General features: G+C 42.4%; 5 protein-coding genes, 2 long non-coding RNA genes and 1 pseudogene across 42 annotated transcripts; 3 read left to right on the top strand and 5 right to left on the bottom strand.

The window, feature by feature from the left end:
• Window positions 1-1,729: 1,729 nt before the first annotated feature.
• Window positions 1,730-40,010, bottom strand: LOC129049812 (uncharacterized). The gene is made up of 3 exons (XR_008513163.1): window positions 39,923-40,010; window positions 12,464-12,588; window positions 1,730-1,968 (listed from the first exon to the last, which is right to left on the bottom strand). It is a non-coding gene; the product is annotated as an uncharacterized LOC129049812 (long non-coding RNA).
• On the top strand, window positions 35,048-90,014 carry NRDE2 (NRDE-2, necessary for RNA interference, domain containing). 4 transcript variants are annotated; one of them, XM_024231958.3, is made up of 14 exons: window positions 35,048-35,323; window positions 48,679-48,787; window positions 49,986-50,219; window positions 54,235-54,384; window positions 62,629-63,076; window positions 63,890-64,295; window positions 65,635-65,768; window positions 69,218-69,338; window positions 74,708-74,883; window positions 76,973-77,359; window positions 78,442-79,370; window positions 81,064-81,202; window positions 88,940-89,011; window positions 89,611-90,014. In XM_024231958.3, exons 1-14 carry the CDS (start codon window positions 35,260-35,262, stop codon window positions 89,734-89,736), a joined length of 3,495 nt encoding a protein of 1,164 aa, XP_024087726.3. In that variant the 5' UTR covers window positions 35,048-35,259; the 3' UTR covers window positions 89,737-90,014. The 4 variants fall into 4 exon arrangements, 3 of the variants coding, with proteins under 3 accessions (XP_024087726.3, XP_054386375.2, XP_054386377.2); XR_008513162.2 differs by lacking the exon at window positions 89,611-90,014 and adding an exon at window positions 88,596-88,830 and having other exon boundaries at window positions 35,088-35,323; window positions 88,940-89,009; XM_054530402.2 differs by lacking the exon at window positions 35,048-35,323 and adding an exon at window positions 36,376-36,480.
• Window positions 90,015-95,403: 5,389 nt separating this feature from the next.
• Window positions 95,404-112,003, bottom strand: PSMC1 (proteasome 26S subunit, ATPase 1). Its single transcript, XM_024231497.3, has 11 exons — window positions 111,547-112,003; window positions 108,917-108,970; window positions 107,909-108,005; window positions 104,586-104,710; window positions 104,180-104,365; window positions 103,856-103,984; window positions 102,874-102,970; window positions 99,634-99,823; window positions 98,500-98,651; window positions 97,695-97,849; window positions 95,404-95,760 (listed from the first exon to the last, which is right to left on the bottom strand). The coding sequence occupies exons 1-11, from the start codon at window positions 111,547-111,549 to the stop codon at window positions 95,626-95,628; spliced, it is 1,323 nt and encodes a 440-aa protein (XP_024087265.1). The 5' UTR covers window positions 111,550-112,003; the 3' UTR covers window positions 95,404-95,625.
• A 61,954-nt stretch (window positions 112,004-173,957) lies between these two features.
• On the bottom strand, window positions 173,958-175,969 carry KCNK13 (potassium two pore domain channel subfamily K member 13). The gene has a single exon (XM_009249393.4). The coding sequence runs from the start codon at window positions 175,959-175,961 to the stop codon at window positions 175,077-175,079; it is 885 nt and encodes a 294-aa protein (XP_009247668.3). The 5' UTR covers window positions 175,962-175,969; the 3' UTR covers window positions 173,958-175,076.
• A 77,568-nt stretch (window positions 175,970-253,537) lies between these two features.
• On the bottom strand, window positions 253,538-253,858 carry LOC112128777 (glutaredoxin-1-like; annotated as a pseudogene).
• A 62,880-nt stretch (window positions 253,859-316,738) lies between these two features.
• On the bottom strand, window positions 316,739-407,917 carry TDP1 (tyrosyl-DNA phosphodiesterase 1). Of its 16 annotated transcripts, none has more exons than XM_054530379.2 (17): window positions 407,397-407,917; window positions 407,126-407,272; window positions 399,171-399,736; window positions 396,645-396,688; window positions 395,410-395,465; window positions 391,880-391,976; window positions 387,338-387,372; window positions 382,527-382,619; window positions 378,493-378,660; window positions 377,956-378,034; window positions 374,066-374,251; window positions 373,403-373,451; window positions 371,186-371,252; window positions 369,697-369,804; window positions 343,922-344,024; window positions 330,425-330,533; window positions 316,739-318,033 (listed from the first exon to the last, which is right to left on the bottom strand). In XM_054530379.2, the coding sequence occupies exons 3-17, from the start codon at window positions 399,727-399,729 to the stop codon at window positions 317,960-317,962; spliced, it is 1,827 nt and encodes a 608-aa protein (XP_054386354.2). In that variant the 5' UTR covers window positions 399,730-399,736; window positions 407,126-407,272; window positions 407,397-407,917; the 3' UTR covers window positions 316,739-317,959. The 16 variants fall into 16 exon arrangements, with proteins under 16 accessions (XP_054386354.2, XP_054386351.2, XP_054386358.2 ...); XM_054530376.2 differs by having other exon boundaries at window positions 407,830-407,917; XM_054530383.2 differs by having other exon boundaries at window positions 399,171-399,619; window positions 407,830-407,917.
• An 85-nt stretch (window positions 407,918-408,002) lies between these two features.
• Window positions 408,003-573,755, top strand: EFCAB11 (EF-hand calcium binding domain 11). 18 transcript variants are annotated; one of them, XR_008513159.2, is made up of 7 exons: window positions 408,003-408,220; window positions 408,807-408,902; window positions 412,668-412,713; window positions 429,901-430,002; window positions 430,895-430,985; window positions 490,859-490,981; window positions 565,788-565,984. XR_008513159.2 is itself a non-coding variant. In XM_024232079.3 (7 exons), exons 1-6 carry the CDS (start codon window positions 408,146-408,148, stop codon window positions 508,600-508,602), a joined length of 462 nt encoding a protein of 153 aa, XP_024087847.2. In that variant the 5' UTR covers window positions 408,003-408,145; the 3' UTR covers window positions 508,603-508,641; window positions 565,788-565,984. The 18 variants fall into 18 exon arrangements, 17 of the variants coding, with proteins under 17 accessions (XP_024087847.2, XP_054386370.2, XP_009247660.2 ...); XM_024232079.3 differs by lacking the exon at window positions 490,859-490,981 and adding an exon at window positions 508,551-508,641; XM_054530395.2 differs by lacking the exons at window positions 490,859-490,981; window positions 565,788-565,984 and adding an exon at window positions 573,262-573,755.
• Window positions 412,720-419,380, top strand: LOC134760095 (uncharacterized). The gene is made up of 2 exons (XR_010137009.1): window positions 412,720-413,029; window positions 417,958-419,380. It is a non-coding gene; the product is annotated as an uncharacterized LOC134760095 (long non-coding RNA).
• Window positions 573,756-576,716: the final 2,961 nt, after the last annotated feature.

Genomic DNA, 576,716 nt, shown 5'->3' with positions numbered 1-576,716 from the left:
GTCTTTCTTTGTTTTTCATGACATTAACTAATTTACTGATTTCTAGCCAATCAATATACCGAGAATTTTTAAGGAGGTGAGTATATTCCGAGAAACTGAATTAATCACTGTCAAAATGCACAGGAAAATGCTTAGGTGCTAATTATCTTATGTTACATTCATTTAAAAAATTATGCCCAAGGAAATGCTAGAGCAAAGGGTGAGCAAAAAACAATTTAGAATTCTAAATTTTTCCCCTGTTCTAACCCAATCCAATCTCCTTTTTATAGATGAGAAAATGGGAGAAAATAGAGCAAGACACATTAGATGAGTGATCAAAAATCCTCCAGCTCTCCTGCTTCTTGGATCTCTGTACATTTCTCTATAGCGTAATGCTTATGAAAAGTAGTAGGTTGGTTTATTTTTATTAATTCCATCCACTGTGTTTGGTTTGTCTAAGAATTCTGCCCAGCAGTGACCTCTGTTACATATTTATCATATATAATAGTTAATATTTGGTGAATATTTTAATGTTTATAATGTAATACTTGTCGTATAGAAGTTAAATGTGCCTTAGGACTACCCACATAGTATTTGGATAGCCGTGTGCCGATTTTTCCAGGACACAAGTGTGAGGTGAGCTTATTCTATACATCGTGGAAGACAAGGTGCACTCCAGGTTATGTACTGAAGGAGGGAGCCTCTTAATGAGATACTTCCCTAAGCTTTCCACCACAGTGTCCCTGATAGCACAGAGGACTGAAGAGCTGTACTGCTGCAGGCCTGCACAGTGGCCTGATCTAGGCTACACAAAGCTACACGTTGCTTTGAACCTTTATGCATTTCATGTCTGACATTCATACACGTTTTATGTTCCTTCTAATTAAAAAGATGTTGCTCCCCGCCGCCACCAAAATCATCAAAGGAGATAGTACTTATTTATCCTGTGACTTCAAGTACCCCATACATCACCACACCCCAGTTTGAGATGCACACAACTGGTTTGTGAAGAGAGCTGTGGAATTCCATGCTTCCATGCGGAGTCCAGATAGGACAAGTGGTGACTCATGAATGACACTTTGACAAGGAAAAAGCAATCTGTGGCAAACTGCAAGGATAGGGCTCGACAGCAGAGCAGTCATTTGGACTTCGATGCCACCATGAGGAGTTGAAGAAATATTGAGAACAATAGGACTGATACAGATTGGGAGGAAGGAGACCAGGATTCTGGTCCTCTCTCTGCTACTCACTTTGTCATGTGATCTTGGGCAAAGCTCTGATATCTGCACTCTGGTTTCTTTACATGGAAATAGGCAGGACTAAAGTAGATGATCTTAATTTTCTTCTGGCAATAATATTTTGTGATTCAATATGAAGTAATAGCATGCATTAACCTGGTAATAGTGGCTATGTTTTTTAATTTACAAATTTAATTGATAGATGCCCCTAAGATTGTTACCAGCCACATGCTGCTGATAATATGATGTATTTTTTTTTTCAAAGCAGTCAGTGTATATACACTTATAATTACTACTGTGAAATCTAGGCCTGCCATCTTATGGATCCTGAATGGTACTACCAGAAGGGGTGGTATGTCTGATGGTGTCAGGAGATAATTTTGACACAAATTAGGAGAATACCTGCTTATGTACACGTAGCTTGTATCCATAGGAGTTTATACAGTAGTTTGAAATTTATTTTCTTTGATAATTTTTAAATTTAAATCTGTAGGAAAAAATCAAGTAAATCTAAGAACTTCCCCACCCCCAATTTTAATTGTTTATTGATTCCAATAATTATTTTCTAGGCAACATTTCACTTTCTAAATGGCTGGCTACAGGTAGGTCTTTTGCTGTTGAAATGTTTGGAACAAAAGACTGGTTCTTCGAGGTAATTGTGCGGAAGTGCTGGCATGCATATTTTATGAAAGCTGTGATCAGCTACTCATCCACGATTGTGAAACAGTCTTCCTTTTTTCTTTTTATATAGCTGAAATAAGATGAGAATAGATGATTTTCTGTTGCAGAAAACATTAGGGTGAGCATTTATGGAATTCACTTCTTACACCCCCTGCTGATGCACTTAGTATTTATCTTCTGCCACGTAGAGGATCCAAACACAGAACTTCTGTTCACAATGAGCACGGGCAGAGTTAGATAGTGAAAACACTTTTCAACTCTTTCAAAGCTGTAACTTTAAAAATACTGTAAATAGGCTGGGCATGATGGCTCACACCTGTAATCTCAGCACTTTGGGAGGCTAAGGTGGGAGGATTGCTTAAGCCCAGGAGTTTTGAGGCCAGGCTGGGCAACCTGGTGAAACCCTGTCTATACGAAAGATGAAAACTTAGACACGGGTGGTGGCATGTGCCTATACTCCCAGCTACTCAGGAGGCTGAGGTGGGAGTATCACTTGAGCCTGGGAGGTCGAGGCTGCAGTGAGCCGTGATTGCTTCACTGCACTCCAGCCTGAGTGACAGAGTGAGACCCTGCCTCAAAAACAAACAAAAAAAAAAAGTAAATAAAAGACAAGGGAAAAAGACACTGATTCCCAGTTAAATTATGGAATTTGTCTCTAATTTAACTTTGGTTCAGTGCAAATCCAAATAGAATTGTTTTGCCTCCTTCCCACTAATACAATTTGAGACCCTAAAATAGTTAAAGTATTGCTTCTGATGGGCATCCTGAGATTTTATCTGGGGCAAAATGGTAATTCTTCTGTTTAAGGTTGCTGGTTTTGTGACGCTTTTTAAACTGCATTTTGTTTCCCACTGGTTTTCAATTTACTTTCAGTACACTTCAGTATTTGTGGAGGTCCTAATCCCTTTCGAGTGGAAATGTAATTATAGTGTAGTAGAAGGCAATAGTGGGTCATGGCTGACAGTGCAACCTCCTGCCATAACCAATTTTCACTGATACGGATTCCTGCAACTGAATCAAACATAGCCCATATCAATCAGAGAGAACTACTGTGGAGTTCTACCCAAACCATTTTAGCTTCTCTGGGCTCCAATTTTTTTTTTTTTTTTTTTTTTTTTTTGCTGAATAGAGACATTGGCTGAGATTATCTCCTTCCTGCTGCCTCCCAGAAGGTTAATGCCAGGAGGTCCAAGACACATCTCATGATTTAATTATCAGATCCCCTTTCTTTAGAATTTCCTCTTGAGCTGATCAAGTCTTATTATTGATTTTTGGGAGTACCTGGGACTACAGGCTCATGCCATCACACCTGGCTAATTTTTAAGTTTTTTGTAGAGATGGGGTCTCACTATGTTGCCCAGGCTGGTCTCAAACTCCTGGGCTCAAGCAGTCCTCCCATCTCAGCTTCCCGAAGTGCTGGGGTTACAGGCATGAGCCACCACGCCTGGCCTATTTTTCTGTATAAACTGATTATATATTTAAGATTTTTATAAATACTTTAAAAGTTTTAAATTGCTGGTCAAAGTTAAAAAGTATTCTTTTGTAGGCTGACTCTGATAGTTTACTTAAAGCACATTTGAGAAAGCTTTTCATTTCTACTTCAGTTGTTCAAATCATGTTTCAGAATTTCTAAATCATGTACATTTGCTTTTGTTCTTTTTGTCCCCCCCTTTATCAGGTAGCAGTGTTTAATAATCTATAGGCTGTAGACCTCTGCAGGGATCTCTGGAATCTTAGCCACTTTGAATTTCCTTACAGCAGTGACATCATTTTCATTGCTAATTATATGTCAATGCCCCTTTGGGGAATGCATTTATTCCTAAAATACACTGTCATAAAATTCAATGACTATACCAATTGCCAACAATATATTTTATAGAAATGAAATTTTGTTCACAAGAATAAATCACTATGGGAAAGATACCTCACAAATAGTGTTTTGTGAGGCTCTAAGTTTCACATAAAAAAAGATAAGGTTTAAAATAATTCTGAAACATAGGGCCGGGTGCAGTGGCTCATGCCTGTAATCCCAGCACTTTGGGAGGCCGGGGCAGACGGATTACCAGAGGTCAGGAGTTCCAGACCAGCCTGGCCAACATGGCAAAACCCCGCCTCTACTAAAAATACAAAAATTAGCCGGGCGTGGTGGCGGGCGCCTGTAATCCCAGCTATGCAGGAGAATCACTTGAACCCAGGAGGCGGAGACTGCAGTGAACCAAGATTGCGCCACTACACTCCGACCTGTGTAACAGAGTGAGACTCCCGTCTAAAAAATAAATAAATAAAATAAATCTGAAACTGGGCTTCAGTGAAGGACTGCAAATGTGTAATTTACATGCCAAAACATAAATCTATAGCTATCTATTTAATTTCAAAATTCAGTTTACTTTCTCTCCTACCACAGGAATGTTCCAGTGGCCATAAATCCAGAAATAAAATCATTGCCATTTTTTTGCCTTTTACTTAATTATGCAACTAAAATATTTTTCTTTAGGCAATTTCTTTTGGGAGAACAAGGTACCAGTGTACATTTAAATTGAGCCAGTTGGCTATATAGGACCTTGTGTAATAAGATGTATTTTAAAAGCTTGTTAAGCAGAATTGCTTAATAATGGAATAAGGGAATAAGTTGGGTGGAAAAGAAGCAAACTAGATCCTTCTTCTTTTTTTTTTTTTGGCCCATATCTTCTTGCATAGATCCTATTTCTGTGAAGACTCAAGCATAAGTTGAGGATCACTCTTGGTATTCCATAGAATTTTTTTATTATTAATAAAAAATAATCCAGATGTACTCAGAGATCCCTTCTAAGAATCTAAGATTTTAGTAAACTTCAAATGATCTTTTATGCAGTTAACCTTAACACTTTCAGAGGGTATGAATGGGGGGCATTTTTAGGGTATCCAGTCATTGTTAATGGAAATATATCCTGAGTTGGAGCTATGCAGAAAAATCTGTTTCCCACCTTGGTGTCTTAAAGGCATCCTGATAGTAGAGAGAGAAAAAAATCCAACTCCTGTAGCTTAATAAAAGCAATTATCCATTTCAAGTTTCTTTTCTTTTTGTACAATCTTCAGCAAGTTCTTTTTAAAAATATTTTCTTTTGAGTCAGGGTCTTACTCTGTCACCCAGGCTGGAGGGCAGTGGCACAATCATGGCTCACTGCAGCCTTGACCTCCCGGAGCTCAGGTGATCCTTCCACCTCAGCCTCTGGAGTAGATGGGATCACAGGCACATGCCATAATGCCCAGTTAATTTTCATATTTTTTTGTAGAGACAGAGTTTCACCATGTTGCCCAGGCTGGTCTCAAACTCCTGGGCTCAAGCGAGCCCTCTGCCTCCGCCTCCCAAAGTGCTGGGATTACAGGCATGAGCCACTGTGCCTGGCCAGGAAGTCCTTTTTAATAGGATGTGAGGTTCATTTCTTTTATTAGGTTCTAGAGTTTGATCTTCCCCAAGAGATGACTATCCTTCGATAACTAGCCATGTTTGGTGGCAGTACCTTGTAGGATCTGGAGGTTGATTGATGGTGCACATTATTCCATTTTAATTACAGCAGAAGAGCCTTGTGATCAGAACTCAAGGGCATGATTCTTCCTTTTGGGTGGATACCAGCTGCATATCTTCCACCACCCCTTAGCATGCATTTAGTTGAAAGGGGAAGTGGCTCCCTGGCTGCCAGTGCCTGCCCAGTGTCCATGCAGCACTGCATTAGAATTCCATGCAGCACTGCAAAGGGGTCTTGTTGACCAGGGTGAACTGTGGTTAGTTTCTGACCAACAGTAAGCTGACCCTTAGCAAAACTATGACATAAGAATGGTGAATGGTTTTTGACACCATTCACCATGGTCTTTACTTTTCCTCCTCCATGGTCATCAAGCCACAGCTTCCACCTTCAGGTGTTCAGGTTATTTATTTATTTATTATTGAGGCTGAGTTTTGCTCTTGTTGCCCAGGCTGGAGTGCAGTGGCGTGATCTCGGCTCACTGCAACCTCTGCCTCCCGAGTTCAAGAAATTCTCCTGCCTCAGCCTCCTGAGTAGCTGGGATTACAGGCACCTGCAGCCACACCCGGCTAATTTTTTGTATTTTAGTAGAGACAGGGTTTCACCATGTTGGTCAAGCTGGTCTTGAACTCCTGACCTCAGGTGATCCATCTGCCTTGGCCTCCTGAAGTGCTGGGATTACATGCATGAGCTGCCGCGCCTGGCCCAGGGTATTGATTTAGTATTCTCCACAGCATAACCTCTCTGCAAGCTTTCTGGAAAGGAAGTGTTATTAATATGCAAATGCAAATTTAGGTTATACCTCTCTCAGGAGTATGTACTGTTCAAACTTTTCTAGTTATGGAATGATAGATTCACCTGGCAGCAAATGTATTCTGGGGTCCTTCTGGAAATTATATCAGGTTAAACTCTCTTTTATCCTGCCTTCTTTTAAGGTCTTAGCCTCCAGTCTCATCTCCAAGATGTCTCTGAGCTCCTACTGCTCTCTCTCCTTCATTTATTCAGCACCTGTTTATAGAGCTCCAGTATGTGCCATGCACTAGGCTAGGCACAGGAATGCCAAGATGAGCTAAAGAAAGGCACAGTTCCTGCTGTTTGTAGTCTCATGAGAGATTCTGGTATTGTCAAATAATTATATGCAGCAAAGTCAAGTCATAACTGTGGTAAATGTTATGAAGGAGAAACAGCACAGTGTGTATCTAACCACCTGGACCCAGCCAGGGGGTCCAGGACACATTCCCTGAGAAAGTTTGAGCTCATTTAAAGAGACAAAGGAAGTGGGAAATAAATTTGCAAGGAGAGGATTTGTTAAAGATGATGCTGGCAGTGTTTTCCTCAGGATCCACTGCTTCTCTGCTTCCCTCCCACCTCCTGTGTGCTTCTGCCCTCAACAAGTCAACATCTGAGGAGCAGGGTCACTTGAGTGCTCTCCCTCTGGCACTTGACAGGTAGGGGATCACTGTACCCACCGTCTTGCCCTCCTGGCTGTCCAGTGTGACAAAGCAAAGTAGGCTTCCAGTGTGTTAGACAGGAGATCCCCACTCCTCCTGCCTCAAATGGGCCTTAGAAATGGGTTGATGCTGCAGGCTGGGACAGGGGGCTTCTTACTTCCCTATTTGTTAGAGTCTAATCTGGCAGCTGCTGTGAATATAGGAGGATCCAAAGGTCAAGTCTTTAGTAAGTCATTTCTGGTAATTGCTATGTTCATGTCCCCTCCAAATGCATGTGTTGAAATCCCAACCCCCCAGTGTGATGGTATTAGGAGGTGGGACCTTGGACAGGGATTAGGTCATGAGGGCTGGATGGCATTAGAGACCCTGGAAAGCTCCTTCACCCCTTCTGCTATGTGAGGACACAGCCAGAAGACAGCTGTCTACGAACCAGGAAATGAGCCCTCACTAGACACAGAACATGCTAACACCTTGATCTTGGACTTCCCCGCCTCCAGAACTGTGGGAAATGAACTTCAGTTGTTTATAAGCCACCCAGTCTATGGTATTGTGTTATAATAGCCCAAACAGATGAAGACTAATCTGATGAGTAAATCATGAGACATGCCAAAGTGGCAAAACAGGTGATCATTCCCACTTAAAAAAATAAAACAAAACAAAAAAAAACTTTGTAATTTTCAGTCACTTCAAGGCATTCCGCCTCTTCCTCCTCCTCCTCCCCCTCCTCGTCTTCTTCTTCTTCTTCCTCCTCCTCCTCTTCTTCTTCCTCTTCTTCTTTTTGTTTGTTTGTTTGTTTTTTAGACAGGGTCTTGTTCTGTCCCTCAGGCTAGAGTGCAGTGATGCGATCATGGCTCACTGCAGTCTCGACCTCCTGGGCTTAAGGATCCTCCTGCTCCCCAATACCCCAGTACCTGGGACCACAAGTGTGCACCACCACACCCGGGTAATTTTTTTTGTTTTTTGTAGAGACGAGGTCTCGCTAGATTGCCCAGGCTGCCCTTCTATTTTTCCTTCTGAGGCAGTGGGAAAAAAGTTATATGATTATTTCATGCATGGCTTAGTCCAGGTTCAACCCAAAACAAAGGCCATCGAGTCTTCTCCATCTGGGAGATGATTCATTTTGTTGTATTCACTATTTACGGCTCCTTTTGTTTTTTGAATTCTGGATTAAATTGGTCCTTGATATGGGCATTCTGCACATTCTCTCGTGTTTTCCTGTTCTAATGTATTTTGTTCTGCATTTTCTACATCCAGTTTTGTGCCCCAGGTATGCCTGTGTAGGCTGGCTTTCAGCTGAGCCTTCTTGGGCTCACTAATGCTACTGATAACGAAAGACTAGCCCCAGTTGGTGACCAACTGAGGAGCACTCCAGTTCATCCTGGTGTATATAGCCTTAGGGTTTCCATGAAAACCTTTCTTTTTAATTTCTGTCTTTTAAGAAATTATGGCTAGGTGTGGTGGCTCCTGCCTGTAATCCCGACAATTTGGGAGGCCGAGCTGGGTGGATCACTTGAGGTCAGGAGTTCTAGACCAGCCTAGCCAACATGGTGAAACCCAGTGTCTACCAAAAAATACAAAAAAATTAACAGGGCATGGTGGTGCACACCTGCAATCCCAGCTTCTTGGGAGGCTGAGGTGGGAGAATTGCATGAACCCCAGAGGTGGAGGTGGCAGTGATTGTATTACTGTACTCCAACCTGGGCATCAGACTCTGTCTAAAAAAAAAAAAAAAAAAGAAATTACATATGCATTTCCTGAAATGTTTTATTGTAAAAGATTTTTAGGGTACAGTGGCTCACATTTGTAATCCCAGCACTTTGGGAGACTGAGGTGAGTGGATCACCTGAGGTCAGGAGTTCAACACCAGCCTGGCCATCATGGTGAAACCCTATCTCTACTAAAAAAAATTGGGCTGGGCGCGGAGGCTCATGCCTGTAATCCCAGCACTTTGGGAGGCTGAGGCGGGTGGTTCACCTGAGATCAGGAGTTTGAGAAAAGCCTGGCCAACATGGTGAAACCCCGTCCCTACCAAAAATACAAAAATTAGCCGGGTGTGGTGGCAGGCGCCTGTAATCCCAGCTACTCAGGAGGCTGAGGCAGGAGAATCGCTTGAACCCAGGAGGCAGAGTTTGCATTGAGCCGAGATCGCGCCATTGCACTCCAGCCTGGGCGACAAGAGAGAAACTCTATCTCGGAAAAAAAAACAAAAACCAAAAAAATTAGTCAGGCATGGTGGCAGGCACCTGCAATCCCAGCTATTCAAGGAGCCTGAGGCAGGAGAATCGCCTGAACCCAGGAGGCGGAGGTTGCAGTGAGCCGAGCCGAGATCCCACCACTGCACTCCAACCTGGATGACAGAATGAGCAGAGTGAGACTCTGTCTCAAAAAAGAAAAACAAAAAAAAAAGAGATTTTTAAAATACAGAAGTATTTAGGGTAAGTTGCTAAAAGAAAAACAAAAAAAAAAAACACCTCTGCCATCTCTCTTTCTAGCACTCCCCTATCAACTCCATCCACTCTTTTTCTCAGTGGGGTTTCCATCTTTTCAATATCTTTTCTGAAATACTTCTATATTTTTGAACATATATGAATATGTATGTTTGGATGTGTATGTGTATACACACATGTATATTCATGAATATATATGTATATATATTTACATATTTATAGGGTTTTTTACATTAACAAGTTTATGTTGTACATAATATTCTATGACTTGGTTTTCTTTTCCTATGTTTTTGCAGTCTTTATCTTCCTCCTCCCTTCTTCACTCCCTTTTATTCTTTTCAGTCATTGCAAAGTATTCCATAATACAGATGTATCATTATGTAACCAATTTCCCATTGATGTGTTTTGCTGTTAACAATAATGTTGCAGTGAACAGTTTTACTCTTCCATCTTTGTCCATATGGGAAAGTATTTCTTTTTGGTGGTTTTTTTTTTTTTTTTTTTTTTTGAAACGGAGTCTCATTCTGTCACCCAGGCTGGAGTGCAGTGGTGAGATCTCCACTCACTGCAAGCTCCACCTCCCGGGTTCACACCATTCTCCTGCCTCAGCCTCCCGAGTAGCTGGGACTACAGGCGCCCGCCACCACGCCCGGCTAATTTTTTGTATTTTTTAGTAGAGATGGGGTTTCACCGTGTTAGCCAGGATGGTCTTGATCTCCTGACCTCGTGATTCGCCCGCCTCGGCCTCCCAAAGTGCTGGGATTACAGGTGTGAGCCACCGCGCCCCGTGTGGGAAAGTATTTCTTTAGGTTACGTTCACAGAAGTGGTATCCTAGGCATACGTATTCGATTTTTGGAGAAAAGATCTGTGGCATCCCTTCTACCTCCACTACTTCCCCAACCTGTGCTTCCCTGGAACTCTCTGTTTTGCTTTGACAAATCTTCCAGGCTTCTGACAAGGGAGCTGACCAGGGGCTGGGGACTGAGTGGGCACCATGACAATGACTGCTGCCAGAATCCATTCGGTCAGAGATCCAAGAAAGTCTGGAAATGTGGCAAAAGCAGAGGTGTCTTAGGAGGAGCTGCTGACACCTCTTCCTGGATGCCCAGGAGCACAGATAGTGCTCTAGAAAGCAGGAAGCTAAGATTCTGGGCTTTGAAGGAGGATACAGCACATGTTGGAATCTTAGTTTGCTTTAGTGGAAATTAACCTCTTCCAGGTCTCTACCTGATAATATAAGTTGAGACAATTGGCCAGCTTGTGTTTAGAAAAAAAAAGTTTGATTTCTATTTTACATCATACATCAGCATAAAATTTCAGATTAATTAAAGATTTAAATGTATGAATTGAAACTAGAATGAACTAGAAGAAAATTTTGATGAATATTTATATATTCTAGGGATGGTCTTGACTTTTCTAAACATGACACCAAAAGCAGAAACAATAAAATAAGCTGGTTTGACTAAAAGGAAATTGCAAAAACTTTCACATGACAATAAATTCCAACATAAGCAAAAACTTATGATGCACAACAATCTGAGAATATATTTGCAGAATATATGTCATAGACCTGCGTAACATCCTATATACATATATATGAAGAATTCTAATACATACATAAGAAGGCTGGGAACTATGGCTCACTCCTGTAATCCCAACACATTGGGAGGCTGAGGCAAGCAGTTCTCCTGCCTCAGCCTCCCGAGTAGCTGGGATTACAGGTGCCTGCCACCATGCCCAGCTAATTTTTTGTATTCTTAGTAGAAACAGGATTTTGCCATCTTGACCAGGCTGGTCTTGAACTCCTGGGTTCAAGTGATCCTCCTGCCTCAGCTTCCCAAAGTGTTGGGATTACAGGCGTGAGCCACCGCACCTGGCCAAGACCAGCTTTTTAAACAAGCACTGCTGGTAATGCAGGTGCAGTGGCCCCCTGACCACCCTTTGGGACCAATGATGGGACTGACCTTTTATGATGGTGTGGGTGTCATGGGTACCTTTGAAACTTTCTCAATCCCAGAAGGTTAGATCTGCTATAAAGGAGGCTTGGCTAGCAAATGGTGTACGCTTCATTTAGAAATGTTAATGGTAATGTCATGGAGGAAGCATGACTCTTCAGTATAAGTAATGTGTTGATCACAGTTTGAGCATTTACTATGCACAAGGCATAGTAGTAAGTACTTCACATGTGTGATCTCATTGTCTCCACCCTTATGAGGGAGATAATGATTCTACACAGGTTCGAAGTGTTAGGGAGTAATTTGAACCCAATTCTGTCTGATTCCAAACTTGTACTTTTACTTACTTGCTCTCAATTTGCAAACTTTACGCCCCTGATATTGTAGAGCTGGGGGCTCACAATTGAGGATGACTTTAGTTGCCCCTATCAGAATGACTTGCAAAGGTTGTGGTAATACTACAGGTTTTTATAATTTTAAATAGTAAAAGAAAATTTTAAACCTGTTTTCACTGCAGCCTCTGCCTCCCAGGTTCAAGCAATTCTCCTGCCTCAGCCTCCCGAGTAGCTGGGATTACAGGTGCCTGCCTGTACAGGCTGGGCACGGTGGCTCATGCCTGTAATCCCAGCACTTTGGGAGGCCAAGGTGGGAGGACTGCTTGAGCCCAGGAGTTTGAGACCATCCTGGACAACATGGTGAGACTCCATCTCTACAAAAAATTAAAAAATATTAGCCAGGCATAGTGGTGTGTGCCTGTGGTCCTAGCTACTGGAGAGGCTGAGGAGGATCGCTTGAGCCTAGGAGTTTGAGGCTGTAGTGAGCTGTGATTGCACCACTACATTCCAGCCTGGGTGACAGAGTGAGTCCCCATCTCAAAAAAATAAATAAATAGGATCAGATTTTCAGCTAAGCATTTTTCAGGCTTTGGAGATTGCTGTGTAGCATACTCTGAATTTTCCTAACAATACATGAGGTTTTTTTTATTTCTAAGGGCTGCAAATGACATTTGTTGTGGGATTGCAATTCCTTCTCTGCAGATCCCAGACTTGAATGAGTTTGCATATCAGCAAACCAAATCGAGAGTACATATTACTGATAATAGAATTTCTTTATAAGTTCTAGGCATTGACTATGTCTAGAAGTCTAAAAACTGCTCTCCAATTCGGCAGTCTACGTGGTTCACGCTCCCTGGATTCTCAGCTACTCACTCTCCTCTTCTACTTAAAAGCAGAACGTTTCTTCTTGAGGTGCAAGGATTAACTTCTCCCAATCTTCTCCTGGCCATATAATTTTGCGTTTTGCAGCCTCTTCAGGGCGGGTGGCAGGATGGTTCCTGCAAAGAGAATGGTTATGACCCCCTCAGAGTTCGTCTAACTAGTGGATGGACAGTGGAGAAGCTGGGAATGTTTGAGTAAACAAGAATAACAACAACAACCACCAAATACCTCAAAAGCCTTCTCAGTAAGAGAAACTGTCGTTCCAACAGACTTTGAATGTGCTTTTTTTTTTTTTTTTTTTGAGACAGAGTCTCATTCTGTTGCCCAGGCTGGAGTGCAGTGGCGCCATTTCGGCTCACTGCAAGCTTCGCCTCCCGGGTTCACGCCTCCTGGGTTCATGCCATTCTCCTGCCTCAGCCTCCCAAGTAGCTGAGACTACAGGTGCCTGCCACCATGCCTGGCTAATTTTTTTTGTATTTTTAGTAGAGATGGTGTTTCACCATGTTAGCCAGGATGGTCTCGATCTCCTGACCTTGTGATCCGCCCGCCTTGGCCTCCCAAAGTGCTGGGATTACAGGTGTGAGCCACCGCACCCAGTCAGATGTGCTTTTTAAACTGCTAAACGTCAAACCAACTGATCGGGTCAAATATTGACAAGCATTCAAATGGACTTTTTCTTATCAAATAGAGAACCTTGTTGCAAAATCATTATTTACGGTCTACAACAGTTGATAATCTTGTTAGAAACGTTGACTAAGACTGGGTGCAGTGGCTTATGCCTATAATCCCAGTACTTTGGGAGGCCAAGGTGGGCAGATGACTTGAGGTCAGGAGTTCGATGCCAGCCTGGCCAACATGGTCAAACTCCATCTCTACCAAAAATACAAAAATTAACTGGGCTTGGTGGTGCATGCCTGTAATCCTAGCTACTCAGGAGGCTGAGGCAGGAGAATTGCTTGAACCTGGGAGGCGGAGGTTGCAGTGAGCCAAGATTGCACCACTGCACTCCAGCGTGGGTGACAGAGCAAGACTTCATCTAAAAAAAAAAAAAAAATTAGCCGACCACGGTGGCACACACCTGTAGTCCCAGCTACTCAGGAGGCTGGGGCAGGAGAATCGCTTGAACCTGGGAGGTGGAGGTTGCAGTGAGCTGAGATTGCACCACCTCACTCCAGCCTAGGTGACAGAGGGAGACTCAGTCTCAAAAAAACAAACAAACAGACAAACAAACAAACAACCTTGACTAAAAGGCCTCCTGATTTTTTTTTTTTTTTTTAACAGGGTCTGACTCTGTCACCCAGGCTGGAGTGCAGTGGTGCAATCACAGGTCACTGCAGCCTCAGCCTCCAGGGCTCAGGCCAATCCTCTCACCTCAGCCTCCTGAGTAGCTGGGACTATAGGTGCACACCACCATGTCTGGCTAATTTTTGTACTTTTGTTGAGATAGGGTTTCACCATGTTGCCAAGGCTGGTCTCAAACTCCTGGGCTCAAGTGATCCTCCTGCTTCAGCCTCCCAAAGTGCTGCGTTTACAGATGTGAGCCACCACATTCAGCCTGGATTTTTTTTTTTAACTTCCCCTCAGAAATGCATGGTATAGAGGGAGGAGTAACCATGAGATACCATAACTGGGAAAGTGATTTTCCCTGCTATTGCTAAGAAGATTGGTTGGTTGATATAATTTAATGCCAACTTCCAGAACAGGTGAAAATTTTAGAATAATTACATGCAAGCCCATGAAATATCACCAGGCATAATTTGCTCAGGTCCCATTTACAAACAAAGGAGCATGGAAGAAAAATGCCCCTGCAGTTCCAAAGTGCCCCCCATCCAGGAATCCACATCTTGCCCGTCATGAGGAGCCACAGAGGAAGGGATTTGCCCTGGGTGGAAAGTTCATTGAACATGCTGTGCTGATTATTTGAAAATTGCTTGTTCCAAAAGTCCTTCAGAAACCAGTAATCCTATTAGCTTGGAACAGTTACCTACCTGCAGTAAAAAGTAATTACAAGTGTCAGCCCGCAAATAATTGCTTCAGTGTCTAAATGAATGGGGAATCTTCTTTGGGAAGAATTACTGTTCCTAAATGAGTCAGCTCAGCCCATTGTCTCTGCCTTGATTGCTGACGAATTGGGCCATCTGCCTACACCAGTGAGGAAGGGTGAAAGGGTGAGGGAGCAGGGAAGGACAGGACCTGCCTGGAGCTCATCAGCAGAAGGGCTGTCCTGAGCCATACTGGCATGGAGGTGAGTGCTCTGCCAAGCCACCTTCAAGCCTTTCCTGCTGTCATGGGCACCCCAGGCAAGTTTCACGTCCCAGACCTTGGCCACTGGTTACATCATAAAACCTCTGAAGCTCTGTCCCTTTCCTTCCATTCTTTGCCAGTGCTCACTGAGCTTGACAAAGGGGTTTAGTAGACTGGGATCCCTGAGTACACAACTGGGTAACAGTGTAGGGGCAATAAGGTAGACTGTTTCCAAAGGAAATGAATGGGAAGGGTCTGGCAAGGGTGGAGGATAAATTTGTATAAGGAAAAAAATCTAGTGTATTGGCGTCATATCTTTCCAGTAATACTCAAAAACTCAGGTGTTCAGAACTCCTAAAGCAGGGGTCCCCAACCCCCAGGCTGTGGACCAGCACCTGTCCATGGCCTGTTAGGAACGGGGCCATACAGCAGGCCAGTGAGCAGCAGGTGGGCGAGCATTACCACCTGAGCTCCACCTCCTGTCCAATCAGTAGTGGCATTGATTCTCAAAGGAGCACAAACCCTTTTGGGAACTGCGCATGCCAGGGATCTAGGTTGCAGGCTCCTTATGAGAATCCAGTGCCTGATATGAAGTGGAGCAGTTTCATCCCTAAACCATCCCTTCCCTTCAATCTCCCCTCCTCCTTTCCCCTCCCCATCCGTGGAAAAATTGTCTTCCACAAAACCAGTCCCTGGTGCCAAAAAGGTTAGAGACCATTAGGGACCGCTATCCTAAAGGACCCTACTTGCACCTCCTAAAAAACCAGCTCTCTTTTGTGTGGTGTTTTCACCGTCACAAGTAGCTGGAAGGATGGGGATCCTATGAAGCCTACCCCGGACTGGGAGGAGCCAGGCTACCAGCCAGCTGCCTGGTCTGTGGCTCAGATCTCAGATTTTCCAGACCTCCTTGTCATCTCCCGTAACATTTTATACAGGAGCAGTGGCTGTTGTGAGCTCTCCTGTTTTGAAATTCTCCTCTGGGCTTGGGGCGCAGCTGTGCTGTGCGGTCTGAGCCCTGGTGGAATGCAGTGGCCAGCCAGCCTTGGGGATGAGGGTTTGATGGAGGGCTCCAGTGATTTTTTTTTTTAAGACAGAGTCTCACTCATCACCCAGGCTGGAGTGCAGTGACACGATCTCAGCTCACTGCAACCTCCGCCTCCTGGGTTCAAGCGATTCTCCTGCCTCAGTCTCCCAAGTAGCTGGGATTACAGGGATGTGCCACCATGCCCAGCTAATTTTTGTATTTTTAGTAGAGACAGGGTTTTGCCATGTTGACCAGGCTGGTCTTGAACCCCTGACCTCAGGTGATCTGCCCGCCTCGGCTTCCCAAAGTGCTGGGATTATAGGCGTGAGCTACCGTGCCCGGCCTCCAGTGATTTCTTTCTGGAGCTCTTAGGAGCTTAGTGGAAAGGTTTTTAGCAGGCCCTCTGTGTGTGGAGGCCCAAAGGGGCCTGCTTAAGTCCAGAAGGAAACTTAGAGATACAGAACCACTGCAGATTGGGGAAGGCATAGATTGTCAGTTGGAGGCCTGGTCTAACATTGCTATGTGCCTGGAGGCTGGGACCTATGCAAGTGACTGAACTTTCCTGGTCTTGATATTAGCCATTATCCTCTTCCAATGAAGATAAGCACTTGCCCGAACCTTCTACTAGTGAGCACTGTGGACATGAAGAACAAGCCCCATCTTCTGAGCAACGAGCTTCCTGCTTGGTCTTCCATTTCAGTAACGCCTAATTAGGCAACTTGGGGCTGGGTGCAGTGGCTCACATCTGTAATCTCAGCACTTTGGTAGGCCAAAGTGGGTGGATCACTTGAAGTTAGGAGTTCAAGACCAGCCTGGCCAACATGGTGAAACCCTGTCTCTAATAAAAATACAAAAATTAGCCAGGCGTGGTGATGCGTGCCTGTAATCCCAGCTACTCAGGAGACTGAGGCAGGTGAATCTCTTGAACCCAGGAGGCAGAGGTTTCAGCGAGCCAAGATCACGCCACTATACGCCAGCCTGGGCAACAGAGTGAGACTCTGCCTGAAAAAAAAAAAAAAAAAAAAAAAGGCCAGGCGCGGTGGCTCATTTCTGTAATCCCAGCACTTTGGGAGGCTGAGGCAGGCTGATCACAAGGTCAGGAGATCAAGACTATCCTGGCTAACACGGTGAAACCCCGTCTCTACTAAAAATACAAAAAAAAATTAGCTGGGCATGGTGGCGGGCTCCTATAGTCCCAGCTACTCAGGAGGCTGAGGCAGGAGAATGGCATGAACCTGGGAGGTGGAGCTTGCAGTGAGCCGAGATCGCGCCACTGCGCTCCAGCCTGGGCGACAGAGCGAAACTCCGTCTCAAAAAAAAAAAAAAAAAAAAAAAAGGAAAAAGAAAAAATTAGGGGAAACTTGGAGTTGTCTGCATAAGTAACAGGCAAGAGAATGGTTATGTAGTTGTGCACTAGCCCATTTTTTGTTCTCTCTTCAGCCCAAGTTTAAAATTAATATTGTTTCATAATATTGAACACCTAACTTAGCTGTGAACACATTTACTCGTTAGAGACCAACAATATCAGTTTAGAATGTGTTCTGAGAAGACCCGAATTCTCTCCTAAATAATTATGCCTGGGGTTAGTTACATTTGTAATAGTAATTAATCAAATGCCTGAGATGAGTATTTATTAATTATTAATTCAAAGTGCATTTTCTTTCTCTCCACTTTAAATTGACTTTGTAATCATATCTATGACAAATGTTACTAGAAAGGTGTGTATTTACTATACACCTATTAAAGATGTCATTCGACATGTAGTGCACTGCTTTCAGTTGCTTAGCAACTACCATGCTTTTGTAAATAACCATTTTGAATGCAAGGACTAGGGCAATAATTCATCTACTTTTTACAAAGTACTTTGATCAACATATTTTGCTGGCAAATTTTGACCATGTGAAACTCCCAATCCCCTTTAGATAGGAAGGAGTTTTATTTTATTTTTTTAGAGTTGAGGTCTTGCTATTTTTTTGAAGGGGGTTTGTACGTCCTTATGAGTGAAATTGCTGGATCATAGATAGACATATGTTCAGCTTTAGTAGGTGCTGCCATACAGTTTTCCATAGTAGTTGTACCAGTTTACATCCCCACCTGCAGTGCATGAGTGTAGGTTACTCCCTATCCTTATCGATCTGGGCATTTTCTTTCTTTTTCTTTTCTTTTTTTTTTTTTTGAGACAGAGTTTTGCTCTGTCACCCAGGCTGGAGTGCAGCGGTGTGATCTTGGCTCGCGGCAACCTCCGCCTCCCAGGTTCAAGCAATTCTCCCACCTCAGCCTCCCCGGTAGCTGGGACTATAGGAAGGTACCACCTTGCCCAGCTCATTTTGTATTTTTTGGCAGAGACCATGTTGGTCAGGCTGGTTTCGAACTCCTGACCTCAGGTGATCCGCTCATCTTGGCCTCCCAAAGTGCTGGGATTACAGGTGTGAGCCACCTCGCCCAGCCTGGCATTTTCTTTTCTTTTCATTTTAGCTATTCTGATGGTTAGGTCATGGTATTGTATTATTTAAATTTGAATTTTCAGGATGGCTAGTGGAGTTGAACACCTCTCAAAAGTTAATTAGGCATTTATTTTTATTTTTTAACTTTTATTTTAGGTTCAAGGTCTTGCTACATTGCCCAGTCTGGACTTGAACTCCTGGGCTCAAGCCATCCTCTCACCTTGACCTCCTGAGTAGCTGAGACTACAGGTGTGCCCAGCTCCATATGTTTGTATTTATTTATTTATTTATTTATTTATTTATTTATTTATTGAGATGGAGTTTCACTCTTGTCACCCAGACTGGAGTGCAAGGGCACGATCTCAGCTCACCGCAACCTCCGCCTCCTGGGTTCAAGTGATTCTCCTGCCTCAGCCTCCCGAGTAGCTGGGATTACAGGCATATGCCACCACGCCCGGCTAATTTTGTATTTTTAGTAGAGATGGAGTTTCTCCATGTTGGTCAGGCTGGTCTCGACCTCCTGACCTCGGGTGATCCACCCGCCTCGGCCTCCCAAAGTGCTGGGATTACAGTGTGAGCCACCATGTCTGGCTGCCAGCTCCATATATATATACATATATATATATATATTTTTTTTTTTTGAGACTGAGTTTCACTCTTGTCCCCCTGGCTGGAGTACAATGGCATGATCTCAGCTCACTGCAACCACTGCCTCCCAGGTTCAAGCGATTCTCTTGCCTCAGCCTCCTAAGTAGCTGGGATTACAGGCCTGTGCCACCACGTCCAGCTAATTTTTGTATTATTAGTAGAGACGGGTTTCACCATATTGTCCAGGCTGGTCTCGAACTCCTGACCTCAGGTGATCCACCCGCCTCTGACTCCCAAAGTGCTGGGATTACAGGTGTGAGCCATGGCGCCTGGCCTCCATATGTTTTATTTTCAATGTAACATTCCACATTTATTCTGTAAATGTCAAGTGCTACTCTCTCCTAAGCACTGGGCTAGGCGCCTAAGCGCGGTAGAAATTGAGAATAAGCACTTGACTGCTTTCTGCTTTTATTTACCATGGAGAGCTCATCTTTTTACAAGGGTTTAAGCTCTGTGCAGATATTTCCGAATGTTTATTATATATTAACATTTATTATAATAATATTATTATGTATTATGATATATATCATATTAACATTTCCAAATATTTATACTCTGGAGCCACATGCCTACTCAGTTATTCTGTCGTCTGAAACCAAACTCTCTGGGCTGGTCTTGGTCTGTGAAGCATCTTTTGCTGGGCCTTGAAGCGTGGATAGGTGGGGGGAAGTGGGTATGGGAGGGGTTCTCGGGAAGAAAGCAGCAAACAAATTAGGAATAGAGGTGAAATGGTGGTGCCAAGGTGAGTAGACTGTCCTGAATCCTGCAAACCTTTCAGATGAGATCGCGCATGTTCAGGGTGGTATGGCTGTAGACTCCTGCAGACCTTTCAGACAGACAGGAGTGGGAGCGGCTAGCCCCTGTATTCCACTGATTGCAGCAGTGGTGTTGCGTCCTCATCCCGTCCCGAACGGGCTGGAAGGAGGAGATGGGAGTGACCTAGTCAGGATGCTGTTTTTTTGGTTTGTTTGTTTTTTTATTTTTTTGAGACGGGGTTTTGCTCCGTCGCTCAGGCTGGAGTGCAGTGGCAGGATCTAGACTCACTGCAACCTCCACCTCCCGGGTTCAAGCTATTCTCGTGCCTCAGCCTCCTGAGTAGTTGGGATTACAGGTGCGCACCACCATCCCCAGCTAATTTTTTTTTTTTTTTTTTTTTTTTTCCTGAGACCGAGTCTCACTCTGTTACCCAGGCTGGAGTGCAGTGGCGGGATCTCGGCTCACTGCAAGCTCCGCCTCCCGGGTCCGCACCATTCTCCTGCCTCAGCCTCCCGAGTAGCTAGGACTACATGCTCGGCTAATTTTTTTTGTATTTTTAGTAGAAATGGAGTTTCATCGTGTTAGCCAGGATGGTCTCGATCTCCTGACCTTGTATCCGCCCGCCTGGGCCTCTCAAAGTGCTAGGATTACAGGCATGAGTCACTGCACCCGGCCTTTTTTTGTATTTTTAGTGGAGAGGGGGTTTTACCATGTTGACTAGGCTGGTCTCGAACCCCTGACCTCAAGTGATTCGCCCACCTCGGCCTCCCAAAGTGCTGGGATTACAGGTGTGAGCCACTGCGCCCAGCCGGTTTTAATAGTACTAGTATTATGTGATGTTGGCATGGATTAAAATGGCAGATCGTTTTGATCCTTTTGGAGGAGGAGAGAGCCATGAGCTCCTTGAGAATAGCACGAAAGCGATGGGTCTTCTCCCCAGAAAAATATGTATACATGTACTAAGTAATTTGGGGAGGTTCATGAGTCCCAGTCGGTGAGAAAATAAATGAATTTGAGATCCCCAAAGGAAAGAGGTATATTTGCACAGGGCAACTGATGGAAATCAATTGGGAAACTTGGAAGAGGAAGTAGTTTGGGAAAGAATTTAACAAGTTTATTTTTATGCAACAGGACGTGTGACAGGAGCTGTGCTTTTGGCAGCCTGTGGGGGTGCGGGGGGCAGAGATCTGAGTGGTTAAATCGCGGAGTTTCCGTTTTGAGAATGAATGAGCTCCCTGAATTAACACAAAAGCAGAAAGCAATCAAGTATTTCCCAAAATAAATAATAGGGGCAATATTTGTGCAGGTAATATTCATAGAAGAGTTTGGGATCACTGTGATTAAAACCATACAAAAAAAAAATAGACACCAGGTGAATTCCTAAGTAAATTATTCCACTAATATTCATTATAAAGCTTACAAATTCAGTTGTAAGAGTCAAGATCAGAATAGAAGCAGATAATTTAAAATTATAGTTATAATAAGCTTGGCTGGACACAGTGGCTCACACCTGTAATCCTAGCACTTTGGGAGGCTGAGGCGGGCGGATCACTTGAGCCTAGGAGTTCGAGACCAGCCTGGACAATGTGGTGAAAACTTGTCTCCACAAAAAATACAAAAATTAGCCAGGCATGGTGGCACATGCCTGTAATCCCAGGTACTCAGGAGGCTGAGGCACAAGAATTGCTTGAACTCGGGAGGCGGAGGCTGCAGTGAGCTGAGATCGCACCACTGCACTCCAGCCTGGGCGACAGAGTGAAACCCTGTCTCAAAAATAAAAATAAAAATAAAATAAATAAAATTATAGTTATAATGAGCTTAAGATGAACAGACATGTCAAGATCTGTGAACTTTTCAAAATCACTTTCCAGAACCTCTTTGCTGCATGGAAGCAGTGTGAGTCGAAGTCGAAATAGCACGCCTCTTTGCTGTTCTAGGTTGTCTGCCTAAATCACCCCCTTGACAGCTGGGGCATCAGTGTCTTTTGACCCTGTAACCTGTACTCAGATGGGAACTCTTTGGTGACCGCTCTCCTAAGAGAGGTAAGGGAAAACAATATGGTTAGTTTCCAAACTATCTAGGGCTGTCATCCACCTTGTTCAAGAAATCATAACTCTGAGATTTGGATTTGGGGAATTCATCAGTTCTGACTGGGAGCAAAGTGACACACCTATTCCAGACACTGAGATGGGAGGTCTCTCTGAATCTTCCCTCAGTCTCCCTCCCAGGCTGTTGCCACCTTCCCGAAGGGTCTGGTGGTCCTTGGACAGGCCACGCAGAACACTGCATGGGTCCAGGCTGGGACTGATCATGCCATAGGCTGGACCTAAATAGATTGGTTTCATTTCTAACCATCCAATTCTGCATGTAATCATAATTCTACCCTAAGTCATCTTTGATTTCTGGACCTAGTAATTTTTTCCCCCTTAAAAAAAAAAAAAAGCCGGGCATGGTGGCTCACACCTGTAATCCCAGCACTTTGGGAGGCTGAGGCAGGAGGATCACATGAGGCCAGGAGTTCAAGATCAGTCTGGCCAACATGGTGAAACCCCGTCTCTACTAAAAATACAAAAATGAGCTGGGTGTGGTGGTGGGCGCCTGTAATCCCAGCTACTCAGGAGGCTGAGGCAGGAGAGTTGCTTGAACCTGGGAGGCAAAGGTTGCAGTGAGCTAAGATTGCACCACTCCACTCAAGCCTGGGCAACAAGAGCGAAACTCCGTCTCAAAAAAAAAAGAAAGAAAGAAAGAAGGAAAGACAAGTGGGTTTCACTATGTTGCCCAGGCTGGTCTTGAACCCTTGGGCTCAAGCTAAAATGCTGGGTTTGCCTCTCTAATCACTGGGATTAAAGGTATGAGCCACCACACCTGTCCTGAAACACTTCCCTTTCAATTGGCACATTTTTTTCCTTTTGTTTTTTATTGGCACATTTTAAACACCTGTAGGTCTAGGACCACCAGGCAGAGTGGGCTGAACAGACTGGAAGAAACCTTCACTCCAGGGACTACTTGGAATCCCTGTGGCTGTGTGTTTACCACAGTCAGACCAGCTGGGCTTGCAGGTGCTGAATTTAGACTCCCACTGAGCCCATTTGTGGCTTCTGTCGCCTTGCCAACGGCTCTTCCTCGCTTCCCCACTGCTCTAGAAGTGATTCTGGAAGCAGCCCAATGAGGCCTCCTCTAACCTTTCTTTGCCTCAGCCTCACCTCCCTGTGAGTTTTACAGCAGGGACCATGTTCCAGTGGCATGCCCCTCCTGGCAATGACACAGGGTTTCCAGGAGATTAAAACCTCCCCCGGGGGCATGTCATCTCGGTGTTATATGCTGTCAACCCCTAGAGCCCAGGACAGTGCTAGGAATCTTGTAAGGGCTATACAAAATAAATAGGAGGGCCGGGTGTGGTGGCTCACACCTGTAATCCCAGCACTTTGGGAGGCCGAGGCGGGCAGATCATGAGGTCAGGAGTTCGAGACCATCTTGCTGAACACGGTGATACCCTGTCTCTACTAAAAATACAAAAAAATTAGCTAGGCATGGTGGCGGGTGCCTGTAGTCCCAGCTACACCAGAGGCTAAGGCAGGAGAATGGCGTGAACCCAGGAGACGGAGCTTGCAATGAGCTGAGATGGCTCCAATGCACTCCAGCCTGGGCGACAGAGCGAGACTCTGTCTCCAATAAAAAAATAAATAAAAAAATAAAATTAAAATAAAATAAAATAAATAGGAAAAGAAATCAAATGCATGGACACATTGAGGTCTTGGTGCATAGCATAGCAATCACTGCTGGCACTTCGAAAGGTTTGTAGGATGATGTGACACAATGTCAGTCCTGTCAAAATCTCAGCTTCCTCTTGCTAATACACTGGATCCTACAGATTCTTGCTTTTGAGCTCTGTGGATAAGGATGGCTTGCTATGACTTGTACGGTGACTCAAAGGCAGAAGACCAGGATTTCCCATGCATTCTGGTTGTGAAAGGTTCACTTCTGGAAGGTTATTCACAAGCTCACGAACATGGAAACCAATGTCGCTGGCTGGCACATTAGAGATACTAATTTAGTCTTTTGTCTTTATTACGTGATCCCATTTAAAAGAAAATCTCCCCAGTACTGTTTATCTGGTTTCTCAGAGTCTCATGCTGTGATGCATAAAGTTTTACAGTAATTGAAAAAGTAATGACTAACTCCCAAGGTGGTAAATAAAGCACCAAGTTCACTAATTCAAAGCACTGAACATCCATTTGTAGAACACTACAGCACCATGTAAAATGACATTACCCTACAGCATAAAAACGGGAAAGTGGGAATTAATTTTCTTTTAATTTTTAATGCACTTTGGCTGATAAAGATATTAAACGCTAACAAAATTTAACATATATGCTGGCATTTATTAAACCACTGATTTGCGAGCAAAATAAGCGACATTGTATTTTTAAAGCATTAAAGATTCCCTGGTGATAATTAGCTTCAAGGTCAAGGAGGAAACCATTATCAGCATATTCTGCAGAATCCCCTGTAGATTATACAGCCCATATGCTGAGGGAATGTGAAAAGTTGCAATCAGCTGCTTGATACTCTTGAGAGATGTTGAAAGACATTATGCTCTCACTAGTTCTGATGAATCTGTTAGCTAAACATTTGAGGATAGTGAAAAATAAGGGGGTGAATTTCCATCCTCGATGCCACCTTTCAGTCTAACTTGGAAAGATCTGTGTCTTCTGCTTAAGCCAATCAAGCTGCATTGTGGAGGTTCTGTCCATGACATAAGCATCTCTAATGAGGCAGGATAGAGAACTGCACTAGGAATGTTGCTTCGTCTAAATGACTGTCACCACCATGCAACATTTCATTGCTGAGGTCTTTGAATTTAAGGGCCCTGACTTGAATTTTGATTCTTTAAATACAAAAACGTCTTCAAAATAAGAAGCAAATAGGGATGATTTTTCACTAAGGGAAAGCGATGTCATGCCTGGGACTGAATTAGTTGGTAAACCAATCAGGTACAATACCAATATGTGCTGATGTGGTGATTTTTTGTCCCTAGTTATAAAAGTGGATTTATCTGCAGAATTCCATTTGGCTGGAATACACAAAATCCCTCTGTCCTTAGACCTAACCCATGATAGTGGTTGCTTTGGGGGAGACAGTGGATGGAAGTGCGTTTGGGTTTGGCGAGGGGTACAAAGGGACTTCGATTTTATCTATAATATTTTATGTATTTTATTTAAATTGGAGTTTTTCAGTCTCAGCACTATTGACATTTGAGGCCAGATAATTCTTTGTGTTTGGGGCAGTCCTGGGCATTGTAGGATGTTCAGCAGCATCCCGGGCCTCTCCCCTCTAGATGCCAATAGCACCCCAAATTGTGACAACCAGAAGTATCTCCAGCCTTTGCCAAATGTCCCCTGGGAAATAAAATTGCTCCCCCAACACCGCCCCCACTCCCACCCACACTGCCCCCACTCCCCCCCACACTATCATGTTGAGAGCCATTGATTTAAATAAAAAGCAAATAAGCACAAATAGAACAAGTAAAGAAAATGTTAGCATGTGCTAAACTGGGGGTGGGAGAGAGCACTCAATCATTTGTTTTATTATTATTATTTATTAATTTATTTTTTGAGAGAGGGTCTTACTCTGTCGCCCAGGTTGGAGTGCAGTGGTGTGATCTTGGCTCACTGCAACCTCAAACCTCCCAGGCTTAATCCTCCCAAGTAGCTGGGACCACAGGGGTGCACCACCACGTCTGGGTAATTTTTGTAGAGACAGAGTTTTGCCACATTGCCCAAACTGGTCTTGAGCTCCTGGGCTCAAGTGATCTGCCCACCTTGGCCTCCCAAAGTGCTGGGATTATAGGCATGAGCCACTGCATCTGGCCTGTTATATTATTTTGTATTTTTAAATTCTTCCCAAAAACTCAAAAGGAAAACGTATCTTTAAAACACCCAAATCCAGGCCGGGCACGGTGGCTCATGCCTGTAATTCCAGCACTTTGGGAGGCTGAGGCGGGCAGATCAAGAGGTCAGGAGATCAAGACCACCCTGGCCAACATGGTGAAACCCTGTCTCTACTAAAATACAAAAAAAAAAAAAAAAAAAAAAAATTAGCCAGGCGTGGTGGCGCATGCCTGTAGTCCCGGCTACTTGGGAGGCTGAGGCAGGGGAATTGCTTGAACCTAGGAGGCAGAGGTTGCAGTAAGCTGAGATGCACCACCACACTCCAGCCTGGCGACAGAGCGAGACTCTGTCTCAAAAACAAAACAAAACACAAAAACAAAAACAAACAAAAAAACCCCAAATCCTTTAGCTCACCAATAATCTAAAGTGATATGTTGCCAATAAACTGCTGTCTTCCTCCTGTCCCACACCAGGCTGGTCACATGCAGAACTAACCCCTGGGGGTGCTGCTCTTTCATCTGCCTCTGCACACACGTATTTCACAGAGATGTTTGTAATTCATTCTCTTAAACACACCGTTTTCCTAAAAGTTAACTCAAAAAGAATAGTCTCACTCCTGATCACTGTATGTTGGCCTGGTTTATTGATCATCGTGATTCCTAGCCATCTGCAACACACCCTCCTTCATGTTCTACCCTGTCTAATCCATTCTTTATACTGCCGCAGACTGGTTTTTCTGACACAAGTATTTGATATTTCCTTACTTAAAACTTTTCAAAATAAGGTGTATGCATTATGAAATACTGCAATGCAAGTCTTTTTTTTTTTTTTTTTGAGATGGCCTCTCCATCTGTTGCCCAGGCTGGAGTGCAGTGGCCTGATCTTGGCTCATTGCCACCTCCGCCTCCACCTCCTGGGTTCAAGTAATTCTCCTGCCTCAGCCTCACTAGTAGCTGGGATTACAGGCGTGCGCCACCAAGCCTGGGTAATTTTTGTATTTTTAGTAGAGACACAGTTTCGCCATGTTGGCCAGGCTGGTCCAAACTCCTGATCTCAAGGGATCCACTGCACTCCAGCCTGGCTGACAGAGCGAGACTCTGTCTCAAAACAATAATAATAATAATAATGGTTCTTCCTGGGTGTTAAACTCTAAATCTTTGGAATTTCCCCAGTGATAGGATAGGAGTGTCTTTGTTATTCATGGTGCACCCCAGACTACACCTGAGTTTATGCTAACACAATGACTCAGATGGGGGATGCCTGGAAAGACCAACTCTGTGATTAGAGAGGTGGGGCTTCTAGCCAGCCCCACCTCCAGGGAGTGAAGGTAGCTAGAGACTGAATTTGATCATATTGAATAATGAGCCAATAATTCAGTCCATCGTTCCTATGTCATGGAACCCCAGTAAAACTCTAGACATAGGCTGAGCAAGCTTCCTGGTTGGTAAACACATCAGCATGCATCCTGATTCTCAGAGGGCACAGAAATGGTGTGTGGGGGAGTGGGGGCGGTGTAGGGGGAGCAATTTTATTTCCTAGGGGACATTTGGCAAAGGCTGGTTTGTCCCTTTGTCTGTCCCAGGAACTACTTCTCATTTGTAAGACCCAGGTAAGTAGCTCCACCTCCTTGGAGCCTTCCAAAGGGGCAGAGTTAATCTCCACCTCCGCAGTGCTGGTAGTAATCCTTTGTTCATTTATAGATCATCTTTGCACTTAACTCTTCAGGCAGACTTGTTTGTTGAGATGCCCGTGTGTACCATTGGAATGTAGCATATGGCCTTTGCTGAATACGCATTGAATAGAAACTTGCCTTTATTATCTGGAGTTGTATTTGTCTGTTTTTTTTGTTTTTTTTTCAGAGATGGAGTTTCGCTCTTGTTGCCCAGGCTAGAGTGCAGTAGCACAATCTCGGCTCACTGCAACTTCTGCCTCCCGGGTTCAAGCAATTCCCCTGCCTCAGCCTCCCAAGTAGCTGGAATTACAGGTGCCTGCCACCACGCTCAGCTAATTTTTGTATTTTTAGTAGAGACAGGGTTTCACCATGTTGGTCAGGCTGGTCTCGAACTCCCAACCTCAGGTGATCCTCCGGCCTCTGCCTCCCAAAGTGCTGGGATTACAGGCGTGAGCCACTGCACCAGGCCGTATTTGTCTTTTTAGAAAGTGTCATTGTGCCCCTCTTGGTTCTTCTTTTCACACCTCATTCCTCATGCTCCAGTGAAGTGGCTGTTTCTTCATCACCAATGTTTCTCTTGGCTGCTGGTGGACAAGCTACAACTTAAAATCCTATGGTTGGCAGGGCATGGTGGCTCACACCTGTAATCTCAGCACTTTGGGAGGCAGAGGTGGGTGGATCGCTTGAGGTCAGGAGTTCAAGACCAGCCTGGCCAACATGGTGAAACCTCGTCTCTACTAAAAATACAAAAAACAGCCGGGCATGGTGATGGGCATCTGTAATCCCAGCTACTTGGGAGGCCGAGGGAGGAGAATCACTTAAACCTGGGAAGCGGAGGTTGCAGTGAGCCAAGATCACGCCACTTCACTCCAGCCTGGGCGACAGAGCAAGACTCCATCCCAAAAAATAAAATAAAATAAAATCCTGTGGTTGACAATCCTGACCAGCCAGTTCACAGTTTGGAGAACTCATCGATAACATTGATGAGATGACAGAAGAGGTGAGTTTTGCTAAATATCCAGCTACAAGGAGTCGTTAAGTATATTGTAATTCCACCTATTGAATGAAATATTACACATCCTTTCAATGCCATTCCTCATTGAAAGGAATGGCAAAAACCGCATGAAGGAATGGCAAAAACTGCACTTACTTTTGCACCAACCTAATACTACATGTTTATGAGGTTTGTAATAAAACAGAAAGGCTTTTGTATAACATGAAGAGAAAGAGCAATCACAACTATGATGAAACAAATTATCCATAATCTAAGACACAGGAAAAACCTAAAAGAAAGAAAGACCTGTAATCCCAACTACTCAGGAGGCTGAAGCAGGAGGATCACTTGAACCCAGGGGTTTGAGGCTGCAATGCACTATGATCGTACCATGACACTCCAGCTTGGGCAACACAGCAAGACTCCATCTCTAAAAAAAACAAAACAAAGCCTGGGCAACAAAATGAGACCCCATCTCTACAAAAAAATTAAAAAATTAGCTGGCGTGATGATGTGCGCCTGTGGTCCCAGCTACACAGGAGGCTGAGGCAGGAAGATCTCTTGAGCCTAGGAGGTTGAGGCTACAGTGAGCCATGATCTCACCATTGCTTTCCAGCCTGGGAGACAGAGGGAGACCTGTCTGAATAATAAAAAAATAATAATAAAATATAAAACAAAACAAACTCCAAAATAATATTTGTCTTTGGGTAATGGAAACATGGGTGATCATTCCTCATCTTTTTAATACTTTCCTGTATTGAAAACTTTTCTTGTATCATGCTTAAAATGGTAGGAGAGAATAGTTCCTCTCTGTATTCCTAAATAAATAGGCAAAAGGTGAAAACAAATTTAATTTGGATACTTTCCCCTATAACTGGAAATTTACAGGTGAAAAAATTCACACTTTTGCTCTTTTTGGCAATGAGAGGAGGCAATGAAGAGAGGTGCAGATGGGAATACAAGGTGGAAGACAGGAACCAGCCAATACCTCTGGCCACACTTTAAAAATGGGCACCCACAAGGCCAGGAGAATTGCCAGAGAGACAAAAGTCAACAAAAAAAGGAGATTTTAAATGGAGACTGGGACCAAACCAGTTCCTAAAATGTCATTTTTCTAGTCAAAGAAAAGCAGCCTGAACAGTGGGGATTTAACTATTTGCCTATTTTAAAATTATTTTTTAAAAAAGAGGTTTGTGTTGTTTCATTGATCTCTTTCAATATCAACATAACATAAAACCTATCACTTTCTGGAAGAGCTAATAATCACAACGAAAGCTGAAAATTGTTTCAGAGCATTTTGGGAAGAGGGGCTAGTTTAAGAGTGAGCTACCCAAGAAGACTGATTTAACCTTTTAAAACTCTGGTTAAAGTCACTCTTATCCAAGGCTCTTAAAAATGTCCTCACCCAGAATACAACAGCCTCCATATAGGACAGTAAACCCAAGCAGGGTTCTCTCAATGATTATTCTAGATGACGGTATAGTTATTAAGTGTTATTGGTGTCATTCCTCTCTAATTTCTGCATAACCTTACATATTTTAGCAGGTTCTGGAGTGGGTGAATTGTGAGTTAGGCATAAATACGCTGGTTTAGCTATGACTGAAGATCTGTTACTTGGGATTGTGTCCACATATTGAGACATTTCCAACCTGAGACCCCCATCACCCCAAAACAAAACAAAATAAAATAAAACAGAAAAAAGATCACACCAGTGAAGTGGCTCAGGCTCTTCTATTTCCTTGCTGATATTTCTGTCCAAAGGGCACATTTTCTTTTGTTTGACTTCATAGGAACTACCAGAAAATTCCTAAAGATTGATGGAGTTGATAGACCCGTTTCTCCAGTTTTCTTGATCAGTGAGTGTGAATTCTTTCCCTCTTAAGATGAATGGAGTTTGTTTATACATGTTCTGAGTACACCATTTTAAAAGTGTCATTTGTCATTCGAACTATTAATAATTGGAGTACCCGCAGGTTCTGAGATTGTGACTTTGAGTGTGGAAATGGTATCATTTATTTATTCATTCACTCATTTATTTTGTGTCATTTAGGACTCTTGGTAGCAAGTGGCACAATTTGTTTACTGAAATGTGAGATGTATTATAATGATATTGGGCTGTTTCCTAGAACCCAAGCATAGGAATGCAGCGGAGCTCCAGGGAGAATTAGAATTAGAGTTCCAAAATCCCGGGGCCTGTCCTGTCCAGCTCACTCCTGATTTTATCTTCTCTCTACAGGCAGTTTACTCTGTATCTCCACCAGCTCCTGGACTATTACATCCCGCAGTCTAGACATACAAAGAAAGACAACTTTTTCCTTTTCAGTTCTAGTTTCAAAATGCATGGAAAAGAACTTTGCTTGGCCTGGCTTGGGTCAGAGCTGGGTTGAGCACCTATCAACTAAGGACATGACCAAGCTGGGTCATGCATTTACCCTAACCTGTCAGATGGGGCTGGGACAGCCAGACCACATTGTACTGATAGGACTTTTTGTGGATTCAGAAAGGAGCCTGCCAGTTAAACAAAATAAAACATGTTCACTACCTATTCCTTTTTCCTTTTTTAGTTTTACTTAAAAAATGATAGAGACGAGGTTTCACTATGTTGCCCAGGTTGGTCTCGAAGTTCTTGGCTCAAGCAATCCACCTGCCTCAGCCTCCCAAAGTGCTAGGATTATAGGCATGAGCCACCATGGCCGGCCCCCTATTCCTTTCTCTATAATATCCTTTTCCAAAAGTCAGTGGGAATTATGTATGCAGTATTTTGCCAACAAACAAGTACTGAGTACCTACCTATTTTGTATCTAGCTGCCTCTTGCCGATCCTTTTGTTCATATCACGTCTTCTGGAATGACCTAAAGGCTGTTTTCTATAGTTTTTAGCTCTCACTCATACCCACCTCTTTTCCGTTCTTTTTTTTTTTTCCTTTTCTTTTCTTTTTTTGAGACAGGGTCTCGCTTTGTTGTCCAGGCTGGAGTGCAATGGTACAATCATGGCTCACTGCAGCCTTGATCTCCTGGGCTCAAGCAATCCTCCTGCCTCAGCCTCCCGAGTAGCTGGGATCACAGGTATGCACCACTATGCCTGGCTAATTTTTAACTTTTTCTGTAGAAACAGTATCTCCCTTTGTTGCCCAGGCTAGTCTCAAACACCGCATCCTTCCACCTTGGCCTCCCAAAGTGTTGGCATTACAGGCATGAGCCACTGCACCCAGCCTCTTGTTTGTTTTTTATGGACAGACTAGCTGCCTGCTTTATTAAGATCAAAACTCTTATCCAACTCCTCTGCAGCTAAAACAAAGCCTCTTTTCACATTTCTCTCCTGCAGCTTTTTTTTTTTTTTTTCCTTTTCCTTCCTGCCAGCTTCAGGGAAAAGATTCACTCATGTCAGGGTCCAGAGGCGATCAAGATCCGTGACAAATACAGGCTAATGAGAATACCCCAGAGAATGAGATAGATGCAAAACAGCAACTTAACAGTCTAGAGTGAGTTATTTCTGCCACAAAGAAGAGAGATACTTAAAAGTGGTCGAGAAATTCAGTCCCTTCCTTTAGTCAAGCTATATACAAAGCCAAATCATTATCTGAAAACGTCTTTGTTTATTCTGAGAAATCCCTGCCATATGCACTGGAAATACCCAAAGCCTGTAGATCGAAATAGTAATAATAATAATAATAATAATAATAATAATAAAGTGAGTTGTTTTTATTCTTTCTGGGATTGTTTTTCAATGCAGAGAAGACTACTCAAAAGTTTACTTTTAGTTGACTCTAATAATAAAAAGTTTGCATAGGTCTAGAAAATTATGGCAATGGGTCAGGTTAGCCCACTGCCAATTGGTATGACCTATGTGTTAAGAATGATTTTTACATATATAAATGTTGAAAAAATAGGCAAATAACATTTTATGATGTGAAAATTGTATAAAATTCAAATTTCAGTGTGGTTGCGACCATATGTCTTTTTTTTTAGGTGGAGTCATGCTCTGTTGCCCAGGCTGGAGTGCAGTGGCACGATTTTGGCTCACTGTAACCTCTGCCTCCCAAGTTCAAGCAATTCTCCTGCCTCAGCCTCCTGAGTAGCTGGGAGTACAGGCGCCTGCCACCACTCCCGGCTAATTTTTGTATTTTTAGTAGAGACGGGGGTTTCACTATGTTGGCCAGGCTGGTCTCAAACTCCTGACCTCAAGTGATCCACCCGCCTCAGCCTCCCAAAGTGCTGGGATTACAGGTGTGAGCCACTGCATCCAGCCAATACCATATGTTTCATGTGACTCTTTCCAGAAAAAAATTTGCAGACACAGTGTTTAAAAGATTGGCATCCAATGTATTAAAAAACAAATTCAAAACCCTTGTTTGTTCTTAAGCTTTTAAGAACTCGGTCAGTTACACACCTGTGATACCCCCACCATAAACAAGATTCAGAATATTTCCATCAAGCCCAAAACATTCTCCACACCCCTCTGTGGAATATCCCTGTCTTCGTTCCCAGAGCAAGGCAAACACTGATCCACTCTCTGTCACTATATATTAATTTGTATTTTCTAGGATTTTGTATAAAGAGAATAATACAGTAAACACTCTTTGTGCCTGGCTTTTTATATCCAGCATACCAATTTTGAGATTCATTCATGTAGTATGTATCAGTAGTTTGTTCCTATTGTTATTATTATTGTTGAACAGCCATTATTTATACTCATTCTAAGGCTTCTAATTTTTCGTCCATAAGCTTTTTTCAACTAGGGAGGGTGAGCTTTGCTCATGGTGTCTATTTCATGAGCTCAGAGCTGCCTCGAAATGGAATCTGCAGCCTCCCCCTCATGCTCCTGCAATAGGACCCCATTATTCTTATAAAGCTAATCAATTACACTCACAAATATGGCAAGCTTTAGATTCTCTTGGATATCCTGAAACTGCTTAAACCTCATTAAGATTTCAATTTACCGCCGGCCATGGTGGCTCACACCTGTAATCCCAGCACTTCGGGGTGCTGAGGCAGATGGTCGAGACTGGAGTGAGCCATGATCGCACCACTGCACTCCAGCCTGGGCAAGAGAGGAGACCTTGTCTCAAAAACAAAACAAACACAAAAAGATTTTAACTTAAAACCAGGAGTCTATATCAGTTACTTGACTATACACTTTCAGTTGTTCTTATGAAGAGGGTCTCTTGAGCAACATTCTCTTATACATTTGTAAGTACACAATATACCTAGGATACCCAGATTCCTTTGTATTACAGAAACATTATTATGGTTTTAATTTCTTAAAACTTCCATATTAATTCTTACTTTTCTGGGGTGGAAAGATAGGAGGCATTGGGATAGACTATTTCCATCCCAGTTACCTGAAGTGATCTGCTAAGAAAGACAAGTGCTGCCCCAATTAATTGAGGTAACTTAGAGTCAAAGATTTTGGCAGAACCTGAGATTTAAAATTGAAGACATACAGGAATTACTGCCCCTATTGTCATACTAAGCTCCTTTTTGTAAGTACTCTGCCAGGGACTTCAAAGCATTAAGGGTGTCTATTTTGGACTCATAGAACCTAATTCTTATGCAGGTCTGCAGCCTTCATCACAGTCCATCCATTCCTTGATTAGATGATTACATTTGCATCTCTGGTTTATAATGTATTTCCTAACTAAAGATCTTTAACTCCCTAGGATCCCAATAAATATATCTTCATTTACCTATCTATTTTCACTTGCAAATACTTCAGTATATATCTCTAATACATAAGAACTTTAAAAAGTAATCTCAGCCTGGGTGGGTGGGGAGGGCTCAGGGACGGGCACCCAGCACTTTGGGAGGCAGAGGGGGGGCAGATCGCTTGAGCCCAGGAGTTCGAGACCAGCCTGGGCAACATGGTGAAACCCTGTCTCTATTAAAAAAAAAAAAAAATTAGCCAGACATGGTGTATGCCTGTGTCCCCAGCCACTTGGGAGGCTGAGGTGAGGGGATTGCTTGAATTGAGGAGTTCGAAGCTGCAGTGAGCAGAGATTGCACCACTACACTCCAGCCTGGGCGGCAGAAGGAGACCTTGTCTCAAAATAAATAAATAAAGGTCACCTCAGTGACGTAAGTACCTTAGTACATCTAACAGTATTCACAAGAATTACTTGTGAATTGCTTGTACTCTGCCTACCTTCTTATTTCTCCATCTATCTTGAAAAGGTCTTTTTACAGTTTGTCCAATCAGAATCATAATGAGGCCATAAATATATTGTATTTGCTTGATGTGTCTGTAAGATCTTCGTATCTGTTACAATCTCCTGCCCTCTTAAAGCCATTGATATGTTAGGGAAGCACAGTTGTTTTCTGTAATTTCCCACATTCTAGATTTGGCTAATTGTTTCTTGGTGGTACAAAGTCTTCTAAGTTGTTCCTTTACTCTCTATATTTCTGGTAGCAGGTGTGATTAGATTTTGGGTGGGAGGAACTGGGGTCAAGAACGCTTCATAGACAGGTATTTTCTAACTATCAAAGACCCTTGAACTTGATGGGACTTTCCATTTTTCCTTGTTCTGGAGTATTTAATATGGTAACCTGATTGAAGTTTGGATATCTCACATGACTTTGAGCCGAACTTGCAGTCATAATTCACATAATAGCTAACACATATTAAGTGCTTTTCATGGGCTGGACTCAACGCTAGGCCCTTTATAAATATGTTCATTTAATCTTCTCAACATTTTGCAGATAAGGAAACTAATGCTTAGAGCGTTTAAGTTGACCCAGTTAGCAAGGATGGTGTGAATTTAGGGGTCGAATTGGAATCCCAATTTCTTTAGTCCCTTTCCGCGGTGAACAATTCCTTTCTCCGGTTTCCGCAGTTCCGGTTCTCACAGGGTCCCAACCACTAGGAACCCGTCACTCCTCGCCCCGCCCCCCTTGGCCCCGCCCTGCCCTGCTTTGCCCTGCCTCTCCCTGCCCCGCCGCGCCCCCGTCCCTTGACGACCCTCCTCTCTGGGCCGCCCCTCCCGCTTCGGGGTCAAGCCCCAGAGAGCGCCGCGAAAACCACATTTCCCAGAGTGCACCGCGACGGCAGGGGTCCTCAGACCGGCGCTCGCTCGCCGGCGCCATCTCTATAGAGAAGAACGGCGGGGCGGCCTGTGGTCATGGCGCTGTTCCCAGCGTTTGCGGGGCTTAGTGAGGCTCCCGATGGCGGGAGCTCCAGAAAAGGTAAGCACACAAACGAGCCGAAGAAGGCACCTGGGGGGCTTAAGAGGCTGTTTCTCGGGCCCAGGTCTAGACTTTTGCTTTGGATTTGTGTATCCATTTGTATCCCAGAGTTCTCCGCGGCGCTGCAAAGCCTTCTGGGAAAGGCTCAAGACTTCCTCCGAGGTCTGGGGCCCAAAGGCCTGTTCTGGGCCAAGGTTGTAGAGTTACGGAGGGATGGAGAAAGTCCAGCAGATGCCCTGGAGCTGGGACTTCTGTACGATGTTGTTAGGTCCTGTTCTTTTTTTCGAGCCTCAGTTACTTCGTCTTTAAATTGGGAATAATGATACTCGACATCTCGAGGAAACCCTTGATGCAAATGCAGAATGTTTTTATTACATATTACTTCCTTTCCTGTTGTACTTATTTCTGAAATGCTTATTAGGTTGGTATTACATAGCGGCCTAGAGCTAGGGGATTAGTATCCAAAACCTAATCAGTTTCTCTCTGGAGAGGCACAGCACCCAGTGAAAAGAACTAACATTTATTCTTGAGGGCCTACTGTGTATCAGGTTATGGCTTTACACATTTTACTTAAGTCCCAGACATTTCCAGCAGAGCTGCATTGTTCAAAATTGGGGTACATAGTTCATTTAAGAAGTAGTTAATCCTGGCCAGGAGCTGTGGCCCACACCTGTAGGTTGAAGGATAGTGAGCCCGGGAGTTCCTGACCCTCATGGTCAACATAGGGAGACTCCTCTTAAAAAAAAAAAGCCAGGCATGGTGGTGCACACCTGTAGTATCAGCTCCTTAGGAGGCTGAGGTGGGAGGATTGCTTGAGCCCAGAAGTTTGAGGCCGCAGTGAGCCATGATCGTGCCGCTGCATCCCGCCCTGGGGGGGGCGACCTTGTCGCTAAAAAAAAAAAAAGAAAAAAAAGTAATTCTAAATTATGTGCCATATGTGACAGGGCGCAGTTGAGTCTTACACATCTGTTATATCCTCTCATATAGTTTCTACACTTTTTGTAACATTTCTCCTAATTTTTTTTTTTTTTTTTTTTGAGACAGGGTCTCACTCTGTTGCCCAGGCTGGAGTGCAGTGGCGCTGTCATGACTCACTGCCGCCTCAGACTCCTGGGCTCAACTTCCTGCCTCAGCCTCATGAATAGCTGGAACTACAGGTGTGCACCACAGGCCTGGCTAATTTTTTTTAATATTTAGTAGAGATGAGGTCTCACCATGTTACCAGGCTGGTCTCGAACTCCTGAGCTCAAGCGATCCTCTGCCTCAGCCTCCCAAAGTTCTAGGATTACAGGCATGAGCCACTGCGCTCATCCTATTTCTCGTAATTGTGAGTAATTTCTTGTGTAAAATTGTAGTCTTCCCTTACTAGACTGTAATCTCTATCAGGTTGGGCAGTGTTTGTCTCTTCATTGTAGCATAGTTAGCCCCTAGCACAGGTCCAAAGTATAATAGGTGTTCAATAAATATTTTCTGGATGTACAGATCAATAGTACTTAATAATTGTGTGTTGCAGGAATGCATGAGTGCACCTAAAAAAAGTGTATAGTACAAGGTAGGATGTTATAGATACTGTAGGTGAACTACAGGATTAATTACTTCTTTTTCTTTCTTTCTTTTTTTTTTTTTTTGAGACCAAGTCTTGCTCTGTCGCTCAAGCTGGATGTAGTTGTACTATCTTGGCTAACTGCAGCCTTCGCCTCCCAGGTTCAAGTGATTCTCCTGCCTCAGCCTCCTGAGTAGCTGGGACTACAGGCACTCGCCACCATGCCCAGCTAATTTTTGTATTTTTAGTAGAGATGGGGTTTCACTGTTTTGGCCAGGCTGGTCTTGAACTCCTAACTTTAAGTGATTCGCCCGCTGTAGCCTCCCAAAGTGCTGGGATTACAGTTGTGAACCACCGCACCCAGCCCAGGAATAATTACTTCTTAATAGAAGGTTCAAAAAAGGCTTTATGTAGGAACTAATATTTTTTTCTTTTACTTTTTTTTTTTTTTTTGAGGCAGTCTCACTCTGTCACCCAGACTGGAGTGCAGTGGCACAATCTCAGCTCACTGCAACCTTTTCCTCCCGGCTTCAAGTGATTCTTGTGCCTCAGACTCCTGAGTAGCTTGGATTACAGGCGTACGCCACCACACCCGGCTAATTTTTTGTATTTTTAGTAGAAATGGGGTTTCACCATGTTGGCCAGGCTGGTGTCGAACTCCTGAGCTTAGATGATCCGCCCACCTCGGCCTCCCAAAGTGCTGGGATTACAGGTGTAAGTCAACGTACCCAGCCTACTTTTTTTTTTGTCTTAAGTAGAGACAGGGTCTTGCTATGTTGCCCAGGCTGATCTCAGACTGCTGGGCTCAAGTGATTCTCCTGCCTCAGCCTCCCAAAGTTCTGGGAATACAGGTGTGAGCCACTGTGCCCAGCCAGGAGCTAAGTTGTGGATGGATCTTCAAGAGAGTAGGATTTGGACAAATAAAGATGGTGGAAGTGTATACCAGGACCTTCAAGTCCTGCAGAAGAAAAGTGTGAGAACTGCAAATCATCTAGTTCGTCTGGAGATGTGGTGGCATAAAGAGGAGCCTTGGGAAATATGGTTGGGCTGGTGGTGATGGAGGATAGTGATCTTTAATAACATGTCAAAGCTCTATCCTTTTATTTTGAGAGGGGGAAATCGAACTTTTGCAGAGGAGTCTTACTCTTAAATAGTATTTATTTGACATCCTCTGGATATCTACAATCAGGAAAATGTGTGTAAAAGCATGTTTTATAAAGTATTGTCTTTTGAAAAAATGTAAACACAACATTATCTCTTGTAATGAAAAAAGCCATAGTTCTTTTCTGGTCATTTTCACTTACCCGTCAGTGTTCAAATTTCATGAGATGTTTCAAAAATGGGATTTTATAGTTGGATTGTCCAAGTCGATTTCCAAAATACAGCCAACATTGCATTTTGTGGATATATGCCTTAGGTCTCTTTCAGTATAAATCAGTTTCTCCCTCTCCTTCATTCCATGTGATCGATTTGTTGAGGAAACCGTGTCATTTGTCCTGTAAATGTTTCCCACCAAATCCTCATAGTGTCACTTAACATGCTTCTGTATTCCAGTATTTCCTGTAAACTGGTATTTACCTCTAGTCAATTAATTAGATTCAGATTTAATCTTTTTGTTGAAAGTACCTCATTGGGGGAGCAATGCACTTGCTATGGAATCATTTCAGGAGGATGCCCTGTCTAATGTTCTCTGTTTTAGTGATGTTAAGATTGACCAGTGGATTCATGTGGTTGCAACCTGTTTCACCCCGTATGAAGCAGTCTGTGAACCTTACACCTAATGATTTTTGCAGCCATTCATGATTATTGTTTAGGTTCATTATTATTTCATTGAGGTTGCAAAATGGTTATTTTCTAATTATATCATTCCTCCTGTATTTATTAACATCAATTATTCTATGAAGAACTATTGGGATACCCTGAATACAGTTTAGTTAGGCAGGAAAGACAGGATAAATACTTTTTTTTTTTTTTTTTTTTGAGACAGAGTCTAGCTGTCACCCAGGCTGGAGTGCAGTGGCGAAATCTGGCCCACTGCAACCTCCGCCTCTCGGGTTCAAGTGAATCTCCTGCCTCAGCCTCCCTAATAACTGGGACTGCAGGCATGCGCCACCACTCCTGGCTAATTTTTTTTTTTTGAGACGGAATCTCGCTCTGTTGCCTAGGCTGGAGTGCAGTGGCGCCGATCTCAGCTCACTTCCGGGTTCACACCATTCTCCTGCCTCAGCCTCCCAAGTAGCTGGGACTACAGGCGCTTGCCACCATGCCTGGCTAATTTTTTTGTATTTTTAGTACAGAGGAGGTTTCACTGTGTTAGCCAGAGTGGTCTCGATCTCCTGACCTCATGATCTGCCTGCCTCTGCCTCCCAAAGTGCTGGGATTACAGGCGTGTGCCACCGCGCCCGGCTTACTCCTGGCTAATTTTTGTATTTTTAAGTAGAGACAGAGTTTCACCATGTTGGCCAGGCTAGTCTCGAACTCCAGACCTCAAGCGATCCACCTGCGTTGGCCTCCCAAAGTGCGTGAGCCACCTCGCCTAGCCTGGGATAAATACTTGATTCATTCCTTAGATTCAGAATAATGAGTTGGGGGTCCCAGTAACTTCTAGAGGCGACCAGTGAGGTGTGAAGTTTCTGGTTTTCATTATGAAGTCGTGAATTTTTAATGTTTATATTTCAATCCATTGCAGGTAGGCTTTTTTTTTTCTTTTTTTAGAAATGAGGTTTCACTCTGTCACCCAGGTTGGCGCGATCATAGCTCACTACAATCTCCAGTTCCTGGGCTCAAGCAGTCCGCCTGTCTCAGCCTCCTGAGTAGCTAGGACTGCTAGTGTGCACCCCCACACTTGGCTGATTTATTTATTTTTTTAGAGGTAGAGTCTTGCTACGTTGGTCAAGCTGATCTTGAACTCCTGGCCTTAAGCAGTGCTCCTGCCACGGCCTCCCAGAGTGCTGGGATTACAGGCATGAGCCATCATGCTGGGCCTGACCCAATCATCTTTATTTAATAGCTTTCTTGCTTTCTATCCTAAGAGATGTCCAGGAATCATCACTTACATTTTCTGTTGTGGCCTGGAGTTGGCCATTTCTCCAGGGAATCCTGGTTTCTTTTAGTGGAAAATGGTATGGATATATGAAAACCACACACTGGGTTGTTAGGGGTATCATCACCACTGTGTTGTCATTACTTCTAGAATTTTTCAGTGGATGGAACCAGGAAGAGAAAAATACGTCATGAATTCATATTAGTATTTCCAGTCCAAATGTAAGATTATGAAGCTTTTACTTCTTTGATGTAATTTTGAAATTTCTTTATATGTTCAAAATAACAGTATTAATGTGACTAATGCTAACAGTTTCAGATTTTTTTATGGTTCTATTTATTTTAAGGACATAACCCACCGGGGATATGTGGTCAACTTACTGAGTTTGAAAATTACTTGAAACAATTCCCTGTGTGGTTTTACCACCAGTTTGATATATGGTGATACAAATATAAATGTTTTCCATTTTTAGGGATTGTTTTTCTTTTTAATTTGATTTTGTTTTATAATGATGTAAAACGCTTAGCCTAATGTTGAGATTGTAAACCAGGTATATTCAGAGGAGAAAAACCTTCCATCTCTGTTTCTCCAACCTGTCACTTTCCTTCCCCTACAGACTAACATTTTCATTAGCCCATGGTATCCTCCCATTTTTTTTCCCTCCTTTCTATAAGCAACTACATTTCCCCTCTCTTTCTTAAATGCATACTGTTCTGCATTTTACCTTAGATCCTGGAGATCGCTCTACACTCTATAGAGATCTTCCTCATTTCTTTTTACTAGTGCACAGAACTCCATCGTGTGGCTGTCACATGGTTTATTCAACCAGTCCCCTATTAAGGACATTTGGACTCTTTCCAGTCTTTGGCTGTTATAAATAGAAGCAGTGTACTTTTTGCCTTACGCTATAAAAAATGTTATAAAAATGTAAAATAGTGTTAGCAAGAAGTGGGTGCAGAGTTTCAATTAAAAAAAATGTTAAACTCCTGGACAGAAAAGACAGCCAATACCAAAATGAGTGAGAGAGGTGCTGTTCTCCTCTTTCTGGCTACCATTAAAAGTTAGGCCAAGGGCTGGGCACAGTGGCTTACACCTGAAATCTCAGCACTTTGGGAGGCCAAGGCAGGCAGATCACTTGAGCTTAGGAGTTTGAGACCAGCCTGGGCAACATGACAAAACCCTGACTCTAATAACAACAACAAAAACTAGCCAGGTGTGGTAGTGTGTTCCTGTGGTCCCAGCTACTCGGGAGGTTGAGGTAGGAGGATCGCTTGAGCCTGGGAGGTGGAGGTTGCTGTGAGCTGAGATCTCACCACTGCACTCCAGCCTGGGTGACATAGTGAGACTCTATCTCAGAAAAAAAACAAAGAGGCCAGGATTTAAGTAGGCATCACATTCAATAAGGAGTCTGGTGGGACTATGTTTAGTAAAATTCATTCTTTCAGGAAACAAGAATAGGAGCATCCATTGTGTCAGGATCAGCAGAGAGCGCCCAGCATCTGACCCCTTCAGTTCTGGAGCTTTTCTTCCTACCCTCATATTGTTGACTAGGATTGTGTACCCTAAAACATTGTTGCTTGGGAATCAAATATTTGACAGATTTGGAATGGAAGATGGTATATTAGTTTATTTAATCTTCATATTATATGAAGCAGACATATTATCCATATTGGGGAAGAAACTAAACGCATTATCTTTTTCCCCCAAACCTTTTTCTTCCTGTGTCCACAAATCAGAAAATGGCACTACCATTCACCCAAACCAAAACTTAGACACATACCTTGACTCCCCACTTCCACCCATTCAATTCTTTAGTCCTTCCAAACAACTCTGAAAGTCCTTAGTTTCTCCGTAGTCTCACTACCATTACCTAACTTTTGCCGTCATCGTCCCCTAGGTTACTACAACAGCCTCCTAAAATAGCGTCCCCACCGTTAGTCCTGCCATTGCTCCCTGAGCCACTCTCCACACTGTAACAAGAATTTTTAAATGTCCTTATTTAAAAACACTATGTGCCATTCACTGGTTTAAATGCCTTACAAATACTAACTTATTGAATTCTCATAACAACTCTATGAAGTTATTGCTGTTCAAATGTACGCACAGATGGAGCCAGTAAGTAACTTCTGAAGGTCACATGGTTAGTAAGTCACAGAGTCAGGATTTGAACTCACACAATTTAGCTTCAAAGTGTGTGCTTTTTTTTTTTTTTTTTTTTTTTTTTGAGAGGGAGTCTTGCTCTGTCACCCAGGCTGGAGTGTAGTGGCATCTCAGCTCACTGCAACCTCTGCCTCCAGGGCTCAAATGATTCTCCTCCCTCAGCCTCCCGAGTAGCTGGGATTACAGGTGTGCGCCACCATGCCTGGCTAATTTTTGTATTCCTAGTAGAGACAGGGTTTCACCGTGTTGGCCAGGCTAGTCTCAAACTCCTGACCTCAAGTGATCCGCCCGCCTCGGCCTCCCAAAGTGCTGGGATTGCAGGCATGAGCCACTGCGCCCGGCCTAAAATGTGTGCTCTTAAACATTGTTCTTTGCTGCTGATCTTTCAAACAGTATATCTGATTTGGTTACTCCCATTCAGAACATGACCATCTGCCCATTGCTCTTAGGGTAATGCCAAGCTCTCAAACATGTTTTTTAAGGCCCTACCTCTCCTGCTTCATTTTGCCCCCATTTCCCCTCAGTCCCAATGGCCAAGCCACAATCACTTCTCCTATTTCTCAGTGTCTATTTCCCAAACACTTTCTAGGAGCATATTACCTTCACTCCTCCTCCTTTAGATCTTAGCTGAGAGATTTTCTCAGTCAGCTTTCTCTGATCCAGACCTTGTTTGAATTAGAGAGCGTGCTGTCATTATTCCCTGTCTATTTTCTCTCTCTTTGCATTTGTCACATTGCGTAGAAGTGACTGCTAGTAGGGCAGCTCCGTGAGGGTAGTGTTGGGTTTGTCTTATTCATTGTGCATTCCTAGCACCTAGACCAGTACCTGGCTGTCAGTAAAAAATTACCGAATAAAAAAAAGAGACTCAGATAAATTATTTTGTTCAGAGTTGCACAACCAAGAAACAGCCAGTTTGAACACAGGTTCTTCTAACTACAGAGCTTGTGTTATAAACCATGCTATGATATTAGAACACTGGGTTTTGGTCCTTTATATAATACCTTTGGAATTCCTGGGCCTCTTCAAATTGCAGGTTAACTGCTGTGGAAGGGCTGACTTTGCTTAGGTTCTCTGTAATAATCATCTTAAATGCAGTTCTCAGCCATGTTTGCTGGTGCTTTTTGTATAAATAAGTTTGTACTCCCAGATCCTTTGTTAAACTTATTCATTTTAAAGGAACAAATCTCTTCCGTAATATATACACTACTTTATTTATACGTTGGCCCTAGAAATGTTTTTTGAATTACCATCTCAGGAGGACCACTTACCTCTGAGTTCACTTAAACAAACTAGTAATCAGTGCTATTTCGTTATAATAGAAGGGGAATGGACGTAGAACTTGGATATTTTGTCCAATTATAGTTAAAAGTATATTTTAAAGTTCAAATCTTTTCATGGCAATTCCTTCCTCCCTCTGTGTGTAATAGAATTAAATTAAAGCATTTTTACTAGTGGTAGAGAAATAGGGTTACATAATAAATGTTCATAAAAAGTATTTGAGCTTAAATTATTCAGCGATGATTCATTATATTATTTTCTGTTAAATTACCCTGAAAATTTATACGTGCTACATTTCTACCAGACACCTGCCTATTTTTGTTAGGCGGTAGTTCTAAAGTGGTTTTTCTGCCTGCTGTTTCCACATTTCTTGGTGTGTATGCATAATAAAATGTATGGCAGAGTGTTAATTTCCAGGCACATTCCAACTCGTAATTTACTAACCTGCAAGGACCAAAGCCTTGTCAGCCAGTGGGATTCTCTTTCTTAAACCGTAGGCATTTGGTGTGCTGCTGATCTTCTCTATAAATGTTACATCTTGCTTAGTATTGGCACAATTATCTATGTACACGTTTTATATCTATCAAGTATGTAAATTATGTGAGGATGTAACTGTTGAAAATGACTTTGCAGTCTGATTAATAAAGCATCTTTTCATCTCAGATAACTTTCTGCAGAATTCTGTTGAATTAAAATTGAATTTAACAATGCAAGTTTTTATTTGACAGTGAAGGTTATAATTATAAGCTCCATGTGAGCAGAACCTTTCTTGTTCCCCACTGTACCCCCAATACCTAGACCTGTGCCTGGGTGTGTAGTTGGTATTCATTAACTTATGTAATGATTAAATATACATTTACAATGAGGAAAGGAAGAATTATACTAGTTGTACTTTATACCTAGATAATGGATTTTTTTTTGAAGATTTCAAATTTCTTCAGTTCATTTGATTAGGTGTTGAGGGTATAAACATGCAAAGATATGGTGCATATCCTCATTCATTTTATTTATTCAACAGATATTTATTGAGTCCATTTGCTTTGTACCAAGGCACTGTGCTAGGAGTTGAGAATACAGTAGTGAATAGTCATGGCCCTGCCCTCATGGAGTTTGGGAAGTGACAGGTGGGAGGAGGGGAGGGAGCTAGAAACTGGGATATAAGAGTTGTAAGCTAGTTGGTGTTTATTTTTTCTTTTGCCACTTCTGTAATATCACAGTAGTCATTACTAATCTGGTCCCTATAAGGATTTGAGTTTTTGACCCTTGGCTTAGAGTATAGTGGGAAGATAATGAGATTACAATGTGAAGATTGCCGTAAGAGCCCCGTGTACTAATTGCAGGGAGACTTTAGGAGAACCAGCCTCCTTAGTTGAGGAAGTGAAGAGAAGCTCCATGGTGTGGGGTGGAGAGAACTGGATGAAGAGTCACAGATTCAGGTTCAGATGCTTGCCCTTGGCCACAGCTGGGCCTCCAGCTGTTGGTCTATAGGGGAGGGGGTGGTATCCAGGCTGTGCTCTGAAGAGCCATCTCAGACCCAGCCCCTCCCTCTAACTCCCAACTAGAGAGCATCCCTGCCTTTTCTGTTCTTCATGTTGGACTTCTATGGAAGATTCTGTTTGAAATGAGTTCCTTGGCTAAGAAAAGTTTGGAAGTCCATGGACTAGAGGACTTCCAAAATCCTTCCAAGCCTACCATACAGTGATTATTACTTCTAGTACTCCCTGCATGTCCACTGCTAATATGCTATCAGAAAATAAAACACAACTTCTTGTCAGGTGAAAATACCTTTTGCTCCACAGGAGGTCATTCGATTGGCATGAAGGTCACAGAGGATCCATGATGATTCATGTTCAGAACCCAAGAGCTTTCTTTCTTTTTTTCTTTTCTTTTCTTTTTTCTTTTTTAGTAGAGCTGGGGTCTTGCTTATGTTGCCCAGGCTGGTTTGAACTCCTGGGCTCAAGTGGTCCTCCCTTCTCAGCTTCCCAAAGTGCTAGTATAATAGATACACTTGCCAAGTTTTATTTCTTTCTGAATTTTTTTCCCCCACAGTAGTGCCATACAGCAAAGCCTCAATTGTGTCCTCAAAAGCCTGGCACAGTGGTGGCACGCCTATAGTCCCAGCTGCTTGGGAGGCTGAAGCAGGAGGATCGCTTGAGCGTAGGAGTTTGAGGCCATCCTGGGCAACACAGCAAGACCCCCCTCTCAAATTTAAAAAGCCTTTCTTGTGTCTTCTGAAGGACTTTGAAGAGTCACACACTGTATGTTGTGATGTCTGTATTTCTTTACATTTTATTCCAGCTGTCATCACTATCTAGAATATTTATATAGAAATATACTGGAATTGTTTGAGAGCATCTTTTCCTGAATACTGTTTGTTCCATCTCTTTCCACTTTTTCTTTTTCATGATAGAATCTGATTATTGTGGAAATAATTTTGATCTCAGTGAGCAACAGGAACTAGTTTCACATATCTTTTGCCGGGAATTAGGCCCAAATGAAGGGAACCAACCTCAGAAGGGAAAAGAGGTTGCATGAGCAGTTGTTTAACATTTACTAGGTATGACCTTACTAATTACTTAACCCCTTTGAGTCTTAGTTTCCTCTTCTATAAAATGGTGATCATAATACCTCCCATAGAGCCTTGTTGTGAGGATTAAAAGATGAAAAGGATATAAGTTCTTAGCCTGGTGTTTGGCCTGCTGTAGGCACTTAAGTTGGAACCTGTCACTTCTTTCCCTTTTTTTGTGTGCTGTTTAATATGCCTTTCTTTCTTTGGGATTTTCCTTCCTTCCTCTTTTCCTTCTTTCTCACAAGTATTTGTTGAACACCTACTATAAGCCAGTGATTAAAACAGTACCTGTTGTCAGGAAGCATACATTCTGGTGTCTCCTCCCTACTAAGATGCAAACACTGATATGGTTTGGCTCTGGGTGCCCTCCAAATCTCATCTTGAATGGTAATCCCTACAATCCCCATGTGTCAAGGGAAGAACTGGTGGGAGGTGATTGGATCCTGGGGGCAGTTCACCCCAAGCTGTTCTCGCAATAGTGAGTGAGTTCTCATGAGATCTGACGGTTTTATAAGGGGCTCTTCCCCCTTGGCTCTTTACTCTTTCCTCTGCTGCCACCACATCAAGAAGGTCCTTGCTTCCTCTTCACCTTCCACCATGATTGTAAGTTTCCTGAGGCCTCCTCAGCTATGTGGAACTGCGAGTCAATTAAACCTCTTCCTTTATAAATTACCCAGTCTTGGGTATTTCTTTATAGCAGTGTGAGAACGGACTAATACAGTTACTTAAGGAGCTAGTATCCAGAATAAAGAACTTCTGCAAAGAAGATCTGTGAATGGCTAGTAAACACGTGAAAAGATGTTCAGCAGCATAAGTCATTAGGGAAATCTACAGTAAGATAACACATCACACCCACTAGGATGACTGTAATAAAAAAGATAATATAACAAAAAAGGATATGGAGAAACTGGAATTCTTATACATTGTTAATGAGAATCTAAAATGGTACAGCTGCTTTGGAAAACAATCTGGCATTTCCTCAAAATGTTAAATATGAGTTACCATATCACCCAGCAATTCTGCTCCTAGGTATCCACTCAAGAGAAATGAAAATGTGTCCATATGAAAACTTGTACATGAATATTCAGAGTAGTAGTATTCATCATAGCTAAAAAGAAGAAATAACCCAAGTGTTCATCAACTAATGGACAGGTAAAATGTGGTAAATCCATAAAATGAGATATTATTTGACAATGAAAAGGAATGAGGTAGTGATACACACTACAGCATGGATGAACCTTGAAAACATTGTGGTAAGTTACAAAAGACCACATATATTATATGAGCTCATTTATATTAAATGTCCAAAATAGGCAAATCTAGAGAGATAGAAAGCAGGTTAGTGTTTGGCTAGGGGTGAGGTGGGCGGGGCAGGGAAACAGGAGGTGGGTGATAGGAATGGACTGCTAATAGGTCTGAGGTTTTGTTTTGGGATGATGAAAATGTTCTAAAGTTATGAAGATGGCCGCACAACTCTGTAAATACACTAAAAATGTGTTAAATTGTACATGACTAATGGCTGAGTTATGGTATGTAAATTATATCTCAATAAAACTGTTCAAAAATGCAGTCACCCTTCTCTTTTGTACCTTCAACCATTTAACAGGTTCTTCCTCTTTAGGATATGAATACCTCTGGCCTCCCATCCAAACAAAACAGGACAAAATACAAAGCCCCCGTGGGCTCCCTTGCCGCTGCCATCCCATGTTTTTTTTCTTCCCTTCACAGCTAAGACTCCTAAAAGTTAGAAAATAAGTAATTTAGAAATAGTTCACTGTAGAAAAGTAAGAAATTATGGTAAGCAGAAAGAAGAAAATCTTTAGACATTTAATGTAATCACCTAGAGATAATCATCACAGTATTCACATTTATATAATTTTAGCATTAAAAGTAAACATCTTGGGTTTTTATTTCCAAAGAAGAGTACTATTGTAAGGAAAAGTTTGTTAAGTTAGTGTACTAAGGTAGAAGATGGAATATTTTTTAAAAGATATTAATCTTCTGTAATAATGTTAAGCATGGTGGGCTTTTATGCATGATTTGATTTGCTTTTGTTTTGTTTTGTTTTGTTTTGTTTGAGATGGAGTCTAACTCTGTCATCCATGCTGGAGTGCAGTGATGCGATACCGGCTCACTGCAACCTCTGCCTCCCGGGTTCAAGCGATCTCCTGCCTCAGCCTCCCGAGTAGCTGGGATTACAGGCGTGTGCTACCACACCTGGCTAATTTTTGTATTTTTAGTAGAGATGGTTTTTCGCCGTGTTGGCCAGGCTGGTGTCAAACTCCCGACCTCAGGTGATCTGCCCTCCTCAGCCTCCCAAAGTGCTGGGATTACAGGCATGAGCCACCACGCCCAGCCGATTTGATTTTTTAACTTTTAGGAATTGTCTGAATCAAATTTGAGGTCATAAAAACCTAATGCTTTGGAAGCATTCACACTCATTAGACAGTGTGGATGGATGGAATGCAAAATGCCTTGTTGCCTTTTAGCCCGTACTTGTTACATGGCTTTTGCTTAAGCTGCAGTTTGATATCACGGAGGGATTTTGGTCTTGAATATTTTAGAGTGTATTAAAGCCATGCCCTGTGAAATAAAAATTTCATGGATTCTGTTCAGCTTCTGTGGACTTTGGACTGACTGTTCAAAATGTCTGGCTGACATTGGCTGTGAATTAGGATGTCAGCTGATAAGATGGATAGATCCCCTGCTTTAGAATCATATTGAACTAATTTCATTGATCTTTTCTCCTTTTGCCTGTGCAGAGTTAGACTGGCTGAGCAACCCGAGCTTTTGTGTTGGATCCATAACGTCCCTGAGCCAACAAACTGAAGCAGCCCCAGCCCATGTTTCTGAAGGGTCACCGCTGACCAGGTAGTTTTTGTTTGACAGATGTGTTTTTGTTTTTGTCAGTTTACTGTCTATATAGCTTAGCTGAAATGATGCTCCTTAGAAAACTCTAATAAAAGAGCTATGTAAAACTCTTACTTAAAGTAATAAGGTGATCTTTGACTATTTTCCCTTACCTCTTGTATTATTATTTTTTCTTTGCTTTGCAGTGGCAAGTACATGACACAGTTAGTGCCTGTAATTAGGCCAAGAGGGAAATGGCATCATTGTGATTCTCAAGTAACTTTACTAGCCTCATTAGTAGCCTTTAGAACATCATAATTCAGGTATTTTTTTAGTTACATTTTCAACCCTTTTGTAAAATAGAGAGGGAGCTTGTATAATATAAGATTAAAAATGGCCTGAAAACATCAGGGAAAGCAAGATGGCACACATCTCTCCTCAGCTTTGAAAGAATTTTGTTTTAGATCATTGAACTGAGAAATAAGCTCTCTTACAAATACAGACTAGATGATTTCATTAACAGGGTGAATAGGCTGTGAAACCCAGTACTCTAAATGTGTAAGAAGCCTTTGGAAATTGAGAAGAGTTGATGCATGAGAGGAAGTTGGTAGATATTAGATATTTCAGTAATGAGGAAGAAGAGCTCGTTGTCATCTCCAAAAACAAGGGCCACAATTAAATGTTGTGGTTTTTTTATTAATGACATGTTGACATAATATGTGGCACTGAAAATAAACCTTTTTATAATGATTTTTTTTGAAATTTATTTTTATTTTTTTAAATAAAGATGAGGTCTTGCTACATTACCCAGGCTTGTCTCAAACTCCCAAGCACCTTCAGCAGTCCTCTTGCCTTGGCCTCCCAAAGTGCTAGGATATAGGCATGAGTAACCACACCCAGCCAACCTTTAATAATGTCTTAAAAATACTGTATTTGATAAGTGGTAGGTTACTTTCATTTAAAGATGTATAAATAAGAAAGTATATGTTTAGAAACTATTAAAATTAGAATTTCTTCACCTGTTATTATTTTAGGTCCAATTCCTAAGTCTTGCAGGTGAGGTATAATCCAGTAAGTTACTGTGTAATATATGGGCAAATAGTAAATCTGTGTGAACATTTATACAGTTCCCTCTTAAATATTTGTTGACTTATTTACATAGTATTATTTTTCCTACATCTTTTTAGAAAGTAATTTTAAAGTTGATTTTCCCAAACAGGAGTCATCTGAAATCAGAGTCTTCAGATGAAAGTGACACTAACAAAAAGCTCAAACAAACAAGCAGGAAAAAGAAGAAAGAGAAAAAGAAAAAAAGGAAGCGTCAGTATCATAAGAAAACAAAGAGGAAGCATGGGCCGTCGAGTAGCAGCAGGTCTGAGACAGACACCGATTCTGAAAAGGACAAACCTTCCAGAGGCGTCGGAGGCAGTAAAAAGGAATCTGAGAAACCGAAGTAGGTTGCTGTTCTCAAGTACCTATGATATTTTAAGTCTTGAGTTTTTCTCCCTTAATTGTTGCTGCAAATTAGATATTTGAATAACCATTTAGTCACTCAGTCAGAAGAGAGCTCTACCATTATATCAGCTTAAAAAAGAGAAGGAAAAAAATTAGGGACACGATTTTATTTGAGAAATGTTATTTAGACACAGTAATGATTGTGTGAGTCTGTTTTAGACAAAAAGTCTTTGGGATTTTCACAAGATGGCAGATGTGCCACAGTGGGTCTGTGAGTTAGTGCACCACATAGATAACGGTTCCCTCTCTGAGGGCCGTGGGTCTCCACACTCTGGGTAAGAGAAATATCTTCTTTCTCTGCCTTGATGTATCTTTCATTCAGTCACTCCTATCAACTCCTGTGTGTATACATGATCACACACACTTTAAGATTAACATAGCACTTAAATAATTGTTACATTTGTCCTTTTCCTTTTCTTTTTCATATTTGTTTAAGACCACTATGTCGAAGGCAGTGGAAAACAGCTCATGATTACAGTGTTTCCATTCCTTGGGGGCTTTATTTCTCCCATATTTTACTCTGCTTTCTTTCTTTTTTTTTTTTTTTTTTTTTTTTGAGACAGGGTTTCACTCCTATTGCCCACACTGGAGTGCAGTGGTGCAATCTCAGCTCACCACAACCTCTACCTCCTGGGTTCAGGCGATTGTCCTGCCTCAGCCTCCCGAGTAGCTGGGATTACAGGCGTCTGCCACCACGCCTGGCTAATTTTTTGTATTTTTAGTAGAGATGGCGTTTCACCATGTTGGCCAGGCTGGTCTTGAACTCCTGACCTCAGGTGATCCACCTGCCTCAGCCTCCAAAGTGCTGGGATTACAGGCATGAGCCACTGTGGCCTACTCTGCTTTCTACCTTGAGCATATTGTTCAATTCATTCTACAGAATGGCCACAGCATAGGTGCTCAATACAGCCTTTTCTCTGTGCCTAGTTGAATGTTTTCCTAAGTAGAGGGGTATTTGGCTGTAGGTGGGACAGGTGGTATATGGTGAAACTACCTGAATTATTGCTCATTTAACTTTCTCCTTTATTTGCTCATATGGTCTAGAAGGGAGAAAACTTAGGTACCTGTCTAGAACATCTCTAAAAAAGAAATAGTGCTGTTGAGATTTTTGCAACTCTTCAGGAATTTTTTTTTCCTTTTTTTAGACAGTCTCATTCTATCACCCAGGCTGGAGTGCAGTGGTACGATCTTGCCTCACCGCAACCTCCGCCTTCCGGGTTCAGGCGATTCTCATGCCTCAGCCTCCCAAGTGGCTGGGACTACAGGCATGCATCACTACACCCAGCTAATTTTTGTAACCCAAGCTTTTTTTTTTTTTTTTTTTTTTGAGACAGAGTATTGCTCTGTCAGCCAGGCTGGAGTACAGTGGCACGATCTCAGCTCACTGCAACCTCTGCCTCCCGGGCTCAAGCAAGTCTCCTGCCTCAGCCTCTCAAGTAGCTAGGATTACAGGCGTGTGCCACCACGCCCGGCTAATTTTTGTGTTTTTAGTAGAGACAGGGTTTTTCCATGTTGGCCAGGCTGGTCTCGATCTCCAATCTCCTGACCTCAGGTAATCCACCCGCCTCTGCCTCCCAAAGTGCTGGGATTACAGCCATGAGCCACTGCGCCCAGCCCGCAAGCTTGCTCTTTAGAGGAAAAAATAAAGCAGTCAAGCAAAAAGGTTCTGAATTTGACTGAATTTTTGAGGGTAGGAATCAGGCCTGTCTTGCTTACCACCATATTCGCACAGCACTTGGTGCACAGGGCCCATTACAGAGTAAGCACTGAATTTGTTTTTGTTACATGAATGAATGAATATGTTATTGGTATCCTTACTTTTTACTGTGTCTTTAAAGCAAGCTACTTTAATTGTTATGTCTTCCCAAAACTCACCTTCTAGCTACTTGTCCTTTTTTATAGCTGGGGAAAGTGAGTTTTAAAGGATTTCCCGAAACCACACAGGAACTATATTTAGAACTTGAAGGATAGTTAATTTCAGCCTATGCTTAATCATGTCAGGGAATCTTTACAGCCTCTTGATAGTTTTATGATCCAGATAGCATTTTTAAGTTTATTGATATTTTATAGAATATCCTTATTAAGATTGTTCTTGTCCTTCTCTTTTACTGTCTTGTTATTAACTTATGTATTCTCTTCCTGAGAAGGTGACCTGGAAGAATTATTTCCACGTAGACAAGGACTACAATATTAGTGGGTTGTGAGAGTCTTTCTGTGATGTCAGGAAAGTGGGTTCATGAGGGTGGCAGACCCTATGAGACTGTTTCAGGGTGATGACAAATGACTTCCCAAGAGGCCACAGCTACTAATTGACCTTGGGTTTCTGGGATGAGCTTTCCCTCACCTTCAAGTGGAGGCAGCTCCTTCCTTGCACACAGCCCAGACTACCACATCCTGCTTCCTTAGCTCAGTACCTCCAAGGGGAGAGGAAAGGGCCTGTTGACTCCTCAGGGGTGGTCTGCAGCTGGCCTCTCCTTTTTTTCTCCCAGTTGGCTTTCCATTTATTTCTCGAATGCATCAATCAGTTTGCGGTAGGCTCTCCATCTTTTCATTGCCCCTTATGGTTTTTGTAGACAGAAAGCCCTCTGCAGTTGTTCTGAAGGGAAATGTGTTAAAATCTCCATACATTAACCTGAGGCTCATCATTCAACAACTATTTATTGAGTAGCTACTTAGTGTTCCTGAAATGCCATTCCCTTATATGCCCTGCCAAGAATAATTAAGAAGCCTCCAAAATCTTTATTTGTACCTGGGCAGAGCTGAAAAGCAGAGATAGAACAACAGTTAATAGCTGGTTTGACTACTTTGTCACCTTCTTGCGTCAGCAGCATTATGAACTGATTTTCTTTAGAGGAAGAAGATGTTAGATGCCAGAAAAACCTTCCCTCCCTCTCACTTAACGGGAGTGGTTCCTTTTGGATCTGAGCTGAAAGTCTGCCAGCCTACACATTGGTTCAGAGAGATAGATTAGGGTCTTGTCTTTAGGGGAGCCTCGTGATTCTGCCCTTTATGTACGAGGTCCAGACATATAAGCAAAACGGTGAATACAGAGTCCAGACCATAAAAATGAGGCTGAGCTGGGCGCGGTGGCTCACGCCTGTAATCCCAGCACTTTGGGAGGCCGAGGCGGGTGGATCACAAGGTTAGGCGATCGAGACCATCCTGGCTAACATGGTGAAACCCTGTCTCTACTAAAAATACAAAAAATTAGCCGGGCGTGGTGGCGGGCACCTGTAGTCCCAGCTACTCAGGAGGCTGAGGCAGGAAAATGGCGTGAATCCAGGAGGCGGAGCTTGCAGTGAGCAAAGATCGCACCACTGCACTCCAGCCTGGGTGACAGAGCGAGACTCTGTCTCAAAAAAAAAAAAAAAAAAAAAAATGAGACTGAGACCAAGCCTAAGTGATGTTGGAGGCTGAGCAGTTCAGAACCATGGCTTTTTAGAGAAGTTTTGAGTTGGAATAAAGTATCTAGGCACTTTCAAGTAAGTTAGGTGAAGTTAGGGCAGCACACTTGAATGTCGGTGTTGTCACCTTTGGAGGTGTGGGAGTTCCCTCTGCCTAGCCCTCTAAGGTGCCTCAGAGCAGGAATACTTTTTAGGAAAAGACCTTGTTTATAAATATATTTGAAATTCAGGTTACAGTAATCCGAATGATATATTTTAAAAGAACTCCTGTATACCTATATTCTTCAGGTTAATTTTTGAGATAGGAAGACTTCTTTTGTTGGTAGAGTGTCATTTAGTGGTGACAGGTTTTGCTTTATTTTTTAAAACTCTTTGCCCAGAGCTAGAGTCCGCTTCCATCTCTATGGCACGTGTACATTTAATGTGCTTAGGTGTGTTTGATGCCATGTGGAGTTTGACGTGTTTAACTCTCATATTACTGAAAATGCCACCTGTGTCACTGGAAGATTTTTTAAAGTGCCTCTCCCTTCTTCTTCCTTTGTCCCACAGTCAAGGAAATAATGCTGCAGCTGATACTGGACATCGCTTTGTTTGGCTTGAGGACATTCAGGCTGTAACGGGAGAAACCTTCAGAACAGATAAGAAACCAGATCCTGCGAACTGGGAGTACAAGTCTCTCTACCGAGGGGATATAGCAAGGTAGTCACCTTGTTTTCCCCCAGTTTTCGCTGTAGGAAAGTAACTTTTTTCTCCTCAGAACTCTCTTGGCATTGTCCGTCTGCCTGTTTCTCTCTTTCATCAGTTCTGTTGGGTTTTATTTATTGCATTGTTCAGGCACATGTCTCATCTCATATTCTAAAATGAAAGCTTAACACTTGAAGTCAAGTCAGATTAATCTTATTTATCCCTGGTGCTTGGCATAGTGCCTGGCACAGTAGGCATTCAATAAGTATTTGTTGAATAAGCGAATCCAAAACTACCTTGTAATAATTAATTGTGACAGAATATCTGGTAACCATTTGGTCTAACCTATATGTCATTTTTTAAAGTTGGAAAGCTTTCATTTATCCACCCCCCACATCTGTCATTTAAAAAATGACATTTAGTGGTAAGGACTTTTTCAAAATGTTTCTAGCATACACCATCAGATAATCATAAAAATAGGTGATATTTGCTTTAGTAATGAGTTTGAACTTTTCCCCTCTAATCTGGCAATCAAAAATATTTGACTACTTACTAAACCCTTTAGACCAAACTTGTCCAACCCAAATTTGTAAACTTTCTTAAAACATTATGATTTTTTTTTTTTTTTAAACTCATCAGCTATCATTAGTATTAGTGTATTTTATGTGTGGCCCAAGACAGTTCTTCATCCAGTGGGGCCCAGGGAAACCAAAAGGTTGGATACTGTATTAGCCCATTTTCATACTATTGTGAAGAAATACCTGAGACTGGGTAAATTATAAAGAAAAAGAGTTTTAATGGACTCGCAGTTCCACATGGCTGAGGAGACCTCACAATCATGGTGGAAGGTGAAGAAGCAGCAAAGGCATGTCTTACGTGGTGGCTGCTCTTCATAAAACCAGGGGAACTGCCCTTTATAAAACCATCAGATCTCGTGACACTATCATGAGAACGGCACAGGAAAGACCTGCCCCCATGATTCAATTACCTCCCATCAGGCCCCTCCCACAACACGTGGGGATTATGGGAACTACAGTTCAAAATGAGATTTGGGTGGGGACACAGCCAAACCATATCTGATACCCCTGCTTTAGACATTTAGTACTTTGTGAGAAACCATGGGGAACATAAAGAACAATAACACACAGTGTGTTCCCAGATAGTTTACAGATAATGAGAATTGAAGATAGAGAATCATCAATCTTAGACTATAAAGCCAAGAGGAGATCTTGAAGATTATTATTCTTTATAGACTAATGACTTTGTGAAATAAATTTCCATTTCCATTACTTTGCTGTATCTCCAAATTTTAATCCTATTGTCACTCATCCTGACATTATACCTCACCACGTAAGCAATTCCAACTAAAATTTCCTTCCCAATGAGTTAATAACAGTTGTTTTATTCAGTACATATTTAATCTACCTACTGTCAATGGCAACTTTATGGTTGAGCATAAATGACTATTATATTTTCAATGTATTCATATATTTTTGAGTTATCTTAATGCTCCTTGAGGTATTACTTGGTTTTCCATGCCACCACAGGGTACTACCCCAGATGTGGTAGATTCCCAGTAAAAGATGGGCAGCTGGGCCAGGCATGGTGGCTCACACCTGTCATCCCAGCACTTTGGGAGGCCAAGGCGGGTGGATCCCTTGAGGTCAGGAGTTCGAGACCAGCCTGGCCAACATGGTGAAACCCCATCTCTACTAAAAATACAAAAATTAGCTGGGCATGTTGTTGCATGCCTGTAATCCCAGCTACTAGGGGAGTGAGGCAGGATGATTGCTTGAACCTGGGAGATGGAGGTTGCGGTGAGCCGAGATTGTGCCACTGCACTCCAGCCTGGGCAACAGAGCAAGACTCTGTCTCAAAAAAAAAGGCAGTCAACAAACAGAGATTGGAGGACATGAGGTAGTGGCCGTGGTGCTGTGCGCATTGTTTCACTTAAGTTAGCCTGTCTGATCCTCACAGCTGCTCTGTGAGGAGGAGGAGGAGGAGAACCCTCTTCATTTTACAAATGAGGAAAAGGAATCTCAGAGAGGTTAAGTAACTGCGCAAGATCATGCAGCCAGGCAGTAGCAGGGTTGGGATTTGAACCTGCGTGTCTCTGGCTTCACATTTCAAATGTTCTTTCACCGCCCATGCAGAAAGATGAGACAGGGTGTGTGGTAGGACGTTTTCTAGATTTGGAAACAGAGGACTCTGGTTCTCTTTGTGACTTTGCCATTTACTAGCAATAAAGTCCCAGGCAAGTCACCTGACTTGTCTGAGCCTCTGTTGTTTCATTTGTAAATTGGAAATTGTAACTTCTGCCATGCCTTGTGCTCAAATATCAGAATATTTGATATGGAATTGGAAATTGGTGTGCAAATCTAAAGGGTTAGTATTTATTAATAGATGAAAGGAGGGGAATGTACTAACAAAGAGTGGCTCTTGAGCTTCTGCTAATGAATGGCACAGACTTAGGAAGAGAGTAATTGGAAACAGCCTTATTAATCTAAACCGCAAGGATACCACTGCTAAAGGGCTTAGGGCATTGTTATTTCCTAGCCATTTGGTAAAGTTTACACAAGACAAATCTTGCCTGGATTAGTAGCTATATAACTGTTAATGTCCAGGTCTGGGAAGATATTGATCCCATGGCAATCTGAGCTGGTGAGAGGACAGTGGGAATACTGTCACTGAGCAATGGGCTTAATGCCTCAAGTGCATAGAAGTCAGTACTATGGCACCAGCTTTTGAGAGAAGCAGCAGCTTTATTGCAAGGTCAACAGGAGGCAGCACTTGAATCTGTCTCCCCCAGATGGGGTCTGTGTGTTTTATAGGAAGAGAGTAACTGTGAGGGAGATAGGAAAGTGCATCGAGGCGTGATTTGATTGGGTTATGGAGACAGTCAGTGTAGGGTTCTTGGCTCTTTTTTTTTTTTTTTTGAGACGGAGTCTTGCTCTGTCACCCAGGCTGGAGTGCAGTGACGCGATCTCGACTCACTGCAACCTCCGCCTGCCGGGTTCAAACAATTCTTCTGCCTCAGTCTCCTAAGTAGCTGGGACTACAGGCGCGTGCTACCATGCCCAGCTATTTTTTTTTTTTCCCGTATGCCACTAAAATTCGCCCAAGTTTATTCAACCTGCATTCATCTTGATTGCCTGGCGCTTTGGATTTAATTCTTCTATCCCACTTTGTATCTTCCATTCGCTTCACTCTCTCCAGCTTTTATTCTTTCTTTCTTTTTTCCCTTGGGCCAATGCATGCGACCCAACTCACATGCATGGACTCTGGGAAGGTAAATGCCCGGCTAGTTTTTCTGTATTTTTGTATTTTTAGTAGAGATGGAGTTTCACTGTTTTAGCCAGGATGGTCTCAATCTCCTCCTGACCTCATGATCCACCCATCCTAGCCTCCCAAAGTGCTGGGATTACAGGTGTGAGCCACCGCGCCCGGCCTGTGGGTTATTGGCTCTTAAGTTCATACTGCAGCAACTCTCCTCACTTCTTAATTTGGTCCATGCGCCTTGGTTTAGATACCTTGGTTCCCCGTGCGGTTGACATTTTTGTTCCCTGGCTTTGGGGTCACTAATTGGGCACACTTGATTCATCTGTGTGTGCTTGTGACTTGCGAGCTGTGGGTCCACTGCAACTGAACAACAACTCATTGTTCTGTTATTGACAAAGTTGAAGTAGTTTGAACTGGTTTTGCAGTTAACAATTTTGTGTCAGATACTGACTTTTCACACTTTAGGAGGAACACTGACCCGCCGAGAGCGCTGAAATGAAGGTGAATGGTTAGGGACTTTTCACACTTTAGGAGGAACACTGACACGCCGAGGGCACTGGAATGAAGGTGAACGGTTAGGGACTTTTCACACTTTAGGAGGAACACTGACACGCCGAGGGCACTGGAATGAAGGTGAACGGTTAGGGACTTTTCACACTTTAGGAGGAACACTGACCCGCCGAGAGCACTGAAATGAAGGTGAACGGTTAGGATTTGACCAGCACTGTCATGTAAGGACTAGATGGGCATCTGGCCTAGGCAGGGATATGATCATTGTCTTTTTTTCTTTTTTTCCCCCCCTCCCACCCCCGATCGTTGTCTTTTAAGCTTGGATGGACTGTCCCTTGGAGGCTGGATTGACAATGTTTTGTGTGACTTGTGAAGTTAGAACCAGTACTAATGAGTGGAAGTTCTGGGAAGTCAGATTTGGTTCAATATAGAGTAGCACATCCTCTCCTCCCGTGAGCATCCCGCAGTGACACTGTGTGTGGAAGTATTGTGGTAAGCAGGGGTTAGGTTCTAAAGTTAGTGTATAACTTGAAAATTAGAGTCAATCTATATTTGGAGAATTCCTTAAGACTAATATACTGTCTGATAGTGAAGTTAAGCTCAGTCAGTTTTTTCTCCATTTTTGGAATAGATTGTTATTTCTTTGGCTATACACCAGATAAAATAGTTGGCTTATGTTTAGGAGCCAACTTTGATAAAAATAATAATTTAAACTTATCTAACCCTTACTATATGGCAGACACCCTTCTAAGGACTTCACATATATAAACATTTTTGGCCAAGTGCAGTGACCCACACCTGTAGTCCCAGCACTTTGGGAGGTCAAGACAAGAGGATCGCTTCAGGCCAGGGGTTCAAGACAAGGCTGAGCAACATAGTGAGACTGCGTCTCTACAAAAAATTAAAAAATTAGCTGAATGTGGTGGCATGTGCCTGAAGTCCCAGCTATTCAGGAGGCTGAAGTGGGAGGACTGCTGAAGGAGTTTGAGGCTGCAGTGAGCTGTATTGCATCACTGCAGTGAGCTATATTGCATCATTGCAGCCTGGGTAACAGAGGGAAACCCTACAAATTTTTCTGTAGATGGGTGCAGTGGCTCACACCTGTAATCCCTGTATTTTTAGTAGAGATGGGGTTTCACCATGTTAGCCAGGATGGTCTCAATCTCCTGACCTTGTGATCTGCCCACCTCGGCCTTCCAAAGTGCTGAGGCGGGTGGATCGCTTGAGGTCAGGAGTTCAAGAGCAGCCCGGCTAAATTTTGTATTTTTAGTAGAGATGGGGTTTCACCATGTTGGCCATGCTGGTCTCAGATTCCTGGCCTTAATTGATCCACCCACCTCGGCCTCCCAAAGTGCTGGGATTACAGGTGTGAGCCACCATGCCTGGCCGTTAGTTGATTATTTGATAAGGATTTTATAGCAAAAGTGCCTTCATTTAGGGAAACATTGTGTTAAATTACAGCCTAGGTCCTGTATAATTATTAAGATCTCATGCTAAGTGATAAATTGGATATAACCTAAATGTCTAACGATTGGGAAATGGTTAAATAAATTATGGCACATCCATACAATGGAACAGTTTGAAGTCAATACAAATTATATTTTGTAAGATTAATGGTATGGGGAGATGCTTTAAAGTAGGAAGGAAGGCCTGAAACTATGTGATATCAACTATTTTTAAAAAGGATGTATGTGCACACATATAAATACATACTGAAACACATATAGTGTCTGAAAGTAGATTGTAATGTAGGCCAGTAACATTTTTCCCCTTCCCTTATCATTTTCATCTAATTTGTTATAAAAATGCAGCCGTTAGTTTAAAGTCAGGAAACAGTAAACATTTTTCAAGAGATTATATGAATATCTAAAATACTGTATATTTTTTGCGAGACTAATGAGGAATCAATACTATTAAAAGAGGATAAAGGAGAGCAAAACTAGCTTTTTAACTCAAAGTTTGTTCCTTAGGGAATGGCAGCCTTGTTTAGAACTACATTAGTGCTATTTTTTTTTTTTTTGAGGCCGAGTCTCACTCTGTTGCCCAGGCTGGAGAGCAGTGGCTTGAGCCCGGCTCACTGCAACCTCTGCCTCCTGGGTTCAAGTGATTCTCCTGCCTCAGCCTCCTGAGTAGCTGGGATTACAGTCGTGTGCCACCACGCCCAGCTAATTTTGTATACTTAGTAGAGACAGGGTTTCACCATGTTAGCCAGACTGATCTCAAACTCCCGACCTCTGGTGATCCACCCGCCTCAGCCTCCCAAAGTGCTGGGATTACAGGCATGAGCCACCACACCCGGCCTACATTAGTGCTATTTTATCTCATCACACCTTTGTTAAGGTTGTTTTTGACTCATAAATGGAATGGCAAGAGACTGTCATGAGATAGTCTAGAAAGAATTAGGAGGGAGGCTAGATAAAAGGTTTGAGAGAGAATGTTTATGTCTGTGTGAGAAAATCGTCCCCTGCAGTGGAATTGGCTGTGTTTGGTCAGTGAGGAGGGCAGAGGCACTTAGAGAGGGGACCTGTTGACCGCAGAGAAGCCGCAGAGGTGAAGGAGAGAGCCCGGCCCTGAACCAAGGTGAAGTGGAGCGGAGCTTCCTGGGAGCTGACAGAAGATGAAGGCAGTTCTCCCCTGCCTTTTTCTCCCCACAGCATTTCCAATTTTATTAGGAAAAAATTTTAATATACAGCAAGAGTTGAAAGATTTTTACAGTGAATGCTGGTATAACTGCCCCCTACGTCTACCATTAACTTTGTATCCATTAAGTTTGTATTGTACTTGCTTTGTCATATGTGTCCATCCATCAGCCCATCCTATTTTTTTGATGCATTTCAAAGTAAACTGCAGATCAATAAAGAACCCCCTAAATACTTCAGCATATGTATTATTAACTAGAGGTCAATATTTATTTAGTTTTATTCCTTTAATTGAAAATTTATATGCAATGTAATGCACAAAGCTTCATTCTCTTGAGTTCTGGGAAATGTATACACGCCTGTATAACCCGAACCTCTGTTAAAATGTGAAATATTACTCTGACCGCCAAAAGTTTCCTCGTGCTCTTTTCTGGTCAGTCTATAGCCCATTTTCCCAGAGGCAATCACCGTTCTTATTTGTTTCCACCCTCAATTCATTTTTACCTGTTACAATGCATGTAAGTAGAATTACACAGTGTGTACTCTTTTGTATCTGGCTTCTTTCACTCAGCGTAATGTTTTTGAGATCATCCGTCCGTAAGGCACTTACCAGTAGCTCCTTTTTACTTCTGGTAGTATTCCATTGTATGGCTGTACCTCTCTTTACTTATCCATCTTCTATTGATGGACACGTGGACTCTTTCAGTGTTTGGCTGTTAGGAATAAAGCTGCCGAGAACATTTGTGCTCATGTCTTTGTGTAGACATGTGCTTTCCTTTTTCTTGGGTAAATATGTAGGAATAGAATTGCTGGGTCATAGGTTAGGTCTGTGTTGAGTTTTTTAAGAAACAGCCAGATCTTTTCCCAAAGTGATTATACCAGTTTACATTCCCGCTGACAGCAAATGAGAGTCCTGGTTACTCCACAGGTTACTACCAACATTTGGTGTTGTCAACCTTTTAAATATTAACACTGTTCTAGTTGGTGTGTGGGGTACCTCATTGTGGTTTTAATTTGCATGTCCTTGTTGACTAATGATGTTGAGTTTTTTTTTTTTTATGTGCTTATTGGCTACTCATGTCTTCTTTTGTGGAATTTCAGTTCAGATCTTTTGCCCGGTTTTAAAATTGAATTGTTTGTTAACATGCATACAGAAAAATGTACAATTTTCCTTAGCTTTTGCCTGTGCAAATATTCAGTAGTCATGTGTTTGTTAACTCTGGGGACGCCTACATGTTCCATAAAAGCGTTTTAGAACCCAACCTCTTTTCCTCTAGAGTAGAAAATAACCAAATGTAATTTCATTTGACATACTTTGTTTCAGGATTAAAAAAAGAATCTTAGGCCTATATGTTATCTTCTTAAGTAGGGACACAGGAAAATATTGAGAAAACGGGACTGGTCTAGGAGACAGATGATCCAGGTTCCCAGGCCTCAGTGTCCTTATTTAGAAACAGTTAAGAGAAGGGATGATAATTTTTGCCTTGCCTGTCACATATGGCTGTGATGATCAAGTGACATAATGTGTGTGACAGTTCTTTACAAGGCTCCAGGAAAATAGAAATTACTAAGATCTAGAAGACAGGCATGATCTTAAATTCATGAGATGTTAAAGAAGAGTTGAAGTGTTATAGGAAGAAGTCAAGCCAGGCAGAAAGAAAGTTAATTGCTGGTCCTTGTGTATCTCCAAATAGAAACAATCTGAAAGTGAGGTGAATTTGGATATATGCAGTGAACCTGCATAACGAGAGTTTAGGTCTAATGCGCCTTCAGTCATTCAGAGGTAGTACACATATTCCCTCAGTAACTTTTTTTCTTTTTCTAATATCAGATACAAGAGGAAAGGAGACTCCTGCCTTGGCATTAACCCTAAGAAGCAGTGCATATCTTGGGAAGGGACTTCCACAGAGAAGAAGCATTCACGCAAGCAGGTTGAACGCTATTTTACTAAGAAGAGTGTGGGATTAATGAACATCGATGGAGTTGCCATTAGCAGTAAAACTGAACCTCCCTCATCTGAGCCCATCTCCTTTATACCAGTGAAGGACTTGGAAGATGCGGCTCCTGTTACAACCTGGTTGAATCCTCTGGGGATTTATGATCAGTCAACCACACAGTGGCTACAAGGACAGGGTCCTCCAGAGCAGGAATCAAAGCAGCCAGACGCACAGCCAGGCAGCGAGAGTGCGGCTCTCAAAGCCAAGGTGGAGGAGTTTAACAGGAGGGTGCGGGAGAATCCTCGGGATACGCAGCTGTGGATGGCATTCGTTGCTTTTCAGGTATGTGTTGCCGTCCCAATTCGCTTACCTTAGAAGGACATTCCTGATTTTGGGCAAACTGATGGACTCTGCAGCAATTTTTGAGCTAATAAGGAAATTTGACACTGGGCATACAAAGATTATTAGAATAGAGCCTTTGCCCTGAGCTCGCTCAAAGTCCAATGAGGAAAATGGACATGTGAAAAATAAGTGCACCCTGGGGTAGTAAATGCTGTAATGTGTCACTTGGGAGTGGAGTGAGGGAATGACTTGCGTTGAGGGAGGAGAAAGAGCTACCAAGAAGGAGAAGGTGAAGTTCAACACAGTCTTGAAAGAAGAGATGTTCACCAGGTAGGGAGAGGCATTCCTGAAGTACAAACAGAACAGGCAGGGCTCACAGAATTGTGAAAGAGAGAGGGCTGCTCAGTGTATTACCCAGTCAGAGCCATGCATTCTCTTTCGAAAACTTGTAGGTTTGTCTGAGTCCCTAATTTTGAACCACTCATACAATTAACCATATTTTGTGCCACATTTGTCCCTTTTATTGGTAAGGTCTGCTCTTCAGAAAAGACTTTCAAGGCATTGTATGCTAGTCATTGATACAGAAATCAAAGCTTAAAATGGCAGAGAGTGGATAATTAAGTGATAAACACAAGATCAAACATATCAGGTGACACAAGCACCTTAGGATCCAGGTTTTCTTTAAAAGAAATTGTGGCAAACTAGTGGTTTAAGAAAGTCCCTAGGGGGTGGTAAGAAAATCACTAAGCATTGTTGAAACTCAGGATCTCCCAGGTCCATTTGCATTTGTAAATTGGTGTTTTTGTTGTTGAGGACGAGGTCATGAAAAGTCCTGGCCTGTATGCCATCGAGGAAGGAGAGCAGGAAAAGCGAAAGAGGTCCCTGAAGCTCATTCTGGAGAAGAAGCTGGCCATTCTGGAGCGGGCCATTGAGAGCAACCAGAGCAGTGTGGATCTGAAACTGGCCAAGCTGAAGCTCTGCACAGAGTTCTGGGAGCCCTCCACTCTGGTCAGAGAGTGGCAGAAACTGATATTTTTGCATCCCAATAATACAGCCCTTTGGCAGAAATACCTTTTATTTTGCCAGAGCCAGTTTAGTACCTTTTCGATATCAAAAATTCACAGTCTTTATGGAAAATGCTTGAGCACTTTGTCTGCTGTTAAGGATGGCAGCATCTTATCTCACCCTGCGTTGCCTGGCACGGAAGAGGCCATGTTTGGTAAGGAGATAACCAGATCCAGTTACGTGGGAGGAGTTAGACTTTCTTTTGGCTTTACTTGAAAATGAAGATCTATTTTTGATTTATTCTAGAAAAAGTATAAATTGTTTGATAGAACTGATTTTTTTAAAAAAGTATTACGACTTTTTTTGATAACAAATTTGCCCCCAGCTCCCAGGGCAGGTAGGGGCAATAGAGCCAGTAGAGTTAAGATATCACTGGACAAGTTTCTGCTGATTAGCCAAGTAAACATAGGCAAGTCTCTTAACTGCTTTGGCAGTCGGTGGCCTTATCTGTCGAGATGCATGTACCTGTCTCACGCAATTATAGGGTCCCAGGCAGTAATGTCCGTGAGATGCCCTGACTGGGAACCACTGCATAAATAGAAGTTTTGGGTATTATTATGCTGTTAACATTTTTGGTGTGTCCCGAAGGAACCTGGAATATAAATTTTGACAGTAATGAGATGTTGGAGGCTGCATGTTATGCAGAGCCAGAGAGTATCACTTTTGACCTTGAATCCTGAAGGGTTTGCCCTTCACTGGCTCTGGTGTGTCCTTGGGCAGGTCCTCTTTGAGCCCCAGTTTCTCCATTAGCAACAATACTATAAACCTGCTTTACAGGACTGTGGTGCACAGTAAATGAGATAATCCATGGCGAGTCTAGCTCAGTGTCCGGCACAGAGCAGGCATTTATTTAATCACAACCTCTGTTATTGAGTATTAATTACTATTGGCATCTAAAGATAGAAATACATTGCTCTCAAAATATAAGCATTTATCACACTGACACAGAGTCTTGAATTTGTTACTGTATGTGATCTACACAAATAGCTTAGTGTTATTTAGTAGCTGGAATTGTACCACAAGTAAGATGAACTGGAATGTTCAGACATGGAACCTTGATTTGTTTACAGCCGACTCTGAACATAGGATGAAAGTTGCTGGTGACTAATGCCATCTAGTGATCAATTGAATACAGCTCTTTGCTTTCTGATAAAAATCTGCTACGCCATCCTTTTTCTATAATTTTTCTTGTAATAATGAGCTCTGATTATTTGATAGCATTCAGACCAACCTCTTGACTTGTGTACTATATATAGTTTTTATTGTTAATATTTGTGTTCTGTGATGGTTTCATACAAAAATTAGAACAAACACTTGGATTATAATACTGTGTGAGATGCTTTAAATCAGGACATGTATCACAGCTTTGTAAATTAATAGTGATTGCAGGTGAAAGATGTTCTCAGTGTGTTAATTGCCTGTTTTGAGAAGTTACGTTCTTTCCCTTTAATGGTATCAACCAGGCTTCTTCCCCTTTGCCCTCCTGTTCGCAGCACTCTTTCTTCAGCAGTGCCACTTTCTGCGGCAGGCTGGCCACTCTGAGAAGGCCGTCTCATTGTTCCAGGCCATGGTGGACTTCACCTTCTTCAAACCTGACAGCGTGAAAGATCTGCCTACCAAAGGACAGGTACCCAGCTCTGCTTGCCTCATCTCTCTCTTCCTGGTTCTTTCTCTGGAGGGAGAGGGGGAAGGTGTGGATAATGAGAGGTGGTGTGGTAGTGTTTTTAAAATATCATATCCTCCTTTATATCAGTCTGCTGAGGAGGACTTCTCAGAAATAGTCCAGTGATCTGAGGAAAGTTTTGTAATGAAAGTGGTGAGATGTGGATAGGTAAAGAAGCTTCCCCCTCCTTCACAACATAAAGGCTCTCTGAGGACCCACCCTGCCACCCTGCCTGCCTACCTGCCTGCCTGCCTTCCTCCTTTCCTTTTCCTTTTCTTTTCCCTGCCCCCCTCCCCTCCCCTTCTTCCTCCTCTCGCCTCCCCTTTCCCCTTCTTCCTCCCGTCCCCTCTCCCTCCCCCCTCCCCCCTCCTCCCCTCCCCTTCCTTCCCCCTCCTCCCCCCCTTCCTTCCCCCTCCTCCCCTCCCCTCCCCTCCCCTTCCCCCTTCCTCCTCCCCTCCCCCTCCCCTTCCTCCTCCCCTCCCCTCTTCCTCCCCCTCCCCTCCCTTCTCCTCCCCCTCCCCCTTCCCCCTCCCCTTTCCCCCCTTCCCCATCCCCTCCCTTTCCCCTCCCCCTTCCCCTCCCCTTCCCCTTCCTCTTCCCCTCCCCTCTTCTTCCCCATCCCCTCCCTTTCCCCTCCCCCTTCCCCTCCCTTCCCCCTTCCTCCTCCCCTCCCCTCCCCCTTCCCCTTCCTCTTCCCCTCCCTTCTCCCTCCCCCATCCCCTCCCTTTCCCCTGTCCCTTCCCCCTCCCCTCTCCCTGCCCCTCCCCTGCCCCTTCCCCCTCCCCCTTCCCCATCCCCCTTCTCCCTCCCCTTCCTCCTCTCCTCTCCCTCCCCTCCCCCTCCTCTCCTCTCCCCCTCCCTCCTCCTCCCCTCCCCTCTCCCCCTCCTCCCCTCCCCTCCCCTCCTCCCCCCTATCCTCTTTCTGCCTTTATTTAAATGCTGGTTAGCTCCCCCAGTCAGGGAAACAGTTGTCATGCCATTTTAAACCTTGTTTACTCTCTTCCACCCTTACACATTCTAGTTTGGGTCTTGCGTCACTTCCCCAGTTAACCTTCTAAGTACCCACAATCTTCGCTAGAGTTGCAAATGAAATTACACAGAGGCACCTTGTCAACAGTGATCCTTATTGGGGAAGGGTTAATCCTTTAGATGACAAATGAGCATTGCCAATGTTTGAGATAAATGAAGATAAGTGAAGAAATAAAGAATTTTTATAGAGCTATGTATATAAGAAAATGTATCTTTTCCCTTTTTCCACTAAATAAAACTCAGTTTTCTACTCTGTAAAGACGTCTAGTGGAAGATAAACAGAATATATGAGTTGATGGTGAACATTCCAAAGTGTTTCTTGAGAGGCCAAGGCCTCCATCATGTGGGAGTTTCATGAATTGCCAGTAAAGACCGTTTTTATCATGATGCTACCTCTAGAAAAAATTGGATTAAAGAATTATACCAGTTAAATTGCTATTATCAATCATTAATAAGCCATATAACAGAGTAATTTTAAGACATGCTGTGAGATTTTAAGAATAGGCTGTACTACAGAAGTGATTCTCAGCTGACTCTAAGGAGCCTTGTGGGTCAGGATCAGAATTTCTCTCACCCCCTCCCCCTGCCCTGTTCCTAAGACCCACTGTGATAAGAACAGAGTGATGGGTGGAGGGTTCTGCCTACAAATGTGACCCATCAAAGACCACTGCTCTAAAGTGTTGGGAGACCCTGATCCACGTGCTTGAGGTTTCAGACACGAACAGCACATGTAATTCCAAAGCATTTACATGACAACTTTGGAATAAAGTTTCTTATTTAATAATATTCCATATTGCTTTTATAACTGAGAGACGTTGTTACCATAAACACAGTAGTGTGATTTAACACAGGCAGGTCTGATATTACTGGTCTGTGTTTCTGTGGAATAAACAAATAGATTATACTCATTTATCACACTATTATAAAAAAAATTTTTTTCTTAAGTAAACTTTCTTTCTTCACTCTTACAAGAGCCAGACCTCTAAAGAGGGAGCGTAGTCTTCCTGGTCCCCCTTTCTGAGGATGACTGACGTGTCAGGACGTTTGCCCTGCCCTGACGTGACTCTCCTGGAGGCAATACTCTTCCAGGCATGCGTGGCACTGCCCAGGGCTCAGGCTGGATAATCCTGTGGCTCATGGCCCATGCTGTGCCCACTGGAAGCCTGCGTGTCCTCTTCAAAAGGTTTCTTACAAAAGCTTTCATTGAGTAGGTTATTGGCTCACTTCTACAGTCCTGTTTCCAGTTGATAACATGATCACGTTTCTGTTCATTGCTGTGTTCACATTCTGTTCCATAGGGAAAGATTTATTGCCAGTGAGCTGCTTACCACACACTGCAGACCTAATGTCGGAATGAATGAGGGAGGCGCTAATGGGGCCAGGCTTTAAAATGCAGACCTTTAGCCTGGGTGCGGTGGCTTATGCCTGTAATCCCAGCACTTTGGGAGGCTGAGGTGGGCAGAGCACCTGAGATCGGGAGTTGGAGACCGGCCTGACCAACATGGAGAAACCCCGTCTCTACTAAAAAAAATACAAAATTAGCTGGGCGTGGTGGCTCATACTTGTAATCCCAGCTACTCGGGAGGCTGAGGTAGGAGAATTGCTTGAGCCTGGGAGGCGGAGGTTGCAGTGAGCCAAGATCACACCACTGCACTCCAGCCTGGGCAACAAGAGCGAAACTCCGTCTCAAAAAGTAAAAAATAAAAAATGCAGACCTTTTTACTCCCTGGTTGCCTACCTTGTTCAGATCTGTGCCAACAAGCGTTTATTGAGTCCCTGCTAGGCAGTGAGTATTGTGCCAGGTGTTAGGAATATATAGTTACTTAAGATATGGTTGTGCTCAACCATATCTCATGTAGCTCGTGGTCTGTCTTGTTGGAACTTTCCTTTCAAAATATCTTGAAAGCGGCATGACTTTAGGAATTAGCTCGGGGGTCCAGTGACACTAGGTGAACTGGCAGTGCCACTGTCCCTGGTTAGACTGGCCTGGCAGGATAAGAACTAGGAAACTACTCCCTTCCTCCCCATCTGGAGACCCTTCTTGCTGAACCTCAGCTGATTTTTTTGTAACCTAATCTCGGGAGTGACCTCCCATCACTTTTGCCATATTTTGTGTGTTGGAATCACTAGGTCCAGCTCACATGCGAGTGTGAAAACCACGAGGCAGGGGTAGGGTCATGGGGGTTATCTTGAAAGCTGCCTGCCATGATAGATGGTTCTTTTTTCTATCTCGGGGTGTGTAGCATGTATCTACTTCAAAGACTGATGGCAACCGTGATTTCAAGGATCATAAGCTTCTCTTATATCCACCAGCACGGATTTTGCCCACTGACTCAGCAGTTTTGTACAAGTGAGGTCTAATGTCCGTTCTAAAATCTGAACAGGTGGAATTCTTTGAGCCCTTTTGGGACAGTGGAGAGCCCCGGGCTGGGGAGAAGGGAGCCCGAGGCTGGAAGGCGTGGATGCACCAGCAGGAACGAGGTGGCTGGGTGGTCATCAACCCAGGTAAGTCACCGCTCAGTGAAGATGCGTACATCTGTTTCTTCTGGAATTTGTTTTTACATCCTCATGATTATTTGTTTATCTGCTTAAGCTATTTATCAGTAGCTTCAGAATATTGCACAAACATCAAAATGTCAAAAATGTTAAGTAGATGTCATGGGTTCCCCTTAGAAGTTTTAAAGCAGTCGACTTATTCCTTCAGTACATAATGCTTTGAGGATTTGAAAGTTTCTGTAATTTCCCTTTTTCCTTTTATAGGTTGCAACTGAAGAAGGCATCTTGTTAATAACTGCCCCAATCCCCATTCTTTTTTTTTTTGAGACAGAATCTCGCTCTGTCACCCAGGCTGGAGTACAGTGGCATGATCTCGGCTCACTGCAACCTCTGCCTCCTGGGTTCAAGCAATTCTCATGTGTCAGACTCCTGAGTAGCTGGGATTACAGGCTTCTGCCACCACGCCCAGCTAATGTTTGTATTTTTGGTAGAGATAGGGTCGCCATGTTGGCCAGGCTGGTCTCTCTGGTCTGAAACACCTGACCTCCAGTGATCTGCCTGCCTCGGCCTCCCAAAGTGCTGGGATTACAGGTGTGAGCCACCACGCCCGACCCCATTCTTTTTTAGTGTGTATTTCAGACAGTCTTTTTGTTATCCTGTCAATGTACAGACCAACAGATACTTTGAAAAATACCTTTTTAGGACTATTATAAAGTAATTATTACCTAGCATTTACCTAACTGTCACTCTAAGTGACCCCCAAATACTTTCCAGATTTATACTTTAACACAGAGCTGCCCAATAGAAATATAATGTGAGCCTTTTGTGTACTTTCAAATTTTCTAGTGGCCACATTAAAAAAGTAAAAAGGAACAGATGATGTTAATTTTGATAGTGTGTTTTATTTAACCTAGTATATCGAAACATTTCAGTATGTAATCAATATTTTAAAATTATTAACCAGAGATTCAGATGCCAATTGCGTGCTTTAAAAAGAAAAAAAATTATTAACTAGGTATTTTGCATTCTTTTTTTAGTACTCTTTGAAATCTGGTGTGTATTTTACACTTTTAGCAAATCTCAGTTCAGACTAGCTACTTTTCTTTTTTTTTTTTTTTTTTTTTTTTGAGACAGAGTCTTGGTCTGTCACCCAGGCTGGAGTGTAGTGGCTCAATCTTGGCTCACTGCAACCTCCGCCTTCCGGGTTCAAGGGATTCTTGTGCCTCAGCCTCCCAAGTAGCTGGGATTACAGGTATGCACCACCACACCCACCTAATTTTGTATTTTTAGTAGAGACAAGGTTTCACTGTGTTGGTCCAGGCTGGTCTCGAACCCCTGACCTCAAGTAATCCCCCCACCTCTGCCTCCCAAAGTGCTGGGATTTCCAATGTGAGCCACCGCACCCAGCCCAGACTAGCTACTTTTCAAGTGCTTGATAGCCACATATTAATGGTGACGTATTGGACAGAACAAGTCTTAGATATTCAGGAACTGCTTTACTCCCCGAAAGGCAGTTCCAGCATAGAGAGAGATCTGCCAGGCAGACGATTTCATTGAAAGTTCTATAGGGAAAGAGTGATGGACAAGGACTCAGGAGACTGACTCCTTGCCTAGGCTCAGTGAGCTTCTTCTCACAGGTGTAACCTTTCTTTGTTTATTCATTTGCACCATGAAAACTTTGGATTAGGTATTGTCTTGCAAGACAGTTCAGAGCTCCGGGCCAGGGAGCATCTCTAGTACCACTAAGAAGCGAGCGGGGCCCTTCAGGTGTTTTGGGGTAACTCTCCTCTGGGCAGTGCTGTCAGGCAGTGATCATGCCTCACTTGGGGCTGTCAGAGTCTCAGCTGTTTAGATTTCCCTGGAGTGTTCTTTTCCAAAAAGAATGAGAACTATTCATCAGGCTGACCACTGGTTTTACGTATGAAGAAAAACAGCCTGCATGAAACGGAAGTAGGTATTGCAGCCACTGAGTCTGCAAAACCGCATAAGCAAGGGCCAAAAAAATGGAAGTCTGATTAGTAACTCTCCTCTCTGAGTGACTGACTTAGCATGGGTCTGTGTTTTTAGGCTTAGTTTTTTTGGTTTTGTTTGGTTTTTGTTAGAGAGCGAGCCCATTACAGTGCATAGTATCTGTCACACAGTTTGCTGTGTTCTGCATTTCTGTGACAATAAAGTTTTCATAGCAGTGTCCACAGACTAATTTTACTTCTGATAAGTTTCCAGATATCTAATGGTCACTTAAAATCAGGTGTAAAGTTAGTTTTCTCCAAAAGGGAATGCAAATTAATATCAAAACCTTGACTTTTAGCATCAAGTTAGAGACTTGTGTTGGTACTTACATTCTCTGCAAGCTTCTCACACATTTCCATTATGGAGAAACTTTTGCTGAATTTATGAATTTCTTTCTAATGAATTTAATGGAAGTCCTCCAAAAAACTAGGAGGGTCAAAAGAAAGGCTGAAAATTTTCTTGATTCCAGCAAACCTAATTGATAACAGTTTTTGTTTTTATTTTATTTTTAACTTCTCTTATTTATCCTGAAAGGTTAGCGTTGAGAGGGTAGTTGATTTCATCGTGCAGTCAAGCATTTATCATAGCGTGTTTCTTCTCTCTTGACCTCACTTTCTGTTAGTATGTAGTTGTTTTACATGAATGTCTGTCCAAAGCTCTGTAATCTTTTGTGTCCTTAATGTAGTAAATTCAGGTATCTAAGTCTGGTGTATGACTCACAAAGGTAATTTCTCTTACAAGAGTTTTTCAGAGTGATTAAAGGGTTACTTTAAACATAGATCTTTAGAAGAAGGTGATAAATACATTTAGTTTTCTTCTTTGAGAAACTCAGAAGAGCATTTAGGCAGACTATTGGTGGAATAATAGAATGCTAATATATACATTATGCTAATATATACTATAATGCTAATATATACAATATATTATTATTATATGTGCACATTATGTGTTTAAGTTTTTAAAAATATTTTATTTTGAAATAGTATAGAGTCACAAGAAGTAGAAAAAATGTACCAAGAGGTTTTGTGCACCCTTCATCCAGTTCCTTCCAGTGGTAGTACCACAGTACAATGTCAGAACCAGGGAACTGACATTGGTACAGTCTGCAGAGTTTATTCACATTTCACCATTTTACATGCACTCATTGGTGTGTGTGTTTCTGTGGTACTAGGCAGTTTCTATCGCGTGTGTAGCTTTGTGTAATCACTACCACAATCAAGATACAGACTGTTTCATCACTGCAAGGCTCCCTCGTGCTATCCTTTCTTAGCCACATCTGCCCCTTCCCCCTCCTAACTCATGGAAACCACTAATCTGTTCTGTTTTCCTGTTGTCTCATGAAGGTTATATAAATGGAATCATAAGGTATATAACATTAACAAAATTTGTTTAGTTGTAAAATATATATAAAATTGATCATTTTTAAGTATACAGTTGAGTGACATTAAGTACATTCACACTGCCATGCAGCCATCACCTCTATCGACCTCCGCAACTTTTTCATTTTCCCCAATTCTGTACCCATTAAAGACAAATTCCTCATTTCTCCCTCCCCCCAGGCCCCAGCAGTCATTCTACTTTCTGTCTCTATGAATGTGACTACTTTAGGAACCTGGTGGATGTGGAATCATACAATAGTTGACCTCCTGTGAGTGGCTGATTCCACTTAGCATAGTGTCGTCAGAGTTCATCCATGTCGCGCCAGGATTTCCTTCCTTTTTAAAGCCGAACACTTCTCCACTATGTGTATATACCACATTTTGTTTAGCCATCCATTTGTCAATGCACACTTTGGTTGCTTCCACCTCTGGGCCATTGTGAATAATGCTGCTATGAACTTGGGTGTACAATATCTGTTTGAGTCTCTGCTTTCAGTTCTCCTGGGTAGATATTCAGCAGTGGAATCGCCTCATACGGTAATCCTGTGTCTAGTATGCCATGCTGTTTTCCATACATCAGACGGCAGCTGCACCATTTTACATCCCCACCAGCAGGGCACCGGGGTTCGATTTGTCCACATCCCTGGGAACAGTTGTGTTTTGTGTAACTTTTTGAGATTGGCTTTTTTAACTTAGCGTAGTTTCCCTGAGATACATACAAATTGTTGCATATATCAATGGTTTGTTCATGTTGATTGCTGAGTAGTATTCCATTGTGTAAATGGACCACAGCTTAACTGTTCAACCTACGAAGGATGTTTGGATTGTTTCCAGGTGTTGGCGATTATGCATGAAGCTGCTTCTGAGCATTAGCATATAGGTTTTTGTGTAAACGTAGGTTTTAATTTATCTGGGATCAGTGCCCAGGAGTGCAGTTATGCTAAGTGCATGTTTAGTTTGGTGAGAAACTGCCAAAATGATTTCCTGTGTGGCTGTACCATTTTATACACTTTATTTTTTAACCTTGAACTTTACAGATAACTCTGGCTTTCCTCCTCTTCCCTTCTACACGTTCAGAGTTAGGAAACAAAGTGAAATAAATTATTGGATATCCTGATTTGGCTTTTTTAAAGGCGAGTTCTAGTGAGCATAGGCCGTAATTAATTATACGGTCCCTGGCTAAAAGTTCAGATGACTTCAGAAAATGTAAACTAGTGCCATCATTAAATGTCATTTAGCATTCTAAAACTGTGTTGTCCAATACAGTAACCTCTAGCCACATGTGGCTATTTAAAATTAAATAAAATTAAGAATTCAGGCCAGGTGTGGTGACTCACGCCTGTAATCCCAGCACTTTGGGAGGCCAAGGCAGGTGGATCACCTGAGATCAGGAGTTCGAAACCAGCCTGACCAACATGGTGAAACCCCATCTCTACTAAATACAAAAAATTAGCCAGGCATAGTGGTACATACCTGTAATCCCAGCTACTCAGGAGGCTGAGGTAGGAGTATTGCTTGAACCTGGGAGGCAGAGGTTGCAGTGTGCCGAGATTGTGCCACTGTACTCCAGCCTGGGCGACAAGAGCGAGACTCCATCTCAGAAAAAAAAAAAGGAATTCATTTCCTTTACTAGCTACCTCTCAAGTGCCCAGTGAGTCACATGTGGCTACCCTGTTAATGCAGGTATGTAGGGCATTTTCATCATCACAGCGAGTTCTGTTGGACAGTACTGTTCTAGAGTATGTGTCATTTCCATTTTAATCACTATACTATTAAAAATAATTTGATTTTATCACCTTGTCTTCCTTTGCTTCCTGAGGACTTGACTGATTACAAGACCTAAATGCCACAGAGTATCCTGGGAGGCTGGCATGGCTCTTACACATCTTGGCATTGCGGGTGCCCAACAGTCCCTGACATAGGAAGCTGATTGAGTGGCGATGGTGGTTTTATTTGCTGATGAGGTGAAGAAATCTCATTCTTGTCTAGATGAGGATGACGATGAACCAGAAGAGGATGACCAGGAAATAAAAGATAAGACTCTGCCCAGGTGGCAGATCTGGCTTGCTGCTGAGCGTTCCCGTGACCAGAGGCACTGGCAGCCCTGGCGTCCTGAAAAGACCAAGAAGCAAACCGAGGAAGACTGTGAGGATCCCGAGAGACAGGCATGTATCCTCCGCCCCAGGCAGGAAGCTGTCCAGGGGGTCCCTGCCTGCTTTCCATTCCCATGCGCTTTGGTTATCTGAAAGGAGGCCGCTGGAGCTCTCTTAGCAGTTGGCTAGCTTAGGAGATGCTAACCTGCTCCTGTTCTCATCTGTGGAAACTTCCTTCCTGCTGGATATCAGTGTAGAATTTCCTTGGCTGCTGGTGATGGGGGAGCATATAGGTGGTTGACCAGAGAGCTCCTGTCCCCTAGTAGGTGGGTGGGCCCTTGTGGTCACCCCTCTGGAGATTGTCTTCCAGGTCATTCGGTTAATTTTTCATGTGGAGCCCTGTGGGATACATACAGATTATTCAAAAAACTCAGAATCACTGTTCTAGATTCTTTCCTTGTGTCCACTTTCCCCACCCCACTCTTGGGTCCGTGAAGCTGTAGCAGATAGACTGGACTCTAGAAGACAAGGAGGGACTGGCCGTAAGGTCCATGTTGGACAGTTGGCATCAGTGTGTCTTGCGGAAGAAGAAATTAATGTTTATTGAATACCTGTGGCGTGCCAGGCAGTTCACCTGTGTTATCTCATTTACTGTTACCATGTGACTTGTTACATGCTGCCCTGTGTTTAGTGGCCAGCAGCTCTGGAGGTTTTAAATGAAAATCAAGAAATGCTGTGTTGATACCTAGAATTGATCCAGTTTCACAAGATACCAACTCTGTGTCTTGGAGCTCTGTGACCTTTTCTACAAACGAGGTGCCCTGAAGGCAAGGAGTTTATCCCTTTTGTTTAGTGCTCTGACGTCAATGCCTAGAACAGCATTTGTCCTGTGGTGAGCACTCAGTGAATCCTCTTGGATGTTGAAGGAATATTTGTTTGATGATGGAACATCTGCTCTGGGCAGAGGGATCAGCACAAGTGAAGGCCCCAGAGTGCCAGGAGCGTTTGAGGAGTGGGGAATGGGGTGGCCAGACTGGAGTGAGGACACAGAGAAGTGGGGATAGAGACAGAGGTGATCTCTGGAGGAAGAAGGGGCCAGCCTCTAGGGAAGCCTCAACTCACTGGAAGTCTTGGAGAGGGGACTACCCAGGAGGCCTCTTGCTTCGCTGAAGCTGAATGTCTGCAGAAGAGTGGAATCTTTCTTTGGTATCTGAGGATTCTGTAGAGTTCATAGCCACCCTTCTGGAAGTCATTTCTCAAGGCTTAGAGTCCCAGCAGTCTCCTGGAAGCAGATTTCTGGAGCAGACTGCTGCTGCAAGCAATTTCTTGCCACTTAGCTTTTTCTGTAATCAAAGCCTGGGGGAGAAAAGCTTTCTGATTTATTTTTAACGTAAAGAAGCAGCTTTCTGATTAATTGATGGTTTTGATTGAGTCCCACATACTCTAGTTTATTGTGCTTATGTTATGATTTCCTCTTTGCTGAGAGCTGCAAAGACCAATCAGATAAGCAGCACCAGGACACAAAGGGTGGCCTCCTTGGCCTTATGTTTTTAAATTATTACATGAACTCAGCTATAGACATTTACAGTTAGTATTTGGCTCTTATAATTGCTTTTAACATGCTCCATTGCTCCTGTAGGTTCCTTCTTACCTTCAGTCTGTTTATCTAGTTTTGTCTGTTTATCTAGTTTTGAGCATAGTTTTCATATCTTGGAGCAATTTTGTACAAGGAAACCACAAATAGTAAAGTTCTTATCTTCCATCTTACAATACAAATTTTTCGCCATCATGCGTTATCAAAGTACAAAAGCAATTATGTATGCTTTCAGAAGTGAACATGTTTCTAGATTTTCTACAAATCCATCAGGATACTTTGAAAGCTTCTGGCTTAAACCTGTTCGTGCCTTCTCTCCTTCTCAGGCTTTCCCATGTGTTGAAATGTTAATGGCACCACAGGGCTGCCTAACAGTTATTCTCCAGCTGTCCAGGTTGCCTTGCGAGGTCTCTGGCTTGTGCTAACAGAGAGCTTAGCTCCTGTCTGTTTAAAATTGATTTAATTTGAATAATGTTGAACCATTAGTACCTGCATATAAAGAGAATTGTGACAACTGTGCAGGTTTTGTTTCGTTACATGGGTCGCTTTGTTTTGTCTTTGTTGCAGGTGTTGTTTGATGATATTGGGCAGTCTTTGATCAGACTTTGCAGCCACGATCTTCAGTTCCAGCTGGTGGAGGCCTTCCTGCAGTTCTTGGGTGTGCCTTCTGGCTTTACTCCTCCAGCCTCCTGTCTTTATCTGGCCATGGATGAGAACAGCATCTTTGATAATGGACTTTATGATGAAAAGCCCTTGACTTTTTTCAACCCTTCATTTTCTGGGGCTAGCTGTGTTGGCCGCATGGATAGGTTAGGCTGTCCTCGCTGGACCAGGGGTCAGAACCGAGAGGGCGAGGAGTTCATCCGCAATGTCTTCCACCTTGTCATGCCTTTGTTTTCAGGCAAAGAGAAGTCCCAGCTCTGCTTCTCCTGGTTACAGTATGAGATTGCAAAGGTAATTCCAGACTCGTCCTCCCGTGTTTGGGGACTTTTCATTTCATGTCAGTGTTTATAAACGGGATTGTAAGCCTCCGAGTGCTCTCCCTGGAACTATGCCCCAGCACCTCCTCCTCCAGTGACCCTGAAGGCACCTTGTGTATGTTTGCCCTTCTGAGGGGCTGCAGTGAAGAGGAGTAAGACAGGAACGAGTCAGGTTTATTGTATTATAAACAGACTCTCGAGCTGTTTATTGTATTATCTTGCACTACCAGGTCCCCGTTCTTATATGAACAATGAGTGCTCAGAATAGTTTTAGAGCAGCGTCAGAGCATTCAGGGGCTTATTAAAATAGATCAGCGTCAGGTGCCGTGGCTCACGCCTGTAATCCCAGCATTTGGGAGGCCGAGGCGGGCGGATCACCTGAGGTCAGGAGTTCGAGACCAGCCTGGCCAACATGGCAAAACCTTGTCTCTACTAAAAATGCAAAAATTAGCTGGGCGTTGTGGCATGTGCCTGTAATCCCAGCTGCCCAGGAGGCTGAGGCAGGAGAATCGCTTGAACATGGGAGGCGGAGGTTGCTGTGAACTGAGATCACACCATTGCACTCCAGCGTGGGTGACAGAGTGAGACTCCATCTCAAAAATAAATAATAGATAAGCTACTTATAATACTTACCCTCCGCTTTCTGCTAGAAATGAGTCTGGATTGGCTGTTCTGTCCTCTGCTGGCCACAGTTAGTACTGGCTCTCTTAGCACCCAAGTTCTGAAGCTTCAACTACAGATTACACACACCAGGTTGTATTGAAATAGTGTGTTAAAATGTTGTGGCCACATCTCTTTGGAGAAGAACATTTGTAGGTATCAGCCTTGTTTATAGAGATTTCAGCTGGAACCCTGGATTGTAAATTTGGGGGAACTTGTGGCCCTGGTAAAAATCCTCATTTCTTTTCCAGCTCACAGAGCCTCAGTGTTTACCAGACCCGTGATAAAGGGAGGAAGTTTAGACACCTTTTTTCCTGTCAGTGCTTTCTACAGTTGGCAGCAGAGGATGCCTTAATTACAGAGCACCTGAAGTCATTCTTCTCTTTTTCCCTGTAGGTCATTTGGTGCCTGCACCCTAAAAACAAGAAGAGATTAAAGTCACAAGGGAAGAACTGCAAAAAACTAGCCAAGAATCTCCTTAAGGAGCCAGAAAACTGCAACAACTTTTGCCTGTGGAAGCAGTATGCACATCTGGAGTGGTTGCTTGGCAACACAGAGGATGCTAGAAAAGTTTTTGACACAGCACTCGGCATGGCAGGAAGCAGAGAACTGAAAGACTCTGACCTCTGTGAGCTCAGTCTGCTCTATGCTGAGCTGGAGGTGGAGCTGTCGCCAGAAGTGAGAGGGGCCGCCACAGCCCGAGCTGTTCACATATTAACCAAGCTGACTGAGAGCAGCCCCTATGGGCCCTACGCTGGACAGGTGTCGGCTGTTCGCATTTTGAAAGCGCGAAAGGCTTATGAGCACGCGCTGCAGGACTGTTTGGGTGACAGCTGTGTCTCTGATCCAGCTCCCACTGATTCCTGTAGCCGCCTAATTAGCCTGGCTAAATGCTTCATGCTCTTCCAGTATTTGACCATAGGGATTGATGCTGCTGTGCGGATATACGAACAGGTGTTTGCAAAACTGAACAGTTCTGTTTTCCCAGAAGGCTCTGGCGAGGGGGACAGTGCCAGCTCCCAGAGTTGGACCAGTGTTCTCGAAGCCATCACACTGATGCACACGAGCCTGCTGAGATTCCACATGAAAGTGAGTGTTTACCCGCTGGCCCCTCTGCGAGAGGCACTCTCACAGGCTTTAAAGTTGTATCCAGGCAACCAGGTTCTTTGGAGGTCCTATGTACAGATTCAGAATAAGTCCCACAGTGCCAGCAAGACCAGGAGATTTTTTGACACAATCACCAGGTCTGCCAAACCCTTGGAGCCTTGGTTGTTTGCAATTGAAGCTGAGAAACTGAGGAAGAGACTGGTGGAAACCGTCCAGAGGTAATTCCAGACCGTCCTGTTCGTGTGCCCCGCAAATGTTTATGGAATGCTTGCTGTGTTCCCCCGACCTTGCTGGGTCTCAGGAATACAGGGATGAACACGGCACGGTGCCCAGAACACCTGCCGTGGGGCTGTAGGTGTCATAGAATAACGGATTGAAAGGCGAGCAAGACACAAAGTAGTGGCACCTCTCAGGAGAGGGGTTGGTGGCTGTCGCCTGGGTGTGCTTCTGGGGAGTGTGAATGTTGCTTCTGTGTGCATGGGTGGTGGCCGTCAGATCATGGGAATGCTGAGAAGCCGTCACGAAAGCCTGATGGCTAAGAGCACAGGGGCCAGGTGGCAGCTCTCTGGATTCCAGTGCCAGCTCTTCTCGGCTGGGTGAACTCGAGCAGGCAACTTCCCCTCTCATAGTTCCCTCTTTGTCAGATGGGAATGAAGAACCTACTTCATAGGGTCTCTCTGAGGGGTCAGTGAGGTAAGTGCTTGGCACAAAGTGTGTAGTGACTGGGAGCATCTGTCAGCATTCCTAGTGACAGAAGTGTCATGTTTAAATTCCATCTTTGATACGATATTTTCTTTTCTTTTTATTTTTTGAGACAGGTTCTCACTCTGTCGCTCAGGCTGGAGTGCAGTGGTGCAGTCTCAGCTCACTGCAGCCTTGACCTCCTGGGCTCAAGTGATTCTCCCACCTCAGTCTCCCCGGTAGCTGGGACTACAGGCACCACCACGCCTGGCTAATTTTTTTATTTTGTAGAGACGGGGTTTTGCCATATTGCCCAGACTGGTCTCCATCTCCTGAGCTTAAGCGATCCTCCCATCTCAGCCTTCCAAAGTGCTGGGATTATAGGAGGGAGCCACAGCGTCCGGCCTGATGCAGTATTTTCTCTCTAAAGGTTAAATGTTAATCTGGGGGACACATTAGCTTAGGCATCATTGTTTTCCCAGAATCTTTGCCGTTGCTTCACTCTGACCTTATAAGCCAAAATTGTCTTTGAATAATATTTCACTTGTTTTTTTATTTCTTCCATTGGGATTTTGTTCACTCCATGTGAGCCTTGCTTTCTCTATTATAAATCAAAAGGTCTTTTCTTCCTGTAAAGCAGAATTTGCATTCTGCTGATTAAAGGGTAGCTTTCTTTCTTTTTTTTTTTTCTGAGACGGAGTCTCACTCTTGCCCAGGCTGGAATGCAGTGGCATGATCTCAGCTCACTGCAACCTCTGCCTCCCGGGTTCAAGCAATTCTCCTGCCTCAGCCTCCCGAGTAGCTGGGACTACAGGCACCAGCTAATTTTTGTATTTTTAGTAGAGACAAGGTTTCACCATATTGGCCAGGCTGGTCTCGAACTCCTGACCTTGTGATCTACCCACCTCGGCCTCCCGAAGTGCTGGGATTACAGGCATGAGCCATCGCGCCCAGCAAAGGGTAGTTTTCTTTAGCAAACAGAGGCGAGTGGGTTTTTGTGTGACTTCAAGACAGATCCGGTGTGGTGTGGAAACCACAGAACTCTGGCCTGTGCCTTCTCCTGGCCTTGGAGAAGCCCCGTGCACAGTGCCCTACGCCTGAGGGACAGCTCTCCCCTGACTCTCTCTGATCTGGTTGTTGCTGACACTTGTCATCACTAAGGCATCTCTTCCTCCTGGGATGTAGGATGAGAGAGCTTGTGTCAGAGTCATGTGAGCCTTTGCCTTGCAGGTTAGACGGTAGAGAGATCCACGCCACAATTCCTGAGACCGGCTTAATGCATCGGATCCAAGCCCTGTTTGAAAATGCCATGCGCAGCGACAGTGGCAGCCAGTGCCCCTTGCTGTGGAGGATGTATTTGAATTTTCTGGTAAGAAAATATTGAGATGTTTTGTGTTCATGCAGATCTCTACCTTTTCCTTCGTAAATGAGAAAGTATGGGTGTCCAGTAGCCCCTGCCCAGGAGAGCTGGGAGGCCATATTTCACTCTCATCTTCTTGGCATTGGTGAATCTCTAAGAAATTCTGATGGAATAATGTCAGATTTCTCAGGACTTGGGAAGAGGTTGCAAGTGGTCCATCTCCTCAAAATATTTGGTAGAACGAAGTTGAAGAGTAGTTACTGGGCTATTCAGTGCAATAGGATTTAATGTGGGTTTCTCTGAGTTGACTTAAGTCGGCAACTTGCAAAAGGTCTAAGAGCTTTCCTTTGAAAGAGACCTATATTCTTTGCCATTCTGCTCATAAGAATTTCTAGGTCCTGATTTTTTTTTTTTTTTTCTGAGACGGAGTCTCACTCTGTTGCCCAGGCTGGAGTGCAATGGCACGGTCTCGGCTCACTGCAATCTCCGCCTCCTGGGTTCAAGCAATTCTCTGCCTCAGCCTCCCAGGTAGCTGGGATTACAGGCACCTGCCACCATGCCCGGCTAATTTTTTGTATTTTTAGTTGAGATGGGGTTTCACCATCTTGGCCAGGCTGGTCTTGAACTCCTGACCTCGTGAGCCACCTGCCTCGGCCTCCCAAAGTGCTGGGATTACAGGCGTGAGCCACCGTGCCCGGCCTTGTTTTGTTATTAAAAAAAAAAGGTTCAGGCTGGGTGCAGTGGTTCAGGCCTGTAGTCCCAGCACTTTCGGAGGCCAAGGCAGGAAAATTGCTTGAGCCCAGGAGTTCAAGACTAGCCTAAGCAAGATGGTGATACCCCATCTCTACAAAAAAATTAAAAAGTTAGCTGGGCATGGTGGTGTGAGCCTTTGGTCCCAGCTACACCAGAGGTTGAGGCAGGAGGATTCCTTGAGCCCAGGAGTTTGAGGTGGCAGCGAGCTATGATCACACCACTGCACTCTGGCCTGGGTGACAAAATGAGACCTTGTCTCTTAAAAAAAAAATGTAATCTAGGATGTAATTTTAAAAATCAACATTTCTGGCTGGACACGGTGGCTCATGCCTGTAATCCCAGCACTTTGGGAGGCCAAGGCAGATGGATCACCTGAGGTCAGGAGTTCGAGGCCAGCCTGGACATCATGGCAAAACCCCGTCTCTACTGAAAATACAAAAATTAGCTTGGTGTGGTGGTATGCGCCTGTAATCCCAGCCACCTGGGAGGCTGGGGCAGGAGAATTGCTGGAGCCTGGGAGGCAGAGGCTGCAGTGAGCCAAGGTCATGCCGCTGTACTCCAGCCTGAACAACAGAGTGAGACTCTGTCTCCAAAAAAAAAAAAAAAATCTATTATTTCTTTTTTTTTTTTTTAAGACAAGGTCTTATTCTGTTGCCCAGGCTGGAGTGCAGTAGTGGGATCGCAGCTCACTGCAACCTCTGCCTCCCAGGTTCAAGTGATTCTCCTGCCTCAGCCTCCTGAGTAGCTAGGATTACAGGCGTGAGTCCAGCTAATTTTTGCATTTTTAGTAGAGATGGGATTTTGCCATGTTGACCAGACTGGTCTTGAAATCCTGACCTCAAGTGATCCGCCTGTCTCATCCTCTGAAAGTGCTGGGATTACAGGTGTAAGCCACCATGCCCAGCCTAAAATCGACATTTCTAAAGCAGCTTTGTGTTCATGTAAAAGTACCATAGAGATTAAATATGGTGAGACACCATTTAATTTTGTGAATGTGAATGTACAAGCTGAAAGGTGGCTCTTTGGCTTAATAGAATCTGTGAATTGGCTCAGCCTTGGGTTAAAGGCCTGGCATTGGGCTGGGCCTTGTTTACTGTAACACATCTGTTGCCAAGTTGCACGTTTTTTTTAGAAACACAGTCTTCTAGGCCTCTTGCTTTAGTTCAGGGATACTCAGTCGTATCCAAAGGGTCTTCAATGAATATCGTACGTTTCGGAAATCAAAAGTGATCTTCCTGGCCAGGCGTGGTGGCTCATGCCTGTGATCCCAGCACTTTGGGAGGCTGCTCATGCCTGCGATCCCAGCACTTTGGGAGGCTGCTCATGCCTGCGATCCCAGCACTTTGGGAGGCTGCTCATGCCTGTGATCCCAGCACTTTGGGAGGCTGCTCATGCCTGTGATCCCAGCACTTTGGGAGGCTGCTCATGCCTGTGATCCCAGCACTTTGGGAGGCTGAGGCAGCCGGATAACCTGAGGTCAGGAGTTCGAGACCAGCCTGGCTGACATGGCAAAACCCCGTCACTACTAAAAATACAAAAAAAACTTAGCTGGATGTGGTGGCAGGCATCTGTAATCGTAGCTACTTGGGAGGCTCAGGCAAGAGAATCGCTTGAACCAGGGAGGTTGCAGTGAGCTGCAGGCGGAGGTTGCAGTGAGCTGCAGGCGGAGGTTGCAGTGAGCTGAGATCATACCACTGCACTCCTGCCTGGGTGACAGAGTGAGACCCTGTCTCAAAAAAAAAACAAAAAACAAAAAACAAAAAAAAACCAAAATGACCTTCCTTACTCATAAATCTTATGTATATATCTGAAGATTTCCATAGGATAAATTCTCAAAACTTGATCATGTTACATATGACAAAACTGGAGTGTAAAGAGATACAGAGCGAGTATCTGTATCTGTTGGGCCCCCACTCATTCCTGTCTTTGATTCCAGAATTCATCGGGTGTGTCTCTCTGACCTCTGGAAGGAGCCAGGCACTGAAGGCCTGAGGGGCTGGGCAGGACCCGTGACCTCAGGACAGCTGCTCATGGGCACACTCAGGAATAATGGGCACAGTTTTGGGGGCAGAAGTTGGCATCAAAAATGAATTACCAAGTCTGGGTGTGGTGGCTCACACCTGTAATCCCAGCACTTTTGGGAGGCCGAGGTGGGCAATCACGAGGTCAGGAGATTGAGACCATCCTGGCTAACACGGTGAAACCCCGTCTCTACTAAAAATACAAAAAATTAGCCGGGCGTGGTGGCGGGCACCTGTAGTCCCAGCTACTTGGGAGGCTGAGGCAGGAAAATCGCTTGAACCTGGGAGGCGGAGGCTGCAGTGAGCCAAGATTGCGCCACTGCACTCCAGCCTGGGCGACAGAGCGAGACTCCGTCTCAAAAAAAAAAAAAAAAGAACGCAAAAGTTTGTGCATTTCTCTTAACATTTATTCTTCAGACCCAGAAGCTCTGATCTTATGGTTTGACTTGTGTGTGAGCTGGAAACTTGCAGGCAGGATGCTGCTGTTAGTAGAGACAACAGTTTGAGGCAGCAGAGTCAGGAGCCCAGGGTTTTAATGAAACCTCCACTCCTGTCATCAGGCTGCTCAGCTGAGGGAGCAGAGCAGATGCTCCCTGATATTCCCAGCATAAAGATTCCACCCATCTTTACATTTAAAATGGTGGAGCTTGCACATTTGCCAGTTTAACTTACCCAGTCTATTAGAGGCAAGGTAAGGTGCAAATGTACAATATTTTTACTAAGAATCTGCCATGAGCCTAGTTTGGTTGGGCTGTAGACAAAAAGTGCTTATTGGCTTTGAAAAAAAGATCTGGCCCCTTAGAGAATTTCTCTCTTTTTGGAAAGGTAGTATTGGAACTAAGGACTCATTAGAGCAGAGACTGCCCCTAGCAGTTCCTGAGGCATCTGGGCAGGCTCCTAGCACTTTGTTAATACAGTGAAAAATTACATTAGGGCCAGCATGCAAGGTGAAGGTGTAGCAAGTGCCTGAAGAGGCAGAAGAAGGGAGCCTTGCAGGCCGGGGGAAGGCTAAGGCTCCCTGGAGGAGGGCTGTGAGGTTGGTTGTGCGATTGTGCCTTTTTGTGTACATGTGCACATACGTGCATGCTTATACATATGCACATACATATACTCTTGCAACATACACGCAAGCTTATTTGCTTGCTTGCACTTTTTTCCCTGTAAAAATGTTTGAAGGAGTTCGGGAGATCGAGACCAGCCTGGCCAATATGGAGGAACCCCATCTCTACTAAAAATACAAAATTAGCTGGGCGTAGTGGCACATGTCTGTAATCCCAGCTACTCAGGAGGCTGAGGCAGGAGAATCACTTGAACCCGGGAGGCGGAGGTTGTGGTGAGCCGAGATCGCGGCACCGCACCCCAGCCTAGGCAACAAGAGTGAAACTCCATCTCAAAAAAAAAAGTTTGAAGGAATTAAAGCTTATTCTTGGCCATGGAGGGAAAGGAATTGGACAAACAGCAGTTAAAATTTTCCACTAATGTTGGAATTTAGCAGGTTAAAACCTCGCTTTTAGGAGAGACTTTCAAATGTGCTGTTTTGCATATACATTAACACTCTCAGCCAAACTTTTTTTTTTTGAGATAGGATCTTACTCTGTTGCCCAGGCTACTGGAGTGCAATGGCACTATCACGACTCACTGCAGCCTCAACCTCCTGGGCTCATACAGTCCTCTCACGTCAGCCTCCTGAGTAGCTGGGACTACCGGCATGCACGACCATGCCTGGCTGTTTTTTTTATTTTTTGTAAAGTTGGGGTCTCACATGGTGCCCAGGCTAGCCTCAAACTCCTGGGCTCAAGCAGTCCATTCACCTCAGCCTCCCAAAGTGTTCAGATGATGGGCGTGAGCCACTGCGCCTGGCTTGTTTATTGTTTTGTTGTTTTAGCTAAAATTACAGTTTTTTCAAGATACTTAAAATCCTTTAATTTGGTCATCTACCTACACAATAAAGAAGGAACTATGAGTATATACGCCAGTTAGCTGATTTCAGGGGACTGATGAAAGACGTCTTAAATAAAAAGGGCACAGTGGCATTTCTGAATTGTGAATCATTAGATTTTCTTTTACCCTCTAGTATAATTTCTTCCATCCTGTTGACAGCTGGCAGGAGTCGGTGTGTATTGAAAGGCCATATTTACAAGAGCTGGTGGGAGGGAAAAGAATCCCCCTGAGTTCTATCAGAGATAAACCGATAAACCTCTCAGCAGAGTGTCAGTCTTCTCTCAGGAGCACACGGAGGGAGCATTATAGAAATGCATCTTTTTTTTTTGGACAAAGTTGGTTATGTTTTGTTAAATTACTTAAAAAATTGTATAAGCTAACTGTTCAGATTTGTTTATAAGGAGATAAAAAAAGAGAATCAAAATTTGCAAAAGCCTTAAGACCTTCAGCTTCCTCGTTTTTTAGAGATGTTGCTTCCCCCATGGGGAGGTGGACACATCTGCTAAGAAGGTAGACAAATGCCAAAACAAGTGATTACGAAGCACCAAATAGCTTCTCTACACGGAGGACTCAAACACTCGGGACGTTAGTGATGCGGCTGATGGGCAGCTGCCCGCCACTGTCACTCGCCTCCCCCGTGGTCATGCAGGGGAGGATTATTATGGCCCAGCTCAGGTCTGAGTCATAAGCATTTTTTGTTTTTTTTGAGACAGGGTCTTGCTCTGTCATGGAGGCTGGAATGCAGTGGCGCAGTCTCGGCTCACTGCAGCCTCAACCTCCTGAGCTCAAGCAATCCCCACACTTTAGCTGGGACCACAGGTGCATACCACTGTGCTGGGCTAATTTTTGTATTTTTTAGAGACAGCATTTTGCCATGTTGCCCAGGCTGGTCTTCAACTACTGAGCTCAAGCAATCTGCCTGCTTTAGCCTCCCAAAGTGCTGGGATTACAGGTGTGAGCCACTGTGCCCGGCCAGCATCTTGTTGGCTGAGTTCTTCAGATGGTTGGTATGAGATTTGGTTCCTGGGGCTTCGTGTGAGGGAAGCGGCCTCTGTGTGAAGTCTCCATTCCTGCTTCCCTCTGGGAGACTGCCCTTAGCCGAATCACACACACACTCAGGCACCCATCACGGCAGTTCTGCTCCTCCATTAGCTGTTTTCTTAGGTTCCCAGCAAAGACCCTGTTGGTTACCTGAGATGCTCCCAGTCCACCTGAGGAGACATTTACCTGGACACAATCCCGTAGGGTGCAGACACAGTACCATGGGAACTCCAGCAAAGAAGAGTTGCCCTCTCTGTTATGTTTCAGTCCTGACTTAGGAATTTCATGAGGGGTCTCAGTTGTCAGTTCAGAAGGTGAGAAAGGAGGACCAGGAGAGCCAGATAGCGCCCATGAACTCTTCCCACCCTCGAGACTCTGTGCCAGTCAGAGGTCAAAGGTACACGCAGGCCACGTCTCAGAATATGAAATCATGGACGGAAGCCACACGTGGTCACCACTAAGCTTTCACTTGGCGTCGAGCCCTCCCATACCTCCGTACAGTGAGGGCGTCTCCAGCGCTGATGGAGGCTAGCCAGCTGTGTGCCTGGATTTGTTGGGTTCCGGGATTAGCTGTGCATGGTTGAGAAAATACAGTCATAAAGTTTTTCTTTTATCTTTCAAAAAGGACAAAAAAGCTTACATTTTGTCAGTATCTTAGGAAAGGACGCTGAAGTATGTTAGGATGGGAAGGACAGCGCTCAATGGCTCTTTGGTTATAAATTCAGAGGCTCAGCCTCAGAACTGGAGGCTCCCACCAGGGAGGACACACAGGAGTCCTCCGAGCCTCACAGCTGGCCCTGTGCGTGGCACTCGCAGAGGCTGGGGAAAGACTGGGCCTTGCCTGAAGCAGGATCATCACAGTTCCGTTCCCTGTGACTGTGGGAGTTAACAGTTGAGAAGGACCGGCCATGGAGTCCTGGCTACTTGGGAGACTGAGGTGGGAGGACTGCTTGAGCCCAGAGGTTCAAGGCCAGCCTGGGCAACACAGACAGTGAAAAAAAAACAAAAATGAAAACAAAACAAATTGAAAAGGGAGTGAGGCCATCCTTCGTAGATGGAGTTCCTGAGATGTAAATTGGAGATTGGAGTCCCTGGATGCCACTGTTCAGGTTTCTGGGAAGCCAGTCAGCAGCCCTCACTGGTCCCGGGCTGGATGCTGTGCCCCGGCCGCTTGGTTGGTCAGGGCCGGCGTCCCCTAGAACCTTCTGAGGGAGGGGAGCTTGCAGGACGGGGTGGGTGGAAACAGAGACTTCAGCTCCACAAGCCCTGCCTGTGCCCACTCCTGGCTGCACAGCTACCTGTGGAGCTGCCCGTGTGGGCTGTGATTCCTTGGAGGGCTTGAGAGGGGCTGTTGTCAGTGGAGGTCCCAGGCTGGGTCTCCTTCCACACTGGGCTGGGAAGGAGGCTGTGTGGCTGAGTCGAGACGGAGGGTTTTATATCTAGAGAGAACACATGCTGAATATCCACACAGATACTGAGATTGCCGATGGAACTTGCACCTTTTGTAAGGTCAGTGATCACAGTCCTGGCCGTCTCATTTCTCTAAAAGATAGTTTTCAGAAAATGGCAAGTATTAAAGCAAGTGTCTTCTCTACGTTTTCTAAGATAAGTATTGTAGATTTTCTCTATTTGTATAATGTCTTCAGCCTCATCTCACCGACACTCCTTGGTTTCAAGCACTGTTACTAACCCCCAGACGTGACAGCCTACAGCAAAGGAGGAGATCCGGGACTTTAAAAAGTCAGTAGTGTTCAGGATTGACACTCCGGGGCCATTTCAATGGGAGGAAACAACCCCAACACAGCAGTGGCTTCTGAGAGTGCTCCCTGGCGCCTGCCCCTGTCCCACGGCCACCGTGATGGTGCCAGGCCCTCTGCACAGGTGGGCTCACTGCAGCTGAGGGCTTGTGCCCGTCATCCAGGGGTGTTTGTGTAGCCTTAGCCTCTCTGTGTCAACTAATCATGTTTGTATTTTCTCCCCCTCACCTCAGGTTTCCTTAGGAAATAAAGAAAGAAGCAAAGGTGTATTCTACAAAGCACTTCAGAATTGTCCTTGGGCAAAGGTAAGTGTTAAAGGCCATGGCGTCTTCAGCTTCCCGAAGACTTCCCGCCAGGTCTCCGTCCAGCTAGTGTCTTCCCAGCCTGCCCCGCGGCACTGGGGATGCTCGGCTCATGGATGCCATACCCTGTCCCAAGGTACATCCAGAGCCTTTTCCTGGTGAAACTGTTCCCTGTGGAGTCAGAGCCTGGCCCTGCCTGGGGCTGGTGCTTCATGGAAGTGTTGCTGTGGGTAGCTGGTTTCCCAGCATTTGGTCAGAGTCCAGCCCAGATGCTGAAAGAGTTGGGATCATGTCCCAGCCCAGCTGTGAGAGCCCAGGTCAGGTGACACTCAGAAGTGAAACTGAGGGTGATGGCCAGCAATTCCTGGACCCCTTTCAAAAGAGAAGGCCTCGCTTAGCGTTTGCTCACTTTTGCGAGTTCAGTGTCCTTCCTGAACATGCCCAGTGCTGCCCGAGTTAAGAAAGTCTGAGCCAAGGGGAGCAGGGGCTGTGGAGGGCGACAGGAGGGCAGCGTCACCAGGAACCTGGCCCTTGCTTCCTGAGCTCCTCCAGGCTGACAGGAAGTGGCGGCTGAGTGGGGTGGCCTTCCTGCCTGCCCCTAGGTGTTGTACCTGGACGCCGTGGAGTACTTCCCCGATGAGATGCAGGAGATCCTGGACCTAATGACTGAGAAGGAGCTCCGGGTGCGCCTGCCACTGGAGGAGCTGGAGCTGCTGCTGGAGGATTAGAGAGCAGCGGGGAAACGGGCTGTGGCTTCGAGGTCAAGTTGCCCGCCCTGCGGAGCTAGGAGGCACGAGTGGAGAACGTGTGTGTTAGGAGAACGCGGCTTTTGAAATGTTCTTTCTCGATAGTAATAATGTGGGCTGCCAGCCTCTCACATCTTGCACGCTTTTTGGGTGTGTAAATGACACAAAAGCTATTTACATATTATATATGTGAATATGTGTATATATGTACATAGCCAGAGAGTCATACCAAGTGGTCATTAAACCGACGATGATTGAGGCGTGCAGCATCCTTGCTCATTCTCTCCCTGTGCGCAGCCAGCACCGGCCCCCGCACGGTGAATGTGTCACCTCCGCTGGTGTCATGGTGGTCCTGCCAGGCCCTCTCTGAGATAAAGGTGTGGTTTTTCAGCACTAGGGTGTCTTCCCCAGGCTGGTGAGCTGGAGATTTTGCTCTTGTGTTCAGACCCGCAGTTAAGCTTGGTGTTCTGGCCTGCACGCAGTGTGTGGAAAGTTCCCTGAGCTTACCCCGGTGGCGATGCCTCCGCCTGGAGCTGGAGGGGCAGCGTGCCCTGGGGCTGCTGAAAAACTCAGGCCTGACCCTGTGGAGTCAGAACCCGCTCTCCAGCAGGTCCCAGGCCACTTGAGTGTGGAAGGCTGCCCGGGGCAGTGGCAGCCTCTGCGGGAAGCCTGCTCCCAAGCCGTCTAGGAGCCGAGCACGCTGTACTGCCAGCCCCAGCCCTGCCTGCATGAGGGGCCCGGCACGCTTGTGCAGCAATGCTGCTTACACTATGAAGGCCAAGGCTGGCCCGGTTCTGGTGTTGCGTTCGAGGGCTGTGAACAGAATGAAATGTCAACATCCATTTTTCAGACTTGTTCTGCCTCCGAAGAGATTTTTAGTGCTGAGTCATTTTCACTATTAACATGGCTGGGAGGAATGGTTTTCTTCTCTGAGCTCTAGACTGGCTAACTTCTCTCTGGCTTTTTTTGTTTTCCTCTCTTTAGAATTGGTGTATACTTGTATCTCCTCGGCACCACGTTTAGAAAAGCCAGTGTATAATTTTGGCTGGCAACTGACGGACGCAGCGGGCAGCAGCAGGCAGGGCAGTGCACGAGAGCGCCTCCCAGGGCACGGTGGGAAACTGGCCAGCCCAGCCCCGCTACTGCCCTCTCTTGCTCGTCCCCAGTCCCTGAGCTACAGGTGGCTGTAGGCAGAAGCTCACCAGGTGTTCCTTAGTGACAGACAGGTTGTCAGCTGCTCCCCTTGATGCCTTTTCACAGAAACAACCCTTAACTTGAGGAAGCTGAGAGCTCGACTCCGAGGTGGACTTGCTCCCCTTCCCCGAGAGCTAACTGGCTTGAACTGTCATGAGTTCCTGGCTGCCCACAAAGAGGGACCTTCTCCACCCTTGTCCTCTGTGCGGGGCGGACATCAGCCAGACACGTCACAGACCTGATTGGGGGCAGGGAGTAGGAAGTCCAGGACCAAACCATGCTCCCCATGACAGCAGCAGGCGCCTCAGTCCCCATCCGACTCATGTCTCCTCATCTGGTTCAGAACTTAGAAGGGCGTGGCCTGTGATCAACTGGTCCCCTCAAACCACAGTGGCAACCTGTCCCTTGAGAGCCAGGAACGGCTGTTAGCAGTGGGCAGTGAGCCCCCGAGAGGATAAAGCGGCTGCTCGAACAGATTGCGAGCACATTACTTGCTGCATGGGAAGAGGCTTAAAACAAAGATTCCTTGAGGGCATTTTACAGAAAACAAGATGTCGAGAGCATCACTGTTGTTACTTAAAAGCCCGTTTGCGGCCGGGCACAGTGGCTCAACGTCTGTAATCCCAGCACTTTGGGAGGCCGAGGCGGACGGAACACAAGGTCAGGAGTTCGAGACCATCCTGGCTAACACGGTGAAACCCCCGTCTCTACTAAAAATACAAAAAATCAGCCAGGTGTGGTGGTGGGCGCCTGTAGTCCTAGCTACTCAGAAGGCTAAGGCAGGAGAATGGAGTGAACCTGGGAGGCGGAGCTTGCAGTGAGCCAAGATCGCGCCACTGCACTCCAGCCTGGGCGACACAGCGAGACTCCATCTCAAAAAAAAAAAAAGCCCGTTTGAGATTGCTGACATGAAGTTCTGAAAGATGACTACGTGCCTCCCAAGACTAACCGTCAGCTCGGAGGGCTGAGAAGGGGGTTCCAAGCTGGAGTCAAACAGTGGCTCAAGCATTTCATCAGGAACGCTCGTCATTTCCCCAAAGGAGTCACTGATCACATCAGACCACAGGGGTCGGCCCACCTCAGGTTTGGGACAGTGTTCTTTCCTGGAATGAAGCGGTGGCAATGCCTCTGGCACAGGATTGCTGGGCCTGCGGGAGGCCAGGAGGCACCTCTGTGCTGTGTCCCCAGTAGGAGGAGGCAGCTACTACTTGTAAGGCACACATATTATCTTGCATTGGAAAAGTGAAGATGGGCTTGCTGCAGAGGGAGTGATGTGAGAGTTCACCTTAAATGGTTCTACTGAGGAAGGGCTCCAAAGAGCCAGTGGGTTTTCCGCAGGCAGACGGGGCTCTCCCCGTCCGGCTCACCAGTGCAGGAAGCCAGGGAAGAAATTACTGTGGGAATTCTATTATTTCACAAGCACTTCATTCGTGCATCCCTGCATTTGGCACCGCAGGCCTCAGTGACCAGCTGCTGAAACGGTAATTTCAGCATTTTGGTCAATAAGCAAACTGAAGAAGCAGCTGGGGCGGGGTGCAGTTCAGCCCGCTACCCTGACACTCTAGGCCCTGGCGTTTGCTTTAGCTGCTTTTGTAGAATTGACATGAGGGAGACTGTCCCTCTAGAGGAAAAGGCTCAGCTATCACCAATGAGGAAAAGGCAATACTGATGTGCTGGGGTTTTTTTTTTTTTTTTAATCTCAAACTTACGGAAAAGATGCAAGTGCGTTACAAAGAATTTTGTTTCCTGAACCGTGTGAGTCAGTTGCTGATAGTCTGCCACCCGCCCACGATACAGACACTGAACAGGAAGTTAGCATGGACACAGTACTCCCAGCGGGGCCTCAGACCTGGTCATGTCCTCTAGGAAAGGATCCAGTTCAGGAGCAGGAGCTGCACTTGGTTGTCATCTCTTTGGTCTCCTTCTGATTGGAAGCTTTTTGACTTCCAAGATGTGGATACTTTTGAAGTGTTCTGAATTTGTAGAATGTTCCTCAGTTTGTGTTTGCCTGGTGTTTCCTCATCATTGGATTCAGGCTAAGCATCTTTGGCAGGAGTGTGACAGCACTGACACTCTTGGGTGGCACGTACTTTCAAAGTGCCCATTACTGATGTGCATTTTGACCACTTGGTGAAGACGGTGTCTGCTGGGCTTCTCCAGTGTGACTTCCCTTTCTAACTGAACAGTGTGGGAGACTCTCAAAATCTGTAAATACCCCTTCCTCGGCAAACTTTGAATTCAGATCAATTCATATGTATTGGGGGGTGTGTGTGTGTGTAGTTCCCTATTTAAAGGGCTATACTGTATTCCATTAATAGTTAACTGTTAGGATGCTCAGATTGTCCCAAGTTTGGCCAGTGGAAGCCCCTTCACATAGGCTTCGGTGTCCTTTGGACATGTCCCTATCATTCCTTGAGCACTCCCTTGCTTTCTGGCAAAACAGACTTTGGGTTCATCCTGTCCTTTCCCTGCTTAGCCCCGGAATCAGCCCTCACTCCTTTTAGTGGAGAATAATACTTAGCAGCAAAGGTCTGGGTCTAGGGGTGCTCACTGCAGTTGGGGTGTCACTGTTCCCAGGCGCTCCCAGTGGACAGAGGTTGTTCTTGTTTTCTTCTTTCTGTGTCTAACTCCTCAGAGAAACCTGGCTCCCACCGTCCTGTTTACCTACCTGACTGCCTCCATACATAAGCAGCCTCCCTCCCCTGCCACCACCCTGTCCCTGCAGATGCCTTCCTCACCCACTTAGGCTCTCATACTGCACATCAGGCTGCCCACACTGACTCTCCCTATCGGACCACCCCAGCCCTGCACGGACCACCCCAGCCCTGCACGGACCACCCCACCCCACCCCACCCCGGCGCCAGCCTCACCCTGCCCATGCTGAGTCCCCGTGCTGTGGTGTTCCTCCACATGGACAGCTCCACACCCTGCTTGGGCTGACACTCGCCCTCCCCACAAGCACCCCATCCTTACCCTACACTGGGCCACCCCCACGTGTGGATGTCCTCTGTGGTAGGTAGAGTGGCACCCCTAAAGATGGCCACACCCTAAGCCCCAGAACATGTGAATGTTACATGGCAAAAGGAACTTTGCAGATAAAAATTAAGATTGTAAACTTTAAAACAGGGAAATTATCCTGGATTATCTGCGCAGGTCCAATGTAATCACAAGGGTCCATAAGAGTAGAAAAGGCAGGCAGAAAGAAGGGTCAGTGGGAGAGAGGGACTGGGCCTGCTGCTGCTGGTGGAAGATGAAGGGCCACGAGTCAAGAGGGAGGGTGGCCTTCACAGACTGGCAAAGGCCTCAGCTGGCAACCAGCAAGGAAATGCTGACCTCGGCTGGCCCCACAACTCCAAGAAATTAAATTCTGCCAACAACCCTCAACAAGGAAATGGATTCTCCCTTAGAGACGCCAGAGAGAACAGTCCTGCCAAAAGCAAGACTTTAGCCTGGAGACACCCGTGTTGGACTTCAGACCTACAGAAGTGACATAAAATTGTGGTTTTTATTTATTTTTTATTTTTTTTGAGACGGAGTCTTGCTCTGTCGCCCAGGCTGGAGTGCAGCGACAGGATCTTGGCTCACTGCAACCTCCACCTCCTGGATTCAAGCAATTCTCCTGCCTCAGCCTCCTGAGTAGCTGGGACTACAGGCACCCGCCACCACACACAGCTAATTTTTCTATTTTTAGTAAAGATGGGGTTTCACCATGTTGGCCAGGCTGGCCTCGAACTCCTGACCTTGTGATCCGCCTGCCTCAGCTTCCCAAAGTGCTGGGATTACAGGTGTGAGCCACCGTGCCTGGCCAAATTGTGCTGTTTTTAAACAAAGCCTGTGGTAACTTGTTATGGTATTAACAGAAAACTAATACACACTCCTCATTCAATGTGGGCCCCTACAACCCACGCCAGGCCACCTGTCAAGGGAACGCTTATCTTGATCTGCCCCACTTAATAGCTTGCCTGATTTGTTCAGAAAGAGAAATGACGGAAATAGACGGAGAAAGGGAAGGGGAGGTTCCAACATGTTTCTGAACACCTTGAAAGGGATGAGGTTTCTGAGCCCAAGAACAAGGGCTTTCAAGATATCTCTAGGAATCCTCAGTCTCTTGGGAACACCAGTAGTTATTTTCTGCCCTCAGAGTGCTGAGAACATGCATGGTCCACAAAACTTCCAAAAAGGAAAGCTGTACTTCCTTTGGAAGCAACAGCCACATTAACAAGCAGCCTTTATTATTTAAACAACGAATATCCCTGGCTCTGTGGTAGTGACCATTTCCCACTGTAATTACTGTTGAACGCCAGCTCTGGGGGTGTGATGCGGGGAACGCATAGTGAGGTCCACACTCCTTGTGACCGCAGCCTGAGTTCCTGTCCAAAGGCTTCCCTGCAGCTGGGTCCACCCACAGGCTGCTGCTGAGCGGTAGGTGTGTGTGGAGACTGCAGAAACAGGAAGTGTTTGTGAAAGAGCACGCTTTATTGGGAAGCAGACTGCTGCACAGTGACCAACAGACAGGCCACCCAATGGGCACTTACACATCGTACTCCAAAAGACACAGGATGTTTTGCTAATAAAAATCAATGGGAACAGGGATTCCTCTGGGCAACTCCCCCAACCTCATCCCTTTCAGGGATTGAGAAATCCCCCAACCATTTTCCTGATGGCAGCCATGGTTCATTAGAGATACAGCCCCTCAGGGGTGCCTTCCTGTTTCTTATAAAGAACGTTTTCTTTAGATTTTTTGAAGTCTTCATTTGTTACTTTCATTCTACGTTCTCTTAAGGCCATCAGACCAGCTTCTGTACAGATTGCCTGTAAGAAAGAACAGTGTGTTCAGAAAGTGAAATGCTCATTTTTATTCTAACAAGGAATTCCAAAAAACCTATTCTGAGGCCAGGCGCAGTGGCTCACACCTGTAATCCCAGCACTCTGGGAGGCCGAGGCAGGTGGATCGCCTGAGGTCAGGAGTTCAAGACCAGCCTGGCCAACACGGTGAAACCCTGTCTCTACTAAAAATACAAAAAATTAGCCAGGGACGGTGGCAGGCACCTGTAATCCTAACTACTCGGGAGGCTGAGGCAGGAGAATTGCTTGAACCCGGGAGGCGGAGGTTGCAGTGAGTCGAGATCGTGCCACTGCACTCTAGCCTGGGCAACAAAAGCGAAACTCTACCTCAAAAAAAAAAAAAAAAAACTAAACTATTCTGAAATAAAGCATGAGACACCTAGACTAAACACAAATTACTTATTTGGGAAAGATTTGATTTTTTAAAAAAATGTTTTAAGCATCCTATTTTCTGAAAGGATGTGAAGTGGCTTAAACTGGGAGTTACTGTAACTAAGAAGACTGGCCCAAGGGTCAGGGCTGTGGGTTCCAGTTTTGGCTCAGGTTCTAACAAGCTATGTGGCTTGTATACCACCACTTTCGTTAAAGAGAATAATATTCCTAGGAAATAAACAAAATTATGCCCTGAAACTTAGAGGCAATTGACAGTATATGTCTATTTCATTAACTATAGTCATAAAAGAACATGTATTCTGGTTAGATACTGCAAGTGGCAGTATCTATGCTATGGAATAATACTACAGAGTATAGCATTTATTCCAATATATTTAATTTCTCAGTAATTACTTGCCCAAAGTAAAAGAAAACAATAACCCATGTTACAGGGGTTACTGTTATTGTTTTAGGCCTGATCTGTTTAGAAAGGAGAGAGAAATGAAGGAAATACATAGAGAAGGGCAGCAAACAAACATATTATGTGGGTTATTGTTTTGTTTTCTTTTTCTTTTGGCCAGTAATTACTGTGGCAAAAACAAGATGTGGCAAAAAACACAATCCTGGCACAGAAGTTTGTTTGGTGATGGCCATCAGGTCATTTACTTCAAATGGTTCGGGTGAAAAGAAAGTTTTGTGTATAGAAAGAGAAAAAGCAAATGGGTAAAATGTTAACTCTTGGCAGATCACTGTGCTATTGTTGCAACTTTTCTGAAGGCTTGAAAATTGTCAAAGTAAGTTTTTATCTTAAAAATAAAATTTTAAGATCTTTCAATTTTTAAAAAAGAAGATAGATTTTACTTGCCAACAGAGACATCTAGTTCTCTAGGACTAACTGCCAATGATCCGTGGGCTCAGGGCAGGTGCTGGCCTGGAAAGGCACTGCTTGTGCTGTGCCTACCTAACCATGGCACTTATGCTCAACGAAAACCCAGCTCTTTCCAGGGAAAGCAGGTTGAACCCATATTCAACGCTGCCAGGCCTTGCTGTAAATTCTGGTCAGCTGGGAGGAAACGTCCTAACTCATGTACATTTGTCATAAAACCAAGAAGTATAATCTGGTACAACCTTCCAGAACACAGATTGGGACATGAATGCAGTGGGTGCTTGGTCCCCACTCTGTGGCTCTGGGGAGAGTTCTCCCAGGACATACCCTCCCCCTGACCTGGGACGGAGCAGCTACATTTGACACACCTTGAGAAAGTCACCTGGGCCTAAGGCAGCTTAGTACCCGCGACTCACCCTTGTGGCTACAGGTGATTTAGGGTCATTCACTGCATAAAGTGATGCATTAAAAATGACTTCAGATAACAAGCACATATACCATTTGGATGTAATCGTAAACCAACATGATGATTAAAATACAGACACCCAACTGTCCAGGCCAACCACCATCCCAAGAGCACATATACTCTTTCCTGATTGACGGCCACATTCCCAGAAATAAGCTGACACAGCTAGGCTCTCACCTTGATGTCAGCACCAGAGAGGTCATCTTTAGCCATGATCAAGTCGTCCAGGGTTACATCATCAGCCAGCGTCATCCTGCTTGTGTGAATCTGAAAGATGCGCTTCTTCGTCTTTTCATCAGGCAGGGGGAACTCAATCTTCCTGTCAATGCGGCCTGCAGGTACGAAAAGATTTTAAGTCACACCACCATCCAAACCCAGGCTTGGCCATGGCTCAGAGGCCTCAGCCCATCTCCTTACATATGAAGTTTCAGTCAGACAGTATTCTGTGGGAACGATGTCCAAATTTTAAAAAGTAAACATACATTTTTGTAGTTTGTAAATTTCTACATTTGAATTCTCTTCATTTAAAAGAAACTCTCTCTGCTTTGGTACCTTCAGAAATAAATGAAAGGAGCAATTGCTGAGTGAAACTGGACAGACCTATTGTGTTAAAAACATTACAAAAGACAGCAAACAAATCACTGTTTCTTCTGATGCTACCTGAATGTAAAAAGGACAAATCCTACCATCACATGAATTATTTCTTCCAGGAAAAGCAGCAAGTTCTTGAGGCTAAAAAGGGAATATTATGGAAAAGAAAAAATCAAGACTTAAGACTGGAATTCAAAGGGCCGAGGTGCACAGACCATATCATGCTCTGTTTTAACCCTCATCTCAAGGGGACCTATTTTTTTGTGAATTATCCTAAGTTTCACTGCAGTATTTGCTTTTTTATGTATCATTTTATAGGCCTCCCGAAGCACACTTAAACACAAATATATAAACACATTCATCTCCACGATGAAACAAAAGCAAATTTAACCTGGTCTGATAAGTGCTGGATCCAAAGTTTCGATTCGGTTTGTGGCCATAATAACTTTCACATCCCCCCTAGAATCAAATCCATCCAGCTGGTTCAGCAGTTCCAACATTGTTCGCTGAATTTCTCTCTCACCACCAGAATTGGAGTCATATCTTTGGGAAAAAAAGGGAAGGAATGAAGACCCAACTGATCGCCTGCTCAAGGGGAATTACAGCAAAGACCTCATTGTGACAAAACACCTTAACAAACATTCCTGTTTCAACTCACATGGCACTCCCTCAATTATGCTCGGAAAAAAATAAATTCAGCACCCCTTGCCATGGTCTGAATGTATTTCCTCAAATTTATGTGTGGAAACTTAATCCCTACTGTCTGGTTAAGAGATGAGGCCTTTTGGAAAGGGCTAAAGGCATGAGGCAGAGCCTTATACAGCATGAGTTCCTTATAGAAAGAGAAAAAGGCCTTATACAGCATGTATTCCTTATAAAAATGCTGCAGGGAACTAGCGTAGGCCCTTTTTGCTCTTCCGTTTGTCCCCTGAGCATTTGTCCCCTCTGCAGAATAGGTGCCATCTTGGAAGCAGAGAGCAGCCCTCCCTAGACATCAATGCCAGTACCTTGATCTTGGGCTTCTCAGCCTCCAGAACTGTGGGAAATACATTTCTATTCTTTATACAAATACCAGTCCTAAGGTATTTTGTTTAGCAGCACAAATGGACTAAGACGCTCCCCATCAGCCAAGTTACAGATCATATTTTTTCATAGCAGTTTCTGTGCCTGAAATTGTATCATTTATTCTGTTTCCATGTTTGGTATTTGATCCCTACAACCTGTGAGCTCCTCCAGGGCAGAGACTGTTGTGCTCACAACTGTGTCCCTAGAGTCCAGATGGTCCTGGATCAGGGTGGGTGCTCAAGACATGGTTATTCACAACTGACCAATCTCTCCAGACGTTCACAGTTCCTGGGCAGTTGTTAGCTGGCTCCTGGGAGAGCAGAGCCTAAAGCGTGCATGGAAGGCCACGCACAGCAAGAACTGTGGCCATAGGGAGAGCCCCCTGAGATCGTTCATTCTCAAGAGAAGAGCTATGCGGTGTTCCCTCTAAACAAGGCAAAATAAGTATGAGAAAGTGTACCTTTTTGTCCCAATGGCGTCAATTTCATCAATAAACACGATGGACGGTGCATGTTCTTCAGCAACTCGAAACAATTCCCGTACGAGTTTGGGCCCATCACCTAGGTACTTCTGAATAAGTTCAGAGCCAACCACTCTCAAGAAAGTGGCTGAGGTTTGGTTTGCTACTGCTTTGGCTAACAAGGTTTTACCTATTTTAGATGAAAAAAGATAAAAAAGACACCTGAAGTGCCGTTTTAACTTAAAAACTCGTATCATTACCACCTTAAATGGACACCAAAAACAGGTGGGCCCCCATGCTAAGGCATGCCACCAATTCAAGTGTCACGACATTCCATTCTCCTAAGTAGATAAGACGACATTTAGAAAAATCTACTAACATGTTTGGATTATCCTTAGCTATTTTCCTGAACTTAGGAGAACGTCAGAAAATACTTTTTACTTGGTTATTTTCCAACCTTGAGCCAGCTTCCCCTGAAGAGCTGCGAACTATAATTACCTGTACAAAGAATTGCTTCGTACCAGCAATGAAAGAAATCTCATTTTTTTCTCTGGTTGAGCCTTTCTTGGGCCCCTTCAAAGTTGCATACGTTAACCTGACCCATCCAACCCAGGGCTGGAGAGCCAAACTAAACTCCTAGGAAACCATCAGTGCTGGAAGAAAAGGTCTGGGAATCCTAGCTTTGGCCCTAAGGAGATACATGAAGTGTTCCTGAGCTCCGGGCATGCAGTGCCTATTGCTCCAGAAGAGTAGCTACTGGGTGGGCTTGCTGCCAGCTCAGACAGCTGAGACAGGACCAGCTCTTGACAAAGCCCACAATGAGAGCTGCTGTGGCATGCCCTTCCAAGGGAGAGGCAGTTCCTCCCACCGATCTCAGGGAAGAGTTCAAACATCATTTCCAATACTGCTGTACTTGCTGATATTTCTCTTTCAGGTTAAAAACAAGAGCCAGCTGGCCGGGCGCGGTGGCTCACGCCTGTAATCCCAGCACTTTGGGAGGCTGAGGCAGGAGGATCATCTGAGGTTGGAAGTTCAAGACCAGCCTGACCAACATGGAGAAACCCTGTCTCTACTAAAAAAATTACAATATTAGCCGGCATATGCCTGTAATCCTAGCTACTCGGGAGGCTGAGGCAGGAGAATTGCTTGAACCCAAAAAGCTAAGGCAGGAGAATCGCTTGAACCCGGGAGGCGGAGGTTGCAGTGAGCCAAGATCACGCCACTGCACTCCAGCCTGGGCAACAAGAGTGAAACTCTGCCTCAAAAAAAAGAAAGAAAAGAAAAACAAGAGTCAGCAAAGAGTGCCCAACTTAAGAATTTTTGAATTGGAAGACCTGGGACCCTTTGGTGGTGAGTGAGGACCTTGACAAGGGCTGGGTAGGTGCCTCAGGATACAGAGGCAGTTAGGGGCAGTGCTGGCAGCCTCAGGCCAGCACGGGAGGAGTGTGGAGGTGGCTAGCTGGTGTGTGACAGGGAAGACTTTCCAGAAATGGGATGGCTGACACAAAGCTCAGCTTTGCAACATGTGGCAATGATGTTGCTTTTAGACAGGCAGAGTAGCAGATGCAAAGGCTGGACTGCTCCCTGAAAGCATCAATGAGGGAAGGTGAACAGAAAACAAACAGGACCTTTCCAGTAGATACGATCTGATAGTGCAGAAGCAGCCAAGTCTAGCCACTGGGCTGCTTCTGCGGTCAGAGGGCTCCCTGAACAAGTTGCCTGCTCCTCTGACACACTTGCCTGTCCAGTCCTGCCTCCTAACCCTGTACCGCAGCCCCTTTAGTACTAGAGCCCCACAGGGGGCCTGCAGCTGTGGGTCAGGAGGCCTGTGTTCCAGCTCCAGCCCTGTTACTAGCTCAACTCTCAGAGGGGCCTTGGGCTAGTCACCGGCCATTCTGAAACATAATTTCCTAAGCTGTAAGATGAAGGGCTGTAGAAGAGGGATCTCTTCTAGCTCTCGGCCTGTGGGTACAGGTGTCTCCCAGTCTCTCCATTGTGGGTACCCCTCAGCACGGATCCTCTTAGGAACACTGTCAGTTCTCTCAAATGACTGTGCTTCCTTTGGAATCTGCACAGCAATGAACTTCTAAATCCTGAGCTCTACCAAATGAATCTGATACTGCAGAATAGGGGTTTTTTTTGTTTGTTTGTTTTTTGGAGACGGTCTCGCTCTGTCACCCAGACTGGAGTGCAGTGGCACGATCTCAGCTCACTGCAACCTCAGACTCTCCGTTTCAAGCGGTTTTCCTGCCTTAGCCTCCCGGGTAGCTGGGACTACAGATGTGTGCCACCACACCTGGCTAGTTTTTGTATTTTTAGTAGAGACGGGGTTTCACCATGTTGGCCAGGCTGGTCTTGAACTCCTGGCCTCAAGTCATCCATCCGCCTTGACCTCTCACAGTGCTAGGATTATAGGCATGAGCCCCCATGCTCAGAATAGAGCTTTTAAAGTAGCACTTCTCCACTGTGGCTCCCAGGCTTGGCCATACTACAGACGAATAGATCAAAATCTTTGAGGATGGGGCCAGGCATCTTTTTTTTTTTTTTTTTTTCAGACAGGGTCTCACTCTGTTGCCCAGGCTGGAATGCAGTGGTGTGATCATGGCTCACTGTAGCCTCGACCTCCAGGGCTCAAGTGACCCTCCTACCTCAGCCTCTTGGGTAGCTGGGACTACAGGCATGCATTACCACGCCCGGCTAATCTTTTTTTTTTTTTTTTTTTGAGATGGAGTCTCGCTCTGTCGCCCAGGCTGGAGTGCAGTGGCATGATCTCCGCTCACTGCAAGCACCGCCTCCTGGGTTCATGCCATTCTGCTGCCTCAGCCTCCCGAGTAGTCGGGACTACAGGCGCACATCACCACACCCAGCTAATTTTTGTATTTTTAGTAGAGACGGGGTTTCACTACATTGGCCAGGCTGGTCTCGAACTACTGACCTCATGATCCACCCGCCTCTGCCTCCCAAAGTGCTGGGATTACTGGCGTAAGCCACTGCGCCTGGCCACGCCCGGCTAATTTTTTATAGAGATAGGGTTGCTCAGGCTTTTTTTTTTTTTTTTTTTTTGCATCAGTATTTTTAAAGCTCCCAAGGTGATTCCAATGTGCAAACAAGGTTGAGCAGGCCGGTTTTAAACTAAGGAATTGTGGTGTCCTCGCTTATTAGTTCAGTAATTATAACTAGCCAATGCTGCTGCTCAAGAGACCAGCTGGGTGCCTGGAAAGTGTCAAAAACAGAGCATACCTGTGCCAGGTGGACCATAGAGAATGACCCCCTTAGGAGGCTTTATACCCATCTCTTCATAATATTCAGGATGGGTGAGAGGAAGCTCCACAGATTCCTATGAAAAACAGTATAAATGAAAGGCTTTACTGAAATTATTAGCATATTTACTAATTGGCAACATGAGAATATCTTGCTTTCAACAAAAATAAGTAAAAATCTCAATTACTCTTCTTAGAGACAATGTGCTTGATTTCTATTAGCAGCAAAGACATACTGAAGGTGACACCTGTCCTACTTGAGTTCCCCGCATCCGTTCCATCTCCCTAACCGCACCCAATTCCCCTTTTACTTTCTAGTAGGAGTCAGCCTGGAGGTCTTCTTGAGCAAGAGAGACATAATAAAGCTCAAGTTCACCCTTTTCAATTAAACTACAGATAGGACTAGGAAAGACTTCCTGATGGCTGTTCCCATCTAGGGACATTACGGCTATTTCTCAGCTGCCTCAGAGGTCCCTAGCAGAGATCTGTGATGGCTCGGAATGACTTTCCTATGAACGAACATGCAGAGAGCCGATGGCCATCCTCAATGACCATATGCCCTGCAGCCCCCAGGGCCACTGAAGGCACTGGGATTATGCTCCAACCCCACCACTGTCTAAATGTGTGTAAGTACACATGCTATCTCCACAAAGCACTGGAGGCTTCCAGATAAACATAACTGAAGTCAACACAATCAGAAACATTATGTATTCACATAGACAATGCATTCAACATTACACTAAAAAGAAGGAAGCTGCAGCTGCTGCAGGAACTATCATGCAACTGACTGTTACTTCTATCACCTAACTCAGTATTAACAAATACAAAAATACCACAACTGGTAAGCTCTGACTCAGCTACTGGTTTAATAAATAAGCAAACATAAAACAACTCCAAAGTATCCTAAATAGGACAGCAGAAACCAAAACTCAAAAAAACCCAGAGATGGTTACCAATCATACCTTAATTTCCTGAATTTGGTTGTCCAGCCCCCCAATATCCGCATAGGTCTCCTGGGGGGCCTTTTCCACCTTCATCACTGTGACCAGGGGATCTGTGTCATCCATCAGCACCCCTATCACGGCATGCACCTAACAGGAAACATCAAGGTTTAACACAGGAACGTGAGGTTCGCTGGATCTGTTTACAGCAAAGCAATGCCAATCATGGCATCCTTCTCCTGCCTAAGGAGTGCTTTGGTGATCTACTTCCATGGGACAGGAAGATGGATCTAAGTGAGAAGAGAAAGCACTTCCATGGGCTTTTGAAAAAGACTATCACCTCACCTTGTGGTTGAGCAGGACCGAGCAGCCAGGTTCCAGCAGATCTTTGTCTACAAATGAAAGAATGCTGACGTAGTGTTCTGAGCCCACAGATGTAGACACGATGGCATGATTGTCATCAATGATCTCTTCCAAGGTTCCTACTGACATCGGGGTCCCCCTCAGATCATCCACTTTTGATCTTTCCTCCTACATATGAAAATGCCAAGGAAAAAAAGCAGACTAGACCTAAAAGTAGATGATCCTGATAGTTCGCTAGATTTGCAAAGCAGCTGATGCTTGTGAAAGGCAGCTAATAATACTTCATGAAAGCCTGGACAGGTTCAGCTACTTGAATTTCATTTATTTGTTGACAATTTTATAGAATTCAATTTGTAAAAAAGAAAATGATAGTAACTTTTCAACTTACCTCTTGCTTTTCTTCTAATGGTTTCATTTGTTCCTGATTTCTAATGAATTCTTCCTCCATGAGAAGATAGTCTTTAATTCTCTCTAACTTCAGTAATTTTAACCGGCACTGAGTGTGAGGTGTCACTGAAATTAAAATAAAAAGTTCCATTATACGTGGACCCTGAAGTTTGCAAGTAAGGAAAAAATATTAAGATTTTAAAATAAGCTCATTTTTGTTGGAGATAGCTTCAGAAAAATTCAGTTTGGTAACTCTAAGTAAACCGGTGCCAAAATGGAAAGGAGAGTGTGGCTGTTATATAATCAAGCCTTTCAAAATGGGGATGGGGTTTATGAACAAATAGCTAGCCCCAAATGACATACCCTGGCTGAATAGTCCGTATACTTAAAGAGGAAAAAAGCTACTGACCCATCAGATACCTGGGTCTGGTTTATTTTTTCCCATAGGTACTAATAAAAAGTTACATGTTGCTCAGGCAGTATACACTGTTGTATGCTGGCTGTATACATACTCATCTATTTGCAGAATTTTGAAATATCAGGGTTATTAACCCTGTTTATCACATACATGGCAAATATTTTTTCCATATATTATTGTTTCTTTTGGCTTTGAAGTCTCAAGCCACATAGGAATTGTGTCTTTTTTTTTTTTTTTCTTTGAGATGGAGTCTTGCTCTGTCACCCAGGCTGGAGTGTAGTGGCACGATCTCGGCTCATTGCAACCTCTACCTCCTGGGTTCAAGTGATTCTCCTGCCTCAGCCTCCTGAGTAGTTGGAACTACAGGCGCATGCCACCACGCCCAGCTAACTTTTTGGATTGTTAGTAGAGACGGGGTTTCAACGTGTTAGCCAGGATGGTACTGATCTCCTGACCTCGTGAACCGCCCGCCTCGGCCTCCCAAAGTGCTGGGAATTGTATCATTTTTACAGACAAATATGTCAACCTTTTCTTTTATGGTTTCTGGGTTTTCCCAGTTACTTCAAAAACTGTCTTCTTCCCTAAGGTTAAATATATTTCTGAATTTTCATTTATTTATTTTCACACGTATACCTGTATTCCATTTGGCAAGAGTCAAGAATCTAATTTCATTTTCTTTGTACAAAAATTTTTGAAATGCCTTTTATATATATATATATTTTTTATTATACTTTAAGTTCTAGAGTACATGTGCACAACGTGCAGGTTTGTTACATATGTATACATGTGCCATGTTGGTGTGCTGCACCCATTAACTCGTCATTTACGTTAGGTGTATCTCCTAATGCTATCCCTCCCCCTCTCCCAACCCCACAACAGGCCCCGGTGTGTGATGTTCCCCACCCTGTATCCAAGTGTTCTCATTGGACACAGGGAATCTCATCATTTCCTCCTATGAGTGAGAACATGCGGTGTTTGGTTTTCTGTCCTTGCGATAGTTTGCTGAGAATGATGGTTTCCAGCTTCATCCATGTCCCTACAAACAACATGAACTCATCCTTTTTTATGGCTGCATAGTATTCCATGGTGTATATGTGCCACATTTTCTTAATCCAGCCTATCATTAATGGACATTTGGGTTGGTTCCAAGTCTTTGCTACTGTGAATAGTGCTGCAATAAACATACGTGTGCATGTGTCTTTATAGCAGCATGATTTATAATCCTTTGGGTATATACCCAGTAATGGGATGGCTGGGTCAAATGGTATTTCTAGTTCTAGATCCTTGAGGAATCGCCACACTGTCTTCCACAATGGTTGAACTAGTTTACAGTCCCACCAAAGTGTAAAAGTGTTCCCATTTCTCCACAACCTCTCCAGCACCTGTTGTTTCCTGACTTTTTAATGATCGCCAATTGCCATTCTAACTGGTGTGAGATGGTATCTCACTGTGGTTTTGATTTGCATTTCTCTGATGGAAATGCCTTTTATATTAAATAACCCATCCTATTCCCCACAGACCTGAAGTGGCACCTTCAATGTATATTAAATATCCATGTAATATGACTGGTTTTGGACTTCCTACTCTGTTCTGGCGGCCTGTCTTTTTCTGTACCAATACCATACCAATTCATTATGGTAGACTAATGGCTGGTCTTACTGATTTCCTTCAGTTAACTGAACAATATTTTTTAAAGTAGTTTAAGTATTTCTTCTTAGTTTTTTCTTCTAAGCAGGGAGGAGCATATTTAGATGAGGGTTTGGGGAGGTATTTAAGCTGAAGCCTAAAGGATGAGAAGCAAGTAGCCATGAGAAGAACCGGGGGAACAACATTTTAAGCAGAGGAATGAGTAAGGGCAAAGGCCCTGGTATCTACAAAAGTCAAGAAAACATAAGGCAGGCAGTGTGACCGAAGAGCAATGGGGAGTGGCAGGGCTGAGGTCGGAGAGGTGGGCTAGGTCACTTGGTATGAATTTTATTCTGTGTTCAGCAGGAAGCCACTGAAAAATTTTATTATAACTTCAGGCATTGCACGATCTGAATTTCAATACAGTGGCATTTCATTTCATGAAATAAACATGATTCTGAGTTACTAAAGTTCAACCTGCGTTTTGTAATTTAAAACTATACTTTTATTTTATTTATTTATTTTGAGACAGAGTCTTGCTCTGTCATCCAGGCTAGAGTGCAGTGGCACAATCTTGGCTCACTGCAATCCACCTCCTGGGTTCAAGCGATTCTCCTGCCTCAGCCTCCTGAGTTAAAACTATACTTTTAATCCACTAGAGGAGCCAGTTAAAGAAAAATGGTGACATTTCTTTTTTTTTTTTGAGACGGAGTCTCACTCTGTCGCCCAGGCTGGACTGTAGTGGTGCGATCTCGGCTTACTGCAAGCTCCACTCTGTCGCCCAGGCTGGACTGTAGTGGTGCGATCTCGGCTTACTGCAAGCTCCGCCTCCCACGTTCATGCCATTCTCCTGCCTCAGCCTCCCGAGTAGCTGGGACTATAGGCACCCGCCACCACGCCCGGCTAATTTTTTGTATTTTTAAGTAGAGACGGGGTTTCACCGTGTTTTGCCAGGATGGTCTCGATCTCCTGACCTTGTGATCCACCTGCCTCAGCCTCCCAAAAGTGTTGGGATTACAGGCGTGAGCCACCACGCCTGGCCACGGTGACATGTCTTAAAGTGAGACACAATCATATAATACTGTATTTTAAAACAAAAGATAACTTGTATGCCAACCTAGAGGAATGCCACACTCAAGAGTCAGGTGGAACTGCATCACAAAGCTAGAGCTTCGATCGCCTCTCTACTTCCTGTTACCCCTTTCAGACTCTAAGCTACATGCACAGAGATGGTTTATCCTAAGAACTGGAAAGATGGCAAGGAGAAGCCATGTCATTACCCAGTGGCAGTTTGCTAGCAGCATCTGGTCCCTTTGTTTTCTTCTTCTTTTTCCCCACTCTAGTTGGTACAGGAGGTTCATATTTCTTTTTCTTGTCCTTGAGTTGTTAGAATAGCAGGAAAAAAAAAATCACATGAAAATCATATTAAAACACACATTTATTTCTGTACCACCATCATCTATTTTCAGGTGATACAATTTTCCTTATCCTTTAGGATGTTATTAAAAACCTGACTTGTTTCACATTCCTGCAATTTTAATAAGTAAATATGATTATAGTAAGTAAATGTAGGCTGGGCGTGGTGGCTCACATCTGTAATCCCAGCATTTTGGGAGGCTGAGGCGGGAGGATCACTTGAGGTCAGGAGTTTGAGACTAGCTTGGCCAACATGGTGAAACCCCATCTCTACTAAAAATACGAAAATTAGCCGGGTGTGGTGGCAGGCACCTGTAATCCCAGCCACTCGGGAGGCTGAGACAGGAGAATTGCTTGAACCCAGGAGGCGGAGGTTGCAGTGAGCCAAGATCGTGCCACTGCACTCCAGCCTGGGTGACAGAGCAAGACTCCATCTCAAATAATAATAACAAATGAAAATAAATGTAATCTTTTTACCATACACATAAGTGACAATTAGCCATATTATTCCAATAAGGTATAGAGGGGTAAGAATCAAGTTACATGCCAAAAGTTTAGGTAACCTGAGACAATCTTCATACCTCAGGCTATTAGACACCAAAATTATAGGCAATTTACTTTAATACTTCTATAATGTCATTGCTTTTACACACTTAAATAAATAACTCATAAATACCTATTTGATGGTTAGGTCAATAACCTTTTCTAAAGCATGAAAAGCATATTTATTTTATCTGTAGGACAGGATAGTTTAAAAACTACTGGATCATTCTACTTTTGAAAATTCATGAATCCCCACAGAAGTTCTCAGCCGAGACCCATGACATTTTCCACAATTTGCTCATATCACAGGACAAATCTGGCATATTTACCTTGTCATCCTTCTTGCCACCTCCAGGACCATGACCACCACTCTGACTTTGACCCTGGGGGAGAAAAATCAGACACAGATGTAAATCCAGAATATGATCACTTCAAAAGAATGCCTTCATACTGTCCTGTGAGTCTATAACATGTCCTGTGAGTCTGTAACATTTCTCCCTCATTTTAACATTTCTGAATCCAAGATGTAATACTTGCAGTCAATGTGTGTATTTAGTGTGGCAGAATTTCTTTTTCCCTGAAAAGATGTTTGATAGATTACTGGTGCACCTGGCAATTGATTGCATCTTAGAATCAAGAACAACTCTATTGAGAAGTAGATACAACTAAAGAGGCTGAGAGTCTTAAGATCACCCCCCCTCTTGAGGGGAAAATATGGAGCTTCACATCTCTTGATAGGAAACTACCAGACTGAAGCTATCAAGAATATATTCCATAAAATCAGGCTATGAAAGCTACGTCATTTTACACACTCAAAAATTGTTTACCAATCATTTACCCCTTACTTAGATCACACCAAGATCCAGAAGACTTTCCTTCCAATAGCACCTTATCCAATTCCTACCCCTAAAGCCAGGGGGCTTTGGGGCAGGTCTTTCTTCTCAATCTGAAAAGCTCTGTCACCTTAAGGTGTTAAGAACTTAGTGTATTAATAAACTCAGTGGGATTCCTGATTTTAAGAGACTCTACAGTTATAGGACAATGCTTAACACTGAGCAATGTCTCAGAAATGGTGGCATTTCAAATATGAAGATGAGTGAACTTACTGATTAGAAGGGCCCACTCAGCTCCCTCAAATCAGCTCCACGCAGGCACTTCTAAATTAATACACCAACACTTCTTCACCTCTTGGGCATTTTACATGTTTCTCAGTCTTAAATAACAAGTACACCAATTACTGAACCCCTGCTACATGCCAAGCAGTGTCCTAAACATTCTCCAAGTATTATCCCACTTAATTCTTACAAACACTATGATACTGGTACTATCATTACCCCCTCATTTGCAGATAAGAAGACCAAGGCCCAGAGAGCTTAAATGACTTGCCTGTTGTCACAAAGCTCATCAGAGATGGAGCCAGGAATCACTCAGGTTTGCTGAATGCCAAAACCTGGGTGTTTCTCTACTGTTCTAGAAAAAAACCGATGGGGTTTGTGTTCCAGCACAGCCACTTACTGTGTTTCCATTTCTTCCTTATCAAAATGAGGACAGTAGTAATTACCTCGAAGGAACTGTTGTAATAAATGAGAAAATGCTGGAAAAGTACTTGGTACATGCCTGGAATACTACCCAGAAATCCGTATAAGACCTCTATGAGGCCGGGCACGGTGGCTCACGCCTGTAATCCCAACACTTTGGGAGGCCGAGGTGGGCGGATCACAAGGTCAGGAGCTCAGGACCAGCCTGGCCAACAGAGTGAAACGCCGTCTCTACAAAAATACAAAAATTAGCTGGGCGTAGTGGCGGGCGCCTATAGCCGCAGCTACTTGGAAGGCTAAGGCAGGAGAATCGCTTGAACCCGGGAGGCGGAGATCGCGCCACTGCACTCCAGCCTGGACGACAGACCAAGACTCCGTCTCAAAAAAAAAAAAAAAAAAAAAAAAGACCTCTATGAGATCTGGCCTTCTTGCCGTTCATGATACAGGTTAAACATTCCCATCTCAGGTCCTTTGCACTTGCTGTATCTTCTGCCTTGACCACATTTCCCTCAGACATCTGCAGGGGTTACTCCCTCAATTTCGGTCCGCTCAAATTTCACCTCCTCAGAGCTACCTTCGCTGACTCTATAAAAAGCAGCCACTCCTCCATGCTATCCCTTTCTATACAATAACCATACAACAATGACCACCCCACCCCTGACATCATATTACATATTTCTGATTATTGTCTGCCTTCTGCTCTAGAATGTACGCACTATGAAGGCAGGGACTTCAAATCAATCCTGCTCACCCCCTGTATCCTCAGTGTCTAGAACAGAAGCTAGCCAAAAGTTTAACAACAACAACAACAAAACACCAAGTGCTCAGTAAATACTTGTTTAGTGAATTGATGAATAAATGCTAGCTGTTTTTATTATTACTACTGCACCACGGGCCCTTTCCGTCTGAGCTCCGCCTGTCATAACAGCGTCTTTAAGGCCTCCTTCAAATGCCCCCAGCTCCGAAAGGCCTTCCACGACTCCGCGCTCAACTCCTCAGGTGGAATGAATCCCACCCTCTTCTCCAGCACCCTTCACCTGCCCGACTCAAAAAGCATTTGTCCCGGTGACTCCAGGAAGCGCCCCCGAAACTCCCAGCGCCGATCAGCAAAGCCCTGGTCGGCGGAGCAGCAAAGCCAGCGACCTGATCCGTTCTGCCGCCCCACAAGACCACGCAGGAGACCCTCCCTCTGCGCTGAGCCCCGGCCCCAGGACCCCCGGGCAAGGCCCGCTGGTGGGCCCCGGCCCGCGGTGGACCTGAGCGCGGTCTCTGGGAGCCTCCACCCGCCGAGAAGATCAGGCCGGCAGGAGGAGAAGAGGGCAGTCCCAGTTCCTCGGGCAGCCGCCTCTTTCTCTCGCCTCAGGCCGCTGCGACCCCATCGCACCGCGACGACCAGCGGAAAGAAACCCTTAGTCACTCACCATCTTGCCTTGGCCACTTGAGCTGCCGCTGCCGGAAGTTCCTCCACCACTGCGGCCCGCCAGAGGCGGAAGTCGTTAGGGACGATACGGAAGCTGATAGGAACCAAATTCTGCGCTGACCAAATTGTGCTCCAAGGGCTTGTGCGGGCGGACTAGGGCAACGCAGTAGTTTATAAACATAAAGTGAACTTTATAAATATTTTACTTGAAAGAAGTTTTTGAATACCCGTTATGAGGCGCTTGTCAACAACTTAAGACAATGACCCCTACTGTCAAAGAATTAGGACAATCGTGAAAATATAAAATATTTAAATTATGCAAAATTTATAACTGGGAAGAACTTTATGGTTCTAAAAACTGGAATGGTATTTGGAACTGGGAAGTTGACATATACATTTGCACAAATATTTCAGTTATTATTCAGCTTCTGGAATTTAACCTGCACATCTGGGAGTATGTCTGTGTGTAATGAGTCATCTAAACTTGTCTTTTTCTGATGACCTGTGACTTGTGATGATGCCAAATGTCTTAAATTCCTCATCTTGAAGCTGATTGGTAAAGTTCATCATTTGTTACACCCTCCAGGACATCAGAAAAATGGCAAGAATCCCTTCTGTTTCTGGAAATTTCATTAACAAGTGCTCAAAATGCTGTATCTTTCTGAACTGGAGAGATGGATTTTTTTTTTCTGCTCCAGATTGATTTAGGGATTTTAGTTGTGAAACACTAAAAATATTTCCCTTATGAACACACAACAGGTATACTTCTTCCTTTTCATCATCACTGGAACACGGTAATAGAAAGTCTTAGCACTATCAACCTCTATTAACAAATCTGGCATCTAGTGTATATGACACATGAAATCACACGATAGGACAGTATCACACATAGGATAGAGATGGTGAAACTGGTGAAACTCCCATCTCTACTAAAAATACAAAAATTAGCCGGGCATCATCGCGGGCATCTGTAATCCCAGCTGCTTGGGAGGCCAAGTCATGAGAATCTCTTGAACCTGGGAGGCGACGGTTGCAGTGAGATCCTGCCCCTGCACTCCAGTCTGGGTGACAGAGCGAGACTCTGTCTCAAAAAAAAATTAATAAAATTTTAAAAAACAAAATAAATATCCTTTCCCTAATGCATTTTACAGGAAACAAGTAAATAGTAAAATATATCGTATGCCACATAGTGGTAAATGCCATAGGAAAAATTAGTGCCTAGGAAAAATGCCTAGGATTAGGAGCATGCAGCAGTGGTGGGTGATTTTAACTTTAAATTGGATGATACTTGAGCAAAAGCTCGTAAGGCATGAGGGAGTAAGCTATTCATCTGGTGGAAGAGCTTTCTAGGCAGAGGGAACAGCCAGTGCAGAGGCCCTGCAGTAGAAGCTGCAGAGGATGGAGATTAGAGACACCATATAGTGAAGAAGTCAGAAACAGGCACATAACTCCCAGTGGAAGCTCAGCGGTTAAAGGCGAGTCAATAGAGCCCAGTAACAAAGAGAGCAGCCAACGTTGGCATCAGACTTTCTCCTATTGTGGCTGTAAGAAGTGAGATAAAGTAAGCAGAAAATTTAAGTTTATCTACATAATGGACAGCTAAGAGAAAGCAGGGAGAGGATTAGAAAGACTACTTGGAGTGCTCAGCACTTGGGGAGGTTGGAAGTTGCAAGTGGAAAAGAGGGAGAGTTGCAGAGATGGCTGTCAACCAGGTGGGGAGGATTGAGAGTCAGCCATAGGGCAAAAGAGATGCACAGGGGCTGGGCGCCATGGCTCACGCCTGTAATCCCAGCACTTTGGGAGGCGGAAGCGGGTGGATCACCTGAGCTCAGGAGTTCAAGACCAACCTGACCAATATGGTGAAACCTCATGTCTACTGACAATACAAAAATTAGCTGGGAGTGGTGGCAGATGCCTGTAATCTCAGGTACTCGGGAGGCTGAAACGGGACAATCGCTTGAACCTGGGAGGTGGAGGTTGCAGTTAGCCTAGACTGCGCCATTGCACTCCAGCCGGGGCGAAAAGAATGAAAATCCATCTCAAAAAAAAAAAAAAAAAGAAAGTGACTATAAATGTAGTGCTCAAAGCTAGAGGTCTCTGGGTTAGAAGTTCAATTTGGGTCTTACAGGGCTAAAATCAAGATACCAACAGGTTTCCTCTCCGGAGGCTCTGCTCTAGCTGTGTGACATCAGCAAGTCATCCTCATTTTCTCATCTGTATAATGGGATAATTATCTACCTTGCCAGCTGAGGATACAGAGAGGATAAAACTCTTGTTTTCTGATTCTTAAGAGATTTTTGCCAAAAGTAGATGGAATGGAGGCTGAGGTAGGAAAGTGTCCAAACGTGGACAGAGGGCTCATGCTAGGGTGGACAGAGGGGGCGGGGCCGGGGTGGACAGAGGGCAGGTGCTAGAGGTGAGCGTGCATTCTGTTCAGCAGCCCTCCTGCAACCTCGAGCACATCAGAACCAGCCCAGATGCTGACAAAATGCAGACTCTGGTGCCATCTGCCAGAGACTGTGATTCTATAGGCCCATGGCAGGGCCCAGACACCTGCATTTTAACAGATACCCCAAGGGATTCTGAGGCTGGGTGGCTCATACACCACATTTTTAGAGCCGGAACTCCAAAACAGTGGTCTGCAAAGCAGGGCAGCCACACCCTGGTGGCCCAGGGGCCCATTCGTGTGTTGGAAGAAGCCATCAGAATGACTATTTATTTAAAAAATAAGAATAATTACTAGGCAAACAGCCAAGGGGTTAACGCCAGGTCTCGTTTCCAGCCTTGTCACCAGTGAGCTGTGTTGTTGTGTCTCAGTTCTGTCGTCTGTGAAATAGGGGTGACAGAACTGAGTCGTCCTCCTTTATAGTTCCTCCTTCATGGTGCCATTGTTTGAGGACTAAAGTAAAATGCTGAGAATTGCACCTGGCATAGGACAATTACTCTAGGTATCAGCTACTCTGATTATTATTATTATTTTGAGACAAGGTCTCATGCTGTTTCCCAGGCTGGAGTGCAGTGACAGAATCTTGGCTCATTGTAATCTCCACCTCCCGGGTTCAAGCGATTCTCCTGCCTCAGCCTCCCAAGTAGCTGGGATTACAGGCACCTGTCCCCATGCCCAGCTAATTTTTGTATTTTTAGCAGAGACAGGGTTTCACCATGCTGGCCAGGCTGGTCTCCAACTCCTGACCTCAAGTGATCCACCCACCTTGGCCTCCCAAAGTGCTGGGATGACAGGTGTGAGCCACCGCACCTGGCCTTATTAGGATTTTTTTTTAAATATACAAATTGCCATTGGTACACTCATTCTGTGCATATATTAGATGGTCCCGTATCCCATTCAAAATTTACAATCTCTTGGTAGAGTGGTACAGTGATCTTCAAACACATTTCTTCATGCATTCTCGAAAGTAATTTGCGAAATGTATTTCTTGATACATTTCTAGGTTAGCATCTAAATTTCATATAAATTTAAATAGCTGCAAATGATCCACTTGCCAGAAAGTTTTAAGTATTGACATTTTAATGTATATACACAAAGGAATCTAACTATCATGATAGCTTGATATCTCATCCATTTCAAACTTAGGTACACAGGCTCTTTTCTAGCACTGAAAATATTTGCTTTCATCTCTTTTCCCTTTGAAGCGAATATTTCCATTCCATTTATCATGCATACTTTTATCCTAATATCATGTATGTTGATGCTGGAAAACATTTTATTGATTGACCTCTCGCACATTTTTGCAAAAGTTTTATGTAAGTCAAAAATTTTTAATGTATTTTATTTTCTGTGTCTTTTGGGTCCTACATGCTAAAAATGTTTTCTGGATTTTGAATTATTATCAATTACCACTAGTACGCACTTGATCAAGATGATACACAGTTTGTGCTAAGTTAGTGTTCATTTCACCTATCCATGGATGGATATGACAATGTCAGAATGAGGCAGGATTCAGCACCAATTCTAGTCTCATTAGTTATTTTTTGTAGATGTTTGGGCTGAGAATTCTCGTTCACATAAATGGGAAAGGAAATAATTTTGTAATGAAAATGTCACGCAATTCTTTCCAATCCTATGTCCCAAACAGAAAATCACACAGTGATTGATCCACAAAATCTATTACTAATGATAACTTGAAATAAGTCTTCAATGTGTTTGCAAGGAACTAGAAAACATTGGAGGTGCAAAACAATTCAGTCACCAGTCATTAGGGTCATTCTGTTTCTCAGTTTCTGGGAAATGCACCCAAAAGGCTTTCCCACGACTTACCAAATGCTATCCATGAAGACCTGTTACTCCTTCACTCAGAGTTTAAACCAATAGCCTGAAAAAGAACTGAAAATTTTTGAATATCATTAATCTTATTATACCCCTGGAAATACAATTTTTTTTTTTTTTTTTGGAGACAGGGTCTTGCTCTGTTGCCCAAGCTGGGGTGCAGTGGCACGATCTGGGCTCATTGCAACCTCCACCTCCCAAGTTCAAGCCATTCTCCTGCCTCAGCCTCATGAATAGTTGGGACTACAGGCAACTGCCACCACACCCGGCTAATTTTTGTATATTTTGTAGAGACGAGGTTTCACCACCTTGGTCAGGCTGGTGTCAAACTCTTCACCTCAAGTGATCCACCCACCTTGGCCTCCCAAAGTGCTGGGTTTACAGGCGTGAGCCACCGCACCCGGCCTGGAAATACAACATTTTTCATAAGATTTTAAAATCATAAGAATTTAAAAGTTAACCTTCTTTAAATATATTTTTGTCAAAACCATGGAGCAGCAGAGTTTTAGAGCATTCTATTTCTGAAAAATGTCCAGTTGACGATTAGTGCTCCACTTCAACCCATTCAGCCAAATCAGATTTATTTCTTGAGAGGAAAAAAAAAACACCCTCAACTTTACTTTTCAATTACACAAACCTCTTCATATGTAATTCAAAAAATATTATTTTTAAAATGAAAGAGATAAATTATGGAATGCAACTCATAAGACAAATGATCAGAAACAGTTAAGATAAAATTAAAATAATATATTCACTTTATAAAGTTATATATAAGAAAAAATTAATATTTGTTTCTCTTAATTTTTAATAAGGCAATTATGTAGCTAAAATATGAGTTATCTGTGAAGCAAGGATTATAATAAAATGTATAGTATTCTTGGGTAAATATGTGTGTGTGTGAATTTTTTAATTAACACTTGAAGAAACTCTGTCTCTACTAAAAATACAAAATTAGCCGGGCATGGTGGCGCATGCCTGTAATCCCAGCTACTTGCGAGGCTGAGGCAGGAGAATCGCTTGAACCTGGGATGTGGAGGTTGCGGTGAGCCGAGATCACACCATTGCACTCCAGCCTGGGCAACAAGAGCAAAACTCCGTCTCAAAAAAAAAAAAAAAAAAAAAGAATCGAGCATAAAAATCAGAATAATTACATTAATTTTGTAAGACATCATCAGGATTAAACATTTTCATTTCAGGGAAGAGAAAATAAATATACAGTATTGTTAAAATTTAATTTTTCTGGCAAATACATTTCAAAAATAGGAAGTAGAAAACAAAAACGTTTTTAAAGATGAAATAAGATGAGAATTTATTCTGACAATCAGAATAAATATTTCATATGACTGGATAAAAATAACTTTTAGCAACCTCATTGCATAACACATGCTAAATCTGAAAGAAATTAAGTTACGGTTTAATCAATGGGTTTTTGTTTTATCTAAAGCATCCTGAAATATTGAATAGCCCCAGCAAACCCTGTAGTTACCCTGAAAAGACTATTACAAACCAATATTGCTTCCGCTGTTCTAATTTACATTTTGTCCTAAGGGCAAGTATTGAGATTAGCTGAAGAAAGTGCTCCTATTTAAATGCATTTTAAAAAGTCATTTTCAGCCTCAGTGTCTGTTACCAATGCTTGTTTGCTTTACTCTCCAGGGAGGCTCTGTCAAGACTGATGCATTTATGTCAATGCATTTTATGCAAAAGATAGGTCATCAGGGTTGGTCCTGGTGGCTCATGCCTGTAATACCAGCACTTTGGGAGGCCAAGGCGGGCAGGTCACTTGAGGTCAGGGGTTCAAGACCAGCCTGGCTAACATGGTGAAACCCCATCTCTTCTAAAAATACAAAAAAAGAAAAAATTAGCTGGGCGTGGTGGCGGTTACCTGTAGTCCCCGCTACAGGAGTCAGGCCTAGGGTTTAGTCTAAAAAAAAATTCCGAATTATGTCTATTTTGCGAGCTATCATGATCTGGGTCTTTAATTGTGCCTTCTTCCTTTTGCTGTATCTGGCATAACATTTACAAGAGATATATAATGCTAATACAGTGACAAATACCATAAAGATAGCAAAGATTAGGCATCCAAGAAGGTTATAGGTAGAGTCAGAGGGCAGTCCACAACCTAACCAGCCAAAAAACCACTGCATGCATCATCATATTCTTTGGTCAGACTCACAGTGTGTTTACCCTCCTTATCAAGGGTCATTTGAACCTTATGATTAATCTTATTTGAGGATTGTAGGACCAACACTATATCAGAATCCAATAAATTTAATCTCTCTTCCAGCCAATGTATTGCTACAGGTATAACATCCTGAGGAGGGTATAAATCAAATGCAAGGAACGCCTGGTCCTCAATGTCTAAATTGTCATAGGACTTGTTAACAGTGGACAAATCAATTTTTCTCACCACTTTTGTATTGCCCCATATACTGGTATTTGGGGGGTGGGGAAATAAAATTAAGAATGAGAGTTATCTTAGGGTTCATGAGGACTGGCCTGGTCCAGTGTCTCTGGAAACATGTTGGCTTTCCTTGTATCCCTAGAGACCTGCTGAGCCTCCCGTGTTCTCTTGATTCACAGGTGATCTGCCCACCTCGGCCTCCCAAAGTGCAGAGATTATAGGCATGAGCCACCATGCCTGGCCCAGGTGCTCATTTTAGGTGTGAAATATTAATCCAAGAAGTGACTCCTTTTAACTTTGCAGTGAAAGAGTTGGTTAAAAGCACCTAAGGGGAAGCTGAGGCAGGCGGATCACGAGGTCAGGAGATCAAGACCAGCCTGGCCAACATGGCAAAACCCTGTCTCTACTAAAAATACAAAAAGTTAGCCAGGCATGGTGGTGGGTGCCTGTAGTCCCAGCTACTTGGGAGGCTGAGGCAGGAGAATGGCATGAACCTGGGAGGCGGAGCTTGCAGTGAGCCGAGATCGTTCCACTGCGCCTGGGCGACAGAGTGAGACCCCGTCTCAAAAAAAAAAGCACCTGAGAAGGTCCTTTCCAGTGGGGTTGTAGGGAATCCTTCAGTTAGTGTCTTTTCCAATATACAAAGTCACCTGGCTGTAATCCATGGTCTTGGGGTCATCTGCCCCTGAGAGCTCACTGTGGAAAGATTGTTACCAGCTTTGTTTTATTTGTTAAGGTTTTGTGGAGCCCTTGGCAACAGTGCAATATTTCCCCTGTGAGTAAGGCTGTATAAGCCCTCATCCAGCCTCACAGGTCTCCCTGTTATCATTTAATTGGGCGATAAACAATGTTTTCCAAAAGGAATGGATCTAAGATTAAGCAAGACCAGTGGGAGGGTTTTTGGCCAAGGGAGGTTAAAAGCCTTTGTCAACTTAGCTAATTGAGTTTTTATCGTGCCATTTGTCCGTTCCACCAGCCCGGAGGATTGGGGATGGTAGGCAGAATGGAAATGTTGTATTATGGGCCAGATTTTGCAAATGGATTGAATAACTTATCCAGTAAAATGAGTCCTGCGATCACCGTGCAGTTCAAAAGGAATTCCCCAAATGGAATGATTTTCTCTAACAAAATTTTCCCTACTGTTAAGGCAGGAGCCTTCTAACAAGGAAATGCTTCTACCCAATGAGAAAACATACAATCTAAGACCAGCACATATTTGAAATTTTGGGATGGCGGCATCTGGATAAAATCCAACTGCCGTACTTCAAAAGGTCCTATTGGCAAAGGGAAATGACCTTGGGAGCCATGTAACGGCTTGCTGGGGTTCTGTTCTGGGCATATAGTATCGAGTATACCTTTTGGGCTGCCATGGGGGATGGTTTCCAAAAGTATTGTTTTCCCCATGATACCATTTTTTCAGGGACCCAGTGAGTCATTTCATGAATAAATGGAAGGAAAAGCAATTGTGCACCTATGGCAATTACAGTTTTTTTGTTAGGCCCTAGCCATAATTCCTTACTTGGGTTGAGCATGCCTCTGTGCCTCCCTTCTGTTGCCAGGTTTGTTTCTCTCTTCTTTCTTTCTTTTCTTTTCTTTGTGTGTGTGTGTGTGTGTGTGTGTGTGTGTGTGAGAGAGAGATGAAGTTTTGCTCTTGTTGCCCAGGCTGGAGTGCAATGGCACAATCTTGGCTCACTGCAACCTCCGCCTTCCCGGGTTCAAGAGATTCTCCTGCCTCAGGGTCCCCAGTAGCTGGGATTACAGGCATGCGCCACCACACCCGGCTAATTTTGTATTTTTAGTAGAGACAGGGTTTCTCCATGTTGGTCAGGCTGGTCTCGAACTCCCGACCTCAGGTCATCCGCCTGCCTCGGCCTTCCAAAGTTCTGGGATTGCAGGCATGAGCCACCGTGCCCGGCTGCCAGGTTTGTTTCTCTTGAGGGGTAGATGCTTGTTGACATTGTAAAAGAATGTTAGTGAGGGTATTTGTAGGATGAAATTTACATTCCCGTACAGGACAGGCCTTCTTTCCTAGGTCAGCATTCTTTGCTGCAGCATTAGCTAGATTATTTCCTTTTCCTTTTGTTTTTTTAGTGTTATCCTATGAGTGACCAGGAATTTGTATGATTGCAAGTTGCTTTGGCATCTGAATTGCTTCTAGTATCTCTGAGACTTAGTGTCCATTTCATATGGGCTGTCCCGATGAGGTCAGAAGTTCTCTCTGTTTCCATAGCATGCCAAAATCATGGGCTACTCTGAAAGCGCATCAGCTATCTGTACATATATTTGCCACTTTTCCTTTAGTTAATTTACAAGCTCTAGTTAATGCTATTAATTCAGCCATCTGGGCTGAGTTGACTCCTTGGAGTTGGGCACTTCCAATTATGTGTGTTATGGAAGTGATGGCGTATCCGGCCCTGTAATGCCCCTGGCTGTCCCTTAAATAAGAACCCGCCATGAACCACATTAATTCAGCTTATTCTCAATGGGAGTTTCCTGTAAAACTTCCCTAGGAGAGAGTAAGATGTTAGCAGATTGCAGTCATGTTCCTCTTCCTCTTCTTGTTCTCCTGGAAGGAGAAGCAGGGTAGCAGGGTTAAGAATGTTACAGTGCTTCGACCACAGGTGGTGGCTCACGCCTGTAATCCCAGCACTTTGGGAGGCTGAAGTGGGTGGATCACCTGAGGTCAGGAGTTCAAGACCAGCCTGACCAATATGGTGAAACCCCATCTCTACTAAAAATACAAATGTTAGCCAGGCGTGGTGGCACGTGCCTGTAATCACAGCTACTCAGAAGGCTGAGGCAGGAGAATTGCTTGAACCCGAGAGGTGAAGGTTGCAGTGACCCAAGTCGTGCCACTGCACTCCAGCCTGGGCAACAGAGCAAGAATCTGTCTCAAAAAAAAAAAAAAAAAAAAGGGTTACAGTGCTTCAAAGTGATGTTGGGGGCAGAAAGCAGGAGTACCTCGTAAGAGACAAGGTGGCTAACAGAATAGCATTGAGTCTGGTGAGAGCTTAGAAGAGATTTCACCCAGGCACAGTGGCTCACGCCTATAATCCCAGCACTTTTGGGAGGCCAAGGCAGGCAGATGACCTGAGGTCAGGAGTTTGAGACCAGCCTGGGCAACATGGTGAAAACCCCTCTCTACTAAAAATACAAAAATTAGCCGGGTGTGGTGGTGCATGCCTGTAATCCCAGCTACTCTGGAGGCTGAGGCAGGAGAATTGCTTGAACCTGGGAGGCGGAGGTTGCAGTGAGCCAAGATCATGCCACTGCACTCCAACCCCAGGTGACAGAGTGAAACTCTGTCTCAAAAAAAAAAAAAAAAAAAGACATTTCACAGAGTGAGGTGCATAGATGGTCAGAGGGGACCTTAGGACAAATTATTGCCTGTTTTGCATAGGGTGGCTGCAGCTGATACAGCCCTCATACCAGGAGTGCACCCCCTTGCAACTGGATATAACTATTGACTGAAATAACCAGTTGGTCTGTGATTGTCACCATGTTTTCGAGTTAATACTCCCAGAGCATTCCCATTTATTTAATGTAAAAAAAAGGAAAAAGGAAGGCTGTAATTGGGGTGGCCTACAGCAAGTGCTTGGGTGAGAGCCTGTTTTAGATCTTCTGTGTGTTAGTTTTCCCCCTCTTCCCAGTGGATTGGGTCCGGCTGGGTCTGTTTAGTTTTTTATATAGGGGTTCGGTCATGAACGAGTAGTTTGGAATCCAACTCCTGCAATAGCCTGTTAACCCTAAGCATCCTCTTAACTGCTTTTCAGTTTTGGGCATGGGAAAGATCATAACAGCAGAGATTCTCTCACAGTTTATTAATAACCACCTTGGGGAAATCATATGTCCCAAATATTTAACTTCGGGAAGGCAAAATAGCAATTTATCTTTTGACACTTTGTGTCCCTTAAAAGCAAGCTGTTGTAATAGGTGGAGAGTACCTTCTCTGCATTTTGGTAGGGAGGATGAACACAATGATAAATCATTCACATACTGAATTAGAGTAGATTCATTTGGAAATTCAGTGTCATTTAAATCTGCTTTTAGTATTTCAGAAAAATAAGTAGGACTTTAGGGAGAGCATTAGAACAAATACCTAATGCATGCAGGGCTTAAAACCTAGATGACAGGTTGGTGGGTGCAGCAAAACACCATGGCACATGTATACCTGTGTAACAAACCTGCACGTTCTGCACATCTATCCCAGAACTCAAAGTAAAAAAAAAAAAGAGGCTGGATGTGGTGGCTCACGCCTGTAATCCCAGCACTTTAGGAGGCCAAGGCAGGTGGATCACCTGAGCTCAGGAGTTCGAGACCAGCTTGGCCAATGTGGCTAAACCCTGTATCTACTAAAAATACAAAAATTAGCCAGGCGTGGTGGCGGGCACCTGTAATCCAAGCTACTTGGAAGGCTGAGGCAGGAGAATTGCTTGAACCCAGGAGGCGGAGGTTGCAGTGAGCAGACATCACGCCACTGCACTCCAGCCTGGGTGATAAAGCAAGACTCCATCTCAAAAAAAATAACCAAAAAACATATATATATAAATATATATTTTTATATATATTTATATATTTATATATATAAATATATATTTTTATATATTTATATATATAAATATATATTTTTATATATATTTATATATTTATATATAAATATATATTTATATATATATTTTTATATATTTATAAATATATATTTATATATTTATATATATTTATACATATATAAATATATTTATACATATATATTTATACATATTTATATATTTATATATTTACATATATATTTATATATAAATATATATTTTTATATATTTTTATATATTTTTATATATTTTTTATATATTTATATATAAATATATAAATATATAAATATATTTATATATAAATATATAAATATATAAATATATTTATATATATATTTTTATATATATATATACTCTGACTTTCAGAGTAGCCCTGGGGTAAGACTGTCCATGTGTATTGGCGATTTTCCAAAGTGAAAGCAATATACTGGCTATTTTGCTCTACAGGTATGCTGAAAAATGCACTACCTTATTACAGAGAAGTGGCTGGCAGTGATAGGAATTTGGACAGTAAGGTGGGGGGGTTAGGAACAACAGGGTGTCTGGGAATTATTATTTTATTTATAACTCTTAGGTCTTGAACAAATCTCCAGCCTTTCCCATTTGGCTTTTTTTTTTCTTTTTTTGAGACAGAGTCTTGCTCTGTTGGCCAGGCTGGAGTGCAGTGGCATGATCTCAGCTCGTTGCAACTTCTGCCTCCCAGAGTCAAGCGATTCTCCTGCTTCAGCCTCCCAAGGAGCTGGGATTACAGGTGCCTGCCAACATGCCCAGCTAATTTTTGTGTTTTTAGTAGAGACAGGGTTTCACCATATTGGCCAGGCTGGTCTCGAACTCCTGACCTCAGGTGATCCACCCACCTCGGCCTCCCAAAGTGCTGGGATTACAGGCATGAGCCACCATGCCCGGCCACCATTTGGCTTGTTAACTGGGAGGATTGGTGTATTGCAAGAGCTGGTGCAGGGTATTATGAGTCCTTTGTATAAATAGTCCTGAAAGATTGGTTTGATTCCCAGTAAGGCTTCTGGTCTAAGGAGATATTGCCTTATATTTGGCAGAGGTTTGGATAGATTTATGGTTATCTCTATAGGGACTGCTGACTTAATTCTCCCAATATCTGTGGAAGAGTTTGCTCATAGGGAATCTGGTACCTTAGGTAAGAAATGTTCTAATTTTTCCTGTCCAGAATCTTGATTAACTTTCCCAAGCATAATATTATGTGGGCTTTTCTAAGTCTTCTATGTGTTCCAAGTTGAGAATCATTTCATTTCTCCCTCTGTGAAAATGAGATGTGGGCATTATGGGTCTCTAGGAAACCCCATCCCAGCAGGGGTAAGGGGGCACTATCTACTAGAAGAAAAATGTGATGCCGCACTAGTTTTCCTGATTGAAATGGAAGGGGATGTGATTTAAAGGCTACAGTAGGAGAGTTTGAAACCCCTACCATTTAGTCTTTTTCTTTACTTCAAGGGAAAAGGTCTTTAATCAAGGTAGGGTTAAAAACTGACAGTGTAATGCCGGTGTTGACAAGGAGTTTGGTATCTTCCCCATTTATGAATATTTCTACTTCTCCTAAAGCATTAGAGAAGTAGGGGGAAAGCCATCTCTATTCCCTGGGAGCATCCCTATTCTGATTTTTGAATTGTTCTGGTGCCTTCCTCTGGGGCCCTGTGCCCCCTTTGTGTAAGCACCCATTTAAGTTTTTTGCATTCTTTTTTAAAATGTCCTTTCTTGGTTGGTCACAGTGGCTCATGCCTGTAATCCTAGCACTTTGGGAGGCCGAGGAGGGTGGATTGCCTGAGCTCAGAAGTTCAGGACCAGCCTGGGCAACACAGTGAAACCCCGTCTCTACTAAAATACAAAAAATTAGCCAGGCATGGCGGCGTGCGCCTGTAATCCCAGCTACTCGGGAGGCTGAGGCAGGAGAATCGCTTGAACCCAGGAAGCAGAGGTTGCAGTGAGGCCAGACTGTGCCATTGCACTCCAGCCTGGGCAACAGAGTGAGACTCCGTCTCAACAACAACAACAGCAACAACAAAAGTCCTTTCTTTTTGCAATAGTGGCAAATTGCTTCCTCTTGGGGTAGCTTAGATCTCTGGGGACCATGGGACCCTTGCAAGCTCCCAACTTGGTTACTAAGTTGTTTTAGTTGTAAACTCATAATTTTAGGGAGTGTTTCCTTTTCTTTCTTAATGATTGTTTGTGACAATTGGTCAGCTAAGGTAACTAGGTGGCTAGTAGGCAAGGAAGCCCAAGCCACATTGTTCCTCTTTATTAGGGTTGCTAACTGCTTATCTAAACCTTGACTAAACCCAGAATTTAGTAAGATGTCACTTCTACCATGTTCAAAGTTTTCAGGAGGTATTCCTGAAAACTATTTGAGTGTCTTTTCAAACCTGATATAAAAGTCAGGTACGGTTTCATTTGGGCATATTTTACATTGTTGCACCTTTGCCCAATCTATGACCTTGGGAAATATCTGCGATACAGTTTCATGGAGGCGATTGCAAAGCTTCTCTGCATCTCTCTCTTCCAGTTGCATCTATTTTGTCAAAATCTTCTAAAGGCTGTTTCTAATCTGCTGCTCTAAACCATTCTTCGGTTTTGTTTTTGGGGACCAGTAACTCAATCAGCTGATACAGGTCAGAGAACCCCGGATCATAAGTCTAAAGCATTAATTGGAATTCCTTAGCAAATCCAAAGGGATCCTCACTCTGATTGGGGAATCCAGATACCAGGGCCTTTAACTCTGACTTGGTCCAGGGTTTATATATTATGTTAGGATCCCCTCTGCCTGTGGGTTTTCCTAAAAGGAACAACTACAATGTTATTTTCTCCAGCTATTTCTGGTCCCCCTGTGGCTTGAGGCAAGAGAGTACGGGAAGGAGGAGGAAAAATGAAATAGCCCAGACAAGGAAGTTCAGAGAGAAGAGGGTCAAAAGGAGCAGAAGGGGAGACAGTTTCTGGAGCCTTCCTGATTTCAGAAGTGGCTTCTACTAATTTCTTTAATTCTGAGACAGTTTCAAAGAACTTTTAATTAACTTCCTGGAGGGAGGGAAGCTTATTATTCCCTCTTTTTGATGATTCTAGGTGCCAGCTAAAGTACAACTCCCATTCATTTTCTTTGATTTTGTAGCCTAATTTTTCTAATCTGGAGTTCAAGAAAATCAATTTAGGGATATCAAAAGTTCCCCATTTTGGAAACTTAGACCTAGGTCATTTTTAGTAAGATCTTCCCACTTACATAATACTCAGAAGTAAAGAGGCCACAATTATTACACCTAAACCCAGCTGGGTGCCCATAGGGGGCCACTCTCCTTGCCTTTCTTGTTTCGGAGGGTTTATTTCCCTTTTTTTTTTTTTTTTTTGGAACTTGGCCAGGCCCAGTGGCTCATGCCTTCAATCCCAGCACTTTGGGAGGCTGAGACAGGGAGATCACTTGAGGTCAGGAGTTCCAGACCAGCCTTGTCAACATGGCAAAACCCCATCTCTACTAAAAATACAAAAATTAACGGGGAATGGTGGCACATGCCTGTAATCTCAGCTACTTGGGAGGCTGAGGAGAATCAGTTGAACCCAGAAGGCAGAGGTTGCAGTGAGCCGAGGTCATACCACTGCACTCCAGGCTGGATGACAGAGTGAGATATTGCCTCGAAAAAATAAAATAAAATAAACAAAAGAGAACTGACCTGTCGCCTAAGGTTTTGTGTGGTGGACTGATACGTGCTGCTTGTGGGCAGGACTCCACTGTGTGTCACCACTGAGTCGTTTCCACCCTCTTACGTGTGTCAGTTTCTCTCTTCAGAGGTGTATCACCTCTCAGTGGGCTTAAAAGGCTGGGCAATCAGCCCTTACACACATTTCCTGGACAAGCCTTTTTAAATTAATATTTGTTGGGAGTTTCCTATAGGGCTGCTGCAAGTCATGGGGGGGTCAACTCCCCAGACATTCCCACAAGGACCCCAGTCACCCTGAGGTGACTTTCAGCTGGGAGGAGCAATATGCCCTTTCTCTTTGGAGCTGAGGAACTCAGTCTCTCATTTACTTATGAAAAATAACCATTCAGTTCCACACGCAGAGTGCCCACAAGCCAATTGAGATTAATTTTGAGAGAAAAGGCAATGGATAAAGACCCTTTTGAATGCACCACTGAAACTAAAATTAAGGTTTTAACCAACTTTCTAGGAGAAAAGAGAGAGAGAAAAAAAAAACAGCTCAGGATAAATCAAGGACCATCAACCAAAATGGGAGGTCCAGGGCACAGGAGGACTTAAAAGTCCCACCAGAGGAGAAGCTCAAACTCAGTGAGGCTTCAGTGAGCCCCTGCTGGTACCTTAGCTCCGGTTTCAGGCAACTCCTTCAGGGTCCTGAGTCTTCTTAGAGTCCCCATGTTGGGCGCCATATTATTGTCGATGAAAATAGTTAAACTCTGTAAAATATTTGAAGAGGTTTATTCTGAGCCAAATATGAGTGACCATGACCCATGACCCAGCCCTCAGGAGAGAGAACATGCGCCCAAGGTGGTCAGAGTAAAGCTTGGTTTTACGTATTTTAGGAAGGCATAAGTCATCAATCAAATACATTTAAGAAATACATTGGTTTGGTTCAGACAGGCAGGACAACTCAAAGCGGGGGCTTCCAGGCTATAGGTAAATTTAAACATTTTCTGGTTGACAATTGGTTGAGTTTATCTGAAGACCTGGGATCAATAGAAGGGAATGTTCAAGTTAACATAAAGGATGTGGAGACCAAGTTTGTGCAGAGGAATCTCAGACAGAAGGCTTCAGAGAGAAAGTAGGTTATAAAATGTTTCTTATTAGCCCTAAAAGAGTGCCTGGATCTTAGCTGATTACCTCTTAGATCTGGAAAGAAAGGAAGGTAAACAAAGGGGAAAAGCGATTCTCTATAGAATGTGGATTTTTCCCACAAGAGACTTTGCAGAGCAATTTCAAGGTATGGCAAGGAAATATAATTTTGGGGTTAAATATTTTTTCCTTGTCTCATAATGTTATTCCAAAGTCAGACTGGAAAGTAAGTCATGATATATAGCATCAAATAAAACACATCTGATAAGAATTTATGGGGTGTAGGGCATGACTCCCTAGACCCCTTAGGTAGGAATTTGGGCAAGATAAAAAAATCAGAGCTTAGTCCTCAGATCAAATTTTAGGAAAGAGAACACAGGGACAACTGAGGAACAAGAAATAGATCCCTTAGACCCTAATGGAGTGCATGCCCACGTGGAAAGACCTCTATGGTGGTGTCTGTATATAAATACACATATGGGGATTTGTTTACACACAGAGATAATAAATACATGCATATGCAAATGAGACTTGGTGCTCAACTTTAAAAAAAACACTCATGGGTGAGCTATCCAAGCATCTTGAAGACCACAAGCAGCCTCCAGGAGCAGTGTCTAAGGCAGTCACCCTTGGCCTCCATATTTTTTTATTTCATCACCTCTCCTCTCCTCTCTTGGCCCCTTGGACTTCCCCTATACCCTCTCCTGCTCCATTCCTGCCTTTCCTGCTCCATTCCTGCCTTTGTTCTTTTTTTTTTCCTTCTGAGATGGAGTCTCACTCTGGCCCAGGCTGGAGTGCAGTGCCTTGATCTCTGCTCACTGCAACCTCCGCCTCTTGGGTTCAAGTGATTCTCCTGCCTCAGCCTCCTAAGTAGCTGGGATTACAGGCATCTGCCACCACACCTGGCTAATTTTTGTATTTTTAGTAGAGACGGGATATCACCGTGTTGCCCAGTCTGGTCTGAAACTCCTGACCTCAAGTGATTGGCCTGCCTCGGCCTCCCAAATTGCTGGGATTACAGGCGTGAGCCACCATGCCCAGACTGCCTTTGCTCTTTGTTCATGTTGTTCCCCCATTAGGTGGCGTGGTGGGATAATCACCTCTAAATACTCACCAACGCCTGTTTCTCCAGCATATTCTTTTACTCTTTGCCATCTCCCCCATTCAGCTGGGCTGTCCTGGATTCATTGCTGCAGGAAGGGATGGGGAGGTTGGCACCAAGCAGAGGACAGGGAGCCTCTGCTCTTGACCTCCTTCTCCTTCTTCTCCTTCTTCTTTTCTTCTTCTTTTTTGAGACAGAGTCTTGCTCTGTTGCCCAGGCTGGAGTGCAGTGGCACGATCTCAGCTCACTGCAACCTCTACCTCCCAAGTTCAAGCGATTCTCCTGCCTCAGCCTCCCAAGTAGCTGGGACTGCAGGCACGTGCCACCACACCCAACTATTTTTTTGTATTTTTAGTAGAGACGGGTTTCACCATGTTAGCCAGGATGGTCTTGATCTCCTGACCTCATGATCCACCTGCTTCAGCCTCCCAAAGTGCTGGGATTACAGGCATGAGCCACCATGCCCAGCCTGCTCTTGACTTTCATAAGCTTCAGGGAGACCTCAGGACATAGAAAGCAGATTCGACAGAAACCACCCACAGTAAGCAGGAAGCTTCTCCCTCTCCCGACTGCCTGGGGGGGTGGAGGTGGGTAGAGAAGGTAGGAAGAGAATCTGGGGGCCTTACTCAGTGTTCTTACCTTTAAAAAGAATAATGAGGGGAACAGTCTAGGAGTTTCTCAAAAGGTTAAACATAGTTACCATACGAGCTAGAATTTCCACTCCTACATATATACCTGAGAAAATTGAAAACATATGTCCCCCCAAAACTTGTATATGAAATTTTATAGCAGCATTATTCATAATTGCAAAAGAGTGCAAACAACCCAACTGTCCTTCAGTTGAGGAATGTGAAACACAATGTGGTATATCCATACATAGGAATATTATTCAGACATGAAAGGAGTGAGGTATGATGCATACATAACATGAATGAGCCCTGAAAATATTGTGTTACATGAAAGAAGTCAGTCACAAAACAGCACATATTATTTGCTCTCATTCATACGAAACGTTCAGATTAAGTGAAGTCATAGAGAACAGAAAGTAGGTTGGTGGGCCAGACATGGTAGCTCATGCCTTTAATCCAAGCACTCTGCAAGGGCAAGGCAGGCAAATCTCTTGAGCCCAAAAGTTTGAGACCAGCCTAGGAAACATGGTGAAATCTCATCTCTACAAAATACAAAAATTAGCTGGGTGTTCTGGCACATGCCTGTGGACACAGCTACTTGGGAGGCTGAGGTGAGAGCAGCACTTGAGCTCGGGGGTCAAAGCTGCAGTGAGCCATGATTGCACCACTGCACTCCAGCCTGGGCAACAGAGAGAGACTTTGAGAAGGAAAAAGAAAGAAAGAGAGAGAGGGAGGGAAGGAGGGAGGGAGGGGTAAAGGAGGGAGGGAAAGAAGGAAGAAAGAAAGAAAGAAGAAAGAGAAAGAAAGAAAGATTGATTAGTGGTTTTCTGGGGGCAGGAAGGAGGGGGCGGGAAGTGAGTGCAAATAGGTAAGGGGCTTTTTGGGGGGGTATTAAAATGCTCTAAAACGTACTCTGGTGATGGTTGCAGACACCTGTGACCACACTAAAAACCGCTGAGTTGTGAGTTTTAAGTGGGTGAATTGTATGGTATGTGAATTATATCTCAATTAAGCTGTTATATCAAAAAGAAAAAAAAGGGGGGCAGGTACAGGAATGGTGAAGTGCAGGCACCCTGTGGCTGGGCTTCCTGGGTGTCCCCCGGTTGCCGCATGTCAGCTTACATGCACGCTTACATGTCAGCGTGTAAGCCCTGGCACCAGTGTCCTCATCTGTAAAATGGGTATGCTAATAGACCCTACTCGCGTAACTTTGAATAAAAAGCTGGGTGGCATTTGTAATGTACTTAAAACAGTGCTCAGCAGGCAAGTTTGTTAAAAGTTTTTTTTCAAATGAAGCATTCAGATAAAATGACCTGAGGTTTGGTAATCTGCCAGCAAAACTAAACTCAGCTTTAGAGCCCAGGCTGCCTGTGACTGTCTTGAGTGCTTCCTGTGAAGAAGGAATGAATTTTCCCGGGTTCTGACAGGTGCATGCAGTTCAGATACTCACCAGCAGAGAGCGCTGCACACCAAATACCGCGCAGGGGCCGGTTCCTCCCTGGGTAAGAAGTGCTCTGTGGAGCACGTGTCTGCCCCTCGCGCCTCCAAACGCCCTGGGCGCTCTCGGACCGGATGCTCCTTGCCCACCCACTCCCGGGGCTGGCATGCTCTTTCTCACCGTGGCCCTTGGGCCCTTTGGCCGAAAGGCTGGTATTTGGCCTCTATCCTGCTCAAAGCCTGGTCTTCAGGGCTGCTTCTGCAATCTGCAGGCTCATCCTCCCTCCCTCTGTCCAGGCTCTACCTGGCTACCTGTGCTGGAAAGAGACTGGCACTTTCAGACTGGAGCCAGACTACTCCATGTCATTGGACCCCAGGCCCGTGCCTTGGGCACCTGATACCAAGAGATGAGCTAAAGCCAGACTTCAGATTCTACTTAAACTTGCTGAATGCCCGCTGTCTGCTCTCTTAGACGGGCTCATCCGACCTCACAACGGTGCTTTGAGGTTGGTGTGTCACTGCCATTTTGCAGATGAGAAATTGGGGCTCAGAGACAACACAGCTGATGAGCAGTCAGGTCTAACCCAGACATTCTGACTCCAAGCCTAAAGTTGAGCCCCAATTTTAATTTTCATCTCCTTTCTGTCTCAAGGAAACCCAGAGTTTTAGGATCGGAATGTATCTTTTTTTTTTTTTTTTTTTTTTTTTTTTTGAGACAGAGTTTTGCTCTTGTTGACCAGGCTGGAGTGCAATGGCGCGATCTTGGCTCACTGCAACCTCCACCTCCCAGGTTCAAGTGATTGTCCTGCCTCAGCCTCCTGAGTAGCTGGGATTACAGGCATGCACCACCATGCCTGGCTAATTTTGTATTTTTAGTAGAGACAGGATTTCTCCATGTTGGCCAGGCTGGTCTCCAACTCCTGACCTCAGGTGATCCGCCCACCTCAGCCCCACAAAGTGCTGGGATTACAGGTGGGAGCCACTGCGCCCAGCTGATTGGGATGTATCTTAAACTCCACTTCCCATCCAGGTACTCAATGCCTCAGCCAGCCCTGGGTGGGGAAGTACAACCTTTGCTTGGAGACATTTCTGCCTGGCTTCCTCTTGCTTAACTTTCAGGTCTCAGCTTAAACATGGTGGGGACTACTCAGAACCCCAGAATTGATATGAAGATTATTTTAATTTATTACTAAGATTGTATGAAGACATTTGAGAGTCAACAGATGCAGAAAGAAGCCCTTTTGGAACTTCCCTTATCTGACTAAAAGCAGCAACTTCTGGGAAACGAAGCTGCCAGAAATTCCTTCTTCATGGGTGGGCCTATTCCCAGGATAGAGACCAGGAGGAAACCTACCAAAAATCCCCACTCTGGGGGAGTTTCATGGGCGTGAAGAAAATGGAAAGACCACTCACTTCTGCATAAACAATCACAAACTTTTCTATTTCCCATTTGTTTTCCTATAAACCCTTTTGTCCTTTCTAAAGAAACCCATTTGTTCTTCCCACAGAAGGTTTTTCTTCCTGCTCCTTTTTCCATGCTATGTTAGATACAGATGCCCCTTGACTTACGATGGGGTTATGTCCCAATAAGCCCATCTGTATTAGTCAGGGTTCTCTAGAGGGACAGAACTGATAGAATATATGTATACACACACACATAAAGGGGAGTTTATTAAGGAGTATTCAACTCACATGCTCACAAGGTCCTGCAATAGGCTGTCTGTAAGCTAAGGAGCAAGGAAGCCAGTCAGAGTCCCAAAGCTGAAGAACTTGAAGTCCGATGTTCGAGGGCAGGAAGCATCCAGCACGGGAGGAAGATATAGGCTGGGAGGCTAAGCCAGTCTGATCTTTTCACGTTTTTCTGCCTGCTTTATATCCTGGCCGAATTGGCAGCTGATTAGATGGTGCCCTCCCAGATTAAGGGTGGTTCTGCCCTTCCCAGCTCACTGACTCAAATGTTAATCTCCTTTGGCAAAACCCTCACAGACACACCCAATGCTTTGCATCCTTGAATCCAGTCAAGTTGGCACTCAGTATTAACCATCGCAAGTCCACCCTTTGTCAACTTGAACCCATACACATCTCCTGAGATCATACACAATCTTCAAATAAAGACATTAATAAGGTCAGAATTATGCCTAACATGATACAACTATCCTTCGTAGGACCAGAAATGCACCAAGCCCCAGCCCAAATGCTATTACATAAAGTTAGCAATGCTTAAATTCTGATATGAAGTCAATAAATCTTACGTCACATGATAAAGGAAAAAGGAGGCAGGGGAAGGTGCCTCACGCCTGTAATCCTAGCACTTGGGAGACTGAGGTGGGTGGATCACCTGAGGTCGGGAGTTTGCGACAGCCGGGCCAACATAGTGAAACCCTGTCTCTACTAAAAATACAAACATTAGCCGGGAGTGGTGGTGCAAGTCTGTAATCCCAGCTACTCAGGAGGCTGAGGCGTGAGAATCGGTTGAACCTGGGAGGCGGGGGTTGCAGTGAGCTGAGATCATGCTACTGCATTCCAGCCTGGGCGACAGAGTGAGACTCAGTCTCAAAAAGAAAAAAAAAAGGAAATAAAATGAAGATATTTTCTTAGTACAAGTGTATACATGCATAAACATGTTTTTAACAAAAAAAGGAGAAAATACTCATGACAATTACAGTCCTTGTTTCTGCAGCTGGTCATGTGGTCGTAGCTGGTATTGATGACTACCTTTTTCTACCACTCATTCTGTATTCCCTTGCCTTCAGCAAGCACCTCAGCAGGTCATGTTTGTTTTTGTTTTTGTTTTTTTTCCTGGTGGAGTGACCCAAACCTTAATTCCTGAAGAGTCTGGGTCATTTGTAGTCCTGCCTGGATTGGGCTGTTGTAGTTTCCCATTGACCTTAATCACAGGCCATAGTAATACTATGAGACACCCTAATGGATCTCCTATATTCTATGCATACTCTTCCTTACCTCCATTGTGTAATAGTAGACTGATTTCATCTTGATTGTCTAGGTCAATCACCCCAGCCAACACTGTACCTTTCTTCTTAGCCTGTTGACTTAAAAGTAGGAGGAGCCCAAAGTGTCCAGGTGGCAAGCTTAACTTCCAGCTTAATGGAATCATTGTTGTGTCTCCTGGGGGCACCATTCCTCCCTCTGGAACTAAGACCTCTAGGCGAGCAGAACGTAATGTCACAGGATCAGGAAGGAAAAATTTTGCTAATGGATCACTAGGGGTGATGGTGAGTGGTGCTACTTCCACTTTCACCCCTCGATTCCTGGACGTGTGAATCCCGGCTATGGGAGAAATAATACCGTCTATTGGACGCTGACTCAGAGCATACATGGCCTTCTGGAGAACTTTGCCCCAGCCCTGCAAAGTATTGTCACCTAGTTGGCATTGTAATTGTGACTATGGCCATTCCGCCATTCTATCAATCCAGCTGCTTCAGGATGTTGGGGAACATGCTAAGACCAGTGAATTCCATAAGCATGAGCCCACTGCTGCACCTCTTTAGCCATAAAGTGAATGCCTTGGTCAGAGGCAATGCTGTTGGAATATCATGATGGTTGTTAAGGCATTCCGTGAGTCCGTGGATGGTAGTCTTGGAAGAAGCATTGTATGCAGGATAGGCAAACCTATATCTGGCCATATCTGGAGTAAGCATCTATTCCAGTGAGGACAAACCTCTGCCCTTTCCATGATAGAAGAGGTCCAGTACAATCAACCTGCCATCAAGTAGCTGACTGATCATCCCAAGGAATGGTGCCATATTGAGGGCTCAGTGTTGGTGTCTGCTGATGGCAAATGGGGCACTTAGTAGTGGCTGCAGCCAGGTCAGCCTTAGTGAGTGGGAGTCCATGTTGCTGAGCCCATGCATAACCTCCATCCCTGCCACAATAGCCACTTTGTTCACGGGCCCATTGGGCAATGACAGGGGTGGCTGAGGAAAGAGGCTGAGTGGTGTCCACCTCTGCTGAGGTCACCCGTTGGTGAGCACTCACATGGGATACAAATAGCTTCACAGTTTTTGACCACTCAGAGAGGTCCATCACATGCCTCTTCCCCAAATTTCTTTGTCACCAATTTTCCGATCACGCTTCTTCCAAGTCCCTGACCATCCAGCCAAACCATTGGCTATAGCCTATGAATCAGTATATAAGCGCACATCTGGCCATTTTTCCTTCCATGCAGAGTGCACAACCAGTGCACTGCTCGAAGTTCTGCCCACTGGAAAGATTTCCCTTCACTTCACTGCTGTCCTTCAGGGATGTCCTAAAAAGGAGCCGTAGCGCTGCAGCTGTCCACTTTCGGGTGGTGCCTGCATATCAGGCAGAACCATTTGTGAACCAGGCCCTAGTCTTCTCTTCCTCTGCCAGCTGATCATAGGGAACTCCCCATGAGGCCATCGGTGCAGGCTGGGGGAGAGAAGGCAGGGTGGCAGGAATGGAGACCATGGGCATTTGAGCTACTTCCTCATGTAACTTAATTATGCCTGCAACCAGGGCTTGTGCTCGAGCCCAGTTACGTATATACCGCTTCCATTTGATGATGTTATGCTGCTGTACACGACCCACTTTATGGCTAGATGGGTCAGAAAGCACCCACTTCACGATACGCAGTTCAGGTCGAATGGTAACTTCATGACCCATAGTCAAATGTTCAGTTTCCAGCAAAGCCCAGTAACAGGCCAAGAGCTGTCTCTGAAAAGGAGAGTAGTTATCTGCAGAAGATGGCAGAGCTTTGCTTCAAAATCCTAGAGGCCTCCACTGTGATTCACGTATGGGAGCCTGACAAAAGCGCCAAACAGCATCTCTATCTGCCATTGACACTTCAAGCACCGTTGCATCTGCTGGGTCATATGGCCCAAGTGGCAGAGCAGCTTTCACAGCATCCTGGATCTGTTGCAGAGCCTTCTCCTGTCCTGCACCCCACTCAAAACTGACAGCCTTTCTAGTCACTTGATAAATGGGCCAGAGTAACACACCCAAATGAGGAATATGTTGCCTCCAAAATCCAAATAGGCCCAGTAGGCATTGTGCCTCTTTCTTGGTTGTAGAAGGGGCGAAATGCAGCAACTTATCCTTTACCTTAGAAGGAATATCTTGACAGGCCCCATACCACTTGGTCCCTAGAAATTTTATTGAGGTAGAAAGTCCCTGAATTTTAGTCAGATTTATTTCCCATCGTTTTGCATACAAATATCTCACCAATAAGTCCAGTGTGTTCGCTACTTCTTTCTCATTGGATCCAATAAGCATAATGTCATCAATGTCATCAATGACCAGTGTGATATCCTATGGAAGTGAAAAAAAATCAAGGTCTCTCTGAATAAGATTATGACACAAAGCTGGAGAGTTGATATACCCCTGAGGTAGGACAGTAAAGGTATATTGCTAGCCTTGCCAGCTGAAGGCAAATTGTTTCTGGTGGGCCTTATCAACAAGAATGGAGAAAAAAGCATTTGCCGAGTCAATGGCTGCATACCAGGTACCAGGAGATTGTTAATTTGCTCAAGCAATAAAACCACATCTGGTACAGCAGCTGCGATTTTAAGCTTCCAGTAATTCACTGTCATTCTCCAAGATCCATCTGTCTTCTGCACAGGTCAAATGGGATGGCTGAAAGGGGATGTGGTGGAAATCACCACCCCTGCATCTTTCAAGTCCTTGATGGTGGCACTAATCTGTGAAATCCCTCCAGGGATGCAATATTGTTTTTGATTTGTTACTTTTTTTTGAAACAGAGTCTGGCACTGTCGCCCAGGCTAGAGTGCAGTGGTGCGATCTCTACTCACTGCAAACTCTGCCTCCCAGATTCAAGTGATTCAACTGCCTCAGCCTCCTGAGTAGCTGAGATTACAGGCACCCGCCACCACACCTGGCTAATGTTTTGTATTTTTAGTAAAGACAGAGCTTCACAATGTTGGCCAGGCTGGTCTTGAACTCCTGACCACGTGAGCCGCCTACCTCAGCCTCCCAAAGTGCTGGGATTACAGGCGTGAGCCACTGTGCCCAGCCAATTTACTATTTTTTTAGGTAGAGTTAGCTCTAATGGCTTCCATTTGGCCTTTCCCACCATAATAGCCCTCACCCTACTAGTCAGGGAGCCAGTGTGGGGGTTCTGCCAGCTGCTAAGTATGTCTATGCCAATTACGCATTCTGGCATTGGGGAACTGACTGCAAGATGAGTCCAGGGACCCACTGGACCCACTGTAAGTCTGACCTGAGCTAAACCTCTATTAATTACCTTACCTCCATAAGCCGCTACTTTAACTGGAGGACCACAGTGACATTTTGGTTCCCCTGGAATCAACGTCAGCTCAGAGCCAGTGTCCAGTAGTCCCCGAAGTGTCTGATCATTCCCCTTTCCCTAATGCACAGTTACCTTGGTAAAAGGCTGGAGGTCTCCTTGGGGAAGGATGGGAGAAAGATTTACAGCATAAACTGTTGATAATGTAGTGGGGCCCTTCCTCAAGGGGACCTAGCCTCCCCATTCATTCAAGGGGTTCTGGGTCTGTAAAGTAGCTCAAGTCTGGAAATTGATTGAGGGGCCATGATTCTCTGTTTTTATAATTCAAATTAGTCTTTTGTCCATTCGACCTGGAAGTTTTCTCCTTGTATAAATTAAGTAGGAATGCAGTAGGCTTTCTATCAATTTCACCTCTGGGAACACCATAATTAAGTAACCAGCGCCACATGAGTGAGAATATTCTGATTGCTGCTTTGCCTCTGCTGTCCATTACGGTAGCTACGCCCACTTTGCCTTTAACAGTTGAGTGCCACCACCTGGCCTCTGCCACCTCGGGATCCAGTTATTCCTATTGCATTTAAATTTTGTAGTTGAGTGCCTGTGATTCCCACTGTTAGATCTGACGTACAAAGAAGACCAATTACAGGGATCTTCAAAGATGCAGGCGCTGCCCTCATAAATCTATTTTGCAAAACATTGGTCAAGGATATACCTTCTGGACCCTCCCAGTTGGGATGAGTAGGTCTAAAGTGACTAATCCACTCCACCATCCTAATCTCCCTAAGCCTTTGGATCCCTTCCTCTACATCAGACCAAAGGAGATCAGGCATTTCCAGCTCACTCACAGTGGGCCATCTTTCAATCCGTAATTTAGGTAACCAAGCAAATAACCTATTAGAACCTTTTTTTAAATGCCCCAAGCTGCAGCATTAAATGCAGAAACCCTACTTAGTGGGCCCAAATCAATAAATTCAGCCTGATCCAACTCTATGTTCCTTCCACCATTTCCCACACCCTTAATATCCATTCCCATGCTTCCTCATGGGCCACACTCTCAACCTCACCTCTATGGGCCTGACAGGACTTAGACTAGTCTAGTTATAGGTCTAGAAGCAGACAGGGGTGTTGGGGATGGCTCCTGAGGAGAATCAATATTATCATAATCAACCTGGCAACTGCCTCAGGAGAGGCCATTACTGTTGCCTCAGGCAGCACAGGGTTTATCTCCTCAGACAAAGGTGGAAAGGCTGATGGCAGCGTGAGTTGTGGAGGGGATGTTGCCACTACTGGGGATGGGGAAACTGTTTCTTTTGGCAAAAAAAATTGCATCAGAGTTTATAAACTCAGTATCCCCAGCTTCATCAGGGTCCTCCCACACGTCCCCATTCCATGTTGCAGGGTCCTATTCTTTTCCAGTCAATGCCCTCACTTTAACAACAGACGCCTGGCAAGGCTGTGCATGCACCTTTCATTGCAGGTCAACCACTTGCGTGATAAGAGCGTCTGTTTTCCACAATTTCAGCTCTTTCTCAAAAAAAAAAAAAAAAAACTCACAATATTTCATTATGTAGGCTTATTTCTTCATTCAACAAATATTTTTTGAAAATCTACTACGTGCCAAGCCCTGTTTTAAGCATTGAGGAAAAAGCCAGACAAGGTCCCTATCCTCACAAAGCTGACCTAGTGGGAAAGAAATATATGATAAAGCAATACTTTGGCTGTTGGATATGCCATAATTTATACCAACCTTTTATTTTTTGATATTTATACTGGTTTCATATTTGATAGCAGAGACTCTGTCAGAAAGATCAGAGTTAAAATCCAAACTTTCCCACATGTAGTGTGTCTTTGATGAGTTACTCAATCCCCTTATGCCTCAGTTTCTTCATTTTAAACATAGGTATAAAATTAGCATTGATCTCATTGAGCTTTTCTGATGATAAAATGAGATAATACACGCAAAATGCTTAGCACAAATTAGCTGTTATTATGATTGCAGTGAGTGTACAGAAATCTTTGTGCCCACATTTAGTAATTTCTGTAGGAAAAATTCCTAGAAGTAGAATGAGTGAGTCAAAGTTAGCAATTTTTTTTTCTTTTTTTGAGATGGAGTCTGGCTCTGTTGTTCAGGCTGTAGTGCAGTGGCACAATCCTGGCTCACTGCAATCTCTACCTCCCAGGTTCAAGTGATTCTCCTGCCTCAGCCTCCTGAGTAGCTGGGATTACAGGTGCCCACCACCACACCTGGCTAATTTTTTGTATTTTTAGTAGAAACAGGGTTTCACCATGTTGGTCAGGCTGGTCTTGAGCTCCTGACCTCAAGTGATCCACCCGCCTTGGCCCCCCAAAATGCTGGGATTACAGGCATGAGCCACTGCACCTAGCCTTTTTTTAAATCACTGACATATTCCAAATTGCCCTTGAGGAAGGCAGGACCAGGCTACCTCCCACCAGGGGAATATGAAGGTGTTAGTGGAAAGCACCTCAGAAATTCTAATAGGACAATATCTGAGATATTGATATTTGCCCTTATCCTTCTAGACCACTGCATTGCATTCAACACCACCAACCTGCTTGAAATCTCTCCCTGTCTATTGCTTCTCTGACATACACTCTGTCAAGACTTTCCTCTCATCCAACTGGCTGCCCCTCCTCATGCCTGGCTCCCTTCTCTCCAATTACAGCCATCTTGGAGAGTCAGCCGTGGACCTCACTGGATAATTTCTCCAAGTCCTCTCCGTTGGAGAGGCTTGTGACTTGAGCCAGCAGCTCAGTGAAGATGGCTCCCACAGCTTCTTCCACCTTCTCTCCTAGCTTTTGCTATTTCTAAAACTTGGACTTTTAAAATTGAGGTGCTCCATAAGTACAAAAATAAATAAGTAAAAATAAATAGCACGGCATGACAAATTGTATATGTATACATCCATATGTCTATATCCACGTGCTGCCACCACCATGTAGACCAAGATACAAAACACTTCCAGTACCCCAGTACCCCAGAAGTTCTCGTCATGCTTTTTTTTGTTTGTTTGTTTTTGTTTTTGTAGAAACAGGATCCCACCATGTTGCCCAAGCTGGTCTTGAACTCCTGGGCTCAAGTGATCCTCCTGGGCTCAAGCACTCCCCCTGCCTTGGCCTCCGAAAGTGCTGGAATTCATGCATCGTTTTAGTCTATACATATGCTATCCAGAAACAAACACTGATCTGATTTTTAACACCATCACTTAGTCTTACTTGTTCTAGAACTTCATATAAATGATCCAAATAGCACATACATTTTGGTATTTGGCTTCTTTCATTCAATATACTTTTTGAGATTTATCTATGTTGTTGCATGTATGAACAATTCATTCCCTTTTTATTGTTGTCTAGTATTCCTTTGAATAGTTATGCTCCAACACGTTCATCTGTCTATCTGTTGATGGACACATGGGCTATTTCTGGCCATTGGCTATTACCAATAAGATCTCTATGCACATTCCATACATATATTTTGGTAGATACATGTACTCATGTCTCTTGGGTGGAAGTGCTGGGTCACAGCTTTAAGAGATGCTATTTTCCATAGTAGTTGTACAATTTTACATTCTCATCAGCCATGTACAAAAGTTCTGGTTGCTCCTCATCTTCTCCATCACTTAGTATTATCTGTCCTTTTACTTTTAGCCAATCTGGTGGGAATGTAGTTATAATTTGTGGTTATAATTTATATTTCCCTGATGACTAATGATGTTGATCATTTTTTCACTGGCTCACTGGCTATTTATATGGCCTCTTCTATGAAGTGCCATGTCTGCTTAAGTATTTTGTCTTAAAAAAAAAAAGCACCTTTTTTTTTTTTTTTTTTGAGATGGAGTTTTGCTCTTATTGCCCAGGCTGGAGTGCAATGGCACGATCTCAGCTCACCCCAACCTCTGCTTCCCGGGTTCAAGCAATGCTCCTGCCTCAGCCTCCCAAGTAGCTGAGATTACAGGCGCACACCACCATGCCCGGCTAATTTTTGTATTTTTAGTAGAGATGGAGTTTCACCATGTTGGTCAGGCTGGTCTCGAACTCCTGACCTCATGATCCGCCCGCCTCGGCCTCCCAAAGTGCTGAGATTACAGGCATTAGCCACCATGCCTGGCCAAAAAAGCACCTTTTTAGTGCTATAATGTATATATCATAAAATTTACCCATATTAAGTATATAGTTTAATGAGTTTTGGTAAAGTATATACTCATGAAACTACCACTACAATCAAGTTCTAGAACACTTTATAGTGTCTAAAACTCCCCCATTACCTTTGCAGTCAATCTCTGACTCCATTTCCCTTTCTTTTCTCTCTGAGAATCAGTTTATCTATTAATTAAACAACATAGCAAGAACTTCTCTCTGTAAAAAAAAAAATAGCTGGGTGTGGTGGCACATACTTGTAGTCCCTGCTACCTGAGAGGCTGAGGCATGAGGATTATTTGAGCCTAGGAGTTTGAGGCTCTGGTGAGCCATGATATGTCACTGCACTGAAGCCTGGGCAACAGAGACCCTGTCTCAAAAAAAAATTCTCCCTATTACTCCTGTCTTGCTGAAACTTTGTACCATTTGACCAACATCTCCCCATTACCCCCATCCCTAGCCTCTGATAACAACCATTCTATTCTCTGCTTCTGTGAGTTTGATTGTTTTAGTTTCCTCATATAAGAGAAATCATGTGGAATTTGTCTTTCTGTGCCTGGCTTATTTCACTTAGCATAATGTCCTCCAAGTTCATCCATGTTGCAAATAAAAGAGTTCCCTTCGTCCAGAAGGCTGAATAGTATTCCATTGTGTATATATGCCATATTTTCTTTATCTAATCAGCTGTTGGACAGTTAGGTGGGTTCCATCTCCTGGCTATTGTGAAAAATGCTGCAATGAACATGGGAGTGAAGCTATCTCTTTGATATAGTGACTTCAAATCCTTTGGATATATACCCAGAAGTGGAACTGCTAGATCATAGTGTAGTTCTATTTTTAGTTTCTTAAGGAACCACCATACAGTTTTCCATAATGGCTGTACTAACTTACATTCCCACCAACAGTGTATAAAAATTCCCTTTTCTTTTCATCTTCACCAGCATTTGTTATCTTTCTTCTTTTTGATATTAGCCATTCTGACAGGTGTGAGATGATATCTCATTGTGATTTCAATTTACATTTCCCTGATGATTAATAATGTTCAGCATTTTTTCATATATTTGTTGGCCATATGTATGTCTTCTTTTGAGAAATGTATGTTCAGGTCCTTTGATCATTTTTTAATCTGAGTATCTTTTTCCTTGCTATTGAATTGTTTGAGTTCCTTATATATTTTGGATACTAACCCTTTACCAGATACATGGCTTGCAAATATTTTCTCGCAATCTGTAGTTTGTCTCTTCACTCTGTTCATCATTTTCTTTGCTTTGAAGAAGCTTTTTAGCTTGATGCAATCCTATGCTATTTTTGCTTTTGTTGCCTATGCTTTTGGGGTCAAATCCAAGAAGTAATTTCTCAGACCAATGTCACATAGTTTTTCTCCTTTTTATTCTAGCAGTTGTACAGTTTCATGTCTTACATTTAAGTCTTTAACTCATTTTGACTTGATTTTTGTATATGGTATGAGATAAGAGTCAAATTTTACTCTTCTGCAGTGGATATTCAATTTTCTCAACACTCTTTATTAAAGAAACTGTTCATTTCTCATCATGTGTTTTTGGCACCTTTGTTGAAAATAAATTGACCATAAATGCATAGGTTTATTTCTGTATCCTCTATTCTGTTCCACTGAGCAATGTTTCTCTTCTTATGCCAGTACCATGATGTTTTGATTACTATAGCTTTGTAATATAGTTTGAAATCAGATAGTGTGATGCCTCCAGATTTGTTGTTTTTGCTTAAGATTGCTGATATGGTTTGGCTCTGTGTCACCACCCAAATCCCATGTCGAATTGTAATCCTCACATATTAGAAGAGGGAGCTGGTAGGAGGTGATTGGATCATGGGGGGCAGATTTTTCCCTTTGCTATCCTTGTGATAGGGAGTGAGTTCCCACAAGATCGGATTCTTTAAAAGTGTGTAGCACTTCCCCCTTTTCTCTCTTTCTACTCCTGCCATGTGAAGACGTGCTTGCTTCCCCTTCTCCCTTTCACCATGATTGCAAGTTCCATGAGGCCTCCCCAGCCATTGGAACTGTGAGCCAATTAAACCTCTTTTCTTTATAAATTACACAGTCTCAGGTAGTTCTTTATAGCAATGTGAGAATGGACTAATATAATTGCCTTGGCTATTCATGGTCTTTTGTGGTTTCATATGAATTTTAGGATGTTTTTTTCTATTTCTGTAAAAAAATGACATTGGAATTTTGATAGGGATTGCACTGAATCTGCATATCTCTTTAGGTAGTATGGACATTTTAACAAGATTAATTCTTCTTCTTCTTCTTTTTTTTTTTTTTGAGACAGAGTCTCGCTCTGTCCCCCAGGCTGGAGTGCAGTGGTGCAATCTTGGCTTACTGCAACCTCCACCTCTTGGGTTCAAGCAATTCTTCTGCCTCAGCCTCCCAAGTAGCTGGGATTACAGGTGCCTGCCACCATGCGTGGCTAATTTTTTTTTTTTTTTGTATTTTTAATAGAGATGGGGTTTTGCCATGTTGGTCAGGCTGGTCTCAAACTCCTGACCTCAGGTGATCTGCCCACCTTGGCCTTCCAAAGTGCTGGGATTACAGGTGTGAGCCACTGCACCTGGCCTAACAATATTAATTTTCTAATCCGTGAACACAGAACATTTTTCCATTTGTTTGTGTCTTCTTCAATTTCTTTCTCCCTTTTTTTTTTCTTTTTGTGGAGAACAGGGTCTCACTATATTTCCCAGGGAGATCTTCAACTCCTGGGCTCAAGCTATCCTCCCGCCTCTGCCTCCCTAAGAACTGGGATTACAGGCATGAGCCATTGTACCTGGCTGTTCAATTTCTTTCATCAGTGTTTTATAGTTTTTAATGCACAGATCTTTTACCTCATTTAAATTTATTCTTAAGTATTTAATATTTTTATAGCTATTGTGGCTGGGATTGTTTTCTTGATTTTCTGATAGTTTTTTTAATGTATAAGAACTACTAATTTTTGTATGTTGATAGTTGTATACTACAACTTTACTATATTTCTTTATTAGTTCTAACAGTCTTTTTTTTTTTTTTTTTTTGGTCTGTGGAGTCATTAGGGTTTTCTATGTATAAGATCATGTCACCAGCAGAGACAATTTTACGTCTCCCTTTCCTATTTGAATGCCTTTTATTTTTTTCTCTTGCCTATGTGCTCTGGCAAGGACTTCCGGTATATATTCAATAAATGCGATGACAGTAAACATCCTTGTCTTGCCCTTGATCATAGAGGAAAAGCTTTCAACTTTTTTTTTTTTTTTTTTTTTTTGAGTTGGAGTTTTGCCTTTGTTGCCCAGGCTGGAGTGCAAAGGCGGGGTCTTGGCTCACTGAAACCTCTGCCTCCTGGGTTCAAGAGATTCTCCTGCCTCAGCCTCCTGAATAGCTGGGACAACAGATGCACGTCACCACGCCCAGCTAATTTTTGTATTTTTAGTAGAGACAGGGTTTCTCCATGTTGGCCAGGCTGGTCTTGAACTCCTGACCCCAGGTGATCCGGCTGCCTCGGCCTCCCAAAGTGCTGGGATTACAGGCATGAGCCACTGCGTCCAGCCTCATATATGGTTTTTATTGTATTGAGGCTTATTCCTTCTAGACCTAATTTGTTGAGAGTTTTTATCATGAAGGGATGTTGAATTTTGCCAAAATGCTTTTCCTGCATCGAATGAGATGATTGTATGGCTTTTGTTCCTCATTCTGTTAATGTGATGTATCACATTTATTGATTTGCATATTGTATTAGGGCATTCTTGCATTGCTATAAAGAATACCTGAGACTGGATAATTTATAAGAAAAGAGGATTAATTGGCTCATGTTTCTGCAGGCTCTACAGGAAGCATAGTGGCATTTGCTTCTGAGGAGGCCTCAGGAAACTTCTCATCATGGTGGAAGGCAAAGAGTAAGCAGGCACATCACATGGTGAGAATGAGAGCAATAGAAAGTGGACAAGGGGGAGGTGTCATACACTTTTAAATGACCAGATCTCATGTGAAGTCAGAGTGAAAGCTCACTTATCACCAAGGGATAGCCCAAACCATTCATGAGGGATCTGTTCCCATAATCCGAACACCTCCCATCAGGCTCCACCTCCAACATTGAGGAATACATTTCAACATGAGATTTGGAGAGGGGAAAATATCTAAACTTGTCTTATATGTTGAACAATCTTTGCATCCAAGAGATAAATCCCACTTGATCATGGTGAATGATTCTTTTAATGTGCTGTTGAACTTGGTTTGCTAGTATTTTGTGAAGAATTTTGGCATCTGTTTTTTGTTTGTTTGTTTTTTGAGACATAGTCTCACTCTGTCACCCAGGCTGGAGTGCAGTGGTGTGATCGTGGGTCACTTCAGTCTCCACGTCCTGAGCCCAAGCAATCCTCCTGCCTCAGCTTCCGAGTAGCTGAGACTACAGGAATGTGCCACCATGCCCAGCTAATTAAAAAAAAAAATTGTAGCAACAGGGTCTCACTATGTTGCTCACACTGGTCTTGAATTCCTGGGCTCAAGCAATTCTCCCAAAGTGCTGGGGTTATAGGCGTGAGCCTGGTCTCTACATCTCGGTTTATCAGATATATCGCCCTATCATTTTCTTTTCTTGTAATGCCTTTGTCTGGCTTTGGCATCAGGGTTATGTTGGCCTTGTAAAATGAGTTTGGAAGTATTTCTTCTTTGATATTTTTGGAAATTTGCAAAGGCTTGGTATTGGTTCTTCTTTAAACATTTGAAAGAATTCACTCTTGAAGGCACTAGGTCCTGGTTCTGGGTCTTTCTTTGGTGGGAGACTTTTTATTACTGATTCAATCTTTATATTCATTATTGATCTGTTTAGATTTTCTATTTCTTCAGGACCTTTATTAATTTTCTGTCTGGATTGTTGAAAGTGAGATATTAAAGTCCCTTACTATTATTGTATTGAGCTCTATGTCTCCCTTCAGTTTCTTTCTTTCTTTCTTTTTCTTTTGAGATGGAGTCTTGCTCTGTCACCCAGGCTGGAGTGCAATGGAGCAATCTCGGCACACTGCAACTTCCACCTTCTGGGTTCAAGTAATTCTCCTGTCTCAGCCTCCCAGGTAGCTAAGATTACAGGCATGTGCCACCATGCCCAGCTAATTTTTTTGTATTTTTTTGTATTTTTTAGTAGAGACAGGGTTTCACCATGTTGGTCAGGCTGATCTCGAACTCCTGACCTCAAATGATCCACCCGCCTTGGCCTCCCAAAATCATAGGATTACAGGTGTGAGCCACAGTACCGAGCCTCCCTTCAGTTTCTTAAACATTTTCTTTATATATGTAGGTATCCCTAAGTCAGGTGCAAATATATTCAAAATTGTTATATCATCTTGATAAACTGACCACTTTATCATCATGTAGTATCCTTCTTTGCCTCTTTTTTATAGTTTTGTTGCTTATTTTTTCTGATATGAATATGAGATATCCCTGCTCTCTTTTGGTTTCCATTTGCATGGAATATTTTTCTTCATCTTTTTACTTTTAATCTGTGTATCCTTAAAAATTGAGGTGAGTCTCTTGTAGGCAGTATATAGTTGGTGTGTTAAAAAAATCAATTTAGCCACTCTATGCCTTTTGACTAGAGAATTTAATCCATTTAATTTCAAAGTAATTATTGATAAGTAAGAATTTATTACTGCCATTTTATAATTTGTTTTCTGGTTGTTTTGTAGATAATTTGTTTCTTTCTTCCTCTCTTGCTGTCTTCCTTTGTGGTTTGACCATTTTTTGTAATGGTATGCTTTGAATTCTTTCTATTTATGTTTTGTGCATAAATAGAAAGCTCTTGTCTCTTCTTCACTCAGCATATGCATTAGTTTGCGGGGACTTCTGTAAAAACATACCACAAACTAAGTGTCTTAAAACAACAGGAATGTACTGTCTCACAGTTTCAAAGACTAGAAGTCCAAGATCAAGGTTCTGGAAGGGCCATGCTCTCTCTTGAAGGCTCCAGGAGAGAATCTGTTCTACGCCTCACTCTTAGTTTCTGCTGTTGCTGGCACTCCTTGGTGATCCATGGCTTGCAGCTGCACACCTTCAGTCTCTGCCTCCATGTGTGATCTCCCTGTGTGTCTCTGTCTTCACACAACTATCTTCTTCTTCTTCTTTTTTTATTTTTTTGAGACAGAGTTTTGCACTCGCCATGCTGGGGTGCAATGGTGCCATTTTGGCTCACTGCAACCTCCGTATCCCAGGTTCAAGCGATTCTCCTGCCTCAGCCTCTCGAGTAGCTGGGATTACAGGGGCCTGCCACCACATCCGGGTAATTTTTTGTATTTTTAGTAGAGATGGGGTTTCACTATGTTGGTAAGGCTGGTCAGACAGGTGATCCACCTGTCTCGGCCTCCCAAAGTGCTGGGATTACAGGTGTGAGCCACTGTGCCCGCCCACAACTATCTTCTTTAAAGGGCAGCAGTCATATTGGCTGGGCACAGTGGCTCATGCCTCTAATCTCAGCACTTTGGGAGGCTGAGGCGGCCAGGTTGCTTAAGCCCAGGAGTTTGAGACCAGCCTGGCCAAAATGGCAAAACCCTGTCTCTACTAAAAACACAAAATTAGCTGAGCGTGGTGGTGCATGCTGATCGCACCACTGCACTCCAGCCTGGGCAACAGAGTGAGACTCTGCCTCAAAAAAAAATAAAAAATTAAAAATGAAGGACACCAGTCATATGGGAGTAGGGGTCCATCCACCTCAATATGACCTCATTTTAACTAATTACATCTATAATGACCCTGTTTCAAAATAAGGCCACATTCTGAGGTACCTGAGGTCAAGATATGTCTTAATGACCCTGTTTCCAAATAAGGCTACATTCTGAGGTACTTGAGGTCAAGATATGTCTTTTGGAGAGGGACACAATTCAACCCATAACAAGAGAATTCCTTTGTCATTGACTATTAGCTTTTTTCCTTTCTAATCACATTATAAAGTAATGATTGGCTGGGTGCAGTGGCTCACGCCTGTAATCCCAGCACTTTGGGAGGCCAAGGTGGGCAGATCACTTGAGGCCAGGAGTTTGAGACCAGCCTGGCCAACATGGTGAAACCCCATCTCTACTAAAAAGTATAAAAAATTAGCCAGGTGTGGGGGTGTGCCTACTCCCAACTACTTGGGAGGCTGAGACAGGAGAATCGCTTGAACCCGAGAGCCAGAGGTTGCAGTGAGCCAAGACTGTGCCACTGCACTCCAGCCTGGGCGACAGAGCAAGACGCCATCTCAAAAAAAAAAAAAAAAAAAGTAATGCCCTATTTATGTATCTCCTTCTCCTAATAGATTATGAGGTGTAAGGTCTTTTTCATTTCTGAGTTCCCAGTGCCACTCCTGGCATACAGTAGGCACTCAATGAATATATGTGGATAAAGGAATGGCTGAAGCCTCCCCAGACCCATTAGGGTCATGCCATGTCCACCAAATTTGGTAACGCCCCTCACGAGCTGCCATTACCACCTTCACTGCTTCTGTCATGGCACAGTTGAAGTTTGAAAGCTTTGGCTCTTTTGTGTCTCCTTTACGCAAACTGTCTCCTAACTTCTTTCCATTTCCCCATTCACTGCTCTCTAACCTCAGTCTTTTCTCTCCTAATTCTGTTAGTCTCTTAAAGCAAGGACTGAAATGAAATAGAAGGTGGAAGTAGAGAAAAAAAATATGACTAGGACTCAATTTTGAAAAACAAGACTAATAATTATGAAAATAACACATAACAAAATTTTAGGTTGTAATGGCTCTCTTCATGAATTCTAAAAGTGAAGAAAGACTAAATCAGATATTGATTATTTGGAGATGGCCTCTTAGAGTAATTACTCTGAAAATCTTATATGAGAGTTTGATACTAAATATTTCACTCCAAATTGATTGTCACGGCACACGCAGAAAGGTCACTTTAGCCAAAAACTTAATATTGGATGGCCTTTCTAAATTCTCACAGTCCAATCATTGTCTTTTGACGTCTCTACTCCCAGACGCCCTGTTGAAGTCCTCATCTTGGTGCATTAACTAACCTGCCTCCACCAGATCCTCCCTGGGCCAGACTTCTGCTTGTGATGGGAGAAGTTCCCGACATAACTGTTGTGGGCTTCCCAAAGTCCTGCATCACTGGAAAGATTCTCAGTTTTACTCTGCATTTGATTTGCATCTTGATGACAACATTTGACAATCAGACATCAGCAAGAGACTTAGGACAGAGATATTGACCCTAAGTGTGGGGAGAGGATGTGCGGGGGAGGAATGGCTTAGTGGGACTGGTTTTATAAGGGATTAATTTATTATTAAACTGGCAGTGTTGCTTCCTGCAGGCTGAGAATGATGTTTATTGGTATAATAGACACTCAGGTAACTAAGCCTCTGGTTTTTTGGCTGAGCTTCTCCATGGGTGTTTGTGGTCCCAGCTACAGTCAAGTGGGATAGATCTTCCTAGAGCCTGACTTTAATCAGAGCAGGAGTTCAGAATAAGGCTGTCCCCAGACCATCCTGGTTCATAACCCAGCTCTTTACCACCTCATTGGGATGACTTTGGGTAAGTCACTTGACCTCTTTGAGTCTTAGTTTCTTTCTCTGTAAAATTAGATTTTAAAAGAGATAATTCACAGGAAGCCCACAGTGCAGAGCTAAGCACATAATAAACACTAAGAATACACATTTTGGAATTCCAGCTGACCCATTCACTCTTTTCTCTATATGCAACTTGACTTCTAGGTACAAGAAACTTCTTACAGTTCCCCAAACACATTGTGTTTATTCACTCATTTTTAAGGGGAGATGGAAGGAGACATTCACAGCTGTTTCAGAAATTGGGTCAAAACCCGTTTTTCCATGTGCCAAGATAGGTGCCAGATATACCCTGCACCTTGCAGGGCTTAGTCCTGCCAACTCCCACCAGCTGCCATAACAACCTCTATAACAGATGACTAGACATTGTAGAGAGGAGAGTACATATGGAAGTAGGTAGTGTTTGGATTTTCCCTTCTCCATCCCAAGATAAGTGAGTGAGTCTTAACGAGAATCATCTTTGAGGCCGGGGTTCCTATAAGAAAGGGGGACTGGCGTCTGGTTCCCTGGCTACAGGTTTGCTAAGTTTCAGACATCTGTGGGCACTGGGTTGCAGCATGGGGTGGGAGAAGTTTTGGTGGAACTTGACATATATGAGTGGAGTTGGGGGACCCACAGTGATACGGTTTGGCTGTGTCCCCACCCAAGTCTCACGTTGAATTGTAATAATCCCTGTGTGTCAAGAGTAGGGGCAGGTGGAGATAATTGAATCATGGAGTCTGTTTCCCTCATACTGTTCTTGTGGTAGTGAATAAGTCTCAGGAGATCTGATGGTTTTATAAATGGGAGTTCCCCTGCCCAAGTTATCTTGCCTGCCACCATGTAAGATGTGCCTTTGCTCCTCCTTTGCCTTCCGCCATGATTGAAGCCTCTCCAGCCATGTGGAACTGTGAGTCCATCAAACCTTTTTCCTTTATAAGCTACTCAGTCTTGGGCATGTCTTTATTAGCAGCATGAGAACAGACTAATACAGTAAATTGGTACTAGGTAGTGAGATGCTGCTGTAAAGATACCCAAAAATGTGGAAGTGACTCTGAAACCAGGTAACAGGCTGAGATTGGAACAGTTTGGAGGGCTCAGATGAGGGCAGAAAGATGTGGGAAAGTTTGGAACTTCCTAGAGACTTCTTGAATGGCTTTGGCCAAAATGCTGATCGTGATATGGACAGTAAGGTCCAGGCTGAGATGGTCTCAGATGGAGATGAGGAACTTGTTGGAAACTGTAGTAAAGGTCACTCTTGCTATGCAGAGAGACTAGTGGCATTTTGCCCCTGCCCTAGAGATATGTTGAACTTTGAACTTGAGAGAGATGACTTAGGATATCTGGTGGAAAAAATTTCTAAGCAGCAAAGCATTCAAGAGGTGACATAGGATAAAAGTTTGAAAAATTTGCAGCCTGACGATGTGGTAGAAAAGAAAAACCCATTTTCTGGGGAGAAATTCAAATTGGTGTCATAAATTTGCATAAGTAACAAGGAGCCAAATGCTAATTGACAAGACAATGGGGAAAATGTCTCCAGGTCATGTCAGAGATCTTCATGGCAGCCCCTTCCATCACATGCCTGGAGGTCTAGAAGGGAAAAATGTTTTCCTGGGCTGAGTCCAGGGTCTTCCTGCTGCGTACAGCTTTGGGACTTGGTGCCCTGCATCCCTGCTGCTCCAGCTGTGGCTAAAAGGGGCCAAGGTACAGCTCAGGCTGTGGCTTCAGAGAGTGCAAGCCCCTAGCCTTGGCAGCTTCCATGTGGTGTTGGTCCTGCAGGTGCACAGAAGACAAAAATTGAGGTTTGGGAACCTCTGCCTAGATTTCAGAGGATGTATGGAAACACCTGGATGTCCAGGTAAAAGTTTGCTGCAGGGATGGGGCCCTCATGGAGAACCTCTGCTATGGCAGTGTGGAAGGGAATTATGGGGTCAGAGGCCTCAAACAGAGTCCCTACTGGAGCACTGCCTACTGGAGCTGTGAGAAGAGGGCCACCATCCTCCAGGTCCCAGAATTGTAGATCCATTGACAGCTTGCACCATGAGCCTGGAAAAGCCATAAACACTTAATGCCAGCCTGTGAAAGGGGCCAGGAGGGGCTGTACCCTGCAAAGCCACAGAGATGGAGCTGCCCAAGACCATGGGAACCCACCTCCTGCATCAGTGTGATCTGAATGTGAGACATGGAGTCAAAGAAGATCATTTTGGAGCTTTAAAGTTTGACTGCCCTGCTGGGTTTCTGATTGCATGGGGCCTGTAGTCCCTTCTTTTTGGCCAATTTTTCACATTTGGAGTGGGTATATTTACCCAATGCCTATACCCCCATTGTATCTAGGAAGTAACTAACTTGCTTTTGATTTTACAGGCTCATAAGTGGAAGGGACGTGCCTTGTCTCAGATGAAACTTTGGACTGTGGACTTTTGGGTTAATGCTGAAATGAGTTAAGACTTTGGGGGACCATTGGGAAGGCATGATTGTTTTTGAAATGTGAGGATATGAGATTTGGAAGGGGCCAGGGGCAGAATGATATGGTTTGGCTCTGTGTCCCCACCTAAATCTCACCTTGAATTGTAATGATCCCCATGTGTCAAGGGCAGGGCCAGGTGGAGATAACTGAATCATAAGCATGGTTTCCCCCATACTGTTCTCATGGTAGTGAACAAGTCTCAAGAGATCTGATGGTTTTATAAATGGGAGTTCCCCTGTACAAGCTGTCTTGCCTGCCACCATGTAAGACATGCCTTTACTCCTCCTTCACCTTCTGTCATGATTGTGAGGCCTCTCCAGCCATGTGGAACTTTGAGTCCATTAAACTTCTTTCCTTTATAAATTACCCAGTCTCTCATACGTCTTTATTAGCAGCATGAGAATGGACAATACCCACAGGGACAGAGATTGATGTCTGTCCCTCACTTGCAGAGAGATGATGATGAAGGCAGCTTGCTGTGGCTGCCGAAAAGACAGGGCAGCCATAAGGCAGCCAGCACATCTGTGACTCCTCCTGGGACAGGAGAATGCCACAGAAATTAGCTGGCTCAAAACTTTGATGGATCCCGACCAAGAGGCTGTCTGCCAGTGTGAGGAAGCCCCAGCAGGGAGAGGGTCTGTATCCCTGGGCAGGAACTGAGGATCATAAGTCATCTGGATAATGCAAGGCCACACTCAGGGGGCCGGGCCTGCGAAGGTCCCTACAGGGAGCCTCTTTAGAACCCCAATGTGCTTCAAGAAAGAGCTGGCATTTTTACCACATGGGGTCAGCCAGGAGAGCTTGGCAAACACCTCTGCTGTGACTCTGTTCTCAGAGTCAGATATCACTCCCTTGGGAGCGTTTGTCAGCATGAGGGGGTGTTTGTGTTTTCTGCTGTCCCAGTGATTGGGAGGATGCTCTTGGTATTTAGTGAGCAGGGGTGCTGGACATCTTGTGATATATGCAACAGTTCAGGACAATGAAGAATGGCCCTTCCAAAATGTAATGCAGGCTGGGTGTGGTTGCTTATACCTGTAATCCCAGAACTTTGGGAGTCCAAGATGGGCAGATTGCTTGAGCCCAGCAGTTCAAGACCAGCCTGGGCAATGTGGTGAAACTCCATCTCTACAAAATATACAAAAAATTAGCTGGGGGTAGTGGCGCATGTCTGTAATCCCAGCTACTTGGGAGGTTGAGGTGGGAGGATCACCTGAGCCCAGGAGTGCTGCAGTGAGCTGTGATCATGCCACTATCCTTTAGCCTGGGAAACAGAGCAAGACCCTGTCTCGAAAAACACACAAACAAACAAAACAAAATGCAGTGCAGCTCACTGCAGACAGCTGATTCAATGAAAGACTGCAACTTTTCCTCAAATCCCTCCTCCCCATGCCATGACACTGGGGCATTAGAAGCAGCAGAGTGGGAGGAGGAGAGGAATAAGGAAAGGCTCTGCCCCTTCCCCACTGTGCGGTCTTGAGCCATGAATTGGGTCTGAGCTGGGGATGGAGGATGCTTTGGACTAGAGTGAACTTCTTAATAGAGTGAGTCTTCCAAAAATGTGACTATTCTTAATATTATAAGGGACAGACATGCTGGGATCTGCCTAAGGGGTGGAAAGGAGGATTCCTCAAGACATGGGTGAAAGGACAAGTTGGAAAAGATTAAAACAATTTGTGGTTTGAACTCTTCCTGAAAGTTAATAAAATTCAGTTGTTGATACATTTATTCATTCACGTATTCAATATTCATTGAGCACCTATTATGGTCAGGGCCTGGACATATTGATGAAGACAAAGCTCTTGTTCTCACGGAACTTATATTCTAGTCAATTTGTGTTTCATGTCTCTGTGCCTTTGCACAGGCTGTTGCCTCTACCTGTAATTCCTGGCTCTGTCCATCTTTCTGCACAGGATGAGGTTCTTTCAGATTTCAGTTAGGCTTCACCTCCCATGGAAGACATCCTTGAGCTCCGTGGCAGCATTGGGAATCCCTCCTTCTATTCCCTAAGTTACGGCAACACTGTGTTGCTCTAATCATTGGCTCATGTTTCAGTTCCCCTCCTAGCCTGGGGTCACCCTATTATCCCCAGTGCCTCAATGAACACATGCATTGAATTATTAAAGAAAACTGAAAAGACTGTAAGATCATTGGAAAAATCTGCCTCCTTTATTCACCACTTTTTTTTTTTTTTAGCACTTCACACTATGAGACCCTGAACATGTTGTTGCCCACGTCAAAATCCTGGGCCTCACTTTCCCCATCTGTAGAGTGGGCATATAATCTTACCTCCTCAGGCGCTATGAGGACAAAATGGAATGGGATATATGGAGGGGAGTCCCAGGGGCTGGGCTGTGGGTGGAAGTGTGTTTTAGCCACAGTCTTGGGGACACCCTTGCTGACTGCTTACTAATAGCTTCTGGATCACCCATCACATTAAGAAACTGGGACTCTGATGAGCCTGTAGACATTTTCTAGAGCTTGTTTATTTACAGATTGACTTCTCAGAGGGAATTGTTATTATTATTTGTTATCGCCTCTATAGTTGCTTCTAATTCCCTGTTTTTCAGCCAAATTGGCTGAAATCAATGTTTCTCGTATATGCTCTGGGATTCCCACCTCCCTGCTTTTTCTCATACTTGTAACTCTGCCAGCAGCCATTGAATTCCCATTCAACCTTCTAGACCCACTCAGACGCCACCTGTCAATAAAGCATTTTCTGATCCTCTCAGCAGGTTGTGTTCCTGTCTTCTTTTCTGAAGGTCTTTTCATTCATTGACTTAATTAGGGAGGTTGCGTTTGCCTTAACCCCTGTCCGAGCTGAGATTTCAGGGGCCATGTCTGTTTTGTGCCTGTTTCCTGAGACCTGAGTCTGATCCAGTGGCTTGCGTATGGGGGAAATGCAAGAGAATAGAACTGAGGCCATGGGGGGAGGGTGATACAGATGGGTGTTGGGACAAGAGCCAAACAGGCCCATCTGAGCTGAACTCTGAGCTGACCTCTGTCTCTACCACAACCTGCCTGGGCCCAGCTCTGCCCAAACTTGCCCACATTATGCCAGCAACCCCCACTCCCCCTTCCAGTGCATACATATGTGTTCCCACAAGCTTCCCCAACTCCCAGGACGAATCAGCTAGGGAGGCCTACATGGAGATAAGATTAGGTGCAATTCGTTAACAGGAGTTTTGGCTTTCTCTGTTTTGGCAAAGCCTTCTTGACAGAGCAAACCCCCTGGGGAAATGCATCAAGAAACAAGTCCCTGTGGCATTTTAACAGCCAAAAAGCCAGCTGCTGAAAGAATTCCAGCCAGGCAGCTGACAGCAACAGGCTGGCTAATTAATGGAATCCCATTTGCAAAATTTGTGGTAAACATTATTACCCAGGTGTGTCAGCCCTAACCCCCAGCAGAGAGCAGTGGAATAAAAAACTGGTTTTAAGGGCAGGGAAGAGCCAGGGAGCAGGGGTACAGGTGGAAAGCTCTCATAGTCAGAGGGCTTGCGTTCCAGGCCTCTAGGTTCCAACCCTGAGTGATCACAGGGCTCCATGCTCACTGGATTTCAGATTGTTGCTATAAACCAAAAAGTATGTAAGACAGGTCTCAATCATCTTAGAAGTATATTTTGCCAAGGTTAAGGACATGCCCATGACACAGCCTCAGGAGGTCCTGATGAAACTGCCATTGCAAAATTGTCACTGAGATAGTGAAAGAAATTTGACATAACCAACTCCATCTTGCTTCCAACCTCCAAGCTGTCCTTGTTTATTCCTGGGCATAGGCTGAACTAACTTTGGGAGGAGGTTATTATAGTTTATAGTTTAAAACAAGGACGATAACAGCCCTTTCCCAAAACAAACCTCCTTCTCGCTTGGGGATTAGATTGCCTTTGTAGGACTAGCAAATTAGCCTCAAGATTAGAAATTATGGTTTAAGAGTCATGCAGCTGGAGGCTGTAAGATTCTGACATTCCCTAAACTGCTCCTAAGATCAGTGCTTGAGATATTTTGCAGACCCTGCACTTGATGGATCAGCTGGCACCACCCAGAACGATTAATTGGCTCATCTAATCTTGCGGCCCCAACTCATGAGCTGACTCATGAAGAGGACAACTTCAATTCCCTATGATTTTATCACCTACCTAACCAATCAGCACTCCTGGCTCACTGGCTTCCCCCAACCGCCAAGTTATCCTTAAAAACTCTGATCCCCGAATGCCTGTGGCGACTGATTTGAGTAACAGTAAAACTCCAGTCTCCCACACAGCCAGCTCTGCATGAATTACTCTTTCTCTGTTGCAATTCCCCTGTCTTGAGAAATTGGCTCTGTCTAGGCAGCAGGCAAGGTGAACCCATTGGGTGGTTAAACTGAGAATATGTGCCCAAGGTGGTCAGGCTACAGCTTGATTTTGTGTTTTAGGAAGACATAAGTCATCAGTCAATGCATGTAAGGTTTACATTGATTCTGTCCAGAAAATGGAGACAACTTTAAGTGGAGATAGGGGTGGCAAGGGCAGTAGGGGGTACTTCCAGGCCATAGGTGGGTGGATTCAAAGAGTTCCTGATTGGCAACTGGTTGAAAGAGTTTATCTAAAGACCTGGAATCAATGGAAGAAAGTGTCTGGGTTAAGATAAGGGATTGTGAGGACCAAGGTTTTTATTAGGCAGATGAAGCCTCCAGGTTGCAGGCTTCAGAGAGACTAAATTGTAAATGTTTCTTATTAGACTTTAAAAGGTGGCAGACTCTTAATTCTCTACTGGATTAGAAAAATTCCTGGAAAGGAAGGGTTTTCCCCATAAGAGACAGCTTTGCAAGGCCATTTCAAAATATGTCAAAGAAATATATTTTGGGGTAAAATGCTTTGATTTCTTCTAGGGCCTGCTATCTGTTATGTTGGTATCTTATTGCTGCCAAGAGTCTGCTTTGTCAGCCTTAAGGTCTCTGTTTTAATGTCTTTAAAAGTTGGTCAGCTGTACCTGAATTCCCAGTGGAGGAGGGTATAATGAGGCACATCCAACCCCACTTTCCATCAGGATAGCTTAGGGATGCCTTGGCTGAGAGGAGAGGTCCATTCCATTGGTTGAGGGGCTTCATATTTTAATTTTGGTTTTCATTGTCAATGAACATTTATTAAGCATCTACTGTATGCATGCCATACTGGCTCAGGAATTAGAAAACTTGGCTTCATCACACAGAGGAGCACAGCCAACTTTCCCTCTCTGGATCTGGTTTCCTCAACTACAAAGTAGAGATGATGGTGACAGTGATTATGACCGCTTCTATGTGATGAGCACTTTCAGTGTGACAGGCTCTGAACCAAGAGCTGTCTAGCTATTTCTTACCCAATCCTTGTATCAATCCTCTAATATAGAACCTACTAGCAGCACCATTTCATAGATGGAAAAGGAAAAAAACAAGTCTTTGAGTGTGTACTAAGTTGGCTAGTGTCCTCCCAAAACCCATGAACCTTAAAACGTGACCTTATTTGAAATTGGGTCATTGCAGAGATAATTAGTTAAGTTGGGTGGATTAATACCAACATAGAGTGGGCCCTTACTCCAGTATGACCAGTGTTCTTATAAAGAGAGGACTTCTATGTCATAGGTAGCAAATAGCTGGGCCCAGTGGCATGAGTGTTAAAGGAATTTACCAAGACAGTTGTAGGTAAAGAAAAGCAGATTTATTAGAGACAGTATGAAAATACATTACAAGAAAACAATGGGGCTGGGCGCGGTGGCTCATGCCTGTAATCCCAGCACTTTGCGGGGCTGAGGCAGGTGGATCACTTGAAGTTAGGAGTTCGAGACTACCCTGGTCAACATGGTGAAACCCCATCTCTGATAAAAATACAGAAATTAGCCAGGTGTGGTGGCGGGCGCCTGTAATCCAAGCTACTCCGGAGGCTGAGGAACGAGAATCACTTGAAACTGGGAGGCAGAGGTTGTAGTGAGCTAAGATCATGCCACTGCACTCCAGCCTGGGTTCAGTCTCAAAAAAAAAAAAAAGAAAGAAATAAAGCAAGCAAGCAACGGGCAGCACAGCAGAGAAGGGGCTGTCTGCAAAGAGGCAGGGGCTGGAGGGAAGTTTCATGGGGTTGTGCCAAAAGGGCTACCTGCAGAACGAAGTTGTGGTGCCTGCAGTTTATTTGTGATTAGCTGGTCTCTCAGAACAATTGTTCATTGTTCTTCCCCTCTGGGGCCCTCCCCTACCTGGGGCCCCTTCCTCCTTATTGCTTACTTATCATCAGGGCTCCACATTCTAACCTTCAGAACTGTGGGAGAGAATAAATTTCTGTTGTTTTAAGTCACCAAGTTGGTGGCGATTTGTTGCAGCAGCTTTAGGAAATGAATACAGAAAGGTTAAGTAAGTTGCCCAAGGCCACACAGCTGTGAAGCAGACCCCCTGAGATTCCAAGGCAGATTCTGATTCCAGAGCCCCAGTGATGAGCAATTACTTTATCTTAAATGAGTCAGTTGTGTTCATCAGTGCCTGGAACAAAGCAAGAGCTGACGAAGTGCCAGCTGCTATTGTTGCTGTTGTTATTAATTATATATTATCATGGGCTCACTCTCCCCTCTGCATGCTTTGCAGGGTAATATGAGGAGCAGCAAGACAATAAATGCCTTGTAGTCTTTCAAGACCCAGACAACTGTAAATTATATTATCATTAATATTATCATGAGAGACAATGAAGTAAAGAAAAAGCACAGTGAATATTTTTTCACAACACACTGAAGTGTGACTAGTCAAAGCAACACCAATTCATCCCAGTAAGGGGGAGGTGAGAAGTCAGCAAATCCATTGTCCTCTGGAGAGAACTCGAGATCTTCCCATGTCTCATTTGTATCCCCAAATGCTGCCAGGTACAAAGGAAGAGGGAGAGAGAATGACCACAAATCTCCCCTTTTCCCTGAATCCACACCTTTTGCCATGTTGTCAGAGGTGTTTGAATCATAGCAACTCCATCTTGAACAGGGGTTGGGTGAAATGAGGCTGAGACCTACTGGCTGCCTTCCCAGGACGTTACGCATTGAGATAGGAGGTCAGCACAAGATACAGGTCATAAAGACCACGCTGATAAAACAAGTTGCAGTAAAGAAGCCAGCTGAAACCCACCAAAGCCAAGAAGGCAACAAGAGTGACCTCCAGCCATCCTCGCTGCTCACCATAATGCATTAGCAGGCTAAAAGACACTCCCACCAACACCATGACACTTTACAAATGCCACAGCAACGTCAGGAAGTTACCCTATATGGTCTAAAAAGGGGAGGAACCCTCAGTTCCAGCAATTGCCCACCTTTTTCCCAGAAAACTCATGAATAATCCACCCCTTGTTTGGCATATAATCAAGAAATACTCATAAAAATGGGCAGCCAGCAGCCCTGCTCTTCCTATGGAATAGGCATTCTTTATTCCTTTATTTTCCTAATAAACTTGCTTTTCACGTTATGCACTGGCCCCGTCTGTCTTGCGTGAGATCCTAGAACCCTCTCTTGGGGTCTGGATTGGGACCCCTTTCTGGTAACCATGTGACCTCGCAGCCCCCTCATTTCCATGGGTGGAATATGTTTTCCTGCCCTTGACTTTGGGTTGGCCATGTGACTGATGTTGGTTAATACAGTCAGATGGAAGTGATGGTTAATCATTTATGCTTGATCTTTTGCGTCTCTACCTGCCCTCTTGTGCCTCTGCCATCACCATGAGAAGAATGCTCCAGGCAGCTTGCGGACTCATTAGGAGGATGAGAGACACCTGGCCAAGATCTGGGCCACGTGAGCCGAATCAGTGCTCATTGTTCTATGCCATTAAGGTTTTGAGACTTTTTTGTCATGCAGGATTACTGTAGCAAAAGCAAACTGATACAAACCCCCAAGGGTTTACATCCAGGTCTGCAAATGACACTGGTTACTTGAAGCTATGACACAGTGAGACTCAAGTAGCAATGAGGGTGTTCCCTTAAACCTCCACAGAAACCTGGGGGTTGAGAGGACGGTCACATGAATGACATCTAATGACTGCATGACCTTAGACATAATTAATTAAGTTGGGTGGGTTAAGACTAACGTAGGGTGGGCCCTTACTCCAGTGTAACTGGTGTTCTTATAAAGAGAGGACTCGTAGCCTTCAGAACTATGGGAGAGAATACATTTCTATTGCTTCGGACCACGTAGTTTGTCTCAGTTTTTCATCTGTCTAATGGGATTAAAAAATGTTCCCTTGGGCCGAGCGCGGTGGCTCACGCCTGTAATCCCAGCACTTTGGGAGGCTGAGGTGGGCAGATCACGAGGTCAGGAGATCGAGACCATCCTGGCTAACACGGTGAAACCCCGTCTCTACTAAAAATACAAAAAAGTTAGCCGGGCATGGTGGCGGGCGCCTGTAGTCCCAGCTACTCGGGAGGCTGAGGCAGAAGAATGGCGTGAACCCGGGAGGCGGAGCCTGCAGTGAGCCAAGATTGCGCCACGGCACTCCAGCATGGGCGACAGAGTGAGACTCCGTCTCAAAAAAAAAAAAAAAAAAAAAAGGTCCCTTTAGGATTGCTTTGAGCATTAAGCGAAATAAAATATACAAAAGGGTTTAGCATAGTACTGTTAGTGGTGGTGAATCCATATGGGTCTGCAGCAACCTCAGTTCCTGCCTCCTCGGAAGAAAGAATTTGACTGAGGGGCATAAGGCAGAAGGAGAGACGGAAGCAAATTTTAGAGCCCGGAGTGAAAAATTATTAAAAACCTGGGCACGGCACGGTGGCTCACGCCTGTAATCCCAGCAATTTGGGAGGCTGAGGCGGGCAGATCACCTGAGGTCGGGAGTTTGAGACCAGCCTGACCAACATGGAAAAACCCTGTCTCTACTAAAAATACAAAATTAGTCTGGCGTGGCGGCGCACGTCTGTAATTCCAGCTACTCAGGAGACTGAGGCAGGAGAAGCGCTTGAATCTGGGAGGTGGAGGTTGCAGTGAGCCGAGATTGTGCCATTTCACTCTAGCCTGGGCAACAAGAGTGAAACTCTGTCTCAAAAAAAAAAAAGCTTTAGAACAAGAACAAGAGGAAGTAAGGTACACTTGGAAGAGGGCCGAGTGGGCGACTTGAGAGATGAAGTGCACAGTTTGACCTTTGACTTGGGGTCTTACCCTTCTGGAGTCTTGCCGTCTTGCATCTCTTCTCCTCTGATTGTTCCCTTGCGGCGGGCTGTCCGCATGTGCAGTGGCCTGCTAGTGCCTGGGGGGAGCATGCCCAGTGTGTTTACTGGAGTTGTACGCATGCTCATTTGAGGTGTCCTTCCTTTACCAGTTAAGTGTCTCTAGGTCATGTACCAGTTAAACTCCGCCATTTTGCCTCTTTCCAATGCTTGAGCCCACTTGCCCAACTTCTGAGATCTTCCCGGGAAGCCACTGATCACCAGTTTCAGGTTTTTTCTGTCTATTGGGAAATTTTTTTTTCCTGGTCCTGGCTGTCACCAATTATTATTTTAGGGAGATAGTTAACAACTGCCTGACCATCACCTGATAGTCGCCTGACATTCCTGGTTGGAGAGGCGGTGGGAGTGGGGTCGGGAGGTGGGTTCAAGGTCCTCTCCTTCCCTGCTCATGCTTGACTAGTTACGTACTGTAATAGTGCCAGTGCATAGTAGGTCTCAATAAATGGTAGTTTCTTAGCAAATGGAGTGGTTGGAGGCCTCCTATTATGTGGGTTGAAGGTGTGTGTTTTTGTCCATCTTCCGGATATTTCCCACACTAATGCCTGGGGCCCTGAAGGAGGGCGCTCTGCCTGTGTACCGGGATGCTTTTCATTAAAGCCTCAAAGAGTCAGGGGCTCTTCTCCTTGCTGCTATTCACAATGCAAGTTTTGTTCTGTGTGACACTAAGAGGTTAAAAAATAGCTGGGGCTGGATTAGAGTCCCTGCTGCTCCCTCTTGGCACAGCATGAGCTTAGGCAAGTTAATTAGCCTCTCTGGGCTTCCGAAATGCAGGTGATTATCTCTGCCTCATACCACTGGGGTGATGGCTGGATGTCATAAAGGCGCCTCCCATCATTAACAGCTGTGGGGCAGGAGAGGCCATGGGCTCTTTCATCCTGGGCTCTTACCCACCCCCATGCACCTGAACTTACGTGCCAGTCCCATCTCCAGAAGCATGTCTCTGGTGACTTCGTCTCACGAGAAGGAAGGAGTGTGAACCACATTTTGTTTTAAACACCAGCCCTCCTCAGCAGGCTGTTCTCTTTCAAACAGAAAGAGAACTGTTTCTGGGAGCAGGGACAGCTCATGACCTTCCACTCTTTCCCCCTTTTTAATCTTCCTCATTCCTTTGTTCCTTCTCCAAACTGATCCTATGATATACATTGGGAATCGTGCAGAGATGGTTCCAGAGCTCAACTCCCGGCTCAAAGACTCATAACAAATAGTGAGCCAGGTATGGTGGCACATGCCTGTAGTCCCAGCACTTTGGGAGGTTGAGGTGGGAGGAATGCTTGAGGCCAGGTGTTCAAGGCTGCAGTGAACTGTGGTTCTACCACTGCACTCCAACCTGGGCAACAGAGCTAGACCCTGTCTCTAAAAACAACAACAACAAAACCAAATCAAAACAAACAAACAAACAAAAAAACTCAATGAAGTGAAGGAAATGAGGTGCAAATATAGAAATAAGAAAATAACCATATGACTGTCATTTTACTGAGCATTTACTATGTGCCAGGCACTGGGCTAAGCAATTTGTCTACTTCGTCTCACTGAATCCTCCCACAGCCCTGTGAGATGGTAGTGTCATATCCATTTTTACAGATGGGGAAACTGAGGCTCTGTGAAAAGACCCAGAGAGGACTCAGGAAGGAGGAAGAAAGGAGGGGGCGAAGGGTCATTTTTGGTTAATGATAGTGGTGGTGGGTTGGGGCTGGGTAGAATTAGGAGGAGAGAGAGGGTGGGGAGAAGGGAGAGAGGAACAGAGAGAGAGAGAGGGAGAGAGAGAGAGTGTGTGATGGAGACAGAGAACGCAGGCATGTGCCCCAAGAGCTCCCTGCCGGCCAGGAGAAAGAATAACACACAGATGATTCAAATGGGCCTCAACTCCAAAGGGAATTTTGCAGCTGAACCAGAAGAAGCTGTCAGTATGCTGTTCAGTGGAAAAGAGAGGTTCCTTTGGGCTGTAGTAGCGATTGTAACAATTTTTGAAGTACCTTTTTATTATTACTAATAATTGTAATAGTAATAATAATGGCAGCTACCTCTCTTGAGTGCCTCCTCTGTTCTAGGCACTGCTAAGTACTTCACATTATTTATGTCTAATCCTCACCACAATTTGGAAGCTAGGTCTCCTCATGTTCGTGGGACAGATGCAGAAACTGAAGCACAGGTGATCGTATCACTGTTCCAGGATCTCTAGGGCCAGTGGCTGAGGGCTGGCAAGGAATCTCTTGAAGGTCCTGCTGACCCTGCACTTAGGTTCAGAAGTTGCTGTCTTTCCTTCCTTTCTTGTGTTGCAGAACTTTCTCCTTAGTTCAGCTAAAACCGTGTTCTTGTTACACAACCAGGAAAGATTAGGCTCACGGACACATAGAAGGGTGAGGAGCGGAATTTATTGGGAGAAAAGGAAAAAGGAAAAATAACTCTCAGCAAAGCGAAAAAGAGTCCTGGTAGCAGCTTTCCCACCTCATAGATTGAATCCCAGGTCACCACTCCGACACTGAAGAGGCCGGGTTCCTCCCCTCTGCAAATGGTGTGAACTTCCTGAGGCTCCACCCCATCCTCCCAGTGTGCAGGTGGGTGTCGTTCAGAGAGAATCAGTCAGGAAAGCGCAGGCGTCATCCAGGACTAGCGGTCTGGTTTCTCACCCTTCAGGCTGTTTTAGGCTTGAAGGCGGGGCTTCACCAGGGACCCTTGGCTATTTCCTGTCTCTGTCACTTGCAAGCATAGCTCCATCCATCCATCCATCCATCCATCCATCCATCCTACATGTGTTTATCAAGCATGTGCAGTTGTCCCTCAGTATCTGTTGGGGATTGTTTCCAGGACATCCCTTAGATAAGAAAATCTGCAGATGCTTAAGTCCCCTATATAAATATGGCACCGTATTTTCATATAGCCTGTGCACAGTATACTTTAAATCATCTCTAGATTACTTTTAATACCTAATACAATGCTTACACATCACTTCATTTACATAGATTCAATGCACTCAGTGCATAGCAAATCCAAATTTTGCTTTTTGGAACTTCATAGAATTGTTTTTCTGAATATTTTCTTTTGAGACAGAGTATCACTCTGTCATCCATGCTGGAGTGCAGTGGTGTGATCACAGCTTGGCTCACTGCAGCCTTGACTTCCTGGGCTTGGGTGATCTTCCCACCTCAGCCTCTCCAGTAGCTGGGACTACATGCATGCATCACCATGCCTGGCTAATTTTTTTTTTTTGCATATTTTTGTAGAGACAGAGTTTTACTGTGTTGCCCAGGCTGGTCTTGAGCTCCTGGACTCAAGTTAGCCACCTGCCTTGGCCTCCCAAAGTGCTGTGAGCCATTGCACCGGACCCTGGATATTTTCAATGAGAGGATGGTTGAATCTGTGGATGCAGAACCCATGGATACGGAGGGCCGACTGTCCTATGCATCAGGTGCTCTGCTAGATACTGGGCATAGAGCAGTGAACAAGATGAGCCCATCTCATTGGAGGTTATATTCTAATAGGGAGAGACAATGAAGGGATGATAAACCAATCAATAGATCATATCAAGATCAGTGGAGGGCCAGATATGATCTGTTCATTCTCAGCCCATTCCCTCACTTCCTCTTCCCAATGATGACAAAAAAGCAATGGTGATGATGAAACAGCAGTAATAGCTGCCATTTGCTGATCGCTCACTCTGCGCTGGGCATTTTACTTGCACTAACTCATTGTCCCATCATAATAGCTCTCCAAGGCTGTGCTGTCATTACCCCATTTTACAGTTGCAGAGAAGCTAAATAACTCACCCAGGGCCACACAGCTGATACGTCAAGGACTGCAAGAGATTCAGACCCAGGTTCTCTGGACTCCCACGCTTCCAGCCCACCCTCTCCCCAATCTTTGTGTGACTCATGCTTGCAACACACCTTGGTACAAACCCTCAGCTTCGAACACATCTTCTCCTTTTAGTAGCTACTATTTACAAAAAGCCTATCAGGTGCCAGGTATTGTATGTATATTATTGCCTTTAATCCTCTAAGGAACTCCTAAGGGTAGGTATCTTATGGATAAGGAAACTGAATCTCAGAGAGGCAAAATAACTTGTCTCTGGTCACATCAATAGAAAAGAACAAGGCTAGGATTGAAGTGTTGGTCTGCTTTACTCCAAATGTCATGTTCTTTCATTTTCTCACATTGATTCTTCATCTGGCAAATCCCTACACATCCATCAAGACCCATTGTAAATGTAGCCTCTTCATGAAATCATCCCTGACTCTTTGAGGCATAACTTTTTCCTCTTCTGTATTCTCACTGTCCCTTTAGTGTAATATTAGTTTGTGATTATTTGTTTCCTTCTGCATCTCTCTCGCTAGGCAGTGAGCCCCCTGAAGGTGGGGGATGCCTGGCCGTACTCCACTGATTACAATCTTGCCTCTTTCTCCAGATACTAGGGTTCTGTGCATTTAATTTCATTTATGATTTCAAACTAACCTGTTAGCCTATTTGTCCATGTATTTATGCTATTTACTATTAATCCAATTAGCATGGACTGAGGGCAGTTCCAGTGGAGCTAATAGAACAAGTGTGCTTAGGGTCAAGTCCAACCCTTAGCAACATCGTGGACTCTACCTTCAGCCACTCCTTACCTCTTTTAACACTGCCCCCTAGAGATTACCCAGGCTGGAGTGCAGTGGAGCGATCTCGGCTCACCACAACCTCTGCTTCTTGGGTTCAAGGGATTCTCCCGCCTCAGCTTCCTGAGTAGCTGGGACAGGCATGCACCACCATGCCCCACTAATTTTTGTATTTTTAGTAGAGATGGGTTTCATGTTGGCCAGGCTGGTCTCGAACTCCTGATCTTATGTGATCTGCCAGCCTCAGCCTCCCAAAGTGCTGGGATTACAGGTGTGAGCCACCACGCCCTGCCCTCTCTGGCTGTTTCCACTGTTATTAGGAACACTGGCTGACAGACATTTACCCCGAGGGAGCATGGAAGCCCCGGATCCTCAGGGACCTGCATTCAATGCAGAAATCACTAAGAGTGAAGTTTCAATTACCTGCACTTTGAGCAGAGCCGTGGTATGATTTTTGTGGTCTCTTTTCTCTATAAAACATATTAAAATTATATTTTATGATTGTATTGGTAGAAAGAGAAATATTATCAAGGGCAGATCATATTCTTGTGGTCTTCTGATTTATTTATTTTTAAATTTTTAAATTTTTGAGGCAAGTTCTGGCTCTATCTCCCAGACTGGAATGCAGTGGCGCCATCTCGGCTCACTGAAACCGCTGCCTCCCAGGCTCAAACCATTCTCCCACCTCAGCCTTTTGAGTAGCTGGGACTACGGTATGCACCACCACGTCCAGGTAATTTGTGTATTTTTTCTAGAGATGGGGTTTCACCATGTTGCCCAGGCTGGTCTCAAACTTGTGAGCTCAAGCGATTTGCCTGCTTGGGCCTCCCAAAGTGCTAGAATTACAGGTATGAGCCACTGCATCCAGCCTGCTCTTCTGATTTGAAAAAGGTTAAAGCATTTTTGCAGGCCCCTACTGGTTTTGTGGGCCCAGGGCATAGTGCTAGCCGTGCCTGGTGGACAAGTTGCCCTGATTTGGAGAGTCATGTGCCACCCCTTGCAACCATTAGGACACGTGGGGTGGAGAGTCAGTCTATGCATAAGGGGTTCCCAGCAGGCTTCCTGAGGAATGCATCTTTTTTTGTTTTATTTTGTTTGAGACAAGGTCTCACTCTGTTGCCCAGGCTGGAGTGCAGTGGCATGATCACAGCTCACTGCAGCCTCGACCTCCCGGCCTCAGGTAAGCCTCTCACCTCAGCCTCCTGGGCAGCTGGTACTACACTTGACTAATTTTTGTATTTTTTTGTAGAGATGGGGTTGTGTTATGTTGCCCAGGCTGGTCTTGAACTCCTGGGCTCAAGCGATTTGCCCACCTTGGCCTCCCAATGTGTTGGGATTCCAGGCATGAGATACCTTGCCTGGCTGGAGTGCATCTTTCTGGTTAGAATGGGTGCATCTTCCTTGGGTCTTTCTTTTCTTATGGAACGCCTCATGCATTGGTGTGTCATCCTTGTGCAGTTCCATTTTCATAGATGGTAAAACTGAAGCTCAGAGAGCAGGGGCCACTTTTCCTAGCCCTCCCAGCGGGAACCAGGAATCTAATTTGGATCTGCCTGTCCTACCTATCCAAAGCCTGTCCTACCCCTGTCCTCTGCCTGAAGGATTTTTTTCAGGATGACCTGAGCCTTTTGTCCCATGATATAGTGTGAATATTTGTCACTTCCAAATCTCCAGATGGAAGTTGATCCCCAGTGTTGCAGGTGGAGCCTAATGGGGGTTGTCTGGGTCATGGGGGTGGTTCCATCATGAATGTCTTGGTGCCATCCTCATCCTCCCAGTAATGAGTGAGATCTCACTCTGTTAGTTCACAGGAGATCTGGTTGTTAAGGAGTCTGGGACCTCCTGCCCCCTACCCCTGCCAGCTTGCTCCCTCTCTCACCATGTGACACGCATGCTCCCCTTTCTCTTCCATCATGAATGAAAGCTTCCTGAAGCCTCACCAGAAGCAGATGCTGGCACCATGCTTCTTGTACAGTCTGCAGAACAGTGAGCCATATCAACCTTTTTTCTTATAAATCACCCAGTCTCAGGTATTCCTTTATAGTAATGCAAAACGGACCAATACACCCAGCGCCTTGGTTGAGGAGGTTTCAAGGCCAGGGTTCTCAGGCGGCCCAGCTGGGAATCCAGTCCAGCCCATGAAGACCCCAGTGAGGCCCATCACTCCTTTAATCTAAGTGATGGGCCTAGATTAAGGCCCCCAGATTATGTTTGTCCCTTGGGCTTCTGACCAGCTCAGCAGAAACCATTCCTCTTCCCTGATGCCAGATGCCTGACCTGGCTCCCACGTTGTTTTTGTTCCCACCACTGGTTAGGGGCAGAAGTTCCATATTCATTTACATGGTCCCTTGCTGCCCTCTCACGACACTCCAGGCTGCCTGAGGACAAGATTGCTCCTGGGTCTGTTTTATTCACCGCTTTTCCAGTGCCTGGCACAGAGAGGCACTAAGAATGATGAACGACTGACTGAGGCTGTCTGTTGGCTCCGGACCCCTCTCCTTGCTCCTGCAAGGAGGGACAGCTACACTGAAGGTGTTGGAATTTGTAACACAGCAGACTAGAACAGGAGGCGTGGGCCCTAGACTAGGCAGCCCTTAGAGGTGGGGCAGGTTCTTGGAGACAATGGCATGATCTCTGATGCTAGGAGGCTGGGAAAGTGTTTACCCAGAGAGCTTAGGGCAGGCCCAGGTGATCATCCAGGGACCAGGGACTTAAGAAAGTGGCAAAGGGTGTTTTATTAGGTGGACAGACAATAGAAGCAGGGTGTGCCCAGTGGCTCGATAAGTTGGCATCGTTCTACCTGGTGTGGCTCCTGTGGTTGGTCCTACTTGCCCTGTGTGTTGGGGCTGCCTGCCATAGGCCAGCACTGGAAGTCATGGGGGCCCAAACTTTCCCTGAGTCTGCCCCTTCCTCCTCTACCATGAGCCCTTGACTTCACACTGCCCCCACTCACCTCCATCCTCTCCTCTTTCTGCAGATTAGCTGTGTCAGTCCATTGATGTCATGCTTCCGTCAGAGTTCAGTCTGCTTTTTTCAGCTCAGCCCATCCATATACTCTTGGCTCTGGCCAGCTCCAGGGACCCTTTCTCACTTAGCATTGACAACATAAGCAGCTTCCAGCCTGAGCAAAATTAGATGATGCTTGGGTCCACAAGGGAGGGGACAGTGTTTGAGAATTGAGCACTGGTGGGACAGGCTCCCACACAGACCCTAAATGGTGGAGAGTTAGGCCAAAGGTGTTGGAATTTGTAACACAGAGGCTATACGAGGATGAGCAGGCCCTAAACTAGGCAGCCTGTAGGGGTGGGGCAAGTGCATGGAGATGGTGACTGGATCTCTCAACACAACTCAGGCAACTCATTCAAAAGGACCCAGACTGAAACCTTTGCCAGTGGCGAGAACAGGCCAGAGCCAAAAGCAGGGCCCAGATCCAGACTGATGATGCTGAATGAGGCAGGCCAGCAGCTCCCTCTCAGAACACCTCTGAAGTTCTCTACAAATGCAGAGTTCCAGGCCTACCTATAGAGCTTCTCATTCAGAGGGACTTAGATGGCGCCCCAGGCTCCGAAGACTTTGCATCAAGAAACCCCCTAAGCACTGACCTCAAATGCCTCCCAATCAAGGACACAAGGGGCCCCATAGCCAGAGCTGGGCATGCAGGAGATTTGGGAAAGGGAGTGTCGAATAGCCCCAGAATGGAGGAGAACCTTCCAGAAGGCCCTCATGGTGGAGAAGGAAAAGGAGAAGAAAAGGAAATGTGATTCAGATGTTCTGTGACCTTTAACTTAGACTTGGAGGCAGGTGTTACTTTTCTCCAGTAACGTGACTTAAAAAAAAATCATTTTCTTTCCCCAGAAATAAAGGGAGAGTTAAAATAACTATCTCTATTCTCCTTCTCACCACCCCCCTACCCGTGGTATATTCGTGTGCCAGCAAATGGTAAGTAATGCCCTTCTCATGTATCCCATCATCAGTTGATGGGTTGGGGGTACATTTCTGGGGGAGTGTTTGCTAGACTATCCAGTTATGGGTCCTATAGAAATGGGTTCTGAGCTCCAGGATAGAGTGTAATCAGGGAGCTGCTGAGCCTGTCATTGTTTCAGTCAGATGTTTTGGCCTTGTAAAAGCTCCCAGAGGAAAACAGAGGGCCTGTAATGCATCCTGCTTCTTGGGTTCTAGAAAATTAACCTGCTGGGATTACACACCCTTTGGGCAGGCTGTAAACCTGAGATGTGGCCACTCACAAGATTTCTGCTTCCTCACCCTCTCCAGGTAGTAGATGTCCTCTACATCCCCAAACTCCTGTGATGGCAGCAAAGGAGCTGCTCTTGAAATCCTCCAAGCAATTTCTGTGGACAGCAAGCGTATCAGATAGTCCCAGATGGGCTTGCCTCTCTCAGGGTGTGATTGCAGTCATTGGGATAGGAATGGCCTTGGATGAAGGCCACTTTCTTCTTGAATGAAGAAGAAGCCTTCATGGAAAATAAACCCAGAACTGTGTGGAAAGAGGCCTGACCTCCTCCCCAACCCCAGCTTGGTTCACCCTCTGGAGCTGGCTCTTTAGCTCAGGGACAGAATTGTGTTTGGTTAGTGGCAAAAGCCATGTTTTAAGGTAGTGAAAAAGGTGAGTCAGAAGTTTGGATAATTACAGTCATCAAGTGGATTTTCTTTGCAACATGCAAGTTGTCTGTATTGGGACTGAATCACAGACACCATGTTAAGGAAATGAGTCAATGAGCTGTTGGATTCCATTTAAAAAAATCCAGATGGAATATGCTGATGATTAAGGCCTGTGGTGCCCCCGCCTCATTTACCAGGCCTCCTCAGTATCTTGAGATTTTTGAAGAGTATTGATTGCTTTGTAGAATGCCCCTCGATTCAGGGTTCATCAGGTGTTTTCTCGTGATTAGATTGAAGTTCTTATGAAAGACTCCACAGAGATGCTGTGCCTTCTCAACGCATCAAATCAGGTGATGCATGATGGGTAGGTGCTAATGGTGAGGTTAACTCTGGTCACTTGATTAATTTGATATCTGCCAGAATTCTCCACTGTAAAGTTACTATTTTTCTCTTTGTAATTACCAAATATTTTGGTTGAGATCCTTTGAGACTGCAAATATCCCTTTTGGCTTAAACTTCTACACCCTTAATTTTAGCATCCATCAGTGGATCTTGCTTGTGGCAATTATTACATTGGTTTTACAACACACACACACACACACACACATCCCCACATCTAGACATACTATATTAAAACTGCAGGAAACAAAAGACAAAATCTTGAAGGCAGCCAGAGAAAAAAGGAATATTACATTCACAGAACAAGAAAGGAGTTACAGCAGACTTCTCATATGAAACCATACAAGTCAGAAGACAATGGTGTGACATCGTTAAAGTGCTGATTTTTACAAAATACCTGTCAGTACAAAATTCTATATCCATCAAAAACACCTTTCAAAAATAGAGAAGAAACAAAGGCTTTCTCAGACAAACAAAACCTGAGGGAACTCACTGCCAGGAAACCTACTCTATGAGAAATGTTGAAGAAAGTTCTTTAACATTTTAAAACAATAGAGAAGGAAAAATATCTTCCATACAGAAGAATTCCAATTAATAAATGTAGAAGAAATCAGGGAAATAGAAAATTACCAGTAGAACACCACAGTAAATAATTTCAAAGCTTATTCTAGAACCACTGTTAATCTGAATCCCAGTCAACTCATATATAAAATAATTATTTTTCCCTCTTACTCTGGAAAAGATCAAGGGCAGTTTGAAGATAAGTGCCCTGCCTACTTCTAGGCTAGAAATCTACAATGTGGTTATGAAGGTCAAAATATTAGAATTATGAACAGGTAAGACTTAAAAACCGTAAAAATGCTAGTAAGATATAGGATATTACTACAGCCTTTCCAAAACATTTTACTATGTCAAATGGTTCAATAGCCTCAGCTGATATCGAAATAAAAAGACCCAGTGGAAGAGAAAGAAATACTTTGCGGTTTGTGGTTTGGTATAACTGTATCACCAGGAGTGGCACCACCATTTAATAATCAAGAGCCATCCTTGAAACCATGTGGCAAGTGTTGGATACCAGGTGCAAGAATAAAACAAAGTCTTTCACTGCTGGACGCAGCATCCCCCCCTCGCCCCAGCATGTGGCCCATCGGTCTGTGCCTTTCCTGGGGGTTCACAAAGCCTCCCCTGAGGCTCATCTCATTTGACCCTCTCCACAGCTTTGCGAGGTAGCCAGTGTTGTTACCATTTCCCCATGGGGCACAATGAGGTTGACACACTTGCCCAACCTCTCCCATATTGGAACTATCAGGACTGGTGTTCAAACCAAGTATGTTGACACCAAGAACTGTTCTTCACTATGTGGTTGGCCAGACCTCAGAAACTGTGCTTTCTGGGGGGTATTCTGTGATTTGAATGTTGTTGCCCCAAATGTGGGATGTGTACCAATGATTTGGGTAGAACATGAGATGATTTTAGGGGCCCTCAAGTGTGGAATTAATTAATCACACAGTGAGAAATTTATTGCCTTTGCAAGACTCTTCCAGTCCTTTTGGTTACATCACAGAGAAAGTCTCTGCTTGATGCTAGCATGTCTTTAACACCTCCTTTTACTAAACAACTTGCTTATACTACCTGGGAGGCTGAGGTGGGAGGACTGCTGGAGCCCAGGAGGCGAAGGTTACAGTGAGCCAAGATTGCTCCACTGCACTCCAGCCTGGGAAATAGAGTGAGACCCTGTCCCCCTTAAAAAAAAAAGTTTATGCCCATTTTGGATCTTATTTAAAGAAAGTCATGTGTTTTGATATAACATCTCTCTGCAAAAATTGCTTAGTACAACTGACCCTCTAGGAAGATGAGCCTTGGGTATGCTGTTGTTCCTTGGCCTCTAGCACACCATCAGGGCCCCCAGGAACCTGTGTTGGAGATGCAACCACTTGCTTTACTCCAACCCATGTACTAGAAATATGGAGATCAAGGAATCCCATAGGTGCTCCTCTTTCCATCCCCACAGCACCTGGTACAGTACAGAGCCCATGAGAAGCTCTGTTTGGGGTCACAGGTTCCTAACAAGCATTTTGCAGTAGCTACAGGATGCTTTCCCTTTAAGAGTGATATAGAGAATACTTTAAGATCTCTGACTTTGGAGCCATGCAGCACTAAATTCAAAGCCGGGTGTTGCTGCTTGTCGAACTTCTATCAGGCACTTCTGGTAAAGAAAATATCTGGGTTTGCGAGCTGGAAGGAAAGGCAACTGAGCCTGAAGAGGGACCTGTTGAGGAAGGGGGCAAGGTTGTGTGGAGTAGGGGACAAGAGCCTGGACTTCACCATCAGGAGCCCTAGGTTCCTTCCCTAGCTGTACACTATCCACCCCAAGGCCTCGGACAAGGGACAACCCTTGTGTCTGTTTCTTGGTGTCAAAAACAAGGAGGCTGGATGAGATGGTTTCTAAGGGGTCCTCCACCAGCTCTCATGTTCTCTGCTCAACATTTCAGTTTCACGAGACATAGGTTTTCAGCTTTGTCTTCTTTACGGTGGCCCTCTTTCCTCATCATTTCTTGAGAAGAGTCTCACTCTGTTGCCCAGATTGGAGTGCAGTGGCGTGATCTTGGCTCACTGAAGCCTCCACCTTCCAGGTTCAAGTGATTCTCTTGCCTCAGCCTCCTGAGTAGCTGGGATTACAGGCACATGCCACCATACCTGGCTAATTTCTGGATTTTTAGTAGAGGCAGGGTTTCACCATGTTGGCCAGGCTGGTCTCGAACTCCTGACCTCAGGTGATCTGCCTGCCTCGGCCTCCCAAAGTGCTGGGATTAAAGGTGTGAGCCACTGCGCCCGGCCTTTCCTCATCAATTCTGAAAGGGCTGTGTGTGCACCACTCTTACCTTAGAAAAACAACAGCTATCATTTTTGAATGCTGCTGTCATCCCCCCAAATGCATTCTTCTGTGTATATGAAGGTCAACAGCCTTTGTTCCTAGTGTGGATGATTAATCTAGTTGGGAGGTTATAAAACTAGACTCGTTACAGTCTCAGAAGGCACAAAGGAAATGCATCAAACCAAAAAAAGCCGGATTTCATTATCTGGCCTAGAATGTTTCTCCAGTCAAGACACCAAAATGACGCTCATATCCGTGAAGGTCAATTTCCCATTTCCTTTTTCTCTGAGTCCAATAAATGCCTGTTTAATTAGGTGCTTGTCCTCCACTGGCCACAATGAGCACTCATGGAATCTTAGTTAATAAAATGAGGATTTATTAAATTTTCCGTTTTAATAAATAGTCATCATCTTTGTATTGGGCCCCCAAGCCCTGGTAAAAATGAAATGGTCTGTGTGACCATTCAAAGGGAAAATGTTAAGCTATGTTCTTCAGTTACAACAGTGAGTCTCTCCCCCTCCCACACCCCTACACCACCATCTTGCTGTTTAAAGGCCTGAAGCTGAATTTAATTTTCTTATTACATTGAGGTCTCACAGACGCCACAGCCAGGCATTAAGGCCTTAAAAATAAAAAGAAAGGGACAACAAAAAACAGAAACAGGTATAAAGAGTACAACAGACATTTTCCCTATGCAGACACCACTGGCAGATCTGCTTTGAAGGAAGCCTGGCAAAAAGAAAGCCCAGATACATCCCCAAACATTCTCCCTGCTTTTAAAAATTCATCCATTCAGAGTTCTAGGGAAAGATGAGTCTTCACAATTTTTGTTCCCAAATAAGGAACAGAGAGAGCTTCAGGAAATCAAGGCTTAAGTAAAACCTATCTCCCCAGGCACCTAAAGCTCTCAAACAAGATTAAAGAAACAAGGCAATGTCTAATGCTGCTTTTGTGATTTGTTTTGAAAAGACTGAATTTAGACTTAAAGAATAAGGATCAGGAGACAAGCATTGAGGCTTCAGGCCCCCCATCCCTGGAAGGTGGCTGTTGGTTGGAGCCGAGATCAGATTTCTAAAGATGCTTGTGGAGGCTCCCAGGAACAGCTCCCAGAAGGAACAGAGCCAAGGCGCGGGGCTGAGCTCGTCCCCTGAGTGGCAATCATCCTCCATTCTACTCTGGCGTCTGCCCAGCATCCACTCCTGGCTTCTACCTGTCCCCGCTGGTCTCTGCCAACCTGTTGTTCATGATTGCAAAGGCTCCCACCCCCCCTGAGAATTCATTGTCCCGGGCCAGTGTGCTGGTCTGGTGGGGGCAGCCGTTGGCCATCTCAGACAGTTGCTTCTGCAGGATGGCCAACGAGGCCTTGTTGGCTGCCAGCAAATCCTTCATGGAGATCATCTCCCCTGAGAGCCGGCGCCCATCCGTGTCACTTTCTGCCACTCCGTCTGTCTCTATGGAGATGTTGCAGCGGTTCCGGACACTGCCTGGCATCACCACATTCCTGCGTGATTGCAAGAGTCCTCTCTGGCATTGCGGGCAGCACCCGCTGTCCATTTTCCTCAGGATCCAGTTCAAGGACTGTTTGATGAGGATAGAGATGACATTGAACAGGGAGTAGATGCAGCAGACACCCATGAGGATGAAGACGAAGTTGGCAAAGCGATAGAGGCCTTGGCTCTCATAGTGGGCGTTCTGGCTGCTGACCAGGTCCCCAAAGCCAATGGTGCTGAAAGCCACGAAACAAAAGTAGAGTGAGTCAAAGTAGCTCCAGCCTTCAATGGGGGTGTACATGGCTGAGGCGCAGCAGGAGATGAGGACAGAGGCCGTGCATAGGATCAGCATGACATAGTACACAGAGGGCTTCCAGCCGGCCAGGCTGTCCACCTCGTACTGCCCTGCATCCTTCAGGCTCTCCTGGGGCAGGGCCCCTCGTCTCCGGAGCTGCCGCTGGTGGCACGACTTCATGATGTAGGCGATGATGGTGATCAGGCGTTCCAGGAAGAGGTTGAAGAACAAGATGGTGCTGGAACACCCAACAAGGCCGTAAAAGATCAGAAAGATTTTTCCTCCTACTGTCGCTGGAGTTGTCATCCCAAACCCTGCAGGAGAGAAAAATGAGAGAAGAGTAAGAGAAATCTTTGCTGTGAATGGGGTCTGGGTCTTGGCTTTGATGGCTGGCAAAGGACCTAAAGAGAGAGTTTCATAAAATCACTCAGCCCTAGTCTTTCTAGGAATGAGCAGGAGAATTCTTACCTGCTTTCGAAGACACTAAGTGTTGTTCAGAGCTAGGCTGCTGAAAGCCCGTGTGGTGCTATTGTGCAAATCAGGAGAATAGCACCTCATCCTCATAGTGGACACAGCCAGCCAAAAATGGCTTGGTGATAAGAATGTGGGCTGGATTTCAGCCTCCCTTCCCTTCTCTGCTAGATATCCTTGTATAGTCCACAACCTGAACAACCATACTCAACAGAGCATGTTTAGAGAGAGAAGCAAAGACTCATACAAAGAAAAGGCTTATACAGACTCATCAGAATTCATTTATTCTACAAACAGTTATTGACCTGGGGATAGAACTGTGGAAAAGACAGGTCTGGTCCCTGCCCTCATGGAGCCCTAGTCCAGTAAGGTGATTATGATATTGTGTGGTAAGTGTGGTGCTAGAGGGAGTACAGGATTCTATGGGAACTCCTAAGAGGGTAACCCATCTAAGAAGTGGGGTTTAGAAAAGATGAAGCAGGGAGACCTGAAAGCTAAAGAGGAGTTAGGCAGGCAAGAAGGGTGAATGTGTGTGGTGGTGGTGGGATGGGGAAGTCGGGATGTTCCAGGCAGAGAAACAGCAGCCTCCCAAAGCACTGGGATTACGGGCATTTCTAGCATACATAGAAATGAGAAATTTGCTCAAGATCTATCCATCTTTTAAACAAAATTCTTCAAACACACACTTCATGCTTTTGGAATAACAACAGAAGTACTGGATGCTATACGTTGATAAACTATAAAACGTCTGTTTTGCCTTTGCCTCTAACTGTTCACATTTCCACCCTCCTGACCTTTCTACCTGTGCACACAGGCATACTGCTAAGAATGCATATTGTAGAACAATGGATGTTACTAAGAAAAACAGAAATAGAAAAGAGAGCAGTGATACACTCAGGATTTCTCATGAAGGGGCAATGAGGGTCAGCCCACTCTCATCAGAGGGATGAGGGTTCTTTCCAAGCAAATGATTCAGTAAACATGAGAAGGCTGATAGGTGGAGGGGTTGGCATCAGAGTCACTCTGACTACAAACACCATTAAAAAATAAAAAGAATACTGAGCATGCCTGCCTGAGTCAGTTTCTTATTAAAATCAAACCATAAAAGCGCTCTCTCTCTCTTTTTTTTTTTTTTTTAAGAGATGGGATCTTGCTCTCTGTCTCACAGGCTGGAATGCCGTGGTGCGATCACACCTCACTGCAGCCTCAAACTACCAGATTCAAGTGATCCTCCTGCCTCAGCCTCCCAAGTAGCTGGGACTGCAGCTGTGCACACCGTGCCTGGCTAATTTTTAATTTTTTGTAGAGATGAGGGTCTTGTCTTGTTGCCTGGGCTGGCCTCGAACTCCTGGTCTTAAGTGATCCACCTGCCTCAGCCTCCCAAAGCACTGGGATTACGGGCATAAGCCACCATACCCAGCCCAGTTTTTCCTTATTTTCAAGTTCAAATTTCTAACTTGGGTCCCATCGTTTGGATCACAAGAGCTCTCTCATGATCCTCCCTCCTGATAATACCCCACTTGTCACCAAGCTGATATAGTTCCTTGTTGCTACAGCTCGGTCAACGGCTGCCTCCCAGTGCACCCTGGAAGTGTTCAGACCAGACCTTGAAATGTGTGGGCTTTTGGGGTTATGACCTGCTGGTCTGCTCAAGTCAAGCCAAGGGGCCACCTTTCCCAAACATCTGGGTGTGCATACTCTATTACCATTCAGAATTAAATACAATTTTCCTGTCTCAGCACACAAGGAGCTGCATTTGGGTAAGAAATTAACAGCATGTAGTCAGGAAACTAGAGGAAGATACCAAGTGTAGCTTTTGAGCTAGATGGGATGGAATGGAATTGCCAGGATGATTTGGGAAGGGAAGATCGAGGGACAGGGAATAGTTCCATTGAGAATTACTTAGGGCCCTTCATCCTAGACAGAAAATCAGACCATCATCTCTTCTCTGGGAACTCTTCAAAATCAAAGTCCCTCAGCAATTCTTGGCAGTGGAGGCTCAATGTAGACCCCAAAGCTGCAAGACCAGAGAGTATTGCTGCTGTAGTTACTAAACACAGGGAACTGGATGCAGCAAACAGGCAGAAAAAGGGGGACACATTTATCTGGGGCCATTTATTCTAGAAGCTGGATGAAGTCAATGAAAATAGGGAAGGTTCAGAAACATGAAGAGAGATGTGTGGGCTGGGGGATGGTCCTTTCAGACAACTAGAAAAGAACATTCTCAGGTCATCCTCACCTGTTTTAGAGGTGATTCAGTCATTCTACTCTCAGAAAGCTGAGCAACAGGAGTTGCTATAGATTTGCTCCCAGCCACAGTGATAGCAATAATTTACTGAGCACCTGTTAAGTTCAAGGCCCTCACTACATGTCTGGGCCACTGCTATGGTCTGAGTGTTTATGTGCCCCGCAAATTCATATGTTGAGATCCATCACCCATAAGGTGATGGTATTAGGAGGTGGCGTCTTTGGGGGAGGTGAGTGTGTTGTGAGTGTGGTGCTCTCATGAATGGGATTAGTGCTCTTATAAAAGAGGTGATTCATCCATTCCTTCCTCCGTGGGAGGACACAAGAAGGTGCCATGTATGAGGAAGCAGGGCTCTCACAGGATACTCAACCTGCTGATGCCTTGATCTTGGACCTCCCAGTCTTTAGAATCATGAAAAATAAACCTCTATTGTGGATAAACCTCCCAGTCTTCAGTATTTTGTTATAGCGGCCCATGTGGACTGACAGCCAAAGAAGATGACACAGACATAGTCCTTGACCCCAGCATCCAAGGCTGAGATAAACTATCCACAAAACAAGCCACAGTGGGCTGGGCATGGTGTCTCATGCCTGTAATCCCAGCAGTTTGGGAGGCTGAGGTGGGCGGATCATGAGGTCAGGAGATTGAGACTATCCTGGCCAACCTGGTGAAACCCTGTCTCTACTAAAAATACAAAAATTAGCTGGGCGTGGTGGCATGCGCCTGTAATCCCAGCTACTTGGGAGGCTGTGGCAGGAGAATCACTTGAACCTGGGAGGTGGAGGTTGCAGTGAGCCGAGATCGCGCCACTGCACTCCAGCCTGGTGACAGAGTGAGACCCTGTCTGGAAAAAAAAAAAAAAATCAAGCCACAATGAGTCAAGGGCCAACACAGAAGCACCATGGAGTTATCTGGGTTTAGGGGCCCAAATGCAGCCTCACTTTGGGATGAGAGACACAGGCACAGACAGTGAAGTGCTGATGCCAGCAGACACACTTGATGAGCTGATTTTTCTAGTGAATGAGGTTTCTAGTGACATGTTCCAGAGATTTAACATTTCTAGATTCTATCTTATTTTTTTGGTTTTAACATACTCAATTTTGTTAAGGGAGGGATAATCATGATTTTTGGTTATCTACTGTTTGATGGATGACTGCCATCTCTCCTATCAGCAAAAATAACAGAAAATGGTACAAATGGTGGTATTTATGGAAGCAAAGGGAGACAGCTTCCTCATGTCTGCAGTTGGAGGTGTGAGAGGTGGTTTTACTACTGTCAGCGCTGAAAAGTGTGGAAGTAAGCTAATAATGCAGGCTTTTCCATAGAAACCCTCCCCTTTTTTGAGCCCCATAATGCTGAGAGTTGAAGATGGCTCAGATGGTGAATAATAACCCTCAGGGTCCTTTTTTGGTAGAGGAAAAGGGCTCAGGGATTATTATCAAAGGCCTTTCCTCTGCCAGGCTGTGTGCTTGTCAGCAACTCCTCACACCCACACTGGGGAGCTGGGTATTATTAGTCTACTAGTTGCATTTGACAAATGAGAAAAAGACTACAGAAGCTGAGTGGTTTGCCTAAAGTAATAAAACCAGAATCAGAACCTAGATCGTCTTGTCTCCCAGGCCTGTGCTTTTTTCCACCTGACTAGGCTGAGTGTAGCTCACTGTCATCACTGTCAAGGGTACAAGCCAGGAGCAGAATGGAGGGAAGGAAATTAGCCAAGTGTCCATAGTTCAATGCTTTATACAGACACCCAGACCGCAGTGGCTGCCAAACCTGGTACCAAAACCGGGGTGGGGGCCGGGGAGGGGGGGTTGGCTGGCATCACAAGCTGAAACCTTAAAATTTTCATGTACTAAAACATATAAAACATATATTTCTGAATGTATATATGTCTCTTCCAACAAATTATATAATTACATCAGTTTAAAAACCTGTTATGCCCCATGCATTCCAGTCTGCCCATATTTTGTAGGGATACAGATGAAACTGACAGTCACAGGTGGTACTTTTCAATACGTAATATATTCCTGTGCTTCAAGCCTGAAGTCAGATATCTGATTGGTGTTCAGCCCCTGAGTCTGGGAGCTGATGAGTGGATCGAGAACCAACGGCAAATGAGGTTGGCTTGGAGGTCAATGAAACTCACAGCTGATTTTGTCTAGTTCCCTTAAATCATTTCAGACCTCTGTTCATGTGCTTGTAATTTCTAGGGCAGATTCTGGGACCAAACCCAGGCACTCTGCTGTCCTTGGGGCTAGGAATAAAGCTACCAGGGACTGCCAAGGTCCCAGTCCACCCCCACAGAACACTTCACTGAGCCCATGAAGAGCAGGCCCATAATCTCCCAGCCTTTTATGTATATGCTGTCAACTATATATTTTTTTTTTCAAAATTCAATTAAGGTTAAAAAAAAAAAGTAAAACCTTTGTATTATGTTATTTTTCAAACAGGCACAAAGGCAGAGCAGAAAGTATAATAAACTCCTGTTTTCCAAATTATCAACATTCTGTCAACCATGCTTCTCCCATCCCACCCCACCCCATCCTCTTTATTTGCTGGTGCGTTGTAAAGTTAATCCCAGATAACATACCATTTCTTTGATTAATAAAGACACATCTTTAACTGCCAAGGCCTTTATGTGCCATTACCATACCTAATAACATTAATACTAATTCCTTAATATCAAATAATACCCAGTCCATATTCAGGTTTCTCAAAATTATCTTTTTATGGATGATTTGTATGAATCAGGATCCAACAGGCTGCACCCACATTTAGCAGAGCTCTTCAGCCTCTTTCATTCATTAACAATCTCCCCTCTCATTTGGTATGCCCTTGATTTGTTGTGTCCTGTAGACTTTAATCAGGTTTTTTTTTCTAGAAATACTTGAGGGTAGAAGAAAGCATTGTGTATTTCAAGAGTGTTCTTATATGCAGAGACAACTCTCAAATGCTACACGAGGACATAAAAATTGGTATAAACTGTCTGGAAAGCAATTTGGGAATATGTGTCAGACACTTTCTTTCTGTTTTTATTTATATATTTATTTTTATTTTTCATTTTTATGGGTACAGAGTAGGTGTATCATGAGATATTTTGAGACAGGCATACAATGCATAATAATCACATCAGGCCGGGTGCAGTGGCTCACACTTGTAATCCCAGCACTTTGGGAGGCTAAGGAAGGCGGATCATCTGAGGTTGGGAGTTCAAGACCAGCCTGACCAACATGAAGAAACCCCTCCTCTACTAAAAATACAAAATTAGCCGGGGTGGTGGCGCATGCCTGTAATCCCAGCTACTCCAGAGGCTGAGGCAGGAGAATCACTTGAACCCGGGAGGCGGAGTTTGCGGTGAGATGAGATTGTGCCATTGCACTCCAGCCTGGGCAACAAGAGCGAAACTCCATCTCAAAAAAAAAAAAATAATAATAATAATCACATCAGGGTATCCTTTTTATCTTTTTTTTTTTTTTTTTTTTTGCTTTTAGGAATGTATCTCCCAAATTATGACTAATGTGACCAATTATGCACATGGATGTTCACCATGTCTTTACTTTTAATAATGAAAATCCTCAGCAACCTAAATATCAGATAATGGGGAAGTGACTAAATCAAGTAGCCATTAAAATTGTATATCTAAAGAGTTCTCAATGACTGGTGAAAATGTTAAGTGGAAAAAAGCAGAGCAACTTTGTGTGTCTGCAGTGTGTCTGCAGCATGAGTCACGCCTGACATATGGGGCATCCTCATTAAATATTTGTTGGATGAAGGAATAAACTTTGTAAAATATATTTATGTAGCTATGTACTGCAGCAATTAAAATGCTTTTGGCTGCCAGGAACAGCAAATCATAAATAGAGGTGGCTTAAACATGCAGGGGCTAGCTCCTAGAACATGAAATTGAGAGAGAGGGCAGCTCCAGGGTTGGTTAATATGGTGGCTTTAGAATATGATGCATGAATTAAGACCGACTCCTTCCCAGCTCTAGCCCCATCACCATGTCAGCTGGCTCCCTTCATACCAACAGCTACAGGAACCACTACCTCACACACCAGTGTCCAGAGTCAGAAAAATGGTTTCCTACTTTGTGTATCCTTTCCAGAAATCCTCTGGCAAAATTGCCATTATATACCACTGACCAGCCCAAGTTACATGCCCACTCTGAAAACCAATTATCTATAAGAGGAAAGATTCCTCTGGTCAGGATTCATCAGATTCCCTTGGGTGAAGAGATGGACCCCAGAACTGACAATGTCTGCCACAGACATACATAGAAAAGGGGGAAAAAAAAAAGAAAAATACACAAAATTTTCAATCAGGTTATTTCGAGGTGATGATAACACGAATGATTTAATTATTTTCTGATGTTTTATCTTTCATTACTTTTTTTTTTTTAAGACTAGCCAAGTGCCGTAGTGAGAATGGGGGAAGGAGTAGAACAAAGAGTGCTATCTGTAACTGTGAACAATCAATTGAAATAACTCACTACCTTCAGACCAGCCTCTTTCATTACTGCTTTTTTTTTTTTTTTTTTGAGATAGGATCTCACTCTGCTACTCAGGCTGGAGTGCAGTTGTGTGATTTCAGCTCATGGCAACCTCCGCCTCCCAGGTTCAGGCGATTCTCCTGCCTCAGCCTCCCAAGTAGCTGGGATTACAGGTTGCATCACCACACCTGGTTAATTCTTGTATTTATTTATTTATTTATTTATTTTTTTGAGACGGAGTCTTGCTCTGTTGCCAGGCTGGAGTGTGGTGGCGTGATCTTGGCTCACTGCAACCTCCGCCTCCTGGGTTCAAGTGATTCTTCTGCCTCATCCTCCCGAGTAGCTGGGACTACAGGCGCATGTCACCATGCCAAGCTAATTTTTGTATTTTTAGTAGAGACAGGGTTTCACCATGTTGGCCAGGATGGTCTTGATCTCTTGACCTCATGATCCACCTGCCTCGGCCTCCCAAAGTGCTGGGACTACAGGCGTGAGCCACTGAGCCAGGCCTCTTTCATTATTTTTAAACTGAGAAAAATATGTTTCTCAGCAGGTTTTCTCAAGTTGCAGACACCTGCAGCATACCTCTTGATTCATTCTTCTCAATACTCCAAGGAACCAAAGCTTGACTTGCATATACTTTCCCACAACCTTTTTGATGCTAACAGTTTAAGCCTTCTCATGTGGGATGAAACTACAAAAGAATTGGCAGACCTTTTTTTTTTGGTAAAAAGCCCCTCCAATTTCAACTGGGATGAAGAAAGGAGGCAAGAACGGACTCCTGTGGATTATTCTTGAGGGTGAGGTGGGGGATGGGAAGTGGGTTCAATGATGGAAGACTTAGAAGATCAGCAGGAGGCCCTGAGTCCTCACTGGGCCCACTGTATTTATGTGGATTATGGAACCACAACTCTCAAAGCTGGACAGACTTCATGACATTCTAGTCCAAGCTTTTCAAGTTACTGGTGGGGAAACTGAGGCATCAATAAGCCAGGCAATCTTCACAGGTTGTGGAGGCTTGGCTGAATTCAGATCCCATGTCTGCAATGTAGACTTCTCTCCTCTCCTCTTGTTGCTTGTGGTACATAGTTTCCAAAGATGATTTCAAACAAATTTCTCCCATCCTTGTAAGCATTTGCTGTTTTTCCCATTAAGAGATGAAGCCTGTTTCCTCTCTCCTCGAATCTTGGATGACCCTGAGACTTGCTCTGACCAGCAGAATATAGTGGGAGCGATGCTGTACTAGTTCCAGGCTTAGGCTGTCAGAAGCTTAGGAACTTCAGCTTCCTCTCTCTGGATCCCCTAGACACCATGTAAGAAGGGTGACCACTCAGCTGGAGAGACAGGCCCAGCCATTCCTAGATGACTAGATTCCTAGTGCCAGGTACTGAGTAAAATCCAGCCAAGGCTACAGCTGTATGCAGTCATGAGAGTCAGCAGTTGACAGTGAGTTGAGCCAAAGAACTGCCAGCTAAGTTCAGGAAATTCACAGAATTGTGAGAAATATCCATGGTTGGTCAAACCACTCACTTGGGGAGGTTTGCCACATAGCGATGGATAATGAAATATCTTCTGTCTGGGACTTTCAGTGTTTTCAACATGCACCTCTTTCCCTCTATCTTCCTCCTCTTCTTCAGTTCTCTGCTCCATTTTCCATTGAAAATTAGGTGTGAGGGACTTAAAGGGGCTTCAAGAGAAGGCCTGCAAGGGATGTGGAATTTAATGGAGGTTCAACTTGCAAATCAAGCAGGCTGCTGAACCTGTTTGATTTTTAAGGAACAGCCTCCAATTGAGGGCAGGGGTAGGAGGAATAGAGCATTCTACTGTTGATAAATATTTGGCTGCTTCCCAAATTGGGCTATAAGAATAATGTTTCCACAAACTTTTTTGTACATGTCTTTTTGAGATGAAGTAGGGACCCCTCTTAGGAGCCTGCTGGCCCACTCCCAAACCCACAAACATGGAAATAAAGGAAAATCTTGAGTTCCTTCAGGGGAAATTCCAGGTACCTAGGTACCCCTGAGAAGTAAATGAGCAACTTGATGACCAAGAAGGTAGTGGTAGCTTAAAACAATAGCTAAGGAAGCTAAAGTCACAAGGTTTTTGGTTCCCTATAGAAACTAAAAATAACATCTTAATATATGTCTCTGAGTTGTTTTTCAGAAACCTGGTCCCCCACCAAATGGATCCACTGTCATGTACATCTCAGATACGGGGGAGCTGAGGACTGAACTCTGAGTGCTATCCTTTGTTCTAAAGTTCTCCCTGAGCATCCTGGAGGAAGTTATGCCCATTAGCCAGAGCTAACATTCTTCTCTGCTGACCCCAAATTTTTATTTTATTTTATTTATTATTTATTTATTTATTTATTTAATTTTTTTGAAACAGGGTCTTGCTCTGTCACCCAGGCTGGAGTGCAATGGTGTGATCACGGCTCACTGCAGCCTCAACCTCCTAGGCTCAAGCAATCCTCTTGCCTCAGCCTCCTACGTAGCTGGGACTATCGGTTTACAATACCAAACAAAACCAATTTTTGGATTTTTTGTAGAGGTGAGGTCTCACTATATTGCCCACACTGGTCTCAAACTTCTGGGCTTAAGCACTATCTGCCAGCCTTGGCCTCCCAAACTGTTGGGATTACAGGTGTGAGCCACCATGCCCGGCCTGACCCCCAATTTTTAAATAAAGCTTCTTTTCCTTAAGCAATTGGAAATCGGAAAATCTTTGAATCTACGTGATATGGTTTGGCTCTGTGTCCCCACCCAAATGTCACCTCGTATTATAATCCCCACGTGTCAAAGGAGGGACCTGGTGGGAGGTGACTGGATCATGGAGGCAGTTTCCTCCATGCTGTTCTCACGATAGTGAGGGAGTTCTCATGAGATATGATGGTTTTATTTATTTATTATTGTCTTTCAGACAGAGTCTTGCTCTTGTTGCCCAGGCTGGAGTGCAGTGGCACGATCTCGGCTCACTGCAAGCTCCACCTCCCGGGTTCACGCCATTCTCCTGCCTCAGCCTCCTGAGTAGCTGGGACTACAGGTGCCTGCCACCATGCCTGGCTAATTTTTTTTGTATTTTTTTAGTAGAGACAGGGTTTCACCATGTTAGCCAGGATGGTCTCCATCTCCTGACCTTGTGATCCGCCCACCTCGGCCTCCCAAAGTGCTGGGATTACAGGCATGAGCAACTGCACCTGGCCGAGATCTGATGGTTTTATAAGCGGCTCTTCCCTCTTTGCACTTTCTCTTGCCTGCTGCCATGTAAGACGTGCCTGCTTCCCCTTCTGCCATGATTGTAAGTTTCCTGAGGCCTTCTCAGCCATGCAGAACTGTGAGTCAATTAAACCTCTTTTCTTTATAAATTATCCAGTCTCAGGTGTTTATTTATAGCAGTGTGAAAACGGACTAATACACTACCTATGATCTGTAAGCCCCTGCTTCAAGATATCCTGCCCTTTTAGGCCAAACCAATGTATAATCTTCATGTATTGACTTACAATTCTGCTTGTAACCTCTACTTTCCTGAAATTTTCCCTTGCTTGCAAGCCATTGGGAAGTTTGGATCTTGAGCCTGAGCTGCCTGATTCTCCTTGTTTAGTGCCCTGCCAACAAACACCCTCCTTTCTCCCCATTTCAAACCCTGGTGTGAAGATCTGGCCTTACTGCACCAGGCAAGTGGACCCCAGTTCAGTTCAATAACAATTTTGGTGACCATATGTACACATTTCTCTTGGATACATACACTTATGAATGCAACTGATGACTCACATGATATGAATATGTTCAGCAAAGTGGATGTACAAATTTACCCTCCCCTCATCAAAGTTGGAGCTTCAGTTCATATTCTTCATATTCTTTTTGAATTTTTAGAGGTGGGGTCTCACTCCATCACGCAGGCTGGAGTGCAGTGATGCAATCATAGCTCATTGCAGCCTCAAACTCCTGGGCTCAGGTGACCCTACTGCCTCAGCCTCGCAAGTAGCTGGGACTACAGGCATGAGCCACCACACCCAGTATATTCTTCATATTCTTGCTGATATTCATTGTAACTATTCTGGTGGATACATAGTGGTTTTCATCCGCATTTCCTTCATGTCTAATCAAGTTGAACATCTTTTCATAGGTTTCACAGTCATTTGGATATTCTCTTTAGCACCTGCTCACTTATTTTGGCCATTTCTCTTGTTTATTATTGATTTCTAGGTGACATAGAAACACTGAAGCTCTAGGCTTCAATGAGTGAGGCTTGGAAGGGGGCAGGTTTGCTGGGTGAATTTACTGCCTCATTCATGCAAGGGCAGTGGGTTTCACACAATCTGCTTGGCCAGCCTTTTGTCTTTCACAACACTCATTTCTCTGACTGAAAATTATTTCTAACTTTTCTTTTTTCTTTTATTTTTATTATTTATTTATTTATTTTTATTTATTTATTTGTTTTATTATTATTATACTTTAAGTTTTAGGGTACATGTGCACAATGTGCAGGTTAGTTACATTTTTTTACCCTAGCCAATTCACTCTGTGGTGCAGATTCTGATGACAATGTTGATCGTGCTTAATAGTAACCTCTTTAGAACGGATTCCAAAATAGACACTTGCATGGCCAACTGCCTCTCAGGTATAAATTGAAGTGAACTTATGCAAACCCACACACTTATAACACTTTTTGCTGAAGTGTTTTATGGTAAGTGACCACTCATATAATAACACCAGAACAATACAATAACACCAGTGTAACACTTTACACTGAAGTGTTTTATGGTTAAGTTACCACTCCAGACAATACAATAACACCAGAACATGCTCATGTTAACACTGTATCAGGATTTAAATTTGACAAGCCAGGGTTTGGATCCTATATTCGAAAGCTATAGTTGTGCACCAAACGCTTAAATGTTCTGTAGGAAATTAACAATTTCAGTCACCTCACACTCGAGGAACCCCTGTACACCTATAAATCTAAGGCAAGGGTACAAGCTGGTGACTCAAAATCTTTTTCCAAGCCCTTCTATAACTTTTTTTTTTTTTTTGAGATAGAATCTGGCTCCGTCACTCAGGATAGAGTGCAGAGGTACTATCTTGGCTTACTGCAACCTCCACCTCCCAGGTTCAAACAATTCTCCTGCCTCAACCTCCCATGTAGCTGGGATTACAGGCACCTGCCACCACACCCGGCTAATTTTTGTATTTTTAGTAGAGACAGGGTTTCACCATATTGACCAGGCTGGTCTGGAACTCCTGACCTCAGGTGATCTGCCCACCTTGGCCTCCCAAAGCGGTGGGATTACACGTGTGAGCCACCACACCTGGCCCCTTTTATAACTTTTTAAAGTCAATCTTTTCCCATCAAGAACACTGCCCGCTGAGTTCTGCAAGACAGAATGATGCCAGTAGACAGAACTTAGTTTTGTCTCTGTGAAATTTCACATTGCTCCATGTTTGTGTTCATCATGTGAAAGGAAAATAAATCTTGGGGCCCCCCCCCCAAATCACTAAGCTAAAGGGAAAAGTCAAGCTGGGAACTGCTCAGGGCAAACCTGCCTCTCATTCTATTCAAGGTCACCCCTCTGCTCACTGAGATAGATGCATATCTGATTGCTTCCCTTTGGAAAGGCTAATCAGAAACTCAAAAGAATGTTACCATTTGTCTCTCACCTACCTGTGACCTGGAAGCTCCCTCCCCACTTACATTCTTCCTGTGTTTGCTTAAGTTGTCCCACTTTTCCAGACATATATTAATTGATGTCTCATGTCTCCCTAAAATTTATAAAACCAAGCTGTGCCCCAACCACCTTAGGCACACGCCGTCAGGACTTTCTGAGGCTGCATCACAGGCGTGTGTCTTCAACCTTGGCAAAATAAACTTTCTAAATTAACTTAGACATGTCTCAAATGTTCAGGGTTCACAATCATAATCTGCTTTATACAAATCAAAAAAAGCAGTCTTCATGAATTATGAAAATCAAGGTAAGGATATCGCTCCTTTGGCATCGTTCCTTCTTCACAAACACCACTGAAAAATTACCAAGAAGGAACAATGGGATGTGAAACTGGCCTTCTCTGGCCTCTATGAGTTTTCCTTCATAGTCTACCCATGTGCCTTGGGGCTCCTGTGTGCAGAATAAATCTGTTGCTTAGCACAGCCTCAGCACTACAGAGAAGAGCCTCCTCAAGGAGGGGCTCAGCAGGTCTGTCTCCTCTCTCACCTAGCTGGAAATGAGCTGGAGGGACTGGTGACACGATTAGGCAAGTGAACTGGTATTTACCAGGAGATTATGCGAAAGGAAATTAAATTTTGGGACTCCAAAATCATTTAGCCAAAGGGAAAAGTCAAGCTGGGAACCGGGTCAGGCAAACCTGCCTCTGCCTTTTGGTTCCTAAATAAGATGGCTACAAGATGAAAAGCTACAGCCTCCCCCATATTTTGCCCACAAGGAAATTCCTAGTGAGCTGTTCAAATTTCACCACAGCAATGCAAATTGATAGCTTATCTTTACAGGTGCAGTCAACCCTGTCCACCAGACACAAATGCATATCTGATTGTTCCCCTGCCCAATTTTGTCTAAGCTATCTGACATAAAATGCAGATTCCCTGCATTTTTCCTCTGCCCCATTTGTTTATGTCATCTTATGTAAAACATGCAGATTCACTGAGCCAGACAAAGGCATGAATGTCTATTTTTTCCCTATCCCACTCTTACAGGAAAATTGTATACTTCTCAATATCCCACCCTTCCCCTTTAGATTGGGAGCCCTCAAAATCATCTTCAGAGAAAGGCATAGACCTGTCTCCCTGGCACACATCCTTAACTTTGGCAAATAAATCTCCTAAAATGATTGAGGCCAGGTGTGGTGGCTCATGCCTGTAATCCCAGCACATTGGGAGGCTGAGACGGGTGGATCACCTGAGGTCAGGAGTTGGAGACCAGCCTGGCCAACATGGAGAAACCATGTCTCTACTAAAAATACAAAAATTAGCTGGGTGTGCTGGTGGGCACCTGTAATCCCAGCTACTTGGGAGGCTGAGGCAGGAGAATCACTTGAACCTGGGAGGTGGAGGTTGCAGTGATCTGGGATTGCACCACTGCACTCCGGCCTGGGCAACGGAGTGAGACTCTGTCTCAAAATAAATAAATAATTAAGTGATAGAGGCTTGTAATTTTGTTTTGATTGACAGTCATATGAGTAAAACCTTCTCTTAGTTAAATTCTTGGATGATTTACTTCTCAGGGGTACCTAGGTACCTGGAATTTCCCCTGAAAGAACTCAATTATTTTCTTTTATTTCCATACTTAGGGGTTTGAGAGTGGGCCAGCAGGCTCCTAAGAGGGATCCCTGCTTCATCTCAAAAAGACATGCACAAAAAAGTTTATGGAAACACTATTCTTATAGCCCAATTTGAGAAGCAGCCAAATATTTATCAATAGTAGAATGCTCTCTTCCTCCTACCCCTGCCCTCAGTTGGAGGCTGTTCCTTAAAATCATCTCTGTCCCCGGCAGAAAAAGAAAGTACAAAATGTTAGAAATTTTAAAAAAACCTAACTTTTGGGAGTGCCAGAGTGGTGATGAGAGTCCCTTAAAGAAACTTAAGGTAAGGAGAGACTGGGACAAGTAACTGCCTTGGGATATGTGTGCTAGGAGCTGTGTGGAGAGGTCCAGGGGGCATCTGTACTTCACAGGCTACTAAATGCCCGTCTGCAGATAAGGTTCTATGAGTATCCTGAAGAAAATGCTTACAGATAAAGGTTTACCATATGAGGGGCAGGGGTCCCCCATCAAAGCTGACTTCCTCTGGGAAATCCCCGTTTCTCATGTTGAGAGAGGCATGGAAGGAAAGTGCTGCCGCGACAATCAAATAAGGCAGCATTGAGTATTCCGTAGGTTTCAAACACTGTGTTGAGAGCAAGGGGAGGAGGTAGTAGTGAGACGATAGTTTCTGCCCTCCAGGAGTTTCAAACCTGATCCAGGAAATAAAGTACTAGAAATAACACACAAGAAGGTGACCTGCACAAGGCAGTGTATAAAATCAAGTCAACTCCTTTTCTGAGTCACCTGCAGATGACATCAAAGATATCTGCCCAAAATAAAACTTCTTAAAACTTCATAAAAACTTCTGCCAAGCTTCAGAGAGGATGGAAGATCTGATTACCTCTTTATTTGCAGTATTTAAACATTAACTTTTTAGTTTATAAAAATTAACTTTTATACTGCAAATAAAAGGTGAATGTATTAGTCTGTTTTCACGCTGCTAATAAACACATACCTGAGACTGGGTAATTTATAAAGGAAAGAAATTTAATTGACTCACAGTTCCACATGGCTGGGGAGGCCTCACAATCATGGTGGAAAGCGAATGAGGAGCAAAGTCACGTCTTACATGGTGGCAGGCAAGAGGTTATAAAACCATCAGATCTCATGAGACTTATTCACTACTGTGAGAACAGTATGGGGGAAACCATCCCCCCCATGATTCATTTATCTCCACCTGGCCCCACCCTTAACACGTGGGGATTATTACAATTCAAGATGAGATTTGAGTGGTGACACAGACAAACCATGTCAGTGAATAAGGTAGAAGCAAACTTAGATCACCTCGGACAAAGGTCCTAAACTTTAGTATGCCAAGAAATCCCCTGAGGAGCTTGTTAAAAACTGGGATTTCTAGGCCTTATCACTGGATACTCTGATTCAGGAGGTTGAGTAGGACCAGAAAACTTGCATTTTAAACCAGTGCCTAATAGTGGTCTGACGCAATGGCCACAAACCCCACGCAGGGAAATACCTACGAGCTAGAGTCACGGCACTGGGGTAGACAGGGTTGGTTTGTGGAAGGCAACAAAAGTCAAGTGTGCCTGGGGAAGAGTCTAAAGAATGGTGTCCCTATTCCCCAACAAAACCCAGTGAAGGATACAATATCTCTGGGGTCCTGGAAGCAAAAGCAACTCTCACTTTTTTTTTTTTTTGAGACAGGTCTCACTCTGTCGCCCAGGCTGAAGTGCAGTGGTGTGATCTCGGCTCACTGCAGTCTCAACCTCCTGGGCACAAGCAATCCTTCCACCTCAGCCTCAGTAGCTGGGACTACAGGCACACACCACCATGCCTGACTAATTTTTGTATCTTTTATAGAGATGGGGTCTTGCCATGTTGTCCAGGCTGGCTTCGACTTCCTGGCTTCAAGCAATCTGCCCGCCTCAGCCTCCCAAAGTGCTGGGATTACAGGTGTGAGCCACCACACCCTGCCCCTCACTTGTTTTGTATGTTAGTATGTGATGCAGAAAACATTTCAGATGGTACAGTATGTAAAATGAGCTGTTTTCAGAAGTTCTGGGTTAACCGTGGGGCCTTGTGGCCGACAGGAAAATAGTTGCTCCCTTCTCTTCCTTTGGATGGAACTGACCTCCAAAGTATTCAAGGACCTTCTACTTCCTACATGTTGATAAAGGAAGTGAACAGAGGAAAGTGGTTCTTCCCAGCCAATACACCTCCTGCCATGTGAGCCAGGTGGGTGCTAGTCCCAGTTTATTTTTGTAAAATGAGGTTTGGGATTATTGGCAAGGGGTGGGGGTAGGAAGAGGAAGAGGGAGATGCAACAATGTGATAGAGGATTGAGGCAGTCACTTCCGAACTGGCTTTTGGCCAGCGGTGTTTGCTAGCTTGGTGGACTGCCTCGGCGAATGAGCAGGCCTGGGTCCCCAGTGTTCTAGGCAGTGTTTTCTAGTGTGGCACCTTAACCATTGGTATCAAAATCATCTGAGGAACTTGTTTAAATGCAGATTCCTGAGCCTTACCTACAAATCAGCATGTCTGGGATTGAGTCCAGTTCCCTGCATTTAGAACAATGATTACCCTACAGCAGGAGAATCACTGTTCTGGAGTTTTCCATTCAAGACAGGGTTGCTCCATGATTTAATAGACCAAAGGAGGACTGGCAATTAAGTAACTCAATAAATGTTATGCTTCCAGAATAACTGTACTCTTTATATCTTTGCTACCTGGTGGTGAGAAAAGCAATGAAAATAGATCGCCTTTGGGAAGCTCTTCCTTCGCTCCTGGCCTTTTGGTTCATGACTGTGGTATGAGGGTTAAACCTCTCTAGGTCCCTAAGCACAAAGCTGTTTGACTGTCAGAACTGTGCCATAATGAGGACAGTCATAATGACAGTCTGTGCCTGCTTTTCAGAGCCAGGCACTGAGTTTGGTGCTTCCCACAATCCTCATGCCAACCTTGAGTGGTGGGAACCCTTCATCCCTCTTTTATACTTGAGAAATCTGAAGCACACAGAGGTTAAGTAACTTGCTCAAAGTCATGTAGCTAGCTAGTTAGGGCCTGGGCGCTAGTGCAGACCCAGTTAATAACCTCACTGTGTCATGCCCACAACTTATTCTGGTTGTCCCTTTGGTAAAATGAGGATAGGGTGTTCCAGATGAGGTCTAAGGACCTTCCAATGTCAATATTCTGTGATTTGGGTGTGCGTGTGCAGGGCACCAGTCAGAGCTCATTCTGCTCATGCCATCATCCCAGGATTCTGGGGAGGACTCACCCTGCCTCTGCAGCTCTCCTTCCACAGGCCAGGCAGGTAGACCCACAGTCTACCCAAATAAATAAGAAAATTTCTTTTTTTTTTTTGAGACAGAGTCTTGCTCTGTCACCCAGACTGGAGTGCAGTGGTGCGATCTTGGCTCACTGGAACCTCCATCTCCCAGGTTCAAGTGATTCTCCTGCCTCAGCCTCCCAAGTAGCTGGGATTATAGGTGCCTGCCACCACATCTGGCTAATTTTTGTATTTTTAGTAGAGAAGCGGTTTCTTTATGTTGGCCAGGCTGGTCTTGAACTCCTGACCTCAGGTGGTCTGCCTGCCTTAGCACCCCAAAGTGCTGGGATTATAGGCGTGAGCCACTGCACCTGGCAACCCAAAGAAAATTTCTATCTGTAACACTTCTCAACTAAAAAATACGTTACAGGCTGATTTAAAGCATATTAAAAGTTGCCAGGTAAGCCAAAGGGAACGTATTTCCACTCTATGCTTGAGCTATCATTTTGCAGCAGTTACCGCTATCAATACAGAGGTTACCAGTTCTTCCCAAAGTTAAAGATATTCTTGGAATTTGATATTTTTAGGGTTATGACTCCTCTCTCATTTCCATAACAGTAAAGCATCTCTGACAAAAGATTATGAATGTAGCACAGATTAAACTGTTTTCCAGGTAACTTCTGAACTATGGGGATGTTTCTAGACTCTTCAGCAACAAGGAGTTTATAAGTGAAAAATAAATTACAGCTATTCTAACTGTACAAGCTGAAAACTAGGGTATGACAAATAGAGATTCTTTAAATCATCTGCATTACTACAAATCACAGTAGTTCTTGCACTCAGAAGTAACAAAAATCGGCTGCATGGGAATCAGAGTGCATCAGCTCGCGAAGAATTTAAAACATTTCATTTCCCTGAGAGTCACTGCATCTCGGGGGCATTTAGTACTGTGTTTTCTGCTTTCACAAGCTTTCCCTCCTCACAGTCAGCCAGGATGATGGTTGGAATGAATGCCAGAAGCAGTAAATGCTGTCATTATTTCTGATTTTACCCTCATTTAAGGTGAAAAACAACGTGATTTACTTATCTCAAGGAGGTGTCCCAATTCCAGTGCTTCTTAACTTCTAAAATTGTGAAACTACTCCTTAAAAGCAAGCAGATATAATTATGTTTTCTCTTGAACTAAATTGCCCTCCCTCAGACTAAGAAGAAATGGTTCAGTTAAGTAGAATGTTACCAACGCAGGGCATGTAACTGATGAAAGGTGTCTTTGTGCCTTTTCTTCAACGTGAGTGAGAAAATCTGGCTCTGAGACATTTTGAAGAACGATGACTATATCTTTATTTTGATAGACCTCTGAGCCAAGTATACCTGAATCTGCCTGCCTTTTTTAATTTCTTGCTGCAGAGGACAGGTACACAAGGCCCCTCTGGAGGGGTGGCAGTCAGTGTAAAAAGCAGAAGAAGATGAGCTATACTTCTTGGCCTAGGGTGGGTCCCAGCCCCACCCTGATCAGCACTCTCCCTCTCCCCATGGCAGCCTCTTGGGCCCTGATATGGTTTGGCCGTGTCCACACCTAAATCTCATCTTGAATTCCCATGTGCTGTGGGAGGGACCCCATGGGAGGTAACTGAATCATGGGAGTGGGTCTTTCCTGTGCTGTTCTTGTGATAGTGAATAAGTCTCATGAGATCTGATGGTTTTAAAAATGGGAGTTTCCCTGCACAAGCTCTCTTGCCTGCCACCATGTAAGACATGTCTTGCTTCCACTTCGCCTTCCGCCATGACCGCGAGGCCTCCCCAGCCACGCGGAACTGTAAGTCCATTAAATCCTTTTTCATGTATAAATTACCCATGGGTAAGGGGTATGTGAAATTAACAGTGTGAAATGAATGAATACAGTGAGAAATGAACGAGCAGTGTAAAAACAAACTAATACAGGCCCCTTTGTGGGACCCTCATGCTTCCAGAAAACCCATTTGAAAGTCAAAGACCTACAAAGGATTAGTGGCTCTCTCACCTTTTATGGTTTTACTTAAGTGTCAAGAATAAAGCATGGCCCAGGGATACAAAATGACAGAATCATAAAGACTTGAAATAAATGTGTTATTTACAGTATGTGTTCTTTCAGTCTGTAGCTCTTTCCTACAAAATCATGAAATTTCCTGTGGTACTACTGAACCACTAGGTATACTGCATTACCTACAATCTCCAAGAAATGTTTGGCAAACACCTCACATTTGCTATGACAGTAGCTCTAGGGAACAACCCCAGTAGAAAATTGTTTTTCTTCTCTCTTCTCCATTCTCTCCTTCTTTTCTAGTCTCTTTCTTCCCTTCCCCCTTCCTTCCATTTCTTTAAAAAAGTCTTGAAAGAGTTACAACTCAAGCCTCATTCTTTTTAGAGGTGCCTTCTGGGCATAGCTAAATGAATCACTGCTCTGCAAGAAATGGTTCTTTGAGGGGGTTCTTTTGGGGCCTTTCCTTAAAAATGTTAATTTTAGTATTATTAGTGTCAGAAAGAAGTTGTAACTTTCCTTTGGCCAAAGCCAGTATAGATCCATTCTTTAAAAGCTTTGTGACATTGGTGGCACACATGGGATGGGTATAATAATTGAACTGGCAGAGGAAAAGTTCAAAAATATTGTAACGCAATGGCATTTTAGCTAGTCATGGGGAAAGGATGGGCTCATTCATTATGATTTATTTTTCCACAAAGGGAACAGGGACTGAAGACAGACACCTCCCATGAACTCCAGGCTGCTACCCCAAATGCCAGGGTCTTTGGTAAGTGACTTTTAAAAGTAGAAATGTGGGCCGAGCACAGTGGCTCATGCCTGTAATCCCAGCACTTTGGGAGGCTGAGGCAAGAGGATCACTTGAGGTCAGCAGTTTGAGACCAGCCTGGCCAACATGGTGAAATCCCATCTCTACTAAAAGAACACAAAAATTAGCTGGGGGTGGTGGCGCATGCCTGTACTTGCAGCTACTCGGGAGGCAGAGGGAGGAGAATCGCTTGAACCCGGGAGGCGGAGGCTTCAGTGAGCCGAGACTGCACCACTGCACTTGAGCCTGGGCTACGAGCGAGACTCCATCTCTAAATAAATAAACAAATAAATAAATAAATAAATAAATAAATAAGAAACGTGAAGTTAGATGGAACTGCCAACTCAGTTAGTAAGCGTGAAGCACCCAGCGCAAACCGCAGTTCAAGTTCATCCTGCACCTGATGTGCTTTGTGTCAGTCACACTGTTATGCTCAGTGGGGTCCGACTTGGTGGCTCAAGCATGTGGCTAAGAAAGGGTGAAGTCATTGTTATCCATTGGGCAACAGAAAGAGGAATGAGCAGCTGCAGATGCAGACAGAAGGCACCAAAGAGAATGATTTAAACCCTGAACCATATCTCAGAGGCTCTCCTATCTGAGTGTCTTCACTGCAGGTTTCTGGGAGTTGAGACAAAGGGATTTTCTTCTGATGACATAATTTCTAGTTTTACTGGCAAAAATGGGCTGTAAAATGAATTCACCTAACTTGCGTTTCTCTTCCTTAATGATTGTTCTGTGACTCTACTTTTCTCTCCTACCTGCATCTGGAATGTTCCTTCTCCTTGACAAGCCATTTGTGTTCATCATTTCCACTTATTCATTCAACAAACATTAGTAAAGCATCTACTACATGCCAGATGTGGAGTTCATTGTTATCAGTAAATAAGACATCACCTCTCAGCTTCCTTAAACTATATTTCTTCCAGAATTTTCATGTTGTTTCTCCAGGAGTTTCTGCTTCATTGCCTACATTTTTCATGTGTTTACTGGCTTTTTGTATTTCTTCCTCTGTAACTTGCCTACTTACGTTTTTAGCCCACTTTCCTATTAGGGTATTTATGGTTTTTCTTATTGGTTGGTAAGAGCTCTTTATATATTTTAAAGAAAGTTAACCCTTTGTCTTCTATATATGTTGCAAATATTTTCCCCAATTTGTGTTTGTTTTTTATTTGTGCATAAATGTTTTGCTGCTACATTAAAGTTTAGTTTTCGTTTAGGTAAATCAACTTCTTTTATTGTGGCTCTTGGCTTTTGGGGTCACAGAGAGTAAAGTCTTTCCTTCCTTACCCTAGGAATATTCCAGTATTCACTTATGGCTGTGCTTTTCAAAAACAATGTAATATTTAATTCCTTGTTAATTGCAGGCACATAACATTTTAAAAAGTTTATTTTTCTTATCACTATTTAAAATTGAAATTTCTATTGAGATAATTGCAGACTGACAGCAGTTGTAGGAAATAATACAGAAAGATTCTGTTTATAGTTTACCCAGTTTTCCCCAATGGCAACATTTCGCAAAACTACAGCATAATATCACTACCAGGATATTGACGTTGATACAATCCAGTGATCTTTCTCCTTTTCCCCTGTTTGACTTGTGCTAGTGTGTCTTTAGTTCTCATGTGTAGGCTCTTCAGCACCATCTCTGAATAGTCCATTCTTTATCCACTCTCCTGAAATGTCACTTACCAGAGACAAAATTCTCATATGTGTTTCTGGATTTTATATTTTGTTTAATTGATCCATTGTCTATGCTGGGGCTGGTACCAAAAACATAGACAGTTCTCCTTTTTTTTTTTTTTTTTTTTTTTGGTTCTGAGACAGGGTCTGATTCTGCTGCCCAGGGTGGAGTGCAGTGGTCAATTACAGCTCACTGCAGCCTCGCCCTCCCAGGCTCAAGTGATTCTCCCACCGTGGCCTCCCAAGTACCTGGGACCACAGGTATGCACTGCCACGCCTGGGTAAGTTTTTTGATGTTTTGTAGAGGCGGGGTCTTGTTACATTGCCCAGGCTGGTCTCAAACTCCTGGGCTCACATGATCTCCTTTCTGGGCCCCCTGAAGTGTTGAGATTCCAGGTGTGAGCCACCATGTCCAGCCCAGTTCTCCTTTTCTTAATGCTTGTGAGGGCTCTTCCCTCGCCTCTCTTCTCTTCCTCCTCCTTTTCCCTTTTTCTTTTCAAAGATGCCCTTGCTTATTTCATGTTCAATTTTCCTGATGAGCTTTAGAATCATTTGGTTAAGTTCCAGAAAAGATATTTGGATTGTGATAGGGGTTGCCTTATATTTAGAGATTCATTTGTGGAGAAATGACATCCTCACCAAACTGAGTTTTTCCACCAGGAACACAGTGTCTCTCTCTCCATTTATAGAAACCTTTTAAAAATGAGCCTTAGTAGAATGTTGTAATTCATATGAATTCTGCACAAATCTTGTCACACTGATTCCCATTTCATAGCTTTTGTAGATATTGCAGATGGAATCTTTTCTCCCACCATACATATTTTTTGGTTGTTTTCTTATTATTGATTTTTATTGTGGTAAAATAGACATAAAATTTGCCATTTTCACTATTTTAAAATGTACAGTTCAGTAGCAGTAAGTACATGCACGATGCGTACAATCACCACTAGCCATCTCCAGAACTTTTTCATTATCCCAGAGTCTCTGTGCTTATAAACAGTAACTCCCTGTTCCCTCGTCCCACCGCGGTAGCCTCTATACTACTGTCTATCTATAAATTTGCTTATTCTGTGAGCCTCATATAAGTGATAAGTGGGCTCATGTAATATTTGTCCTTCTGTATCTGACTTCTTCCATTTAGCATGATGTTTTCAAGACTGATCCATGTTATAGCATGGATCTGAATTTCATTCCTTTTTATGGCTGAATAACATTTTATTATATGTATAGACCACATTTTGTTTATCCATTTATCCATCCATGGACACTTGGGTCATTTCCTCCTTTTGGCTGTTGTGAATAATGCTGTTAGGAACATGGGTGTGAAAATATCTGTTTGAGTCTCTGCTTTTAATTCTTTTGGGTACATATTAAAAAAGAATATTTAATATTTTTTCGCAACTGATTATTAGTGGCAGATAGCAGGGGAAAGGTATTACATTTCTTTTTTTCTTTCTCTTTTTTTTTTCTGAACCGGAGTCTTGCTCTTGTCACCCAGGCTGGAGTGCAATGGCGCGATCTTGGCTCACTGCAACCTCCACCTCCCAGGTGCAAGCGATTCCCCTGTCTCAGCCTCCAGAGTATCTGGGATTACAGGTGCCTGCCACCATGCCCGGCTAATTTTTGTATTTTTAGTAGAGACGGGGTTTCACCATGTTGACCAGACTGGTCTTGAACTCCTGACCTCAGGTGATCCGCCTGCCTTGGCCTCTCAAAGTGCTGGGATTACAGGCATGAGTATTACATTTCTAATTAGAAAAAAAATTAACATTTCCACCTACCCAAACACAAAAATAAAAAATCACCCAAAATATATGTACTTATCTTTCAAGGCCCTTGCTAAATGCTCTTTCTGTTTGTACAGGCCCTGACCTCACAGGGACAGTCATTCATGAACTCTTAGCCATGAGCTCAGCACACACCAGATACCCTAAACTATTACATGTAATTGTTCATGAAAACTCAGTTCTCTCTTTGTGCTTTTGAGTCTTCTAGATGAGTTTATTCACAAAGGCAAAAGGGAGTTAGGGCAGGTGCAACAGAAAGACTCCATTAACTTTGCAGAAGTGGTTTTGAAGCAACAAAAGCAGGTGAATTTCTCTAAAGTGCCAGGTTGTTTTGTCAATGTCTAGGCATTTACTGTAGGCCAGTAACACACTTGAATATATCTCTCTTCCACTTTCCTCACAAGAAAAGTAATTTCTCTTTCTAAATTGTGTATATTCTTATTTTGCCGCAGCCTGAAGGCCTAATCAATACATCTTTGTATTTTCTGTTAAGTTTTAAGCTCCTCAAAAGCAGAGGCTTGTCCTGCAACCCCCTCCGTATGCGTGCATGTGCATACACACACACACACACACGCACACCTACACACACACAATTATTAAGAATACCAAGTCTGGAGTCAGGCTATCTGGGTTCAGATCTCAGCCCCTTCACTCACCCAAGGACACCCATCTGGAAAGGGATACAGGGGGAATTTAAACCCCAGCAGTGTGGGGTCATTATTCTAACCTTAAGCAAATTATTTAACCTCTTATGTGTCTCAATTTCTTTATCTATAAAACAGGATACTAACAGTACCACCCTTGTAGGACTTTTGTGAGAATTAAATAACCTAATATAGATAAAATACTAGATATGTGCCTTAGAGTTCTAAGAGTCAGCCCTTCTAAGGGGAGGCTGTGATTGACATCTACAGTGCCAAGCCCCGTGTTTGCTGAGTAACGCTTTCTGTGAATTGGGTCTTCCATTGTACACCTTGGGAGATTTCTCATCTAATCACACTTTTGCCCTTCTACAGCAGGAATAGCATTTCCGTTTGTATTTGACAAGAACCAGTTATCAAGAACAGACAGATCCAGGCCATCTGCCTGATTGATTGTGTTTATGGCCCTGAGGGCAGCAGACTCCTGGAAAGAGAGGACAGGCAGGCCCTGAGTCCTGGCTCCGTTTCTGATTTCTAATCAGGGCAGAAAGGTCTTAGCTATTGTCATGGTTTGCATAGGTCTCTGGAAAAACATGTGTTGGAAACTTAGTCTCCAAAGCAACAGTGTTGGGAGGTGGGGCCGAATGGGAAGTGTTTAGGTCATCAGCGCTCCACTCTCAGTGGATTAATGTCGACTATAAAAGGGCCTGAGGTTGTGAGTTTGATCTCTTGCTCTCTCTCACCCTCTCTTTGCTCTTCCACCAAGGGATAATGCAACAAGAAGGCCTTTGCCTGATGCCGGCCACTCAACCTTGGACTTTCCAGCTCCAGAACCGCAAGCCAATCCATTTCTGTTCATTATAAACCTCCCAGTCTAGGGTATCCTCTTACAGCAACACAAACGGACTAAGACAGTACGATGGTTGAGGGGTTCTGGAGCTCCCAAGTGTGCCCTCTTCCAACTGGGGGCCCACAGACTCCCGCAAGCCTGGCTAATCAACACTACTGTCAAGTTCTAAGGAGGCCTTCCTCTTCTGGCCTGTCCCAGGCTGTGGCTACATTGCTTGTTAGGTCTTGTTACGTTTGCATGTCTCCCCCAGTAGGACATACGAAGCATAAGGACAGAGACCTTGACTCGAGGACGATGTTTGTCAAATATTTGGAAAGAAGGCAGGCAGGAAGGGAGGAAGGGAACCTTCTCTCTCCTCTATCCTACCTACTCACTTCTCAAACACTGCACCCCAGGAAGCCTTCTTTGACATATATTTTTTCTCTAGTTTTTGGGAGCCAAGAAAAAGAAACATGAAAACAAGGCTGTAAACTATTCAAAAGTAGGACTGTGCCCATCCTGGTGTTTTCCCCCTTCCCTTCTGGTCCCCAGTGCTTGGCCAAGAGGTGGCCACGATTACAGGTCAAGGCCTGGGTCGACTCATGAATGCTTCCTTTTAGGAATTTTGACTTAGCCCACATTTTTTTCTCTCTCTTACCAGAGACAGATAATAAGCGAATAATTGTTGTTCTTCCACCTCTTTCCTTGATGGACACCAGCTGGGAGGGCATGGGTGCAGGGACATTTCCCATAGTCTATCTGTGGTCCCTGGGGCCATGTCTTGTCATGGCAGATGGAACACCAGGCCAGCCCTGGTATCTTCACCAGCTTCTCACAGGAGGCCCTGGAGCTCTGGGCAACCATGGCTCTGGGCCATTGACAGGTCTGCTCCTGCTCTGGTCGCCTCTCTTCTAACCTGCAATCAGCCTGAAGGTTTGTTCAGCTCAGTCCAGGGCATGGGACCAAGCACCACCAGCAGGCGTTCCCAAGGTCGGGGGCTCATTGCCATTGCCATCTGATCCTTTGAAAAAATAAATGCTAGCTGGGTGCAGTGGCTCACACCTGTAATCCCAGCACTCTGGGAGGCCGAGGTGGATGGATCACTTGAGATCAGGAGTTCGAGACCAGCCTGGCCAACATAGCGAAACCCCATCTCTACTAAAAATACAAAAATTAGCCGGGCGTGGTGGCACATGCCTGTAGTCCCAGCTACTCGGGAGGCTGAGGCAGGAGAATCACTTGAACTGGGAGGCAGAGGTTGCAGTGAGCCGAGATCACACCATTGCACTCCAGCCTGGGTGACAGAGCGAGACTCTGTCTAAAAAAAAAAAAAAAGAAAAAAGAAAAGCCAAGCCGGGTATGGTGGCCCACGCCTGTAATCCCAGCACTTTGGGAGGCCAAGGTAGGAGGATCACTTGAGTCTAGGAGTTCCAGACCAGCCTGGACAATATAGCAAGACCCTGTCTCTACAAAAAATTTAAAAAATTAGCTGGGTGTGGTGCCACATGCCTGCAGTCTCAGCTACTCGGGAGGCTGAAGCGAGAGGATTGCTTGAGCCCAGGAGTTTAAGGCTGCAGTGAGCTATGACTGCATCACTGCACTCCAGCCTGGGTGACACAGTGAGACTCCATCTCTAAAAGATTAAACACTAAATAAATGCCAACACTTTTTTTTCGTGGTTACAATGTGCTTGACTACTAAGACAGGATGACTCTAATGGGATGAAAAGGGCCTGCACAAGTACAGCGGATTTTTATCCAGAATGAATTTTGGTTCAATTAATATTCTGGTTAACTGAGGATTACAATAGATAGTAGATACAAATGTGCAATTATCAAAGTATGTCAGAATGTGCTCATCACACAAATTTACCAGATTATATTTAAAACTATCTTTGATGGTGCAGATGGCATTTCAGATTCTTGCAGTACATCAAAATTATCAAAATAAGCACAAATTATTTTGAAATAGCATTGATGGGAGTGTCTGATTATATGAGATTCCTTGCTGCTTGAATTCCAGTAAGTGCACTTTCTATGTTTACTTGTATCTAGAATAAACTCTGGTTTATCCAGAATGCAAACCTATGCATTTATGCAACATGAGAAAGTATAACCACTGGACTGGACCCCAATACAGCCAACTGGAAAGATACCCTCGAGACATACATTGTCAGGGCTGGAAGGCTCCAGCTTGGAGAAGGAGAGCAGGTGGCCTCCTGCATGTGAGGCAGAAGAGCACCATGGGGAAAAGCAGGGACTCACATCTTACTTTTGCCACTCAAGCACACGAGGACCTTGGATATGGTATTTAACCTCCCCTGTGCCTCATCTGTGAAATGGAATGATCATAATACCCCACAGGACTGGGGGTCAGATTCAGCAAAATGGAGTATATAATGCGCCTGCTGCTCCTCCTTGTTTCGGCCCCCATTCCTTGACTATTTCAGTACCTGTCTCACAGTTGTCCTTCTCTTCAACACTATTCCTGTCACAATTCTATGTGGCTTCAGTATTCACAGAGAATCAACTGCTCCCTTGCAAAACCCTGGCCTGGCCTCTCAATTCTCGAAACTTCTCCTTTGGCACACTAAATTATTTTTTTCATTTGGTTTCCAAGACACAAGTCTCCTCTGGTTTTCTTCCTAAGTCACTGTCTTCTCGTTCTCAGTCTCCTTTGCTAGCTCTTCTTCATATTTCTGTCTTTTAAGTATTGGGGCACCCCATCCCTCAGTCCTGGGGCCGCTTCTCCACTCTCTCTGTTCATTCCCTTGATGATATCATTTGGTGTCATGATTTTAAACACCATCTCTATGCTGATGTCTTTTAGGTTTTTTTTTTTTTGGACAGACTCACTTTGTCACCTAGGCTGGAGGGCAGTGGCACGAACGTGGCTTGCTGCAGCCTCGACCTACCAGGCTCAAGTGATCCTCCCACCTCAAGTCCCCCAAGTAGCTGTGACTACAAGTGTGTGCTACCACGCCTGGGTAATTTTCATATTTCTTGCAGAGACGGGGTTTAGCCATGTTGCCCAGGCTCCTCTTGAACTCCTGACCTCAAGTGATCTATCTGCCTGCCTCGGCCTCCCAAAGTGCTGAGATTACAGGTGTGAGCCACCACCCCTGGCCTGTCTTCCAGATTTTATCTCTAGTTTGAACTCATTCTGCTGAACTCCATACTCGTGTATCCAGCTGCCTGTTTTACTTTTCCACTTGGCTATGTAATACTGATTCTCAAATTAACAGGTCCAAAATGGAATTCCTTTCTTTCCCCTCCAATCTGATCCACCTACAGTTTTTCTTTTTTCAAAAAATAGCAACTTTCCCCTTCCAGTTGTTGAGGTCTAAAATAAAATAGTCATCTTGTACTCCTCTCTTTTTCTGACACATCCGATCCATCAAGAGATCCCGTTTGTTCTACCTACCAAAATATATTCAGAACTCAACCATTTCTCATCACCTTTCCTGCTACCTCTCCGGTCCAAAATATTCTGTCTTCCCTGAATTCTTGTAGGAGCCTCCTGAATGGTCCCCCTGCAGCTATCCTTCCCTTGCCTGTAGCAGCCAGAGCCATCCTTCGGAAACAAGTCAGATCATGCACCCTGTAGCCCCAAACTCTCCATTGGCCCCCATTCACCTGGTGTGAAAACCAAAGTCTTTCCAAGAGCCCACAAAGCTGCCCCAATCTTCCCCTCCCTGATCCTACCTCTAACTTCTTCTCCAGCCCCTCCACTGTTCACTCAGTCTCTTTGGCTCCATGGCCTCCTTGCTGCTCCTCCTCCATCCCAGGCCCCCGCTGCACCTCTTGCTTCCTCTGCATTTCCCCCAGATAGCTGCAAGCCTCATCCTTTCACCTCTTCATGTGTTTGCTCAAATGCCACCTTCTCAGTGAAGCCTTCCCCCGCCACCCTAAAGAAAACTCAGAACTCCCATCCCTCTTTCCTGCTTTACTGTAATTTTTCTACAGCACATATCACCAGTATGATATACCATATATTTTATGTATTTATTTATTTATTGTCTCTCCTATTAGAATGCATGTTCCACTAGGACAGAGATTTTTGTCTGTCTTGTTCACTGCTGTATCCTCAGAGCCTAGGATGATGGCTGAAACATAGTAAGGGCTCAACAAATATTATTTTCATTTGTACATATAGTACATAGTCAGATTAACTTCACCTCTTCCTGTACAGCTTTTGCAATTATTCCCACCTAAATTTTCCAAAGCGATATCTCATATGGGAAGGGCTAGCTAATTAAATTAATAAAATTAATAGGGTAAGCAAGTGTCCAAGGGAAAATTTTGAAATTATCTAGAGAATAAGTGATTTACAAATGTCCTTAACCTACAAGTAACCATTTATGTAAACAAACTGATTAGTTTTTTTATAAGCCATTCTTATTGATACCTCTGATAGTTCTGAGTATGTCTGAATGGTCCTGTTTATCCTCTTGTGTCATTGTAACCAATCATGCAATGGCAGCTGGACAGGTTGACCAAGAAACAGACTGCAGGATGGGCTAGGCTGGTAGAGCACATGCTTAGTAGAGAGCATAGCATTGTGGGTAACAGAGCAGGCATTGTGGGTAGGAGAGCAGGCACTGTGGGTAGAGGAGCAGGCATTATGGGTGGAAGACCATGGCACTGTAGGTAGAAGAGCAGGCATTATGGGTAGGAGAGCAGGTATTGTGGGTAAGAGAGCAGGCATTATGGGTAGGAGAGCATGGCATTGTGGGTAGGAGAGCAGGTATTGTGGGTAGGAGAGCACAGCATTGTGGGTAGAAGAGCAGGCATTGTGGGTAGAAGAGCAGGCATTATGGGTAGGAGAGCACAGCATCGTGGGTAGTAGAAGTGGTGCTGTTGTAGGAAAGCCCACATTCAGTGTTGGTAGAGATCATTCAGGACTGCTGGCAAGGGCAGAACTTTCTCATGGTTTCAGAGCAAACCAAATAGAACACATGCTGCCTAATTAGGGTCAGGCAGACACAAAGGATAAAATCCTGACTGAAGTCAGAGCATAGGGCCAATCAGAGATGCAGACCAGATAAGAGGCTGAGTCCAACTGGAACTAACCACATCAGGGGGCAAGATCCATGCCAAGACCCACCCACCACCACCTGGTGATGCCAGGACAGAGGCTGGGTGGCCTGCTCTAAGCACATTCTTTGGTGGGCAGATGAAGGCTGCCAGATGTCACTGCTCTTGGGAGAAAGGCTGGGCACACAGGGCATAGAGCTGTGGCTGCCATGTCTGAAGACAGCTCCCTGCCTCTAAGTCGAGAGAGATCTAAGCTGATCTTCACAGCTCAGAGGCCTTCAGACTGCAGCCCATGTTTCTTCTCATGATCCCTTTTCAGTACTCCTGATGACATCAGATCAAGTGCTTTCCATAAATGGAGCCTTCATCCATACCACAATATTCACTGCATATCCACTGCCTGCCAGGTTATGTACTTAGATCATGACAAAAAGTAAACATAGTTCCTGCCTGCAAGCGCAATAGTGAAAACAGACTCATAAACAAGGATAAGTAAACTATGGTGATGATAATAACAGCAACAGTTAGTACTTATCCAGCACGTACTAGGTTCCAGGCTCTGTGCTATAAACTTTTACATGGATCACTTTATTCAGGAAACTGTGAGATAGGTAGTACTGGTATTAAGTTTCTATTTTACAGAAACTTATAGAGGTAAAAGAAATTGTTCATGGTCACACAGCTAGGAAGAAGCAGAGCCAGTATGAGAACTACAGTCTTTCTGACTCCAAAGAAAGTGCCTTAATCACTAAGTCCTACTTATTCTTGGAGCTTTAGGGAGTACAATGGGAGGAATACCTAATTCTGACTAAGGTCTGGGAAGGCCAGGGGAAGGAGAGTCAGGGAGGTCAGAGAAAGCTTCCCCTGGGAGGCGGGGGATATCTGAGCTGAGGCCAGAGGAATCAGTACATGTGGTCTAGGTAGGCTTGCAGGAGAAACAATGCAGGCTTAGGGAACTTCTAGTGCATAGGAAGAGCACAGTATGCTCAGGCAAGTGTCAGCAGGGTGGCAATGGGGATGGGCAGAGTTGAGTGTTGGAGGGGCAAAGCTGGGGAAATGTCAAGGCCCAGACCAGGCCCTTACTACAATGCAGTCCAGCATGATCCTGTGCTACAAATCTCCTAGGCCTCAGAAACCCATGGAATGAAACCTCCTTGAATGGGGAGACTCTATGTCAATTAAAATAGTTTACTTATAAAACAATCCTAAAATTCGTACGGAACCATTAAAGACTCCAAATAGTCAAAGCAATCTTGAGCAAAAAGAATAAACCTGGAGGCATCATACTACCTGATTTCAAAATAGGCTATGAGGCTACTGTACTAGACCATTCTCATGCGCTAATAACATGCCTGAGACTGGGTAATTTATAAAGAAAAAGAAGTTTAATGGACTCACAGTTCCACATGGCTGGAGAGGCCTCACAATCATGGCGGAAGGCAAAGGAGGAGCAAAGGCATGTCTTTTTTTTTTTGAGATGGAGTTTTGCTCTTATTGCCCAGGCTGCAGTGCAGTGGCGTGATCTCAGGTCACCACAACCTCCAACTCCCGGGTTCAAGCGATTCTCCTGCTTCAGCCTTCTGAGTAGCTGGGATTACAGGCATGCGCCACCACGCCCGACTAATTTTGTATTTTTAGTAGAGATGGGGTTTTACCATGTTGGTCATGCTGGTCTGGAACTCCCGACCTCACGTGATCCGCCTGCCTCAGCCTCCCAAAGTGCTGGGATTACAGGCGTAAGCCACCACACCAGCTGCAAAGGCATGTCTTACATGGTAGCGGGCAAGAGAATGTGTGCAGGGGAACTGCCCTTTATAAAACCATCAGATCTCGTGAGACTCATTCACTATCATGAGAACAGCATGGGAAAAACCCACTCCCATGATTCAATTACCTTCCATCTGGTCCCTCCCACAACATGTGAGGATTATGGGTGTTATAATTCAAGATGAAATTTGGGTGGGGACACAGCCAAACCATATCAGCTACTGTAACCAAAACAGCACGGTATTGACATAAAAACAGATATATAATAGGACAATGGAATAGAGCAGAGAGCCCAGAAATAAATCCACACATTTACAGTCAATTGATCTTTGACGAAAGTGCCAAGAATGCACAATGGGAAAAGGACAGTCTCTTCAATAAATGATGTTAGGAAAACTGGATATTGATATGCAGAAGAATGAAACTGGACCCTTATACCATATATAAAAATCAACTCAAAATGGGTTAAAGACTTAAACATAAGACCTGAAACTATAAAACTACTAGAAGAAAACACAGAAGAGTTTCTTGACATTGGTTTTGGCAATGATTTTTTGGATATGACCCCAAAAACACAGGCGACAAAAAGCAAAAATAGACAAATGGGATTGCATCAAACTAAAAGTTTCTGCACAGCAAAGAAAATAATCAGAGTAAAAAGATGACCTGTAGAATGAGAGAAAATATTTCTATTCCATACGTCTGATACGGGGCCAATATCCAAAATATATAAGGAACTCAAACAACTCAACAGCAAGAAAACAGATAATTTAATAATGGGCAAAGGACCTCAACAGACATTTCTCAAAAGCAGACATAGAAATCGCCAAAAGTTACATGAAAAAATGCTCAACATCACTAATCATCAGGGAAATGCAAATTAAAACAACAGTGAGATATTACCTCACACCTGTTAGGATGGCTATTCCTGCCAAAAGGTAAGTGTTGTTGATGTGGTAAAAGAGAACTCTTGCACACTGTTGGTGGGAATGTAAAAAAATAAAATAGGTTACTTTTGAGGCTCTGTGTATTAGGCTATTCTTGCATTGCTAGAAAGAAATACCTGAGACTGGGTAATTTATAAAGAAAAGAGGTTTAATTGGTTCATTGTTCCACAGCTGTACAGGAAGTATGCAGGCATTTGCTTGGCTTCTGGGGAGGCCTCAGGAAACTTACAATCAGGGAGGTGAAGGGGAAGCAGGCACATCATAAAGTGTGAACAGGAGGAAGAAGGGAGGAGGTGCCACACACTTTTTTTTTTTCATTTTGAGACAAGGTCTTGCTCTATCACCCAGGCTGGAGTATAGTGACGCAATCTTGGCTCACTGCAACCTCTGCCTCCTGGGCTCAAGTGATCCCCTCCTGCATCAGTCAGCCTCCCCCGTAGCTGGGACTACAGGAATGTGCCACCACATCTGGCTCACGCCACACACTTTTAATCAACCAGATCTCATCTCTATCACAAGAACAGCACCAAAGCCCCCATGATCCAATCACCTCCCACCAGGCCCCACCTCCAACACTGGGGATTATAATTTGACATGAGATTTGGGCAGAGACACAAATTCAAACCATATCACTCTGCTAACCATGGGCTTCCTTGAAGAAGTTCCTGTTAGCATGTACACTTGAAACTGGAAACCTGCCTTCCTGTGCATCAGACAGACCTTCTCTGATGTGGCTGGTTCCAAATATGTCTCTGGATTTTGCAGGTTGGAGTGTCTCACTCATGAAGACCTTTGAGAGACAGATTGAGAATTTTACCTTTATTTCATTTATTGTTTTTATTTTTTGTCTGGACAGGGTCTCGCTATGTTGCTCAGGCTTGTCTTGAACTCCTGGCCGCAAACAATCCTTCGCCTTAGCCTCCCAAAATGCTGGGATTACAGGTGTGAGCCAGTACACCTGGCCCAGATATTACCTTTAACAGGAGAGCATAGTAGTTAAGCACATGGGCTGTATAACCAGACTTCCCAGGTTCAAAACCAGCCATACTTAACTATCATCCCCAAACAAGCCACATCCTCTCCAGTTTCTGTACCTCAGCCTGGGACGCTCTTTCAGTTTTCCACTCCCTTCTTTGGCTGGGAAATTTCTACAGCGTACTTCAAGTCAGTTTAAACATTACAATTCCATGAAATCTCTGAAGACTAGGTTATGGGTCCCTCTTGTGAGTGCTTATGTATCTTTATGTGAGCAACATGTACACACCCCTCTGGTAGCCATAGCTCTGTATTGTAATTGTTGGTTCACTTTACTGTCTCACCTACTAGATGCTAAACAGTTGGAGGGCTGTGGATTACTTGATCGCTGTTATGTCTCCGGTGCCTAGCACAATGCCTGGACATAGTAAGTGCTCTATTTGCATTTGTGGAATTAAGTTAGAAACCTTAATCATCTTTTGCCCTCTCCCATGTCTCTGAATTCAGTGTGTACTCAAGTTGCTTCTTAAAAATGCCTTCTGAATTCTTCTTTCCATCATCATGACCCTAGCACCTTGGTTTAAACCTTCTTCACAACTCACCGTGCCTGCTGTGATGACCTCATGGCTTGTCCCCAGCCACAGCAACAGGCAAACCCTGTGATATGGTTTGGCTGTGTCCCCACCCAAATTTCATCTTGAATTGTAACTACCATAATCCCCACATGTCCTGGGAGGGACTTGGTGGGAGGTAATTGAGTCATGGGGGCATATTTCTCCTGTGCTGTTCTTGTGATAGTGAATCTCACGAGATCTGATGGTTTTATAAAGGGCAGTTCCTCTGCATGTGCCCTCTTGCCTGCCGCCATGTAAGATGTGCCTTTGCACCTCCTTTGCCTTCTACCATGATTGTGAGGCCTCCCAAGCTATGTGGAACTATGAGTCCATTAAACTTCTTTTTCTTTCTTTTTTTTTTTTTTTTGAGACAGAGTCTTGTTTTGTAGCCCAGGTTCAAGTGCAGTGGTGTGATCTCGGCTTACTGCAACCTCTGCCTCCCGGGTTCAAGGGATTCTCCTGCCTCAGCCTCCCGAGTAGCTAGGACTACAGGCATGCGCCACCACGCCTGGCTAATTTTTGAGTAGAGATGGGGTTTCACCATATTGGTCAGGCTGGTCTTGAACTCCTGACTTCATGATCCGCCCTGCCTCGGCTTCCCAAAGTGCTGGGATTATAGGCGTGAGCCACTGCGCCTGGGCAAATGTCTTTTTCTTTACAAATTACCCAGTCTTAGGTATTTCTTCATAGCAGTATGAAAATGGACTAATACACCATGCAATATATAAACCTTTCCTGACCTCATTCATCTTTCAGGGAGGCACAACTGGATTTTACCATCACAATAGCACTTTTACAGTGTATTTGTAATTCAGTGCAAAATACTGACCTCCTGTATTTGACTGGGAGCTGCTGGATAGCAAGAACAGTGTGTTGTTACTCATTTGTGTCTGTCCAGCATCTCACAAGTTAAGTGATGATTAGCAGAGCAAATATGATTTATTACATTCTTTCCTAAAGTTCTCTATTAGCACCCTGTTGCTCATAGGATAAAATATGTGTTCCTTAGCAGGGTCCCAAGGGACTGCCAGAATCTGAACTTTCCCCGCCACCTTCTGATCCCTCCCACTGCGCAGCAGAGCTTCTGCTATTCCAAAGGCACCTTGTCACTCTGCACCTCTGGAGTGCTGCTGCCCCTGTACATCGTTTGCCTACCCTGTGCCTCTTCTTCCCATTCAAGGCCTAGTTCAATGGCCACTTTCTCTGTGGAACCTTGCTCAGCTTCTCCCGGCAGAGTTACTTTCTTTACTGTGGTGCATTTGTTATCCATATGAAATGATCTGGTTGCAGGTTATTCTCACCTTCTGGGCCATGATGGGCCAGTAAGGCCCTTGAAGGCAGGGAGAGGATCTCATCGTGGCATGTATAACATGGGAAGTGCCCCAGAAAGGACTCCTGACTGAATAATTGTGTTTTATAAGATTTATGTTTTATAGGATTAATGGTGTGGTGCTAGGGCAAGAATGGGCAGGCACATTATAAAAGAGAATAAAAGTTCCAAAAGGGACCCCTGTAAACCTAAGACTTGTTATTATTATTATTTTTTGAGATGGAGTCGCACTCTGTCACCCAAGCCATAGTGCAGTGCTGTGCTCTTGGCTTACTGCAACCTCCACCTCCCGAGCTCAAGCGATGCCTCAGCCTCCCGAATAGCTGGTACTACAGGCACGCACCACCATGCTCGGCTAATATTTTTTGTATTTTTAGTAGACAGGGCTTCACCAGGCTGATCTTGACCTCCTGACCTCAGGTGATCCGCCCACCTCAGCCTCCCAAAGTGCTGGGATTACAGGCCTGAGCCACCATGCCCGGCCCCTGTAAACATAAGACTTATGAATGGTAAAAGCAGCATCACAAAACAGGAGAGAAAGAAAGACCTATGCAGTCAGTGAGGCCAGGAACGTTCGATATTTTTAAAAAGAATTAAGTATAACCTAACCTCACAGCATATAATTAATTAAATCACAGGTATAGAAAATCATTAAATGTAAGAATATTGACCTCTAAAAATACTAGGATAATTAAACATAAATATCTCATGGACAGAGATAAGAGATATAAGCCCCAACACAACAGAAGAAATCTCAAAGGAAAATATTGTAATAACTTTGACTATATATCAATTTCAAAATATCTTGTACATTAAAAAGGCAAGTGACAATCTAAGAAATCTAAGAAAAGATGTCTGCCATAATTAAAATGTTAATATTTTTAAAATATTAAGTGTACACAAACTGATAAAAACATCACAAACCAGGAGGGAAATAAAGAAGGAGATCCTATCCCAACCAAAAAAACAAGCCAGGTGTGGTAGCATGTCTGTAGTCCTAGCTACTCAGGAGGCTGAGGAGGGATTGCTTGAGCCCAGGAGTTTAGGGTTGCAATGAGCTATGATTGTGCCACTGCATTCCAGCCTGGGTGACAGAGTGAGACCCTGTCTCTAGAAAAAGAAAAAATTAGAAAAATATGCCTGAAAATCTCTTAGGACTTCCACATCTGACTATGATAGAATAACAGGAACTAGATATACACTTCTTTCTTAAACAACTAAAACAATGTACAAACATATGAAACAAGAGTTTGCAGACACAGACAGCAGGCAGCACATAGAAATGCAAATACACTATCTTAAGATACTTGTATTATATTTGAAGTGGCATAATAATACTTGAAGGTAGATTGTGATAGGTTAACATGTATATTATAAACCTTAAGCCTTTAATGGTTATAACCTTATAAACCTTTAATGGTTCCTGAATAACCATTAAAATAACACACTGAAGAATTTTAGCTAATAAGCCAACAAAGAAGACAAAATGGAATTATAAAAATACTCAATTATTTAAAAAGGCAGAAAATGAGGAAAAAGAGAACAAATAATAGATAGAAAAAGATAAAATAAAAAATGGTATATTTAAACACAATCATACCAATAAACATATTAAATGTAAACCTTTGAACACCAAATTTGAAGGCACTGATTGTCAGATTGGAAAAAAAAAAAAGAAATCAAATTCAACTATATGCTGCCTACAAGAAACCCATTTTTAAGTATAAAGACACAAAGGGTTAGGTACAAAAGGAAGAAAAAAGATATTCCAGATGGGCAAGGTGGCTCATGCCTGTAATCCTAGCACTTTGGGAGGCTGAGGTGGGTGGATCACCTGGGGTCAGGAGTTTGAGACCAGCCTGGCCAACATGGTGAAACCCCATCTCTACTAAAAATACAAAAACTAGCCAGGCATGGTGATGCACACCTGTAATCCCAGCTACTTGGGAGGCTGAGACGGGAGAATCACTTGAACCCAGGAGGCGAAAGTTGCAGTGAGCCAAGATGGTACCACTGTACTCCAGGCTGGGTGACAGAGCGAGATTGCTCCCCAACTAAAAAAGATATTCCACATTAACCCAAAATAAAACTGGAGTGGCAGTCACAAAAGAAAAGTATAGGTTAGGGCAAAGAATATTACCATGGTAAAGAGGATCAATTCTAAGAAGATCTTCTATAATGGATAAAGAGACAAAATCATCAAGAGAACATGAAAATTCTAAATGTTTATGCACCTAATAACAGAGATTCAAAACACTTGAAGCAAAAATTGCTAGAACTGAATGTAGAAATAGACAAATTTGCAATTATAACTGAAAATTAGGGCTGAAGATTTCAACAACTATCTCTCTCTCTCACTTTCGTATTTGTTTTTGTTTTGTTTTGTTTTGAGACAGGGTCTTTTTCTGTTACCCAGGCTGAAGTACAGTGGCGTGATCACGGCTCACTGCAGCCTTGGCCTCCTGAGCTCAAGTGATCCTCCCATCTCGGCACCTCCCCACCCCCCAGTATCTGGGACTACTAGTATGCACCACCACACCTGACTAATTTTCAAATTTTTTGTAGAGATGGGGTTTTGTCATGTTGCCAAGGCTGGTCTTGGATCTTTGGCTCAAGCAGTCCTCCAGCTTTGGACTCCCAAAGTGCTGGGATTACAAGTGTGAGCCACCACACCTGGCCAACCATCTCTCAATAAATGACATAACAAAGAGAAAGAAAATCAGTAAGGATCAATGAGGAATCAATAATACCAATTCTATTCAAAACTTAAAGAAAATAGAAGAAGAGGAAGTGCTTTCCAATTCATTCTATGAGTTCAGCATTACTCCAAAAAAAGAAATAAAGAAAAAAAGACATAAGTACATACTAGTATCTCTCATGAACACAGACACAATAATTCTTACATAATTTCAGCATGTTTGAATCCAACAATGTATAAAAATGATAATACATCATAATTAAGAAGAATTTATCCCAGGACTACTCTGGGTTTTGTTTTCTTTTTAAATTTTTTGAGACAGGGTCTTGTTCTGTCACCCAGGCTGGGGTACAGTGGAGTGATCTCAGCTCACTGCAGCCTCAACTTCCTGGGCTCAGGTGATCCTCCCACCTCAGCCTCCCAAGTAGCTGGGACTACAGGCACACATCACCACACCTGGCTAATTTTTTGTATTTTTTGCAGAGACAGGGTTTTGCCATATTGCCCAGGCTGGTCTCAAACTCCTGAACTCAAAAGATCTTTCAGCCTCAGCGTCCCAAAGTACTGGGATTACAGGCATGAGCCACTGCGCCCCACCTTTCTATTTGTTTAATATTTGAAAATCAATGTAATTTACCATATCAATAGACTAAAAAAAAAAACCCATGTAATCACTCAGTAGATGCAGAACAATGTTTGACAAAATCCAACATCCATTCATGATGATAACTCTCAGCAAACTAGGAATGGATAGGAACTTCATCGGTGTCATAAAAGGTAAATACAAAAACCCTACCGCTAATATTAACATTATATTTAATGATGAGAGACAATGCTTTCCCCCTATAATCAGGAACAAGTGTAGGATATCCACTCTCACCATTTCTATTCAACATTGTGCTGGAGGTTTTAGTGCAATCAGGCAAGAAAAAGAGATAAAAAGCATTGTAAAGAAAGTAAAACAGAGGCCAGGCATGGTGGTTCAAGCCTATAATCCCAGCACTTTGTGAGGCTGAGGCGGGTAGATCACTTGAGGTCAGGAGTTTGAGACCAGCCAGGCCAACATGGAGAAACCCCATCTCTAGGACATGGTGGTGGGCTCCTGTAATCCCAGCTACTTGGGAGGCTTGAACCTGGGAGGCAGAAGTTGCAATGAGCCGAGATTGTCCCACTACACTCCAGTCTGGGTGACAGAGTGAGACTCTATCTCAAAAAAAAAAAAAAAGAGAAAGTAAAACAGCCTTCATTCACAGTAGACATGATTATCTATGTAAACAATTCAAAGGAATCTAGCAGAGAAGCAAGACTAATAAATAAGTTTGGCAAAGTTGCAGGACACAAAATATAATAATTCTATTTCTATCTACTAGCAATGGACAATAAAAAATGGAACTAAGATATAATGTACAATAGCATCAAAAATATAAAATACTTAGGGAAATTTGACAAAAGATGTACAAGACCAGTACACTGAAAACTACAAAACATTACTGAGAGAAACTTAAAAAGACCTAAATAAGTAGAGAGATACGCCATGTTTAGTACATAAACAAATTGAAAAGCAAATAGGAATTTGCCTTTGTGACAAATAGCTGAGTCTCAGTCTAGTGTCAGTCAGTTGCAGGCGGCCAACTGTCAAAATTATGTTCAATAAGGCAAACGCCATGCTGGAGCCAACTGGGCTCTTTTTCTCTGCCTCGCTTCTGTTTTCTGTACATCTCTTCCCTTTTTCTGTTAGAAATGTTATCCATGCACATAGCAGCCCCAGAGTCTCACTAAATTTGTCCTAGTTCTAGGATCTGCTTGATTCATGAATCGTTCTTTGCTCAGTTAAACTCTACTAAATTTAAAATGCCTGAAGTTTTTCTTTTAACAAGACTTACACTACTTGATTTCAAGACTTATTATACAGCTGCAATAATCTAGATAATGTGATTGCGTAAAGACAGACATGTACATCAGTGGAATGCAATAGAGAGCCTAGAAATAAACCCACACATACATGGTCAACTGATTCTTTACAAAGATGCTGAAGGGTAGCAGAATATGCCACCCCCAAATGTGCTGCTTTGGCATAAGGATTATTCCGAGCTGAAGGCAACTGAGAAGAAGCAGATATTTGAAAAGCTGAGAATCCCGGCACTTTGGGAGGCTGAGGAGGGAGGCTGGCATGAGCCCAGGAGGCAGAGGTTGTAGCCAGCCGAGATCACGCCACCGCATTCCAGCTCTGGAGACAGAGCAAGACCCTGTCTCAAAAAAAAAGAAAGAAAGAAAGAGGGAGAGAAAGAAAGAAGTTTCTGCTCTTCTCCTAAAATAGGGACATAAATTTGTAAGGGTGTCCCTACCTTTTTTCTTTACCAGGAAGGACAAATTTTACTCACAGGAGACAACTCTAGATCTTCATCAGCCCAGCAATTGGCACCAGAGAAATCTACGTAACAAACCTTATTAACTAGTCCTTTAGCCCTTATCTTCCACTAGTTCCCCCATACATTTACCTTCCCACAATTTGCTCCCCTAGAAACTTATAGTCCTTTTCCTGTGTCTTGTCACTTCTTTAAAAATATATTGATCTTCTGTTAAAGTACTATGTAAGCCCAAGTCCTAACCAACCTTGTTGTTACCAGTGAATGCTCCCATACATAAGCACATGTTAATAAACCTGTTTGTTTAATCCGTCTTTTGTCAGCTTAATGTACAGGATCAACTTAAGAACCTAGGAGGATACAGGGAAAACGTATTTTTCCTCCCTTACAGTGCCAAGGCAATTTACTTGGAAATGAAACATGTTTTTAACAAATGATGCTTAAAGAATTGGACAGCCAAGGCTGGGCACGGTGGCTCACTCCTGTAATCCCAGCACTTTGGGAGGCCGAGGCGGGTGGATCACGAGGTCAGGAGATCGAGACCATCCTGGCTAACACGGTGAAACCCCGTCTCTACTAAAAATAAAAAAAATTAGCCGGGCGTGGTGGCAGGCACCTGTAGTCCCAGCTACTTGGGAGGCTGAGGCACGAGAATGGCGTGAACCTGGGAGGCGGAGCTTGCAGTGAGCCGAGATCACACCACTGCACTCCAGTCTGGGTGACAGACCGAGACTCCGTCTCAAAAAAAAAAAAAAAGAATTGGACAGCCAAAACAAGAAAACACATTATTGATGCATGTAACAATATAAATAAATCTCAAAATGATTATGCTGAGTGAAAGAAGCCAATCAAAAAAGAACATATATTGTGCAATTCCAATTCCGTACAATTCTAGAAAATGCAAAGTAATTTGTAGTGACAGAGAGCAGATCGCTGGTTACCCAGGGAGAGGGAAGGGAGGGGTGAGCTACAAGAGGGCATAAGGCTGGGCACGGTGGCTCATGCCTGTAATCCCAGCACTTTAGGAGGCTGAGGCGGACGGATCATGAGGTCAGGAGATCAAAACCGTCCTGGCTAACACAGTGAAACCCCATCTCTACTTAAAAAATACAAAAAAAATTAGCCGGGCATGGTGGCAGGTGCCTGTAGTCCCAGCTACTTGGGAGGCTGAGGCAGGAGAATGGTGTGAACCCAGGAGGCGGAGCTTGCAGTGAGCCAAGATTGTGGCACTGCACTCCACCTGGGTGACAGAGCAAGGCTCCGTCCCCCCCAAAAAAACAAAACAAAACAAAAGCCCAAGAGGGCATAAGACTGGGCGTGGTGGCTCACACCTGTAATCCCAGCACTTTGGGAGGCCGAGCCCGGCAGATCACTTGAGGTCAGGAGTTCGAGACCAGCCTGACCAACATGGTGAAACCTCGTCTCTACTAAAAATACCAAAATTAGCCAGGTGTGGTGGTGCACACCTATAATCCCAGCTACTCAGGAGGCTGAGGCAGGAGAATCGCTTGAACCCTGGAGGCAGAGGTTGCAGTGAGCCAAGATCGTGCCATTTCCCTCCAGCCTGGGCAATGAGAGCGAAACTCCATCTCAGAAACAAAACAAAGCAAAACAAAAAAACCCAAGAGGGCATAAGGATGCTTGGGCATGACGCATCTGTTCCTTACCTAAATCGCTTAGATGGTTTCAGGAATGCATGTATTTGTATGCATTTGTGTACTCATTAAATTGTCAAGTATGTGCAGACTATTGTATGTCAATTATAGTTCAAGAAAGCTGCAAGAAATAAGAGCTATGGTTTAAAACAAATAGCTCTGGTTATACTATCAAGCCTCAAAGTGTGACGCCACTTTCTTGTGTGTGTTTGCATTGAAGACAAACCCTCCTGGGAATGCAGTCAACCTTTGAGTCACTTCCTGAGGGACGGGCAAGTAATGGAGGAGGAAGGGCTGCTAGCAGGGTTTAGCTCTCTTGGTTTTGACCTGGGGAAGCTACAGTGTCCAGGAGGACCCCCATTTCCAGGGGATGGGGTGGCAGGTGGTGGAGTGACGCCCTTCCTTCTCATTTGCTATGGGTAGGAGCTTAAATTGGTCAGCTGAGAAATAACATGCCTTCCCCTAATGTGAGAGCGGGTGGCTGAGAGCTGCGGGAGGCTCAAGTGCCCTCTGCCACATGTTGCCTTTAAGTTGCCATCATTTACTTCCTTAATCTGAATTCTGTCAAAAGTAGCCAGAGGAATGATCATTAAAACATCCGCTGCCCTGGGGAGACAATGACCTTTGCTGATTTATTTCTCATCAAGGAACTTAAAACTTACAGAAGTCACAGGCACATTTATCCGCAGTTCCCATCCAAATCCTTAACCCGCAAACTCTACTGGGCATGATTAATCTTCCTCATATAATTCAGAGGGTACAGCAGGATCTTACAGGGAATCCTGTGGGATTTTCAAGGGCGCGACATTAAAATGAAATGGGTTTCAATTTATTTCCGTGCTTGTCCAGTTTTGGTACCAGATTTCTCTCTTTAGAGAGAGAGGACTCGTCTGGAAGGGATGATACCTCACAGTCCCCAGCCCTGCACCAATGTTGAACAGTTAATAGCACCATTCCTTTGTTCCCTCTTCCCCCAGTATCAAATTACTACTTTGTAGTATGGTATGTTAAAATGTTCACGTTCATTGCTTCTCAATGGGTCTTCAAGAACCAGAATGTTCTTGATGGGTGGTAGGACTTCAAGAACCAGAAGAAATGAACAAGTCTCTTAAGTCTTTTATAGGTGAGAACAGGCACTGGGAGAATCCACGTCTTGAATTTAAGGAGCCTCGCATGATGGCTCAGAGGCTCTCAGGTGTGGTTTTTCTCCCTGTTGCTGTAACCACACTCCAACCTCGAACCCCAAAGCCAAGGGGCCTGTTTTAACCCTTATGTCTCCAGTCTCTTTCATGATAATTTGCCTGGTTCCCCTGAAATGGTGGGTCCTGCATCCTAACATCTCAAATCTGACTACCTGCCATCTGCACAGTCACCCCACAGTCAAAGACCTCACTGCTGGTCTGGACCACTGTGCAGGTTTCTAGTGGATTTTTTTTTTTTTTTTTTTTTGAGACGTACTCTCGCTGTCACCTAGGCTGGAGGGCAGTGGTGTGATCTCGGGTCACTGCAACCTCCAACTCCCAGGTTCAAGCAATTCTCATGGTTCAGCCTCCCCAGTAGGTGGGACTACAGGCGTGTGCCATGACGCCCGGCTAATTTTTGTATTTTTAGTGGAGCTGGGGTTTTGCCATGTTGCCCAAGCTGGTCTTGAACTCCTGGGCTCAAGCGATCTACCTGCCTCGGCCTCCCAAAGTGCTGGGATTACAGGTATGAGACACCACACCCAGCCCCTAGCGGATGTTTCTGCTTCTTTTCTTGCCCACGTACAACACTGTTTCCTCCCAGCATCAGAGTAAATTGTTAATGTTTCATTATGAGAGTAATCATTTAAAAATATAAATTGGATCTCATCACTCCCTTGCTTAGAATCCTTCAACGGCAACACGCTGTACAAAAGGAAAGAACTCCAGCTCCTCACTGCCTTACAGGGCCCCGCATGCTCGAAGTCTTGCCTCACACCCAGCCTCATTTCATCACACTCTCCCCCTTGCTCACTGTGCCTCAGCTACGCTGGCCTGCCACAGGGCCTCTGCATCTGCTATTCTCTCTGCCTGGAATGCTCTTCCCCGGTTCCTCATTCACACTGCTGGATGCAGGTCTCAGCTTCAATATCACTTCCCCAGACCCTTGGCCACCTGAAGAGTAGCCTGCCCCGCTCCCCAGCTGCATTCAATCATCACAGTCTGTGTTTGTTTTCAACAGCACTTGCCCCATCTCAAATTACCTCTCATGTATTTATGCACTTTATGATAAAGTGAAAGCTCTGTGAGAGGATGGACCTCACCAGTTAGCATCTCCAGTGCTAACTGGACGTCTGAACCACACTGGTCCCATGTGATTCTATCCTTCTAGAGCCTTCTGAGCCCCACTGCGCCTGATTAACGGAACAAAACCCTTTGTGCCTTGCTGATCTTGCTGACTTCCCCGGAGCCCCACTGTTGCCTTCTAGACACTGCCTGCCTCGATGTGTTTTTTTCTGGCCGTACTCTTTGCCTGGCCATTTCTTCTGGGCCATATAACAGAAAATTAACCCCAGAAGCAACCTCTTACCAGTAGTCAAAGAGATGTCACTAGCAGGTATAGCACCAATCTGTGCAAATTGGAAAGAAACTCCCCTCTGAGAAGAAAAAGTCCCCATGGGTGCAGCTATGGAGCACAGGCAGGGTGGGCTTACCCCTCAGCTGGGGGCCTTTGTGCAGTGCACGCATCACACAGCCGTACATGGCATCTTTGAGATCTCAGAGATCCCATGTCAAGCCCCATAGAATGGATTTTTAGATTCCTTTCTGTAAGTCTCTCTTCTCCGACATTTTATATAAATTCTCAATTATCCATGGTAAATAGGGAATGCTGATGTGAAAGCCAAAGACAACCTCCAAATCTCCCTTGAATAAATGTCACTACTTACTGAGTCCTGTGTGACAGGTGCTGGGCTAAACACTTTAAACACACTGTCACATTTTATCAACCATATGACATCAGCACATTGGGAGAAAGAAAAGTTACAGAATTCCATAAGTAATATGATCCCATTAGGAAACCAAAATGGTAGTATATGTTTCAGTCATGGACAGAAAGACCTGTATGGATAGAGATAAAACTCCTAATAGTAGTTATTTTGGGGGAGTAGAATTTGCAATAGGACTTTATACTTGATATATTTCTGAATTGTTTACATATATATATTTTTACAATGAGCACATATTACTTCTACAAACAGAAAATAATAATAAAGCTATTTACATTTTGAAAAAAATAGCGTGGAAATAAAAAGCTGTAAGTAAAAAGTCAAATTAATTGCTTTGACTTTCAGGTTCTTGACCCTACATTTTTTTCTCTGTTATGGGTACTGATAAGCAGGGAAATGACCAAAATGACTCAAGTCAGAGGATGCCAATGGGTGAATAATCAGCCCTAGAATATCTCCCCACTCCACCATAGATAACAGCATCTCCTCATTGAGAACTGATCCTGTCTTCACGCTAAAAGCTGGACCACTTGCCAGGCTAACGGTGGAATCAATCTCTAATTATAAGAAGCTACAGGCTTTTTAAACGCACAATCGTGTGTGTAAGCAACTTATTACCATTTTGTCAAACCACTGAGTAGGAAAATAAATTCTGACATTTGCAGTTCTAATGTGATGAACACACAGCTGGGAGTCAATTACATTGTTCACAATTTTACATCTCATTTATTTCCTCCATTTTTAGAAATAACTTTACAACTAATAGCCTTCTTTCATTTGTTCTCAACGTGTCATTTTAAAACAAGAGTGGGGCCGGGTACGGTGGCTCACGCCTATAATCCTAGCACTTTGGGAGGCTGAGGTGGGTGGATCACCTGAAGTCAGGAGTTCGAGACCAGTCTGGCCAACATGGTGAAACCCCTTCTCTATGAAAAATACAAAAATTAGGCTGCCGTGGTGGCGGGCGCCTGTAATCCCAGCTGCTGGGGAGGCTAAAGTGGGAGAATCGCTTGAACCCGGGAGGCAGAAGTTGAAGTGAGCCGAGATCATGCCACTGCTCTCCAGCCTGGGTGACAGAGCAAGATTCCATCTCAAAATAAATAAATAAACAAATAAATAAATAATAAAATAAAATAAAACAAGAGTGGAAACATTGGCCAAAGGCAGAAAAGCTGAAAAAAGGAAAAGGCTGCCAAATTCATTGGGTACCTTGTTACTAGCAGGAAATGCAGTGGGGTGCAGTAGGCAGTGGCCCCTTAAGAGAAAGGAAACCAAAGGCCACGAAGGCAGGTTTACTGCTTTTCTGTGTTGACTTTGGCTGTTTTTAAATGAGCACAAACATGAAGAAACATGAATCAGAATGACTTGGAGAACTGCTCTGACCTGTGGGTAATTCCTTCTAGAAACTGCACTCTCCCTGCCTGTTTTGCGATTGAGTGACCCTTGCTTTGTTTTTCCTTTCATTTCTTTCATTATCTGTCTTGGCCAGAGAAATACACATGGCGATGCTAATGAACATCACCTTGAGACTTTAAAGACCTTTGTGGGGGTAATCTTTCGCCGTCCAAAGTGCTATTTCAAATACTGGGTCTGTATTTGATCCTCTCGGTTCAACCTGGAATGAGGGGCGGGAGGAATGGAGCACTTTCCCTCTCTCGCCAGGCTTTCTCCATTCACTGGGTCCTGGAGCTTCATTCAATGTCTATTCCAGCCAGATGACAGGACAGAGATGAAGGACTCCTTGCTTTCAAGTAGCTCAAAACTCAGTTGGCAAGAAAGCCAGTAAGTAACTATTTTACTACACAATGCTGTGTGCTGTCTTTGTGATAATAACTATCATGGGTATTGATTATTTTGCTTTCAATAAAACCTTAGGCAGTTCAGGTTTTGCTAAGATTTTTTTTTTTTAATTCCTTCCTCCTTAAATCAATTCACTTGTGTCCCTGCTCTGAGGCAGAGACTTCTGCTCTGCCTTCCTTGGGGTCCTTATTAAAGGAGTTTCTCTTCTCACTTGGACTCAGGATTTATTTGCCAAGAGTCTCCAGATTCCTCATCCCCAGGCACCGGACCTCAGTCAGCAGCCACCTGCTTCCATCTACCCGTTCCCACTTAGAAGGGACAATGATGGCACATGGGAGACCTGCAAAATAGACCAAGGACCATATACTCCATCCATTTCATCTGCAGGAAATGCAGAAACAGCAGCCAGAGGCATGAAATGTGAGCTCAATGTGCATGAGCTTCCTTGACGTTCAGCCTTCTGCTTGTCCCATCTGCTGTCATCCACATTCTGGCCACTTTTCATGACCCCCAGCCCAATCTCCTTCTTGGTGGCACATCTCTATTTCTGGATGCCATCCCCTGGTCTTGCCCAACATACTGCTGCCCAGGCCAGGTGTGTGTGTGTCTTGCAGACATTGTGTTGTGATGCAGGGTGTGCCCTGGTGCTCCCAGCACCTGTGAAGTGAGTTTCCTTTATGCCCGAGAAGTGATGACAGCTGAATGCATGTTCTCATCTGTTGAAGGGAAAAAAGCAGCTTATCGACATCCTGGCTGTCACCACGAAGGTGGACTCTTCTGATAGGTCAAGCCCTTTGGGGGCTTTAATACTCTACAAACAATGCCAGATCCCTACACTCAACCAGAAATGAAAACTTAAACACAGAACAAAAAAGAGTCCTTTTCTTGAAGAGGGCACCAGCATGGCTTAAAGCCTGAAAGCAAGCCGAAGACCCTCCAACCTCTCTCCAACAAGGCCAGACACTTCTCATGCCCAACCCTGATGTGGGAGCCACATCCTGCCAATGACATTACAGGCCATCTTCTCTCTAACATCTGTCCACAGGCCTGTGAAAGTCATCTGCCATATGGCAAGGAAGGCAGAAAAGGTCCTCTCGAGACCCGGCATCGGGTAGTGGCCATCAAATAGAAAACAATGGAACCTCAACATCTTTATGTTTTAGAAATCTGAAAAATCATTTATGCAGCATCCTTTATCAGCCTTGAAACAGTTTGAGATGTCGGTGAACCTCAGCACCTCCCTTCCCTTGGTCCTCAGTGAGACAAATGTTGACCTCATGCCATGTCGGGCTGGCTGGACCCTGAGGTGGCCCAAGGAGACGCTTGACGGCAGCACACTTCCCCTCTTTCCTTTGCCAAAAAGTCATCAAGCACATAAAGAGTTTTCTTTCATGAAACCCACTTCAACCTTATCTTTGTTTTCTTTTCGAATGAGTCCCAATTGCAGGATTCAGTAGAGATGTGTGTGTTTTTATTAGAAGACCTGGGTCAGCAGTGTGGAGGTGTGAGTTCCCCAAGTGGGCCACTAGGCCCAGTTCTCTGCGATTTAACAACGTGCAATGTAAGGTATCTATTGATGATTCTGAAAGTAAGATGAATTGAGTAAACCTTGGAGGCAGGGTAAAAACTCTCAAATCAGTCATGTCTATGATGAGCAGGCTACTGTGAGCTCCACAATTCCCAATTCAGGGGAGGCTTATCATCTAGGAAAGTGTTTTCTTCTCAGCAGTTCCTGTTTCTTATGGTTTGTTTTTAATAACGTTTGATTATAATAACATTTCATGTTTGTTATTCACTGTAATATATCTTCATTGTAGGAAATTCAGAAAATGCAAAACACCATTCATAATCCCACCGTTCAGAAAAGGGATCAAACACGTCTCTCTGCAGTTCAGTTTCTCTGTTAGTAAAGTGGCAGATGAAGAATAGTATGAGGATTAAATGAGATTATAATGTAATCTATCATATTATTATCCTATACTAATGTAAAGCACTTAGCACGTAAGAGTTAAATAACGTGAGCTGCTATTATTGTGAATACCTTGATGTGTTTCCATTCAGTCTTTGTGTGTGTGTGTGTCTACAAACATCAACATTTCATAAACGTTGGATCTTTCTTATGGAGAGTTAATTTTTCTTAAAATTCCTGCCTATGTCCAATTTCAGCTCAGTTCTGACTAATCTTCTAAGGCTATGTTCCATAAACTACAACAGGAAGAAAGACAGTCAATAAGAAAAGTTGAGAAGTGTTACCTCTATGTACAAGGAAATAGTGTTTATTTCTACCACTTGGACATGAACTTGCAGATGTTTTTCTAGAGGCAACAATGCATTTCCCCCAAATTCTATACATTCTGACCTAGTCTCCCATCTTACCAACTGCACAGGCTACACAAGATAGAGACGGGGTCTCACTCTGTTGCCCAGGCTGGAGCGCAGAGGCATGCACAGCTCACTGTAGCCTCGAACTCCTGGGCTCAAGAGATCCTCCTATTTCAGCCTCCTGAGTAATTGGAACCACAAGCAGGAGTCTTATTTGATTCTGGTGCCAAAGGATGCTTGGTAGAAGGATCTGGCCTATGTCCCAGGGTTTCAGCCACATTGTCGGGACTTGATACACATAATTGGTGCCTGACCCGATGTAGGCCCTGGGAATATAGATGGTAAGAACCCATTTTCTCTTCTCTAGAAGCACCCATGGAGTTATACTGAGAAAGCAAATGGGTAGACTGCCTCACAGTGCACTGTGAAAAGCTCTCTAGAGGAGCTGTTTTTTGGATAGCGAGGCCCCAGGAGAGGGATCGTGGAGGCTGCCCGGAAAGCAGGGAAGTCTTGCAGAAGAGTAGAGTTGAGCTGTATCTCAAAGGAGCAGGAAGAGTTTCTCAGGCAGTCAAAGGGAAGAGAGAAAGCCAGAAGTGTGGACTCTGAACTCAACGTGCCTGGTTCAAATCCCAGCTCTGTTACTTGCTAGCTCTGCAACATTGGGCAATTTCTTAACTGGTTTTTTTTTTTTTTTGCCTGTTTTGTTTTTGTTCTAAATAAGACTTGAAAACCCAGCTTTATTGAGATATAATTCACACGCCATACAGTTTATGTATTTAAAGTGCACAATTCAATGTCTTTTCAGATATTCACAGAGTTGTGCAACCATCTCTACAGTCTCCACAGTGAATGTTTGCATCATCCCTAAGAGAAACCTCATACTCACCAGCAGTCACTTCCCATTTCCCCTTAAACTCCCATCCCATAGGCAACCACCAATCTACCTTCTGTCTCTAGAGATTTATCTGTTGTGGACATTTCATATAGATGGGATCACACAGTATATGTTCTTTTGCAACTGGTTTCTTTCACTCAGCGTAGTGTTTTTGAGGTCTGCGTCTGATTTGTCACGTATAAAATGAGACTAGTAATTGAATCTACCTCGGAGGTAGATTTGTTTGGTGAAGTTTAAATGAGATCAGCCTTGTCAAACATCTGGCCCATAGTAAGTTCTCATTAATGTGAGCTCTCTTCCTGCTGACATCTCTTTGCAGAGCCAAGGAAGAGAACAGGTCAAATGTCTCCTGTCTACAATGATCCTGTCGTCCAAACGTTAGATAAGCTATGAAGCTGTGACTCATGCACACAGCTGTTCCAACGTGAAAATGGTGTACAGTGGGAAAGGCAGAGTATCAGTACAAATACCAAGGCAAGGCAGGAAAGGTGAAGTGGCAGGAAATGAGGATCATGGAAATAGTGTCTCTCAGGGTGTTATGAGAATTAGACGTGGGACAGGGCTTTGTAAACAGTGAACTGAGGTACAAATGGCGATAGTTACTATTCTTTTTGTTTTTATTGTGGTAAAATATACATAACATGAAACTTACCATCTTATCTACTTTTAGGTGCACAGTTCAGTGGCATTAAGTACATTCACACTGTACAACCACCATCTGCAGACCTCATTTCATCCATCTTGCAAAATGAAAACTATAGGCCCACTAAATAATTCCCTATTCCCTCCTCCTCCCAATCCCAGGTAAACTCCATTCTACTTTCTATTTTTTTTTTTTTTTTTGAGACAGAGTCTCACTTTGTTGCCCAGGCTGGAGTGCAGTGGCAAGATCTTGGCTCACTGCAACCTCTGCCTCCTAGGTTCAAGTGATTATTCTGCCTCAGCCTCCCGAGTAGCTGGGATTATAGGCATATGCCACCACACCGGCTAATTTTTTGTATTTTTAGTAGAGACGGGGTTTCGCCATGTTGGCCAGGCTGGTCTCAAACTCCTGACATCTGGTGATCCTCCTGCCTTGGCCTCCCAAAGTGCTGGGATTACAGGCTTGAGCCACTGCGCCCAGGCTCCATTCTACTTTCTGTCTCTATGGATTTGACTCCCCTTGTTACATCGTATCAATGGAATTACACACTCTTTGTCCTTTCGTGAGTGGCTTATTTCACTTAGCGTAATGTCCTCAAAGTTCATTCAATGTTGTTAGCATGTGCCTGAGTTTCCCTTCTTTTTAAGGCTAAATGATATTCCATTGTACGTATAGACCACATTTTGTTTTTCCAATCGCCCATCAATTGACAGTTGGGTTGCTTCCACCTCTTGGCTATTCTGAACAATGCTGCTGTGAACATGGATGTATAAATATCTCTTCAAGATCCTACTTTTGATTCTCTGGGGTATACCCGGAAGTGGGATTGCTGGATCCTATGGTAACTCTGTTTCATTTTGGGGGCACCCACCATACTGTTTTCCGTAGCTGTTGCACCATTTTACATTCCCACAAGCAATGCACAAGGGTTCCAGTTTCTCTATCTCCTCACTGACATTTGCTATTTTCCTTTTTGTGGTTGTTGTTGTTTTCAATAATAGCTATCCTCAGCCTGGGCAATACCCTGCCTCTACAAAATCTACAAAACATTCACTGGGTGTGATGGCTTACGCCTATAGTCCTGCCTGCTTGGGAGGCTGAGGTGGGAGGATCATCTGAGCCTAGGAGGTCAAAGCTGCAGTGAACTACGATCATGCCACTGTATTCCTGCCTGGATGACAGAGTGACACTCTTTCTGAAAAAATAAATAATATGGCTGGGCATGGTGGCTCACGCCTGTAATCCCAGCACTTTGGGAGGCTGAGGCAGGCAGATCACGAGGTCAAGAGATCGAGACCATCTTGGCCAACATGGTGAAACCCCGTCTTTACTAAAAATACAAAAATTAGCTGGGCGTGGTGGTGCATGCCTGTAGTCCCAGCTACTCGGGAGGCTGAGGCAGGAGAATCACTTGAACCCGGGAGGCAGAGGTTGCAGTGAGCCGAGATTACGCCACTACACTCCAGCCTGGGTGACAGAATGAGACTCCATCTCAAAAAACATAATAATAATGACTAAATAAATAAATAAATAAATAATAATAATAACAGCCATCCTAATAGGTATGAAGAGGAATAGTTACTGTTCTTATAAAATCTGTTTGAATGGAAAAAGAGGAGACATGACACTTACTGAGTGCCCTACTATGTGCCAGGTGCTTTCCATAAGTTCTCATGGAAACTCAGCAGCCCTGCGAGGCACACAGGAGTGATCCAAATTCATAGATGAGGAAGCTGAAGCTAAGGAGAGACCAAGCACCTTGTGCCCATTCTCACACTCAGGCTTCTCTAGAGGAGATGGAATCAAACTTGGGTCTCGCTGATGAAAGCTGATACGGTTCCCACCATACTCGACTTTGCTACCTCATGAGCCAAGTAATTGTACCATTTACTGCACAAAGAAATCTGCATTCCTATTTATTTATTTAATTTTTGAGATGGAGTTTTGCTCTTGTTGCCCAGGCTGGAGTGCAGTGGTGCGATCTTGGCTCACCGCAACCTCTGTTTCCTGGGTTCAAGTGATTCTCCTGCCTCAGCCTCCCAAGTAGCTGGGGTTACAGGTGTCTGCCACCACACCTGGCTAATTTTTTGTGTTTTTAGTAGAGATGGGGTTTTGCCACTTTGGCCAGGCTCGTCTCGAACTCCTGACCTCAGGTGATCTGCCCGCCTCGGCCTCCCAAAGTGCTGAGATTATAGGCATGGGCGACTGTGCCCGGCCAACACTCCTATTTATTTAAATGTCCTTCTCTGGCTGGGTGTGGTGGTTCATGTCTGTAATCCCAACACTTTGGGAGTCCGAGGCGGGTGGATTATTTGAGGTAAGGAGTTCGAGACCAGCCTGGCCAACATGGCGAAACCCCATCTCTACTAAAAATACAAAAATTAGCCGGGCGTGGTGGTGCGTGCCTGTAATCCCAGCTACTCGGGAGGCTGAGGCAAGAGAATCGCTTGAGCCTGGGAGGCAGAGGCTGTAGTGAGCTGAGATTGCACCATTGCACTCCAGTCTGGGCGAGAGAGTGAAACCCTGTCTGAAAAATAAATAAATAAATAAATAAATAAATAAATAAATAAATAAATGTCCTTCTCCATCTTCTTCCAGTTCTAGCATGTGATAAATTAATCCATGATCATCTTATCTGTCACAAGCAATTTCAGTCACATCTCCCCTGAGTCTTTTCAAAATGAAGTGCCTTTTGATTAAACAACATTATATTCCAATGAAAGAACAGACAAAACATGTCCGTTGATGGTCTCGGCTAACATGTTAGGAACCATCTCCGCTTTTGTAATGGCTACTTAAAATGGACCTAAATGACTACACCATCGGGCTCTCCCTGACTCTGCTAAGACAATCTTAAAGTTATATGAATTGTTCACTGTTTACTTTCCTTGGAAAACCTGTTAGAGCCCATTCTTCTGCTTGTTAAGCCCAACGAAAAACACACCCAAATGACATAAAGTCCCCTATGTTCTTTAAATAAAATGTCAAACACACCAGTCTCAGTGTCTAAGTTTCAGTCACATTGAATGCAGAGAAGGGGGATGAAAAATACTAAGAGCTGGTGAAAATGTGGTTCAGTGGAACTTTTCATACTGTCACAGGAAAATAAAGTCACAGCAACATAGTAAAACAATTGGGCATCATTTTATAATGTGAAGCAGGCACACACACCCTACAGCCCAGCCATCCCACTCCTAGACCTTAGACCGTGGTTCCCAAAGTGGAGTCTGGAGCAGCAGCTTCAGCCTCACCTCGAAACTTATGAAAAATGCAACATCTCTGGCTCCACCCTAGACCCACTGAATCAGAAGTTCTGGGGATGGGGCGCAGCAATATGTGTTCTTCCTGAGCAATTCTGATGCCACCTGCCACTTGTGAACAATTGCACTAGGGAACGCTCACACATGTGCCTCTAGGAGACATCTGCCAAGAGTGTTCACTATGGCATTGATCACAATGGCAAAAACCTGGAAAAAAGCCCCAGTGCCCCCAAACCAGGAGAAGGAATAAGTAAACTGTGGAATATTCATATGATACCATATTATATAGAAGCAAAAATAAATAGGTTCCAGTTTAGACACAATGTAGATGAATCTTGGAAACCTAAGATTGAGAATAAAAAGAAAGTTGCAGCTGACCACATGTGGCATGCTGCTTCTTTTGTAACCTCAAAGTCAAAAGTGAAGCAATATATTGCTTAGAGTTACCTACTTATGTGATAAAAGTATAAATTTTGAAAAAACAAAAGAATGATAATTACACAGTTCAGGGTAGTGGTCCCTCTTGGGGGGCAGGGAGGAAGATGTAGAACAGAATAGTACTGATAATGCCTCCGTCCTCAGGTTGGGTGTGGGGCGGGGAGGCTCAAGGTGTCCATTTTATTAGCAGGATGCATGCCTTACATTTATGTTACATGTATTCTTCTGTATGTATCAAATATCAGATTTTTTAAAAAGGGGAATAGGGATGAATTCTGCCAAGTATCACACTATCTCTTGCTCAATTCGGAGAATGATGCTCAGGAAAAGTATTCGGTGAGAGATAGAATGTTCGAGAAAATTCTCGAGAGTGGAGCCAGCTTGGAAGGGTTTGTGGCCTCAGAGGAACAGGCTAGCCATGAAGGTGGCTGAAACGCACAGAGGATTCCTTATCTTACCTGTGTGTGTACCTCCGTCTCCAGGATGGTAAGGTGCTGAGGGCTGGCCCTTTATTTTTGCTGCCATGCTTGTTTGGGATATGCATTCACCCATCAATTGAGAGCCCACACGTGCCGCACAGTGAGAAGTCAGTGCAGGCAATGAGCTGAAGGGAAGTGAGGACAGGAATGAAAGGGAGCAGCTGGCCAAGGGGTAAAAGAGGATAAAGAAGCCCCTGAAAAAATGCCTAAATACATACAGGTGTTTTTACTACTTAAAAATTTTGTTTTGTTTGTTTGTTTGTTTGTTTTAACCACCAACTGAATCCTCCCTGGGACTGGAAGTAAATTGCCGCTTAGAAAATTGTAAATCTTTCCTGGAATGAAAGAATACATTTCAACTGAAGATGGAGTACATAACTGCTACACAAAGTACGTAAATGTTTGCACCATCGATCCAGTGTTAAAGATGAGATACACAATTCCTGTTCTTCCTCCATAGGCTAGAGGGTCCATATTTTTTACTTCCATGGGCATACTGATTTAAAATTGCCTCCAATCCTATTGTGGAAAGCTATTCTAAATGGTCTTATTTAACACGGGGGACAAGAATTGGATTCCCGTAGGTCTGGGGTCAAGCCAGGTTTGCCTTCAACCTGGGCAACTACCAAAGCTCCATCTGTTTTCTACAATATATATGCTTCCTTATTTCCCAAAAGTACACTCAGAATGGTCACAGAATGTACTCTGTTAGATGAAACATACTCTTGAAACATTAAATAGCCTTTTTTTTTTTTTTTTTAGATAGCATCTTGCTTTGTCTACCAGGCTGGACTGCAGTGATGCAATCATGGCTCACTGCAGCCTCGAACTCCTGGACTCAAGGGATCCTCCCGCCTCAGCCTTATGAGTAGTTGGGACTACAGGAGCACATTACTGCCCCTCACTCATTTTTTTCTTTTTTTTTTTTTTAGAGATGGGGGTCTTGAGATGTTGCCCAGGCTGGTCTCGAACTCCTGCATTCAAGCAATCCTCCTGCCTCAGCCTCCCAAAGTGTGGGGATTACAGGCATGAGCCATCATGTCTGGCCATAAATAGCTTTAATATACTATGATGAGTGAGTTGTATGTGAGGCAGAGAAACCAGTGTACAAAAAAAAATAAAGTATGGTGAGCACTTTTACCTTTAAATTACCCAAAGAACAAATGTCCTGTCCCCAAAACAGGACTGCTCTGGGGGCCGGCTCAGATCCATACACACAGGTTTCATTCCCTGCAGAAAATACAGAAAGGCTGTTTTCACGCTACAAAACATATAGGGTGCCAGGCATGGAGAAAACATTTTAAGGTGCATACATTTTTTTTTTCATTTTTTAAAAATAAACTTTTATTTTTAGAATAGTTTCAGATTCATAGAAAAGTTGTGACGATAATACAGAGTTTCCATATCATACCCTGCACTCAGTTTGCCCTGTTATTAACATCTTCCATGTATATGGTACATTCATCGCAACTAATTAACATTGATATGTTATTAATTAAATTCCATACTTTATTCAGACTTCCTTTATTTTTCCCTAATGTCTTTTCTGTGTTCTAGGATCCGGGATACCGCATTACATTTACTAGTCATGGCTCCTTAGGCTCTGCTGGTCTGACATTTTCTCAGACTTTCCTTGGTTTTGATAACCTTGACAATCTTGAAGTACTGGTTAGGTATTTTGTAGAATGTCCCTCAGTTGGAATTTGCCTGATATTTTCTCATGTTTAGACTGGAGGCAGGGCACCGTGGCTTACACCTGTAATCCTAGCACTTTGGGCAGATCACTTGCGGTCAGGAGTTCGAGACCAGCCTGGCAAACATGGCGAAACCCAGTCTCTACTAAAAATATAAAAATTAGCCAGGGATGGAGGCGTGTGCCTGTAGTCCTAGCTACTTCGGAGGCTGAGGCAGGAGAATCGCTTGAACCCGGGAGGCAGAGGTTGCAGTGAACCGAGATTGCACCACTGCACTCCAGCCTGGGTGACAGAGCGAGACTCCATCTCAGAAAATAACAACAACAACAACAATAAGAATAGAGTCATAGGTTTTGGGGAAGAAGGCCAGAGAGGGGAAGTACTATTCTCGTCACATCATGTCACGTCATGTCACATCACATCAAGGGGATACACTATCAACATAACTTATCACCGATGAGGCTAAAACCTTGAGCTCCTAGGTGAGGCAGTGTTTGGCAGGTTTTTCCACTGCAAAGTTAGACATTCCTCGGCCCATGCTGTTTCCATATTGTGCTTTTTGGAAGGAAGTCACTATGCACAGCCCACACTTAGGAGTGGGGAGTTCATCGCCCACTTCCTTGAGGGTGAAATAATTTATAAAAATTATGTTAAATTCTTCTTCAGAGGAGATTTGTTTCTGTTCCACAATTTACTTATTGAATCATTTATTTAAATCAGTGTGGACTTGGGGATATTTACTTTATATTTAAGTTATTTTCCAATTCCAATTTCTCTTTTTTTTTTTTTGAAATAGGGTCTCACTATGTTGCCCAGGCTGGAGTGCAGTGGCATGATCATGGCTCACTGCAACCTCAACCTCCCCAGGCTCAGGTGATCCTCCCATCTCAGCATCCTGAGTAGCTGGGACTATAGGTGCATTCCACCAGGCCCAGCTAATTTTTGCATTTTTCTGTAGAGATGAGGTTTCACCATGTTGCCTAGGATGGTTTTGAACTCCTGGGCTCAAGCCATCCACCTGCCTCGGACTCCCAAAATGCTGGGATTACAGGTGTGAACTCCTGTGCCTGACCCAACTTTAATTTACTTATTTTGTTGTTCAAATCATTCCAGCTTTGGCCACTGAGAGTGCTTTCAATTGAGTCCTGTGTCTCTTTGACATACTCCATCATTGTGTGTGTGTGTGTGTGTGTGTGTGTGTGTGTTTAAGCACTTCCTTATTTGTACATATGATTTTACCATGAGCTTTCATATTAAAATTAAGTAGATCGGCTGGGCGAGGTGGCTCACGCCTGTAATCCCAGCAATTTGGGAGGCCGAGGCGGGCGAATCACAAGGTCAGTAGATCAAGACCATCCTGGCTAACACGGTGAAACCCCATCTCTACTAAAAATACAAAAACTTAGCGGGGTGTGGTGGCGGGCGCCTGTAGTCCCAGCTACTTGGGAGGCTGAGGCAGGAGAATGGTGTGAACCCAGGAAGTGGAGCTTGCAGTGAGCCGAGATCACGCCACTGCACTCCAGCCTCGGCGACAGAGTGAGACTCCATCTCAAAAAGAAAAAAAAAAACTAAGTAGATCTGGGGATTGGGGATGGGGAAGGATAAGAACTGCTTTAAAGTCTGAGGAGCTATTATTACTATTTTTTGACAAAAGCCTATCCTTCCTAAATGATCATTTCTTTCTAGATTTGTATTACAAAAACGTCCCTTTTCATTCCATCTACAGTAAAAAATTATTCATTCTCCTTTTAGCTGGAACTTCCATCAAAAAGCGTGGAGCTTGGGTCTCACATAGCACCTAACATCCAGGGACCCTCCATTCAATAACTTCTTCAGCCTAACACTTGAGTTACTACAAACCTCACTTGTTTCTACTTTTACAAATTTTGCAAATTTTGCAAATTTGAGTTGCTAAGCTCCATGACAACAGAGAGATTGTCTTCTTATTGTATTTTTCAGAGTTTAGCTGTATTCATTTTCTATTGCTGCTGCAACAAATGACCACAACTTTAGTGGCTTAAAACAACATACATTTATAATCTCACACTCCTGTAGGTCAGAAGTCTGACCTGGGTCTCAGCAAGCTAAAACCAAGCTGTTCGCAGGGCTGCCTTCTTCCCGGAGATCTTAGGCGAGAATAACTTCCCTGCTTATTCAGGTTGCCCGCAGAATTCAATTCCTTGTGGCTGCAGGACCGAGGTCCCCGTTTCTTTGTGGGCTATCAGCTGAAGGCTGTTGCCAGCTCCAGTTCCTGGCTTATTGAGGCTGTCCACATTCCCTGTCTGGGGATTCTCTTTCTCTATCTAAAAGGCAGCAATGGTGGGTGTGATCCATTTCATGCTTTGAATCTCTTGTGCCTTTCTTATACTTCTCTGACCTCTGCTAGGAAAGATTCTCTGCTTTTAAGACCTCATGTGATGAAGTTGAGCGTACCTGGAGAATGCAGGATAATCTCCCTATTCGCAGGTTCCAGGGAACAGAACCTGTCTTGGGGCAGGGGCCATTATTTGGCCTATTCCATCAGCACAGTGCCTACATATTACAGGCATTCAACAAACGACTAATGACTTCAATGAATGAAAGAGCTAAAGAACACTGCGAGCTGAGTGCATATTAACCGGAGACGCACAATTCTGCTGCTGTGCTGATATTTTGCTGATTAGAAAGTATCCTATCCATGAAAAACTAATTGTTTTCTGGGCAGAAAGCATGACAGTGTAGGATAATGAAAGCAGCTCAGATTTTTCTTTGGCATTTCAGTGAAACAAGGTTCTTCATCCTGGGTACACATTAGAATCAGCAAGGAGCTTTTACAAAATATCTATGCCAAGGCCCCTCAGAGACCAATTAAGTCAGAATCTCTGGAGGCATTGCTATCTGTTAAAAACTCCCCAGGTGATTTGAAAGGGCAGCTGGGGTTGAGTCACTGGCTTAGAATTAGCCCTGTCTCAGCCTGGGCAACATAGTGAGACCCCATCTCTACAGAAATTTTTCTTTTAATTAGCCAGGTGTGGTGGTGCATGGCTATAGTCCCAGCTACATGGGAGGCTGAGTCAGGAGGAACGTTTGAGCTCAGGAGTTTGAGGCTGCAGTGAGCCATGATCATGCCACTGCACTCCTGTCTGAGCAACAGAATGAGACTCTGTCTCAAAAATACTACTACTACTACTACTAGCCATGTCTCATAAATGAGGACTGGCAGCTTTTCTCATTCTGTTGCCTTTTGTTATGGACTAAATTGTGTCCACCCCAAATTTCTGTGTCAAAGTCCTAACCTGTCAGTACCTCAGAATGTGACTGTATTTGGAGACAGGGTCTTTAAGGAGGTACTTAAATGAAAACAAGATCCTTAGTGTGGGCCCTAATCCAATCTGGCTGGTGTCCTTATAAGAAAAGGAGATCAGGACCCAGACACACATGGAGGGAAGACCACATGGAGACACAGGCAGAAAGCAGTCACCTGCAAGCCAACAAGAGAGGTCTCAGATGAGACCAATCCTGCTGATACCTTGATCTCAAACTTCCACCCTTCAGAACTGTAGGAAAATAAACTTCTGCTGTTTAAGCCACCCAGTGGCTTGGTTATGGCTGCCCTAGCTGACTGATACAGTTTCAAAGTACCAGGTGCCTTTGAGCTTCCTCAGTGAGTGCAAGTTCCTGGGGGTGGGACTTGCTTTCTCACCTTCATTTCCCTGATGCTTATCAGGCTGTTTGAATATAGCTATAGTTCAATAAATACAATTAAAGCAGTTGTCACCCTGGGCTTATGTCCCAGCTCTGCCACTAATTGGCCATGTGATCTTGGCTAAGTTAACAAGCTTCAGAGTCTTCATCCGAAAAATGCCACTCCATGAGAGTGCTGAGATAGTGTGTGATGGAACCGTGCTGGGAAATCTACCCAGATCTTTCCACAGCCTGCCTGATTTTGATTTGGATATGAAGGCTTATTAGGTATGTATTGAATGAATGAACAGTGTCACAGAGCAAACCATGCAAACCTTTTCTTCTATCAGCTCAGCTACATTTTAAAAATTAGTTTTATAATACCTTTGGTCTCCTCCAAGTTAGTTTCTCCCTTTTTTTTCATGTTCATTGAGTGCCTTCGGCCAGTTTGTGAATATCATGTCTCAAACAAAACCCAACAATTTCACACTCCATCCTTAAACAGTAAGTGAGTACAACCCTTTTGCAAAGCGATGTCAAATTATGGGTGAACTGAGGTCAGGAGTTTGAGGCCGCCCTGGCCAACATGGTGAAACCCTGTCTCTACTAAAAATACAAAAAAAATTTAGCCAGGTGTGGTGGCGGGCACCTGTATTCCTAGCTACTTGGGAGGCTGAGGCTGAGGCAGGAGAATCACTTGAACCTGGGAGGTGGAGGTTGCAGTGAGCTGAGATTGTGCCACTACACTCCAGCCTGGGTGACAGAGTAAGACTCTGTCTCAAAAAAAAAAAAAAAAAAAAAAAAAAAAAATTATGGGTGAAAAGTCTTTAAAATATTCATGCCCTATTATCCAGAAACTTCACTTCTGTTACTCACTTCTGAGGAAAAGCTGCTAAATACAGAAATAGCTTTATCCATAAGTAGATTACTTAAAGCATTATATATAACTGAAAAAAAAAACAGTGAAAATCTAAACGTCCAGTAAGGGGGGACAAATAAAATATAGTACATGCCCATCATAGACTAAGATGGAGCTATTAAAATTGTGGAAAACGTTGACATCATGGCAGTTTCTTAAGAAAAAGGGACGTGAAGGACCTCTTCAAGGAGAACTACAAACCACTGCTCAAGGAAATAAAAGAGGATACAAACAAATGGAAGAACATTTCATGCTCATGGGTAGGAAGAATCAATACTGTGAAAATGGCCATACTGCCCAAGGTAATTTATAGATTCAATGCCATCTCCATCAAGCTACCAATGACTTTCTTCACAGAATTGGAAAAAAATACTTTAAAGTTCATATGGAACCAAAAAAGAGCCCACATCGCCAAGTCAATCCTAAGCCAAAAGAACAAAGCTGGAGGCATCACGCTACCTGACTTCAAACTATACTACAGGGCTACAGTAACCAAAACAGCATGGTACTGGTACCAAAACAGAGATATAGATCAATGGAACAGAACAGAGCCCTCAGAAATAATGCTGCATATCTACAACTATCTGATCTTTGACAAACCTGAGAAAAACAAGCAATGGGGAAAGGATTCCCTATTTAATAAATGGTGCTGGGAAAACTGGCTAGCCATATGTAGAAAGCTGAAACTGGATCCCTTCCTTACACCTTATACAAAAATTAATTCAAGGTGGATTAAAGACTTCAACGTTAGACCTAAAACCATAAAAACCCTAGAAGAAAACCTAGGCATTACCATTCAGGACATAGGCATGGGCAAGGACTTCATGTCTAAAACACCAAAAGCAATGGCAACAAAAGCCAAAATTGACAAATGGGATCTAATTAAACTAAAGAGCTTCTGGACAGCAAAAGAAACTACCATCAGAGTGAACAGGCAACCTACAAAATGGGAGACAATTTTCGCAACCTACTCATCTGACAAAGGGTTAATATCCAGAATCTACAATGAACTCCAACAAATTTACAAGAAAAAAACAAACAACCCCATCAAAAAGTGGGCAAAGGATATGAACAGATACTTCTCAAAAGAAGGCATTTATGCAGCCAAAAGACACATGAAAAAATGCTCATCATCACTGGCCATCAGAGAAATGCAAATCAAAACCACCATGAGATACCATCTCACACCAGTTAGAATGGCAATCATTAAAAAGTCAGGAAACAACAGGTGCTGGAGAGGATGTGGAGAAATAGGAACACTTTTACACTGTTGGTGGGACTGTAAACTAGTTCAACCATTGTGGAAGTCAGTGTGGCGATTCCTCAGGGATCTAGAACTAGAAATACCATTTGACCCAGCCATCCCATTACTGGGTATATACCCAAAGGACTATAAATCATGCTGCTATAAAGACACATGCACACGTATGTTTATTGCGGCACTATTCACAATAGCAAAGACTTGGAACCAACCCAAATGTCCAACAATGATAGACTGGATTAAGAAAATGTGGCACATATACACCATGGAATACTATGCAGCCATAAAAAATGATGAGTTCATGTCCTTTGTAGGGACATGGATGAAATTGGAAATCATCATTCTCAGTGAACTATCGCAAGGACAAAAAACCAAACACCGCATGTTTTCACTCATAGGTGGGAACTGAACAATGAGAACACATGGACACAGGAAGGGGAACATCACACTCTGGGGACTGTTGTGGGGTGGGGGGAGGGGGGAGAGATAGCATTAGGAGATATACCTAATGCTAAATGACAAGTTAATGGCTGCAGCACACCAACATGGCACATGTATACATATGTAACTAACCTGCACATTGTGCACATGTACCCTAAAACTTAAAGTATAATAATAATTAAAAAAAAGAAAAATATATAAAATATATAGGTTAAAAATGCAACTGCTGGGCGTGGTGGCTCACACCTGTAATCTCAGCACTTTGGGAGGCAGAGGTGGGCAGATCACTTGAGGTCAGGGGTTCGAGACCAGCCTAGCCAACATGGTGAAACTCCATCTCTACTAAAAATACAAAAATTAGCCAGGTGTGGTGTTGCACGTCTGTAATTCCCGCTACTCGGAAGGCTGAGGCAGGAGAATCACTTGAACCTGGGAGGCAGAGGTTGCAGTGCGCTGAGATTGTGCCACTGTACTCCAGCCTGGGCGACAGAGTGAGACTGTCTCAAAAAAAATAAAAGAAAATAAAAAGCATAAAGGTAAGGCTGAAAGGCAATCCAACAAGGTACTAATAAAGTGGGTGCCTTAACAGTGGGCTATGAGTGATTTCCCTCCTGACCTTTGCTGCTCTGGGCTCCTGACTTTTTTCTATAATGAGCATATACTACATTTATCATGGGAGAAAATAGAGTTAATATAAAACAGCCAACAATAAAGAACAGAAACAGGACCCAGGAGACCTATTTGCTTAAGGATTCAGCTATCTCATTACAATGCTTGGGAATGATCAAACACCATTTAGCTAATGACATTGCCATGGCGTAACAACATCCCTCCCCAGAAGGTTTTCCTGATGTGGGTGTAAAACACATCCTAAGGAAGCCACAGTGCTTACAGGGAGGCAAAGGACAGAGGCTGCCAAGTGCTGCTTCAGCAACTTCTCTTCTGTCCCTTTTACAAAACATTCTTTTTAATTAATTTAACAGAAACCTGTTGATGAAAGTCAATATTTACATAAATGGGCAATTCTGATAAGGCACAAATATTATTCTTATTCTTTGCAGCATGCTCTCCATAGCAGTTCCTACCTCGGTAGTGAGCCAGAAACCTAGATGTTGGCTGGTTGCCTCCCTCACCCTCATTGTCATGTTCAGTCCTTCAAGTCCTAGTGACGATGGACTCCAAATCATACTCCAGTCAGTCCATTTCTCCTATGGCCAATGCCACCACCATCTCTCCCTCAACAACTGCAATAACCTCCCAAGCCACAGACTGCAATGGGTGTATTTATCCAATTCTGTACCCCCATTGTATCTAGGAAGTAACTAACTTGCTTTTGCTTTTATGGGCTCATAGGCAGAAGGGACTTGCCTTGTCTCAGATGAAACTTTGGACTTGGACTTTTGGGCTAATGCTGGAATGAGTTAAGACTTTGAGGGCATGTTGAAAGGGCATGATTGTGTTTTGAAATGTGAGGACATGAGATTTGGGAGGGGCCAGGGGCAGAATGATGTGATTTGGCTTTGTGTCCCCACCCAAATCTCATAACTTTTAATCCCATAATCCCATAGATCATGGGAGGGACCCAGTGGGAGGTAAATGAATCATGGGGGGCAGTTCCCCCCATGCCGTTCTCATGATAGTGAGTGAGTTCTCACAAGATCTGATGGTTTTATAAGCGTCTGACATTTTCCCTGCTGGCACTCACTTCTCTGTCCTGCCGCCATGTGAAGAAGGATGTGTTTGCTTCCCCTTCCCCCATGATTGTAAGTTTCCTGAGTCCTCCCCAGCCACTTAGAACTGTGAGCCAATTAAACCTCTTTTCTTTATAAGTTACCCAATCTCAGGCAGTTCTTTATAGCAGCGTGAGAACGGACTAACACAGTAGATAAAACTCAAAGTAAACTCTTGTGGGGAGACTTGGTCATCCTCACTGGAATAGTGCACAGACACACACACATCACACATGGAATACTATGCAGTCATAAAAAGAACAAGATCACGTCTTTTGTAGGAACATAGATGGAGCTGGAGGCCATTATCCTTAGCAAACTAACACAGCAACAGAAAACCAAATACTGCATGTTGTCACTTATAAGTGGGAGCTAAATGATGAGAACACATAGACACAGACAGGGGAACAACAGACACTGGGGCCTACTTGAGGGTGGAGAGTGGGAGGAGGGAGAGGAGCAGAAAAAATAACTATTGAGTACCAGTCTTAGTACCCGGGTGATGAAATAATTTGTACAAAAAACTCCTATGACACAAGTTTACTTATATAACAAACCTGCACATGCACCCCTGAACCTAAATTTTTTTTTAAGTTAAAAAATAAACAGAAGGCCAGGTGCAGTGCTCCACGCCTATAATTCCAGCACTTTGTGATGCCAAGGTGGGCGGATCACTTGAGGTCAGGAGTTCAAGACCAGCCTGGCCAACATGGTGAAACCTTCTCTCTACTAAAAATACAAATATTAGCCAGGCGTGGTGGTGGGCGCCTGTAATCCTAACTACTTGGGAGGCTGAGGCAGGAGAATTGCTTGAACTGGGAGGCGGAGCTTGCAGTGAGCCAAGATCATGCCACTGCACTCCAGCCTGGGCAACAGTGTGAGACTTGGTCTCTAAATAAATAAATAAATAAACAGAAAATGACTGCCATCCTAGTGGGTATGAACTGGTATATCTCTGTGGTTTTAATTTGCATTTTTCTAGTAACTAGTTCTGTTTATGTGATGATTATTTATTGATTTGCATATGTTGAACCAACCTTGCATTCCGGAAATGAAGCCTACTTGATCGTGGTGGATTAGTTTTTGATGTACTGCTGGATTCAGTTTACAGGTATTTTATTGAGGATTTTTGCATCAATGTTAATCAAGGATATTAACCTGAAGTTTTCTTTTTTTGTTGCATCTCTGCCAGGTTTTGGTATCAGAATGACCCTGGCCTCATAGAATGAATTGGGGAGGAGACTTTCCTCCTCAATATTTTGGAATAGTTTCAGTAGGAATGTTACCAGTTCTTCTTTGTACATCTGGTAGAATTCAGCTGTGAATCCATCTGGTCCTGTGCTTTTTTTTGGTTGGTAGGCTATTTATTACTGATTCAATTTTGGAGTTTGTTATTGGTCTGTACAGGGAATCAGTTTCTTCCTGGTTCAGTCTTGGGAGGGTGTATGTGTCCAAGAAAGTATCCATCTTCTTTAGGTTTCCTAGTTTGTGTGCATACAGGTGTTCAAAGCAGTTTCTGATGGTTATTTTTATTTCTGTGGGGTCAGTGGTAACATCCTCTTTGCCATTTCTAGTTGTGTTTATTTGGATGTTCTCTCTTTTCTTCTTTATTAGTCTAGCTAGTGGACTATCTGTCTTAGTAATTTTTTCAAAAAACCAACTCCTGGATTTGTTGATCTTTTGAATGGTTTTTCATGCCTCTATTTTCCTTCAGTTCAGGTCTGATTTTGGTTATTTTTGAAAATGAAAATAACAAGTGTTGGCCAGGATGCAGGGAAACTGGAACTCTTATGCATTCCTGTGGGGATGTAAGATGTTGCAGTTGTTGTGGAAAATGGTATGGCAGTTCCTCAAAAAGTTAAACAGGATTATCATATAACCCAGAAATTCTACTCTTAAATATCCAAAAATATTGAAAACAAGTACTCAAACAAATACGTGTACACGAATGTCCATAGCAGCACTATTCATAAAAGCCAAAAGGTGGAAACCCACATGTCTATAAACTACAAAGCACTGAATCATGCTACAATGTGGATAAACCTTGAAAACATTAAGCTAAGTGAAAGTGTAACCCAGAATCCCGGAATTTTGGGTATGCACTGTGAAAAAGTATGTACTTTTAACTTTTGCATCTTAAGTTCTTGATGTTTCAAAAAAGTTCCAGGAAGAAACTCAGCCCTAGAAAACAAACACGGGTTGGATCCAGAGATGCCTGGGTTGGAGATGAAATTTGCCCAACTCCCCTCATTACCATACTAAACTCTCCTCCCAGGGAAGAGCTTGCTTATTCACCATTTCCTATACACATATGTAGAAGCATGATTAGTGACAGTGCCTTCACTGCATTTACTCTACCTTTATGTACAATGACTCAGCTACCAGCCCAATAAAAGCCCTGTTTCAACCATTATTTGGGGAGGCACTGCTTTGGGAACTATCCCAGTGTTCTTCTTACTTGCTGCAAGTAATAAAATCTCTTTGTTAAGTCCTCCTTGGTTGTAGTCATTGAACTGTCACTGGCCAAGCAATCGAACCCACCTGTTGTGTGGGTAAGAAACGGAGCCAGACACAAAAGGTCACATATTGAAGGATTCCATTTAATGAGAACTGTCTAGGACAGATAAATCTATACAGACAGAAAACAAGTTGGTGGTTGCCAGGGGCTGAAGGGAAGAGCAAATGAGGAATAACCATTCAAGTGGTATGAGGTTTTCACTGGGGGCAATAAAAATGCTTTGGAACCAGATAGAGGTAATGGGTGCACAACACTGTGAATGTACTAAGCACCACTTCGTTGTATACAAGTGGTCCCCCGTTATGTAAGGTTTTGCTTTCTGAGGTTTCTGTTACCTGTGGTCAACTATGGTCCAAAATATTAAATGAAAAATTCCAGAAATAAACAATTCTTAATTTTTTTTTTTTTTGAGACAGAGTCTCACTCTGTCGCCCAGGCTGGAGTGCAATGGTGCAATCTCAGTTCACTGCAGCCTCCACCTCCTGGGTTCAAGTGATTCTCTTGCCTCGGCCTCCCAAGTAGCTGGGACTACAGGCACGTGCCACCATGCCTGGCTAATTTTTGTATTTTGAGTAGAGATGGGGTTTCATCATGTTGGCCAGGCTGGTCTCAAACTTCTGACCTCAGGTGATCCACCCGCCTCAGCCTACCAAAGTGCCGGGATTACAGATGTGAGCCACTGCACCCAGCCCAATTCCTAAATTTTAAATTGAGTGCCGTTCTAAGGAGCATGATGAGACCTCTCACTGTCCCACTCTGTCTCACTTCAGACATGTTCATCCCTTTGTCCAGCTGTATACACTGTTGCCCTTGAGTCAATGAGTAACTGTCTAGGCTATCAGATCCACTGTTGCAGTGCTTGTATCAAGTCACCCTTCTTTTTCTTAACAATGGCTCAGAAGCACGACAGTAGTGATGCTGGCTATTGTTATAATCGTTATATTTTATTCTTACTTATTGTTGTTAATCTCTTACTGTGCCTTATAAATTAAACTTTATTATAGATATGTATGTGCAGGAAACACAGTATCATCTAGGATTCAGTAGTATCTGAGGCTTGAACCATCCCTTGGGGTCTTGAAATAGATTCTCTAAAGATAAGGGAGGAATTACTGTATTTTGACATGGTTAATTTATGTATGCACATTTCACCTCAATTAAAAAAATAAGGGTAATATCTCCCAGTAGGAGAAAAGATGAGCGCATTTTCTTGCAACCCCTTGTAAGACTGGGGATTTCCTGAGCAGTTGTGACACAGACCCGTGGGGTATGCCTCATTCACCTGGCCTGCTGCGCATGGCCCCCTGGGAATTGTGGGGCAAGGGGAACCTTTGCAAACCCGAAGCTCATGCTGCCTGCTATGTTGTAATGAGCGGTCTAAATCCACTTGGGCTTGTCTCCTTTCCCAAAGCATCCATGGAGGTTTGGTGAGCTGACTTAACCAGTGCCTGCTGCTTACAGGCGGCTTGCTGCTCGACAGGCCTCATTGTCCCCTGATGTACATGAGCCAACACGGTGCACGGAACTTCCTTTTCACAGATGCGGTCTGCCATAGCAACTGAAAATTGCTATAACTATGCAATAGTTTATAACTAAACTGTGCAAGAGAAAATCTCAACCACAGCCATGTTTGCTTTTGCCTCCATAATGCCGAGAATATTTATGGGCAAATTGCCAAATACTTGGTGACTTAGTGACATCCATTCAGACAGAAGACAGATTTAAAGGCAGGCTTCAAACATCTTCAGGAGACTATTGCCTGGGAAGGGAAAAAAGGACTCCTTTGAGTGTTCTTATGTTTCTATCTGTGTGGCTACGACATATGTGAAGAAGAGTGCAAACAATAAATGTAAAAATTCATCAAGTTGTACACTTAAGATTTATATCCTTGACTGTATATGAGTCATATCTCAATAAAATTTTTTTTGGCAGGCAGACATAGAAAAATATGTTTGGAATCATTCCATTTAATGAAAACAAAGCAAGCAAACAAACACAAAGAAACACAGAACCTTCTGGAGCAGTTTAAACACTGTATCAGAGCAAGATGCTGCTCCTTAGAATGAGTAGTGCAATGACCATGCGCTACAGCAGTGGTTCTTAATCCTAGCTGATTGAAAATCACCTGAAGAGCTTTTAATAAATACCAGTGCCTGGGCACCACCCACAGAGATTCTGATTTAATTGCCTGGGCATAAAAGAACACATTATAGCTCCCCAGGTGGTTTTATCAGGGTGGACAAACCATGGCCCACAACCTAGATCGGCCTATTGCCTGTTTTTTGTTTTCTTTTTTTTAATAACACGTTATTGGAACCCACCCATGCATGTTCATTTATGTAAACTCATGGCTGCTTTCAGGCTACAGTCGCAAAGTTGAGCAGTTGCAACAGAGACCATATAGTCGGCAAGCCTGAAATATTTGCTGGCTGACCCTTTCCAGAAAGGGCCCCTGGGTCAGACATCTGAATTGAATGTGGAGTTTATAAAACACAAGAAGATGTTCAGCACCACCTGGAACCTTCTGACTCCAACTCTCCAGGATGAGGCTTGGGCATGACTTCTTTGTAAGTTTCACAGGAGATTTTTCTTGAGGATCCCCCGGTTCTGAATTAGGGCCCTTGGTGCTTTGTGGTGATGCAGTTCCCAGTGGAGCCCAGTGATCAGCAGGAGCGGGCTGGCTCTTCCAGAATCATGTGAGGAACGTTTACGACTCAGATCCCCAGTAATTACCCTTCAGAGATTCACACTCAGTCGCTCTGGGGTAAGGTCCATCTACTGCTGTTATAAACAAACCAACCAACAAAACCCCAAAACAATGAAACCCCAAAACTCCTCTCTGTGTTTGGGACCATTTACATTCAGGAGCTGAAATGAGACCAGGTCCCAGTCCCAAAATTTTGAAGGTGCAATTCCTCCTGGTTGCCAGAATCTGCATTGGGTTGGCAGAAGTCAAATGATTTGGATCGGACTTTGGATTTAAATGCAAACAAGAGAGCTGGTTTTGCCCAGGCCACAGTTGGAGGGCACTCCGAAGTCTCTGCTCTGCAAAGAAAGTGCTCTGCAAAGAGGGGCCATCTAGCAGAAGGGGAAACCCACACTGTGAGGCTGCTACCTGGTGAGCACCAGCGATGCTCAACTAGCAATGAAATCCCTCAGGACAGCCACTGCCATCTCTTTCCAGGAGAGAAACCAACAATCTAGGTTTCACTCTAAAGGATGATGCACAGGAACACCCAGAGAATCAGGAACGTACACCTCCTGGTGGTGGAGACACAAAGATGCATGGAACAAAATCCCTGCCCGGAGGCTATAATTAACATACATGAAAAAAAGATTGGGAGCAATATACATGTGCAGGCATCTACCTTAGAATGCAGGTGACCTCCATGGTCCTGAGAATGGGGAAGGTCTGCTGTAATTAAGGCCAGGCTTAACCGGGCTTTCCCAGGACCAAAGGAATTTCTAGTTACGTTGACACCATTTTCTCAAACTTGGCTGCCCCTTAGAATCACCTGCAGAGGTTTTAAAATCCCGAAGCCGAGGTCATGCCCCAGACCACTTAAATCAGAATCTCTGTGGGTGGCAACAAGACGTCAGTAGTTGTTAAAGCTCCTCAGGTGATTCCAATGTGCAGCCAAGTTTGAGCGCCCTGGTCTACACCCAGAGAAGTCCAAGGGGGCCTGGGTGCAGAGAGAAACAACAGGAAGCTGTCTGGAGCCTGAGTATAGATACGTGGGGAGGGGCAGATGGCTGGAAGTACACACAAGTCCACAAAGGGTGGCAACAACTATGATGCTCTAGCTAGAAACTGGAAATAAATTGGCACAGCTAAGGGGATCCACTGGGAAGTAAGCCAAGGTACTCAAGAAGAGCTGCAATGAAAATTCGAGTTTGCTTTTTCTTTGGTCTAGGGCATTTTGACCCCACCATACTTTAGGGAATAATTTCAGACTTACAGAAAAGTCTCAAAGATAGTACAGAAAGTTCTTGTACATCCTTCTAGGTTTCTTTTTCTTTTGTTCTTTTTTTTTTCTTCTTCTTCTTCTTTTGAGACAGAGCCTCACTCTGTCTTCCAGGCTGGAGTTGAGTGGCGCAATCTTGGCTCACTGCAACCTCCGCCTCCTGGGTTCCAGCGATTCTCCTGCCTCAGTCTCCCAAGCAGCTAGGACTACAGGCACATGCCATCATGCTCGGCTAATTTTTGTATTTTTAGTAGAGACGGGGTTTCACCGTGTTGGTCAGGCTGGTCTGGAATGCCTGACCTCAGATGATCCTCCCAGCTCGGCCTCCCAAAGTGCTGGGATTACAGGCATGAGCCACCGTGCCCGGCCCCTCTTGGTTTCTTCCAATGTTAAGATCTTACATTACCATGGCACATGGGTCAAAACTCAAAACAGCACCATTAGTACTTTACTACCCACTAAACTCCAGATTTCATTTGGATTTCACCTATTTTTCATCAACATCCTTCTCTGCTCCAGGATCCAATCTAAGATGGTGCATTGATTCAGTCATCAGGTTTCATTTGTACCCCACCATTTTCAAACACTCTATTTGATTCAATTGTGCTTTAAACTTAAAAACATTTTTGTTTTGTCTTTATGAATATGAATATATATTTTCGTCCGAAATTTACCACTGAAGAAATTTTATTGAGACAGTCTTTTCCTCAGTAAATTCCATTACAAGCTACTTTAATTCTTTCAACAATTTTTCCATGCAGGTAAACCAGTACCATGTTTTTCCATTTAAAAAAAAAAAACCTTTCAACCAGGTGCAATGGCTCATGCCTGTAATCCTAGCCCTTAAGGAGGCTGGGGAGGGAAGATAGCTTGAGCTCAGGAGTTAAAGACAAGCCTAGCCTGGGCAATATGGCAAAACCCTGTCTCTATAAAAAATATAAAAAATTAGCAGGGCATGGTGGCACACATCTGTGGTCCCAGCTACTCAGGAGGTTGGGGTGAAAGGATTGCTCGAACCCAGAAGGAAGAAGCTGCAATGAGCTGTGATGACACCACTGCCCTCCACCCTGGGCAACAGAGCAAGACCCTGTCTCAAAAAAAAAAAAAAAATCTTTTCAACAGATTTTTTTTTTACAATAAATTTTACCAAAAATATTTGGTTCATCAGTTACTTTTTGTCTATATGAATGCTGTCCATCATGGTTTTTGACAATCTGAGTTTCCTTGGATGATCACATTTCCACCAAGATCAATTTTCCTGAGTCAAATTTTGCATATCCAGATTTGCCAAGATGTGATCCTTCTATTGATTAAAAAAAAAATTTTACCATGTGCATTGTTTTCCTTCTGTTGCTTTTATTTCATTTTTCTATCACATTTAACTTTTTGCAGTTCAGTTGTTGTACTTTTCAACTTTGCCACGTTTACCTTCTGTAGTTTCTCATTTGCAACACATTTTTTATCACTTGCAATTTTAACTATTGTATTTCCTCTTGCGTTTTTTCTACCAATAATATTTGCAGCGACGACAAGATTGATGATTTGCATTGTTTTCAGTTGAGCCACGGAAGAACTGAATGGCTCTTCTCAGATACTCTAGAGATGCTCTACTGGCCGGGATGAATCAACTGTATTGCTCATCCAGTTCTTCTGGATGTTTGTGTTCACACATGAACCAGCAGAGCAAGAATAGATGATGAGTGAAGTGAGTGAAATGATCTGCTTCATTTAAAAAAACTTTTTAAAAGCTTCACTTGGTGGGTGGGAGTCCCTGCATGTCAGTAGCACCGCCTTACCCACGGAACGCAACGTAAATGGCATCGTTAGAGATACGCAGGACGGTGCAGGAATGTGAGAAAAAGGTAAGAAGGGCCAAGGAGAACGAGCAGAGCAGGATGTTTGGCTGAATTCCAGGCAAAGACATAGGGACCAGACACGGTGCTGAGGCAGAGCCTTAATCTAAGAGAAGACGTCCTAGCTCCCAGAATTGGGATATAAATAAGGTCAGGGTGGGGCCAGCCCCAAGGTTGATTTTCTGCTAAACAACTAGCCTAGGATCCTTAGACTCCCCAGGAGGAGTGGATTCTCTCTTAAGAGCCTGGAGTGTGGCCCAATGACCCACCTGTGAGGGATGCGTGGAAGGGGTGGGGCCAGAAAATTACTAAAGAAGTCGATTCACCTGAAGAAATCAGTCACCTTATTTATTTAGGTAAAAAATAGTCACAAGAGAAGGTTTAGCTGTAATACTCTATGATAAGCAACTGCCTGCACAGAGGGAAAGTGGCTTTATTGTTGTGGCCAAGCCATCTGGGGCAGTGATGTCACAGAGAGGGACATTCTGCATCTAGAGACAAAAGGGCTCAGCCCCTTCTCCAGATACCCCAGATAACCTTCTCCAAATAAGTGCAGGTCAACATCTTTCTGCTTGGTCTCAGGACAACAAAAGCGAACATTTCACTGTCTTCCATACTGTCCTCTCCCACTGCCAGACTAGAATCAATGAAATTCACAGAAAAAGGGCACAGCTGGGAAATAATTGGGCTTGAGTAGCAACTAACAATTCCCCTCATTCTTTCCTTGAGCTAATCAACCACATCTCCTAGAGCCAATAAGGAGAGGTCCTCTTCTCTGTGTATATATGAAAGGTAACACATTCGGGGAAAAAAGTGAATAAATGTATAAATGGCTTGAGCATCTTTGTAACTAATACCCAGTCAATAAATAGAAAATTTCCAGAACCTCAGTGGTGGCCAACTCACCATACTCTATCTGACACCCCAGGGCAGTTTCTTGACTTGCACAGAATCTGAGATTTGGACGGAGAACTAGAGCTTTGTTTTGCAAAGATCCACAAGATCTGGAGATGTCTAGAAATGAAGTTGGGGTTCTCAACTTAGTGGCTTTAAGGCAACACTCAGGGAATTAAGTATTAATAGGCTAATGCAGGGAGTTCCTGGTCAGGGGGTTCAGAGTGAGACTCAGAGACTCAGGGATTTTTTTTTTTTTTTTTTGAGACAAAAGTCCTGCTCTTGTCGTCCAGGCTGGAGTACAATGGCGCCATCTCAGCTCACTGCACACTCTGCCTCCCGAGTTCAAGTGATTCTCCTGCCTCAGCCTCCTGAGTAGCTGGGATTACAGGCACCTGCCACCACGTCCAGCTAATTTTTGTATTTTTAGTAGAGACGGGGTTTCACCATGTTGGCCAGGCTGGTCTCAAACTCCTGACCTCAGGTGATCTGCCCGCCTTGGCTTCCCAAAGTGCTGGGATTACAGGTGTGAGCCACTGTACTTGGCCAGGGATATGCATATTTGGTAAGTACCCCAGGAGATTCAATAGTATGTGGTTCTCAAAGACATGCCCCTTTAGAAAGACATGCCTTGAATCCACAGACACTAAGCTCAGGAGGCACTATGTGACTCCTTAAGTCCTTGCTACTCAAAGTGTGGCCCCAGACTAGCAGTAGTGGCATCACCTGGAATGCAAAATCCTGGGCCCACTCCAGAGCTCCTGAATCAGATGCTTACTCCGTCGCCCAGGCTGGAGTGCTGTGGCACGATGTTGACTCACTGCAACTTCTGCCTCCCGGGTAGCTGGGATTACAGGTGCCTGCCACCACGCCTTGCTAATTTTTGTATTTTTAGTAGAGACGGGGTTTTACCATGTTGGCAAGGCTGGTCTTGAACTTCTGACCTCAAGTGATCCACCCATCTTGGCCTCCCAAAGTGCTGGGATTACAGGCATGAGCCACTGCACCGGCTCAGGTGAATTTTTATACGGTCTTGCTGGTAATCTGCACGCATATTAAAGCTGTAGTAGCACACCTCTGGGTTCCTTGAAGACAGTTCTCAACAGGGGCAATGCTGCCCCTACAGGGCATTCAGGAAATATGAGTTGGACAGGTAGTTTGGCTGTCACAATGATTGGCATTTAGTGTGGAGGGGGTAGGGCTGTTACATGTCCAGCACATTAAATAAATATCCCGGCCAGGTGAGGTGGTTCACGCCTATAATCCCAGCACTTTGGGAGGCTGAGGCAGATGGATCACTTGAGTCTCGGATTTCGAGACCAGCCTGGGCAAATGGTGAAATCCTGTCTCTACAAAAAATACAAAAATTAGCTCGTCGTGGTAGTGCATGCCTGTGGTCTCAGCTGCTCGGGAGGTTGAAGTGGGAGGATCACCTGAGCCCGGGAGATTGAGGCTACAGTGAGCCGTGATTGCACGACTGCACTCCAGCCTGGGTGACAGAGCAAGTCCTTTCTCAAAAAAAAAAAAAAAAAAAAAAAAGGGGGCCAGGCGCGGCGGCTCACGCCTGTAATCTCAGCACTTTGGGAGGCCAAGGTGGGCGGATCACGAGGTCAGGAGATCGAGACCATCCTGGCTAACATGGTGAAACCCCGTCTCTACTAAAAAATACAAAAAAATTAGCCGGGCGTGGTGGCGGGCGCCTGTAGTCCCAGCTACTCGCGAGGCTGAGGCAGGAGAATAGCGTGAACCTGGGAGGTGGAGCTTGCACTGAGCCGAATCACACCACTGCACTCCAGCCTGGGTGTCAGAGCAAGACTCCGCCTCAAAAAAAAAAAAAAAAAAAAGGAAAGAAAAGGAAATCCTGCATCCTGTACAACTTCCAAATGTCTCACTGGATATTTATGTATACATGTCTGCATTTATCTGAGCCTAGAACCTAATTCTTTTTTTTCATCTATAGGTTTTATTAGAAAAGAAACATTCTCACTAGAGACTGAAGAAGGAAATTAATAATCTTACAAATCTAGAAGGAGGCAAACTTCATAAGGGATTCTTTTTTTTTTTTGAGACAGAGTCTTGCTCTGTCGCCCAGGCTGGAGAGCAGTGGCGCAATCTTGGCTCACTGCAAGCTCCGCCTCCCGGGTTCACGCCATGCTCCTGCCTCAGCCTTCCGAGTAGCTGCGACTACAGGAGCCCGCCACCACGCCCGGCTAATATTTTTGTATTTTTAGTAGAGACAGGGTTTCACCGTGTTAGCCAGGATGGTCTCGATCTCCTGACCTCGTGATCTGCCTGCCTCGGCCTCCCACAGTGCTGGGATTACAGGCGTGAGCCACCGTGCCTGGCCCAAGGGATTCTTAAGTTTTCAAAGCATTGGAGGCACTTTCACAGATACACTCTTAGGGTAGGGGGCTGTAAGTTTTCTCAGATGTTTTACATTTTGTGCTTTAATTTTTGCTGGTACTCTAAATCAAATAAATACACAGTGTTCAGGATTATCTGGATGGCCATCTTAAATAACAGAGTGTTCCACATGACCACAGCCTCTGCACTTGTGCCTCTGATCCATATGACAGCAAGACCAACTATGCTTAACTTTTCATATGATTTCTCCAGTTGAGTCCTGAGACCTTTCACAGAATTGTTGAACATTTCCTATGAGATCTGTGAGAGGACAAGGTGGACAACACTGGTTCAGAGCAGTGATTCTCAAGGTGGGATGGGATGGTGTGGGGTTGAGTCTCCAGAGAGATGCAGTAGTTTGAAAGAACACATTCAAAATACCCACTGATTTCATAACACCAACTCCATAAAGTCAAGTGGAAAAATGATTTCAGCTAATGGGCAGTAGCAGAAAACCAGCTATGAATTCATCATTGTGGAGAAGGAGTCTGTAGAAACATAGTTGAAAAACAGTGGCTTAGAGGCAGAGGCATGCCAACACATGGAGAACAGTAAGAAACACGTGCCAAAGAGAAAGAACAATTGAGGGTGAGTGAGCAAATCCTAGGCCAGAACTTGTCACAGTCTTCTGAAAACCAAAGAGCACATCAAGAAGAAAACCAAGATGGTCTGTCAACCTTCTTGGCCCCGTGGTCAAGAGCAAGTTGATCCACTTTTAAATACCGAGGCAAAAGAAGAAAAAAGCTGTTTGTACCCCTCAAATTCATCCACCAGGAAGTGCTGTCATCACATGCAATGCCATCCAGCTCTTGAGGAGGAAAGTCAGCACGTGGCCTGCTCTGTGGTTACTGCAAAACTCCAATCTGCTTTAGCTGTGTCAGCAGTTCCCCACTCTATTGCACAGTGACTAGATCATTGCATCCGCCTCTACAATCTTTACCGATAAAGACTCGAGGCCCCAATCTTGCTCCGGTGAGCTGTTCCTAATAATCTTGAATCTCGTTAGTGTGGCTGGTGGCTGTGATGTTGACAAATTCCAGAAGCCCTTTTATGATGGGCAATTGACTAAGGATCTCTTGGGTCCTCCTGCAGAATGGGCAGGTGGGCTTGATGAACACAACCACCTTCCCAGGCTGGATTTTGCAGTTCACACACTCTTGAGCCATGCCAACAAGCTGCGGTCTCCCCGGGAAGAATCCTCAGTTGCAGGTATTGCATGGGTATTGAGCCGAACCTAAGTCTTGTTTTACAAATAAACACACTCTTTGTTTTTGCACAATTGTAACGTTTACTGAAATTTCCAGGCAGGCAACTGCCCTATAAGTTGAGGGAAGGCTCAACATGTATATATATAATTTTTTGAGATGGAGTCTCACACTGTCGCCCAGGCTGGAGGGCAGTGGCGCCATCTTGGCTCACTGTAAGTTCTGCCTCCCAGGTTCACACCATTCTCCTGCCTCAGCCTCCCAAGTAGCTGGGACTACAGGCGCCCGCCACCACGCCCAGCTAATTTTTTGTATTTAGTAGAGACGGGGTTTCACCATGTTAACCAGGATGGTCTCAATCTCCTGACCTCGTGATCCGCCTGTCTTGGCCTCCCGAAGTGCTGGGATTTCAGGCGTGAGCCACCATGCCCGGCCAACATGTACTTTAAGAGTAACCAAATGTGCACCATCTCAGGCAATCTCATCATGGACAGTAAAGCAGTGGTGTGCAGTACAGAGCACCCGTGTCAGCCTAGCTGTAGGTACAAACACCTGAGCACTTCATTAGAGTCAGACCCTAGCATTTATATATTTATATACTTTTTTTTTTTTTTGAGATGGAGTCTCAGTCTGTCTCCCAGGCTGGAGTGCAGTGGCGTGATCTCAGCTCACTGCAACCTCTGCCTCCTGGATTCAAGCGATTCTCCTGTCTCAGCCTCCTGGAGTAGCTTGGACTACAGGCGTGCACCACCACTCTCAGCTAATTTTTGTATTTTTAGTAGAGATGGGGTTTCACCATGTTGGCCAGGCTGGTCTGGAACTCCTGGCCACAAACAATCCATGCACCTTGGCCTCCCAAAGTGCTGGGATTACAGGTATGAGCCACCGCACCTGGCCCATATTATTTTACTATAAATGTTTTCTGTTGTTTGTTCTTTTATAATTAGGGCAGTATAATGTCTTTCTGAAATATATGTATAGTTTATGTTACCTATAAAATTTCATTTCAGGATAATAAATATTTATAAAATTTCATGATAGTATCACAAATTTTTTTTTTGAAGATATAGTCTAACTCTGTCACCCAGGGTGGAGTGCAGTGGCGAGATCTCAGCTCACTGCAAGCTCTGCTTCCTGAGTTCAAATGATTCTCATGCCTCAGCCTCCCGAGTAGCTGGACTTACAGGCATGAGCCACCACGCCTGGCTAATTTTTGTATTTTTAGTAGAGACAGGGTTTCACCATGTTGGCCAGGCTGGTCTCGAACTCCTGACCTCAGGTGATCCTCCTGCCTCAGCCTCCCAAAGTGCTGGTATTACAGGTGTGAGCCACTGCGCCCAGCACCTTTCTTATTTTGCATATTAGTATGTGATGTGGAAAACATTTCAGATGGTACAGTATGTCAAAATGAGATCTCTTCAGAAGTTCTGTGTTTACTGTGGGGCCTTATGGCACCCAGCTCATAAATTATTTTTGACATAAAAAGGGAGTTGGCAGGTATTATAGGAGTTGAGCAGAACTATTCTGATTGAATCACCTCATTTTTCAAAGACCTTGAAACCCAGGGAGATGGAATGCCCAAGGTCAAAGGGATAACTAGTGTCAGAAGAACCAGACACCCAAGAATTCAGACCCAACCAGGACTTGGCCTCCTGACACCAGCACTGCCGGCTCAGCCTGCCCAGGTCTCTGGAGGGCTCCTTGTCTCCATAGAAAACCTCCTTCTATGCCCCTGCTTTTGCTAAGGCCTAGACAATGATTTGGAACATCATGCAGTCTTACTAGGAAGCACAAAACCTTTGTCGGACTGTTATTATTATTTTTAACCTAGGACCTTTTCTTTCGTATGCAGAAATTACAGCTATAAAATAAACAGATCCCTTGTGCCGGGCTCTCTTTGGACACAAATTGCTGCCTGTCCTTGTCTGTTTAGAGTTAGATTCAAGGGTCTTCAAGAAAAATGGCCAGAAGAAAAAAAAACAACTTCCTTGATTCGGGGAGACAATGGATTTTGTAGTTAAAGACTCACAGCTTGGGACTCTAACCCATGAGTACCCTGGTACCCTCAACAACCACAGTCCAGGGCCACAGGGTGGGTTGTACTTAGTTTGCATACACAGAATGTCCCCATCAACTGTATAAAAACTTGGGTTGCTCCAATGTTGGTTGTTCTGTCACTTGATTTATCCTGTATATTAAAGTCAAGGGACCCCTTTTTCCTCTAACATCTGTGATTTCAGGTAAGGACTCTAGAGGGAATAAATGAGGTGAAGACTACTTCACCAAGGGGGTGAGAGAAGATCTCATGTCTTCAGGTGAGGCTGAAGATGGGGACACAGTTTTATAAAAAGCTGAGAGAAGAAAAGGGCTGAGAGAAGAAAAGGGCCTGAAGCAGAAAGGAGCTTGGACAATCAGGAGACAGGAGGACCTGCGTGAATGAGAGACACGGTGCTGCTGAATGCCTTGGATGGATGGATGGACCCAACCTCACCCTATTTATGTAACCCATTTACCTAATGTAGCAAAATGGAGTTGGAAAGTAGCTGATCCTGGCTGGTGGCTCATGCCTGTAATCCTAGCACTTCGGGAGGTCGAGGCGTGAAGATCACTGGAGCTCAGGAGTTTGAGACCAGCCTGGCCAATATGGTGAAACCCCATCTCTACCGAAAAACAAAAATTAGCCAGGCATGGTGGTGGGTGCCTATAATCCCAGCTACTTGGGACACTGAGGCAGGAGAATCGCTTGAACCCGGGAGGCGGAAGTTGCAGTGAGCCAAGATCGTGCCACTGCGCTCTAGCCTGGGTGACAGTGTGAGACTCTCTCAAAAAAAAAAAAAAAAAGAAAAGAAAAGAAAGTAGCTGATCCCCAAGTTCAAGACAGTGACACCTCATATGGAAAGGGACCCCCGAGACTCTTCCACCTTCCTTGCCCAACCTGGGTAGGATGGCATCTCCCTTGGGCTTAATCTGACCATCCCAGGAGGATACGTGGCCCAGGAAAGAAACAGAATGCACATCACCTTTGTGAGACAATTCTGGCAGGATTCATCAAGTGAAGACTTTCACTTTGAAAGTCTTCAAAGACATAAAAAAGATACTATTATCAAGCAAATCCCAAGAGTCCCCAAAGATAGGAATGTATGTGTGACAGGGACAAGGTGTCTTATTGCCTTCAGGGTGCTGCTGTGCCAAGAGAGAAAACGGTCTTCAGACAACGTGTTTTCAGTGAGGTTTCCAGAAACTCATCAAAGAAGGGCTTATATGATCATAGATTTCAAAGATGTTACTGTTTTAAGAGAGGAAGAGGGGTCTGGAGAGAAGGCCCAGAAACCACTCAGTTCCTGACACCCAACAAGAATGCAGGGAGGGGCCGAAAGGCATTCACAGGAGGAGGAGGCACTCAGGGACATGCCAGGCTTTTATTCCAAGGTGTCCTTGAGGAAGAACAAGATTAGGATGCTCGGCAGAGAAGAGAAAAATTCATGTCAAAGGAAAATTGAGTGGAGGAGCGAGATGAATGAGTTGTCAGAAAAGGGTAAGATCAGGAGAGAAAAAGAGACAAGAGAAGTTGACTCCTGCCCAACAGAAATGTGAAGAGGAAAGACAGGGTCTTCAGGAAGCCTAGAGACTGATCTTATACATCTGGGTATGGCCCGTGCCTCACTGAGCTGCTGAGAATGGAAGCTGAAAAGGCAAGGTCTTTAGAGGTAGGAGATACACTTAGAGATCTCTCTGGTCCAGGAGAGAGAGAAACAACAACAAAAAACTGTCTGGGCCTGGTGCAGTGACTCACGCCTGTAATCCCAGCACTTTGGGAGGCCAAGGCAGGCAGATCACCTGAGGTCCCAGGTTTGAGACCAGCCTGGTTAACATGGTGAAACCCCATCTCTACTAAAAATACAAAAATTAGCCGGGGAAGGTAGTGGGAACCTATACTCCCAGCTACTCGGGAGGCTGAGGCAGGAGAATCGCTTGAACTCTGGAGGCGGAGGTTGCAGTGAGCCAAGATCACACCATTGCATTACAGCCAACAAGAGCGAAACTCCGTCCCCCAAGAAAAGAAAATCTGTCTGTCTCACTGGGGTGGACAGGATGCTCCAGTTTTATGTGTGTTTGAATCTCCAAAAATACCTGCATTGTTTTTCAGGGGAAAAGGTCCTGGATAAAATAACTCAGATTGCCCTTAAAATCCCACAGATGCTGGCGAGGCTACAGAGAAAAGGGAACACTTATACACTATTGGTGGGAATGTAAGTTATTTCAGCCACTGTGGAAAGCAGTTTGGAGATTTCTCAAAGAACTTAGAGTTACCATTTGATCCAGAAATCCTATTCCTAGGTATATATCAAAGGAAAATACATCATTTTTCAAAACAGATAAATGCACCTGTATGTTCCTCAGCTTGCTAGTCACAATAACAAAGACATGGAATCAACCTAGGTGCCCATCAACAGTGGATTGGATTAAGACAATGTGGTATTATATATATACACCATGGAATATTATGCAGCCTTAAAAAAGGACAAGATTATGTCCTTTGCAGCAATGTGGATGGAGCTGGCAGTCATAATCCTAAGTGTATAACACAGGAACAGAAAGCCAAATACTGCATGTTCTCACTTATAAGTGGGAGCTAAACATTGAGCGTCCACAGACATATACATGGGAATAACAGATACTGCAGACTACTAGAGCAGGGCAGGAGGGAGGCATGGGTTGAAAAACTACCTATTGGGGATAATGCTTATTACCTGAGTGCAATACACCCATGTAACAAACCTGCACATGTACCTCCTGTATCTAAAATAAAAGTTGGGGGAAAAAAATCCCAGAATGTTAACAGAACTAAAATTCTCCCAAATCTAATGTCTAATACCTTAGATGAAAGCTTGGCAACTCAACTGGAAGACAGCAACTCACAGGGAGATAGAAAGTCAGTGTTAACATCTAAGACAGCACAGCCATACTGACTGAGAAGCTCTGCGGAAAAGCACCACTTCCCAGAGGCTATGAGGAATAATGGGAAGAATTTCATAGGGGCTCATGGGAGAGACTCTACTGTCTGTGTCATTGACTCCCAATATCCAGGAAGGAGACAGGAGAGAAGACAACATCCTGAAGGTGGCTGCATAGGGTAGGGATTGAGATGATGGGTGCTGGAGTCCAATCATCCAGGATCGAATCCTGCCTTTGCCACCCAGCACTGCAGCACAGGCAAGATTCTTACTTGATTCTTCTAAGCTTCAATTTTACATCAATTAATGAAGATATTATAGTTGATGAGAGAGTTATGAGCTGAATCTGCAGCCCGTGAGCTTTCTGTATGCTGGCTGGTATTGTTACCAGCTCTACATCACAGCTGTACATTCCGCCTTAAAGGGAATTCCTGGAGCCCGTATAGATCTGGAGGAGTCCATTTCAATGGGGAGATTTCTTTCTAAAAATTTTTTATTTCCGGCTGGGCACGTTGGCTCATGCCTATAATCCCAGCACTTTGGGAGGCCGAGGTGGGTGGATCACCTGAGGTGGGGAGCTCGAGACCAGCCTGGCCAACATGGAGAAACCCCGTCTCTACTAAAAATGTAAAATTAGCCGGGTGTGGTAGCACATGCCTGTAATCCCAGCTACTTGGTAGGCTGAGGCAGGAGAATCGCTTGAACCTGGGAGGCAGAGGTTGCAGTGAGCCGAGATCGCGCCATTGCACTCCAGCCTGGGCAACAAGAGCAAAACTTCATTTCAAAAAAGAAAAAAATTATTTCCATAGGTTTTCGGGGGAACAGGTGGTATTTGGTTACATGAGGAAGTTCTTTAGTGGTGACTTGTGAGGTTTTTTTTTTTTTTGGAGAAGGAGTCTCACTCTGTTGACCAGGCTGGAGTGTAGTGGTACAATCTTAGCTCACTGCAACCTCTGCCTCCCGGGTTCAAGTGGTTCTCCTGCCTCAGCCTCCTGAGTAGCTGGGATTACAGCAGCACTCCACCACACCTGGCTAATTATTTTGTATTTTAGTAGAGATGAGGTTTTACCATGTTGCCCAGCGTGGTTTCAAACTCCTGAGCTCTGGCAATCCATCTGCTTCGGCCTCCCAAAGTGCTGGGATTACACCACCATGCCCGGCCAACTGGTGAGATTTTGGTGCACCCATCACCACAGCAGTATACACTGAACCCAGTTTGTAGTCTTGTGTCCCTCTCCTGTGTCCCACCCGATGGGAGAATTTCTGAATGTGATGCCCCTGCCCCCTCGTCTAAGTATTGGTTTTGCCATACGGAGGACAACACACTGGTCCAGGACAAGATATAAGAGTGGAGACGTGCTGGGGCTTCAGATCAAGATTTCAGAGAAATCAAATCTCCTGCCCATTTGGTGCCAGAAGCGATTTCAGAGAGAGACTGAACAACAGGGGCAAAAATGTATTTTGCGCCCACTGTGAAGCAGACATGGTTCCAAACACCCTGCCTGTGTCACCTGGTCTACTCCTCAGAACAACTCTGAGGTGTGATTATTATCACCCCATGTCACAGACTGAGAAACTGCACAGGGGATTGAAGAACCTCGAATGACATAATTCCATCATATACTGCAACCTCCTTAGTTGTAAAGCACGTGGAAGCATCTGCTTGACTCAAATATCTCGTGCTGGCCAGGCACGGTGGCTCACACCTGTTACTCTAGCACTTTGGGAGGCTGAGTTGGGAGGATTGCTTGAGCCCTAGAGTTCAAGACCAGCCTGGGCAACATAGTGAAACTCTGTCTCTACAAATAAATAAAACAATTGGCTGGGCATGGTGGCACACACCTGTGGTCCCAGCTGCTCGAGAGGCTGAGATGGGAGGATCACCTGAGCCCAACAGTTGGAGGCTGCAGTAAGATGTGATCACGCCGCTGCACTCCAGCCTGGGCGACAAAGCCAGGCCCCGTCCCACGAAAAACAAACAAACAAACCTAGTGCTGAGATGCAAATACAATTTTAAAAGTTGCAGGTCTTCAGACTATTTTTCAGAGTCATTCCTGTGTTTCACATGGACAAATCAAAGTTATAAAAATAGCCACTACTAATCTGATGAAATTACTGCTTTCCTTTGTTCAATCCACCGCTTCACACTTTGCGGCCTGCCCTAACATCCTTGGGACTGATTAGGCCTTCCTCTTCTATTAGGTAGGCAATGTTCTCTCCAGCAAACAGAAGTAGGCCTTATGTCCCCGAGGTCACCAGTACCAGCCAAAAAGTAGCTTGTTGAATGTAATTTCAGGCAGAATCAGCTTCCAGTTTAGATGTCATTAGGGCCAGCATTGCTGAGGTTTGAGACTTGGCCAGTGATAAACAGGTCACCAAAATGCAGCCACGGCACCTATTATAGAGTTTCTTGGGTGAAAACATGGACTCACTTGTTTACATCAAGGTTCCTAAATGAAGATATTTTTAGTTTCATTGAGTTATTTTTTACTCTGGCTAAACCCTAATTATCCAAGTGTATATTATCTATGCTATTAACTCCAAAGTGGGATCGACTCCAGAAAAACTTTATTCTGGCCCCTCTGTACTTCCTAACATACAAATTAATTTTAATATTGGCTTGCGATGGGAAGGGCAGGAGCAAGCTGAGCCTTAGGTAATGTGCAAATAGAACAGCAGCTTCAGAAGAATCCAGAGCTGCATGGTTAGTTGGGTTCTTAGTCTCCATCAGGGAAGGAGATGTGAGTTTCGTGTGTATGTCAAAACAAAATAAGCACAAATTTGGGACGGTCTGCCCTGCTTTTTGCCTCCCCTGGAAGGAAAAATTATGTTGGTTTGGTATGGGAAAGGTTGTGGCTTTGGGACCCTCCCCCTTGAGCAGAGGTCCCAGATCCTCGTGAAGAATTCCGTGAACACCTCACCCACCTATTGTCTATTTATCTGCTGTGTGGTCAGGTTGTCACGGCTGTTGGCTTGCTGCTTCAATTACGCAGGGTTTACTTTGCTGTGCAATCGTGATGACTTTCGTCTAGAGTCCTCAACATTTGTCTAAACAATCAGCACTTTTCTCCCTAGTTGTCCCAAATGGGAAACTTGATGCTATATATACAGCCAACTGTTGAGCCAGAAACACCTTTCTAATAACTCACTCTAGGGATAAATCAATCCTCAATCTCCTGGAGCCAAATCCATGAGCATTCTATTTTTCTTGGAATTTTTCATATATTCAACTTGTAAGAAAAAGAGGTCATTAACAAGAAACAAGATGCAGCAGAGTTTATTTAGGACATTGACAAAGCCACCAAGGGGTATCTTGAATAAGGGTGAAGAGTTCCACGTCTGACAGCCTCTACACCTGCAGTTGCTCCTAACAATGTCAGAGGCAATGCACAGTCCTGAACATTCCTCACATGAAAGTTCAGCTGCGCTGAGAAAACTCTACTGACTGAGAAAGCAGAGTGGACTAACATATTTAAAAACGTCTCATCTAAACTATGTTACAACCATATACACAGTGTTTGGGAAGAATCGCACAAAAACATAAGTGGTCACTCTGAATGGTAGGTGATTTTTTTTTTATTTTTTCATTTTTTTTTTAATAGAGACAGAGTCTCGCTCTGCTGCCCAGGCTGGAGTGCAGGCGTGCTCTCGGCTCACTGCAAACTCCGCCTCCTGGGTACAAGCAATTCTAAGCCTTAGCCTCCCAAGCAGCTGGGAATACAGGCACCTGCCAACATGCCCAGCTAATTTTTGTATTTTTAGTAGAGATGGGGTTTCACCATCATGGCCAGGCTGGTCTTGAACTCCTGATCTCATGATCCACCTGCCTCGGCCCCCCCGAAGTGCTGGGATTACAGGCGTGAGCCACTGCAACCAGCCTTGTTCTTTAATTTCAAAGGTAAATACAAAATTATTTTCTAAAGATTTGCAGTAGAATCCTAGTACTCCTTGGTAATGAGAGAGAAATAAATCAAGGGGGACAATTCCATCCCCAGTGCAATGTAGATGGGGTTTTCTTTTTTTTTTTTTTTTTGGAGACCAAGTCTCACTCTGTTGCCCAGGATGGAGTGCAGTGGTATGATCTCACCTCACTGCAACCTCCACCTTCGGGGTTCAAGCGATTATCCTGCCTCGGCCTCCCAAGTAGCAGGGATTACAGGCACCTGTCACCATGCCTGGCTAATTTTTGTATTTTTAGTAGAGATGGAGTTTCACCATGTTGGCCAAGCCGGTCTCGAACTCCTGACCTCAGGTGATCCGCCCACCTCGGCCTCCCAAAGTGCTGGGATTACAGGCATGAACCACTATGCCCAGCCGTAGATGGGGTTTTCATGGTCTCCAGAAGGGCTTTCTCTGTGATGTGACCACATTGAACTTCAGCCTGGGTGGTCAAGTGCTTAATATTGTTATATAAATTATAGCACTCCAAAACTTTAACTTAACTTCACCCTAAGCAATGAGAGCCAAGAAATCAGAGTATTTTTGTGTGCCATTTAAATAAACAAAAATGGAAATAAATAATAAATGCCAATGAAATAGCCATTAATAAAATACACTGTCTTCCCTGTGTTACCAGAAATGATGTGTGACCCCCGTGGTACTTGGGAACATCCCGGTTTTGTGAATTCACATTTTAAAATCTATGAGGAACCTGCAGGTGAGTGTGTGGCACGTGCGGCATAGAGACAGACACATGAGGCAGATGCATGAGATGCAGGCCCAGAGACAGACAGAGTCATCCCCTCCCCAGGATGGAAGTTTCTGCCCTGGAACACTGAGAGAGAGAGAGACCTGGATCCTTGTGATGAATTCTCCTTGTTTGCTTATGTTAGTTTGAGTAGGTCTGGATTTAAAGAGTTTCATTTCCCCTTCCTCTGCCCCTCATTATATACTCATTACTAATGGCTAATAACTGGATGAGAGATACATGGGGGTTCCTATACCCTATTCCTTTTTCTAAAGAGGAATGGTTTATTGCGATTGTCTTGTTTTTCTTCCAGTATTGTATACTGGGCGTGTTGTGCATGGCTTAACCTGATTGCTTAGTCCACAAATGGCAGCTGGTGAGCATTCATATCTGGGGAGCGTGAGCCTCTGCATGCTGCAGCTCAACAGGACTTTGAATATTCTCCCATCAGGGATGGGGAATACAGTTTGTGACAGTCAATGAGATGGCTGGTGCTATTGTTTGGCTATGGTTTGAATATGTCCCCACCAAAATTCATGCTGAAATTTGATCCCCAATGTGGTGGTGGTGGAAGGTGGGGCCTAGAGGGAGGTGTTTGGGTCACGGGGGCAGATCCCTCGTGAATGGCTTGATGTCATTCTTGTGGCATTGAGTGAGTTCTCGCTTTGGTGAGACTGGATTAGTTTCCATGGGAATGGATCAGTTCCCTTGACAGTGGGTTGTTATAAAGCCAGAATGCCCCTGGGGTTCATGCCTATCTGCTTCCCCTTTGACCTTCACCAAGTTAAGATGCAGCATGGAAGCCCTTGCCAGAAGCCAGGGTCACGCCCTTGAACTTCCAGCCTCCAAAACTATAAACTAAAGAAACCTCTTTTCTTTATAAATTACCCAGTCTCAGTTCTGTTATAGCAACACAAGATGAACTAAGACAGCTGGTTCTATTGGGCAGAGGCATTTCTGGGTGTATAGGAAGGAGGGTTTATGCTAAGAGGTAGAACAAAATATAGAAAACGAGGTTTGGGTTTCATCTCCCACTCCCCTTCCCTGAGTACTTTGTGTGGCAGCCATGTTTGTGCTGCTGGATCCAAGCCCCCAAAATTCACCTGAGTGGACAAGGGATAAACACCTGACCCCCACATTTGGCCAATCAGATTCTCTCAGGAATGTAACTTGGGATTAAGAAACAGTAGGCAGTCATCGTTAGTTGTTTCAACTGAGGGGACAAAAACTCAGGGCTGGGGGGTGGCGATCAGCAGCCAAGAATGAGAAGAAGCAGAAAGCAGAAGTCAAAAGCAAAAGAAAGAGAGAAGCAAAGGCAAGAACCCAAGAATATGGCCGCCAATTCTTGCTGATTCTCCACTTTCTGGCCTAGCACTGTTGTGAGTCTCAAATTTGCTTCCTGCTCTGCAGTTCCATGAACTACCCGTGTATATATCCTTACAATACAATCTACAATTTGTCTTGAGCTGATTCAGGTGAGTTCCTAATATTTGCAAGCAAAAGGGCCTTGACTAAGATAATACAGAAAACACGGTCATACATACTGTTAATAAAATTGTTCCTAGTTTTCACAAGAGAATAATTTATTATGTTTTGTTGTATTTTGCAAAGAGGACTAAGAATTCAGGCATCTCACCACCTGTGATATTGTAAAATACATATGTGGTCTTTGTCCCTGATTCCTGATTTATAACTCCTAAAATCTGTAGAATCTCTAATGTGATGTCTTTTTGTATGTTAATGAGTTGACTGTTGACTGGCAGCCCCTAGGTAGTTTCAGAATGGGGCTGGTCACCAGAAAGACCAAGGCATGATTAGAGAGTTGGGACTTAAAGCCCCACACCGCAACCTCCAGGGAGGGGAGAGGAGCTGAAGGCTGAGTTGATCACCAATGGCCAATGGTTTAATCAATCATGTCTATATAATAAAGTCTCTATAAAAACCCCAAAGGACAAGGTTTGGAGAGCTTCCAGATAGCTGAACACATGGACGTTCCTGAAGGGTGGTTCATTCCGAAGAGGGTTTGGAAGCTCCACACCTCTTCCTATAGGTGTTATCCTATGCATCTCTTCATCTGTATCCTTTGTAATATCCTTTATAGTAAACCAGTAAACCTAAGTGTTTCCCTGAGTTCTGTGAGCCACTCCAGCAAAGTAAGCAAACCCAAGGAGAGAGCTGTGGGACCCGATTTATTGCCAGTCAGTCAGAAGCACAGGTCAAACATGGAGCCTGCAACTGACACCTGAAGGTGGGGGGCAGGTTAGGGACTGAGCCCTCGACCTGTGAGATCTGACTCTATCTCCAGATACATAGTGTCAGAACTGAACTGAATTAGAAGACTTCCAGCTGGTGTTTGCTGCAGAGGACACCGGCTTGCTTGATATGTAGGATAATACCCTCACACATCTGGTCGCAGAAGCCTTCTGTGTTGATTGTTGTTGAGTGAGAGAATAGAAAAAAAAACCAGCTTAAGTTTTTCCACTCTTAGACCGTCTGAACAAGTTTGAGAATAACTGCTCTAACTTACTAGGGAAAAAGTAAAAAGAGGCCCTTCTGGGGTCTTCACCCAAATACATCTGAAAAAAAATAACATAGCTGATTAGAAGCAGCAGAAGATATGTTGACTATAACACTGACTCTCAAGGAAGAGCAAAAATCAGAATCGCTTTAGGAAGTTTTGGTGTTTGTTTCAAATGGCGCTACCAAGGCTCTACCTCAGAGCTACTGAATCAAAAGCTCAGTCAAGTCATCATGGCAGTTATACATTTTTTTTAGTTTCCTAGGAGATCGTGCCGTGCACCCCTGTTAGAAAGAGCCACTTGATCTCAGCACAAAAGGATATCTGAGAAAAGAAAGGACTCTAGATATCACAGATTAATGTAGGGACAAATAAAGCTAGCTGCAGTGGTTCCTTGATGGTGTTGCCTTTTTTGACAGAAACGCTGTGATTCTCTGCCCATAAAGATGAACTTCAAACATCCAAAAGGGCTTAAATTATATTTGGCACACATTTTTTGAAGAGGTGGGATAACATGTAATCCATTTATTTTAAATGCTTTCACCAAAATGGTTAAGATAAAAACAATTTGGGACAAACACAATTCTAGACAAAACTTTAATTCTTAGAAAAGTCCCTGATAGGCTGGGCACGGTGGCTCACGCCTGTAATCCCAGCATTTTGGGAGGCCGAGCCGGGAGGATCACGAGGTCAGTAGATCAAGACCATCCTGGCTGACATGGTGAAACCCCGTCTCTACTAATAATACAAAAAATTAGCCGGGCGTGGTGGTGGGCGCCTGTGGTCCCAGCTACTCGGGAGGCTGAGGCAGGAGAATGGCATGAACCCGGGAGGCGGAGCTTGCAGTGAGCCGAGATCACGCCACTGCACTCCAGCCTGGGCGACAGTGAGACTCCATCTCAAAAAAAAAAAAAAAAAGAAAAGTCCCTGATAATGAAGACCATCATTCTCCAGGTGCCAAATAAACCCAGTGATGCTGTGCTGCCCCTGACATGTGGACTGAGTCTTGTCTCCTTCCAGGTGACTGGAGCTAGGACTTGAGTTGATGTGAGCTAGGACTTGATCTGGTTTAGCCACAGGAAGAGGAAGCAAGTTAAGCAAGTACTCCATACTCTGATGTTGACTCATAGATGACAAGAAATAGAATCAGTTTCATTATGAAAATCAAGCCCTTTGTATTTGCCTCACTGGTGAAAATTCAATTGAGCAAACACTAGACAAGTGTTATGGCTGGCTCGTAGTACTTGGGGCTGTCAGAAGAAACAATTACTTTGGGAGGTCATGTGAATACCTGGTTCTCATTCAGTGGAGACAATGCAAGGACATTATAGTCAAAGCATATGGGATGTAGTTTCCATTGATTCATCTACTCAGGAAATATTTACTGAGGCCTATGGCATGCCAGCCCTGTGCAAGGTGCAGACACACAGAGGGGAATGAGATAGAGACAGACAAGGAGCTCCTGGTTCCATGCAGACAGCACGACCTCAGAGATGTCTGTCTCACCCTTTTCCATGGAGTGAAAGCTCAAGCAGAAGAGATCGATCTGCTGTCATGAGAGAAAGAGGCCAGAGGTGGAAAATGGCACCCCCCGCAAATCCCATTAAAACAAATCCCAATATGGCAAGTCAATTATATAATAAATCAGTATTACCAAATGCTAGGCACTTATTCAGTTACAGAATAAGCACATTCAAGGCTATCCAAATATCAAGAAAGACTTCAGACTGTATTCCAGAGTTCCAGGAATGAGGATTTGACGTAAATCTCCACCCATGAACAAGGAAACTTTAGAATGCTCTGGGAGGATGGCTGGGAGGGATGCCACCCTATGGAACTGAGACAGCCCATAATGTTCTCTGCAAGTGAATGGGAGACAGAGAATCTCCCCAGGAAACCTCAAATAACCCCAACCACCATCTGCTCTCCATGGGGGCCCCTTCAGCCCTTTTGCAACATTTCCACTTCATCTAATTTAGGCTGGGCACGCTGGGGAGGACGAGGGGTGCCTCGGAATATAGCATCAAAAGCATCCATCCTGCTTCCTGACTTGCCCTAGATTTGTTTAAAATGTAGAGGTGGCAAAGAGAAATCAGGGCAATAGTAACAGGCTTTTATTCAGAAAACTATCAAGGAAGAATAAAATCAAATGGAAATGGGACTGACTCCATCTCCAACTGATATTATTGTGAGTTAATTTTCTTCATCAGTGCTGGGAGAACAATAGCAATTCCACACCATGTGTTTGGGGAACGTTCTGCTCAACTAGTTGATTAGTTCACAATACAATCTGAGGCTTTGAGGGTGACACAGACATCTAGAAGAAGCGTGGTCCCTGGAGCCAAGCAGATCTGCCTCTCTTTCTGCTGGCTGTGCAGTGAGGAGCAAATTTCCTGTCTCAGTTTCCTCATCTTGCATGGAGTGTTGTTGTGAGGATCCAATGAGATGATGCACTTACACCAGCATTTAGTGCAGTGCCTGGCTCAACACATTTAATTACTGGAACTGGGGCCCCTATTTGGAGTGTCCACCCCATATCCAGAGGAAGCTTAGCACCCAGTGCAAATTAAGGGTCTAATAAATGGTGGGTGTTTAGTCTCCCTCACCTGTTTCTGAGTATCGTGATACTTTCTTTCTTTGTCTTTTTTTCTTGAGACAGGGTCTCACTCTGTCACCCAGGCTAGAGTGCAGTGGCGTGATCATGGCTCACTGCAGCCTTGACCTCCTGGGCTCAAGCAAACCTCCTACTTCAGCCTCCTGAGTAGAGGGACTACAGGTATGCACCATCACACCCAGCTAATTTTTTAGTTTTTGCAGAGAATGGGGTCTTGCTGTGTTGCCCAGGCTGGTCTCAAACTCCTCCCGCCTCGGCCTCCCAAAGTGTTGGGATTACAGGCATGAGCCACCAAGCCTGGCCTTGTGATGCTTCTTTAAAGGCAGAGAAATGAAAACACTCAATTCTGAAAAGCTGATCTTCTGTATCTTTTGATCCCACCCATCCTCTTAATCACTAGAGGGCTTTCCTGCTCCTCCAAAATGCTCCCTTTAACCTCTGTCCTCCATGTTTCCTTATCTCTTGCCTGCAAACCTCAGTGTTGTTCTTTCTTTTTAAGTGTGCTCTTACTGCATCTGTGTTTCATAACCTACATTTTCCCCATGACAAAGCCTCTCCTCTTTTCATTGAATATCAATTATTAGAAAGAAAAACCTGCCATATGGATGTGGTTTAGCAGTGAGTTTCTCTCTCCCTCCCAATCAACATGGAGTTGTTCACAGAGGAGTCACTAAAAATGTTTTGCAAGGTTAACGTTTACAAAAAGTGTCTTTAAGAATGGAGCTCCCGGCTGGGCGTGGTGGCTCACGCCTGTAATCCCAGCACTTTGGGAGGCCAAGGCGGGCGGATCACGAGGTCAAGAGATCGAGGCCATCCTGGCTAACATGGTGAAACCCCGTCTCTACTAAAAAATACAAAAAATTAGCCGGGCATGGTGGCAGGCACCTGTAGTCCCAGCTACTCGGGAGGCTGAGGCAGGAGAATGCCATGAACCTGGGAGGCAGAGCTTGCAGTGAGCCGAGATTGCGCCACTGCACTCCAGCCTGGGGGAAAGAGTGAGACTCTGTCTCAAAAAAAAAAATGGAGTTCTCTTTCCCAAAATGAAATTGATTTTATTCTTAAATAACAGCATTCTTGCCAACGTTTAGGTAAGTACATAATAATGCAATTCTTAACATAGCTACCACTGCTTTTCTGATGGTCTTCTCCTTCTGCCCTGCCAGCATTGGTAACTCCAGGACTCTCCCCATAGACTGTTTCAAACCTCACTTCCTAAATCATCTGCAGGAGCACTCTACCCCACCGAGAAGAGGGTATTGGCATGTCTTTTACCCTCCATGCATCACTGTCTGCATGCAACTCATAAATAAGGAGGCATCTGGCATGCCCAGGGTTCTGCATTCCAGGTTTAAGAGCAGTCTTTCCCCCAGAAACAGGCTTTTGGGCATTATCCAAAATCAACATGGATGGTATCCAACAAGACCTTAGAGATGCTATTTTTCTTTGACTGTGCTGTGTCAACTGCCTACTGTATAGGACTTGATACATTTTTAATGACTCTACTGAGTTTCCTCTGAACTTGTCACTTTTCACCATTTCCAGTTAGTGGGTCTTAATTTCCCATAGGAAAACCTTTAGCCAGCCATAGAGTTCATTCTTTACCGGTTCGATTCTCATTAATTAAATATCCTAAGTGGAAAAGCTCTTGCGCCTACTGATTGGGACACCCAGAGGGAAATCAACAAGAATGGAATAAAATCTCCATGCACCCCATCAGGAAAACCTTGACTGCTTCATGATCAAACTGGATGCAATTTAAAAAAATAATATCATGTGGGGCCCTCTAACTCTTTCTTGAGATTCTGATTAAAAATCTAGGTGATAAGATCACTTGGTTCATATATCTCAGAGGCAAGAGGAACCTTGGCACTTAAGCCAAGGGACAGGAAAGAGGTCAAACATAGAGACGAATGGCAGGTGACACTCAGCCTAGGCGGGTGGGACCAGAAGAAGCACTGAGCTCCCTGTATTAGTCTGTTTTCATGCTGCTGATAAAGACGTACCTGAGACTGGCAAAAAAGAGGTTTAACGGACTTATAGTTCCACATGGCTGGGAAGGCCTCACAATCATGGCAGAGGGCAAGGAGGAGCAAGTCACGCCTTACATGGATGGCGGCAGGCAAAGAAAGCTTGTGAAGGGAAACTCCTGTTTTCAAAACCACCGGATCTCATGAGACGCATTCACTGTCACGAGAATGGCATGGGAATACCCACTTCCATGATTCAATTACCTCCCACTGGGTTCCTCCCACGACACGTGGGAATTGTGAGAGTTACAATTAGAGATGAGATTTGGGTGGGGACACAGCCAAACCATATCATTCCGCCCTAGCCCCTCTCAAATCTCATGTCCTCACATTTCAAAACCAATTATGCCTTGCCAACAGTCCCCCAAAATCTTAACTCATTTCAGCATTAACTCAAAAGTCTACAGTCCAATGTCTCATTGGAGACAAGGCAAGTCCCTTCTGCCTACAAGCCTGTAAAATCAAAAGCAAGTTAGTTACTTCCTAAATACAATGGGGGTTCAGGCATTGGGTATACCCACTCCAAATGGGAGAAACTGGCCAAAACAAACGGGCTACAGGCCCCATGCAAGTCTGAAATCCAGCAGGGCAGTCCAATCTTAGAGCCCCAAAATGATCTCCTTTGACTCCATGTCTCGCATCCAGGTCATGCTGATGCAAGAGGTGGGTTCCTATGGTCTTGGGCAGCTCTGCCCCTGTGGCTCTGCAGGACACAGCCTCCCTCCCGGCTGCTTTCATGGCTGGTATTGTCTGGCTTTTCCAGGCACACAGTGCAAGCAGTCGGTGGATTGACTATTCTGGGGTCTGGAGGACAGTGGCTTTCTTCTTACAGCTCCGCTATGTGGTGCCCCAGTAGGGGCCCCCAGTAGGGACTCTTTGTTGGGGCTCCAACCCCACACTTCCCTTCCACACTGCCCTAGCAGAGGTTCTCCATGAGAGCCCCGCCCCTTCAAGCAAACCTCTGCCTGGACATCCCAGGCATTTCCACCACCCTCGGAAATCTAGACAGAAGTTCCCAAACCTCAATTCTTGACTTCTGTGCACCTGCAGGCTCAACACCACATGCAAGCTACCAAGGCTTGGGGCTTGCACCATCTGAAGCCACAGCCTGAGCTGTACCTTGGCCCCTTTTAGTCATGGCTGGATTGGCTAATCCCTAGACTGCGCACAGCACGGGGACCTTGGGCCTGGCCCATAAAGCCATTATTTTCCTAGGCCTCCAGGCCTGTGATGGGAGGGGCTACCGTGAAGACCTCTGACATGCTCTGGAGATATTTTCCCCATTGTCTTGGGGGTTAACATTTGGCTCCTCGTTACTTATGCAAATTTCTGCAGCCAGCTTGAATTTCTCCTCAGAAGATGGGATTTTCTTTTCTATCATATTGGCAGGCTGCAAATTTTCCAAACTTTATGCTCTATTTCCCCTATAAAACTGAATGCCTTTAACAGCACCTTCAATACCACCTCTTGAATGCCTTGCTGCTTAGAGATTTCTTCTGCCAAACATCCTAAATCATCTGTCTCAAGTTCAAAGTTTCACAAATCTCTAGGGCAGGGGCAAAATGCCTTGAGTCTCTTTGCTGAAACATAACCAGAGTCATCTTTGCTCCAGTTCCCAACAAGTTCTTCATCTCTGTCTGAGACCACCTCAGCCTGGACTTTATTGTTCATATCACTATCAGCATTTTTGTCCAAGCCAGTCAACAAGTCTCTAGGAAGTTCCAAACTTTCTCACATTTTCCTGTCTTTTTCTGAGTCCTCCAAACTGTTCCAGTCTCTGCCTGTTACCCAGTTCCAAGGTTGTTTCCACATTTTCAAGTATCTTTTCAGTAATGCCCCACTCTACTGGTATCAATTTACTCTATTAGTCTGTTTTCATGCTGCTGATAAAGACATATCCGAGACTGGGAAGAAAAAGAGGTTTAATGGATTTACGTTCCACATGGCTGGGGGGCCTTACAATCATGGCAGAAGACAAGGAGGAGCAAGTCAAGTCTTACACGGATGGTGGCAAGCAAAGAGAGCTCGTGCAGGGAAACTCCTGTTTTTGAAACCATCAGATCTCATGAGACTCATTCTCTATCACGAGAATAGCACAGGAAAGACTCAACCCCATAATTCAATCACCTCCCATCAGGTTCCTCCCATGACATGTGGGAATTGTGGGAGTTACAATTCAAGATGAGATTTGGGTGGGGTCAGAGCCAAACCATATCACTCCCCAAAGGGATCATCTGTAGCTCCTCTTCAGTGAACGGCCGGCACAGAGGAATGTGGGCCTGACATTGCCCAATTTTCCATTTTCCCAAGAGAAATCAGAAATCTATATTTCGACTGGGAAATCTGATGTTTAAAAGTTGACAGTGAATTCACGTTTTCTTAAGCACTCTGAGGTCCACAGCAGTGAGGTGGAGCTGGCTGGGAAAGGTGCCTGAGAGCTGACTGTGCACATCTCTTCTCTATTCCGCCTTCTGCCTTCAGGGAGTTCACTTTTGTGGCTTGAAATCAGCCATTGTGGGAATATTTACACCACAGAAATAGGCAAATGCTATGAATCAGAGCTTTCTTTCTTTTCTTTTTTTTTTAAGCTTGTTGTTAAACATTTACCAACTCATCAACATCTGTGGACCTAATAAAGCATGTTGCCTTTGGTCCAAGGCCAGTGGCAATTTCTAATTTAAACTTAAGAAAGAAGCCAGCCTGGGCAACGTGGTGAAACCCTGTCTCTACTACAAATACAAAAATTAGCCAGGCATGGTGGCACACACCTGTAATCCCAGTTACCCGGGAGGCTGAGGTATAAGAACCACTTAAACCCAGGAGGTGGAGGTTGCAGTGAGCTGAGATCACACCACTGCACTCCAGCCTGGGCGATAGAGCGAGACTGTGTCTCAAAAATTAAAAAATATAAATAAATAAATAAATAAACTTAAGCAAGAAGCAGCATTGAATCACCATGAAGCAATATTATATATTCCAAAATCAGCATTTACAGCCAAGTATACGTGGTGGCATGCTGAAACCACAGGGTAGGTGGTGGGCTAAGCACCAGAAGGACATCATCACTAGCTGAGAAGGCAGAGACAAGGAAGCAGGGCGGGAACTCTGAACAAAGTCCCCTACACTGTACAAAGGGTACTCTATAAATAGGACATTTCCAAATGCTTGCTTCTTCCCCCACTGCTCTAAGGGACTGTGGTAAATTATGCTGCCAATGATGACCCTCAGCACCTGGCAACATCCTGAAATGCCTTCTGAATCATCACAAAGAGCTGAGATTATGCACAGTGATTGAGCAACGAGAGTGTTGCAAGTCCGTTTTCAAACAACTACAAGTGGATGAATGCTCTATCATGAGAAGCAGGGATGGAGGCAGTGGCAGGTTCCCTTTTTCTCTTCATTCAAAACTAGCCTAACCTTGGTCTGGTTCTCAATTCCTGTTTTTTGCTACCCGGAGCCTTCGGCAGTCTGGAGAAGTGTATTGGTCCCTTCTTAGAATAATTTATTTTTAATGAATGAAATAAAATGTATAAAATTACAAAAGCAGCTATATTAAAATACAGTTACTAAACAATGAAATAAATGAGCGACACATTAAATGTGCTTTGTTATTAAACCACGAAATAATAGCCTGGGCAAGTGGCTCTTGCCTGTAATCCCAGCACTTTGAAAGGCTGAGGCAGGCAGATTGCTTGAGCCCAGGAGTTTGAGACCAGACTGGGCAACATAGTGAGACCCCATCTCAATTAAAAAAATATATATATATACATATACACATGTATATACATAAAATGAAATAATAAAATTAAGGCTAATAACCACCATGATTTTAAGGTAGTGGTGAGGGTGAAGGATAAGGGATCTGCCCTGACTGTCAGGTGGAGGGAACGGATCTGTGATTTTACTGGTGCCAAAGCTACAGGCCCTGCTCATCCTATGTCAGGGTTGTTACCTACATTCATCATTCATCATTGGAAGACATGCTCAAGGTTAGTCCGTCAGGGGTTAGTTGGATGCCAGTAAATATAAAGATGGAATTATTTTACCATCTACATTTACAGATGCTCTGAATTCTATCCATGGGCTCAGCTTAAGAACTCCTGCAGTCAGGTTGGGCCAATAGTAAGAACTCAATAAATTCTGACTGAAGCAAACTGAGGTTTACATTTGATATGGGATGAGTGCTGGTTGTGGTTCTAAGGAGATAAGCAGGGAAGAAAGACACCATTCAAACCAAGCATGGGACACCCAGATGTCTTCCTTAGTGTACAACCTGGCAGCCCTGTTTCTTCAAAGCAATAGCCTGCAAAATACATTCATCAGTAACATCAAATAAAACACAAAAACATCCACTGATGACAAAAAGAAATACTGAACCAGGGCCATAGGTTTCATTTCAGTTTTCACTAGAATTTTGACTATCTTGGAGGCTACCCACCACTTCTCCCAGTTTAAATCATGGCTGAACAAAGTTTGAAACAAAGTTTTACCACCTACTAGCTGTGTGGCTTTGGGCAAGCTATGTAACCTCTGTGCTTCAGTTTTCCCACCTATAGAATGGGGGAAAATAATAGTCCTACCTCATAGGATGAAAGTTTATCTATGTAGAGCTCTTTGTATAGTACCACAGGAGAGGAAAAATAGAGTATATTTTAGCAGTGAGAATAAGATTATTGCAAATTAGCTAACAATATTTAAATTTAAAAATTCTCCAAAACTTGGCAGTACCTATAAAATATTTACAATTTAAATACTACAATGAAAATATGGTGTATAAAGCAGTTGTGCCAGCAAATAATTAGGAACAACCTATGTCTTACAATAGGAGAAATGGTTAAATTAATGAACATCCATATCATAGTTAAGTATCCTGGGCAACCTCACAAAGATACAAGAACTACTAATGAACACGCCCCAACAAATTCTATAGATCTTAGTATTATCCTGATACCAAAACAAGACAAAGGGCATAAGAAAAGGAAAAAGGGCACAAGAAAAGGAAAAAGGTAGATAGATAGATAGATATAAATTTATATATTATATATTTATATAATATCTATATAATATATAATATTATATAATATTATATTATATATTATATAATATTATATTATATATTATATTATATTATATATTATATAGATATTATATATTATTATATTATATTATATTATATATTATATAGATATTATATATTATATTATATTATATTATATATTATATAGATATTATATATTATTATATTATATTATATTATATATTATATTATATTATATTATATAGATATAATATATTATATATTATATAGATATAATATATTATATATTATATAGATATAATATATTATATATTATATAGATATAATATATTATATATTATATATTATATAGATATAATATATTATATATTATATATTATATATTATATAGATATAATATATTATATATTATATATTATATATTATATAGATATAATATATTATATATTATATATTATATATTATATATTATTATTATAATATATAATATATAATATAATATTATATATTATATTATATAATATATAATATATAACATAATATATAATATATAATTTATATATTATATAAATTAATATATAAGTATATATGATATATAAGTATATATAATATATAAATTTATATACATAAATTATATATATATATATATATATATATATTTTTTTTTTTTTTTGAGACAGAGTCTCACTCTGTCACCCAGGCTGGAGTGCAATGGCGTGATCTCAGCTCACTGCAATTTCCGCCTCCCGGGTTCAAGTGATTCTCCTGCTTCAGCCTCCTGAGTAGCTGGGAGTATAGGCATGTGCCACCATGCCCGGCTAATTTTTGTATTTTGAGTAGAGACGGGGTTTCGCCATGTTGGCCAGATTGGTCTCAAACTCCTGACCTCAGGTGATCCACTCGCCTCGGCCTCCCAAAGTGCTAGGATTACAGGAGTAAGCCACTATGCCCGGCCTATTTCTTTTGAATATTGATGCAAAAATCCTAAACAAAATACTAGCAAACCAAATGCAGCAACATATTAAAAAAATTATACACCATAATCAAGTAGGACTTATCCCAGGAGTCTAAGATTGATTTAATATCCAAAAATTAGGCTGGGCACAGTGGCTCACGCCTGTAATTCTAGCACTTTGGGGAGGCCAAAGCGGGTGGACTGCTTGAGGTCAGGAGTTCAAGACCAGCCTGGCCAACATGGTGAAACCCCATCTCTACTAAAAATACAAAAAATTAGCTGGGTGTTGTGGCACACGCCTGTAATCCCAGCTACTCCAGAAGCTGAGGCACAAGAATCGCTTGAACCTGGGAGGTGGAGGTTGCAGTGAGCCAAGATCACGCCACTGCACTTCAGCCTGGGGGACAGAGTGAAACTTCATCTCAAAATAAATAAATAAATGAATAGTAATAAAAAATAAAAATCAACGCAAAACATTATATAAATAGCATAAAAAATAAAACCACATGATCCTCTCAATAGATGTGGAAAAAGAATTTGGCAAAAATCTAACAGCTCTTTGTGATAAAAACATTCAACAAACTAGAAATAGAAGGGATCTTTCTCAACCTGGTAAAGGCCATCTACAAAACCAATTTCATACTCAACAGTGAAAGACTGAAACTTTCCTACAAGATCAGGAATAAGATAAAGAGGTTCACTCTTATCATCTCTATTCAACATTGCAGTGGAGGTTCTAGTCAAGCATGAAATAAAGGAAATAAAAGAAATCCAGATGGGAAAGAAAGAATTAAAACTATCTCTACACACAGGTGACATATTCATGTATACAGAAAATCCTAAGGAACTGACTGAAAATTTTTAGAATTAATACATTAGTGTAGCAAGGCCACAGGATACAAGACCAACATGCAAAAACTAATTCCATTTCTACACACTTGCAAAAAACAACTCAAAATAAAATCAAGAAAACCATTTCATTTGCAATAGCATTAAAATAATGAATGACTTAAGAAATTTTTTAAAAAGTCCAAAACTTATGCTCCAAAAAACTATAAAACATTGTTTAAATAAATTAAAGCATCAAAATAAATGGAAACACATCCCATGTTCACAGATTGGAACACTTAATCTTGTTAAGATGGCAAAATTCCCCAAATTAATTCAATGTAAGTCTTCTTTGCAGTAATTGATAAACTGATGTTAAAATTCACATGAAGTTCAAGGGACCTAGAATAGCCAAAACAATCTTGGGGGAAAAAAAACCAACAACATTGGAGGACTCACACTTCCTGATTTCAAAATTTACCACAAAGCCACAGTAATCAAGATGCTGGAATAAGGACGGACAGATAGGTCAATGGAATAGAATTGAGAGTCCAGATATCAATTTCATGTTTATGGTTAATTGATTTTTGTCAAGTGTGCTAAAACAATTAAATGGGGGTAAGAATAGTCTTCTCAACAAATGATGCTGGAACAACTGGATATCCACATGCAAAAGAAGTAAGTTGGATCCTGTCTTAGTCCATTCTGTGCTGTTATAACAAAATACCACAGACTGGGTAATTTACGAAGAACAGAAATTTACTTCTTGGAATTTTGAGGCTTCGAAGTCCAAGGTCAAGACACTGACAGCTTGAAAGGGTCTTCTTACTGTCATCACATGAAGGAATACATCACATCGTGGAAAGGCAAGGAGAGAGAGGAGGAGGCCAAACGTGCCCTTTTATAACACAATTAATCCCATCCATGTGGGCAGAGCCCTAATCACATAATCACCTCTTAAAGGTCCCACCTCTTTATATTGTTATAATGGCAATTAAATTTCCATGTGAGTTGTGGAGGAAACAAACACTGAAACCACAGCAGACCCATATTTCATACCATGTACAAAAATTAACTCAAAATGGATCAACAACCTGAATGTAAGAGCAAAACTATAAAACTCTTAGAAGAAAACATAAGTATAAATCTTCATGACCTTAGATTAGGTAATGGTTTCTTATAATATGACACTAAAAGCATAAGCAACAAAAGGAAAAATAGAACTTTATCCAATAAATTGGACTTTATCAAAATTTAAAGCTTTGGTGCTTCAAAGAATATCAAGAAGATAGTGAAAAGACAACCCACAGAAGGGGGAAATATTTGCAAATCATATATCAGTTAATGGACTTGAACCTAGAATATATAAAGCACTTTCATAACTCAGTAATAAAAGGACAAATAACCCAATTAAAAGATGGGCAAAGAATCTGAACAGATCTTTCAAGATAGTATACAAATGGTCAATAAACACACAAAAATGCTCAGTATCATTTGTCATTAGAGAAATGCAAATCAAAACCACAATATGATACTATTTCACATCCAAAGAGAGATAGTAAAGTGTTGGAGAGGGTGTGGAGAAATTGGAACCCTTGTATACTGTCAGTGGGAATATACAATGTTATAGCCATTTTGGAAGTTTGTCCAAAGATAAAGAATAGAGTTACTACATGACCTAGCAATTCCAAACCTACATGCTCAAGAGAAATGAAAACGTATGTCCACATAGAAAACTTGTGTTCTGTGGACATATGTTTTTATAAACTTATTCGACATTGTATGGTATTATTCATAGTAGCTAAAAAGTGGAAACAATGTAAATGTCCATCAATTGATTAACTGGTAAATAAAATGTGGTAGATCCATGTAGCAGAATATTATCTGGCAACAAAAAGGAGAGAAGTACTACTACATGCTACAACATGGCTCACTTGAAAACATGCTAAGTGAAAGAAGTCAGTCACAAAAGCCCACATGTTGTATGATTCCATTTATATGAAATGTCCAGAATAGGCAGATCTATAGAAATAGAAAGTAGATTATTGGTTGCCTAAGGCTGGAGGGGATAGTGTCTTAGTTCATTATGTGTTGCTATAACACAATACCTGAGACCAGATAATTAATAAAGAAAAGAGGAGGCCAGGCACGGTGGCTCATGCCTGTAATCCTAGCACTTTGGGAGGCCGACATAGGCAGATCATCTGAGGTCAGAAGTTCAAGACCAGCCTGGCCAACATGACAAAACCCTGTCTCTACTAAAAAAAAAAAAAATTAGCTGGGTGTGGTGGCATACACCTATAGTCCCAGCTACTAGGGAGGCTGAGGCAGGAGACTCACTTGAACTCAGGAAGCAGAGGTTGCAGTGAGCTGAGATCATGCCACTGCACTCCAGCTCGGGCAACAAAGCGAGACTCCGTTTTGAAAAAGAAAACAGGTTTATTTAGCTCATGATTTTGCAGGCTGGGAAGTTCAAGATTGAGCAACTGAATCTAGTGGCTTCTGGCAAGAGCTTCACGCTGCATCAAAAAATGGTGGAGAAATGGAAAGGAAAATGGGAAAATATGAGAGGCAACCTCCCTTTATAACAATCCACTCTCACTGGAACTAATCCATTCCTGAGAGAACTAACCTAGTCTCGAGAGAAAGACATTAATGGATCTTAATGTCCTAATAATTCCTTCAAGGCGCCACCTTCCAACACTGCCACACTGGGGACCAAGCCTCAACATGAGTTATCGTGGGGACAAACCATATTCAAACCATAACAGGTGGCAAACGCTAAAGGGTATGAGGTTTCTTTTTTCAGAACTTGAAATGTCCTAAAATTGATGGTGATGATGGTTGCAAAACTCTGTAAATATGCTAAAAACCACGGAATTGTATACCTTAAATAGATGAATTTTATGGTATGTGAATTATACATTGATAAAGCTGTTAAAGAAGAACCATCAGTAGGTATAAAAAATGAATTTGCAAAAACTACATAAAGAACCAAACATATGTATGAAGGAACTCATGTGTGTGTGCTTGGGCTTACATGTTTGTGGATGAGAAAACAATTCTGGAAAGATCCACATCCAACTCTTGGAGTTGGTTATTTCCGGAGAGTAGGATGGGGGAGAAAAGGGAGACTGGTTTTTTACTTTAAATACTTTGATTTGAAAATGCATCCAAATGCATACATATTAAGAATTTTTTAATGGAAAAAGTATTTTTAAAAAGAAAACCCACCTTGCAGTTAATAATTGAAGTTAAAGTTTGGGGAGAGAGGACCACACACGCACAATCTTGTGTTTCCAAATTTTGCCTTTGGCCTAGAACTTCCCAACTAATGGAAATCACTACATATTTTCAATTTCTGAAACCTGGACTTATTCCTCTCTTTGGTCCCAGTGCTCAGCACTGAGCCCTTCGCAGTGCCCGAAAGGCTTGCGGAAAGAAGAGAACCAAAGAAACTTTCTTCTGGCAGATTCTCATCCTTTGGTTCCCTTTAGGGCAGTCATTCTCCCCCAGGGGGCATTTGGAGAGTTTTGGTTGTCACAACTAGGGGCACACTGGCAGGGGTGGTGCTAAGCACCCTATGATGCACAGGACTGCCCCACAACAGAGGAAACTCTGGTCCAAAATGCCATTTGTGTTGAGGTGGAGAAACCTTGCTCCAGGGTCACAGATTTTTTTTAAGGAAATGGACATGGGCGGGTTAGCTATTTAGGGCTTTCTCTTAGCCCTGGGGAATCCAAAACAGGTGATCCCAGACAGTCTGGGGTGAGGAGTATCCTAACAGGGAACCCTGGGGTTGGGGATACAAAGAAGAAAGAGAAAAAACAATACTGAGTTTTATTACTGTTGCTGTTGTTAAAAGGATGATGGCTGCAAACATAAAAGCAAGTCTGAAAACCTGTTATTCCTGATCCCATCCTCCTAAGATAGTAACAATAAAAACATTTTTTTGGATATCTGGAACCTCTAGTCCTAACCTCTTTCCTGAGCGTCAGACTTCTTTTTTTCCAAGTGTTTGTTTATGTATTTATTTATTTATTTGAGATGGAGTCTCACCCTGTCACCCAGGCTGGAGTACAATGGCGTGACCTCGGCTCACTGCAACCTCTGCCTCCTGGGTTCAAGCAATTCTCCTGCCTCAGCCTCCCAAGTAGCTGGGATTACAGGCACCCGCCACCAGGCCCGGCTAATTTTTTTGTATTTTTAATAGAAACGAAGTTTTACCATGTTGGCCAGGCTGGTCTCGAACTCCTGACCTCAGGTGATCTGCCCGCCTCAGCCTCCCAAACTTCTGGGGTTACAGGTGTGAGCCACTATACCTCGCCTTCAATTGTTTATTGAATGTCTCCGTTCCAAGGTCCCAACAGCTCCCTAAATTCAATACCTTCAAAACTCAACTCGGGATCCCTCCAGCTATCCTCACTTTGGTATCCCGTGTTTGGTTGGTATCCCGTTTTGACGACAGTAGCATTGTCCACCAAGTGACTCTCACTAGTGTGTGTCCAGGGACAACCCTCCCTCCTTCTCTCCCTCATCTACGAAGAGTCTTCTGCTTTGGGACCTGCTTCCTTCTCCACTTTCAGTTGTGTGCCTCCTAACACACCCGCTCCCTGCTCACACCAGAGGTGGATGTGTGGCCTTGACCTCAATAAGTGTCTGTCATGAAAACATGACCCAGGCAGGGCCTGCAGAGCTCTTCTCAGGGGCTCCAGGAGCCAGGATCTTTTTCTTTCTGAGTTCCTGGGTACTGCTTTCTGACACATTACTAGCTGGAATAAAGACTTCATTTCTTAGATATTCTTGCAGCCATGTGACAAAGTTCTGGTCAATGAAATATAAGGGGAAGTAACTGGAATTTCCGGGAAGCCCCTTATAGTAGACACTATTTGTGCCCCATCCAGATTCCTCTAAACCCCTTGAGCCTTGTGAGTCCATCTCCCAGCTGTTGCAGGCTCTGCTGCTAATGGCTCACACCTGTGACTGCACACAGCTGAGACCTGGGTGGTGTAGGCCCCTCTACCCCACCAGCCACAGCCAATGATTGGCTGGTGTGGGAGTATAAAAACCCAGTTCCTTTGCCTCAAGGTGGGCCAAATTCTAAGGTGTAATTTATGCTCCATAAAATAACCTCATTTGACTTTTCCCTTTTCTCATCCTCAATTCCCTCACACTCCTACTAGTTTTTTCTGGGAGCACTTCCTTGATAAATCATTTCCTCCCAAATTCTTAGCCCAGAGTCTGTTTCTTAGAGAAACTGCCCAAAGACAGTGCCTCAAAAGGGAAGGGACACTCCCTCGCTCTCCCTTTCCTCCAGCCTACTGCCTAGCATGTCGATGTGATGATGGCCAGCACACCAGCAGCCATGTTGAACCTGAGCACTAGGGTTACACCACCGAGCTGAAGAGGCCCGACTCCTGGTTGACTTTGTGCAGTCCCCACAGCAACTCTCAATTGTCTACATGCAGTACCTGCAGGGCAGACGTTTTCTACGGCATAGAGTAAAACCCTGTGTGCTTTTGCTACTTTTCAGGGCTTTGTAACATTGAAGGCAATCAAAATTCCTAAGCAATATGCTTCCTTAACAGCTGTATGGACTTGGGAAAGTTACTCACTCTTTTTGAGCCTGACTTTCTCTAACTCATAGGATTGTTCAAAGAATGAGCAGGTCATGATCTCTTCCCAAACAGACCCTAGGCCCCATGTCCTCCAGGAAAAATGTTCTTACTTAATTGAAGAAGGAGTGATGATTGTTACTTTGTCAGCTCCAGGAGCTCAGTCTTCATCCATCAGCCTGTGAAATCAACTCACCCTTTGCTGAGTACTCAGCACAACTACATCCCTGTGTATTCAAAGCATGCCTTTTATACATTCCTTTTTCTTTCTCTTTCTCTTTCTTTCTTTCTCTCTTTCCTTTCTTTTCTCTTCCTTCCTTCTTTCCGCACAACTACATCGCTATGTATTCAAAGCATGCCTACCTGCCTGCTTTCCTTCCTTCCTTCCTTCCCCTCCTTCCTTCCTTCCTCCCTCCTTCCTTCCTCTTTTTTTTTTTTTTTTCATCTGCGTCTTGCTCTGTCACCCAGGCTGGAGTGCAATGGCATGACCCTGGCTCACTGAAACCTCCACCTCCTGGGTTCAAGCTATTCTCCTGCCTCAGCCTCCCGAGTATTTGGGATTACAGGCGTGCGCCACCACACCTGGCTAATTTTTGTATTTTTAGGGGAGACCAGGTTTCACCATGTTGGCCAGGCTGGTCTCGAACTCCTGACTTTAGGTGATTCGCCCACCTTGGCCTCCCAAAGTGCTGAGATTACAAGCTTGAGCCACTGTGCCCGGCCCTTTTATACATTTCTTTATACAGCTGCTGTTACTGGGTCACAGTCTGTTAAAGAAACTAAGTCCTCTCAAAATATGGTAGGTTGAGAAATAGTATAGCATGTCTCTATTCCAAATATCAAATATATAACACCTGGAGCCAAAAGTATCAGCAGCTAGAAGGAATAAGACAGGCCTTACTGAGGAAAATGACAAATGTAGCCTAAGTTCAGTTTTTAGATTTTGAGCCCTAAAGAAAGGTTTCATGATTCTGTTGGGAATGGGAGTGGCTTATAGTAAACAGGCAGAGAAACTGAAAGGGGAGGAACCCCACAAGTGAGCAAGATTTAATGAGGAAAATCCATGTTAAGACAGAAGACAGAGATCAAAATAAGGTACTATCAATAACTATCACATGATAATAAAAAGGATGGCAGCAGGAGAATAGCAAAGAGGAATGCCAGGCCAGTGCCTGACACACAGTAGGCTGCTGAAATAGTATCTGCTGAAAGCACTGTCAGCAGACGGCCATCAGACAATGGAGAAAAGAATTAGTGAGCTGGAAGATACATGGAGAATCAAATCCACAATATCAAAGTAAGCAAATAGATGAAAACAAAGCAAAAGTACCTAGTAGACTTTTTAAAACACAAATACCCAACTTGAGAATAATAAGTGTGACAAGATAAAAATGCAGGGATTCTCTGAACTAACATTAAGGAAATATTTGAAGAAAAATTCCCAGGATTGGCCGGGCATGGTGGCTCACACCTGTAATCCCAGCACTTTGGGAGTCTGAGGCGGGCAGATCACCTGAGGCCAGGAGTTCGAGACCAGCCTGGCCAACATGGCAAAACCCTGTCTATACTAAAAATACAAAAAATTAGCTGGGCATGGTGGTGGGTGCCTGTAATCCCAGCTACTCAATAGGCTGAGGCAGGGGAATTGCTTGAACCCGGGAGGCGGAGGCTGCAGTGAGCTGAGATCGCGCCATTGAACTCCAGCCTGGGCAACAAGAGAGAAACTTTGTCTAAAAAAAAAAAAAGCCAGGTGCGGTGGCTCACGCCTGTAATCCCAGCACTTTGGGAGGCCAAGGTGGGAGGATCACGAGGTCAGGAGATCGAGACCATCCTGGCTAACATGGTGAAACCCCGTCTCTACTAAAAATACAAAAAATTAGCCAGGCATCGTGGCGGACCCCTGTAGTCCCAGCTACTCAGGAGGCTGAGGCAAGAGAATGGAGTGAACCTGGGAAGCGGAGCTTGCGGTGAGCAGAGATCACACTACTGCACTCCAGCCTGGCAACAGAGCCAGACTCTGTCTCTAAAAAATAAAAAAAAATTAAAAAAAAAAAATCCCCAGAATAGAAAAACAATTGATCAAGACATTAACTGCTCACAGAGTACCTTCCAAAACAATTCCAGAAAGAGAGATGCTCAGACAATATTTTCTTTTTCCAGGAGGTACACTGTTAGTTGTCTACACAATATTGACTTCCCTTCTGTCTCAATAAAGAAACTCTAGCTGCATTTGAGATAGCATTGAGCTCACGTACAGATGGGAGCTGGGGGACAATCTGACATGGTTTGCGCCAATGAGTTGTTGGAATTTTCCCAGAAAGTTCTTTTCAGCTGGCCCACACCTTTTACCTCTTTCCTTCCCTCTTCATGTCTTGATAGTGCTTACGATTTCTGTTTTATGAGCAAAAGAGAGACAGAGCCACCATCTAAGCCTGGCAGAACAGAAAGAAAGTTCTGGGACTCTGGTGGCCTTGTGGGACTATTATATCAGCCCTGGACCACAGACCTCTGAACTTCTTGCTATATGAGAAAAATAAATTTCTATGTGTTTAAATCATTGGTATTGGGGTTTCCTACTACATGTAACCCAATGCAACCTGCAGTCAATATACTTGTCGTTCTGAAGAAGCAGTACTACAGGCAACAAAAAGGAACACTGGTACGTTGAGACCTAAGTACCAATAAAAGTGGCTAAAGAGTTAGGAGTAAGGAAAGCACCAGACAGAAAACACAGAAGAAATAGGTAACCAATGTGGTGTTATTTCCTCTTTCCTCCAACTCCACTAAGTGTTAAATGGGGCATCATTTTCAGATCACATAGGAAAAGTCATTCTCTCAAAGGTTCATTATTTTGCCTTTACTTTCTGTCTGAAGGCACAAGCAAAGCTTGAGGAGATCCAATGGGGTTTAAGTGAATGATGAACCAAAGCCTAAAGGTCCAGAGGCATGAGAAGAATGAAACTAGAGAGAAAGATGGGGAGATCAGAAAAGGTAAGTCTAGACCTGGTGTAGTGGTTCATGCCTGTAATCCCAGCACTTTGGGAGGTCGAGGTGGGCAGATCACCTGAGGTCAGGAGTTCAAGACTGGCCTGGGCAACACGGGGAAACTCTGTCTCTACTAAACAAAAAATAAAAAAATTAGCCAGGCATGGAGGTGCACGCCTGTAATCCCAGCTACTCAGGAGGCTGAAGCAGGAGAATCACTGGAACCTGGGAGGTGGAGATTGCAGTGAGCCGAAATTGCGCCACTGCACTCCAGCCTGGGTAACAGAGCCAGACTCTGTTTCAAAAAAAGAAAAGTCCATAAACCACTAGAGAGGTTAAAGAGGTCATGGACTCTCGGTTAAAAGATGTGATGATACAGGTAGATTCCAAGATGTAAAAATGTTGTTTAAAGAAGCATTTCCAGAGAACAAGATACAACAAGGACTGGGGAGGCATGGAGGTTGGAGGAAATGGGTTGAACCCCAAGCTGAAAGATTCTGTATCACCAATAAACTGAGGTCTCAATTTTATTTATAAACATAAAAAATAGTTGTAGAAATGGTTTTTATCCTCAGTTTAGATATGATTTCATTCTGATCACATTTAAATGACAAAAAGAACATCTAAGCCATCATAATAAAAATATAGAATTGAAAACAGACTTAAAAAATAAGAAAAATAGGATGAAGGAGGATAATACCAATGAAACCAAATATTAAGTCCATCAAATTTCCCTACAAAGATAAAATAAAATTTAAAAATATAAAATAAAATAATAAAATAAAAATACAAAAATGTGTTGTGGTTAATTTAAAAAAATTACTAAAGATTGTAACTAAAGAGATGGTCTAAAAGTCAGCAAGTATCTGCTAATATGATGCAGAAATTTAATCTTATCTCAGTTTAAAAATAGGTGTTAGCATATAAAACATTCAGAGGTAAATAAAGGCAATACTATTATAATGAAATAGTAATAAAATTATGCAAGTGATAAAAGCGATAGCACTGAATTTATATTCCCATAAACATAAAATGAAATGCCATTTTGGGTGTGTTTTCTGTTTGGAAGGTGGTTGTGGATAATGTTTCCTCCAGGTCCAAAATTCAGTAACATAAGAGAAAAACCAACTGAAATATATACAGACACCAGGATATAAAGAAACAACAAATAAAAAGGAGAAATCTGCAAAATGCATATTCTCAAATCATTGTGTGATAATTTTAGAAATAAGTCAAAGCATCACTATATAGTCAATTTCACAAAACCTTTTTAAAAGCAATAATTTAAATAACATTTGAGATGAGTTAAAGAGCTAAACAGAGAATGGGTAAGAATCTTTATCTCAACCATGGAGGGGACCTGAATTTATGAAAAGCTATAGAAAAAATGCTGCTGGTCAAAATAAGCGTATTTGGCTCTATAAAAATCTTTCCTACATACCAAAAAATTTAAGCCAATAAAAAAGTGGCTGAACAAGGTAAATATTTTAGACATATAAATATATCAAGTTCTGCTCTGAAACAATCAAATAGATAAGAACTTGAGGCCAGGTGTGCCTCATGCCTGTAATCCCAGCACCTTGGGAGGCCGAGGTGGGCGGATTACGAGGTCAGGAGTTCGAGACCAGTCTGGCCAATATGGTGACACCCTGTTTCTATTAAAAATACAAAAATTAGCCAGGTGTGGTGGTGCATGCCTGTAGTCCCAGCTACTCGGGAGGCTAAGGTGGAAGAATCACTTGAACCTGGGCAGGCAGAGGTTGCAGTGAGCCGAGATCGTGCCACTGCACTCCAGCCTGCGCTCCATCCCCCATTCAAAAAAACAAAAAAACTTGGTCGGGCGCAGTGGCTCACACCTGTAATCCCAGCACTTTGGGTGGCCGAGGTGGGCGGACCACCTGAGGTCAGGAGTTTGAGACCAGCCTGGCCAACATGGTAAAATCCCATCTCTATTTTGTAATAATAGAAAAATTAGCTGGGCGTGGTGGCACATGCCAGTAATCCCAGCTACTCCGGAGACTGAGGCAGGAGAATTGCTTGAACCCAGGAGGCAGAGGTTGCAGTGAGCTGAGATCGTGCCACTGCACTCCAGCCTGGGTGACAGAGTGAGACTCTGTCTCCAGAAAAACAAAACAAAAAACACAACAAGTTGAGGGGTCCTCTTGGCCCTTGAGACAGCCCTTAAAATACCATGAACCCCATGGGCTCTGTGGAGCACAGTTTGAAAACCACAGCCCTGGTTGATCTTCAGGGCCCACACCTTGAGATCTTCATCAGCTGCTTAAAAGGAGGGAAGACCCAAGACACAGAGAAACTTGGTGCCAACACGCCGAGAGCTAATAGGCAAAGTCAGGAAGTGACTTCTGGGATCAAATATGTCTGAATTGGAGGTGAAAGTCGCGGGGGCGGGTACCCCTCGTCATGGTGGTGGCAGAGAGGTTGCAGCTTTGAGAGGACTGCCGGTGGGAGGCAGAAGTCTCTGTTTACATGGACTCCTGGGCGGTAGGCAGCACGCTACCCAAACCTTACACCTGTGGTAGCACAGACATCATCAGCCTCCCCTGAGATTCTGCTAACCAGACCACTTCTGTCTTCTTAGACTATCCCAGGTCACCTAAGGGCCACCACACTGTAAAAGAGACCACACACACGGTCACTTTAACTGGCGATTCTTCCCACAACAAGGACCCCAAAGGAAGAAAAGGCAAAGAAGTGGTGGTTCAGAGTGTAAGGTTTGAAGGGAGATGCCACACTTCTTCCAGCTGGGTGGCTTCAGACGGAGCACAGAAGCTCTTGGAGCCTCAGGATCCTTGTTTGCAACACGAGAGTATTTATAGTACCGATCTTATGGGGTTGTTGTTAGAACTAAACGTACACAAAGATGTGCACTGTGTTTAACCATGGTGAAATCCAAAATTTCATACTTTTATTATATGCAATAGTAAAAAAAAAATCACATATAACCCCCAAGTCCAAATCTTTGAGGATAGTTAAACCATTCTGCATTCATATAAACGTGGAATTCTTAAGAAAGTATATAGGAAATAATGTGAAAAAGCTAATAGTCCATACATACTTATAGATTTCAATAACTATGTGTAGTCGCAGAAATCAGAAGAGTTTAAGAGAGTGTAACTGCCCTTAGTTCCTTTTAGAAATAAGTGCATGCAAGGTTCACCCTCTGTGAACAAGCGTCCTTTAAGTGAACTATAAAAAGCAAGCTCTGCTAAACTCAAGAGCGATGCTATGCGCTCCCTGTCCTCCCTCCCAAAGATAAGGAAGCCCAGAGCTCGTGATCATCAAAGCTTCAACTGGGGGACTCCACCCATCAGACCTGTCTGGCCAGCGCAATGCTGTTTCAAAGTGAGAATCTGAATGCCTGTTTTGGGGCTGCTATCTCCAGGGCACAAGGCCCTACTGCTCCCTAATGTCCTACACCCCGTTACACTCATTTATATTCACAGTCTGACCCCTGAGTTCACAGATTATAGTGTTTCCCTTTCAGGGAGAGGCGATTAGTTGAGAGACACAGGAGAGCTGATTAGAGAATGGGAAAAATAAACCCTGGCACCTAATTAGGCTTATAAAGATGACTCTCTGGCCAAAGGAAGACGCAGTAGGTATGCTGAAGGTCCTGGTAAAATGTCTGGCAATTCACATCAGCTAAACCAAGAGAGGCAAAAAAGGCTGGAGGATGAAGGGAGGGCCGTGTTGTGACAGAGGTGCCTTCTGATGAGGTGATTTTCTCCACCGTCCTCGGCAGGACTGCGTGCTTCTGGGTCTGAGCACAGAAATGTCCTCCTCTAATGGCTGAAATGTTACCCAGGTGTAAAGTCATTAATGACTTTAATTAATGATCACCATCTTCCCCTACTCTTCTCTCCTTCCTTCTTTTTTTTTTGAGATGGAGTCTCACTCTGTCACCCAGGCTAGGTTGCAGTGAGCCCTCCGCCTTCCAGGTTCAAGTGATTCTCCTGCTTCAGCCTCCCAAGTAGCTGGGACTACAGGTGTGCACCACCACGCCCAAATAATTTTTTGTATTTTTAGTAGAGACAGGGTTTCACCATGTTGGCCACAATGGTCTCGATCTCCTGACCTCGTGATCTGCCCACCTTGGCCTCCCGATTCTCTCCTTCCTTCTAAGGGGAAAAGATTGTTGCTTGCTGGGTCAACTACCAGGACTGTCCTTTACTGTGGGGAATCCAGGAAATATGCTGACAGAAAGCTAAATGATGTTGCAGAAGTGAAGTCAATCCTGATAATAGGGAGCAGAGAGAGATGTGGGGAGATGGGACCAGGAGAGACAGAAAGGCAGAGGGCTGATGGTTGGGAGAAACTTGGGGAGGAGTTTAGGGATAAGAGGTTCCAGAACTCCTTTGAGATATGAGAGATTGGGAGAGGGGAAAAGGAAGAAGTTTCCTTTGGTTATAAATTGGAGACTCTTTAAGATTCTTTTAAGATGCAAGCAAAAATCAAATGTATTTTTCATTACTTTTGGCTAACAGACCATGCTTCTTTCAAAAGATGACAGCTTCTTGGACAGGACCCCAAGGAGCCCAAGAATTATTTGGGTTAACGCTCAAACCAAACCCATCTCTCCTTCATAGAGAAAGGGATAGAGGGAAAGAGAGAACTGGATGGAATTTAGGATAAAAGAAAAGGAAGCCATTCTATTTTATAATATAAACAAGAATTTCTAATGCAACGGGCTCAGATGAGCATATATGAATACCAAATACTGGGCAATGGAGAGTGAGGGCTATGTCCTGCAACACAGCTCTAATTTCCAGATACTGAAATGTTCCCAGCAGGAAACAAATAATTGAACAAATCCAGGATTCTCAGAATGGATTGTCTGAGCTTCCCCATGAAATTTTAGAAGCTGGAGGAGGTATGGCCCTCTCACCCTACCCTGAGTGGAAGTAAGGTCTCACCAGCTACTCTTCCTGTTTTCTCATTCCCTACGTCCACACATTGCTCCTCAGCTATAATTCCAAATGCACCCGCCATTGTTCGCATGAAACAATACATTAAAGTGCTTTAAAAGCCACTGCTATAACTGGAAACAGAGAGTAGTTGCAAAAATATTGAACAAAAGCTTGCATTCTTACGGAATCTGGATGGAAAAAGATTTAAGCACGAAGACAATGGAAGAAAGCACGAGGAAAGGACTGAAATACGAAACTGAACTGAAATAAAAACATGTCTCTATCTAAGTAATAAATAATAAATTATAGACATTGAACAGAGAATAAAGGATGAAAAAATATGACACATTTACTCTTTAGACAGGGTCGAAATCCTTAAACTATAAAGCACACACTTTGATTAACACAGCATTCCCCCTGCTCCCAGCAGAAAAATGGGGGAAGAATTAGTTGATTCAGAGAAGATGAACTGTAAGTATTTTTTAATCAACATTTTGAATCAATCAACTTTAATAGAAATCAGAGATATTAATTATAAGGAGATTCATTTTTGCCTAATTACAACAATCTGCTCATGTTATAATGGTTATATAGAAAGCAATGAGATACAAAATACATTTCAGTGATTTTAAGATACACCTTTCCCCCAAATTTTAATATCTCTGAAATCGAGATGCATCCCACAACAGGTAGCATGTCAGAATTTAATTGGCAGTGTTTCTTTCTTGATGGTACATAAAATAATGATGCAGCTTAGATGTTAAAAATAGCACTTTAGGTTCAATATAATATGTATAATATGATTTCCCGACTATTTACAGTGTTTGTTGTTGGTTGGTAGAATTATGGATGATTTCTACTTTTTTTATACTTTCCCATATATTTCCAGTCTTCCAAAGTTAATATATATTTTGTCACTAGACACTGAACAAAACAAAACTTGGTTCTAACTCTAACTCTGCCACTTCATAGCTGTGTGGTCTTAAGCGAGATATTTATGCTGTCTGCACCTCAGGTTCCGTACTTGCAAAATGGAATTAGGAATAACTTCCCTGCCTATCCCATAAGGTTTGTGCACAAATGCTGGGTAACATCTAAAGTGTTCAATGTATGATTTAAATCTTGATCCATGCATAACATCCATTAATATATATCATTAATGCATTCGTGGGATATTTTTATTCTTTCTGAATGCCTCATCTTCTCTGATGTCAGTTTGTAACTTTATACTGTAAAATAGTGACTTTCAATATTTTATTGTTTGGACTTGATATACTTTGATTTCAAAAGCTCTTTCTTTGGCCTTGTTCCTATGAGAAAAAAAAAAAAAAAGATTCCCAAAGCAATATTCAGTTCAGCACCACTTAGATTTACACACTGACCAGGGCCAACAAGACACCTACCAGCTGAGCCCCAGAATCCCATGGGGGTCTTGTAGAGTACAGCCATGCAGAGCTAATCATGGGCCACACCCCGGGCCAGAAAAGGGCACCTACATAATTATCTCTGTTTAATAAAAATGAATAGGGCTGGGCGCAGTGGCTCATGCCTATAATTCCAGCACTTTGGGAGGCTGAGGTGGGCAGATCACGAGGTCAGGAGTTTGAGACCAGCCTGACCAACATGGTGAAACCTCATCTCTACTAAAAATACAAGGAATTAGCTGGGTGTGGTGGCGGGCACCTGTAATCCCAGCTACTCAGGAGGCTGAGGCAGGAGAATCGCTTGAACCCGGGAGGCAGAGGTTGCAGTGAGCCAAGATTGCGCCATTGCACTCTAGCCTCAGTGACAAAGCAAAACTCCGTCTCGAAAAAAAATAAATAAACAAAAAAATAAAAACTGTTGTTGAGAATCTAGTCACATATGAGGTGAGGCTGAGCCTCTCCATCTGAGCATCTCAGGTCCTCATGAGCCGAGTCATCTTCTCAGCCTGAACCCGGCGCATCCCTGCATCTGGATGGTGTGTAATGAACCTGCCCTTAGCGCACTTGACTTCCAGCTGGCGAGGAGGTCATAAAACAGCAGATGAGCTCACCTCCTCACCATACCTGCCTGGCCACCAGTTTGTCTATGTTCTAAAGCATGGAAGGGCTTGTCCTAGTCAGCAACATCACAACATGAACGGCCCTCTAGACTCCAGATTTCTCAAACTTGAATGTGCCCAGGACTCACCTGGGTGTCTTATTAAAGCATAGACTTTGATTCTGTTGGTCTGTGGTTGACCTGAGAGTCTGCATTTCTTTTCTTTTTTTTTTTTGCTTGAGACAGGGTCTTGCCCTATTGCCCAGGCTGGAGTGCAGTGGCATGATCATGGCTCACTGTAGCCTCAACCTCAACCTCCTGGGCTCAAGTGATCGTCCCACCTCAGCCCGCCAAGTAGCTGGGACTACAGGCCTGCACCACCACAGCTGGCTAATGTTTTCAATTTTTTTGTAGAGATGGGGTTTTGTCATGTTGGCCAGGCTGGTTTCAGACTTCTGGCCTCAAGCAATCCACCCACCTCCGCCTCCCGAAGTACTGAGATTACAGGCATAAGCCACCACACCGGGCCCAACATGTGCTTTTTTAGACTGGAAGAAACATTTCTTCTGCAACTTGCCACAAAGGGGATGGGATAACGTTTCCCTGACCCTTTGAAGTAGGGTGTGGTGGTTCTGTGACTTGATTTGGCCAAGGACATGGGAGTGGAGGGGAACTGTGCTACTTCCAGGTGGTGGTGGCCATTTAATCATTGGTGCTTGACTCTTCAGCCCTTTCTTCCCCTTCCAGAGCCATCCTGGAAGCATGTGCTGAGGAAGAGGAGCCAAGAGACAGAAGATGCCTGAAGCGCTGGGGCAACACAGAGACAACCGCCCTGCAGCATCTCCAGCGCCCATAGTGAACTTGGTGTGGGTAAGAAGTACACTTTTATTAATTAAGCTACTGAGATTTTGGGAGTAGCTTGTTACTGCAGCAAAACCTAAGCCTTCCCCGACGCTGTCAAATGCAGAGTCCCTCAAACCCTTTGGGGACAGAAGCTACCTACAGATACACCAGCAAACACGGGGACAAGCTCCTAACAAAAGCTGGTTTCAGAGAAAAGATATTCACAGAAGATCATTTACAAGACATACTGTCATTCTACTTTTCTGAGTACTTTAAGTTTATCCCTGTTTCACATCTGATCTCCAGTCTTTTTCAGAATCAACATTTCTGAATTGTGTTTTAATACTCTGCCCTGAGGTTTTCTTTACTGCAGTCAAATATACTTAACATATTTATCATTTTAACCATTTAAAAGTGTACAATTCAATAGCATTAAATATAATTGCAATGTTGTACAACCACCACCACTATCTATACCCAAAATGTTTTCAGTATCCCAAACTGAAAGTACCCATTAAACAATAACTCCCACTTCTGGCCTTCCCTCAGCCCCTTGTAACCTGTATTTTAATTTATCTCTATGAATTTGCCTATTCTAGGTACCTCATATAAATGGAATCATACGATATTTGTCCTTCTGTGTCTGGCTTATTTTACTAAGCATTATTTTCAAGGTCCATCTATGTTATAGCATATATCAAAATTTCGTTCCTTTTTGTTTTTTTCTTGAGATGGAGTCTCGCTCTGTCACCCAGGCTGGAGTGCATTGGCGCGATCTCAGCTCACTGCAAGCTCCGCCTCCCAGGTTCCAGCAATTCTCCTGCCTCAGCCTCCCGAGTAGCTGGAACTACAGGCACGTGCCACCACACCCAGCTAATTTTTTTATTTTTAGTAGAGACAGGGTTTCACCATATTGGCCAGGCTGGTCTCGAACTCCTGACCTTGTGATCCACCTGCCTTGGCCTCCCAAAGTGTTGGGATTACAGGTGTGAGCCACCGTGCTTGGCCAATTTCATTCCTTTTTTTTGGCTGAATCATATTCCATTGTATGTAGCCCACATTTGGTTTATCCATTCATCCGTTGATGGACACTTGGGTTGTTTGGGTGTTGTGAATAATGCTGCTATGAACACTGGCGTACAAATATCTGTTTGAATCCTACTTTTGATTTTTTTTTTTGATATATACCTAGAAATGGAATTGCTGGGTCATAAAGTAGTTCTATGTTTAACCTGTAGAGAAACTGGCAACTGTTTTCCACTCTAAGCTTTGACTTTTAAGTCAAAGGTCTCAATTAGATAACAGCCACATAAAATCCTTGATTGCATTTTTCAGGAAAATATTGTTTGTGAATATCATCTGTTGTCCTACACAATTTCTCCTATATATAATCCCAAAGAGAAAATACTTTTGAGAATTAGGTGCTGGGGCCAGGTGTGGTGGCTCACGCCTGTAATCTCAGCACTTTGGGAGGCTGAGGTGGGCGGATCACTTGAGGCCAGGATTTCAAGACCAGCCTCATCAACACGGTGAAGCCCTCTCTCTACTAAAAATACAAAAATTAGCTGGGTGTGGTGGCTTGCACCTGTAATCCCAGCTACTTGGGAGGCCGAGGCAGGAGAATTGCTTGCACCTGGGAGGCATGCATGTTGCAGTGAGCCAAGCTCATGCCACTGCACTCCATCCTGGGCGGCAAAGTTTGAGACTCCCTCAAAAAATAAAAAAATAAAAAGTGGGTCACACCTGTAATCCCAGCACTTTGGGAAGCTGAGACAGGAGGATCACTTGAGGTCAAGAGTTTCAGACCAGCCTGGCCAACATGTCAAAACCCCATCTCTACTAAAAAAGAAAAAAATACAAAAATTAGCTGGGCATGGTGGCGCACACCTGTAATCCCAGCTACTTGGGAAGCTGAGGCAGGAGAACTGCTTGAACCCGGGAGGCAGGGGTTGCAGTGAGCCAAGATTGTGCCACTGCACTTGAGCCTAGGTGACAGAGCAAGACTCTGTCTCAAAAAAGGAGAATTAGGTACTGGGAAAGATTTATGTTTCCTCCTTTCTGATATTAAGAATTCTAGTACAGGTCATGACTCTGTCTGCCATGAAGCCTGAAACCAAATCTGAAGCTTGCTGGTTCTCTCCCTTCCATGGGATTCCCCGCCATTCCTTGGGATCAAGTTATCATTTCCTGGCACTCTGGCCTGATTTCCAACAGCAGAGCCTATCTTTGCCTGACGGCTACCCTTGGGCTGTCCATGAAAGAAAATAAGGCCAGAAGTACCTGGGAATTACATCCCTGTGCTCCTTCCTCATCCTCCCCAGACAGCTTTTTAACCAATTCCTGACAGGTGTGGGTGTGTAAACATCCCAGCTTTCTTGCATGGGATATCTGGGTCAGGAGCTTTGCATTGCTTCCAAGCTTCCATTTGGGATTAGGTACCAGTTGCCCACTATGGCACCTGCCTTAATAGCATACCCTGGATTAACTTACTTTCCTTCCTTGATTCACTTTCTCTTGCACCTACCTGTATCCCTTGCTCCTCCCAATAAACTGCTTACACTCAAATTCTTGGCTCAAGGTCTGCTTCTAAGGGAACCCAAACTAAGACAAAGTTCCTCTCTAGCAACTTCATAGCTCCACTTGCATTCCATATTTCTGTTCTTCTTTTCCCTGGTTCTGAAGTTTTATTTGTATTTTATGATTATTTTACTGTATATTTTGTCTGCTACCTCAAAGTCTGCAGAATAAAGCATGGTGGAATTAATTTTTAGAAGAAAAACACCATCATGTAATGTTACAATAAAAATGCAAGATATAAGTGGTTTATAGAATATAATTCTAATTTTTAAAAATGCATATGTATATGAGTATACGCAGAGGAAAAAGGAGACTAGAAGAAAATGGACCAAAACATTAACAATGGTTAATTTGGATGATATTACTATATATAACTTTTTTTCTTCTTTATACTTTATTTTACAAAAAACCTGAACCTTCAGTTTTTTCATCTATAACGGGGGAGTGTTATACCTACCTCATGGAGTTGTGTTGGCTGAAATGAAGTGTGAATGTCACACAGCAATGAGCTACATTGCGCATTCACGTAATAATCATACAGTATGTGCCTAATATGGGCCTGATAAAGGTTAGCCAGTGCTGTTATTACAACAATTAGTGAAACAATTTAAAAGGAAATGTTACAAATGAGAAATAAAAATCAGCCCACACTTAAATAATGTTTTTTACCTTTTAAAATGCATGCACTTACAAGAGCTCATTGTCCCTCACAAGAACCCTGTGACAGGGGCAGGCTTAGGCAGAGGGAGGGAGCAGGGGGCAGGACTAATATTCACCAAACAGCTGATGTACCAGATACCAAGGTGGGCACTCTGTAGATGCCTCAGATGAGAAAAGGATGGGACTCAGAATAGTTAAGAGGCTTGCCCAAGATACAGAGGCAGGATGAAAAGCTCCCACTCCAGACTCTTTGTCCACGTTTCTTTCCACTCCTCCATGCCACATTGTCATATTCGTATCCCCAAAGCCCATGTTCCTATATGGCCACCTACCCATGCCACTCTCAGTTCCCGCTACACGGATGCACCTGTCCACACACACACTCTGCTCCTTCCTGCCTCTGTGCCCACTGGGAGCACCAAGAGATGGTTTTTCATGGTGGTGGGAAAGATTCAGCCCTCAAATCTCCCATCAAAACCATCCTAAGTAACCATTCAATCTAAAAAAAAATCCTGTACTTGCTATGCAAACACAGTAGAGTCAAGGTCACTTCCAAAGTGACTAATCAGTTTGTTCATCCCAAGTCTTGCCTATGTGGAGATTCTGGAACTGTCTTCTGAGACGTGGGAGGTGATGTGAGGAGGGGCTTGTGGAACACGGCTAAGAGTCCAGCAGAGAATGTGGGCTTGCGAGGAGAACCATGGGGGTGTTATTCCTCCTTCACCAATCTTGGGCCCATTCTGCTCAGCTGCAAGTTTTCCTGCCTGATACCCAGTTATGGTGGTGCCATCATGGCCTGCTGATGGGCAGCGCCATCTGGGATGGGATGGGGGCTGGGAGCCAGGCACTTCAGATACAGCCTGTGTGTCCCTAATCATACTGGTCCTCTGCATCGCCTCCTATGTATCAGCTGAAGCCCTGGATTCCTGGACTAGCTCTGGGAAGTCTTTCATGATGAATCTGACCTGAAGCCAATCTGTCTTTTGTGCTGCTTCTCCTGGCAGACTGTCTATGTAGCACAGCCATGTGTGGGAGCCTCAAGGAGGCTCAACTTGTCGTCCCACCTCACCAGCGAGCTCTTCCAGAGTGCACACGGGCAGCAGCTACAGAGCGCTCAGCACATGCACCCTGGGCTGTTTGCAACTGCCAGCCTTTTTTGCAGCTTGGAGGCCACTTCCTCTCCGTCTAACTTTTCCAAGCTCCCTCCCCTGCTCCTGGTCTCTATTTGCCTACCTCAGAATTTATTTCTACAGCATCTTCCCCAACCCCCATTAATCACTTGATTATTCTTCAAGGATGAACAATCTTTAGGGGTGTGGTGCAAAGGCTCCCCCAAATCATTTTCCTTCTGCTGGGAAATCAACACAACTGATTGCAGCTGTGCTACATCTTTGCTTAAAAAAAATTCTCAATGGCTCCCAGGTGCCTCTAAGTAAGTTCCAGCTCCTCAGTCTGTCAGTGAAGGTCCTACCCCTGCCTCCATCCCATTAGCCAGCAGAACCTCCTAGTCTTCCTTCTACCTCTCCAACCAGCTCATGGAGCCCCTGAGTGCGATTCTCTCCTACTCCAGAGTGCAACGCGCTTTCAGTTCCCAAACTCAAGTTATGCCCAACACGAATTGATTCAGCCCAAAGGTCACTTCCCTGGTTCTTCCTGGTGGAAAATTTTACATCTTTTGAACCGTCATTGGCACTTTTGCTTCCTCACTTCCAGTCTGGTGTTCCGATTTTTTCTCGGTAAGTGTGAAGTCGAGGGCAGAATCTTTTAAAATCTGCACTTCCCCTCTGACTGACTCAGTAAACGTTTAGTTTCCTGTCCCTATCTGTAAAAGCCTTCTTCCCCATGAACTCAAGCCCTGTCTCCTTCATTAGACTGAAAATCTCCCAGAGCAGAGCGTCTCCAATTTAAGGCTCATTCCAATCCTTTGGGGACTTTGTTAACATGCAGATTCTGACTCAGCAGGTCTGCAGAGGGGACTGAGACTGCATTTCTAACAAGCTGCCAGGTGACGCTGAAGCTGCCGGTGCCTGGGCCACATTAGAGCAGCGGGGAGGCAATACCACCTGTTGATCAGGCGACAGCTCATGTCAGTGGAGTCGGGCTGGGCGCCCAGATGGATGAATGAAAGGATGAGAGGGTCGGTCCTGCCGCCCGGAGGAAGTGGAGGCCGCCCGGAGGTTGTCAGCGAGTCCGGCCAGCACACTTACCTATGGTGGAAACGACGGTGCCCACGAAGTAGAAGGCGCCGGTGAAGTCCCAGCGCGGGCGGACGTTGTCCACGCGGATGCCGGCCCGAGTGGCCTCCTCGTAGTGGCGGAGGAAGCCGCGCAGCTCGTCCCGGGTCAGGTTGTGGCCGCGGCTGAAGTTGGCCAGGCGCTCCTCCCAGCGCTGCTTGGCCTGGCGCTCGTGAGCCAGCTCCAGCGCGGAGAAGACGGCGGCGCCGCCCAGCAGGTAGAGCACGATGAGCGCGGCCAGCAGCAGAAAGCGCGCGTTGTCCTCGTTCAGGTGGCCCGGGCCCCAGCTGAAACCCCGGCCGGCCATGGCTGGGCCCCCAGGGGCAGCCCCCAGGCCCACGGCACCCGGCGTCGGCGGAGTCTCGCTCACACCCACGGGAAATAAGGGCCCCGGCGCTCAGCCAGCTCCCGGGCGCCCCACCGCCGGCTCGCCCATGACCGCCGGGAGCTCCCGCAGGCCGCAAGGCTCCCCCGGCCGCCGCCTCGGTAGCTCCTGCGGCGCCAGCTCCCCACGTCCTCCTTGACTTCTAGTTTCAAATCCGCTTTGTCGCCGCCGTTCCCCTCCACTCCCCCTGCTCTCCTCGGAGTTCTCCTTAACGCTGAAGGTCCCGGGGAACGGGCGCAGAGTCCACGTCTGCTTGGCGCTGGGATGAGGGCGCCGTTTCCACCCCGGCTCCCTGTCTGGCTCAGATAGGGGAGGGGGCGTGGCGCGTCTTCAGGGCAAGCTCGAGCGAACTCGAGTTTCCCCCAAAGAGAAGGTCGCGGGGCGGGGAGGGGTCCGGAGGTCGGCGGGTAAGCAGAGCCCCGGGGTCCTGGTTCCTTTGACTATCGCTTCGCAGACCGCCGACGGCTAGGACGCAGGTGTCAGTCTGCTGGCTTTGTAGGTGTCTCTCCAGGTAGATCGACGGTGATGCCTCCTAGTTGTGGTCGTGGTGTCTCGCTGAGCCTGTGGCCTCCCGAGTCACTGAATCGGCTGCCGGGGCTTAGGGATGGAGGGGGTCCAGGGCGGGCGCACGCAGAGAGGGGCTGTGCTGAGCGGCGTCCGAGGGCTGCGGCGTCCGAGGGCGCCGACCTCCCGCCGGACCCCAACGCTGCGCATCAGTTGGGCGGACGGGCTGGAGAGAGGAGACCAGAAAGGGAGGTTGGAACAGGGAGCAAAGGAAGTTAGGGGCTTCTCCCCCAGGCAGCCTCCCTCGCCTTGACCATGCCAAAGCACCCTTGGTCTCTGGATCCTGCGCGGGGGCGTCCTCTGCGCCTACTAGTAGGCTCCGCCCGGACCAAGCGCGCACCGCGAGCCAGCCCCGCTTCCGGAGAGGAGGCCAAATACTGGGGGCTGGAAGGGCCCCGCGGCCAGGAGACCTTGCCCTTGGAGAGTTCCATCTCTTCCCCCCGGGCTTGGCTGCCTAGTGCGTTCCAGAGTTTTGCCTGGACGCGGGGTCCGCGCAGAAGGCATCCCCCACCTCATGCAGAACAGTAGCAAGGCTCTCCAGCAAACCGCCGGGGCCCCCTCCCCGAGACCCCGCCTTGTAGGGGGCGCTGGCGCCGCTGCCGCGCTCAGATCTCACCTTCCGGGGAGCGTCCTCTCCGCGCCGCTCCGTCGGGACTGTTCCCGGGCCTCCTGGCAGCCGCGGCCCTGCCCTGCCAGCCGGCGCGCGGAGCACAGGTCCGCACCGCGCTCTGCCTTCTCAGGCGGGCGCGCTCCGACGCTGCAACAGGTGGAGCAGTGCGGCTGCCAGCTGCGGCGACTCCACCCTGTCGCCCGCCTCCTTGCGCGCGGGCCCGCCTCCTGCGCTGGTCTCCGCGGGTAGACGCCCGGCGTTCGAAGGGCCGACCCGGGGCTGCAATGCTCCCACCAGGGCGCGCAGATCTGGGTAGTGGATGCAGAACGGGCTGGTGGGACGCTCAGCCGGTCCGTGTGGGCCCTCCCGGGCCGGGAGAGGGCGCTCTGCCCCCTCCAGACACATCCCGCACCCGCCCGCGCACACAGCCCCGCGCGGCCCTCCGGAATCACCAGCCCGGGCGTGTGGGAGCGAATCTGTACGCGGCGAGGAATGGATACGTGGGCATCTTCCCACCTTCCGAGAGAGCGGTCTCAGGCTCAGAGCCCCACACACCACCCTTACACACCAGGAGCAGAGACAGAAGGGCTAGGAGCCCTGTTGAGTAAAACCGTGTGATTTCGAATAAAGAAATACAGCTCTGGCGAGTGCATTTTCATCGGAAACCCTGGTGCTGTTAGCAGTCCACTAGGCTCTGTTACTCACTCCCCAATGCCCCTCTTTCATCTAGCCTTCTGAGGGGCAAGATCCTTAGGGGCATCACAAGAAGAGGTGCATGTGTATACACCCAGGGTGAGTACTGTAATTACCTTTTAAATCCATTTTATTATGAAAAATTTCAAACATTCTAAAAAGTTGAAAGAACTTTACAGTGAACACCCGTATACCTACCACCTTGATTCTACAATTAACATGTTACCATACTTGATTTATTAGATATCTACCCGTCCCTCTGTCCATCCATCAACCCATCTTGTTTGGATGCATTTCAGAGTAAGTTGCAGAGCTTGGTACACTTCCGCCCTCATCCTCAGTACTTCTGCCTGCATATCACTACGTAGGGTTCAATATTTACTTGCAGAATTTTTTTCCTTTTCGGATAAAATTTACATACAATGAAATGCACAAATCTTAAGTGTATCATTAGGTGAGTTCTGACAAATGCGTACACCTCTGCAAATCACTTATCCAACCTACCAACCAAACATCACCAACAGGGTCCCCCTAAGTCCCTTCCCTGTAACTCCCCACCCACATTCCTCCAGAGAAAACCACTGTTCAGAATTTTTCTACCATCGATTACTTTCGCTTTTATAGAACTCAGTTTTTTTGTTCTAAATCTCCATATAAATGGAATCATGCCGGTATGTACTCTTTTGTGGAAAACATTATGTTTTTGAGATTTACCCATGTTATATGTCTTAGTAATTCCTTCCTCTTTATTGCTAGTTTTTCATTGTTTGGGTATACCATAGTTTGTTTATTCATTCTCCTCCTATTGATAGAAAGGAGAGCTGTTAGAAAATTTTGGTCATCATAAATAAAACTTAGGAACATTCTTGTACAACTATGTAGACATGTTTTCATATGTCTTACGTAAAGACCTAGGAGCGGAATTGCTGGGTCATAGGGTAGGGTATGTATTTTGTTTTATGAGAAACTGCCCAACATTTTCCCAAAGCAGCTGTACTGACAGTGTACAATAGTTCGGGATGCTCCGTATCTTTGTCAACATTTGGCAGTATCAGTCATTTTAATTTTAAAACTACTGGTGGATGTAGCAATATCTCACTGTGGTTTTAATTTGCATTTCCCTGATGTCTAATGCGCTTGCTGGCCACTTGTGTACCTTCTCTTGTGAATTTTCTGTTGAAATATTTTGCCCACTTAAAAAATTAGTTTCTCTGTTACTGAATTATAGAGATCCTTTATATATGCAGGATACCAGTCCTTTCTCAGATACATATCTTGCAAATATTTTCTACCTCTGATTTGCCTATTTATTTTCTTAAATATGTTTTCTGTGTTGGGTGCCCTTTGAGAAATCATTACCTCCTTCAAGGTTGCATAGGTTTTCTGTCTCCCCACACCTTTATATTTGGGTCTATGATCCATTTAAGTTTGTTTCCCTATGGTATGAGGTAAGAGTCAAAGGTCATTTTGTCCAGGTGGATTTCCAGTTATTCCAATGCCATTTGTTGAAAAGATAAATATGCCTGAGTTTCAGGAATTTAATTTGTTCATTATTTGCCCACCCTTATGCTAATACTACAGGATTTACATTACTTATAGCTCTATAGTAGGTCTTTAGTGGGACTATAATTGAGTCCTCTAACTTTGCTCTTCTTTTTCAAGATTCTTTGGATGTTATAAAACTTTTACACTTCCACTAAAAAATCATAGAATCAGCTTAATTTCATCCAAAAAGCTGTGGGATCTTGATTTCTGGAATTGTATTGGATCTATTTTGGGAAGAACATCTTGACAATTCATGAAAGAGGTATATTCCTCTGTTTATTTAGGGTTTCTTAACCAAGTTTTCATATGGAGATTTTGCACATCTCTTGTAAATTCATTCTAAAGTATTTTATGTTCTTTTGATGTTATTGTAAATGGAATTTCAAAATTTTACTTTTCAATTGTTTGCTGTAGTCCATAAAAATACACGATTGTTGCAAAAGTACTTGAATTCTTCAACCTTGCTACTTTAGTCATCAGTTGTAGATGTTTTGTTGATTCCTTTAGGAGTTTCTTTGTAAATAATCATGTCATCTACAAGTTTTGCTTTTTTCTTCCTGATCTTTATCCTCTTTTCCCCCTCTTGTCTGCAATGGCTAGAGCCTCAGTACATTATTCAATAGAAGTGGAAGCAGATATCCTTGTCTTATGATCTTAGGAGAAAACTTTCCTTTTATCATCATTTATATAATGTTAGCTGTGGGGTTTTCAAAGAAACTATCGGATTAAGGAAGTCTCCTTTTATTGTTGTTTCTAGTTTTCTGAGTTTTTTGGTGTTTTTTGTTTTTTTTTTTTTTGAGACGGAGTCTCACTCTGTTGCCCAGGCTGGAGTGCAGTGGCGCGATCTCGGCTCACCGCAAGCTGCGCCTCCTGGGTTCACGCCATTCTCCTGCCTCAGCCTCCCGAGTAGCTGGGACTACAGGTGCCCGCCACCACGCCCTGCTAATTTTTTGTTTTTTAGTAGAGATGGGGTTTCACCGTGTTAGCCAGGATGGTCTGGATCTCCTGACCTCGTGATCCACCCGCCTCGGCCTCCCAAAGTGCTGGGATTACAGGCGTGAGCCACCGCGCCTGGCCGTTTTTTGTTTTTAATGAAGCATGAATGAGTACTGAATTTTGTTAAATGCCTTATCTGCATCTACGGTGATGATCATGTAGTTTTCTCCTTTATTCTGCTAATATGTTGTATTTCACTGATTGCCTAATGTTAAGCCAATCTTGGATTTCTGGGATATGTTGCACTTGGGGTTTCCACCCTATTCTTTTCATTCCTCTACTTCTGAGTTTACTCTTCTTCTTTTTCTAGCTTCTTATGGTGGATGTTTAGATCACCGATTTTAGACCTTTCTTTTTTGCCAATGTTAGTGTTGCAGGACTTTTCCTTAGTTCAGCTAAAGATGGGGTCCTTGTCCGTCCTACGGCCATGAAAATTTAGGTTTGCAGAGGGTTTGAAGGGTGAGTAACGCAGGACTTTATTGGGTGAAAAGGGAGAAGCAGGGACTCTTACTAGGCCAGAGTCCTTGCTAGAGCGCTTCCCACCGGCAGCTTGAATCCTAGGTTCCACACAAGAAGAGAAGGGACCGGGCTCCTCCCTGCTGCAAAGGTCCTGAACTTCCCTAGGCTCCAGCTCCACCTCAGTGGGCAGGCTGGTTGGAGCTTCTCCAGCGACCCCCTCCCACTTGGCTGTCTCATTAGTATTTTTAAACTGTACCTTTCCCTGTTAGCCTAGTGCTAGCTGCATCCTAAAAATTTTGGTATGTTGCATTTTCATATTTTATTCATATTATTTTCTGATTTTTGGGCGGCACACGATTTAGAAGCGTGTTGCTTAATTTCCAAATATCTGGAGTTTAAAAAGACACATTATTTATTTCTAACTTATTTCCAGTGTGTTCAGAGAACCATATTCAGTATGTTTTCAATCTTCCTAAATTTGTTGAGACTTATTTAATGGTCCAACCAGATGGTCTATTTTAGTGAATGTACTATGTGCACTTGAAAAGAAAGTGTATTCTGCAGTTGTTGGCTGTAGTATTCTATAAATGTCAGTTAAAAGTAATTGATGGTATTTTTATGATCTATCTTTACTGACATTTGCTCTAGTTATTCTATTGATTGGTGAGAGGAATATTTAAAATCACCAGCTATAACTGTAATCGTCTATTTCTACCTTTATGTCACTTTTTGTTTCATGTACTTTTAAGCTGTTATTAAACATATGCATTTATAATTATTGTATCTTCCTGGTGTAGTGACCCTTTTATTAGTATGAAATGTCCCTCTTTATCTCTGGTAATACCCTTTGCCTTGAAGTTTACTTTATCTGATATTAATCCAGTCACCACATTCTTTTGCTTGACATTTGCATGGTATCTTTTCCCATCCATTTACTTTTAACTTATCTGTGTAGTTTATATATTTTAAGTGGACTTGCTGTGAACAGCATGCAGTTGGGTCTTTTTGGGGGCAATTTGTGTCAGTTCTGATAATCTCCATGATTGACCAGACCAATGCTGGTCAATATAATTTATGTGATAATGGAAATATTTTATATCTGTGCTGTTCAATATACTAGTGAAATATGGGAGTCACTACTGAGCACTTAAAATGTGGCTAGTGCAATGGAGAGACTTTTAAATTTTATTTAATGTCAGTTAACAAGTATGGCACGTGGCCTGTGGCTGCCGTCTTAGTGCAGATAGAGACCATTTACATTTAATGTAGTTGTTTATACAACTGGACTTAAGTCTGCCATTTTACTATTTGTCTTGTTTGTCCCCACTATTTTTGGCTTCTCTGTTCCACCTTGCCTGACTTCTTTTGGATTAACTGGATCCTTTTAGTTAATAGAGTATTTTTCAGAGCAGTTTTAAGTTCACAGCAAAATTGAAAGGAAGGTACCATCCTACCACCCCCACTCCTGCAGCCTCTGGTCTTTCAACTGTCTCCAAAGTTCTGCCTTTTCCAGAATGTCACATAGGTATAATCATACAGTATGTAGTCTTTTCATATTGGCTCCTCTCACTTAGCAATGTGGATCTACATTTCCTCTGTGCCTTTTCATGGCTTGATAGCTCATTTTCTTAAGAACGCTGGATAATATTCAATTATCTGGATGTACCACTGCTTATTTATCCATTCACCTATTGAAGAACATCTTGGTTGCTTTCAAGTTTTGGCAGTTATGGATAAAATTGCTATAAACATCTGTGTGCAGGTTTTTGTGTGGACATAAGTTTTCAACTCCTTTGGGTAAATATTAAGAAGTACAATTGCTGGATCATATGGCAACTATATTTAGTTTTATAAGAAGCTGCCAAATTGTCTTTCAAAGTGGCTGTACCATTTTGCATTCCCATGAGCAATAAATGACAGTTGCTGTTGCTCGATATCCTTGCCAGCATTTGGTGATGTCAGTGTTCTGGATTTTGGCCATTCTAATATATGTGTAGTGGTATCTCATTGTCTTAATTTATACTTCTCTGATGACATATGATGTGTGGAGCATCTTTTCCTATGTGTATTTTGCCACGTGTATATTTTGGTGAGGTGTCTCTAGCCTATTTCTTTTTAAAGGACAGAGCCTTGCTCGGTTGCCCAGGCTGGAATTTAGTGGCATGATCATAGCCCACTATAGCCTTGAACTCCTAGGCTCAAGTGATCCTTCTGCCTCAGCCTCTCAGGTAGCTGGGACTACAGGCATGCACCACCATGCCCAGCCAAGTTGTTTTTTTTTTTCCTTGTTGCCCAGACTGGTCTCAAACTCCTCGTTTGGCCCATCTTTTAATCTCATTGTTTTCTTACTGTTGAATTGTAAAAATTCTTTGTATATTTTGGTTAACAGAGCTTTATCAGATAACTGTTTTGCAAATATTTTCTCCCAGTCTGTGGCTGGTCTTTTTATTCTCTTAATAATGTCTTTCTCAGAGCAGACATTTTTATCTATTGGCTTTTTAGCTCTATCTCTACATTATTAAGTGGTTGCTCCAGGGATGAACGTTTCACAGCTAACAGCTAATTAACATGGTATCACTTTTCATAAAATATAGACAGCTTACTGTATAGGGTCCTTTCCTATTCCCTTCCCTGCATCTATTATGCCATGATTGTCATTCAAATTATTTACATATGCTAAAATCCCACCAATCGTTTTTGTTTTTGCTTTTTTTGAGATGGAGTCTTGCTCTGTTGCCAGGCTGGAGTGCATTGGCACAATCTCGGCTCACTGCAACCTCCACCTCCCGGGTTCAAGCTATTCTCCTGCCTCAGCCTCCTGAGTAGCTGGGACTACAGGCACGTGCCACCATGCCCAGCTAATTTTTTAATTTTTAGTAGAGACGAGGTTTCACTATGTTGGCCAGGATGGTCTTGATCTCTTGTTCTCGTGATACACCCACCTCGGCCTCCCCAAGTGCTGGGATAACAGGTGTGAGCCACCAAACCCGCCTATTGTTTACTTTAAACAGTAATGCACAGTTTAAAGAGGAGAAAGAAGACTTCCTTTGTATTTACTTGGATGTTTACTATTTTCAGTGGCTTTTATTCCTTCTTAAAGATTTGAGTTTCCCTCTGGTAAAATCTCCCGTTAGCCTGAAGAACTTCCTCTAGCATTTCTTGTAATTTAGATCTGCAAATTCTCTTAGTTTCCTTTTATCTGAAAATATTAGTTTTTTTTGTATTCATTCTTGAAATATATTTTTGCTAGATACAGATCTCTGGGGTGAGTTTTTTTCCCTTTCAGCGTGTTAAAGATGATGTTGCACTGTCTTCTGGCCTCCAATGTTTCTAAAGAGAGGTCAGCAGTCATTTAAATCATTACTCCCTAGTTTCCTGTAGCTGATTTCAATATTTTCTCTTTAAGTTTGGTCTTCAGTAGACTATGATGCACCTAGATGGGGTTTTCTTTGTATTAATCCTGCTTATTATTCACTGAACTTCTTGAATCTGTAACTTTATGTCTGTCACCAAATTTGGGAGTTTTTCGGCCATTACCATGGGAACTTTTTTTACATTCTTGCACAGTTTTAATAGCTGCTTTAATAGCTTTGACTAGAACTTCTTGGAGTTGATCTCCTTTGTCACTTCTCTTGAGAATGAGGCATAATTTTTTGTTTATTCAGATAGTGAATAATTTTGGATTGTATCCTAGACATTGTATTTAGTGTATAATTTACGTCGTGTTGTAGAAACTCGGGATTCTCTTATATTCCTCTGAAAAATAATTATTTTAAAACATGCAGTTAACTTGGTTGAACTCAGTGACAAAACTGTCTCCCCTGCAGTGGGAAGTAGTTCAACTTTTAGTTCAGTTCTTTTAGTCTTAGTTCTGCATGCATAGTTCAGTGGTCACCTAGAGATTTGAGCAGTTTATATACAGAATTTAGGAATCCCCTCTCTGGCTTGCTTTTCTGTTATTTCCCCTTTTACTCTCGAGAGGCTGTGGTGCTCTGAGCTCTCTACTCTGGTTCCTCAAGCCAGCGAGACTGTAGATTGTACACTGGAGGCTTACCTGTCCTGCACGGTGCATGGACACCTGGCCTCAGGCTAACTGACGGTGTTAAAAAACAGGAAACTCACACAGTCCCATGCCCTTCCTCCACTGACTCCTCTCCAGTACCTGCCTGCTTTTGGTCTATTTCAGTATCTTTAAGAAGTTGGTTTTTAAGGAAGGCTTTTTTTCCAGAGCTTACAGTTTTTATTTGCTAAAGAATTGGTCCAATAGGAACTCTCTGGCTCTGCCAAAAACCTGAAGTCACCTGGTTTCCCCCAACATTGTATAATGACATTTTCAAACACATCAAAGAAGAATTTTACAATGGCAGCCTGTAAATTGACCATTTAGATTGGACAATTAAATTTTTCTTTACTTGCTTGATCATGTGTCCACTTGTCCATTAATATATCTTACATTTTATGTATTTCAGAGTAAACTGCAGACATCCATATACTTGCCCCTAAATACTTCAGCATGTATATCATTAACTGGAATTCAACAACTGTTTAGTTTTTTCCTTTCTGATGTAGAATTTACATACAATGAATGCACATATCAGGATTTACAGAGTATTTTAAAAATCAGCTTTATTGAACTATAATTTACATACAATAAAAATTACCAATTTGGTATATAATTCAAGGAGTTTTGTTAAATGTTACCAACGCCTCAATTATGGTAGAAACATTTCTATAACCTCCAAAAGTTCCCTCATGCAGTCAAGTCCTTCTCCCGACCCTTGCACTTACTTTTAAGCCACTTAATTATACTTTGAGCACAAGTAGGGGCCACTCCCAAGAACAGGAATTGGAGTCCCTTCACTGCCAGATGTGTCCTGGGGGTGGGAGCTGGGGGCAGGGACACAGAAGGGATGGAAAAGTGGAACCAGGTCTCAGACTGGCTCTTCAAAAGTGTCTCTTGGTTGTCTCTAGAAAGTAGTTAAGTAGCTCATTAAAGCCATTACGTCTGCTTCTCTACCTAAAGGCAGATTCTGCCAATCCAAGCACAATTAAAGATGCTCATTTCTTGAGTGTGCTATGGTATTAGAGGAGATCAAGAAGCAGGTTGCTCTCATCTTTAAGAAGACTGAAACCTTAGGTTCACATACTTCTTTGAGCCTCAGTTTCTTCATTTATAAAATGGACTTCCTCCTGTGGGTGAAGTGGGACATGCCAGGCATGTAAGAGACACTCAGATATTTACTGTACGGATGCACCTGGTAAATGGTAAGGTTCTTGGCCAAGTAATTATTTTTAATCCCCAGCATGTTGTTTCTGATATTGAAGGAAGGTGGCTGTATATCCTTTCTTTGCAAACTTAGGAGTGTCTCGTGTCAAACTCAGACATTCTCATAACATCTAAAAACACTTGTCTGATCCCTCCCACCACACAGGTGACCCTCTCTCCAGCCACTTCTCCCCAAGCCATTTGGTGGCCAGTCACCAGCCCATTTTTCACACCCTCACCAGTGGTGCACACTGCCCAGACCCTTCTCCCTTGGACCTCCCTGGGAGCACATCACAACTCCTTCCTTCCTAGCAGAGAAGCCTTAGAATCTGTCTGTCCTAGTAACTTTCCCTGCTTCCTCCCTACCCATTCAGATCCTCCCCTCCCATATCAGTGAGTTTATATCAGGCATCTGAACCAAAAGGTCAGTGGTTCCCAGCAGATGAATGGCTCTGCATGAGGGGGCTTTACTGACTGTGAGGCAAGCCTAGCCAGCCAACCTAAAGGCCCTCACCTCTATCTTCTCCCTCTTCACCAACTATCAACTCACTCTTGGGGTTCACATTAACATGCATTCCCTAATTCCCCCAACCCCACCAATGAGATGCTGCCACTTCTTTCTGGGAGGCAGCAGGTATCACTAACACAGTACTTGTAGGACAGGAAGTATGCTGCTCAGCGAGTTGTTCAGGGTGTGCTTCTGGGAGGTTCAGTCTAGGGAGGAAGACTTCCTTGTGAGCGGAGCCCCTTTCTGTGGGATGCAAAAAGGAGCTCTGTGGCCAAGATTCTTAAATCTATCCATCTTCCAGAAACAACTTCCATTTAGTAGTCTGGAAGCAATATTTGTGGAAGAATGCTAGTTTCCAAAAGGCATGGGTTTTATCTTCTACACTTAATTGCCCCAGAAGCTGCCGGTTCCAAGCACTTTTATTTACTGCTAACAAATACAAATCATTACAACTCACATTTCTGAAGTTCTTGCCACTGGTCAAGAGCACCACTTCATTTGATCCTTATAACAACCCCATGAGGCAGGCAGGACAGGTATTAGTCCTGTCCCTAAAATGAGAAAAGGAAGACTCAAGAGGCTTTACTGCAATGCCTCAAGGTCTCACTGCTTGGAGGAAGCAGAGCTGGGACTAGACAATTCTAATGAACCCTGAGTGTCTTCTGGCTGAGTCACCTCTCAGGCTTCAGTCAGATCTCAGGCCATTATCAGGTAAGTATCTGTCTTCATTCAGGGTGGATGAATGAGGGAACCTGGAAAGGAACACACTAATAGACATGTAAATTGAAGCAAAAATAAGTCTACTGTGTGCTACACACAGATATTTTCATTAAAAAGTGCTGGTCATGGCCGGGCACAGTGGCTCACTCCAGGAGTTCCAGACCAGCCTGGGCAATATGGCAAAACCTTGTCACTCCAAAAAAAAAAAAAAAAAAAATTAGCTGGGCATGGTGGCACGTGCCTATAGTCCCAGCTACTCCAGAGGCTGAGGCAGGAGAATTGCTTGAGCTTGGAAGGTCAAGGCTGCAGTGAGTTATGATTGCACCATTGCACTCCAGCCTGGGGGACAGTGCTGACCCTGTCTCAAGGAAAAAAAAAAAGTGCTGGTCATGACTCTTAAATTGATTTCGTCCTCTCCAGCCTGGGCGACGGTGCTGACCCTGACTCAAAAAACAAAAATGCTGGTCATGACCGTTAAATTGATTTCAGGATTCACTAAAGGGTTGTGACCCATAGTTTAAAAAATCACTGTTGTAGGACACAAGGGTTCACTAATTTGTGCGTCTTTTTCAAGAAACTTTAAAAAATATTTCTCTACTTGGTTTCCTTTTGCTTTTCAATATATTCTACAAGTTTGCACAAATTATTTAAGAGGCATAGGTTTCTGTGGTGCAATATTAATAGGTCACCTAGAGACGCTTCTCACCCTGAAGGAGACATCAGGCATTTTCCATCTCCCTTTGGAGAACTTCCCATCTGCTCCCTCCCTCCCCATCAGGGGCAGCCCCAGGAGCTGGAGTAATTGGATCAGGAATGGACTTGTGACTCAAGATGGCCAATCCCATGCGTCCAGGGACTTTTGCTGGGGCTGTTGAGTATTTTCTCTGGAATAAGGAGCTGGAAGAAAGATGGGATCCTAGCACCATGGGGGAATCTTGGCCTCCAAGTGTGGAGAGCTTGCTTGAGAATGATGCCCATATTCTGGAAAGCAGAGCTGACCAAGTTGGAGACAGTCTGTTACATTAGGGATTCCCTGGCTCCAGCGCACTTCCCAGACTTTTGTTAAAGTCTCTTTCATTGTGCAAATCTAATTAACCTGGTTTCTTGTAACTATAAAAGAAATCTAATGTATTCTTTCATAAAAATATTCATAAAATATTGAGCGGCAAACATTTGAGGCTTTTAAATTTTAGTAATGTCAATTATATGAGAACAAAATCAGCATTCAGTTGTCATGTTACTTTCTAAAGAACCTATGAGCAAACAGCCATCCAGGGCATACACAGTAGTATCATCTATGTCCTCAGGTCCAGAAAGGGATAGCACTGGCTTAGCTAAGACAGACTTAGCACCTCAGATGGGGCACAGATCTTGTTCATTAACCAGTTGTGTAACCCTGAACCTTATTTTTCCCTCTATATAATAAAATTAAGATAGTATCACCTGCCCCATTGTGTGAAGATGTATATACAATTACCTATGATCATAAATTACGATTTGAGTTACCCATAATAAATGCCCCATGGATGCAATTTCCCCTTTGCCTTTCCTTTCTAAGCTTCTCTTTGTGTATACTGAAAAAGGAGACTGGTCCAGATGCCTTCCAGTTCTTGATAAAAGCAATGGATGCCAGGTGTGGTGGCTTGTGCCCATAATCCCAGTGACTGGGGAGGCTCAGGTGGGAGGACTGCTTGAGGCCACAGTGAGTTATGATCGTGCCACAGCACTCCAGCCTGGGTGACAGAGCAAGACTCCATCTCTTTAAAAAAAAAAAAAATGCAAGGGGCTCTTTGAAAACCTTGCTACAAAGGCAACAGGAGACGCTGAAACATGTGCCTTAGATACATGAACCATAAAGTTGGTCAGACTGTGGAGCTTCTTCTAGGCCTACTGTGAGTAAAATATAATTTATACACATCAATTGAATTCTGCTTTAAAACAGACTTGATTGGAACTCTGTGAAATATAGGACAGGAGTTGCACCAAGACTTGCATGCTCTGCACACCACCTACCACCCACTATTGTGGGCTGCCTCTTGCCCTCCCCATCTCTGGTATCTCCCATGCTGCCTTCTCTTCTGACATTGGCCTCATTCCTCCAGCTCTGTGCTTTAGATCTAGTGAGTCAACAAAAAACGGTAGGTTTCAGAAAATTTAATAGATCATACTTAACAGTGCAAAGTGTTCAGCCCTTGATGCTCTTACCTGAAAGGAGCCCACTCCACTTGCAGGTCTGGCTTTAATTCCGTGGCTCAGTCCTGCACACTGATGTGACATTTAGTGGGTGACTTTATGTGCTGCTAGTTGGTTCTGTCATGTCAACCACGATTTGCTGTTATAGTGGATGAAAGCATAACCAGTCTTGTATCTATAGTTACATATCACGTATGCCAAGTGTACTAGTCCATTTTCATACTACTATGAAAAAATACCTGAGACTGGGTAATTTATAAAGAAAAAGAGGTTTAATGGACTCACAATTCCACGTGGCTGGGGAGGCCTCATAATCATGGTAGGTGGTGGAGAAACAAAGGCACATCTTAACAAGGTGGCAGGCAAGAGAGCACGTGCAGGGAAACTCCCATTTATAAAACCATTAGTTCTCATGAGACTTATTCACTATTACAAAAAGAGCATGCGAAAAACCCGCCCCCATGATTCAGTTACCTCCCACCAGGTCTCTCCCACAACATGTGAGGATTATGCGAGCTACAATTCAAGATGAGATTTGGGTGGGGACACAGCCAAATCATATCTCAAAGCCTGCCCCTTGGCTGGACCTTGGGAACATCTGCTGCCTGGATCCTCACGGCAGTATAGGATGATTCTGGAGCTAAAATGCCTGGGTTCAAATTCCAGCTCCGCCACTTGCCAGCTATGTGACTTTTCAAACATAACTGTAATTTCTCTATCTGTAAATGGGGATGATGGTGTATGTCTTTGATAAGGTTATGAAAATTAAACACAAAACACATAGAAGAGTTCCTGGCACAAAGCGCTCAGTTCTTGCTGGCCAATGTTAATGCTCAAGGACCAGTGGACACAGACCAGGCTCAGAGTTGATCACCGGCCTCCAGGTGGGCCTTGGTCATGTCATTGCTGACATTCCCAGGAGCATATGGCCACAGACCACCTTTGATCTCTCATTTTTTGGATGTGTGAATCCTATTATATAAGCAATGGCCACCTAACTTACTAGTTGATAGAAACACAATAAGAAATTGTACAGTTTATGGTACTCTTTTGTCCTGGATTTGCTTAAGTGGGCTACTAAACTTGGAAAATTTGTCAAAGATTTTATAAGATGATCTGACCTAGGCATAATATGGAGTTAGTACCATATTCACACTGGAAATCATGTAATACTGTATTAATTTATATTACAGATAACTATATAACTTCCACTAAAGAATCCAGGAAAACCAAGCTGAACTTGTGTGTAGGGCAATGCAGGAAAGTGTGCACTTTTGAGATAGCAGAGTCTTGGTTCCATCGCTTACCGTGGACTTTAAGTTATTTAACTCCCTTGAACCTCAGCTTCCTCATCTGTAAAGTAGGTCTAGTAAGGCCGGGCACGGTGGCTCATGCTTGTAATCCCAGCACTTTGGGAGCCCTAGGCAGGCAGACCAGGAGTTCAAGACCAGCCTGGCCAACATGGCGAAAGCCCGTCTCTACTAAAAATACAAAAATTAGCTGGGCGTGGTGGCAGGTGCCTGTAGTCCCAGCTACTTGGGAGAATCACTTGAACCTGGGGGGTGGAGGTTGCAGTGAGCCAAGATTGTGCCGCTGTACTCCAGCCCAGGTGACAGAGCAAGAGTCTATCTCAAAAAAAAAAAAAAAAGGCTAATAATGGTACATTCTTCAGGAGGTTGATGTGAAGATTAGGTGTAAAGCACTTAGGCACAGGCACTGAAACACAGGAAGAACTCAGGAAACATTAGCTGTTACTGTTAAGTGGAAAAATACAGCCTTCCAAATCAGGGGCACGCAGCTTCATGCCAACAGAGGGGAGGTGAGGGTTTCTTCAGTTAGGGAGAAGTAATTGTTAAACCTCAATGGGAGAATGATGGAAGCACGGTTTCCTCAAAAACATTAGGCATGTTGTGGTCAGTCCCCCCACCAAAAAAAAAAAAAAAAAAGACCAATGGGTAGAACTGCTTGTTTTCTGTGTTCCCATGTGCTCTTGATTATTTTTGGGGAGTTACTTTACTTCCCATGTGTGCTATCAGCTGTGCCAGAAAGCACAGGGTAGTGACCCTATCCCCACTGACCTGGCTCAGCCCTGCCCTTCCCTAAGCCCCTCACCTTGGCGAGGCGCACAGCACTGCTGTCAGAGGTTGGGCCTGGACACCTACCAAGTGCAAACTCCTTGACCATGGACTCTCCATAATGTGACTTCAATGTTATCTATTCAGCCCATTCTGCGGAACTTCTCTCCCCATTTCTAGGTGGGGCCCCCTCAGGGCCTAGAGGAATACTGCTCCAAGTGTGAGTACTACTGCCAGACTTGGAGTAGTACTCCACTGGGCCTGGGAGGGCCCATCTGGAAATGGAGACTCAGCACGGCCAGCTGGTGCTGAGTTCAGAAAGTCAAGGCAAGCATTCAGAGACTTCCATAGCAATTTGACAGTGTTGAGACAATCCAAGCACCTGACTTTATATTCTAAAAATGTTATCTGTCCACAATAGATTGGGGGAAAAAACAGTCCATCTCCTTAGATACAGCCTACCACACTGCCCTGGAGCTCTGGTTGTACAGTCCAGCAGTTAACAGAAGAGGCTTTAGGTGCTGTCTGACCTAAGTTCAGGTGCTGCTAAAGCACACTTTGTAGAAGCATGACCTTGGACAAGCATTTTACCTTTTGAATTTCCTTCAGGAAAACATAGACAATCCTAATGACCTACCTGTAAGTGACAGCAGCAAGCACTTGTACTATTTTCATTCTGTGCAGGCATGGCTTAACACTTCATATGTACCAAGTCACCAGACACATCAACCCTCTACAAAGGGTACTATTACCACCACCTTCATTTTGTAGTTGGGGGACCACGGCACAGAGAAGTTATATAAGCTGGTCTAGGCTGCACAGCCAGTAAGTGGCAGAGCTGAGATTCAAACCCTGCCCACCTGACTCCAGCTCTGAGCTCTGACCCATTTTGCCAATCCACCTCCTTGTGCTGTTATGTGGATCAGATAAGCAATGTACCCGTGTGACCCCACATAGCCATCGTCTAGCTATCAATCTGCCACCATCGTCTTGATTGGCTGGGTCCTGCTCCAGAGCAGGCCAACTGACTGTAGCTGTGATGAGGATGCCCTGCTGACTGTGAGGCTTGCCTGGCACTAACTGGAAGCCTATGCTGCCCCAACGTGGGTGGGACCAGGGCATGGTGAGAATCGCACATTCTTTGCCACAGTCCTTTGGACACTCGGATTAAACTGCAGGGCCAGCCCCACCATGATGTCGCCTTTCACTACCAGCCCCGGGGCTCTCCCTGTTTCCTTTCATGGCTGTTGAGCTCATCTGAAGTCGAGTTGTAATGTTTTCGTACACAGAGGGTAGGGTCACAAAAGGCTTAAGCCTTACCTGCAAAATCAACTGGTTAAATTAGTTCAGTAGCTTTTCAAGTTTATTTTAAAAAAGCAGAACACACAAAAATACATACAAAACCCCAGATAATTTCCTTTACAGAATCCCAATATGTAAAACAGATAAAGCAGAGCCTGTCTGTTGGAAGGTGGGAGGCCCTGCAGCCCTGTCTCCCTGCCTCCTCCTTTATCGCCACACCCCCACTGCAGCCTACAAGGTTCCTAAGGTACTTTTGGAAAATCCTAGGCCTCTGAGGAACAGTTTGAAAGACTTTAGAAAATCTTTCAAGACTAACATTCAACTCTATCCTAAATTATAAGATAAAGAGGTTGATGACAAACTGGAAATCAGCCTCATGCAGAAGAAAACAAACAGGGTCTAAAGCACCCTAGGGAGAACCGCAATGTACACAAAGCACAAAGACACTCAAGCTCTGAGCCCAGCTCGCTGTGTGACCCTGGGGACATCCTTAACCTTCTAGGCCTTAGCTTCCACACTTGTGAATTTAAGGCATCAAATTAAGTCACCTTTTAGGATTTTTTCCCAAAATACTTGTGTGCTTTTGTATGTTTCTATGAGCTGTTTCCTCTGAAAGTTTCTGGGAATAGAAGAGAGACTCATCTACCCTGGGCATCCCTAATCTGAAAATCTGAAATGCTCCAAGATCCAGAACTTTTTGAGTGCTGACATGATGCTCCAAGTGAAAATTTCCATGCCTGACCTCATGTGATGAATCACGGTCAAAAGGCTGTCAAAACTTTGTTTCATGCATAAAATTACTTAAAATATCATATAAAAGCACCTTTAGGTTATTGCATATAAGGTGTATATGAAACATAAATGAATTTTGTGTTTAGATTTGGGTCCCATCCCCAAGATATCTCATTATGCATATGCAAATATTCCAAAATTCAAAAAAATCCAAAAGCTGAAACACTTCTGGTCCCAAGCATTTCAGACAGGGCATACTCAACCAGTACATATTTTTAACATAGAGAAATTCACTAATTTTCATTCCAAAACCTATAAAAGTGAATTAAGAAAATAATACTTTTTTTTATTGGGAATGTTAATGTCCATTAAAAGTTTAACCAACATCCATTCATAAAAGTGACCTTTGCAAAGATTTTGTAAGGGTGCAAATAAGACTTTAAGGGAAGTGAACATCCAGTACAAAGAAGAGATTCCATATTTGTGGCTCAATGTCTTACACTTAAATTTCACAGTGCCTCAAGATTCTCAGGAGGGCACCCACATGTTCCCATGCGTATCCGGTGCTTTGACATAAGGAATGTTCCATATCCATGGCCGATCTGGGGGAAAAACACATTATGTAGTATTTATTTGAATAGGATCATAGAAAATGCACTCACCTGATGGTATAAAAGCACTTATGTGCCTGACTCTCCAAACTGTGGTAGAGTATTTTCTGAACCAAGCCCAGAAGATTCTCCCCCTTCAGACAACAGCTTTCAGCAAAGGCTCCTATTAGGACACTAGGGTGAGTGAACATGGGGAATGAAAAGGTTCGGCTGCGTCCCCATCCAAATCTCATCTTGAATTGCAGCTCTCATAATTCCCACGTGTCGTGGGAGGGACTTGGTGGGAGGCAATTGAATCATGGGGGTGGGTCTTTCCCATGCTGTTCTCATGATAGTGAATAAGTCTCACAAGATCTGATGGTTTTATAAAGGGGAATTCCCCTACACAAGCTCTCTCTTGCCTGCCACCATGTAAGACGTTGTCTTGCTTCCCCTTCGCCTTCCACCATGATTGTGAGGACTCCACAGTCATGTGGAACTATGAGTCAATTAAACCTCTTTCCTTTATAAATTACCCAGTCTCCAGTATGTCTTTATTAGCTGTGTGAGGACAGACTAATACAGGGAGGCAGGCAGAGACACAGGGGCAAATCCTGGTGCTGCCAATTACTAGCTGTGTCACATTGGCAAATCACTTTAACCAGAACCCCAGGTTCCTTATCTGTACCATGTTGTGGAGCTATCACGAGGATTGAGAAAAATCCACATAGACATTGTATCTGGCAGACAGAAAAGGCCTAACAAAGGGCAGCAATTCCTTTCTTCGTTTAGGAAGCTGAAGAAAGCAACAGTAATAGTTGGTACAGCCACAGGTGCAGCTCTCAGCTGGTCACACGTAACCAAGAGGCCCACAGTCACATCTATAAAATGTTTTTGTTCTATTGTTAAGGGTTAATAATTGATGAAACATGAAGCCCTCTGTATAAATAACTGTAGACCAATGCTGAAGAAAACAACATGCCTGGGTATGGTACAACGGAAAGAACACTGAGGACCACGTCAAGTTCCACGTCCTCCATCCCTCTTAATACCCTAGGGAAGGCATGTGGGTTATGGCATCAAGTTCCTCCTCTATGGAATGGGAATTAATTACGTTAGCAACTGGCAGGGATTACTATGGAGCACAAATGAGAACATCTGTGAAAGCTCCTGTTGTAGGTGCTCAATAAATGTGAACTTTTCTTCATTTTAACTGATGTTTCAGAAATTGAAAATATTTCAACAAATCACTTTTACCACACATAGCCACTGCTAGAGTCAAACCATTTCAAAAGAACTATAATACAGGTAGACTGTAAATACATCACAAGGATTAAAAATAACTCCCCATATTATTGTCTTGGTAAGTGTTACAGAGAAACTTCAAGGGGCTGGAATGCATATTGTAAACTGCCTCTTGGCGGGTCTGGCATGGACCACCAAGTTAAAGCAGTGTCTCCCAACTGCGAACTCGCCTCTGGGGCAACCTTTCCCTTTCTCTTGAACAGAGGCAGACAGTAGGTCACAGAAAGGTCTGACAAACAATGGTATCTGCTACTGTCTTCTCGCAGCCTCACGATTTGTTCAGAACCATCATACGAACAGCAGCACCTAGCAGGATAGGTAGGAAAAAATACCAAAGATGGCAGCAAATCATCAGAACTCTGTTTGTCTGTCTCTGGCTTTGGGATGGTCTGAAAGCATAAAACCAAACACTTCTTTGTTAACTAAACAAGCTTGTTAGAGAGCCATACACCTGGGTCTGTGTTGCATGCTTGTTTCCTAAGAGGCTGAGGGTCTGGCAGGGCTGACAGATCCGACTCCCCATTGCACTCATTGGCCTCAACAAGCCCTTGCTCTCTTCCACTGGAAACTCCATCTGTGCTTGGACTTCTGTTATTTACCCATCGTTTCCTGTATACTGTTCTGTTGGGTAACATCAGCTCTGCTTCATTCCCAAGGCCAATGACACCCGATTCTTGCTATATGAGTGCTATTAGACATACTATTCAGCAATGCAGGATTTTTGATACAAGCATTTACCACTCAGCCAGTAACTTAAATATCACTGTTGCATTTACTCCTTTCCCTCAAAATTAGGTCATAAATGATGAAGCAAGGACCTGGTAACCACTCTGTTGGCAAATTCCCTGTAGCTCTGCTTTTTGAGTTTTTAGCCTTTCCAATACAAAAACTAAACTCTGCTGTTTAAATGAGCAGAATGTCTACAGCTGGCTGAAAAGCCCATCACTACCTGGAGGCAAAGCTAGAAAAATAACCATAGGAGGAGAAAAGAAGGTGGCTGTGATTCTAACTCATCACTCCTGGAAATCAGCATTAATACTCACTGGTTGAGAGGAAAACCTGCTTTATGCAATCCTCCTAAATTGTCCCATGAGAGAACAACTTGCCTTGTAATAATTCATGCATGTATTCAAAACATTTGTTGCATGCTGGCTAGATGCCAGAGATTTGCTAGGTGCTATGGACAGAGGGGAATAAGCCACGCATGAAACCTCGCAGGGCTTCTAGTCCAGTGGGGAAGACAGACAAGCAGGCATGCCACAGAGGTGGAGTTCTGACCTTTTCCACGTCTGTGTAGCAGTCCCCTAACCCGGCTGACATGAGAAATGCTGGGTAGCCTGTTAGAGAACATTTTCCCAGGACACATGCACAGAGATCTTGTTTCAGTAGGTCTGGGTTGTGCCCTGGCAATATGCATTTTTATCAAATTCTAAAGATGATTTTGATGCAGTCAGAGTTTGGGATTCAAGGCTACGGGGATGGGAAGCTGTCTTTTTTCTGGACTATAGTGGAAGAATTTAAAAGAGGGGAGGGGTCATGACCAGATGTGCATGGTAGCACTGTAGAGGACGGCTTCCAGTGGGAGGAGACCAGAACTGGGAAGATGAACAAGTAAGCAAGGCTGGGTGAGAAAGAGGAGACCTACATTAAGGCCATGGCTGGAAGGATGAAAATGACAGCCCATGTGGTTTTGATCTCTTTATATACAGTCTCTGTCCCATCTCTCCCTGTGGTCATACTGTGTGCCTCTTCTGCCTCTTTAACTATAGAACTTAGCCCTCCACGGGGAAGTAATACCACGTAACGGGAAACGGGGTCTGGGCACTGGAACCAGACTGCCAGTGGGGCCTTGACCAAGTTACTCTGAGTGCCCTAGATTCCTCATCTGGAAATTGGGGATTGTACTATCGTACTTGCATCATGGGGTTGTGAGGATACAATGAATTAATTCATGTCAAGTGCTCATATGAGTTCCTAGTACACAAAAGTACTTAATGAATGCTAGCTGCTATTGAGATTACTCACCTCCCTCAACTCACAGAGGATAAGGATTGTCACCCTATGTACTATGTAGGTCTTAACAGTTTCTTTAAATCCTGTTTAGCCAGGTAATAAGGTCTTTTCTCCAACCCCCTAAGAAATGGCCATGGGTTAAGGACTTATGACTCTGCTCTCACCCCCACGCCCGAACACCCACACATACATTTTCCGCTGTCATCTCTATGCGAAACTTGATGAACGACCTCCAGAAGGCACTGTCAGTGTCTTCACCTGAGCAGTCACTTTTAATTCTTATACCAGGAGTAAGTAAAGTAGGGGTGGGGGCAGGGTGGAATGCCAAAGAGATGAACCAATTATCCTAAAAGATCCAATGCCATTTTATATTAGCCTACTCTGAAGTCAAGGAATGTACGAGACATGCCAGCTAGAATGCCAAAGAAAGCTCTAAAGTGTTTTGCACTGATTTACCAAGTTAGTAGAAATGCAATTATTTGTAATTGCAGTATCAATGTTATCTGCAACCCATTAACACCTTTCTCTGTGAACTGCACATATTAATCCGTGACTATATACAGCAGAATAGAATCATTTTACTGGTGTGAGGATAAATTCAACTTGCTGAAAATTCAGTACTTATTTATTTCAAAAGAATCAATTTCAATTCTAGATTTCCTTAAGCTTCCTGATTACAAAGTAATTTTAAAAGCTGAACTCATAGTTTACTTTTAGCCTTCTGTTTGCACTATGACACAAAAATAGATTTTACTAAAGGAGATGGCCAAAATCATTCTAAAAAATGTTTTGGGGTACTTCATTAAAAAAAAAAAAAAAAAAAAAAACTTCATTTCTGAAGATCTTTCAAAAACAGGTCCTTAAAACTAAAACATATTAATAATTGTTTTTTTTTCTTGAGATGGAGTCTCGGTCACCCAGGCTGAAGTGCAGTGACACAATCTCAGCTCACTGCAACCTCCCCCTCCCAGGTTCAAGTGATTCTCCTGTCTCAGCCACCCAAGTACTTGGGATTACAGGCACCTGTCACCACACCCAGCTACATTCTGTATTTTTAGTAGAGACAGGGTTTCACCATGTTGGCCAAGCTGGTCTTGAATTCCTGACCTCAAGTGATCTGCCCACCTCTGCCTCCCAAAGCGCTGAGATTATAGGTGTGAGCCACCACACCCAGCCATACCAACAATTTAAAGCAATATATCTTTTGTGCATTTTATTTGGAAAGGATAATCCAATCAACTTTGTTTCCCTTAGAAAAATACTTCATGTTTCTGGACTCTAGCAATAATTCTAACAGGTTTAGACTGAAGTTTATTCTGCTACTATCTGAATGTAGGGAGTTATTTAAAATTAATAAGGCAGTGGGAGAATAGTTAGACCATTTAGGAACAAACGGTTTTAAAATCTTTTGGAGGATTATGTATATTATGTATGTGCTAAATCTACATTATGCATACCTCACGTGCCAACCAGCTTTTAAGGACCTCTTCTATTCATATCATTTGCCCACTTTTTGATGGGGTTGTTTTTTTCTTGTAAATTTGTTTGAGTTCATTGTAGATTCTGGATATTAGCCCTTTGTCAGATGAGTAGGTTGCAAAAATTTTCTCCCATTTTGTAGGTTGCCTGTTCACTCTGATGGTAGTTTCTTTTGCTGTCCAGAAGCTCTTTAGTTTAATTAGATCCCATTTGTCAATTTTGGCTTTTGTTGCCATTGCTTTTGGTGTTTTAGACATGAAGTCCTTGCCCATGCCTATGTCCTGAATGGTAATGACTAGGTTTTCTTCTAGGGTTTTTATGGTTTTAGGTCTAACGTTGAAGTCTTTAATCCACCTTGAATTAATTTTTGTATAAGGTGTAAGGAAGGGATCCAGTTTCAGCTTTCTACATATGGCTAGCCAGTTTTCCCAGCACCATTTATTAAATAGGGAATCCTTTCCCCATTGCTTGTTTTTCTCAGGTTTGTCAAAGATCAGATAGTTGTAGATATGCAGCATTATTTCTGAGGGCTCTGTTCTGTTCCATTGATCTATATCTCTGTTTTGGTACCAGTACCATGCTGTTTTGGTTACTGTAGCCTTGTAGTATAGTTTGAAGTCAGGTAGCATGATGCCTCCAGCTTTGTTCTTTTGGCTTAGGATTGACTTGGCAATGTGGGCTCTTTTTTGGTTCCATATGAACTTTAAAGTAGTTTTTTCCAATTCTGTGAAGAAAGTCATTGGTAGCTTGATGGGGATGGCATTGAATCTATAAATTACCTTGGGCAGTATGGCCATTTTCACGATATTGATTCTTCCTACCCATGAGCATGGAATGTTCTTCCATTTGTTTGTATCCTCTTTTATTTCATTGAGCAGTGGTTTATAGTTCTCCTTGAAGAGGTCCTTCACATCCCTTGTAAGTTGGATTCCTAAGTATTTTATTCTCTTTGAAGCAATTGTGAATGGGAGTTCACTCATGATTTGGCTCTGTTTGTCTGTTATTGGTGTATAAGAATGCTTGTGATTTTTGTACATTGATTTTGTATCCTGAGACTTTGCTGAAGTTGCTTATCAGCTTAAGGAAATTTTGGGCTGAGACAATGGGGTTTTCTAGATATACAATCATGTCATCTGCAAACAGGGACAATTTGACTTCCTCTTTTCCTAATTGAATACCCTTTATTTCCTTCTCCTGCCTAATTGCCCTGGCCAGAACTTCCAACACTATGTTCAATAGGAGTGGTGAGAGAGGGCATCCCTGTCTTGTGCCAGTTTTCAAAGGGAATGCTTCCAGTTTTTGCCCATTCAGTATGATATTGGCTGTGGGTTTGTCATAGATAGCTCTTATTATTTTGAGATATGGCCCATCAATACCTAATTTATTGAGAGTTTTTAGCATGAAGCATTGTTGAATTCATTTATGCAGCCAAAAGACACATGAAAAAATGCTCATCATCACTGGCCATCAGAGAAATGCAAATCAAAACCACCATGAGATACCATCTCACACCAGTTAGAATGGCAATCATTAAAAAGTCAGGAAACAAGAGGTGCTGGAGAAGATGTGGAGAAATAGGAACACTTTTACACTGTTGGTGGGACTGTAAACTAGTTCAACCATTGTGGAAGTCAGTGTGGAGATTCCTCAGGGATCTAGAACTAGAAATACCATTTGACCCAGCTATCCCATTACTGGGTATATACTCAAAGGACTATAAATCATGCTGCTATAAAGACACATGCACACGTATGTTTATTGCGGCACTATTCACAATAGCAAAGACTTGGAACCAACCCAAACGTCCAACAATGATAGACTGGATTAAGAAAATGTGGCACATATACACCATGGAATACTATGCAGCCATAAAAAATGATGAGTTCATGTCCTTTGTAGGGACATGGATGAAATTGGAAATCATCATTCTCAGTAAACTATCGCAAGGACAAAAAACCAAACACCGCATGTTCTCACTCATAGATGGGAATTGAACAATGAGAACACATGGACACAGGAAGGGGAACATCACACTCTGGGGACTGTTGTGGGGTGGGGAGGGGGGGAGGGATAGCATTAGGAGATATACCTAATGCTAAATGACGAGTTAATGGGTGCAGCACACCAGCATGGCACATGTATACATATGTAACTAACCTGCACATTGTGCACATGTACCCTAAAACTTAAAGTATAATTTAAAAAAAATGACTTCTAGAAGAAATAAAATATTTTAAATTTTGAAAAAAAAAAAGACCTCTTCTATTAACTACATTTGCAGTTTATTAGTTTAGTTTCAGCCACTTAAATTTAAAAAAAATTTTTGACATTATACTTGTCAACAATTATTTACAACCTGGTAAACCCCAACTTAACTAATCAATCAGAGTTAACATCATCAGTAATCAGACAGATCAATAGGATGTGCCTCCTGATATGATGCACCAGGAAGAACACATTACTTCTTTGGTATTCTTGGTAAAAGTGCATAACCTGGGTCTAATTATAAAGAAACGGTGAGTGGAAAACCCAAAGTAGAATGTTCCTCAGAGTTTATAAAATAACTGGTCCATGCTATGCAATGTGTTGATGCCATGAAACAAAAAATTGTGGAACTGTTCCAAATTAATGGAGACTAAAGAGACATAACTCAATGCATGAACTTTCTCTTTTGCTATAAAGGACATTATTGAGGAAACTGATGAAATTTGAATACAGTTTTGGATCAATGTTAACTGCTGATATTGATCACTGTACTGTAGTTATGTGAGAGAATGCCTTTCTTTTTAGGAAATATACAATGAAAGTATTTAGGGATAAAAGGACATCACGTTTGCTACTCTCAAATAGATCAGAAAAGTTAATATGAGAGAGGATGTAAATGTGATAAAATATTGACATTCAGGAACTTGGGTAAAGAGTATATAGGAATTCTTTGTACTCTTCTTGTAAGTTTTCTGTAAATTTGGAATTATGCCAAAACTTTGAAAGGAAAAAAATACTATATAAGTACTCATATGTGTATTTTTTAAAAATAATGAAAATGAAACAACCTCCTTAATAGACTATAACTAGTACCTCTGAAGCTTTGCATGTTCAGTTACTTCTTTTTTTCTGAGACGGAGTCTTGCTCTGTCACCCAGGCTGGAGTGCCGTGGCGCGATCTTGGCTCACTGCAAGCTCCGCCTCCCAGGTTCACACCATTCTGCCTCAGCCTCCCAAGTAGCTGGGACTACAGGCGCCCACCATCACGCCCGGCTAATTTTTTTGTATTTTTAGTAGAGACGGGGTTTCATCGTGTTAACCAGGATGGTCTCGATCTCCTGACCTCGTGATCCACCCGCCTTGGCCTCCCAAAGTGCTGGGATTACAGGCGTGAGCCACCCCGCCCGGCCAAGTTCAGTTACTTCTTAAAGGAGTCATACAATTTATTAAGTCCAAATAACATAGGCTTTATTTCACCCTTAGCTCATTACTTTTTCACCCTTTACTCTCTCGATAGCATATAAGATAACAAAGTGAATATAAGCTAAGAAGGGAGTGCAAAACAGATGCCCTTGGAAGAAAGGTCAAAATTACACACCAATCTGTTTTGCTTCCTCTTCAAAATCAAGGTCACACAGCAAGTGGGACATATGGAAATAATCTGTGTTAGATTTTAAAAGTTGGTGATTTTGCTTTATAAAAGCCTTCTTTGGGCCAGGTGTGGTGTCTCTCATTTGTAATCTTAACACTCTGGGAGGCCGAGGCAGGACAACTACTTGAGCCCAGGAGTTCAAGACCAGCCTGGGCAACATAGCGAGACCCCATCTCTACAAAACGTTTTTTAAAAATTAGCTGGGCATGATGGCACACACTGTAGTGCCAGCTACTCAGGAGGCTGAGGTGGGAGTATCACTTGAGCCCAGGAGTTTGAGGCTGTAGTGAGCTGAGACCATGCCACTGCACTCCAGCCTAGGTGACAGAGCGAGACCCTATCTTTTTTTTTTTTTTTTAAAAAAGGTGGGGGGGCTTCTTTTAAAATTACTATTAGTAAAATGGGTTTGGTTAAGTATGATTTTTCAGAAGAGGAATGTAAGTTTGATGAGAGTAAGGATTTGTGCCGGTCTTGTTTGCCAACATATTCCAAGTACCTAGATGGTGTCTGCACACAATAGGCTCTCAATATAGATCTGTGGAGAGAATGAATAAACAGTAACTACTGCACCAAGCAAGGTATACTAGTAGCTGAGTCTTAGTTTTTGCTTTACTTTGATCATTTTCTTGGTTTCAAGATATCTAGCAGCCTCTCGCATTGTGCTTCACTTCATTCACAGCAGTATATTCCTTTGCTAAGCTTTTTGTAGTCTTCTGTCTTTAAAATAACACTGACAAGATCTTAGAGGTGTTACAATGGCTTGAAAATCACTTTTTAAAATGAAGTGCTTTTCAAATGTTCTTAACCGCTTACTTTTTTAATCTTGGTAAATGCCTTTCTATAGTCCATACAGCTCCCCAGGAATGTTGGCTATATATGAACTGGTAATACTGAATTACTAGCATTATCCTACATGCAACTGAGGCAGTGTAGAGGACAAAACAGTACCAATATTAAATAAAATGCTCCAGTCTCTCTTGTATGTATCTTTGTTTTTAAAAAAATTTATTATTATTATTTTAGCTTAACTTAAGCATACCCTGAGATTATATGTATCTTTCAAAAGAAATGCTGAAGAAACAAACAAAACTCATTTAAACATTGGAAAGCATTTTGCTTGCTGGCCAAATAGAAGATTTATCATTCCATGGTCTAAGACACTATACCTAGTTGTAAACTTCTAAGTTCCTGGGAATGCTTACTTTACTGGAAGGAAAGGGACCTTGGAACATTTTTAAGGCTCTTCTAGAGCTTCCATTTTTGCCTTCTTAGTCCTTTGAAGATTAGGACTAAAGAAATGAAGGGGGTGGAATCCAGCCAGGGTGCAGGGCTGGGGGTGGGAAGCGCAGGGCCCGAGGCCAGACCCCAGCAGATAAAGCCTAATCAGTCAGTCCCCACTTCCAACAGGGAGGAGGAGAACTTGGGTTAAAAAAAAAAAAAAAAGGAAGAAAAGGAACCTGAAGAACAGATAAGGGGAGAAAAGACAAAAGTAGCACAAAGCCAAAAGAGGGAAGAAGAGGTAGACAGGTTTAGGAACAGACTTGAACAAGCTTTAGATATTTAAAAATCATCAGCTCATCAAGGAAAAGGGGAGGGAATTCACACTAATTCAACATCTACTGTTGACAGGAACTGAACTTTGCATTTTAATAACAACAATCATGATAAAAGCAGCTAATGTTTATTGACTTCTAGCTCTGAGATAAGTACTTTATAGATAATCTGTTAATCTTTTCAATAACCCTATAATGTAGGTACTCATAGTTCCTCATTGTGTAGACAGAGACACTAAAACCTAGAGAAAGTAACTAAATGCCCAAGTCTACTTAATAAGTTGTGGAGTTGGCACATAAACATGGCCTGATTTTAAAGCAGGATTTTCCTGGTTTTTTTTTTTTTTTTTTTTTTTTTTTGGTGGCAGATAAGGTGCTGACAGACTACTTTAAATTCTGATGAAAATCTAGATAGCCTTGCTACCGAAAACGAAATACGCATGAATACACAACAAATTTAGAGGACTCAACAGAAAAGCACAGGGGATTTCCACACTTTAGAAAGGAGAAAAAGAATGCCTCCTGAAACTTAGTATCAAACTATTGATTAGAGAAATATAAAGTTACCAGCAAGAGGCAGGATGGCACACTGGACAGCATGAGATAGGACTAACTTTGTCAGATGTGTCAACACTATCTAAGAAAGGGCCCATCAGACAGAGGAGGCTTCGTTCACCATGAAAGCTGAGACGGTTAGTGGGACAGAGGAGGCTTGGTTCATCACGAAAGCTGAGAATGGTTAGTGGGTGGGGAAGTTGTTAGATCCCATGAAACATAAGGGAACAGAGGAAACTACTGGGCAAGGCCAAGCTTGGTAAGAACTGGAGATTTTGGGGTATCAATGAGTGATATCATTAAAATTTGCCAATTGAAAAAAAATCTTTTCTCTGTTCAGATTTAACACTGGCTCAGAAACCTGCAGATTATAATTTGGCTACTCATGTAGGCCTCTTCTTTCCAGTGGAGAATATGCAGATTTGGTGATGTAATTTGCCATTTTAAATTAAGTGTGTCTTGATTATATATCTCATCCTGAGTTTGCTAAGTGTGGACACACCTTAAAGACAGATATTCTCAGGGCTGATAAAAGCAGCAGAGCAGCCTATGAGGCTCGGACACATGCAGGCCGGACATAGGTGGGTACACTGATGCCAGCCAGCCTTCCTCTGAGGACATCTGAACCTTCTGCAGCTATTCCTATTGTGTTTCTACTGTGAAAGATACTTGGTCACTGCCCTTAAGACTCAATGCATGCAGTTTTCAAAGTGTGGCCCCTGGGGACCTCCCTTTTGAGGGTTTGTGAGCGTGGTGGTTGGGAGGGTCTGTGAAGTCAACATTATTTTCATTGTAGTATTAAGCCATCATTTGTTGTTTTCACTTTCATTTTTACACAGGTATACAGAGGCTATGTGATGTGATATCACAACAGCCTCAATGAGAGCACAGCAATGAGAATTCAGGTGTCACCTGTTAAGATGCACATAAACAGGCTTGCAAAAACATAAAACACCACTTTCCTTGCTATTTTCTTCTTTTTGGAAATTGTCATAAGAACTTTTTTTTTTTCCTTAGAGTTGGGGTCTTGCTCTGTCACTCAGGCTGGAGTGCAGTGGCTCAATCACAGCTCACTATAGCCTCAAACTCCTGGGCTCAAGCGATTCTTCTACCTCAGTCATCCAAGTAGCTGGGACTACAGGCATGATCCACCACACCCAGCTATTTAAAATAAGTTTTTTTTACATACTGGGTCTCGCTATGTTGGGCAATGTGGCCTGGAGCTCCTGGCCTCAAGCAATATTCCTGCCTTGGCCTCCAAAGGTGCTGGGATTACAGGTGTGAGCCACCGTGCCTGGCATAAATGTATGTTACAATAGATTTATTATTGTCACATTTCTTGGTTTTAATTTCTAATAGACTTAATGACCTTTTGACCTTTATGATGGTGTGAAAGTGATATGCATTCAGTAGAAACAGTACTTTAGTACAGTCTTCAATAAATGCCATGAGATAGCAATTTATTATAAAACAGTCTTTGTATTATTTTGCCCAAGTGTAGACTAATTTAATTGGTCTGATCATGTTTGGGGTAGGCTAGACTAAGCTATGATGCTCAGTAAGTTTGGTGCCTTAAATGCATTTTTGACTTACGATATTTTCAATTTATGAGGGGTTTATCAGCATGTAGCCCCATTGTAAGTCAGGAAGGATCTGTATAGTAATTATAGGAGTGCAAAGGGATTCCAAGACTAACCAGTGGCTACACAGCCCCACACAGGCTGGCAAAGGGCCCTCTGCAAACCTGAGCTTCCAGAGGGTTCCATGAGCCAGGATCCCACCGAGACCAAAGGCTTCTCTTGGGCTCTGTTTGTTTTTCTTATGCATATCCACCCGTGGTTTTCCTTTATCTGTGTCTCACCTTTACTTCCGTACAGTTCTGGAGGCAAATCATATGGCACAGGAAAGGTGGCCATTGGCTCCTGGCTGCCAACAAAGAACTTCTGTTTCACTTTGAAACTGTCTAGACCCTGCAGACACACAGAGGAAATCTATGATTGCACCCCATTTTCTGGGTTAAAAAAAAAACCCAGAAGGCCCCAAGAAGCAATAATATCTTTACAGTACCTAAATAAAATTCAAATTATTTCGGAGCTATTTTCAATGTTCATAGGCAAATATATTTACAACCCCCCCGCCCTAAATTATTTTCTTTTCTAAACATAAGAGCTTTAATTTTCAAGAATTAAGTTATAGCAAAGTTTGCAAAAGTTTAACAAAGGATACAAAGAAACAAGAGAGACAATTTTGGATATGATAGCCCATTTCAACCAAACATTATGTACAGTTTGCAGGGAGTTTGTAGAACTCACTGTATAAAAATACCTCAAAATACTTCCAACATTGCTATAGTAACAGGCTGCCTGGAGTAAGAAGAAATAAAAGCTGCTTTCATGTATAATGAAAGTGTTCCAATATAATGTGACAGAAGTATAAAAATGAAAATTCTTTAAGACCTATCAAAATGGAAGGTTTATTCCAAGAACTCTAGAATAGGGTATTAATTTTAGATCTTAATCAGGGTGGAAGTGGAGGTTCTATATCTAGGCTGATGTTCACACTGCCACTTCCTTCCAACACAAGGCCTGCCGCAGTGCAGGTGCTTACCACATGACCGATGTGCCCCCTCATGCTTCCATACATTGACCATCTCCTGCCCCTTTGTGGATCATCCTGGCATTCTGGTTGTCCATCTGTCTCTCATTCCTTCTGTCCACCCATCCAGACACATATCCACCCTTCAAATCCTCAATACGCACATACCCAACAGTGCTGATGTCTTAGGAACCCATAAAAAGAAGAAAGACTGAGGTTCTTAGTCCCTGTAACCGTGCAACTTAGCAAGCGGAGGCTGGTCATGGGCAGTGTCAGAGAGCACGGGGAGGTCCGTGTTGACTGGGCTTCAGACAATCTGGGTTCTAGACTTTTCTCTGGCATTTACTAAGCTGAGTAAATGACTGATGTCTGCACATTCGTTCATTCGACACTTTATTTCTCAAGTCCCTCTTCTGGGTCAGGCATGATGCCAGGCACTGAGTGTACAAGAGTTAATATAAACATCAATATCCTTGTCCTCAAGGAGTATACAGTCTGGTGGAGGGACATCAAATACATCTATAAAAGTAAAATAAAAATTACTACTTGTGCTAAGTGCTGCAAAGAAAAGCAAAGGAGTGCCATAAGAGAATAGCAGGCCTATTTTAGACTTGGCAGGAGCAGGTGATCAGTGGAAGCCTCTCTAAAAAAAGCAACACCTTTATTAAACTCTGAAAGATGAGTAGAGTTTGGTCAGGTGGGAGTGGAAAGAATTATGTTGCAGGTGGAGGGAACAGCATCTGCAAAGGCCCAGAGGTGGCAAAGAGCCTGGCAGGTCCCAGGGACTAAAACAGATGTTGAGTGGGACAGTTGGCCACTTTTATTAGGTTTCTTTTTTTTTTTTGGAGACAGAGTCTCACTCTGTCACCCAGGCTGGAGTGCAGTGGTGTGATCTTGGCTCACTGCAGCCTCTGCCACCTGGGTTCAAGCAGTTCTCATGCCTCAGCCTCCTGAGCAGCTGGGATTACAGGCATGCACCACCATGCCTGGCAGATTTTTGTATTTTTAGTAGAGACAGGGATTCACCATGTTGTTCAGGCTGGTCTTGAACTCCTGGCCTCGAGTGATCCACCCACCCCAGGCTCTCAAAGTGCTGGGATTACAGGTGTGAGCCACTGTGCCTAGGTTTCAATTTCTGTGTTTGTAAAAGTGGGAAAGGCTGAGTGTGGTGGTTCACGCCTGTAATCCCAGCACTTTGGGAGGCCGAGGCAGGCAGATCACTTGAGGTCAGGAGTTCAAGACCAGCCTAGACAACATGGTGAAACCACATCTCTAATAAATAAATATTAAAAAAAAAAATTAACTGGGAGTGGTGGTATGTGCCTGTAATCTCAGTTACTTGGGAGGCTGAGGCAGGAGAATAGCTTGAACCCAGAAGGCAGAGGTTGCAGTGAGCCAAAATTGCACCACTGCACTCCAGGCTAGGTGACAGAGTGAAACTCCATCTCAAAAAAAAAAAAAAAAGTAAAAATGAGATAATCAAGCTTCTGGAGACATTACCATTTCTAACTTTAGCACCTAGCACAAGTCCTGGTACATAGTAGGTGTTCAAGAAATACTGATCTGTAGAAATGGAACTAAAGTTCCTTTCCTGCTTACTTTATAAGTTTCTGCATAAGAGCAAATGGCACAACCTGTGTGAAAGTGTTTTGTGCATGTCAAGACCTACAGAAAGGTATGGGTTACAGCACTGATGAAGATGGTGATCAGTAATACAGTGAAAGGCAGGAGGTAGCAGATGCCAGGCACAAACTCTAGACAAAATAGGAAGAAGTGCCCTTCTTCTAGTCATTTTCCTTATCCAAGAAGGATAAGGAAAGTCTTTGTAGAGGATATTTTAGCTAGGGCTTGAAAAATTGGTGTAATTTTAATAAACAGAGAGATGATAGGGAAGAATACCAAGCGTGAGAACAGCATAATCAAAGGTAGGGTCGGCAAAGCACAGAGCAGGCACATCCCGGGAGGGCGAGGGCACTGACACAGAGGAGGGGGACAGGGAAGACACGGAGGGCAGGCAGGCCAGCTCGGCAGCACCTGCCCCCAGGTTTCCTTGTTCACATGTCACCTTTGACACACTCTGGATCTGAGGAAGACCCTAATTATCTCTTGCTTTTGCAGACTGCTTACTTGCTGTGTGGCTCTAAGCAAGTTACTTAGCCTTTCTGGGCCTTGGTTTCCTCGTTTATGAAATGAAGATGATATGAGCACCTAATTCATAGGGCTACTGTGAGGATATTTAAGTTATTTAACAATGACTGGCCCATGGTACTTATTCCAGGAAACAAATGAGTATAATTATAAGTATTTTCAGGACAATTCTCTGTGATGTCATCACTCCTATTTTACAGAGGAGGAAACATATTTGGAGGTTAAATAGTTGCCCAAGGCCACACAGCTATTAAAAGTGGCAAGGCCTGGCACAATGGCTCACACCTGTAATCCCAGCACTTTGGGAGGCCAAGGCGGGTGGATCACCTGAGGTCAGGAGTTCGAGACCAGCCTGATCAACATGGTGAAACCCTGTCTCTACTAAAAATACAAAAATTAGTCAGGCATGGTGGAGTATGCCTGTAATCCCAGCTACTTGGGAGGCTGAGAAAGGAGAATCGCTGGAATCCAGGAGGCAGAGGTTGCACTGAGCCGAGATCGAGCCACTGCACTCCAGCCTAGGTGACGGTGACGAAACTCCATCTCAAAAAAAAAAAAGGCCGGGTGTGGTGGCTCACGCCTGTAATGCCAGCACTTTGTGAGGCCGAGGCGGGTGGATCACCTGAGGTCAGGAGTTCGAGACCAGCCTGGCCAACATGGAGAAACCCCGTCTCTACTAAAAATACAAAAAATTAGCCGGGTGTTGTGGTGCGCATCTGTAATCCCAGCTACTTAGGAGGCTGAGGCAGGAGAATCACTTGAACCCAGAAGGCGGAGGTTGCAGTGAGCCAGGATGGCACCACTGCACTCCAGCCTGGGTGACAAAGCGAGACTCTGTCTCAAAAAAAAAAAAAAATAAATAAATAAATAAATAAAAGGCAGGGCTGGAAATCAAACCGTCTTTCTGATTCTTGGTCCTACATTCCTTCCACCAAGCAAATAAATGGTCTCACATTCACCACCAGGAACTATGACAAAGGAAGAATTCCTTGAAAATTTAAGGCAGGCAGGGTCAAGATGAGCCAAATTCTAGAAACCCTGGTATTTGGACATTTTAAAAAATAAAGAGGCTAGTGGCTGGGAAGTGATTCCAAGTTAATGATTATTATACTTTTATGGAGTTTCAGGTAAAAAATGACTTCTCTCTTCTTTAGCTTCTATTAGTCCTGATATTTTCAAATATATCGTGGCCACAGGTTATGGTTCTTTACAGCCTGGGCCCAGATCTGAGGCTGTGTGCTCGACCCATAATTCCATTTTGTGGTATCTGACCTCAGATATGAGAAGGTTTGAACTATCCCTGTCTGACAGAAACCAATATGCTTTTATTTTGAATGCCATTTCTGATCCAAATTCTAGGTTATTACCAAAAAAATACTACTTTCCCCTTCAATCTGAATGTCAAATAATTTGAGGCTGTCTTCTAATTATCATTATTTATATATCACAGTGGTATCACTTGGCATTTTACAAAACAGAGGAAGGCACCCTCCCAGGCACAGATACTTAGAAGACAGTTAAGACAATACGTTTATAAAACACCAGGTGAGAGGGTGGACATATATCACACATGAGAAATTGCTGGCTTTTCCTTTCTTCAGCTTTGGGAGTGAAAGAGCTGATTATCGCTGTGATGATTTATGTTTAGCAGCTTAGCTCAATCATAGGGAACAGGAGGCATGTTTCAGTTTCAGTTAGAGATGTAATTTATGTTTTTATTTGCAGCTATCCGAGTAGCAACCTCAAGTGGTAAAACCCTACACAAGGCATCAGGCTTTCCTGGATAAAACAGTGATAGCAGCTGAACTTCCCAGAAGGGACACACTTAGTCAAAGACCAACTAATTGGCAAGGAAGTAAATTACAGGAAGGTGGTGGCAACTTTCCTGCAAGGCAGTATAGGATCAACAACTGGAAGTGCTTCCAGCTAGGGGCTTAGGAAAAGCTTTGTGGAGAAGTGTAAACCTAACAGGATTTTGAAGGATGGGTTTTTGACAAGCAAAGGACTGTTTGTGTGGGGCTGGGGGAATGCAGTTCAGAAGGAAAGAAAAGAGTGCAACATCATCACAGAAGTGACATCAAGATTCTGATTTGACTGAAAACCCACAGAGTATCAGCCCCTGCTTTCAATCTTCTGTTGAACTGTGTGGCTTATATGCTGTTGCTGCTACTGCTAATGTCAACTGCAACCTTTACTGAGCACTTGCTAAGTACAAGGCACTGTTGTAAACACTTTATGGGTTATAACTCTTGATCTCACATGAGATCCTATGAGTTACATTGTTTCCATTGTACAACGAGAAAAAGGGGCCTACGCAAGTAGAATAAGGAGGCCAAGTCTAACACAGCTTGTAAGCAGGATCCCAGCTCCTCCCTGTCTCACTTCAAAGTTCATTCTCTTTCTCTCATTTTGGCTCCTAGAGATCTGAGGTCCCTAAGGGATCCGTCCAATGTGTTTTCCCGTATTCTCTTACCAAGTTACTTCAGAGTCTCTGAGACAAAGAGCAGTAGAGCCCAGGATCACACTACTAGTAAAAAGGGGCCATTGCTGCTACAGCCTACGTGCATTAATATGCTAACAAACACTTGTGGGTGGCTGAAGCCTGGGGGACATGCTGTTCCAGCTCACAGTGGACCTTGATGTCACACAAAGGAGTCCGGACATCATCTCGTGGGCGAAAGATTGCAGCTGATGGTTTAAGGGCAGAGGAACACAGACCCTGACATGTGGGTAGAAACCCAGCAGTAGCCTGAGATGGGGAAAACAGGGAGGGAAGGGTCAGTTCATCCAGGGGAGAGAGAAGGTGACAACCAGTAGGAACAGGCAGAGAAATTCTTAGCAGGAATGCTCATCATCACTGGCCATCAGAGAAATGGAAATCAAAACCACAATGAGATACCATCTCACACCAGTTAGAATGGCAATCATTCAAAAGTCAGGAAACAACAGGTGCTGGAGAGGATGTGGAGAAACAGGAACACTTTTACACTGTTGGTGGGACTGTAAACTAGTTCAACCATTGTGGAAGACAATGTGGCGATTTCTCAAGGATCTAGAACTAGAAATACCATTTGACCCAGCCAACCCATTACTGGGTATATACCCAAAGGATTGTAAATCATGCGGCTATAAAGACACATGCACACGTATGTTTATTGCAGCACTATTCACAATAGCAAAGACTTGGAACCAACCCAAATGTCCATCAATGATAGACTGGATGAAGAAAATGTGGCACATATACACCATGGAATACTATGCAGCCATAAAAAAGGATGAGTTCATGTCCTTTGTAGGGACATGGATGAAGCTGGAAACCATCATTCTCAGCAAACTATCGCCAGGACAGAAAACCAAACACCACATGTTCTCACTCATAGGTGGGAATTGAACAATGAGAACACTTGGACACAGGGTGGGGAACACCATACACCGGAGCCTGTCGTGGAGCGGGGGGAGGGGGGAGGGATAGCATAGGAGATATACCTAATGTAAATGATGAGTTAATGGGTGCAGCACACCAACATGGCACATGTATACATATGTAACAAACCTGCACGTTGTGCACATGAACCCTAGAACTTAAAGTATAATAATAAAAAAAAAAAAAAAAAAGAAAAGAACAGAAATTCTTGCCAGGGCAGATGGTATAGGATGTGGACAGGTGAGAGGAAGGAGTAGAACGCAAGGGCCGTGGCTTTATTTGCTGGATGCGAGAACATCAGCAGGTACCAAGATACGCCATGTCAAATCGTTGCCTGGCTGTGGCCTCCTGGGAAACCCTGGGGGCCCACAACAGATGGGCTGGGCCCAAGGCAGGTAGGCAGCATTGGTGTCAGGAGGAAGACAAAGAGAGGGTTAAGGTGGCGGCTCTTGTAAACTGTATTAGTTCTTCCAGCCAGAGCCACATCATAAGAGTGCATGTACTTGTGGTACACACCATGTTTACAATGAAAAAATTTAAACAGAACAGAGAAAAGAGAAAGTAGAGACTTGACTTTTTGGAACCCACTAGCACAGGACCAAGTGACCCTGGGGCTCAGAAGAGGCTGAGACCAGCACAGGGACACCTGGGCTACCTTCAACCAGAAGGAAGCAGTATTGGACCCTGATCCAGGCTTCTCAGATGCTTATGTGCACTATTATTCCCAGAGGCAGGAGGAATTCTAGCCACAGTGCGCTAGGCAGGCTCAAGTCTAGGGCCTACTCAGTGCCTGACAGAGTATGTGCTCAATAAACACCAAAGGAATGAGGTCCAAAGACAGAAGTACTTGTACCTCCCTGATATATGCACAGAGGTCTTTGGGTTTGGAATACAGCTACTGATCTTTGAAATAATCACAGCTTTCCTATATTGAGACTTTCTGAACCGTAGTCTAATTTAAAAGTTAAATACACTTAAAGGGACAACCCAGAAAACATTACATAATTGATAAATTGATTTTAGACCTGAAAAGAATAAAGTCTTTGATTTAAATTAACAAACTTTTATTAGGCGACTACTACCACTACTATATACCAAGCATCACTAAGTACTGGGCATACAAAGTCAAATGTACCTTGACATGACTCTCCAAAGCTCTTGAAAGTGTTCTTAGTCAAAGGGGAAGCTATTGACAACATACTTTACAAGTTAGGTTTCTCTCAAAAGGATGTATTTCCAGATTTACTCACTTAAAAAAACAAGAAAAAAATAGAAACACATGGTACCAGGGACTTATCAGCCTCCAGATCAATCCCAGGTTTCAAATGGCATCTTTATCATGAATGGGAAATGCTGCTTCTTTACCTGCTGTGTTTTTAGTTCACAGTAGTGTCACATCACATGGCAACTTGGTTCCAGAGTGACAGGTCCTAATCATGGCTGTGGGGAAGTAGAGAACCGCAGGATTCCTTTTCTAGGTGAGGCCTCTGCAGTGTGTGACACTGTGCCATTCTGGGCACTAAGCTTGACTATCTGCAACAATGGCTCCAAATGAGCCTCCCAGAACACAGCAAGTGACACGGCCTACTGGTGAAGGACAAAAGTGGCAACTCTGGCTGCTGATACCTCAGACATGTGGGTGGTACGGACACAGAGTTCTACCCAAGAGATACGAAGGAGGGCTGATCTCAAGGAAGTAAATTCTGGATGATGTCCAGTCTGAAGGATGTCTAAAAAATTCTGTATTAAGTAAGTCTATTTGGCAAACATGAAGCCAAAAACACTAAAAGGCATGTCTTGCTGGTACTGAACAGGGAAACCTAAAAAAAGATATTAACTCCTGGCCTCATTTTATGAAAAACTGCATTCTTGTCAGTAAACATTTTAGGATTATGATACAGAAATCTTTGAGATATTTATGAAGTTAATTTATAGGGATTGGCATTTGTAAGTACTGCAGTGGACTCCTAAGCGTATGTGTATTTTAATTTCAAGACAGCTACAGATGAGCTATTCCATACTGCAAATTGCTTTACAACACAATTTGTGAACACATTTAAGCACCTACTGCACACAATACCCACTGGACCAAAATCACAGTCTCCATACTGTTTCATACACTTCTCACATTGTTCGGTATGGATCAACTTAAAGGAAACAACTTCAACTAACAGACACTTATGAAAAGCCTCCCACATGACCCATTCAGCTCACTCTGGTCCAGGAGATACGAGTCAATGGTCACAATGCAAGGTGGGATATGTGCTGAGCCCCAGGTTCTAGAAAGTTGTGGATGCAGAGGAGGGGTGCCTGGAGTGGAGACAGGTGCAGCAGGCAGAGGTGGGGCGTAAAGGTGTCATTCTCAGTACAGATTATGGCTGGCTAGCAGGGTGGACCTGGCTCGTAGTGAGAGCCATGAGTTCTGCACAGCAGAAACTTTGAGTAAGTACCAGGAACGAGAGGTTAGGAGTCGGAGCATGAAGGGGAAAAGAAGCCCTGCTAAGGAGGCTGGATTCTACCTTACAGGATCTCTAGCAGGTAACAAAACCAGATCTGTGGTCTACAAGGCCCATTCCCACAGTGGACTGAGGAGTAGCATAGATGTGGCCCAGGGAGGTGAAGTGGGGGCCACGGCAGTAACAGCTGATTTGCCCAGCATGTGATGTTGCGGGGGTGTTCAGAGGGAACAGATTATCAAGACGCATTAAGGAGTGAGAAATGACAAGCTCTTTTGGGAGGCTGAGAAGGATCACTTGAGCCCAGCAGTTCTAGACCAGTCTGGGCAACATGGCAAGACCGCATCTCTACAGAAAAATTAACAAGTCAGCCGGGCATAGTGGCACACACTTGTAGTCCCAGCTACTCAGGAGGCTGAAGTGGGAGGACTGCTTGAGCCTGGTGGAGACTGCAGTGAGCAATGATGGCACCACTGTACTCCAGCCTGGGCGGCAGAGCAAGAGCCTGTCTCAAAGGAAAAAAAAAAGAAAAGACATGCCAAGAGAGTGAGGTGAATAGTAACAGTGACTCATTAATAATCAGGTTTGTTAAATAGTGTGGTTTACATGGCTAAGATGATGATTTTGATAATACATGCAATGTGCTATATCCTCAAGTACCTTTTAAATAGTATAAATCATAATCCTAATTTCAGAATTATATTTTATAAGATTCAAATTCTCTGAAAACTGGCCTAAGACCACTAGCACTGCTGAAAAAACTGATGCCTTTCTACTATCCACGTGGAACCAAGGCCAGTGGTGTGTTCTGTTCTCCAGTCTCCTTCAGATTGGAATTCCAAGCCTCTCATACCCACGCCCCATCCCCATTCCAAGCACACAGAACTGTTTGCTCTTTCCCAAACACAGCCTGCACTATTATCTCTGTCTGGAAGCCTCCTCTTCCCTGACAGCAGGTTAAGCTCATACTCCTTTCTCAAGAGTGAGATCGAATGCCACCTCCTTAACAAAGCCTTTCCCAAGCCCCCCAGGCAGACTACATGGTCCCTCTTCTCAGAGCCCCTGTATTTTGAATGCCCCACACCCTAGTTCTTGTCACATATTGTAATCACCAGTGTCTGTTTCCTCAACTTATCCATGCGTTACCAGAGAACGAAGCCTCCACCTCATCCTTTATTCTCTCCGCAGGGGCCTGGAAGACAGCAGGCACAGGGTGTGTGTGGGGCTGAAGTGAGCATGGAGGGGGGTAGTCCCAGGCCACTGGAACGTTCAGGTAGGAGCCTGGGGTATGCTTTGAGGAGGGAACCGTCGGGCTGTTCCGTTGGACAGCCTCTCCTTCACAAGCTAAGCATCTCACTCCTGTGCACGTATAAACTCAGCGAAATGACAAACTACCTCATGGCACAAATCTCTGGGTCATCCTCAAGGTCAAAACCATCAATGTTAATTTTGTGAAGGCCAAGCAAAGGTCTACTTTTTTTCCAGAAGCTTCACATAGCAGCAGACAACATAGATGTTGTGATATAAGCACTTAAAGATAAAGTCTCCTATATCAAAATAACCCAACAACCCTTTTTACAGACTGACAAGACGCACATCAACTCACTTATGGGTGAAACCCCTTGGTAGTATCTACCCCTCAGGGTGACTTCCTCGCTCACATCCATCCGCCCTTCTCTGGAAACAGGCTCATTCTCCGGGGATGGAGCTGGGAGAGTCCTGAGTCATGGAAGGCAGATCTAGGCCTGAGGTGTCACTGGGATGCAGAATGGCCAGCATCTGGGCTGCAGAGCCATGCTAGCTGCAGTAACCCAGGGGGAAGGGCCGCTGCTGAGTCCCCTAAGAGGGCCTGGCCCCGTTGCTCCCAAGTCTCAGCTACTCAGCAACTCCTCTGATCCTATGACATCTCCCCAGCATCTTTTCAGTAAACTCCTTCCATCTGTGGGCTTCTGTGGGCACAAATTGGTTTCTGTAACGCACAACAAAATCCTCTGGCTCTGCTCACTCAGGTAGGCACCTCCCTCAGGTCTCAGCACCCAGCTCTCACCCAGGAAGGATGTCTCTGTCTCATTGCTTAGGTGTATCAGGTGGCCATCTGACTCTATGACCACCCTGCCCAACTAGCCTATGAGCTCCCTGGGAGGGGAAGGGTAAAGCCATTCTGTGTACCGTCCACAATGCCTGATTAGAGCACTCTGCCCAAGTCATTTGCGATTCACTGAAGGACACAGACAGCCCAACCAAAGGGACAATGGCTGATGACAAGACAGGTATAGTGAGTGGGGCCTCACCAGGGTCATGACGGAAGCCTGCTGGAAAGCACTGTTCCAGGCTCTGTTTTTTGAGATGTGCTAACAAACTTTTGGAAAATCTGTTAAAATCTTGGACTGTTAATTACATCATCACCCTAATTGGGGCCTAGCTCTTGAATCGGCTGGCATAGTCTAGAAGGGGTGGAATCTGTTTTATATTCTTGTCTGATGGTCTTTAAAAATAATGCAATCTCTATTTTACCTAGAATGTGCTATAATGGGGCTCTTTCTTATTCCAAAATATAGAAGAGCCCCCCTATAAGGTCAGTTTAGGGGTTCCAAATGATTATTTCTTTTTCTCTATTAGCCTTCATTAATGGATAGTCAGAGAAAGAATATCTGGGGCAAAAAATGAATAGCTCAGAGGGGTTTAGAGGACCTGGAAGGGCAATACATTTCTTCCTATTAGCATTTTCATGCTCAGCATTTTCATGGTCAGAATAGTCACAAAGGACCAGACTTTTGTAAATGCTGACAACAGAAGCCAAACAGGAGTGATGTGGAATTTATTCCATTACTTATTATTGGGCCAGAACTCCAGCCTCAGTTATTATAAAAGCCACAGTCACTATAATCACACCTCCTAGTGATGTGACTTCATTGTTTCCCACAAGCTGTGTGATAAAGCTGAAATCTTATAACTAAAAGAGGTTAGTTACATAGTTTTGTAGTGAAACTGAGACGGAAAGAGAAAGAATGGATAGACTGGTGAGGAGAGGAGAGAGAAAGGGAGAAAAGAGCTCTTCACCTGAGCATGGTGTGAGAAACAGTGAACAACGCTGGGGTGGGCTGGGAAGGTGGGTGCTCTCCAGCGTGCCTTAAGACTGGATTAAGCAGTGGCACACACCTTGTAATCCCAGCACTTTGGGAGGCTGAGGCAGGCAGACTGCTTGAGGCCAGGAGTTGGAGACTTGGCCAACATGGTGAAACCCTGTCTCTACTAAAAATACAAAAACTAGCTGGACGTGGTGGCAGGCGCCTGTAGTCCCATCTACTAGGGAGGCTGATGCAGGAAAATCACTTGAACCCTGGAGGTGGAGGTTGCAGTGAGCCAAGATCGTGCCACTGTACTCCAGCCTGGGCGACAGAGCGAGACTCTGTCTAAAAAAAGAAAAAAAAAAAAAAAATACTGGATTAGTCCAGATTGAAGTCTGAGGACAAGCACACACCAACCCCTCAGCTAAATCTTCTGGTCCAGTCAGTGTTGTCCACAATGGAGCTTTGTCATGTGTGTTTGTCATAAATTCAACTATAGCCAGTGAGGAGGGCGGGGGAGGGAGGAAGGCGGGGAGGGAGGGAGGGAAGGAAGGAAGGGAGGGAAGGAGGGAGGGACTTACGGACGCGAGGGAGGGAGGGAGGGAAGGAAAAAGCATTAGCCATCTGATCGTGTGGGCAAAGCATTAGCCATCTCATCGTGTGGGCGATTCTGAGAGTGTGCCCACAGTGACAGGAAGGGAGGGAGGGAGGGAGGGAGGGAGGGAGGAAGGAAGGAAGGGAGGAAGGAAGGGAGGAAGGAAGGAAGGAAGGAAGGAAAAAGCATTAGCCATCTCATTGTGTGGGCGATTCTGTATTGTGTGTGTGTACCCATGGTGAGTATAAGGAGGTGACATGGGAGATTTCAGTCCATGTGCCTCTTATGGTGGGAATGTCTCTCTGGGTCAAGCGTGATTCTAGCATTTAGAGAAACAGATGGCTTGTACACCCCAGTCCCTATGTGCAAGCCACTCCTTCTGGTGTTTGGACACAGAAATCTCAAGTGGCTCCAGAGCTGGGAGACACGCTGGCTGTGCTGGACATCTCGAGAGACCACTTTGACATGGTGCTTTTCCAGGGGGCTTACTGGGCCAGAAGCACATGTCCTTTGTGCCACCCCACTGGCCCCGCCCAGCCAAACTCTAGCCAATGATGTGAACCAATCTCTGCTTCCCAGTTTGTGCTACTACCAATTCCTTTCCAACACTGATGCCATTCCCACCTCTCTCTATACAGCCTACATTCTAAGCATCTTTCAAATACTCTGCCAAGCTCTCCTGCTTCCCAACTTCATCCTCCAGTCACCCCTACCTAAAACATCTTGTGCTTGATTGGGCCATTCCTTTGGTGACTTGTCATCTACCGCCTTGAGATAAATCTTCACATTGTAGTTCACAGTATTTATTTTAAATGTTATTAATTTCGCTGGAAGCATACAGTCAATTCCTAATCAAGTACATGCCTTGAAAGCAGGTATCCTGCTGCACCCAGACTGGTGAGTGTTCAGTAAGCTCAGAGGTACAGACCAGTGGTTAAGAGCGCAGGCTCTGGGTAAGAATCCCGACTGTTTCCTGCCAACCTTAGGCAAGCTGTTGTGACTAAAGGAAGAGAACACAAAGCCCAGTTCATCTCCCATGTGACCCACTGTGCAGTTGGAAGTGTAAACTTACAAATGCTGAAGGGAGGAAAAGGACCCCGAGCTCGTAGGAGCGGATCATCAGCTGGGTGCCATTCTTCTCCAATGCTCCCCAGGCAGCCTTGGACAGATTCGCGCTGCAGAGACAAGGACACAGAAAGGGCTGACTCAGGGAGGCATCTCAGTGTGGGTCAAACTTCCACAGCTGCAAGAGCACCGGTCAAAAAAATATATAGCTGCAATCACATTCATTCATTTTCTAGCAGAGTTGCTGCATTTTTGAAAAGAGAATTTAAAATCTGCTGTTCTCTAATCCTCAAGATTTATCTAATTGCTAATTTGGGATAGTTTCACCCTCATCTGCATTTTCCTGAGGGCAGCTATTAAAATAATTATCTTTCCTTAGATTTTATTTTTTTCTTTCTAAAGCCCCTTTTCTTTTCACGATCCTGGAGTAGCCAGGATTTCTGGTTTTGTTGTATATAAAACTAGCATTTAAGAAGAAAGTTAATATTATCTTATGCAGTAGTATCTTAAGCTTCATATTTCCTTTTTCAGTTTTTTTGCCAGGTAGTGCTAATTTCTACTTTCAATGTGAAGAAAACAGCTCTGAGGGCAAAGACTGTTATTTGTATCTAGAGATAAATGGTACATTCAGAATGATGTTTTATATGTTCAAAGAGTTGTGGCTAAAAAAATCACGGTACAAGCCAGGCATGGTGGCTCACTCCTGTAATCCCAGCATTTTGGGAGGCCGAGGCGGGCGGATCACTTGAACCCAGGACCAGTCTGGGAAAGATGGAAAAACCACATTTCTACAAAATATTAGCTGGGCATAGTGACGCGAACCTACAGTCCTAGCTACTTGGAAGGCTGAGGTGGGAGGATCGCTTGAGCCTGGGAGGTGGAGGTTGCAGCGAGCAGAGATTGCACCACCAAACTCCAGCCTGGATGACAATTAAAACCTTGTCTCAAGAAAAAGAAAAAAAATCAAGCTGCAGCAGGACGAAGGAGACTGGACATTGACTTTGCAAGAGGTGCCAAGGTGCATATTAAGGTGCTCAGGAATAGAGACCACTAAGCTCTGAGGCGTCTTCGGAGACTCTTTTATAAGCAAATGTGGCAGAGATTAACATAAACCCACCATAAACATTTTTTCAGTTAGGCTCACCCAAGTTCTATTTCATTTTTAAAACATATAAACCTCAGCTATTCAGAAAATTCTTTAGAGCCTGACTTTGTGGATGACTGTGACTATTTCAAGATTCACTCACTGGTGCACCAAGTATGTTTTCTGAGCTATGTGCTGGAACTATTGTCTACTGGAATTGGAGAGTCAAACAAAAACAATGTACCAAGTAAGATTAAAAAAAAATGTTTGTTAAGGGTTCAATGGGAACAGAGAAAGAAGAATGTGGAAATCAGAGCTAAGGAAAACTCTTGAAGCGATTAGGCTGACTTAAGAAAATAGAGCATTATTTACAAACTTTCCTGGCTTCCTAAATGAACCATATTGAGGACAGGAAACCTTTGCACAAGGACCACAATCATGAACATCACTGTCAATGACGTCGTTGAGACATAAAGTGAAGAGGAAGCTGATGTTTATGATAAACTGGTATTATGATTCTAGGAAAAAAACTTTTTTTAAAAGTTCAAGATGACATCTTGCTTTTAGGTCTTTCACCTGTTAGTAAAAACAGGTCATCTCCTGGGCGAAGAGGAAAGTCTAACGGCAAAACCAACCAGTGGGTCTGAGGTGTTTTTCTCACTTTTTAGATGATTGCTTTCTGGCCAACTCTTGACTATCAGTATCATGACAACACAGACGGGAGGTATCTTCTGGAAGGCTGTTCTCATTCCTTCCCCATCAGATGTGTTTTCTTAGCATTCCAAGATTTGAGGGCTTATTCCAAAGTAAAGTTCAACAGAGATCACAAGGACAGCCTTTCAGATGGCTTCCTCCAATCCCTCCTTTTATTTGGCTTCTAACAGATTTCTAAGCATTTGGAACCTTAGAAACTACCGTGAACACTGAGAGCCTGAAAGTCACTTGCAGGTTGTCTAGGTGATAAATCAACATTCCCTGAGATATCATCTTTAATAACTTTTTACATTCTGGGTAATACTTTGAATCACGGGCACCTGGGGCAGCCAGGAAGATGGGGTATTTCCAAACTCTTGTGGGGTTGGGGGGCAGGGAGGGTGGGGGGTGTGTGTGTGTGCGCACACACACACCCATCATGTACAGCAAAAGCACTATGTCTTTCATGAGGCACAGCAACACCACAGGGGTCTCTTGCTCCCGTAACTCCAAAGAGTTCTAGCTTCTGTTCTCCACATGGAATCCACTGTCCACTGCCTGTCCTGGCTTCTGTTGAAAACTCGTTTTCACCATTTTGTTCCCCCGCCCTCATTCTTCCATTGTTCTTTTGTCTACTGGACTGGGCTGCTTTCTCTCCCAAGTGCTGTGGTTTATGTTGTTGCTGCTGGATACCGAGTGATGCTTCATCACTAAAGAGGGGTGGGGTATTTAATTTACTTTAGATCCTTAGGGTAGAACTCTGGAGGTCCCATGGTCTACCATCTACCAGAAACACTACCCAAACCCTTAATAAAGTCATGTTGAGTGACAGTAGCTTCTGGGGGTGTATCAGTCACGGTTCATTCACAGAAACGTAACTAGGAAATTGTATATATATATATGTGTGTGTGTGTGTGTGTGTGTGTGTATTTCTTACAGGAATTTATTATCATGTAATTGTAGGAGCTGGTTAAAGTCTTTATAAGGGTGTTATCTTTGTCCTGATGCTGGAGCTAGACGTCTACAGAGCAGGCAGAAGCCAGAGGAGGACAGGCATAAAGTGGAGAATAACTAGCTGGAGCCACAGGCATGGACTGAAGACTGTGAAGACGGAAACCCATGTGGGTTTTGTGCCTCTGGCACTGGAGGTGTGGGTGTCCTGCAGAAGACATGGACTTCATCACAGAAAAAATACATACCTGGTGAGGGCCAGGAGTTAGAAAAGCTGAAGGAGGACTTGGGAGGGTGTGAGGTCCAACTTCTGCTGGACACAGTGACAACGCATGAGTTATAAAAATGGCTGCTGTCTCGGCTGGGCGCAGTGGTTCACGCCTATGATCCCAGCACTTTGGGAGGTCAAGGTGGCATATCATCTGAGGTCGAGAGTTCGAGACCAGTCTGACCAACATGGAGAAACCCTGTCTCCACTAAAAATACAAAATTAGCCGGGCGTGGTGGCGCATACCCGCAATCCCAACTACTCAGGAGGCTGAGGCAGGAGAATTGCTTGAACCCAGGAGGAGGAGGTTGCTGTGGGGCAAGATGGAGCCATTGCACTCCAGCCTGGGCAATAAGAGCGAAACAACTCCGTCTCAAAACAAAAACAAAAACAAAAAAAAGGCTGCTGTCTCACATTTGCTCTCCAAATATAAGAATCTCCCTTGGGGCCCACCTAATTGGAAACATACAAGAAAGGGAATTCTGGAAATTGTGGTTGAGGGTAGACAAGTTGACCATTACCAAGTGTTAGGAACTGAATGTTTGTGTCCTCCAGAATTCATATGTTGAAATCCTAACCCCCAATGTGATGCTGTCAGGATCAGGGGCTTTGGGTTAATTATGTCATGAGGATGGGGTCCTCATGAATGAGACTGGTGCCCTTATAAAGGAGACCCCAGAAAGCTGCCTTGCCCTCTTTCTACCTTGTGAGGACACAGTGAGAAGTCAGCAGGCTGCAGCCTAGAAGAGGGCCCTCACCGGTACCTGGCCATGCTGGCACCCTGACATTGAACTTCCATTCTCTAGAACTATGAAATATATTTATAAGCTGCTCTGTATAGCAGTCTGAGCTGAATGAGGCACCAAGCCACCACAGCTAAGCTGACTAATGATATGTTGCTCATTTAGGCAGTTTATTGTCCCCTTGCCTACAAGGAATGCAAATGGTGGCAGAATACTCTGCCACAGCTTGTGAGGTGTGACTGCTTATTACAGGTTTGACCTAAGTCCCCAATATGAACATTCTGTCCCAAAGATTAAATTTTTAAGAGTAAACTTGAAAACGTATGACAAAAAATTCGTACAGGAAATCTCAGGAGAGCACAGGAATGGCATGTTAGGCACATGGAGAAGGCAGGCAGGCACATGCTGAGAAAAGAGCCCTGGACCCTGAATCAGGAGCAGTTTATGTCTCAGCTTCCCCATTAGCTGTGACTGCTTAAGCCACTCCTCTCCTCCCTGGGCTTTAGGTTCCTGTATCCAGAATGAGGGCTGTCAGCCTATGAGACCAAAAATCCCTTTCCAGGCTAGAGTCTACAATGATGAGAGACACCCATGCTCACGTGAACTAGAGTGTTCCCCTCCAGTGATGTAGTCTCATCCTAAGGTAAAATCTCTGAGTTTCACTGGAGGTTTACCACTGGGGAGTACTTGTTGGATGTTCATGGTAACACATGGGGGAAACAACTGCCTAAGAAAGGAAGTGGGGAGCTATGAAGATGACTTCTGGGCCAAACCCTGCTCCAAGCATCTTTCAAAACCTGAACTTTGGTAATGGAACAGTTGCCATCACCAATGCCTGCTTGAACACCAATTAGAGTGGCTGATTAGATTCACTTTTAAGTTTTTTTTTTTTTTTAGAAGATGTACAAGTCCCCAAGGATGACTGCTGTTATGGGAACATATGTCCACTGATAAAATATTTCTTTTCATCATTAATTACTTAACAGTCTAGGCAGCAGCAGCAGCACAAAGAGTACAGAGACAATGAGACAATGTACAGACTGAGGCTTTGGCCACCGCACTTCTAGAGGACCAGGGATGAGAGGACAGACATGTTCACAGACAGCTGCAATAAAACAGAATGTTAACAGTGGGTGCTGGAGAAGATGGAGACAAGCAGCTGTACTGATGTGGAGGGGAAACCATGACTCCAGCCAATGCTGCTGTTGCCCCTTTCCTAAAACTCCACGGCAGTGTGCGTGCCACAAACACAGACATCGTAGGTTTCCTTCCATTTTGCATTCTCTGTAGGTTTCTTGTATTACTCTTAGGCTCTGTTTTATGGATTGAAAAGACATTTCACAAATGATATGTAAAGATATTCTCACTGGAAAAGATTCAAGTTGTATACAGGTATACACAGGGACATAATCTTCAATTTTGATAGATTCTGTCCAATTTCTGTCTCAAGCATCTATCCTATTTAGATTATTAGCAACAGTATATAGAAGTATTCTTTTCTTACTCTTGAGAACACTGGGTGGATAGTATCTATTAAAAGTTTTACAAGTCTAATAGGCAAAATATATCTAATTTATATTTGACTTCTCTGATTACTAACGATATTAAGTATTGTATTAGTCTGTTCATACGCAGCTAATAAAGACATACCCAAGACTGGATAATTTATAAAGGAAAGAGGTTTAATGGACTCACAGTTCCACATGGCTAGGGAGGCCTCACAATCATGGCAGAAGGCAAGGGGGAACAAGTCACTTCTTACAAAGATGGTAGCAGGCAAAGAGAGAAAATGAGAACCAAGTAAAGTTTTATAGGGTTTCCCCCTATAAAACCATCAGATCTCGTGAGACTTATTCAGTACCATGAGAGCAGTATGGGGGAAACTGCCCCCAAGATTTAATTATCTCCCACTGTGTCTCCCTCACAACATGTGGGAATTATGGGAGCTACAATTCAAAATGAGATTTGGGTGGGGACACAGCCAAACCATATCAAGTATTTTTAACTGTGTCTACTTGTATTAGTCTGTTCTCATGCTGCTAATAAAGACATACCTGAGGCTGGATAATTTACAAAGGAAAGGATGTTTAATGGACTCACAGTTGCACATGGCTGGGGAGGCCTCACAATCATAGCAGAAGGCAAAGGAGGAGCAAAGGCACATCTTACATGGCGGCAGGCAAGAAAGCGTGTGCAGGGAACTGCCCTTTATAAAACCATCAGATCTCGTGAGACCTATTCACTATCACGAGAACTGCCTGGGAAAACCCACCCCCGTGATTCAATTACCTCCCACCAGGTCCCTCCCATGACACATGGGAATTATGGAAGCTACAGTTCAAGATGAGATTTGGGTGAAGACACAGAGCCAAACCATATCATTTCACCCCTTACCCCTCCCAAATCTCATGTTCTCACATTTCAAAACCAATCGTGCCTTCCCAACAGCCTCCCAAAGTCTTAACTTATTTCGGCATTAATTCAAAAGTCCACAGTCCGAAGACTCATCTGAGACAAAGTACGTCTCTTCTGCCTATGACCCTGTAAAATCAACAGCAAGTTAGTTACTTCCTAAATACAATGTGGGTACAGGCATTGGGTAAACACAGCCATTCTAAATGTGAGAAACTGGCCAAAACAAAGGGGCTACAGGCCCCATGCAAGTCCAAAATCTGGCAGGGCAGTCAAATCTTAAAGCTCCGAAATGATCTCCTTTGACTCCATGTCTCACATCCAGCTCACGCTGATCCAGCTCACGCTGATCCAAGAGGCAGGCTTCTATGACCTTGGACGGGGTCTGCCCCTGTAGCTTTGCAGGGTATAGCCCCCACTCTTGGCTGCTTTCAGGAGCCAGCATTGAGTGTCTGCAGCTTTTCCAGGCCCATCATGCAAGCTGTCAGTGGATCTACCATTTTGGGGTCTGGAGGATGGTGGCCCTCTTCTCACAGCTCCACTAGGCAGTGCCCCAGTAGGGACTCTGTGTGGGGGCTCCTACCCCACATTTCTCTTCTGCACTGCCCTAGCAGAGGTTCTCCATGAGGGCTCCACCCCTGCAGCACACCTCTGAAGCGATGGCCTTGCGGGTACACAGAAGTTAAGAATTGAGGTTTGGGAACCTCTACCTACATTTCAGAGGATGTATAGAAACGCCTGGATGTCCAGGCAAAAGTTTGCTGCAGGGATGGGGCCCTCATGGAGAACCTTTGCTATGGCAGTGTGGAAGGGAATTATGGGGTCAGAGGCCCCACATAGAGTCCCCACTAGGATACTGCCTACTGGAGCTGTGAGAAGGGCCAGCATCCTTCAGATCGCAGAATTGTAGATCCACTGACAGCTTGCACCATGTGCCTGGAAAAGCCATAAACACTTAATGACGTGAGGCTCCATCCCTGCAGCAAACTTTTGCCTGGACATCCAGGCTTTTCCATACATCCTTTGAAATGTAAGTAGAGGTTCCCAAACCTCAATTCTTAACTTATGTGTACCTACAGGCCCAACACAATGTGTAAGCCACCAAGGCTTCGGGCTTGCACCCTCTGAAGCAATGGACTGAGCTGTATGTTGGCACCTTTTAGCCACGCCTGGGATGCAGGGCACCAAGTCCCAAGACTACACAAAGTGGCAAGGCCCTGGGCCTGGCCCACAATGCCATTTTTTCCTCCTAGGCTTCCAGGCATGTGATGGGAGGGTCTGCCGTGAAGACTTCTGACATGCCCTGCAGACATTTTCCCCATTGTCTTGGCAATCAACATTTGGCTCCTCATTGCTTATGCAAATTTCTGTAGTCCTCAGAACATGGGTTTTTCTTTTCTATTGCATTGTCAGGTTGCAGGTTTTCCAACTTTTATGCTCTGCTTCCCTTTTAAATATAAGTTCCAACTCCAAACAGTTTCTTTATGAATGAACAAAACTGTATGCCTTTAAGAGCACCCAAAATCACCTCAAACACTTTGCTGCTTAGAAATTTCTTCTGCCAGATACCCTATATTATCTCTCTCAAGTTTAAAGTTCCACAGATCTCTAGGGCAGGGGCAAAATGCCACCAGTCTCCTTGATAAAACATAGGAAGAGTGCCCTATGCCCCAGTTCCCAACAAGTTTCTCACCTCCATCTGGGAACATGTTAGCCTAGACTTCATTGTCCATATCACTAACAGCATTTTGGTCAAAGCCATTCAACAAGTTTTTAGGAAGTTCCAAACTTTCCCACATCTTCCTGTCTTCTGAGCTCTCCAAGTCTCTAGGAAGTTCCCACTTTCCCACATTTTCCTGTCTTCTTCTGAGCCCTCCAAACTGTTCCAACCTCTGCCTGTTACCCAGTTCCAAAGTCACTTCCACATTTTTGGGTATCCTTATAACAGTACCCCACTCTACCGGTAGCAATTTACTATAACAGTCTGTTCTCTCACTGCTAATAAAGACATACCCAAGACTGGGTAATTTATAAAGGAAAGGAGGTTTAACGTACTCACAGTACCACATGGCTGGGGATGCTTCACAATCATGGCAGAAGGTGAAGGAGGAGCAAAGGCACGCCTTACATGGTGGCAGGCAAGAGTGTGTGTGCAGAGAAACTGCTCTTTATAAAAACCATCAGATCTCATGAGACATATTCACAATCATGAGAACAGCACAGGAAAACCCACCCCCGTGACTGAATTACCTCCCACCAGCTCCTTTCCACAACACATGGGGATTATGGGTGCTACAATTCAAGATGAGATTTGGGTGGGGATACAGCCAGCCCATATCACTACTGAACGCTGATGTTTACTTCTGTGAAGTATCAATTTTTAAACTATGATACTGTTTTTTTCTCTTGATATGCAGTGCCCATTAGTTTCCTGCTGCTGCTCTAACAAAATGCCACAAATTTAATGACTTAAAACAAAGATTCATTATCTTACACAAAGTAAAGTAAAATTAAAGTTTAAGGAGGATTGTGTTTCTTCCAGAGGCCCTCAGGAAGAATTCATTTCCTTGCCTCTTCTAGTTCTAGAGGCTGTCTGCATTCCCCTTGGAATGTCTCTGTTCCTTCATCTTCAAGGCCAGTGAGGTCAGCTGAGTCCTTTTCATGCAGTGCTCTCTCTCTCTTGACTTGTCCCTCTTCCACTTCTAAGTATCTTTGTGATTATACTGGGCCCTCCCCCAATAACCACCCCATTTTAAGGTCAGTTGATTAGCAAACCTAATCCCACCTGCTACCTTAATTCCCGTTTGCCAGATAATTTAACAGTCCCAGCCCCTGAGGATTTACACAAAGTCATCTTTGGGTGGCCATTATTCTGCCCACCACACAGTGCTTTTCATATATTACAATTATGTTGCAAATGTCTGCCCAGTTATAACTTTGTTTATGAAAAGCTTTATAGTTCAGAAGGTCTTTTTTGCTTGTTTTCTTCCATTTTAGGGCGAGGAAGGAAGTTATCCAAGGTGCAGTTTTTGACTTTATAGCTTCTGGGTGTGAGGTCTTACTCAGAAAAACCTTTTCATCCATCCCAAAATGGTGTCTTTTGACAAAATAAAGTTTTAAAACATTTTGAAGTCCAAACATGTGTAAATCTTTACTTGCAAGTGCATTTTATGTCTTATGTACTAAATCTTGCCTACTTCAAGGTTATAGGGTATTCTTGTTCTAGGCTTTATAGCTTTAGCTTTCTCACTTAGGTATATCATACATCTGAAGTTAATTTTGTCTATGGCCTAAGATAGGCTAAGGTTTTTTTTTCCTGCATCAATATCCAATTGCTTTAGCAATATTTACTGAAAAGAACATCCTTCATCCACTGAATTACATTGGTGCCTTTGTCAAAAATGTTTGATGATATATGTGTCTATTTCTGGACTCTGTTCTGTTCTTTTGATCAATTTATCTATTCTTATGCTGATATCCACAGTCTTACCCTGCTTTTATAGTGAATCTTGAAATCATGTTTAAACTCCTTGGGGTTTTACAAATGCACACTCATATCTTCTGCAAATATAGTTTTACTTCTTCCTTAATAATCTTTATGTCTTTTATTTTTTTGCCTTATTGCACTGGCTATAACTTCCAGTACAATACTGCAGAGAACCACACTTACCCTTCAATCTATTATGTGCTTTCAATAAGACTTTTCCCCAAACCACTATCCTGAAACCACTTAAAGTCACTCCACACTGCCATATCCAATGGAAACTTCTTTACTCTCATCTTAATCTCTCTGTAGCATGAGACTTCTACCGTCAGTACCTCCTATCCCCTGGCATAATTGAAACATTAATGTAATTATTTTTCCTTGTTTTCTGCTATACTTTGTGGCTTCCTTTCTGCTTTCAACCTCTCTGGTCACTCCTTTTCTTCTACCTGATCTCTCAAATATTGGAATGTTAGGTATCTGCCCCTACCTTATGTCAAGATATTAACATAGACATTGGTTCCAGGTTCTTGAAGAGACCGGCAGAAACAAAATCTATCTGGAGGTACAGAGGTTTGTCCACTCAAGTCACAGATAATTTTATAGTTAAAGCTTCAGTTAAGACACAAATTTTAAAATAAAAGGGAAAATAATCCAAATTCATCATGAGCAAGACAACAGAAAATATAATTAGACCTCCAGGAACTTCAGATGACTGACCAATTAGATGTCAAGTTAAAAATAAGTATACTTAAAATGATTTAAGCCAGGCATGGTGGCTCATGCCTGTAATCCCAGTGCTTTGGGAAGCCAAGACAGAAGGATCACTTGAGGCCAGAGGCTTGAGACCAGCCAGGGCAACAAAGCAAGATCCCATATCAAAATAAAATGCAAAAATTAGCCAGGCAGGGTGGTGTGCACCTGCAGTCCCAGCTACTTGTGAGACTGAGATGGGAGAATTGCTTGAGCCCAGGAGCTATGATCGCGTGCCACTGCACTCCAGCCTGGGTGACACAGCAAGACACCATCTCAAAAAACAAAAACAAAAGATTTCAAAGTAAACAACATACAAAAGAAATAATGAAACAAGCATAAAACAAATTTGCTAATAATGGCAGCTAATGTGCAGCATCTATTAACTGCCAAACATTGTTTTAATACCTTTATATATTCTATTTATTTTCATTCTTAACTATTAGATACCTATTCTATTACTATACTTATTTAACAGATGAGAAAATGGAAGTCATTTGCCCAAGATTTCAACAGGTACTAGGTGGTAGAGTAAGAATTTGAACTCAGGCAGCATGACTCTGGGCTGAACTGTAAACCATGAAACATATGGTATCCGAGAAGGTCCAAAAGTAAAATACAGTCACTAGAATTAAAAACTCTACTGATGAATTAAATACCATATGAGTCACAGCTGAAAACAAAACTAATGAAACAGAAGAAAGATCTAAAGAAATTAGGTAGAATGCAACTCAGAGGCAAAGAGGTGGAAAGTAAGAAACTGAAGATAGAAAGAATGAGAGGGTCCAACAAGCATCTCATAAGAGTTGCAAGAAGGAAGTGAGAGAGGGTAATAGCCAATAATTTTACCGAACTGTTGAAAAATCAGCTCTTCAGAGTGAAGAAATACAACAAACCCTGCTGAGACTAAATAAAAATAAATCCATACCTATTTATCTGTCGTAGCTAAATTGAAGAATACCAAAGGTAAAGAAAATCTTAAAAACAGCCAGAGATGAGACAGCTTTTCCACAAGGAGCAATAATTAGATGGCAACTTCTCAATACCAACAACTGAGCTCAAAAGCCAATGGAAAAAAATATTTAAGGAACTTAGAGAAAGACCAGGCATGGTGGTTCACGCCTGTAATCCCAGTATTTTGGGAGGCTGAGGCAGAAGGATTGCTTGAACTCAGGAGCGTGAGAACAGCAACACAGTGAGACCCCATCTCTAAAAAAAAAATAAAAATTAGCCAGGTGTGGTGGTGCATGCCTGTAGTCCCAGCTACTTGGGAGGCTGAGGTGGAAGGATGACTTGAGCCCAGGAAGTGGACGTTACAGTGACCAAGCCTGGGTGGCAGAGCAAAACTCTATCTTAAAAGGAAAAAAAAAAAATCTTAGTTGGCAGTTACTTTGTCCCAGTTTTCCGCCCCAAGACAGGGTCTTGCTCTATTGCCCAGGTTGGAGTGCAGTGGAGCGATCTCAGCTTACTGCCACCTCTGCTTCCTGGGTTCAAGCGATTTTCATGCCTCAGCCACCTGAGTAGCTGGGATTACAGGTGTGAACTACCATGTCCAGCTAATTTTTATATTTTTAGTAGAGACAGGGTTTCTCCATGTTGCCCAGGCTGGTCTTGAACTCCTGGTCTCAAGTGATCCACCAGCCTTGGCCTCCTAAAGTGCTGGGATTACAGGTGTGGGCAGTGTGAGCCACCGCATCCGGCCAAAGAATTTTAAATTCAGTTAAATTATCACTCAAAAATGAGGGAGAAAATAAAAGGAGTTTTAGAAAAACAAATAAGAGCTTATTGCCAGTAAGAAGGCATCAATGAAATAACTATAAAAGATATAGTTCAGGAATAAAACTGAATTTGTTTGAAAGGACAGGGCTAACGGGAAGAAAAAGAACAAAGAAATGAGTAAATTTGTGGGTAACTGTAAACAAGAAGTGACTGTAAAGTAATAATGACAATGACTAATTTTGAAAGCCAAAAAAGGGTGGAATGAAAATATTGGTGAATAATAAAGAGGAAGAGGAGCGGGGCACAGTGGCTCACACCTGTAATCCCAGCACTTTGGGAGGCCAAGGCAGAGTTTTGAGCTCAGGAGTTCAACACCAACCTGAGCAACATTTCAAAACTCCACCTCTACGAAAAATACAAAAATTAGCCAGGCATGGGCTGGGCATGGTGCCTCACACCTGTAATCCCAGCACTTTGGGAGGCTGAGGTGGGCGGATCACCTAAGGTCAGGAGTTCGAGACCAGCCTGGCCAACATGGTGAAACCCCATCTCTACTAAAAACACAAAAAAATTAGCCAGGCTTGGTGGCCGGTGCCTGTAATCCCAGCTACTCGGGAGGCTGAGGCAGGAGAATCACTTGAACCCAGGAGGTAGCTAAGATCATGCCATTGCACTCCAACCTGGGTGACAGAGCAAGACTCCGTCTCAAAAAAAATTAGCTAGGCATGGTGGCATACACCTGTAGTCCCAGCTACTTGGGGAGGCTGAGGAGGAAAGATCACCTGAGCCTGGGAGGTCAAGGCTGCAACGAGCAGTGAGCATGCCATTGCACTCCAGCCTGGATGACAGCGTGAAATCCTGTCTCAAAATTCTGCAGATGTTGAAGAATCTTGGGAGATTAACTACTAAGAGGATGCAACACCTCAGCTGTGTTTCCAGGGTGGATATCAGGTCTTACAGATACAGTGTATTAACAAAGAAAAGCCAGCAGGAAAAGAAAAATGAAAATGATTATGATGCATGTTTTCAAGCAGATAAGAGCAAAACACTAAAGAAGATTAGACACTTGGGTGTAGGGTTTTGCAAATGTAAAGTCTGACAAACCACCAAACAGATTTGGACAAATCTACTTGCAACCTCACTTTGTTCCTCAGTCGCAGGCCTATCATGACCCTCCCCCTACCAAGCAGTCTTTCATAGCCATGTTGGACTCTAAATGGAGGCCTTGTGCCCGATGGCATAGTCCAGCCTACCTGTTGACCTGGTCTTTAAAAGGATCCATCTATCCTTGATCCCACAGATGGAACTACAAGGACTTTAGAAGTCATCACATCAATAATCCAAAATGACAAAAATTACTGCCAAGAAGGATAAAAAAATTGCTTTTAAAATTTCAGGTCAAAATTGGTATTTAGAATACTATACCAAATAATTTGAGTACATACTTAATAGTAACCCATGTGACAACCAAAAACTGCTTACTGTTTTATTTTCTAATGAAATGTTCCAATGTTTTAGTCTATCTCCTATAGTGGAAAGGCAATAAATACAAGGACTTGAAAAGAGCAATAAACTTGTAAGATTTGAGTTTGCTTTTGGCTAGCTCTGTTACCTTATGGTTAGTACTTAGGTCACCAATTTCTTCACTTATAATAAGGACTTAACACCATCTGCTCATTACACTGGGCTATAATGAGGAATGAATGAAATAATCTAGGTGCAAGTGCTTAGTAAATTTTAATGCACATCACAAAGGTAAGGTTTGGAAATGGTTAATGCTTTTAATATAACTATGAAATGTTTGTTAGAATGGGCCCTGGGAGATGATCTATTATAATGATTTTTTAAAATTTTCTTTTTAAACCTCGAGAACCCTTTGTTCAAAGGAAACATTTTAAGCAAACAAGGGCAAGTATCTCTGGGTGAATTAACTGCACTCATCTCTCTCTGCCCACTGTTGTGGTGGCTTCTGAAAGGGGTTTCCAGAGCCCACAGGGCTCCAAGGAACACAGCATAAAATTCACTGATTTAGCCCAACCCCCGGTTTTACAGATGGGGAAATGGGCCTAGAGAGCAGAAGCAAATGTCTTAAGAGTGTGGCTGCAGAGCGGAAGGATTGTTCACATGGCCAGTAAGACTGAATAGTCCGATATATGGTCAGCATTTTGTCAAGGTCCTGGGAGACCTTGAAAAGCTCTCTGAAGATGATTCCTTAATAAAGTGTGTGAAGGCAGGTGCCGTACCTTTGTTTTCCTGAGTCCCACAGTATACAGTGTCCTGGGAATGATTCTTGTCTTTTTGGAGCCTGAAGCATCGGTGCTGCATAGCACAAGGAAGGTTTCCACTAAGACCTGAGATAGCTGGAGGAGCAGCCTCCTTGGGGCTTATGATCAGCTCCACAAAGGCTAACAGCATGTTTAACTCTCCCAGAGAGCTGTGATCACAACCTTATAGGCAACCTACTTCCTCCCTTCCTTCTCTCAGCCTGTCACCATCCTGCTGACTCTCCTGTAATAATGTCTCTGTGCCAATCCCAAAGCAGAGAGACGATAGGTCTACATCAATCAGAAGGCAAGTTCCATGAGAACAGGGACCACACCTGTCTTGTCCATCATCTATAACTAAAACCTAGAATAGCACCTGGCACATAAACAAGAAACAGTCACACCAGACTATCTGGGTCTAAATCCTAGCTCTTCCTGCTTCCCAGCTGGGTCACTTGGGAGCATGCTATTTAAGCTCTCTATGCTTCAGTTTTCATATCTCTAAAATGGGGATAGTAACAGTACCTAGCTCCTAATTTGGGGGATTAAATGAGCTAGTATAAAAAAGCACATGGCCAGCATATAGTAAGCACCATACAAGTATTTGCTATATTACTTGTGAGAGGCTTTCTTTGGAGGCCAGTCCCTGGTGGGAAACTCCAGGTAGCACCTCCTCATCTCAAGCCAGATGTGCACTTACTGATTAGCAATGCCAGTGTGCAAAGGGTCTAGAGGCACTAAGTCAGGGGTCTCAAGCTTTTTTCCATCAGTGATGATGCTCACAAGACTTTCGCATATGAGTACAGAAAGGGGTATGCTCTGTTTTCACTCTGCTTGTACCAGATGTAGGCAGGCGAGGGTAGTAATATGACTTGAATCATCTCTATCATATAAAGGAAGTCACTTGTAGGTGTTAGTACTGATAACCATCATTTGTAACAAAGCACATGAAGCATACCAGCTAATCCCAATATCTTAGAGCCACAGGGCCAGGCAACCAAGTCTACCCAATGACATCTATAAGTATTTTCTTGTGTAATCCAATTTTATTTTCACCAAAATACTCGGACAAAGGAGAACAAAAAGAGACAATCTGTTTCAGAATCAAAGCAACAGACATTAGAGAAGGAGTACTGCATAGTAATATTGAAAAGCAGAGGAGAGAGGATGTCTTTTATGTTTCCTCAAAAAGCCAGTGATTTTGCAGTCAAGCACTTGTCTCGTTTTCTCCCAAAGTGGCAGCACCAACATTTCTGCTCATCCCTGACTATCCGCATTGCCTGTCAGTTGCTAGGCAACTCTAACAGTGATCCAGCATGTGTTAGGTACCCACCTTGCTTCTGACCACCCACAATAGACAACTTTCGTAACTGTTCTCATTGGGTTTGCCAGTTACACCTAGGCACTATCTTCTTAACCAAGGCTTCTCTTAAACCTCATCTTCCTCCTGCTTAGTCATGTGGTAAAATTTAAATACCACATTTGTCATCATGTCCCAATAATTTCCCTAACAACCGGCTGCCCATCAAACATGGGATGATTTTATGGTAGGATCAAAACAGATGGGAGGAAAATCTTATTAAAACCATAAATATCTCTCCATAAAAACAAGTAACCAATCAAAAGGAAATCGTCAGCTAATATAACATCCTAATAAGTTCAAGTGAACTGTTAATTTTGAGTTTCTCTGAATGTATAAATCTGGCTGACTGTACTTGTCCTGATTAAATAGAGTAATTGTGACCAATTTAAAAATTAACCACATATGGCAGGGAGCAGTGGCTCACGCCTGTAATCCCAGCACTTCGGGAGGCCAAGGTGAGCGGATCACAAGGTCAGGAGCTCGAGACCAGCCTGGCCAATACCGTGAAACCCCATCTCTACTAAAAATACAAAAATCAGCCGGCCATGGTGGCACACGCCTGTAGTCCCAGCTACTTGGGAGGCTGAGGCAGATGAATCGCTTGAACCCAGGAAGCGGAGGTTGCAGTGAGCCGAAATCACGCCACTGCACTCCAGCCTGGGTGACACAGTGAGATTCCGTCTCAAAATAAAATAAAATAAAATAAAATAAAAATAACCACATATTTAGTTTAGAAAAGGCTATATATCTATGAAAAGATCTTCTATTTTTGAGACAGGGTCTCACTCTGTTGCCTAGGCTGGAGTACAGTGGTGCCATCATGACTCACTGCAGCCTCAGTCTCCCAGGCTCAAGTTATCTTCCCACCTTAGCCTCCTGAGTAGCTGGGACTACAGGTGCACACCATCATGCACCCCCTGCTTTTTTTTTTTTTTTTTTTTTTGTAGAGATGGGGTTTTACCATGTTGCTCAGGCTGATCTCAAATTCCTGAGCGCAAGTGATCCGATCGCCTTGGCCTCCCAAAGTGCTGGGATTACACGTGTGAGCCACTGTACCAACTTGAATATGTCTTAAGGTCATATATTTTATGTGGATGTGTTACACAGGGAAAACAGACAAAGGCTTTATAAGGTGCTTTCTTAAATCCTAAGAGGCCTAACGAAAATGAGAGACATGAAAAATCAAGCAGCGAACTAATATTAAACACAGCATACTGTTTAATAGGAAACAACCACATGTTTTGTATCATCATCCTTGGGATTCCATAAATGAGATAAAAGCCAAGGGTATAAATGCGTTTTCCAAAATTTAAGTGGCAAGGCTAGTAAGTGGCAATCTCAAATTAGGACTTGGATCTTTGGACTCTGTCTCAGGTTATTTCCTCCATAATATGCTGGATGATTGGGTAATGTCACCATCTGTGGACCCTGGGTTTGAAAATGTTGATGGGTTACAGCTATTAAACCCAAGCAACTAATAGTAGTCGTTTCCGGATGAGGAGCAGGGTGGCTGGGGAACAGGAATGGGAAGACATACCTTCTTTATATACCATTTATATATTGTGTATGTTACCTATTGGAAAAAAGTAAGTTTTTAAAAGGGCACTGATTCAAATATCTTTTGGTCACAAACCATGTGCCAAGCAGTGTTAGATGCTAAGCAGAAAAAGATGAGTAAGATCAGGCACCTTGCTCACCTGAAGCTCATGATACAGGGAAGCAAAGGGACCCATAAAGAAGCAACCAGGTCGATGCCTACAGAAGCAGTGAGAATATATTTAAAAAAAAAAAAAAAAAAAGCACCATGAAAACACAAATGAAAAAATAATTATGCCTGCTGAGCTAGAAAAAGTTTCACTTTAAGGGGAGCATTTGAATTAGAACTTGAAAGAGAAGTATAGTTATTGTAGACAGTACAGAAAAAAATAAAACCTGAGAAGCAGTCTGAAAATAAACTGCAGTTAGATTAAGGGGGATACCATTCATTCAGTTCTGAGCCACTACAGGCCAGGTACTGAACTAGGCACTATATTAGCTAATCTGCCAGAAGGCACAAACATTAAAGAATAATTACCAAAGATCACAATGAGTATTCTGGTAGGAAATGAAGCATGATAATTATAAACTCATTTTTTTTCTACAGTAAAAGGAAACTTCTAATACAGATAGTTCAACAGAAACTTCATTAAAAAAGGTTTTGGTGCAGATTTTATGATTCTTGGTGATGTGGTAACTATGGCAACTATATACTAAAACATGACCCAGGATCTATGAAAAATGTTTTCAGTCAGAACCTCAATCACAACACATAATGAAAGAGAGGAAATGAAAACTGTGATTTATATTTAAAATAATAAAAGGGAAGATTAAAAACTATATTAAGGCTAACATTTTTATAAGATTCCAATTCCTGACCTTCTGTAGCCAGTTTTCACATTTGTGAAATGTCAACTGGATGAAACAAAGTCCAAATGACCAAGAAATCAACATCCTCTACTTATGATGGGTAGAGACATAACAGGCAATAAGATATTATGTAGACCCAATAGGAACCATACGAAATACATTTCCTAAGGGGATGAGATTTTTTAAGATTAGGAAATCAGATCTTTTGTGATTCTATGAATCTTTTATAGGACTATTATTTTTAACAACTCTACATACCCAAGTAAATATTGTTCTCCAAAGCAGTCATGCTGCGGGGTTGGTCCCTTACTCCAGTACAGCTGCCTCTTTTGGCTCCAAGAAAGTATAGAACTTCTCAAAGAGCTTTGCAGCCGGAGGTTCAGTCTTTTGAGTGTGTACAAGGGTACTTTTGCTTAACTATAGAAAACAAACCCCAATTTTGAAAACAGTAAAAAATTAATTCCAGCCAAAATTGGAGAATAAGATGGGTAAATTGAACCAGGAAAGAAATATCAGTGGGCCGGGCACAATGGTTCATGCCTATAATCCCAGCACTTTGGGGGGCCGAGGTGGGTGGATCATCTGAGGTCAGGAGTTCAAGACCAGCCTGACCAACATGGAGAAACCCCATCTCTACTAAAAATACAAAATTAGCCGTGGTATGGTGGCGCATGCCTGTAATCCCAGCTACTCAGGAGGCTGAGGCAGGAGAATTGCTTGAACCCGGGAGGCAGAGGTTGCAGTGAGCCGAGATCGTGACATTGCACTTCAGCCTGGGCAATAAGAGCAGAACTCCATCAGTGAAGTCTGTGGAAAGCAGAATCAAAAGATGGCCCCTGGTGCACACGCCTGTATATCCCCTTTCCTTGAGGATGAGCCAGAATTGTGAATATGATGGAGTTTCACTTACATAATTCGGTTATCAATTAATTGACTAAGTTACTCAAAAGGGAAATAATCCTGGGTGGGCTAGAGTTGGGTCCTTCCTGAGATAGATCCTCCTGCTGGTTTCCAAGAAGCATCCCATGAGGAATGCGGCAGACCACCACGGGCAGCATCTAGGAGCTGAGAACGCCTGGCTGACAGCCAACAAGAAAGCAGGAACCTCAGGCTTACAGCCACAAGCAACTGTGAGCTTGAAAGAGGACCCCCAAGCTTCAGATGAGATCACAGCTGGGTTGGCACCTTGATTTTAGCCTGGTGAGACACTGAGCAGAGGGCTCAGCTAATCCACGCCCAGATTCCTGACCCACGGGAACCGTAAGATAGTAAATTTGTATTGTTTTAAGCCCCCTTAGTTTGTGATCATATATTACATAGCAACAGAAAACTAATGCAAGGCTGGAAACAAAGAGTGTCTATTAAGAAACAATACTTCTTTGTTAATGTGTCATGTCAACTTATTTTGAAAGAACTTGGAAGAGTGGAAAGAAAACTTGAGCAATGGCAATGTTTTTGGCCAAAGCACCTACTTTTAAAGGGTGATCATAATACTTCTTTGGATATGCAGCTCTAGATTATTTTTTTAAAGGCCATCATGTTAAAAGTCAAAATTCATATTGCCTATCATTCACTGTGCTTATTACTCCTATAATTTTTTTCTGGGGAATTTGTTTTAATTTTATTGTACTTAATAAAGAGGAGTTGGTTATTCATTCCAAACCCAAACATTAATATGGATCAGTGATAATAAAGTAGAAAAATATCAAAAGTTAAATTTATGTAGCTTTTGATGTATTTACCTTTGGCTAAAATCCAATTCTTAAAACCTAGTATGTCTGCTACTTTGCTGACAGAGCATTAGATTTGCTGGGCATGAGTACTTCATTTGGACTAGAATCCACAGTGCTCTCTACAATCCTGCCTCACTATTCTAAAGCAAGTAAATATATTAAATGAAAGGATATATCAGTTGTTCATAAACTTCTGAATTTATTCTCAAGGATGATGATATTGTCCACCAGAGCATAAAATCTAGGGAATATTTAGAAATGTATAAGGCATTTTTTTTCAGCTTTCACCAGGACTTGGCAGTTAGTATGTGAGGACCAGGTTATTAAATAACTTATAATGCATGGGACAATCTTGTATAACAAAAAATTATCTTGACCAAAATAACAATAGTGCCCTGTTGAGAGACACACTATTTGAGTATAAGCTGAAGTCAACTATTTAAAATCACATCTTATTCTAGGAAATCTCATGGAACAAGCATTTAGAAAAGCACTCAATTATTCCAATCAATTCAAATTATAACATTCATTGAACTGCTTTCCATAGACCAACAACTAATAAGGCCTCAGGCAACCCAGGAGACATCAAAGAAATGGTAATATGTTAAAGCAGGTAAAAACGCAAAGTCTGGCCACCCACTACTGCTCTGAACTCACCTACCCTCCCATCCTATTGACTCCAGTAACACTCACTTTGCTGTTAATCAAACACAGTAAGCATATTCCCACTCCCCACCCTGCATCCCTCAGCGACCCATCCACATGGCTCTTCCCCTACTTCTTTCAGGTCTCTGCATGAATGTTACCACATCAGAAGGCCTTCCCTGACCCTCTTCTTTAAGGAGCAGCCTCCCTCCCCAACCCGGGTACTCATACCCTACAGGACAGTGTTTGAGAGTGGGGACTCTGGATTCTTGGGCACCTTGTTTAACCTCTGTGCTTCAGTTCTTCCATCCGAAAAGGGGATTAATGGATACACTGTAGAACGGCTATGAGAATTACATGAATATATATATATATAAAAAATGTGCTTGGAACTGTGCCTGGAACTGCTGGTTAAGAACTACATGTTAGCTCTGAAAATTTAAAAACAATAACCTAAACCAAATTTGAAATAAAGCTTTTAACTCATTTCATTTGATATCAAAACTTGATCTTAACTCATTGGGCAACAAAAGTTGAACTAAGATGACATGAGGCTACCTGTGATCTTTGCTTCCAAAATGTTTTATTATGAAGTGTTGGTCCAGATACCACTAGGGATATTAACACACAGTATAGGTACCATATTATCTTTCTAAAATCCAAATACTGAACTACATCTGGTACCAAGAATTTAGAATAAAGGATTATACACCTAAATTATCATTCTATTTTTTCTCTATAGCACTTACCACCATTTGCATATATAAACATACTTCTTTGCTTTTTGTGTAATTCTCAGCACCAGAACATAAAGTCAAGATGTTTTACTGTTTATTGCATTCTTAGCACCTAGAAAAGTGTGTAGTGCATAGTAGGTGCTCAGTAGTTATGTGCTGGATAAATGGTTAAATCTGATACCCAAAATAGAATATATATAAAACATTTTTCTTAGGTAGAAGAAAAATTATTTAATGGAAAATGTGTGACCAGTTGCTCTTCAGCCCAGGAGGGATGGCTTGAATCCAATTCATTTGTTTGGCAATGGAACCCCTGGTAGGCATGAAAAGCCCACCTGATACGTATTTCTTGTATGTTCCTCAATGCCCAGGCATTGATCTGCTATATTCTCCTCTGGAAGTCACAAAGGATTATGGTGTCAACAATCAGTACTAACCAAAACTCCAAAACATACTATATGTACACCAAACTTTCAAGTTCATCTCCAACAAACAATTCCACCTGAAGTCTCCATCATGATAAATCAATCTTCAATCAAATTCACCATCATCCCACTGTGGTAGGCCAGTTCCATTCCCTGACTTCTATACTGATATCAGTGACAATCCCCATCTCCACACCCCAAACTCAGGAATCACCTTTGAGGGCCCTCCCATGTTCCATTATGCAGTCTAGGCAGTGCTTTCATGGTTACCACTTCAATCCTAAGCTTCATCAGCCTCCACATGTCAGGCACCTGGCCAGTCACCAGGGTATGCTGAACAAGACAGGCATGGACTTGGCCTCACAGAGTCTAGAGGGGAAGCCAGCTAATTACACAAGCAACCACAGTGAATAGGGAAAGAACATTGACAATGCAGGAATCTAGGGCATTATGGAAGCCACCAGGCTACAGAAGTGATGTTTTGGCTAAAAACCCACCTATGTAGAATAGTCAAAAAGCATTACAAGTGTAATTAACTAATATGTATACAATGAATTCTTTGGTAAATCTCTTTCATGCAAATGTAAATTCTGTGAGAACCTCATCTTAATTACTCTATTCTTGCCAAAGCGGGCAATACATATTTGCTGAGTAATGGGTAGAACTGCCTCAACTCTGCTGCCTTATTCCTCACTGAGTGGAGGGAGGGGATAACGCCACCTCACAGCTCTTGTGGGGACTGAAAGACACTACTATGTAGGTAAAGCACCAGAAGTGTCTGCCACATGGTGGCTACTTAATGCAGGTCAATTCTCTCCCCTGCCCCTTTCTTCTTATTCCCACAGGTCACCATGGTTGGCACCTTAAACCTTCATAGTTGCTGTGCAGTTGAGAAGTCTGAGGCTCAGAGAGGTTAAGAAACTTGTCCAAGGCAAGACTTGTTCAATAGTAGACCTGACCATCTCATCTAGTACTGTCTGACAATGCTAAAGCTCATGCTTGAGAGACAAAATAGTGAGGTAGGAGCTGTGAGCTCCACTGGTGGCACACGGATCTAAGGATCTGGACAGGGAGGGACCAGCAGAGGCTGAAAGAGGCTCCAGGAGGAGATGGGACCTGAACACGACTCTTAAAAGACGAACAGCAACTGAAGAGAGAGAGAAAAGGGATGAAAGGATCAGGAGAGGAAACTACATGGGCTGCGGGCTGGATGATTTCAGGGGCAAAGGAGGCTAGCCTGGCTTCTTCTCAAGGCTCCTATTGGGGATTAATGGGTAAGAATGGTGAAAATGGTGTGGCTGGGGCATGACTTCCAAACTGAGGAACCTGTACTTTAGCCTACAGGACGTGGGGAATTCTGAACATGGGACAATGAGGAAACTCTACATTTCAGAAAGGTAGAAGGGGCATGGGCAACCAGGATGAGTGGCCTATGAAGAACATCCACGTGATGATACAACAGATAGGAAACCCTTTCAGAAGTCCAGGTGATAAGTTTCTGACTTGGTAATTGCAAGGACTGGAAGAAGAAAGTTTTGAAACATTTCAAAGGTAAATAGGCTTTGATAGCTATTTCCAAAGCATCCATGTGCCCACCTCAAGCACAGAATTGGTCTCTTCCTATTGTAATTATTTCTGTGTCTGGCTCCTCTCATCAGAGACTGTGAGCATCTCAAAGACACTATCTAAATCTTCTGTTTTATCCTGAGTGCCCGGCATCCACAGGAGGACCTCAGTAAATGTTTGCCAAACATTTGAAGGAATAGTGAAAGAGGACATTCAGGCTTTAAGCTTGGTAATAAGACAGGTGCCACAAGAGCAAAGAAGAATGCTGGGAAAAGAAATCTCCATCTACATAAGGTGAGTTCGGTTTGGGAACATTCTTTCTGACAGGTTCAGAAAAAGTGACAAAACAAAATGTCCAAACCTAATCAAGGGAGCTGTTTACTGGTAGATGCCACTTATATTTGGAATCTATACTTTCCTTTGTTATGGAGGGGCTGAGAGAGTGGGCTCTATGTATCTAAGTTGTTATTTAAGTTATGTTTCTTAGAAATCCTTCAATCATATTGGAACGCTCAATGTCCTTTTCCTCTTTTATACAACAATCAAAGTAAAGCCTGACACAATTTCTTTGGAATTAACTAGTCTTTGTAGGAAACAGGCACACTAAAACTGTACGTTGATTAAGAGGGGCATCACACAGCAGAGGAGAGGCGTGCTCCTATCTGGGTTCCACCACTTATTACTGCATGATAGTAGGCAGCTTATTAATCACTCTGTGCCTCCTGGTCCTCATGCAGCTGTTGTGAGAATTAAATAAGTAAATACACATGACTGCTCATCCAGAACAGTCTGGCATATTGAAATTGCTGAATGAATGTTGTTGCTATTCATCTTTAAACATTTAGGAAAGTAGATATAGCTTTCAGTCCAGTTATTACAGAATAAAACTAGAAGCTACAAATCCATAATGACAAATTTCAAATTCTTACAATAAACTTCAAATAACTATAATTTGCTTAATTTAGTAACAACCATTCGACATTAAAGCAGATATTCACAGTACAAAACTGACAAATGTTAAATGAGTAAACTGACAGTGGATGTTTGACTTAACTTTAGAAAATACATGCCAAAGGTATCTGAACCTGTGTTTCCTTTTACATAGCCTCATGGAATCACTCAGATTTTCCCTGAAAACCCTGTGTATTTTCCCACCTCCATGGCCTTTGTCCTCACTAGTTCCTTCTAATCCGTCTGGGTTTTCTCTCAGGCTTACTTCTAGGCCTACTTACAATAGCACCTCTTTACTTAGTTTAGCTGATCTCTCATTTGATCCTGCCTCTGCCCCAGCAAGGCAATACATTTCTAACAGTGCTTCCACTATGGTCCTCACACAGGTAAACAACTAGGATACAACATCACATGCATGGCAGGGCTCGTGCTTCCTGGCTCTTTGTGTTCCCACAGTCAAGCACACACTGCCACTGAACTGAACTACAAAAACTTTGCCTTTAGAAAAAGATTACTCACAGGGTTACTTTAATCTCCACTTCCCTTAACGCCCTTGAAACAAAATCAATAATACGTAATTTCTGTGAAGTACATCACCTTTTTATTACACTTTGAGGGAAAACAACACCCAAACAGACATTAAATTAAACTTTTCCAATAAAGTAGAAAGAGACTCAAGATTGCAACATCAAGTCTTACTAAATCTCCAAGCTGCTGGTTTGCCCTACGGATTTTGGACTTGCCAGCCCCCACAATTGCATGAGCCAATTCCTTAAAATAAATCTTTCTCTCTCTCCAAGAAGATGTAAGTGGCTCTTTTGTTTAAAAGTTTGTTCATGAGTGCTGTTCCTCTCTTAAAGAAATAATTCTACTCTGTGATACTTTAATTAGTTGCTATTGACATTAATTATGTTACTGAATCATGAAGAGATGCCTAATCGTTGGGTTCAGCCTAGGAGTCAGGAACTAAAGTTCTAGTTTTCAAAGGGCATAGCAATTTATCTTCCTATAAAAATAGACACAAAAATGCCAACAGGTAGGTGGTTTCTTATAGGGTGATGAAAATATTCTAAATTTAGATTATGGCAATAGTTACATAATTCTGTGACTATCCTAAACCATTAAACAGTAGAGACTTAATGGGCAGATTTTATGGTATGTGAATTACACCTTAAAGATGTTTTAGAAAAGGACACATAAGAGATTTGATTGCTTCAGGTTTCAATTACCTAAGGAGAAACTAATTAAGAAAAAAATATTAATTTTAACATTTCATTATTCTTCTGTACTTACCCCAAATGTCAATTTGCATAACCCCTATTGAGGTATTAAATAACAGAAGTAAATGTTAACTTTATGCAAATCTTATAAACATCTAGACTTATAAGCAAAAGTAGGTGATGATCATATACTTTACAAAGGGATTAGTCATGGGATGCCTTTAAATAAGGCTCATGTAACACAAACATACTGAAAACTAATGACAACTCGCTAATCACTTTTTAGAAACCCATTCAACATTCAGAGCAAGAACTATGAACACATTAAAAAGATTTCTCCCATCAGGAATGTAAGGACTATTTACCTTGTGACAAGGAACCAAGCAATTTTACTGAAGTCTGGAGAAGGCCTCATATATGTCTTAATATGTGGCATGGCATTGCTGCGGCCAGAAGTCTCAGCTGACCATTTGCTAGTGACAGAAAAGACAAAAGTTACTAATTACGAAATAAAATTGATCATAATCCTAATATTAGGAAACTGCATGAAAAGAAAGAGCCTATTATCTAAAAATCAACAGTGGCTACACGACTCTGTGACCTGTGATATTTTATGAAACTCCATTCAAGTAACGCATGCCCATTTTAGAATTATAAACTTCCCACTTTTCACAAGAAGCACTGCAACCTTTCAGCATAGAGCCTTTCCATTTTTGCCATGAACATACGTACACGCATACGTATTATTTCTGTTTTGCTTTTAACAGCATGTGTGTATATGTCTCCTGCCTGAACTGTGAGCTCCTTAAAGGGAAGAATCATGCTTCCATGGTGTGTTGAGTAGAGGCTCAGCAAAAGCTTGTTGAATGAAACAAAATACAAAAAAGGCAAAATACAAACAGTATATGAAAAAATGAATGTTGAAAAGCGAGGGCAGAAATACTTTAGTCAAATGCTGACATTCACAAATCTGAGTTTGGTTCTAAGTTTCCAATATTGCAGACTATGGTTCTATGGGAACCTGTATCATGAAGCAACAATCTTTACTTATGAATATAAGAGAATGGTCCCTCCAGATTAACAGATCGTCTGTGAAAACAGAATCAGGTTTAGGTAGGTACCATCACTGTCTTCATTCAAGTGAATTTAATAATATACTGAAATGAGTTCAATTTAAAGAAATGTCCTCTGTAAGGAAAAACCTCTCAAGAAAGCATTAAAGAAAAGCTCTAGGATTACACACTGAATTACAGTTGAAAGTAATTCAAAGTAATCCTGCTTTCATTTCTGGCTAACCAGCACAGCAAACACCTGTTGAGGCAAGCATGAAACAGACTGGCCTTGCATATGCAGGCTGTGCAACTGCCGTGGCTGGAGGAGGGTGAAGGACATTCCCTTCACTCGTCCACTCAGCATTTACTGAACTCTGACAACACGCCAGATACTGTCCTGTATCCTCAGGAAACGGCGGCATAGAATCTGCCCTCAACAAGCTTGCAGCTGCATGTATGATGGTACAGACAGAATAATGATACTTTATATTTTGGAAAAATGAACTAAAATGCTGCTTATGTAAATTCTAAACTACCCAACATGATCTTTTATTTGTCTTTCTTGGCATGCCAATATTTAAATAGAAACCTCACAGCAATAAATTTTCCTCTTTGGTATTAAAAACCTATTCCAAAAAAAAATTCAAAACCTTGTTTTAAATTATTTCTATCACTAACATATGTAGATGAAAGAATATAGCTATATTACATAAAGTTTCTTTTAAAAAAAAACAAACCAGTGACATAAATAACACTCTAATTCCTAAAGAAGCAATAGCAGCAGTCTAAACCAATTACTTACTGAAAATAGGAATGCAGCCAATTCTGTTTTTCAGCTGTCTGGATGCTATAGGGAAGAGAGCCCCCAGCTTTTAAAAGAAAAATAAAACAATAAAAATTATGAAATATAATTTGAGGATCCCTCATTAAGAGGAAAATTTATAATAAACAGCAAGAAGGTAACAGGAAAAAACTACTTCTACTTCATCTTATAGAATAGTTATTTGAAAGAAAATGTCTATAGTTGCATTAAATATGTTCTCTTAATGAGGTTTCCTTCCTTCAGTATTAACTTTATGCAAATCTTATAAACATCCAGACTTATAAGCAAAAATAAGTGATGATTATATACTTTATGAAGTATAGTCATGGGATGCCTTTAAATAAGGCTCATATAACACAAACATACTGAAAACTAATGACAACTCGCTAATCACTTTTTAGAAACCCATTCAACATTCAGAGCAAGAATTATGAACACATTAAAAAGATTTCTCCCATCAGGAATGTAAGGACTATTTACAATTCTTCTCCTGTGTCGAGAATAAAAGTAAATTACTTCATTGAGGACGAGAACGCACCAAGTAAAGCGGAATAGAGCTTTTTCCTGCAAAAGCTTCAACTGCAAATAACTAAAACCACTCAGTTTCAAAGCCAGTTACAAAACAGCTTTGTTAAAAATACCACGTTGTTCCCCATTAAAAGTACACTTTGAAAACAAAAAATTATAATTGAATTACTTGGTGATGATAGTTTAACATCTATAACTGCACAGATCTGAAGTGTTAGAATCCTGGCCCATCCTACCCTCCTTATGCAAATAAGACACAGCTGGACAGCCTCTGTTTTGCCCAAGACCGTGGTGCTTGGGGAGGAAAATCTAGGATGAGATGTCAGTGCTCCTTCTACTTCATCTTTACACACTATTTCCAAATAGACTTTGTACTGGCTGAGCAGATTCTGACAAACAGAAAAGAATGGCTAAAAAACAAAACGTCCAGTAAACAGTTCAGTTTGAAAAAAGGAATTCTAAAAGCCTTATTCTTGCAAAGAGAATAAAGAAAGTTCCAAGTGGAAATACAATTAGAAGTCAATGTTTGCTCATTTTTGAAACGAAGAAAACTCCACAGTGGATTATCAGTGACTTTCCAAACACGTGCTGGAACTTCTCCACACTGATCTACACCCAAAGAGATCTATATCCAAACATCTCTGACATATCAAATACGGCATGTCCTGTCTTCAACTTCAAATAACTAAAACCATTCAGTTTCAAAGCCAGTTATAAAACAAGTTTGTTAAAAATACCATGTTGTTCCCCCATTAAAAGTACACTTTGAATGAATCTAGCCTATTAGAGGCACAAAAAGAGTACCAAAGAAAAACCACCACTGTATCCCTGGGTCTCGGTGAAGTAATTTTGGTTTTGCCATTAAAAAACAAAACAAAAAAAAATGGGCAAATACACTCCAAACGTTAGCGAAATTTTTCTGGCAGATTTTTCTTATTGAGCCTGATAAGCAATAAATGGACTAAATTAGTTTAATTCAGCACATTCTGCTTTCAGCCATCAGCAAATGCCAATTAGACTTTGCTTTTTCCAGAGACAACCACTATTTGGGTTTTTGGTTAACATCTTCTGATTACATTAACTAGTGGGGCTGCTGAATTCCAAATAAAGGTTTAGTGCCTGGTATGAGTATGAGGGAAATGGACAACGTTGACAGATGCCTACAAAAAATCTTAGGCATTTGCAGATGATGCCCTTGACAGAATAGACACATCAACAAAGTTACACCAAAGGCAAAATTTTAAAAATTCTGGACCTTAAATGTATCTATAGCAGGCATTTAAAAGGACCACATGGTACCTCAAACACAGGAAGGGAGGATATGGAGAGAGATGAGAGGAAAGTATGTTAGATAAGCTCTGAAAAGGCATTGAAGAGTAAGGGGAAGTTGATTTTATTTGGCTATCTTGTCTGGACAACCAACCTGCTGGTTACCTTACTGGTAAAAATGAAAACCATTGTGCAGAGGGTTTCTGTAAGGATTAATAACACACCCAAACTGAAGGGTATCATCTGCGGAACGCAGAGCTTCATATTGCCTATTTTCATGATCCTTATATAGTTAAGTGAAAACCATCTCCAGATTTCTAACCAATACTGGTAAAACTTTACCAGGACATTCATGAAATATACATAAAACACGACCAAGACAGTCTCCCCAAGAGTTACCAGGATATCCTTCTAAACTGGTCCGCACATTTTCCACAGAAGGATAGATCTAAAAATAAAAGGAAAACAAAACTCGGAATGTACCATGTTGAAGAAAAAGAATGATAATCAGCTTTTAAGAAAATGAAAATCTGTTAAAAACTTTTAAATTAGAAAATATGCTTTAAATTTTTTAAAGTTCTCATAAAAAAATGAACTAGTAATTAAACAACAGGAACTACATTTGATGTAAAATTATACTTCAATTGGAATATTTTTTCCTTTGAAATTCAAGTTAACATTGAATGGAAAATTAATTATTAATTCACAGGTCTCTAAATAATTAAAATGCCCATAATTCTGCTGGCTATGCTACATCAAATATTTTCTTCCTTGGTTCAACAACCTGAAAGAAAGGATAGAAAAATCACAGGCCAGTCTGTGTCTGCAATGGAGCTCCTGAACGAATCGGCAAGCTCTTAGCACTGGATATTAAGGCAAAGGCAACTTGATTACAAATGACGATGCTAATGTACTGCTCTTTCCGCACCCCGCCCCCCTCCACGCCAAAAAAAAAAAGAATCACAGAATAAAACATCTCTCCATTACAAAGAGGACCAATTTTCAATTCTTCTCCTGTGTAGAGAATAAAAGTAAATTACCTCAATGAGGATGAGAACTCACCAAGTAAAGAGGAACAGAGGTTTTTCCTGGAGTCTTGTTTTCCTTCCCCAGTGTCAGCATGCTCTCTTTAAACTCAGAACATAACCACTTTGATTCATCAGATCCCAAGGAGCCAATGCTTGAAAACTGACCCACAACGGGCCAGGACTCTGCGTCAGGCATGGATGAGGCATGGTCTTTCAGAAGCTGGGAAAGAATAAAAGTGAATGTTAAAGTGACTCAAATAATCTTAACAGACATGCTGTAACACCTGAAAACAGTTTTCTGCTCTTGGAAAGCCTAATTAACAAGAAAAGCTGAAAGTACTAGTGATCAATTTCATACCCACACATACATACATCTTCTTTGGGAAAATTTTTTTAAATACTAAAAACATATTTTTAATGGAGTAGATGGACAGAAGTTCTCCTTTCCAAAATTATTTGATTTGTACTAAAAGCAAAAACAGGTTTAAAAAGGCCCATTTCAGAAGAAATTTCAGATAAACCACCAACTCGTCATATGAAATTAGATTTTTTTACTTGAAATCACAATTGCTTAATGCAGCTTTGATACTATGAAATATGTATTTGGTCTTCATCCCTGTTTCCTGGCATGCAACTACTAAAATCCTTGGGATCTCCAATGTGATGTCTTTCTGTATGTTAATGAGACTGATGGTTGGCAGACCCTAGGCAACTTCAGGATGGGGGCTGGTCACGATAAAGACCAAGGCATGATTAGAAGATTGGGACTTTTGGCACAACCCCCCAACCTCCAGGGATAGGAGGGGCTAAAGGTTGAGCTGATCACCAATGGCCAGTGATGTAATCAACCATGCCTATGTAATGAAGCCTCCATTAAAAACCCAAAGGACAGGGTTTAGGGAGCTTTCCAACAGCTGAACACCTGCAGGCTGCTGGACAGTGGTGGTGCACCCAGAGAAGGCATGAAAGCTCTGTGCCCCTTCCCCCATACCTTGCTCTATGCATCTCTTCATCTGTATCCTTTATAATAAACCAGTAAACGTTAAGTGTTTCCCTGAGTTTCGTGAGCTGCTCTAGCAAATGAAACCCAAAGAGAGGGTCATGGGAACCTCAACTTGAAGCTGGTCAGTCAGAAGTTCTGGAGGCCCAGACTTGCAACTGGTGTCTGAGGGAAAGGGGCAGTCTTGTGGGATGGAGCCCTCAATCTATGGGATCTGAGGCTACCCCCTATTTCTTTAAAAAAAAAAAAGTATTTTTTCAATTACTTTTTCCCTACTTTTCTCTGTTCTCCCCAACTCCTTCCCCACTTCCTACTTAGCCTTTTAGAAATGCAATACAACCTTTTACTTTTCCTTTACCAGACACTCCCTACAGGGCAAGTTCATCTATGTGCTTAGAAGCTCCAGAGCAGAACTTTCTCCCACCAGGGGACTGCCTCGAGGGACAGCAGTAAATTTACAACCCAAAGTATGCCCACTAAGAAACTCTCCCACCTGGAGAGTTTCAGCCATCTTTACAACCTAGTTCTGCCCAGGAAGAGACCAAATGGACTGCCTGGTAGAGAAGGCAGAAAGTAAGGAAGTATCCACCTGCTTGCTTCCTCCTCTGCGTGCCATTCATGCTAGGTCCCCTTTTAAAAGTGTCCACTTTCTGCTCCAAGAGCAAAGCAGTATCCTTAAGACAGGAAGCCTGTACTTATTCCTCTAAGCCAGCTTTGGAATAAAAAGTCACTTTTTTTATACCATCACTTTCTTTATATCATCACTTTCTTTAAAGTCACTTTCTTTACACATGTCCAGGAAGAAAGCATAAGAATTGAAGTGAATTAGAGGACACCCAACTGGTGTCCCCTGCTTAGTGTATGAGGAAAACCCCACACATATTTGGTCACAGTTTTCTGTGTTGACTGTTGTAGTGTGAGAGCAGAGGAAACAAAGTGAGTTTTTTGCTACCAACACTTAAACAATACCTAGAAGGATTACATATTTTGACTCCTATCATTTGAAAGAGGCTTAACATTCATAGTTTAACAGTTGAGCTCCAGGCAGCTGTGATGGTCTAAACATAAAAGAGAATATTTACATACACATACCAGCTAAAACACTGCAGAAGACTGATCTGCATTTCCTGCTCTGATAATTATGCAAAGCTGCAGAAACAATTAAGAAAACATTTGGAAACTGTATCCACTTAAATATGTACTGAATGCCTACCTAGAGGGCTGGAGAGAGCAGAAAAATAAACTGTAGCTCATCTTCTGACTGACGTTTTGTTTAATTTAATATGTATTATTTTCCTTAACGCAGCTTAGGCATTAATACTTACACATACACTTCCCAAAAAGCCCAAAGTTTCTATGTCCACCTTGGGTACAGCATGGTGTAGGAAACAAAGCTGAACCGACAACTTACAACACCCAGTTTCTATTGCAGTGCTCAGCCCCTGAAGGGCCACCCTATCCTGGACAAGCCTCCGGCTTAGATTTACACTTCAGTGGAAACAGGCATCTAATCACCGGCCTGCCTTCCTGGAAGAAAGCTGTGGTGCGACACGAGCAACTGTGTGTAAAAAGTGGTTTGAAAACCCTTAACATACAGTTGAACTTTCAATATCAGATGGTGATCACACACAATACGTGCTATTATCTAGCCTATCTAAACCATTAGACATTCGTCCACAAACAGTGTATGTGCACTGAAGACTTACCATGTGCCCTGTACTGTTTTACATTCATCATTTCATTTAATCCTCACAATCACGGGAGGGAAGTACTATTATTATGTCCACGTTATAGGTGACAACCGATGTATGTTAAGCAACAAGTCAAGGTCACATGGCTTGTAGATAACAAAGCAGGGTTTGAACCCAGCTATGGATATCTGCCTTCAAGGCTGGGCGCAGGCCAATGTGCTGAACTTCCTCTCTAGGCCAAGACATAAAGATGTCTTCAAGATCTTGCCTGCTTTAAGCTGTGGTCTTATTTCATAAAAGGAAATTAAAATAAAAAGTTTCATTAACCAAGGGAAAATTCTTACACTTTAAATAGTTTATGGAATAAGAGGTTAAGGCTTTTAAGAAAGCCACTTTAGGGAATTTATTTATTTTTTTGAGACGGAGTCTCGCTCTGTTGCCCAGGCTGGAGTGCAATGGTGTGGTCTCAGCTCACTGCAATCTCCGCCTCCCGGGTTCAAGCGATTCTCCTGCCTCAGCCTCCCGAGTAGCTGGGATTACAGGTGCCTGCCACCATGCCCGGCTAATTTTTGTATTTTTAGTAGAGACGGGGTTTCACCACGTTGGCCAGGCTGGTCTTGAACTCCTAACCTCGTGATCCGCCTGTCTCAGCCTCCCAAAATGCTGGGATTATAGGCGTGAGCCACCACACCCGGCCAGGGAATTTATTAAGGTCAGTAAACCACCTAAAAAGAGATGAAAAAAACTTTAATCTTCAACTTATTTTATGACCTTTCTTTGTGCATTTTCATATCAGCAGCAAGTATTATTTTTGTAATTAGTTTTCTTAAGGGCACTGGTTTAATAATCAAAATATATTATAGCTCAGTTGTAGTCTTTACTCAACATTTTCTGTTTGTTGAACTTATATCTTAAAACTTGATATGCTGAACAATCAAAAGCTATAATCAAAGCTACAATATGTGTATGAATAGGAAGCCTCTATCTTTATTACAATATGAAAACTAGAAAAGGTCCATATATTTATGCCATTAACAGCCTACAGCTATAAAAGAGGCAAAACACTTAAAAAGCAGTAATTACTAAGAATTACAATTATCAATTTATCAAGTATCTATTTGCCCAGAATTGTGCAGAAATATTGTGAAGCTGCATCAAAATATATAATTATTTTAAAAGAGACAATATACATTAAATTTTTAAAAAATGTTAAAATAGTAAAAGTTCTGTTACCTTCTTAAGCCTAAAATGTCCCCAATTATCTTTTTGACTTCCTTGAAAGCGTCCTGGGGTTGAACCAATAAGATAAACACTAAAAAGACATAAAAACACAAGTTATAAAATATAGTGATGTGCTTTGGGCACCAAAAAAAAAAAAAAAAAAAGACAAAATACACATGAAAACTAATATAATCAAGAAATGATCTAAGAGCCAATCTATTTTCTTGAATTGACTCTCAAATTCATTTTCAAGCAAATCAACTAATGATGGAACACCTACAAGATGTAAAGTACCAGACAAAGAACTCAATAATTGTGAGAGTACTCCAGTTGGAGGCTAAGGTAAACATGAAGATTCACTGGCTGTCACTTTAATGCCTGAGAACCACAAGATACAGATGTGATAGAATCTGCTCATCCCCTCATCACGTCCTGAAGCCTGGCTAGATTTCACCCCACCTCTTTCCAGGCCCCTGCATGCCAGACCTCATGAGGCTCCCAAGGTATAAGCCTATCATAAGCACCCCAAATTGATAAGTTGACACATACTTCGTTTCAGAGAGATCGTGCTTGTGGATGACATCTATCCACTCCTTGAGAGAAGGGGCATTATAAGCCATCAAGTAACTGATGAGATCAGCTTTAAAATGTGTTGGCGACTCTCCAGATTTGTGGGTTCCATCAACAATTTGTGGGTATAAGGGGCTCAACCATATTCTGGAATTAAAAAAATAACCTGTAACAGTCAGGCACACAACTGATCACAATGATCTCTGTATCGCCACATGGTAAGTAATCTTTGGAAACATGAAACATAAATCTGAGCACACCACTCCAATGGTTTCCCATCACATTCAGAATTATTCCTGAATGTCTTGCCATGAATTTAAGATTCAGTAAGACCTGGGCTCTGCCCACCTCTTCCAACCCACATCCCTCCATGCTTCCTCTCACTTGCCAAACCTTCCTTATTCCTCCTCTTACCTCTGCACCTATATATTGCTTTCTAAGACTTGATGACAAGAGTTAAGAATTCTCCTCTTAATGGTTAGAGCAAATCTATGCTACTAGTGGTAATCCCAGCAAGAATTTGCCCTTGTCTGCATCAATGCAGCTCTTCAGCCAAATGTGAAATAAGAATTGTGTTATCTATACCAAAAGAGCATGTGAAAAATCTATTTTCAATCAACAAATCCATTTTCATAATGTAGGTCCTATAGCAGCATATTTTTTTGTCTTATACTTTCTGGTGCCTGGATTAAGTATATATCACATTCAGTGACATTACAATAACCTCAAACTTTCAAACACTTAATTCACTGAAGAAGCATTACAGACATCTTTCATTTCATTAATTCTTTTTCCCTAGAGAAAAACAATGCTCTTTGCCAAAACTTCTACATTATATCCATAAATAGAAAACAACCACATCTAATCCCAATCCTTCTATAAACTGCTCCATACAGTATATTACTAAAATGGCTTCAAACCTCTTGTGCTTCAGTTTCTTCAAATGCAAAAAAGTGGGGTTAACAAGGCTGCCTCACTGGGCTGTTGCAAAACAATGACTTACAGGAGCAGTCAAAAGTATCAGGTGTTACTTTTTTCCCCTTCTGTGGCTGCTCTTCTTTTCCCCACCCTGGGTTCTATCTATTGAGCTGAAAGAGAAACTGCGCAATTTCTCTTTCACCTGGCAGCCCCTGAAGAAGACTGGCAAGATGCAGGCCACCAGGGCAGAAGGCATCCAGAACCGCAAGGACTCTCGGCCGTACATCTTCTCAACTCTGCAGTTTTCTAGCAAGGGGCATTTCATACCCCCGCTTCCCACCCTGGGGAGACACTTAGCACAGGAGGTAGCACGGTGTGATAAGGGCTGGAGCCCAGGTTCTGGACCCAGATCAGCTAGCTGACTATACCATTTTGGGTAAGCCCTGTGATCTCTCTGGGCCTTTGCCTCCGTGTGTAAAATGACCAGGTTGGGCTGGATAGATGTGGAAGACCTCCTTTGCAATAGCACCTCAAAGTTCCCAGGCTGAGTGAGGCTCCTCCTGGATCAGAGATTCACTCACAGGTGAGTTCTGGATGAGGAACAAGACAAATGACTTTCTAAACTAAGATGCTGAGATATGAGGCATTTTTAACACATCACAAAATGAGAAAATTACTATAATGAGCCAAATAATTTTAATTTTTTTTTTACTGTGAGCTTTGGATGCAACTCTTGTTCTAATTTTAAAAGTGAGAAATCAACAGGTGGACCATGAGGCAGCTGAAGGGGATTAGCAGAACCACGGTAGACCAATTATGAAGTGAGATTGTATACAAAAACTGCTTTCAAAAGTTTTAAATTACCACAAACAACATGAAATGCAAAACATTAGAGAGTAGAATATAGACCAAGCATAAAATAATAGGATCCCACACCAGGATGGCTGCCAGAGGAAGATTTCATAGTCTTGGTACTTTCTGAGTTTTGAACCGTTCCTACCTAGTCAATAAGTTTTCTAAAATTTTAAATTAAAAAATATTTTTTTAAATAAAAGAAACACCCAAGCCCTTATCCCTGCCTCTTCCCTCCTGGCAACCACCCCAGAGAATCCCAAGACAGTACTACTGCCCGTAAGCTAAGCTTCCAACTTCAGAACGAGCTGGAGGCCCAGGGTGGGATTCTTGGAACCACGTGAGGCTGAGGGCTAACCTGAGAAATCCCTTTAGTAACATTAATTATTGTTTCATAAGAACAAGCTACATTAATCTCATTGCCTTTTGATAGGGCCACATGAATCCCCAAACCCAATCTGGCAGCTCAGGAGAGTTGGCTTAGAAGCTCTTATGGTACCAAAGGCATAGTTAACCATAAATTCAGTAGATCAAGAAAGTGCTACAGCTGAGACTTAGAGACAGAGCAGCTATCCCCTCAACCCTGGACCAGTCAGAGCCACACTTCATTTTGAAAAACATATTTTAAGTGGGATACTGAAAAATTATAACATGTTTATAGAAAAACGACCAGGAATTACGGCTAGGGGTCTCAAAGCCACATGCTATGGTGGGGCAAGGGAGTGGGGAGGGAACAAGAGATGTAATAAGGCTCAGAGACAAGACTCCCTTTCAAACTCTGAAGGACTGCCTTAAGGGAGGGAGATTACATTTGTCCTGCGCAGCGCACTCAGGTTGAAGCAAGACCTGTTGAAGGAAGCTGGAAAGCTATTTCAGCTCAAACTAAGGTGTAACTTGGGGCCGGGCACGGTGGTTCATGCCTGTAATCTCAGCACTTTGGGAGGCTGAGGCAGGCGGATCACTTGAGCCCAGAAGTTCAAGACCAGCCTTGGCAACTAGGCAAAACCTTGTCTCTACAAAAAATAAAGTTAGCCAGGTGTGGTGGTATGTGTCTGCGGTCCCAGTTACCCAGAAGGCTGAGGTGGGAGGATCACCTAAGCCCAGGAGGTTGAGGTTGCAGTCAGCCGTGATCGCATCACAGCATTGTAACCTGGGTGACAGAGTGAGACCGTCTCAAAAAAACAAACAAAAAAAGATGTAACCTGGGCTCAGCAGAGCTTAGCTGAAAGTAATACACTCCAAATTAGGAGTTCTAGCCCAAGCTAGCCAATGATATGGGGCAGGGTGAGGCAGAGGAGGATGACAGAGAAAACGTGAACCTGGAAATGGTGCTAGACAAACATCCGAGTTTCTCCCAACACAGAAGGCTGTTAACCAGCTCTTCTTTAGGACAGGCAGAGATGTGCAAAATGGCTTAAACAAAAGAAAATTAAAGTTAGTCATAATCAAGAACAATAGCTGAACTTGTTGAGCAAATCCCTAAAAATCCCTTTTAAAAAGCAAACCCCTCTTGAAAAGGGGATCAAAACCTGGATCTAGCATATATGCACCAAGTACAGAGGGTTAGTAGTTTAAAAAGTTCATAAAAGCTTTCGTATTCAATTCTTCTCTTGGAGATTCACAACTTTATTGACACACTAAAGGCTCTAAAAAGACACCAGCGTAAATTTGTTTCAAAGAAAATACACCAACTAGGGGAATGGGGAAATATTTAGCACACTATTAACATGACCAGGCCCTACCCCAACTTTTCCTTTGATTCCTGTTTGGGAAGTGGTAAGCAAAAACACAGGTGGGTACATGAATAAGGAGAAATCACAAAAGCTATCTGGTAAATCCTACTGGGAAAACAACAGGTTCAGATCTTTCATTCTGTAACCCCTTTTCTGCCTCAGATCTCTGCATGTGCTGTTCCCTCTACTTAGCTGTAGAGTGTATATGATGCCACTTCTCTAAAAACTAGGAAGAGACTACTGTGTGTAAATAGTAATGTATGTTTACATGTACAATAGAGGTAGCTGTGGATGATGATGCTCCTGTTAACACTGGTTACCCCAAGAAGGTAGAATGGGGCAGGTAGTAAAAGAATACAGTAACTTTTTCTGCATACAACTCTTTTTCTAGGCCATGTGTGTTATTTTTACAACTAAAAAAAAAAATAGAAAAAAGAATAAAGTGAACGTTCTGGCTTTTGACCTTTATCAGCACACACACTGCCAGGAAGTGAGCAGGCCCCTACGAACCCTTGAGTTTTCTGGTGCCAGTCAGCATGGATGAGGTTGGAGGTGTGTATGACAACCCGGAGGCCTTCTTCATAGAGCAGCAGCATCATTTTCCTTTAAAAACAGCAAAGTATCAAAAAGCATTAATAGTACTTTCAAAATATGTAATACCTTTCCAATGCAAATGTAATACATAGCTAAAGGAATTTTTTTAAACTCTCATATTACCCAAATTCAACATTTATAATCTTCCCTTCTATACATTACCACGATGAAAGTCTGCCTAAGTGATAGGATGAAAACCTTTCAAAAAGGTTGAGTATTTGGTGGTAAAAGAACTTTCACCCCATTCTGTCCACCTGGCCAGTCCTGGCACTTCACATCCCTCCAGCCTGGCCCCTTATTATCTACTCAGCATCACCTGTTACTACTAGAGACCACTGGAACCTTCTGGTCTGGTGTTTGAGATTCAAAGTACGGTCAACAACCTCTTGCTGCATCATGGCTGGCATTTTTTAAACAACTAAAATAGCATAAATTGGAATACTGTATATATTTAATTACTGGTTCATGAAATTTTGTTTTGGCACAAAGGTATGTTAGTGCACAATAAACTGAAATGTAAAGTGTATTTCTTATTATGAGTTGAAATTTTAAGAAGTTTAAAAGATGCTTTATTACCATTAGTGGTTTTTTGTGTCCATAGATGCCACACTTGTCAAAAGTGTGTTATCTGGGCTTGGGGTAAGTCTTGCCTATTCTTCATTAACCCAAATCAGACCTAGTGGGGTCCACTCTTTTTCCATGTGACCTCCCCAGGCCTCTAGTCGAACACATTTCTCTTATTTTAATTGCAGTGAGAGAGAGGGAATAGGATATAGATAAAAGCTTTCCATTTGAAATCTGAAGACCTGAGCTCCAGACTTCGTCATTTAGAAGCCCTTTGACCCTAGGTAAGCCATTCAGTGTCCCCGAGCCTCAGTTTTCCACTTGTATCTCTAAAGATCAACCCCACTTCAGGACTATTGTGAATGAAATGCAAAAATACATTTTGCTGCCAGGCACAGTGGCTCATGGCTGTAATCCCAGCACTTTGGGAGGATGAGGCTGGCAGATCACCTGAGGTTAGGAGTTTGAGACCAGGCTTGCCAACATGGTGAAATGCCGTCTCTACTAAAAATACAAAAATTAGCCAGGTGTGGTGGTGGGCATCTGTAATCACAGCTACTAAGGAGGCTGAGGTAGGTGAATCACTTGAACCCGGGAGGCGGAGGTTGCAGTGAGCCGAGACTGTACCACTGCACTCCAGCCTGTGCGACAGAGTGAAACTCTGTCTCAAAAAAAAAAAAAAAATTGTTAAATGTGAAACACTCTCACCTGTACATTCCTATTACTCCTTCGGTACACAGCTTTAGTTTCTAATCTAATAATGGATGATTTTTATCTCCCTGTTGTTTTCAATAGGATTATTTCGATATTTCAGGAATCTAAGTTCTCTCTCTCCAACTAAAGTGTCACTTCTCATGGCTGTAACTCTCTCTTGACTTATCATTTCCATTGAGGCCAAAATGCTACTTAATACTTACTGATGAAACTCAATTCACACATGGGAAAAAAAAGTGAACCACTGGCTCTCTCCAAATAAACAACATGAACATTATCTGGGCAGGATGAAATTATCATAAAAAGATAAGAAAAAGGATACGAGAACAGACAAGAGAATGAGATATTTAGCTCTTGCCAAAACGAGAAATTAACCCAAGCTGGCAAACAGTAAATTAATGCAAAGCTGGAGAAATGACAGCTGCTGTGCCATCTTCTTTCCATTTGTGAAATGTGCTCCCTGAAATCTGGGCAAATTTACATACACAGTTGCCAAATCAGCAGCTGATTGTAATTAAGAATAAGTCAGTTATGGATTCATGATAGAAGGTTTACAAATATTTCCATTAGTCAAGACATCGATTATCAGGCAAATCACACAAATAGAATTATGAACTTGAGAGCAGCCATATTCATCTTTTCATAGACAAAATGGTAGTGTTAATAAGGTCACAGTTAAAAATGGATAGAAAAGGGTGAGGAATGAGATCTCCCTTGAAGAATGCTGACCTGCCATATTGTCTGCTAAGCTGTGGGGCAGCAAAAGGGACCCAACCCAAATGCGCAGCTATTCCTGCAAAGGGGGAAGAGAACTAACATATGGCAAGCACCTCTCTACCAGGTGCCATCCTAGAAGCTCTGTTGTATGTTACCACACCAAGTCTTCACAGCAATATAGAGGAGGAGTTATTCTCATTCTACAATTGTGGAATCTACAGCTGGACATTTAACAGAGATTATCCAAGGTCACAAACTGGGCCAGCGGAAGAGCTTGTTGGGATCACAAATGCCAGATGCCAGGGCACTCCTTTCACCACATGTGGCTTCACAGGGCTGGTGGCAGCAACGGTGAACACTTCATGCTACTGGTACAGGGGTAGGCGAGGTGGGGGGAGACATGGCCTTGGTGGGAAAGAGGACTAAATGATGTGTGGTGGAGGCCTGGCTATAGATCTTAGTGGAAAGAGGCATGCCTTGCCCATCCTGTGGTTTGCTACTGGCTACGGCCTGGATCTGGATATTTGACATTCAGCTGCTTTGGCTTTCTCTTTCCCCTCTATCGATTCTTGGAGCCATAAGAATTAACTCTGCTCCCAGCTCTAGAAGAAACCAAAGAGCTTTCCCATTCTAAAACACTGTGAGACAGACCACGGGATTGCATGGCATCCAACAGAAACTGGACAGAGCAGGGTTTGTGTGCCAAAGTGTATGCAGTCTCAAAGACTGCCTCGTTCACTGTTTCTAGCTCTACCCTGTGACGTGGGGAAGGCAGTTTACCCTCCATCACTATGATCTGGAAGGTGATTCTCCTTTTCTAATTCACATGTTTGTCTTGCTTCTCTCACCAAAGAAAAAGCTGTAAGAATAAAAACTCTATATCCTCTTGAGCTGTGTCAAGAACATAAGAAGTATTTAATTCTTAAAACATTTTAAAAATAGGCTAGGCGCGGTGGCTCATGCCTGTAATCCCGGCACTTTGGGAGGCCAAGGCAGGTGGATCACCTGAGGTCAGGAGTTCGAGACCAGCCTGGACAACATGGTGAAACCCCATCTCTACTAAAAATACAAAAATTAGCTGGACGTGGTGGCACATGCCTGTAGTCCCAGCAACTCGGGAGGCTGAGGCAGGAGAATTGCTTAAACCTGGGAGGCGGAGGTTGTAATGAGCCGAGATTGCACCATTGTACTCCAGCCTAGGCAACAGAGCGAGACTGTCTCAAAAAAAAAAAAAAAAAAAAAAATTTTTTTTTAAAAATAAGCAACTAAAAGTAATTTCAAGACACGAGCTCAATCTTCTACAAGATAATGTCATTTCAACAAAATGTAAACTACAGATACTTAATTGGGAAAAGTTCAATTGTAATTACTTTCCTAGGCATTTTCTGTTGTTTTTGAGACAGGGTCTCACTCTGTCACCCAGACTGGAGTGCAGTGGCATGATCTTGGCTCACCACAACCTCCGCCTTGCAGGCTCAAGTGATTCTCCTGCCTCAGCCTCCCATGTAGCTGGGATTATAGGCACGTCCCACTACTGCCCGGCTAATTTTTATATTTTTAGTAGAGATGGGGTTTCACCATGTTGGCCAGATTGGTCTCGAACTCCTGATCTCAAATAATCCGCCCACCTTGGCCTCCCAGAGTGCTGGGATTACAGGCATGAGCCACAGGGCCCAGCCTCCTAGGCATTTTAAACTCTGAATTAAGAGCTCTTGGCCAGACATGGTAGTTCACACCTGTAATCCCAACACTTGGGGAGGCAGAGGAGGGTGGATCACCTGAGGTCAGGAGTTTGAGACTAGCCTGGCAAACATGGTGAAACCCCGTCTCTAATAAAAATATAAAAGTTAGCCAGGTGTGGTGGCAGTGGCCTATAACCCCAGCTACTTGGGAGACTGAGGCAGGAGAATCGTTTGAACCCAGGAGATGGAGGTTGCAGTGAGCCAAGATTGTGCCACTGCACTCCACGCTAGGCAACAGAGCAAGACTCTGTCTCAAAAAAAAAAAAAAAAAAAAAAAAGAGCTCTGTTGAGTTTAACCTCTAAAGTATGTGTGTAGGGGCAAGGGGGTAGTGATGAATGGACCAAAGGAAATAATAAGGTAAATTTTAGCAATGAGCAAACAAGAACAAATTTAAAGCTAAAGTTAATGCCAGCACAGGGGCTCATGCCTGTAATCCCAGTACTTTGAGAGGCTAAGGCAGGAGGTCTGTTTGAGCCCAGGAGTTCGAGATCAGCCTGGGTCACAAAGTGAGACCCCCATCTCTACAAAAAAATTAGCTGGGCATGGTGGCGTGTGCCTATAGTCCCAGCTACTCAGGAGGCTGAGGTGGGAGGATTGCTTAAGCCTAGGAGTTGGAGGCTGCAGTGAGCTGTGATCATGCCACGGCACTCCAGTCTGGGCAACAGAGTGAGACCACATCTTGAAAAATTGTGTGTATATATTAATTAAAGTTAGAATAAATAGGTTCTATTCCTGTCTCCACTACTGGCCCAAGGAAAAATCACATACCTAAACCTGGGCCTCAGTTTCCTGATCTATAAAATTAAAAGGAAAGACCAAATAATTTTTATAAGAGCATTAAATAAAAGAATAGCTCCCCCAGGCTCAGTTAAGCATCACTGTGCTAGATCCTAGGTGGGCCTACCATGCTCAGTCTCTCCTAAGAATAACCATGTAACGGACAAATGACAATGCTTGAGGGGTTCCCCTATTTCACAAAAAGTGCTTACGTGTGGTGTGTTCCAAACGCAATATCCAACTTTGCCTAGGATGAAAAAGAAGTCATTTATTTAAAAACAACTCACTAATATCCATATCTACTGGAAATTACATTAGAAAGCAATCAGGCCAACTTTTTTTTTAAAACTATGTTTACTGATCTCTACCAGACAAGCCCTTGAATAACAAGACAGCTTTTATAATAGCATCTGGGGACGCTCATTAAAAAAAAAAAAAAAAAACAAATTTTGTTACCCAGAATGATTCAATATACACTACATTTTTAATTACAGTAATCAGGACTGAGAAGCCTAAATTCTTTAGTTGACAAAAAACTAGTAAAACAAGTGAGTCTCTATGCAAAGTTTTAGATATTTGGCTTATACAGAAATTAATGATACACAGTTTTCAGAGCATATTTAAAAGAAACACTGAAGGCCAGGCGCGGTGGCTCACGCCTGTAATCCCAGCACTTTGGGAGGCCGAGGCGGGCACATCACAAAGTCAGGAGATGGCGACCATCCTGGCTAATGCGGTGAAACCCCGTTTCTACTAAAAATACGAAAAAATTAGCCGGGCATGGTGGCCGGCGCCTGTAGTCCCAGCTACTCGGGAGGCTGAGGCAGGAGAATGGCGTGAACCCAGCAGGCGGAGGTTACAGTGAGCCGAGATCGCGCCACTGCACTCCAGCCTGGGTGACAGAGCGAGACTCCGTCTCCAAAAAAAAAAAAGAAACACTGAAAGTGGTGGCAACTTAGGATGTTAAATTAAAATAGAAATAGACTTAGGATGTTAAATTAAAATAGAAATGTTCTTATATTAGCATAGCAAGTGCTGAAAACAAAAACATATGAAATCCATTTTCATGTTATAAAATGACACCTTTACAAACTAATGGAGGGTATGTATATAGGAAACATGTTATTTAATATCCACTAATGCCAGATCTTGGTTAAGAAGAAGATGTCACAAGATGCAGGTTATGAAAGAGTTTAAATAACCGTAAAAGTTTCACAATTAGGAACGCAGTACACGGGCTCAAATCCTGCCTTCACAACTTTGTACGACTCTGGAAAATATATCTAACTCTATGCCTCAGCTTTCTCCTCTTTAAAACGGTACCATTCTGAGATCCAGAGTTGTTAGGAACGAGATCACATATGTAAAATGCTGAGAAACGGAGGCCTGCATGCAGTAGGCACTCTACAATTGTGGCAATCACTATTGCAACCTCTCCCCACTACCTACCCCAGCCTCCTTACCACATGACATGGGTGAAACTTTGCTGGGGGCAGTAATAAGCAACTGGAATACACAGGTGAGTTACAACACAGCTCCTGTTTGGAGTGGAGATGCTCACAGACCAGCATGCATCTGTGTATTCTGGCCACAGAAGAAAGTGCAGGGAATTCTATTTCATGTTTTCAAAATTACCAAATGAGAAGGAAGACTGCCACTCTATAAACTGATATTTAGCTGAGAAAGAACAATGGTCAAGAGACCTGGCTTTTGTTTAGTTTGCTACAAGTTACATGATTCTGGGTAAGTCTAAGCACAAAAAACAAGGATAGTAGCTTCAATAGATATTGTTTACTGGGTGCTGTTTTTGGGCTAGTGCACCAAGTCCTTTAGCAAACTCTAGGATGAACAGCATTAGCAATCAATTTCAAAGATAAAGAAATTAGGTGACAAGCCAGTGACAAGCCCAGAATAAGTGTTGTAGACTAAACACTTGTGTCCCTCACCAAATTCATATGTTGAAGCCCCAACTTCCAATGTGGCTATGTGCAGAGAGGGACTTTATGGAGGTAATTAAGGTTAAATGAGGTCATAAAGGTGGGATCCTGATGATCCTGATCCAACAGGACCGGTGTCCTTATGGAAGAGCTGCCAGACAGCCTGTGTGTCTGTCTTCTTCCCTCTCCCTCATGAGGGCACCATGAGAATGTGGCCATCTATAAGCTGGCAAGAGAGCCCTCACCTGGAACTGAATTGACTGGCACTTTGATCCTGGATTCCCAGCTTCCAGAACTGTGAGAAATAAGTGTCTGTTGTTTCAGCAACCCAAGTCCAAGAAAAGTCACCCACGTAATTTTGTTATAGCATCCAAGCAGACTAATACACACATGTAGAGCTGGGACTGAGTGCAGGCAATGTGACTCTGACCACCACAAGGTCTCAACGTCTGCCCTTAGGTCCCACGTTTGCAAAATGGGAGAGGGTCAGCAGCCACCGATTCTCTGACTAATGTGTCTCAGTTTCAATGACTCACGTTGCTAGAAAAAGACTTTATCTTACAGACAAGGTATAAAGGTGCTTCAAGAGATCAGGAGGACACAATCCTGTACATCAGCCTAGAGTTGGGAGCTTCTTCATAGCTCTTTCCAAGAGGTTTGGAAGAAGTGGCTCACTATGCCCTCTGGTGGCCAGCCTGGAACACACTATCAAGCACAGGAACCACTCTCCTAAATGAGTACAGGTAGGTAATATTTGAAAAAGACTTTATTTCCATTCATTTAGTCACCGGTTTTCAGGATTTCTGTGTCAGTTTACTTTCTGCCCACTATAAGGTTTGATGGGAGCTATCCTACTGCAGTCTAACCTCTTACGTTGCTGGAAATAGAAGCAAAACAATGGAATTTTGGCAACTGCTAAGCAAAGGCACATCTATGGGCATGAGATGAGCCCATGTTGGATAGAAGGCATTTTTAAAATGACAACTCTATAAAGTGCAGTGGGTTAAATCATAAGGAAAATGTTGTGAGGTATGTTTAAAACTGACAAGATTGAGCTCTTGTACTGTAATAATCTTAAAAAAATACAGATATCACATATAGTTGGAAAAAGAGTGATACAATGTGAGTTGGAATTCTTACAACTTTGTGGATGGGGAAAAAAGACACTAGAAGGAAAATGAGAAAAAAAAATCCAGAAAGGATGTAATTCACTCTGTCTCTGTACTTGCAGAGCAGAAATCTTTTGCCAATTTCACTAAGCTAACGATAAGGAAAGAAAAGGGCTATAAAAAGCATCTTTCGTGTTTTCTCATAACAAACTAATACAGCCAAAAGAAATAGGAAAAGGTGACTATTACACCAGCTACTTCATAACCACCATTTCTATAGGAAGTAGTTATCATAAATGTGAGAAATTCTTCTGTATTCCTTGTTTTCCTTTCTACTTTACATGTTTCTTGCTCAAAATGCCACGTGTAATAGATCTTTTTAATGATGAGTCTAAAGAAATGGGTCCTAATGAAAGTCCAAGACTCACTGGCCACGTTGTACGCTAACTGCAAAGTATTAGGACAAAATTATGGGAATATATAAAGAAACTGGGCAATAACGGTTTTTTGGCCTTTGATATGGTTTGGGTCTGTGTCCCCACTCAAATCTCATCTCAAATTATAATCCCCAATGTTGGAGGAGGGGCCTGGTAGGAGGTGATTGGATCATGGGGGTGGACTTCCTCCTTGCTGTTCTCATGATAGTGAGTTCTCATGATATCTGGTTGTTTGATAAAAGTGTGTAGCTCTTCCTCCTTTCTCTTCCCTCTTGCTCCGGCCAAGTAAGATGTGCCTGCTTCCTCTTCACATTCTGTCACAACTGAAAGTTTCCTGCGGCCTCCTCAGCCATGTATAGCCTGCAGAACCGTGAGCCAATTAAGCCCCTCTTCTTTATAAATTACCCAGTCTCAGGTATGTCTTCATAGCAGTGCAAGAACAAACTAATACAGCTTTCTTTTCTGCTTTGCTTTGGTCCTAGCAAACCAAGTGGATATGCCTGTTACAAGACCACTTAATGTCTCCACATTGGACTTAGATCATACACAGCATACGACTCACATAGTTTCCTAACAGTTTTTTTAATCTATGGGTCTCTCCTGTTTAGACCTTAGATGCAACTGATGTGAAAAAAAACTGCAGTTGAAGGACTACCGTTGAAGTGTCAATGGCAGCTAATATAAATTACATAAGGTGTCACAAAAAACTACAAGTTTTAAGTTGCACTCACAGGATACTCACAAAAAGAAACCCATAGCCACTGAACTACATCCAGAGGACCTGTTCAGTGTTGAAACCCAGGTTTCAAAAGGCATACTGACAAGCTACATGCAACCAGGGGAGCACTAGCAGGTTGAGGAAAGACTCAGAATCCATACTACATTGAGTAAAACTGAAGAGAATGTTTGAATTAGAGAAAGAAAACTAAGGGAGACAGGACAGATCACTTTCGATATATGAATCACTGACATGTGTAAGATGAAAGACTTACTTATTCTGTGTGGCTCCAGAAGGCGAAAATTAAGACCAATGAGTAGAAATTAGTAGGAAGACTTCAGGCCCACAAAAAGAAAAACCTTTCCAACCCTGAGGAGTACTACGAATGGGATGCTCTATCTCAGGAAGTGTTTAAGCTGAGGCTAGACAAGTTATCTATTGATGACTGATGCTGGAGAGAGGATTTCTGCACTAAGTGAGAGGGTGGACTAAATGTCTAAGTTTCCTTCTAACTCAGACTACGCTTGCTCTCCAACGGCAGTAAGTGGCTTACCTGGCAGAGAGAGATGTTCTCGTAAGGCTTGGCCTGGGCATGGAGGTGAGCCTTAGCCTCTCGCTTATCACCATGCACAAGCAGGATTGGCTTCTTCCTAAAAAGAGAGCATTAGTATTTAATATACATCATTCATGGCCGGGCACGGTGGCTCACACCTGTAATCCCGGCACTTTGGGAGGCCGAGGCAGGTGGACTACCTGAGGTCAGGAGTTCGAGACCAGACTGGCCACCATGGTGAAACCCCATCTCTACTAATACAAAAATTAGATAAGGCACGGTTGTGCGTGCCTGTAATCCCAGCTACTCCGCAGCTGAGGCACAAGAATCGCTTGAACCTGGGAGGTGAAGGTTGCAGTGAGCCGAGATTGAGCCACTGCACTCCAGCCTGGGTGCCAGAGCGAGACTCTGTCTCAAAAATAAATAAATAAATAAATAAAAATACATCATTCATGAAGTTGGACTCGCCTCATTAAGGAATGCTAGCTTCCTTATCACTCGATATTTGTTTCCAGCCTTTGTAGTTGAGTGAAGACAGGGCTAACACAGAGCAATGATCAGCTAATGTTCATTTACCAGATATCTTTATAATGGGGCTACATGGCCTGATCCTGCAGCTCTGTTGTAATACAGAAGGGTAATGACTCAAGAAAGTCTTTGAATAATTATCTTCTTTGGCCCAAAAGGGCACATAAGTAGCTCTGTGTTAAAATATTTAAGTCTAAATAAATTAAAGATATATAATAATTATTATATAATATAGTGCTTTTTTCTTTTTCTTCTTTTGGACCACACGGTGGATTCATTTCACACCACATCTATACTCACCAAACTCCTCCTGTGTACTATGTACTGAGCTAGACCCAGGATACAACAGAGAATAGGCCCAGGCCAGGCCCACAGCATGACGCAGCTTCACTGATGGGTGGTTAGATTTCAATGAAACAGAGCCCAAGCTACGTTGAAAATACTGTATTTTTGAATTCCAAATATAATATAAAAACACTCTTCAAGAATACATTAAAAAGGCTTTTGAGGGATTCTTGATCTTTCTGATTAATTCAAAGCAAGATAATCCTTAGAAATAGGTATATTTCTACAAGCTCTCCCAACACAACAAAAATTGGATATAAGCAATCAAGAAAGATAAACAACCGAGCCACTTCCACATTTATCAATCACACTGCAGAATGATTCTCTACCATTCACAAAGGAACAACAATCAACTAGAGAGAAACATCATAGAAAATGTACTTCCAGTACTAATACCTCACTACCTCTTGCCCAATAGCTTTATTCTAACATGACAGGTAAAATAAAACTATGAAACATGCACCCGTGATTTTTAGAAATTAGGTAAGAAAAACAGAATAATGTAAGAAACACTCGTGCATCTAGTACCTAGAAATAAAAAATGTTAGATCAAGTCATCTTATAAAAAAAGATTAAATATGACTGATAGAAAGTCCTCATTAATTCTTTCAAATTTATTGGTTCTACAACTTATTACAAAAAGATGGCATCTGAACAACAGCATACTGAGGTATAAATCCTTATGATCTTAATTTGTCTAACATACAAATTCTGGATGTTACTTAAACTTACCATTTAGGTCACTCCTCATCCTTCTAAGGCTCGTAATAGCCTTCCCAAGACGCGTTTGGCAACAAGGGGATGAAGAGAGAAGGACACTTTCGTCCCTTTAGTTACTGAGAGTCCAGTGGATACTGTATTAGTGTGCCAGGGCCTCCAAAACAAAGCACCACAAACTGGGAGGCTTAGACAACAGAAATATATCGTCTCACAGGTCTGGAGGCCAGAAGTCCAAGATCAAGGTGCTGGCAGGATTGGTTCCTGAGGCTGTGAGGCGCATGTGTTCCAAGCCTCTCTCCCAGCTTCTGGGAGCTTGGCTTGTAAATGGCGTTCTGTGTCTTTACATGGTCTTATCTCTGTCTCTGCACCCAAATTTCTCTTTTTATAAGGACACTAGTCATACTGGATTAATGTCCATCCTAATGCCTTCATTTTATCTTGATTACCTTTGTAAAGGCTCTATCTCCAAATAAGATCACATTCTGAGGTACTGAGGCTTAGGATTCCAACAGATCTTTTTTGGGGGCGAGATAATTTACCTCATAACAGATACAAAGGAACTGCAGTCTGCACTTTGCCAACACTCTAATGGGGTGACAGTTTGATTTCAAGGTCTTTAAGAAAAGGGAGGAAGAACAGAAAATGCCAATGTGACACCCAAGGATACTACTGCCAGGAGGAGCTAAGGCAGAAACTGCTTGTTGCCTCCAGACAGCCATTCTCGCCTCCTTCCCTAACAAAAGGCTAATTCAGGAAAAGGTGTGCAAAGCTAAAAGACATTTCTAGCCTCTTTTAGACCTGGTTAGCATGCAGCTGAGCTCTGCTCAATGAAATAGATGCAGGTGTTGTGTGGGAGTTCCAGGAAGGCTGCTTAGACGGGCATAGCTAGAATGTGGGCCTTTTTGTCCTTTTCCTCCTTCCCCCTTCCTGCTACCTGGAATAGACGAGTAAGCTGGAGCTCTAGCTGCCATACTGGGCCACGAGGTGACTCTGAAAACTAAAGTCATATACAAGGATGGTGGAACAGAAAGGGTAGGTGGATAAGTCTCCAAGAACCCTGGTGCTCCCATCTAGACCATAAATGTTTACCATATGAATGTGTCAGGCTGGAAACAGTTTGTCTTATTTAAGCCATTTTTATTTTGAATATTCTTTTACATGCAGCTAAAACTAATTCTGTGTGTTACAGGTCAAAAAAAAAAAAAGCCCCAAGTGCCAAAGCTGCTTGAAAAATTTTAACAGCATTTTATCTACTGTTAATGTCAAAGGTTTCCACAATCTGATGCCCTAAATGTACCAAGAATTTTGAGGACCCTGACAATCATTTTTTCTTGTGTGTTTTCCTCCATCCTACTTGCTGTTATGGGAATCTGCCCCATAAATGTGTTAGAAATAGGGAAGGGTGGCACCTCACTGTGTGATGCCCTATTTGGTCTGTATTGCCTAACAAGAGGCTGATGAAGTGCAGGCAGAAGGCAGAACTAAAAATCCATCACCTCCAGAGCCTAGATAAGGGAAGGCCACAGATATAGCCTCCTTTCCTCATCTCAGAAACACAAAGGGATCCTCAAAACAGAACAGCATTGATGTGCTACAGAAAGCATGGCACGTTGGCCGCATGTTGGCACATTCAAAGATCTAGAAGGTATGTGGAGATGGTATTTTCCTTCATATTAAGACTGGACATGAAGTTCTGTTATTTGAGTTAAAGCCTGTCCTTATCTATTTCCTGAAAGAGCACAGAGGAAAATGCTAAAATCCATAAAAAGAATGTGTAGGATTAAATAGATCAAAGAATGCTGTTTTCCGAATATAACAATGTCTGTGTGATTTCAACAGTTTCAAAAGAAAAACTCAAAAGATGAGTGGCTTTCACCTGAGAAATACAAATCTTAGGTGTCAGTTTATAGTGTTGTCTGTCACCCTGAGGAACTCACCTGAACTCTGGTGGATACTGTTTTACAAGCCAGTCCACATCAAAGCAGTAGTTAAACTAGATGGGAGAAAAGAAGAGTAACTAAGCCATGGGTAATTCTGCCAAACAGTTCATAAGGAGAATTGTTTAGTTATTACATTTAAGGAAACTCTAAAATAGTGATACACTACATATATTATTTATAAACCTGGAGGGTTATGCTGCAATACTAACAAACCTATAATTTATCTTAAATGCATGGTTAAAAGAACCTAAATGGAGCCAAGTACATGAGATAACAGGTTCCCAGGAAATTATCTCTGCATGTTTTGGCAGCATCTGTACTTGTCCGCAGGGTGTTATTACATTATGTCTAATGGCCCTGAGATTAATTTAAATAAGAGGACTTATAAATTTATCCCTTTTCCCCTAGGTGATTATAAAAAGACAGATACTGGAGACAAAGATCTCAGGACTTTCAGAAAAGAACATTTCCTTTCAGGCTAACTTATTAGCTAGCTTTGTACACAGCCACCTGGGACCAGACATTCACTAGGCTTCTAACAATTACATCTTAAATGCAAGTACTGTACTGGTCTTACCCGTGGAGGCTCCTCCCCACACCTGGGTAATCCTGGACTTAGTAACTCAATCGAGCTAACAGGGCATTTGCAAATGCTCCCCACCTTCCAAATGGAAACCAGGACTTTCAATGCCAAACCAAACATAAAGGAAGCCTGCCTTTCTTCAGGGACAGGGCCCTTTGTTTGGACCATTTACTTGCGGGTCTGGACCATTACATGATTTATCAAGACAAAGGGACCAGCTCAGTCAGGAAAGAGCCACTGAACATGAAAATTCACATTTTTCTAAATTAAATCAAACTTGACTTGTCCTTCACTACTCTATCCATACCTCACCATTCTATGCACCCAAGTTAACTCAGTCCCATGAGTTAATCAGTATCCCCAAAAGAAGTGTCCCATTCTAGTCTTTCAAGCTGGAATGTCCAAAGTGACTTCTTGGCCAGCGGAGCCTGACTTCAGTCAAATGCTCTCCTGATAGTGACATCTCCATTCTATGTTGATGGCCATGGATCCCATCACTGTGGCACTTGAGCCAGCCTCCGGGTATGTGCCATCTCAGTCTTTGAACGGGACTGAGATCCCCAAACTACACCTCTCATATTTTCTTATGGAGTTGTTTAATTACTTGTCACTTTCACCCAAAGAAAAAACAGCTTAAAGGTATACTCACCTGAGCTGAAGAAACAAGTGTCCCAAATAAAGGAGATAAAATATCTGAGAAAACAAAACACATATCAAATTCACACTCACAAAAATCCTCTAGTCATAATAATCACTACTAACTCATTCAACAGTCACCGACAATCAAGATCTGACTCAGAACACAGTAAGCTAAACAGTTACTACAAAGTCAGACTTTAATGTTTCATAAAATTCAAAAAAAATTTCCCTATGGTATTTAATATTTATCATATATTCTTTTATAAAACAATGCAAAACTAAAATCTACAACTTCAGTACTGAATGACTGATCAAGTTTAGAAACTCAATATGGACAATAAAGATACATATTCTTTTCAGATCTCTGAACTTCTACCTCCTCCAAGTACCCATTCAAGTCCCTCTCCAGGAAATCTGCCAACTCAAGACTAGAAAAACTTTCTAGAAAGATTTTATAAACCTGGACAGTTTAGAAAGACTTTCCAGAAAGACTGGAAAGCACTTGTGGCCTGTGAACGAAAGGACAGAGGCACTCACAATTCTAAACTCACATTCCTGGTGTTCCTGGTCATCTCTAGGGAAGTCCCACTTTGTACCCATTCAAGCTTTATGTTAGATAGGTTGGAAAGCTCACTTCTCAAACCATACCACGAGAGGAAGTACACGATCATCATGACCTTCCATTACAACAGCCACACCTGTGGAGACCTGTTAGATACCTGGCAGCATTCTTGGCATTTCCCATATATTACTTACTCCTCATATCCATTTTCTAGGTGGGGTCCGTTATTTCTATTTTATATAGGAGAAGCCTTCTTAGGAGGCTGCCCACAGACACACAGCTAGGAAGGGGTAGAGTCGGGGTTTGAACCTAGGCTGTCTGGCTCCAGCACCTTCGCTCATACCCACTAAACTGCCTCTGAGAATTAAGACTGGGCTCATTCATTTGGCAAATATTTACTGAGTGCTTCCTATCTTCTGGACATTGAGCTAGATGCTGGGGTAGAAAGATTTTCAGAGAACAACAACAAAAAAATCGTAAGGAAGTTTCTACCTTATTGGGAGAGTTGCAGAGATAAACTGCAAATATTCTTCCATTTGCCCGCACCAGCATGTATTTCTACCCTTCTAAATTTTGCCTATCTTTCAAAGGCCTTTTGAAGTCCCCCTTCCTCCATGAGATCTTCTCAACCATCTACAATTATGGCACATGGTAGAGTGCTATAGCAAACAGCATGGATTCTGATGCCAGAATGTCATTACCAGCTCTATGACCTTGGGCACTTTTCTAAAGTGCAGATGCATCACTTATCCAAGGAATACAACTGTAACATCTACTCATAAGACTGTCCTGAGGATTAAAGGAGAAAATATATGTAAGAGCTCCTATCATGTTACCACAATATCTTGGTGCTAATAGTCAGTTATTTTATTATATAGAGCAAAACTTGGCAAAATTCTCTAAGTATTTGTCAGTCTGTCTCAAACAAAAAACTTGACAAAGTACCAAGATAAGAGATTCTCAAAAAGAAAACCTGTAGAACCTGTAGAACACTCTACAGTATGGAACACTCCAACATGTATACATCACACACAATATACAATTATATACTGGATATATATACAAAAAAAAAACACTGCTGACAGTGAACATTACTATTCTTAAATATGGGACAGGAAAAAATCTGAAATAAGGGTAATAATGTTTATTGTATCTGCCATGTGAATATATTACACTGGTCACTTCATATATTTATTTGCTCCCATTTTTCTGCATTTCCAGTTTAAAGATGAGCAAACAAATTCAGAGAATGTTAGATCCTGTGTTAACAATCCATACAGCAAATGAGTGGTGAGGCCAGAAAGCAGATTCTAGAGCTCCTGCTATTCCCCCTGCAGATGCTCCCTGAGGAATAAGGAGAGCAAACTAAGGCCATCTTTTGATCCATAACTGAAACATCTATTTGCACTCAGGCACTATTTTGTTTTTTCTTCTTCTTCTTCTTCACCAGGAACTAAAACCAGGCTTTTAAGCAGTGGTTCTCAAATTTGACTGGGCAGTAGAATCCCCTGAAGGGCTCGTGAAAACACAGACTGCAGGATCTCACCCTCAGAGTCCAATTTAATGAATCGGGAATGGGGCCCAATAATTTGCATTTTTAACAAGTTGCAGGTGATGCTGAGGCTGCTGGTCCAGGGCTCATGGAGAACTACTACTGTTGTCAAGTATTTGCTACCTTGTTGATAAACTGTTACTCATCAAGCTTAATCTTAAAAAGTTAAATAATGCTAAACATTGTGCTAAGTGATACAAGGGGTTGAGCTACAGGGTTTTGAGAACACACGCTCTGCCTGAGTTAAGTAAACAGTCTGCTGTTATACTAATGCACTTGCCTGTCAAGAATTTTTTTCCTGAAAGTAGTTAAGAACACAAAGAAGAGTTATCAGAAATCATTCTAGGCTGCCCTCCTTGTTTCATGGAGGAGAGACTCCCAAGGGCAATTCAACAGCTCCTTGACACCCAGCATCCTCTTACCTTTGATGTGGAGGGCTCCGGAGTTATACTTTGGCTTAACTCCAGAGACTCTAGTGAGGTAAAACTGGAAGGGGTTCCCTTTATCCAGCATGTCCCAAATGTCCTGGCCCTCCCCTGACGTCTCGTACTCGTCTTCCTCCTCTTTGAGCCTGTGGCAGGTGGGAGGGCCATGATTTTCAGTTCTTTGGGCAGCGCCGTCATTGGGAGCAGAGATGTCTTTCTCCTTTTTGATTACCACTTTCTCAGCCTGCTTCTGCGGCATTTCTGGCTGCAGCTCATCATCACTGCTGGACAGACACCAGCCGAGGTCCTCCTGGGAACCGCTTTTCTGCCTTTTGGGAGGTAAAACTGAATCTGTATTGCTGAATTTCACAGGTGATATTTTCCTCTTGTGTGCAGCTTTCCGGGCCTCGGAACAGGTGTACCTGGGCTCATTTGCTGCTCCTTGCCTGGCACAGGGAAGAGAAGAGGTAGACGGCTTGTCTGGTTTTGGCTTTTCTTCCTCACTTTCATCACTACTAGATATGGTCCACCTCCCATAATCACCTTCCTGAGACATTATACTCCTGGAAATGAAAAAGTGGAAACATCAGCATTTCCCACTCATCAGGGCATTGGCAAAATAACTTTATTGCTCTCAACTTCCCTGTCAGATGAGCTGACACCTTCCAGAGGCTGAACCACCTAACATCAGCTGATTTTTGGGTGTTTATAAGCACATTACCAGAATCCACTATCAGATTCTGCCAAATCACAAGCAAAAGTCCTGGTCACCTTCCTTTTTTTTTTTTTTTTTGAAACAGGGTCTCACTCTGTCACCCAGGCTGAGTGGTGCAGTGGTTCGATCTCAGCTGACTGCAACATCTGCCTCCTGGGCTCAAGCAATCCTCCTGCCTCATCCTCTCAAATAGCTGGAACTATAGGCGAACGCCACCATGTCTGGCTAATTTTTTTTTTTCTTTTTTGGTAGAGACAGGGTTTCACTATTGTTGCCCAGGCTGGCCTTGAACTCCTGGACTCAAGAGATCCACCCACCTCGGCCTTCCAAAGTGCTGGGATTACAAGTATGAGCCACCATGCCCGGCCTTATCTTTCAATCTAAACTTTGTTCTTAGATATCCTAGGAAAGGGGGTTGAAGAATGCATCAAGACAAATGCCAAAATAAAACACACATTCATTCTTGACCCCGAAACTTCCAATAAGCGTTTGGGATTAAGGTCCATTTAATCTATGTTCAAATGCTTAAGGTCAAATTGGAATGTACAAACCTAGCCTTCACCCAAGTACAGGCACCCACAGGACTTCAGTGATTATGTACGTCTTACTTCCCAAAAGACAACCCATTTACCATAAAGCTTAACAAAGTCTTCAAGAGGAATGCCAAATGACCACTTAGATATGTACATTATTTATACGACTTCCATGAGGACCCAGCTAATTATAATTAGTTGGATATAATTGTATCAAGATATAATTATCCTATTGGCTACATCATAAATTTACTAAAATCCGCACAGAAATAACTTGTACTGAAGCAACACACTTTTATTTTTTAAGCCACATAGTCAAATTCTACTTTCTTGTTTTGAGAATAGGAAAGTACACGAAATAGTCACTTTTGGTGTTACCTACAAAATCTCGTCAATCCAGTGGTAAAGGACTATCTAAGTAGACTTTCCAGACAGCTAAAGAACAGTTCCTCAATGTGATACTTTTAACATTTTAGCACAAGACCCAGGGGAAAATTACAAAACTCAACAGTCTGTGCTCAGATTAACAGTATCTTCAAGTTTTTGCTGTTTTAATGAGGCTGAAAAAGATGCATTGAGTGGAGTAAACCAAGATGGTGACACTCCCTTCACAAAACCTACATTCCCCCCAAAAAGAGAATTCTACATTATTCTACATCAAAAGATTTGCAAATAAATACATATGCATATGTCTCTAGATGAGAACTAAAAATAAAAATCATGGCTAAGGGGACCCCAGAGAAACCTTAAAAACTGAGTTCTGGGCCATGATGGGATGCGAGCTCAGACATGCCTGTTACATCCCCTCCCTTGTGCGGTTTAAACACAACTGACCAGAGATCGTAAGATTGGCAGAATAGATTCTGTGACAATATGACACCAAATCATAAACAAGACCTAAGGCCATGCCAAGCAAGGGTTAAATCACACACTGCTACCTTTAAAGAATAAACTATGTTCTACCTGCCACAAGATTCTTTTTTCTTCAGCAGCTAAACAAGCACTGGCCTGAAGATAAGTAATATCTAAACAATTGCAGCTCACCTACTGCCAGATGCTTAACCGACCCCTCTGGTTCCACAGGCCATGACTGCAGCTGTCACTGGACAATGGAGTAACTTTCTCCTGAAAAGAAACCACAGACTGGTTCTGACCAGTCCTCAGAGGCTGAGCACTGAGTGCCTTCATGTCCCTCCTTCACCTTTTGACAGAAGGCCTAATTGTAATTCATTCAAACGTTAAGTCTCCATCCCAAAGTGAACACGAGATGCACAAAACACGCAGGTTTGCTCATTACGCATGCACACGTGCCCTCCTCGGTGAATATTCATACCTCCTCCCACACCTGTTGAATACGTATACTTGGCCAACCCATTCAGTATAAATCCCTGTTCTACCCTCTCCTCCCTGGGATGCCATTAAAGGTCTCTGCCTGAGGCTGTGCTTTCCAGCCTGTCAGGCCACACTGCAGGCTATAGCCCTTTATAAGAACTAAGCTCTCCTTTCTAAATGTATAGATCTCATGATTTTTCAGTGGACACAGCAGGGCAGGGCAGGGGAGGGTTGGAAATACTTTAAAGGTAGCTATCCCTTTTCACAATTTCTCTCTTAACCTTTTTCAATTAACTACCAGTCAAGTTAAGCAAGCCTTCTGTAAATTACACATTTCAAGGAGCTTTTATGCAAGAATGCATCAAGACAATAATCTGGCCCATTCTTCATGGCTCTGGGTCACTATTACCCCACCCGGCACAAACACACTATCTCACAGCCAAAGCCTTATGGACGGTAGAGAGGGCTGGTACCACTTGCTCCTGTAATAGTGACCCTAGACTGTCTGGCTCTTTTGAGCCTTCGTATCTGCTTTCTAAAAGTTTCTATTCATTTCTACACTCTGTCCAGCCCACTTCAAGGGGTTGTTAAAACTCATAGCATAGGTATATTTTCCGTAAATTGTTTCTAATCTGCTAAGGGTTAAGAAACTAGATAACCGGGTCTGTAGAACTGTATTGTCATGGTTAAAGGGGTCTGAGTGCCCAGTTTCCTCCATGAAAGAGATTCAGATGGATTTACTACTCAACACCTACTTAAGCAGCTCAGAGGTGTTTTCTTAAATGTTTTTAATCCTTCCGGTTTTTAAAAAAAACAAAAAAAAACCCCTAAAACCTTAGGCTCCTCTGGTGTTCCAGAGTCTAGAAGTTGCCGGATAGAGGTATTTAAGCTGTTACAATTCACTTTGAAGAAACTATTTCAGTGGCTACAGTTTTGTGACTTTGAAGTTATTTAGGAACAAAAGAACCACCTTAGGAAAAACCACTCTCTGAATGTCAGCTCTAGCTTCCTTTGAATTCTACAACAGTTCTAAACCAAGGCAGTGAGTAATAGAATCTTCCATTAGTCCTCAGGCTGTTCTCTAGATACCTTGCCCATTCTAAAACAAGTAGCAGGTCTTAGTTTTTGGTGAGAAAGGATTCAGCTTCCACTCTCAGAAGCAGTTGCAGAATCTTAAGAGGCTATCATAACAAATATGGTTGCCTGCATTATATAAATAAAACCGAATTTCCAAACCCTGAGAATTCTGTAGGTAAAATCCTTAGCAACTCTGTGAATTTAGAGAATTTCAAAGGTTTTTAAGTTTTTATCATTATCTACATTTTCTAAAACCATATGGAAGTGGAATTCCCTCCAACAAAGTAGGACAAGTGGGTAAAAATAAAACAAAGCTTTAAAAAAGAATTTTCTAGAGAACAAAGCCTTTTTTTGGGGTTCTGCTCTATAAAGTTTTGGACCTGCCAAAACTCAAAACTATGCCTGAGTTGCTTATTACCACCTAATACAATTTATTGGGTTACAATTTAGTGCAATAGACTAATTGTGTCTTGTTAAGTGTAGCAGCTTACCAACCTCTTTATGACATCAAGGCTCGTGCCCAGTTGGAAAAGAACTGCTAGTAAACACCAATATCAAACTTTTACTTTGGATAACTGGTTACCAGTAACAGAATTTACTGCCCTCACAGAGGCTCTGGTGCCCAGCATTTCATAGTGCTTTGTAATCAAGTCATACAGTTTTAAGAAATGTAGAACCTGAGAGCTTTCCTTCAATTGTTTATCGTCTGTCTTCCCTGCCTGGGCAGTGCTTGGTACAGCATAAATCTAAAGTCACACTTTTTGTAAGCGGTACTGAAAGAATCAGAATACAATATAGCTGTGTTGATTCTGAATCCTGGCACTCAATCAGGACAGCACAATGTTTCCTAAAGTGGAAGTGATTGGGACCTGACATTATGAAAGTACCTCCCTTTCCATTCCAATCCAAACTCCCTGTTTAAATCAAGAAGAAAGTTGTAGTGTTGTAGAAATGCTTTTAATCTTGATGTTGAACAAATAGCAGGGTCTGGGCTCTTCTGCAGGCACCAACAATTTTGTTTACCATCAACAGAAGGTATCTTATGGCTACGTTATATTTGAAATGCAAAATAAAGTTTATTTTATGTAAAAGAATGATTGGATTCAAACAAAAATATTAAGTATATGATAGTCTATGTGATAGCGGCAGGAGGCAGACAAATCCCTAGGCAGATAGGGGCAGGGCCCCAGTGAAACCCCACCTGCAAACCAAAGACAGTTTAAAGCCTGAAAGCCAAGCTACAAGTGTTGGATAAATCCACGGACTGGACTGATAACCTCTCTTCCCACTTGGCACGCTTTCCTCTGATTAATCCCCACCCTTCACCTACTTTACATATACCTACCTTTCCCTAATTGGTTTTTTACATTGTCATGCCCACCTTTGAGTGGTGCCGTTGTTTTAGCCTTTTTTGTGTACTCACAAACCAACCAGCACACACTCCCCCATTCTGAGCCCATAAAAGCCCCAGACTCAGCCACACCAGTGAACTGCCCACCTTGGGGTCACAGGGCAGGGGCCATCCACTTGGGGTCCTGTCTCTGCTGAGAACTGTCTCATCACTGAGTAAAACTCATCTCTGCCTATTTCCCCTTCAGTTGTCAGCCTAACCTCATTACTCTTGGACGCAGGACAAGAAACTGGGACCCGCTAAACAGCGAGTGCAAATAGAGCTATAACCCTGTAAGCACTCCATTCCGCTGGTGAAGCAATGGGAGAGGGAGCTGCTGGCTGCCACACACCCCCATTCATTGGGCTGCAGATGGCGGGACTAAAAGAGCTGTTAATACATCCCTATTTGCCTGGTGTCTCCAAGTGTTAGGGCACCACTGCATCCCCCTCGTCTGGACACCAGAATCTGCTACCAGAGTCACTTGCCATACGCCCAGGCCATCCACAAGCCCTGCATGGAGCCTGCGACTGGGCCAGCACTTGGAACAGCCAGCCGGGCCTCCAGGCTTGCTCACTCACTCACACACCCACTCCTCTCGGCCCGAGCATAGTGTCCACGGGATCTGGGCGGGGATGAAAGACAAATGCACTCTGCCAGGCTGAGTGGGCAGGGCACCTCCTGCAGCCAGCCCAGGGCTGGAGGTCTCCAGCTGGTGAAGCAGCCCTGAAAAAAATCCTGTGTCATATGTGTTAAGAGAATAAAGCAAACTGGGGAGAAGGCAGGCGAGTGTGAGCGAAATTTGGCAAACACTGCACTAACATGAAAAATCTAAGAAATTTTCCCACCAAATGCTAGCTCAGGACACTGTTAGCACTTTTATTAAGGACTTTAAAACATGTTGTGGATATAAAAGTGTACTCTATTTAGAGCTACTAGTGTTTCCTCACTCCCCACTATACGAGACCCAGTTGCGGCAGTTCTCTTTCACCTCCAGCTGCTCCTTCTCATGGAGCTTAAAGACCATCAGTTGGGCCTGGGAGCCATGCTCCTCAGTTGAGTTCCTGTGTGGCCAGTAATAGGCAAACATGGGCCCTTGTCTCAAACCCAGCCATGACTAGGGAGTAAATGTGCACTTGGGCAGGTTAGTTAACTGCTGAGCCTCAGTTTTTTAGTCTGTAAAATGGATATCATGCTTACCCCCTGGAGTTCATTAATTCAACAACTTACTGGACAGCTACTATGTACCAAAAACAGGGAATGAGGCGTTAACAATATAGTTTCTACCCTAGCAGAGCTAATTTCAGGGCAGAAGAGACAGACCCACACATAAAAATTTTAATAGCCAAGATGAGTTAGACATTCATTACATTGTGTAAGTATGAGACAGAAAAATAGGGGTGGCCTTTGGAATATGCTTAAGAAGTAACATATAAATGAGACCCAGAGGGCCAAAAGGAACCTGCTGTCCAAATGATGGGGTGAAGAGCATTCCCAAGTAGAGGGAACCCAGCCTGCAGAGGTGGGAAAGAGGTCATAAGAAAGGACTTAGGCAAGGCAGGCAGTGGTCCAGGATGAAGCGGGTGAGGGGAGAAGACTTGTTAAAGAAATTAGATTTTATGCTATGAACAACGGGGCCCCACTGAGGGCTTTAAGAAGGGGAGTCCGATTTACATTTATTTTTTTGAGACAGAATCTCGCCCTGCCGCTCAGGCTGGAGTGCAACGGCGCAGTCTCGGCTCACTCCAACCTCTCTGCCTCCCAGGTTCAAGCAATTCTCCCACCTTAGCCTCCCGAGGAGCTAGGATTACAGGCACCCGCCATCACGCTCAGCTAATTTTTCTATTTTTGTAGAGACGGGGTTTCACCATGTTGGCCAGGCTGATCTCAAACTCCTAACCTCAAGTGATTCACCCTCCTCGGCCTCCCAAAGTGCTAGGATGACAGGCGTGAGTTACCGCGCCCGGCCTTCGATTTGCCTTTTTAATACAACTGTGTGCTCCAACTCTGTGGAGAATGGTTTGGAGACAAAGAAGTGAGAGGGCTCTTGCTCAAGGCGTTGGGGACGGAGCAGATTCAGAACGTGAGGAAATGACGGCAGCAGCTGCTAACCTTACTGAGTGCTCATTTGGGGCCGGCCAGGCTCGATTCGAAGCGCCTCATCGGGTGTAAACTCGCTTCACCCTCAGGACAACTCTATACTACGTACCGTGACCGTCCTCCTATACTGGGAAACCAAGCACAGAAAGCTTAAGCGCCTGGCACGTGGTGGGCGCTTTCCTACTAACTTTCTGGGACCACGCACCTGTAAGCTTAGATCTGGGAATAAAAACCCGAGCAGGGGCCCCTAGCGCCGCGCCCCGGCAGGACACAGGTCTCCGCGGCGCCCGTGCGCGCCCCCTGAGGCGCTGTGATCCGAGGAAACCGAGGCCCCGGGGCCAAGGCGACCCTGCCCCGTCTTCCCGGCCGCGCCGGTTCCTCGCGGTCCGCCTCCAGCCCTGCCGGACCCCAGCAGCCCGCGAACTGCGACCCGGCCAAGAGCAGGATCCCGGGCCCGACCGCAGCCCGCGAAAGACCGCACCGTGTCCGCGCCCACTGCCGCCCAAGCACGTACCTGAGGCGCACAGAACCAACGCTCGCCTGGGATCCCGCCCCTTCGGCGGCCGCCGCACATGCGCGCAGTTCAAAACCTCGGCAGCGGCGCGTGCCTCGAGGCCCGGCCCCTTCCCCTTCCGGGGAGCCCACCGCTGGGTCCTAAAGCCCGCCGGGTGTTTACCCGGGACGGGGCTGGGGAAACCTGGTGTCCCCTAGCTCTTGGCTTACTTCCTGGAGACTTCTTAAAACGAGAGGAGAACCAGAAAGCCGTCCCCTAACTTCTCTCTAGTTAACTACTAGCAAGACTCACCCTCTTTACAGGATTCTCATGGCTCAGGCTCCCTGGGCTCCATGCAGCGGCGTTTGGTTTAAAGTGGAGAGAGGATACGCTTAGGATAAAGGCAGCTGCAAAGAGACTTGTGTCCTGGGAGGGGCTGGGTGCAGACTTTGAAATCTCCTGTAAAATAAAAAGTTAAATGAGTTCCCATAGGACTCAGAACCTCGAATGTCTGTTCCTTCTTCGAAACAGTTGCGTTCTTTTAAAATCTTCTGAGAAAAGGAACTCGCCCCACGTTCCTTGCCTTTAATAAGGATGTTTTCTGTGGGATTTGGACTCGGTGCTCTTTATGGTATTTACTCTTGGAATCTCTTTCACACTAGGCGTCTCTTCCAGAGGACTGAGTGAAATACATTTGTGTAAACATAACGGCTCGTTTCGTTCTTTCATTGAAGATCTACTTTGTGCCAGGCACCGTGCTAGGTGCTGGGGTTATCTGCAGGACAGAACAGATGTAGTAGCTACCCTGGGAGCTCGATCACAATGACTTGCTGATCTGAACGAGAATCCTGGACTTGGCTCTTTTCGTTTGGTTCTTTTTATGTTTGTTCACACTCTTTTTGTCTCCTATAATGTTTAACATAGTGCCATAGATCTAAATGATTAAAAGTAACCTATTGCAAGATGGAGGGAGAGAATGAAATAAATCATGAGCCAGGAATTGAACCAACACCTACAAGCGCCTGGATTTCCAGCCACGCTCAACGAGTTAAGGGGACAGTCAGGGGATGGAGCCAAGTGCTGTGGGCAGGCCTGGGCGCCTCACTGCCAGGGCGGCTCCAAGGAAACGTGATTAAACAAAGGCTCTGGCCAATAGCCCTGCGGGATTAACGCGAGTGGCTGGCAGGTTGTCCAATGGGAGGAGACGTCGGAGTTGGGCGGTGAAGTGCGGCTTCCTGAACCGCGGTGGGCGTGGCCGCGGTAGGCTGCGAGCCAGGCTGGGAAAGCGGTGGTCGCTGATTGGGTTGCTGGCGTTCGGTTGTTGCAGTCGCGATGTTCTTCTCCGAGGCCAGAGCCAGGTCGCGGACGTGGGAAGCCAGTCCCTCGGAACACAGGAAGTGGGTGGAAGTAGGTGTCCGGAGGGCAACTGAGCCTCGGACTTCAGCTTGGCCTGGGCCTCTCGCTTTCTCCCCGCGCCTGGGTCTCACTCTGCCGGGTTGTACAGATAAGACCTGGGCTGCCTGTCCAAAGGGTTGTGGTTAATGACTGATCCTGGAGCTGCAGGGCTCCTGGCTCCTCGTCCAGGACTACGGCTACCTCCAAGTTCCATCTCCTTTCTCTCTATATAGTCTATAATGGTAACCTTGAGTCTGCATCTCTCCCGCCTTTCAAAGCCAGCCCCTTTGCCTCACCTTCTTAACTCCAGGACTGAATTTTGGGTAGAATTTATCTCAGTGGCCTAAATGAATTAATTTGCTTCACCTAGCGGTTAACTCGTTTGCACTTTGAGGGAAATTTCAGCCCATCTTTAAGAAAATTTCAGTCCATCTTTAAGATTTCTTGAGAATTAATATTGGGATAATGAAATTCTATTTTCATACTCTACTGCTGGGCCAAGTTTTAGATTTTCGAGGTCCAAACTATATAATAAACTAGTAATAAAAATAAGAAACCATTTCTGTCTCATTAACTAAAGCTATTTAATGTTCTTCAGGTATTTAAAGCATGTGATGAAGATCACAAAGGATATCTCAGCAGAGAGGACTTTAAAACTGCTGTTGTAATGCTGTTTGGGTACAAGCCCTCCAAGGTAGAGCTTTCTTATATATTTGGGGATGGGGTAGACGATCAAAGGTGAATGGATCCTAAGAAAAGTTCACAGGGCTAGCTTAGGATGTTTATAAATTGCTTTATAAGCAATTTCAGATGTGTCCAGTGCTGAATTTTAGCTTCCTCTTAACACCTCAGCCCAGAGATGAAGTAGAAATCTTTTCCACTGGAGTCTACACAAGCCTATCTCACCACCAGGCTGCTAATAACTATTATAAATAGGAGATGCTAGAGAGGTGCCAAGAGGGAAGACTGAGAGGGGAGTGTTGGTAACAGGAGAAATTTACATAGGATATGACATAGTCTCTTTCTCGTTTTACTTTTGTTGTTTTGTTTATAAAATACATCCACGGTCAAAAAATTAAAACAGTGCAGAAAGGTATAAAGTTGAGCATAAAATCTGCTCCCCGCCTACCAGAGGGTCCCACTGCTAGGGGATTACCATTAACAGTTTTTTGTGTAATTCTGAAATTTTCTATCCATGACATACACATGCATAGTCTTTTATTGAAAACATAAATGGGTAAATATTGTGCCTACTTTAACTTGCTCTTCTCATTTAACAATATATCAACCTAAAAGCACACATCACTACCACATTTTAAAATATGGTTGCATATTATTCTTTTTAGCCAGGTTCCTGTCTGGGGTTATATAGGTGGGTTTTTTTTTTTTTTTCCTACAAACATTGCTGCAATGATACACACATTTATGTCCTTGTGGCTGTATATCTGTGGAATAAGTTCCTAGAAGTATAACTGCTAGGTCATGGAATATGTACGTTTAAAATTTTGTTAGATATTTGCTCTCCAGAAAAGATTGCACCAATTCGTCAATAATGAGAGTTGAGCTGAGCCCATGAACCTCCTACTTGAGTAGGGCAAGTTTCCTGTTCACCCCTGTCTTTATGCTTTTCTGCTTTCCTGTTACATTCATTCGAGAGACAACCCCTTCTTGTTAAGCTGGAGTTAGTCAGAGTCAAGATATTGTCCAGATTCAAGAAATTGAGCTGCCACCATCAAGCAAAGGGAGCACTCAGGGCTCAGCCTGGAATACCATCCCTCACTCTCTTTAGACCAGACAGCTTGGCAGTTAATTAGGGCCCAGCTGTTCCTCATGAGTGGACTGTGCCTTTCTGTCAGATTGAAAGCCCAGCGAAGCCAGGGACCCTGTGATGTCATGCCTCTCCGCCCTATTTGTGTCAACAGAACATACTTACTGTGAAGTTGTGATGCACAATAAGTATTAATATATTCTCATGACCCAAGTAGGTTGCATGGACAGCTCAGGTGGGTTCAGAGTGGCTCAACTATGAAGGGATGCCTAGTTACTGAGAAGCTTATTATGGAGCTCAGAGAAGTAGTCAGGGCCGACTCTTAGAAATTGCAGCTCTCCTGTTTACCTGTAATCATTTCAGTTGGAATTACAAAGCAGGTCAGCTAAAAAGAGTCAGCCTGTGAAGCATTGTGTTTAACTTGGATTCACCTGGAGAGGTATCTTGTCTCATTTTTGCCTTTATCACCCTTGAGTCTATTTGGTTTCAATTTTAGAATGAGGAATTTAATGACAGATACAGTGATGTAACATACTGTACATACACTCCATGAAATTTAACAGATTTTACTTTTCATATTGAGGTGAGGTTTTCTATTTTATTTTTTAAGCAAATGAACTATTTACTAACCGCAGGTCACTAAACGGTATTTACTAATAGCATGTCACCTATAAACTTAGTCATTTGTACAATGAACTTTTATGATGCAAGTGACACTTAATATATAATTTCTGTGAAATTCAACAGATTTTTTAGACTAGGTTGAGGTTTGGGGTTTAATTTTTTAATACTGCTTTTGAGCAAATGAAATATTTACTGACTGCAGGTCATGAAGCAATAAAATACTTATATAATAAATCACTTATACGTTCATGCAGTTGTTTACATAATTAAGTTTATTTATTTGTTGAGATGCAGTCTTGCTCTGTCACCCAGGCTAGAGTGCAGTGGCGTGATCTAGGCTCACTGCAACCTCCACTTCCCAGGTTCAAGCAATTCTCCTGCCTCAGCCTCCTGAGTAGCTGGGACTACAGGTGCACACCACCATACCTGGTTCTTTTTTTCCTTTTTTTTGTATTTTTAGTAGATACGGGGTTTCACCAATGTTGGCCAGGCTGGTCTCCAACTCCTGACCTCAAGTGATCCGCCCACCTCAGCCTATCAAAGTGCTGGGATTACAGGCATGAGCCACCGTGCCCACCCATACATAATGAAATTTGTTGTTTCTACTTAATAAAAGGAGTACTTGCTAGTTGCTAGTGATATAAAGATGAATGAAACACAGTCTCTACTTCGAAGCAGTTCAGAGTTTAATGTAGAAAGACATAAAACTGTGATAGATACCAAGAAAGAGAAGAGATTGAAAAACAGAAAGTGAAGGGAACAAAGAAGGAAGGCCTAATTCTAGTGGTAACTCTAACAGTCTGGGTGGTCATTTAGACTAGAGAAGATAGACTACTCTGATAAGTATCTAGGAACACTTTGTGGGTGGTGGGACAAGTTAGGCCCTGATGACTGATTGGATGTGGTGGTGGTAAGAGTGACATGACCACTGGGACTGAAGGGATAGCGATGCCACCAATTAAGAGAAAATTTAAGAGTAGGTTCAGAGGAAGTCAGTGAGTTTCGATTGGAACACACTGAGTTTGAGGCAGCTATGAGCATTCCAGGTGCATTCACTCGTTAAATAATATGCTGGCTATTGAGGTTATGGTGGTGAAAATCTGCTGTTAGATTTTACTGCTTCCCTGAGATGTAGGAATCTGAAATTGGGTGGAGGGGGTAGGGCTGGAGATAGACTTGGGGCTCCTTGGTGTCCATGTGGTTGCTCAAAACACAAGGCTGGATGGCATTGCCCAGGAAGAATATGCAGAATAGGAAGAGCCATGGTCTGAGGACAGAACGTTGAGGAATACCAGCATTTAAGGGTAGGAGGGGACTTGAAGAAGTTGGAGTGGGAAGCATTTGGCAGGGACAAGAGGAACCAGGAAAATGCAGGAAATCCAAGACTGGGAAGAGTTGGAGACCAGAAGTGGAGAAATTATGTCAGATGCTGCCAAGCTTCTAATACTATAATGTTTATAAAGCCCTTGTAACAGTGTGGTAAAGGGCTTATATTTTAACATTTAGTGAAAGCAGGTCCTCGTATTTTCTGTACAGTAAAGTCTCAAATGTTTAAAGATGCATAGGGGAAAAAAGCTGATTAGTCTAAAATGATAACAGTGATTTTCATTGGATGGCTGATTTTTAAATTTTCTGCATAATTTTTTGTATTTTTCATGCTTTCTACATCAATCATGTGATACTTTTATAATCAGGAAAAAAATTTTAAAAATAGAGCCATAGAGCCCATTATAACAATTGTATTTGTCTAAAGTAGAAAGGCTGCCTGTTAGATTATATTATATATGGGACAGCCAAATTGATGTTCTGTGCTTAAACTGTTTTGGTCAATGGAATAAAGTTTTGGGGGCTATTAGAGACTATCAGATTAGTGTCTGCTATTTTATAGATGTTGATGGAAAAATAAAATGGCTATTATAGCTATTGTGTATCATTACTTGTCTGCTTGGTTCAACAAACTTGGTTTCTCATAAAATAGATCCTTATTCCCACCCAAAGAATTAAGAACTTGCACTGTGAAAACATTTGATAAAATTACATGTTCTATTATTTTTTCCTCTTTTCTAGATAGAAGTGGATTCTGTGATGTCTTCAATAAATCCAAATACTTCTGGTAATATGAAAGTTAATATTAATTTTAGTACCTTATTTAGACAACTGAGATGGCTTGGCTGTGTCCCTACATCAATCTCATCTCAAATTCCTATGTGTTGTGGGAGGGACCTGGTGGAAGGTAATTGAATCATGGGGGTGGGTTTTTCACGTGTTGTTCTCATGATACTGGATAAGTCTCACGAGATCTGATGGCTTTATAAGGGGGGGTTTCCCTGCACAAACTCTCTCTTTGCTTGCTGCCATCCATGTAAGATGTGACTTACTCCTCTTTGCCTTCTGCCATGATTGTGAGGTTTCCCCAGCCACGTGGAACTGTAAGTCCATTAAACTTCTTTCTTTTGTAAATTGCCCAGCCTTGGGTATGTCTTTATCAGTAGCATGAAAGCAGACTAATAACACTTACAAAATGAAAATTAAAAACAGAAACTAGGCTGGGTGCAGTGGTTCATGCCTGTAATCCCAGCACTTTGGGAAGCCAAGGCGGGTGGATCACCTGAGGTCAGGAGTTTGAGACCAGCCTGGCAAAGATGATGAAACCCCATCTCTACTAAAAATACAAAAAATTAGCTGGGTGTGGTGGCAGGCGCCTATAATCCCAGCTACTCGGGAGGCTGAAACGGGAGAATCGCTTGAACTGAGGAGGCAGAGATTGCAATGAGCCGAGATCACGCCATTGCACTCCAGCCTGGGCAACAAGTGAAACTCCGTCTCTAAATAAATAAATAAAAACTATATAGCATTATATTTAAGCACATATTTGTTTTGTTTCTCATTGTCCAAAAGAAAGGTTTTGGTTGTTTTTATTTTTTTTTAATTTTTAATTTTTGTAGGTGTATATATGGAGAGGTGGTACATGAGATGTTTTGATGTAGGCATGTAATGTGTAATAGTCGCATCATGGGAAATGAGATAACTATTCCCTTGAGCATTAATCCTTTGTGTTACAAACAGTCCAATTACACTCTTTTAGTTATTTTAAAATGTTGAATGATTATTTTGACTCTAGTCACCCTATTGTGCTGTCAAATACTAGGTATTAATAGTCACATCATGGAGAATGGAGTATCCATGCTATCAAGCATTTACCTTTCGTGTTACCAAGAATCCAATTATACTCTTTTGGTTATTTTTTAATGTACAATTAAGTTGTTATTGACTATAGTTACCATGCTGTACTATCAAATACTAGGTCTTCTGTTTTATTTTTTTTTTGCATCCATTAACCATCCACACCTCTCCCCAACTCCCCCATTATCCTTCCCAGCCTCTGGTAACCATCCTTCCACTTTCTATGTCCATGAGTTCAATTGTCTGGATTTTTAGATCCCATAAGTGAGAATTTGCAGTGTTTGACTTGCTGTGCGTTATTTGACTTAACATAATGACCTCCCATTTTCATCTGTGTTGTTGCAAATGACAGGATCTCATTCTTTTTTATTGCTGAATAGTACTCCATTGTGTATGTGTACCACATTTTCTTTATCCATTCATCTGTTGATGGACACTGAGTCTTCTTCCAAATCTTGCCTATTGTGAACAATGCTGCAACAAACAGTATATGAGAGTGCAGATATCTTCCATATGCTGATTTCCTTTCTTTTGGGTATATACCCAGCAGTGGGATTGCTGGATCATATGGTAGCTCTATTTTTAGTTTTTTGAGGAACCTCCAAATGGTTCTCCATAGTGATTGTACTAATTTACATGCCCACCAGCAGTTTATAAGAGCTCTCTTTTCTCCACATCCTTGCCAGTCTTTGTTATTGCCTGTCTTTTGGATAAAAGCCATTTTAACTGCAGTGACATGATATTATTGTAGTTTTGATGGCATTTCTCTGATCACTGATATTGAGCACCTTTTCACATATGCCTGTTTGCCATTTGTATGTCTTCTTTTGAGGTTCTTTTAATTTTGATTACTTATAAATATGTTTATCACAGGGAAATTTTTAACTGTTGAAGTGCATAAAGAAAAAATCATTCATAATTTTAACATTCAAAAAATGATACTAGGTTTTCTGACTTGTGCAGCTGAATGAATGGACATGGCACCTACTGAAAAGAGAAGATGGCAGACGGGTGGGGCAGTGGAGTGGGAGCAGGGGGCAGGCAATACTTGGGGGTGAGGGAGACTAAGAGCTCAATTTTGAGTATGTTTGAGAAGTGTTAATTTACTATGTCAAAGCAGTCAGACTGGATGAATTTCAGAAGTAAGTTCTGGGCTGAAGAAATTGGGAGTCATCAACCTGTAGACAGATTTTAAAATCAGGAGAATGGATGAGACCACCTAGAGAGATAGAGTGGACTGAGAATGTTAAGAACTCTAGCCAGCAGAAGTCAGGTGGAAGATGAAGAAATGGTGAAGGAGACTTAGGAGTGACAGAGGGGCAAGAGGAAAATCAAGAGTGTTTGATCAAAAGCCAAGAGAAGTAGATATTTTAATGAGGAAGGTGTGGTCAGCACTATCAAATGCTCCTGAAAGGTGAGGTGGCATAACTGATGAGTATCCTTTGGAGTTGACCACCTGGAGGTGTTTGGTGACTTTAGCAAGAGGCCATTTCAAAGTGTGGTGAGGGCAGAGTGGGTTGAAGATAAGTGGAAAGTGATGATAAAGTGTGACAGTGTGAGTAGATGAGTCTTTCATTAAGTCCAGAGTGGCTATGGATCAAGAGATGTTTTGTTTGCTTCTTCTTATTACTATTTAAATGGAAGAACATGTTTCCAAGCTTAGCAGAATGATCTAGTGAAGAGGAGGAAGGGAGATGAGAGAGGGAGGGAAAGAGACCTATTGTGTAAGGGGATAGGATCCAGAGCATGTTGGATTGGCTTTTTAAATATTACCTTTTTTCACATAATTTAAAACTTCCAAAAAGTTCAAAATAAAGTAGTACAGAGAATAGCTTACTCTCTGTATAAGGTATACCTTTTACCCAGATTGACATTGTTAACATTTTACCCATCTTCCTTCTCCTTCGTACTTTCTACCACTATTCCCTTCTCTTCTGTACTGAATATAACCAAAGTATGCTTATCATGTTCATAAATATATGTTGATACTGTGTTTTATCTGATGTATCATCTGTATTTTGTCAGTTGATCTAATAACATCCTTATTAGTATCTTTCCTTTTTTAGTATGTTAAAAAATCATAAGTGTATCTAGGGAAAAAAAAGACACATATGAATAGGAACAAAGATAAAAGTGACAACAGTCGGCTGGCGGTGGTGACTCACACCTGTAATCCCAGCACTTTGAGAGGCCAAGGCAGGAGGATTGCTTGACGCCAGGAGTTCAAGACCAGTCTGGTCAACATAGTATGAGACTCTGTCTCGACAAAAAAGCAAAAAAAAAAAAAAAAAGCCAGGCATGATGTCACATGCCTATAATCTTAGCTACCTGGGAGGCTGAGGCAGGAGGATCCCTTGAGCCCAGGAGTTTGAGGTTGCACTTAGCCATTATCATACCACAGCACCCCAGCCTGCGACAGAGTGAGACCTCGTCTCTTAAAAAACTTAATTGATTCAAAAGAAGGAAGAAAATGGGAACAAAAAATAGATGGAAATAGACAAGTAGAAAACAAATAATATGGTAGATTTAAATCCAATCATTAATGTTTTAGTTAGATGTAAATGATCTCAACAGCCCCATTGAAAGGGAGATAGTGTTAAATTAGATAAAAGAGTACAAACTAACTCTGTGTTGCCTAGAAGCCCACTTTAAATATAAGGGCAAAAAAGATTAGAAATATATACTGTACTGAACACTAACCAAAAGAATGCCAAAGTGAGCATGTTAATATCAGATGAAGTAGACTTCAGAAGAAGGAATATTACCAGGGATAAGGAGAGCCAGTTCATTAAGGGAATTAAACATTTATGCCCCTGGCCAGGTGCCATGACTGAAGCCTGTAATCCCAGCACTTTGAGAGGCCAACGCAGGTGAATCACTTGAGTCCAGGAGTTTGAGACCAACCATGATGAAACCCCGTCTTTATGAAAAAATACAAAAAAATTAGCTGGACATGGTGATGCATACCTGTAATCCCAGCTACTCGGGAGGCTGAGGCACGAGAATCATTTGAGCCCAGGAGGTGGAGGTTGCAGTGAGCCCAGATTGCACCACGGCACTCCAGCCTGGGTGATAGAGCAAGACTCTGTCTCAAAAAAAAAAAAAAAAAAAAAAATCCCCTAATAGAAATTCAAAATACATGAAGCAAAAAACTAATAAAACTGTAAAGAAAAATGGACAAATCCATAATGATGGTAGGAAGTTGCAACACCCCTATCAATAATTAAGCAAGTAGACATAAAATCAATAAGGATATAGGAGACGTGAACAACACTGTCAACCAGTGTGACCTAATTGTCATCTATAGAATGTTCTACCCAACAACAGCAGAATACACATTCTTTTCAAGTCTACACAGTATATTTAATAAAATTGGTCATACTGTGGGCCATTAAACATGTCAATACATTTAAAGTACAAAGTATGTTCTTTGTGCTGGAATTATATTAGAAATCAATAGCAAAGCTGTCTGGAAAAGTTGCAAATAGTTGTTCCAAGTAAAAGTTTAAAAGTTCCAAATAAATAGCACACTTCTAAATAACTCATAGGTCAAAGAAAAAATCAAAAGGGAAAAATTATGAAGTATTTTGAATTGAATGAAAAGACCACATTTCAAATTTTGTAGGAATGATTGAAAGCAATACTTGGAAAGTGGTAGCACTAACTTTCTATCTTTAGGAAAGAATAAAGGTCTCAAACTGATGACCTCAGCTTCTACCTTTAATTAACTTCTACCTTTAACTACAAAAAAGAGTAAATAACGCCCAAAATAAGTGGAGGAAAGGAAATAGTAAAGATTGGAATGGGAATTGTTGAAATTGAAAAGAGGACAAACAAGAAAAAATTAAAAGCTGATTTTGTTGAGGTAATCAATAAAAATGAGAAACTACTACCCACACTGAGTGGGGGGGAAAAAAGGAGAACAGGGATTACTAATATTTAGATTTAAAATCTGTTACACTTTGTATACAAGGTTTAGAATCACATTTAAAATAAGACTTTCAGGATTATTGCTAGGAGAACATGTTCTTGATATAATCCCTAACTTGATAGAATTGCTCCAGGTTTTAAATTTCATGTTGAAAATTTTCACTTTCAAAATATTCAGAATAATGTTTGATGTTCCATTAGTTACAACTTCTTGATAAAGCCTTTTCTACATTTTTTTCCTTAGGGTTTTTTGTGAATATTCCAATCTACAGAGAGTTTTGTTTTCTGGCAAAAGGATTTCCCACATTCTTTGCGTTGATAGGATTTCTCTTTCTTAAGAGTTCCCTGATATTCAGTGAGTTATTCTTTCTGGATGAAGATCTTCCCCTAGTCATAGTATCGTGTTTCTCTATTATGTTACTGATATGGATTGGCTGTGTCCCCACCCAAATCTCATTTTGTAGTTCCCATAATTCACACGTGTTGTGGGAGGGACCCGGTGGGAGATAATTGAATAATGGGGGTGGGTCTTTCCCAGGCTGTTCTTGTGATAGTGAATAAGTCTCACAAGATTTGATGGTTTTAAAAAGAGGAATTCCCCAGCACAAGCTCTCTCTTGTCTGCTGTCATTCATGTAAGACATGACTTGCTCTTCTTTGCCTTCCGCTATAATTGTGGGGGCTCCCAGCCGTGTGGAACTGTAAGTCCATTAAACCTCTTTCTTTTGTAAATCGTCCAGTCTCATCTTTATCAGCAGCATGAAAAAAGATTAATACAGTGGCTTTTCTGATACATCAAGTGTGACTATTGCTGAAGGCATTTTAACATTCATTATTCTCATAGACTTTCTTTCTTCTGTATGTTCTCTGATTTTGAATTAAGGATTTGACTTTACACTGAATGTTTTCTTTCCTTAACTAGTTCTCTAATATGCAGAGAGGTATGGATTCTGGAAGAAAGAATACAGTCCCCATCTGTATTCTCCCAGCTGTACTCTAGTGTGTGTGTGTGTGTGTGTGTGTGTGTGTTTCTGTGTGTGTGTGTGTGTGTTTCTGTGTGTGTGTGTGTGTGTGTTTATTTGGAGAAACTCAAGACCACAAACATTCAAGAAAAGGAGTAAAATAGCCTAGCAAGAAATCACTGCTGTACTCTGATTGCTGCTAACATGCAATTTTTCTATTAGAAATGTTCAATACTAAACCAGTTTCAAACCATCCGCTTTTTCTTCTTTCCCTCTTATTGATACGAGTCAATTTTACATGGTATTTACCTTGAAGGAAGAGGGCTCATGTGCAGATTAAATGTTTTTCCACATATATTATCTCTCTTCTTAATGTTTGGATCTTGAAGAACTGAAATTGGCCGGGTGTGGTAGCTCATGCCTGTAGTCCCAAGCAATTTGGGAGGCCAAGGTGGGTGGATCACTTGAGCCCAGGAGTTTGAGGACAGCGAGAGCAACATGGCGAAACCCCATCTCTACAAAAAATACAAAAATGAGCCAGGCCTGATGGTACATGCCAGTCCCAGCTACTCGGGGGGCTGAGGTAGAGGATTGCTTGAGCCCAGGAGGTTGAGACTGCTGTGAGCCATGATCACGCCACTGCACGCCAGCCTAGGTGACAGAGCGAGACCCTGTCTCAAAAAAAAAAAAAAAGACAGGTCTGAAATGCTGGCCTTGGCCTCCTGGGAACTATTTATTCAGGTAATCAATCTTCCAAAGTTGTTCTGTATAATACAGCTGTGACTTGGGAATTCTCTGCTATCCATTGTTCTTCTTACTTCGGAACAGGGCTCTAACACACCATCCACAGGATTCTTTTGCAGAGCCCCGTTGCTGCCCAGCTTGCAGGGCGAGGTCAGACTCACATTCTAGGTTGGCCCAGACTCAGCTGCTCTTAGGAAGGGCCAGAGTCCGGAAGCTAGACACCCTGCACCTTGGGTTTGGGATTATACCTAAACCTGGATGTCCAGGCCCTGCTTCCCAAGGGCTTCTAATCCTCTTGAAAAGTAGGTCATTTCAATAGAGATTTCCTTGTGAAAATTAAGAAGAGTGAAAAGTTAAGTCAAAGCTACTAGAAATAAGAGTAGAGTATCTAGAAGAAGTGTACATGCTGGGAGAATTTGAGGGCAGCCAGGGTGAGTAGCAGAAAGGTGCTAATGATGTTTTTATTGCCTGTAACCTAACAAGCAAGTGAATATAAGCAAAAACTGTTGTGGCTGCTTGAAACAAGGAAATATATGAGTGGGAGAAAAAAATCAAGCCATTAGTTAAAGGAAGCAGCAGATCACAGTTGATGTCGGTTCTGATTTACAGTCTTGCTACCTCTTTCAGAGGGTTTCATTATAACCCTCATTCGCTGTGATGCACTTCATAACTTTTCCAAGTGTATAGAATGAAGAAGCTTGCAACTGGAAGAGACCTGGAAAACAGTCATCTGTCCTTATTTTAAAATGAGGAACCTAGGCTTCAGAGAAGAATCACAAAATGATATAGAGGAATAATAAAATAATAAATACTTGGCAAAATCCTTTTACAGTATTTATTATTATTATAGATAATTGCAGCAATCATTTCCTGAACAGTTATTGTGCAGATCTGTGATGAGCACATTCATCTGTGATGATTGTTATATTTAATATAACTATGATATTATGATTATCCTCTGTATTAGTCCATTTTCACACTGCTATAAAGAACTACCTGAGACTGAGTAATTTATAAAGAAAAGACGTTTAATTGACTCACAGTTCCAGAGACTTAACAGGAAGCATGACTGGGGAGGCCTCAGGAAACTGACAATCATGGCAGAAGGCAAAGGTGAAGCAAAGACCTTCTTCACATGGTGGCAGGAGAGAGAGAGTGAACGGGGAATTGACACACACTTTCAAACAACCAGATCTGGTGAGAACAACAAGGGGGATGTCAGCCCTCATGATTCAGTCACCTCCCACCAGGCCCCTGCCCCAACAGGGATTACAATTCGAGATGAGATTTGGGTAGGGTAAAGACACAGAGCCAAACCATATTATCCTCATTATATTTTATTATTTTAGATGATTATTTTTGAGACAGGGTCCCTAACTCCTGGGCTCAAGTGATCCTCCCACCTCAGCCTCACAAAGTGCTGGGATTATAGGCATGAGCCACTGTGCCTGGCTATCCCTATTTTAGAAGTTAAAAAACTCTGGCCATTCATGGCGGTATGCACCTATATTCCCAGCTACTTGGGAGGCTGAGGTGGGAAGATCACTTGAGCCCAGGAGTTTAAGACCAGCCTGGGCAACATAGCAAGACCATATCTCTAAAAAAAAAAAAAGTACTAAAAAGTTTAAAAATAAAAAATAAATAAATCCAGAAGCCTAGCAAGGTTAAATAATTTGCCCAAAGTGGTACCGCTAGCTAGTAAGTACCAGACCAACGTGATCTGACCTCTAGCTCACCCTCTTAACCAATTGATGAGCCCTTCCTTTGATTTTTAATAGTGCCATGGGTCATATTCCTAATTGTGACAAAATTGAGGCCAGTATTCATTCCCCTAAGGAACTTTATGAATCAATGAGTTGAAGTCAGGAGTAGAATCAATACACAAAAATCACCATGTTCTCTATAGTTGTTAGACATTAATTTCAAATTTGGTTCTGGACTACCTAGCATCCAGAGCAAATAGGAAAACACGAGCAAGCACAGCTGCAATCAGGGTCCATGCAACAAAACAATTTTTCTAGAGAGGCGTAAGTCCTCCTGCCCTGGGATAGTTCTTCTGTGATGTCTCATGGAGGGGAGACTGGTGAGTGGATGTCAGTGTCGATGAGCTGTTCAATAAATGCAGTAGTGAATTTTGTAAGGCTGTTGCTTCATCTTTTCTCAACGTAGACCAGTGTTTAATGTCCGGGCAATTCTATGAAGGGCAAAGGCTGTGTGTTCCAAGTATACAGATCTTAGATGGTCTGACTTTATTCCAGAATAAATTGTAGACCATTCTCTATAAATAACAACAGCTAAGATTCACAGGGCTTTTCGATGCTAAAAGCTATAAATAAAACCTGAATGAGCATTGTCCCACTGAATCCTCATACATTTGTCTCTGTGTTATTATCTCGGTTCTATGTAAAATATGCCTAAGGTTAAAAACCAGAAAAAAGGACTTCAGAATTTTGTTTTCACTAGGCGATTAGATTGAGCATCTTTTCTGTTTCCTTATACTATTGCCGTTTTAAATTAATGAACATATTCTACTTTGATACTTGAAAAAGCTTTCCAGGAACTTACTTTTAACCCTCAACTTTGAATGATGGAAAAATCAAAGAGATTGATTCATCATAGCAGTAATTATGGACTGTGTGACTGCTATCCAGTGTAAGGTCCAATTGAAAAATAATTTGTGGATGATTAGGTTAATGGTCAGTTGGCTTGCATGCTTTTATTTATTAATATCTTGTCTGGCTTGTTCTAAACCAGACAGTTGACTATTAAAGGTATTATTTTTCTAAATTTAAATATCCTTTTTCTGGTCTTAGTTTCTGTCATAAAACACCTGCTGTTGTGTATGGTTTTTTATTTTAGCTCCTATGGAACAAAGACCAAGGTATAGCAGGGATGAAGGTTTTGGTTGATTTCAGATTTCAATTGGCCTCTTAGTTCTTTTCTATAATCAGGAAACTGCATACACATTAAGGTTACCTTATCTTGAAATTATAATCATAGGAGCATTTTGTGGGATCTCCTACAGATATTCACCCATCCATGTGTTTATTTAATTACCCATTTAGAAAATGGTGAATATGTGTCACTATAGAGATGGGGAAGAATTAGGAGACGCAGACACTGACCTAAAGACATTTTAAAAAATATATCTTATGTGGGCTGGGCGCGGTGGCTCATGCCTGTAATCCCAGCACTTTGGGAGGCCGAGGAAGGTGGATCACGAGGTCAGGAGTTCAAGACCAGCCTGGCCAACATGGTGAAACACTGTACTAAAAATACAAAAATTAGCTGGGTGTAGTGGCGGGTGCCTGTCATCACAGCTACTCCGGAGGCTGAGGCAGAAGAATTGCTTGAACCCGGGAAGCAGAGGTTGCAGTGAGCCGAGATCCCGCCACTGCACTCCAGCCTGGGCGACAGAGCAAGACTCCATCAAAAAATGTGTATGTATCTTATGTGATTGGGAAGATGAAAGAAATATTGCCACTTCTTTTACGGCCAGATGTTACATTTCTATTATAGGCAAGAAAACCTCTTAAGAGTTCAGGAGGGCAGCACTGCCCTCTAGAGGAGGTGTGGGCCTGGAGCTGGACATGCTGAAGGATGGGTGGGATTTGAAACAGTGATGGAGCAAAGGAGAAAAGAGGCAGTAAATGAATGCAGTGCAGGTGCCAGCTGTGTGCCCCGCCTCCTGCTCCTGTTGCTGGTGCTGTGCTCTCTGTGTAGAGTTCTTCAGAGACCCTCTTCTCCTGTGGTGTCCACCTCAGTGCCTGAAATCTCTTCTTCCTAGATCCCTGTTCCCTTACAAATCTCTCGCCCATCTCAGATTTGCATACCTAAATATATCAGCTATCATGCTGTTAATGTAGTCCTCCCATTAACAGAATCCACTCTCCTTGGATTTTTACCATTTTTTTTTAAACCTCTGCAACAGCAAGGAATATAGTGTATAACTATAAATGAATTGTGTCCAACCGAGTCAGCTGGCATGATGAGAGCTGGGAAGGATTAAGGACCGGTGTGCATGGAAGGAAGGATGAAGCTTTAAAGTCCAGAATAAGGTATTAGGACTTTGTGCTGTTTAACACTGAGGAACCTTTTAAGCTTTATGAGCAGGAGATGTATATAATAAAAAAGTAACAATTCCTGCCTGGGTTTGATAGAAATAAGATTTTATTGGTTCAGATTTCTCTATTCTACTGTAACTGGTTTTTTTTTTTTTTTTTTTTTTTTTTTTTTTTTGCTTTTTTTGTTGTTGTTGTTGTTTTGTTTTTTGAAATGGAGTTTTGCTCTTGTTGCCCAGGCTGGAGTGCAGTGGTGCGGTCTTGGCTCACTGCAACCTCTGCCTCCCAGGTTCAAGCCTGGAGGTGAACATGTGATTCTCCTGCCTCAGCCTCCCGAATAGCTGGGATTACAGGTGCGGCACCACCTCGCCTGGCTAACTTTTGTATTTTTAGTAGAGACAAGGTTTCACCATGTTGGCCAGGCTGGTCTTTAACTCCTGACCTCAGGTGATCTGCCTGCCTTGGCCTCCCAAAGTGCTGGGATTACAGATGTGAGCCATCACACCTGGCCTCTAACTGTTTTTACTCATTTTCCCTCCAATTAGATAGTAAAACTTGATTTCTTCCATTAAGGTAGATTATTTTCTCTTTATTTCCCTACACATCTGTAGTAAGCTAGAAGAAAATATTATCCTCTGAATTCATTTATCATAGGTGACAACTCACTGTTTTTGAAGTCACTTTCACCTACCATCCTTACAGTCTTTCTGTGCGAACACATTATATCCTTCTCTCACCCCTTCACTGTCATGGCCTCCAAAAGTCATAATTTGAATTTTGTGTCTCAGACTAGAGAAGGCATTATCTCTTTTGAAAGACTGCTTCATCCTTTTAAACCCTAATTTTTAAGCATTTTTTTTAACTCCTGGAAAAATCAATATGTGGCACAGTGAACATGAACCCTTCCTTTCTACTAAATCTAGGACCAGGCTTACTGTCCAAATAACTTGCCATTTTTATTGTTTTCTCCTTCACTCTCCCCAGATTTATTGCGGTTCTAATTTGAGCTCACTGTGATAGCCAGATGCTAGACTCCTTCATTTTCAAGAGGATTTCTCTGTGTGCACTGACCCTGAAGCTTAGAACTGTGAACCACAAAAAACTATACTTAATGGAACTTTCAAGTAAAAAATTTATACAGTTTTGTTAGACTTTTTGAATATATCTGTGGTGAAAGATGATTACCCTCCTAAGAAACTGCTTAAAAATAAACAAGTAGAAAAAAATAACCTTTATAGTTTCTGTCTCTCTATGACAGATATATATATACTGTCATAGATATATATATATACATGTATTAAGTAGTTTGGAAACTAAAAAATATGTACATGTTGGCCAGGTGCAGTGGTTCATGCCTGTAATCCCAGTACTTTATGAGGCCGAGGTGGACTGTTCACAAAGTCAGGAGTTCGAGACCAGCCTGGCCAATAGGGTGAAACCCCGTCTCTACTAAAAATACAAAAATTAGCCGGGTGTGATGGCGCACACCTGTAATCCCAGCTGCTTGGGAGGCTGAGGCAGTAGAATTGCTTGAACCCAGGAGGTGGAGGTTGCAGTGAGCCAAGATCGCGCTGTTGCACTTCAGCCTGGCGACAGAGTGAGACTCCATCTAAAATATGTATATATATATATATATATATATATATATATATATATATATATGTTATAGAACATGAAGAGAGTCCACTTTGCCAAGTATTGTTTGTAAAATGGAAGGAGATGTTTTCCAGTTGTACAAAAAAATGCATGGACTTGCAGAGTCAGGAGGGATTTGTAAAGATCATTGGTCCAGTGGTCTTTAAACCACGAGCCTCAATCCTAGATCCTTTGGGGACACATTCAAAGACACTGTTGGATAGGGAAGAATGGGAAGCCCACCCACTTAAAACCAAATAGTTCTACCTTCATCTCCTCTACACATGAGGCTTTCCATTTTCATGTAAAGAAGAATCTTTCCTACAGCTAAAAAAAGAAATAGTTTGCCAACTATTGATAGAGTCTAATGACCCAGGCAATTTCTGAATACCTTCTGCAGACACATTAATAATAAACACAGATAAACACATAGATCTGTGTGGTTCCTAATGTTGTGATGCTAATTTGTAACCACAGTAAAGTATGTTTAGGTAACTATTAGTAGTGGAACAGTGTGCACAAAAAACTCAACATTGTATTTGAAATTAGAATTTTCTGAACATATTCTTCCTCTGGAGGCGGGGTGGGAGGGGACACAGGTAATACATTTCTTATTGGGTATGAAATCTGATGTCAGTAGAATTACTGAAAGCCTTTGTGAAGTGGTAATTTTAGGTTTGAATGTTGTGACAGCAGGTGGAGCTAGTAGTAGGAACTCTATTTCTAGGTTATTTAAAGAGCTAGATGTATACAGCTTACATTAATGTGTTTTCATTGTAGAGCTTCAGGAATAGCATGTTATTATGTATTGGCTTTGGAAAGTGATCATATTACTACAACATGAGAGCTGAGCTGAACAAAAACTCCTCTGTGCTTTTTAGAAAAGGGGCTTGTATTTGGATAAATGTTGCCTTAGAAGATTAAGACAATTAAGGGCATAGAAGGGAGGGGATATGTTCACACAATATATGCTTGAAGAGTTTAACCCCTAGAGTATGGACTTTAAGAAATAAAAGTATATGATTGTGTGGGAAAATAGTGTGAAAGAAATTGATTACACATACGGAGTAATTTGTGTTATTGGATGGGTTTTCCTTTTAAGTGGTAATAGGCATGCAGTTTAAATCCACATACATTTTCTCCTAGTAAAAGCTAAAGACCATTTGTTTTTATCCTTCAATATTGTGAAATAAAGACCTCAATACTTCATAGCTCCAAATGCTCATGAGTTATCTGAATATGTAATTTAAAAGATATCACCACTCAGGTCCTTTTTTTCCCTTGTGAATTACATGATGAACCATGGAATTGTGCTTTTTTCCCTTTATCACTTCTCTAAGTCAAATGCAATGATAAGAGCAAATATTATGGATGTAGTTCTCTCTGAATTTTGTTTGATTTTTACTATATCATATGTTTTAAGAAATTGGAGTTTGTGAAGTGACAGTTTATTTTGCTGGCTATGTGAATAGAAAGAGACCTACTTTTTGGCATTCATTTACAGAGTTATAAGATCATTTAAAACATGGTCTTTTTTTTCTTTTTTTGAGACAGAGTCTTGCTCTGTCACCCAGGCTGGAGTGCAGTGGCACTATCTCGGCTCACCGCAACCTCCACCTCCTGGGTTCAGGCAATTCTTGTGCCTCAGCCTCCCGACTAGCTGGGATTACAGGTGCATGCCGCCACACCTGGCTAATTTTTGTATTTTTAGTAGAGACAGGTTTTGCCATGTTGGCCATGCTGGTCTGGAACTCCTGACCTCAACCTCTCTGCCCACCTTGGCCTCCCAAAGTGTTAGGATTATAGGCATGAGCCACCACACCTGGTCTAAAACACACATTTTAAGCCTGGCATGGTGGCATATGCCTTTAGTTCCAGCTACTGGGGAGACTGAGGTGGGGGATAACTTGAGGCTAGGATTTTGAGGCTGCAGTGCACTGTGGCCATGCCTGTGACTAGCCTCTGCACTCCAGCCTGGGCAACAGAGCGAGACCCTGTCTCTAGTGGGGAAAAAAAAACCCACACACATTTTAATGCTTTTTGCTAAAAACTAGAAATAACATCTTCTTGTTTGTTATTATTCATTGAATGTTACTTAGCAAACATGTAATGAATGCCTACTGTCTGCTAGGCATCATGCTAAACGTGGGATAAAATTTTGAGAACACTGTACACTGCTTTCCCTCAGCATGTCTCAGGCCAGACATGTGGCCAAATAATTACCATAGATCCTAATCACTTCTATGATTGCATGATGAACAAAGGGCTGTCAGGTCACAGAAAAAGGACTCAGCTGAGAGAAATCAGAGACATATTCAAACAGGAGATGATGCCTGGGTTGCATCTGGAAGGAGATGTAGACATTCACTAGGAGAAAAAAGGAGAAAGTGCATTATTCCAGGCAGTGTGTTCTATACATGCAAAGGTGTGCAGTACGAAAGGGCCTCTTGGCTTGGGGAAGCACCAGGAAGTTGACTAGGAAGCCTTGAGAGGTGGACTGGGGTACGTTTCTGAAGGGTCTCCTAGGACATGCCATTATCAGTGAATACATTATTCAAGAATTTCAGCTACTCTAGATACTACTTAATTGACTAGCTTTTGGTGTTCATGAAGCTAAAGTTATGGATATGACCTTATGGGCACATGGCATGGCTGGACTTCAGTTTTAACCTTAGCTAGCAATTTGGCATTATGTTCTCTGTCATAAGGGTGATTAGATAAGAATGGAGCTGCATCAACGTGTATCCCCACAACTACGGAAAAAAATACTATATATGCTAATTTGCTACAGTACGTATGATTGAGCACCTGCCAGGCACTCTGGTAGGTGAGGGAGATATGCCCTGTTGCCTAGAAGACAGCTGGCCACCTCCTGAACTTCTCCTCTTGGTTGTCTCCAGAGCACTGAACACTTCACACAGCTGAATGGCAACTCTTCATCCCTCCCCAATTTTGCTCTTCCCCCAGACTTTCTCCTTTCTTTAAGTAGCTCTTCAAGCCAGAATCTACGGGATATTCTTGACATCTTCTTTCTCACCCGCCACATCTAGTTCTTCATCAAGCTATGTCATTTAGATTCTAAAATATATCTGGAAACCTTCCATTCCTCTCATCCCCACTGCCAGCAACCTGGCAACCACATCTCTTGCCAGTAGGCTCCTAACTGGTCTCTCTCTTTACATTTTTGCTCCCCGACCTCAGTCCTTTTATCAAGATAATAGCCAGAAAGATCTTTCAAAACTCAGATCTTATAACTTCCCAATTCAAACCTTCTGTTGACTTCCTATTGCAACTTAAACCCAAATTATTTACCGTGGCCCACAAGAGCCTGTGAGTTTTGGCCCCTGCTGCCCTCCCCAACCTCATCTTGTATCACTTCTCTCTGGCTCACTTTGTTCCAATCACAGCAGCCTTTTTTCATTTTCCCACCTTGCCTCGGCACAGGCTGTTCCTACTGCCAGCAATGCTCTTCTTCCCAACATTAGGCAGTTGGTATTGTCTCATGGTTTAGGTCTTGGCTTAAATATCTCCTCCTTGAACGGATCTCTCCTTCACCAGAGTCTACTTGACATGAAGATTCCTGTGAATCTTTTTCACAACCTCCTGTCTTTCCCCTCATTGCCCATGCCACAGTTTGCAATGAGGTGTGCGTTTGCAGTTGAACCTGTGTAATGACTGCCTTCCCCACCATATCAGTAGCTCCTTTGGGACTGGAATCATGTGTATTCTCTTTTCTCCTCTATTTCCAAAGCTTAATACAGTGCCTGGCCCACAGTAGGTCCTAAAAGGAATCATTTAAAAACAGACAGATTTCTTTTTCAGTTTATAAATCTTTAAATATAAATAAAGATGTAGGAAATTAAGAAAATGATTTCTACATTTTTTTAAATGATTGGAACTATTTTAGAAAAGGTATACAGCTTAGTATTACATCACTAAAAGAAAAAATGTACATGTGGTTATTGTATGATTGGAGGCTATTTTTAAAACAGAGTGCTAATTTTTTTATGGAAATTCTGAGTTATAAAAATGAACCGCTCTTTTTATATATGTAGAGCTCAGTTCACTAAAATGTTTAAATTCTTGGCTTCGCTCTTTAAACCTACTACAAAGATCACATTAGAATTCATTTTAATAGACATTGTAAGCACAGTATCCAATCTCATTTTATCATGCTGGGCTCTTTTATTATGAGAGTCGCAGGAAGCTGAGCCTGAGGCTGCTCCACACGTTGTGGGGTGTATCCAGGGCTGGAGATGGTGCCAGCTCTATTGTTTATGTAATATTCTCCCCACCTTTATCTGTGGTGTGCAATTGGTATTGACTTTTAAGAAACTACTTCTCTGACCCGATCTCCCAGTTGGAAAAAAACCTGCCATAGTGACATCTGGCTAGGAAAAAAGGGATCAAAGAAGCGTAAGGAAAGAAAAATTATGAGACCTTGTTTAATAAGTAGTTTCATGGCTGTTAGATCTGTTGGAAGGAAGAGTGTTACACTTTTTTCAAGGTCACCATTCCTTTACCCCTGGAAAAAACTCAGTGAACCCTAAAAGTGTCTTGTGTTTTCACTATTGGTTTCTAGTGTCGGGTCTGTTAAATGTTAGCATTTAGCAAAATGCCTTTTTCGGTCTTCAGGAAACTTTACAGATCTTGAGTAAATACTGTTCACCAAAATTAAGATAAAATTTGATTATTGGTGGGATTTATTACTGTTCATTTCTGTTTAATTTTTTCTTAAAGAGGAAGACAATAATCTTTGACAAATTGTTTTTTCTCCAACTTTTAGGTATATTACTCGAGGGGTTTTTAAATACTGTCAGGAAAAAGAAGGAAGCTCAGCGATATCAGAATGAAGTAAGACACATCTTCACAGCCTTTGACACGTGCTGTAAGTGTCTCTAAAGTGTTTTGATGTAAAAAAATTGCTATTAAGGGATTGCGAATAGGATTATATACCCAGTAAATCAAATATATAATATACTTGGAAGATTATATTACTGTATTCATTAGCTGTTACCTTTGGTATTGATGCACATTTTTTTCTCCGTCGTGATTTCTTGACATTTACCATAGATGAAATAGTATTTACAGTTATATAGTTGTACTAATATATTGTACCTTGATTGTCATGGGGACCGCAAAAGGACTGGCCATGGGGGATATAGGCCACGAGCCACCTATGGAGGTGTGGGAGACCGTGTGGCTTCTTCATCAACTCTTGCTCTGACCTACATATGATTGGTGGAATTGTTTTCCCACATAGGGTGTGGCTGACAGGGTGGGTGGCTGTAGACCCCCTAGGCCCCACAGATCATAAACAGAATGAAAAGACTCATGGAGTCTAGGTTCAATGTCTTGACTGCTGTTATGGTTTCCTTCTAAATAGTAATATTTCATGATTCTATTACCAAGCAAAGGAAAAGACATGAATTTTGAAGACTGCATTGTTTTGGCAACTTGCAAAGACTCAAAGTCTAACACCGTTGTTAGAGTGCATGTCTCTATATAGTGCTATCCCTGGTACTGAGAGAATCAGCAAAATGATAGGGCCAGAAGTGACCTTCAAGATCAGCTGGGACTGCACTGAAGGAAAGTATTATTAGAATCTTAAATTATTCTGATGAGACAATCTCAGATTACCTTATATGTGAAATCAACCATACACTACTGCTTTTCTCCTAGTAATATATTAAAATAAGTTTTGCACAAATGTTATGGCTGAAGTAACAGTTGATAGGTCTTATCAAAGTAAGTGAATATTTTTTATCGTTTTCAAATAGATCGTGGATTTTTAACTTTGGAAGATTTCAAAAAAGCATTTAGGCAGGTGGCTCCCAAATTACCGGAAAGGACTGTTCTTGAAGTATTCAGGTAAGGCATCAAAATCCTTCTGTACACCACCTTTTGATTTACCATTTGCTTTTATATGTTTTTGACTTTATGGAAAGCACTTATTTATTCTGATTTTTGAGTCAGGAACATTTTTCTCTTGCAGCAATAGTGTCATGGTCCAGGAGGGAAATCTATAGTTAGCTATGAGTCCTTCCACACCCCTGACAGTGGACTGTAAAGTTGGGGGAGCGCTTGCACACCAGGCAGGTGCATACAAGCACTTATGAGTAGGGGCAGGAGAGGAACAGGAAGAAAGAACATCTTCAGATACTTACGTGTGAACCAAGGGAAAATGGAGCTTTAGTAATATTTGGCATGGATGCTGGTGTCCTCACATGGTCTGTATTTCAGACAAACACAGGTTACATGTGGTTCTTGAGTTGTCTGGAGAGAACAGCTGGAGTTGCCTGATGGTAGCCCCCTTGTTCCCTTGCTTTCAAAGCTACTGGCACATGTTGCTGTTCACACATACCTGATAAAGTGGATTTAAAGATTATATTATGTGGTTCTTATGAACGAATCCTGACAAAATGGACAAGTGGCTTAAAAGCAGTTTCTGTTAGGAAACTGCAGATTGAAGGTAATATTAATAGTGCAAACACATGCTGACGTGAGAACACAGCAGAGCTGTCTCTTCTCTGACTCCCAGCATGAGCTCTTCATCAACCCTGTTAACAGGTGTATTCATTAGCGTTCAGCACACCAGCGAGAGCCAGAAAACCCAAAAGAATGGAAACTCAAAAAATATAGAAATTCATTTCTCTGTCATATAAACATAGGCAGACCAGGGGTGAGTGTTGACCACACAGTCGGGAAGGATCCAGATTGCCCCTTTTCTTGTTGCTCTGGCTGTATCAACACCTGGCTTCTCCCTCTTGCTTCAAGATGGTTGCTTAAGTTTCAGCAGTCAAATATTAAGTTTCAGCAGTCAAATCTGAATTCCAGCTGGTTAGGAGGAGAAGAAAGCAGAAGGTATGCACTTTTCAGGATATATATTATTTCCACTTATAACCCAGTGACCAAAACTTAGTTCCAAGGTCATGCACAGCTGCAAGGGGGAAGGGTTTTGGAAACTGTAGTCTTTGCTCTGGGCAATGATGTGCCCACGAATAGAGGTTCTGATACCAAGGAAGAGGGAGAGAGAATGGATATTGGGGGACATCTGGCAGATGTTCCCATTTGGGATAAAAGTAACTTAATGAAATATGACCAGAGCCAGCCCTTCTCAATAGAAATTAGTAAATAGGTTATTTGAATGAAGATTTGCAGTCATTGTCATTAACAGTGACATATATGAAATTCATTTGCTGCCTCGTTGACAAGCAAGTTACTGAGCAAGCTATTGAACAAGAGCAAAGAAGTTAAAGCCAGATGCATACAAAATGCTTATGGGAAAACATTACTTAGTTGATTTTGTAAAAGCAAATCCTTTAAAATGTAGCATCTTTGTATTTTGTGATGAAATAGGTAGTGAATATCAATATACTTCTACCATACAAAAGTTGTTTTTAACAAAGGAACTAAAAATTGATACTCATTTTCTTTTTACAAAAAGACAAGTTGTCCAAATATGATGAACTTTATGTGTTAAATGGTTTTAGTAGATACTACCTTATAGAGATTTTTGAAAAATGTATTTAAATATAGCCATTCAAGATACAGGCAATGTTTTAACGATGAATGAGAAAGTAACACCTTCTTAGAAGAAAAGCTATGCTACAGGGAGAACGTTTTTGAAATAGATGTTTGAAAATGTTATTTTAAAACATAATGTCACCTATTAAAATTCATATCTGCATGTTTGGTATGTTTAAAATGGAATGTCCTGGCCAGGCATGGTGGCTCATATCTGTAATCCCCGCACTTTGGGAGGCCGAGGTGGGTGGATCACCTGAAGTCAGGAATTCGAGACCAGCCTGGCCAACATGACGAAACCCCATCTCTACTAAAAAGACAAAAATTAGCTGGGCATGGTGGCATGCGCTGTAGTCCCAGCTACTCGGGAAGCTGAGGCAGGAGAATCACTTGAACCTGGGATGTGGAGGTTGCAGTGAGCTGAGATCACACCACTGCGCTCCAGCCTGGGTAACAGAGTGAGACTCCATCTCAAAAAGCTGCAAAGTTGTGGTGATTTTAGCACACAATTATTAAAAACAGAAATTCGGCCTGGTGTGGTGGTTCATGCCTGTAATCCTAGCACTTTAGGAGGCCAAGGCAGGAGGATTGCTTGAGGCCAAGAGTTCAAGACCAGCCAGGGCAACATAGACCCTGACTCTACACAAAATACAAAAATTAGCCAGGTATGGTGGCATATACCTGTAGTCCTAGCTACTAGCTATTTGGGAGCGTGAGATGGGAGGATCTCTTGAGCCCAGAAGTTCGAGGCTGCAGTGAGCCAAGTTTGCACCCCTGCACCCCAGCCTGGGCAACAGAGCAAGATCCTATCTCTTAAAAAAATATATATGTATATATATGTATTTATATGTCCATCTTTCCATGGGTTAGGGTATATCTTGAAAATGTATTAAAGCTATTGAATTATATATATAATTATATATTGAATTATATATGTAGTATATAATTATGATTGGAATTATATATATTAATGTATATAATTGTATATATGTAATATATAATTATAGATATTTAAGCATATATAATGTGTAGTATATAATTATATATGTAATCTATAATATATAATTATTTAATTGCATTTATTTAATTATATATGCAATATATAATTATATAATTAATATAATATATAATTAGTTATATATAACATAATTATATGATTAATAATTGTATATATGATTATATATTATTAACATATAAACATATATAATTATATATATAATTCAATAGCAAGATATCAGGAAAGATGGACTTTACTAGCTGAATTTTAGTTGGCATCAACAACAAAATAATAATTTAAGAAAACAAAACAAATTTTCAAATTCCTAAATCTTTGCATTATCAGAGGATGGAGTCAGTGGCATGATGACCTTTTCCCATTTAGATCTATATATTTTCATGAGGTACCTATACTATCCATTAAAACCAAGTATCAAAACAAATTGAATTTTAAATTGCTCACTTATAAAATATTAAGCCAAGATTTTCAGAAATAATAAAGTATATTAATGTACATTGTTCTTGTTAAGTATTAATAATTTCTAGAGACATCAGAAAGTTATTTGCCATTAATAAATAAAATATTTTTATCTTTAATTCTTTAGAAATTTCTATACTTTAACCATGTACGTAGTATATTAATATAATAACACATGTGCTCCTCTATAAATAAATATATTCGTGTTGTGGAGTATATGCCCACAAATCTTGTACTTCCTAGGGTTGTGAGACCAAAACAGTTTGGAAACCACTGCAACATACAGCCAAAGAAGATATTTTGTTGACTGAATATGGGCTTTTTAAACTCTCAATTGTATTTTTATAATATCACAATCCCAAAATTAGACTAAATAATGAATAACACGGTTGGGCGTGGTGGCTTGCGCCTGTAGTCCCAGCACATTGGGTGGCCGAGGCGGGCGGATCACCTGAGGTCAGGAGTTCCAGACCAGCCTGGCCAACATGGCGAAACTCCATCTATACTAAAAAGTACAAGAATTAGCCGGGCGTGGTGGTGGGCACCTGTAATCCCAGCTACTCAGGAGGCTGAGGCAGTAGGATCACTTGAACCCGGGAGGTCGAAGTTGCAGTGAGCCGAGATCGTGCCACTGCACTTCAGCCTGGGCAACAAGAGCGAGACTCCGTCTCAAAAAAAAAAAAGAATAACACATATTAAAGGAAGTTGTGAACTGGAAAAATATTTCCTGTTTGTGTAAATTGAAGTAGGCCAAAGAAACAGAGATGTCTAACATATCACACATATCCTTATTTCAGTCATGCAAACAATTTTCAATAATAAAAAAATCAGCTGCTGAGGCTGTTAGCGATGCAAAAGTATTTAATATTTCCAAGGTTAGACGTTCACTTTTTGAGATGCTTGAGTAGCTTTTCACTTAATTGACCAGCATGTATGGGTTTCTTTACCCAGCTCCACAATTCACTACACAGGTGCAGAAAAAAAGCTGATCTCTGAAAAGCACTAGGAGAAGGCATCTAGAGAGGGAGAATTCTAATTAGGCCGGGGTCGTCTGTGGCTTGAATGACTGAATAAGTTTTTATAGTCTTCAATTCAGTGACTGCCAGATTCTTCCCAAAGAAATTTCTAGAGATCAAGAGTAGGCTCTTTCGGAAGTACTTGCCCATATTACACTTTAATTTGACAAACCAAACAACAGCAATTCACCAAGCAAACAACAAAAACGATCCAAAGAAAGAGACTTGGACGTAGGCATCAAGGAATCATTTCACTTTATAATTTAGTAGAACACTGGTGTATCATTCATTAATTCTGAAAGTGTTTGAGAACTAAATGTAAAATAATTTTGTAAGGTTTGTGAATTGTTGCCTAGGTATTCTGGTGATGTTTACTTTAGTGATTTTATCATTAATGAAAGCAATGTGTTTTTTTTAGGAAACGTATCATTAGGGTTCATAACATTCACATTCTGTTGTGCAATCATAATCTCCTGTTTTGTTTTAGTCATAGCTCTACAGTTGAATGAATTCAAAGCTCACCTCCAGGCCTTTTGCTATGGTTTCTGCTTAGCTGAAGTTTATCCTCAAGTAGGGGTCATAAGAATTATATTCCCCACTGTCTTTCATGTTCAAAAATGCTTACCTGGGTCATTGTATTTGAATAAAAATATGTAATGGATTGAATGCTAACATTTTTGAGTCACATTCTTGCCTATTTTGGAAGTCCTTTTAAGTTTTTTGCTAATTTTTATTTTAATTGCTTGCTTTGCTCTTAGTATATTACCATGTCTCTTAGTGTATTTTCAACAATATCTATTCTCCTTTGTGCTGCATCCAATTTGGCATTTTTCTTTTTCTGTTTTGGTTTTACTTTTCTCTTACATTTCTTTCTTGAGCTCTATCTGCTGATGTCTCGTATCTTTTTTATTTTGCTGTATCTTGTTATTTTGTAGTAGCTCCCCTGTCTACTTTCAGCTCTTGTTTTATAGAGGTGTTTGTTTTATAAGGGGAAACAGTGATTTTTCAGATTTTATTTTTAAATGAGTGATTGCTTGGGGGAAGCTAATTATAACTTTTTCCACATAAATTAATGAAAGCAAGTTTTCTACCAAGAGAAAAGTTGTGAGGAACAAATTACTTTCATAAACCAAGGGATATCTCATATACAAAATTCAAAATTGCTACTCATTTGTTATGTCTAAAGATATTATAAAATCTTTAATACTTGGATTTCAAAATTTGAGACGTTTTTCAGTGTTTGAAACTTAAAACTTTTGGGGGGGTGCGGTGGCTCATGCCTGTAATCCAACACTTTGGGAGGCCGAGACGGGTGGATCACTTGAGACCAGCCTGGCCAACATGGTGAAACCCCGTCTCTACTAAAAATAAAAAAAATTAGCCCAGCATGGTGGTGCACACCTGTAATCCCAGCTACTCGGGAGGCTGAGGCACAAGAATTGCTTGAACTTTGGAGGCGGAGGTTGCAGTGAGCCGAGATCACGCCACTGCACTGCACTCCAACCTGGGCGACGGAGCAAGACTCTGTCTCAAAAAAAGAACTTGTCTCTACTGAAAATACAAAAATTAGCTGGGTGTGGTGGCACGTGCCTGTAGACCCAGCTACCCGAGAGGCTGAGGCAGGAGAATTGCTTGAACCCAGGAGGCAGAGGTTGCAGTGAGCCCAGACTGCGCCATTGCACTCCAGCCTGGGTGACAGAGCAAGACTCTGTCTCCAAAAAAAAAAAAAAAAAGAAACATAACTTTGTATTCCTCTTAGAGCTGGTAGTCACAATTTGTGTATTTGTGTACTATATCAAAGATGATGTTTCATTATTAGTCAGAATTTCTACCCACTAAAAATGGCAGTTCAAGAGACATAAGAGCTGTTTGTACTATAGTACTGTTTGTACTGTAGAATTAATGTTAGATAATAAGCTGTTTTGAGCAATTAAAAGTTAAGTAAAAAACATCTTTCTTCTTTAACACTAATAAAACTTACTGAAATTTTTGTAGCGCTTTCTTTTGTTTTTAATGTTCAGAAATCTTCAGTGACTCTAAGGGGTAAAATTAAAACTCTTTAACCTGGCTTTCCAACATCTGGTCTCTTTTCCAACATCTGGTCCCCTTTTCAAACTCATCTTTCATCAGTCCCAAATTCCTCTGTTCCCTTTGGCATGGTACTTGTTCCTTTGATTATGTGATGTGCATTTATACTTCATTCTGTTTGCAGTGCCTTTCCCTACTCTTACCTGTCCAGATTTAAACCATCTTTAAAGGTGCTCCTCAATAAAGCCTTTCTTTCTCTACATTGTACAGTCTTCTTTCCTTAAATGTTGATAGTATTTATTGTTAGGTATTTTTTCATTCACTTACTTGATAAATGAAAACACAGTGTTTATGATTATCCCCATAAATTAGTACAAGTTCTTTGAGTTTATGTACTTATATCTGTAATCACCACTGTCCTTGGCATGTTGCCTTTTGCACTGCAGTTAATAAATAATTGTTGATCCATTGCCACTTATTCCAAATACCCTGTGACAGTAAAATTCTGTTTTCTTCATGGTTTAATTTATTTCTCATAAACTAGGAAAGAGTCCTTTAAAATGCAGTCAGGAGCTTCATAGCCACATGTGGCTTTGCTTTCCATTTTCCTCTGTCTACATGTGATTTTCATGAATTAATCTCTGGTGGTCTCTTTTTGCTTTATTTTGGAGGCGTTTTCGGTGCATGATTTAGCCTCGGCTGTCATCAGGAAGCTGACTTAATGTTCTTTCTTGACTTTGCCTGCCATCAACACCCTGTGGTATTTCTGGCTGGCATTTTTCTCTGCATGGATATGTTTACTTCTCCATGCCTAGGAGCCTTCTCCATCTCATTGTAAGCACTGCTATTTGTACATTCCCACCACCTGTCAGTTGGCAAAAAGCTCTGGGAAGCTGCTTTTGCTTCCCAGTCATGAGATGAAATGTGAATGTGCATAAGGTCCATGACCTGACCCAGCGTCCAAGACCCTGAGTGCACAGGCAGATTGCCACATGCTGATGTAAAGTGGCAATATTGAGGCACCAAATGCTCCTGTCATGACCGCAGACATTTACAGTTATATCCTGATATTTTTGGTGTAAGAATCCCTTTCTTCATATTACACAAGAGAAGGTCAAAGGACATAGGACATCTAACTCTCCTTTTTTGAATATTAGAAATTGGGTGAAAATGAGAATGTCATTGCTTGTTGAATAAGATATTTTCAAAATCAGAGTATTAGTGGGGGCTGGGGCTTAGGAATGCAATTGTAAAAGGGAGTGATGGATATTCTCTTGGCAGAAAAATTATATAGATGTTATATCACAGCTGTTATAGAGGTAAGGACTGTCACCAGCTTGGGTAAAACAAACTAATAGGCGCTTCTGTTATGCTGATTTGAAGAGTCTTGCAGAGCTGAGGGCCTAAAGGAAAGTGATTTCAGAGAGCATTTACTTTTTCTTTTTTTTTTTTTTTTTTTAATGTTTTTACTGTATTTTTATTTTTATTTTTATTTTTTATTATTATTATACTTTAAGTTTTAGGGTACATGTGCACAATGTGCAGGTTAGTCATTTGCCTCTCTTTTGAAATCGCTCATTATAGTTTTTAGCTTCCCATAATTCCTTTCTGCCAGCAGCCAACTTGTTGAGTATCATTTTCCTGGTCCATCTCTAACAAGAGAAAATTTCCAGTCATTATTTTGTGCTTCAGAATGTTTCTGTGTATAATCATGCAACTTCAGTAAGATCACAGTTATTAAAATGAGTACCTAATTTAGTGACTATGACTATTGGTCTTTGAGTATCTGCCTGCTTCCGGGTATAGAAACATCCATAAAAACACCTAGAAATCATATTTCATTCTTTGTAGCCATACATAGATAACAGTCATCAGCTATACCTTCTGTGTGAATGGCATGACCGAAGAAGTAGACTTCTTGAGGTCCCAATTTTTATTTCATGAAATTTTGTGTCTTCTCTGCAATGGAAATGCTTTAGTTTTTATTTCAATGGTTTTGTTTCAAAATTATCAGAGATTCCCATTTCTGATTGTCCTGTTGCACATGCTTACAAGATGGGGAGTATGAATGTGTGTAAGCTTTTCAAGCTGACCTCAGAATTTCCTCTCTGAGGGACTTCTAGGGACTTTCACATGTGATATATTGAAGAAAACTGTACTTTAAAAATTCAGCTATAGAAATAATTATATTCTAGTCATTTTAAGAAAATACCGATTTTTCAGAGGGTTCTTAATTGATTTTGATTGTCTTTTTTACCAGTATGAACTTTAGAAACAGAGGAATTGAAACTCAGAAACTGGACCAGGAAGCAAGTAGAGAAGATGACTTTGTTACATAGATTTTCAAATAGATTATGTTATTTTGGTTTCTTAATTTAAGCTAACTTATGAAGGATATATTATTAGCTTGGAAGGAATATTTAGTCTCTTCACATTTAGGAAGCTCAGATTTTGAAGTCCTCTCTTGTGTTAAACCCATCCGGATACAAACTCTATTCATCCTTCAAGGCCCAGCTGTTAAGATAGTTCTTATCTTGAAAGCCGGCCCTACCCTGCCACCTTGCAACCCCCAAAAAGGAAATTGTCTTCACCTTCTGCTTTAAACTCCTAACCTTTCATAAATATCTTTCTTCTTCGTGCTTTTTCATAGTTATTTGTACCCATGTGTTATTTCCAGTGTCAGAATGGAAGCTAAACGTGAGAAGGCATAGTAGGGTATTCATCATCACACTCCCAACACTCCTAGCACAGTTTTGTAGGTCTTGAATAGATGACTTCATCTTATATAAATGAATGGCTTATTTCATTGGGAAAAAACCAGGCTTTTTATTACCATTATTTGTTTTACTCTTTAAATACCAGACTGGCACCATGTTAAGGTCAGGAGTCCAGTCAAGCCCCAGGATGAGTTCTAGGCCCAGCTCTGCCTCTGACCCATTTTTCCACAAATCAGTGAACCTCTCTGGACTGCCCTGTCATCTGAGGAAAAAGGGTGCTGTGTTATACGATCTGGCAGGCTTCTCCAGCTCTGAAATTCACTGGTGGCATCATCTATCATGGAGAATGGCATGGCCGTCTCCTTTATTTTCTCTGCGTACCACAGATATTATTCAGAATCCACCACAGCATGAATATAGATGTGGTCTGTCAGTGTGACAAAGACTGTTCTCAAGAGGAAATTACTGGGTTTGACAGCTACCCAACCCTGGGTTTAGTTTTTGGGATGTCACTATAGCAAGTGTTGTGGCCGATGTATCCAATTCCTCATCTACATATATGGCTGAATATGCTGTTCTTGCTGTAATAGCATGAGGGCTATTTTTCTTTTAATTCAGCTGTCACATAGGAAACTGCTGCCATGGTTTCTTTCTATGACCAAATGTTGCTAACCCTTTCAGTCATCCTTGAAGTTATTAATAGCCACACATCATGAATGTATTCATGCCATTTCCTTTATAGAAAAAGGAATCAATTTCTCATGTTTTTCTTTTGTAGTAGATAGCTAACTTCTAGGTGGAATTTTGGTAATATTGAATGTCATATTTATAAAATAAGAGAAATCTGTATTTAATAAAATACATATTTTATGAGATACTTAACATTGTTTTAAAATACCATGACAAAGTAGGCCAGGAATTAAGAATTACATCAAAGTTTTGATTATCCACCTTATATATAGACTAAAATCAAGACCAAAGATTTCCAGTACTACATTTTTATTGATGACAGCAACCTATGAGTTTGCTGCCTTATGTCTGGCCATCTTGTCTGCCTACCTCCTACCCCATCATTCTCCTCCATCAGGCTACCTCGAATAGATGCATCCTTGACATTCAAAGAGTTCTCCAAAGACCAGTGGCATCAGCATCAGGGAGCTTATTAGCAATGCCTAATCTCAGGCCCCACTCCAAAGGTACTGAGTCAGACATGTTTAATATTCCTAGGTGATTCATATGCACCTTAAAGTTTGAAAATCACTGGCCTACCCTAGTTAAATTTTGGATAATTCAAGTAAATTATCATTTCTATTTATGTTACTTCCTAACTTCAATAGCTTTTTATTCCCTACCAAATAATGTCTAGATTCCTTAGCCTGACATACAAGGTCCCTACAGACAGAAACATACAAGGCCGTATAGACAGAAACGGCTGTGCCTTTTTTGCATGTCCCCCAGTATTTCATCCTACTCTGCCTTTCTGGTCTTCTTGCCATATACTGTCTCATTTCTCTCCTACCATTTTTGTTCATGGCAGGTTCACTGCTCTCTTTCCTCTTCCTCCCACTTCCCCATCCACATATCTGAATGGTATCCATTCCTTATCTGAACATTCTTCTATGTAGCCTTTCTTTTCTTTCTTTCTTTTTTCTTTTTTTTTTTTTTTTTTAGACAGAGTCTCACTTTGTCTCCTAGACTGGAGTTCAGTGGCACGATCTCGGCTCACTGCAACCTCTGCCTCCCAGGTTCACGTGATTCTCCTGCCTCAGCCTCCCAAGTAGCTGGGATTACAGGCGCCCGCCACTATGGCCAGCTAATTTTTGTGTTTATAGTAGAGATGGGGTTTCACCATGTTGGCCAGGCCAGTCTCAAACCCCTGACCTCAAGTGATCTGCCCTCCTCGGACTCCCAGAGTGCTGGGATCACAGGTGCGAGCCACCACGCCCGGCCATATGTAGCCTTTATCACTCCAGCCCACAAAATATCTTTCCTCTTCTGTAGAACTCCTATAACACTTGCCATATTGACATATTTAATGGTAGCAACCGCAGTGCCACTGGCAACTAATATTTACTGAGTGTTTTCCATGTGCCAGGCACTGTGCTGGACGAATCCTCACAGGAACCTGTTGGGTTGGGTTCTGTATGCCCCCACATTACAGATGAGGAAAAAGCTCAGAGAGGTCTAAGGACTTGCTCAAGGCCACCAGCTGGTGACTGATGGAACCAAGATTCAAACCCAAGGCGGCTGCCTTTCCAGCTTATGCTCTTAATCACTGTCATATTCCTTTCTCACTTCTTTTAACAGCGTTAGAGACCCTGAAGGTAGGAAGCATGCTTTTGTGTCCCTCCATTGCCTAGCATAAACACTAGGAAGCAAGGCCTATTCACTCTGCCCTAAGAGCATCCTTGATGCACTGGTTGCATGATTATATGGCTTTTCCCTGTTCCTATGAAATGGTTTGGTTTGGATTGTTATACTTGAGATTTCATTTGAAAAAATATACAAAAGGAAGCTGATGCAACATTTCATCCATCAAACTGTAGAAGGCATTCCAGTTCAGATTGCTCTGATAGGAACCCATGTGTTACGCATCTTGCCTATGGAATTATATCACAAGACCAAAGTATTTGCCAAATAAATTATAAAAGCCAAATATATTGAAAATTGCTGAATGGAGTTTTATCATAATTTTAACTGGAGTGGGAGTGCTAAACGAAATTCATGACTTTCTCTTCATAAGGGAGGATTATACTTTGATTCACTTGGAAGAGTCTTTAATCAGTTACTGTGAGTTTAGCATTGTGTTTTATAAATTCCAGCTGGGCCACATAATCTGCTCTTCTTCTCTCCTTGGTTGCAACCTGCTGCTGGAGAAAATCAGGGCAAAGCAGTGATTAAATCCACTACAGACTTACTGTGAAGTCTCGTAGTTCCTGCACTCGCTCTTGCCTCTGCCTACCCCAGCCCTTGAAGCTACTGATGATGGCTCCTTTGGTAGACTCTGGCTCACCCATTTCCTAAGCCAGCCCCAGGAAAGGCAGAACAAGTACTAATACTAATACCCTTTACTTTCCCCCCTACTCTGCGTGTTTATCACTCATTTCTACCTGCCTCCCACTCATGGAGTTTTTAGAATCTTAAAATCCCAGGACTGGTTACCGGTGGCTAGACATGGATCCTGGACTCTTCTCATTATTCCCAACCCTCCTCCTTTCTCCCAGTGCCATGTCCTCCACATGCCACACCTCTAGTCTCCTTAGCTACCATTAAGCCCAAGAATCAATGTTGACACCACTTTTTCCTCCTTATCTTCACTTAGGCCTCTGTCCAAGGCCCCCGCCCTTTGTTCTGACCCATACTGCAGGGCCTGCACTGTTAAGTGGGCTCAGGTGCTTGGACCTGCTCGTGGCCGATCTGAGATCTGAAGCTTACTTACCATTTGCTTTCTTTCCTTAATGTGTCTGCCTCCCCATCATACATTCCACAGTGAATTAGTATTTCTCTCTCTCTCTCTCTCATCAAGTATAATGTCTGAGAAATCTCTAAACTCTGCTATCCACCTTCCTGGATCCCCTTGCTTAGATCCCCTGGTGCCGGCCTTGATCCCAGAATGGGACCATGTCACAGTTCAGGCAGAAACTGATCTCTACATGACCAAAGTGTTTGGGCTACCAGAATCTGTCTTCTGTACTCAGTTCCCCCACCCTGGTCCTGTGTCATTTCAGAATGCCTTCCATTTCATGCAGAGATCTGGTATGCCTGTCACTCAGGTCATACAATACCCCTATTGCTATCCAGGAGAAATGTAACTCAGCTGGCTTCAGTTCCCGGTTATAGGGATAGCAAGTAGTTGACATGCCTGCCACTGACCCCTCCTGTACCTGTGGCTGCCCTCTTCTGCAGAACTCAGAGTTCTTCTCAGTACAATACCCAAGCCAGCTCATTAGAGTTGTCATATGAGATCAAATCTCTTGCTCTCTCTGTAAGGATGTATTCTCTGTGATGGTTGTACCAAACCTTTCCCGCTACTGTGCTTTGCAGGTGATCTTGCCTTTTTCTTCATGGAGAAGATCATGGCCTCTTCCTGGGTTAACTGACTTCTCTTCATCTCTTTTCTGTATTCCTTTAATTTTCTTTCTTCTTTTTTTTTTTTTTTTTTTGAGATGGAGTCTCACTCTGTCGTCCAGGCTGGAGTGCAGTGGTGTGATCTCGGCTCACTGCAACCTCCACCTCCTGGGTTCAAGCGATTCTCCTGCCTCAGCCTCCTAAGTAGCTGGGATTACAGACGTGTGCTATCATGCCTGGCTAATTTTTATATTTTTACTAGAGATGGGGTTTCACCATGTTGGTCAGTCTGGTCTGGAACTCCTGACCTCAGGTGATCCACCTGCCTCAGCCTCCCAAAGTGCTGGGATTACAGGCGTGAGCCACCACTCCCAACCTTCCTTTAATTTTATTTCTAAGGAAAAGGGGTCTCTTCTGTTTTTCCTAATTCCTCTCTTTTGTTCTGGTCTTCTCTCTTCCCCTTTTTTTGATCTAAGACATTTCTCCATCAGCCATTCCCACTTCTGTTTATAATGCCTATCCCTGCCTGAAGATATACTCATACCCATCCTAGAAAGCTGCTCTCCCCAACTAAGTGCCTCCAGTTGCCCCCGTCCTTTTTCTCAGGGTTCATTGTTGCCAGCTTCTCACAGCATTCACACCCTGCCTGGAGAGCCAGTCCTTGATTCTCGCTCTTCCCCAGCTTTCATTGCACTGTATCGTCCACTGCAGTCACAGTGCTTCTCGTTCATTGATTACTGACTACGTGTTGCCTTACTTAGTCCTTACAGTGACTCTCCACATCAACGGCATTTCTATCCATTTTACCGTTAAAGCTGAGAGTCCCTTATTGCTCAATTCAAACCAAACTGAACTAATTCGCAATTATTATTATTTTTTTGGTCAAAGAAGTCACAGAACGGAGCCCCTAGAGCAATCAGAATTTTTTATTTGATTATAATCATGTTGCTGGTACTTGTTAATGGTCAAGTGTTTTCGTAACCTCAAAATGTTATTTTCTTGTTTAGGAATGCCACTGCCTAGTAATGATAATGATGGAGTAGACTGAATTTACAGGTAGAATAAAATGTCTGCACTCCCATGTTAATTGCAGCATTATTCACAATAGCTGAGATATGGAAACAACGTAAGTGCCCACCATTGGATGAATGGATAAAGAAATTGTGGTATGTGTGTACAGCAGAATATTATTCAGCCTTAAAAAAGAAGGAAATCTTGCCATTTGTGACAGCCTGGAGGAATCTGGGGACATTATGCTAAGTGAAAGAAGCCAGACACAGAAAGACAAATATTGCATGATATTACTTATATGTGAAATCCAAACTAGTCAAACTTGGAGAAAAAGAGTGGAATGGTAGTTGCCAGGGGCTGGGGAGTGGGGAAGATGGGGAGATATCGGTCAGAGGATACAAACTTTTAGTTATAAGATGAATATATTCTAGTGATCTAATGTACAGCATGGTAACTATAGTTAATGTGTTGTGTACTTCAGATTTGCCAAGGGAGCAGATCTTAAGTGTTTTCAACACACACATACACACACACGTGCGAAGCATGTCAGGTGATGGATATGCTAATTAGCTTGACTGTGAGTCATTAAACAAAGTCTGCTTTTATCAAAACGTCATCTTGTATACCTTAAATATAGACAATTTTTTGTCAGTCATACCTCAAAAAATGTCTACACAGACTTAGTGAGACTCATGACATGAGTCATGTTAAAGGATATAAGAAACAAATAAAAATTTAAAAATGCTTTTCTTAACCCAAGTCTTATTGTTAGGATTCCTCATAATCCAGTCATGACTTCAATTAGAAATCCTTGCCGTGGTATATCGAGACTCTTGTCCAAGGAGAGGAAGGGGCAGGAGGGTCTCACTCTTGTTCTCTCCTTGTAAAAATTTAACTCTGTTTGCAGGAGAGAGTATTTGACGAATACATGAACAAATGAATGAATGAAATGAGCAAAGAAATAGAATTAATCTGATCAAAGTTTACATGTTCAAATTATGTGTTAAATTGGATAGAGCAGCTGCTGGCCTTTACTTTTTTCTGGGCCTATTTCAAATGGTCTTCTTTACTAGGCTTTCAATTGCAGATTTAGACTTGGAGGCTTAAACAAATATGAATTGAGTACACATTTGTATAGCGATTTAAACTGCTATTATCACAAAATTGTCACAGTAGTTTTAAACTCTGTCAGATGGCTTTTAACCAAACCCTGCCATCAGAGTCAAATTTGATTCTTTGGATGGTTCTTTCCTTTTTTCTGTCTCTTTTACATTGTCTAGTAAAGAAGTTTCTTCAATGACCAGTTTTGTCATAGAGTTGGTGCCATTTATTCTGTGGGTTACAAATTTATCATCACAAGTGGCTAGATGTACTTCTCATAGACAACTTGTATCCACAAATTGATTGTTTTTTTTTTCTTTTTTTCTTCTTTTTTTTTTTCTGAGCCATTCTCCCTAGAAAACACAAATTGTTTTGGGGGGAAAAATTAGACTGTTCTTCAGGGATATTTATTTTCATGATTCATTGTGCAGAGATCGGAGTTGTGCCTTAAGGGCTTGGCTCTGCTCTCTTGATACTGGTATCCATTGCTAGGTGTGGCTCAATTAAACAGGAAGGACGGCTAGATAGCATATATATTCACATGTCAAATGGCAGCATCCATCTTTGAGACAGGAATCTTGGTGGGAAAAGTTCAGTTTTTTAACAAATGTGAAATTACCTCCTCAATCATTTTTATTTCTGGTTAAATTAATGTCTTATATAAACACTGTAGGCTAGCATAGTATTTGATACCATTTAGTTTGCTCTCTCTTTTAGTTTCTAATTTTCATTGTAGTTCTCAGTGTTTGCTTTTTGAGTATGAGTTTATGGCAGAATAAATCAAATTAACTTTGGTGGGTAGATTGAGTTTTCTCTGATGACCTTTACTAACCAAAACATACTTTCTTCTCAGGTGAAAAAGCCAAAGTGGATTATTATTTATTTGACTAACAAAGAAATGCATTTCTAATTTTATTTAGTGACTAAAATAAATTGCTTCACCGTAAACTATATGTGAAATAAATGCATGATCCTCTCTTAATGAATCAAACAGATTGAGAGCCAAGCACCTTTGCAGTACACCTCTTTTACCAGTTGGTGGTGCCAAAAACTCTGCTAAGAAACTGATCGAAAGAACAGAAGGTTAACCAGGAGCCTTTCTTAATAAGCGTTATCTTCGTAGTTTTTGAAAAATTTGTACTGAAAACATATGCCCAAATTATCGCATTTTCTAAGGTTAGGAAGCAAAGCTAATCCCTCTGGTGACCACCAGAATATATTTCTAGTAAGCTTCTGTAATAATGTCATTGGCCTATGTTAATATTCACATATTGGAAATTGCAAAGTTGTGTAACATCTGACTCCATCCTGGAAATAGCCTTTAGTGTGCTTGCCTGGAGAGTGGAGGAGCAAACAATAATAATGTGTACAGAAAAGGAGGGTGATGTTCCTGGCTATATTTATTGTCAAATTTAGGTCTTTAAAAATATTGGCTTGTGTTATTATTACTATGATTTTTTTTTTACCATTAATATATTCCTGTGACAGCAGGAACATTGCTTTTTTTTTGGGGGGGGGGGCTAGGTTTGTTTAACCCTTTACTGTTTAGCCCTGAAAAAGTCCAAATGGAGCAATAGCCTGTTGCTTGAATGTGTCCTGAGATACAGTCAAAAGAACCCAGGCTTTGGAGTCAGAGAGATCAGGTTTTGAATTTCCCTACATATTTCATAACTGTCTCTCTCTCTTTTTTTGTTTGTTTGTTTGTTTGTTTTGAGACCAAGGTCTCACTCTGTTGCCCGGGCTGGAGTGCAGTGGCGCAATCTCAGCTTACTGCAACCTCTACCTCCCAGGTTCAAGTGATTCTCATACCTAAGCTTCCCAAGTAGCTGGGACTACAGGTGTGCACCACCATGCCCGGTAATTTTTGTATTTTTAGTAGAGACGGGATTTCACCATGTTGGCCAGGCTAGTCTCCAACTCCTGGCCTCAAGTGATCCACCTGCTTCATCCTCCCAAAGTGCTGGGATTACAGGCATGAGCCACTGTACCCAGCTTTTTATAACTGTCTCTTAATTACTTATGCAGATTCTCTACTGCTCAGTTTTTCCAGTAAAATGGAGATAATAATGTCTTCCCCTCAGAGTTGGCGTAAACATCACCTGAGATAACGGATGTGCTGATTAAGTGCTCCTCACCCTGTTCTTTTCTAGTTTAAGCACAGACTCAGTTCTTTTTGAGCCTCCACCACATCCCATGCTCTTAGCCAGGGCCTTAGGACCGGAGTCCTTCCTTGTGTCTGATGATGCCTCATGCTGCGTTAATGAGACGATGTTTCCAGGTTGTAAAGTTCCACAAGGATTTTGTAAAGAACTCACAAAAGAGATACTCATATTGTTAGCTATATGTGGTGTTCAGATATTTGCCCATCTACCCTGGGATGTTTCCATGTTGATCTGAATCTGCCTAAATGTTTAAGATTGGAGAAGGGAGCACAGGGTTGCTGACACGTGTAGCAACAGTGTCCCCAACAGTTCATTCATCCATTTATTCCACAAACTTTTACTCAACATTATTATTGCTGGGTCTCCAGCATACAAAGATGAATTCCAAGAGAGCCTGAAGATGCTTCTGAGAGCTGCAGACTCAAGAAGCAGGATGCTTTCTGCTTGGCAGGAATTGATAAGCAGCCCTCATCTATGGAAGAGCAAGAAAGATAAATTTAAATATTTTTTAAAATATTATTTAAAAAAGTTATAAGATTGTAAAAAATTTTTTAACTTTGAAAAACTCTGATAGTTGTATTAAGCTTTTGATAGCATCATGTTTGGAAGAATGAACAAATCAGAGGAAGGCATCAGCATGGTTGGTAAAGTCATAAAACACTGTTAATTAGGAGCTTTAGCCCAGTATAGAATTTTAAAATACAACTGTATAAGGTATATTTTTTTTAGGAATAGCACAACTAACATCTTTGATTAGATTCGATTGAAAGATTCAGACCCTTAAGATTTAAAGATTACGGAATCATAGAACTGGATGGTGGCCAGGACTTTAGGAATCACATATGCCATCTCTCTTATTTTCTAGCTAAGAAAATGGAAGTCAAACAAACATACGTGGCTCACCCAAGGTTACACAGACCTGGATCAAAACTCAGGTCTCCATGCCAAGACATTATTTTTCCATCCTAACTCCTATACAATGAGCCATTTTCAGTAGATAAATATATACTTGTTCCGTCTCAATAAACTTTCATGCTAAATATGGAGTATCATGTCCGCCCCGTTATCAAAATGAAAACTTTGGCCGTACCTTTGGCAGTTAATTAAGGTGCGCCTACTTCCATCTCAGAGCTGAGCTGAGGGGAGGCAGGGCACACCAGGCCTGTCATGTGCAGTTCTCAGCCAGAGCCAACGAGTTCCCCACAGAAGCAGGCAGCGTTTTCATTCACGCCTGCCTTGCCTGCTTCTCGTTTCTGGCTAGATGAATGGCATCATATGCCGCAGGTGTATTAGTAATTTCTGAGTTTGTTCCCCACTAAAAATGACCTCATTGTTTTGTGCTTCTTTTCCATAATTATACAGTAACAGGAAAATAAACCAGCTCTGAGTACAGCCCACAGCAGAAATCTTGTGCTCTTTATGCAAGTTTGATTTATAGACGTGTACTGCAGAGCAGAGTGACTATGAAACATTCATCTTCCCATTGCTAGTTGCCATGGAAATCGAGTACACAGAGCAGTGTCATTCCAGTCCTGGTGATGCCTGCAGTAGTTTATTCCTTTGTTGTTCCCGTTTCTTAAGCAACTGCCTAGCATTCTTTCATCATTACAATTAATCATGCACACAAGTTTTTATCTTTCGTTGCGCATAGAAAGTACTAAAAACGTATGACAAAAACAGGGAGAATTTAAATATTCCTATGGCTTTAAATATGCATTTGTAATTTTCACCCTCAGTCCCGCTGGAAAAATAGGTCATGTAAAAAAAGCGTATATTAATGTACAGATATTTCAGTAAAGAGAGCAGTATAGAAATTTGAAGGAAAAACAATGCTAAGCCTGGGAAGCCCAGGAAACCTTAAGGAACTTCAGATCCTGAGGTCCCCCAGTGTTGAGATCTAAATCAGCCTGGGTAATGCCAGCCCAAAAAAAAAAAAAGCCCCTGAGCTATGTATCATCAACTCCTGTTTTGTTTTGTTAGTCTCCTTAACGGTTTGAACAACCTAGATATTTGCTGGATAGACATGCTAGACGTTAGAATAGAGATCCTTTTTCTCTTTAAAGGCCAATAAAGTTCAGGATATTTCTTTTTAAGTGGAAGTAAAAGGAATTCTAGTTCTTTTTCTTTTTTCAATGAAATCATTTTACCTCCATTTTAACCCACATAGTTCATAGTCTATAGCATACCAACAATGAATAAATGCTGGTTGATTAGCCACTGCCTTCTTTTGTGGACTTCTGGCCATTCTGTTGGCTAAGAAAGCATGTTCTAGAACAATTGTCTGGATCTAAATCCCTGCAACGTTGCTTATTAGCTGTGAGACCTTTGAAAAGTATCTCAGCTTGACTTAGTTTCCCCATCTGTAGAGGGAACAGCTATAAAATCAAGATAATGACGGGTTGTTAGGAGGCTTAACGGGGATAATTCATGCAAATGGCTCAGCCCTGTGCCTGGCACAGGACACGTGCTCTGTCAGTGGGGACTGCTGCCGTGGCAGTGGTGGTTTCTATTGCCATGACTACTACAGGCCACAACTGAATGGCGAACTGTGCTCTGACCTAGAGAATAATACTTGGTTGATCTACAGCAATTCTAGCCCCAAAGCCACAGGACTATGTTCCCAGCATCCAGGCTCACACAGTGATTGCTGGTGCTTTGTTTTGCTTGGGCTACATGGGCTTGTTTCATCTCAAGACTGTGGATACTAGGATGGTGGCTGAGAAGTGTTTACAAGGGTCCTTTTATCTGCAAATTGAGAAGAGAAGGCTGCTACAGGCAGTCCTTGAAGATGCAAATTTCTCATCTTTGACCTGGATTTGTTTCTTACAAGGAGCTGTGTGTGGAGCACGTTGGGAGGGAGTGGGCTGCCTTTACTTGTCTTGAGGAAGGTTCTCGTGTTTGTCTACATAGTCTGAAATAACGTCTGACCTGCTGCCTCTCCACCCCCAAACCCCCCTTGTCACTCGGCAGTGCCTGCAGCATTCCTTCAGCCTTTCTGGAATTGAAGTTTTCCTAACTGGTGGCAGAAGCATTCTTTGTTGAAATTCACTCTCCTTGGCAGTTCTCCAGGGCACACGGCAATGCCTATTTATTTGATTTAGCCTTTGTTTGGTTAGCCTTGTATTTTGTCTGTTTTGCTTTGCGAAGTTCTTTTTTCCCCAAATTTTCATGTTTAAATCCCTTGGACTTCACTTCTATTTATTTTACTAGCTTGCTTTAAAATACTGCTAAAAGTTGTTTGCTTTAAGCTCTCACAAAATGAGTAGTCTTGGATTCATTTGTCTGTTTTCCCTAAGCCTGATCCATAGTGTGTGTACTAGGTGCACCTTTGTTAATTATTAAAACAAAATAGCCTTTACAGTTTGTACTTTGTACATCCGAATATTATACTACATTGTCTCCAGTTTTCTTTATTTAGCTCTTTGTTTTTTTACCCTGTCCTCCAATCATTAGGTTCATGTTAATTCTAAAGAGATAGAAATAGCTTAACTTTTCTGAATCTTTTTGTTCTCCCTCCTCTGCCATTCTTCCTGCTTCTCCCCACAAGATAAAAACCCGTCCGACTCTCCTGTCTTCCAAGTGAAGCTGGCAACACTCCAAGTGACATGAGTACCCTAAGACACCCATTTTTTTGTAACTAAACATTCAGTGACGAAACTTAGACCTTCTCTAGACATTTTTATGTACGTATGTATGTATGTATTTGAGATAGATTCTCACTCTGTTGCCCAGACTGGAGTGCAGTGACACAGTCTCTGCTTACTGCAGTCTCCGCCTCCTGGTTCGAGTGATTCTCATGCCTCAACCTCTCGAGTAGCTGGGATTACAGGCGCGTGCCATCACACCCAGCAAATTTTTGTATTTTTAGTAGAGATAGGGTTTCACCATGCTGGCCAGGCTGGTCTCGAACTCCTGGCCTCAGTGATCTGCCTGCCTCATTCTCCCAAAGTGCTGGGATTACAGGCATGAGCCACTGCACCCAGTCACTAGACATTTTAAATCCTCTCAAGACCCCTGATTGTATGTGTGGCCTTCACCTCACACTTAACATGGCCAAAATGCACTCCTGCCTTCTCTTTGTCCCCTAATCACTGTAAGAGAGATCTTTCCCTGTGCTCTTTTATTCTCAGGCTTATATCTTTCTTCGTTTTGGAAACACGTATTTGTTAGAATCTTCTGCATTGCAGATACTGGAATTGTATGAAAATGAACAAGATAGAAACTGCTCTGCCCTTTAGGAGCTTAGAGTCTAGTTGAGGATATAGGTGGTTAGAATCCAAGATGGTTAATCCTGAAAGATGACTACAAAGTACTATGGACAAAAAGAACGCTTACTGCAGACTGGGGAGGGGGCACCAAGGCTGACATCAGAGAAGTGATAGCCAGCGTGAGACCTGGAGGATGGTCTCCATTTGCCTGACTTTGCCTTAGCCAGGCAAGAAGAGGGGACATATTCTAGACAGAATGCATCTGCAGAGGTCAGCGGGAGAGCATGAATAACAGAGTTGTTACGCATAGTTAGCCTACTATCAAATACACCTATTTTTTTTCAGTGGGTGGGTGGAACCGGAAGATGAATGCAGAGTGATGAGACTGGAGAGATAGGCAGTGCCAGGTGATGAGGGTCTTGTAAGAGTTCAGACTTTATCCTGAGGATACCGGGAAGCCATCGAAATGTAGGGAAATGAGGTGATCTGACTTTTTTTTTTTTTTTTTTGAGACAGAGTCTTGCCCTGTCGCCCAGGCTGAAGTGCAATGGCGCGATCTCAGTCACTGCAACTTCCGCCCCCTGGCTTCAAGCGATTCTCCTGCCTCAGCCTCCCAAGTAGCTGTGATTACAGGCGCATGCCACCACGCCCAGCTAATTTTTTGTATTTTTAGTAGAGACGAGGTTTTGCCACATTGGCCAGGCTGGTCTCAAACTCCTCACCATAGGTGATCCGCCCACCTTGGCCTCCCAAAGTGCTGGGATTACAGGCGTGAGTCATCGTGCCCAGCCGACGTGACCAGACTTAGATGATCTCTCCTAGTGTAGTGTGGCGAATGGATTAAAATGTGGCAAGAATAGCCTCTATTTGGGCTGATCCTAGGGACCATTTTCCCAACTCAGCCTTCTCTTTAACTCCACAGTGTTTGTCCAGCCCAGCATGCATTTTTCTGATTAGCATGAGGGCTCATCTCAAACATCAGCTCCCTTTCTCTAGCTTCCTGTCTTAAAGGCCAGGACTGTGTCTTTTCCCTAGCTCTGGGCTGGCTCTTACTCTACACTAAATGTGTCATCTGGAGCACCAACTGGATCCAGGTTTTACCACTGCCTAGAGAGTCTGTTGTTTTGCCTACTATCTTGGCTCCCCTGGGATTTTGGTGCCAGCTTAGATGTAGCCTGAGTTCAGTGATCTCCTTTGACCCCTGAAATTCATTGCCATTCACACGTTAGCTCTTCCTGCTCAGCCAGTCTAGAACAAACCTGCCGCTGAGAGAATCCCTCTCTTTCCCACTAGTAGTTGAGTATCCTAGATACTTCACAATTGATCTCCATTGTATACCTACATAGAACAATACCTTCGATAAGATGGATTGAGGTAAGGTGAGGAGAACTAGCTATAGGTTGAGTATCCCTTATCCAAAGTGCTTGGGACCAGAAACGTTTCAGATTTTTTATTTTTTCAGATTTTGGAATATTTGCATATCATAATGAGATATAAGAATGGGACCCAAGACTAAACACAAAATTCATTTAAGTTTCATATATACCTTATACACAAAGCCTGAAGGTAATTTTATACAATATTTTTCATAATTTTGTGCATAAAAAGTTTGTCTTAAATACTTATGTGTGGAGTTTTCCACTTGTGGTGTAATATTGGTGCTCAGAAAGTTTCAGATTTTGGAGCATTTTGGAGTTTGGATTTCCAGGGCAAGTTACTTAACTTCTCTGTGCCTTAGTTTCTTCATTTATAAACTGCAAGTATTAAGAGAACCTACACCAGAGTTGTTTGGAGGATTAAGTGAGCGAATGCCTGTAAAAACACTGTGCCTGGCCCGTAACTAGCTCTCACTGCTTATTCATGTTGTTATTATGGTGTCCAGACTTAACCCTAGGGAAAGTGGGAGAACATGAAAGGTTTTTGACTTCAGGAATATTTGACAACAGACAAATGGGTATTAATCTTGAAAGGTCCACCCCTCCTCTTCACTATGAATAATTGAGAGATGACAGTGGTATCACATCCTGCCCAGCTGGGGGGCTATTCCAGTGAGTAGGTAGATGTCAGGGAGTGATAAAAATAGCTAACTGATATCTAGTGCTCACTGTGTGCCAAGCCCTGTTCTAAATGCTTTACTTGCATTAACTTATTTGATCCTCACAACAACCCCATGAGGTGGCTACTGTGATTGTTCCCATTTTACTGATGAGGCAACAGGTACAAAGCAGCTGAGTGACTTAGCTAAGATCCCATTAACTGCTGGAATTTGGCTTGGACCAGACAGTCTGACTCCACATTGGAAACACAAATAGATACAGCCACCGTGTAAAGGAGGATCTTTGCCTTTCCTTTTTCTCTCTCCCCACAGGTGTACCCTTAAAAAGGGATTTTGAATCTCTTTATCAATCAGATCTATTACAGTCTGTAGATTTTGAAGGAACCATTTTATTTAAGGACCTTTCCAGTTCAGTTTCAATAGAATAAAGATCTAGACAGCATATAAATTTTCATAGTAAAAAATAGAGCTATATAATCTATGGCCATAACCCTTTTCATAGCCCTAAGGTTGGGGATATATGAAAACACTTTAGCTGAATTGTACATTCTTTTTATAAAATGCCTGATTTCTGGCAATTTGGTCATACAGTCTTTTGATAAAAATATCAAAAACCTCATACTGCAATACTGTAAAATGTGACTGTGTTAATGGCCAAAAACATCTGTATTTTTTACTGTCATGAACTGTTTAAACATCATCATAATAGGAAACATTTATGGCTTAAATAATTGAAGTCTACATTTCTCAGAATCCATCTGCTCATCTCAACCTTTTGTTAGACCCTCAAACAAATCACAGAATTGACAGGCTTGAGTTTCTCTGTAACTCTTCTCCATCATGGGGTGGTGGGATGTGCAGGGGCTGTTGGTCAGTTCTTCCAAGTTTGAATATCATAGTCGTGGGAAACTGATGTAGGCATCTGTCATGGGAAACTGATCTAGGGAAACTGATATCTGTTAACCTCCCTGGACTTCAGTTTCTACTTCTGAAGGACTTCTAGCTTTAGAATACCTTGATTCTCTCTTTCTAAACCTTTTGTTTACTCACTCTTTGAAGAATATTATAATTAATAGTACAGTGATCTAATGGTAAGAAATAGAGAAGAAAAGAAAAATAATTTGGTTTCATTAATTTCATTTAACATTATTTCACAAAAGTTCATTAAGCACCTACTATGTGCTTGATAAATACTTGTTTCACTGTCCAGTATACTAATAATGTTAAATTCTCAAACTGACTTGGGATTTTCCTTCCCTCAATTTTCCCATTGCTAATGTTCCCCTCCTGGCTACAACATTACCATAAAATGTTATACTCTTTAATCTTATTTTCATATTCCCCAAACAAAGCAAAACAAAATCTTTCATCTCAAAGGGATTTTTAGCATGTTGCAAATTATCATTAAATCACACACAATTTTCTGTCTTCAGTTCTTCAATGTAAAGAACCACATTTTAAAACCTACTAGTTTATATTTCTTAGGAAAAACCATAGACATCAAATGTTCACTTCTAATTTAGATGCGTCAGCTGACATACTAGTTTCAATGAGTTGCAGTAATGAATTTGTCATAGAATTGAAGCCATTTTCTAGCTATAAATCGCCCAAACCCAAATGCTATAGGAAATTTACAAGGACTGCCATTAGAATAGGATATTTTAAATTATCTCAGTTGTATTGAAACAAAACCAAACCTGATTAACAGATATATCAAGTAGTCATTAATTGATGTGACAGAAAAGAGTTATTGGGCTATTTGTCAAATGATAAACTGGATGATGATGATGATGGGGAAAGTTACCTTTATTTTATTTATTTATTTATTTTAGTGCTCAAATGAGTGCCAGGCATTGTCAGTATTTCATGTAATCCTCATGATAACCTTATGAGATCCTCATGATAACCTATGAGATGTACAGTATTATTACTATTTCTGTTTTACAGATAAGAAAACTGAGCTTGGAGAGGTTAATGTTCCCAAAGTCCCACACTTTAAATAGCTGAAAATGTTTCACATTTTTGTTGTCACCTTGAGTTCACCATATTTAAAGTGAAAGTCACCATCCTCATCCTTTGTTGTTCTTTCTGTTTCGTCAGTGATATCATGATTTTCTGTTTCATTCTTGCAGTCATTGATTTTTCCTTTTCTGTCTTTGCTCTGAATCTATTCAATTACCAAGTCCCTTTCCTCATTCAGTGTCTTTCTGCTGTCAGCCCTCTTCTCATCACTTAGTGTCTAGGCCTCCCAACTAAATGTACAGGCTAAAGGCCAAACTCCATAACTCGGTCTTCAAGGCTGGCTACTCTCTGACTCCTCCTCTTCTTTTAGGCTCTTTTTCCTGTTACTTCTCTCCAGATGAACTAGTTACCTAAATACTTTGTGCCCATTTTCTACATCCCCTTTTGCAAATGATAACTCTTTTGAGATGGCCTCTCCCCTGTTCCCTGGTCTGTGAGCTCTGTCCCTTCCTCAGCATGAGACTGGGTCCTCTCCTGAAAGATGTGTTTTGATCAGCTCATTCCCCAATGAGTATCCCTTCTTTTCAGTGCTTGTGACAGTAGGCTCTATACCTGTCATTTTGCACTAAGTACATGCCACCTGACTAGCATTGCTATACAACTCTTCATCAATGTGATCTGTCTCTCTCTTAGTGGTGGTTAGTGCTGGGTCTAGATCTCTCCCTAACGTGGAACATTGTTCTATACCTAGAAAGTACAAGTCTTCATGCTTCGTGTGCATGGGTAAGGAGAGGAATTTTTATGGTAACTATAGTAAATATCTCACATATTGACTTCATTGACTTAAGAGATCTCCTGTGAATCCTCCAGGCCTTATTATTCAGACCCATTTCACTAGAAAGGGGCTATATGTATTCATAGGATACAGTGGTAGATTGTTTGCAGAGATGGTCACAGCTCCTTCCATCCCTGTGCCTGCACCTGTGTAAAGTGACTTGGCTCTCTTCCCATCAGGAGGAAGAATTTATTTCTCCACCCCCCGAATCAGAGCTGACTTGTGACTTACTTTGACCAAACAGCATAGAAGAAAGTAAAAAATCTCAAAACCTGAGGGGTGGTCTAGGTGACCACCCCTAACAAAGGATCCCATTTGGGAGAAAATTTTTGCAATCTACCCATCTGACAAAGGGCTAATATCCAGAATCTACAAAGAACTTAAAGAAATTTACAAGAAAAAAACAATCCCATCAAAAAGTAGGCAAAGGATATGAACAGACACTTCTCAAAAGAAGATATTTATGCAGTCAACGGACATATGCAAAAATGCTCATCATCACTGGTCGTCAGAGAAATGCAAATCAAAACCACCATGAGATACCATCTCACACCAGTTAGAATGGCGATCATTAAAAAGTCAGGAAACAACAGATGCTGGAGAGGATATGAAGAAATAGGAACAATTTTACACTGTTGTTGGGAGTGTAAATTAGTTCAACCATTGTGGAAGACAGTGTGGTGATTCCTCAAGGATCTAGAACTAGAAATACCATTTGACCCAGCAATCCCATTACTGGGTATATACCCAAATGATTATAAATCATTCTACGATAAAAACACATGCACACGTATGTTTATTGTGGCACTATTCACAATAGTAAAGACTTGGAACCAACCCATATGTCCATCAGTGATAGACTAGATTAAGAAAATGTGGCACGTATACACCATGGAATCCTGTGCAGCCATAAAAAAGGATGAGTTCATGTCCTTTGCAGGGACATGGATGAAGCTGGAAACCATCATTCTAAGCAAACTCACAAGGACAGAAAACCAAACACTGCATGTTCTCACTCATCTATAGATGGAAGTTGAACAATGAGAGCACATGGACAGAGGGTGGGGAACATCACACACCAGGGCCAGTCGGGGGGGTAGGGTGTTGGGGGAGGGATAGCATTAGGAGAAACACCTAATGTAAATGACGAGTTGATGGGTGCAGCAAACCAACATGGCACATGTATACCTATGTAACAAACCTGCACGTTGTGCACATATACCTAGAACTTAAAGTATAATAATAATTAAAAAAAAGATATGTTTGTTTTAGAGTTCTCTAGAGGAACAGAATTAATAAAATATGTGTATAAATATATAAAAAAAGGAATCCATCTGATGCCATGCGTTTTGCCACATTAGCCCCGAGTTTTTGTTCCATTGTGTACATATGATAGATGTGGTTTGAGATGCTTCTTTAACCAAAGTTTTAGTGCATTTCAAAGTTCTGCACTCCTAAGAAGTGATCTTAAAGGTAGATAATAAATTGTGGTTATTCACATGCCCTGATACCATAGTTCTGCTTTATCTCTTGTAGTTTCTTGAACGTAGTCCAAAATTAACATTGATTTAAAGTGCTAATATTTTCTCAAATCCGTTTTAAAAACTTTGCATTCTTGTGTTCTTCATTTGCAAACACCCAGAATTGCCCCTTCCCTTCTCTTTTACCCATTATAAGGAAACAAGTTTTCTATTCATCAAATAGCAAAACAGCCTTTGCTTAACAGTGTATATTTCACTTTTGTGCTAAAGCTGTATCCCAGTAACATTTTCTTTCACTGAAAATGACCATTTCTTCCTGGAGTATATAATTTTTTTCAAATGCATGAAGTTTTCAAAATGAAACCATATCAGACAGAATGATCTTTGGCTTTATGAAAGTGGAATATTTTTTATAGTTCTGTGGTTGTTCATTATTTTAAAACCTTTTAGTTACAACAGGTTAGCTTGAAAAATGAGGAGGTTTAAATCTGAGACAAAATATCTCACTATAGTTAGATTCTGAAACTGTGCCAGCAAAATTGTGTTTGAACGCTTCTTGAATTTGTTTTGTAAGGGGTAGCTTTCTGTTTTTAAATGTGTATTCAGTAAAACACAGTTATTCAAATTCTAGTAGACATGTAGGAGAGCCAGATTCATGTGTAACGCAGATGCACCATTGTTCATGGGGCTGTTTCCTCCTAATGACTGACCTAATGTGTTGTGTCTCCTTTTTCTGGCTGAGAGAAGGAACCACATTTTAGAAGCATTTTATTCAGTAATATGTTCACATTGTGTTTCACCTCTTGCTATCTCTTATACTGCAAGAATACCTGTGATGTATTGAGATAGCTAATACCATTGCTAGAAAAGTACAAGGTAATTTGGATAGAAAATAATGTAATAGCTTTAGTAACAGAATATAATTAAATTAGTGCCTAGAGTAAAAATAGTGAAAGGATTTATTTTTAGTCTTGAATGGCTCAGATCAGTATGATTAAAATACGTAAATTAAATAACAGCATTTAGTTCAGTGGTGTTCTGAGTGGTATCAACTCTCTCTAATATCTAATCTTAAGTATTAATAATCTAATTCTAAGTATTCTATCTTCCTCTACCCTCCCCCATTTTTAAGTAACCCCACTATGAATTAGATAAAATAGGGAACACATTTGTTATATTCTTGGAAGCCTTGAGATTAGGGATTTTAAATTGGGCTGGCATATTTTTATTAATCTACTGGAAAGTGGTTATTGGAGCACCTTCTGTATACCAGGGGCCATTCTGGATGCTGGGAATAGAGCCACCAACACAGCAAACAAGGTCCCTGCTGTCAGGGAGTTCACAGTTTCCTTGGGAGAAGACAGATAATAACTGAGTAAACAAGCAAGTTAATTTCAGATAGAGATAAAACACTATAAGAAAAGTAAAACAGAATAAATTCTAGAAAACGTTTGAATGGGGAAGGGGTTGCTTAAAATTGGGAAGTTAGGGAAGACATTTTTGAGGGCTGACATTTGACCTGAGACCTAAATGACGAAGAGCCATCCAGAAAGAGGAAAAGCAGTTGCAAAGGGTCTGAGATGAGTATAAGCCTAGAGGGACTGAGAAACTCAAAGAAAACCAGAGTGGCTGGGTTGCAGCGAACAAGAGGCAGCAAGGTCTGAGCAAAATTTGAGAGGTAGGCGGGGCAAGATGCTGTGTTAGTCATGGGTGCTACCTCTTTCTTTTATATGACAGGGTGAGTAGCCCTTATCGGAAATGCATGGGACCAGAAGTGTTTTGGATTTTGGATTTTTTTTTTAGATTTTGTAATATTTGCATTATACTTACTGGTTGAGCATGCCCAATCTGAGAATTTGAAATCTTATACATTCCAATGAGCATTGTCTTTGAATATCATATATAATATCAAAAAGTTTCAGATTTTGGAGCTTTCAGATTTCAGATTCTGGATTAGGGATAACTCAACCCATATTATATTCTGTATTGTGTTACATTCCATTATGTCATATCATATTTCACACCATGTTGTGTATTTATATTGTATTATATATTTATGTCCCTGTACCTTACAGGGAAATGAAGAGTCAAAGAAAGACCTTAGATTTCTCAAGATGTGTAGGTTTTCTGGCATTCCCAGTGTACAAAGTCATGCTAGTGGGTTGCTGTATCCTGGCTTGGGGTCCCCAGCTTCTTTTCATGTTTCTTTCCCATTATCAGTTAAATTCAGTTCAACAGATACTTTCTTGGTGCGTGCCAGGCCCAAAAAACTGATGAGTCCACTTGGGCCATTTTACAGATGAATGCAGAAGAAATTGTGATAGGCTTTCATTTTAGGGCAACTTTCCTAGATTATGTCTATTATTTCAATTAGTGAGCACCTATCTTTTGTACCATCTTATTTATCCTTAGGTTACAAGCAGTAAAATGATCATAAGGGCCAAATATCTAATCTAAATGGCAGTCATATGTAAAGTTAACATAGTCATCATTTGTTTCTCTCCACTGGCGATACAAGACATAAAAAAATGATTTTGAGGCCTGCTTATGCATCAGACCAAGAAGTGTTTATCATTTGAATACCTCTCTTCTGGGCAGAATAGGGGAAGTTTTAAAAAAATTAACAGTTTAATAAAATATGTGAAAGTTTACAAACATATATTCTTTTAAATGAGGCAACACAGATCTTCTGTTATGATGGTTATGATTCAGAGTGTCTGATTTACACTAGAAGATCAGGAAATAATGTAGACTATTTCCTTTCCGTGTGTCTTCATACCATATGTAGTCATAATATACTGACTTAAAATTTCCACCGAATTAAACTTTCCAGTGATTTATAAGACGTTGAAATGCATTACCAAGAGCAGTTACTGAATCTTCCTAATTAACGAAAAGACTTTGTTATTAAAAAAGAAAAAAAAGCAGTAATTTACCTTTCATGATGGCAAAGGTAAGCTCTAGAAGTCTTTCTGTGATTTGCTGATATTAATTCCACTCCCTGGATGTTTGTTTTGCTTTATTCTTTCTAACTCTCCCTGATTCTGTGGTTTAATAGATTCTCCTCCTGTTTAGAATAAAACTGTAGAAGTCAGTACCACATTTACTATCTATCTCCAGGCATGGCCAATCCTTCTTCCCACTGGCTGTGTTCGGGAAGGTTCTGGAAAACAGCTGACAAAGCCTGAATGTGACAGGGCAAGACATTTTAGGCAGCCCTCATGGCTTTTTCAGCTGTGCTTCTTATTTTCTTACAGATGTATGTGTGGTATGTAAGTGTGTATGATGCATATATGAAATATTCAAATCAGAAAATTTGTCCATTTATGTTCCTCCCAGGTTACGAAACAAAATATTCCATTCTAGCCATGGTTAAAGCCCCCTGGGTAGCCCTGCCTGATTGCCCTAGAGATCATCACTGTCCTGATTTTTTTTTTTTAATCATTCGTGTATGTCTTTATATTTTATGACATGGATTTATATATCTTAAATAATACAGAGTATTGTTTTGCTTATTTTTATACCATATATATGCATATTGCTTTTTCTCTTATTATATTCTTAGGAATTATCCACATTGATCCATGTGTCTTTCATTTATTCTCCCTGCTGTATAGTATTCTGTTGGGGCACCAGGGAGCACAATAACCAGCACCTTCTTTTCCTCTCCAGAATCAATTGAAAATTCGACTCCAAGTGCAAGAGAGTAATAGATAGAAATTTCAGCTTTCTTAGTGACATAGCTCTATTGGAGGGATTGGTTTGCTAAAATACAGCCCACATTAAGCAGGTTTACCCTTTAGAGTGGAGTGTCAGGGTCTTTAGTGTATTCATATCAGCAGTTGACTTGTTTCCCAAGTGGTTGGGCCAGTTCACAGTATTACCCTCAGTGCACCAGAATTCCTTTCTATCCATATACTCACCAGCACTTGTTACTAAACTCTAGTTTTTGCCAATTTGATGGGTGTGAAATGGCATCTTATTGTGATTTTTAATTTTTCTCATTACTTACAAAGTTCATCGTGTCTCCTAGCCCTTTGGGTTTCCTGTTCAATGTCAATTTCCTATTTATGTATTGGCCCACATAAAAAAATATTGCATAGTCTATTTTAAAACGATTTATAGGGGCTCTTTATATATTCTGGGTACTAATTCTTTCTTATGTGTGAGTCACAGAAGTTTTCACCCACTTGTGGCCTGTCCTCACTTTTTGTGGGGGAGGGATTATCTTTTGATATATAACAGGAATATATATTTTCCCAGAGGTTTTAGAGAGAACGTGAAAAAAAGAAAAAAGCCTGGGACTCTTTGGCATGTCCAAAGTCTAGAATTTTGGAGAGCATGTGTGTAGTGTTACTTGAGCATATAAATGGGGTCTCCCTGGTGATTTTCTGCCTATTGCAATACTCACTTTGAACAGTTGCTCATCTTTCTTTTTCTGTATTAGCCAGTTTGAATATTTCTCTAAGATTTACATTATTTTTCAAGTTCTTTTACGTTATAGAATTAAATGCTTACTGCTTAAATTATGATTTTTTTAGCCTCAGTATAGTTGCATGAAAAGGCTATACCATAAAACAAGTGTGACCTACCAAAAAGCAAATTTGTCTACCACTTGGCAACTCTCTACATGTAACACAACTTTTGCATTTTAACTATTCTGATGGCAATGCTGTATTAATATTTCGTTCTGTCCGTAGAGCTTGTGGACATTGTGATCATCTGAAGGCATTTGAGTACTAAATTGCATATGATGATACTTATAAAAGAAAATTGCAGGCCAAGCATAATGGCTCACTCCTGGAATCCTAGAACTTTGGGAGGCCGAGGTGGGAGGATGGATTGAGGCCAGGAGTTCAAGACCAGCCTGGGCAACATAGCAGGACCCCATCACTACAGAAAATGAAAAAAAATTAGCTGGGCATTGTGGCACACCCCTGTAGTCCCAGCTACTCAGGAGACTGAGGCAGGAGGATCCTTTGAGCCCAGAAATTGGAGGTTTCAGTGAGCTACGATTGTACCACTGCACCCCAGCCTGGATGACAGAGTGATACTTTGCCTCCTAAAAAAAAAAAAAAAAAAGAGGCCAGGCATGATGGCTCACACCTGTAATCCCAGCACTTTGGGAGGCCAAGGTGGATGGATCACTTGACATCAGGAGTTCAAGACCAGCCTGGTCAACATGGTGAGACCTGGTCTCTACCAAAAATACAAAAATTAGCCACACGTGGTGGCATGGGCCTGTAGTTCCAGCCACTCAGGAGGGTGAGGCAGGAGAATCGCTTGAACCTGGCAGGTGGAGGTTGCAGTGAGCCGAGATCATGGCACTGCATTCCAGCCTGTTCAACAGAGCGAGACCCTGTCTCAACAAAACAAAACAAAAACAAAAATGAGAAAAAGAAAATCACATCATGATTTTGCTAATTCTTCATAAGAACAGTTTCTTATAGGGTCATGCATAGATTTTCACCATAAAAAGAGCCTCAGAGCATATGGTACAGTCTCTTATTTTACACATGCAAGGATAAATGACCCATGCAAGGTCTCACACCTTGGTGGGGGTGAATGTGGGCATGGAATAGGATTAGGACCAGGGTTCTTGGCCCCTGGCACAGTGTGTTTTCCATTGTAATGGATTATAGAATAATAATGTTATTCTTTATTTTTATAAAGTTGGTGTGCGTTTCTAGATTTCCTTAGCTAGAATTCCTTAGGTTTCACAGAAACATAGGTTTCAGTGCTTTTAGCTTTTTGTTGATGACATCTTTTTAGTTTCTTAGTACTGAAGGAACTGTTTATCATACTTGCTTAAATTAGCTTTATGGAAATAATGTATACTGTTTTCCTTCCTTATTTTCAACCGTATTTACATGCCAGTCTTTCCAACAGGTTGTATAAATAAGTTAAATGTTATGGTAAATTATTCCAAAATGGCGTATTAAGTTTGCATAAATTAAAACTATGGTGTAATACTATGAATCAGATTGTAACTAGATGTAAATTTGTAAATGTGTGGTTAATTTTTTAAACATAATTTTTCCATACACGACTGCTTTATTTAAGTTAATGTGTTTAACAATAAAATTAATGCCTTCAACCCGAGAACTACAATATTACCATTAACTCACATATACCCGCCCACTCCTCCATCCTATCTTCCTGCCTTTTTCCATAGGAACCAATATCCTGAAGTGAGTGTTTATTATTCCCATGCTTTAAAAATACATGCACATGGCTGGGCGTGGTGGCTCATGCCTGTAATCCCAGCACTTTGGGAGGCCGAGGTGGGCAGATCACAAGGTCAGGAGATCGAGACCATCTGGCTAACACAGTGAAACCCTGTCTCTACTAAAAATAGAAAAAATTAGTTGGGCTTGGTGGCGTGTGCCTGTAGTCTCAGTTACTCACGAGGCTGAGGCAGGAAAGTTGCTTGAACCCTGGAGGCGGAGGTTGCAGTGAGCCGAGATCACGCCACCGCACTCCAACCTGGGTGACAGAGCAAGACTCCATCTCGAAAAAAAAAAAAATGCACATGTACATATATATACCTATATGGTTCTCTAATGTTTAATCTTCCTTGTTTTTAAACTTTGTAAAAAAGAATTTCAAATGTATGTAGTCTTTGTGACTTGCTTTTTTTCACTCAATAGTGTTTCTAATATTTATCCTTGTTTTATGTATAATTCACTCATTTAAAATGTGTTTAGCGGCTGGGCACAGTGGTTCACGCCTATAATACTGGCACCTTGAGAGGCCAAGGCGGGAGGACCTGTCAAGGCCAGGAGTTCAAGACTCGCCAAGCAGTAAGCAAGACCCCGTCTCTATAAAAAATACAAAATAAAAATTAGCCAGGTGTGGTGGCACATACATATAGCCCTAGCTACTGTGGAGGCTGAGGTGGGAGGATCGCTTGGGCCCAGGAGTTCAAGGCCTGCAGGAGTTCGAAGCTGCAGGAGTTTGAGGCTGCAGTGAGCTATGCTCGTGCCACTGCTCTCCAGCTTGGGTGACAGAGGAAGATCCCATCTCTAAAAAAATAAAATAGTATAGCATTCCATTGTATGAATTTACCACAGTTTGTCTTTGTTTCCTTTTTCTCTTCTTATTAATACTGTATGAACACTTTTATATCATAACCCCTAGTGCCCATGTGCAGTGCTTCTCTGGATATGTACTTAGGAATGGAATTGCTAGGTTGTAAGGTACACAAATGTTTACTTAGATAGTGCTGGAATATCATAATGCCAAATGATATTTTCAATAATTCATATCAATTTACATTCCCACCAACAGTATATTCTGTTGATGGGCATCCTCTCCAACTCTTGCCAGACTTCTTTTTTTTTTTGAGACAGAGTCTCGCTCTGTCGCCCAGGCTGGAGTGCAGTGGTGCGATCTTGGCTCACTGCAAGCTCCCCCTCCCGGGTTCACACCGTTCTCCTGCCTCGGCCTCCTGTGAGTGAGTAGCTGGGACTACAGGGGCCCACCACCACGCCCGGCTAATTTTTTGTATCTTTAGTAGAGACGGGGTTTCGCCATGTTAGCCAGATGATCTCCATCTCCTGACCTCGTGGTCCGCCCGCCTCGGCCTCCCAAAGTGCTGGGATTACAGGCATGAGCCACTGCACCCGGCCGCCAGACTTCTTAATCTTTCCCGGTTGAGTGGGTTTAATATTTCATTGTCAGCTTGATTTGTATTACCCTGATCAATGATGAATTCTCTCTCTTATCTCTTCACGTTTACTAGTCTCCTGTGTGACATACCTGTTCATGGTTTTTACCCATTTTTCGATTGCATCTTCTGTTGATTTGAATGTGTTCTTTATATGTGTTCTCAGTACAAATATTCGGTCTAGTTAACAAATATCTTCTCCCAGCTTGTGACTTGTCTTTTCACTTTCTTCAAGTGTCTTTTGAGACATAAGTAAAATTTAGTTTTGTTAAATTTATGAATCTTTGTCATAGTTAGAGGGCTGGTGTCCTATTTAAGAAACCCTTCATTACCCCCAAAGTCAGAGACCTGTTACCTGTATTTTCTTAATAACATTTAAAGTTTTGCTCTTGAAAATTAAATCTGTAATTCTTCTAGAATTGATTTGTGAGTAGGGCGTGTGTGAGAACCCAGTTTCCCCTTTTCCATATGGACAATCAGTATTTTCAGCTCTGTTTATTGAATGTGCCCTCTTTTCTCTGCTGTTCTGCTTTGCTGCCTCTGCTCCTGTGTTTCCTATTGTTTCATTGGTCACTTAATCTGTCTCTGCACCAATTTCTCACTGTCCTCATAAAATCTTAATATCAGTAGGGCAAGTCTCCCTCCTTACTTTTCATCTTTAGCAGTGTATTGATTATTTCCAGCTCTTTGTTTTCTCATAATAATTCCAGAAACTAGCTTGTTAAGAACCAAAAACTCTGTTCACATTTCGATTAACATTGACTTTACAGATGAATTTCTGGAGAGTTGACATCTTAATAATATTGTCTTCCTATACATAAATATATTTTTCATTGGGTATTTCAGAAAATTCTTTTTCTGTACCATCACACTACTATCACCATCATAATCACAATGGTTTTCACTTACACTGTTATTTCTTATATGTCAACCCCCATTCTATTTGTATCCAGTCTTTACAGCTGTCTTTTGAGGTAGATCCTATTATTATGAGATATTGCACATAGGAAACTGAGGCACAGAGAGGTTAATCAACTCACTGTAGATGACACAGCTAGTAAATAGCAGAGGCAAGATTCTAACCCATGATGCCTGGATATAAAGTTCGTACTTTTAATTACTACTGTATATTGCACAGAGCTTTTTTTCTTCTTCTGTTGGATTTCTTCCTACATATTTTATAGTTTTTGTTGCTATTGTAAATGGTAGCTTTTGAAAATTATGTTTTTTAAATTACTTGTAGAAACAATAGAAATGAAATTGCTTTTTGTATGTTAATCTTCTAGCCAATAACCTTGCTAACTTTGTAGATTTTTAAGGACCCGCAAAGATGATGGTATCAGTGGAAAATAATAATTATTTCTTCCTTTCCCCAATCCTTATATCATTTATTTCTTTTTGCTGACATATGCAGTGGCTAGGACTTACAGGGGTGATAGTGTCTTGTTCTGAAACTCAAAAGGGAAAGATTTCAATATTTTATCACTTAATTTGATCATAGCTGTAGGGGTTAGATCCTTTCTCAGATGAAAGAATTTCTCATCTGGTCTAGTTTATCATGAGTTTTTTAAAACTCATGAATTGATGAGAACACATGGACACAGGGAGGGGAACACTACACACTGGGGCCTGTTGGGGGGTGGGGGACAATGGGAGGGAGAGCATTAGGACAAATACCTAATGCATGTGGGGCTTAAAACTTAGATGACAGGTTGATAGGTGCAGCAAACCACCATGGTACTTGTATACCTATATAACAAACCTGCACGTTCCGCACATGTATCCCAGAACCTAAATTTAAAAAAAAATCAAGGCTGGGTGCAGTGGCTCATGCCTGTAATCCCAGCACTTTGGGAGGCCAAGACAGGCGGATCACGAGGTCAGGAGATCGAGACCATCCTGGCTAACTCAGTGAAACCCTGTCTCTGCTAAAAATACAAAAAATAAGCCGGGCGTGGTGGCGGGCACAGGAGAATGGCGTGAACCCGGGAGGCGGAGCTTGCAGTGAGCCGAGATCGCGCCACTGCACTCCAGCCTGGGCGACAGAGCGAGACTCCGTCTCAAAAAAAAAAAAAAAATCAAGAATTGGCATTAAATTTCACTATATGCCTTTTCTGTATCTATTGAGATGTTATTTTTGAAATTCATTAATGTGATGAATGTCTGTGTATATATATGTATAGTTTTAATATCAGTTCATCTTTTATATTTTTGATACAAACCCAATCGTACTATCCTATTTTTAATGCACAGCTGGATTCAGTTTGCTAATATTTTACTTCGGGTGGTGTGTGCGTGTGGGTGTGCGTTTGTGTTTGTCTAAAGTGGAGCTCTAATTTTCCTCTCTTGTTTCATTTCAAGGTTATGCTGGCCTCATACAGTGAATTAGGGAGAATTCCCTCTTTTTATATTTGGTACAGATTTTGCTATTTTAATATAAATAAAATATTGCCTTGGAAAGTTTATAACTTTAATTATAAACATATGTAATCAGAAACCTCTTGCTTTTGACAATACATTGTTTTCTGCTACTTTGAAAAACTCTAATTTCTACCATCATATCTCAAACTCTTAAGTATTTTTAATGACTTAAAAATACAAAGGTATTAAAAGATTATAATAAAACATTTATTAAAATCCCCTATGTTAGTTTTCTATTCCTGAAGTCACTTCAAGTTATTTATTTTTAAACATAGAACCTCTAGTTGAGGTCTATTTATGTCTGCTTCTGCTAGTTCTTGCTCATGGTGACTAGTTTCCCTGTAAACTTGTTTGTATTCAACTTTCTGGAGCTCACCGACCTTGAAAAATAATTTATTGGGAATTCCACGAACTCAGGATGAAATCAGAATGGTTTATGTGTTTTTGCCAGGCTCCTTGGAGCACGATCAGTACAGGACTATATTAAAACAAATCCACAGATGGAAGTTTCTGTACTCACTCAAGGTATGTTTAGACCCAGGATCCCAGGGACCCTCCCAGTGAGGGTCAGTCAACACTCATAACTTCTCAAGGGTGAATTATCGTTTTTTGTTTCATTTTTCTCTTACTTCTTTGCTCAGCAACAGGGAAACTTTCATGTAGTCCTTTGGGTTTCAGATTAATGTGGGAAAGTTATCCTGTGAGATGATCCAAATTGGCAAAGTCCTGGATCTTCACTTCTGGCCTCATCCCCCCACCATGAGGCTACCAGACCGCAGCCCCAGTGCATGATGTGAGTGAATGCCTTCAGGGCAAATGTGGCTTTGGGATGCGGACTTTCTTTCCACTGACCTCTTTGGGTTCAAGCTAGCCTCAAGAATTTGGCCTGGCAGCTCTTTTTAATTTTTCAGTCCTTTTAAGGTGGTTTTGTTTTAGTGTCTTATCCAGCATCTTCAGTTTTTTGCAGTGGGGAATTGATCTGAGTATCTAAAAACAGAAACTCATGTGAATTCTTAAATACTTTGTCTCCCAAACTTTTCCTTCTAAATTCTGCTTTCCAAATATTGATTTATTAGGTAGACAGTAAGATTTATTAAGTGTTAGAAAAGAGTATCCACTTATTTGTAGGAGATATAGAAAATATATAAAATTAGTAATGCATTTCTAAAGCTTAGTAATTCTGGCATTTTAGCTTTACTTTATCTTCTATTGCTGTTTAAAGAATATGACCAAGTACTTCTGACCTTTTATTGCTCTTATATTGAATATCATTTAGAAGTTGTAAGCTGAATATTTATTTTCATATAACCTAAAACCATAGTATTAGGAAATACTGATGTAATTTAGTGATCATGTCATTGAAGCTTAACATTTTTATTGCATTCATTATTTATGAGAAGAAATCATGCAGTGTTTCTGTTTTTATCAAGGTATTATATCTAAAAATCGCTTTTCTTGAACTTGAATTCAATATTTATAAAAGTGCATTTTATAGTTCTTATACCTATGTCAAAATAATTGATTAACTGTGTCCAAGTGTGTTGATGGGTCCCCAAGGGCCAACGCTAGATCTGATGATTCACTAGAAGGACTTCCAAGACAAAGCCTACAGTCATATTCATGGCTGTGATTTATTACAGTGAAAGGATTCAATGCAAAACCAGCACAGGGAAGGGTACATGGGGTAAAGTCCAGGGGAAACCAGATGCCAGTTTCCCATTGTTCCCCTCCAGTGGAGTCACAGAGAACACAATTCCCCAACAGTAAGTTGTGACCAAACATGTGAAATGTGCCAACCAGGGAAGCTCAGTAGAGACTCAGTGCCCAGAGTTTAATTGTGGGCTGATCACATTGGCATTCTCTGTCTGGCATGTGCCAGAATTTCAGACTCGCAGAAGGAAAGCAAGTATTCAGTGGGAGCCATGTTGTTTGCACAAACAGTTTTAAGCACAGTGATCAACTCTTACCAGTTAATGGTGGTAGGAGCCTTCCTGAAATCCAAGTTCCGAGATGCCAGTCAAGGGCCAGGCTTGTAAGCAGAATTGCAGTCAGGTCTGCTGTGTTAACTTTTTTCTACACGTGGAGGTATGGCTGAAGTTTTTTAAGCACTTACCATTTGGCAAGCGCTGTTCTAAGCCCTTTACTCGTTTCATCCTCACAATCACCGTTTCATAGATGGGGAACTGAGGGATAGAGAAGTTAAAAAATTTGTCTCATATTTCACAGCTAATAAGTAGTAAAACAGGATTCATAGTAAGGCTTCGAATCCATGATTTTATCCAATACTTTATTTGGGTTTTTTTGAAAATTACTTTCATTTTGTCTCACCTCATGAATAAGATGTTCCATACATTTCCTTAACATGGTGATTAAAATAAATTGTCCAAAAAAGGAAGAAATTTTCTTCATACAGCCCCGTTTAATCTTCAGTGTTGTTTCATGGCTCTTAATTTTCAGATTTGAAAAATCATTCTAATTATCATGCAAACCCTTCCTGATCTCATAGGCTTTTCTCTGCCTCTGTGTTTCTTCTGGGTTGGAGAATTTGAATTGTTTTTTCCATTTGTCTGGTCCTTGACCACTAATTTACTGCCATGGTTCTTTCTGTATTTCCCTTTGGTATCTTCTGAAATTTAGCAATTAGAACTGCAAACAGAGACAGTATCACAGCGCAGGACAACTGTCTTAGTCCGTTTGGGCTGCTATAATAAAAATACCATAAACTGGGTGGCTTATAAACAACAGAAATTTTTTTCTGACACTTCTGTAGGCCGGGAAGTCCAAGAGCAAGGAGCTGGCAAATCTGGAGTCTGGGGAGGGCCCACTTTCTGGTTCACAGATGGTACCTTCTAAATGTGTCCTTGATATGATTTGGACATTTGTTCCCACCCAAATCTCATGTTGAATTGTAACCCCCAGTGCTGGAGGTGGGGCCTGGTGGGAGGTGTCTGGATCATGGGGGCAGATCCCTCAAGGCTTGGTGCTGTCTTCATGATAGTGAGTTCTTGTAAGATTTGGCCATTTAAAAGTGTGTAGCACCTCCCCCGCTCCAACTCTTGTTCCTGCTCTGGCCATGTGACATGCCTGCTCCCGCTTTACCTTCTGCCATGATTGTAAGCTTCCCCAGAAGCCAAGCAGATGCCAACGCCATGCTTCCTGTAAAGCCGGCAGAACCGTGAGCCAACTAAACCTCGTCTTTATAAATTATCTAAGCTCAGATATTTCTTTATAGCAATGCAAGAACAGCCTACTACAGTCTTCATATGGTGAAAGGAGAGAACTCTAGTCTCTTCAGCCCCTTATAAGGGCACCAATCCCATTCATGGGGGTTCTGCCTTTATGACCTAATTACTTTCCAAAGGCCCCACCTCCAGCCATCACATTGCTGATTAGGTTTTAACATATGCATTTGGGGCAGGCACAAATATTCAGACCATAGCAACAGCATTTTCTGTTTTATTTCCCTCTTTGTAATTCTCATCATTGTATTGGCCATATTATCTACCTCAGTATGTTAGACAGTGACTTAAGTGCATGGCCTTTAAATGCTGCTAGAGGGCCATCTGGGATATAGCTGATAACTAAGAGCTTGCCTCTCTACAAGTATACTTTAGATTATTTTTTTAGAATTGAAATGAGAAGATTCACTATTTGCTGTATCCATTCCCAAGAAAATATATTATAGCTTCAAGAAAAATGTGAGCGTTAACACATGTGCTGAAATATGATACAGATGTTTAATGTCTTACTGTAATATTATTTTACTGTTCGTAGTCACCTGCTTTTTTGATCCCTGCCTAAGTTTGCTTTCTTTATTCCATAACACCTGTTCCCAGGAATATATTTACAGTCTGTTGTCTTTTCTAAATGGTTGGTACATATGTAAGAAAAAGGTTGACTTTTACTGGTTTCTTTCAGTAAATACCTTAAGGATTCCTTGTTATTTATTTTCAGTGTTACTTTATTTCAATTTAATACCTTAATACTGTTTTTACTTAAATACCACATAAGGAGTCATGCTATATGACCTAGGCATGACACTTACTTAAATGTTTATGTATAGAAAACAAATTATTTCTAGTTTTACTTTTTAAAAAGAATTCCAAAACTTCAAACTACACGTGATAAATGGCCGTGTTTCCATAGGCTTAGAAAGCTTATGTCTAATTTATTATGCCCATGTGATCATGTGTATCTAGTTGTTTGCTACCTTCTATTTCAGATCTTTGCATTTGTAGTTCCCTGTTTAAATATCACATCATCAGAGAGGCCTTTCCTATCCAAAGTGACTTCACTCCATCTCCCATCCCCAGTAAATGTCTGCTGCCTGCTTTTATGTCATTCATAGCACTTAGCAAACCTCAGGGAAGATTTTTTGTTTTTGTTTCCTTATTGTCTGTCTGTCAGGCTTGACTATAAAGCTTCATGAGAGCAGTGATGTTGTCTGTTCTTGAATACCTCTGGATGTTCAGGTTAGTTCAGAGCACATGTTGAATGAATCAATGAATTTATTAAAGACTATAAAAACAATCTGTTTATATTAGATATGGTATTTGATCTTTGTTAATTCAAATCTGTGAGATTTTTCTGTGGATTATTTAGGATGTGAAGAAGGTATCCAGACCGACCTTAGGTTTAGGTTATAATAATTAGCTAACTAAAAAGTTAACAATGGATATATTTAATCTCTAAGCCTGATTAAATTTTCTGACTCTTTGGGCTGTCTCTGAGAATTGTGTATCTGCTGTAAATTACCAAAACTGCAATAAACCAGGAGTCTTTCCAAATATCGAGATACTAAATACATACTTTGATCTCTTTGTGTCCGTTAGAAATATTTTAAACATAGAAAAGTATAGAGAATAATATGGTGTAACACTTGCATTTCAGCCACTTCCCTTTATCTCGTCTTAATATTTGTCATATTTGCCTCAGTGTTTGGTCAAAAACCAGTCTTGATATTTTTAAGATATACTTAAATCAGTAGATCTTGAGTAAAGCAAGATCACTTTCTTTTTTTTTTGAGACAGAGTCTCGCTCTGTTGCCCAGACTGGAGTGCAGTGGCGTGATCATGGCTCACTGCAAGCTCCGGCACCCCCCCCACCTCCCCGGGTTCATGCCATTCTCCTGCCTCAGCCTCCCGAGTAGCTGGACTACAGGCACCTGCCACCACGCCCGGCTAATTTCTTTGTATTTTTAGTAGAGACGGGGTTTCACAGAGTTGGCCAGGATGGTCTCGATCTCCTGACCTCATGATCCACCAGCCTTGGCCTCCCAAAGTGCTGGGATTACAGGTGTGAGCCACCACGCCTGACTGAGCAGATCACTTTATATAATGTAAGAGGGCCTCATCTAATCGGTTGAATGCCTTAAGAGAAAACATGTAGGTCCCCCAGGGAAGAAGCAGTTCTGCCCACAGGCTGCCTTCAGATTTGAGGCTGCAGCATTAACTCTTCCCTTCACTCTCTGTTATGTTGCATTGGTCTGTTTGTCTATCTTTGTGCCAGTATCACACTCTCTTTATTATATAACTTTGTAATCTTGATGTCTGGCAGTGTAAGTCCTAGAGCTTTGTGTTTTCTTCAGAATTATCTTGGCTATTTTTAGCCCATTGTGTTTTAAAATAAATTTTAGAGTCAGCTTTTCAATTTCCACCAAAAAAGAAAAAAACAAGAAGCCAACTTCAAACCCAAAAGTTGCTGTCTTCTTTCTTTCTTTCCTTCTTTCTTTCTTTCCTTCCTTCCTTCCTTCCTTCTCTCTCTCTTTCTCTCTTTCTTTTTTTTTTTTTTTTTTTTCCGACAGAGTCTTGCTCTGTCACCCAGGCTAGAGTGCAGTAGTGCAATCTCAGCTCACTGCAACCTCCGCCTCCCAGGTTCAAGCGATTCTCCTGCCTCAGCCTCCCAAGTAGCTGGGACTACAGGTGCACGCTACCACACCTGGCTAATTTTTTGTATTTTTAGTAGAGATGGGGTTTCACCATGTTAGCCAGGATGGTCTTGATCTCCTGATCTCATGATCCACCTGCCTCAGCCTCCCAAAGTGCTAGGATTACAGGCGTGAGCCACTGCGCCCACTGGCTGGGTTTTTAATTGAATTTATATTGAATCTTTAGACTAGATCAGTTTGGGGAAAATTGACAATGCCAAAATGTTTAAGTCTTCCAGTGCATGAATAAAGTATATCCTTTTGTTTTTAAAGGTCTTCTTTAATTTTTCTTGCTGTTTTGTAGTTTTAATGTAAAAGTTTTACACATATTTTATCAGATAATTCTGAGATATTTGGTTTTTATGTAGTTACATAGATTTTTAAATTTTATTTTCTACTTATTTAGATATACAATTGTTTTTTATATGCTGGTCTTACACCAGCAGCATGACTGAATGTCTTAGTCTAGTCCATCTGTTATAACAGAATACCATAGACTGGGTGGCTTAAACAACAGAAATTTATTTTCTCACAGTTCTTAAGACTGTGAAGTCTGCAGTCAGATGCCGGCACGGTCTGGTTCTGGTGAGGACGCTCTTTCTGCCTTGCAGATGGCTGCCTTCCTGGCTGTGTGCTTCTGGGTCCTTTCCTGGACATGTGCATGGAGTGGGGGATCTCTTGCTCTTCTTATAAGGGCACTAATCCCTTATGATGGTCGCACTCTCATGACCTAATTACTTCGCAAAGGCACCACCTCCAAATACCGTCACATTGTGGGTGAGGGATTCGACACAGAATTTAGAGCAGGAGTGGGCACACACATTCAGTACATAATACTAAGTTAACTTATTAATTCTAGTACTTTGTCTTAGTAATTGTAATAGTATATATTTTATGTTTTCTAGGCATGCAATCAAGTCATCTTCAAATAATAGTAGTTTTATTTCTTCTTTTCCAATTCTTATGTCATTGATTTCTTTTTCTTTTCTTACTACATCAGCTAGGGTCTCCCACATAGTGATAAATAAAAGTTATGTGAGCAGGTATCCTGTTTCTTCCCCATCTTGGTGGGGGGAGGGGAAACTTTAGTATTTCACATTAACTATGGAATATGCAATAGGTTTTTGTGTTTTGTTATGTTTTTAGGGGATAAATAACCTTTATTAGATTAAGGGAGCTCCTGCTTTGCTAAGAAATTTTATCATGAATAAACACTTTTATTAAATGCTTTTTCTGCTCATGTTGCCATAATCATATTTTTCTCCTTTACCCTGTTAATGTGATGATGATATGCAGTAGACCAATAGTAAAAATAGAACTATTGTACCATTAGTAAATGTGAGGCTTAGAGGGTATACAATTGTATAATTTTTGTTAAGGGCATTTAAAAATTACTGTTTTCTTATTATTTTTTAGAGACAGAGTCTCCCTGTGTTGCCCAGGTTGGAGTGCAGTAGTGAGAGCATGGCTCATTAAAGCCTCAAACTCCTGGGCTCAAGCAATCTTCCCACCTCAGCCTCTGGAGTAGCTGGGACTATGGGCATGTGCTACTATGCCCAGCTAGTTTTTTAAAACTTTTTTGGAGATGAGGTCTCACTCTGTTGCCCAGGCTGGTCTTGAACTCCTGGCCTCAAGCAGTCTCCCACCTCCATCTCTTGAGTAGCTGGATTACAGATGCAAGCCACTGTACCTGACTATATGGACATTATTTGTAGTAGATTCCACAATGCTGTTAAATTTGTCTATATCTAACAGGTACTTGGGAAGAATAATTAAATGAACAGAGAAGTGGTTTAGAAGTGACAGGTGACTTGGCATTTGTGTGCAAATAAAAAGTAAATGTACATTTGGCCCTCTATATCAGCAAGTTCCATGTCTGTGGATTCAACCAGCTGAGGACAGAAAATATTTTTTTTAAGTTACATCTACACTGAACATATACAGACTTCTTTTCTTTGTCATTATTTCCTAAACAATATTGTATAACAACTCTTTACATGCCATTTACAATGTATTAGGCATTATGAATAATCTAGAGATGATTTAAAGTATACAAGAGGATGTGCTTAGGTTATATGCAAATACTACAATATTTTATAGTAAAGACTTAAGCATCTATGAATTTTAGTGTTCATGGGAGGTCCTGGAACCAGTCCTTCATGGATACCAAGCCATGACTATATTTATATATTCAGTCACCTTTTGACAAAGCTTAATGGCAATATTTCTTTTGTGAGTCTGAACAAATTTTCAAGAAACTACAAAACATTCCTCTAATATCAATTTCTTTTATTCAAAGATGTACTAGAATATTATTATGTTAAGATAACTATCTTAGTCCATTTGTGTTGCTTTAAAGGAATACCTGAAGCTGGATAATTTATAATGTAAAAGGGTTATTTGGCTAAAAATTCTGATGGCTGGAAAGTTCAAGATTGGGCGTTTTGCATCTGGTAAGGCCTCAGATTTCTTCCACTCGTGGTGGAAGGCAAAGGGGAGCTGGCATGTGCAGAGATCACATGGCAAGAGAGGAAGCAAATGAAAGAGTGGGGAGGCGCAAGGCTCTTCTTAACAACCAGCTCTGGTGGGAACTAATAGAGTAAGAACTCACTCACCCCCACCCCCAAGAGAGAACTTTCATCTGTTCATGAGGGTTCCACCCCCAGGACCCAAACACCTCCCATTAGGCCCCACTTTTAACACTGGGAATCAAATTTCAGCCAGAGGTTTGAGGGGACAAACATCCAAACCATAGCGGTAGCTGTAGGACCTTTTACCCCTGCCTTCTTTAAATTGTATATTATATGTAACTGAGCCACAGACTGAGAGGTGGGTAGAACATTCACCAAGCCTTTTCTTGTTCCTAAGAACAGTGAAAATTCAAAGAAGGTACACTCTGTAGGAAATCGGTATTTCCCACCATTGCTTATGTAAATCTTAAGCAACCTTATTTTAAGGTGAGTAGATGAGTGAATGGATAGAGAGAGAAAAAAAAAGAGAGAGAGTGAGAGAGTGAGAGAAGTCATAGAAACTTGCTGTAGGTTTTTCACCTGGATGAAATGAAACATCACAGATGGTTTCTCACAGATGATCTCTTGGCTTCCTTTTGTAGGAGTTTCTCCCAGGGCAGTGCATTCTTTGTCCATGGTGGGGAAAGAGTCAAAGTCACTATATCAAAATGATCGGTATTCTATAACATATTTGAATTTAGACCATCTCAACATATGCCCCACATACATTTCCCATTGTGCTTCACCCTTAACAGAAACAAATAAGACAAGGTAGTATTTGAACCTCTCAAGGAAGAGTTTATAATGCATTGAATAAAGTCTTCACAGATACCAATATTTTATTTGTCCCTCTGGCACCCAGGAAGTTTTTCAACACTCAGGCAATGCATGATTGTAAGATTCATGTTAGGTAAGAAATGTGCCTTTCTTTTGTAAAGTAGAAAAAAGGTGCTTAAAAGGGGAAGTGGGATTAGAAAACCAGTATCACTCCACACAGGTGCTCTTGAGCAAACCAGTTTTTGGGAGGATTATAAATAGAAGTCAAAGTTCTGTTAATTGATTATAGTAATACTACAATGCTTGTGTAACCCTAAGCATACATGCTCCTATGTTTAATGCTACTGATCTTGGTTGTAGACCCAGATTTGAAATTATTTTTGTTCAAGTGCATGCACACTTTCAACTTCATACTTTTACTCTTTAATGAAGGAAAATTTAAGACAAGTAAAATTTAGAACAGATTTTATATAGTTGATAGTAGAATTCGAAAATATATTAGTTCCAGGCCAGGCACAGTGGCTCGTGCCTGTAATCCCAGCACTTTGTGAGGCTGAGGTGAGTAGATCACCTGAGATCAGGAGTTTGAGACCAGCCTGGCCAACATGGTGAAACCCTGCCTCTACTAAAAATACAAAAATTAGCCGGGCGTGGTGGTGCATGTCTGTAATCCCAGCTACTCAGGAGGCTGAGGCAGGAGAATCACTTGAACCTGGGAGGCAGAGTTTGCAGTGAGCCGAGATTGCACCACTGCACTCCAGCCTGGGTGACAAAGAAAAAAAAAAAAAGAATATATATGTGCCAAGTCATAAAGTAGACCAAAAATATAAGTAGCTCTAAAAATAGTTTCGATAAAAATTCTGTTGATGGGTAGAGAGTGGATTTTGGAGAAACTGAGATTTTTGTGTATCTCTAAATATGGGGGTTGATGAAGAGCTCAGTTATTCAGCCTTTTACTTCTTTTAACAAGGACTTATTGAGGCAACTGTTACTTGCTTACATTGAGCTAGGCAGTTGGGGATATGGTGTGAAATAGACAATTTTGTTCTGTAACATTAAATGGCAGAACAGTATCAAGTAAACTAAACCAGTGATAACAACCATATAATCACCAGTTGTTCTAAATGCAAAATAAATAAATAGGGTAATAAGAATGCAGAGTAATTGGGATAGTCACTTTAGGGCACCTGCGGAGACCACAAGAGAGGGTGACATGTGTGTTTGTGATTTCTGTGGTACCACCCATCAGTGGACCTGATGGACCATGGTTCTGACTTCTATCCTTTCCCCATTTTATAGATGGGGAAGATGAGATGCAGAAGCACAGTAATTTTTCATGAGGCATCTATGTAAGTGGTTAAGTGAGAATTCAAACCCAGGTGGTCTGACTCCAGAGTTTGTATTTTTAACCACTATGCTGTACTGTCCCACAAGTAATATTAGTTTCATTTTAGTGAAATAACCAAGATAACTACCAAGCAAACTAACCCCAAAGTCTGCTCTTAACAGCTACACTAACTGCCTCTCAAGAAGTCGTAGAACTTATAGACTGACACAGCTGGTGTGTTTTTATCACTTTTTTTCTGTGAAGTAATTAGTATTTATTTTTTCCATTTTATTTAGATTTCATTATTTTTCAACTAATTGTAAACCACCTTCAAAAGAAAAGAAAAACGGAAGTGAAGTCTCAGTTTAGGATCAATTTGAAATATTCTTAAGACTCTTTTAATATGACATCAGTTAACTTGAGCACCTTCATCTGCCCATGCAGTCCAGTATTCAGGAGAATGCAGTTCGTCTTAGTCCCTTTGAGCTGCTATAACAAAACTTCATAGACTGGGTAGCTTATAAACAAAAGAATTTTATTTCTCACACTTCTGGAGGCTGAGAATTCCAAGATCAGGGCACTGGCAAATTCAGTGTCTGGTTAGGGCCTGTTTCCTGGTTCATGGAATGGTGTGTCACATGGTGGAAAGGAGCAAGGGAGTGCTCTGGGGCCTCTTGGGCACCAATCCCATTCATGAAGGCTCTTCCCTGTGACCTACTCTTATGAAGGCCCCACCTCCTAATACCATCACATTGGTGATTAGGTTTCAACATATGAATTTTAGGGAGACACAAATGTTCAGAACATAGCAGAGTCATACAGTAAATACTAAGGAAGGTATACTCACAATGTTTAGAATAAATGGAAACTGAAAAACTATTAACAGGCCAAATCTTAAAAGAGGATATACTAATGCTGACATGCGTACCCACACATATATCTGGCATTTCTGATAGAACAGGTTTGTTCTGGAGGGTTTATACATAATGAATTTTGCTAAAAGTTTTCTGTAACATCCCTGTGTTGTAATAGGTGGAGAAGCATCACTTTTCTCTTTTTATAATTAGGAAATGCAGGCTTATAAGGTTATACTCAGAGTGAGTCAAGTTGAATATTGGGTAATCTTGAATCATAAACCTTCCACACCCTCCTTTAAAAATTATTGTCTCCATGAATAATAATAGGAACAAGAGTCTATATGAGCCCAGCAGTGCAAATTAGCCTACAAATTAACTTGGTTTGGCAAAAGTAAAGTATGCTCTTAGTCTTCTTCAAAAATACTTATTCAGATATATGTGAAAGAAAATTATGGTATATATTTGTACGTAATTGAATTGTTTGGGGTTTTTTTTGTTTGTTTGGTCCTTGATTTTTTTTTTTGGAGGGGTGGCATGTTTATGTTTTTTTTGTGTAGCTTACCATAGCCAGATAAATTAAACGCATTGTAACTCACTGAAAAATGGAACAAATTTAAATCGAATAAGGAATATGGTTTTATAGGATTATAGCATAGTTAATAATATCACTAACATAAAGAAGAAGTGTCAGGAAAAGAACAATAACACAGGCTATGATACTGAAAGGAACCAACATCTAGAATAGCAAAAGTGATAAAAGGAAAATAATAGGAAATGACCTAAATTTCATAAAAGATGTCTTTCTAATGCCTTTAAATATAAAAGAAAGAAGTAAGATCGAGTACACTAAAAAGAAAAATAGTCATATGATGTAAGAGTTTGTCCACCAGAGCTTAACAAAAACAGTGGAGAACAGAAAAAAAATGGGCTAAATATTGAATACAATAGCAGTTTAGTAATGATCAGAGGACAGGGAGATGGGGGGATCATGTCTTGGCAAAAGAATGGTCAAAAGAAGGCAGAAAGTACATTTTGGGTTAATTCAAACAAGGTAAAGTAACAGAAGAAAATAATACCAAGTAGACAATGTTTTAAGATAATGAAATGTATAGCCTAATGTGATGCGCATTGCTTAGCAACAAGCAATTAAAAAAAAGAATGAAAAAGGAACTATGGAAAAGAAGAAAGAGACATGTGTCTTGTAAAGTGGTCAGAAACAAGATGAAAATGAGAAGAGCCAAGAAAGAAAATGAATTTAGACCTCAAAGAAGTTTGAGATAAATGACCCACATTTGTTATTGTCTCTTAGGTCAGTTTTTTTAAAAAGTTAGATACTGAATTATAATAATCATTAAAATAACTGCTCAAAGCAGAGATATTGATTGCTATGTAAAATGTACTCCATATTCTTTATATATAAAGCTGTGAAGATATATTTAGATATTCATATAATTGAATATTTTGAGAAAATATATTTTAATACAGTATGATAAAACAAATCTATAAAAATGATTTAAATGTGATTTACAAGGGCATTTGGAGATGATTTTCATCTTTTATTTTCTTGTTTTGGATATGGATTGTTGCTTTATACATCTGTAATACTTTATTGTAAATATTTAAATAGTGGGTAGCATCTGACCTGTTTGTAAAGTTCAGAAGTACCTTTATATAAATAATAGCTTCTAAAGGCCAGTAGACTCATTTAAAAATAAGCAAGTAAATTAATTCATCCCATACCTGGCAGTTAAAATAGAATGCATTTCCATTATATGGCTTTAGATTTGACTTTGTAAAAAAATTGCAATACAAACCCCACATACCACAACTACCACAGGGGTCATCTAATGAAAGGATTATTGTCTCAAAACATTGCTCAGATCATCTTTTAGTATGTCCCACCTGCAAGCTAGAATTTTTCTCCTAGTCATCTGTCTTTTGAAATCATAGAGTCTCAAACCTTGTTTTTTCCCCTATCCATTTGAGAAAATGACCAACGTTCTGTAGCGTTGGAAAGAAGGTACAGATTTAATAACAAACATGGAAACAATTGAACAAAAGTGGTAATAATCAGGCTTTTATTATTGAGCTTTGGGACTTACATGTTATTACTCATGATAAAGCTTCACAGTGCTTCTTCCAATCAGAGTTCTTACTGCTCAGTGTTTTGAGGTTGAGAGTGGTAAATTAAAGTGTGCAGTGCCTCTCAAAATAGTTATCCAGTGTCTTAATATATGAAGGGGTGCCTTTTGAGATACTCTGATTTGTATTTAGGATTTACCCATTGCTAAAGCTGATGACTTTTAATTAAAACAGTAGATCCAAACAACTGCCAAACCCTTTCATGGAATAAAATACCATATTTTAGTAAATCTGAGACACCATTGATTCTAGGGGCACCATCATATTATGTACCACTAGTGACAGAAAAAGTTCTGCCTGTTAAACTGTGACACACTGCTAAGATACCAACAATTGCAAGATGCTTTACAAATTTAGAAATTTTTAAATTGTGAAAAATGGTGTTAGAGAAGCAAGGAAATAAGATCATGTGCACCTTCGCCACCTTGTTCTGAATTATCTTTAGATTTCTTATACCCAGTACTAATCCTATCCAGTGTACTTTATTCTGCCCTTTTAGAACCTCTTCTTGGCCCCATTACCCGATTTCATTGCATGTAACCTTGACTTCACTCAAAAATACTTCTGGTTGGCCGGGTGCGGTGGTTCATGCCTGTAATCCTACCACTTTGGGAGGCCGAGGCGGGCAGATCACAAAGTCAGGAGTTCAAGACCAGCCTGACCAACATGGTGAAACCCCGTCTCTACTAAAAATACAAAAATTAGCCGGGTGTGGTGGCACACACCTATAATCCTAGCTACTCAGGAGGCTGAGGGAGGAGAATCGCTTGAACCCAGGAGGCAGAGGTTTCAGTGAGCTGAGATTGCACCACTGCACTCCAGCCTGGGCGACAGAGCCAGACTCCATCTCAAAAAAAAAAAAAAAAAAAAAATACTTTTGGTCATCAACTCTGAAAGTAGATAGTACTGTGACTATCTCAGTCAAACATGCCTCTGACCTATCCTAGCCTTACGAGAGGATGTAGACATCAATTGTGGATAGTCCGTGGGCTCATTCTTGCCTTGTAAGCAGGATGTAGACATCAGTTCATGAAGACCTGGTCCTACAGCCATTGTAGAGCTTCCCCATTCAGTGTTGGTTGGGCTTCTACCAGGAGCCTGGCATTGTGCAGGTGCCCTAGGTTACAACACTGAACAAGACATGTCCTGCAGGCAAGGAACTTGTAGTCTGGGAGAGTAGATGCCTAAATGGGGATTGGAATTCACTTAACTTTAGCCATGACAGGCAGCGCTGCCAAGAGGTAAAGTTTCTCTTCACCGCTTCCTTGATTTACTGTCCCCCCTCTTTTTTCTTGTGACCCCCAACTTAACCCTTCATAATATCAAACAAATGTAATCTGCCTTGCATTGCACAGAAGCCTATCAAGAATTCTCTACAAATGGACTATCTGAACCCATGCACATGTTGTTTTGTTTTTTACTTTTTTAAAAACACATCTTACATACATAATCATGTGCATATTTTGAATAGAAATTTCCCCAGTCCTAATCAGCTACCCAAATGGGAATAGGAATAACTCATTGTAATGGTGATGTTTGACCCTGTCTTGGAGATAGCATGTCCAAGAGGCCCAGCACCCTCTGACCTTAGGATATGATCTAAATACAGCCTCATCTGTTTAACGGAACCGTCTCCTCCTCCTCCTCCTCCTCTTTTTGTCCCTCCTCCTCGACCACCACCACCACCGATGCTAGTAATAGAACCCATTCTAGGCCCTGCCTTCTCTCTAGCTCTATCTCAGCCAAGCTTCTGGGAAAAGTAGTCTGCTTGTTGTTTTCATTTCCCCACAGTCTCTACTTCTGAACTCAGTACAGTATGGCTGTCACTTCTACCAGCTCCACTGAAATAATTTTGCTGTGCTCACCAACAACCTCCCAGTTGCCAAAAGTAACCTTCACCTTTCAGTCTCTGAATCCTTTTCAACATTCAAACTAATGACCTCCTTGAGATGCCCTTTTCCATTGGCATCTGACACTGATGTCTCTTGGGTTGAGTCCGACCTTTAACAGCCAATGCTTCTACTCGCCCTTGGTGAATGGTGCGCTGCCTGCATGCCCTTTCCAATTTTCTCTTCCTTACCAGTATACTTCTCTGGGATATTTCACTCACAGGCTCCACTCCCACATGGAGGACTCCCAGTTCCATTCCTTTAGCTCAGCTTGGTTTTCTCAGTGTCTCACCCCTATCTTCAACTCCTACTGAACCTCTTTCTCTGGGTATCCTCAATGACCCCTCAAACTCCAAATATTCTAAATGGTTTATATTACCTTTAACCTGCTGATCCTTCTCCTTTTTTGTGTAACTTTCCTTGGTTCATGATACCACCATTTACCCAGTTACCCATAACTGGAACCTCTAAATCAACCTCTTTTCTTGATCACTTATAACCAACTGGTCACCAAATTCTGTCTCATCTACCACCCCGATCTGCCTCCATTTTTTTCCACCTCAACATTCTTGACCCATGCTATCTTAGTTGGCTGTAACAAAGTACCTCACAATTGTGTGGCTATATGGTTTGGCTCTGTCCCCACCCAAATCAATTCTTGAATTGTAGGTTCATAATTCACATGTGTCATGGGAGGGACCTGGTGGGAGGTAATTGAATCATGGGGGCGGGTTTTTTCCATGCTGTTCTCATGATAGTGAGTAAGTCTCATGAGATCTGATGGTCTTTATAAAAGGGCAGTTCCCCTGCATGGCAGTTCTTAGTTGGTGGAATAATTTGTCTGTTTAATTCTGATAACGAACGAGACTGTGGCTTGCTAACTAGTTACGTGACCCCCAAGCAGTCAGCATCCCCCAACTTCTTAGAGGGACAAGTAGCATTCAGCCACCTGAGATTGAGCAACAACAGATCTGTGATGCCCTTAGATGTCCAGGGCTGCATGTGCACTAGACTGGCGGCGTTCTGCCCCCGTCCTAAAGATCTGTGGAACTTTGAACTTGAGAGAGATGATTTAGGGTATCTGATGGAAGAAATTTCTAAGCAGCAAAGCATTCAAGAGGTGACTTGAGTACTCTTTTTTTTTTTTTTTTTTTTTTTGAGACAGAGTTTTGCTCTGTTGCCCAGGCTAGAGTGCAGTGGCACGATCTCGGCTCACTGCAAGCTCTGCTTCCTGGGTTCGCGCCATTCTCCTGCCTCAGCCTCCCAAGTAGCTGGGACTACAGGTGCCTGCCAAGGCACCCGGCTAATTTTTTGTATTTTTAGTAGAGGCGGGGTTTCACCGTGTTAGCCAGGATAGTCTCAATCTCCTGACCTCTTGATCCACCCACCTCGGCCTCCCAAAGTGCTGGGATTACAGGCGTAAGCCACCGCTTACGACCAACTTGAGTACTCTTAAAAGCATTCCACTTTATTTGTTCACAAAGATGTGGTTTGGAATTGGAACTTATATTTAAAAGGGAAGCAGAGCATTAAAAAATTGGAAATCTGCAGCTTGACAAGTGCAATAGAAAAGAAAAACCCATTTTCTGGGGAGAAATTCAAGCTGGTTGCAGAAATTTGCATAAATAACAAGGAGCCAAATGTTAATCACCAAGACAATGGGGAAAATGTTTTCAGGGCATGTCAGAGACCTTTATGCCAGCCCCTCCCATCACAGGCCCAGAGGCCTAGGAGGAAAAAATGTTTTGTGGGCTGTGCCCAGGACCTTGCTGCTTTGTGCAGTCTCAGGACTTGGTGCCCTGCATCTCATCTGTGGCTAAAAGGGGCCAATATACAGCTCAAACCATTGCTTCAGAGGGTGTAAGCCCTAAGCATTGGAGGCTTACATGTGGTGTTGGACCTGTGGGTACACAGAAGTCAAGAACTGAGGTTTGGGAACCTCTGCCTAGATTTTGAGGATGAATGGAAACACCTGGATGTCCAGGCAGGGGTGTGCTGCAGGGGTGGAGCCCTCATGGAGAACCTCTGCTAGGGCAATGCAGAAGGGAAATGTGGGGTTGGAGCCTCCACACACAGTCCCCACTGGGACTAGTGGAGCTATGAGAAGAGGGCCACCATCCTCCAGACCCCAGAATGATAGACCCACTGACAGCTTGGATTGTGTACCTGGAAAAGCCACAAACACTCAATGCCATCCTGTGAAAGCAGCCAGGAGAGGAGCTGTACCCTGCAAAGCCACAGGGGCAGAGCTTCCCAAGGCTGTAGAAACCCACCTCTTACATAAGTGTGTCCTGGATGTGAGACATGGAGTCAAAGGAGATCATTTTGGAGTTTTAAGATTTGGCTGCCCCACTGGATTTAGGAGTTGCGTGGGGCCTGTAGCCCCTTGGTTTTGGCCAACTTGTCCCATCTGGAATGAGTGTGTTTATCCAATGCCTGTACCCCCATTATATCTAGGAAGTAACTAACTTGCTTTTGATTTTACAGGCTCCTAGGCTGAAGGGACTTGCCTTATCTCAGATGAGACTTTGGACTGTGGACTTTTGAGTTAATAATGAAATTAGTTAAGACTTTGGGGGACTGCTGGGAAGGCATGTTTGGTTTTGAAATGTGAAGACATGAGATTTGGGAGGGGCCAGCGACAGAATGATATGGTTTGGCTGTGTCCCCACCCAAATCTCATCTTGAATTTGTAGCTCCTATAATCCCCTCATATCATGGGAGTGACCTGGTGGGAGGTAATTGAATTATGCGTGTGGGTTTTTCCGGTGCTGTTCTTGTGATAGTGAATAAGCCTCACGAGACCTGATGGTTTTATAAACGGGAGTTCCCCTGCACAAGTTCTCTTGCCTGCTGCCATGTAAGATGTGCCTTGCTCCTCCTTCACCTTCCACCATGATTACGAGGCCTCCCCAGCCATGTGGAACTGTGAATCAATTAAACCTCCTTATAAAGTACCCAGTCTCGGGTATGTCTTTATCTGTGACATAGACTAATACTAATACTAATTCCAGTGTGAGAATAGACTAATACAGTGGCTTAAACAACAGCAAAATTTATTTTCTTACAGTTCTGGAGGTTAGAAATCTGAGAAAGCAACAGGGTTGGTCCCTTCTGAGCTCTTTCTCTTCGGCTTGCAGATGGCTACCTTCTCTCTGTGTCTTCACATATTCTTCCGTGTGTGTTTGTGTGTGTGTGTGTGTGTGTGTGTGTGTGTGTGTGTCCTAATCTCTTCTCATAAGGATACAGTCATATTGGATTAGGGCTCACCTGCATGACTTCACTTAAATGTAATCACCTCTTTAACAACCCTATCTCTAATTACAGTCACGTTCTAGGGTGCTGGGAGGTTAGGACTTCAGCATATGAGTTTTTGGGGGACACAATTCAGCCCATACTACCTGCCTTCATTTTCTTATGAGCTTATTGCTCACTCTCCCACTTTGTTTCCATACCTCCAGTATCATCTGCATTCTGACATATCTTCCATATCACCATCGGAGAGGTTATTCTGAATTCAAATAGCAGCGCAGTACTCTCCCTGCTTAAAGCCTCGGGTCAGTGGAGTATCTACCCAGACCCCTACACAAGGCACTCTTTCCTACTTGCACTGTGCCCCACTCATGCGGAAGTATTTCAGCTTCCCTAAAGGCTTAGACCTGCACCTCTGTGCCTTTGCGTGTGTGGCTTTCTGGGTCTGAATGTTCTTAACCCTGCCTCCCTTTGTCTTATCAACTGAATTGTTTAAGACCCAACGTAAGCGGCCAGGAGGAAACATGGCAAATAGCAATAGAACAAATGGAGAGAAACTGTTGAATTATTATATGAGAAGGCATCTTGTTCATAAGAACACAAAGGAAAAGAATATGGTAATGTAAATTAGGCTGTTACAGACATTTGTCATTCTGTGGAGCCCCTGAAACTTTCTTAAAGGGATGGATGATAAAATTTACATCTTCCTTTTCATCAGTTACTTAGCCATCAGTTCAGGGCCCATCTCTCCATATGTAATCACTGCCTAGCCTTCCCAAATCGGAGCCCTGTCATAGGGCTGTGGTGGGATCCGGAGAACCCACTCTCAGCAGTCTGTGTTCTTTAACCCTAGACACAGGAACAATGCAGCTCTTCCCCACCTTTTCTGAAAAATGAGTACAAATTGCAAGAAATGCAGCACAGATTGTACGATGTCAGTACATTAGCAGTGACATGGGAAATCTGATGGAGTCAGGGGGAAAAGGTGTAAATTGCAGGATAATATCAAGGGGAGGTCAGTATGTTAGTAATGCAGGGAATATGATGGACTTAAAGAAAAGGTGTAAATTACTGGGTAATAGAAAGGAGAGGTCAGTACATTAGTAACATGGGAAAACTGGCAGATTTGGGAGGAAAAGGTGCAAATTATAGGATAATGCAAAGTAGGGGCATCACTGTAAAGATGAGCTTACCTCATACCAGGAGACTGGTTGGCCATACACACTCTGGCTACAATTTTCAGTATTTTTCTAGTTCTGTCTCACTGTAGATCTTTAAGTCTTTTACAATCATTAATTAAATTTCTTTAAGAGCTCTTTAAGCCTCCTTAAGTCATTAAATTTCAAGCTAATATTACAGAGAAAAATTATTGTCCCTGCTCAATAGAAAAAAAAAGTCAGAAAGATTCCCCTCAAAACTTCTGAATGCCTGAACCTACCAACCTCATATGTGCCAACTAACAAATACCCATCTTTTAAAGAATCCTTTGCTGCACACAGACACACGTTCCTCCAAAAGGCTCTGTAAATATGACTGATGTTTGTGTGTTCAAGACAAAATTAAAGCAGTCATATAATAAAATATATCTAAATAAATTTTTTATTGACGTATAACATATGATGGGAACCTGTTCTGCACAGGCCTCTCTCATTTCCACATGGTTTATGAGTGAGGCACTCGCTGCCCTTTTTCCCAGAGTATCTTTTCAAGGATGTTTTTATAGAGAACAGCCTTCAGAGACAGAGATAGTGTCTCCCTCCGGAGCAACGGAAAAGCTTGCTTACTGACCATTTAAAAAGATCCTGGGCTAGGTGCTGTGGCTTACACCCGTAATCCCAGCACTTTGGGAGGCCCAGGTGGGTGGATCACCTGAGGGTCAGGAGTTCGAGACCAGCCTGGCCAACATGACGAAACTCTGTCTCTAGTAAAAACACACAAAAAATTAGCCGGGCATGGTGGCGTGTGCCTGTAATTCCAGCTACTCGGGAGGCTGAGGCAGAATCACTTGAATCCGGGAGGCATAGGTTACAGTGAGCCAAGATCGCGCCATTGCACTCCAGCCTGGGCAACAGAGGGAGACTCTGTCTCAAAAAATTTTTTAAAAATTCCTGGTTCCATAAACTCAAGGTTCTTCTATGATGCAGCCACTTGCACATGCAGGCATCCCTCTGGGCCCAGCTGCATCAGCCTGGAGAATTTGGGGCAAGGACTGACTCAGACGTGCTGATGCTCTTGCTGCTTGCTGTGCCGTGAGTAATGAAGTCCTTCGTTTCTGACCTAGTAGTCCTGGGTCTTCTGCCAGCATCTGTGAGCCTGTGGCATGCGGCAGCTTGCAAGGAGGCTACATCTTCAGATCCTTCACAGTTTTTAATAGTTTCTTCAACAGGGATGGGATGCTGCCAGAGGCATAGCTTTCTGGAAGAAGGATAAGGAAATCATGATCCTTAACAGGACTTGAGGGAAGTCTGTGGGAATTAGTAGCGAATGTATTGATCGAACCGTATGGTCAACCAGGCAGTCATGGTCTGCTTCATTTCCTGTTTATAAGGAGGAGTTGGGGAGGGACTTGCAGTGGATTCACAGATAATTGCCTAGAAAGTGCCCGGGTTGGTTGCTACCTTTCCTCCAGGCAGGAAGACTTCCTCACCAATGAGGTGGTCAGCCCCAGGTCCACCCATTGAAACAACCGTACAGAGATTCATCCTGGGTTGACAAAAGGCTCTACCCTCTTTCAGATAATAGTTATATAGACAGATGCCTATATTGAGTGAGAATGTAGGGAAACTTATGATTTCCATAGGCAGAAACCAGAGAATCATTAGAAGTTTGTTTTGGGAGATGAGTGGTGGGGCATGTAATACTTGTTAGGGAAGCATGGTGAGAGCTGAGCCATCTCAGTCCAGTCCCTTCTGCACTCTTGTCTGCCAACTTCAGACCCACATGGAGATAAAGGTCTCAAAGATTTTCACAGGGTTTAACCAAAACTAAAAAATCCACATTTCAAGACCCATATTTGAAAGAAAAATATTTTGAAAAGCAAGAGAATGAGAAATGAAAAGTTCAGGAAAGTGATTACTTAAGAAGATGTGGCACAGGGCTCAGATCAAGAAGGAACACAGCGGGAGCTATGGTTTTTTGTTTTTGTTTTTGTTTTTGAGACAAAATCTCACTCTGTTACCCATGCTGCAGTGCAGTGGCACGATCTTGGCTCACTGCAACCTCCACCTCCCGGGTTCAAGCGGTTCTCCTGCCTCAGCCTCCCCAGTAGCTAGACTATAGGCGCCCACCACCATGCCCGGTTAATTTTTTTTTTTTTTTGTATTTTTAGTAGAGATGAGGTGTCACCATATTGGCCAGGCTGATCTTGAACTCCTAACCTTGTGATCCACCTACCTTGGCCTTCCAAAGTGCTGGGATTACAGGCATGAGCCACCGCTTCCAGCCAGCTATGGTAATCTTGTTAGTTTTCTAGTTCTGACATTGGGGGTGAGTTCACAAGTTTTGGTTTTATTATGCTTCATGATATACCTATTAGTTACATATGTTCTTTTGTATGTATTAACTATTACATATTACATTTTTGGGATCAGCTTAGGGACATTTATAATTGGAATTATTGAATTGCTATGAGTCATATAACATCTGTTGGATTCTTATATGGCTTTAGTAGAGTGGAGGATAGCGTCTTCCCGTAAAAGCCCTGTAATATCAAACAAGAATGTCTGACAGGAAAATGGTGTATCTCCCCACCTTCCTGGGAGAAATACTGGAGATGTTCAAGGTTTTACCTTTCTTAGATAGTAGATAGATCATGAAATTATTGCAGACTAAGTGCTCCAGTATTTTCCTAATCTAAGATTATTTTAAAATTATTTTAGCTTAATGTCTAATTCTAGATACAGTTAATTTTCATCAGTTCTGAAAACAGATGCTAAACACCTATGTTTATAATGCTGAGGGGGCATTACCTGGGAATTTGAGACATTTGGGAAGATCTTCTATGTACTCTACCAACCTCACTGTTCTTGAGGAATGAAGAAGCCATCATATTTCCTTTTGTAATTCTGCCTTCCATCTGGTCAGGAGAAAGAAGGACTCTTTAAGCCTTTCTCAGGTGGCAGAACTCTAAGGAGAATCCTGTGCTTTTTGTGTCCCCTGTGAATGTGACTGCAGCTCCTTGCTGACAGCTTAGCCCAAAACAAGGCCTCTGGGGACTCACCAGCCCTTACCACACTTGCAAAGAGAGCTTGATGTGTGGTCTAGTTGTTGTTGGGAGTTAGGACACTAGATTCTTTGTGAGGTCTCTTAGGATGTTGTTGTCATAAATAATACTCTCTAAAGGTTTTTACCACCTACTGTAGACCAAATGCTTTCTGTGCTTTGCTTTATTTACTCTTCACAGCAACCCAAGGTAGCTGTTGTCCCCATCCCCATCTTGTGCTGAGGAAGCAGGGCCTAGAAAGAGGTGAAGTCACTTTTTGTGGCCTCTTAGGCAGAATGCACACTCGGTCCTGTGGATTCTATAGTTCATGCTTTTAACAGTGGCATATCTTTGTCATTTAATCCTTTAATTCTGGTAACATTACATGAGTGTATAGAATTTTTTTTAACCTCATGCAAGTGACAATGTCTTACAGTTGTGATCAGACATTATGTAATAAGGACAAGTCGGTCAAGATCTGTGACCTCCAGGCAGGAGCCCCCAATACATTAGAGATTGCTGAGATTCGACTACCCCCTTTTAAAATGAATTCCATGCTACTACTTTTCAGCAAAACTGTATCACTGATACCGAGATGGTTAATATTTTCTAATAAGCAGGATTTAACATTTTTAAAGTATGAGGAGGAGGAACCAAGTACATTAGAGATATTTTTGTTTTCGTTTTTGTTTTTGAGACAGGGTCTCACTGTCACCCAGGCTGGACTGCAGTGGTATGAACATGCATCACTGCAGCCTCGAACTCCTTGGCTCAAGTGATCTTCCTGCTTCAGCCACCCAAGTAGCTGGGAACACAGGCATGTACCAACAGTGTGCAATCTCATCATCAAGTCAAGTGAATATGGTCCCTGAAAAGAGACTGGCAAGACCAGTAGGACTAAGCTAAAATAAAGGTTTCTCTTGCTGTGATATGGGTTTGTAAGTTGGAGTGGTTTGTACTTCAAATTATGTATATTTAAACCACTGTTACGTATAGGACTATGTAGTCCTCAGAAGGAGTTTATAAAGATACAAAACATTCCTATTAAAAGGAAAGATAAGTCAATTTTGTATGAAATTCCATCAAATTAAGGCATTTACAAGAATACACCAAGATAAAATACTCCGTAGAGTTAAGCAGAAAAACTATAAAAAGCTCTCCTAAAAAGATTGCAACTGGGGGTCCCAGGTCTCTGCAGCACCGAGTGAGTACCTGTCTTCAGGGATGCGGTCAGCCTTCTGTACCTTCAGCCTCCCAAGTAGCTGGGAACACAGGCGTGTACCAACACATCTGGATAATTTAATTTTTTTTTGTAGAGTTGAGGTCTCACTATGTTACCCAGGCAGGTCTCAAACTCGTAGGCTCAAGTGATCCTCCTCAGCCTCCCAAAGTGCTGGAATTACAGATGTGAGCTATATTTCTTTAACATACTAGGATGAGACCTAGTGTGTGCACATTTGTTTCTGTAAGAAAGCAGGTTTGCATAGTATCTTGGTGTCTGTTATGCTCACGAAGGGTATGTCATTTTCCTTCTGATTTATAATTGGTCCCTATGAGGGAAGTCACAGCACTTAATGTGAAATGGGCTTCAAAGGTAGAATATGAAGTGTCTTTATCCTTAGTTTTTGGCTACAGAAAATGTAAATACACTAATCTGGCATACAGAGCACTTAAAACAAGGAACTGCAGCGTAAAGGTAGCCAGAGCTGGCCTCCTCCAGGTACAGAAGGCTGGCTGCATCCCTGAAGACAGGTACTCACTTGGTGCTGCAGAGACCTGGGACCCCCAGTTGCAGTCTTTTTAGGAGAGCTTTTTATAGTTTTTCTGCTTAACTCTACGGAGTATTTTATCTTGGTGTATTCTTGTAAATGCCTTAATTTGATGGAATTCCATACAAAATTGACCTATCTTTCCTTTTAATAGGAATGTTTTGTATCTTTATAAACTTCTGAGGACCACATAGTCCTATACGTAACAGTGGTTTAAATATACATAATTTGAAGTACAAACCACTCCAACTTACAAACCACATCATAGCAAGAGAAACCTTTATTTTAGCTTAGTCCTACCGGTCTTGCCAGTCTCTCTTCAGGGACCATATTCACTTGAGTTGATGATGAGATTGCACACTGTTAATCTATCGGTTAAACAGGTGTTTATTGCACGCCTGTTATGGGCTTAGTTCAGGGTTTTCCCCTGTGCAAGAGACAAAGGAAGTACAGCCCCCAATTAAGAATGGATTGGTTTCCAAATGATTGGGAAGCTGATTCTGGAACCTGGAATGTGGCGCCCAACAATGTAATGAATGGCGCTTAATTTTCCAGGTTTGCCCATAAGGCATCGTTAATCCCTAGTGTGGTTCATCCATACCCTGATGTCTAAGGCTCTTATTAGGGTTGAGATACAAAAGAAAAGCAGGGGGAACTTTCTTCTGCCTTTCTGGGTGCTGAGCTCACCCCTTCTTTAGTGCCCTCCTGCCACAGGGGTTCCCAAAGGTTTCTCTTGCTATGATATGGTTTGTAAGTTGGAGTGGTTTGCACTTCAAATTATGTATATTTAAACCACTGTGTCCTCCACAGTCACCAGCTGCCTCCTCCCTATTTCCCCAACCCAGCAAAACTCTCATTTCCTCGGCGTAGCAGATGTTAGTACAGAAGTATTTTGATTTAACTAATTCATACTAACATGTGCATAACTGATAACTTCCTTAATCTTCCCAGAGACATTTGCATTATTAAAACAAAATACTTATTAAGTGCATATTAAGTCAAGCAAGGGTAGATTATTTAGCACATAGGATAAAGTGAAATAAAAGATTAAGGCCATGCAAGGGCAGTTGTGTTGGGGCTGCAGGATCACGTTGGAGGCAGAACAGCCCTAAGAGGAGCTTGTTCCCTGGGGCTGGCTCTCCAAAGCCTGCCCTACTTCTCATCACTTCTTTCCTTATACTGTTTCTAAATTTATGGATTCTGAAAAAGGCCACACATTAACATGGTGATGGCACCAGCAGAAGCTCCATTGGTTGAGGTGAGGTTTGGGGAGGGCCGGGGATTGGCTGAGGTCATCCATGACTGATTTTAGGTTTAAATTACCAATACGCCAGATAGTAATAAACGTAGGGACTGCCTATATAAGGCAGGGTCGCTGACTAAAGAACAAGACAAAGGTATAGCACCAGCAGTGACCAGAAATCATGGAATCATTCAGCAATTCAGGTCCTATTTGCTGATGGTGAGGCAGGAGACCTGGTTCCTGGCTTCATACTCAGTTTATAATCTAGTCAGGTAAATAGACCTTATGTAAATAATTACACTAAAAACAAGATCAGGCCAGGCGCGGTGGCTCACGCCTGTAATCCCAGCACTTTGGGAGACCGAGACAGATCACTTGAGGTCAGGAGTTCGAGATCAGCCTGGCCAATATGGTGAAACCCTGTCTCCACTAAAAATACAAAAATTAGCTGGGTTTGGTGGCAGGCACCTGTAATCCCAGCTACTCAGGAGACTGAGGTTGGAGTGGGCCAAGATTGTGCCACTGTACTCCAGCCTGGGCAACAGAGTGAGACTCTCTCAAAAAAATAAAAATAAAAACATAGATAAATAAAACATTTTAAAAAATGAGATCATTACACATTTCTCTACCTGCTGTCATAGAAAACCAAAGGACATCATGAATGATTATAGCCCGGGGCCTGATTGAGCTGGAGTGGGGGTGGCTTCTCTGAGGGAGACACGTTTCAGCCTAGACAAGGAGATCAAGGCTGGGTCAGCCAAGCGACGAGGGTGTGGGCCCAGGGCTTAGGAGAACATTTTAGGCAATACGCATGGTGTGCAAGACCCTGGGGAGGAAACACTCTTGGTGCCTTTGAGAAGTGGCTGGTGAATCTTGAAGAGGGAGAACCTGCAGGTGCTGGAGGGGGCCCTTGGAGAGGCCAGGAGGCAGCTTTGTCCCACAGGCCTCGTGGGCCACGTTTTGGGGATAGAACCTGAAAGGCATGGGGTCTGACTTTAGGAATTTTAAGCAGGGAAGCAACAGGTTCTACTGTGTGGCCCTGACCATGCGTGTAATTGGGGCTTGAAGAAGGGAATCTATTATTGGTGAGGGCAATTCAGATCTGAAGGGAACAGAAGGGGCTCTTGCCATACGGTGTCATTTAGGGGTGCCCAGAAGGGCCCCTGCCCAAAAATGTCTTTCCAACCATCCCTGACAGTGTCTAAAATCCTGTCATTGAACTTCATCTCCTTTAAAACACAAGTCCTCTGACAGTCAAGCAGGATCAGACAAAATTGCAGGATAATATTTAAAAATTTTGTCAGGCCAGGCACGGTGACTCATGCCTATAATCCCGGCACTTTGGAAGGCTGAGGTGGGCGGATCACTTGAGCTCAGGAGTTTTAGACCAGCCTGGGCAACATGGCAAAACCCTATCTCAGGCCAGGCATTGTGGCTCACACCTTTTATCCCAACACTTTGGGAGGCTGAGACAGGCAGATCACTTGAGGTCAAGAGTTCGAGACCAGCCTGGCCAACATGGTGAAACCCCATCTCTAGTTTAAAAAAATACAAAAATTAGCCGGGCATGGTGGTGGGCACCTGTAATCCCACCAACTTGGGAGTCTGAAGCAGGAGAATCCCATGAACCTGGGAGGTGGAGGCCACAGTGTGCTGAGATCACGCCATTGCACTCCAGGCTGGGCAACAGAGTGAGACTCCATCTCAAAAAATAAACATAAGCCAGACATGGTGGTGTGCGCCTATAGTCCCAGCTACTCTGGAGGCTGAGGTGGGAAGATCACTTGAGCCCAGGAGGTTGAGGCTGCAGTGAGCCGTGATTGTTCCACTGCACTCCAGCCTGGGCATTGGACCCAATCTCAAAAATAAAAATAAATTTTTTTTAGACCTCCAGCCATCCTTTTCAAATAAAGTGTCTCTCTCTCTCTCTCTCTCTCCCCATAGCATCTCTTCCCTCTTCAGACACCCAGGACTCATATGTCAGTTTCTAAATCAACACCTGATTTCAAGAGAGGCTTTGTCGGATACAACTTATATGAACTTTATGATGCAATTTTGAATCAGTCTGTTGCCTCTTCCCGGGATATAATGTGTGGCTGATTGTAACTCCAGCTGCTTTAGGTGATAAAAGGGATTTGTTGACTCTCACAGCAGAACCATGCAGAAGTGGGACTGCCTTTGGTGCAATCTGATCCAGCCCCTGGCCACAGGTCTCTGGTGTTCTTTCAGCCTTGCCCTTGCCCTGTGTCAGTGGTGATCTTGAACTGACTCCCGCCAAGGATGCAGCACTGACTGCAGCGGCTCCCAGCCTCACACCCGTAACCTCACCAACCTGAGCTGAAAGTGCTGCTCTACTGAAGACGGTCATAAGCCCTTGGCTTCTCTCTAAGGTTGTGGGACACCCCTGAGCCAATTATTAGGTCCAGGAGTATCTAATAATCTGAGAACTAGTCACTGAGGGCATCCTGCCGATTGGTGGAGTATAATCTCTGGAGCTGTGGGTGGGATCCTTCTCTCCCAAATCACAGGGACCCTGGAGACCAAGAATGGGCACAAAGTTGAGTCAGCTCTAGGGAAGCACCAAACAACACTGATGCATAGGGATATTTGTATTTTAAGTCTTTTGTCTGTTAATTTAATATTAAAGAAATGTGGCTGGACATAGTGGCTCACGCCTGTAATCCCAGCACTTTGGGAGGCCAAGGCAAGCAGATCACTTGAGGCCAGGAGTTCGAGACCAGCCTGGGCAGCATGAAAAAAGCCCTGTCTCTACAAAAACACAAAAAACAAAACAAAAATTATCTGGGCATGTTGACGTGCACCTGTAGTCCCAGCTACTATTTGGGAGGCTGAGGGGGAAGGATCAGTTGAGCCCAGGAGGTCAAGGCTGCAGTAAGCCATGATTGCACCACTGTACTTCAGCCTGTGTAACAGAGTGAGACCCCATCTGAAAAAAAAAAAAAGGAAGGAAACAAAAGGAAAAAGGAAAGAAAAAGGAAAAAGAGAAAGAAACATGGGCATCAGCAAACAGATGGGAGAGGAATTGTTTTTAGGGTAGACCGTCGGGCCATCCAACAGTTCCTGAAACTTGTGCTTCCTGTACTAGCCTTGCCCATGACACTCATTCGTATAATCACTAATTTGTTAGTATGGCTCAGTTATGCAATTATTTTTGCCTCTGACATACTCCTGTGTTAAAGGGAGTGCATTTGAGCTTGGGTCCAGGACATTTAAAATAGGCTAAGTATGTGGGTGTTGGGGATGGAATTCCATAAACATGTAAATCCTGTTTGTTTAGGACAATTATGCATTATTTAGAACTAGTTATTTAAAAATTAAATAGTGTTCCTCATTGGTTATATTAGGATAATTTTATAAATAAGCTTGAGAGAAGTGGAAGAAGATGCAAATAAAGGTTATTGGTTAAAGAAAAGTTTGATGATCTTTTGTTTGCTATCTTATCTAAGTTTAAAGAGTTTTTAAAACTCAGAATACATGAATTTTCAGTTTTAAAAATATTGGAATGGTTTTTGTAGTTTTTACTTGACTAGTTAGTACAGGCTGTATTGAATTCTTCAGAAATACTTCAAAATCAGGCAAAATATGTAGCATTGCCAATTTTTCATCCTAGGTACTTTTTTTCTCAACCAACTGTATTCATTAATATTCACAGATATATGAACATAAAATGAGCATATGCTCAACAAACATTTATCATGTGCAGGGTGCATCCCCATTGCTGGGGATACGGAGAAGTAGAAGACACACTTCCTTTCCTCAGGGAACAGCATATGATCTCTTTGGGAAGAAAAGCAAATAACATGGAAAATAAAAAGTAGCAGTTCATTCACTACCTAGTGCCAGCAGGCAAACCAACAATGAGTTTAGAAAAGGGGGAGCAGTTGCTGGGGTGCGAGGAGAAAGCCTGCAGAGGATGGGAGAGGCTCAGATGTTGGCAAGGAAGGGGAGAACATCCCAGGTGGTCAAACAAGTTTGCTTTTACAGTTGAATTTCATTCTATTTTTCTTAAATTATAGAGTATGCTGCTTAATTCCAAGATTTTCTTTATTGTGTAATATTTCCTGTAGAATTGTTAGGAGTTGGTCATATAGATCACTTCTGAATCTGACTATCATCAAGTTGGCAGAGTTCTTAGCTGGCTTTCTTTAACATTGAGTTGCTGGATTATTCTTAGTTTAATAAATTTAGGATTAAACCTAAAATTTTCCATTTCATATTATTTCTTCCCTTTTAGTTATTTCCTGTCCTTTACTCTTCATTTTTTTTTTTTTCTACTAAGTCTGTGGACTCCCCTAGTTGGCTGTGAATTCCTTTTGGACAGAGATCATCAACTCCCTGGAGCTTTGGATAGTGCTTGGCACATAGAAGATGCACATTAAATGCTTAGTAAATGTATGGAAACATTTCACATATAAGTAGAAAGAAATAATGCAGAGGAAATTAGATGTAAGTACATACGCATAATTGTAATTTTACTTATGATTTTGAACAATCTATCTTCTTATAGCAGCTTCCTGCTAGTTTTACCTAACTCAGAGCTAACTTAGTCTTACCTTCTCCAGGAGATAAGATTTAGAAACCTACTAAAGTGCTCTCAGACATCAGTTATTTTATAAGTCAGACTTGTTATCTGTGATACATTAACATGTTTGATGATGTGAATGCTCAGATTTTATAAGATCTTTTGTTCCTCTTCTGCATAATTCAGTTCTTTTAAGAACAGCTTATGTATTGTAGTTCCATGTGTGTATTTCAGACTAGTCAGCACAACTAAAATTTGATCATGATTACTAGCTTTTCAAAGTCATCCTTCATTTCCCACCAGGTAGCTTTCTGTCAGAATTCATTTCCCATTTGGAAAATATCTCTCTGACCCACAGTTTTCTGGACACAATTCATCCTTCACATGTGTGAGACTGCCCATTGTCATCAATCCTCAGCTCCTCAGGTGCCAAAAATCCCCTCTATATTCAGAGTGATAAAATATATCAAAAGTGTTACAGGAAAGAAAACTAACAAAAATGTTTAAAAGATTTTTGTCCCAGTGATTTTTCTAATAAAAAATGCTTTTAGTATCTATTTCTATTATTACTGTTTAAGAAATTAAAATAATAACTGTCACAGTTGAAACAGGATGTGCTTTCTATTTTCTTTCCATCTTTATATAATTAAAAGTGAACTTTGGCAGAGCTGCAATATAATTCAATTCAATTTAGCAAACATTTATGGAGACCCTTCTGCTGGTCCCACAATACCATGGTTTCTATAAGAGCTGGCTTTTAGTTGCAGCAAGTGTGAGAGAGTGTGATCCAGATGTGACTGCTGAGGAAACTAAAATTCACTGTGGAAGGAGATTAGGTAAGGAAAGATTCATCCAAGAGGGAATTTCATGTTGAATTTTGGACAAAGAATTAAATTTGGTTTGTGTCTTTGTCTATTTTTTGTTGCTATAACTGAATACCTGAGACTTGGCAATGTATAAAGAAAAGAAATTTATTTCTCACAGTTCTAGAGGCTGGGAAGTCCAAGAACATGGTACCAGCATCTGGGGAGGATCATCTTACTGCATCATAACATGGCAGAAGGCATCACAGGGAGAGATGGCAAGAGCATGTATGTCAGCTCAGGTCTCTCTTCCTCTTTTTATAAAGCCGAGAGTCCTCTCATGAGGGCCCCATCCTGATGGTCTTATGTAATCCCAATGACCTCCGAAAGACCACATTTCTAATCAGTTTATAAATTTGGGGATTAAGTTTCCAGCACATGAAATTTGGGGGACACATTTAAACCATAGCAACTTGTAAAGCGGAATGACATTGCAGGTAAGGGCCACTGGGATTGGGTTCAGCAGGGCATGTACTGATTCTTGGGCAAGGAAGGGACATGATGAGAAAGGTCTTCATCTGTTTGCAGGCTGCAGCAGATACCAGAGAACTAAGTAACTGACCGAGGCTTAAGTGATGAGGTCTTGTTTCTAGGGTAAAGGAGGTAGACATATGAAGGCTAAGTCAAATCTTAGAAAGGGAAGGTCAAATCTTAACACAGAATCAGGTAGCCTCAGTAGCTTATTGGATATTGGGAAGCAATGTGAAGAGAATTGTCAAGGTTGGTTCCAAGGATGGAGAGCCTAGATGAGTAGGGAATCATGGTGTCATATTAGTATACATGGATGGTTAGAAAGAGAAGTGTAATAGGCAGAGGCTTTAGAGGATGTCAGTGGATAGGAGGAAAGCCAGAAAAGGAATGTCAGAGGAGAACCAGAACTTACAGTTTCATGGAAACAAAGAGAAGACAGTGTTTCAAGATGGCAAGAAGAACAGAAAAGTCAAGAAATAAGAGGTCTGAGTTTGGTTTTGTTTAGGAGAAGGACAAAATGTTGACCTTTGAGTAACTTTAGAAAAGTAGTGGAAGTGCGTACCAGATGGCAAAGGCCCTGAAAATGGAGAAGAGTTTGTGTTACTGGGGAGACTGTAAAACAAGATCCTTCAGTCACTTCAAGTAATAAACCCCTTGGAAGGAAATTTACTCCTTAACTGACTAGCATTATGTTACAAAATGCCAGTATATTATTAATACCTGGAGATTTAAAATGTACCTGTTTTCACACTGTAACCCAGAAACATTATTTTTACAAACCATTTGGAAATAATAGTTTGATATTCTTTGATTCCACTCTTTCAGAATTTCACTTATCCCTCTCCAAGATTTATTTCTGGGTCATTGATTCAGATTCCAAAACTAGTGTTTTCTATAAGCTTATTTTATGCCTAGTAGAGTTTAAATTCAAACATTTTCTAACAGTAGCAACTGAAATAGCTTCAAAGACATTTTTCACATCTACCTTACTTTTTCTTGGTCGATTATATCTTTTTGAAAACACCCCAGATTGACAGCATGTGAAGTAGTATGCCTATAGTAACAACACAAGCTTTTTAGAATGGTTGAGAAATGTACTTTGGCCTTGTTCTGGTTCCGGAAGACGTTTGTTTGTTTGTTTGTTTGTTTTGAGATGGAGTTTTCACTCTTGTTGCCCAGGCTGGAGTGCAATGGTGTGATCTCGGCTCACTGCAACCTCCGCCTCCTGGGTTCAAGCGATTCTCCTGCCTCAGTCTCCCGAGTAACAGGGATGATGGGTGCCTGCCACCACACCCAGCTAGTTTTTGTGTTTTTAGTAGAGACTGAGTTTTACCATGTTGGCCAGGCTGGTCTCAAACTCCTGATCTCAGGTGATCCACCTGCCTCGGCCTCCCAAAATGCTGGGATTACAGGCATGAGCCACCGCACCTGGCCCTGAAGATATCTTTTAGTCCTAAAGAGAGCCAATAAAGGAAAATGTACGTTAGAACCAGAGTCATAGGACCTAGGTTCTGTTCCCTCCTTTGGGGCTTGACTGTGAGGAGGTCAACATCTAGAGTTTCTCAGCAATGAAGTGAGAAGATGGTATCAGAGGGCCAATTTGGTCTCATTCAAATAAAAAAGCTCGGAATGCATGGCTATACTATGTATTCTGTCTTCCACTAATCAAGCCTACTGCATGGTATGACTCCACATTTGCAGACATGATCAGAGTGTTCCTCATGCACCCTCCTCTCCCTGTTTCCTCTGTCTGTGATGGAATAGCCTTACCTCTCCCTTCATGTGCCCAACTCTCTTACCCTCCTAACCTCAGGTTACCTGTTTTTTTGGCATACAGTGGCATCCCTGGCACCTAGCACCTCTGGTACAGCTCAGGTGCTGTGTAAATATTTGATGACAGAGTAAATGGACTGTGTTGTATTATTGTCCACCCTGGTGGTTCACCACACTGACTGAGCATCAGAAACAGAGATCTCCAGGCCCTACTCCCCTGCCTTTGGCATTTGAGTTTGTAGAAATGGGCCTATACATTCCTGTTGTAAAATTCCGCCACAGGTCACACTCATGTGAGAAACACGAGTCTCTCCTCTGAGTTCCTTGAGGAGGCAGACTATAGTTTCTGCCATTTCATTCCCATTTTGATTCTGGCAGAAATTAGATATACAAGAAATATTTGTGAATAAGAGAATTTAACTCTAGAGAAAAGTAATAAATAATAAATGAGAGGAAAATGCCATTTCTTCTGTTTGCAGATCTAAAACCTTGGACCTTTAAAGACTAATTCACATTACCCATACCAAGTTATAGTTTTAAATAAGTGAAATTATGTAAGTGCCCAAACCACCAGATCTGATAAAATTCAGAGCTCATTGTTATCTAATAATTTTGGCTAGGACTACTCTGCTTTATTTGCCTGATTTTTACAATTTCGTGATAAGATATTTGCTTTCATTATTACTGCCTTACCATAGGCCTTATTTTAAATTGTTTCTTAATAAGTCACAATCCACCACTCTTTTTTGAGTCATATAATTCTAGTATTTTAAACTACAGTTTCTTTCTTTGGGGTGAGGGATGTGAAGTGCTGAATAAAGGAGAACTAGTGTGAACTTTTGGTGTTGTCTCACCACCCGCACTTATGTATATCATATTTCTGTGCTCCAGAGAAAGCAATTAAGAGAATTGTTTTTTAACTGAGAAAACTATGCCATCCTGAATGCAAAAACCTCATCATTGACCAGGTACAGTGGCTCAAGTGGGAGGCCAAGGCAGGCAGATCGCTTGAGCCCAGAAGTTGGAGACCAGCCTGGGCAACATAGGGAGACCCTGCCTCTACAAAAAAAAAAAAAAAAAAAAAAAATTAGCTGGATGTGGTGATGCACACCTGTGGTCCCAGCTACCTGGGAGGCTGAGGTGGGAGGATTACCTGAGCGCAGGCGGTTGAGACTGCAGTGAGCCGTGATCACGCCACTGCACTCACTCTGGGCGACAGAGTGAGACCTTGTCTAAAAACAAAACAAACCCTTCATCATTTATAGCCTATTAGCCTGTTGACCTGCATTTTAGTTATCTGTGGCCGAGTAACAAATTTCCCTGACACTCAGCTGATTAAAACAATAAACATTTAGTATCTCTCCAGTATCTGTGGGTCAGGAATCTGGGAGTGGCTTTGCTGGGTTGTCCTAGTTGATGTCCTCTCTTGAAGTTACAGTCAAGGTATTGGTCATCTGAAGGCTTCCAAGGTGGCTCACTCAGATGCCTGGCAAGTTAGTGCCTGTCTGCAGGAGGCCTCAGTTTCTTACCACATGGCCCTGTCATCAGGGCAGCTTGACTGTCTTCACCACATGGCAAGAGAGCCAGGAGAGGGAGAGACTAGAGGTAGCCCCAGTGCCCACGTTTAGGGGAAAGGCTGTCAGGCTCCACTCTTGAAGGGAGGAACATCAAAGCATTTGTGGACGTAGTTTAAAACTGCCACAGCCTGTACCATAAGATTCTGTTTGCTACCTTAGATGCTTTGTCCAGGGTCTGAAAGCATCTGTGATTCAAGTTATTTATTTAGTTTCTTCTCCGTGAGTAGAAGCTGGATATCAGAATTTCTTGTTTCTACTTTATTATTTCTAGGGCCTACTTTCTTTTTATTCTCTTGTATAAGATAGTGAGATACAGAAGTAAAAAAATCATGAAGTATTAGAATAAAAAGATATCATTTTCTCTCTGCACACCAGACTACAAACTTTTCCTGTCTAGACTATAATTCAGAACTTCTTGTTTCTGAGAAGCCTTCTTATTGAAGGTGGAAATAAATTTAAGAAAGCTGCCCAGTTTCCAGATGAACTGGTGAGGGCCAATTCCACAGCATTCACCTAGGATTAGAGGAGCAAGTGCCAGATATGACAGAGCTTCAGAGAAGGCATCTTACAGTTACTCAGGAGCTTCTCCAAAAATGGAACCAATGACCATCCAGCATTTTATTGGTGATTTTTTTATAGGAACTTTCAGAAAAAAAAAAAAAAAAGACCAGGTCAGTAACAGCTATAAGCCCACATAGGGTGTTAAAGAAAGCAACCCAAAGGCATTTATAGTGAGCCAGGCATCGGGAACCGTGTTTTTACATAATTACCTTGTTTCAAGTAAGTTCTCTTTGGATTCTTCACCCTCCAACCAGTCTTTCCTTCTTCGTGCATCATGATTATAGCACTTTTTGGTCTGTATCTGTTTGCCACTTGACTGGGAGTGCCCAAAAGGCAGAACTGTGAAATGCATCTTTGAATCCAGATGAGCAAGGCAATGCCTGGCCCTTAGTTGATTTTTATTGTTTGTGGTTGAGTTTAACAAGCCTGTAAGTAAATACCATTATCTTCTTTTTCTCTGTAAGAAAGATAACACCTAGAGGATTGGAAAACTTGAGTGCAGCCCATAGTTAGTAAGTGGCAGAGTTTGAGATTCAAAGCCAGGTCTATATTTTCTGCTTCAGTTTAGATGCACCCAGGAGAACTCTAGGAGGGAACTGTTTTGGGAGCCCCAAGTAGTATCCGTGTAGTTCTCAGCTAGGAGAAATTACTTAGGAGGCATTTCTGTCTTTGCCCAGAATGAATCACTGTAGTTTAAGAGACTGCCGAAAGGAAACAGTCTGTTGATTGGATAAAAGAGTCTTGAAAATAAGCTGGCTTTTGCAAACCATATATCTGATAAAGGTTAATATCTAAAATTGATAAAGAACTCATACAACTCAATAGTAGAAACACAAATAGCCCAATTTAAAAATGGGCAAAGGTCCTAAATAGACATTTCTCCAAAGAAGACATAAAAATGACCAACAGGTATATGAAAAGGTGCCCAGTATTATTAATCATCAAGGAAATGCAAATCAAAATCACTGTGAGATGCTACCTCACACCTGTTAGGATGGCTATTATCAAAAAGTTAAAAGATAACAAATATTGGCAAAGGTGTTGAGGAGGGAACTCATGTAGACCGTTGGGAATGTACGTTGGTACAGCCATTATGGAAATCAGTATGGAGATTTCTAAAGAAATTCAAAATAGGGCATGGTGACTCACACCTGTAATCCCAGCACTATGGGAGGCCAAGGTGGGCGGATTGCTTGAGCTCAGGAGTTCGAGACCAGCCTGAGTAACATGGTGAAACTCTGTCTCTACAAAAAAATACAAAAATTAGGCAGGTGTGGTGGCACGCACCTGTAGTCCCAGTTTTTTGGGGGACTAAGCCAGGATAATCGCCCAAACCTGGGAGGCAGAGGGTGCAGTGTGCCAAGATTGCACCACTGCACTCCAGCCTTGATGACAAAGCAAGACTTTGTCTCAAAAAAAAAAAAAAAGAGAGAGAGAGAGAAATTAAAAATAGAACTACCATATGACTCAGGAATTCCTTTTCTGGGAATATACCCAAAGGAAATAAAATTCACCACCACTTTGTAAAGATATCTGCTGATAATTGCAGCATTGTTCACAATAGCCAAGATATAGAAACAACCTAAGAGTTCATTGCTGGACAAATGGATAAAGAAACTGTGGTGTATATATACAATGGAATATTATTCAGCCTTAAAAGTGATCCTGACAGTTGTCACCACATGGATGAACCTGGTGGGCTTTATACTAGGTGACATAAACCAGACACAGAAAGCCGAATATTGCATGATCTCACTTATATGTGGAATCTAAAACACAAACAAAAACCCAGTCAAATATACAGAGAGAATAAAACAGTGGTTACCAGGGCTGTGGGGGCATGCCAGCAAATGGGGAGATACAGGTCAGAGGATACAAAGTAGCAGATGTGTAAGAAGAACAAGCCTAGAGGCCTAATGTACAACATGAGCACTATGGGTAATAAAATTGTGCTGTATTTGGGATTCATGTGAAATGAGTAGATTTTAGCTATTTTTGCCACAAAAACAAAAAAATGGGTAACTGTGCAATAGTTAGTTGGAATATGTTAATTTGCTTTGCTATAGTAACCATTTTCCTATCGATATGTATCCCATAACATCATGTTGTGTATATTAAATATACACAATACAATGTATTCATTTATTGTCTGAGACAGAGTCTCACTCTGTTGCCCAGGCTGGAGTACAGAGGCACTATCATGGCTCACTGCAGCCTCAACTTCCCAGACTCAAGCAATCCTCCCACCTCAGCCTCCCGAGTAGTTGGGACTACAGGTGCACACCACCCTGCCCAGCTAATTTTTGTATTTTTTGTAAAGATGGGGTTTCACCATGTTGCCCAGGCTGGTCTTGAAGTTCTGGGCTCAAGTGATTCTCCTGCCTCTGCTTCCCAGAGTGCTGGGATTATAGGCATGCCACCATACCTGGCCTAACATTTATTTAAAAATAAAAAAGGAAAGAAAAGAAGCTGTCCTATTCAGGCTACAAAAGAACTTTTGGTATTACCTGATATTCTTCATTCTGTAAGTGGGACACTGAAAATTCCTCATGCCTAAAGTGCTAAGGGAAAGTCCTCTTTTTTCTTTCCCATTTTTCCAGGGATTCTGACCTGGGTGATGCAGGAATTGAACATGGTATTTAGATAGGAAGTTGGAGCTCAGTAAATGAGGAGATTGTGTATCAAACCCCCAACCAAGTTACTGAGACTTCCTGATCACTCTTAAGAGGCCCCATTGCAAGAGTCTAGGCCCTAAGCTAAAGTAGTGGTGGAAGAACAGGTACATTCAAATGATATTTCATGTCTAAATCTACAGGATCGTGGTGACAGGATGCACAGTGGATGGACATGGAAAAGTTGAAGAGGCCTGGGAGCCTGAGTGAATGGTAGCTCCATTCAGTATGGCAGGGGACAGGGGAGGAGGAGCAGGTGTGGGGTTCACTATGGGGGCAATTTGGGCTGTGTATTCAAGTATTTAAGGCGTCTTTTGGACAATTAGGGAAGATATTTTATCAAGAAATGTGCATTGAGGTTAGATGGCTCCATGAAAGAGCAACTGTCTGGGGACATCTGGGAGACAGCTGGATCACAGGGATGTATCTGATGATGTCCAGTTCATGGATTGCCGATACTGAGAACAGCCAACTGCTGCAGAGGACTTTCTTGGCTGTGTGCGGCTTTGTTGGGAATCTCTGCTGCTGTCTTTATAGCTTAGTATTCTGAATGAGGAGGGGAGCAATGGGCAGTCTCTTGCTAGTGGATGTGGAGAGGAGCTACCACATTGCCGTGTATGTAGGATGCGGGCCCCTCTCTCTGCCCAGCTCTCCTATGGGCCATTACATGGAGCTTGCTTTTACTCATTAGGATTTGGCAATCTTAAATGCCTCTTTAAAAAAAATGTGTTTGTATCTGCTTTGAGATGTCATTTTTTTTTTTTTTTTGAGAGACAACCACAAATTCATGCTTATCTTCTCGGGGGAAATACCTCTACTAAAACCATAGTTTGGCTTTTTCCATATGGGTGTTGATACAGATGGTTGTAATGAGACCTCTCTAATTAAGCACTTGCTATCTGACTGAATCATTTTAGATGTGCTGGCACTCTTGCTGTCTCTCTCTCTCTCTTTGATTCAAAGAGTTGTCCTGAGATGTAACACATTTAGCTGTTATTATAGTCTATAAACTTTCCATTTTTTCATTTGTAGCTTATTCTCTTTCTTGTGCTAATCTGAGAGCATAATTAAGATGTCTGACTTCAGTTCTTTCCTTACAAATATTGCCTAACTCTTCTGTCTTTAATTATCTGAAATCATTCCTATGTAAACAAATAACAATTGCGGATTGTACTACCTACATTCTTTTGTTGTGAGGATGTAAGTACACCCTTGTTTGTTAAATTACCGTCTTTTAAAGAAATTGGATGTAACATATTTTGTCATTTTGTATGATGCCATAGAAAACAAAGGATCACTTCTGTATTTTTATTCTTGGTATCCCTTTTATTTAATATTCATTTTAAGAGCCAGTGTGGCAGATGAAGTGAGGACAGGCTTTGGAATCACGTTGCCTTGAAAATCTCAGCCTCGCCATTTCCTAGTGGTGTGACTTTGGGTAAGTTGCTTAGGTGCCTCTCTGTGCCTAGGCTTCTTGGTGCATGAAATGAGAATGATGGTAATATTCACCTCACAGGATTATGGGCATTCAGTGACATAATGCAAGTTACGTGCATAGCACAATGCCTGGCACATAGTAGGTACTCAATAAATGCTAACAATATATATTTTTATATAGTAGAGGAAGCTTTCTTAACCAATTCATCAGATTAAAGGAAGCTTCCAGACCCTATGCCGAGCAGTCCAGTGAATGCCCGCAACGTGGTGAACTGTAACTGGCTTCTCTCTAGTATGCTCAGGCACTTCTACTCCAATTAGCTGAGTTTATTTGCTGCCAAACCTGTTTATGTTATTTGTTGCTTGTGTTTGTTCCCAAGCCTATTTGTGCCAGTTGAACTTGTTATTGTAATTATGTAATTTAATTAAATATCAGGCAAACAGATGGAATGTAAAAGTACAAAAAGACAGCAGCTTTTTCCTGAAAATGAACTTTGAAGGCTATGGGAAGACTTAACGAAATATTACTCATTAAGGTACCTGTAGATTTGTAGAGACTGAAAGGAGAGTGGTGGTTGCCAGGGGCTGGAGAGAAGGTAGGAATGTCGAGTTGGGGTTTAATGGGTACAGAGTTTCCATTTTCCAAGATGAGGAGAGTTCTGGATGGGGACAAGGGACAGGGGACAGGAGATGGGTGGGTTGCACGATTGTTGCACAACAATGTGACTGGACTTAAAAATGGCTAAGGTGGTAAATGTTATGTATATTTTAATACAGTTAAAGCTTTTAAAAATATGTCACATTAGCTGCGGGTAAAATAGCTGTTAAAGATTGAGGTGTGCGAGGAATAAAACATCTAGGAAGAGTCCACATTGAGATTGTTTCCCAGTGGTTGTAAAGTTTTCATAATTTCAGGAAACCAAGATAGGAAACTTATTTTAAGTTTAAAATGAAACATTTAACTTATGTACGTGTCTTGGGCCGGGCTCCTGGGGAACAGACTCACAGATGGAGATTGAGGCCATTGGAACTTGTCCTCCTGTGTTGATCAGACCTTGGATGTGGGCTGCTTCCCAGGGGAGGGGCATAACCTCGAACAAGGCAAACTTCTTTGGCTGAGCGTGAGTCTCAGGAGGTTCTTAGCTGAGAACAATCAGCAGGTAACACTCCAGCAGCTGGGGGATCTGAGTGGTACACTACAGCATCCACAACAGTGTGTCTCCATTTTGTGTGTGGTTTTCCCTTTATAACAGACTTTTAAAGATTAACTGATTAACTTCTGGTCCAGATTGCTTCAAATAAGAGTATCTTCACAGCTTATGCATAATCTTCTGAAGGTCTCATTGTATTTGATCTTCTTTGCATATGACAGTTGTCCCATCTATGATACAACAAGACTGCGTTCTCCTGAATCCTGTAAACTTAATCACAGCAAATAAACATGTGTGATGTGTTGGAAGCACAACTGATGTTAGAGCCTCTGTCCACTCCTAAGTATTTTCCAGTATTTATTTTGAGATTCATGGAACCAACTTCAGGTTTTCTTTTTAAATTTCCAAAGACTCTTTTGGCATTCATTGGTATCCTTTGGCATTCATTGGTATCCTTTGGCAAATTCTCCATTTTTGTACTAGAGGTCACTTCCTTTCGTGCGCTATGACCTGTAGGTCTCTCTCTGCGTGTTCTTTGGTGACGCTTCCATCTGCTGCAAATAACTGCTATCCCTCTTCCTTTTACTTTAGCCTTTTGCCTTAGACCCGCATCTCTTTATGATGATCCCAAGCCTCCTGACTTGAGTGATGGCCAATCTCCAGGATGTCTAAATTTCATTTTGGGATATAGTCTTCCAATTCTTAAAACAGGAGCCCTGTTTATATGGTTGTTTTGTTTATTGTTAGATCCAAATTTGCTTTTCGTTTCTCTCAGCTTGCTTTGCCCCAAATTGTCAGTGCTAAAGGGGAAGTCTGAATCCCTTTGCCAGTGTGACCATAAATATAGCACAAAGATCCTATGATTACCCTATAGTGTCTGTTTTCCTTGAGCATTTTAGCATGTGCTGACCTTTTAGCAGGAATACTATTCAGCCTCATTTATGCTTAGCCCTTCATTTAGCCAAGTTTTGTTGTTTCCTTGGTTTCAAATTTTATCTCTTTATGTGAACTGGGAGCTGAAGCCTTTCATTTGACTTGTGATCTTATACATTCTGGAAGCTCATACATGTAATCGTGGAACAAATAAAGCAGCTGGAGGAAATCTTTTCTGAACAAAACCCAAGTGGGGCATTTGGGTGCAAGCCAAGATTTCAGCAGCTACAGAGGGAGATGTACAAAGGCTGCCTATATTACAAAGCCAACAAATCACTTCTGGCCAAATAGGAATGTCCTATAGGTAATGGCTGGATAGAGGGTAAGGGACCTTTACACATTTAATTACCTGACCACAAAATAAAGTGTTTACTGTAACCTTCCACGGGCTCTCTAGTAAGTTAATTCCTATAATATAACTAAAGGTAGAGGAACACTGTTGGCTCAGTGGATGAGCAACAAATTGGAATTCTGAGTCTGTTCAGCCTGGGCCTAGGCCTCCCACTAAATTGCTGTGTGGTCCTAGGCAAGATACTGAGTGTTTAACTTCCTAGGGCTCAGTTTCTCCTTCCAAAATTAGGAATTATAATACAGATTTAGCTTACAGAATCCCAAGAAGCCACTAACCAACTAATAATAAATGAGGCCCTGTAGCGTGAAATCCTCTATTAACTTCCTCTTTTCCCTTTTTAGAGGAGAAAGTTAAATGTCCTACAGTGATCAAATAATTAAGTAAAATTTCACTGGACATTTTGACAAGATTGGTTATTGATTCATTAATTCATATACACACACATACATACATATCTGGACTTACACATACAAAAGCAAGGGCTTAGAATGGAGGTAGGTTTAAAACAAATGTAAAGGAGTTTCCCAAGTTTTTAATCATCTATTAATTCATCCAGGCAATGTTAACAATTATGCAGAGCAGCGCCTCTCAAACTTTATGTGCATAAGAATCACCTGGAAGGCCTTTAAAATGTCCCTCCTGGGCTCCATCCTCAGAGTTTCTGATTCGGTAGATATTGTGGTAGGACCTAAAATTAGCATCTAACAAGCTCCCATATGATATTACTGGTGAGCAGACCACACTTTGGGTCGCACAGTCTAGAAACATTCAGAATGCCAAGGTAAGGAAGACACATGGTGTCTATAAGGCAGGTAGGATTAATATTAATACTCCATGGTGTGCTAATATTAATTATACCGTATCACTGTGTGTGTGTGTGTGTGTGTGTGTGTGTGTGTGTGTGTGTGTGGGCGCGCGCGCAGGACCATATGTTCTAAAATCATTTCAGAGAACATAGTATGTGCAGAAGCTTAGAGAACTGAAACCACATGACACATTCAGGAACGTGAAATTTGTATCACTGCAGCAGAGAACACGTGGCTCGCCGGGAGGCAGGGGGTAGTCTAGTAGTGGTGGGGAGGAGAGGAACATGTGGCAGAAGAGATGCCAAGATCTAGGTAGAGCTCTGATGGTAATTAGGGGGCTTGTGTACCCTAAGAGATTGGATTGCTTTCCTAACCTGAGAACAAGAGAAATGGCACAGAGAAAATAAAAGATTCACTAGAGTTCTCAAGGTGGTAGAGTTAATGATAGCATAGAATTTAGCTAAATATAATCTAGTTAACCCATTAATCCTGCTGAAATTACACTTCAGTTGAAAGTTAATCTCTTGGGTATCTGGTTTCTTCATTTCTGGTCATTTTTGTGCAACATGTGATGACTTATGTGTTCTTAAATATGACCTGTTTTCCATTATTTTCTAGGTTCTTTTTCTGTCCAACGAATAGTCAGCCAGTAATCCTTGTCCAAAATTGATTATAATAATGAACAGGTGGAATACCAAGATCTTAGCAATAAGAGTATCTTACCAAAATAAAAAAAAAACAGATTTCATTATTACAAAAGCAATGCATACTTATTATGGAAGCTACAGACAAGCAAAGAAACCTCCCACAATCCCACTCACATTTAGAAAACCACTGCAAAACCCCCTAGACACTAACTTCTTAGATTCTTTTCCATGTAGATGTGCATTCTTCCCTACCAAAATAGATTACACCATCTATGTTTTGAAAACCAGTGCAGTTCATTTACACAATCTGCCAATTGTTGGACATTTGTACTCTTCCAATCTAATTCCCATTGTTTCACATTTAGTCTGTTCCAAGTAATTTCCCATGGCTGATGCCTAAACTGAAAGTGAAGGGACAGGAGTCAGCCAGGCAAAGATGGTGGAGTGGAGGGATAGACATTCTAGGCTGAAGTACTGCCTGGGCACAGGCCTAGAGGTGAAGCAACCATCACATTTGTGAGAACCGAAGGATGTACAGTAAAGCTGGACCATGGAGGGTGAAGGGTAGTGGGAGTGGAGGTTCACAAGGTTAAAACATTGGAACTAATAGCCTGCAGTTGGATATCCAGGGGACTAATTGGCCAAAATTTATTTAGGGAAAAAGTAGAGGGAAAAAAAGACAAAAAGAGAAAAAATCTGCAGCCGATAGGAACGTTATTCCTTTTCAACCAGAATGCTTTATTTTCATTTTTATTTATTTATTTTTTCTTGAGACAGAGTCTCGCTGTGTCACCCAGGCTGGAGTGCAGTGGTGCCATCTCGACTCATAGCAACCCCCACCTCCCAGGTTCAAGCGATCCTCCTGCCTCAGCCTCCTGAGTAGTTGGGACTACAGGCGCTTGCCACCACGCCCAGATAATTTTTGTATTTTTAGTAGAAACGGGGTTTCACCATGTTGGCCAGGCTGGTCTTGAACTCCAGACCTCAAGTGATCCGCCCGCCTTGGCCTTCCAAAATGCTGGGATTACAGGCGTAAGCCACTGTGCCCAGCCTCAACCAGATTGTTTTAACACAGTGTTGCTTTCACCAACTTGATTTGGACTAAGTTGGTTTTGGCAAATGGCTTTCAACCAAATGATCTATATACAAATTAAGAGGATTTGGGGGCTTACTCGATCAAGTGCTGTGCTGGAGTTGACCTATGCAGGCTCTCAAGACATTTCTGCCCATCTTTTCAATAATGTCACCTTCATAGCTTGAAATCAGCAAATGCTACAAATCAGAGATTTTTTTCATTCGACCCAGTTCTGCAGCACACCACTAGATGTAGCTGAGTGAGAGGGAAGAAGTCCAAAATAAATGTCCTGGGTTTTGGCTTGGGAATTGAACACTGAAGTCATATATCGGTACCAAACATCATAAACTTTGGAGTCAGAGGACCAAGATTTGAATCCTAACTGCCATTTTTCTGCCATTTCAAGCAGAGTAATTCTCTAAGCCTCAGTTTCCTCATATGTGAAATGGGGTCACTAATATTTAACTTACAGGATAGTGATAGAAATTAATCCTTGAAAGAGCTATTATGATTATTACTGCAATAAAAGGAGAAGCATGAGGGCATTCAGTTGATATTTTAATATGTAAAGTTTGAGTTACTTTGGGAGAGCTTAGGTAGAGAATCCTATAATAACAACAATAGCTAACATTATTGATTGTTAACTACGTGCTTTACGTACATTATTTTGTTTAATCTTCCAAAGAACTGTATAGTGATATGATTGCTCTCATTCTGAACCTGAGAAGACTGAGTTTTAAGTTAAGTATCTTTCTCAAGGCCAGACAGCTGGTAAATGCAAAGACAATTTGAAAGGTAAGTCTGTCTGAATTTAGAGTCAGCATTCTTTTTTTTCTTTTCTTTTCTTTTCTTTTGTTTTTTGTGAGACAGAGTTTCTCTCTTGTTTCCCAGGCTGGAGTGTAATGGTGGAATCTCAGCCCACTGCAACCTCCACCTCCCAGGTTCAAGCGATTCTCCTGTCTCAGCCTCCTGAGTAGCTGGAATTACAGGCATGTGCCACCATGCCTGGCTAATTTTGTATTTTTATTTTTAGTAGAGATGGGGTTTCCCCATGTTGGTCAGGCTGGTCTTGAACTCCTGACTTCAGGTAATCCACCCGCCTCTGCCTCCCAAAATTCTGGGATTACAGGCGTGACCCACCACACCCAGCCTAGAGTCTACATTCTTAACCAGTGTGCATATGGGCCTCCACTCAGCAGAGACATCTGAGCTACATGGTGTCAGTTTGTGAGTGTTCTCAGTGGTTTAAGTCTTAGGTTTGAATGAGGTAACACTGGAGGAATCTATAGAATCAGAAAAGCAGAAGGCAAGGATGCAACTCTGGGCAACACTGAATTTGAAGGTGAGGTAAGAGTTTAGAGAAAGAAGGGATGATTAGCAGTTTTGGATGCCACCAGGAGATCAAAAAGGGTAAGAATTTAAAAAGGTTATTTGGATTTGGCAATATAAAAAGGATTGATAATTTTAACAAAAGCAGCTTGGGCAAGATAAGGAAGGCAAAGGCCAGATTGCTTTGGGTTGAGAAGTAAATTGGTAATGAGGAAGTGGAGAAAACTGGTATAAATTCCTTTTGAAGAATGAGGTGCTAAATAAGCTACTTGGAATCCAGGGGGATATTTAAGACATAGATGTGTTGGGCAGAAATAGTAGAAGTAAAGGAATATGATTGAAAAAAGCAAGACCCTTCCTTAGATAGGAGAGATGGGATCCAAAGCCTGGTAGAAGAATTATGACTGGATTGACATCAAGATTGGGCTTTTTAGGTTGGGTGTGATAGAAGATCAAGGAGGCAGAGAACTAAAGACAGTCATCAGTATGACCAAAGTCATGGCATCGTAGGCTGCAGACTAGGAAGAGAATAATTAAAACCAGGAGGCCATTCATAGACTTAGAGAATGTAGAGGGGCCAATGTCCTGGGAGTCTCAAAGATGCTGAAGAGAAGTTGGGAGTAAATGAAGAATTGAGTTGTGAGTACAGGGAGTTGTGCATGGTATTCTTGATATTGATCAATTCATGTTCAGAGAAGCCTGGGTAGCTGATGATGTCCCTGGCCCTGCCATTAGAGATCAATTTTTGAAGCGGAGTGAAGGTGAATTCATCAGAATTGAAGAGCTGAAGGGACTAAACATGGAGTCGTGGTTGAGACCTTGCACTGGTATCCTTTTGAGTTCCCAACTAGTAAGACTACATCTTTTTAATAATACTTTGTTAATAATCCAAATGTTATGTCTAAAGAGGTCCTTCCCCATTATGATGGAAACATTCTTCATGGTTAGTGACGTTCTTTCATTGGTGTCCAAGAAATCTGATAGAATCTTCAACTTTTTCTTAGTATGTTCGTCCTGAGATTGGTAGGGGAAGTGTCCTGGGTTCATTTCTTCTTCTTCCAGAGGATGTACAGCTTACACTTTCAGAAGTATAATGCTAATAATACTAATAGCTGTCATTTGTTAAGCACTTACTGCATGCTAGCCACTGTGCTAAGCACTTTATGTGGATTATCTCTTTATACACTTATAACTCCGCAAGATAGGTGCACTTTCTCTGTGTATTTTATGGATGAGGACTCTGAAGATTAGAGAGGTTAAGTCCTTTGCCCAAGGTCACTCAGCTTGTAAACGATGGAGCCAATGTTCAAATCAGGGCAATTTGCGTCTAGAACTTGAGATACTAACTCTGTAAAACTGCCTGTCGATGCTGGGGAGACCTAAGTCAGCCTCATTTTGGAGGTTAGTGTATTCCTGTTTGTGAAGGAAGAGGAAAGCAGCCACCCTGGGGCCCCTGTCCAGAGACGCACCACTCCACCCAGGACTCCTGACTGCGCATCCGTCTCCCCGTTGTCCGTCTTCAGCCTGCTTCTCCCTAAAGCACAGAATCACAGTGTCCTTTGGGCATTCCATCACCCCATACAGTACTGCTCACCTAAGACATTGCCCTTCACTGCCAGGGGCAGCATGAGATGTCTTCCCAAAGCCCCGCAGAAGTTAATCCTCTGGGCACTCCTTACAAGAGAGCTGAAGAATGGCATGAGAGCCGTTTCATTCCACTATTGACTCTTGGAAATACCAGAGGGTTGTTTCACATAGACACATCACTGTGATGGCACTTGGCTGTTCAAAGTGCAAGGAGGTTGTTGTGCTGACGTCGAAATCTTAGTTTGAAACCTTATTTCAAGAATGCTTAGAAAGTAATATAAGAAGTATGCAAGGAGAAGAAAGCATTTCTTTTATAATGATAAAATGAGTAACTCAATTTTAAGACCTCCTTGAAAATCATATTAATTTGTTTCTAAATTAATTTGCTATTTACTGAAAGCTACTTTCAGAAAATGATACCTTGTCCTGTGGTATGCCTAACTCTAACTTTTATATTTAAATGATCCGTTTACTTGGATGAACTCATGATGCATATTCAGAAAGTACTGATGGAAGAGAAATGGATGAGCACATAATTTAAAAACTGTAATACGTTAGGTATTTCTTTAGCTTATGTTTATTAACCAAATGAAGACTTTTTAACCCCTATTTGCAAGAGTAAAAGAATATGTCACTTCATCATGCAAAGTGTAAAACAACAAAACAGATTTTTTTACTTTTAATGTTAGATATATTCCTAAACAATATCAATTTATACCAAATACCTAATCCTTATAACCCCGCCCCCTCCCCTCACTGCGTCCTCCAACACACCCATGGTGCTAGATACAGAGCTGGAAGTCCCCCTGGCAGTCTACCTCATAGTGTTCCAGAAACAACACCAAGGAGGGTTTACCTTACTCCTGATCATGGGGCCTGAGGCCAGAGGGCTGATACCCAAAGCCAAGTCCCAGAAAGAATTACAAAAATGAGGCCAGGAAATTGAGTTCCAACCAGGTCTTTGTTAAGGCCTAGGTGTTAACACCCAGGGATTGAGCCAAAACCAGGTATCAGGTGTGGAGATGTGGCTGGGAGGAAGTGACTGGGAAGGCTGAGAGTGAGGAAGGTTGGGGGAAGTGTTAGCCATGCAGAAGTTGCTTAGCTTGGATTTCAGACATAGGGCCAGTGCCCCAGGCAGCATTGTCACAGGCATCTAAGCTGGGTAGTGATGGCCTTCCATATATTCATTCATCCACCCAGCAGTTCTCTGTATGTGATCCAGGGCCGCCAGGGGTCTGTGAGGTCAAAACTGTTTTCACAATATTAAGGCACCATTGACATTTGCATTGATGGTGCAAAAGCAATGGTAAGTAAAATTGTATGAATTATTTCATTCAATTTTAGCCTGAAGACAGTAGCAAAAACCATAGTCATAATCATTGTATTCATCACCCCCTTGCCCTCACAGTTTAAAACAATTGTCAGTCTCACTTAAGAATATTTTGAAGGAAATATTAAAAAGTATTAATTTTATTGTCGCAATCCCCAAATGCACATCTTTTTAATATTCTGGGAAGTATCCATACAGCATTTCTGTAATACACTGAAGCACAAAGATTGTCTCCAGGAAAAGGATTTCATGATTGTTTAAGTTGAAATCAGAAGTGGCCACTATTTTACTGGAACACCATTTTTATTTGAAAGAGTGACTGACGGACAAACTACTGTTATTCAGCCTTTAGTATTTGGTCGACATTTTCTCAAAACTGAACGGAGTGAGCCTGTCATTTCAAGGAAAACAACTGACAGTATTTGTTGCCAATGATAAAATTCAAGCTTTCAAGTGAAATTTAGAATTTGAGAAACTTCTGTTCACCACTGTGAGCTTGACAGTTTCTCAATACATGAAGGCTTTTCTGATGAGTTCAGTGGTGATATTAAATATGGTTTTTATAGTGTATAATGAAATGTGCTAACGTTTAGAAGATCCGTTTAAGTCAGTGAATAAATATTTTTTGATGACCAGTGTAAGATGTTACAAAATCATGAATTTTGCTTAGATAAAAGATCCATTGCAAGTATAAGATGCCCCAATATATGTTAACATAATAAAGTATGAAAAGTTAATTGATATGTTTTCAAATTCTACACTGCAGCTAGTCTTTAAGAAAATACCACTTACTGAGTTATAGTGTAGCACAAGAGTATCTACAGTCATCTGAAAAGACTATGAAAATACTCCTCCCCTTTTTAACTATGAATCTATGTGAGGCCATATTTTTCTTTATATACTACAGCCGTATCTCTACAAAGGAAATTCGGAAGCAGGAGAGAATCTAGCTACAATTTATTAGGGAATACATGTAAAAGACTTACAAAAATGTAAAATCATGATATTCTTCTTACTTTTGTTTTGCAAAATGAGTTTTCTTAAAAATATGTTTATGTTAAAACACAAATAACTTATTTTAAAATGAATTAATATTTTAAATTTTTCTCAGTTTTAATATTCATTTCTAGTATAGTAAATATTGTTGATATAACCTACATGAACAGAAGTTTCTAGAGTTCTCAGTTTTTAAGAGTATAAAGAAATCCTGAAGCCAAAAAGTTTGAGAACCACCATTCTGGTACATAGAGAATATTATATAGTGGGCTTGGGCTGGTGTAGAGATAGCATTGTGTACTAGACAGGAGTGGACCTTGCCCGTGGAGCTAAGTCATCTACAGCTAAATAGATAAGTCCCATAAAGTGTGGTAAGTGCTGTGATAGGAAAAGCGCAGGGTGATATGGGAGCACCTCACCCTGTTTAGAAACTTCCAGGACTAATTAATGTCTCTCTGCTGATTCTTAAAGGATGAATAAGAGTTATCCAGGCAAAAACAGAGTGATTCCTCTGGGTATATGGAAACTCATGTGCAGAGGGCCCCATGGAAGAGATCATGGCTCCACTGCAGAAATAAGAGGAGTGTAACCTGAGCACAGGGTAAAGGGGGATGGTGTGACAGAAGCTGAACTAGAGGACAGCAGCCACATCACGAAGGGCTGTGTGAGTTCAGGAGGCAGGACCTCCTCCGAGGGGAACTGGAAGATACTGGGAGGTTTTAAGACATGAGAGGGATATTATATTATATTATATTATATTATATTATATTATATTATATTATGTTATATTGTGTTATATTATATTTATTTTTTGAGACAGTGTGGCACACTGTTGCCCAGGCTAGAGTGCAGTGGCATGATCTCGGCTCACTGCAGCCTCCACCTCCCGGGTTCAAGCGATTCTTCCACCTCAGCCTCCTGAGTAGCTGGGATTCCATGCTTGGCTAATGTTTGCATTTTTAGTAGAGAAGAGGTTTCAGTCTGTCGGCTAGGCTGGTCTCAAACTCCTGAACTCAGGTGATCCACCTGCCTTGGCCTCCCAAAGTGCTGGGATTACAGGCGTGAGCCACCACGCCCCGCCCAGATTACATTTTAGACAGATCCCTCTGGCCATAGGGAATGGATGTCTAGAGGCAAGGGAGACCCTCTAGGGGTCATTGTGGCAATCAGAGAGCTGATGGAACCTGGACTAGGATATGGCTGAAGTGTTGGAGAGACATGCATACACTTAAGAGAGAGGTGTGTGGAGAAGTTTACAGAACTAGGTAAATGGTTGGGTGTGGCTAGAGAGGGAAGGATAGGCATCAAGACTGAATCTAGGTTTCAGGTTCAGCACCTGGGAGTCATGATACTGTTCACCAGCAGAGGGAACACAGGCGGTGCAGGTTTAGAGAGAAGGAAGAGGAATCTGACTTGAGTTCCTGTAGGGTACCTAGGAGGAGCTGCCCGGTCAGCACTCCGATGCATTGTTCTGAAGCTCAGAAAGAGCATCTGGACTAGAGGCACAGAGGAGAGAGCCGTCAACACAGAAACTGTAACTGAAGCCATGGGCTGAGTGAGAACGCTCAGAGGGTTGGAATAAGAAGAGAAGACTGTCTAAGAGACAACCCTGGGGGTACCAACATCTAAGGGATAATTAAAGAAAGGAGAGTGTGCAACTGTCCCTGAAAAACAGTAAACAGTGCCCAGAGAAGTAACAGAATCCAGACTATGTGGGCACTGAGGCAAGGGGAATAGAGTCAAGAAGAAAGGAGGGGGCGGGGTCAGCAGTGACAAGTACTGCCAAGAAGTACAAGGAGGATTAAGAGGGTCTTTTTGACTTAGTAACGAGGAGGTAGTTGTTGAGTCATTGACTGCTTCCAGAACAATATCAGTAGAATGGCACGCTCCAGTAAGTTAAAGAGTGAGGGAGAGGGGATAGCAGATTGGGGGTGCGGGGGGAAGAAGAGAGTAGTTGAGGAGGAGGGAAGATTAAGGCGGTAGGGGAGAGAGAAAGGATGGGGAGAGAGGGAGGTTGAGATTACTTTCACTCAATGGGAAGGAGGCAGTAGAGAGAGAAAGCTGAAGACATAAGAGAGAAGGGGAAATCGTTAGAATGGGGTGTTCCAGAAGAGTCAGGCGGTGAAAGGACTGGGGAAAATATGGAGAGAAGCCATGTCTCCAACGAAGAACCAAGTTCCAATCAAGGCATGAGGTGAAATGAGCATTAGCTGAGGCAGATGAGGATGTATGATAGTTTAACTAGGAAATGGAAATTCCATGGTACTCAGTGGAAAGGTTCAGGACGAGGAAAGTAGTGGGAATTTAGATTAAAGGAGAAAAAGCACAAGGCAGTGTGAGGAAGAAGACACGGGAGACTGGAAGGCCAGAGGGACTCCCCAGAGTGCCCAAGCATGGCAGTTTTGTGAGGAGACAGGTGTGTACAGGGAGCTGTAGCTTATTTTAGATATTGGTAACTTAATTACAGCAGTCTCATCTTTTTACACAATGATGCATTTTATCACAACCTAAAATTTATTCTCAACAATAATATTCTTTTTAACCAAAACATCATTTTCTGACCAATTCAAATTATTCTTATGTGTTTCTGTTGTTTACTTTTATGTTCACCAGGTTAAATCTTCAGTTACGCCACTGCCATTAAGAGATCCCTATGTAGAAAAATCTATTCATTATGAACACATTTATTGCTTCATTGAATTGCCTATTTAAAATGCAGAGAACCACAAATAAAATGTAGGCTTTTCCATTTTGAAAAAAAGCGGATGAATGGGTACTATTTTCTTGAATACATCATGTTTGTCTTACATAATTAACATTCCAGATTCATAGGCCGACAGATGCCAATCCTTGCTTGTTTTGATATTTGTTCCTCAATGGTCATTACTGAAAGAGATGCCTCCTAAGACTTGAACATGCTGTGTTCTGCATCAGAGGAAATGATAAGGCAAATGTAATGGAGATTATTGCTTTTGGGGGATAGTTAAGTGATGTCCAAAATCTATTTCTCTAAGGTTAATTATGCAAAGTACAAAACAATTTCTTCATTGCAATTGTAAAATAAAATATCTCAAGTATCTTCAGTATAAGCCTAGTCTATAAAATACTTCTAGATTCCAAGTTTATAGCCCTCTACTAAATATTTATTGTATTTAAGACATGGGTGTTTGTTCTAGAAACATGCTTTAATGTCATATTGCAGTTTTTCTAGATTTCTCATATTGACAAATTTGAATATACTTGTGTTGAATATGTGTAAGCGTAGACTACAGTATAGTACAAGGGCACTTTTAAGTGGCAAATCTATGTGGAATGCCTAGTGGATCTCATCTGGAGGTCAGACTTGACTTTGTTGCCTTTTGACTCAACCAGGCCATTTGAGCTGTGATAAGGTTTGGGTCTGCCCAAATCTCATATCCCACCCAAATCTCATATCCAATTGTAATCCCCAATGTTGGAGATGGGGCCTGGTAGGAGGTGATGGTTCATGGGGGCAATTTCTAACGGTTTAGCACCATCCCCCCTTGGTACTATATAGTGAGTGAGTTCTCACGAGACCTGGTTGTTAAAGAATATGAAGCACCTCCGCCCTTCCTCTCTCTTCCCCCTGCTCCGGCCCTGTGAAGTTCTGGCTCCCCTTTTGCATTCCACCATGATTGTAAGTTTCCTGAGGCCTCCCCAGAAGCAGAAGCCACCATGCTTCTTGTATAGGCTGTGGAACTGTAAGCCAATTAAACCTATTGTCTTTATAAATCACCCAGTCTCAGGTATTTCTTTATAGCAGTGTGAGAATTGACTAATACAAGCTGCCTACCAAACCACCTCACTTGTTTCCCTCTTGTTTTTATTCTTCCCATCATGACCCCAAAGAGACCTCATGTTCCATTTCTTAACACATATAATGGATCCTCCTGTAAGTATCTGGGCTGTGGCAGACTAACAGAGAGACCTCCATCCCCAACACCAGCTAATGCCCCAGGCTCACAGTCTGACCACTCTGTTAGAAAAAGAAGCCCCTCCATTCTCTCTGGTTGTCCCATCCTCATTCTACTTTGCTCTTTATTTGTTCTGACTCAGCCTCCACCCTTCTCTCTCAGACTTGTGAAAGACGTTCCTGGAATCCTTTTTTCATAGTAAACACACCCACGTCCTTAACTGGATGGTAGAACATTGTACCTGCCTTCTTGCCTTAACTGAAATTTGACTCTTCCCTGAGAGCTTTTCCCAGTTGAGAGAATCCTGCTCCAGAAGCACAATGCTGTTCGGAGTCCATTGTTTCCCACTCTGTTGTAGACCCTACTGTTTTGATCATCCTGCTATCTGACTGATTTGTCCTCTGCCCATAATAATGTCAGTCCACTAACCTCGTAGTCACCTATGTCACATATAGCCTCCCCCAAAACTCAAAGCCCTGCCATCATCAAAACTACTCAGTCCTTTAGATTTTCATTTCTTTCACATCATCAATTCTAGTGAATTTATCTGTGTTACTTTAGCTGCCTGCTTCCTTAGCTATACCCTGGATCATTACCAGGAAACACATCATCTAAAATACCACATTGAAATAACTCTTTTTTATGAGTCAGGATCTCTGATATAATGTTGGGTAGTAGAAATGATAGTGGACATCCTTATGTGCTTTTAGCCTTTTTAAGGAAATGCTTCTAAAGTCTCACCATTTAGAATGATGTTGCTGTAGGGTTTTGGTGGAAGCAAAATGCTTTTGTATTCCCAATCTGCTCAATTTTTCCATTATAAATAGCTGTTGGGTTTCTTTGAATATTTTTCTACATATGTGAAATGCTGTTATTGTTTTTCTCCCTTAATCTGATATTTGCAGCATTAAATATTTTCTCTCCTTCTGAAATTTCTTTAAGTTTAATGTTAGCACTTTCCCTTGTGTCTTCTGTGTCTTTTTGACTTTCCTTTCAGGGTTTGTTTGTTTTTTTTTCCTTTTTATCTCTCTGTACTGCATATTGGGAGATTTCCACAGTTATACGTTCCAGTTCATCAAATCTCTTTTCAGCTCTGTCAATCCTGCTAATTATATATTTTTTCATTCTAGGACTTTCAGTTGGTTCCTTTTCATTTCTACCTCTTTTTATTTCACAACTTTCTGATTTTACAATCTTGCTAGTAATCTCTATTATGACTGAGGATTTTTAAAGTCTTTATTCAGAGTGTTCTGTAGTACATATTTCCTTGGATATGAATCTCCCCATTCATTGAACTGCTTTTAATCATGGTGCATATCCTTTTGTAATTTTCTTTAATTAAGAGCTTAACTTCCCTACAGATTTGCCCTATAAAGGTTCCTTTGGGAATTGTCTCAACCCCAGGCCTATGAATTCCTCAGCTCTGAAACAATTCATAAGTTAGGCATAGCTTGGGAATCCTACTGCAGGGAAGTGATTTCTATGCCCATGTGAAATGCAGACTCAGAGCCTAGTTATATATAGGTGTCTTATCTTCATCTCTAATCATAGGTAATTTTGGGCCTTGACCCTCACTGAAAAAAAAGAAACTGATATCACCCCCACAGCTCCCCACTCCACCCTTAGATTTATGTGGAGTCATGCTCAGCATTCATATTCTTTTCCCTTTGCAGATATAGAAACCTCAGACCCCATGTCTTTTCAGCACCTGCCCCTACCTCCAATCTCACAATGGCCATAGTCTTACACATCACTACCAGCATGGGTTTATTATCCTTTTTTATTCACAGAGACTTTTCTTTCTTGTTTTTAAAAATGGTTCTATCAGTCAGGGCCCCAGCAGAAAACAATATTATTCAGATACCTAAATTCAAGAGATTTGAACGAAGGGACTATTTACAGATATAAGACCAGGAATAAAGCATACAACAAGGTCGTTTGAGGTGCCCAGAGACTAAGAACAGCAGGTTCTAAAAGGGCAAGGGAGGAAATGTTATTACAGGAGCCCAGGAGAGCTGGAGCTATTGAGAAGGGGCTGCCTGGTAGAAGCTGTATCTGGAGGAAAGTAGCCATTACCAGAAGGAAGCAGGGAGGCTACAGGAAAGAAATATCCCATCCTCTCTTCTCCCACACTCCAATTTCTTGCTAGAACTTCTGTTGGCCAAACCTAACTGGAAGGGAGCCCAGATAATGTGACCGAGAAGGGCACAGGGCAAGGCAGAAAATTGATTGGATGGATATGCAAATAGAGAATAAATAGTATAAGGCTTATGTGGTTTAAATAAATAGTGTATCTGTTATTTCTGTATGTTGCAGAGGCCTAAGGATTTTCAGCAAGTGTTTACTCTGCCATGTTGACCAGAAGTCTAATAACCCCTCCTCTGGCCTCTTAGCAGCTGACTCCATCATTCAGGCACGCCCCTCACCTGTGCAGATTCTCAGGCAAGTGTATCACTCTGTCGCCCAGGCTGGAATGCAGTGGCACAATCTTGGCTCACTGCAGCCTCCACTTCCTGGGTTCAAGCAATTCTCCTGCCTCAGCCTCCCAAGTAGATGGGATTATAGACGTGCGCCATCACACCCGCCTAATTTTTGTATTTTTAGTAGAGTCGAGGTTTTACCATGTTGGCCGGGCTGGTCTCGAGCTCCTAGCCTCAAGTGATCTGCCCACCTCAGCCTTCCAAAGTGCTGGGATTACAGGTGTGAGCCACTGTGCCCAGCCATGTCTATATATTTAAACATTATAAATCAAGGTAAACTATTAAATAAAATCTGTTTTATCTTTCTACCCTGACAGATATACATTAATAATGAGCTAAAAGGCAGGAGTTTTATTTGGGATTCATCAATTTCCTGGAGGTTCATGTGGAACATTTATGGTCCCTAGCCCTGCTCCCGATGGTGAAGAGCCTCACACACTGTGTGGACACGCCGCCCCCAACATCCATGCTTAATCCACATCCCCTTCAAACAACCACTCTGGGCAGACCCTCAGGAAGAGGCCTGCAAAGATACTAAAAGCAGCCTCAGGGCTGTGTTGGAAGGAAATTCTAGGGTCCCAGGTACCTGGAATGTGGTGTAAAAGGTAAGGGGTATGAGCTTTGGATGGGCATATCTGCTGGTCCAATAGAGTCCTTGCTCCATGGAAGGACTCTAGAGCAAAAGATGAGACTGAGCCTAGCCCTCTAAAATGCAGGGCCCAGGGCAGGGTCCCCTCTGTCCTGAGTCTTATGCTGGGCCCATTACACTTGATTTTCATCAAGACCTGCAGTCCCTTGACCATCTGTGTTTTCTCAGACTGTAAACCTCTTGTGGTACTCCCTTCTTTCCCTGTCTAGCCTGGAGCCTATGGCCCCTCATACTCCTAGCAATGCCCTCAACTTCCTAGCACCCTTGTTTATCCGTTACTCCTGCCTAGCAAAATCTTAGCCCTGGGCCAACTCGACTCTCCATCTTCTTGCTTTACGCTTAGGTTGTTGAGTGTCTGCAATAAAAATATACAGGTTAGGCCAGGTGCAGTGGCTCACACCTGTAATCCCAACAATTTGGGAGGCCGAGGCTGGCAGATCACCTGAGGTCAGGAGTTTGAGACCAGCTTGGCCAACATGGTTGAAACCCTGTCTCTACTGAAAATACAAAAATTAGCTGGGCGTGGTGGTGGACGCCTGTAATCCCAGCTACTCAGGAGACTGAGCTGGGAGAATTGCTTGAATCCGGGAGGCGGAGGTTGCAGTGAGCCGAGATCACTCCACTGCACTCCAGCCTGGGCGACAGAGTGAGACAACATCTCAAAAAAAAAGAAACACACACACACACACACACACACACACACACACACACACACACACACACACACACACACACACACACACACACACACACACACACACACACACACACACACACACACACACACACACACACACACACACACACACACACACACACACACACACACACACACACACACACACACACGTTGAGCATCCCTAATCTGAAATCCAAAATGCTCCAAAATCTGAAACTTTATGAGAGCTGATGTGACGCCACAAGTGCAAAATTCCACACCTGACCTCATGTGACTGGTTGCAGTCACAACTTTGTTTCATAAACAAAATTATTGAAAATATTATATAAAATTACCTTCAGGCTATACATATGTTTATAAAGTATCAGTGAATTTTGTCTTTACATTTGAGTGCCATCCCAAGATATCTCATTACGTATATGCAGATATTCCAAAATCTGAAAAAAATCAGAAATCTGAAACTCTTCTGGTCCCAGGCATTTCAGATAAGGGACCTCAGCCTGTATCAATCAGCAGTGTAAACATGCTGGGCCTCTGCCTCCAGGCATCCTGCTGTGTTCTCTCAGGCAGCTCTTTCTGGTTTCCACAGAAGCACTTTCAAACCTTTGCCACTTTTCTCAGGCTCCTGCCCCATTTTCCCTGTCACTCTCAGCAAATGGCCTTGCCTCCTATTTCTCCAAGAAAATAGAAGTCATCAAAGCATAATGTCTTTTACTTTCTGCTTCCCTCTGCAGTTACTATACACTGTTGGTAAGGATGAGGGTGATGGAGGATGATGGCCAACTTTCTTCAGCACTACACTGACCGCTTCATTCTGGTCACAATGGCAGGGGTACTATTTCCGCTATCCCCCAGCCCCAGACAAATCCTTCCACCATAGCTTTGGATTCTGCCCTTTTCTACTTCCTCTGGTCCTAACTGCATCAATTATCTTCTCTGTCTGAAGCTCTGCATTAAGCTGCAGTCACTTCTCTACAGTCCACTGTGATTTTATTTCTGCCCCAGTAACTCTGCTGAAACTGCCCTGAACCTCTTTGCTGCTATCCGTGGGTACTTCAGTCCTTGCAGTATTGGGCACTCTTGAGCCTACCTTCTAAGCATGCCCTTTGCGCTGACATCCATGCACCTTCCTACTTTCCCGAACAGCTTTGCAAGTCTCCTTCCCACAAATGTCTTCCGCAGAGTTCTGCCGGAGGCGGCTTCCCTTCTAATTCCTTGCACTCCCAGTGCCTTGCCTGGAGAAGGGGCTCAGTCAGTATCAAATTACATATGCAAATCCAGTTGCCGGTTGCAAATTCAAGCAGTTGCAATTCAAGCGGTTGCAAATTCAAGCAGTAGACTCATAAGTCTTTAAAAGTTTAAACAAAAAGTTTTTTGTTTTTTTTTTTGAGACAGAGTCTCACTCTGTTGCCCAGGCTGGAGTGCAGTGGCGCAATCTCGGCTCACTGCAACCTCCGCCTCCTGGGTTAAAGCGGTTCTCCTGTCTCAGCCTCCCGAGTAGTTGGGATTACAGGCAAGCGCCACCATGCTCGGCTAATTTTTTGTATTTTTAGTAGAGACGGGGTTTCACCACATCGGCCAGGGTGGTCTCTATCTCCTGACCTCGTGATACGCCCGCCTCAGCCTCCCAAAGTGCTGGGATTACACGCATGAGCCACCACACACGGCCACAAACTTTTCTTTAAGGGATACATATTTCCAATTATAAATGATGTATTACTTATTGCAACTGGAGCCCACTGAGGGGAAAAAATCATAATAGCTTATTTCAGAACTAATATGGCTATATGTTAGCAACAGAAGTGGTGTAGCTATTTTATTAGAAATACAATAAAGAGATTACTTAGCAGCTGTCTCCCCACACCATCATTTCATTTTGCTCTGTAGTTCTTGGCAGAGAATCTAGAGAGAAAGAAAATAAATTTAAGCCACACAGTGTTCTCCTAGACTAAATGATTTCTGCAGTTCTGAGAAAGAAACCTTAAAAAGACAATGGATGTTCCATGATTATTGAAAAGAACATTTTCAAATTTTTTTCCCTGGATACATTTGATTAAACATTATAGCCTTTTCCCTTTCATATCTTGTAGTAAAGCTTCTCTTACTTAGTTCCATGTTCCATGCTCAGAACTTGAGTGCCACACACCAGCCTAGGGGCCATATTAGATATTGACACTGAAAGAATTCAGCGAGAACTATTTAAGGCTCTCTTTTCATTGAAATAAAGAAATGTCACATATAGAACATTCCTTTGTTTATTCATTCATCATTCATCCAACAAATAATTATGTGAACAATAACTTCAAGAAATCTTAGGGTGGATATTATTTAATATATGAAAAGATGCCTGCCAAAAGATATGCTGAATTTATGACTTTGTTTTGGCTTTACCTGCCAGCATTTCTTTTCCTAGCCTTCAGACTGTGTTACTCAGAAGTACCTACTTTTTGCACAGTCACAAGATTCCAAAGATCATATCATTTAATTCCATCTGTTCCTGCCACAGTTACTTTAATAACAATATTCATCATGTGACCTTTATGTGCTACTCTGTACTTAAATAGGGAAAACTCTTGTCGGTCCAGAGAAGAAAGAATTGCCAAAATTAAATAAAAAGTCAAGATTCCATTACCTGATGATTTGTATATTTCACATTGTTTGCAACATAAGTAGGAACTTTAAAAATGATATGGTAACAATTTTAATTTTTATTGTTGTGTAAGAAAATGGATATGGCTCAAAGGGGGATAGATGAGACATGAAAATGTTGTGGGGAAAATTCTGTTAATGCTCTTGATCTTCTGGCATTACCTATGCGACCAAGACAGTATAAGGCAGAATTTCATACAAATGGTCCCTGACTTTTAGGATGTACAGTGGTGGTGAAGAGATAGGCATTGAGTAGAAACCGTACTTTGAGTACCCACACATCCTTTCTGTTTTTCATTTTCAGTACAGTATTCAATAAAGTACATGAGATTCAACACTTTATTATAAACTAGGCTTTGTGTTAAATGATTTTGCCCAACTGTAGGCTAATGTAAGTGTTCTAAGCACATTTAAGTAGGCTAGGCTAAACTATGATGTTCAGTAGGTTCGGTGGATTAAATGCATTTTCAACTTACGATATTTACAACTTACAACTTACAATGGTAAGTCAAGGAGCATCTGTATAGTGCTGCGCCCAGAGTAAGAATTCAGTGCTTGCAAGGCTGGAAGAGTCATTGCCTACAGAAACATACATGTGTGACATAGGCGTCATGCGAAATCATGAGGAGTGGTAGGGCTTATGGCAAACTGGAGCGCTCCCAAGTTGCCTAAAGACATCCACATTTAAAAATTTAAAAACACTGTGCTAGCCAAGCAAAAACATGGCCAGAGATCCTGTACTGCCCCTAGCTTGAGTTTGCTGTTGTTGTTTTGAAACGGAGTCTCGCTCTGTCGCCCATGCTGGAGTGCTAGAGTGCAGTGGTGCGATCTCGGCTCACTGCAACCTCTGCCTCCCAGGTTCAAGTGATTCTCCTGCCTCAGCCTCCCAAGTAGCTGGAATTACAGGTGCCGGCCACCACGCCTGGCTAATTTTTATATTTTCAGTAGAGATGGGGTTTCACCATGTTGGCCAGGCTGGTCTCGAACTCCTGACCTCTAATGATCCTCCCACCTCAGCCTCCTAAAGTGCTGGGATTACAGGTGTGAGCCACCACGCCCAGCCCCTAGCTTGGGATTTAGATCTCTAAGTTATGCCTGCCCCTTGCCTGCCATTCCCCTTTCTGCATGCCTTCTTTCTCTCTTCTACTCTTCACCACCACCCACTCCATATCTTAGACCACTTGCTGCCTCAGATAAAAGCTGCAATCAAAAAATGCTACTTCATTTCAAAGAACAACCTTGACAAAATGTGCTTGTATTTGAGAAAGTTTGCTTATATATGAAGCAAGCATCATTTCAAACACTTTTTAAAAGGTTTCAATCTTTTCAATCTTTGTTAGTTTTTACTAACTTGTAATACATGCTCTTTCTTTAAAACTTCTAACAATATAGAAATAAAGTACAATTTTTTCCTTCCATTCTTCCCTTCACCATTCTCATTCTCCAGGTAAACACTGCTAAATTATTTGGTGTCTATAGATCCAAATTTTTCTGAGTATGTAAACTAATATATACATGCACATACATACGTAGATTATATAGAGATATCTAATTAAAATGCTGTCGTACCATTCAACAACTTGCTTTTTCATATAGACAAAATTTCATATTATTGTAGTGATATCACATTCTTTGTAACTCCTGTTCTTTCAGCAGTCATATCAATGTGCCATAATTTCACCAGTCCCTATTAGTGACATTGAAATTGTTTTTATCTTTTCTGCGAGTATTCTACTCTAAACTCTGTACGTGAATGTGAGATAGACATCTCCGTGTTCAAAACCAGACTCCTAATCTTCTCCCCAAAACCTGCTTTTCCCATGGTTTTCTGCCATCTTAATTAATGGTAACTCCATCCTTTGTGTTGCTTGTGCCAGACACCTGGAAGTCATCCCAAGTTCCTTTCTTTTTCTTACCCTCCACATCCAAGCTGTCAACAAATCTCGACTCTGACCACCTCTCAGCACCTCCACTGTGTCACCCAGTGCAAACCTCCACCACCGTCTCGGCCTCTTACCCAGCTCCAGGATTCTGCCTTTGCCCCCGTCAATCTACTTCAGGTCTCTTCTCCACCCAATAAATAAGTCCAGCAATGATCCTTGTAAAATGTACATCAGGAGGGGCCTTCTCATCTCACCTATGATGGGTATGGAGTTTTTTCTTTTTTCCATTTTACCTGTGATGTATGTTTGTGACCTCCAATATGTAACCATTCACTTTGTTGCTTTTAAAATGATTTTTAAAGGTTTGTTTACAACCATAGCCACTATTTGCAATTATGAGTGTATAGCACTAAGCATGAGAACTAGATCTGTGAAATTTTTTTGCCAATTTCATTAGGTGACCTCTGTAAGCATCAAAACCTGGCATTGATTGAGGTTGTTTCAGGCTCAACTAGTACTGTTCAAAATAAAGTAACTGAAAGCATGTCTGGTGGTAGGAGGTACTTTATAAGCTAACTAATGCTTTTCAAAGGGATATGTATTGAAGGAAAGGCTTGCTTTATATTACATCCTATAAGGCAGTGCTTCTTAAACTCTCGTGGAAAAGAACCACTTTTTATAAATTTCCAATCTGTTGCAAACTGATACTTTGTAAAAATTAATAAAAGTGAATTACTAGAAAAATGAAATTTTTGAAAAAGACATAAAATAAAAGTTGTAATTTTTAGCAAACAGGAAGTTATATTGCAATAAATATTACTGGGGTATAGAAAAAAAGATACAAAAATTGTTCATGTTTGTTCATTGAAAGTGTGCGTGTAAGCAATTAATAGATGGGCTATTGCACTTGTAAGTTTTCTTCATTTTAAGGGAAAATGGAATTCCCATATTAAATGTCTGTTTGTACACTTTGAACACAATGTAGATAAATATTTAAAGTTTTTAATGTGACAAATTGGATTGCTTCCTACTTGATACTTTACCTAATCTAGGTAAAATTGCCATTAAGGCTACTTGTAGGGAATAAGGTATATCTAAATAATTTCTATGCTTTATTTTAATAATGATACAAAAGAAACCAGTCTCACAGAATGGAATGGAGGGAGAGATTTTAGAGCAATTTTCAGTGATCTCAGTTTATTCATTTTAAAATTTTATCTAAGATGGAGCCAGTGCCACTATGGTTTCAAAGTCTTTCAATCCCTCAACAGACATGAGTGCCAGCAATATATCCTGTAAATTATAATTAAATATAATTATCTTTTGGTGACATAAATGGATCCTAGATCCATGGATTTTTTAGACATAGATCTTCTTTTGATGGAAAATAAAATTCAAAATGCTTTATCAAATTTAAGGTGTTTGGTGTTTTGCTCTTCATTGATGTGCAATATCAGAATCATCACTATGTCATTTAAAATTGTTACATTTTGGAACATGTGTCATAGCAATCTGCAGAAACTGTTCTTCCAAGCTTTGAACTTTCATTTTTACCATTTGATTCTACCTGTCATTGAAAAACATGTTGCATTAATTCCTTGCATGGATGTGATAAGATCATTAAAAATACTGAGGATATCAGATGCATAAACAATCCTCTTTGTCCAATTCATATCTTCAACAAGTTGGGGCCAAATTGTCTTCTTATTTTGCAGAAACATTTAAGAGTTGTTTTGTAGTTCAAACTTTCTCAAACACAGCCTATTGGTCATCATCATACCCCAGCATGCAGCAACAGCTGGTTATGATCTGCTTCCATAGTATCATGCAACACAAGAGAATAATCTAAGATTTAACGCACTAGCCTTTACCTAATTCACAATTTTTACTACAACATTAAGCCCACTGTTTAGTTCCACCAACATTTGTTTTCATAGCAGGACTTTCTCATGAGAGAAACAAAACATAGATTTACGTTCTGGTACAAGCTCCTTAATCAGGATAACTCCTTCAGAATATTTCCTGCACCATCAGAACATACCCTACACACAATTTAAACTCCAAACCACATTTGTTGACAATATAATCTTTCATAGTTTTATACAGTTCAGACTTAGTTATGTATGTCAGCAACAAAATTGAAAAAAAGAACTCTTCCTTCATATCACCATCATGTTCCAATTGCACATAAACAGGAATATGAGTGCAATTATCATGCTGCAATGAAAAATACGTTGCCAGCTCTAACTGCTCCATGGGTTAGCCTTCTGGATCGTTAGCCAGTGCCTGGATATGCTGAGCTATGGTGGCACTGAAAAGTAGTGCTTGAGCCACCTTCTTTGCTGCAGATTCACCCAATATTTCCAAGTAAATGCCTTTGATACAGTCTTTTCACTAATATCTCCCCAGCTGTATATGGATCTTAATTTTGGCAAGCTGAACTGCTGCTTCTTAAGCCTGTAAAGCCCTAATGTTTATATGTAAAATATTGAACATCTGCTTCATAAGCTATTTAATCCAATATTCTTTCTTTCAAAAAATTCTTGTGGTTTTTAACTGAATTTTTGTAAGTAAACACCCCATAAGTTCTGATGGTTTCATTGCTTCATAGCCAGTACATACAAAAAACCAAACACTATGTTTTTAGCATGTCAACATCGATTACAGCTTTAAACTGAACTCAGCATGTTAGGGATCATAGTTCTGGGGAAAAGCAATATGAACTCTTTGGGTCTTGGTTTCTTCAGAATCACTTCCTTGTCGTCATTTGATTTCTACCCGTATCATACTCAGAAAAGTATTTTCTCATGAAAAAAGTCCAGTGAAGCTTGTTTCACCTTCATAAATTGAGGGTGAAAATAACAAATATTATTTCTCTAATCAGCTAATAATGTTCAACCACAAAGTTTAAAATTCTGATTAAAAATTAAAACGTATAGTCAGTCATAAAAATAAATGCTTACATTTTCTTGAGTTTTTATACACTTTTAGGGTACAGTTAACAGACCAGTCATATCAATACAATAAGTGGTTATATATTAATTAGAGATCACAAACATGCATCTCAGGTTGAATGAAAAAACACACCTATTATAATGTTATGCAAATGGCTACTAAATGGCTTTAGGTAAAAATTTCTACTGTCAGTACTAAGCATGGAATCAAAGTCCTGTATTCCAGATGACTTTTCCAGGTGCCCTGGAAAAGAGTTTATGTCTCAAAAAGTGGCTCTGGTGATCATGAAAACGTTTATATGAAGATGCATGTCAAGAGTGAATAAAAGGCCACGCATGGTGGCTCATGCCTGTAATCCCAGCACTTTGGGAGGCCGAGGCAGGTGGATCACCTGAGGTCGGGAGTTCGAGACCAGCCTGACCAACATGGAGAAACCCTGTCTCTACTAAAAATACAAAATTAGCAGGGCGTGGTGGCGCATGCCTGTAATCCCAGCTACTTCGGAGGCTGAGGCAGGAGAATCGCTTGAACCCAGGAGGCGGAGGGTACAATGAGCCAAGATTGCACCATTGCGCTCCAGCCTGGGCGACAAGAGCAAAACTCCATTTCAAAAAAAAAAAAAAAAAAAGAGTGAATAAAATTGCTTCATGAAACATGGTCATGGAAAAAGCAGTGCATGTTGGTCCTTCAACTGTCTCTGGGCTCCAAACTCACCCTTCTATACTCTGCATGGTGGGGCCAGACCTACCCGATAAACCACATCTCTCATTTCCCAGCTGCTTCCCTTTAGGTCCTGTCCTCCTGAGATACAGAGGCTACTGGGCTGCCAGAGAAGGGAGAGGCGAGTGTTCCTTCCTGTCCTCTTGCAGTTCCTGTGAGGCTCACTCCTGTAACAGTTCCTCACTCCAGTTATCTGCAGTTCTAGTTTGGTGCGTTTTCCTACGGTGTCCTCCCTCAGAGACACCAGCTTCAGCCTCTAGCACCCTCTCCAGGGGTCTGGGTTCCAGCTCCACAGGACCTTCCTGCAGCCTCCTAGGTTCTAATAACCTCAGTCTCATCCCTTTGTTTCTTCAGCCCTAAGGATGGTAGAGGCTTCATGTGTTTTAATGGTTACTACCTTTTAATTGCAGAATTCCTCTTTTGCCTTTTTTGTTCTTCAATACCTGTCTAACCTATTTCTTTTATATTAAATTATCTCTTTTAAAATAACCACTGTGGTTTCTGATTTCCTAACCGAATCCCAACTGATATAATAAATGGTACCAGGAGTGGTCCCAGGTGGTCTGGGAATGGTTTGATTGTGTCTTTGGCCCAAAATGCAGTGCTGAGCAGCTTGTCAATGGGAAATGGAATGTTAGTAATCGAGTCATGCCGTGGCATCATGATTAATCAAACTATCCCCTGTGGTTGATTGTGAAGAAGTGCCTGAAGCTAGTAACTTAAGGGACCAAGTGGCGGCTGCACTTAACCATTATAGTAGTAATGATGATGTCAGAAGTGTGGAATGGGAGGCTATTCTGCCTTTAGTGGCATTCTTATGGAAAAAAAAATGACAAGCTCAAGTCTTTAAACACTCAGCTCAAGTCGTATCTGGCAAATCTCAAATTATTTCACTTCTTTTTATCTCCATCTCTACCATCCTACTATAAGTCGTATTTTCTCACCTGAAGTTTTGCAACAGCGTCCTGCTCTCTCTTCTTACAGTCCGTTTCTTAGACGGTGACCAAGATACCATAAAGCCAACACCTCTGCCTAAAACCTCCAATGACATCCTACTGCATTAAAAAAAAAATCTAACCTCTTCAACTTCGTCTCAAACCATTTTCCTCCTCTCTGTGTTCCAGTCTTTCTAGCTCTCTCTGGCCTGGGAATTCCCACATTTATAGTTCTTTCTTGTTAGAATTAAATTCCCTTGGCATGTATGACTGTTACCCATCCTTCATATTTCATATTCCCTAGGTCCCCAACCCTCCCTATTTAAAGCAAACCTTCAACCCTTTCCCCTAGTAAATATGTTATCATCATGCATTCATTTCTTACATAGCACTTGCCACTATATATATTTTATATATATATAATATATTTCATAATTATAACAGGGTCAATTAATCAAGGAGACATAATAATTCTAAATGTACACATACATAATAACAGAGCTTACATATATATGTATATGAGAGAGAGAGAGAGAGTCTTGTTTTGTTTGTCTCCCCCACCACCCTGCTCTCCATTAGGGCAGAAACCTGTCAGTCTTATTGGCTACTATATTCCCAGGACCCTGCTCCAATAACTATCGCGTAGTAGATGATCAATAATTATTTGTTGATTGAATGATCCTGGGAAGTAATTTTCTTTCAATTAACTTACTATTTTAGTTATAAAACATTGCAAGCATACAGAAAATATTATAACAAGCATCCAGGTACCTGCCAGCAAAATTTAACACATTTTGACATATTGCCATACTTGCTTCACATCTCATACTTGCACTCACTCTCTTTCTCTCTTTTTTTCAAGAAATAAAATGTAAAAGAATATTTTCCATTTCATCTAAGTTCAAAATTATTAGCACAAATTACATATACTATTTCCTTATGATATTTTTAATGACTCTAGGCTCTAACTTTCAGTTGTGGTATAGGTGATTTGTGGGTTTTCTTCTCCCCTCCCCCATCAGTCTAGCTCAGGGCTATCAACTTTATTAATTTTTTTAAAGAGGCATCTTTTAGTTTCATTTGTTTTCTCTATGATTTTTTCATTTTCCAGTTAATTGACTTTTGCCATTGTTACTTGTTATTTCTTATAGTTATTTTAGTTGACTTGCTCTTTTTCTGTCTTCTTAAGGTGGATGTTTTGATCATTGATTTTAGTCTTTTCAAATGTAAGCATTTAAAACTACATATTTCCATCTAACGACTGCTTTAACTGCATGCCACAATTTTGATATGTTGGATTTTCACTGTCATTTAATTACAAATACTTTCTAATTTTTCTTGAATTTTCTTTTTTGACCCATGGGTTATTATGAAATGTACTGTTTAATTTCCAAATATTTGAAAGTTCTCCCAATTTTTTGGTGGTTATTGATCTCTAATTTCATTCCGTTATTCAATTTCAATCTTTTTAAATGTGTTATACCTTTTTTGTTGTTGGGGAGGGGGGGTCCCAGCATCTATCTTGGTAAATGTTTCATAAGCACTTGAATGGAATGAATATCCTCTAGGTGTCAGAAGTGGGGCTGTATAAATGTCGGCTAGGTCAAGTTGGTTGATGATGTTGGTCATATTATTTTCACTGATTTCCTGTCTCCGTGTTCTCTCATTTACTGAGAGAGAAATGTTAAAAATAACCAGCTATGATAATGGATTTGTCTGTTTCTCCTTTTAGTTCTCTCAATGTTTTGCTTCATGTATTTTTAAGCTCTGTTATTAGGTACATATATACATTTAGAATTATTATGTCTTCTTGACTAATTAACCCTGTTATAATTATGAAATATCTTTTATCTCCAGAAGTATTTTTTGTTCAGCAGTGATATTGATGTGGCTATTCTTTCTTTGCTGTGATTATCATTTTTTATTCTTTTACTATTAACGTATCTGTGTCTTTATATTTAAAGTGAATTTCCTGAGGAGAGCATACAGTTGAGTCTGCTTTTTCATCTTTTCTGGCAATCCTGATTTTTAATTAATGTTTAGTATATTTACATTTAATGTAATTATTTATATCATTGGGTCTAAGTCTACATCTTCACATTTCCTGTTTCTCTCATTTGTCATTTGTTTTCCTCTATCCCCCTTTTCTACCTTTATTTCCAGTACTTTTCTTTCCTTTTTGTAGATCCAGTTTTCCATTTCATGTTATTTTGCATAAGCCTAAGGAACTTCCTTAAATTTAATGTCTGCTGGCCACAAATTTTTATCAGTTTCTGTTTGTCTGAAAATGTTTCTATTTTACTTTTGTTTTTGAAATATATATATTTCCACACTTTAACGTTGTAATTCTAACTGGTTCCCATGGTGTCTGATGAGAAGTCAGTGGTAGTTTTTATATATTTTTTTCTCTGAACAAATATGTCTTTTTCTCTGCTTTTAAGATACTGTCTTTATTGCTAGTTTTCAGCAATTTGATTATGGTGTTTTTTTCTATAGTGTTCTTCATTATCTTATTTAGAGTTCATTGAGCTTCTTGGATCTGTAGAATTTTAGTTTTCATCAAATTTACACAATGTTTGGCCATCGTTCTTTTGAATGTTTTTTTCTTCTTCCTCAACCTTCTGGTACTCCAATTATGCATATGTTAGACCACTTGATATTGCCCCGCAAGTCAATGATGCTCTTTCCGTTCCTCTGTTCATTTCTTTTTCTCTCAGGTTTAGTTTGGAGAATTTCTATTCCTGTATCTTTACATTCACAAAAGTTTTCTTCTGCAATATTTAATGTGACATTGATCCCAGTCCATGAATTATTAACTTCAGATATTATGTTTTTCATCTCTGGAAGTTCCATTGGGTTTTTTTAAAATACTTTCCATTTCTGTCTTTACTATGTCCATGCCTTCCTTTAAATACTAGAGCATACTTAAAAGTTCTTGTCAACTAATTCTATTGTCTTTGTTGTTTCTGGTTCTGTTTCCATTGTCTGATTTTTCTCCTGCTTATTGGTAACATTTTCCTGCTTCTTAGCATGTATAGTAATGTTTTGATTGGATTCTGAGTATTATTATATTAGTTTTCTATTGCTGCATGACAAACTGCCACAATCTTAACAGCTGAAAACAACACCCATTTTCATTTCACTTATGAAGGTCAGCAGCATGGTGGACTCATTGTTTTTGGCTTAGGGTCTCAGGAGGTCAAAATCAAGGTGTTGGTTGGGATGGGCTCTTACCTGGAAGTTCATGGGAAGAATCTACTTTCAAGCTCACTCAGGTTGTTAATAGAATCCAGTTCCTTGTGGCTGTAGTTTTGAGGTACTCATTTTCTTACAGGCTGTTGGCCAGGGTCTACTCTCTGGCCCTGGTGGATGCCCATATTCCTTTTCATGTGATCCTCTGCATCTTCAAGCAACAGTGGTATGTCATATTCTTCTTGGGCTTTGAATCTCTTTGACCTCCTCTTTTACTACACACTGGAGAAAGTTCTGTGCTCACAGGTTTAGATTAGTCCCACCTGGGTAATATAACAATCACAGGAGTTATAGCTCATCACTTTCATATGTTCAGTGTGTGTAATCTTGGGGGTTATTCCTAGGAATTCTGCCTATCACAATTACAACCATTATGATGGCCAAGTAGCAGGATTTTGATGTCTTCTTTTAAAGAGTATGGAGATGTCTTCGGGAAGGTTCTAAGTTTACTTGCAAATCAGCTTGATATTTTCAGGCTGGCTTATAAGCTTTGTTAGGATAGTTCTAGAATAGCTTTTACTCCGTAACTGATTTAGCCCTATTTCTGAGGTATGGCCTTTCTGGTGTCTATTGAATAATGTAGGTATTCAGTGAGGTCTCCACTCTCAGTAGTCAGAACCTCAGCATGTACAAGCCCTCTGTGAAGTCCTGTGGCCATCCAGCTGATCTGTACCTGGAAGTTCTTTGCCCATGGGTTTGGATTCTCACTCTGTGTGTCCATAGGATATTTGCCCAGACTCAGGTGACACCCAGGCCAATTTCTGGAGCTTTTTTTCTGCTTAGCTCCTTCTCTTGTACTCTGCCCTACAAATTCTAGACTCTCAGCCTCTCCCAACCAGTGGTGTGCCAAGGGTGGGGTGGGAGGACCAATCCAACCTAGGTGCTGAAAATTTAGGAGTATTTGCCTGAAGAGAATTTTAGAACAGTGACTCAACGTCTATCTTCTTTTATCACCATGTTTCTAAATACCTACTCCTGCCAGGGGAAGAAAACAAGCATGCTTATATGCCTACATTCTAAGTAATTGCTGAGGTTACTTTGAGTTTCAATAATACATATAGAAACTTTAAATTGTACACTTTTATTTCTTAGTTGTAATAAGCAGCCACACTTGCTCATTTTGAGAATACATTTATAACAGTTCAGAATCATTTGAACTGGCTTCAGGTGCAGTTAGTGTTTTCATCTCTGGTCGCACCAGAAGCTCCAGTGTTTTAACAATAGATTCAGTGTAAACAATGATAACACAGTGGTTGTGAACATAAAAAAAAACCTCGAGTTATTAAATTTTATCTATATGACTACTTCAGAGTTTTAATTTGTGTTTAAAATGGAAAATAGTGAGAAAGTGGGAAATGTCAGGTGTAATGTTTATGTTTGTTATGTGTAAATTGTAGTTTACACCTGGATGATTTTACTAAATTTGAATGATATTTTGTAAAGTGATATTTATTCTCCTTTTTGGATTGTTCATGTGTGTTTTAAAACCAGAGACTAAATCAAGAAAGTCATGATTATTGCTCATTATTACATGAGTGTTGCTGAAAATAGTTTTGTCACATAGAGGAGGAGGTGTTTAAAAAGGGTGTGTTCCTGGTGTGAAATAGGTTAGGGTCTCTGTGCTCAAGTTTCCCTCCCCCGTACCTCCATCCAAATGGTGCCTCTAGGCAGAAAGCTAGGACCATCCCAGGGCTCACTTCATTTGTTTTTCTTTTCAGGGACCACAGGCCTTACTCTCTGTTGTCCAATCTCTGAAAGTGATTTTTAAAAATATATTTTTCATTCTTTATGGCAGAAGGGCCAGTGTGGTACCCTCCACACTGGGTTTTATTATTTGTTTATATTCCTATTTCCTAGATTTGCCTGAGTTTTATAAGCATAGGAGCCATATGGTATTACAGCTCTCCAGAGAAACAGACACAATAGGATTTATATACATAAGGGGAGAAAGACTGGTTTTAAGGAACTGGCTTGCAGGATTGTGGGGGCTGGCAAGTCCAAAGTTCATAGGGAAGGCTGCCGGCCGGAAACTCAAGTAAGAGTTGTTACTGCAGTCTTGAGGCAGAATTGCCTCTTCTTTGGGAGATCTCAGTCTTTGCCCTTAAGACCTTCAACTAATTGAATGAGTCCACTTCCATTATGGAGAGCAATCTGCTTTACTCAAAGTCCACTGATTTAAATGTTAATCACCGCCCAGCACAGTGGTTCACAGGTGTAATCCCAGCACTTTGGGAGGCCAAGGCAGGAGGATTGCTCAAGTCCAGGAGTTGGAGACCATCCTGGGCAAGATAGTGAGACCCCCATCTCTACAAAAAATAAAAAATTAGCCAGGCATTTGATCCCAGGAGTTCAAGGTGGCAGTGAGCTGAGATCAGGCCACTGCCTTCCAGCCTGTGTGACAAAGAGAAACCATATACATATAAATATATATAATATATGTTATTATGTATAAAACATATATATACATATAATATATAAAAATCTAAAAATTACCTTCATAGCAATGTCTAGACTGGTATTTGATCAAACAACTGGGCATCATAGCCTAGCCAAGGTAACACATGAAATTAACCATCATACATCTATTACTCATTTTTATACCCCTAAAACTTGGAGTACTGCATAGGAATTATGGAATAGCAAATAAGAGGCTGCAGTTTGGGAATAAGGAAATAATGTTTAAATAAGGCTGCAAGTAGAGGTTACTTTATCTCCTGAGAGACTATGTGAAGGAGTGAACTGTATTATGTGGGCCGAGTGGGAGTCTTCTAACGTTTTGATGAGGGAAATATGTGATGTCGCCTGTCTAGATGGCAGTGTAGGGACTGAAATCTAGTGTGCAGCACTGTGATGGTAGCTAGGGGAGGAATGAGAAGGACCTGAGTGAGGCAGTGTCCAGGGGAAGGCCAAAAGTGTGAGAGTGGTGGGGGCGGTGGAATGGAGAAGAGTGGAAGGAGAGAGGAAAAAGGCAAATGATGAATATTTTGCTGGGGAATTCAGCATTTAAATTTCCTTAAGTTTCTTTGTCTCTTTGGTGGCAGGACTTCCCAACTCCTTTGGAGAGAGCTTTAGAAAGATGTTACCTCTTTCTAAACCTCTAAAAAGCAAGCATGCTATTCTTTGTGAATAAAGAAAAAAAATCAACAGCTCTGCACTTAAACACCTGTAATACCTTCCTTTACTATGACAACTGTTAGGTTTCTCTATAGCCTCTTCCAGTCTTTAGCCTTATGTAATCCTAGGCTTTTGTATAGCTGTAATAATATTGTATATGTGGTTTTGTGTCCTACTATGAGGAAGTTTATGTCTATGTGGTCTTTATATGTATTATGTTTAATAACAGAAAAGCTTTATGGTTAATTGATGAGCCATAGTTTACTGAGTCATATTCCTATTGTTGGATTGGGATTTCCTAACAGATTTTTACCATTGTAAAAGGTGATGGTATAAATGATTTTTTATCTAAATTATTTTTTACATTTTTATTGTGATATAACCAATGTGTAATAAACTACATATATTTAATAATTTAACATACTTGAATAATTTTTGGTATGTATACACATGAAATATCACTACAGTCAAATATTGAAGATAGCCATCACCATTAAAAGTTTCTTTGGGGCTGGGCACAGTGGCTCATGCCTGTCATTTCAGCACTTTGGGAGACCAAGGCAGGAGGATTGCTTGAGGCCAGGACTTCAAGACCAGCCTGGGCAACACAGCAAGACCCCATCTCTAAAGAAATGGGTTTTTTTTTTTATAATTAGCTGGACATGGTGGCACGTCCCTGTAGTCCCCTGTAGTCCCAGCTACTCTGGAGGCTGACCAGGGAGGATCACTTGAACCCAGGAGTTTTAGGCTGTAGTGAGCTATGACCATGCAACTGCACTCCAGCCTGGGTGACAAAGTGAGACCCTCTCTGGAGGAAGAAAAAAAAAATAGAAAGTTTTTTTGTGTCCCTTTGCAGTTGCTCCCACCCTCCTACCCCTTCCCACCTCCCTGTTCCCCCTTCCCCCTTCTCAGATAACCACTGAACTTCTTTCTGACACCGCAAATTAGTTTTCATTTTCTACAATATATAAATGGAATCATATAATATGTACTTGTTTTGGTCTGGCTTCTTTGACCCTGTGTAATTATTTTGAGATTTATCCATGGGATACCATGTATCAACAGTTCATTCCTTTTCCATTGCTGAGTACATTGTAACAATGTACCATGTTGATGGACGTTGGGTTTGTTTCCAGTTTGGGGCCATTAAACAAATAAAGCAGCTGTGAACACTGGTGTGCAAGTCCCAATGGATATGTGCTTGCTTTTCCCTTGAATGAGTAGCTAGGGGTAGAATGGCTGGACCGTATGGCAGATATATTATATGTCTAGTTTTTTTACAAAACTGCCAAATTTTTCCTAAGTGGCTGTACCTGTTTTCATTTCTACCAGCAGTGAATGAGAATTCCAGGTGCTCTGCATCCTCACTAACACTCGATCTTTGTAAATTTAGCCATTCTTATAGGCATGTAGTGGTATCTCTCACTGTTGTTTCAGTCAGTATTTTTGTAATGACTAATGACGTTGAATATCTTTTCATGTGCGTATTTTCCATCATATCTCCTTTAGTGAAGTATCTGTTCAAATCTCTCACCTATTTTTTACTGTGGTATTTGCTTTATTATTGAGTTTTGAGAGTTCTTTACACATTGCTTTATCAGGTACGTACTTTGCAAAGATTTTTCTTCTAGGCTGTAGCTTGTCTGTTCATTGCCTTACCTGTGTTCGTTGAAGAGCAGAAATTTTTAAAGTATATTTTCTTTGGATACATTTTCAGAAATAAGATTAATGGGTCAAAAACCTAATCTTTTCTTCTTTACTTCTTCCCTCCCTTCCTCCCTCCTTCCTTCCCTTCTTCTCCCTACATCCTCTTTCCCTCTTGTTTCTTTCTTTTGTAGTTCTACTTACTTGTTGTCTGTCTTCCAAAGAATTTGAAACACTATCACTGAATCATAGTATGTTGTTCCCTGGAGGCTTGCCAACTCTGGTCTTTCTCACTTGTCTTTACTTGCTATTTTGGTGAGTGTAAAGTGTGACATTACAGTTATATTTCACTTCACTTACCTGGCAAGTTGAACATTTACTTAAATTTGGTATTTAAAATATTTTTCCTTCTGTAACTTTTAACCATTTGTCATTGGTAATTTTGAATTATTCTTATAGAGTTATAAGAGCTTTTCATGTATTTTAGATGTCAACATTTACATATAATATTTATCACAATTTCATATCCATATTTACCTTTTATCTTGGTTTACTCCCTACCCCAACTGCAATTTTTTATTTTTATTTATTTATTTATTTATTTTTGAGACAGAGTCTCACTCTGTCACCCAGGCTGGAGTACAGTGGCGTGATCTTGGCTCACTGCAGCCTCTGCCTCCCAGGTTCAAGTGATTCTCCTGCCACAGCCTCCTGAGTAGCTGGGACTCCAGGCACCTTCCACAACACCCGGCTAATTTTTGTATTTTTAGTAGAGATGGGGTTTCGCCATGTTGGCCAGGCTGGTCTCGAGCTCCTGACCTCAAGTGACCCACCCGCCTCAGCCTCCCAAAGTGCTGGGATTACAAGCGTGAGCCACCGCGCCTGGCCTTGCAGCTGCATTTTACTTGTAATTTTCTTGTGTGTTTTAAATAGTGAATCTAAATACCTACCTGGGATAAATATATTATTATTTTCGTCTACCTTTGGGAAATTGTATGTTAAATTTTTATTTACAATGTATTTATTCTGTTTTATGGTATAAAGTAAGGATCTAAGTTTATATTTATAATTTTGTTTTTTTTAAGAAGGAGTCTCAGCTCTGTCACCCAGGCTAGAATGCAGTAGTATGATCATAGCTCACTGTTATCTGGAACTCCTGGGCTCAAGTGATCCTCCTATCTCAGCCTTCTGAATAGCTAGGACTACAGGCACATGCCTAGCTAATTTTTTTATTTTTTATTTTTTGTAGAGACAGGGTCTCACTGTGTTGCCCAGTTTTTGGCTGGTCTCAAACTCCTGACCTCAAGCGGTTCTCCCACCTTGGCCTCCCAAAGCACTGGGGTTACAGGTGTTAGTCAATGCTCCTGTTTCTTTTAATGTGGGTTGCTTTTTGATACATTCTGATCTCTCTTGAGTTGCCCCTTATTGTCCCAGTTAATCTCTGATATGAACTTCAGAATTTTTACATAATAAAATATCGTATTATTATTTTATTTAGAAATGTATTAAACCTACAAATTACCTTGAAGTATTGCCTATTTTTATTTTTTCTTTTATAAAATATTTATACTTTTATTATTGGACTGATATATTCTACCTTGGTTTAATTACCAAGTAGGTACTCAATAAATGTGTATTAAATACAGATATATTTTTTCCTTGTTATAAGAGAAATCTAATTTTGAAACAAAAAGTTTGATAGTTGTTGAAAAGGAATGTTATTATTTTTAGAGCATGTTTTATATGATAATCATCCTTGCATTATTTTACTTCTAAAATTCTTAGTAGATCCCTTTGAGTTTTCTGGGTCATATAATTGCAGCTGTAGCAATTAATGATGTTTCTTTCCTATTAATTTTTCTTTTTTTTCTTGCCTTTTCACCGTGGCAAGACCCTCTTCTAGTTTACTAAATAAAATGTAAAATAAAGAGTATCTCTGTTTTGAGTTTGCTTTAGGAAACATGCCACTAATATCTGTATCTCCACTAAGGGTTTTGCTTTGTTTAGTTTTCAGAAGTTAAAGATTAGGAATGTATGCTTTATTTTATAAAATTCCCTTTTAAGCCTTTCAACATACAAGTAATGGTGAGGGCCAGCAAAGTGTGCTAGGAGTGAATTAACTGTATTATGAGAAGAACATATTTCTTTTATGGTTACTTTTCATGTTAGTTCACAAATTTTTTATCTTTCGCTCTAATGTTTCAAAGACTTTCTTTTTAAGGAGATGTTGGTACTTTGTCATGTTCCTAAACGAAGAAGTCAAATTATACTTGTTTGCTGACAACATATTTAGAAAAACCTAAAGACTCCACCAAAAAACTATTAGAACTGATAAATGAATTAAGTAAAGTTATATGATACAAAATCAACTTACAGAAATCAGTACCATTTATATATGCCAACAGTGAACAAACTGAAAGGAAATCAAGAAAGCAACTCCATTTATAATAGCCACAAAAAAAAGTATAAAATACCTAGGAAGAAATGTAACCAAAGAAATAAAAAAACTCTATAAGGAAAACTATAAAACACTGATAAGAGAAATTGAAGAGGACACACAAAAAAATAGATACCCCATGCTCATGGATTGGAAGGACTAATATTGTGAAAATGTCGGTACTACCCAAAGCTATCTACAGATTCAATGTAATGCCTACCACAATACCAATGACATTATTCACAAAAATAGGAAAAAATGCTAAAAATGCTAAAATTCTTTTCTTCTTGATTTTTATTTTTCCAGTTGAACCCAACAAATGAGTCAAAACCCTAATCTTTAGGATGTTCCAGAAGTACTCACTTTCCTCCATCAGTTTATTTCCTCACCATTGCCCAAAACTCAAATTTACAGCAATCTATATAGTACTAATTAGAAAAGATTTCGGCCGGGCACGATGACTCACGGCTGCAATCCCAGCACTTTGGGAGGCTGAGGCGGGTGGATTATGAGGTCAGGAGTTCGAGACCATCCTGGCCAACATGGTGAAACCCCATCTCTACTAAAAATACAAAAATTAGCCAGCGTGGTGGCACGCGCCTGTAATCCCAGCTACTCGGGAGGCTGAGGCAGGAAAATTGTTTGAACCTGGGAGGCGGAGGTTGCAGTGAGCCGAGATCGTGCCACTGCACTCCAGCCTGGGTGACAGAACAAGATTCTGTCTTGGAAAAAAAAAAAAAAAGGATTTCATAATGAAAGTCTTCTAATTATGATACCAGTGCTCCTATTAAACTCAGGTTTTGTGAAAGACTTTTTTCTTAAGCCCAACCCAGCATCCGTGGGGGGAAAACCTAACTAAGAACTTAAACAAATTTTTCAAATATACACTTATGACATCATTTTTGAAACACTGATATTTTGAAAAGTTTTTGTGCCTTCTTTTCCCACCCTCAAATTGTTGGGATGTTCTCTTGGGCTATTCTGCGGGGCTCTGGGGAGGATGTTCATTGTGATGTCATAATTGCCGCATATTCCAGAGACAGATCTTCACATCTTATTCAGCCCCTAATTCTGCGTGACTGTGAAAAGTTTAGGCTAACTGCACACCAAAGTCATCCTAATCCTAGAGTTTATCCCATATTCCCACATAAGCTGGAAATGATCAAGCAGTTGAAATGGGGAGTCCCAATGTCTTGTTCCTGGTACTGCTTGCAGTGTGTACACAGCTTTGAGATGGCAGTGTATTACAAATTGGCGTTCCTTTCTGTGTCCAATGGCACCAACTTGGGTTTTTGGCAAAGACCCTCAAAATCTTCAAAAGCCCAGAGTTATTAGCTGGGTGTGTAGGACTGTGCCATGAATCCAGAGACCTGTTCTGCTATGCTAGGTGGGAAAGCAGCTTCATGCATCTGAGCCTCCATTTCCCCATCTGTAAAATGAAAGAGTGGGGCTGGGTGATTTTTTTTTTTTTTTTTTGAAAGGGAATTTCGCTCTTGTTGCCCAGGCTGGAGTGCAATGGCGTGATCTTGGCTCACCACAACCTCCACCTCCCAGGTTCAAGCGATTCTCTTGCCTCAGCCTCCCGAGTAGCTGGGATTACAGGCATGCACCACCACGCCAGGCTAATTTTGTATTTTTAGTAGAGACGGCATTTCTCCATGTTGGTCAGGCTGCTCTCGAACTCCCGACCTCAGGTGATCTGCCCGCCTCGCCTTCCCAAAGTGCTGGGATTACAGGCATGAGCCACCGCGCCTGGCCTGCTGGGTGATTTTTAAAGTCCCTTGAAGGAAAAATGACTACGTGTTGTTGTTCTGGGGAGAGGCTTGGACTCTGGAAGCATGGTGGGCAGGTCAGTAGAGCCCTTTCTCCCAGTGGTCCAGACCGTGTGTTGCTGGCAGGCGGCAGGTCTGAAGCCCTCACCACAGCTCACTTCAGCAAGGGACAGAAAAGCAAAGGGGGAAGAAAAGAAGACATGAAAAGTTCTCACTTCAGGGCATTTGTTCTGTACAGTGCTCTAGAGGTTGTAGCACTGAACACCAAGTTCAGAGCTACTTTATACCTGTGGTTCGATTCAAAGTGGAAAAAAAAAAAAAGGTTGTTTTTTTTTTTTCTCCCCCCAGGGAGCTATTTTCAGTAAAACTTCCATATGGGGATATATTTATTACTAAAGAGTGTCAAACGAGTCAAATAGTCAGACCATGTAGTCACTGAAAGAGAGCAGCAGCCGAGGAATGTGCGCAGACACCGGGCACCCTGGAACTGCATTCCTTCTCCGCAGAGTCAAGCACGGTTGTTTCTCTAAAAGTTCTGCCCGTAACATCTTTTCTTTCATTCCTTTCTTATAAACTCACATTATGTAAACTCTCTAAGTGTGAAATGGTTTTCCTTGGTTGGCCATCACTCAGAAGATGATTTTATCAAGCATGAATTTTCCCTCAGCTATCAGCTGCTCGCAATGGGAAACTCACAAAATAGAGAAGTGGTTGTGTGCTGAGCACGTAGGCATTTTATAGGGGGTGGAGGGTAGAAGGTGGGGCGGGGGTGGACGGTTGGGAGGAGATCTGGCTGAAGTAACAAATGCTCCTCATAGGATATGTTGGAAATAGAGAAAGGTCTGAAGAAAGAAAAAACAAAACAAACAAAAAACAAACCAAACAACCGTATTCATACCAAACCAAAGATAATCATCATTAATATTTTGGTGTTGATTCTTCCTTGTTTCTCTCTGTTTTTGTTAAGATGAGTGTGAGTTTTATATCCCATGCTTTTCAGTCATTTTGCCATTTTCCTTTATAAATAACCCTACAATAAACAAATTTGTCTTCACTTTTATCTTCTTAGGAGATGTTCCTAGATATCAAGGTATCATATCAGAGAGTATGAAGTTATTTTATCATTTTTACAGCTCCCGGTTCTTCTTACCCAATTGCCTAATAAACAAATTCTGCTCCCCTCACTGTATATGCCCTTCTCGCCCTGTTCTTACCAATGACCGAATGTTATCTTTCAAATGTTTACGAATCTAATAGGTGGAAAGAGTATCTTATTTTTTTGTTTTATTTCTCCAACTGCTAATAACTTTGAACATTTTTACATGTTTATTAGCCTTTTCTGTTCTTTTTTCTGTGAATTATCTATTCATACCATTTGCCCATTTTCTCTTCTGTAGTGAAAACATTTACTTGTTTCTATTTTTATTACAACTGTTTTTCCAGCTTATTGTTTTCTTTTATTATGATTTTTGATGTGCAAAGATTTTAAGTTTTCATGTATTCAAATCTGTGATCTTTTCCTTCACAATTTCTTCAATTGCTTTTGTACTAAGAAAATTTTCCTTGTCTAGAGACCAGATTAATATCTGCTTCCATATTCTTGGTTGGTTTGAATTTTAGGACAATCTAACATGTTAATGAATTTGGAACTTATTTTGGTATATAGCATGGGGTGATGATCTAAGCATTTTTGTTTCCAAATAGCCAGTTTTTCCATGATCCTTTGTTAAATAATCCCCATTTATATATAATGACTTTATCACTTTGTGCTGTACTGATCCCTTTTACATACGAGGTGACCTTTCCAGGACATTTATCCTATTCCCTTGGTCAGCTTATTCTTACTCCAGGGACACACCTTTCCCCCCCTAGTTCTGACAATGTGTTCTAAAACCTGGTGTTTCTTGTTGTCAAATTTGTTCTCAGCTCTTCTTGCCTGTTTATTTTCCAGATGAATGGTAAAATCATTTTTGTGAAGTTCCAAGAACTCCCTTTGGGGTTTGGATGAAAATTGCATTCAGCCTATAAATTAATTGGGAAGGATCTGGCATCTTTACAATGTTCAGTCTTCCCGTCCAGGAATACACACGTGGCTTGTCCCTGCACATTTTCAAATATCCTTTTATATGTCTCAAAGGAGTTCTGTAGTTTTCTTTATATAAATTCAACACATTTCTTATTAAGGTATTTCTAGTTATTTCATATTTTGGGTACTTTTTAAAAATGGAATCTTTTCCCCCTTTAGTTTAGATCACTATTTTTAATATCACTTTTTCCCCACTGATTGCCAATTTCTGACAGGAATCTAAGTGAAAAGCATATTTGTTCCTTTCCAGGCTTATAAGCTCAGAGATTTAGAACTGGAACCAACCTTAAATCTATTTTCTTTTTATATATGATAACACTGAGATCATGGAAGGTAAAATAATTAAATAAAGATCATATTACTCATTAGGAGAGTGGCTGTAGATGAATAATACTTCCAAATGTCCATGTTCTTTGTGTCAAAGACTTGTAAAACTTAAATATCCAAAACTAAATTCATGATCATCTCCTTTGTATTAGAGTCCTATTGCCACAATAACAATTTGCCACCGACTTGGTGGCTTTAAACAACACAAATTTATCATCTTACATTTCTGAAGGCCAAAACCCAAAATGGCCATCATTGGGCTAAAATCCAGGTGGTCAGCAGGGCCGCATTCCTGCTGGAGGCTCAAGGGGAGAAGCCATGTCTACTGTTTCCAGCTTCCAGAGGCCCCTGCCTTCCTTGGTTCATGGCTTTTTCTCCATCAACAAAGCTGGCAGTTTAGCATCTTCACATCTCTCTGGCTCCTCTGATTCTTGTACGCCCTCTCCTGCTTTTAAAGTCCCGCAAGATTACATTGGCCCCACCTAGATAACCTAGGATAATCTCCCCATTTTAGAGTCAGCAACCTTAATTCTGTCTGCAACCCTAAGTTTCCTTCCCCACATAATACAACATATTCACAGGTGCTGGGGATAGGACATGGATACCTTTGGGGCGGGTTGTTATTAAGCAAAGATAAACTTCCAAAATTTATATCAAGCACGTCAGCCCCCTCCTTGAAGCACTTTGATGACTTCCCATCACTCTTTGGATCATGACCAAGGTCCTTACATTGACTTACAGGACCTGAATAGTTCCAGCCCATGCACCCCACAGCCTCATTTGGCTCCATGCTTATCCTTACTCTGTGCCTGGTCACATTTGCCTTCTTTCAGTTCCTTGAATATACCTTGCTCTGTCCTGCCACAAGGACCTTGCACATGCTGTTCCCTCTGCTTGGAGAACTCTTCCCCACCTGCACCTCCCTTATTAGCTCCATGCTTCTCAGATTTCAGCCAGGTCATGCTCCCCTGACCTGCTGCCCAGTTCTCGCCCCTATGTCCCACCCTCTCCTGGAACCTTCTGTCACTCCTCCAGGGCATTTAGTACACTGGTAATGTTATTTTGCTTGTATGAATAGAATTATTTAATTTTGCTTGTAGAATTCTCTCCCAGGATTGGATAAAAACTCAAAGGGACGCTTGTCTTTTCTGCTCACCCATGTATCTTCAGAACCTATTGTGCGTGGACCATAGTGGGCTCTTAGTGTTTGCCTGGTGAATGAGTAACTGAACTCAGGAATCCTTTTTTTTTTTTTTTTTTTTTTTTGAGACGGAGTCTCACTTTGTCACCCAGGCTGGAGTGCAGTGGCACAATCTCAGCTTACTGCAACCTTTGCCTGTTGAGTTCAAGTGATTCTCCTACCTCAGCCTCCTAAGTAGCTGGGATTACAGGTGCCCGCCACCATACCTGGCTAATTTTTGTATTTTTAGTAGAGATGGGGTTTTACCATGTTGGTCAGGCTGCTCTCAAACTCCTGACCTCAGGTGATCCACCCACCTCTGCATAGTTACTCAGCGTGTTCAGTGATACATTTATAAAAGTGAAAAGACTGGATTGGCTCAAAAGTCCAACAAAAAATAATTTATTACAAGTCCATTCGATAAAATTGCATATGGCCATTAAAAATGAAAATTATAAAGACTGTAACAATGGGGAGAAACATCTGTTTTACATTTAAATAGCAGGATCCAAATGTTCTTATGCTGCCGGAAGGAAAAGTGCCAACATTTTCACAGCAATTGATGTAAGATCATGGGGTGGTGAGTTCTTTCTCCCATCTCCAAACTCTCCCATTATTGAACACCACTGTGTGCCAGACACTGTGCCAAATGCTGGGAACAGCACAGTGAACTCGATATAGGTGGCCTCTGCCCACTGTAAGTTCATAGGCAGGTGAGGAGGAACACTAATCACAGTCATATTGATGGTCCAGCATTCATGGGCTGCAGCTGTATTCAAGAAAACATGGGTTCCTTCACCATAGTGTGTACTATAGGCTACAGAAAATACTTCTAAAATCCGGGTCATCATTATTAGGGTCCTAAAATTTTAAATTGTGGGGGAAAATTGTAGGGTTAATATACCTGTTTCCTTTAGTCTTTAGGCCTTGAAGGAGATTTTCTAAATTGTCTCTGCAGTCTTTAATCACTGTTTATCCCCTTTTAAAGAGGTGGTCATTGGGACGCCATTGACGGGGGGGAGGGAGGTAGAACCCTTTCCCTGCCCAATTCATTCTCTTTCTCAGACATTTGAAGGTTCCTCAGCCCCCACTTCTAAGAACTAAAAATGCCGAGTTCTCTCCAACATGAATTCTCTTGGTTTTGTCTTCTTACACTTCTGCACTCGGTGACTGTGCCTCTGTGCTTGAGCATAATGTAAATACTTAATTTGTTTAATAAATATCCTGAAATAGCCTCTTTGAGTTGTTACTAGAAGGGCACGAACCTTTTAAGTCACTTAGCCAGCACAGATCAACACTTAATGCCTTTAATGATGAGCGTGATCTTTTTTAGTGGCTGAAATGCTCCGTAATCAATGATGTGGCCCTGCCTGGAGGCAGGAGAAACTAGATAATGAGCAGAAAGTGTGTTGCTGGATTGGGCCAGTAATTTGAATCCCTGAAATTGGTATTAGTGTGGCAATTTATGGGAGAGCAGTTTCTTCCCAAGGGTAGGAAGAGCTCCCCAACATCCTAATGTCTCTTAGTGATTTACGCATTATTGAAATCCCTCATGAGCCAGTGTCTGTTCCTGGCCTGAAACCTCTGAAGACTCTTTGCCTCCCCCACTCACTAAGGCAGATGGCACACCAGTTTCAGCATAATGGTCACCTGTCTGGGGAGTAATGCTTAGTGCTGGGCAGAGGGAGAGAGGTGGACAGGGTCGGGGAATGAGGATGTCATATGCAATTTGTAAGACCTCCCTCACAGTATGTTCCTTTTTCTTCTCCCATCTCCATAACAACTTTGAGAATTAGTGCAGAGATAGAAAACAAATTCTAACTGTTAGATGAAGAAGCACTTCCAGGTTTGAGTCCTCAAATGTCCCCTCTGAACTTTCACTTGGAGTCCCTGAGTTTTAATCCTAGGATTTGATTGATTTGCCCATATTCACACTCCTCATGCATTTCATAATTTTCTAAATGCTTGTATATGGCCCTCTGAACCTTTATCTCTTTAGACTGAAATTCTCTTGTTAAAAGCCCTTTTGGTCATTCCATTTGGTGTGACTTTTTTATTGTGAGTGGACTCCATTAATAGAGTGCTTTTGATAATTTGAGGGAATTGTTTCATTATCAAATGTTATTCATTTTTTATGTCATGTATTATTGTCCACAGACCCAGAGGTTTTAAATGCTAGGAGCATGTTGTAAATGAAAACATAAATAATTTATTATAGTCATGCTGAACTAAGGCCAAATTTCCTAGTGGCCCAGTGATGCACATCGCATCAATGAGAAATGGGCTGAGATGTAAAATCTGATTTTCCCAAATGGATTATTGAAAACTAAAGTATAAGCTGTTAAAAACAAATCTTAATTTTTATATAAGTTCCTGCACTCTCATTTAATGGAAAAAAAAAAGCTATCTTCACAGAATTTTAAAGTAATTTTTCTATAACCAAGATCTATAGAGTAAATTACTCACTTACTGGTGAGTATTTGCTAACACTGTATGAGAATATCCTTCAGGATCTGGCCATGTCACAGCCCCTAGGGTGATTATAAGGTCCTATACAGGCCTTTGAAATATTAGCTTTTAATTAGATGGAGCAATGGCTAGTCTTTGTTCCTATATCATTATATTATTAACATTCATTGCCAGGACTCCCGGTTGCATCTCATTGCAAGGGAGGCTGGGAAATGTAGTCTAGCTATGTTCCCTGGAAGAGAGGGAAGTAAATTTTGTTGAACACAAAGCAGGCTCTACCATGGAGTCAAACTCCACCCATCCCCAAATGGATAGCCAATTATCCCGGCTTCTTTTCCTGCCAACCTATTCCATCCCCACTCGTTTGAATTGCCTCATTTGATTTTTGCAGAATTCCTATATATACATATTTCTGGATATTATTCTTATTGATTCCTGAGTAATAATCATACTGTTTTAATTACTGAATTGAGGATTTATCTTTTGTTTTGATAACATTATTATTTTTAAAAATATTTTGAATTTTATGGCATATTTATTTTCCCAGATAAACTTTTGATTTATCAAATTTCCCAAAGAAAACAAACGACTCTACAGTCCTTCTATCACGTATTATTAAAAATATATCCCACTCAAAATATTATACTATTAAAGAAAATAAGCATTATTTGACAATTGGTATTTTCTGACTCTGAGGAAGTATGCTTTTTAAAAGGCAAGCTTCCGTCTAAACAATGGCTAACAATGTAATTATGAGGGCATTTACAAATGGCTTGATATTTATAGTTCACATTTCAACTTCAACTCTATTTGTTGCATTAGCAAAATGAAACTCATTAAGCCTTATTCTTTCAGTCCATCTCTCCAAGCTTCTGAACCCACTAATACTCAGCTTTCTTGTATGGAAATATGTAATCTTTCCTACATTACACTTGAAAGTTCAGCTCATTCCTAAACCTCCAGTCAAGGAGATGAACTTGTTGCTTTCAGAGAGGCCACGTCTGTGCACTGAGCCATTATGCCATCTGTTAAAGTGGTCAGAGTTCATTTTATTGCCTCCTTTGTGGAAGGACTTGTACTGTAAAAAGCCTGTGTTATTGAAAACATAATTTTCTTCATCATTATGCTTTCTTTCTAGCCAGATCATAACCTGCTAGAAATCTATTGAGCATAGAGTGAAAAGCTCTTCAGAATAGCTGTTCTTAAGAGATTAAATGATTGCCATCTCTGTCCCATTTCTTTTATCTCATAATCAAGTTCAAGATGATACTGGGTATCTCAGCTGAAGTGATTATATATTTGAAATAGAAATGGCTTTATCTCCATTCATATTTCATATTGTTGATGGTAGGATCTTTTTTCTTTACATTTATATATACTTATGTTTCCTTATAAATGTCCATGGGGTCAAAGGTTCAAACTACTTTTTTTTTAAAAGGCTAAACATGGCTAACAGGAGTTGGGTTGCATTTTCCAATTTTCTGCATACGAAGATACTGGTTGTACAACTAAGATCCGGCTTAGATTCATCAAAATTGAGAACTGAACCAAATCTTAGCAATCTTCTAGCCTAGCCATTCAGCTTGACAAGTGAGGAGCTTCAAAGTCATAGCAGTTGAGAAACTTGCCCAGGGCTTGGCAGCAGCCTAGCTGAGCAGAGAGCTCCCTCCTGGGGGGTTTCTGCTGGACCACACTGTCTCCCGGCCATATTCAGAGTGGGCCTGTGGTAGTTGCACATTTATGGCATGGGGGGAAAAATGGAAGATCTTAGTGACTCAGAAGTGTAGGAAACAGATTTGTTATGATTAGTTCAAAGATGTTCACTTTGACTTTTGCACTTTATCCTGAAAGCTGTCTGATCTGTGCTGTTTTCTTACATTGTCATTTCTCTTCCAGAGAATCAAAGTTAGAAACACGATCATATCCCTGTTTATTAGCAGCTCTGTTAAAACACTTGATAGAGAAGGAATATCAAATTATTTCCTGGAAATATAGCCCAGGGCCTTGGGCTATATGTTGATTGCATTTATCTACATGTCTACAAGTGGTCAATAATCCGAAATGACATACTGAAATTACATTTTCTTCCTTTTAAAATATGTCTAGCTGTCAGTGAGATTCCTCATTCTTAAAATTCAGTAAATAGGGAAAAGTGAGTCATTATTTATGGTTAGTCACTTTGGTAAGCTGTGACTGTATTTTACATCCATTTTTCCTTTTTTCTTGGACTGGAGAATTTATTCCATCACTTGTTAGGGAAAATATATATTAGTCCCCTCAATAGCCTCTTCAGTGCATTAAGAATCACAATTAAGGCACCATAAACAGAACTTTCTGTTGGATACAGCAAGCAAGTTACTTCTTTAGAATGCAGAGCTGAGGAGAATAATCCAGAATCTTGAGCTCGCATCCAAAGAGAAATCTAAATTATTTATGGTTTCTTTAAAATGGAATAATCATTTCAAAAATACTATGTTTATTGAGTATCTGCTGTCTTGTCCATCAGGTTCCAAATACTGCAAGGTTTGGAAAAGATTTCAGACAGAATCCTTTGTATGTCAGGATGCTTTCATTTCCAAGTAGCAGAAAATCCATTTCAGACTGCCTTAAACAACACAGGGAATTTATTGGGTCAGTGACTAAGAGTCTTGACATAGGGGAGGCTTCAGGCATGGTTTGTTTAGGCTCCAGCTCACTGTGCTGTTCTCTGACTCTTTCCCTCATTGTATATAGCTCTAGTCTCAAGCTGGTAATTAACACTTAAAAGCCTGTGCACAAATTATCGAATCAGTGTACCATTGGAGCGTAGAACTGTTGTGGAAATTGCACCCTTATGGTAGGAAAAGGCTGTTGGAATAGCAAGCCTCACCTCTGCATCTCAGATGTCCACATTGAAAGAGCTTCTCAACTTGCAAACAAAATTCCTGGACTTCATTATGTTTGTACCAATTCTTTACCAATCAGTAGTGGCCAGGGAGGAATGACATGTGTTAACTGGCTTAAGCCAATCAATCCTCGAGCCAGTCACTGTGGTAAGGAGAGTGGGATTACAGCCATTGGTTAAGGCCAGTGAGATCCCACTTCTAGAGCTTGGGGTGGGGGTCTGTTCCCCCACAGTCACACAGCTGCCACATGGCACAGAGCAGGTAAGATGGAAGTTGGGGAAGAAACGAACAATGTCCATGGAATTGTTAGGCTAGTAGGCTGAGCCGAGTGCTAATGAGGCTGCCGTTTTGCCTGGCTTATGTAGTTCTTTATTCCTGGCCTGATCTGGACATTCTCTTACCCTTCACAGTTCATCCTAAACAGCCAGGTCCACCACTTGCTTATGGTCAGATCATAACTATACCTCTGCATCCAAAAGGACCCTGTAAGAATCTTATATTCAGGAATCCCTTGTCCTCACTCTGAAGGAGCACTTAAAGTCCAATAATACTATTTACTATTAATGGACTAAATATTATTAATAAGACATGTATATTAGTAAAAAGAAGACTGCTGCAGTGTTTTTTTCTGGTTAACTCTGGCATTTTAATTGCTTGGAACTTCAAACTTCAGAGCTCTTCTTAAAGGCAATATTTAATTTCCTCCAAAAAAAAAGCATTTTGCAAATAGAGGAATAGTCTGATCTCTTTCAAGTAGTGAGATCTCTTTTACTTGAATGAGAATCTGATATGACGTGCTATTGCTGATGGCAATGTAAATGCTCTGTGTGAAGTTTCATCCCTCAAAATAAACTTTCCATTGTGTTTTAACCTGGGTTCTTCTTGAAAGCAGAGCCTGATGAGGGCTTGTGTACAGGTGGTTGTGAAACAGAGAATGAGGGAGTGCAAGTGTCTGTCACCAAGCTCATTACTACTATGAGCGATTGGAGCTTGATCCCACCGGAACCTCTGATGAGCCAAGAGAATGACCTCAGAGTTGTCTACGTAAAGCACCAAAGCAGACAGCCATTATCCCCCGGGCCTCATGCCTCATTGGTCCAGGGGTGCTTGACTAATGCTCTGTGCATTGGTGAAGGGGTGCCACCTGCTCTGTTCTACCCACATGTGGCCATCTGGGATGCAGAGGTGAGGCTTGGTATTGCCACAGCCTTTTCCTGCCATAAGGGTGCAGTCTCCACAACAGTCCTGTGCTCCTTTGGTACATTGATTCAATAATTCGTGCACAGGCTTTTAAGTGTTAATTACCAGCCTGAGACTGGAGCCATGCACAGTGAAGGAAAGAGAGAACAGCAGAGTGAGCTGGAGTGTAAACTGGTCAAGAGGTTCTACCTGCTCTGTGCCTGAAGAAGGCCTTAACACTCTTTTTCATGCTTCCACATTTGGGAGGTAGGGGGTGCCACCCCAGGTGTCAGAGCAGTCCCAAACAGCAAAAGATACTGTTACTGGCTCGGGCGAGGCTTTCCCAGCAATGGCTGGAGTCAAAGAAGGTTGCATACCATGGGACGGACACAAAGGAACCCCAGTACACACCGAAGAGAATGCAGCGCATCTGCCAAAGTCATGTTGGAGCCTAGAAAAGACCAGAAATCATCTGCATATCTCTTTAGTCTTTCCTGTGTATCCGAATGGCTTTTCTTAACACATGTCTTTAGAAAGGTAAAATTAATAAACACATTACCAGCTGAATTGCTGTAGAGCCCTGCAGGACTCTCATCAACAAAGAGGCAAGCACGCCAGTGGGAAGAAGCAGCGGGCTCCCCAGAAGAGAAGGCTGCTTGCGGGAGAGGCTGTCATCATTACATCTTCAATTGGCGGGTCCTCTCATCCCCAGCAGGGGCTCCTTGCTTGGAGGGTAATTTTTACTTTCACTGTTCAGTCAGTATGACAGCTTTGTCCCTAATGTAATGGCAGTTTTGACTTTGGTTTAAATTATTCCATAAAGAATCAAAGAGAAAAAGCTGCTCTCTCCCTTTTCCCCCACCCCAAAAATTCCACTAAGAAAACTTTTCTCACTTAAATCTTGGCCTCCACATTAAATTTCTCATTCACATTTCAGGTGCATCAAATATGGCATCAACTTTCAAAATCTCATGGGATTATCACAGTGACTCAAAATAATTACTATCTGTCAGTGTGTTTGTTGGGAACACAGATATGTCTGGCACAGGCCCTGTTAACCACCAGCAAGAGTTTGCCTCTCCAGTGGGGTCCTCTCTGGGCTCATTTCAAAACCTTAGAGTGTTGGGACAGTCATCTGCATGATTTGAGAAACAAGTGCCTCAGCTGACCCTGAAATCATTTTTTTTTTAAGAAAAAGTCTTTAAAGCAATTATATTAGCAAGTATAGATTTAGCTGGAATGTTCGAAAGGATTGCCTTAAACTGTGATTCCTCTGGCTCAATGGTTCTCAACTGGGGTGATTGTGTCCCCCAAGGGACACTTGGCAATTTCTGGAGACATTTTTGGCTGTCACAATTGGGCATGAGGGGTGGGAGAGGGTTCTACCAACATTTAGCAGGTGGAGGCCAGAGATGCTGCTAAACGTCCTGCAATGCCCAGGACAGCCCCCTCTCTGCTATATCAGAGCATTGTCTGGTCCAAAATATCGATTGTGCTGACGTTGAGAAGCCCAGCACTAGCTGTTGTGGATTTATACAATTTGAAATAAGGCCAATTGTTTGGAAAATTCAGACTAAATTGAAAGAAAATATTCTTTCAGTTGAAAAAGATATAAGTAATATTAAGGAATATCTTAAGACAGAATTACCCAAAACCCTACCATCTTCATAAGACAAGTTTCTGTGTAACATATAGCCTTCAGCTTCTGCCCAAAAGAATATAAATGTTTATAAAATTGCAGTTATGGGGCCGACCGCAGTGGCTCACGCCTATAATCCCAGCACTATGGGAGGCCAAGGCGGGCGGATCATTTGAGGTCAGGAGTTTGAGACCAGCCTGGTCAACATGGTGAAACCCCATCTCTACTAAAACTACAAAAAATTAGCCGGACGTGGTGGCGCATGCCTGTAATCCCAGCTACTCAGGAGGCTGAGGCAGGAGAATCACTTGAACCTGGGAGGCAGAGGTTGCAGTGAGCTGAGATTGTACCATTGCACTCCAACCTGAGTGACAGAGCAAGACTCTGTCTCTAGATTAATTAATTAATTAAAATTAAAATGAAAATGAAAAATGAAAACATTGCAATGATGATGCGAATACCATTCTGCATTCTTGCTCCCACTTAAAAATATCACTTTCATAGTCTTTATGTCATTTTGATAGAAAAGATTCCATCGTTTCAATGTAATCAAATTTAAACCATTTCCTTTTTCTTTCTTTCATTTTTTTTTTTTTTTTAAGTAACTTGGGTAAAAGCAAGTACTCTAGTCTGAAGCCTGGCTTTGGAGACTTAGACATGGGGTACTCCTGAATAATTTTACAAGAAAAATGATTTTCCAAGAAATAACTACTTTCAGAACATTCTAAGAAATTGTTATGATGTCAACATTTTCATACAAGAAACATTTACTCCTTGTGAGAGACATTGACTATTTTCTTTTTTTTTTTTTTCTTTTTTTTTTTTTTTTGAGACAGAGTCTCGCACTGTCGCCTGGGCTGGAGTGCAGTGGTGCGATCTCGGCTACCTGCAACCTCTGCCTCCTGGATTCAAGCAATTCTTCTGCCTCAGCCTCCTGAGTAGCTGGGATTACAGGCGCCCACCACCATGCCTAACTAATTTTTTGTATTTTTAGTAGAAACGGGGTTTCACTATGTTGATCAGGCTGGTCTCAAACTCCTGACCTCATGATCTGCTCGCCTCCGTCTCCCAAAGTGCTGGGATTACAGGCTCGAGCCACCGTACCCAGCCAACTATTGACATTTTTTAAATTTAAAAAACCCTAGGTTTTCCTTCAGAATGTATTAGAGCAATACGTTCCCACCCTTTTATTAATAATTTTAAGAAAAGCGTCCCAGTGTAAAACCCTGGCTCCTTCAGGGTTGAGACCTCTTAGCTCTGGGTCAGGGAAGCATCCAGCCTGGGCTGTTGAAGCCCACACAGCGCCAAAAAAAGAGCAATTAGAATCTTGTGTAAAAAATCTGGATGTGAGAGAGAAAAATGCTAAAGTTCATGCTGATGAAAGTAATTATAACCACTATTTCTTTTTTTTTTTTTTTTTTTGAGACGGAGTCTTGCTCTGTCTCCCAGGCTGGAGTGCAGTGGCGCGATCTCAGCTCACTGCAACCTCCACCTCCTGGGTTCAACCAATTCTCCTGCCTCAGCCTCCCCAGTAGCTGGGATTATAGGCGTGCGTCACCATGCCCAGCTAATTTTTGTATTTTTAGTAGAGATGGGGTTTCACCATGTTGCCCAGGCTGGTCTTGAACTCCTGACCTCCAATGATCCACCTGCCATGGCCTCCCAAAGTGCTGGGATTAAAGGTGTGCACCACCGTGCCTGGCCTATAACCACTTTTTAATACAATGAATCAAAATATTTGTACTTTAACAAATTTAAAAACTGTTGGAATTCAACTGAATGGACTGAGTCTAGTTCTGCAAATTTGGAATGTATCCTGTGTCATCTGAGGTCTTCCTGTACTTCGAAGTCCATAGAGTATTGCCTGGAACCTCCATTCTACACCTGGGGGATTATGAAGCACTTCCCAAGATTCTTGCAAATTCCTAGCAGGCTTATGGCTCTGAGTTCTCATTTCTCTGAGAGAATTCAGAGGATAGATCATCCTGCCATTCCCTGCTTGCTTTTCCTGCTCTCTGCTGCACCTTCAGACAGAGCTCATCTCCTGACTCAATCTTCAGCCCCTGACTCAACACTGACACCCCAAAGTCACCATCCCCCACAGTGTGTGTGTGCCTGGCACGCCCCTTGGTGAAGATAGGGGAGAGGTTAGAACAGGTAATACAAACAATTTGGAAGTACATAGGAAATGTAACAGTTAATTGAAGGACTTTTGATCATGGCATCATTGGGGAATTTCATGACTGTTCTTATATGGCATCTCCCTGTGCCTGTACCCTCTCTTGTCTTGGCTTGTCATCTCCTTCCTCCCAGATGGCCCTAAATTGTTCATACCAAGTAATACAGAGCAGTTCTGCTCTTTTTTTTTTTTTTCTTTTTTGAGATGGGATCTGGCTCTGTCACCCAGGCTGGAGTGTGAACTCAGCTCACTGCAGCCTCCGTCTTCCAGGCTCAAGCGATTCTCCTGCCTCAGCCTCCCAAGTAGCTGGGATTACAGGCACATGCCACCACGCCTGTCTGATTTTTGCCTTTTTAATAGAGATGGGGTTTCACCATGTTGGCCGGGCTGGTCTCGAACTCCTGACCTCAAGTGATCCACCCACCTCAGCTTCCCAAAGTGCTGGGATTACAGGTGTGAGCCACCGCACCCAGCCAGTTCTGCTCTCTTGAGTCTCTACTCCCAAAATCAATTCCAGGTCTCCCTTTTGCATCTCAAAAACAAACACACCAAAAAAGCCTTTAATTTCATTGGGCCTACATTTCTAGAAGCAGTTGTTGTTAATTCTCCTCTTTTACATCTGCATAAACTTTAATTCCTTTGAAAAGCCATTTCTGAGATAGTCTGTATATGTGTCTATACCTATATCCCTGTGTCTGGTAAAAGGGGAGCTGCTTAACTGGATTGAAGTGCGTGGTCTTTGACTATGGGTTAGACCATGTGTACCCAGTGTTCTAAGTTGGTTCACAATTTCCTGCTTCTTAACTCTAAATGATTCAGCCTGACATTCAGGGGGTTCCCTCACTCCACTGCCCCATGTTTTGAGCCTCATTTTCCAAAGCTTGTCTCTCATGTGGTCTTGTCTCTACCTAGTCTATGTTTTGCAAAATGTGGTTGAGCATGGAAGCCGTAATCGACTTACTTATGTGTCCCTGGATGATGGGTCTAAGGTGTTTCTCAGGCGTGCGTTTGTTTGTTTGTTTGTTTGTTTGTTTATGAGATTGAGTTTTGCTCTTTTCACCCAGGCTGGAGTGCAGTGGCACGATCTTGGCTCACTGCAACCTCTGCCTCCTGGGTTCAAGCAATTCTCCTGCCTCAGCCTCCCAAGTAGCTGGGATTACAGGCGCCCGCCACCACGCCTGGCTAATTATTGTATTTTTAGTAGAGATTGGGTTTCACCATGTTGGCCAGGCTGGTCTCGAACTCCTGACCTCAGGTGATCCACCCGCCTGGGCCTCCCAAAGTGCTGGGATTACAGGCATGAGCCACCACGCCCGGCCACTAGTGTTTTTAGACTCGGTAAAGACAATGAGGTGACAGTTTCTTTCTTTAATTCCCTAGTACCTCCCGGGAGGTAATAGATTTTCTATAATATTATCAGCTGTTTCCTCAGATTCATTTATTCCACAAATTCATTCATTCAACATTCATCCTCTACTGTGGGACAAGAAGTGGGGCCACAGCAGCAAACAAGACAAAGGTCTTACCCTCCTAAAGTTTCTTTCGAGTCAGGGTTGGGGGGTTGGGGGAGCTGAATTTTTTAGTGCTGAGGGTTTGTTGATGACACCAAAACAACGCATTCTAGTTTCAAAACTAGAGCAAACTCACGTTAGGGTTGAATGCTGTAACAGAAACAAGAGGGCTTTTTAACCTGATGACATTTCCTTCCTCTCCTCAGCCAGTCACTAATTCTACCCGCCGCACATCTTCTCTGTCACAGTGATTTGAGTGTGGGTGCTGAGACCTTCCTTCTTCAGAACAATTCTGTCTGCAATGAAAAACAGTATTTGTTAGCTTTTAAAATGATAGCTCTGAACTTGAATTTCCTCTGCACTCTCCGTGAGATGACCAGGCCTGCTTGTATATATGTGATGAGGACGAAAAGTCAAAAGACATAAAGTATTTCAGCATGTCTCATTTGAAATATAAATTTAAAATGATGATGCCCTGCCATTCATTATGTGAATAAAATGCCACCCCACATGTTATGAATAAACTTTCCAGTTTTAACAGTGCTTGGTTATACTGTACTCATTTTATGATGGAAAGCTCTAGCAAAAGCAGCAAGAAAAATTAGGAGTTAATACAATAACAGGCGGGGCACAATGGCTCATGCCTATAATCCCAGCACTTTGGGAGGACGAGGCAGGGGGATGGCTGGAGCTCAGGAGTTCGAGACCAGCCTGGCTAACATAGTGAAACCCCATCTTTACCAAAAAAATACAAAAATTAGCCAAGCGTGGTGTTGTGTGCCTGTAGTCTTAGCTACTCGGGAGGCTGAGGTGGGAAGATTGCTTGAGCCGGAGAGGCGGAGGTCGCAGTGAGCCAAGATCACACCGCTGCACTCCAGCCTGGGTGACAGAGTGAGACTCTATCTCAACCAAAAGTTAATACAATAACAATAAGGTTGTTTACTGAGAAAGTCAGGCAAAGGGATTTGCTTCTCTACAAGCATTCGGCATCTCAATAAGTGAATAAGCACACTCGCACACACACAAAATATTATCAGAAGCAGTTTATTCTAAACATTATTTTTCTAGGTTACTCGCTTAACTCACCCTCTGAGATTTATAGTTCAACCATACCAGTTCAGAGTGGAAAGAAAAAAGGCCGTTTATCTAATCCAATTCCTTGGGAAAAAATACTTAGGCAATATTAAGAATCCTCAATTATCTAATTTAATAAAAGGGATGATTTATATTCTGTAGTTAGTAATGTGATACTGATTATTTCTAATCCCTTAGAAGAGATCTGACACTATGCTTTTGGTCCTGTGTAGCATGAAATCATCATGTATATTTTACCAAAAGAAGTAACAAGAATAATGGCCTCTGCAGTCTGCAGTCATTTTATATGAACACACTGCAACATGGTTTTGCCCTGGGGCAGAGAAGTAGGGATTTTTCTCTACTTCAAAAGAATGAAAAATTATCATCACTCTATCCAGAACCATTATAGACTTCAGAGACTTTGGCATGAAATATTCAGAAAGTTTATTTTAGAATTCAATATTTTAAAAGCCTGCTTTAAAACTATTACAGTGATTAGTGGCTCTCTTGCTTGGGCCAATCTTTGCTTTGAAAAGTCCTATGTCATGGTTGATACAAATTTGATGTTTGAACAAAATATAATTGGCATCAACTGCAGAAGCTACTTGTAAGGCATTGTTTTAGAATGCCCCCGAAGAGGAGTTGGGACCATTACTCATCAGTTATGTTTTCAAACACACTTTTTCTTTTCTTAATTGAGATGGAGTCTTGCTCTGTCACCCAGGCTGGAGTGCAGTGGCGTGATCTCAGCTCACTGCAACCTCCGCCTCCTGGGTTCAAGCAATTCTCCTGCCTCAGCCTCCCAAGTAGCTGGGATTACAGGGGCCCACCACCATGCCTAGCTAATTTTTTGTATTTTTAGTAGAGACGAGGTTTCACCATTTTGGCCAGGCTGGTCTGGAACTCCTGACCTCAGGTGATCCACCCACCTTGGCCTCCCAAAGTGCTGGGATTACAGGTGTGAGCCACTGCATCTGGCCTGCATATGTTTTTGACATATCACAGAAAGACATGTGTAAGATAATTAGAAAGAGCCATTTCTTTTTTTCTTATATAATCTGTGTATTTGGCTTCATCTCTTTCAATATGTGGAATATATTATTTCTGTAAGTTTTAATAAATACCCTTTCTTTCCTGCAAACCTTTATTATCAATGAAAAAACAGGCATCAATCTCAGCCTTCAAGTAGATAAAATAGGTTCCTCTCTCACACAGACATGCAAATAAATAAAGATTCTAATGTGCTCTCGGTGCATAGGTGTTAACGAGAATAATGTGTAAATGACTTTTTGTTTCATTTTCCAGGGAAGTAGATCGAGACTCAGATGGTCATGTCAGCTTTAGAGACTTTGAATATGCTCTGAACTATGGACAGAAGGAAGCCTAACTATTGTGAACTACTTTTGGTAACTCTGGGGAGATCAATAGATTGTAATGTCAGCAGACTCTACTCCACTAATGATGTCATGCTACAGACTTGTGATTAAACATTTAAAAAATTTTTAATTTTTGTGGGTACATAGTAGGTGCATATGTATATATACACACACACATATATGGGTTACGGGAGATATTTTGGCACAGGCATGCAATAAGTAATTGACTAAATTTTTAATCATAATTTTTGGATGCTGATGATGGACTTGCATCTCAGAATCCTAGAGGTAGTTGCTGCCGGTGGTCTCCTTCTGTGTGGCCAGCAGCCCTGAGTCAGGCCGCCATTGCTAGAGCTGGGGCTAGGGATGGCACTGGTGGTCCCCTTCCTCCTCACTCTTCTTGCCCCCTGCCCTCTCCACACTGCAGGCCACGGTGCTCCACTCACTCATTTCATTATCTTCACCATCCCACCCTGAATCTCATCATCTCCTAATATCTGCAGAGGGGCAGCCTTTTCCTGCCAATGGTGCCAGTTTCCTTCATTTGCTCAACATTGGTTGAACAAATAATAGCACCTACACATACAGAATACTTACTATGTTCCAAGCAATGAGCCAGGCCTTGGGAAGCATAGGCTTAAGACTTCTCTAAGATAGGCTCGTGCCTACAATCCCAGCACTTTGGGAGGCCAAAGCAGGAGAATCACTTGAGCCTAGGAATTGGAGACCAGCCTGGGCAACATACCGAGACCCCATCCCTACCAAAAAATTAATAATAAAAAATTATCTGGATTTAGTGATGTGTACCTGTAGTCCCAGCTACTTGGGAGGCTGAGGTGGAAGGATCATTTGAGCCCAGGGGTTTGAAGCTTCAGTGAGCCATGATTACACTGTTGCACTCCAGCCTGGATGACAGAGCAAGACCCTGTCTCTAAAAAAACACTTTCAATTAAAAAATATATATAAAGACTTCTCTAAGACAATGTCCCTGAGTCCAAATCATCACTGTAAAGTGGTCCTAGGGCACTGTCTGTGCGAGACAAAGAAACCAGCTTGGGCTAACACGAGCAAGCCCTCTCGGGCTGTATACAGAGGAGGAACAGAGTGGTAAGGGTACTGGAGGCAAGAGACATGTTTGCAGAACCCTTTAGGATGGCTTAGGCTTGGGAGTCTCACTGCAGAGAAGCAAGCCTTGAGCTGCTCAGCTGCCCTCTGCTGCACACCCCCTGGTTCCTAGCAGTCATGTCCTGCACCCAGAGCCTTAGCCATGTGTGTTCACGTTCCCCGTGCCTTGCCTGTCCTGCTGGGCTCCAATAACTGCTATCCTGGAGCAAGAACAGCAATGCTGGACACTCAGCATTTAGTGAAGGTAATTCCAAAATACTGGTATCAGTACTCTTATTTATAAGTGTACGGAATGCATAACATGAACATTAGTCAAAGAACTTTTAATATAATTCACTTTTTAAGTGTTAACATTTAAAGGTCAAGTAAAATTGTAAATTTGTAATATAGAAACATTAAGCATCATTATCATACAAATTATTAGCAGATAACCTTAATAAAAATAAATGTTTGTGGGTTTTTTTTGAGACAGAGTCTCACTTTGTCACCTAAGCTGGAGTACAGTGCGCGATCTCGGCTAACCGCAACCTCCGCCTCCCAGGATCAAGTGATTCTCCTGCCTTAGCCTCCTGAGTATCTGGGTTTACAGGTGTGCGCCACCACATCTGACTAATTTTTGCATTTTTAGTAGAGAAGGGGTTTCACCATGTTGGCCAGGCTGGTATTGAACTCCTGACCTCAAGTGATCCGTCTGCCTCGGCCTCCCAAAGTGCTGGGATTACAGGCGAGAGCCACCATGCCTGGCCAATAAAAATAAAGTTTTAAACTGTCAAATAAGAGGAGCCTAAGAAGATGTGACAACTAAATGTCATTTGGTATCCTGGATGAGATCATGGAATAAAAAACAGACATTGGCCGGGCGCGGTGGCTCACGCCTGTAATCCCAGCATTTTGGGAGGCTGAGGTGGGCAGATTACGAGGTCGGGAGATGGAGACCATCCTGGCTAACACGGTAAAACCCCGTCTCTACTAAAAATACAAAAAAAAAAAATTTAGCTGGGTGTGGTGGCGGGCTCCGTCTCAAAAAAAAAAAAAAATAGACATTAAGTAGAAACAAATCAAGTATGGACTTTAGCTAATAATAATACTGTATCACTATTGGTTCATTAATTGTGACAAATGTATCCTACTCATAAATAATGGTAATAGTAGGGGAAACTGGGTGAGGTATATGGGAACCCTCTACTATTTTCACAATTTTTCTATAAATCTAAAATTATTCTAAAATTAAAAGTTCATTTAAAAAATAAAGTCTTATTCAAAACCTGTTAAGCTAAACTTTATCTAAAATGAAGAAAACATTGAAAATCAAGTAAAAATAAAATCTTATTTCAAAAACAAAGTGGATCAATGGTATCATTGAGTAGCTTTTGTGTTTATGTACGAATTGTTCCAGTTGATGAAAAGTTGATGAATTGTTCCTTTCTGATTTTGGGTAGAGTTTTGTTCAGCAAGTATTTTCATCATAAGTTGAATAATTGAGTCGTTGATCCTGATCTCAGAACATAAATGATGCATACTTCAGATTTTTTAAAATATCAAAATTGGAGTAATACATGAACAAAGTGGCATTATTCAGAATTTCCAGAAAGCCATAACCTCCTATTGCAGTCACTGTTCGGACCTCATTTCTCCCGGGAAACATGACAGGGGAAAGGGAGGGGTCATTTCCTACAGCTGATGCTGCAGGCAAGAGGCCAAGTTGGGGATAGCTGTTGGGCAACTCCCTTGACCCTGGACTAGTCAAGGCTCTTTTTTGTCTCAATGACGGAAAACCACCCAAACTAGCTTAGACTGCCAGAGAATGTACTGGAAAACACTGGGCTATCTGATAGAACTAACATAGAGATGGCAGTGGTGCAGTGGGTTTCCAGGATAACCAGAACCAACCATACCAGCACTTTCAGATTCTGCCTCTCTCCCCTAGTCACAGACAGCCTCACAGTATCCTGAAAAGGAATTGGCTCATGATTCATCCAGTTTCAAGTCTAGAGACCCCACATAGAGGCTCTGGCCCCTTGGAGCAATCAACTCTGGTTCACCCAGGGGGTATGGACATGGCCACTGGGGACTGGCCCAGGTATACCCAGGGCTGGTCGCAGACAGGGGAAGTTTTTAAGATCTGAGCAGACATCCCATTTTCTTTCTTAGAAGAAAACCGTATGTCTGTCTAGCTGTAAAGTGTAGTCTAGGAGGGAGAGTGCTCCTCGGATTTGCTACTCAGGAAGATCCAGGCTCTCAGGGCAAATACAGAAAGAGAGAATGAGAAGCCACTCATGTCACCTTCCCCTTCTTTTCACTTGCCCTGGGCCCAATCCAAATCCTCATCCTGTAAGCTTTTTCTCGAGCTTCTCACTTCCAGGTCCTAGTCGCTGTCTTTGTCCCCAGTCCACATGCTACTGTCTGTGCAGAATGACTTTGTTGATCTGATTTCAGTTGAGTGGCTCAAGGGTGGACATCTATTGACCAACTCAATCTCTTCCCTTGGGAAACACCAAGAGTGGGCATGAGTGAGAGACAGCAGTGCCCCTCTGAGGGGCTGAGTAAGTGGGTCTGACTCAGGAGTGAGTGGCACACATGTTTTCTACCACATGGCCTGGAAACCCAAGGCAGCTAGTTGGCACTGAGAGCGGAGAAAAAAGAAAAAGACACCGAGAGGGGAACAAGAAAGGAGACAAGAAGCCCCATGGTGCTTGGCTTCTGGTTAAAGCTTATGTCCAAGGCCCAGTCATAACCCTCTGGGTCCTGTGAGGTAACCCTGCATCCTCCCAATAAATCTTTCTGCTCAAGCCAGCTGGAGTTGCTTTCTGTTATTTGAAACCAAGAGAACCATAACTGTTGTAAGCATCGAGCCAAGGACAGAGTCTTGGGCAACGTTAACATTTACTAGGACAGCAGAGAAAAGTCTAACGAGACTGAGAAGAAGCAGTTAAAGGTGGAAGCAGAAGCTGTTGCCCCCTTCTCTCTACGATTCCCTTGCCCTGACTTGCCCTCTCCCTGTAACCCAGCTCCATCTTCCCCATGGCAGCAGCTCTCAAAGGGGTCACCAGTGAGCTGCTAATGAATGGCCAAACGTACCAGCCCTTCTCTAACCTCATCACACTTGTCCTTTCTCCTGGGTCTGCCCTGACAGCTGCACCTTTGAAATCCTTCCCTTTCAGTTTCCATGACATGGGTCTCTCCTGGTATTTCTGTGCCCATTTTTTCCCCTCTGTCTTTTCCTGCTTCCTCTCCTACAGCCATCCTGTAAGTATTAGCATTTTCCAAGGCCCTGTATTTGGCCAATCTTCTTGATCCACACATTCTCCAAGGATTATTTCATCACCACCAAGATTTCAGCTATTATCTTTATGGGTATGACTCTACAAACAAATCTTTATCTTGACCTCGGCTCAACTCCAGACCTGTGTTTTCATTTGCCTATCGGACTGCCATGCAAACTCATTGAATTGAAATCAGACTCATTGTTCCTCTCATTTTCAAAACGATTTTCCCATTCTGTGTTTCTTTTTCCTAGCTGCTGCCCCACCCCCCGCCCAGAGCTGTCATCCAAGCCAGCTGCCGCAGAGTTCTTTTCGAGTCTCCCCCATCTTCCTTAGCTCCGTCATCCAGACACTTGCTGAATCCTTTTGAGCCTGGCTCTGTAAACTCTCACAGCATTGTCTTCCATCCCCTCCTGATCATTCTGCCTTTGTCCTTATTCCCCCTTCCATCTTTCCACCTAGTCATTTGTTCTTCTACTCATTGATATAAAGATGAGTAAAAGATGTGCAAGTAAGAAGCAAACCCTGCTGTCAACAAATTTTAATCTAACACGTCCGTTATCTTCCCAAAGCACAGACAAAATTACTTTGTCTCTGCTCAAAAGCTTTCGGTGGCCATCTTTTCTATTGGATAATGTTGAACCCTGTAATATGCCATTCAAAGCCCTCCATAATCGGGTATCAATTTATATTTTCAGTCCCATTGTTCACAACTACCTCTGCCATACCACCCCACAACCAGGTAAACTCAACACACACAGTCCCTTCTCCTAAATACACCAAAAACAAAACATCTTTGCCCAAAATAGAGAAGTAACAAATACTTTTGGAACTCATATCTGACAAGATAATAGAAAAATGCAACCATAAAATAATAAGACTCACTTTGAAAAACATCCGGGATCATCTTCATCATAATGAGTATTTTTCCCTTCACTTTGTCACCTTGGGAAGGGGGACTAATTATGCCAGGTATTTTGTATATTTGTTTTATTTTTTAAATTATTGAGATAGATATTAGTCATCCTCTTTTATAAATGAGGAAACAGTCCCGGAAAATCTAAGTAACTTGATTCAGGCTAAGTGATGGTGATGGGAGAAGAGTGTCAGGGTGGGGATTCAAACCTGTCAGCCTGACCGAAAACATATGCCTTTCCTACGATGCTGCATTATTACCTGCAGTGGGAAAATCATCTATGACATTGATTCATATTCTATGGTGACACTTCATTTTAAACCTAAAATGAATTTACCCAGATTCACTGGACAATCCAAGAGAAGCCTTTAGCACATAGTAGGTATTAAAAATTAATTTCCAAGCTGGGCTTGGTGGCTCACGCTTGTAATCCCAGCACTTTGGGAGGCCGAGGCGGGTGGATCACCGGAGGTCAGGAGTTCGAGACCAGCCTGGCCAACATGGTGAAATCTCATCTCTACTAAAAATATAAAAATTAGTCAGGCTTGTTGACGCATGCCTGTAATCCCAGCTACTCGGGAGGCTGAGGCAGGAGAATCACTTGAACCCGGGAGGCAGAGGTTGCAGTGAGCCAAGATTGTGCCACTGCACTCCAGCCTGGGCGACAGAGTGAGGCTCTGTCTCAAAAAAATATATATATATTTTCCATCTTCTGCATCACGAACTTAACCAAAATTACTTTGGGTTATTAAACCCACTTTCAAAAGACAAAGATTAAAATGTGCTGCAATCTCTAAAGGCAGTATTCAAAGAGGAGTTTCAGAAATGCTGCGAACAATTGAAGCATCTTGGAAATAGGTGTGCATTCCCACTGAGCAACGCTCACTTATGTATATAAATTCTAAACAGTGTATCTCACCAATCAGCCTACTTGGTATTCACACCTCACTTACAGAATTGTAATTTAGGATTAATAAAAATGAATTGTTGGCTACTTTCCTTCTTGTAGCTTATAACTTTTGAGAAATTTGTTTGGAACTGCAGAACTAGGCAGTTAAAAAATTCATATACACACACAAATTGAAATTCAATGGCATTAGGAATAGCAGCTCACAAAGTAACCTTTCTTATAAAACAGGCTTAAATTGGATTGGCCACAGGGATTGAAAAGTAGCTTAAAACAATTTAACATAATAAAATATAGAGTGTCTAATCGAAATGTTTCTTAGATTATTAAGTTGACGAAATACTCAGAAATGTGAATTAAAAAATTAATTCTAACTTCAGAGAAAATGCAGATTTATGTGAAAACGTAAACTGAAATCCAAATATACTCCCCATTTTATGCTTTACTGATCCTTGAAAAAAATTTTAACAGCAAAACAGTTAAGTTGGCTAAAGTATGTGACTTCAGAAAGAGCAATTCCAATAATATTGAATTTATAGAAAAAAATTTTGACCAAGGGGCTGGAAATATATTGTGTGTATTGTCATAGCAACAGTCATTTTAAGGTAGAAGTCAGGTTTGAACATCTTTTTAATTTTAAATAAGGAAGCCAAGTTTAATTTTAAATAACTTTTCTAAGGTCAAATGTGTCAGAGAGAGTTCTTGAGTCCATTTCCTTACCAAGCTTTCACTATTGCTACTTGTCTTGGACGGCCCATGGGATAGGATTTGTTCATTTCTTTCTTTTTTTCCTTCCTTGTTCCCTTTCTTCTTTCCTTCCTTACTTCCTAGAATTGCATATATTGGACCATCTAAGTTTCATTCAATCTGACCTGCTCCTTGGCTGACATTCAAACTTCTGTGAGCAGATTTTTCCCCCTTACTACAAATTGAAACCAAAATTCCAGAACACTTTATGTCTTTCATCAAACATAGAAATCTCTTGGCCATGATTTCTTCAAATACTCCATTTACCACAATCTTGAAGAGAATGGCCTTCTCAAACTCCAGTTGTACATATTTTATATCAATAATATTATCTGACACATCTATCATTCTCTGTTCTTCTCCACGACATCTTCATGCTCTTCCTCCCCTTCCTCCTTTCTCTCCCTGTTTCAGTTGGATAATTTCTACTCTCATTTGTTTCTAGGGGCAATGTAAAATGGTACAGCCGCTTTGGAAGACAGTTTGGCAGTTTCTTATGAAGCTAAACATAGTCTTACCACATAACCCCGCAATCAAGCTCCTAGGTATTTACCCAACTGGTTTGAAAATTCCATCCACACAACAACTTGCATATGAACGTTTATAGAAGCTTTCTACATCATCACCAAAAACTAGAAGTAACCAAGATATGTTCTTAAGAGGTGAATGGATCTTCTACAACATACCTGACCAATCCTCCTCAAAACTGGCCAGCCCATCAAAAACAAAGAAAGCCTAAGAAACTCCAAGAGGAACCTCTGGAGCCATGGTGACTAAACGTAATGCAATAGCCTAGATGGGATCCTAGAACAGGAAAAGGACATTATGGGAAACCCAGGAAATCTGAATAAAGTATGAACTTTAGTTAATAATGTACCAGCATTAGCTCATTAATTGCAGCAAATGTATCATACGCATGCAATGTTCATAATACGGAAAACTGAGTGCGTGATATATATTAATTTCTATACTATCTTAATTTTTCTGTAAACCTAAAACTGTTCTAAAGTAAAAAGTTTATTTTTAAAAAAATTCAGATCTGGCCGGGCGCAATGGCTCACGCCTGTAATCCTAGCACTTCAGGAGGCCGAGGCGGACGGATCACCTGAGGTCCGGAGTTCAAGACCAGCCTGACCAACATGGAGAAACCCCCGTCTCTACTAAAAATACAAAAAATTAGCCGGGTGTGGTGGTGCATGCCTGTAGTCCCAGCTACTCGGGAGGCTGAGGCAGGAGAATCGCTTGAACCCGGGAGGCGGAGGTTGCGGTGAGCCGAGATCATGCCACTGCACTCCAGCCTGGGCAACAAGAGTGAAACTCCGTCTGAAAAAAAAAAAAAAAAATCAGATCTTACTTTATGGTGGAACTTCTATACCTTTCCACTATTTAAATTTATAATAAAAGTTTAAGGTATCAATTAAAAATATGGAAAAAGGAGTACATAACTTTTCAGAATAATGTTATGGAATACTTAGCAAAAAACCTGTGTAGAGCACCACTTACGGCACTTTTTTTTTTTTTTTTTTTTTTTTTTTTGCCTGTGAGATGGAGTTTTGCTTCTCCTGCCCAGGCTGGAGCGCAGTGGCGCGATCTCGGCTCACCGCAACCTCTGCCTCCCGGGTTCAAGCGATTCTCCTGCCTCAGCCTCCTGAGTAGCTGGGATTACAGGCGTGCTCCACCGCGCCCAGCTAATTCTGTATTTTTAGCAGAGATGGGGTTTCATCATGTTGCCCAGGCTGGTCCTGAACTCCTGAGCTCAGGCGATCCGCCCTCCTCGGCCTCCCAAAGTGCTGGGATTCCAGGCGTGAGCCACGGCGCCCGGCCACTTACGGCACCTTTATAGGACCCTCTGACCGCAGCCTCAACGATGGCCTCCCTAATAGGGTCAGGCCTTTGCCGTAGGGAAGTGTGTTCACAGCCTCTTATATGACTCGGATTGGTTTCTGACAAAGAAGAGACCTCATATAGTTTAAAGTATGTTTGAATTGCATTTTGAAAACATTCAAAAAAAGAAAGTCTCCAGCTTTCTATTATACTGCTTTCAATATACGTTTCAAGGAAAGAAATCCCTTAGCTTTGGACCTATTGAAAAGAAAGGCCTTTCTACTTCTTTTGAACTTGGTAATTTCTCACAGTGCTGAGAAAACTGTAAGGTGCCATCCACCCATAAGGTGTAGTTCCTAGATTCACCCTGCAGCAGGTCTCGAAAAGGCTGCTAATGAGTGGCGCACACCCGCATACTGGGAGGAGCCCTCCCCCTGTTCTCTCTGCAGTCCTGGTGGCTTGGCCTCAGCTTGGCACTGAGTCATAGCCTCGGAAAACCAGCATGGTTATTGTGAGATTACTCAGGGACTAATTTGATTTTACAAAGTTCATGTTTTCTACATTAAAGTTGTAATGGTTAACAAGCCTAATTCTTCCTTTAAGCTTTTACTTTATAGACAGATCCTATTCTTCTATTTATAAATCTGGAAAATTGTATGAATCACTCTAAGGCGGCTTTCATAATTCTGTTACATTTCCGTACATTTTACCTGCACGTATAAAATATATATTCAGTTATCTTTCTGAATTTGTCAGGGTTCTCTATAGGGACAGGACTAATAGGATATATGTATATACGAAAGGGAGTTTATTAAGGAGAATTGATTCACATGATCACAAGGTGAAGTCCCACAATAGGCTGTCTGCAAGTTGAGGAGCAAGGAAGCTGGTCGTGGCTCAGTCCAAGTACCAAAACCTCAAAAGTAGGGAAACCAACAGTGCAGCCTTCAGTTTGTGGCCAAAGGCCCGAGAGCTACTGGTGAAAAAGCTGAAGAACTTGGTGTCTGATATTCCAAGGAGGGCAGGAAGCATCCAGCACGGGAGAAAGATGAAGACCAGAAGACTCAGCAAGTCAGCTTCCCCCACCTTCTGCCTGCTTTATTCCAGCCGCACTGGCAGTTGATTGGATGGTGCCCACCACGTTGAGGGTGGGTCTGCCTTCCCCAGCCCACTCACTCAAATGTTAATCTCCTTTGGCAACACCCTCACAGACACATCCAGGAACAATACTTCGCATTCTTCAATCCAGTCAAGTTGACACTTAATGTTAACCGTCACACTTTATTTGATTGATCTTTTTAGGAATTTATCAATTTTATTAAACTTTTCAAAATGCCAACTTTTGGTCTTGCTGCTTTTCTTTTCTGTTTGTTTTCTGTTTCATTATTTCTGCTCTTAATTATTATTATTTCCCTTCTTTTTTGCTCTTTGTTTTTTGGCTGCTTGAGAAATTAAGATCATTGACTTCCAGTATTTGTTTTCTAATGTATATATTTAAGGTTATAAATTTCCTGTGAGTACTGCTTTAGCTGCATCTCAGAAGTTTTTATACATTTTATCTTCTTTATAATTATCATAAAACATTTTCTAATTTCTGTTGTGATTGCTTCTTTGACACATGCGCTGTTCAGAAATGAGATGTTAAATTTTCAAAAATTGTGGGTTTTCTAGTTTTCTTTGGTGATTTCTACTAATTTCACTGTGACCAGAAGACTTATTCTGAATCTTTCAAATCTTTCAATCAATTCTCTTTTAAGGCCTTTGGTTCTCCAATGAACAAAGACATCTTCCCATGTATTTCAAGAAGTTTTTAAGAATAGTAAATTAAACTCTGTAATCTATTGTCTTAGTTCTCTTGAATGTTCCAACACTATTTGTAAGCTTGGATTTCAACTTAAAATCGTAAATCTAAGCCAACTTGTATTTTAAATTAGAATCACCAAGTGAATCTGTTAATCAGTCTGAGGCTGTGCTGTCCAATGTGGTAGCCAACAGTGCATGTCATTATTTAATTTTAATTTTTAACACAATTAAATAAAACTTAAAAATTAGTTCACCACTGAACAGCCATATCCA

This window comes from Pongo abelii, chromosome 15 (genome assembly GCF_028885655.2).
Source record: "Pongo abelii isolate AG06213 chromosome 15, NHGRI_mPonAbe1-v2.0_pri, whole genome shotgun sequence".
Lineage (NCBI taxonomy): Eukaryota > Metazoa > Chordata > Mammalia > Primates > Hominidae > Pongo > Pongo abelii.
The sequence above is the reverse complement of the archived record's forward strand: the minus strand, read 5'-3'. Positions and strand labels throughout refer to the sequence as shown.

Excerpts from the sequence above, each read along its gene's own strand:
- PSMC1 (XM_024231497.3), bottom strand. Across the intron at positions 102,971-103,855 it reads ACCAAATTCAGGAAATTAAG|GAATCTGTGGAGCTTCCTCT; the intron begins GTATGATTGGTA and ends TGTTTTTCATAG. Across the intron at positions 97,850-98,499 it reads TCCAGCACTTATCAGACCAG|GCCGCATTGACAGGAAGATT; the intron begins GTTAAATTTGCT and ends TCGTACCTGCAG.
- TDP1 (XM_054530379.2), bottom strand. The coding sequence starts at position 399,729 with ATGTCTCAGGAAGGTGATTATGGGAGGTGGACCATATCTAGTAGTGAT. Across the intron at positions 387,373-391,879 it reads AGAACATCTCTCTCTGCCAG|GCAAAGTTGGATATTGCGTT; the intron begins GTAAGCCACTTA and ends TTTTCATCCTAG. Across the intron at positions 382,620-387,337 it reads GCGTTTGGAACACACCACAC|GAAAATGATGCTGCTGCTCT; the intron begins GTAAGCACTTTT and ends CTGTTTTTAAAG.
- EFCAB11 (XM_054530385.2), top strand. The coding sequence starts at position 408,146 with ATGTTCTTCTCCGAGGCCAGAGCCAGGTCGCGGACGTGGGAAGCCAGT. Across the intron at positions 408,221-408,806 it reads AACACAGGAAGTGGGTGGAA|GTATTTAAAGCATGTGATGA; the intron begins GTAGGTGTCCGG and ends AATGTTCTTCAG. Across the intron at positions 408,903-412,667 it reads TTGGGTACAAGCCCTCCAAG|ATAGAAGTGGATTCTGTGAT; the intron begins GTAGAGCTTTCT and ends CCTCTTTTCTAG.
- NRDE2 (XM_024231958.3), top strand. The coding sequence starts at position 35,260 with ATGGCGCTGTTCCCAGCGTTTGCGGGGCTTAGTGAGGCTCCCGATGGC. Across the intron at positions 77,360-78,441 it reads TACAGTATGAGATTGCAAAG|GTCATTTGGTGCCTGCACCC; the intron begins GTAATTCCAGAC and ends TTTTCCCTGTAG. Across the intron at positions 79,371-81,063 it reads CTGGTGGAAACCGTCCAGAG|GTTAGACGGTAGAGAGATCC; the intron begins GTAATTCCAGAC and ends TTTGCCTTGCAG.
- KCNK13 (XM_009249393.4), bottom strand. The coding sequence starts at position 175,961 with ATGACAACTCCAGCGACAGTAGGAGGAAAAATCTTTCTGATCTTTTAC.